Source organism: Ahaetulla prasina, chromosome 4 (assembly GCF_028640845.1).
Source record: "Ahaetulla prasina isolate Xishuangbanna chromosome 4, ASM2864084v1, whole genome shotgun sequence".
In the NCBI taxonomy this organism is placed as follows: Eukaryota; Metazoa; Chordata; class Lepidosauria; order Squamata; family Colubridae; genus Ahaetulla; species Ahaetulla prasina.
The window spans coordinates 77,494,217-78,049,007 of NC_080542.1; the positions used below are offsets into that span (position 1 = coordinate 77,494,217).

A 554,791-nucleotide genomic window follows, 5' to 3' on the forward strand; every position below is an offset into this window, starting at 1 on the left:
TTGATTATGAAGGCCACTCCATTTCTTCTGAGGGATTCTTGCCCACAGTAGTATACCTGATAGTCATCTGAATTAAATTCGCCCATTCCTGTCCACTTTAGTTCACTGATTCCTAAGATGTCTATGTTCAGTCTTGTCATCTCTTGTTTGACCACATCCAGCTTGCCTTGATTCATGGATCTCACATTCCAGGTTCCTATGGAGAAAAAATCTTTACAGCATCGGACTTTCCTTTCACCACCAGATACATCCACAGCTAAGCGTCCTTTCGGCTTTGGCCCAGTCGCTTCATTCTTTCTGGCGCTACTAGTACTAGCTCTCCGCTCTTCCCCAGTAGCATATTGGACACCTTCCGACCTGAGGGGCTCATCTTCCGGCATCATATCTTTTTTCCTTTTTGTACTGTCCATAGGGTTTTCATGGCAAAGATACTGGAGTGGGTTGCCATTTCCTTCTCCAGTGGATTACGTTTTGTCAGAGCTCTCTGCTATGACCTGTCCATCTTGGGTGTCCCTGCACGGCATAGGTCATAGCTTCATTGAGCTACACAAGCCCCTTCGCCACGACAAGGCAGTAATGCATGAAAGGGGGAGAGGAAAGACCTTATACTTATATTTGTGGGTTTTGTATACTTGGAAGAATGTTTTGTCTAGAAAAGAAACTCATAAATCTATTTTTGCCAGATTTCTCTGATACAAAATTTAGTAACTAAACATATATATTCAGATTATATAGATAATTGAGCAACATAATGTCTGCAAACATTTAGGACAATTATTTAATTCCCTAGTTATGCCCAGATGTCATCTGTGGGCAACTAGTATAATATTTTATGATTATTTTTGCTTTATGTACCTAATCATGATTAATACCACAATTATTAATCATTATGGTTTATCTAATGCAATCAGTTTTCTGGGCTCAGACAATAGAGTGAGTCAGACACTACACATGTGGGCTGGATTGGCACAACAAGCTAAAATGTGATCACTTATATTGTAGGACAGTGCGTTGTGTCATGGAAATAAACACTTCAGAGGTTTGCTCTATCAATATACTACATATGAATCATGTAACAAGAAAAATCTGATAGGTTTCTCTTTGAGGCTCTTTATACTTTCTTTCTTATGTTATTTTTTAGTATTTTTAGAATTAACAATCCTAGCTCATTTATATTTTAATCCTTACTAGACAGTGTTTTTTTATTATAGTTGGAATAATAGAATATGTTTTAAAGCACAGTTGTAGCAATTGCAGCTACAAATACTGTTGACAGTTGCAGAAAATATGATGTGTGCATCAAAGACACTGATTGGGTTACAGAAGCCATTGGAAAAGCAACTGATTTGATGGATTACAAAACCATAAAATAAGGATAATGAAATTAAAACAAACTAAAATATAATTAGCTAGTTTGTAGTTCAGTGAACTCAATCTATTTTAAGAAGACATGATAAGAAAATAAGAGACCATGACATTATTACAGCTCACTGCTGAGAATAAATATACCATATATGAGTTCCATTACTGTAAAATATGCCCTAGTATAATGTCTAGAAAATTAATATATAAATAGCATGAAGTAATGTTTCAGACAGAGATAGTTGGGGCATATCCAAGAGTTATGCACACTCTATGTGATTTTTTTGTTTTTGTTTTTGCCCTGTTTTTTCAGAACTGGCTTCTGAACCAGCTTACAAAATGCTTTTGGACTTTTTCTTTTTTCAAAAATTATCTGCAAAAAGAATATGCTATTTAAACTTTGGCATATGGAAATACAGAATTATTACTTGTCCATTGTTTTTTGTTTATTTTTTGGCTTCCTTATTCAGATTTCACATAAAAGTATCCCAAAGTTGAGATGTTTATTTGTATGTTACATAATAATTTGCAATAGCAAAATAAGATCTTAAAAATCTTAGGGCACACAAAGGACTGACTAAAAACTAAATATAATAATAATGACAATTCAGAAACATTGTTGAAAATAACATAAACATCTTGGCTTGTGGAAGCTAATTAATACCTATAGCACACTATAGCCAAGATGTTTAAATTATCAAATCTATTTAATGCATGGCCACTGTTACTATTTTACAAGTGCTGTATTTGGAATTTTAAGGCAATTATCCTGAATTTCCTATCTTGTATTTAATATTCATATGGTCAGTTACTACAAATTTCCCCTCTCTTCAACCAGATAAATACATCCACATGACATTCATCACAAAGCAGACTCTCCTACATATGTTTCTGTTGCAATCTAGTTAAACTTTAAGGCACTATAAGAGTCTTTGTGTTTTTGCTGCAGCTTTCCAGATTCATATGCAATTAATTCTTTAAAAGGCACAGAGAAAAGTATTACTCCTATTTAATGATTTATTCAGTGATATTGCTTTAAGACAGGACTGTCAAACTCGTGGCCCACAGATCAACTGTGTCACATGCTGGCCATGCCCATGCCCAATTTAGCGAAGGGGAAAAAAGTCCCAATAGGTCATGTGATGCCACTTTGATGACGCGAGTTTGACATCCTTGCTTTAAGACAATCTCCATCTTTGAAGATTTTTCTAAAGTAAAAACTCACAATTATATATTCTTATATTCAAATATTCATATGTTTTAGGCAATGTTTAATAGTGGTAAATCACAAAAGTAACTTTTTAAAATAGTAACTGTCAACCCTGAAACTGATCAGACCATTTTGAGGCTTCACTGAGCTGAGGGATAGGGAGTGGGGAATAGAGATAGCCAAACAAAATGCTTTCTCCTGGGAACCAAGGACATTCCCACAGGTGGCTGGAAAGAAGATGAGTGAAGTTACCAGGCAACTGGGTGGTACCTTGATTGGACCATGTGACTGATCGTGTGGGGAAGGAGAAAAACTTTTACTTTTAATTAGGTGAAAACCACCGGAACATTGAAAGTTGGTTTTCACCAGCCTGTGCCAATATGATATATCCAATAAAACTATTTTTTGAGTAATCGACCTGCCTTAGAGTTCTGTTTGCTATGGGTGTATTACTTGGGACCCTAACCATAACTAAAACTACATTTCTCTATACAATCACTCAAGCCATTTGATCTTTCGATTCAAACATCAAAAATTAATCTTTCAAGCCTGAAATACGAATATTAAAAATAGTTGGCTGAGTTTTTCTTGTTTTCATAAATTGCTTGAGAGGAATGTTGGTCTCGTGACACAACAGTTCCTTTTGCTTAATACTGTAGATGAGTCATTAATTCTGGAATTAGGAGATCAGAATCTCCTGCCACAGAAATGTAAGTAGTGTTATAAACATGGTGCATTGCTGTTCTTATTGCACAATGAGCAACCTGACAATCTGCTCTTCTGTTTATCTCAACTAAGTTACAATTAATATTACCCTGTAGGAAGTTAGCACCACCCCTCTCCTAGAAGAATGAAATATCTTAGGAAATATTAAAAAGGCCGAATAATTTCCCTGGATGAGAAATGGAGAAACATGTTTTAAGGACAAAGCAGCTCCCTGCAGCTTCCTGCCTCCCCCCCATCTTTGTCAATGAGCCAGAGACAGAAACTCATTCTCCCTACCTTTGTCAATGGGACCATCATCTGCAACACAATAGGACCCATCTAGCAACAGAAACTCACCACATGGCACCTGGGAAGATTACATCAGCCAGCAAGGCTAGCTAAGACGCCTACCCCCTGGGAGTCTGACAACCAATCAGGATACTCTTCCTGTACCCCAGGAAGTTCAAAGCTCAGAGAAACATAAAGCCAGGACACGCTCAGTACCTTGCCCTTTTTTTCTGTTCAGGAACTCAAGCCATGTGAACCTGACCACCATTAAACCATCTTTTCAAGCTGTCTCCATGTTTCCAGTGTCTTTTTCCCCACTTGGAACTGAACCCAGATGGACATTTCTTCCAACAACCTCACACAGATAGAAGTGCCTACATGGACTCACACTGAGCATTCTGTCAGTAGAGAAGGCTGAGAATGAATGAATACATTTCTTCAGTTTGGGATATTATGTATAGGGAGTGGTAATTTCTCTATAAGAACACAATAGTCTAATCCTATTTTAGTGGGATAAGTCCCTTAGTGATGTGGATTCTTGACTATTTTTAATTTGTTTTATATTATATGACATAATATTATATTATATGACATTATATGTCATATAATATTATATGAAATAATATTATATGACATAATATTGAATGAAATATTATAATAATTATTATATAATTATATTATATATATAATATTGAATGAAATATTATATGACATAATATAATAATATGTTTCCAGTGTCTTTTTCCCCACTTGGAACAGAACCCAATGGACATTTCCTCCAACAATTTGTCACCCCAGATGGGACTCCTAGCTAACCTAACCAATGGACCTGTCCCAGGTAAACCTCCCTTGCTAGCAGCAGACCCACTGAGTTTGTGAGTAAGTTTTCCTAGACCTTGGCCATTTGGAACTAAGTTTTAAAGGGGTTTTGAGTGTTGAGCCCAAAGGCTGCTTGGAAAGAAGGTGAGTACCTATAAATTTTAATTTTAAAGCATGGAAAAGCATGGGAAATATGTGTATGCCTGCAGGTGTGTGAATGAGAGGTCCCTTCTCCCAATCACAGCTGGAACTTTCTTCCTCTGTGCATTTCCTAACCACAGAAAGAGCAACAGTCTGGAGAGCATGGGAGTTTTGCCAGAGCACAGGATCTTTTGTTCAGGGGTGAAATCTAAAAATTTTTCCTACATGTGGGTGTGGCTTAATTGGTGGGCGTGGCTTGGTGGTCAAATGACTGGGTGGGCGTGGCCAATAACAATAAATAATAAAAATAATAAACAAAGTATACAAAACAATAAGTGGTACCAAAAACCATCTTTCACACTTTACACACACACAACACAACACAACACAACTGACACACACACAATGTAAAAGCAGGTGCACTTCACACAAAAAGGCCCTTGCAACAAGCAGGAACCTCACACAGCCACAAAAAGCTCAAAAACCAACTTTCACACTTTACACACACACAACACAACTCACTCACACACACACAAAATGCCACATACAGCTTTGTGAGATTTTATGTGTTTGTGTAGTTAGAGTGAAACACTACAGAAACATATCAAATCTCAGAAACCTGCATAAATATTTTATTATTTTATTTTATTTATATTTATATTTTTTAGATCAGGGGTCTCCAGCCTTAGTAACTTCAATTCCCAGAGTTCCTCAGCCAGCAAAGCCAGCCAGCATTAGTTGCTCACTAAGGAAATAGATTAGCTAGCAACTGATTCTGTCTGGTGCTGAAAGTGAAACTACTGCTTTTGGGCTGGGAAAGCCATGCGTTAGATCAGTAATCAGGTAAGTGCCTTAGAATCTCTTAAAAGGAAATTTTCTACTTGTAGAAAACATGTTTTTTAAGGTTCTGCTGATGAGGAACTCAGGTGAGATTGCCAGAGGGACTTTAAATTTTTTTTTTTAAGTTTAAAGGCTCTGCCGATCTCAGCTGAGGGGCGGGATCCTCAAAGGCTTTTTTTTACTTTTAAAAAAGTAAAGTTTTTGGCTGAAGAAAAACTGCTTTTAAAAGTAAAAAAAAACCTCTCTGCTGATGGTGCAGCTCAACAGAGGCAGGGGGCGGGGCAAGGGATTTTTGCCACTGGTTCTCCGAACCAGCAGCCGCCATCGCTACCAGATCGGGCAAGCCGGTCCAAACCGGGAGCATTTCACCCCTGCTTCTGTTAAGGAAGGAGGAAGTGTGTGTGTAGGATTCCACCCGGACAACAGTCTGATTCCACCTCTTTGAGCAACCTCTAGCCACACCTCTGCCTACTGCTAGCTTCACTGAGCCATGACCGGTAGGCTAGAGAAAGCAAGGGGGGAAAGCCAAACGTGGAACTTTGTGTTTATTAGGAACAGAAGCCGAGCAAAAGGAAAAGTGAGCGTGAAGGGGACAATTAAAAGAGTAGAGATTACTAGTGTATTTTAGGGGAAGCAAAGCTGAAGTAGTGCATGTGTGTTGAGAGGAGGTGCTTGTACCTGCTGAAGGGGCAGTAGGTCCTCTGGGATCACCCTTTTGATCCCAAACGGAGCTCCCTTAACAAGAAGGGGCACATACTTCGACAGAAGGGAGTCTAAGTCCTTCCCAGAACCTTTTTTTCTGAAAACTGTAGGAGAAACCACCCGGTTAAGCCAAAGCGAACCTTACATTCCTAGGAACATGGGAAGCAGTAGTTTGAGGAGACATGCTTGGGGCCTGGGATGCCAAGCAGGTGCCAGTGTTGGCTGGCATGTAGAAAAAGAAGTTGAGGAAACTATGTGAAAAATGGGCTTTGCTAAGAGATGAGAATGGGAAACAAATTTGATATTAAAACACTAAAAGTAACACCAGGAAGACATATTTAGCTAAATAAATACTTGAGAAAAGGGAAATATATAAATATGAATGTTGGGGTTTTTGTTTTGTTTGTTTGTCTCTTTCTCTGTCTTCTATGGAACCACGTGGTATGTCTGTTAAGATTTGTGCCTTCCCTAATTTAACTGAGATTTATGGAGGGAATGATCAAGTGTGCGTGTAAATCTCAGAGTTTTTTCCTCTCTTTGTTCTCCTTGTTTTTATGTGTGTATGTCTAAGTCTTTGTGCACCCTCAAGGTAATTGTAACTGTAAAATGTATCTGATCTCTAGAAACAAGAATTTTAAATTGTTTTTTAAAAAAAGAAAAAAAAGGTTGAAGCAATGAAAAGGGGGAGAGAGAGAGAGAGAGAGAGGGAGAAAGCAAGAGCCTTTGGCCCGTCTTTATCTGGCCAACAAAAACAGAGTAAAGAGAACTTTTCATTTTATTTCTATTTTTTTTCTCCTTCCCTCTCTATATCTTAAAGTAACAACTCAAGTTTATGAGGAAACATTTTAAGTTCACTTACAAGGAAAAATTCATTCCTGCATTTACTGTATGTTTAAATGATTTTACCTGTTCCTCCTCTTCCTGAAGCATGTGAATCCAGCTTTTTCTTTCTCATCAGTTGTGTCTTCATTTTGTTGAAATTGCACTATCTGTTTAGTAACTGCAATACTGATGTATTGTTTCTTTTCAAACTCTGCCTGCAAGATATCTACCCCCCCCAATCCTGTTACAATGCGTTTCCTGGGAAGATTACCCACAAAAGGTGGGAGGGAAGCCTGTTCTAATGCCTTTCAGCCCTGAAAAGATGACTCTGCAACTGTGGAAGCAGAGCACATAGTTCCAAATGCTGCCTCCAGAGGAGACCTTCCATCTGTTTGAGCAAGGAATTACGTTTGAATCCAGCCTCCGCTGAAAGTCATCACAGCAACCAGAGTGAAGCAGACCTTTCCAAGCCTGACTGACCAGCCTTATCACCAAGCATGCCACCCAGGAGACATGAAAGAAAGGACCCTGAGATATACAAGTAAAGACTAAAAGACTCTTTTCAATCCCCAGAAGACAACTGGAAAGACCTTGGGGGGAGGGTTGAAATTCATTGTAAGGTTTTCTTTCTTGTCTCATTTATATTGTAATAAGTCTAAACTACTCATGTAAGGATTGCATTTGAGAGTGGCTACCACAGCAAGTTCTGAACACCTTAGATTTCTGTCTGATGGCAGGGAAATTTGTCCAGCATGTTTGTATTGTTTGTATTGCCTGCATTGTAAAAGTAGCTGCATACACAGGCACACACAGAGACACACCATTCAGAATTAGACTGAAACTATTCCCTTCACTTACCTCCACACAAGGCTTCTCCTAGGTTGATTTTTGCTGTGGCACTAAAAGCCCAAAGAGTCATATCTCCCTGCTAATTCCATGGGGGAGGGGCATCCCCCTCAGCCAATTCCCTCATGTGAAGAGATAGCAGAAAAACCCAAGCCCTGACTATGACTCACAAATGATGCTGCCCAGTTGCCCAGTAAAGCAAGATAAGTTGTGCTGGTGGTCTCATGAGTAGAAGTCCCAGGGCTCATTGTGTGCAATTAAAAAGAAAGGAAAAAGCTTGGATTACAGACTGTTGACTAATCTCAATTTGGACTCAAAAATCCTGGATGCACTAAAATAAGAGCTAGGGCAGGTTCAGTAACCAACCCCTGGAAATAGGCAGCCTGTAATTTAAAGGAAAACCACGACTGTGAAAAATTTTGGGATGTGTGCTTGCTTGAAACATGTCTGGAAGCTCACAGAAAGTGATACCAAACATCTGAAATTAATTGGCATAGAAAATTGGATAATGTAAAATTCTTACCAGAATTTTTCCCCTGGCTGCTAGATCTTCATGCTTTTGGGAGCCACTGAAGGAATCCTTTTTTGTTGCCTCTATCAATGCCTTTCCCTACGCACCAGAAAAAGGCAGAATATATTTCCCTGGATGAGAAATGGAGAAACATGTTTTAAGGACAAAGCAGCTCCCTGCAGCTCCCTGCCTCCCCCACCTTTGTCATGGGCCAGAGACAGAAACTCATTCCCCCCCACCTTTTTCAATGGGACCATCATCTGCAACACAATAGGACCCATCTAGCAACAGAAACTCACCACATGGCACCTGGGAAGATTACATCAGCCAGCAAGGCTAGCTAAGACCTCTGCCCCTTGGGAGTCTGACAACCAATCAAGATACTCTTCCTGTACCCCAGGAAGTTCAAAGCTCAGAGAAAGCATAAAGCCAGGGCACGCTCAGTACCTTGCCCTTTTTTTCTGTTCAGGAACTCAAGCCATGTGAACCTGACCACCATTAAACCATCTTTCCAAGCTGTCTCCATGTTTCCAGTGTCTTTTTCCCCACTTGGAACTGAACCCAGATGGACATTTCTTCCAACAACCTCACACAGATAGAAGTGCCTACATGGACTCACACTGAGCAGTCTTTTCATTCTGTCAGTAGAGAAGGCTGAGAATGAATACATTTCTTCAGTTTGGGATTTTATGTATGGGGAGTGGTAATTTCTCTATAAGAATACAACAGTCTAATCCTATTTTTAGTAGGATAAGTCCCTTAGTGATGTGGATTCTTGACTATTTTTAATTTGTTTTATATTATATGACATAATATGCTCTCTGAATACCATGTGAAGTGGATGTCTCCCTGCAGCTCTGATTAGCCACTGTGAATTAGTACTTCTGTAATTGGGAAAATAGTTATCTTTAGGCTGAAGGCAAACTTCTTCTCTCAAAAAATCATATTCAGTGGGTTGATTCGCGCATAATTTTTCTTTTAAAAGAACTATTAAAACCCATAAATGTTACTTGTGATTTCAAAGAGACTATTCTAAATATGGTTACAATTTTAATATCTCTATATTTTTATATGTCTAAAAGTTTATTTCCCAAAAATGGTTTTAAATAGTTTAAGTTAAAAAAACTAGTATTTAAATAATGTTTAAACAAGTACTATTAATTAATGCAGTTTTCAAAATAGTTCATTATCACTAATGGAGTTAAGCATGTGAATTGTAAATTAAGATCACTCCAATAGCATTTTACAAATTTATTTTAGTTTGTACCAGGTAGATACAAACCAGAACGAACTCAATTTTACATGAGTCAATTGTCCAATTAATCAATGCATATTGTGGATAACAAAATTTAAGATTGCTTTGTTTAGGCTATCAAAATATTCTGAAAGTAATATATTAGTCAAAAGTTCTATTTAATTCTGATATTTATTTCTAGAAATAAATTCAGATATATTAATACAACTGAGTATGAATCTGAGCTATTTTATCCTTTAAATGCCTAGAAAATTACTCCTGATGTCCTTGTAGATGGGCCTCCAGATTCCGTCCCAAAGAACAATCTCCACATGTCCTTGTAGGTGGTTCTGTTCCAAAGAAAAATCTGGGTGACCCAAAATAGGGCTACTGAGTAGCATTCTGTGGAATGTAGTAAGAACAGAGAAGAATGTATGCTTTACCACTCTTACCATCAGCAGGTAAACCTCAATAGTAGCCTTAATTTATATTTGGTCAAGTTCATTCCTCATTTTTCTCCAGTGGCATTCTAGCACCTTTTTCAGCTTCCTCAACTCCTCCATAAATTACAGGAAGAAACAAGAGTGATGGGCTAAGAAAGACCAAATAGGTACAATTCTGTCTAAGGCTCTCTCTAATGGAATGGGACAACTCACCCCAGCCAACTCACCAGGATCAACTCGCTATGGCCAATTCACCACAGCCAACTTGCTACTGCCAACTCGCCGCAGGACAATTCACCATGCCAACTCACCAAGGGACAACTCACTGTGGGACAATTCCATTTAATTATTTAAAAAAAAATTTTTTAAATTTAAATTTATCATTCACATTCCTTTTGTCCCTCCTTTGGCATCCTTTTTTTAATGATTCTATTCCACTATTTCTTCAATATTAGTGTAACTCTTGTCCAGTGATGAGCTGCCCCACAGCAAGTTGGCTATTGTGAGTTGTCCTGTGGCAAGTTGGCTGCAGCAAGTTGGCCATAGCAGGCTGGCTGTGGCAAGTTAGCTGGAGCGAGCTGGCCATGACGAGCTGGCCTTGGCGAATTGTATTGTTAGTATAGTAGGATTATCTGAAAGGCTCAATTTTCAATTTTGAAAGGATATTTTTGAATTATGGTGTAGAAGAATAACTTTGATCACAAGAATAAATAATTCAATACATGATGAAGTAAAACTACACTGTTCACAGAAAATATTAACAATAATGTTAACACTTGAATATTTTTGACACACAATGCTTAGGCAAGAGCTTTGGAAAGGATCTTGATGAAAAATCAGAGACAACAATAATTAAAAAAAGGCTGTCAGAAGATAAGGTGACCAGATGGTGATTAGATACCATCATTGATTGTATAAATATAGATTCTGCTGGAAATTGGCACTTTAACTTTTCCATAAATTATTTTGACTTAAAAGGAAGCAATGTGTGATCAAATGTTATCACCCAAATAATTTGGGTGATAAAAACCTAAATATGAAATGGTCCGGAATGCACTTTTTAAACTAAGTGAATAGTCAATCAAATTGTAAATTGGTTAATTTGAAGCAAACTGAACTATTCAATTTAAGTAAGCGTAAAGTGAAGTATACTGGTACAGAATTCACACATATACTGTTGGGATCTGAGGTATCTGTAGTTACACAGGAAAAAGATACTGTATTAGAATCAAATATGAAAATATGTAGCATCATCACAATCACACCTCCAACATTTCGCTTGGATATTAGGATACATACATGATAATTTTTTGGGATCTAAATGCCATCTATAAAACATCTTATAAAAATTTTCCCTTAAATTCTGTGCTTGTGTAAACTTAACATTTCTAACCCAGATTTTCTCCCATGTTTCCAACATTATTGGTTCCTGAATATTCTGTGCCCATTTTATCATACAATCCTTTACCAAATCCTTTTCCGAATCTATTTCAAGCAACACATTATACAATCTCTTTATATGCTCCTGGGTCTGATTTCTAATTTGCTTTATTAAATTTTCCTCCTTTGCATTATACCAATTTTTGATCTTCTTTCCATCTAGCACTTATTTGCCCATATTGAAACCAAGTATAATTCCTCCTTCTTCATTTAATACCTGTAATGATTTTAATTGCAATCTACCTCCTTCAGCATACAAAAGTTCTTTATATGTAATCATTTCCTGTTTCTGTTCTATATTTATATTCTCTATTGCATGTCTAGGGCTCGCCATATAGGAATCTTGTAATCTAATTTATAGGAATATTTATTCCAGACCGAAAAGAGCACTTCTCAACACATGATTCTTAAAAGCCCTATCCACTTTTTTCCATAAAATAAGTACGCATGCCATCCATATAACAAGTCATAACCTTCTATATTCAAAATTCTTTCCTCTGTTAAGTTAAACCAGTCACTTATTACTGAAAGGGTTACTGCTTCATAATATAGTTTAAAGTTAGGCATTCTTAAACCACCTCTTTCCCGTGAATCCTGTATTATTTTCATTTTAACCTCGCCTTTTTACCCTGCCATATAAATTTATTAATCCCACTCTGCCAATCTTCCAAATTTTTATCCTTTTTAATTATAGGTATCATCTGGAACAGAAACAAAAATCTAGGTAACACATTCATTTTAATAGCCGCAATCCTTCCCAATAGGGATAACTGCAATTTCTTCCAGCCACTCATATCATTCTGAACTTTTTGCCATAGCAAGTCATAATTATTCTTATAAAGTTTCTTGTTCGATGAGCTAATATAGACCCCTAAATATTTAACCTTTTTTACTACCTCAAATCCTGTCATTTCCTCTAGTTTTGTTTCTGTTGTATAGACATATTTTTAATTATCACTTTTGTTTTATTCTGATTTATTTTAAATCCTGATACCTTTCCATATTTATCAATTACTTCCAACAAAAATCTACTTGAATTTATAGGATTAACGTAACCACTACATCATCTGCAAAAGCTCTAACTTTGTACTCATATTGTCTAATCTTAATTCCTCTATTTTCATTAATTCTCGTATTTTATCTAATAATGGTTCCAGAGTCAAAACAAACAATAATGGTGATAAGGGACATCCCTGTCTTGTTCCTTTCGCAATCTTAATGACTTCTGTCAAACTACCATTTACTATAATCTGTGCTGTTTGCTCTCCATAAATCGCTTTAATTATTCTAATAAAACAGTCTCCAAATTGCATTTTCTCTATTAATTTAAATAAAAAATCCCAATGCAATCGATCAAAGGCTTTCTGCATCCAAAAAATAAGTGCCGCTGAAGTATTCTTCTTTCCAAATATTCCAATATATTAATAATCTGTCTAACATTATTCCTCATCTGCCTCCCTTTTATAAAACCAGATTGATCAGTATGAATTCTTTGTTGTAAAACTAACATTAATCTATTTGCTATTATTTTTACAAAATCTTATAATCATTATTTAAAAGTGAAATCGGCCTATAGTTACCAGGTTTAGAGCAGTCTTGCTCCTCTTCGGTATCAGTGAAATAAAAGATGTTTTCCATGACGGGGTATTCCACTCCTAATTGTATCTGATTAAATAATTCTTTAAGTGGGCCTAATATTTCATCCTGTGTTTTTTATAATAAGTTGCTGTAAGACCATCTGTACCAGGGTTTTCCCATTTTAATTGTTTAATTGCCTCCACTATTTCTCCAGTAGCTATCGGCGGTTCAGCTCCTCCTCTGTTCTAATGTTAGAATATTAACCTTATAATCTTTCAAATAATCATAAATGTCCCTATTCAATATTTTGTCTTTTGCATATAGTGCAGTATAAAATTCTGAGAATGCCTTTTTAATTTTATCCTGTTGGTATATCTCTTTACCTTTATATTCTATTTTTTGTATGACACGTGCTTTCTGTTTCTTCCTTAAATTATATGCCAACCATCTCCCAGGTTTATTTGCATTACAAAAGGTATTATGTTTAGCATATTGTATATTCGTTGCCACCTGGTCTGCCATTAACATATTAAATTGACTCTGTAATATTTTTATAGCCTCTTTAAGTTTATGATCTTGTGGGTTTTGAATTAATAACTGTTGCTTCCTTTGAATTTCTTCTTCCAAGTACCTACGCTGCCTTTGTTTATTTTTCCTTTGCCTATTGTCCAAGTAAATCAATATCCCTCTAATAATTAAATGTTAGCAGTTAAATGATGCCTTTCATTGGCTTGGTTTCTGCTGATTTATGTTTGAATATTTTGTTTGTATTTTCCTGTTTTCCCAGAGAAGATAGGGAATATCTTCCCAATGCTTCTAAATTTTCCAACAGTTTTCACTATCCTTGACTGTGATATCCTTCTGAATTATTTGTCAATGATGAAATGTAGGATGTTTTCTTCAGTGTTTTTAATGCTATCCAAATGGGATTTTTTGAGTGGAAATTTCAAAATGAAACCTTTGATGAAAGCAGTTTCTCCTTCACACAATGTGTTCAAGTATAAACTAATGAGAATGAGGGTGATGCCCTAATTTGGAGAACCAGGAAAGTTTTTCATCTTTAAAAACAGTAGACCCAGGAAACCATATGTTATGTATGTATATACATGAGTGATTTGCATACCTGCCGCTGATTGGTTGATTCAGCAGTGGGAAATTTAAAGAGCTGTCAGTGGCCAGCTTGCATGCCGGAGCTCTATAAAGAGTGAGGTTCGGCGGCTGCCGAGCTGTTTGTATTGGGTTTGCTGAATGAATAAATAGCTGAAAGTTCCTGCCGTCTCTTCCTTGTGTCTATCCAACACTGGCGACGAAGGTGGGATACCAGGAAGGACAGAGGAACTGACCATAACCTCGTGATAGCTATGGCCATCTTATCTCTCGGAGAATCTATTGGCCAAACTAATGATGGATGCCCAGCCTCGCCAGCACACAACCTACAATCCCCAGACGGAAGAATGGCACATACATGAGCCGCTTTAGGGTGTTCTTAGAAGCCAACAATTATAAGGATCTACTGGACATCCGCAAACGAGCCCTCTTCCTGACCTACTGTGGGCCAAAGGTCTACACGATGGCCCAGACCCTAGTCTCCCTAGCCCACATTGAGTCCATCACATGGACAACACTGCAGACCACATTGCGGGACTACTACACTCCAGCCACGATCCCCATGGTCAGCAGGCATGAGCCAACACGAGGAGGAAATGATCAATGAGTTCATGGCACAACTAAGGGAAATTGCATCAAAGTGCAAGTTCATCAATCCTGAAGAAATGAAGAAAGACCACATCATCCTGGGGTTGAGAATCCTAACCCTCCAGAAATAACTACTGGTGAGGCGTAACATTCAAGGATGCCATTGAGGAAGCGAGAGCAGCTGAAACCTCAGACAATTCCACCGCAGACATCAGTTGAGCCAGCGGAGTCCACCAGAACTACAGAGAACCTGAATTCATGATCGAAGTCTCGGAGGAGGAGGAGATGGCGTGGAAGACGCCACTGTGCATTGAGTGCATCCAGATAAACAGGTAAGCCACAGAGACAGTGACTTCTAACAGTCCCATTGCTCTGGATGCATGGGATTCCATGCAAGATCGGCTTGCCATTTTAAAGAGGCCATTTGCCACCACAGCCATCGTCAAAGCTTGCCAGGCCACCCAACCCATCTCGCCACCCAAACTATCCCACCACCCAGCAGACCACCATTGGCCCCCAGAAGGCAGGAACCGGCAAAGCAGGGGCTCCAGAGAAACAGATGCCGAGAGGACTTCTACCCTGACCACTGAGACATACACCAAACAACCATGGGTCACTCCAACGCCCGCAACGGGGACAAATTCCACATAACCGTAACCATTGAAGGAAGCCCTTGCCAAATGGAACTAGACACCAGATCGTTCTTCACTATCGCATTATGGAAAACCCTGCAGTGCCTAAATCCAAAAATCTCCAAAAGGCAACTGAGACCACAGAATATCTGACTGAATGACTACCAAGGCAACCCTATCAGTGTACTGGGAGAAGCAGAGGTCAGAGTCCAGTTCAAAGAATTCAATAGCTACCTACCCCTAACGGTCATCTCCAGCAATTGCCCCACTTTGCTAGGCATTGAGTGGTTCAAACCGCTGGGACTAGGCATCATGGGATTGCACCAGGTCCAATGGACCATCTGCTGGCCGAATTTGTCGATGTGTTTGATGGGAGCCTAGGTAAATATACGTGGAAACCCATATCATTTAGCCTAGACCCCCAAATTACCCCAATAAGATTGAAACCTCACAGGGTTTCATTTGTTCTATGGCTCAAGGTCAATGAACAATTAAATAGACTAATTGCCCAGGGGGGCTTAGAGCCAATTGACCATGCCACATGGGAGACCCCAATAGTCACCCCAATGAAGCCAGATAGGTCAATCAGAGTGTGCGCGGACTATAAGTGCACAATTAATAAGGTCCTTCAGCAACATGCGTACCCGGTACCAGTAGTGCAGCATCTGCTGCATTTGCTAGGAAAGGGCAAAATATTTGCCAAGCTGGACCTGGCACAGGCCTATCAGCAGTTACCTGTGGATGATGCCATCGCAGAGGCCCAAACAATTGTAACCCACCGGGTGGGGGGGAAGCATTCAAATGCAAATGGCTGCAATTTGGAGTGAGCATGGCCCTGGAGTTATTCCAAAGCATGATGGAGAGATCGCTGCAGGGCATCCCAGGGGTCATCTCCTGCTTCGATGATGTCCCCATATCAGGAGAGTCAATGGAACAACTAATGGCTAGGCTAAGGAAATGGTGGGGAGGTTCCAAAAGAGAGGACTTAAGGTAAAAAAGGAAAAGTGTAAAATCGGGGTTACACAAGTGGAATTCCTAGGGTACCTCATTGACAGCTCGGGAATCCACCCCACCAATTCCAAAATAAAAGCCATCAAAGAAGCCCCAACCCCCAGGAATAAATCAGAATTGCAATCCACATTTTTTTGAAACAAAAGGCTACCATTGCTGAGTCACTCCATCGATTTCTGGGGAAGATGGCTGCATGGACTTGGGGACAGAAGGAGAACGATGCCTTCACAGTGGTGAAAGATCTACTATTATCCACCAACGTCCTCATACAGTGCACCGAAACCCTTCCACTATTGCTGACCTGCGATGCTTCCCCCTTCGGAGTTGGAGCCATCCTAAGCCAGAGGCTCCCAGATGGATCTAAGGCTCCCATAGCCTACTATTCAAAGACACTATCCCCAGCAGAGAGAAATTACAGCCAGATTGATAAGGAAGCCTTAGCTGCCATTGCGGGAATAAAGCGATTCCATGAGTATTTATTTATTTTTTATTTATTTATAACTGAATTTCTATACCGCCCTTCTCCCGAAGGACTCAGGGCGGTTTACAGCCATATTAAAATACAGATATAAATAACAATATTTAAAAACAAATTAAAACCAAATATTTAATGGCCAGAACAACTAAAACAGTCAAAGACCGATTTAAAACCCTTTTAAAATACAATAAAATATTTCTTAGGCTAGTCCCGCATGATGAAATAGTAAAGTCTTCAGTTCACATTTGAAGGCCCGGAGGTCGGGGAGTTGGTGTAACCTGGGCGGCAGCTCGTTCCATAAGGCCGGTGTTGCCACAGAGAAGGCCCTCCCCCTGGGGGTTGCCAACCGACATTGTTTGGTCGACGGCACCCTGAGGAGGCCGCTCTGTGGGAACGCACAGGTCGATGGGAGGCTATCGGTGGCAGAAGGCGGTCTCATAGATAACCCGGTCCTAAGCCATGGAGCACTTTAAAGGTGGTAACCAACACCTTGAAGTGCACCCGGAAGGCTACCGGCAGCCAGTGCAGGCCGCGCAGGATAGGTGTTATATGGGAGCAACGCGGTGCTCCCTCTATCACCCGCGCGGCCGCATTCTGGACTAGCTGGAGCCTCCTGGTGCTCTTCAAGGGGAGCCCATGTAGAGAGCATTGCAATAGTCCAGGCGGGAAGTAACAAGGGCGTGAGTGACCGTGCGCAAGGAGTCCCGGTCAAGGAAGGGGCGCAACTGGCGAATCAGGCAAACCTGATAAAATGCTCCCCTGGCGATGGCTGTCAAGTGTTCTTCTAAAGACAGCCGATCATCCAGGAGAACGCCTAAGTTGCACACTCTTCCCCCGGGGGTCAGTACTTCACCCCCAACAGTCAGCAATGGCGTAAGCTGACTGTACCGGGACGCCGGCACCCACAGCCACTCTGTCTTGGAGGAGTTGAGCTGGAGCCTGTTCCTCCCCATCCAGACCCGCACGGCTTCAAGACACCGGCCCATCACCTCGACGGCTTCATTGGGGTGGTTCGGGGTGGAAATGTACAGCTGAGTATCATTAGCGTACAGATGGTAATCCACCCCGAAACCACGGATAACCTCACTCAGCGGCTTCATGTAGATGTTGAACAGGAGAGGTGAGAGAACCGACCCCTGAGGCACCCCACAAGTGAGGGACCTTGAGGTCGATCTCTGCCCCCCTGCCAACACCGTCTGTGAACGGTCAGAGAGATAGGAGGAGAACCACCGATAAACGGTGCCTCCCACCCCCAATCCCTCCAACTGCTGCAGTAAGATACCATGGTGGATGGTATCAAAAGCCACTGAGAGATCTAACAGGACCAGGACAGAGGAACATCCCCAGTCCCAAGCCCTCCAGAGGTCATCCACCAATGCGACCAAAGCCGTCTCGGTGCTGTATCCAGGTCTGAAACCAGACTGGAACAGGTCCAGATAGACAGTTTCCTCCAGGTATTGAGGAAGCTGATATGCCACCACATTCTCAACAACCTTCGCCAAAAAGCGAAGGTTGGAGACTGGACGATAGTTCGCTAATACAGCTGGGTCCAGGGAGGGCTTCTTGAGGAGGGGCCTCACCACCGCCTCTTTCAAGGCCGTGGGGAAAATGCCCCCCAACAAGGAAGTGTTGGTAATTCCCAGGAGCCAGCCTTGTGTAACCTCCCGTGTGGCCAGTACCATCCAGGAGGGACATGGGTCCAATAAACATGTGGTGGGATTCAGCCTACCCAACAACCTGTCCATGTCATCGGAAGTCACAGGATCGAACTCAGCCCAGATAATATCCTCAAGACCTGTCCCCGCCATCCCACCCAGATCTATCCAATCAGTGTCCAGTCCATCCCGGATCCGAGCGATTTTATCAGACAGATACTGTACAAAATCCTCAGCACGCCCCTGCAAGGGGTCCTCCCGAGCCTCCTGCATAAGCAGGGAGCGGGTCACCCTAAACAGGGTGGCTGGGCGATTATCTGCCGATGCGATAAGAGCGGAAAAATAATTATGTTTCGCCGCTCTCATCGCCACTAGGTAGGTCTGAATATGCGACCTCACTAGTGTTCGGTCGGGTTCGGAGCAACTGGACCTCCAAGCACTCTCTAGGCGTCTTTTCTGGCGCTTCATCTCTCTCAGCTCCTCATTATACCAAGGAGCTGGTCGAGTTCGTCGCCAGGTCAGAGGCCGCAAAGGCACGATGCGGTCCAAAGCCCCGGCCGCCTCCTCCTCCCAGGCAGCGACCAGTTCCTCGGCCGAGCCGTGGGCTAAGTCCCTCGGAAACGGCCCAAGCTCCATCAGAAACCTCTCTGGGTCCATCAGGCGCCTGGGACGGAACCATCGAACCGTTTCCATCTCCCTGTGGTGCGGTGCAGTGGTTCGAAAGTCTAGCTGAAGGAGTAAATGATCTGACCATGACAGGGGTTTAGATATTAACTCCCCTAACTCCAGATCATTTAGCCACTGTCCCGAGACAAAAATCAGGTCCAGCATGTTACCCCCAGTGTGGGTGGGATCATTAACTACCTGAGTCAGGTCCAAGGCCGTCATAAAAGCCATGAACTCCCGAGCTGCCGTTGATGATTCGCCCGCTGATGGCAAGTTGAAATCCCCCATAACCATAAGTCTGGGGGTCTCAACCGCCATCCCGGCTATCATCTCCAACAGCTTGGGTAGGGCTGCTGTTACGTAGCAAGGAGCCAGGTACGTAATCAGCAAGCCCACCTGCACCCCTCGGCCCCACTTCACAAGGAGGGTTCCACAACCGGCTATCTGCGGGACAGCGACCTCCCTCGGTTCCAGACTCTCGTTGACAACAACCGCTACCCCCCCACCCCTACCCTGGGCCCTCGGCTGATGGAATGCTCGGAAGCCTGGTGGGCACATCTCAGTAAGGGGACCCCCCCTTCTGTGCCCAACCAGGTCTCCGAAATGCCCATCAGGTCCGCACCCCCCTCTTGAATAAGATCGGCTATGAGGGGGGCCTTATTCATAACGGACCTGGCATTGCATAGCATCAACCGAAGGTCCAGGGTCCGAGGAATATAGCCACTCAGGGCACGAGTGAAGTCTGGGGGCCCGGAGTGCGCAATCGCTCGCAAACAGCGAGAGCGCACTCCCCGAACATGATATGAGCCCCCACTTCCGCCATATCTGCCCCTCTCTCGTATCGTGCAGATGGAAATGCCCGTACCTGGTCGAGTCTTAACCTCCTCAGATACCTCCGTTTTACAGACCTCCAAATCGTGAACCTTAGAAGGGACAAGCCTAACCCCCTGTAGGTGTCACCCCCCAACCCACCCCTTGATAACCCTTTATTTGATTTAATTAAAAAATTTTGAAAGAACAAATTTTAAAAACCCCTTAACCCTTTCTTAGATGCATCTATATGGCCGGAGATTCGAACGCATCACTGACCATACACCACTCCTGGGCCTCATCGCAGGAGACCAGCAAACTCCAGCCTTTATGTCCCCCAGACTGACTAGATGGTCCATATTCGCGATGGGATATAACTACATGCTCATACACTGCCCAGGTAAAAGCATCACTAACGTAGATGCCCTCAACCAATGCACAATACCAGAATTCGTACAAGACCGCGCCCATCACCCATGTTTTGCTGATTGACACAGACGAGACCAGCCCCATCACATCTACTGAGATTGCAGAACACATAAAAAAAGACAAGGTATTATCCAAAGTCTTGAACTGGATGTTGATGGGGTGGCCACAAGGAAAAGTGGGAAATGAATTTACGAACTTTGAAAATAGGCAGCTAGAACTGTCAGCTTTTTTTTTTATTGAAAAAGTTTTACAACAACAATTAAATTTTCCCCTCCCCTCCCCCCCTTCCCCCGTCCCTCCAAAACCCCCCTCCCCCCCCGACTTCCCGGAGCAAACACAAGGTATAGTTCAATAAACAATCATACATTAAATTTTTAAAATCTAACACAATTATAATCCTTCTCTCTCAACATAACCTGACTTCTTCCATTAAAATCAAAAACAACATGCTTCATTCAAAGGCAATCTGAAATTTCTTAATCTGATATCTATTTTGAATATAATCAATCCAATTCTTCCATTCATTTAGATATTTTTCTTGAGTACTGTCTTTCAAGAAGGCTGAGATTTTCGCCATCTCAGCCAAATTGGAACCTTTCAATATCCATTCTTCTATTGTGGGTAATTCTTTTTTCTTCCAATATTGTCCAATCAACAGTCTTGCTGCTGTTATTAAGTTCAAAATCAATTTAGTCTCAATCACTGTACAATCTGTTGTTATTCCCAAAAGGAAAAATTGTGGTAGGAACTTTATCTTCTTCTTCAGAACATTCTGCATAATCCACCAAATTCTTATCCAGAAAGACTTTATTTTCTTACAAGTCCACCATACATGAAAATATGTAGCATCATCACAATTACATCTCCAACATTTCACTTGCATATCTGAATACATATATGATAATTTCTTAGGATCTAAATGCCATCTATAGAAATGTCAGCTTTGAAGGGGTGCCTATTATGGGGAGAGAGAGTGGTAGTTCCCCAGAGCCTATGGAAACAGGTGCTAGAGACATTAAAACCTGGACACCTGGGCATCGTGCACATGAAAGCACTGGCATGGAGCTACATCTGGTGGCCCAATGTGGACAGGGACATTGCAGAGTGGGTGGCAACATGCATGCCATGCCAAAAAATGTGACCAGCACCACCCAGAACAACCCCCAGTGAATGGGAGGCACCCAATGTACCCTGATCAAGGGTACACATAGACTTTGCTGGACCCAAGGGGGACAAACATTCTTGATAGTGGTGGACGGATACTCCAAGTGGCTAGAAGTCATCATCATGCCCACCAGCATATGCCTATTGGAAGCCACCATAAAGACACTGAGGAGGCTGTTTGCAACATATGGGCTGCCTGACATCCTAGTTTTGGACAACGGGCTGCAACTGATCGCTAAGGCAACGGAGTCATTCTTGGGGGGACTAGGAATGAAGCACATATTGGTTGCACCTTTTAAGCCAGCCAGTAATGGAAAGGCCGAACAAATGGTGATTCTGACCAAAGAAGCCCTCACCCGCATGGGACCAGGGAACTGGCAGGAGAAAATCGACCAGTTTCTTCTGGCACAACACATCACCCCCAGCACTGTCACTGGCAGAAGCCCAACCGAATTACTCATGGGGTGCAAGCTGAAGTCTCAGCTGGACCACCTTCACCCTAACTATCATCCTGAAACACCAGCAAGCTCCACCGAACGCAGCCGGGGATTCAAGGTAGATGACCTGCTCTTCGCTCAGACCCTTTGGGGGGCCTCCCACCTGGGTGCCAGCTAAGTCACAGCTGTTATGGGATCCAAATCCTACAAAGTGGAGCTGGATGATGGCCGAGTATGGAGACAACACGTTGACCAACTCCAGACCTGGTTGGGAGAGTCCCAGTTAAGGAGGACTGAGAGAGAAAACCAGGGGAGCGATATAGACCAGCACGAGTCTCTGCCCCGAGGATCATGCAATCACAAGAAAGCCAACAAAGAGAACCAGCCCTGACTGACATTGACCAAGATGACCTACTCTACAATCTGGAAAGAGAGCGCAGAGACTTATCTGTGTCTGACGGAGTCCTGTGGGGTGGCCGGGAATGAGAGCCCTCTCGACACCAGGCCTGGAACTGCAATGCACTGGGAGGAGTCCCAGGCTTTTTCATAGCTGCCGGCCGGAAGAGCAGCAGGTCCAACCTCACTCGATGGAAGCCAGGGAACAACTGAATCACACAGGCACAGTAGGACAATTAAACGCCCCACCTACCTGCGTGATTACATGACCTTAATTGGACACTGATTGGACACTCTTCATTCTAGGAGGGGAGGGGTGTTATGTATGAAAGTACATGAGCAATTTGCATAGCTGCCGCTGTTCGGTTGATTCAGCGGTGGGAAATTTAAAGTGCTGTCAGTGGCCCGCTTGCATGCTGGACCTCTATGACGAGTGAGGCTTGGCAGTTGCCAAGCTGTTCGTATTTGGTTTGCTGAGCGAATAAATAGCTGAAAATTTCTGCCGTCTCTTTCTTGTGTCAATCCAACACCACAGACCAATCAGTATCTAGGCAAATCCCAGCAAGATAATCAAACAGTCAGCTTACAAGAACAAAGTATTGGTAGAAGCCATCATTAATTTGTTAAAAACAGGCTATGCCAGAAAAACCTTATTGATTTTTCTTTGATAAAGTGACTAGTTAATAGACCAAAGGATTGCTGAGGATACAGTGTACATTAGTAATATATTTATAAAATAGTCTTCTTGATAAAATGCAACAATGTGGGATGGCAATGGAGCTGGAAATCAGTTTAGCAAAGAAATGCTGGGGGGAAGCAAGGGCATCTGGGCGATGATGGGTACTGCAATGGAAAAATGGAGAAATGGAGCAGCCAGCATGAGGGAAGGAGGAGCAGGCCACTCCATTTCCCGTTTCTCCATTGCGGCATAGTGCCCAGGATCCACTTTGATAGCGGCGTGGTGGTGGTAATTTAACAACCTGTCGCCCAGAGTCAGGTTGGCCATTGCAGGAGGCTCATCTCATATGTGCGGCAGAACTGGAGGATGGGGATGGATAACACCTCCCACAACAGCCAATCTGACCTTGGGCAAACTGGTTGTTAAATTATTTGAATCCTACCACTGGAACTTCCAATCCAATAAAATAGCTGTTCAGTGGTGAGAAAAGTAAGATTCTTGTGGTGCAGTGGTTAGAATGGAGGCTACTTCTGCTGTTGGCTGCCTGCAATTTGGCAGTTCGAATCTCACCAGGCTCAAGGTTGACTCAGCCTTCTATCCGTCCAAGGTCGGTAAAATGAAGACCCAGATTATTGGGGGCAATATGCTGATTCTGTAAACTGCTTAGAGAGGGCTATAAAGCACTGTGAAGTGGTAATATAAATCTAAGTGCAATTGCTATTGCTATTGTTCTCTTAAAGAGGAAAACCCAGATGCTCAGATATAAGATAGGCAATATCTGGCTTGGCAGTAGTACTGTCTGGAAGTATACAGGATCTGGGATCTTCAGATTAAGTATGAGCAAGCATTGTGCTATAGCTGCCAAAGAACCAATGCAGTTTTGATTTAGAGACTTTTATGTATACTGAGAGCATATGCACCAAGACAAATTCCTTGTGTGTCCAATCACACTTGGCCAATAAAAAAATTCTATTCTATTCTATTCTATTCTATTCTGTTCTGTTCTGTTCTGTTCTGTTCTATTCTATTCTAGTAGTATAACATCAAGGTCATGGGTATAATTGTGCATAAGATAGATAGATATATAATTATATATAATTTTATATATATATATAATTTTATAATTATAATTATAATTATATATATATATATATGTAGGTCTTTGGTTATTCGGGTTTTCTCCCGCGTAAAATTGGAAGTGTCTTGGTGACGTTTCGATGAAGTCTCATTCGTCATCTTCAGGCTAGGTGTTTACAGCTTCGTGCTTCTGGGAGCAATGTGTGATTGCGGCTGTTTCTTCCTTTTTAACTGCTATTGGGGGTTTGAACTGATTGGGTGGGAGCTTGGCTGTGCTCTGATTGGATGGGGGTTTTTTTGTGCTCTGATTGGATGGGGGTGTGTCCTGTTTGGGTGGGGGCTTGGTTGTGCTCAGATTAGTCTGAGTTGCAGGGGGATTTGAGCTGGTGAGCTGCACTGCTGCTGTTTGGCTTCATGTTCGTGGTCATGCTACATCTTCGTAGTGGGTGTCAGTCTGCTGCATGTATGGATTGGAGGGGTTTGAAATGGCTAATATTGCAGCTGCGGTCTGGCTTCTGGTCCTTGGTCGTGCTTCCTGATCAGTGTGGGTTTGGGTCTGCTTTCTGGGTGGATGTGTGGTGGTGACATCCTGTGTGGACCTCGTGAGTGTGGGTCTGGTGTCATTCCTCGTGTTAGGGACTCATTTGTCAATAAGGGCGGGTTTCCAAATGGCTGGTAGGCGGGAGGTATCATCTCGTTTGTTCATGCTGTGTGGGCGTTTATCTCGATTGCTTCTCTGATTATTCTGTTGTTAAAGTGTTCAGTTTTGGCGATAGTTCTGGTCTTTTTAAAGTCAATATCGTGTCCTGTGGCTTTAAGGTGTTGGACCAGGGAAGAAGTTGGTTCCTCTTTTTTGACTGAGTTCTTGTGTTCTTCAATGCGTGCACTTATTCTTCTGTTGGTTTGTCCGATGTATGTGGTGGGGCAGGCGGTGCATGGGATTTCATATACTCCTTGATTTTCTAACTCAATTTTGTCTTTGGGGTTTCTTAGGATGGTGAATATTTTTTGGTTTGTGCAGAATGCTGTCTTGATGTTATGTTTGTGGAGGATCTTGCTGATTCTGTCTGTGGTGCCTTTTATATATGGGAGGAGGGCTGTGCCGTTTTCTTGTTCTCTGCCTTGGGTTTTAGTGGGGGGTTCTTTTTGGATTAGTTTGGTAATCTTATTTCTCTGGAATCCATTGGATGTTAGTACGTTTGTGACAGTGTGTAGTTCGGTTTTTAGGTGTTGTTCGTCAGCTAAGCGTTTTGTTCTAGAGATGAGTGTCTTGGCTACGGAGTTGATCTGTGCTGGGTGGTGGTGTGAGAGTGCGTGCAGATAGCGGTTTGTGTGTGTTTTCTTCTGGTAGATGGTGTGTCCTAGGGAGCCATTGGGTTTCTTGTAGACTAAGACATCTAGGAAGGGAAGTTGGTTGTTAACTTCTGTTTCCATGGTGAACTGCAGGTGAGGCGCTTGGAGGCTAAATTTTATGAAGGTCAGTTTTTAAAATCTGCATATATTTAGCCTAAAGAAGGACAGCAAGAGGATCCATATTAGCAATCTTCCAATTATTGAAAGGCTAAGGAAACCTGATGTGGATTCATTCTCCACATTCTGAAAGATACTACAAATATCCTGAAGCCTTACAGAGATACATCCAAGCTTGAAATAAGGAGGATTGACCAATTTGTAGGATCAATATTATATGATGTGACCAGTGGTGGGATTCTGCCGGTTCTAGGCGGTTCAGCCGAACCGTTTGTTAAATTGCCGGTTTGCCCCGCCCCTTGCCCCTCCCCTCCCCACCATTACTTACCGGTGTCTGTCTGCGGCTGCGTGGCGCTTGGATCCGGTGCGCAGCGAGGCCACCAACCGAAGCAGGCCTCCATCCAAGCGTCTCTCTAACCAGTGATTAAAGTGCCTCGCTGGCCACGTGGCCAGTGAGGCGTTTTAATTGCTGGCTAGAGAGACCCTTGGATGCAGGCAGGCTTTGGTCAGTAGAGGCTTTAATCACGTGGCGCTTGGATTGGGTGGGGAGTGGGGTGAATGGATCCGATCTGACAGAAGCCTGCCTGCATCCAAGTGTCTCTGTAGCCAGCCCATTGAAGCACCTCGCTGGCCAGCGAGATGCTTGGATGCAGGCAGGCTTCGGCTGGCAGCCACGTGGCGCTCGGATCGGGAGGGCAGAGGTGCATAGATGGGGGGGGGGGCTGCCCACCCCTCGATCTATGTAGCTCTGCCCTCCCGATCTGGGCCCCCGGCGGCTGCTGGCCTGCCTGCATCAGCCGCCCCGGTGGCCAGTGAGGTGCTTCAATGGGCTGGCCAGCGAGACGTTTGGATGCAGGCAGGCTTCGGCCGGCAGCCGCATGGCACTTGGATCGGGAGGGCAGAGGTACATAGATGGGGGGGGCAGCTGCCCACTCCCCGATCTATGCAGCTCTGCCCTCCTGATCGAGCCCCAGGTGGCTGCTGGCGAAGCCTGCTGCATCCAAGCCGCCTCACTGGCCAGCGAGGTGCTTCAATGGGCTGGCCAGCGAGACGCTTGGATGCAGGCAGGCTTTGGCCGGCAGCCACCTGGCACTCAGATCGGGAGGGCAGAGCTGCATAGACTGGGGGGTGGCCACAAGCCATCTAAAGTTGCAACAAAGGGGCTGCAAGACAGAAGGCCTGCCAACAGACCTTGCAGACTTTGGATCCTGGTTTATTAATATAGCCCCTGGATACAGAAATGAAACCAGCCTCTGGGATATATATCCTAAATAAATGGACACCTTGTTGAGCTTTATCCAAAATATCACTGGGCATCGTATTGTTAATATCTATCTATCTATCTATCTATCTATCTATCTATCTATCTATCTATCTATCTATCTATCCATCCATCCATCCATCCATCCATCCATCCATCCATCCATCCATCCATCCATCCATCCATTTTTCTATTTTTCTATCATATTTAGCTGAATAAAATTGCTCATAGTGCTATTCTTTCTGTGTCAAAGTTGACACAGCTCATTCTCAAAATGCCTATAGGGCACTCCTAATTTTGAGTTCATTTGCTCAACTGTTTTAAGTATGCATCAAAAATATACTGCTCTTTTCCAATTCCCATTCATACCATGGCTAAATGAAAAGAAAAAAACCTTGAAGACAATCTTTTCCCCCAAAACAAAGAATAGAATTACTATATTGCCAGCAAATGTAAGATGGGACATGCAACCTCTTGCCCTCCAATTTTTTTTTTTAATTTTTTAACGTTACAAACAAAAAAGAAAATACATTTTCCACCCTTGTGCTATACATTAAAAAAAAGGAAGATTTGGGTCTTCGGATATATCCTCATGATTGCCAAAATGTTCCAAGCGCATAGTCCACAAATGGTTTCCAAGTCTTCCAGAAAATATCTTCTTTATACACACCACTTCTAATTTTAATATCACATGTCATTTTATCATTTAAAGCTAATTTCCACATTTCAGAATTCCACTCTTCTATTCTAAAAATCACATCTAGTTTCCAATATCTAGCTATTATAATTCTACCTATTATAATCATAATTCTAATCAATTCTTTTTCATATTTTGTTAATTCTATTTCCTTAATTACCAACAATAATATAGTTTCCACTCTCAATGTTATTACTTTCCCCATCATTTCAAATATCATTTTCTCCAATTGTTGCCAAAACTTTTTAACCTTATCACATTTATACCACATATGTTCATAAGTCCCCAATTCCATCTCACATCTCCAACATTTTTTACTACTTTTTTTATCCATTTGCAACAATCTTACTGGAGTCAAATACCATTTCCAAACAACTTTATAATTATGCTCTTTAATCCTTATAGATAAGGTTCTCATAATTCTACTATTCCAATTCACATTCCAATCTGACTCTGGTATTTCAATATTAAGATCTTTTTCCCAATTTGTCCTCATCACTCTTTGTAATTTTTCATCAGAGTTTATAATCTTATAAACCCTGCTAACGAGTCCCTTTAGCCCAATTTCATCTTTCATAATCCAAGATACTAAATATTCAAATTGTTTCACATCTATTTATCGAATAGTTTTCCCTTAATTTTTTTGTCCATTTTTCTATCTGTATTTTTTCAAACCAGCTTAACCCTAATTTTTCAGTAATTTCTTTGTTCCTTCTTTCATTTTCTAAAACTTTTAACCAATCTCTAATAGTTTCTATATTTTTGCCCTCCAATTTTAAAGAGAATTTTTTTCAGGAGCAGCATAGATTTCTTTTGGTTATAATGCAGCCATAACTCTGAGATACATTTTTATACCCAAGAGCTAATGGCTAATTTACCAATTACTGCAAAGACAACAAAGCACAAATCAGTATGATAACTCTATCCCAATTGTGGAAGAACTGAGATGATTCTCTGGGGAGGTGTAATTGACAATTACTGTGATGCATTTTAAATAAAAAATCGTACATAACTTCTTGATTGGGAAAACAGTGTCATTTTATGAGACTCCACAACAGGATTCATATACAGGAAATTCTCAGGCAAGAAATGTTAGAATACCAGGGCAGGGCCAGCCTACCCTACCCCATTTGGAGAAAGAGTGATGGAGAGAAAGAGGGGGCAGAAAATGATGAGGGAGAGAAAGAGAGATGAAGAATAGAAGGGGGAGAAAGATGAAGGAGAGAAAGGGGGGGGGAGAAAGATGGAGAGAAAGAGAAGGAGGGAGAAGGAGAGATTAAGGAGAGAAAGACTGAGAGAAAGAGGGAGGAGAAAGATGAAGGAGAGAAAGGGGGAGAGAAAGATGGAGAGAAAGAGGGAGGGAGAATGGATTTGTTGTGGTAATTGGTTTAATAAGCATGGCACTGAAAAAGTGACTTATGACCGTTTTTCACACTTACGAACCTTGCAGCAAACTGTCATTAGGGCAAAGAAGCTATGTTACATGACCACCTGGCCACGCCCACCCGGTCACATGAAGCACCGCAGTTGTGACAAGTGACATGGCTATTAAAAATGCTGCAACAGGCATAAATGATGACTGGTCATAAGTGTGAAGACTGATCAAAAGTGTGAGAACCTGTCAGAAATCACTTTTTTCAGTCCTCTGGGTAGCCCCTATGTGCATAGGGACTACTGAGAGGGCTGAAAAAAGTGATTTCTGATAGGTTCTGACACCTTTGAACAGACCTCGCATTTATGACCATCTTCACATTTATGCCTGTTGAAGCATTCTTAACCGTGTCATTCATTTCACAACTACTGCTCTTCACTACGGTTACAAGATGGGGTGCAAAACGTAAAATGTGAGGACAGTCGTAAGTGCGAAGACTGGTCAAAAGTGCAAGGACAGGTCAAAAATAACTTTTTCAGCCCTCTGAGTAGTCCCTTGCACATAAGGACTATCCAGAGGGCTGAAAAAAGTGATTTCTGACAGGTTCTCGCACTTTTGACCAGTCCTCACACTTATGACCGGTCATCATTTATGCCTGTTTGCAGCATTTTGTGCATAGGGACTACTCAGAGGGCTGAAAAAGTTATTTTTGACCTGTCCTCACACTTTTGACCGGTCCTCACACCTACGACTGTCCTCACATTTTACATTTTGCGCCCTATCTTGTAACCGTGGTGAAGAGAAGCAGTTGTGAAATGAGTGACATGGTTGCTAAAAATGCTGCAATGGGCATTAATATGAGGATGGTCATAAGTGCGAGGACCGGTCAAAAGTACGCGAACTGGTCAAAAGTGCGAGGACTGGTCAGAAATGACTTTTTTTAGCCCTCTGAGTAGTTTCTATGCCCATAGCCATGGCCACCGGGTCACATGACCAGCCAGCCACCCCCACCCAGTCACATGCCCAGCTAGCTGCACCCCAAAATAAGCCACGCCCACAGAACCAGTTGTTAAAAAAATTGAATCCCACCACTTGATGTGATCATATGAAAAATCTGAGAATCTCTAATTTCATGATTCAGGTTTATTTATTTTATTTATTATTCGAATTTATATACCGCCCTATCTCCCAAAGGACTCAGGGCGGTTTACAGGCATATAAAACATCAAAATCAATAAATTAAAATAATCCTTAAAAAACTTATTCTAGCGCCCAAATTATTAAAAATAGAAATATAAATATCAAATATAAATATTAAAATCAATTTAAAACCCCTCTAAATTTAAAAATCTAAGCCAGTCCTGCACAGATGAATAAATGTGTCTTGAGCTCGCGACGGAAGGTTCGAAGGTCAGGAAGTTGACGGAGTCCTGGGGGGAGTTCATTCCAGAGGGTGGGAGCCCCCACAGAGAAGGCCCTTCCTGGGCGCCAACCGACACTGCCTAGCTGACGGCACCCTGAGGAGTCCCTCTCTGTGAGAGCGCACGGGTCGGTGAGAGGTATCTGGTCGCAGTAGGCGGTCCCGTAGATAACCCGGCCCTATGCCATGGAGCGCTTTAAAGGTGGTCACCAAAATCTTGAAGCGCACCCGGAAGGCCACAGGTAGCCAGTGCAGCCTGCGCAGGATGGGTGTTATCACGGGAGCCACGAGGGCTCCCTCTATCACCGCGCAGCCGCATTCTGAACTAACTGCAGCCTCCGGATGCCCTTCAAGGAAGCCCCATGTAGAGAGCGTTGCAGTAATCCAGGCGAGACGTCACAAGGCGTGAGTGACCGTGCAAAGGGCCTCCCGGTCCAGAAAGGCGCAACTGGCGCACCAGGCGAACCTGGTAGAACGCTCTCCTGGAGACGGCCGTCAAATGATCTTCTAGAGACAGCCGTTCATCCAGGAGGACGCTTGTTGCGCACCCTCTCCATCGGGGCCAATGACTCGCCACCGATGGTCAGCCATGATTTAGCTGACTGTACCGGGATGCCGGCATCCACAGCCACTCTGTCTTGGAGGATTGAGCTTGAGCCTGTTTCTCCCCATCCAGACCCGTCGGCCTCCAGGCACCGGGACAGCACTTGATAGCCGTTGGGGTGGTCCGGTGTGGAAAAGTACAGCTGGGTGTCATCCGCGTACAGCTGGTACCTCACACCGAACCCATTGATGATCTCACCCAGCGGCTTCATGTAGATGTTGAACAGAAGGCGAGAGGATCGATCCCTGCGGCACCCACAAGTGAGGGGCCTCGGGCCGACCTCTGCCCCCTGTCAACACCGACTGCGACGGTCGGAGAGATAGGAGGAGAACCACCGATAAACGGTGCCTCCACTCCCAATCCCTCCAACCGCGCAGCAGGATACCATGGTCGATGGTATCGAAAGCCGCTGAGAGGTCTAATAGGACCAGGGCAGAGGAACAACCCCTATCCCTGGCCCTCCAGAGATCATCCACCAACGCGACCAAAGCCGTCTCCGTGCTGTAACCGGGCCGGAAACCGGACTGGAACGGGTCTAGATAGACAGTTTCATCCAGGTGTAAGAAACTGATATGCCACCATACTCTCAACAACCTTCGCCAAGCGGGTTGGAGACCGGACGATAATTACCTAAAACAGCGGGTCAGGAAGGCTTCTTGAGGAGGGCCTCACCACCGCCTCTTTCAAGGCGGCCGGAAAGACACCTCCACCAAAGAAGCGCCGTAATCGCCTGGAGCCAGCCTCGGTCACCTCCTGCGTGGCCAGCACCAACCAGGAGGGGCACGGGTCCAGTAAACATGTGGTGGCATTCAGCCTCCCAACAACCTGTCCATGTCCTCGGAGCAACAGGGTCAAACTCATCCCATAAAATGTCACCAAGACCACCTCAGCCGTCTCACCTGAGTCACCGCAATCTTGGTCCAAACCATCCCGAAGCTGAACGATTTTATCGTATAGATAACCGTTAAACTCCTCAGCACGTCCCTGCAACGGGTCATCCCGCTCCCCCTGGTGGAGGAGGGGGCGGGTCACCCGAAACAGGGGGGCTGGGCGGGTATCTGCCGGTGCAATGAGGGGGGGGGGGGAGCTACGCCTCGCTTCCCTCAATGCCACTAGGTAAGTCCTAGTATAGGACTTCACTAGTGTCCGATCAGCTTCTGAACGGCTAGACCTCCAGGAGCTCTCTAGGCGTCTTCTCCGGCGCTTCATCCCCCTCAGCTCCTCGGAGAACCAAGGAGCCGGTTGGGACCTGCGCCGGGTCAGAGGCCGCAAAGGCACGACACGGTCTAAGGCCCCCGCCGCGGCCCGTTCCCAGGCCGCAACAAGTTCCTCAACCGAGCCGTGAGCCAGACCCTCAGGAAATGGCCCAAGCTCCGTCCGGAACCCATCCGGGTCCATCAGGCGCCTGGGACGGAACCAACGTATCGGCTCCGTCTCCCTGCGGTGGTGAATGGCGGTCAGAAAGTCCAGGCGAAGAAGAGAGTGATCTGACCATGACAAAGGTTCAATGACTATTTCCTTTAAGTCCAGATCTCTCAACCACTGACCAGAGACAAAAATCAGGTCCAGAGTGCCACCCCCAATGTGAGTAGGGCCATCAACTACTTGGGTCAGGTCCAAGGCCGTCATGGAAGCCATGAACTCCCGAGCTGCCGTCGATGACGAGCCGGAAGATGGCAAGTTAAAGTCCCCCATGACTAAAAGTCTGGGGGTCTCAACTGCCACCCCAGCCAGCACCTCCAGGAGCTCGGGCAGCGGCTGTCACGCAGCAAGGAGCCAGGTACGTGACCAGCAAGCCCATCTGACACCTATGACCCCACCTCACAAAGAGGGATTCACACCCGGCAATCTGAGGTACAGTGGTCTCCCTCGGCTCTAGACTCTCTTTAATAACAACCGCCACCCCACCACCCCTACCCTGGGCCCTCGGCTGATGGAATGCACGGAAACCCGGTGGGCACATCTCGACCAGGGGCACGCCCCCTTCAGTGCCCAACCAGGTCTCCGTAACGCCTATAATATCCGCGGCACCCCCCTGAATCTGATCATGTATTAGGGGGGCCTTATTGGCCACGGACCGTGCGTTGCATAACACCAGACGAAGGCCCAGGCTCTGAGGGTCTTGACCATCCGGGGGACGGGAGAAGGGAGGGGGATCGGGGCGCGCGATCGCCTGCAGACATCGAGCGCGCGCCCCCCCAAAACGATGCGGTCCCCCCCTTCCGCCATATCTGCCCCTCCCACTTACCGTGCAAATGGAACCACCTCACCAAAAGGAACGTAATCCCCCTATAACCTCCGAACCCATTACTAAACCGCCACGAGCTGCAAGGACTGGCTCCCCACCCGGCGGGCTACTCCCAATACCCGCCTAACCTCCCACCCTCCCGACGGGTTCTCTCCCACCCGTCAATCCCTCCTCCCAACCCTTAAAATCCCCATTAAAACTCCCTTAAAAATTTCTTAAAACAACTAATTAAAAGCCCTAAGCCTCCTATTTTTAGCATGCCACCTCTCGGGCTCCAAAGCCCGTCCTCAAGGTGGGCCTCGATAGTATGGAGGGCCAAACCCGCGAGAGGGGCGCTCGCAGGGCAAGAAGGTCAGCCAGAACGTCGCATCACCAAGAAAGTCCGCAGGAGGCCCATCCTGGGCCGGTCAAGATGGTAACAGATGATACAGTGACCACAACCGTCTGTCAGTCAGTCCTGATGGGAAGCAGTCAAATAGTGATCCTCGTGGGGTAGAAAACAAAACCACTCATTCAGTCAGTTCGCCACCCACCTATAAATAGTCAGGGGTGGACTAAGGAAGAAGGAGAGGGGGGGGGCGGACCGATGGTAGAGGTGTTAAACAGGGCGTCCGCCACCTTGAAGCGCCGAGGTAGGCCGCCACCGCCACCTCCGCCCGGCCGTCACCAAAGCGCCCCATCGCCGCCAAGATGAGGCCACCGACACCCCCCCCCACCTAGGAGGGGACGCCAGTCACTCCACCGACGCCAGACGAAAAAGCCAGGCCGCCACCGCCGCCAGAAAACCAACAAAGGCCGACGGGGGCCCGGTAGGCCCTCCAGATCTCCACTGGGCCTCCTCCGGGCCTGGGCCTCCCTCGCCCTGAAGTCGCCTGCCCTCCATCTTCCTCCACGACTGAAGCCTCCTCCATCAGGGCGGGGGATCTAAGGGGGCCCAAGATGTCAAAGGCCCCCGCCGCCGCCGTCGCCGCCGCCGCCAGGGTGCCAAAAAGGGCCGGCGGCAGCCAGGCAAGCCGCAGGCCGCCCAGCAAGCCGCCCGGCTAGCTGCCAGGGCCGCCACTGCTTCCTCCCACGGGCGGGGTCCAAGGGGGCCTGGACATCAGTGACCCCCCGTCGCCGTCGCTGCCGCCGCCGCCAGACCGCCGAAAAAGGCCGAAAAAGGCCGGCGGCAAGCCGCGACCGCCCGGCAAGCCGGCAAGCCGCCCGGCCAGCCGCCATGACCACCGCTGCAGCAGGACGCTCCGGGGCTCCTCCCAACGCCCCCCGGAGTCGTCCTGCGCCAAGTCACCCCTCCTCCGGGTGACTGGATGCTCCTCCATCAGGTCCGGGGGCCCAAGATGTCACCAAGGCCCCCCCCAGAACCGGACAGGGCCCGAAAAGGCCCACTGCCGCTCCCCCGATCAGCAGGGCGGCGCCATCTTGGACATGCTCAGTAGTTGGTTGAAAGGACTTTGTCATCTGTGTTTTGAGATATTTTCTCTTTATAAAAAAAAAACAATCTTGGAATTTGGTGGATAAAAAAATAACTAATTCTGTTAAAAATGTTGCTTTATGTTTTTATGATGTCTTCCATATAGGAAGGATTTAAATCTTTTAAATAAAAGATTTAATGTTATTTTTGTGATCAGATTTTTATTCAGACCTTCTCTGAACTATCTGTACGACTGTATATTTCCTTTCAATTGCGTAAATTGGCAACAAGGCAGATCTGACACGTAATGACAGCCGCAGGACACATATAACGACTTCCATAGATTTGCTGACCTAGCGAACGAGAGAAATTTAAGAGGCATCGCCCACAGCACGAACCCAGGCAAAGAAAGCGAGCTCACCTCTGGTGGTCAATCTTGCGCATGCGTTTTCCTTTTATGGGCCCGCCTCCAAGCGAGAAGGCGCGCATGCGCGTCGCTGAAGAATTTTTCACTGCAGCTGCCGAAGCTCGTTGGTGACACTGCGGGCAGTCGCTGGCAGAGTGGCCTGGGGAGCGACGCCGTGAAACAAAAGGGGAAAAGGCGGCGGCACGGGCTCCACGGAAACTTTCAGGAGCTTCGCGCTAGTGGAAAGCGCGAGGTCGATTTGAAGCCTGGTAGAAAAAAAGATAGGATCATGCAAGGGACAAACCCGTGAAGCCCGCTTCCTTTTTCCCTTCGAGAAGCAGCTGAGTCCAAGCTCTCTCATCCTTGCTGCAGCGAGGATCCTTCGTGGCTTCGCTTAACCGGCTTCTTCGGAGTCCCTAGTCTTTTCGTTCGGACGGAACTGATCTTGGGCAAGAAAACTCAGAGCCGCTGGCGCTGGGTGAGAACCGGAATTCGGTAGGGAAGCTGGCAGCCTCTCCTGCCAGAAGGATGGGCGGGGACCCTTCACCTCTCTGGGGAAGATGGTAGGCGGGGAAAGGGTTTCTGATGTCAGGACTTGTCGGAAAGGGTAGGCCTGAGTGCTGGAAGCTCTGGACCTATGTTGGATGTTTATGTGCTTGTATTTATCACGACACCCTGAATATTATTACTCATTTTGAGACATAACTATTGTCTTACGTTGTGGGATTCAGCCAGATCGCACCGGTTCGGCAAACCCGATACTTAACTTTTTATTGAGTTCTGAGAACGGTTGGGGTAAAATCTCCAGTAAATCTCAAATTTCCATGTTAGCGTATAAAATAAACCCATGGTTAAATTAACTATGGGAAAGTCAACCTACATTTTCTGTCAGTATCTCTGACAAGATGTTGCCTGGGGGTTCCTTTAACAGGGTCTTTTTTTTAGGAAGTATGGTTGGAGGGGGAATGGAAGAAAAAGTTGAAAACTAGCCTGCTTGAACTTTCCCTTGTTGGGAAAAGAAACTGGGTCTTCTGTTCTTTATAGCAAAAGGTGAAATTTACTGTATTTACAGTATTGATTATAGCTTAATAGTCAGATAGTTAAAATTAGAAAATTCGGTTAATGATTAATATTTTTATTAAATATAAATTTAATAAAATTTATATTTTATTATATAAAATTCAAAGATATTTATATAAATATAAATAACTTTGAAGAGTTTCATAGGCAAAAAATAGATTGCTGCCCGAATATGACCTAAATATTACGCTCTAGGCATATATTTAGAAATAGTATTTGTGGGCAGAAGGTTTTGTTTCAATAATGGCTTTTTAGTGGTATTCCTTTCCATGCCTTTTTCAAATTGAGAACAGCATTTACATTCTTGATCCTGTTAATTTTAATATGCTGAATCAAGATTAAGTTGATCTAAAATTCTCTTAAAACCAGTGTGGGAAATTAATTATTAATTTTTCTCAGGAATCAATTATGAGTTAAGCAAACTACTATAGAAGTGTTTTGATGCTGTTAAAATGGAGACAGGAAATATAGCATGGTTAATGTACAGGGATTATTGAAGATGTATAAATATAATTAATGTAGGGTCGGGTCTGCCCAGCTACCATTTTAGAATGGTGGGGAGGGAGAAAGGAGGAGAGAATAGGAGGTAGGAAAGAGGAGAAGAGGGGGAGAAGAGGGAGAAGAGGAAGGAAGAGGGGTAGAAGAGGGAGAAGGAAGGTGTAAGACGAGGGAGGAGAAGATGTAGATGTAGAAGGGGAGGAAGGTCTGGAAAGTAGAAGAAGGTAGAAGAGGGAAGAGAGTTAAAAGGAGGGGGTGGTGACTGGGCAAGCCCAACTAATTGTATATGACTGTACATTGGATGAGTTGTTGGATATGAATGTAAAAATAAAACTTTTTTATATATATATAAAAAAGAAAATATAGCATGAGTTGTATGTGGGCCACCTCTGAAATTTTAAAACTACTGGCAGATGTTGTTGATGGTAAATTCTTAGCTAGCTTGGTAAAGGAACTAGAAGTTGTATTTCAGCAATCTCTGAAATTGACAGAACTTCCTCAATTCTTGCCATAAGTTTTTGTGGGTGAGTACAGGTAGTCCTCGGCTTAAAACAGTTCATTTAGTCACTGTTCCAAATTGCAACAGCATTGAAAAAAGTGACATGACCGTTTTTCACACTTATGAACATTGTGGTATCCTCACTGTCACATGATCGAAATTCAAACACTTGGCAACTGACTCATGTTTATGACAGTTACAGTATCCCAGAATCATGTGATCAACTTTTGCAACTTTCTGACAACCAAATTCAATGGGGAAGCCAGATTCACATAACAACCACCTTATTAACTTAGTAACTGCAGTGATTAACTTAAAAACTATGGCAAGATGCCTTATGCCTTATACACTGTATAAGTGTATATGCCTATGCCTTATACACCTATATGTATATGCCTGTGTATATGTGTATATGCCTATGCCTTATACACTGTAAGCCGCCCTGAGTCTTCGGAGAAGGGCGGGGTATAAATGTAAACAAAAAAAAAAAAAAAAGAAAGATCATAAAATGGGACAAAGCTCACTTAACAAATGTCTCATTTGTAGTCATAATATTTTGGCCTCAATTGTAGTCATATGTCAAGGACTACTTATATCTATGTCAAGGACTACTTATATCTACTTTGTCAGCTATGTGATTTGAGTTCCAAGAATGTATACAATATACATTTATTCCAGAAATAAATGTATTTATTCCAGAAATAAATGTATTTATTTATTTATTCCAGAAATAAAAGTATTTATTTATTGAATAAAGTTGATATGCTGCCTCATCAAATAATGCTAGTTAAAATATAGCAACTATAAAACAACAGATACATTTTTTTAGTCATTTTTTTCTCCTTAGTGTTCTCTAGAAAACAGTGGTTTAATTGTAGATTCTGTTGTGGGCTACTTTTGGGGGAGAACGTGTTTTAGTATCAGATACAAAACCATTATTTCTATTTCAGTGACTCTAGGTTTGTTTACAAAACTAACCCAATATGAAAAGAGTAAAAAAATTACTCCCCCTCCCCACAACAAACAATCAAACAAGCAAGCCATGTAATGGGTTCCATCCCACTCTGAGTTCCCCAAGCCTGTTGGCAAAACCAGGTCTTTAGGGGCTTGCAAATGAGTCTAATTTCTATAGGGATGATTATATAGTCTAATTTTATTATATAAAATTATATATAATATATATATATATATATATATATATATATATATATTTATATTATAATATATATTATATATAAATAATATTATATTATACATATAAAAGGTAAAGGTTCCCCTCGCACGTATGTGCTAGTAATTGCCGACTCTAGGGGGCGGTGCTCATCTCCGCTTCAAAGCCGAAGAGCCAGTGCTGTCCGAAGACGTCTCCGTGTCATGTGGCCGGCATGACTCAACGCCAAAGGCACACGGAACGCTGTTACCTTCCCACCAAAGGTGGTTCCTATTTTTTCTATTTGCATTTTTACGTGCTTTCAAAACTGCTAGGTTGGCAGAAGCTGGGACAAGTAATGGGAGCTCACCCCGTTACACGGCAGCACTAGAGATTCGAACTGCTGAGCTGCCAACCTTTCGATTGACAAGCTCAACGTCCTAGCCCCTGAGCCACCGCATCCCTATGACTATATATTTATATATTTTCTGAGGTTTTCGCGGGTGTTTGTATGTAGGTCTTTGGTTATTCGGGTTTTCTCCCGTGTAAAATTGGAAGTGTCTTGGCTACGTTTCGACGAAGTCTCATTCGTCATCTTCAGGCTTCAGCTTCGTGCTTCTGGGACCGCAGCTGCAACATTAGCCATTTCAAACCCTTCTAATCCATACGTGCAGCAGACTGACACCCACTATGAAGATGTAGCACGACCACGAACATGAAGCCAAACAACAGCAATGCAGCTCACCAGCTCAAATCCCCCTGCAACTCAGACTAATCTGAGCACAACCAAGCCCCCACCCAAACAGGACACACCCCCATCCAATCAGAGCACAAAACCCCCCCATCCAATCAGAGCACAGCCAAGCTCCCACCCAATCAGTTCAAACCCCCACTAGCAGTTAAAAAGGAAGAAACAGCTGCAATCACACATTGCTCCCAGAAGCACGAAGCTGAAGCCTGAACATGAGGAATGAGACTTCGTGGAAACGCCGCCAAGACACTTCCAATTTTATGCGGAGAAAACCCCAATAACCAAAGACCTACATATATATATATATATATATATATATATATATATATATATATATAATATTATTATATATATATAATATTATTATTATAAATATTATTACATATATATTATATATTATATAAAATTATATGTATAATATATATATATATATATATATATATATATATATATATATATATATATATATATATATATATATATATATACACACACACACATACATATATACATACATTATATATATAATATTAATTATATAGTCTAATTTCTATAGGGATGATGTTGCAAAGGGAGGGAGCCATCACAAAGAAACCCTTTTTCTGGTTCCCTCCAGATGTATGTTCTTAGGAGAGGGAACCCACAACATTCTCTGCCTCTTTATGTGGTGGGTCAGGTGGATCTAACCGGGAAGATATGATCCTTCAGATAATCTGGTCCCAAGCTACATAGGGTTTTAAATCAGCAGCTTGAATTGTACCCTGAAGCAAATCACAGCTCCTGTAAAAGTGATACTTGTGCACATCTGGGTCTGCACAAAACCATGTGGGCCATCTTGAACTTGGACTCAGCCTTCCATCCTTCTGTGGTTGGTAAAAATGTGGATCCAGATTGTTGGGGGCAATATTGTAACACTGCAAACTGCTCAGACAGTGCTGTAAAACACTATGGAGCAGTGTATGTAAGTCTAAATCCTATTCCTATTTCTGGATAATTGGGCAAGAACCTGCTCCAGGTGCCTCTACTAGACCAGCAACCATGCTGGCATCTAATTGTGAATGAAGCTGAGTGATTTTGTCTTCCAGTAAATCAGAAAATTCCTCAGCACGCCCCTTCAGGTAGACCTCTGTATCTTTCTTCCCTAGAAGAAGATAGCTCACCTTAAAGAAAGTCACTGGCTAATTATTTGCAGACACAATTAGTGTGAAGATTTGGGGGCATTCCAGTGTTTAATGTTATTCCTATGATTTTGGCTTAAAAGGTCCAAATAAATATTCTCTTTCCTCAGTAGTAAAAAGGTTCTTTGGCCTAGTTTACTCCTTTCATATTAGCTATTCAAGAAATTATAAATGCTCTGCCCAATTTCGATCCAATCCAATGAAAATTTATTTTAAATACACTCAGGATTGCAGTATAACAAGTAAAATAATTTTATTGAGGTCTAGTCTTGTCAGTTCAACTTAATACATGTTATCTATCTCTTTATAAATTGTTTAAATATTCCATTAGGGCATATTCTCAATCTAACTTAATGGGAAGTTATCCTTCTGTTGTCTTAAACTTCTAATTGCAATCTCTGTCAGGGTTTTTTTTAAAAAAGGACAGGAATTTTCCTCTCTTATAGTATGTTTTTCTTCCTCTTTGCAGAAGAAATAAAGTTAATTGTCCTAGAAATAAAATTATTTGTTTACAAGTAAATGAACTCTGTAAATATGCATACAGAAAAATGAAATGAGAACTATTATATTCTGTGGGTTCCGTAATAATTGAGTCTCCACAGATGTTCACACATAACGTTTATTTTTAACTCACAGAGACCAGCAACAACACAAGAACAGCGCGCCTGCTTTGACAGCCCTTTTATACTCGTCTGTCAAAGCGGGAGCCAATCAGAACAGAACAAGAAACCATCTCCACCACTAGGGGCCGCCACTGCTGGTGCAGGACATAACACTTCTTTCCTCCTAGCTTGCGCAATCGTAATCCTGGAGATACGCTGGGCGCCGCTTGATTCGACTGGACCTTCGTGGCTCCGTTGTAGCCATGGTCACTGGCTGGCCCAACTCCTCAGCCTCTTCTGTGGGGGACTTCTCCGGCCCAGGGACCCCTAGCCCCTCCACCGGCAGAGCAGACAGGGCTTCCTCTCGGTTATCAGGTACAGGGGCTGGGCGTCTTATTCCCTTGGAGCTTAGCTTCTCTGCCCGGGATGATTGGGTTGGGCTACCTCCTGACTCTTCCTGAGTGTCCCACTCTGGCAGCTGCCAGTCCCCGACCTGACGCCGGGCCCTGAGCTGGTCACAATGTCTGCGTCACTCTCTACCCTCATCCAACTCGACCCTGTATGAGCACGGGCCGGTGATTCCCATGATCTTTCCTGGGAACCATAGGGGGTGGCCGCTGTAATTCCGGGCATACATCGCCTCCCCCAAATCAAATCTCCTGTTTGCCCCCATGGAGTTCAATGGCTGACTAGGTGAGTATTGGGGGTGCAATCTATCAAGTGTGGTCCTCAAACGCCTGCCCATGAGTAACTCTGCTGGGCTCTTATTCGTAAGTGGGCACGGCGTGGAATGCTGCTCCAGGAGGTACTCATCCAACCTCTCCTGCCAGCCCCCTGGGCCCGACCTGGCCAATGCCTCTTTCACTGACCGGACTGCTCGTTCTGCCCGGCCATTACTGGCCGGATGAAACGGGGAAATGAGAGCATGGCGTATTCCTAGGCCCGCTAAGAACGACTCAAACTGGGCGGACGTTAGCTGTGCCCCGTTGTCCGAGACCACAAGGTCGGGCAACCCATGGGTTACAAACAACCATCGCAAAGTTCTAATGATGGCTTCTGAAGTGGTGGAATGCATTAGTGCGATTTCCACCCACTTCGAGAAAGCATCGACGACCATTAAGAATACTTGCCCCTGGTAGGGCCCCGCAAAATCTATATGGATGCGGGACCAAGGACCCCTAGGCTCCTCCCACTCTCTAGGGGGAGACTCAGGCGGCAGTGGTCTTGTCTCCTGACACCGGTGACAGGCCGACACACAGGCCTCTATGTCTTTATCTAGTCCTGGCCACCACAGGTAGTTCCTACCCAGGGCCTTCATCCTAACAATGCCCGGGTGACCCCGGTGAAGTGTCCCTAGAATGGACTGTCGGAGGGGGGGCGGAACTACAACCCTATGCCCCCAGAGGAGGCAACCCTGTTGGGTAGAGAGCTCATGCTGCCTTCGCTTATAAGGCTGCAATTCAGGGCTGACAGGACCCTGGGGCCATCCATGGAGAACCCAATCAAAAACTTTTGAGATGACTCTGTCCAAGCCAGACATTCTAGCAATGTCACAAGCAGTAACGGGAAAGGAGGAACCGTCAATCAGAAAAACATGGGACGCTGGAGCCGGGTCTTCCACCTTGGTCATCAATGGGCAACGGCTCAGCGCGTCAGCATGGCCCAAATGTTTCCCAGGCCTATAGACCAGGGAATAGGAATAAGCCGCCAGGAACACCGACCATCTGGTCATTCTTGATGATAGTACTTGCGGAGTCTGTCTGTCCCCGGCCAAAAGCCCCAACAGTGGCTTGTGATCGGTAACAAGTTCAAACGGGCGACCGTAGAGATAGTCATGGAACCGCTTGACCCCCGTGACCAACGCCAATGCTTTGTTATCCAACTGCGAGTAGTTGCGTTCCGCGGCGGCCAAGGTTTGAGAAAAGAATGCAATCGGGGCTTCCGACCCATTGGGCAGCTGATGACTCAACACAGCGCCGACCCCATACTGAGACGCATCACAGGAGAGGACAAGCGGCAGGTTTTCGTTGAACTGTGTAAGAACTGCATTAGACACCAAGAGTTGCTTGACAGCCTGGAAAGCAGCAGCAGCATTCACACTCCAAACCCAAGGGGACCTGCTATCCAACAGGCGGTGGAGAGGCTCTGCAACCGAAGCGTTGTGTGGCAGAAAGATTGCGTAAAAGTTTAAGAGCCCCAGGAATGCCTGTAACTCTGACTTGCTGCGGGGTGTCGGCACATCAAGGATTGCCTTGGTCTTGGCCGTAGTGGGGTGTAAACCCGACCTATCCACTAGGAACCCTAGGAATTCTACCTGGGGCACAGCAACTACACACTTGCTTTTCTTAACTTTGAGCCCCACATCCCTGAACTTAACTAGCACCTGGCATAGTCTGGACATCAGTTCCGGAGTGCTTGCTGCCAAAACCAACACATCGTCGAAATACGGCACTACTCCGGGTAGTCTGTGGAGTAGGCCTTCCATGAGGCATTGGAACAACCCCGGGACCACACTGACGCCAAATTGAAGGCGGCGGCACTTGAACGCCCCTCGGTGAGTGACAATCGTCTGTGCTGCCGCTGTGGACTCATCCACAGGCAATTGTTGGTATGCCTGTGCCTAAGTCAAGCCTCGCGAAGATGGATCCTTGCCCCAAGGAGTGCAGCAGATGCTGCACCACTGGCACTGGATATGCATGGGCTTGTAATGCTCGATTAATGGTTGCCCTATAGTCCGCGCAGATGCGGATTGAATCATCCGCCTCAATGGGAGTCACAAGGGGGGTCTCCCATTGGGCATAATCTACTGGTTCTACTGGGCAATGAGTTTGTCCAATTCTGCATCCACCCTAGGCTTCAGGGCAAATGGCACCCGGCACGGTTTTAATCTGCGCGGCACCACTCTAGGGTCTACGTTAAATGAAACAGGCATTCCGGTATATTTTCCCAACTGGCCATCGAACACAGTGGGAAATTCCCTGACCAGTGTATCCAGCTGACTAGCTCCAATCGAGTTAACACCCTGAATAGTCAAACCCAGGGCTTCAAACCAATTAAGCCCCAGAAGACTAGGTAATGAGCCATCTACAACTACCAGTGATAGGCGGCCTACAAATTTCTTGAATTGTACCCTGAATTTCCCACTACCCACAATGGGAATTGGCCGTCCCTGATAGTCTTTTAATAACAGCGCACAAGGCTTCAGATGCTTCTTAGTGATAGTAGGCACCAGACGCTTTATCGTGCTCCAGGAGACAATGGAAGTTGCAGATCCGGTATCAACTTCCATCAGGCACGACCGCCCTTCGATCAGGACGGAAATTCGGATTTTCTGCTGGACCGGTTCCTCAGATCGCCACCTGATCCCTGTTCCTCCCATCTCATCACCGAAAATGGCATAGCAGTCATCCTGCGGCCTCCTGGATCTCAGGTGAGGTCGTCTTCCAAGGGAAGGGCCGGCTGACAGACCCTTTTGTGGAACCCTCTCAGGCTGGACCGATCGGCAAACCCGGGCAATATGGCCCCGTCGGCCGCAACGGCGGCAAATTGCGTCTTTGAAATTACAGGTGGCTCATATATGATTTCCCCCACACTCAAAACAGCCAGTCAGAGGGAGGCTATCTCCCGCATGAGTATTTGGTTTCTTAACCTCTTTAAGGCGATGGACAGCGTCTTCCTCCTCCTCCTCCTCATATAGTGGATCAGCTTCGCTGCAATGAATTGTTGCTTCTTTTGCTATCTGCGGGCTCTGCCCTCGAGGCATATCAGCTAATGAGAGAGTGGCCAGCTCTGAGGCACATGCTCATCTAATGCCATCTGAAATGTGAGGTCCTGCTTAGCGATGAGACGCCGCTTGAGGCGTTCATCCCGGACACCGCTGACGAGCCGGTCCAAAAGGTAATCATCCAGATCAACAAATTCGCAATGGCGCGCCACTTTCCGTAAAGCGGCTACATACTGGTTTATCAATTCCCCCTCAGCCTGATCCCTATGGTAAAACAGTTGCCACCGGGCGATTCTGGAGGGTGTCGGGGCGTAATGTCTTTTTAATTTACCCATGAAGTCATCCCAAGTCCCTGCATGAATTGACTGGGGGGCCATCAATGTCATGGCTGTCTCGAACATTTCTGCCCCACAGAAACCCAGGAAATAAGTACGCTTCCTTTCACTAGATAGGTTTGTATACTCATTGGAAATAAGAAAGCATTCAAAACGGGCTACAAACACCTCCCACAATTTGGTCACTGAGTTAAAAGGCACAAAGTTCTGAGGCGATGCCATGGTTTGCTCTGTAGGACAGGGATCTGAATAGCTCTGAGGAGAAATTCACACTTTGGCTCGCTCAGCAGCTCAGCAACTCAGTACTTTCCTCAGTCCTTGTCACCAGTATTATATTCTGTGGGTTCCGTAATAATTGAGGCTCCACAGATGTTCACACATAACGTTTATTTTTAACTCACAGAGACCAGCAACAACACAAGAACAGCGCGCCTGCTTTGACAGCCCTTTTATACTCGGCTGTCAAAGCGGGAGCCAATCAGAACAGAACAAGAAACCATCTCCACCACTAGGGGCCGCCACTGCCAGTGCAGGACATAACAAGAACAGCTATATAAATTAATAAAATTGAATTGTGGTTTAATAGTTATTTCAAGTTAGATTATATTTTTTTTTTGGATGCTTGTATGATCTAATGTAATGAATTTCTGGAAAAAAATTGAGTTTATTCCTCTTCAGGTCTGTATTGGTTCACTTCTTGTCTATTTGAATTCCATAATACAGTACGGTAGTCAAGTTTATTTATTTCCCAAAAGGCTGGACTGATATTGGAGAAATCAAATGAAGGTGTTGTGACCCAGGTTCCTGGACCCGGACTCCTGGACTCGGATGATTCAGAAAGTGAGGGAGAAGACCTGGCCAGCCCTGCTTCTCTTGAGCCCTTTCCCTCCCTGGCACCCACTCAAAGGGAGGAGGAGGGGCCGGCACAGCCTGATTCCATGGAGCCTCCTTCTGATTTGGCAACGCCCCAAGAACAGTTTTGGAGTGATGCAAGGTTACGTAGACGTGATCGCCGTGCGCAGCAGCGGAAGAGTTGGGACAAAGCCAAGTCATAATTGTCATGCAGTGACATCTGCAGAGACTATAAATAGGAGGCGGGACTTCCTGGTTTTTTGTCTTGGACAAAGTAATGAATTGGCGCGAGCTAATGAATTGGCGCGAGCTAATGAATTGGCGCGAGCTAACTGTTTCAATGGAGGGAAGAATATATTCGTGAGTAATTCTGGCCTTATCTATAATTTCCTCGTTATCTCCAGAAACTTGGCAGGCCCGTGGGTAGACGTGGCCAGGACATGTATCTATGTAAATAAAAGGAAAAAAGGAAGGCCTCTGACGGACTCTTTGCTGGGAGTATTGGGGGAAGGGAAACAGAACATTTTGTCCAAGACCTGACTAAAACATCTTCCACCAAAGATGGATCAGCAGCAGGTACAGCAGCAGTTAGAGCAGCTACAAGTGGCTAATCAACAGCTCCAGCCGCAAGTGGCTCACTTGGCAGGCCAACTTGCTGCTAGCAATGTGCCTGCAGCCCCCCCCATCCTCCCACTCCTCCTCCTCGTCGCAAGTGCCCGATAACAGTGCCGGATAAGTTTTCTGGGCAGCCTGAGATGTTCCCGACCTTCTTGGGACAGTGCCAGCTCTACATGGCTATGAGGCCAGAGGATTTTCCAGACGACCGGGCTAAGGTGGCCTTCGTGATTAACCTTCTTTCCGGCTCGGCTGCTCGATGGGCCACGCCCCTCTTGCTCCAGGACAGCCCCCTGCTGGCGGACAAACAGCGTTTTTGGCAGCACCTGCGCACCATGTATGAGGACCCCGTTCGAATGCTGACGGCAACCAGGCGCCTTAAGGAACTCCGTCAAGGGAAACGCCCCCTGCAGGAGTACATCGCCGAATTTCGTCTTTTGTGCCAGGACTCTGACTGGAATGATGCAGCGCTGGTGGACGCGTTCCAGGAGGGACTCTCAGAGGAATTGCAAGACGAGCTGGCCCGTGGGCGCCACGGACCCTCGACAACTTGGTGCCCCTTTGTCTCCGCCTCGATGCCCGTCTGCAACGGCGACCATCCCGTCGCACCCCCCGGGACCCGCCGTCGACATCTGCACCCCCACTTCCTGCACCACCAGCACCCCGGGTCGCCCCACGTTTTGTAACCGCTGCGGAAGAGCCCATGGAGTTGGGAGCGGTCAGACCTCGCCTGACAGCCCAGGAGCGGATCCGGAGGCGCCAAGGAGGATTGTGCCTGTACTGTGGAGAGCCCGGCCACTTCGCCGCTTCTTGCCCCAGAAAGCGAAGTGGGGCACGCACACCGGTCCCCGAATCACAACGTGACCAATCGGGAAACGGAGCAGGCCCGACCTCGGGGAAACCCTAGGTCGGGCACGTACTAAGCCCCCACTGGACGTTGCGGAAGTAGACTCTGGGCCCCCTCGGCATCTGATTCTGGACACACGGATATGGTTGGGGAACCAGTCGGACGGGCTCCAGGCGCATGCGCTGGTGGACTCGGGGCCACAACAAACTTTATGGACCAGGCCTTTGTGACCCAGTTTGCGGTCCCCGTGGTTCCGGTGGACCCTCCGATGCGGGTAGAGACAATTGATGGACGAGAACTGGTGTCCGGCCCCATTAAATTCGCCACCCAGCCTTTGCGCCTGGCTATTGGGGACCATGAGGAGGCGATCCAGTTTTATGTCACGGCGGACCTTCATTTTCCCTTGGTCCTTGGGATGGCCTGGCTTCGGACCCACGATCCTCAGGTGGCCTGGTCGCGGAACGCCATCTCTTTCCCGAGTCTGCAGTGCGTCGATCACATCCGCCACACCTGTGCCGGCCAGAACGTCCCCACCGCTGCCATCACCTTGCCTCCTGAGCTGACGGACTTCGCCGACGTGTTCAGCGAGAAGGAGGCGGACCGACTACCCCCGCATCGGCCCTACGATTGCCCCGTGGACCTTCTGCCCAACGCACAACTGCCTGTGGGACGCCTGTATTCCATGTTGGAGCCCGAGTTGGCCGCCCTCAGGGACTTCCTGGACAAAAACCTGGCCCGAGGGTTCATCCGGCCTTCAAAGTCCCCTCTCTCGGCCCCGGTCCTCTTCGTGAAGAAGAAGACAGGGGACTTGCGCCTGTGCTGTGATTACCGCCGGCTAAATGCCATTACGGTACGAAATCGCTACCCCCTGCCGCTCATCCCGGAGCTACTGGAGAGGTTGCGGAGGCCACGATCTTCACCAAGCTCGATCTCCGGGGCCTACAACCTGGTGCGGATGCGAGAAGGAGACGAATGGAAGGCGGCATTCGCACCCGACACGGACACTACGAATACACTGTCATGCCATTTGGGTTGACCAATGCTCCGCCGTTTTCAGCACTTCATGAACGACGTGTTCCGAGACATGTTGGATCGGTTCGTGGTTATCTACCTGACGACATCCTGATTTACTCGGTCCAGGAAAGCCACCTTCGACACGTCGGTCTGGTTCTGCAACGCTTGCGGGAGCAACAACTCAATGCGAAGCTGGAGAAATGCGTCTTCTTCCAGACTTCCATAGAATTCCTCGGGCATATCATCTCGCCCGAGGGCATAGCCATGGACCCATGTAAAGTAGAAGCTTTGTGTAGCTGGGAAGCCCATCGTCGGGTAAAGGATGTTCAGCGCCTGCTGGGCTTCGCCAACTACTACCGGACCTTCATCCCGGGCTTCGCCACACTGACGGCTCCACTTACCCAGCTCCTCAGGAAGAAGGTTGCGTTCCAGTGGGGTCCCCCGCAGCAAGAAGCATTCACACACCTCAAGAAAGCCTTCGTCACGGAACCCGTCCTGAGGCATCCCGACCCGCTCCGGCCTTTTGTGGTGGAAACGGACGCGTCCAATGTGGCTCTGGGAGAGGTGCTGCTACAGGCTCCGACGAATGGTGGCACACTTTTTCCCTGCGCTTACTACTCCCGGAAACTCAATCCTTCCGAGCGCAACTACACTATCTGGGAAAAAGAGTTGCTGGCTATCAAGGCTGCATTCGAGGCTTGGCGACACCATCTGGAGGGGGCCCGACATCAGGTGGAGGTCCGAACGGACCATCGGAATCTCGAGCACCTCACCACAGCTCAGAAGTTGAACCAGCGGCAGATCCGGTGGTCATTGTTTTTTGCCCAGTTCAACTTCCGCGTGACCTACATTCCCAGCGGTCACAACCGGAGGGCGGATGCCCTGTCCCGCAAGCCAGAGTACCTCTGCACCAAGGACCCCCTTCCTCCACGGACAGTGCTGCCGGCAGAAGCCTTGGCCGCAGCACGGGAGCCAGTGGACTTGCGGGCCCAGGTGCGAGAGGCGCAGCGCCAGGACGCCTGGTCGCAGCAAAGGAGAGCGGAGGTGGGCCCCACGTCTCCTTGGACCTTGGAGGAGGACTTACTCAAGTTTCGGGGGCGATTATATGTGCCCACAGGACCACTCCGAGCCCTCGTCATGACCCAGTGCCACGACAACCCTGCAGCAGGACATTTTGGGTTCTTCAAGACCCTCCACCTGGTGACACGGACCTTTTGGTGGCCCCGAGTGCGGCATGATATACATGCCTACGTGACATCCTGCGTCCCGTGCCGGCAAGCCAAGACCGCCACGGGGGCACCTCCCGGGCTCCTCCAGCCCTTGCCGACACCCGACAGACCCTGGGGGGCGATCTCTATGGACTTCCTGACAGACCTGCCGCCGTCCTCTGGGTTCACCACGGTGCTGGTGGTGGTGGACATGCTCACCAAGATGGCACACTTCATCCCATGCCGCGGACTGCCCACAGCCGCAAAAACGGCCCGTCTCTTTCTGCAGCACATCTTCCGCCTCCATGGTCTACCGGACAGGGTGGTTTCGGACCGCGGAGTTCAGTTCACAGCCCGCTTCTGGAAGAGCCTGATGGCCGCGTTGGAGGTACAGGTGTGTCTGTCGTCATCGCACCATCCGGAGACCGATGGGGGTACAGAGAAGGTCATCGGTATACTGGAACAGTATCTCCGTTGCTTCATCAACCAGCAACAGGACAACTGGGCCGACTACCTGTCCCTGGCGGAGTTTGCTTTTAACAACTCTCAGCACACCTCTACTCAGATGACCCCATTCTTTGCCAATGTGGGGTACCATCCGCGGCTCTTCCCTCTGGCACCACCGGACTCTCCTGTTCCCGAAACGCAGACCTTCCTGACGGAATTGCATGCGGTCCAACAATTGGTACGTCAGCAGCTGAATCGGGCAAAGGAGGACTACAAACGGTACGCCGACCGCTCCCGACGGGCAACGCCCCTGCTGGCAGTTGGAGACCGGGTGTGGCTCTCCACCAAACACCTCCCGTCCGACCGACCGGTAAAGAAGTTGGACCACCGATTCATCGGCCCATTCCCTGTCGAGGCAGTCATCAACCCGGTAGCCTACCGACTGACCCTGCCACGATCCACCCCGTTTTTCACCGGTCCCTTCTAGTTCCTGAGGCCACACCGAGTCCCCTTCGGTGCCCAACAGCACCCGTCACTGTCGCCGAGGACGATTCGGAGGAATACGAAGTCCACAGCGTACGAGACTCCCGCTGGCTGAAGGGTCGTTTCCAATATTTGATCGCGTGGAAGGGATACGGGACTGATTTCTCCTGGGTAGATGCCTCCGACGTTCATGCCCCTGACCTGGTGCAGGCCTTCCATGATCAGAACCCAGCCTGACCGCATCCCGATCGTCAGCCCCGGGGGAAGGGCCCTGCGGTGAGGGATAGTGTTGTGACCCAGGTTCCTGGACCCGGACTCCTTGACTCGGATGATTCAGAAAGTGAGGGAGAAGACCTGGCCAGCCCTGCTTCTCTTGAGCCCTTTCCCTCCCTGGCACCCACTCAAAGGGAGGAGGAGGGGCCGGCACAGCCTGATTCCATGGAGCCTCCTTCTGATTTGGCAACGCCCCAAGAACAGTTTTGGAGTGATGCAAGGTTACGTAGACGTGATCGCCGTGCGCAGCAGCGGAAGAGTTGGGACAAAGCCAAGTCATAATTGTCATGCAGTGACATCTGCAGAGACTATAAATAGGAGGCGGGACTTCCTGGTTTTTTGTCTTGGACAAAGTAATGAATTGGCGCGAGCTAATGAATTGGCGCGAGCTAACTGTTTCAATGGAGGGAAGAATATATTCGTGAGTAATTCTGGCCTTATCTATAATTTCCTCGTTATCTCCAGAAAGTTGGCAGGCCCGTGGGTAGACGTGGCCAGGACATGTATCTATGTAAATAAAAGGAAAAAAGGAAGGCCTCTGACGGACTCTTTGCTGGGAGTATTGGGGGAAGGGAAACAGAACAGAAGGTATATATAACTGGGATAAATTGACATTATTATTTTTTCGAAATGCAGAATACCTGTTTTCTTCCCACTTCCGTTATAAGCTTTCCTTTGCTGTTCTCCATTGTGTGCAAAGGTTCAGACATGAATCTCTGCTTCTTTTGCTAGAGAACATTGTTTTGTGAACAGTAGCTATATGCATTAAAAAGTGGGAAGAAGAGACCAGTGATGAAATCTGAACCAGTACACTACTGGTTTGCTGGCTGTGCATGCACACTGCACACGCGCATGAGCAGTGCGCACCATGCACCAAATGTGAGGTGCGCGCGCGCAGTGCACACCAAAAGGAGGCATGGGGTAAGTAGAACAGTGTGGGGGGAGTGATCAGCTGTGGCGCGCAATCTTTTTCTTACTTTTAAAAGTAAAATAGGTTGTAAAAATGCTTTTAAAATTAAAAAAAAGGCTCTGACGATCGCACGGCTCAGCTGTGATCATCACAATCTTTTTTTACCTTTTAAAAGCATTTTTTCAAAGAAGTGGCAAACGGGAACTGAGCGATTGGGTGGGCATGGGGGGGCCAGGGATTTTTGCTACCGGTTCTCCGAACCACCCGCCGCTATCACTACCGGTTCAGCCAATCTGGTCCGAACCGGGAGCATTTCACCCCTGGAAGAGACCCAAGATTAATACCTTGGGATTAACATACAGTATATGAAAAACAGAATTCTGCAGTTACTTAATATAATTGTTAGACTGTGATCTCTTCATGTGTATGCTTTCCTAATTTTCTGAAATAAACCTTCTTGAACCCACTTGTGAAATGTGATTAGGAATTTAGTTTCTTTACTGGTAAATAAAGCCTTCACACTTCGTTAGCTTATGCCTAGTTCCAGTTTCTTATTCTTTTTCTTACTATATAATCAAGTAATGCCAAGTTCTCCACCTGGTTTTCTTCTAATAAAGCAATGGCAAAGGGTGTGTTCTATTTTTCGAGTTCAAGCAGGATGTTAACTTCTAATGTCTGCTGTCTATTTAAAATGTTTGTGAGTTCATATTGGGCTCAAAGGCCTTAAGGGTAACAAAGTTGACAGATTAGAGCACCAGGATATATCTACATTTTGGTACAATTTTCTCTACTCATCTGATAAAGTCATTTAAGTTGGTCTATTAAGGAATCCCATGCCCATCTCATGAGGTGGCAAGTTCAAGACAAAGCAGACAGCCCTTCTTTGAGATTCCCCTTCCATTTGAAATATAGTTCACCTCCAAGGTTCCTTTGGCATTTCTCTCCTTGCATTTTTCAGGACTTTTAAGTGTATTTTATTTCATCATACTATTGATTTTATAAGTCCCAAGTATAATTATTATTATGTATTTATTAATATGTATTTATTTAAAATTACTCTTTATAATCTTTGTAGAACAACATAAACAAAATTCCTTCGAAACTTTTGATATATCCAGATCAGTTGACAACAGTTGAGGAAGAATCAGCATAGGGGAAACATAAGAATGCTAATTATATAAAGTACTGAAACAAAGAGTAAGTAATAATATTGAGTAAGAAAGTATAAGTGTTTCAGATAAGATGACCAAATAAAAGCAATATTGACAACTGTACATTTTTAATAATTTTAATTTACAAGAATAAATTTTAGGTAACTGTAATTTACAAGTACCTTACTTTTCAGAGTATAAGACACACTCTCCCCCCCCCCCCCAAAAGAAGGTGGAAATGTTGGTGCATCTTATATACCGAATACAGCCATTTTTGGCCTCCCAAAACCCCATCCTGCACGTCCCATTTTTGCAAAAAATGGGCCCATTTTTAGCAAAAACGGTGTGCAGAGGCTTTGGGAGGCCTGCAGAGTGCTCCTGTAGGCTGGGAAGAGCAAAAACTTTTTTTTTCTTGTTTACCTCTTCAAAATCTTGGTGTGTCTTATACACCAGTGCACCTTATAGTCCGAAAAATAAGGTAACTTTAATTTACAGGTTATATTTTTGGTTTGGAGATAGTCCTGTGACCTGTGATTACAATTGGGACTAGAATCTTGGTTGTTGAGCAAAGCAGTAATTAAGCAAGATGACACTTTGCCAGTGACTGCAATCACAAAATTCCCAATAGTGATAAGCAGTTTCATGGATCTAAGTGGATGAAGTCTGTGGTAAGGAACACAGGGATGCCTCGGAATTGGGAGGCTGTGGGAGGTCCCATGTAAGCTATAGGGCTCACTGGCAGACGAAAACCTGCCATAACCAGGAGGCCTTGGCCTGCTCTCTGGCGCACTATGCCTGGGAGGTCTGAAAATGTACCGTATTTTTTTTTAGATTAAATGCTATCAGACCAAATCCCCTGGTTAAGTAAAAGCATAGTAACTTAGTGTGAAGAATAAGAGAATAAATTTATATATAATAAATTTATATATCATTATATATATAATCGTTAAATAAATAAATTTAACAAAAGAAAGAATGTGATAATCTGGATGCTGATAAAATGAGAAAAGCTGGTGGAAACAAGTGAGAAGCCCCTTTCTGCTGTTACAGAAAGGGTCTTCTCACTTGTTTCCACCAGCTTTTCTCATTTTATCATGGTGTAAGGTCCAAAACAAAAAGTGCACTTGAGTCACCAGAATGCCAAAATGAAACTCAAGAAGAGGCTCGGAAAATAACAGCTTTTTATTTTGTACAAAGAAGAGCTGGGTAGACTTATTCCATATGCATATAGAAAACAAACATGCAAAGAGAAAAGCCACACCTAGGTAAAGTTTGTCTAGACACTCATTTACCCAATCAGAGACAAAAGCTAGTTACCCAATGTGGGCTATGTCTCACCCATACCCCACTTATCCATGGAGCGTTTTTTTGTCCATGCTCTGTCTGTGCTTTGTTATCTTACAGGGTATCCCTTGTATCTGTGTGTTTGTGCTTCTAGGCAAATCCCTTCTCTGGCCACATTTATCTATGAAGCAGTATGTTCTAGGGTAACTATTTTGTTCCATCTTCAAGGATGTGCCTAGCTTTGAAGCAAATAACAGAGCGAGAAACCAGATAGCAAAGAAAAGATACAATTCTTAGTGAGGTTTATAGAATTAATTCCCAACAAATAATTCCTAACCATAGCAAAATAGCAGAAGCAATTTTTAACAGAAGCAAATAGCAAAGGTTAGATAGATTCATGTCAATATGTCCTTTCATTTCATCCCTTTTCTTATGACAGGATGCTTCCTACCAATGGGAGAGGAACATTTAAGGGGAGCATTTAAGGACCATGATTTTTTCTGGTCTAAAGAGGGTCAGTGGACACTGAGGGGGCTAAGACTGCCATCCCAGTGATGAGATGTAACCATGCGCTGGATCAGAGGGATGAAACGGGAGGAGACCTCCAAAGTCTAAGAACACTAGAAACCCAATTCTTTTCCAGTCAGAGAAGATACTGCCAAACCAATTGAAGTCAACTGCCCCAGTCCAAGTCTGCACTGGGACATGGGCAGTTCCCCCCCATCCTGGCAGCAATCTCCTCTATAACACTTTCTGGACCATCTATCTGCAAACAACAATTTGTGAGATAAAATTTTCACACCTCCTTCTGTTGTTAGCAAAAAGTGTAAAGCAAGTCTATTCTGATATATTGCTATTTTAAACTGTAAAGTTAAAGCAATAGCAGTTTTATTAGTTATTTCAAGCCCAGCCTGTAACCTTATAAGTTTATTCAACATATAAGTGGGAGTTCTATAACCACACATTCCATCTTCTGCACAGGTGGCTGGTCCATATACCTAAATTATTCTTTCTGAAGGCCACTCATTGTAGATCTGTGGCCTGCTTCCAAATAAACAGGTACACCCAGTCTGTGTATGGACAGTAGGAAAAAAAATAGTGGTAAGTATCCCCGCCTGTCACACAGAAGACTGGAGTTCCATTTCCCAACGGGGAGCCATGAAAGGATACATTGACACAAATCAATCTAACCTTTGCTATTTGCTTCTGTTAAAATTTGCTTGTACTATTGTGCTATGGTTAGGAATTATTTTGTGGGAATTAATTCTGTAAGCCTAGTTAAGAATTGTATCTTTTCTTTGCTATTTGGTTTCTCCCTCTTATTTGCTTCAAAGCTAGGCACACTCTTGGAGATGGAACAAAATAGTTACCCTGGAACATCCTCTTTCATCTGCATATAAAAACTATGCAGATATATTTTCTTTTCTGCTCTTTTCTGCTCTGAATTGTTCTGATTTTTCCCCCTAAAATTTTGGAGGTTGAAAATGCTTAATTAAACATATATAACAGAAAAGATACAATTCTTAGCAAGGTTTACAGAATTAATTCCCAACAAAATTCCTAACCATAGCAAAATAGCACAATATTGCTACCAAGCAATTTTTAATAGAAGCAAATAGCAAAGGTTAGATTGATTCATGTCATTATGTCCTTTCAATGGGAAGTAAGGCAAATTGTTCACTTTAGGGGATCCAGTATAGTAATATTGGTTATATTGATGGTCTTTAAAGAATCCTGTTCCCATATCATTTAAGCATTTAAAGGTCATAATTAGTAACATTGATTGTGTTTAGAAATAAAATATTTGCAATAAAAATGGCAAAGAAGAGCAAATGCATACTTTTTAAAAACAATATTCTAATTATAAATATGGTTCTTCCACAACTTTAAGGCTCACAACAAGTTTTGCACAGTGTTTTGAGGGTATACGTACTCTAAATGTAGCTGGGACCAGGATCAAGTCTTAGAAGATATAATGAGCGAGATAAATGCCTTATGACTGTGCAGATTTAAGAACTAATTTTTCTCTTCAGAATGAAAACAATGCAAATGAAGTTTTGACTTTTTCACCTTTACTCTTAAGCATAAGCATCAAGGTCCAGATCTTACTGATTTTTTTGATGGGAGGGAGGAAATGGGAGATCTACTGATTGATTCTTCTCAGTTGGATATTGCAAGTCAATAGTAATTGAAAGGTAAAATTACATGCAAGTTCAAGCCATTTTAGTGTAGTGATTAAAGTGCTGGACCAGAGGCTAGAACCATGAGAAACTAAAACCAAACTAGAACCATAATTAAGTAACATAAGCCTATATGGTAACAATTTATACAGCATAACCATTTTTGTGGTTTCTAAAAACTATTTGTGTTTTAGAGAAAAAAAGATACACCCTTTTTATTTATAATAAATTTCAAGTAGGCACTTCAGTATATTGTAGACATTTGATATATTCTATTTTGGCACGAACATTTAGCAAATGGAAATTCATGAGATTCTGAATGATATGCCAGGGCTTTATTATTTATTTATTTATCTATTTATAATGTTTAAATTTATATTTATTTTACTATAAAGCTGTAATTTCTTTCCCATGGGATGGGAATCCAAAGGTTTCTCACAGTGGATTTTTCAAATGAAAATAATTTAGAGCTGAATGATCCTGGAAGAAATTTGGGGTTATATACTCTTCATTATTATTATTTTTTTACAAATAATGATTTTCAGTTTCCTGATCTTAAGAATATCGAGGCAGTATGTTTCAGTGTTTGAATGGTTAAACTCAGAAGTGCAAGAATTTGCAGAATTTATTCATAGTTTTTAACATTCTTCAAATAATCCTTTCATTTCATGGTAGTTGCTTAGCTCTTTATTTTTTAAATTTTCTGTATTGAATGGATGCTTTTCCTCTGCTCATTCATATGTGAAATAAATCCAAAGAATATTTATTGATTGTAATATTATTGCACTGAATCATCTTTTGTAGCAAATTGAGCACAACAATGCAGAAGATTATTGTATTTGCCTCAAAGAAATATGCCTCTGAATTTAAGAAGATCTCAGAAAATAAAGCTAGAGGGGGGGAAAAAGCACTGGCAATATCCATATGCAATGCCAATTTTTTTTATCGCCAACTTAGTTTCAAATTCTGAATGAAACTATTCTAAAGATCTCCAGTGCATAAACTGGTACATGCTTGAATGTGTGTACAGTATGCATATAGTATATGTATGATGTTTGCAAATGTTGCCAGCCATGAGCAACATTCTGAAAAAAGATAGAACGAGGACTAAAAATAAATACATATTAATGAATTAATAAGTACAAACTGAATTGTTAATAGGATAACAGGTCCCATTTGTAAAATTACTGTTCATTTACAAATATCAAGCATTCTGTCTTTTACACTGAAACAAATACATTTGTTTCTTTTGAGCAGAAACCTCAAAAAAATAAAAATGAGATGAATAATGGAAAAAGTATCTACAGGTGAACCTCAAAAAAATTAGAATATCGTACAAAAGTTCATTTATTTCAGTAATGCAACTTAAAAGGTGAAACTAATATATGAGATAGACTCATTACATGCAAAGCGAGATAGTTCACATCTTGATTTGTCATAATTTTGTTGATTATGGCTTACAGCTCATGAAAACCCCAAATTCACAATCTCAGAAAATTAGAATATTACATGAAATCAATAAAACAAGATTGTACATAGAACAATATCGGACCTCTGAAAAGTATAAACATGCATATGTACTCAGTACTTGGTTTGGGCTCCTTTTGCATCTATTACTGCCTCAATGCGGTGTGGCATGGATGCTATTAGCCTGTGGCACTGCTGAGGTGTTATGGAAGACCAGGATGCTTCAATAGCGGCCTTCAGCTCTTCTGCATTGTTCAGTCTCATGTCTCTCATCTTTCTCTTGGCAATGCCCCATAGATTCTCTATGGCAGTGGTAATCAACCTGGTCCCTACCGCCCACTAGTGGGCGTTCCAGCTTTCATGGTGGGCGGTAGAAGTTTTGTCCAATATTGAAGCACTTTCCTTTTTTTTAAATTTAATTGACTTTTTAAAAAAATTTCATAACATTATTTAAAAACATTTTCATTAGGTTTTCATAAAATTTCCCATGACAATTTAAATTTCTGAAAATATACTATTTGTATTGCCCCCACATAAGTTTAGTTCACGTTACATAAGTGAAACTAAATGGCGCTATAGTACAATCACAAACAAAAGACCCTCATCCCAGAATAGCTCACACATTTCCCGCCACACCACCCAGCTGTAACAGACAAGCAGAGCTGGTAGCCAGTGCCCCCCCCCCCAACCCAATCCACGATGTGCGAGAAGCATGCACAGATGATGATACACGGCGCATTACTGTGGAACTGGTGGGCGGTTAGAAATTTTTACTACTAACAGAGATATAAAAGTGGGCAATAGGTATAAAAAGGTTGACTATCCCTGCTCTATGGGGTTCAGATCAGGCGAGTTTGCTGGCCAATCAAGCACAGTAATCCCATGGGCATTGAACCAGGTTTTGATACTTTTGGCAGTGTGGGCAGGTGCCAAGTCCTGCTGGAAAAAGAAGTCAGCATCCCCATAAAGCTCATCTTCGGAAGGAAGCATGCTCCAAAATCTCCTGGTAGACGGCTGCATTGACCCTGAACTTAATGAAGCACAGTGGACAAACACCAGCAGATGACATGGCTCCCCAAATCAACACAGACTGTGGAAACTTCACACTGGACTTCAAGCATCTTGCAGTGTGTGCCTCTCCATTCTTCCTCCGGACTCTGGGTCCTTGGTTTCCAAATGAGATGCAAAATTTGCTCTCATCAGAAAAGAGGACTTTGGACCATTGAGCAAGAGACCAGTTCTTTTTTTCTTTAGCCCAGGTAAGTCGCTTCTGACATTGTTTGTTGTTCAGGAGCGGCTTGACTAGAGGAATACGACATTTGAAGCCCATGTCCAGGATCTGTCTGTGTATGGTGGCCCTTGATGCACCGACTCCAGCCTCAGTCCACTTGTGAAAGTCCCCAACACTTTTGAATGGCTTTTTCCTGACAATTTTCTCAAGGCTGTGGTCACCCCTGCTGCTTGTGCATCTTTTTCTTCCACACTTTTCCTTTCCACATGACTTTCTATTAATGTGCTTTGATACAGCACTTTGGGAACATCCAACTTCTTTTGCAATTACCTTTTGAGGCTTTCCCTCCTTATGGAGAACCAATGATGGTTTTCTGCACAACTGTCAGGTCAGCAGTCTTTCCCATGATTGTGATTCTTATTGAACCAGACTGGGAGACCATTTAAAGGCTCAGGAACCCTTTGCAGGTGTTATGGCTTAATTAGCTGATTAGGGTGGGACACTTTGAGCCTAGAATATTGAACCTTTTCACAATATTCTAATTTTCTGAGATTGTGAATTTTATGAGCTGTAAGCCGTAATTATCAAAATTATGACAAATCAAGGCATGAACTATCTCAATTTGCATGTAATGAGTCTATCTCATATATTAGTTTCACCTTTTAAGTTGCATTACTGAAATAAATGAACTTTTGCACAATATTCTAATTTTTTGAGTTTTACCTGTACATTGAAAGGAAAAAGAAAGTAGGAAACAAAAGTAGATGATGAAAACACAACTGGACAAAAAGAATTAAGTCACTTTTTCTCAATGGAAAACTTTTTAAAAAGGTGATATATGAAGTGCTTCTATTCAAACCTTTAAAGAATTATTTCTTTCCAAAGCTTGTATATGTCAGGTTTCCAACCAGTGTTTTAATTAAATCACGAACCTCGAGCCAAGCTTCAAAAGTAATCCAGTTATTAGGAGCTTCATGTCGGCACATTCCAAGTGAAGCCAATTCTGACCTCACTTAATTTATATCCCGGCTCTGACCCTGTGTGTCCCCTCCCCCCTAGTTGTGTCATAAGTCACATTCTCCAACAAAGCAGTTTTGTAGGTTGTAGATATCACTCCCCCTCCAGCCATTATGGTAACTGTGGAGATGACTTTGACAGAGAGGTGGCTGGAATGTGCTTTTGTTTTGACTGAACTGCTCCCTTGCTCCAGCTGCAAAGTTTGTTTTCCCATCCCCCTTGCCTATGGCAACTCAAGAGCAGGCCAGGGATGCTTTGCGAGTTGACATTTGGCTCTCCTCACTTCCTGAAGGTGACTTGTACAAAGCAAAGACAGTTTGAGTACAGGTGTAGCTTTTATTCCCACCCCCCCAGGCTTGTTTGGGCTTTCTGTGTGGAATTTAGCTATGAGTCAGTCAGCCTGGATGTTTCTACTCTTTACCCAAGACACCTCTGATAAGGGATAGCCCTTTCACTTAATTAGGTATTGGCGCTGTCTCCTGTGCCACCTTGAGTTGAGGATTCATTGCATCTCATAATGGGTTTGGCCCCCTATGATCACGGGGTCTGGGGGCTCACAGGGTATTGGCCTCAGGGTTGATTTGACCACGGGCTTTAAGAGGCTGCTATGGAATATCAGGTGTATCTTCTCTAGCAGTCAGAGCAATTTTAATTGCACTGTGACTCGGTTGATGATCTTCACTAAGGGGAATGGCTCCATGAACTTGGGTACCAGCTTCTTATTGGGGAGTTTCAACCTCAAGTATTTTGTGGAGAGGTAGAACTTTCCCCTAGCTGGAATGGCCATTGCAAGGCTCGATGTTAGTCTTCTTGTGTCTTATAGGTCTGCGCCGCTTTAGCTAGCACTTTCTTGACATTCTCCCATGCAGCAGCAAGGCAGACTGCCTTGACAGCCAGTCTGTTGAGCTGACTGAGGAGGGGGAAATCCCTTGGATATTCTGGCATTGGGACAAAGTCCATGCCAGTCACTGCTTTGAATGGAGTTAGTCCAGTGCTACTGTGAGCAGCATTTTTACGTGTACGTGACTTCAGCGAAAGGCAGGCGGTCTGCCCAATTGGACTGCTAATAGTTCACGAAACACCTTAGGTCTGTGATGGCGAACCTATGGCATTCGTGCCACAACTTGCACATAAAGCCCTCTCTGCAGGCACATGAGCCATTGCCCAGCTCAGCTCCAAGGCGCATGCGCATGCGCACCTCCCACCAGCCAGCTGATTTTCAGGATGCTCAGGGGGCAGGGGGCATGCGGGAGATGCATGCACATGCATGGGGGGTCACGTGCATGCATGGAAGGGTGGGGGTTGCACTCGTGTATGCACGGGGTGGCGAAGTGTAACCCCTCCCCCATGGCGTTTTTGGGCCCAGGAGTCTGCAGGGAGGCCTATTAGGGCCAAAATGGGGGGTGGGGTTTGTGGCAAGGGTAGGATTCAGCTGGTTCAGCGATTTGGATGCTAATTTTACATTGCCAAACTGGTAGTTGCAAACACTGGCTGGCCCAACCACTCCACCCCTCCCAGGAGTCACCATGAGGCCCATTTTGGATGTCAGGTAAGTGCAGGGCCCACACAGAGTCTCTGGGAGGGCAAAAAACAGAAAAAATATAATATTCAGATATACAAATAAAATATACATATAATATACAAAAAAAATAATAATATTTGTCCACCGACCTATTACGACTGCAAGGTTCCCCCGCCTCGCAGGAATGGCCCTCTAGGTTATCGAGAGCCTATCTTAACGAAGGGTCTTGGGACCCAAAGAGGTGGCATGCGGCCAAGAAGAATTTCTGGGTTTTTTTAAAGAGGGGTCGTTTAAGGGGAGGGAGGGATACGACGGGTGGGGGGATTAACCCGTCGGGGAGGGGTCTAGCCCCTGTGCTTGTTCGCGGCACTACGCCATCCGGTCCGAAGGCAGAGGGGGATGGGTTCATTCCAGGAGTAGAGAGTTGTTTAATCTGTACGGTAAGTGGGAGAGGCAGATATGGCGGAAGCAGGGGGCCATATCAAGTTTTGGGAGCACGTGCTCGCTGTCTCAAAGCGATCACGTGCTCCGGCCCCTCAGTCTTCACCCGTTCCCCGGGCGGTCATGGTCCTCAGAGCCTGGGTCTCCGGTTGATGTTATGTAATGCTCGGTCCATGGTCAATAAGGCCCCCTGATCTGCGATCTTATTCAGGGGGAAGCCACGGACCTTATGGTTATTACGGAGACCTGGTTGGGTCCGGGGGGGGGGGTTCCCCTTGTGGAGTTATGCCCGCCAGGTTTCCGAGCATTTCATCATCCGAGAGCCCAAGGTAGGGGTGGGGGGGTAGCGGTTGTTATAAGGGAAAGTCTAGAGCCGAGGGAGGCCACTGTACCTCAGATTGCCGGTTGTGAATCCCTCTTTGTGAAGTGGGGCCATCCGAATCAGCTGGGCTTGTTGATCATGTACCTGGCTCCTTGCTGCGTGACTACAGCCCTGCCCGAGTTGTTGGAGGTGCTTGCCGGGGTGGCGGTTGAGACCCCCAGACTTATAGTCATGGGGGACTTTAACCTGCCATCGACGGGCCTGTCATCGACGGCGGCTCGGGAGTTCCAGGCTTCCATGACGGCCATGGACCTGATACAAGTAATTGATGGCCCTACGCACACAGGGGGAGGCACACTGGACTTAATTTATATCTCTGGACAGTGGTTAAATGATCTGAAATTAGATAAGTTAGAAACAGAACCGGTGTCATGGTCAGATCATTTTCTCCTTTGCCTAGATTTTCGGACCGCTATCCACCACTGCAGGGAGATGGAACCAATGCGTTGGTTCCGTCCCAGGCGCCTGATGGACCCGGAGAGGTTCCTGATGGAGCTTGGGCTGTTTCCTGAGGACCTGGCCCACGGCACGGCTGAAGAACTAGTTGCGGCCTGGGAACGGGCTGCAGCTGGAGCTTTGGACCATGTCGTGCCCTTGCAGCCTCTGACCCGGTGCAGATCTCGGCCGGCCCCTTGGTTCTCCGAGGGGCTGAGGGAGATGAAACACCGGAGAAGACGCCTAGAGAGTGTTTGGAGGTCCAGCCGTTCCGAAGCTGACCAAACACTAGTTAGGTCTTACTCTAGGACCTACCTAGTGGCAATGAGGGAGGCGAAGCTTCCACCCTCATTGCGTCGGCAGATAACCGCCCGGCCGCCCTGTTTCGGGTGACCCGCTCCCTCCTGCATCAGGAGGTGCGGGATGACCCATTGCAGGGACGTGCCGAGGAGTTTAGTGGTTATCTATACGACAAAATCGTTCCGCTCCGGGATGGCTTGGACCAAAATTGGGATGATCCAGGTGAGAGGGCGGAGTCGTGTCTTGTGGAGATTGTTTGGGATGAGTTTGACCCTGTGGCTCCCGAGGACGTGGACAGGTTGCTGGGGAGGCTGCATACCACGACATGTTTACTGGACCCGTGCCCTTCCTGGCTGGTGCTGGCCTCCCGGGAAGTGACACGAGGCTGGCTCCAGGGGATTATCAATGCTTCTTTGTTGGAGGGGGTTTTCCCTGCCGCCTTGAAGGAGGCGGTGGTGAGACCCCTCCTCAAGAAGCCTTCCTTGGATCCAGCTATTTTAGGTAATTACCGTCCGGTCTCCAACCTTCGCTTTATTGCGAAGGTTGTAGAGAGTGCCGTGGCACGGCAGCTACCCCAGTACCTGGATGAAGCTGTCTATCTAGACCCGTTCCAGTCCGGCTTCCGACCTGGATACAGCACGGAGACAGCTTTGGTCGCGTTGGTGGATAATCTCTGGAGGGCCAGAGACAGGGGTTATTCCTCTGCGCTGGTCCTGTTAGATCTCTCAGCGGCTTTTGATACCATCGACCATGGTATCCTGCTGCGCCGGTTGGGGGGGTTGGGAATGGGAGGCACCGTTTATTGGTGGTTCTCCTCCTATCTCTCTGACCGTTCGCAGACGGTGTTGACAGGGGGCAGAGGTCGACCGCGACTTGTGGTCGTATAGACTTGTGGGGTGTAGACTTGTGTAGACTTGTGTCGTATAGACTTGTGGGGTGCCACAGGGGTCGATTCTCTCGCCCCTCCTGTTCAACATCTATATGAAGCCGTTGGGCGAGATCATCAGTGGCTTCGGGGTGAGATACCAGCTGTACGCTGATGATATTCAGCTGTACTTTTCCACCCCGGGCCACCCCAACGAAGCTGTCGAGGTGCTGTCCCAGTGTTTGGAGGCCGTACAGGTCTGGATGGGGAGAAACAGGCTCAAGCTCAATCCCTCCAAGACGGAGTGGCTGTGGATGCTGGCACCCCGATACAGTCAGCTGCAGCCGCAGCTGACTGTTGGGGGCGAGTTATTGGCCCCAAAGGAGGGAGTGCGCAACTTGGGTGTTCTCCTGGATGCACGGCTGTCGCTTGAAGATCATTTGGCGGCCGTCTCCAGGAGAGCCTTTCACCAGGTTCGCCTGGTTTGCCAGTTGCGCCCCTTCCTTGATCGGGATGCCCTATGCACAGTCACTCATGCTCTCGTTACCTCTCGCCTGGATTATTGCAATGCTCTCTACATGGGGCTCCCCTTGAGATGCACTCGGAGGCTTCAGTTGGTCCAGAATGCAGCTGCGCGGGTGATAGAGGGAGCTCCACGTAGCTCCCATGTAACACCTCTCCTGCGCAGACTGCACTGGCTACCTGTTGCCTTTCGGGTGCATTTCAAGGTTCTGGTTACCACCAGCGCTCCATGGCTTGGGTCTGGGTACTTACGGGACCGCCTGCTGTTACCTCATGCCTCCCACCAATCTGTACACTCACACAGAGAGGGACTTCTCAGGGTGCCGTCCGCCAAACAATGTCGGCTGGCAGCCCCCAGGGGAAGATCCTTCTTTGTGGGGGCTCCTACTCTCTGGAATGAACTTCCCCCCGGTTTACGCCAAATATCTGACCTTCGGACCTTTCGCCGCGAACTGAAAACATATTTGTTTGTTCGCGCGGGGCTTTCTTAAATTGGGTAGATTTTAAATTTAATTGTTATTTAGTTTTAAATTGGGGTTTTTTTTAGATTATATATTTTAATTTATCGGCCTAACTGTATAATAAGTTTTTTAATTTATTTTTAATTGTACATTGTTTATTTTTATCTTGGCTGTACACCGCCCTGAGTCCTTCGGGAGAAGGGCGGTCTAGAAATCTAATAAAATAAATAAATAAATAAAATAAATAAATACTTCTGGAAGTCTGAAAATGAGCCTGTTTCCAACCTCTGGAGGGCCTCCAAAGCCCGGGGGAGGCCGTTTTCGCCCTCCCAGAGGCTCCAGGAAAACCTCTGGAGCCTGAGGAGAATAACCCACCCCCCGCTGTGGTGCAGGAGGCTGACTAGGCCAAGCCCACTGTGGCCGTACCCACCCAGCAACCGGGCAAAGAAATAGTTGCTAAAAATTTTTAATCCCACTCCTCGTGCGTGCATGTGCGACGGGGGGTTGGGGAAGCCTGGGGAAGTCGCATGCACAGGATGAGGGTGGGGAGGTCATGAATGCATGCACGGGGGTACGCCCATTGCATTATGGATGCCGGCATGCATGCATGCTATTGCATGTGTACCCATGCTTTTGGCACACAAAGAGAAAAAGGTTAGCCATCAATGCCTTAGATACTGTTCTACCATGGCGTTCCGTCTCTGTCCTCCCCCATTAGTGCTCGGATAAAAGGCCAAGCTATGGCCCTGGGATGATCCAATGGACCACAGGAATTCTCTCCAGAAATTAGCCATGAACTTGATCTCTCTATTTGAGATGATTCTTCATGGCACTCCATGCAGGCAGTAGATGTGCTTCAGGAAAAGTTTGGCTAAATGGTGGACTGAGGGTAGCCCGCTGCAGGGTTTGAAGTGTGCCTGCTTGGAGAATAAATCTATCACAGTTCAGATCACCGTGTTCCGCCAACTTTTTGGCAACTCCACTATTTTTGTCCACTGCGATTTCCTCCCATGGCCTTGTCGGCTCTGCCACCATTTGTAGCAGTCTGGGGAGTTTTCCTGGTCGCTTTTTTATTGTGGCGCAGATGGTGCAACATTTCACATAACTCTCCACATCTTTCTTTATGCTGGGCCACCAGAATTGCCTCTGTGCTAAGTTTAAAGTCTTTAGGAACTCGAAATGGCCCGCTGAGTTGACGTTGTGGCTCCTCTGGAGGATTAAGGTCATTTTTGTTAACATATGTTGGTTGACACGGAACCAGGAGTCTGCTAGCAGTTTGGTTTTGAGTTTCATGATTAGATCGCTTGCGAGTCGCATCATCATCATCCGTTGATCACTTGGCCGGCTGTTTGGGTAGGGGGGATGATGCCGTCTACTACCTCCTTCCTTTCACATTTGTACTGGATCATGTGGGAGAGGGCGTCAGCTAGGAGGTTCCATTCCCCTTGGATGTGTTTTAGCACGAAGTCGAACCAGCTGAAGTATGGAGCCCAGTGGATTTGTTTGGGTGATAGTTATCGTGAGATCCTAAGAGCCTCCAGATTTTTGTGGTCAGTCTAGACTTTGAATGGTTTCTGCCCCCCTTCCAGCAGGGGGCACCAGATCAGCAGTACCCATCTTACCTCAAAAGCCTCTTTTTCCCATGCAGCCCATTGCCTATGTGTCCGTGAGTTTGTGGGAGGTGTAGGTGCAGAGCTGTAGTTTTCCTTGGTTATTTCTCTGGAGTAGCACTGCTCCCACTCCCACGTTGCTGGCATCTGCTTGGATAACGAAGGGTTGTTTGGGGTCAGGATGCTTCAGCACTGGTTCCTTTGCGCAAAGTTCTTTTAGTGTTTTGAATGCCTTTTGGCAGGTTTTGTCCCACTGTAGGGGTTGTCTTGGGCCCTAATTAAATCATGAGCCTTGAGCCAAGCTTCAAAAGAAATCCAGTTATTTATTAGGAGCTTCATGTTGGCACGTTCCAAGTGAAGCCAATTCTGATCCCACTTAATTTACGTCCTGGATCTGACCCTGTTTTCTCTCCCCTCCCAAGGTGTATCATCAGTCACATTCGCCAAGGAAGCAATTTTGCAGGTTGTAGAGATCACTCCCCTCTGGCCACTGTGGGTAACCATGGAGATGGCCTGGACAGAGAGGTGGCTGGAATGTACTTTTGTTTTGACTGAAGTGCTCCCTTGCTGCAGTTGCAATGTTTGTTTTCCCATCCCTCTTGCCTATGGCAACTTGAGAGCAGGCCAGGAATGCTTTGCAAGTTGGCAGTATATGCATGCATATGCATGTGGGATCAATTTTTGGTGATCTCTTAGGAAATGTCCCTGTATGAATGTTTAAACAGCCACACAAGCCTGGTGAAGAATATACGATTTCAGTGCTTTGAAAAGTGGGGCTTCATCTACTGTAATCTGCTTTGTGAAGCTCATCTCTCAATCACTTTGCATAGACTTACTGCTTAAGATTTATCTTACTTCAAGCTTGCAAGTAGCCCTTCCCAGACAAGTAAAGAACTTCTGGCTCTTCTCTAAGACTTTCATGCTTTGCAGCATGGACATCGGCAGGCATTTCCATTTTACCCTCTCCCTTTACATGCAGATTGTTTGTGGAAACAATATAGTACTTTAAATAGATGCTAATATGTTTAAAAATGCTGTTCATATTGTTGTTCTTCTTTTGACCTAGTTGTGGCATTCATTTACTATGGTATAGATCAGGGGTTTCAAACTTCATTGAGGGCTGCATCAGGGTTGTGTTCCTCCAGTGGAGGAAGACAAGACCAGGGTGAGCACCAAACCCTTGTCTTCTAGAAGAGCCTCGTTGTTCTTCTCAGCCACATAGAGGACCCCCGGACAGCAGTGCAGGCTGTCCAGAGCCCCAGCCAGTGGAGGGCAAGCACCCAGCCCAGCCCTCCAGCTCCTAGGGCACCAGGACCCCACAGCTCAGGCCAGCCTCGTTTCCCCGAGGGGGTGCCTGGCTGCACTTATCTCCTCTTCGAGGCTGCTGCTGCTGTTCTCACTATCTTTGGCTAGGTTGCTCATGGAGTATGCTGGAGGGCAAAGTATGTGGGTTAGAGGGAGGCCCACTTCCTCTCCACGCAAGGAGACCCAGCTTTGGAACCAAAGCATCCTTAGTAATAGGATGGGAGACTACCAGGAAAGGTCAGGAGGAGGGGACAAGGGGATGGCAAAAGGGCAGCAGGGCTGCTGATAGCCAAGTGCAAAACATGCTAAACCCTCCCTCCCTCCCTACCTCCCTCCCTCCCTCCCTTCCTTCCTTCCTTCCTTCCTTCCTTCCTTCCTTCCTTCCTTCCTTCCTTCCTTCTTTTTCTTCTTTTTCCTTCCCTCTTCTTATTCCTTCCCCTCTTTTCTTTTTCCCCCTTCCTTGCTCTTTTCCCATCTTTCCTTCTTTGTCTTTGTCTTTCCTCTTTCCCCTTTTCCTTTCCTGTCCCTTCTTGGATGCTCAAATGCAAAAGGGAAAATATTCCTCCTTTCGTTATGCTTTTAGTTTGTTTTACTAGCCCTCTGCCAGCAAAAACATTTTCACTGGCAGATGGCTGCAGGAGGCTGTTGTGGCCAAAAAGGGACCCTGGGAGGGCCATGCAGGGCCCTCCAAAGTTCCATTTTCGGTAGCAGAGGCACCATAGGCTGGTCCTTTGCTGTTTCCAGGGTGGCTCTGCGGGCCAGATCTAAGCACCCCATGTGCCGGATACAGCCTGCGGTCCTTGAGTTTGAGACCCCTGACTTAGACTTTTAGGCTGCTTCACAGTGCTTTACAGCCCTCTGTATGATCCCATGTGTGACTGCAATTCAGTATGGGTGCTCAGAAAATGGCAGACACTTCTGGGATCACACCACCCAGCCCAACAAGTAAGTAGCCTGTTCTTCCCTAACCTAAGCTCTGAAAATCTTTGAAGGGTTGTTGCATGATGAATGATGTCGGGTGAGGAGAAGAGTGTGGGGCTTGGTGGGGTGGGAAGCCTGCCCAATGCCTGCAGGGACCTGATAGACATTGGGGGGAAGATAGGTGGGCATTGCTATAGTCAAGTGTAAAGAAAAATGACCATGACTACAGTCACTACAGGCGTGATTTTGGGACCAGTTGTAAGTAGCTTTTAGTGGGTCCACTGTAATTTTGAATGGTTGCTAAGCAATCAGTTATAAATTAAGGATTTAGCGGTATTATTTCTTGGTAATTTTGACCATCATAAAGAGATTAAATGGTTTTTATTGATTACATAAGCATATTATGTAAGAGTTGTTTCTCTTTAGATTTTGATCTTAAAATGATAGGGCTTCTTTTCAAGATTTTTTAAAATTTTTGTGAGATAGATTATCTCACATTTTTTTTGTGAAGATTATGTTGGTAATTCAGTTTAATTCCTATATCAATAATTATTTCATTCACTTAGTAAAAAATTTAAATGGAATTGTGGATGTATATTTGGGGCATTGGCTTATTGACACAAAATAAATACTTAGATCTATAAAATTTAAGAGAATATAAATGTTACTGCATAAAATTTTAAAAACATTTTTTTAAAAATGGGTAGGAACAATTGATAAGACAAAATTCAGAACATTGCTTAACTAAAATAATTGAAATGCAGGGGATAATTCTGTTAAACTGCATGGTATACAAAATGTTTAGATTGTTTAGAAAACATATATTTTGCAAAATGAATGTGTGGTTCCTAAAATGTGTACTTCATGTTGAAAATAAAGTATGAAGTACCTTTACCTTTTCCACTATGAACAATCTCAGGAAATTGTTGAAAAATTCTTTTCAAGCTATAGATACATATATATCATGGAATAATAATAACTTGATACTTTTTCTTTGTTTCAGATTTAGGTTCTTGGATTTAAAGCAATACTGTGAGAAACTATCTGAGACTGTATATAAACATGGGGACTCCTGGCTCAGGAAGGAAAAGAACTCCAATGAAGGACAGATTTTCTGCAGAAGATGAAGCCCTAGGTCATATTGCTAGAGAGGTTGGTAAATTTGTTCAAGCCTAACTGACAGGTATAACCTGGGAATCGGTATGTTATTGCAGTATAGGTAATTATGCTTACTTACGTGAACAATTATTAAGTTGGAACTTAATGCAATACTATATTCAGAAAACATACTGTAACCTTTATCAGCATGCTTAATAATTCAAACATAGAGATTCTTGCTCTCCTAATGATGTGACTACAGACCGTCCATCTAGTGCAGAGTTTCAAGTGGCTGTTGTATGAGTCATTTAGCAAATCTGCACAATGACATCTACTAGTTAGAGTTAAACAGAGAAAGAACTCATGGCTTTTTAGTGAAATAATTGGTCCTTGTACATATAGATGAACAACCAAATATGAGACTAGTGTTTTGCAAAGAAAAGCAAAACATTTATATATATATAGACTGAGCACAACCAAGCCCCCACCAACACAGGACACACCCCCAGCCAATCAGAGCACAGAAAAAACCCCATCCAATCAGAGCACAGCCAAGCTCCCACCCAATCAGTTCAAACCCCCACTAGCAGTTAAAAGGAAGAAACAGCTGCGATCACACATTGCTCCCAGAAGCACGAAGCTGAAGCCTGAAGATGACGAATGAGACTTCGTCGAAACGTCGCCAAGACACTTCCAATTTTACACGGGAGAAAACCCGAACAACCAAAGACCTATATACAAACACCCGTGAAAACCTCAGAAAACAAATATTGCACCTCTACGGGGAGGAAATCCACCATCTGACCAGGACCTATGAAAAACTAGAAGTCCAAAGAGCTTCCATTTTATGTGACCTCGCATTCCTACGAAACTGCCGCGATCAAAATTTAATCCCCAAATGCTTCCAATTGAAATTCCACTCCAACTCTGCAGCCACCAAACGCATCCTAAAAAGAACAGAATTGGCCTTAATCAGAAATGAACTTCACACAAAAAGATTCCTCCTAGATCAAATCAACAAAGATCTCCTCACACTTCACCTCAAACTCAGCAACAAGATGCACCCTGCACTTTGGGACAAATCCAAACAACTTGCCGTCTGGAGAGCCGAAACACAGACCACCCTCAAGACAGACACGCACACCAACAAACTCCGAAGACTACAAGAATGCCAGAAACAAACCCCTCCACCCTCACAGCAACACATGAAACAAACAGTGCATAACATCTCAGATAGGATCCTCACCAAAGCTGAAACCGATGTCCTTTCCAAAGGATTCAACTTTGCAGTCACTCCCAAATACATCCCCACTGAAACCATTATATGCGGAGTTGAAACCAGCCTGACCAAAATCAACCCCGATGACGCTAACAAAATCAGACTCGAGATCTCCAACATCCTCTGCACCAGCAAGCCACCCAAAAGCAACTTACCCAAAGAGGAACAGACAGCACTACTTAACCTGAAAAAAGATACCAGCATAATAATCCTACCAGCAGACAAGGGCAACGCCACGGTGGTTATGAACACATCTGACTACCAAACCAAATTAACCAACCTACTCCAAGACCCTGCATACAAGCCCCTAAACACAGACCCCACCACCTACCTAGAAAAAACCACTAGATCCAAAATAAAAGCCTCCCCCATCAGCGAAGAAATCCAACAAAGAATCATTCCCAGAGAGAAATCATCCAGATGCCCTAAGCTCTATGGCCTCCCCAAGATACACAAAGAAGGAACCCCACTCAGACCCATAGTCAGCTCCATAGGCTCACCTCTACAAAACCTAGCCAAATTTCTCGCCAAACAACTACAGCCCTATGCAGAATCCATCACCTCACACGTAAAAAACTCATTCCAGTTCATAGAGATCATAAAGAAACAAAACTTACAGCCCAGCGACCTACTCGTGAGCTTTGATGTCATATCCCTCTTCACCCAAGTGCCAATCAAAGAAGCCTTGACAGCTATCCAAAACAAATATAACCCCCCCAAGCACATCCTAGATCTGACCAACCACTGCCTATCCAACACATACTTCATCTATAATGGACAAAAATACAAACAAGTAGAAGGAGCACCCATGGGATCACCCCTCTCACCTGTCATTGCCAATCTCTACATGGAACACTTTGAAACCCAAGCTCTAGAAAAATCTGATCACAAACCCAAACTCTGGCTCAGATATGTAGACGATACCTTCATAATCTGGCCACACGGGAAAGAAAAACTTGACAACTTCCTCACACACCTCAATAGCCTACACCCCAAAATACAGTTCACCATGGAAACAGAAGTTAACAACCAACTTCCTTCCTAGATGTCTTAGTCTACAAAAACCCAATGGCTCCCTAGGACACACTATCTACCAGAAGAAAACACACACAAACCGCTATCTGCACGCACTCTCACACCACCACCCAACACAGATCAACTCCGTAGCCAAGACACTCATCTCTAGAACAAAACGCTTAGCTGATGAACAACACCTAAAACCGAACTAGACACTCTCACTAACGTACTAACATCCAATGGATTCCAAAGAAATAAGATTACCAAACTAATCCAAAAGAACCCGCCACTAAAATGCAAGACAGAGAACAAGAAAGCGGCACAGCCCTCCTCCCATATATAAAAGGCACCACAGACAGAATCAGCAAGATCCTCCACAAACACAACATCAAGACAGCATTCTGCACAAACAGAAAAATATCCACCATCCTAAGAAACCCCAAAGACAAAATTGAGTTAGAAAATCAAGGAGTATATGAAATCCCATGCACCGCCTGCCCCACCACATACATTGGACAAACCAACAGAAGAATAAGTGCACGCATTGAAGAACACAAGAACTCATTCAAAAAAGAGGAACCAACTTCTTCCCTGGTCCAACACTTTAAAGTCACAGGACATGATATTGACTTTAAAAGACCAGAACTATCGCCAAAACTGAACACTTTAACAACAGAATAATCAGAGAAGCCATTGAGATAAACGCCCACACAGCATGAACAAACGAGATGACACCTCCGCCTACCAGCCATTTGAAACCGCCCTTATTGACAAGCGAGTCCCTAACACGAGGAATGACACCAGATCCACACTCACAAGGTCCACACAGGATGTCACCACCGCACATCCACCCAGAAAGCAGACCCAAACCCACACTGATCATAAGCACGACCAGGACCAGAAGCCAGACGCAGCTGCAACATTAGCCATTTCAAACCCCTCCAATCCATTCATGCAGCAGACTGACACCCACTATGAAGATGTAGCACGACCACAAAGCCAAACAACAGCTATGCAGCTCACCAGCTCAAATCCCCTGCAGCACAGACTAGACTGAGCACAACCAAGCCCCCACCAACACAGGACACACCCCAGCCAATCAGAGCACAGAAAAACCCCATCCAATCAGAGCACAGCCAAGCTCCCACCCAATCAGTTCAAACCCCACTAGCAGTTAAAAGGAAGAAACAGCTGCGATCACATTGCTCCCAAACCTGAAGCTGAAGCCTGAAGATGACGAATGAGACTTATCGAAGCGTCGCCAAGACACTTCCAATTTTACGGAGAAAACCCGAACAACCAAAGACCTATATACAAACACCGTGAAAACCTCAGAAAACAAATATATATATATATATATATATATATATATATATATATATATATATATATATATATATATATATATATATATATATATATATATATATATATATATATATATATATATATATATATATATATATATATATATATATTTGTTTGTTTTCTGAGGTTTTTGCGGTGTTTGTATGTAGGTCTTGGTTATTCGGTCTCCAGCAAATTGAAGTGTCTTGGCGACGTTCGACGAAGTCTCATTCGTCATCTTCAGGCTTCAACCGTGCTGGGAGCAATGTGTGATCGCAGCTGTTTCTTCCAACTGCTAGTGAGGGTTTGAACTGATTGGTGGGAGCTGGCTGTGCTCTGATTGATGGGGTTTTGTGCTCTGATTGGCTGGGGTGTGTCCTGTTTGGGTGGGGCTTGGTGTGCTCAGATTAGTCTGAGTTGCAGGGGATTTGAGCTGGTGAGCTGCACTGCTGTTTGGCTTCATGGTCGTGGTCGTGCACATCTTTGTAGTGGGTGTCAGTCTGCTGCATGTATGGATTGAGGGGTTTGAAATGGCTAATGTTGCAGCTGCGTCTGGCTTCTGGTCCTTGGTCGTGCTTCCTGATCAGTGTGGGTTTGGGTCTGCTTTCTGGTGGATGTGTGGTGGTGACATCCTGTGTGGACCTCGTGAGTGTGGGTCTGGTGTCATTCCTCATGTTAAGGACTCGTTTGTCAACAAGCGGTTTCAAATGGCTGGTAGGAGGAGGTATCATCTCGTTTGTTCATGCTGTGGCATTTTTCATCTCGATGGCTAGAATGGCTATCTCGATGGCACCCAATCAGTTCAAACCTTCACTAGCAGTTAAAAGGAAGAAATACCTGCAATCACACATTGCTCCCAGAAGCGAAGCTGAAGCCTGAAGATGACGAATGAGACTTGTCGAAGCGTCGCCAAGACACTTCCAATTTTACGGAGAAAACCCGAACAACCAAAGACCTATATACAAACACCGTGAAAACCTCAGAAAACAAATATATATATATATATATATATATATATATATATATATATATATATATATATATATATATATATATATATATATATATATATATATATATATATATATATATATATATTTGTTTGTTTTCTGAGGTTTTTGCGGTGTTTGTATGTAGGTCTTGTTATTTTTACTTTGTCACAAGTCTCATCTCATCTTCAGGCTTCAACCGTGCTGGGAGCAATGTGTGATCGCAGCTGTTTCTTCCTTTTAACTGCTAGTGAGGGTTTGAACTGATTGGTGAGCTGGCTGTGCTCTGATTGATGGGGTTTTGTGCTCTGATTGGCTGGGGTGTGTCCTGTTTGGGTGGGGCTTGGTGTGCTCAGATTAGTCTGAGTTGCAGGGGATTTGAGCTGGTGAGCTGCACTGCTACTGTTTGGCTTCATGGTCGTGGTCGTGCACATCTTTGTGGTGGGTGTCAGTCTGCTGCATGTATGGATTGGAGGGGTTTGAAATGGCTAATGTTGCAGCTGCGTCTGGCTTCTGGTCCTGGTCGTGCTTCCTGATCAGTGTGGGTTTGGGTCTGCTTTCTGGTGGATGTGTGGTGACATCCTGTGTGGACCTCGTGAGTGTGGGTCTGGTGTCATTCCTCATGTTAAGGACTCGTTTGTCAACAAGCGGTTTCAAATGGCTGGTAGGAGGAGGTATCATCTCGTTTGTTCATGCTGTGCACTATCTCGATGGCTAGAATAACTATCTCGATGGCACCCAATCAGTTCAAACCTTCACTAGCAGTTAAAAGGAAGAAATACCTGCAATCACACATTGCTCCCAGAAGCGAAGCTGAAGCCTGAAGATGACGAATGAGACTTCGTCGAAACGTCGTCAAGACACTTCCAATTTTACGCGGGAGAAAACCCGAATAACCAAAGACCTACATACAAACACCCGCGAAAACCTCAGAAAACATATATATTTATATATATATATTTATATATATATATTTATATATATATATATATATATATATATATATATATATATATATATATATATATATATATATATATATATATAGGCTTCCCATCTTACCATAGAATAATTCTGGGGGGCTTACAATTACATCTAGACTAAAACGTGAGATTAAGAACAAACGTTAAAACCAAAGATACATACATGGGGAAAGGGAAGGGATGGAATGGGGAGGGGAGCTGCTTTCTGTTGTTACTCAATCAACCACCTCCATTATGCTGTTCCTGCACTGGGCCCCAAACCACCTGGGAAAGCCTCATCTTTAGGCCCTAACAAAAAAGGAGGGGGGTTGGGGCCAACCTCACATCGGGCAAGATGTTCTAGAGGGCAGGAGCATCCGCTCTTTTCCAGTCCTCTGGTAGCTTCCTGGTGCTCCAGGATCTTTGGAAGATATAGTTCAGTGTTTCTGAGATCACATTTGCCAGTTCCTTTAGAACCTTGGGGTATAATCCATGTGGTCCCACTGATTTAACTCGTCTAGGGTGGACAGGTGTGCATTTTCTTGTCTATTTTAACTTGTGTTTCTAACTTGTTTTTTACAGTACTAGTTTTGATAGGTTGGACTGTTTTTTCCCTTGGTGTAAAAACCGATGCAAAAAATGAGTTAAATAGTTCTGCTTTCTCTCCGTTGCTTGTCACCTTCTTGCCACTTTCTCTCACTAGTAGACCAATCGTTTCCTTGACTTTTTTCTTGTTATTTTTTACTTTGTCACAAGTCTCATCTCATCTTCAGGCTTCAACCGTGCTGGGAGCAATGTGTGATCGCAGCTGTTTCTTCCTTTTAACTGCTAGTGAGGGTTTGAACTGATTGGTGAGCTGGCTGTGCTCTGATTGATGGGGTTTTGTGCTCTGATTGGCTGGGGTGTGTCCTGTTTGGGTGGGGCTTGGTGTGCTCAGATTAGTCTGAGTTGCAGGGGATTTGAGCTGGTGAGCTGCACTGCTACTGTTTGGCTTCATGGTCGTGGTCGTGCTACATCTTTGTAGTGGGTGTCAGTCTGCTGCATGTATGGATTGGAGGGGTTTGAAATGGCTAATGTTGCAGCTGCGTCTGGCTTCTGGTCCTGGTCGTGCTTCCTGATCAGTGTGGGTTTGGGTCTGCTTTCTGGTGGATGTGTGGTGACATCCTGTGTGGACCTCGTGAGTGTGGGTCTGGTGTCATTCCTCATGTTAAGGACTCGTTTGTCAACAAGCGGGTTTCAAATGGCTGGTAGGAGGAGGTATCATCTCGTTTGTTCATGCTGTGTGCATTTTCTATCTCGATGGCTAGAATAACTATCTCGATGGCGCAATCAGTTCAAACCTTCACTAGCAGTTAAAAGGAAGAAATACCTGCAATCACATTGCTCCCAGAAGCGAAGCTGAAGCCTGAAGATGACGAATGAGACTTAGTCGACGTCGTAAGACACTTCCAATTTTACGCGGAGAAAACCGAACAACCAAAGACCTATATACAAACACCGTGAAAACCTCAGAAAACAAATATATATATATATATATATATATATATATATATATATATATATATATATATATATATATATATATATATATATATATATATATATATATATATATATATATATATATATATATATATATATATATATATATATTTATTTGTTTGTTTTCTGAGGTTTTGCGGTGTTTGTATGTAGGTCTTGGTTATTCGGTTTTCCCGAAATTGAAGTGTCTTGGCGACGTTCGACGAAGTCTCATTCGTCATCTTCAGGCTTCAACCGTGCTGGGAGCAATGTGTGATCGCAGCTGTTTCTTCCTTTTAACTGCTAGTGAGGGTTTGAACTGATTGGTGGGAGCTTGGCTGTGCTCTGATTGATGGGGTTTTTTTGTGCTCTGATTGGCTGGGGGTGTGTCCTGTTTGGGTGGGGGCTTGGTTGTGCTCAGATTAGTCTGAGTTGCAGGGGGATTTGAGCTGGTGAGCTGCACTGCTGCTGTTTGGCTTCATGGTCGTGGTCGTGCTACATCTTTGTAGTGGGTGTCAGTCTGCTGCATGTATGGATTGGAGGGGTTTGAAATGGCTAATGTTGCAGCTGCGGTCTGGCTTCTGGTCCTTGGTCGTGCTTCCTGATCAGTGTGGGTTTGGGTCTGCTTTCTGGGTGGATGTGTGGTGGTGACATCCTGTGTGGACCTCGTGAGTGTGGGTCTGGTGTCATTCCTCATGTTAAGGACTCGTTTGTCAATAAGGGCGGGTTTCCAAATGGCTGGTAGGAGGGAGGTATCATCTCGTTTGTTCATGCTGTGTGGGCATTTTTCTATCTCGATGGCTAGAATGGCTATCTCGATGGCACCCAATCAGTTCAAACCTTCACTAGCAGTTAAAAAGGAAGAAATACCTGCAATCACACATTGCTCCCAGAAGCACGAAGCTGAAGCCTGAAGATGACGAATGAGACTTCGTCGAAACGTCGCCAAGACACTTCCAATTTTACGCGGGAGAAAACCCGAATAACCAAAGATCTACATACAAACACCCGCGAAAACCTCAGAAAACATATATATATATATATATATATATATATATATATATATATATATATATATATATATATATATATATATATATATATATATAGGCTTCCCATCTTACCATAGAATAATTCTGGGGGGCTTACAATTACATCTAGACTAAAACGTAAGAGATTAAGAACAAACGTTAAAACCAAAGATACATACATGGGGAAAGGGAAGGGATGGAATGGGGAGGGGAGCTGCTTTCTGTTGTTACTCAATCAACCACCTCCATTATGCTGTTCCTGCACTGGGCCCCAAACCACCTGGGAAAGCCTCATCTTTAGGCCCTAACAAAAAAGGAGGGGGGTTGGGGCCAACCTCACATCGGGCAAGATGTTCTAGAGGGCAGGAGCATCCGCTCTTTTCCAGTCCTCTGGTAGCTTCCTGGTGCTCCAGGATCTTTGGAAGATATAGTTCAGTGTTTCTGAGATCACATTTGCCAGTTCCTTTAGAACCTTGGGGTATAATCCATGTGGTCCCACTGATTTAACTCGTCTAGGGTGGACAGGTGTGCATTTTCTTGTCTATTTTAACTTGTGTTTCTAACTTGTTTTTTACAGTACTAGTTTTGATAGGTTGGACTGTTTTTTCCCTTGGTGTAAAAACCGATGCAAAAAATGAGTTAAATAGTTCTGCTTTCTCTCCGTTGCTTGTCACCTTCTTGCCACTTTCTCTCACTAGTAGACCAATCGTTTCCTTGACTTTTTTCTTGTTATTTTTTACTTTGTCACAAGTCTTAGTTCATTTTGAGCCTTAGCTTTCCTCACTTCATCTTTGCAGGCTCAGGCTATTTGCTAATATTCTGCCTTAGTTATGTGCTCCTCTTTCCACTTTTTATACTTGTCCTTTTTGACTTTCAATTTGAGATTCCTTCCTCTCTCCTTTTTAATATTAATTTTTTTCTTAAAATCCTAAAGTATTTGTGGAAAGGTTGATTCCTGACTGTTGAGGCTAGATTTCTTAATTGCATCTGTATTTTCACTATAACAGGCAGAAGCACGCCTTGCAGCCAAACGTGCAGCCCGAGCAGAAGCAAGGGATATACGCATGAGGGAACTGGAACGCCAACAAAAAGAGGTATTTACCATCAGAAGAAAATATTACTATCTTAAATTTATTAGTGTATATAAATAATAGGACTTCCTTTTTCTTGTAAAACAATGCAGAAAGTTTTTAAAAGAAAATATTACTACAGATATTCCTCAACCTAAGGATATAATGGAGCCTACCCTTGCAAATGGGAATGGTCGTTAAGTGAGACAGCCCCACTTTTCATCCTCCATCATCTAATCTCCCTGATGCCTTTGTTAAACAAACACATGGATCGTTGTGGCATGTCTCATGACTGCGGGAGGCCCTGGGAGGCCTATCACTCATCTGGGCCAATAAACAAGGCAGACAAGCAGCAAAAAGCTTTGCAAAGCCCAAAACTGGCAATTGGGGGAAAGACCCCAACTAGATTAGGGTCCAGCGTCAAGTTACAGTGCTAGAGAGGCTTCTAAACAAGCCTGTGACGTAGCTGATGAACCACATTTTGATTGGGCCTATGTCCTGATCAACTGGCCATTGGGAAACTGCAAACATCCAGCTGCAGCAAAAGCTGGGTCCCAAAAGGGAGTCAGACAAGCAGCAAAAAGATTTCCAAGTTTTTTGCTGTTTATCTGACTTCCTTTAGGATCTAGCTAGGATTATTCTAAAGGGAGTCAGATAAACAGTAAAAAGTTTTGCAAGAATCCAGCTTCTGCTGTGACCTGCCATTTGCTGCATGTGTTGTGCTGTAGCTGGCTGAAGTTTTTGAGCTAAACTTTTTCTTCAGCTCCCCAATGCAAACAACCAGCAAAAAATATTTTCTTTGCTTGCTTGCTTCCTTTCTTCTACTTTTCAACCTGGTGGTGACTCATCAAGGTAGGTAACTTACAGATTTTGGCACCATGTTTTCAGGCATGCAGAAAATTTAGCAAATGGGGTGATTAAAAGGGATAGACTAGAAGAAAAATGAGAGAGAGTTTAATTTAAGTACCTAATTGGGGAGGGGGGGCGTGGTAGGAGAAAAAGAATAACAAGTTCCCCCAAATTTTTTCCTGTTTTCTTTATTGAACATAGGGAGGGAGTTATGGGGGTTAAGCAAAAAAAAAAAAGGGTTTGTGAAGTTCCTTCTGAAGCTGCCGCTTTTGCATGTGGGCAGCTGGCTTAAAGTCTAGCAAGAGCTAGGAGTGGTCTGCAGTCTCCTGACAGCCAGCTGATCAGGGCAGAAAGCTATGAAAACAGCTGCTGTTTTTGCAAGGAATTGTTGGCATGCTGAAAATAGCAGCGGTTTTCAGGAGGCATGGAGAGCAGGTCCAAGTGCTGTGGGGTCCCAGTGGGGTTGAATGGGAGGGGGAGAGAAGCAGGAGGGTGCTGTAACATCCTTTTGATCAGAAGTAAGGGCGAAGAGGCACTATAGCAGCCGTAACTTCAGAACAAGCTCATATGTAGCTTTTGGGGGGCATGTTATAATTCAAATGGCCATTAAGTGATCAGTTGTATCTTAAGAACTCTGTATAGATATATTTATAGTATATTGAATATGTTCCTCGATAGCAGAAATGTGCAGTGTTTTCAGTGTATGTTATATAAGACAAATTCCTTGTGTGTCCAATCACACTTGGCCAATAAAATTCTATTCTATTCTATTCTATTCTATAAGGTGCCATATATATTAGTAAGTGAATGCCTATGCATTTATTTGTTTGTGCGTAGACATATGCATGGCAACTCCATTGTGTGGTAGAAGAGGACAAAGAGGATGTTTGTAGTACAATAATTCTAAGTTACTATAACAGTCATAAGATTGCAAAACTACAGAAGGAACCACTTCGTGCTGGAGAAATCAAGCGAAACAAAAACAGCCTGCGCAAGTAATTGCTGAGAATCATGCAGCGTATGGGTTGTCCCTCATGATTTAGAATAACATTTCCATATTATAAAAATAATTTATTTATTTTGTGCAATATGTATTCAGAATCTGGGATAATACATTAGGATTTATGATAGTTTTTAACAATGGATTCATTATTACTAATGTAATATTACTATTGGAACTTCTGGTCAGTTTTGTCGTTGCAGAATTGCAGTATTGAATTTAAATAATCTTTAAATTGCTAGTGTAATTCTGCTTTACCCTTTAAAGTATTACCTTTTAAAAATCAGATTTTCTACCTTTTTGTAGCTTTCTCAGCGTTCTTACGATAGAAAATGGGGACATATCCAGAGGTGGATGGTAGGCCAGGATTGCGTGTTTTGTGGTGCTTTTGTCTTGGAAAACTAATCTGATTGTGGTGTTTATTTCCTAATATTTTAGTATATGAAATTTCATAAAAAATAATGTGTCATGGTGAAAACTTTTAAAATGTATAAATATATTTACATGAAAAATACATGAAGTTTAATACAAATATGAGTATAGAAGAATCATAATTTGGCTAAATTTCTTGTTTAAATATTAGAATTTTAAGGGCATATCCCAGAGAAATGCATTGCCAAAATTATTATTTAGTGTTATTGGATCATGTCCAATATTATATATATATATATATATATATATATATATATAGATAGATAGATAGATAGATAGATAGATAGATAGATAGATAGATAGATAGATAGATAGATAGATAGATAGATAATTTCAGTATGGGATAAATGGAGGAAATAATTTTACATTACCACACATCTGTCTTGTGTAAACTTAATTAAGACAGAATAAGTCTAATTTTCTGTGGCTACTCTTTCTTTAGAGAATGTTTTGAAACAACAATTTCTCAGTATTATATACAAGGTAAATTATGTTGTATGTTAATTGAGCCTTCTACGATATGAAAAACTGATATATGTATGTATGTATGTATGTATGTATTTGTTTTTGTAGGTTTTCAAGGGTAGAAATATGTAGGTCTTGGCATATTCTTTTCTAGGTCTTTTCCCGTGTAAGGTTGAGAGTATCTTGGTGACGTTTCGATGAGGTCTCACTCATCATCTTCAGGCTGGTGCTTTCGGCTTCGTGCTTCTGTGAGCAAAGCGTGATTGGAGCTGCTGTCTCTCTATAAATACTGGTGGGGAGGTGGGGAGTATTCCTGTGAGCGGGTTGGTTGGCTGTGTGGTTGCATCTTGATTGGTAGATGGAGTGGGTGTTTGCAGATTGGTCAGCTGTTTCGTAGCTCCTGTGTGGGTGTGGTCCTAGTCTTTTGTAGGCAGGAGTTGTCATCCCATTTGTTCATGTTGTGGGGGTGTTTCTCTATTTCGATGGCTTTATTTTGATGGCTCTATTTCGAAGCCATCGAAATAGAGAAACACCTCCACAACATGAACAAACGGGATGACACCTCCCGCCTACCAGACATCTGGAAACTAGCCTTAGTCAACAAACGAGTCCCAGCCACGAAAATTGACACCGGACCCAGGATAATACACAATGCCACCATCAATTATCCTCACCAGATTCAAACCCAAACCTATCCCATAGACAAAACACAACCACCATCCAGAAGCCAGACCATGCTGGCACCACTGGCTGCTGCGCCTTCCTCCGATCCCCACACAAAGCAAGCTGACACACACCAGGAACACATGACAAGATCTCGGACTCAAAGCCAAACCAAAACCTGGGATGCTGCATCACAGCCACCTGGCTCAAGACATCACATCACAGAACTCCAGAGGCCACAACACCAAAGCTCAGGAACAAAAGACTAGGACCACACCCACACAGGATGCTACGAAACAGCTGACCAATCTGCAAACACCCACTCCATCTACCAATCAAGATGCAACCACACAGCCAACCAACCCACTCACAGCAACACTCCCCACCTCCCCACCAGTATTTATAGAAAGACGGCAGCTCTGACCACGCTTTGCTCACAGAAGCACGAAGCCGAAAGCACCAGCCTGAAGATGATGAGTGTGACCTCGTCGAAACGTTGCCAAGATACTCTCAACCTTACACGGGTGAAGACCTACATACCTATACCCATGAAAACCTATGACAAGAAATGCGTATGTGTGTGTATATGTATGTAAGTATGTGTATGTATGTATGTGTGTGTGTGTGTGTGTGTGTGTGTGTGTGTGTGTAGGTCTTTGGTTGTTCGGGTTTTCTCCCGTGTAAAATTGGAAGGGTCTTGGCGACATTTCGACGAAATCTCATTCGTCATCTTCAGGCTTCAGCTTCGTGCTTCTGGGAGATATATATATATATATATATATATATATATATATATATATATATATATATATATATATATATATATATATACATACACACACACACACACACACACACACACACACACACACATATATATATTTATGTCAAATGACTCTAAGTAAAGACATATTTTATGTGACCTAATAAATGGATCAATGTGATTCCTTACATAAAGTCATATATGAGTAATTATGTCATATAATATAGGTCTTTCACCTATATCCTTTGTAATTTAACTCTGAATTTTAATGATAAATGTACTTAATTTAAAAACTTTTTAGTATTCTAAGTGGGAAGCACATGTGTATTTGCTGAAATATTTCACAGTTAAAAAAGCAACAATTCTCCCTTAGGTCATCTTAAAATGTACTTCTCCTATAGCAGTGATGGCTAACCTTTTCTGGCCTGAGTGCTGAACGTGTGCTCGTGTGTGCATGTGTGTGCCCCCGGAACTCCCCAAATGCAATGCATGCGTGCCCCCCGCACGTGCCACGCCCCCTGCAGGCATTTGAGGCCCCCCACAGTGCCACACCCCCATGCATGTGCATGAGGCCCCTTGCACACGCCACATTCCTGCACATGTACACCCCCCCACATGCCCCACCCCCACGCATATACACGCAGCCCCCCACATGCGCCCTGCCCCGGTGCATGTGCAGCAGAGACCTGACGACCAGCTTGCCAGCTGGAGGCATGTGTGTATGTGCAGCGGAGCTAAACTGGGGAAACAGCTCGCGTGCTCATAGAGAAGGCGCTTTGTGCCACCAGTAGCACACGTGCCATACGTTCACCATTACAGTCCTATAACCTATTTAGTGAAAAATTGCTTATCCCTGATTTGACTCAAATCCAGCATATTTTAATCTAAAAAGTATATGTAAGTATTATACTTACATTTTTTAATTAAAATTTTAAGAAAATTAGCCATTATAAAGACAAATAATTTTATGCTTGAAAATTGCTATCCAGGGCATGTACCAGAGAAATGCATTGCCAAAATCATTATTTATATTTAAATAAAATTATATATAGATAATGTTTCCCATAAATAACATTCTTCTGTTGCATTAAAAACAGTTTGATAACAATTTAGGAAGATCTCTATAAGCCATACTCAAAACTTTCATGGGCTGAAAATTATATGCTTTTAATCTCTGTTTTTATTATAGAGCTAGTTATATATTTAGTGTAGAGGTTTTAAAATGTCAAAATTTATATTGGTTATTGAGCCAAGTGCTATTCCTCTGGAGATAGCTATCAAATTTTGTAATTCATGTATGTTTTCATAAGCCAGTTATCTATACCTTTGTAATGTAATATTTATTTTCATCTGTTTATATAGCCCAATAAAGTACAGATTAGATTGGTTAATTTAATGGTTTAATTAAAATATTTTTGATTAATTAAATAGAATTTTTGCAAATGCATTATTACTACAAGAGCTAATAAAATATAAAAAGCTAAAAACATTTTAAGAGAAATTAATTCTCTAACAGAAAAAAATGACACGTGTTTAATTGAATAAATATGCCTTTTTATGTTTGACCAATATTTTTTTTAAATAATGCACATTTAATATATAAATTTAAAACATTACATTTAAGCAATTAAATTAAAATTAATATATTGGATTGTTATAATGCATTCAAAAATAATTAGATAAAGTAATGTAAATTGAAGCTTGCAATGCACATTTGTATGAAAACTAACTTCCATCATTTTAGTATTCTCTAAAATCTCTCATTTTTAAAATAATTTCTTAGGAAAATTCTGAGAAGGCTAGCCATTCATGTCAGTCCAGGCGGCGGCCATACCTGGTTTGTACTAAAGCTAGATTTATTTTAAGCATAAATTCAGTCTTTATCTGTTTTGATTTTCCTTTTTATGAATGTTTCTTTATTATTTAATTTTTTTTATTAGGGAGTTGGTGATTTGGTATCCTCTCAAAACATTGCTAGTCACAGGGTTAGTATTTAAATTTTATTTCAATAAAAGTAATGCAGTGAGGGTTTTTTTTTTTACTACTATGGTTTAGAATTTGAGTATGCTATGAGATTATTAATATATATGTATGGTAATTATTATGCAACACAGAACTGAATATAGAATGAATTTTTGATCATTTCAAAGATAATTCTTTAAATAGAAATATGTAATTTCTTAGAATAAATTTTTTTTAAGGACTTGTGGATTGAAATACATGATGATGTTATTTCTTGTTTAAGCTTAATATTTTCTAAATTCAAGATTTTGTCAGCATACTAATTATCTTGCATGGTTTTTAAATCTGCATGGGTTATCTACTGAGCTGCAGTTTGAAGTGGGGTTGGAAGAACATTGCTTAAAGTTAGTTTTAGTTAGCATAAATGTTCTGTAGTTAAAGGATATCTAGAAATTAAGAGAAGGGGATAAGTTAATGAAGTATTCTCATTTATTAATAATAAAAATATGAATTATTATAACTACACTGGGGCCGTTACACTGTAATTCACATTTTACATTAAACATAATGTGATATGTTTGGTTTTGACTTAGAATATTGTATGAACGGATCACTGTGGCTTGTCAATTATAGCTTACAACTTAATATGTTTGAACCAATTACGTTAGTCAGCAATCATGGGTATTCATACCATGGTTTGGCTTAATGTGCAAACTAGAGCTATGCTTAGAAAGAGGTGCTTTGCAAAATATATTAACATGAATAAAGTATGTGTATGCCTGTGAAAATACACTCTTTTGGGGCTTTGTATACCCAGTACAAAGACAGTACTGATAACTTCGAATACTTTTCAATACAACTGCAAAAATGTTCACAAGGATGTATCTATGCAGAAAGGATTCTTTATTCTAATATGCTCTGCAAATCACCTCTTCTAAATGCTTTGCATAGCCAAACTTACTAGTGCATTTGTAATCCTTTAATAAGAAAAGAAAAACACTCTGGTCAAAAGGGTTCTCCATGAAAATATTCTATGAATTGGAAAGTGAATTGTAATTTTTAATTAAGAGTTTTTGGATAAATTAAAATAATATATTGCACTGTGGATTTTTTTTTAAATCAACTCAATTTAAATCATAATTTAAATCATGATTTAAATCACTAATAAAATGGCTTGATTCAAATCAACTTGATTTAGATCATGATTTTTAAAGAGCAACTGTCATATCTGTCCCACAGCAGCTCCTCCTCCTTTGACCTGCTGTTGACTCACCAACAGTCCCAATATTGCAGAATATACAGCCTCATGCTATATAACTAAGCTCCATTTCATGCTGAATAAATTAAATTATTAATGTATCTTAAATAGAAAACTATCTTTAGATAGATTTTTACTCTAAAAGTATTTTATTAAAATAAATTTGATAAAAATAAAAAAAAATCCAATTTAAATAAAAAAATCCAATTTAAATTTTAAAAATCCATTTTAAAAAAATCATCATTTTTTTAATCCACCCTGGTATATTGTAGTAGGTGACAGAGGCAGTAATTCTGTATTCATTTTCTTATAATTAATTCCTTTTGAACATTGAAAGTTTAATTCTCAATAGATAAATTTTCCAGATGTTGGAGTGTCTAAATAATGCACTATGCTGTGAAGGGCTAGTGAGAATAGAAGTTTTTTTTTTTAAAAAAGGCATTAACTTTCCTGTATAAGATATAAAACTGTATGCAAGGTATATATATTTAAAAGTAGTTAGTTTTTATAATAACTCCTATAGGCAACTCCTATAGATGGGGAATTTACTAGTAGTTGTAGCTGTCAAAAGCAAACACTGGAAACATCAAGATGTAAGGAATTTGATTATCTGCATTCACATGTAAACTCTTAGGTACATGCTTTTAAAACAAAAAACAAATCTGTTATTCAATTAAATCATTTCATAATTTCCAGCTAAAGAGATAAGGAGCTGCATATGTCCTTTACATTTACTCTACTCAGCAAATTAAGAAATTATCCTTAAATAGTTCCCACCTTGCATTTCACTTCTCTGGGCAGTCAGCTGGTTCAAGTCCAGGCCACGTTGAAAGTTTAGGAAATTTGAACAAGTCTAAATAGAGAAATCTAACAGCAGCTCTTCCTGTTGTCCTTGGCATCAGCTTCTGTCCATCATCACAATCATCCTTCTGCTGCAGCCACCCTTTCATCAGGGGAATTTTTAAGTTAGCAGAACTTAAGTCTGAAAATACTCTTTCTCTGCTGATGAGCCTTGTTTCAAGGAACTAGGTATTTTCCTTTCACCACATAAACATTGAAGTAAACATTAATCTTGTAATATTAATTCGTTTAAACTTCCAAAGAAAAGATTAGTGTAGAAATGCATTATGTTGGGAAATATGATGGGAAATAAAATGATGGGAATTGAAATCATGAGCATAATGCTTTAGGTTAATATAAAACTGCTATAAACGTTTGTTTAGAACTACAATGAGTAAAATTTACCACAACCATTTTGTTCTGTAATGATACCAATTTTTGAAGTTCATAATTTTTCATAACTTTGTTCTTAAGAGCCTTTCCTTGGATGAGAGTGGGTCCCACAGGAATAGACCAAGTAACTCCAGGAAAAGAGATCTAGTGGTTTGTATTCAAGATTAGCATGATGTGATTTGGTCATATAACACTTTGTTATGCACTAATAATAGTGACATATTTTAATGAAATTTTCATTGTGTGAACTGTGTGCACATGAGAAAGATAAAAAACAATTTAAAAATACTGACTTTAAAACCAATGGTTATTGCACGAGATACAGGGGTATTGATTAATCTAACTAGTAAATCAGTAAAAAAGTGAGTTGGATAAATATGAATAGATATGGATTAAATTTTTGCTTATATATAATGTTGTCTTTGAAAAATTAGTGTTCACGAAATATCTGTAAAGTTGAATTGTGTGCATATTATGTAAACTATACATATGAAAATAAGTATTTTTATCTCTTTACTTACTTTGACTATTTCTAATGGATTGTAGGTGGTGACATCTCCTTCCCCAATCCTCCCTGCACTTGTGCGCATGTTCATGTGCAAACACGCACATACAGAGACATGCATCCCATACATTCTATTCTGCATTTGCTGCCCTTGCACAGATGCAAGCATTCTGCATCCTCTTTCCCTGCCTTCCCGAAGCCACACACATTCATATGCCTCATGCCCTTATTACCGGGGCTCCAAGCATACATACATGGACATACTCACAGACACACATTGCACCCCATGCTGTCCTTTGTGGGTCTTCTTGCACTTACATCCAGTCTATGCTCTCTTTTCCAGTCTTCCTGCACTCCATACACACATTCACACCATTAGCACTTTCCTCCCTGAACACATACACAGGCATGCACCATGGCTCCTCTTTCCCATGCTTCCTTGTAATTGCATGCACACACCCTTCATACTCTTTTACCATCTCCTTGGGCTGGCACACACACGGATGCATTCCACACTTTCTTTCTGTCCTTCCCAGCACTCATACCCTAGCATCCTTCTTCCAGACCTTTCTATGCTTATATGAATTCCACACACTACATCTCCTTACTCCATCACCACCTGCCTGGCCTCTCTCACCTTCCTGTGGCATTCTTTCACTTTTTCCCTGGGAGTTCCTCTGTTTCTTGCTTATATGTAATTTAAGTTACAATATCACATTACAATGAATAGAACAATTAAATTTCTAAATTACTTTGAAATATTTTAGAGTCATTCAGTCAGAATTGTTTCTTCAAAGCAGATCACAATTTCAGTTCATAAATCAGAGTGATTTAATCAAGCCTGTCAAATTGAAACAAAATTCAGATCTCCCCAGAGCCCTAGAAAATCACATAACACCTTTGTTCAGTTTTTAAAATTTTGATTTTAGCATTGCTTTCATCTGTGTTTGCTCTTCTGTGCAAATACATAATAAATATGTAACTCTTAAACAATTTCTTCTATTTTATAACATCTGGACAAGGCAGTTGGTATTTATGGAAGTAAAAGAATGATACAGTTCTTTTGTGCATCAGGAATCACAAGTGTGCTAGTAAACCTATCTTGATGAGAAAGTTTACATTTGACAGACTTCTTGTTAGACATACATAATTCTAGCTAGAGACTATAAGTCTAACTGGAGTCGATACATTCCTTCTGATATAGCTTTCCTACTTTGATGAGGATGCAGGTTTTTTGCTGTGAGAAATTATAAAGTTCTGACTAGAATTGTTGTATTTCTGGATCAACTACTTTACGTTGTACATCCAATATGAAATTGTAGATGTATATTTTAATAGAATTCATTGCCAAATAGGGTTGGCAAGTTTTTCTGCATATTTATTAATTTATTGAATTTATATTGCTGCCTATTCGCCCATGGAGACTCAAGGCGGCTTACAGAATATAAAACCACATTTAAAACAATAAAAACTAACAAAAAGAATCAAATAAACTAATATAGTACAATATAACAAAATCGGCAAGAGATAGTCCCTCAGATAACTTGGATCCATGCCATATGTTTTGTGCATATCTTCAAAACCAATTGTACCAAGATTTTTCTATGTGTATAACATAATAACAGAGTTGGAAGGGACCTTGGAGGTCTTCTAGTCCAACCGCCTGCCGAGGCAGGAAACCCTACACCATTAACTACATCATGAGTTAACTACATCATGAATTACCTTGATAAGCATCTATAATTTCTGCAAACTTGCAATTTTAAATGTTACTATTAAATGTTTGTCAGTTTATTATTATTATTATTATTATTATTATTATTATTATTATTATTATTATTATTATTATTATTATTATTATTATTATTATATATTGCCCAAAGGAAAATACAACAATTCATTATGTTAATTGATTTGATTTGATCTTAATTAATTTTGCTTATGAATATTTTTTTCAGATGACCATGTTATAATTTAAAATTCTTTATATGGCTAATACTTAAGTTGATAATTATTTGTTTAGATGATAATTACAGAATGTTCATAATTGTAACTTTTATAATTTTTACAGAGCCATATTTACAGTGATTCTTATGGTGGGAAGAAGTCTTCTAGCTCTCGTAAAGATCTGTTGGTTAGTGTTCTCAATTAGGATTTGTTACAATACCTCTTAATATTTCTTACATGTATGCTTTATTGTTTTTAACTTATCTCAGTGAAGGATACAATTAACTTAAAAAACGGGAATAATCTGTAAGTCATCATATAACCTAGGGCTGTGTAGTTTGGAACCAAAGAGGAAAAGAGTTGAGTCAATGTAAACATATATAGAGCTATAGAAATATTAATAAATATGTATGATGCTAATGATATTGTCAGCTCATAAAGCATTCCAGGCCTGTTTTCTGGTTGCCATTAACTAGGGCACCTTTCGGAAACTTCATAGACATCATGCTGAATCCTGACCTAAAGCTTTTTGGAAGCCAGGATGTTCCTATAAAACTAATGTACCTTGAAAGTTAATATTTTTCTCTTTCTCTAAAACCCAAAGTGGGTTGTAGCTACAACTTTAATTGTATTCAAAGGTAAATGAATTGTGCTAGATAGATGGGAAGTTCCAGGACATAAGTTATTGGTTATAACTATTTAACCAGCCAGGATTTGATCGGAAGCATCACAGTGATACAGTCAGAAATTAGCGGGCTCTCATGAGCCTGGCAAAATTCCTGGCTGATGAACTGCTGTCGGGGTCTTCAGACCAGATCTGTCCTGTAGGGACGGAGAAGAAGGAGAGGCACCTCGGACGACCAAGAGGAACAGGCAATTTCCTAGAAGGTCGGAGGAAACTGTTCAACTCGATGGCGGGGGCAGCGGCCATAGCGACCACCACAAAGCTTGGGCAACCGGACTAATTTTTGAGCAGGAGCGGTGATTTGGATGGAGTACTGGTGAGTGATTCACCAGCTCACAGGAAAAAAACATTTTTTAAAAAGTGTTAAAAGGTGCCCCAGTGAAGAAACAGCAGCCAATGGGCATTGGGGAATGTTACTGGAGAGAGAAGAACAAATCGGAAGTTTAAAGTGCTAAAGCCTGAAACGGAACTTGATCTTTGGTTTAGAATTTGAATGGAGATAACTAAATTATTAGAAGAAAAAACCTGAAGTAGCTGTGAAGAGGATTGGAAATAACTTTAAAACTTTTGACCATTGGAGGAAGAACAAAGAAAAAAAAAATTAAAAAGCCCTGCAACAGAAATCTTTTAATTGGCTTTGGAATTGGATTTAAATGGGAATTTGGGGAACATAAAATTAAGAAGAAGATGGAAATTGGCAAATATTGGCAACGTGGATTTAATAAATAAATTGGATATTTTCTTAGCCTGTTGATTGGAATTGTGGATTGGAGAGAGACATCTACAGGTGGAAAGAAACATTACAACGTATCTTTGAAAAAAAAACTGATAAGACCGGTGGGAACTTTTGAGGAGGATTTGTTTTTGTTTAAGCTGTTTGATCTCGATAACAAAAGAAGGTGGAACATAATTAAACTTAAAATTGGAACAGTGACAACCCAGAAACAAAAAATGACACAGGTACTAACTGAAATGATTAAAATGATGTATATGTCACTCAAAGTGGAATTAAATGAAATGATTATAATGATGCATGGAAAGCCTAAGCCTGATGAAGTAGGGACTGTGTTAGAACATACCCAAGTGGACAAAGAAACCATGAACAAGAAACAAGAAATTAGTACTAAAGACAAAGACATTGATTATGAAAAATTAAATGATTATGTTGGGAGTAACAATGAAAAAAAAAGAGGAGTTAGGAGAAAATTAACTGAAAAAAGGAAACAAATAAAGGGAAGGAAAAGGAAAGGGGAAAAGGTTAGAAAAAATGTGAACTTTAAAGATTACACTGGGATTAATAATGACAAAAATAGAGGGGTTGGAAAGAGATGACAAGGAGAGAAAGAAGAGAAGAGGCAAAATATAAAAAACTCAAATGATTACACTGGGATCAACAGTGGTAAATAAGAAAGGTGAAAAAGGGAAAAAGGAAGAGTGCAGATGGAAATACAGGGCAAATTAGGAGAGTGAGGGACCTTAAAAATGGGAAAAGGGAAAAAGAAAATAAAAGAATGGGAGAAAGGGAGAAAGAAGTAGTTAATGGATCTATACTTATAAATGAGTGCTGGTGAGTTTAATAATAATAATAATAACAGGCAGGAAACCCTACACCATCTCAAACAGATGGTTATCCAACATTTTCTTAAAAATTTCCAGTGTTGGAGCATTCACAACTTCTGCAGGCAAGTTGTTCCACTGATTAATCGTTCTGTCAGGAAATTTCTCCTTAGTTCTAAGTTGCTTCTTTCCTTGATCAGTTTTCACCCATTGCTTCTTGTTCTACCCTCAGGTGCTTTGGAGAACAGCCCGACTCCCTCTTCTTTGTGGCAACCCCTGAGATATTAGAACACTGCTATCATGTCTCTCCTAGTCCTTTTTATTAAACTAGACATACCGAGTTCCTGCAACCGTTCTTCATATGTTTTAGCCTCCAGTCCCCTAATCATCTTTGTTGCTCTTCTCTGCATACAGTCTTTCTAGAGTCTCAGCATCTTTTTTACATCGCGGCGACCAAAACTGAATGCAGTATTCCAAGTGTGGCCTTATAAAGGCATTATAAAGTGGCATTAACACTTCACGTGATCTTGATTCTATCCCTCTGTTTATGCAGCCCACTGTGTTGGCTTTTTTAGCAGTTGATGCACACTGCTGACTCATATCTAAATGGTTGTCCACTAGGACTTCAAGATCCCTCTCACAGGTACTACTATTGAGCAAGGTACCACATATACGATACCTGTACATTTTGTTTTTCTTTGCCTAAATGTAGAACCTTACTTTTTTCACTGTTGAATTTCATTTTGTTAGATAGTGCCCAATGTTCAAGTCTGTAACTTGAGCCTATCTTCTGGAGTGCTGGCTATTCCTGCCAGCTTGGTGTCATCTGCAAATTTGATGAATTCCCCATCTATCCCTTTGTCCAAGACATTGATGAAGATGTTGAAGAGTACTGGGCCTAAAACAGAGCCTTGGAGTACTCCACTGCATACTTCCCTCCATGTGGCTTTAGTTCCATTGAGGACTACACGTTACGTTACGGCTGACACGTTATGTCAGCCAGTTACGAATCCATCTGGTGGTGGTGCTGTCTAACCCACATTTTTCTACTTTATCTAGTAGTAGGTTATGGTCTACTTTATCAAATGCTTTACTGAAGCCCAAGTAAATTATATCGACAGCATTTCTCTGGTCCACTAATTTTGTCACTTTGTCAAAGAATGCAATAAGATTAGTCTGGCATGATCTGTTTTTGACAAACTCAAAAATAACTTTTGGTTATTACTTTGTTTGCTTTTAGATGTTCACTGATTCGTTGCTTGATTATCTTTTCCAGAATCTTTCCTGGTATTGAGGTCAGGCTGATAGGTCTGTAGTTTCCTGGATCTGTTTTTTCCCCCTTTTTTGAAGATGGGAACTACATCAGCTCTTTTCCAGTCCTCTGGCAGCTCCCCTGTGCTCCAGAATCTTTGAAAGATATAGTTCAGTGGTTCTGAGATCTAGTCTGCCAGTTCCTTCAGAACCTTGGGGTGTAATCCATCCGGTCCGGGTGATTTGAACTCGTCTAGGGTAGACAGGTGTTCACTTACCATTTTCTTCCCTATTTTAACTTGTGTTCCTAATCTGTTTTTTGTGGAGCTGTTTTTGATAGGTTGGATTGTTTTTTCCTTTTGTGTAAAGACAGATGCAAAATATGAGTTAAGTAGATCTGCTTTCTCCCTGTTGCTTGTCATCTTCTTGCCACTTTCTCCAGCAATGGGCCAGTTGTTTCCTTGACTTTTTTCTTGTTTTTAACATGTTGGAAGTAGCTTTTTTGGTTATTTTTTTACTTTTGTCGCTAGCCTTTGTTCATTATGAGCCTTAGCTTTCCTCACTTCATCTTTACAGGCTCGGGCTATTTGCTGATATTCTGCCTTAGTTATTTGTCCCACTTTCCACTTTTTATACTTGTCCTTTTTGCCTTTCAATTTGTCAGATAGTTCTTTATGCATCCATGCTGGTTTCTTTTGAGATCTATTATTTTTAATAGATGTGATTGCAATATTTGGAATGTCTTTGATTGTAATAAAGGGAATTTAGCTAAAACATTTGAAATTATATTGTGAAGATGAAAATTGACTTTGCTTATTGTTTAATATGAAGAGATTGGAATTGAGAAATAGAATTGAATGATTTAATGTTATATACTTAAATGAATTGTAGTAATATATTTGATTGTAGTATTTTGAAACCTGATAAAAAAGAAATGGGAAAAAGGAAAGGAAATGGGTTATACATGTAAAATTGTATGAATATTAATACCTAAAATTGTAATAGTGGAATCTAGGGAAAATATTTGAAATTATATTATATTGAGAAAAGGGAGCAATGGGAAATTTTTTGAATAAAATGATTTATATGTATTTGAAAAAGGAATGGAAAAATGGATTTATTTAAAAAAACTATTGGAATTGAGAAATAGAATTGAACTATTTTAATGCTATATGTTTAAGTGAATTGTAGTAATATATTTGGAAGTGAATTGTAGTAATATATTTGAAAGTAGTAGTATTTGGAAAATTGATAAAAAAGAAATGGAAAAAGGGAAGGAAATGGTTATATATGTAAAATTGTATGAATATTAATATCTATAATTGTAATAATGGAATTTAGGAAAAGTATTTGAATATTGTGAAAAGGGAGTAATGGGAAAACATTTCGATAAGAGGACTTAGAGTTGGGGTTAGGTTTTAGAAAAATGATTGACTTTAATTTAAAGGGTTTCAACTCGAAAAAAGTAATGGGGTGGAGGTGGGGGGAAGAAAAATAGATTAAAATTAGAGATTATGGTGAATGGTAATATTATTTACATACCAGAAGAAACAGAAGGAAAATAAAATAAAAAATTAGAGAGAAGGAATATTATGGCAAAAAGTGAAATATATTAATTGGAAAAATCTAAAAGTGGTACAAATTTTGACTGGGCCAATACTCTGTTCAGAAAAAATGTATTGTTTGTTTGTTTGTTTTTAAAAAAATAAAAAACTTTTCTATTAAAAAAAACTATTTATCCAGCTCAAGTGGGTGTAGCATATACCATGTTTCCCCAAAAATAAGATATCCCCTGATAATAAGCCCAATTGGGCTTTTTAATACATGCACTAAAATACCCTCCCTGAAAATAAGCCCTCCTAAACTACTTAACATATATGCAGCTGGTCCTTCCCATTTCTTCTGGTTACTTGCTGTGTAAATAACTGCGTAAATAACATGAGAAGAGGAGGCAAGGCCGGAGGGGTGGGAAAGAGAGGGGGAACGCACTTCACACACTCTTACCTAATGGCCATTCCTGCAATCCTAGCCACCATACCCTTTCTGTCACACTGATTGCCGCTACAAAAAGAGCGGCAGGCCCAGCGATGTGCCTCACGCCCCACTCCTTACCACTCCTTACCTACCATCGACTCCAGCAAAAATGAGAGAGACAATGGGGAAACAGAAAGGAAAGAAAAGAAAATGGGAGAGGAAAAAGAGAGAGAAACAGAAATGAAAAGGCGGGAGGGAAAGAGAAAGGAAAGAAAAGAAAGAAAGAAAAGAGAGAAAGAAAAAGGGAGAGGAAAAAGAGAAACAGAAATGGGAAGGAGGGGGGGAAGAAAAGAAAGAAAAAGGAAAGAGAAAGAAAGAGAAAAGAAAGAAAGAAAGAGAGAGGGAGAACAAAAGGAGAGAGAAACAGAAATAAGAGGGAGGGAGGGAGAGAAAGAGAGACCCGTTTCCCACACACAGGGAAACCACAGTTGCAAACCCTAAACCAGGGATGAAATCTAAAAATTTTCCCTACCGGTTCTGTGGGCGTGGTTTAATTGGTGAGCGTAGCTTGGTGGTCAGATGACTTGGTGGGCGTGGCCAATAACAATAAATAATAAAAATAATAAACAAAGTATAAAAAAACAATAAGAGGTACCAAAAACCAACTTTCACACTTTACACACACAGAACACAACACAACATAACTGACTCACACACAATGAAAAAGCAGCTGCACTTCACACTTCACATAGCCACAAAAAGCTCAAAAACCAACTTTCACACTTTACACACACACAACTAACACACACACACACACACACACACACACACACACACACACAATATACCACATACAGCTTTCTGAGATTTTGTGTGTTTGTGTAGTTATAGTGAAACACTACAGAAAAACACCAAATCTCAGAAAGCTGCACAAATATTTTATTTTATTATTTTATTTTATTGTGGACTTCAAATCCTCAGCCAGCAAAGCCAGCCAGTTGATCACCGAGGAAATAGATTAGCTGAGCGATTGATTCTGTCTGGCTGAAACTGAAACTGCTTTCGGGCTGGAAAGAGAGCCATGCTTTCATCAGTAATCAGGTAAGTGCCTTAGAATCTCTACTCTTACTTGTAGAAAACATGTTTTCTACAAGTAAGAGTACAAGTAAGGTTCTGCTGTTTTTTACTTTTAAAGGCCTGTTTTGGCTGAAGCAAAACCAGCTTTTAAAAGTAAAAAAAAAACCCTCTGCAGATGGTGCGGCTCAGCAGAGACAGGGGGGGGCGGGGCCAGGTATTTTTGCTACCGGTCCTCCGAACCAGCAGCCGCCATCGCTACCGGATCGTGCGAGCCCATCTGATCCGGGAGCATTTCACCCCTGCCCTAAACCCACACACAGGGAACCACAATGCCAAATCCCAACTACTACACCCCCAGGGTTTTGGATTAATGGATTTATTTTGACTCTGAACAAGATGAGTTCAAAAAGAAAGAGCTACTCTGTGGAGTTCAAGAAAGGAATTGTGTAGGATTCTCAGGGCAAGAATCTGGCAGCTTTCTGCAAAGAGAAGATGTTGAACCTCCGTATGATCCATAAATGGAAAGTAGAGTACACTAACTTCAGTCAACAGGTGCAGGAGGGAAATGGTAAGAAGCGCAGGTGTGGATCAGGTTGGCAACCATTATTTCCTGAACTTGAAGACAGCATCTCTGAATTGATCTCTGACAGGAGAGCAAAGGCTTTGGTTGTACGTGTCGTGTCCCACTCCTCCGCTGACGGCCGGGTCAGGGAAATCCGAATCAGGCGTGCCTCTGCAGCTCTGCCAAAGTCCTAGCAAAGTTCTCAAGGCAGGCAGGAGACCAGAAAGTGACTTCAGCAAGATAAGGTAGACTTTGCCTGACTCAGAGAATGCCAGAAAGCAGATCCTTTATATAGGCCATGGGGTGTGGCTCCATGACTCAGCACTTATCCAGGTCTGCCCCCCCTTCCTTCTGTTGACGCCGCCTATCAATTCTCCTGAAGCGAGGGTCACTCCAGTCTGCAGCTGTTGGTAATTGACCTTCCTCAGGCTCACATGCTGTGGGGGAGGGGGAGGGGTCTAGTTGCTCCATTTGCCTGGGCATGGAGCCAGAGCTGGGGGCTGGAGGCGCTTCTTCTTCGGCCTGTCTGGGCATGGAGCCAGGGCTGGGGCCGGGAGGCATGCTAGGACATTCCTCAGCGTTCGGAAGCAGATAAGACGGGCCCGGCTGCGGGGAAAGCGGACGAGGCACAACAGTACACGGGGTGATATTCAAGCATTTGCTCTTGCAATGGCAACACAGTTGGAAATTACCCAGGAACAATTCAAAGCCTTTTAACATTGGCATGATAGCTTCATTCAGTGACATGAACTGTCTACCTTGCTTTTCAAGCTGGAAGATTCCGAACCTGTGAAATGTGCACTTGCATTCAAGTTGTTCATTGATGGCATTGACTTTTCCAAGTACAACTCTGCAACATGATCGCCATCGATGAAACTGCAGTGTTTACGGGCCAAGGAACTCAAACAACAATTGATCAGAGGGGCGCAACATCGATTTATATTCCCACAACGGGATATGAAAGCGCACATGTGACATGCATATTGGCTATTCAGCTGGATGGAACCAAAGTCACACCGCTAATAATCAGCAAGGGCAAGAAAGAAAAAATTGAAAGGGTTTCAGGGATTTACGTCCTAGAAACTGAAAAGGTCTGGTGCACCCAAGGAATTATCAGGAAGTGGGTGGAGCTAATGCTCCCACTTGTTGTGTGAGGTGGCCAAAGTGGCATGGTAGTTTGAGATTCAGCCAGCACTCATGGTGCCAAGGATATGAAAAAGTTTCTTGCCCAGCACAGGATTGATCAAATTATGATACCTGCAGGAATGACTGGCTAATTCCAGACATTGGACATCGCTATTAACAAGCTGTTCAAGGACTATCTCCACATCCAAATAAATGAACACATTGAACTCAGAATGGTAAGAAACCAGCGAGGGAATTTTGTGAACCCTGGCCAGTCATAGCTTGTGAATTGGATCAAGATTGCGTGGGATCAAATAAGTGACACCTATTGACACCATGCAGTACAAGCAGGCTACATGGACAGGAGGTACTCTTAAGGAGACTGCTATCGCTAAGCATGAGTGATTGGGACCAATGGTTTTGAACAAAATGGACTCACAAGAAACTCAGACTGGAATTCAGGATATGGACAGTTTTGACAATGTTATAGAAGATGATGACATGATTATACTGGAATAAATTGTTGAGTTTGAATAAATCGATTGTTGTAGCATACATGATCATTGTGGTTTCCCCGTGTGTGAGAAATGGATCTCTCTTCCCCTCCCTCCCTCTCATTTCTGTTTTTCTCTCTTTTTCCTCTCCCTCCATCTCTCTTTCTTTCCTTTCTCTCTCCCCATTCTCTCTCTCATTTCTGTTTCTCTCTTTTCCCTCTCCCTCTCCCTCTTTCTTTTCTTTCCTTTCTTTCCTTTCTCCTCATTCTCTCTCTCATTTGTTTCTTTTTCCTCTCCCTCTCTTTTCTTTCTTTCCTTTCCCTCTCTTTTCTTCTTTCTCCCTATTCTCTCTCATTTCTGTTTCTCTTTTTCCTCTCCCTCTCTTTTCTTTCTTTTCTTTCCTTTCTCTCTCCCCATTCTCTCTCTCATTTTTGGTTCTTTTCTTTTCTTTCCTTTCCTCTCCCTCCCTCTCTTTTCTTTTCTTTCTCCCATTCTCTCTCATTTCTGTTTCTCTTTTCCTCTCTCTTTCCTTTCTCTCTCCTCATTCTCTCATTTGTTTCTCTTTTTCCTCTCCCTCCCTCCCTCTCTTTACTTTCCTTTCTCTCTCCCCATTCTCTTTCTCATTTGTTTTGAGTCTCATAAAGACTTATCTTTTGTGTTACACCACTCAGCAACTGGGGCAACCAAAGGTGGGCATCTCCCCAGCATTTTTGGCACTCACCCACCTCCCATCCATCCTTCCACCCCTCCATCTATTCCCCTCACCTGCAAACTCCTGCCTGCTTCCACCTCTCCACCAGGCGACCCCCAATAGCCCCAGATGCCATGCTGCCAGCCAACAACCAGGGCAACCAAAGGTTGGGATCTTCCACACATCTTGCTTCTCCCCCGCTGCACCTGCCACCCCCCCCCCTTGATAAAGAACTGTGGAAAAGGGAGCCAGATGGGTACGGGCTTTGGGCCCATGCTGAAGCTTTCCACCTTTGGTTGCCCCGGTTGCTGGGTGGTGGTGCAGCATCTGGAGCTGCTGGGGTTTGCTCAGCAGAGAGGCAGGAGCGGGGCAGGAGTGGGGCAGGAGTTTCCAGATGAGGGGAGGGATGGGTGAATGGGATGTGGGCAAGCACCAAGAACACCAGTGAGATTCCCATCTTTGGTTGCCCTGGTTGCTGGGCAGTGGCACGGCACGAAGAGATGAGTCAGCAAGGCTTGTGCCGTTGCACGTATGAATGGCAGCACCGCCACAAGGGCACCAGCTATGCCGGTATGATGAAGCTTGCGGTGGTGCTGTAGTTCATGTGTGCAACAGCATAATAAGCCTTGCAGAGTCCTGCTCCAAGAGGCAGCAGTGGTGGTGGGATATGTCAGGGCAGTGCTGGCCACCCGCTGCAAAGAACAGGGAGGCAACGGTGATGGGATATCCAGTCCCACGGCCATCTCCTGCACCTCCAAAGTAATAAGATCACCCTCAAAATAAGGTCAAGACCTTATTTGGGGTTCAAAAAAATATGAGACAGGATCTTATTTTTGGGAAAATACAACAGAGTCCGCGAGGTAAACATATCTAGAGCTCCAAATCCTCTTTTAAGAAAGATGAAAGTAGGAAAACTCTCAAGCTATATGCTTCAAATGAAATATGATTCTATCCTAGTTCTCAAATTGGAAACCATATATCCACAGGTTTTCTGGTTACTAATTCTCTTCCAACTCATTAATATCCAGTTCTATGTTTAGTAATAGTTGTTATTTTATTTATTATTTCCTTTTCTCCTTTAGTCTATAATTTTAGTTTTAATATTAAAAACTTACATAGAATTTAGTGCTAACCAGTGGTGGGTTCCTATCAGTTCTGCCCGGTTCTACCGAATAGGTAGTAACTTTAGGGACCAGTTCTCTGAATTGGTAGTAAGGGCAGCCTGGCCATGCCCCTGAACCTGTTCCCCGGTCACTGCTTGCTTGCCCACCCAATGTGTCCATCGGATGGTGCATTGACCAGAGTGTGGCTGGCTGGCAAAGAAGCCTCTCAGCTCCCTGGCCACAGGGTGCCGAAAAGTCCTTCAGCCAATGAGAAGAAAGCTGCACATGTGCAAAGATGGCGGCAGCGACCACCCTGCGCCAGCGGCTAAGTGGAAAAGAAACCTCTCGGCTTCCAAGTTCAGCAGCAGGCTTGGTCCCTTCACAGGATCGTTTTTTTCCGTGCCCGAGAAAGATCAAAAGGCGCAGAGCAGCCTTAGGAGAAAGTCGGCATAGCCACCTAGATGAACCACTGAGGGAAGGAGCTTCCCGAAGCTGCTGGTGTTGCAGCCGTCCCCCCTCCCTGCGGCTTGCAGCTCCAAGGAGAAGAGATTCTCGGCTGTTGCAAAGAAGCGGCAGCTCCGGGTGCGCCATGCCCACTTTGTTCTCTTTGAGAGCAGCTTTCCAAAGCTGCTCTCAAAGAGAATGAAGCAGGCATGATGCACCCGGAGCTACCGCTTCTTTGCAACAGCCGAGGATGGAAGAGTTCACACAGGAGCAATGCCAGCGAGGAAGGTGGCCGGATCCTCCGCATAGCCCGAGCTCTCTGGGATGAGTAAACAAGTATGGGGAGGTGAAGGAGTGGGTTCAGTCCCCCATGTGTTGCACCCCCCTCCCAGCCTTCACCTGAGCCTCCATGCCGCCAGCGTCTCCCAAAGCTGCTGCCATTAGAGCTGTGACAGGGACTGGAGTAGCCTGGTAAGCTGGGCACCTGAAAACAGCGCGGAGGCTTCCCGCAGTTCCTCGGTTCATCTGGGCTGCAGCTGAGTCCGCTGCCCTAAGCCCGTGGACGAAGACACCCCTCCCCAGCCAGATCTTTCTGGATTCGACTTGGAGGAAAGTGCATGGCTGCTACATTTTGCTGTGCTGCACTAGCAAAGAGGAAGAAACAGCCAGTAGAGAGCACAGAGCTGTTCCAGCCCATGTGTTCTTCAGGTCAGTGGCTGTTTCTCTCCGTTACTCTTTATGGGAAAGCGTTTGGCGCAGCACAGTGAAATTTAACAGGCATGAGCCGTGCTTTCCTCTAAGCGCTGTGGGCAGCAGAGGGATCAGGTGCTTTTCTTTGCACAGCTTTTCGGATGAGACTTGGAGGAAAGCACGGCTCATGGCTGTTAAATTTTGCTGTGCTGCGCCAAACACTTTCCCATAAAGAGTAACGAAGGAGAGAAACAGCCGCTGACCTGGAGATAACGTGGGCTGGAGCAGCTCTGTGCTCTCCACTGGCTGTTTCTTCCTCTTCGCTCATCCAGCACAGTGAAATGTAGCAGCCATGAGCTGCGCTTTCCTCCAAGACAAATCCGGAAAGATCTGGCTGGGGATGGGTGCCTCTGTCCTCCGGCTCAGGGCAATGGACTCAGCTGCAGCCCAGACGAGCTGAGGAACTGTGGTGAGCTCCCGTTTGTTGCACCCCCCTCCCAACCTTCGCCTGAGCCTCCATGCCGCCAGCGTCTCTTGAAGCTGCTGCCGTTGGAGCCGTGACAGGGACGGGGGCAGCCCAGTAAGCTGGGTGCCCGAAAACAGCACAGAGACACGGGTGAAGGCTGAGGGGGAGGTGCAACACGCAGGAGGCTACCCGCAGTTCCTTGGCTCATCTGGGCTGCAGCTGAGTCCGCTGCCCTGAGCTGACGGAAGCCGTGCAGGACGCGGCTGGGAGTGTGCTAACCTTGCCCTCCCCGAGTGCCGGACTCTGCCATTGCCATTGTCCCTGGCCTGCCCGCTCTGGCTGCAACCATGGGGAAGACCTGTCAGAGGTGCTTTTCGGCCAAGAAGAGCAACAGAGGGAAAGCTGAGACGACCACTGCCACCCCACTGCGTCCCACCCTGGATATGGGGCTGGAGTGTCAAAATAAAAGAGTATCAAAAAGTCCCAAAATTTTTTGCCACCGTTTTGGTGGATGTAGCTTGGTGGGGTGTGTGTATCATGTGACTGAGTGCATGAGTGACGTCAAGTTGCCCCCCCCTCCCATTCAGTCATCTCCCCACCCCCAGGCATACCCACAGAACCGGAGCAAAATTTTTTAGAACCCACTCCTGTCGCTAACACAATAGCAATAACACTTAGACATATACTGCTTCACAGTGCTTTACAGCCTCTCTAAGTGGTTTATAGAGTCAGCATATTGCCCCCCAAAATCTGGGTCCTCGTTTTACCAACCTTGGAAGGATGGAAGTCTGACTCAACCTTGAGCCACTCAGGATCAAACTCTTGGAGTGAGCAGTGAGTCAGTCTGCAGTACTGCATTATAACGGTTGGGCCACCACTGCTCTTTTAATAATTAGCAAACCTAACTTTTAGTTCTCTTTTATCACTTATAAATTTCAATGGAACTATTGAAATAGATGTAATTTTCCTTTTTTTGAATTTTATGTTTGTCTATAAAAGACACACTGTTAGGAAAATTAAAATGTGAAACTATTATTAGTCCTGGTAAAATTTTGACTTCTCCACTCCAACTTTGGTGCCTTGTTTCTAGTATGTGATTGCTCCTGTTTTTCTGAAAAGTTTTAAATTGTTGAAGTAGAATCACGAAAATAAATGTTGATTCTCACTGTATATTTAAATGATCATAGAAATTTTCTTTATTAAGCCTCTGTAGTAAATATTTGACATTCCACCAGAGAAAACAGTTCATATAAGGTGAAACCTATAATAACATATAACCTATAACTTATAACCTATAAGTTATAATTATGTATAACCTATAACTTGGTTATATCTGTTATAATCTTAGCGAATTATTGCAACAAAGCTTAAATACCCTGATATTTTAAAAAAGCGTTAATGAATAATTTCAGAACTTTTAAATTTGTCGGGTTTTGTTGTTAGCATATGGTAATTGATTAAATCTGAGAAGTTATCTATATAGAAAGATGCAGTTAGTATTAATTTTCTCAATTCTTCCAGGCACAAAATTTAATTTATTGCATTGTGAAGTTAGCATATATGGTATATGCATCACAGTTTCAGGAACTAAATAATAGGGAAGTATCTTGTTTAGTGGACGTATAACCAAATAATCTTGTAATGTATATAAAAAAGACAGAAAGTTTGAGCTTTTATATGAAAAAATTACATTACCATGTAATACAATGCCTTCAACTGAATCAACTGAAATTGTTTACTGTACTAAAGCATTTTGGAGCCTTGTAATATATTTTGAATACTAAAGGTAATATTATTTGCAGCCCCTTATGAGTTTGTGTTTAGGTATCTTTTATACTCTTGTCATTTTTTTTAAACAGAGTGGATTTTATCACGACCAGCGAAATTACAGCAGTCTTAGACATAGCAAAACACTTCCTTCTTATCAACCTCGGGTTTGTTTGGTTTTTTTTGTATGAATTATTTTGCTGAATAGATTTTTTTCTTCAGTAAAGCATAATAGCATGAGAATTAGCATAAAAGCTTTGCTTCATTTGAGTGTCATTTGAATTAAAAATTGGTGAAGGATTCAGTGAAGGGTTTTTTTGATCCTATATTAGTTGATGCATGAATTCAGTTAGAATTAGAAGTAGAGCTAAGTTCAGGAATTTAGATTTCTTTTCAATTTTTGTCTTGCAACTTCCTGATTTAAATTTGCCATTATGTTAACAATAAATCTAATATATTTTAGTATTATATGCAATTATTCTAAAAAGGGTTGTTCTAAAAAATAGGGCTAGTGTAGGCTTATGGATGGCATTTTTTAAATTAAATATCTAATTGAATGTTTAACCTATTGTTGCCAGCTTTGGACTGTGTATGCACTCTTTCTGTTCTATCATTTTATGACAATGCTCTCACACTGTTCCTTATCTGCATGTTTGATGAACAATGTGCATCATTTATACAACATTCAGTACAATTCAATGCCTTATTCTTCTCATAGTCATCATCTCTATACAATGAACCTCTGGCAACTACTAAGAATTACAGGGTTAGTAAAATGTAACACGATAGGTAATGTTTAGGTACTGTAATATTTATGTCTACTGAAATCTAAAAAATGTATTCTGTTCTATAGGCTCCTCCAGATGTAAACACTAGTTTGATAAGAAGTACCAGTTTGGTTCGTATGTAGATCTGCATGGTGACTTTAGCCTGCTTTCTGAGCATACTGTTCCCTGACACCATTGTGTATCATTATTTTGTAAATATTTAGCTTGTTTAAAAAATATATAAGAATGGAGAATATCAGGAAACTATCTTGAGAAGAAACAAAGTGTATGTAAACTGTGGACTCTGAAATCTATAGAGATTTTCTTAAACAAATAAATAACTTAACAACTGCAGTAATTAACAACTTAGTCAAGAAAGATCATAAAATGGAAATAAAACTCGCTTAACAACTGTCTCAAAAACAGAAATTTTGGGCTCAATTGTGATTGTAAATCGAGGACTACTATAATCTATGTCTGCATGCTGGTAATGCATAGAAAAAGAAACTAAAAGATAACTCTTTTTCTGTTTTTATATGATCTTACATTATACTTACATCATTCCCCCTACTCCATCAATATGTCTGTTTACATGTTTAAATTGCCTTTCCCCCTTTCTGTTTCACTGTTCTGCAGCTAAATGAACTAAGTAAGACGCATTATATTGTTTGGCTGTTCGTCCATGTTGTATCAGAAAATACTTACAGGTTTATTCTATACTTATATATAACAACGAACATTATTTTCTTCGTTCTCTAGGCATCATTATATGATGATGGAGTGTATAAATGGTACAGTAATCATCCTGTAAGTCTATAGGAATTTCATTTTATATGTTTGGCATGTGTATGTGAAAATAAACAGCTGAAAAAGTATTTCACAATATTTGTTTTTTAGCCTTCAGATTATAGTTGTTACTCTTCAAGAGCAAGTTCAGCACGAAGTAGTCCAGTGGTGAGATGTCTCTGCATGTCATTTTATAGATAAAATAAATTTATTTATTTTTATGGATAACTCTGATATTAAATAGATAGGGATTACTAATTTGCATTATTGATAATGTAAATGTAGAGTGGTTGGCTGTCATTCTGGGAATCTCCACTTTTTCAATTATATATTTTGAAAGAAGAATCTTAATTATTCTTAGCAAGGAATGTAAACTAGTTGAAAGAATATAATACTCTAAAATCAGTTTTAAAATTTTATATTTAAAAATATGGAAATTTTGCATGCTTATCATATTGTATTTGTTCTGTAGATAATGGTAAGCAGAGAGAGTACTTAAGGTTTTCAGTTAAAGTTTCCTTTCATATTCACCTAATTTTATATGCCTATTTTATCAGGAACTGATGTAATATAACTTCCACTAGTACTCCATTTGATAAAAGCTCAGTTTTATTGTTGCAAGTTAATACTATGGATATAATTTGGTTCTATGATAACAGATAGCTTTCTTTACACAGGGTCAGAATGGGGAAACTTTGATGATCAAGGATTACATTTCATGTTTTCAGAGAGAGGAAAGTTGTGAATAAATTCAATTTTTTCAAGATTCCATGTATTTGTTTAGGATGTGGAGTCTGCAAAAATAGATTCAGGGATCCAAAATTGTCCATGTCTCCGTAGAGTATAATAGAGACTTTCTTTCTTTCTTTTCCTTTAGTTGGATGCGGGCTTTACGCTACTTAAGTATTAGGAATGAAAGAGCTGAGAGGTTTTGTATTCTATGCTTTACGCTACTTAAGTATTAGGAATGAAAGAGCTGAGAGGTTTTGTATTCTATCTAGCCAGGTAGAGTTGAAGTATATACCAAATCGATTGTTGATTATTTGTAATCTCACATAGATTTGCCAATTTAGTAAAAATAGCTTGAGGAAGTATATAACTAAGGAACAAATTTAAAAATGGGACTATGTAGACAGTAGTAGTTTAATTAAGCCAACTATATCTTCAAATTAGACAATTATTATTATAAATAAATACTAGTTTGAAACATTGTTAAGTCACTGAAGTGAAAACTTGCAGGTTATCTTGACTCTGTGAAGTTACCTCTCTCACACCAGAATCCAGCATCATGAAGGTACTTCTTTACCACATTGCATTGGTTTATTTATTATCCAGTTAAAGTCCTTAATATTGTAGAAAGTTCTTAATATTGATTTAGATAAATATGTACTGTATATAATAATAACCTAGTTAATTATTTATTTCCAACTCTTATAGTTTACAGATGATGAATCAGGCAACATTGCATCCTCTGACTATGCTGTGCAAAGTCGTAGAGATAGTGTGGTGAGCAATGTTGCATGATTGATATGATCTGCTGTGTTCTAATTTCATCAATTCATGAACCTGTGAAATGTTTACAGATCCTAATCTTGATATGTATAATAAATATTCCTATTTATATTGGATGTATACTCATTAGCTTAAAAGTATTTCAGTTTATAATCTCTCAAAGTAGAATTGCACTATTTTTAAAATACTCTTATTTCTTATCCTTAACATTATTAAATTTTCTCCCAGTTTATGTCCTAACTTAATGTAGACAATGTATTATTTTGTGTGATAATGAAAATGAGAACAATTAATTGCACATATATAATAAATGTATGTGCATAAATATATTATTATATAGTCTTTGCATCTGAAAGGATAAAACAGGTCCTTTTCCAGTAAAGGAAATGGATTCTTGGTTCCTTTAGAATTAACAATTACACTGTCAAAGCTATAGTATTTTCAAATACTAAAAAAAATCCTCCTTCTCATATTAAAGTACAAGAAATCATATCCAAATTCATTTATATAGATTATGCATTAACATTTATATATTTCTAAACAACAATGTTCATAATGTTCATAATATCTAATTTGCAGTACATTTTAGATTTATTATCCAATAAACTAATACATTTAGAATAGAAGGAATAAGATGCTTAAAAGCCCTCAGTGTTAGATAAACTAACACTGGCCGGGCCGGGATAGCTCAGGCAGTAGAGAAGCCTGTTATTAGAACACAGAGCCTGCAATTACTGCAGGTTCGAGCCCGGCCCAAGGTTGACTCAGCCTTCCACCCTTTATAAGGTAGGTAAAATGAGGACCCAGATTGTTGGGGGGGCAATAAGTTGACTTTGTAAAAAAAATATACAAATAGAATGAGACTATTGCCTTATACATTGTAAGCCGCCCTGAGTCTTCGGAGAAGGGCGGGGTATAAATGTAAACAAAAAAAAAAAACTCATTGTAGTTCAATTCCAAATCTAATAATGACTACAAAGATATTCTACACCTTAATAAATTGACTAATTTTTTTTTAAAAAAAGTATCTCCATTTATTTCACTTTCAAGTAGTTTTTACTAAGTCTTATATAATTCATCTACCGTAAATGTCTCAAGTTTTTTTAAAGATTGTGAAATTTAAAGGAAACTATATTTTTAATAACGAATAACTTTTTTTAATTATTGAATTACCAGATAATGTTAACACTTTTTATACCTATGTGTCAGGCTAAGCCCAAGAACAGCAATAGCAGTAGCAATTCAGTTCTTAATTTGCTTATACATAACATGAAACTTGCCAGGCTAAATGCTTATGACTCTGCTTAATGGATATACCTTGAGAGATTCTAGGGAGTGTGTGTCCTTAGGTTCTTCCTCTGGGTCCATTCCCAGGCTGTGCTATTATCTCTCCACACCTCCCTTCTCAAATACACTCTCTTTCCATGGAAACTGCCACTTCACTGTGGTCTATCAAACCAGTTCCCCCTCAGGACCATACCATGATTCAATATAATGCAAACTTATATTCATTTAAGAGTTCTGCTTTGTACACATGTAAGGTGCTTCTTTGTAAAATTAAACACTTGCTATCGATTTATATAAAACAAAAATTTTGTATTTTCCATAAGTAACATGTTTGCTCCTTTGTACTAGAATCCAACTTTAATTTGGAACAGTTAAAATAACATTAAAATTAATGTTTTAATTGGGAATCAAACCTTCATTTATTCTCTTAATGACTGAATCTGTAAGTCAACTTCTATTTCTAGATTATTCAGAGTCCAAATTTGGACATAATATGAAGCATTTTTTTCCTAATGTTGTGAAATAAGATACAGTTAGTGAGAGGGACTTGGAAGAATAAGTATATTAAATTTTTAGAATACTCTAGGCGTGTAATTTATTTCAGTTTAATTAGCCTTGCTGTGCCTTAATAACAACAAATGGATATGTTTTTCAGCTTTAATTTTAAAAATAGATCTGAATTTTGAGTTATTTCCACAATAAGGGAAGTATTTTAAAGATCAATAGAGAAGAGAGTAATCCATATACTGGCCCTATACTAAAAAAATATGTGAGAGAAAATTATATAATAGGACAGTTATATACAGGAGCATGTTTAGAGATTTAATGATAAAGAAATGATAAAACCAACTAATATTTATGATTGATGTTTTGGATGTTTTAACCACTTTTTAAAAACAAAATCAGGTTAGAAATATATAATATCATTATTACTTTATGTATTAAAACTATGTAAATCTGATCGATTCAAAAAACACTACCAGATTCTGCAATTTTTGTGAGACTTAGTTTAAAACCCATAGATTTGTTGTGAAACTATTATTAGTAGCCTTAACATTTTCAAATCAAAATTAAGAGAGATTTTAATTATTCAAAGAAAAATCTCAAAACAGTTTTGATCAAGAGATAAAAATCACATGAACAAATTATTATTATTTTTGTTTCTGAATTTTGTTTCCTATCATTTTCTCGCCATCTGTTTTTGTTTGTTATCTGTTTTCGTTACTGGAAGTCAAGTGATTTTCATCAACATGGGGAAACTGCAGCTGATTATTTTAGCCGCACTAATCGTAGGGGAAGCATTGTTTCTGACTTGGATGATGTCAGCATTCCAGACATGAACAATGTGAGTGTCTTTAAGATAAAGTTGATACCATTGCTGCAACATTTTTTTGTAAATGTGTTAATATTTTTTAATGTTTATTAGTTTTAATAATGACAATATTACTTTATTATCTTGCATACACTTTTATATGTTCTCCCTGACATTTACATTAAAATGTATTGAAGGTATGCCATTTTAATACATTTGATTACATCTCAGTAAATATTTTATATTTAGGTAAAGTTTTTGAGCTTTTCAAAAATTATAAGCTAAATTTTGTATTTTCATATTCTGCCATTGATTGCTATTAGAAAGTTTTGTAATATTTATTACCTGCTGTATTCATAGTTGGATGAAATGAATGAATGAAATGAAATGTTTTTCACTTCCCTTACCAACTTATACCAAATTCCTGCTACCAATAAAAAACATTTTTAAAAAATTTCAGACAACTAAAAGTAATTATATTGTTAATCCGATGTCTGCAAACTTGAATTTCTACTTGGCAAACATTATTATATTTGATGACACAGACTATTTTCTGAAGAAAGTGCTATAAGGAGAGAAGTTAAACTATATTACAATAAACTTTGAATAAAAGTGGATCTTAAGAAAAATGGATGTGGAAAGAAATGAAATGAAAGTGAATGTAGAATCATTGCAGGAATAGAAAGTATGAGACTTGCATAAAAAAATACCATAAACTAAATTATTCCAATTTAATGAATAAAAAGAGGATACAGTAGAAGAGTAAAAACAATTACATATGCACAGAAGCATGTTAAGTTATATTAATATGAAGTATGAAAATCTGCTTATATATCTTCATATTCCAAAGAATGAGGAAGTGATAGTGATTAAAATATGCATAAAGGAATGGCTGCAATTATAGATGATAAATAGATTGTAGAAAGATTTGGCATTATGGGTATATAAATAAAAAGAGAGTTGTAAGGAATGTAATGAAAACAAGAGTTAAGATGAGAAATGCAACAGTTTTGATGAAAATTTTAAAATAATATCAATAGAATATTTGTAACTCAGGGTTGAACTGTGGGGACTATTTTATTTTTATTTTTTTGGTGGGACTAGTGCTATCTGAGATGAGTTGTTTTCTTCCAGACATTTCATTACCCAATTAGGTGGCATCATTAGAGCTAGCGGGTAGCAGGAAATATCTGGAAGAAAACAACCAATCTCAGAGAGCACCAGGATCCCACCTCCCAAAACATTTTTTAAAAAAGAAATAAAGGGCCTAAGACGAACCCTTCTGTAAAGTGGATGGATTTAAAAGTAAGAGTATTTTAGAGATTTGCATTGCAATTAGAATGATGTAACTCATCATTCTAATTGCAATACAAATCTCTAAAATACATAGAATGGATTTGTAAAAAAAGAAGAAAAAAATGAATTGATAATTCTGTAAGAAATTTGAAAGTTGTAAGGTTTCAGGTGTGGATTGCGTAACTAGAGAAATAATTGCAGTGATTTTGCAAATTATTTAACATACATCTGTACTAATGTATCTGACACTTGGAAGAATGCCATTGTTTTTCTGTTGCACATAGGAAGAATAGCAGGATTAAATGTAAAAGCGATTGGGTTAATTTGTTAAGCATATCAAGATAATAAATACAATTCTAGAGGAAATAATATAAAAGATGTTGATTTCGGAAATGCCATGTTAATGATGGGCAACAGATATGCAAATTAGAATTTTACTTTTCAACAGGTGTTGTGAATAGGCACTCCATAGCCACTCCCCAAACTGCTGGCATGTTTCTTCTTTGCATTGGGTAGACCAGGCCAATGCCATACTTGCCCGATATTTCCTCTTTGCATTGAGTAGACCGGGCCAAAGCAACGTGGGCTGGCCTCTTACATTTTCCAGGATGGCTCCACAGGCCGGATCTGACCACATTGCAGGCCAGATCCAGCCCATGGGCCTTGTGTTTAACACCCCTGGAGTAAACCATCTTCCCAACAGAGCTGAAGAAGCTTCTTTAATGTGAAGTGAAATAACTTCAAGGAAAAAACCAGTTACTTTTTGGAAAAGCACTTTTGGGACAACCATGACCTCAATGACTGAGAACCTCCATAGACATCTTCCCAACAGGTAGTTGGAAATATCCCCCCAAGAAATCAAATGAAGTTCAAAGTGAAAAAGAACTTTGAAAGATCCAGTTTGGGTAATTCACCAGGACCACAGGTTTAGTCTTCTGGGCTTTCGGCTTCTGCTGCAATCCACCCTCAGAAAACTTTTCTCTGCCAGAATTTGTGCTGGGCTGTTCTATGCGTCCTATTTATGTGGTTCCTGATTGGGTGCGGCTTCTTATTGGTTGACCAGGATGTGTGGTTCCTGATGAGATCATGGTTTCCTTTGATGTAGTGTCCCTATTTACATCCACCCCTCCTCACTTAGCATACAAAGTAATAGATTAAAAAACTGAAAGAATACAACACATGTTGTATAGTTTTTTATTCCTTTCCTAATATTTCCTTGTTCATTTTATTAAATCACATCTTTTTTCACTCTTCGTTTTCTAATTTCTCCATTTTTATTCATATTCATTCCCTTTCATTCCTTTTTTTTTAACTATTTCAATTTTTATTCTTTGAATATTTTTGGGGTTGTCTTTCCTTCATTTCTTTTCCACAGCAATCTTTTCTTCTCCTTACACTCCTTTCCCTCCTTCCTTTCTTTGTATCTACTTTCTTCTCCTCTCTTCTCCTACTCCTTCTCTACTTCCTTTTCCCTTCTCCTCTTCCACCCTACTTCCTCCCTATCTAACCTTCTCTCCTACCCTTATTTCCTTTCCCTTACCTCCTCTCCTCTCCTCTTCCCTTTCTTCTTTCTCTCTCCCTCTCTCTCCCTTCCATCTCTCTCTTTCTTCTTATCTCTCTCTATTGCTGTATCTATTTTCAATATCTCTAATGTCCAGACATCCCCAATTCTCTCATTTATTACACATATTTTTCAAACCTCCTCTCCTATATTTTAAGCCTTAACATTGTCTTCATCTTATTCCATTTATATCATACAGTCAATTAGTACAACTTTCCACCTCTTATTTTTTTTAACATTTCTATTCAAAATTCAATACTTATTATTTTCTTCCAATGACATACATCATTTACTAACATTTCAATTTTATTGTTTTTTACATCTTAAATTTCAATCATCTTAATTTATAAACCATGCCATTTCAAATTTCCTCTGCTGGATTTTCCATTCTTTTATAAATTTAAAATTTGTTTCTTAATCATCACTTTAATTTTTTCTCATTCCGTGCATTGTCCAACACAAAAAAAGAAAAAAAAGGAAGCAAATCTATCACTACTTTTATTTCTTTTCTTTTATTCATTTTTCTCCTACTTCTAACTATTTTCTTTCAGTCTCTCCCAGATCCCATCTCTTAATATTTTTCTCCCTTTCTCCCTTTCTTTCATTTTCTTCTTTCTCCCTTTCTTGTTTCCTCTTTTCCACTTTTCTCTGACTTTTACTTTTTTGATGTCCCTCCTCAATTTTTCTCTATTTTTTCCTCTTCTCTTTAATCTTTCACTGCTAATCCCAGTGTAATCATCTGTTTTTTCACGGTTTTTTTCACTTTTTAATTTTCCTTCTCACTTTTCTTTTTTGCTTCCCCCCCTTTTTTTAAAGTTTCTTTCCTTCTCTCCATTTTTATTTTTTCATTATCAATCCCAATATGATCATCTATATTATCTTCACTCTTTTCCAGCATTATATCTCATAATTTCCTCATCTTTTTTTTTTTTTAAGCCATAATTCTGCTTGTTTATTTCTATTAATAGACTCTCGGACCATCAAAAGCATCTCCCGCCCGACTTCCAGTGGCTCCGCACGCGTTGGAGATGGTCCTTTCGGACCGCCGCCCTCGTGATTCTATTAAACTCCTGAGGCTCGAAGGGTGAAGCTCCCTGTTTAAACCTGGCAAATGCTCCAGATCGGGGAAGCTTCTGCATTTTTGCAGAACAAAGCGCTCGCGACCATCTCTGCTACCAAGATGAAGATATTCTAATTACTTTAAGTAGACGGAGCGGAGGCAAGAGGCAGGGTGGATGTATGCCTTAGACCTCATCTTGATCTTTGAAAGGTATTTGAGAAGAAGGAAAATGGCGGGTTTGGTTAATGAGGCGTGAAAATGAAACTTAAGGAAGTCTTTGTTAACATCATTAGCGCGTTGTTAACTCTGCTTAAATTTGATGGATTTTATATTTAAGTGAAGAAATCTTAAAGAGAAAAGCTGAAGGTTTATAGAACCGATTTACCCATTTCAAATAAGTTGCTTGAAAAAATTTGACTTTGTTGCAATTTATAAAGTTAAAGTAAGATGGCTTTTAAACAAATACAGCCTGCTGATTCTAAGGGAGCTGCCTCGCTGGTTCAAATACACAAACTACAAGAGGAGTTGAAAGAATTTCTGAAGGCTCAAATTTCTGCTCGAGACAAAAAACTTAAGGAAATTGAGGAGAAATTGGAAATTAAAAATTCTGCTACAGCTGAGAATGAAGATTTACAAGAAGAAGTGAGGTCAGCCTTTATGACTATGATTGAATTTATAAAAATGCTGGATGGAAAAGTGCATGAGATAGGCTTCCGGTGGCGCCACTTTCCTCGCTGGGCACCTAATCAAGGCGCTCCGCGCTGAAATCTTGTAAAAGCCGGTGAAACAGCGAAAATAAGCTGTTCGCTGGCTTCAACTTCTCTTCCTGGGAGAAAGGGAGAGGATAGAGCGGTGGGAGAGTGGTAGATCTCCCCCAGGGGCTTGGCTTTGTTAAGCAGAGCCCCGGAGGGTTGAGTCCCACTGAAACCCTGCTGAGCTCCGAACTTCAGCGCGCTTCTGCAGATGCAGGAAAAGAAGAAAGTGTCCATCTCTGCCCAATTGGTTTTTTCTGTGGATTTCTACATGTAGACGGAATAAACGCGAGTGAATAATTATTGGATGGCAAGTATTTTTGACTTCCTGACTTCTACCCTTTAAAAAGTGGAAAAAATTTTTTCTTTTGCCTTAACTGACTGTTTAAAATGGTGTCTGAGAGGAAGTGAAAGTGAAGTGAAGTGAAAGTGGAAGCTGGCTGTGTAACTAAGAAACGTCATTTGTGGATTGCAACGAATTGAGCTCTCCTATATTTAAAGGGGGAAAGAAAAGTTTTAAACTTAAATTTTGTGACTTTTAAAAACTGAAATGGCTACAAAACCACCTAAGACTGCTGGCAGAAGGGGATCTGAAGTAGCTTTGGAAGATACGCTTAAAGAGCAAGGGAAAATGTTTGAAGAGAGGTTTAAGGAGTTGATGGAAAATAATGAGAAGATAAGAGAAGAAATGAAAGAGAATAATAAAAAAAATAAGAGAAGATATTTCGATGGCTTTTCAAGGTTTGGCAAAAAGATTGGAGGGGTTGGAGGAGAAGGTGCAAGAAATTGCCCAGTCAAACCAGCAACTAGAAAATAAAATGGGATGAATGCAAATAAAATTGGACAAAAATGAAGATCAAGTGGTGGTGATGCAGTATAGGATGATGGAAGGAGCACTGAGAATTAGGGGGTTACAGGAGGAAAAAGGTGAAGATTAAAAAAAAAATATCAGAAGCTTTGGCTGAATTTATTGAATTGGATCCACAAGAGGTTGCTTATCAAATTGATAAAATATATAGAGTTAATTCCTGGATTGCTAGGCAGAAGAAACTTCATAGAGACATTGTGGTTTGCTTTGTGAAAAGAACAATGAGAAACCAGATCTTGCAAGTTGCATATCAGAAAAAGTTGAAAATAGGAGATCAGGAGTTGAAAGTTTTGAAAGAGATTCCTCCCAAGATGCTAAGGGACAGGAAAGACTTTATATTTTTTACACAAGAACTTAAAAAGTACCAGATTTAATTCAGATGGGAAATTCCAGTTGGTTTGACAGTGTATTATCAAGAAAAAAGATATCGTATTGACACTGTGCTTAAGGCCAAAGATTTTTTTTCTACTGTGTTGAAAGTTGAAATAGAAGTAATAGAAAAAAGAATTCAAGAGAGCCAAATGAGCGTGGAAGTGAAGGTGACCCCAGTGATGTTATTGTCTGAGGAACAACCACAAGAACAAAGAGTGACGAGGGGAGCCCTTAAGCGTAAAGAAAAGGAGCAACAAATTCAAAGCAAAGGTCAGGATTCTGCTACAGAAGCGGTGGGAGGAGCAAGGCGGTGGGAGAAGCGGTGGGAGGAGCAAGATACAGGAGGATGATCTTCAGTTGATTGCTCAAAAGCTTCAGGAGGCCAGTAATGGGAAATAAAATTCTTACCTGGAATGTCAATGGTTTGAATTCAGCTCAGAAAAGAAGAAAAATATTTCATTATTTGAAGCAATTTAAAAATGATGTGATTTGTTTACAAGAGACACATATTAAATTATCAGATCAAAAATATTTGATAAACTCAAAATTAGGTAAACACTTTGTTACTTCATCTTTGGATAAGAAAAATGGCATAGTGGTATATTTAAGAAAGGATATACCAGCTAAGTTAATAGAGGCAGATATTCATGGAAGATATATTGCTATTGAACTTATATTAGAAACAAAAAAGATCCTTCTTCTGGGTATATATGCACCTAATCAGCAACAAGAAAAATACTACAGAATGTTGTATGATAAGTTGATTCTATGGGATTATAGATTGTATATTATATTAGGAGATTGGAATGGAGTAATTGATACACGAAAGGACAAGAGAATTTCTTCTAAAAAGATACCTGCAGATGCAAAGCTCCCTAAATCCTTTTTTGAGATGATAGAAGAGTTTGAGTTGAGAGATGTATGGAGACTGCGGAATTTGGATGAAAGAGACTATACTTTTTTCTCTGATAGGCATCAATCTTTTTCACGTATTGATTTTATATTAACCTCTAATGATTTGCTTTCTAGGGTAAAGAAAATCAAGATATTTTCAAGATGTTTATCTGATCATAGCCCAGTTTGGATGGAATTGCAATAAGAAAAAGAAGGCAGAAGAACATGGAGATTAAATGAAAATTTGTTTAGATATCAGGATAATGTAAATCAATGTAAAAAGCAGATGAAAGAATTTTTTGATTATAATTTGAATAACGAAACATCGATAGAAATGGTTTCGGATGCCAGCAAAGCTTTTATGAGAGGTGTATTAATATATATTAACAATAGACAGAGAAATAAGCAACAAAGACAGCGTAGGTATCAAGAAGAGGAAATTTATAAGAAACAACAATTATTAATACATAATCCGCATGATCAAAAACTTAAAGATGCAATAAAGTTATTACAGAGTCAATTTAATATGTTAATGGCTGACCAGGTGGCAACAAATATACAATATGACAAACATAATACTTTTTGTAATGCAAACAGACCTGGTAGGTGGTTAGCATATACTTTAAGGAAAAAACAAAAACAACGTACTATAGAAAAAATAGAATATAAAGGTAAAGAGAGATATCAACAGGATAAAATTAAAAAAGCTTTCTTAGAATACTATACAAATTTATATGCTAAAGATAATATATTGAATATGGATATTGATAATTATTTGAAAGATTATAAGGTTAAAAGCTTAACTTTAGAACAAAGGGAAGAATTAAATCGGCATATAACTTCTGAAGAAATTATTTTGGTAATTAGACAATTAAAAATGGGGAAAACTCCTGGTACGGATGGGTTTACAGCAAGTTATTATAGGAATTTACAGGATAAAATGTTAGGTCCATGTAAGGAATTATTTAATCAGATACAATTAGGAGGGGGAATTCCCCCTTCATGGAGAACTTCTTTTATTTCATTGATACCAAAAGAGGAACAGGATTGTTCTAAACCTGGGAATTATAGCCAATTTCACTTTTAAATAATGATTATAAGATTTTTGTTAAAATAATAGCAAATAGATTAATGTTAGTTTTACAACGAAGAATTCATACTGATCAATCTGGATTTATAAAAGGGAGACAGATGAGGAATAATGTTAGGCAGATTGTAAATTTATTGGAATATTTAGAAAAGAATAATTTTATTCCAGCAGCATTTATTTTTTTTTTTGATGCAGAGAAAGCTTTTGATCGATTGCATTGGGATTTTTTATTTAAATTAATAGATAAAATGCAATTTGGAGATTGTTTTCTGAGAATAATTAGAGCGATTTATGGAGAGCAAACAGCCCAGATAATAATTAATGGTAATTTAACAGAAGCCTTTAAGATTGCGAAAGGAACAAGACAGGGATGTCCTTTATCACTATTATTATGTCAAGGTTCCAGAAATTCCTCTTCTGCGTAAAAGAAACTCAGAGACATTTCTTTTCCAGAGTTCTTTACTAGCATGAGGAGACTGGCACACGATGAGTGCAATTCCAAAACTGAAGTTCCGGATTCTTTTCCCCAGTTATACAAACCCCAAGAGTCCCACCCCCCTGACCCCTTTGATGGTCACATGGTCCCACGTTCTCCCAGTCCATTCGAATATCTTCTTGCCACTCTTCCTGCAGATGTGAACCCCATCTGACCTTGACCGTCTAAAGAATGTTACCATACCCCTCAGCCCCCCTTCTTCCCCTCAGGGGAAAAAATGTGGCAGCGTCTGGAAACCTAAAGTCTAATATGGTTTCCAGGCCTGACATATTGTTTATTTTAACTCTGGAGCCATTATTGGATAAATACGAGAATCAAAGTAGACAGAGGGAATTAAAGTTAGACAACATGAATATAAACTGAGAGCTTTTGCAGATGACTCGGTGATTACTTTAACAAATCCCATAAACTCAAGTTCATCTCTGTTGGAAATAATTGATCGATATGGAAAGGTTTCAGGGTTTAAGGTAAATCAGAATAAAACAAAAGTGATAATAAAAAATATGACAAGACAACAGAAAGAAAAATTAGAGGAAATAACAGGATTTGAAATTGTAAAAAAGGGGTTTATATTACACCATCAAATGTGAAATTGTACAATTGAGGTGTTATGGCAAAAAGTTCAGAAGGAGTTGATTGTTTGGAAAAAATTGCAATTATCATTTCTGGGGAGAATAGCTGCTATCAAAATGAATGTTTTACCTAGATTTTTATTCCTCTTTCAGGAATAAAAAAGATAAAAATTTGGAGGAATGGCAGACTGGAATCAATAAATTTATATGGGAAGGTAAAAAAGCGAGGGTTAAAATGAAAATAATTCAAGATTCCCGGGAAAGACGAGGCTTAAAAATGCCCAATTTTAAATTATACTATGAAGCAGCTGCTCTCTCTGCAATAAGTGATTGGTTTAATCTAACAGATGAAAGAATATAGAAGGTTATGACTTGCTACATGGATGGCATGCATATTTAATTTATGAGAAAAAAGTGGATAAGGCTTTTAAAAATCATGTGTTAAGAATTGCTCTCTTGCGTGTTTGGAAAAAATACTCTTATAAACTAAATTATAAGGTTCCTATGTGGGTGAGTCCCAGGCATACAATAGAGAATATAAATATAGAACAGAATCAGGAAATGATTACATATAAAGATCTTTTGTATACTGAAAGAGGTAATTTGCAATTAAAATCTCTGCACATATTAAAAGAAGAAGGGGAAAATTATACTTTGTTTCAATATGGGCAACTACATGCTAGATAGTATAATGCAAAGGGAGGAAAATTTGGTAAAGCAAATTAGAAATCAGCCTCAGGAGCATATAAAGAGATTGTATAATGTGTTACTTGAAATAGACTCTGAAAGGGATTTGGTAAAGGACTGTATGATAAAGTGGGCACAAAATGAGGACCCAGATTGTTGGGGGGGCAATAAGTTGACTTTGTAAAAAAAAATATACAAATAGAATGAGACTATTGCCTTATACATTGTAAGCCACCCTGAGTCTTCGGAGAAGGGCGGGGTATAAATGTAAACAAAAAAAAAAAAATTTCAGGAGCCAATATTATTGGAAACTTGGGAAAAAATTTGGGTTAGAAATGTTAAATTTACGCAGGCACAGAATTTAAGGGAAAATTTTTGTAAAATGTTTTATAGATGGCATTTAGATCCTAAGAAATTATCGTGTATGTATCCAGATATGCAAGCAAAATATTGGAGATGTAACTGTGATGATGCTACATATTTTCATATTTCGTGGATTTGTAAGAATATTAAGACTTTTTGGATAAGAATTTGGTGGATTCTACAAAATGTTTTGAAAAAGAAGATAAAGTTCCTGCCGCAATTTTTTTTACTGGGAATTACCACAGACTGTACAGTAGTTTAGACTAAATTGATTTTAAATCTAATAACAGTGGCAAGATTACTGATAGGACAGTACTGGAAGAAAAAAGAATTACCTACAATAGAAGAATGGATATTGAAAGTTGCCAATTTGGCTGAGATGGCAAAAATCTCAGCCTTTTTGAAAGACAATACGCAAGAAAGATACTTAAATGAATGAAAAAAATGGATTGACTATATTCAAAACAGATATCAGATGAAGAGATATCAGACTGCCTTTGAATGATTAGGATGTATTATTTCTGATTGCATTGGGGGAGGTTAGGATTTGATGAGAAATGCAGGAGTATAACCTGAGTTAGGAGGAAATTTTTTTAGCATATGTTTGTTTTATTTTTAACTATACCTTGTGTTTGTTTCCGGGACGTCGGGGGGGGAGGGGTTTTTTTGAAGGGAGGGAGGAGGGGGGGAAGGGGCGAAAAAGCTTTTTTTTGTAAAACTTTTTCAATAAAAGAAAAGAAAAGTGCATGAGATTGATCAAATTAACTTGAATTTAAAAAGTCAAATAGAGGAGCTTTGGAACAAGGTGGAGAAAGCAGATGAAGAGCGGATTTTATTACAATATAAAACAATGGAATCTGCATTGAGGGTGAGATGTTTAAAAGAAAATAAGCAAGAGAATCTAAAAAAGATATTTGCAGAAGCCTTTTCACAGGTGATTGGACTGACATCAGTGGATCTTGAAAATCAAATTTAGAAAATTTACCGTGTTAATTCATGGGTGGCAAGGCAGAGACAGCTGCCAAGGGATATAGTGATTTATTTTACATCTAGGAAGATTAGGAGTGAAATCTCGCAAGCCTCCTATAAAAGTAAAATTCAAATATTGGGTCAAGAGGTTTTGGTATTGAAAGAAATTCCTTCCAAAATATTGAGGGACAGAAAAGAATATGCTTTTTTGGTAAAGGAGCTTAAAAACCGCCAGGTATGGTATAGATGGAATGTGCCAGCCGGACTAACAGTAAATTATATGTGAGGGAAGTGTTGTCTTAACGCAGTTACCAAAGCAAGAGCTTTTTACGTTGAGGTATTGAAGGCTGGAAGTTTACCAGATTTAGAAGTTAAGATGGGAGAAGTGGAAATGGTTAAAAAAAAAAGGGAGAAGGAAGTAAAGCAAACACAATTTGAAATTGGGGCTGTAACTTTGGGAGAAGAAATACAGAAAATAGCAGGGGAGGAACAAAGGATGGTAATCTTTAAAAAAGAACAAGGAGTAAAGCAGCAATATTGTCAGATGAAAAGTGTTTTCTTTTATGGGAATTGGTAAACTGTAAGTAAAAATTTCTGAACATAAAAGAAATAGAAAGGATAATGTGCATTTGTTTGAGTTTGTAAGTCAAATGTGGGTGTATTATATTTATGCTGTTATTATTATATATGGTGGATTTATCTATTTTGGATAAAAATTGAAAGTAAGGAAGGATAATTTAAATTCCTTTTTTATATAAAATGTTTTATAGATGGTATTTGGAAATTAAGTTGGGGTGTATTTGTTTTAATTTACAAGTAAAATGAGGGAGATATATCTTATTGATGTTATTTTATTAATGGTGGATTTAGTTACTTTGGATAAAAATTGATGTGGGATTTAAAGTGTTGGGGGGAAAATTAAAATAAAAATTAAAACAGAAAGGAAATTGCTTAAGGTTAAAATGTTAAAATGGTTATAAAATATTTGTAATTTATTGTGATGATGCTAGTGTAATATTGGAAGATGGATTATACGTTTGTTATCAAAGAGTAGAGGTTAAAAATATTGAACTTGTTGGAAACTTCAATGTACCAGACTGAAAACCCACAAGAAAATATACTGGAATGAGGAAGATGGACTGACTATATTTAGAACAATTATTGGATGAAGAAACATCAAATATTGTACGAACGAACATTTCCTTCTTTTTTGTTTTTGGGGAGGGATGGGAATTTATGGATAATTAGGGTATTCTAGTTTATGATTGTCAGATCGTATACCTTGTATTCTGCTCTGGGAAGTCTGGGGGGTGGGTGGGAGGAGGGAGTTGATGGTGGGTGGGTGGAGGGGTGTGGGATGTAATGGGGAAAAATTTATTGTAAAACTTTTTCAATAAAAAAATAAAAAAAAATAAAAAAAGCATCTCCCATAATTCCTCCCAATTCTCCATATTTAAAAAGAAAGACTTTTAAACTTTATTTATCTTAATTTGTATATAGTCTAAATTCCAATTTATTACTTTAACTTAACCCAAATATATCTCTTTTCTTCTTTTCTTCTTTGTTTCTGGAAGAGTCCAATTCCAATATATTTTTAAACTGTTTCAATTTAAGTCTTTATCGGTTCCACTCCCCTTTTTTCTTTTACAATCTCACGACAGCTGTTAAAACAATGCTTCCTTCTGATTTTCCCACATAGATCTGAATGATGTGATACTTTCTTTCCTCCAGCAGATGTCTCTTTCCAATTCCCAAATGTTTTAGCAACAAAATGTCCCTTGTTAATCCACAAAGTTTATTATTTCCTATCTTAGTTCTTTTGTTAGCAAACAAAGTATTCTTTCAATTTTCTGTTCCTTTTAGTATTTGATCTCTTCCAAAGCCAAATTAAAATTCAGATGGAAAGTCCTTTTTGGGGCTTTAATTACAAAGTTCCGTTTTACTTTTATTTTCTTCTATTTATACTTCCACATGCCAATTTAGCCGCTGATTTCAAATTGAAGACTTCTTTTAAGCTTTAATAAATTGTCTTCTTACCTATGTGTTGGCAAATCCCTTTTCCCGTAAGAATATCCGTTCAATCGCTTCTCCTGCTCCAACCTTTTTGTGTGGGCACCCCAGCTTGTGACAGCTCTAATGGCTGTCTTCCCATGCCGCAGAGTCGGATGCTGATGTCGGTGCTCCAGGGAATTTTCCGCTTCCCTGTTTGTGCCTCTCAGGGCCTCCCTTCTTTGCTGTCTCTCCAAGACAGGTATGGTCCATGAAGGACCCCCAAAACGGCTGGGATATCGGCGTTCCTCCGGAGCCCCGGGGAATCGCTGTCTGCAGCGACATTGGCTACACCTCTCTATTACAAGAAAATTGGAAGATAGCTTTTATTTCTTCATCTGTCAGGATAGCAATTAGTATTTTTCAGAGTTTTGAGGGAAAAAATCGTACATGAATTCCTTTTTGAGTTCTCTCAATGCTGGTTCCTGCCTGTAGATTAGAATATCAAAGGGTATTTTAATAGCGATATTTTTTTCTGACTCCTTGAATTGTAGGTTTCTACTGAATATTTGTCAAGCTTTTTAAAAATACAAAGCACCTAGCAAACTTTGCATACAGATGCATAAGTAATAATTGTTTTCAAGGTATCATTATGCCAATTATTATAAAGACAGATTATCAACAGATCTTGTTTCCTATTCAATGATATAACCCTTTCATTCTATTTTCCATAGGGTCCAAATAGATAAATAATGGGGAATGAATTATTCAGATTGACATATTCTGTGTGATACAGAATAGAATAGAATAGAATAGAATAGAATAGAATAGAATAGAATAGAATAGAATAGAATTTTATTGGCCAAGTGTGATTGGACACACAAGGAATTTGTCTTGGTGCATATGCTCTCAGTGTACATAAAAGAAAAGATACGTTCATCAAGGTACAACATTTACAACACAATTGATGGTCAATATATCAATATAAATCATAAGGATTGCCAGCAACAAGTTATAGTCATATAGTCATAAGTGGAAAGAGATTGGTGATGGGAACTATGAAACTATTAATAGTAGTGCAGATTCAGTAAATAGTCTGACAGTGTTGAGGGAATTATTTGTTTAGCAGAGTGATGGCCTTCGGGAAAAAACTGTTCTTGTGTCTAGTTGTTCTGGTGTGCAGTGCTCTATAGCGTCGTTTTGAGGGTAGGAGTTGAAACAGTTTATGTCCAGGATGCGAGGGATCTGCAAATATTTTCACGGCCCTCTTCTTGATTCGTGCAGTATACAGGTCCTCAATGGAAGGCAGGTTGGTAGCAATTATTTTTTCTGCAGTTCTAATTATCCTCTGAAGTCTGTGTTTTTCTTGTTGGGTTGCAGAACCGAACCAGACAGTTATAGAGGTGCAAATGACAGACTCAATAATTCCTCTGTAGAACTGGATCAGCAGCTCCTTGGGCAGTTTGAGCTTACTGAGTTGTCGCAGAAAGAACATTCTTTGTTGTCCTTTTTTAATGATGTTTTTGATGTTAGCTGTCCATTTGAGATCTTGCGATATGATAGAACCCAGAAATTTGAAGGTTTCTACTGTTGATACTGTGTTGTCAAGTATTGTGAGAGGTGGAAGTATGGAAGGGTTTCTCCTAAAGTCTACCACCATTTCTACGGTTTTGAGTGTGTTCAGTTCCAGATTGTTTTGGTTGCACCACAAGGCTAGTCGTTCGACCTCTTGTCTATATGCGGATTCGTCATTGTCTCGAATGAGACCAATCACTGTTGTATCATCTGCGAACTTCAGTAGCTTAACAGATGGATCATTGGAGATGCAGTCATTGGTATACAGAGAGAAGAGAAGTGGGGAGAGCACACAGCCTTGGGGGGGCCCTGTGCTAATTGTACAGGTATTTGATGTGATCTTGCTTAGCTTCACCTGCTGCTTCCTGTTTGTTAGGAAGCTTGTGATCCACTTACAAGTCTGTTCCGGTACCTGTAGCTGGTTTAGCTTAGTTAGAAGAATGTCTGGAATGATGGTATTGAATGCTGAACTAAAGTCTACAAAAAGGACCCTTGCATAGGTCTTTGGAGACTCAAGATGTTGTAGGATGTAGTGCAGAGCCATATTAACAGCATCATCTGTTGATCTATTTGCTCAGTATGCAAATTGCAAGGGGTCTAACAGCGGATCCGTGATGGTTTTCAGGTAGGAAAGCACTAGCCTTTCAAAGGTTTTCATGACTACAGATGTTAAAGCAACTGGTCTGTAGTCATTCAGTTCCTTGATGGTGGGCTTCTTGGCACTGGGATGATGGTAGAGCGTTTGAAGCAAGAAGGAACATAACACATCTCTAGTGATTTATTGAAAATATGGGTGAAGATGGGGCCAGTTGGTCAGCACAGACTTTTAAGCAAGAAGGAGTTATCTTGTCTGGGCCTGGAGCTTTTCCTGGCTTTTGTCTGTGAAATAGGTCCTGCACTTCCTTTTCTGTGATCACTAGCGGTTGTGAACCCAATGAAATGGGGTCAGTTGTAGGAGGCTTGGCTGTTGTTGGTGTGTCTGAGATGGGGCTTGTGGAGATAGGTGGCTGTAGTTTCCTTTCAAACCTGCAGTAAAACTCATTCAGGTCATCTGCCAGTTGTTGATTACCTTCAGCCTGGGAAGGAGGTTTGCCATAGCCGGTGATATTTTTAAGAGTTTTCCACATGTTTGCTGGTTCATTTGCTGAAAACTGATTCTTTAGCTTTTCAGAGTAGCTTCTTTTTGCTGCTCTTATCTCCCTTGTTAGTGCATTTCTGGCCTGATTGTACAGCATTTTATCACCTTTTTTGTAGGCTTCCTCTTTGGAATGTCGTAGCTGCTTAAGTTTAGGTGTAAACCAAGGTTTGTTGTTACTGTGTATTTGCAAGTTCCTTGTAGGTACACATAGGTCTTCACAGAAGCTGACATATGATGTTACAGTATCTGTGAGTTCATCCAGGTCTGCAGAGGTATCTTTAAAAATATTCCAATCAGTGCAGTCAAAACATGCCTGTAGCTTTAATTCTGATTCCTCCGTCCAGGTTTTCACTGATTTAATTATTGGTTTTGTGGCTTTAAGTCTTTGCCTGTAAGCAGGTACAAGGTGAATCATGCAATGATCAGAGTGTCCTACAGCTGCACGTGGTAAAGACCGATAGGCATCTTTTAGTGTTGTGTAGCAATGGTCTAGAGTATTCTTGCCTCTGGTGGGACAATTGACATGCTGAAAGTATTTTGGTAGCTCTTTCCTTAAGTTTGCCTTGTTTAGATCTCCCAAAACAATGGCCAGTGAATCAGGGTGTTTGGCTTCAGCCTCCATGATTTGGTCAGCTAGAGTTCGTAATGCCTTGTTTACATAGGCTTGTGGTGGGACATAAACAGCAATTAGAAGAAATGAGGAAAATTCACGAGGCGAATAGTAAGGTTTGCAATTGATAATTAGAGTCTCTAAATTGTTGTCACAGAATTTGTAAATTATTTTAAAATCTTGACACCAGTTTCTGCTAATATATAGGCATAAGCCTCCTCCTTTCTTTTTACCAGATGTTTCTGGAATCCTGTCTGATCGTTCAATTTGAAATCCTGGAATGTTCAGGCTGCTATTTTCAATTGATTCATTTAACCAGGTTTCAGAGAATCATAGGACTGCTGAATTGCGAAAATCAGAATAGTATTTGTTTAAGAGGAGTATTTCATCCATCTTATTTGCAAGTGAGCGTATATTTGTTAGGAAAATTGAAGGCAGAGGAGTTTTAGTGCGAGTTCTTAGCTTGAATAAGATCCCAGATCGTTTACCTCTTTTCCTTCGTTTCCGTCGTTTGGTTTTTTTAGTAATCCATGGCTCCGTGGGAATTGCCTCTTCCTGTGTTAGAATCTCCTCCATGTTTGTAAAGACAGGTGGGGGTGAGATTAAAGAAAGCTGCTCCTTAAAGAAATGTTCCTTAATTTTTAGCAGATGGTCTCGTGAGTAGGAAATCCGTAGTGAGTCACAGAGAACAATTAGAAATAAAAAAACAATTAGAGAGCATTTCACCGAGGCAGCCTTCGTCGGCGCCATCTTGGAATACAGTAATACAGTAGTTGATTTTTCTATAAATTACTATGTATAGTTGGTTAAAAATATGCTTTTTTTGATAAATGTTTCACCTACAATTTACTTGAATGATTTTCAAACTCAAGGCTATTATAGCTCCCTAAAAACTAGAAATTTTGAAACACTGCACCCATGAGTAAAACAAGGCTTTCATTGATGTTACGTTTGGACTATTCATAAATCTATTTCTTTTATAATTTTTGTATTTGTATACCACAGGGATCTTAAAATTTGTGTCACAAGTGGTGGTTGTAGGTTTATCTAGGCAAAATGAGGACCAAATCCCAGAATATGTTTTGACTATTTTTGCTTTGCCTCTATTAATCTGATCAAGTTTAAAATAATTCTTCCCCCCATAAAGTTGTTTGTTCCTCCCTTGAGAAGTTCCAACATACACTGAGAATTCTTGGGTTATCTGATATAAAATATATTGGTTAGCATTGATAAACTCATATGTGTTGCTTGTGAAATGTATGTGGTAACAAATATGCAATTTAATCCTTTATTTTTTAGGAAGCTTTTGTTCTTACATGAAATTTTCTAATATATCATTTTGCCATATTACATAATATAGTTTTCTGGTACACTGCTTCAGTTTTTCATATTTTAAGAAATATAAAAATATAAAAATATGAAATATATTTTAAGAAATACTTACTTTCTATGATAAAACAAATAATAATAAAAAAAGAAATTATGCTTTTTCCATCACACATGATTACTACCAAATGCTATTCACTAGGAAATAGGTATATTGACTTTATAAAAAAAGTGAACTATAGATAATGAAATATTTCTGACTCAAAAAATTGATAATTACAATTCAAAACATTTAGATTTTATTTAAAAATAATTAAGAAAGGAATATTGCCAAAAAGTATATTATAATTCAACAACCATGGACAGAGATGTGAAAGTGAATTATAGATAATCAAATATAGAGCATTATGAATTTGATGAAAGAATTTATATATGTGTGCCACTAAAGATAATTTCTTTATCAATTAAATCACATTGTACAACTTCAAATGTTGCATACAAAAGAATTTGGATAGAAGAAGTAGAAGTTAATGTATTTTAGTATAACAAAAATACTGATATGTCTATTGAATTAAGATATAACTTGAAGTGTGCAGATATCAATGCAATACTTTTGTTAAAATTAAAAGACTTCCTTTTAGGTAAATTGGTGTAGGATTATAATTTTAATTTGTTCTCATCTATTTATAACGAGTTTGATAAAGGCCTATATTTAGAGACCCTTTGTGTAAGTATAATAGGAAAAATAGGGACATCAATTATGTTAATATTCTAGTTATATGCACATTGATGAAAACTAATCTTTTCAACTCAAATATATAGTTGAAATTAATTTAAAACATTTATTTTTTAAAATATTTTTCAGCTTGAAGAGAAGACTGACAAACCATATTCTGATTTATATACAAGGGTAAGTTATTGAACAGATTGGTTTTCAAATCATCAGTACTCAATGACTGCCGCTCAAAATATATACCTTATTTTTTTGGACTATAAACGCATTTTCTCCCCCAAAAAAGTGGGTGAAAATGTCTATGTGTTTTATACAGCGAATACAGCTGGGGGTTTGCATACCTGTGGAGGGAGGGAGTTGGTGCAGCGACAGGCAGCAGCAATCCCCATTGCCTGGAACAGCTGATTGGCAGTATTCCAAGAGGCTGATACAACTGCCAATCAGCTGCGAAGGCTCCAGCATTCCTGGCTGAGGCAGCAATGCAGAGGTGGGATTCAGCCAGTTTGGCCAAACCGTTTATTAACGTTGTGTGCAGTTCAGAGAACCGATTGATCCCACCACTGGCTGGCCTGGACATGCTCTATGTCTGCCTGCCCTGCACAAGTTCATCCAGCAGTTTGCCTAGGTACCCTACCGCCGCCTGCCACTCTGCCACAAGTGCACCCTTACTGGCCTGCGTGGTGGACTGTGGCACCGAGTGAGTCCAGAGACACAAAGAGAGAGAGAATGAATGGATAACACTTGGCTTCCAGTGCCAGAAAGTGCGAACAAGGGAAGCGACCAGGTTTCCACCGTCTTTCATTGGGGCATGCGTAGTGAGATGGGGCTCCTCTTGCTGTCCCTTTTTCCCCCATTGCTGGGCATGGCATGGCTTCCTGCCCCTCACTTAGCCATTGATGCAATTTGGGGGTGGCAGGTGGAGAGTGGTGTGGCGGTTCAGAGGAGGAAGGGTACGCAACTCCTGGGCCAACTGGCTTCTTTCTGGCAGGTCTTTCTCTGCCTTTCAGCGTTGGCCATCAAAGACAAGGCTTTTGTGGACAGAAGAACTAAACTGCAATGGGCAACAGAGTGGCCAGCTTGAAGTAAGGAGGCTGCTTTCTCCTCTTTCCCTACTCCCGGTCTTTCCCTTGTGCTGGCCTCTTCATTGCAGTGCATTGCCCAGGATCCATTAGCCAATGACAAGCAGTTGAAACAGGGTGTCGTGTCCCACTCCTCCGCTGACGGCCGGGTTGGGGAAGTCCGTATCAGGCGTGCCTCTGCAGCTCTGCCAAAGTCCTAGCAAAGTTCTCAAGGCAGGCAGGAGACCAGGAAGTGACTTCAGCAAGATAAGGTAGACTTTGCCTGACTCAGAGAATGCCAGAAAGCAGATCCTTTATATAGGCCATGGGGTGTGGCTCCATGACTCAGCACTTATTCAGGCCTGCCCCTCCCTTCCTTTTGCTGACGCCGCCTATCAATTCTCCTGAAGCGAGGATCTCTCCAGGCTCCAGCTGTTGGCAATTCACATTCCTCAGGCTCACATGCTGTGGGGGAGGGGGAGGGGTCAAGTTGCTCCGTTGCCTGGGCATGGAGCCAGGGCTGGGGGTTGGAGGCACGTCAGGCCCTTCGTCTTGCTCGGCCTGTCTGGGCATGGTGCCAGGGCTGGGGCCTGGAGGCATGCCAGGACATTCCTCAGCGTTCGGCAGGAGATAAGAGGGACCCGGCTGCGGGGAAAGCGAGCGAGACACAACACTATCCCTCACCGCAGGGCCCTTCCCCCGGGGCTGACGATCGGGATGCGGTTGGGCTGGGTTCTGCTCGTGGAAGGCCCGCACCAGGTCCGGGGCGTGGACGTCGGAGGCGTCGACCAAGGTGAACTCGGTCCTGTACCCCTGCCACACAATCAAGTATTGGAAGCGCCCCTTCAGCCAGCGGGAGTCGCGTACGCTGTGCACCTCGTACTCCTCCGCCCCGTCCTCGCCGACGGCGCCGGGTGCCAGAGGGGACATGGCGGGGCCTCAGGGACCAGCAAGGACCGGTGGAAGACGGGATGGATCCGCATGGAACGCAGCAGGGTCAGCCGGTAGGCCACCGGATTGATGGGGAACGGACCGATGAACCGGTGGTCCAGTTTCTTCGCTGGCCGGTCGGATGGGAGATGCTCGGTGGAGAGCCACACGTGGTTTCCCACCGCCAGCGGGGGTATTGCCCGTCGGGAGCGGTCAGCGACCCGCTTGTAGGCCTCCTTCACCCAATTCAGCTGCCGCCGCACCATCTGCTGGATTGCGTGCAACTCGGAGAGGAAGGTCTGCGTCTCGGGAACCGGGCAGTCCGGGGGCGCCAGAGGGAAGAGCCGCGGATGGTACCCCAAGTTGTCCAGGAACGGGGTTGTCTGGGTGGAGGTGTGTTGGGAGTTGTTGAAGGCGAACTCCGCCAGGGACAGGTACTCGGCCCAGTTGTCCTGCTGCTGGTTCACGAAGCACCGGAGGTACTGCTCCAGGACGCCGATAACCTTCTCCGTCCCGCCGTCGGTCTCCGGATAGTGTGCCGATGACAGGCACACCTGCACCTCCAACGTGGCCATCAGGCTCTTCCAAAAGCGAGCCGTGAACTGCACCCCACGGTCCAACACCACCCTGTCCGGCAGACTGTGGAGGCGGAAGATGTGCTGCAAGAAGAGACGGGCCGTCTTGGTGGCGGTGGGCATCTTGGTGGCGGTGGGCATCTTGGTGGCGGTGGGCATCTTGATGGCGGTGGGCATCTTGGTGAGCATGTCCACCACCACCAGCACCGTGGTGAACCCCGAGGACGGCGGCAGAAATCACCCCCAGGGTCTGTCAGGAGTCGGCAAGGGCTGGAGGAGACCGGGATGGGCCCCCGTGGCGGTCTTGGCTTGCCGGCACGGCACGCAGGACCTCATGTAGCCATGGACGTCATGCCGCACCCGGTGCCACCAGAAGGTCCGTGTCACCAGGTTGAGAGTCTTGAAAAACCCGAAATGGCCCGCGGCAGGGTTGTCATGGCACTGGGCCAGGACGAGGGACCGGAGCGGTCCCGTGGGCACATACAACCGCCCCAGGAACTTGAGTACATCCTCTTCCAATGTCCACGGAGACGTGGGGCCTGCCTCCGCTCGCCGCTGCTGAGACCAGGCATCTTGGCACTGCGCCTCTTGCACCCGGGCCCGTAAGTCCACCGGTTCCCGAGCGGCGGCCAAGGCTTCCGCCGGCAGCACTGTCTGTGGAGGAAGAGGGTCCTGGGCGCTCAGGTACTCCGGCTTACGGGACAGGGCGTCCGCCCTCCAGTTGTGGCCGCTGGAGATGTAGGCTACGCGGAAGTTGAACCGGGTGAAGAACAGTGACCAGCTGGTTCAACTTCCGAGCCGTGGTGAGGTGCTCGAGTTTCCGATGGTCCGTTTGGACCTCCACTTGATGCCGGGCCCCCTCCAGGTGGTGCCGCCACGCCTCGAACGCGGCCTTGATAGCCAGCAACTCCTTTTCCCAGATGGTATAGTTGTGCTCGGAAGGGTTGAGCTTCCGCGAATAGTACGTGCAGGGAAAAAGAGCACCGCTCCGAGGGCGACGTTGGAGGTGTCCGTCTCCACCACGAAAGGCCGGTGCGGGTCGGGATGTCGCAGGATGGGCTCTGTGACGAAGGCCTTCTTGAGAGCCGCGAAGGCCTCCTCCTGCGGGGGACCCCACCGGAACGGGACCTTCTTCTGGAGGAGCTGGGTGAGCGGAGCCGTCAGCGTGGCGAAGCCCAGGATGAAGGTCCGATAGTAATTGGTGAAGCCCAGCAGCTGCTGGACATCCTTCACCTGACGCGGGGCTTCCCAGCTGCACAGAGCCTCCACCTTACGCGGGTCCATGGCGATCCTCTTGGGTGAGAGGATGTGCCCGAGGAACTCGATGGATGTCCGAAGGAAAAAGCACTTCTCCAGCTTGGCGTAGAGCTGGTGCTCCCACAGGTGCTGCAGGACCAGGCGGAGGTGCTGGAGGTGACTTTCCCTGGACCGGGAGTAGATCAGGATGTCATTCAGGTAGATCGCCACGAACCGATCCAACATGTCCCGGAACACATCGTTCATAAAATGTTGGAAGACGGTGGGGGCGTTGGTCAGCCCGAACGGCATGACCGTGTACTCGTAGTGTCCGTACCGGGTGCCGAACGCCGTCTTCCACTCGTCCCCTTCGCGCATCTGCACCAGGTTGTAGGCCCCCCGGAGATCGAGCTTGGTAAAGATCGAGGCCTCCCGCAGCCAGTCCATCAGCTCTGGGATGAGCAGCAGGGGGTAGCGATTCCGCATCATGATGGCGTTCAGCCGGCGGTAGTCGCAACACAGGCGCAAATCCCCCATCTTCTTCTTCATGAAGAGGACTGGGGCCGACAGAGGGGATTTGGAAGGCCGGATGAACCCTCGGGCCAAGTTTTTGTCCAGAAAGTCCCTGAGGGCGGCCAACTCGGGCTTGGACATGGAATACAGGGTCCCGTTGGCAGCGGGGTGCCGGGCTGCAGGTCCACGGGGCAGTTGTAGGGCCGGTGCGGGGGCAAGCGGTCCACCTCCTTCTCGCTGAAGACGTCAGCGAAGTCCTGCAGCTCAGGGGGCACGGCGACGGCCGGGGTGAAGACGTCCTGGCCGGCACAGGTGTGGCGGATGTGGTTGACACCCTGCAGGCTGGGGAACGAGATGGCGTTCTGCGACCAGGCCACCTGAGGGTCGTGAGTCCACAGCCAGGCCAGTCCGAGGATCACCGGGAAGTGGAGGTCCGCCATCACGTAGAAGTGAATCGCCTCCTTATGGTCCCCGATGGCGAGGCGCAAGGGCTGCGTGGCGAAGTTAATGGGTCCGGCCACCAGCTCCCTTCTGTCCATGGTCTCAACGCTCATCGGAGGGTCCACCGGTACCAAGGGGACCCCAAAATGGTCCACGAAAGCCCGGTCCATAAAGTTCGTGGTAGTCCCCTAGTCCACCAGCGCGTGCGCCGGGATCCCCTCCGGCTGGTCATCCACCCACACCCGGGTGTCCAAAATCAGGTGCCGAGGGGGCCCGGGGTCCATGTCGGCCATGTCTGGCGTGGGTTTGGTCCGTGCCCAGCCTAGGGTTTCCCCGAGGCCGGGCCTGCCCCATTTCCCAACTGGCCAGGCCGGGATTTGGGGACGGGCGCACGTGCTCCGCCGCGCTTCCTGGGGCATGCGGCAGCAAAATGGCCGGGCTCCCCACAGTACAAACACAGCCCCCCTTGGCACCTCCGGCTCTGCTCCTGGGCCGTCAGGCGAGGCCTGGCCGCTCCTAACTCCATGGGCTTCTCGACGGCAGCCACGAAGCACGGGGCGGCCCGGGACGGGGTCGGCACAGGTCGGGGGAGCGCGGCTGGCATTGACGGTTGCTGGCGGCGATGGGACGGGCGTTGCTGGAGACGGGTGTCAAGGCGCAGGCAGAGGGGCACCAGGTCAACGAGGGTCCATGGAGCCTCCACCCGGGCCAGCTCGTCTTGGAGCTCCTCCGAAAGGCCCCTCTGGAACGCATCCGCCAGTGCCGTGTCATTCCAGTCCGAATCGTGGCACAGCAACCGGAATTCAGCGATGTACTCCCGGAGGGGGCGCGGCCATTGTTGGATCTCTCCTAGGCGCCGGGCGGCCGTCTGGGCTCGCACGGGGTCCTCATACATGAGGCGCAGTTGCCCCCAGAACCCCTGGTACTCCGCCAGCAAGGGGCTGTCCCTGAGCACCAAGGGCGTGGCCACTGAGCAGCCTGGCCAGACAACAGGTTCATCACGAAGGCCACCCTGGCCCGGTCATCTGGAAAGTCCCCCGGCCACATCGCCATGTAGGTCTGGCACTGGGCCATGAAGGCCGGGAACATCTCCATCCGTCTTGAGAACTTCTCCGGCACCGGTACCGGGCTGTAGTGCTGAGGAGGTGGAGGAGGAGGTTGGACTGCTGGGGCATTTCCAGCAGCCAGTTGAGCAGTCAGCTGGGCGACTTGCTGTTGCAGTAGCTGATTATCTGCTTGTAGCTGCTGCACAATCTGCGCCAGCTGTTGCTGATCCATCTTGTGGTGTGGATGATGATGAGTGGGGAGTCAGGCAAGATGTCGTATCCCACTCCTCCGCTGATGGCCAGGGAAGTCCGTATCAGGCATGCCTCTGCAGCTCTGCCAAAGTCCTAGCAAAGTTCTCAAGGCAGGCAGGAGACCAGGAAGTGATTTCAGCAATCCAAGTTAGACTTTGCCTGACTCAGAGAATGCCAGAAAGCAGATCCTTTATATAGGCCATGAGATGTGGCTCCATGACTCAGCACTTATCCAGGCCTGCCCCTCCCTTCCTTTTGCTGACGCCGCCTATCAATTCTCCTGAAGCGAGGATCTCTCCAGGCTCCAGCTGTTGGCAATTCACATTCCTCAGGCTCACATGCTGTGGGGGAGGGGGAGGGGTCTAGTTGCTCCATTTGCCTGGGCATGGAGCCAGGGCTGGGGGCTGGAGGCACATCAGGCCCTTCGTCTTGCTTGGCCTGTCTGGGCATGGTGCCAGGGCTGGGGCCTGGAGGCATGCAAGGACATTCCTCAGCGTTCGGCAGGAGATAAGAGGGACCCAGCTGCGGGGAAAGCGAGCGAGACACAACACAGGGTGTGGCGGGGAAGCCTTGTGCAAAAATGCAGGGCCAGGGAGGCGAGTTGGCGATCTCAGCTGCCTGGCTCACAGGAGGCTTGCAGGAGCCTTGATGGACGCTTTTGCGGATCTCTGGCAGCAATGGAAGGCAGTGACCCTTGGGGGAGGGATGGAGGAAATCCCAGCTGCCTGGATCATTGGAGCAAGCATCATTTAAGCATACATCCAGCAAGCATCCATTGGGGAAGGTCTTTTCTACTCACCTGGCACAGTTAAAATCTGAAATCTTGACTACCATTCCAATCAGCCATTTCTTTATTTTTACTTTCACACACACACACACACATACCAGTACATTGGGATGTAAGGGGGCACTGTGGAAACAAAATATGGTCCTATGAATAGTGCCTAATGTTCTCCCTTTTTAAAAAAATACTTTTTACTTAAACATTTCATCTTCCATTAAACGATGTGTTGTCTGGGTACAAATATCTCTGTGCAATAACAACCAAAATTTACAACAGTATTCATTACATTGATATTGATTCTCTAATCTAATCATCATCATCATCATCATCATCATCATCATATATCTATTCATTTCTCCCTCTTAACATATCTTATAATAATATAATAATAATATTAAATATAATAATCTAAATAGTCATTAGTAAGAATCATTATATTTTTTCTTCTCTATCTTAACATGTTTTTTATTTTTCCTGATCTCCATTTATTTCTAACTTCTATTTTTATTTTCCAACCATTCATAAAATAACTCCCATGTCATATAATATTCAGTTTATTCTTTCTCCTTTATAGCAAGTGTTAATCTATTCATTTCTACACATTCTAATATTTTTGTAATCATATTCTCATCAATAGGGATCTCTCTGCTTTTTCAGTTTTGTACAAATACAATTCTTGCTGCTACGTGTATAATTAAATATGCATTCCATTTACTATAAGTTTCAGGTAAAATCCCCAACAAAAATATTTCTGGTTTTAAGTCAATGTACTGCTTTATCATCTTTTCCAGCCACATCTGTATTTTTATCCAATATTTTTTTGTTTCTACATATGTCCACCACATATGATAATATGACCCAGGTATCTGGTGGCATTTCCAACATTTAGCTGACTTATTTTTAAACATCTTAAGAATGCCAGTAAGGATTCTGATGTTGATGCTATTATACATCTTGGCACAAATGATCTGTCCCAAAAGGATATACTTTCTGTGCAGAATGATTTCCAGAGCTTGGGGTATGAACTTAGTAGTATAGGTTGTAGGCTTATCTTTTCAGAGGTTTTACCAGTACATAAGGAACAAAAAGGTAAAGGCCAGTGTTTAGTGGAGTTTAATGTGTGGCTAAAGGAGTGGTGTAAAAGGGAAGGCTTTGGTTTTATTAGTCATGATGTCTGCAACTGGTCCAATGAAAAACTGTACACAAGAGATGGATTACATCCATCAAAGAAAGGTATTGAACTTATCAATAAATTCACAGATTTTCTGGATAAACATTTAAACTAAACAGAGGAGACAGAGAATTAATTGATACAGAATATTTCTGTCCCCAGCAATCCAAACTTAATAGGGTTATCAGTGCATGTAACATAGATGTCTATGTGGGTAAGATTATTAGCCCTGCTGCCAAGTAAAACCAAGCATTTAATAATGAGTGCCATACCATGTGCACTAATCAAACAGGTGGCAAGAAAGTAGGGGCAGTCAGGCACAACATAGGTTATGTAGACAGTAAACACAATGTCAATCAAAATGGACTCAAATGTCTATACACCAATGCATAGAGTATGAGGAATAAACAGGGTGAATTAGAAATTCAAGCAAATGAGGGCAGATAAGATATTGTTGCCATTACGGAAATTTGGTGGGATGAAACCCACAAATGGAACATAGAGCTAGAGGGATATAAAATATTTAAAAGAAATAGACTAAATAAAAGAGGAGGTGGAATTGCACTATATATAAGAAATAACTACATCTCTACAGAAATAGAGCACAACAATGATGAAAATTATCTTGAATGCATTTGGGTCAATATTAAAGAAAGGGAAAATGATATTGCCATAGGTCTAAACTATAGGCCACTCAACCAAACAGAAAGTAGGTGAACCTTTTGCTAGTCAGCTAACTAAGGTATGTAGGAAGCACATCACAGTAGTAATGGGGGATTTTAACTACCCTGACATCAACTTGGAGACAAACTCTGCACCAAGTGGAAGATCCAACAGGTTCCTAGGTTTGTACCTAGCAAACAACTTTGTTTTCCAAAAAGTAGAGAAGGGAACAAGGGGATCAGCCATATTGGACTTAATTCTCCCTAACAGAGATGAAATGATAGAAGATGTTGAAGCTACAGGAACCTTAGGGGCAAGTGTTCACACAATATTGGAATTCAACATTATGCAAACACAAGTAGTAGAACAAAGTCAACTAGAGTCTTGGACTTTAAGAGAGCTAATTTCAATAAACTTAGAGAGAGCTTGAGAAGGATTCCATGGATGAGAATCCTCAAGGGGAAAAGAACTCAAGAAGCTTGGAAAATTTTGAAAAGTGAGATTATAAAAGCCCAGTCTAGCACAATACCAATGGAGAAGAAAAATAATAGATCTCAAAAGAAACCAGCATGGATGCATAAAGAACTATCTGACAAATTGAAAGACAAAAAGGACAAGTATAAAAAGTGGAAAGAGGAACAAATAACTAAGGCAGAAGATCAGCAAATAGCCCGAGCCTGTAAAGATGAAGGAAGGAAAGCTAAGGCTCACAATGAACAAAGGCTAGCGACAAAAATAAAAAATAACCAAAAAAGCTTCTTCCAACATGTTAAAAACAAGAAAAAAGTCAAGGAAACAATTGGCCCATTGCTGGGAGAAAGTGGCAAGAAGATGACAAGCAACAGGGAGAAAGCAGATCTACTTAACTCATATTTTGCATCTGTCTTTACACAAAAGGAAAAAACAATCCAACCTATCAAAAACAGCTCCACAAAAAACAGATTAGGAACACAAGTTAAAATAGGGAAGAAAATGGTAAGTGAACACCTGTCTACCCTAGACGAGTTCAAATCACCAGAACCGGATGGATTACACTCCAAGGTTCTGAAGAAACTGGCAGATAGGATCTCAGAACTACTGAACTATATCTTTCAAAGATTCTGGAGAACAGGGGAACTGCCAGAGGACTGGAAAAGAGCTGATGTAGTTCCCATCTTCAAAAAAAGGGGGAAAAAACAGATCCAGGAAACTACAGACCTATCAGCCTGACCTCAATACCAGGGAAAATTCTGGAAAAGATAATCAAGCAACGAATCAGTGAACATCTAAAAGCAAACAAAGTAATAACCAAAAGTTATTTTTGAGTTTGTCAAAAACAGATCATGCCAGACTAATCTTATTGCATTCTTTGACAAAGTGACAAAATTAGTGGACCAGAGAAATGCTGTCGATATAATTTATTTGGGCTTCAGTAAAGCATTTGATAAAGTAGACCATAATCTACTACTAGATAAAGTAGAAAAATGTGGGTTAGACAGCACCACCACCAGATAGATTCGTAACTGGCTGACCAACCGCATTCAATGTGTAGTCCTCAATGGAACTACATCCACATGGAGGGAAGTATGCAGTGGAGTACCCCAAGGCTCTGTTTTAGGCCCAGTACTCTTCAACATCTTCATCAATGACTTAGACAAGGAGATAGATGTGGAACTCATCAAATTTGCAGATGACACCAAGCTGGCAGGAATAGCCAAAACTCCAGAAGATAGGCTCAAGATACAGAAGAATCTTGACAGATTTGAACATTGGGCACTATCTAACAAAATGAAATTCAACAGTGAAAAAAGTCAAGTTCTACATTTAGGCAAAAACCCCAAAACAAAATGCACAGGTACTGTATATGTGGTGCCTTGCTCAATAGTAGTACCTGTGAGAGGGATTTTGGACCTAGTGGACAACCATTTATACTTGAGTCAGCAGTGTGCATCAACTGCTAAAAAAGCCAACACAGTTCTGGGTTGCATAAACAGAGGGTTAGAATCAAGATCACGTGAAGTGTTAATACCACTTTATAATGCCTTGGTAAGGCCACACTTGGAATATTGCATTCAGTTTTGGTCGCCATGATGTAAAAAGATGATGATACTCTAGAAAGACTGTATGCAGAGAAGAGCAACAAAGATGATTAGGGGACTGGAGGATAAAACATATGAAGAACGGTTATTTTTGAGTTTGTCAAAAACAGATCATGCCAGACTAATCTTATTGCATTCTTTGACAAAGTGACAAAATTAGTGGACCAGAGAAATGCTGTCGATATAATTTATTTGGGCTTCAGTAAAGCATTTGATAAAGTAGACCATAATCTACTACTAGATAAAGTAGAAAAATGTGGGTTAGACAGCACCACCACCAGATAGATTCGTAACTGGCTGACCAACCGCATTCAATGTGTAGTCCTCAATGGAACTACATCCACATGGAGGGAAGTATGCAGTGGAGTACCCCAAGGCTCTGTTTTAGGCCCAGTACTCTTCAACATCTTCATCAATGACTTAGACAAGGAGATAGATGTGGAACTCATCAAATTTGCAGATGACACCAAGCTGGCAGGAATAGCCAAAACTCCAGAAGATAGGCTCAAGATACAGAAGAATCTTGACAGATTTGAACATTGGGCACTATCTAACAAAATGAAATTCAACAGTGAAAAAAGTCAAGTTCTACATTTAGGCAAAAACCCCAAAACAAAATGCACAGGTACTGTATATGTGGTGCCTTGCTCAATAGTAGTACCTGTGAGAGGGATTTTGGACCTAGTGGACAACCATTTATACTTGAGTCAGCAGTGTGCATCAACTGCTAAAAAAGCCAACACAGTTCTGGGTTGCATAAACAGAGGGTTAGAATCAAGATCACGTGAAGTGTTAATACCACTTTATAATGCCTTGGTAAGGCCACACTTGGAATATTGCATTCAGTTTTGGTCGCCATGATGTAAAAAGATGATGATACTCTAGAAAGACTGTATGCAGAGAAGAGCAACAAAGATGATTAGGGGACTGGAGGGTAAAACATAGGAAGAACGGTTGCAGGAACTCGGTATGTCTAGTTTAATGAAAAGAAGGACTAGGGGAGACATGATAGCAGTTTTCCAATATCTCAGGAGTTGCCACAAAGAAGAGGGAGTCAAACTATTCTCCAAAGCACCTGAGAATAGAACAAGAAGCAATGGGTGGAAACTAATCAAGGAGAGAAGCAACTTAGAACTAAGGAGAAATTTCCTGACAGAACAATCAGTAAGTGGAACAAGTTGCCTGCAGAACTTGTGAATGTTCCAACACTGGACATTTTTAAGAAAATGTTGGATAACCATTTGTCTGAAATGGTGTAGGGTTTCCTGCCTGAGCAGGGAGTTGGACTAGAAGGCTTCCAAGGTCCCTTCCAACTCTGTTATTCTTATTATTTTTTCCAATCTCCCCAGTTCAAGATACCATCTATAAAACATCTTATACAGATTTTCTTTCTATGCAGTTGACATTGTTAGTTTATAGGTCCTGTCCTACAACTTCTACCATTTATCTAATTCTCTTGTGTGACCAAAGTTTTTTGCCTTGTGAATACCATGCCATGTCAATCCCTAGATCATTCAGTTCTTGTTTAGTTTTAAGTTCCCCCTTTTCATTCAAAATATCTTTGTATCTAAAAGTATCTCCTATGTTAATAACCTTTGGGTGGATCAGTGCTTCCATTGTTGAAAGCCAAACTGGTATCCTCAAATAATGTTATTCTCTAATTTTCTCCCATACTAACAATAGTGCATTCCTTATGTAATGTCTTTGAAAATAATCATGTATCTTACTTTTCCCATACCACAAGAAAGCATGCCAACCCAGTTTTAAGTCGTGTCCTTCCAGAGTCAATAGTCTTGTATGTCTCAATGCAATCCACTCTTTCATTCATATTTTTTTTTAATTTTTAAAAACCTTTATTTGTTTAAAAAAAAGTTGGGGAGGTAGTACCATCTTGGCAATATCTCAGCCATACTAACATAAGTATTTTATGTATTCAGTATACATTAGTACTTACTAATTATATATACATACTTAACCTCTTATACACGCTTACAATTACATAATATATAACCCTGTTTCCCCCAAAATAAGACATCCCCCAATCAGGCTTTTGAGCGCATGGCAATAAGGCCAAACACTTATTTCAGGGTTCAAAAAAAATATAAGACAGATTTTTGGGGGGATACGGTACATATATTGCCTCTTGTTTCAATCTACACATCCTTGTTCTTATCCGTTCTGACTTCCATTCCTTAAGTCTAACCATTGGTAAAATCTCACAGTATTCTGTCTCTCCTTTATTTTTCAGTTCTAGTATCAGTCTTTTTCACATTCTGCACAGTCAAGTATTTTCTTAGTTATTTCCCTTTCTTTAGGTATGTTTTCAGTCTTCCATTGTTGGGCAGAGACTATTCTCTCTGCTGTTGTGATATGCAGTATTAAATATGTTAACCCTTTGTTTAGTCCTTATTTTGCATGCCATCCTGCTTGAATATTGTGATCTTCTAGTGTTAATAATTTTTTTGTTTCTTAGGGTTATCCATTCTTTGATCCAGGTGATTGTTGCCACTTGGTAATATAATTCCCAACCGGGCAAACCAAACCCTCCTCTTTCTTTGTCCTCCTGAAGTAATTTCAATTTAATTCTTGACTTTTCCCCTTGCCGTATAAATTTCAACACGATTTTATTCAAATATCAAAAGTATTTTCTCTCTAATTTTATAGGTATATTTTGGAATAGGAAGAGTAATTTTGGCAGAACGCTCATTTTAATTGTTGCTATTCTACCCATAAACGAGAGTTGGATGGTTTCCCATGTCTCCAAGTCTGCCTTTATCTGATTTAATAATTTAATATAATTGTCCTCCTTAATCAATGTGCACCTTGCCATCAAATAGATCCCTAGATACTTCATCTTTTTTGCTAATTGAATATTTATTCCTTTGGTCAAATACCTTTCTGTTTGTTAGTCATATTCTTAGCTGTCATTTTGGTTTTCTCCTTATTTGCTTTTAGTCCAGCTACTTCTCATATTCCTCCAGTACCTCCATAAGCCTCAAACCCAATTGCAATGATTCCTCTAGAATGAAAAGTAGATAGTCCGCAAAGGCTTACAATTTATAACTTTCTCATTTAATTTCCAATCCTTTAATCTGTGTGTCTTTTCTTATTATTTTTGTTAGTACTTCCAAAGTCAATATAAATAACAATGGGGATAGTGGGCACCCTTGTCTTGTGCCTTTCCAGATTTTAAAATTTTGTGTCACCTCTCCATTCATTATTACTCTGGCCTCCTGTTTGGAATATATTGCCATAAACATATTTTAAAATTTATCATCAAAACCCATATATCTTAGTTGCTGCAGCATAAAATTCCATTTGACATTATCGAAGGCTTCTTGGGCATCTAGTAACATCAATATCGCTTGCATCTCGCTATGTATTTTGTAATATTTTAGTGTATCAAGTATTAGTCTTATATTGTTCCTAATTTGTCTTTTCAGCAAAAAGCCATTTTGATCCATGTGTATAAATTCATTTAAAAATATTTTCAGTCTTTCAGCTATTATTGACATAAATATTTTATAGTCTGTATTCAATAATGAGATAGGCCTATAGTTTTTAATTAAAGTTATATCAGTGTTTTCGTTCGGAATCAATGTAATATTTGCTTCTACCCATGATAGTGGAATCTTTGCATCATTTAACACTGCATTGTAAACCTCAAGCAACACTTGTCCAAACCTGTCTTGTAATTCTTTGTACATTTCTACTTTTTAATTATTTTTTAATCTTGGGGCAGGTCCACCACATGTGGTAGAATGTTCCCTGCTTATAGCCACATCTGCAGCATTCCTGTGATTGAACATCTTGGCCAATCTGGCTGGTGATAAATGCCACCAATAAAATATTTTATAGAGGTTTTCCTTATAAGCAGCTGACATCGTTCATTTGTAGTTTCTCTCCCATAAGTTATCCCATCCCTAATTGAATAGTATGTCCATAATTTTTCGTCCAACTGACGAAAAAAAGAAAAATTTATTTCACATTTTCTTCTTCACGCTGCTATCTTTGTCCCACTGTCAGTTCTACGATTCAGCCGTTACAGGCCATTTTCTTCCCTGTCCATTCTTGTCGAAAATTCCACTGCCTCCCTGTCTGGACCGCTGCCTGAACTCGGTCAATCAGCTACCTTCCTTGCAAGTCACCCCTCCAGGATGACTTTGGCTTCAAAGAAGCCCGCAGGATGGCTGGAAATCAGTTCTGTTTCATGCAGCGCCTGTTCACACAACTTTTCGAGTTGGCAGGTGGTTCTGCCGCTCACTTGTTCTCATTCTTTCATCCATGTTAATACCACTGCCTGGTAATAGAATTCGGAATTAGGTAGTCCAAAGCCTCTTCTAGTTCTTGAATCCTGCAACATTTTTAAACTAATTCTTGCTTTTTTTCCTTGCCAAATATATATTTTTTTCAGTTTCATCAGAATTGTTTGAAATAAATACTCTCGGCAATATATTCACATATATATTCAATATATATTGTAGCTATTCTTCCTATCAATGATAATAGCAAATTTTTCCATTTTTTCAAATCTGTTTTAATTTGTTGCATCAATTTATAGTATTTATCTTCTTTAATCATTACATATCTTGCTGTCAACTGAATTCCTAAGTATTTTACTTTCTTAGTAATCTGAATATCTATTTTCTTCATTAGCTCTTTTTTCTGTTTATCTGTGAGATTTTTCACTAAAATCTTAGTTTCCTCTTTATTTTCAATCCTGCCACTTCACCATATTCTTCTATTTTTTTTTATTAATTTAGGCCCTGTTTCTTGTGGGTCTTCCAAGATAAATGCTAAATCATCTGCGAATGCTTGTAGTTTATACTTTTCCTTTTTTATTTCCATACTTTTAACTCTGTATCCTGTTTAATATTTCTTTTCAATACTTCCAGTGTCATTATAAATAATAGGGGAAACAAGAGACATCCTTGTCTCGTACCTTTTTTAATGTTAACGTTCTCAGTCATATCTCCATTTACTATCACCTTTGCTGCTTGCTTATAATATATCACCTTTATCATATTAATAAATCTATCCCCAAAATCCATGTCTTTTAATTGTGTTAGCATAAATTGCCAGTTCACATTGTTAAAAATGCTTTCTGTGCATCTAGGAAGACCAACACCATTTGCTTCTCTGGATGTGCTTCGTAATATTCTAATGTGTCTAGGATTATTCTCATATTGTGTTTAATTTGTCTCTTAAATCAAGTAATTGGATTGGGATAGAATATGCAGGGTTTGAAATGTGTCATGTCAAAAGTCAAAAGAGCAAGACTTTGTGGCAATACAATCAGTTGAAACACTAGACAGATGTACAGCAGTGAAAATTGGGGAATGCAGAGGTTAAACAAGAGTTTTAAGTAAGCTTTTAACTAAGACATTGCTAAGTGGAGTAACAAAGCATGAGAGCACAAAGAGTCAACATCAGTTAAATACCAGATTCCTTTTTAAAATAAAGTCTATTAAAAGTTTTATAAAGAATATTAAAACTAACAAAAACTAAAAAAGGAAGGGAGGGAGGGAGGGAGGAAAGGGGAGAAAGAATCTTTAATCTTTAGTCATTGATTAAATTTGATTAAATTTTTAATCAAAACTATTTTGATCTGAATGCATAATTTTTTTTAATTTGCATTTATATCCCGCCCTTCTCCGAAGACTCAGGGCGGCTTACACTATGTCAGGCAATAGTCTTCATCCATTTGTATACTATACACAAAGTCAACTTATTGCCCCCCAACAATCTGGGTCCTCATTTTACCTACCTTATAAAGGATGGAAGGCTGAGTCAACCTTGGGCCTGGTGGGACTTGAACCTGCAATATTGCAAGCAGTTGCTGTTAATAACAGGCTGCATTAGCCTGTTGAGCCACCAGAGGCCCAATTTCTAAATTGATTTAGAAATCTTAATATTTCTGGAATTATTGAAGCAAATATTTTATAATCAGCATTCAATAAAGAAATCAGTCTATAATTTTTATCTGTAGCAAATCTGAACCTTCTTTCGGTATGAGAGTGATATATGTCTCCATCCACGTGTCCGGTGCTTTTGCTTCTAACAATAGATCATTAAATACTTAGGGTATTTTGTAAGTCCAGTAGTTCTGCTGGTAGTCCTTCTGGACCTGGTGTTTTACCATTCTTTTGTCTCTTAATTGCTTCTGTTAATTCCATCATTGTTTTGTTTTTGTTTTTAACAAATTTTTATTGGTTTTTTAATTCCCCCCCCCCACACACACACATACATGATTTATGAACAGAATATTGGCCATATCATCTCTTATACAAGTCAATATATTCAAATACATTTCATTTAGTTACAATTTTTGCCAAAATATTCTTTTTTCATAGTTTTTATTCATATCCTAATATTTCCTTGCTCATTTCACTAAGTCTCATCTTCTTTCACCCTCAGATTCTAATTTCTCCATTTTTATTGGGATGCATTCTCTTTCGTTTTTTTTAACTAACATAACATAACATAACATAACATCAGAGTTGGAAGGGACCTTGGAGGCCTTCTAGTCCAACCCCCTGCCCAGGCAGGAAACCCTACACCATCTCAGTCAGATGGTTATCCAACATTTTCTTAAAAATTTCCAGTGTTGGAGCATTCACAACTTCTGAAGGCAAGTTGTTCCACTTATTAATTGTTCTAACTGTCAGGAAATTTCTCCTTAGTTCTAAGTTGCTTCTTTCCTTGATCAGTTTCCACCCATTGCTTCTTGTTCTACCCTCAGGTGCTCTGGAGAACAGCCCGACTCCCACTTCTCTGTGGCAGCCCCTGAGATATTGGAACACTGCTATCATGTCTCCCCTGGTCCTTCTTTTTGTTAAACTAGACATACCCAGTTCCTGCAACCGTTCTTCATATGTTTTATCCTCCAGTCCCTAATCATCTTTGTTGCTCTTCTCTGCACTCTTTCTAGAGTCTCAACATCTTTTTACATCGTGGCGACCAAAACTGGATGCAATATTCCAAGTGTGGCCTTACCAAGGCATTATAAAGTGGTACTAGCACTTCACGTGATCTTGATTCTATCCTCTGTTTATGCAGCCCAGAACTGTGTTGGCTTTTTAACAGCTGCTGCACACTGCTGGCTCATATCTAGATGGTTATCCACTAGGACTCCAAGATCCCTCTCACAGGTACTACTATTGAGCAAGGTACCACATATACGGTACTGGTGCATTTTGTTTTTGGCCTAAATGTAGAACCTTACTTTTTCACTGTTGAATTTCATTTTGTTAGATAGCGCCCAATGTTCAAGTCTGTCAAGATCTTTCTGTAACTTGAGCCTATCTTCTGGAGTGTTGGCTATTCCTGCCAGCTTGGTGTCATCTGCAAATTTGATGAGTTCCCCATCTATCCCTCGTCCAAGTCATTGATGAAGATGTTGAAGAGTACTGGGCCTAAAACAGAGCCTTGGGGTACTCCACTGCATACTTCCTCCATGTGGATGTAGTTCCGTTGAGGACTACACGTTGAGTGCGGTTGGTCAGCCAGTTACGAATCCATCTGGTGGTGGTGCTGTCTAACCCACATTTTTCTACTTTATCTAGTAGTAGGTTATGGTCTACTTTATCAAATGCTTTACTGAAGTCCAAGTAAATTATATCAACAGCATTCCTCTGGTCTACTAGTTTTGTCATTTTGTCAAAGAATGCGATAAGATTAGTCTGGCATGATCTGTTTTGACAAACCCATGTTGGCTTTTGGTTATTACTTTGTTTGCTTCTAGGTGTTCGGTGATTCGTTGCTTGATTATCTTTTCCAGAATCTTCCCGGTATTGAGGTCAGACTGATAGGTCTGTAGTTTCCTGGATCTGTTTTTTCCTTTTTGAAGATGGGAACTACATCAGCTCTTTTCCAGTCCTCTGGCAGCTCCCCTGTGCTCCAGGATCTTTGAAAGATATAGTTCAGTGGTTCTGAGATCACGTCTGCCAGTTCCTTCAGAACCTTGGGGTGTAATCCATCCGGTCCTGGTGATTTGAACTCGTCTAGGGTAGACAGGTGTTCACTTACCATTTTCTTCCCTATTTTAACTTGTGTTTCTAATCTGTTTTTGTAGTGCTGTTTTGATAGGTTGGATTGTTTTTCCTTTTGTGTAAAGACAGATGCAAAATATGAGTTAAGTAGATCTGCTTTCTCCCTGTTGCTTGTCATCTTCTTGCCACTTTCTCCCAGCAATGGGCCAATTGTTTCCTTGACTTTTTTCTTGTTTTTAACATGTTGGAAGAAGCTTTTTATTATTTTTACTTTTGTCGCTAGCCTTTGTTCATTGTGAGCCTTAGCTTTCCTCACTTCATCTTTACAGGCTCGGGCTGTTGCTGATATTCTGCCTTAGTTATTTGCCCTCTTTCCACTTTTTATATTTGTCCTTTTGTCTTTCAATTTGTCAGATAGTTCTTTATGCATCCATGCTGGTTTCTTTTGTGATCTACTATTTTTCTTCTTCATTGGTATTGTGTTAGACTGTGCTTTTATAATCTCACTTTTCAAAATTTCCCAAGCTTCTTGAGTTGTTTTCCCCCTGAGGATTCTCATCCATTGAATCCTTCTCAAGATCTCTCTAAGTTTATTGAAATTAGCTCTCTTAAAGTCCAAGACTCTAGTTTGACTTTGTTCTACTACTTGTATTTGCTTAATGTTGAATTCCAATATTGCGTGGTCACTTGCCCCCAAGGTTCCTGTAGCTTCAACACCTTCTATCATTTCATCTCTGTTAGTGAGAATTAAGTCCAATATGGCTGACCCCCTTGTCGCCTTCTCTATTTTTTGGGAAACAAAGTTGTCTGCTAGGTTTGTTAGGAACCTGTTGGATTTTCCACTTGGTGCAGAGTTTGTTTCCCAGTTGATGTCAGGGTAGTTAAAATCCCCCATTACTACTGTGATGTGCTTCCTACATACCTTAGTTAGCTGACTAGCAAAAAGTTCATCTACTTCCTCTGTTTGGTTGGGTGGCCTATAGTATAGACCTATGGCAATATCGTTTTTCACCCCTTTTATATTGACCCAAATACATTCAAGATGATTTTCATCATTTTTTATCCTAATATATTCAAATACGTTTGGAGTTGCCTTTCTTCCATTTCATCTTTTTCTTTTCACAACAATCCTTTCTTCTTCTCATTCCTCTTCCTCCCTTCTTTCATCCTACTTACTTTCTTCTCTCCTCTCCTGTTCCTTCTCTACTTCCCCTTCCTTTCTCCCCCTCCTCCCTACTTCCTCCCTATCTAACCTTCTCTCCTACTCTTATTTCCCCTACCTTTCCTCCTCTCCTCTCCTCTTCCCTTTCTTTTCTCTCTCTTCCTCCTTCGCCCTTTCCATCTCTCTCCTTCTTCTTATCTCTCTCCATTGCTGTATTTATTTTCATTTCCATATTTCTGGTGTTCAGGCAACTCCGATTTTTCATTTATTAGATATATTTCTGAAACCTCCCCTCACACATTTTAGTTATTAACATTATTTTCATCTTATTCCATTTATATCTTACAATCATTACAATCTTCCACCTCTTATTTTCGTAGAGTTTTTTGTTCCCAAATCAATATCTTAACTTCAATTAATCTTTCCATTCTTTTATATTTTAACATTTATTTCCTTACCATCAATTATAATTCCCTCTCATTCCATATATTCTCAGACACAAAGAGAAAAAGAAAACATATATCACATTATATCTTCCACATTTCATTTACCTCTCCATTTTACATTGAACAATGTATTCCTTCTTTTCAACTCCCTTCATTCTCTTTATTTCAACCCTTTTTGACTACCCTTTTACAATAATCTATATAATTCTTCTAATTTCCCTCATTCCTAAAAGTTTTTACCACTATTTTCATTTCTTTTTTACTCATTTTTCCCTCCTTTTAACCATTTTCTTTCAGTCTCTCCACAATTCCATCTCTTAATATTTTTCTCCCTTTCTCCCATTCTTTTATCTTCTTTCTCTCTTTCTTATATCTACTTTTCCACCTCCTTTCTGTAGCTTTTACTCTTGTAATTTTCCCCCTCTGTTTTTCTCCATTTCCTCCTCTTCTCTTTATTCTGTCACTGCTAATCCCAGTGTAATCATCTATTTTTTCCACTCTTTTAGTTTTCCCCTTCAATCTTTCCTTTTTTTCTTTCCCCCCTTTCTTTTTCAAGATAGCCTTCCCCCTCTCCATTTCTATTCTTTCACTATCAATCCCAATATGATCATCTATATTTTTTGTCCTCACTCATTTCTTTTTCAGCATTGTATTTTTGTTGCTCTTGTTTTCCTCATAATTTCTTCATAATTTCTTTTTTTTTTTTTAACCACAGGTCTGCTTGTTCATTCCCTTTAAAATATTATCGCACCATTTGGAGCATCTCCCATAATTCCTCCCAATTCTCCATATTTTCAGTATAAGGAGAAAAACTTTTTAAATTTATTTATTTTAACTTTTGTATAATCCACATTCAAGTCCAAAATATTGTCCCTTTTTTCCCCCTTCTTTTTTCTATTTTCAAATGCAAGCCGGTTCAGATGTTTGTTTGTTTGTTTGTTTTCTCTTTTTTTTTGGGTCGTCCTAATTCCAATCTTAGTCAGTCTTTTGAAGCTATGCCACAGCTGTTTAAACAAGTCCTCCTTTGACATTCCTTTTTTTCTCTTAACAGTCTGAACAATGTAATGTTGTCTTTTTCCCTCTCCAGCGACGCTCCTTTCCAATCCACAACTCCCAGCAACAATATGTCACTTGTTAATCCACAAAGCTGATTCCTTTGTCTTCCTCAATTTAATCCTTTTGTTAGCAAAAGATGCTTTCTCTCAATTTTCTTCTTCTTTTAATATTTATTTTTTCTTCTAAAACCAATTTTGAATCCAGATGGAACATTAATTCTTTTACGGCTTTTGTCTTAAAGATCCTCTTTGCTGTTTGTTCCTCTCACTTTAAATTTCCACATGCCAATTAGCTGCTAATTCAAGTCAGAAAAAACTCTTGAGCTTTTAAGAAGATTTTTTCTTCTTACCTGCAAGTTGGCCAATCGCTTACCCAGTAACAATACTCTGCTCTGATCTTCACTCCTGCTCAATCTTGTATGACCGTCCCGACTTTGGCAGCTTCTAATGGCTGCCTTCCCTCATCAATGGGTCAAAGACTGGGTGTTGATGCTGCAGGGAATTCACAGCTTCCCTGTTCACTCCAGCCAGTGCATTCTTTCTTTGCTGTCCCTCCAGGACAGGTATGGCCCGTCAAGGACCCCCAAATCGATAGGAACTTTGGCGCTCTCCCCAGAGCTCCCAGGGTTTGCGTTGTCATGTCACAATGCCAACTATGCCTCCAGGAAGGATCAATTCCATCATTGTTATACGTTCATCTAACATTGCTTTGACTATTTCAGGAATTTTAGGTAGATCCGCTTTTTCTAAATATTGTTTTATTTTATCTTCTGAGATTATCTCCTGATCATATAGTTTTTCATAGTAGTTTTGAATCACTCTCTTTTTATCATCATTCTGAGAGTGAAGACTTCCTACATCATCCATTAATTGGTGTATCAATTTCTTTTCTTTCTCCTTTTTCAATTTATATGCCAACTATCTTCCTGGTTTATTTGTATTTTCAAAGAAATTTTATCACTTTTCACTTTTTGTGCTAATTCTTCTTTATCTATTAAGTTCATCTTATGTTTTGTTAATTCCATTTGATTTTTTATATTCTTTTTTTGTGGTTCTTTTTGTAGTTCTGTCTCTAATCTCCTATATTATTCTTCTAGTATCTTTTGTTTTTGTTTCTCCTTTTTCTTTTTCTTTCCCATATGTGTTATCACTAGTCCTCTAATATATGCTTTAGCTGTGTCCCATACATTTTGTAGTGATGTTTCTTCTTTTCTGTTCTCTTTAAAGAAAAAGTCTAACTCTCTTTCCATAAATTGAGTAAATTTCTTTTCTTTTAGCATTGATTGGTTCAAGGTCCATCTTAATTTCCTTTTTTGACCCTTCCATATAACTTTTAGCAGATTATGATCCACCCATTTGCTTATTTCTGTTTATTTCGTGTACATTAAACTTTAGCTCTGCTGACATCTATATCATGTCTATTCTGGGCCAAGACATATATCTATTTGAGTAAAATGAATATGGATTTTCTTTAGGATGAGTCTCTTGCCATACATCTTCAATACCTTATTCTTCCATCATTTAAAAAAAAGCTTTGGAAGTGTTTTTCTGGATTTTTTTGTTTTGCTCTTTTAGTTTTATAGTCTTGTTCCACTTCTACAATTGCATTAAAATCTCCTACTACATATATATTTTCATAGTCCAGTTCTATTATTTTCTTGTGAAGATGTCCAAAAAAATTCTCTTTATTATTATTTGGTGCATATATTGCTACTAAAAGTATCTATTATTCATTATTATCTCCACCATCAAAATCCTCCCTATTATTCATTGTTATCTCCAACATCAAAATTTGCTTAACATATATTATCTCTTTTACATATTGTCTCTTTTTTTGTTGTGGTAAAGAAGTATATAACTTCCCAATTTTAGGATATTCCAGTACTTTATTGTATTTTTAATACAAACTTCTTGCAACCAAATTATGTCTAACTTTAATTTACTAAAAGTCCTTTTCCTTTTTATTGCCAAATTCAGTCCATTTATATTAATTTGACATTAATTTTACATCGTCTTCCATGGTTTTGCTTATAGATGGGATTTGTTGTTCTAGTCGCTCTTTTCTTTCTCTGTTCTTTTGCTTTAGTCCTTTTCTTTTTGCTATTTTCTCCCAATCTCTTTCATTTTCTCTTTGTTGTATACTTCTCTCTCCTATGGCTTCCTGTTGTCATCTATCCTCTCTTTACTCTCTTATTCTTATTTCCTCTTATGGTCCAAAATACTACTCATATAATTGTTCTCTTTTTCTATGGAATCCAATCTATGTCTTTGCTCCATCCGGGTCACCAATATTTTCCCAGCCACTCAAGGTTATGTACTTTGTGTATGTGTGTGTGTATTTATGTGTGTGTGTGTGTGTGTATGTTTATGTATATACATATAGGTCTTGGTGTATTCGAGTCTTTTCTTGTGTAAGGTTGAGAGTATCTTGGCGATGTTACGACGAGGTCTCACTCGTCATTTTCAGGCTGGTGCTTACGGCTACGTGCTTGTGCGAGCAAAGCGTGGTTGGAGATGCCATCTCTCTATAAATACTGGTGGGGAGTGTTGGCTTTGTTGCTGTAAACGGGTTGGTTGGCTGTGTGGTTGCATCTTGATTGCTGGGTGGAGTGGATGTTTGCAGATTAGTCAGCTGTTTCGTGGCATCCTGTGTGTGTGTGGTCCTAGTTGTGTGCCCATTAGTCTTCTATGTTGTAATGACCTGGGTAATGGGCTGTTCATCTTCAGGCTGCTGCTTAGGGATTCGTGCTTGTGCGAGCAAAGTGTGGTTGGAGCTGCCATCTCTCTATGAATACAGGTCCGGAGGTGTGGAGTGTTGGCTTTTGGTGTTGTGGCCTCTTGAGTTCTGTGATGTAATGTTCTGAGCAGATGACTGTGATGCAGCATCCCGGGTTGGTTTGGCTCTGAGTTTGAGGTCTTGTCATGTGTTCATGGCGTGTGTCAGTTTGCTTTGTGTGGAGATTGGAGGAGGGCGCAGCAGCTGGTGGTGCCAGCGTGGTCTGGCTTCTGGATGGTGGTTGTAGTTTGTCTGTGAGATAGGTTTGGTTTTGAATCTGGTGAGGATGATAGGTGGTGGCATTGTGTGTTATCCTGGGTCTGGGGTCAATTTTCGTGGCTGGGACTCTTTTATTGACTAGGGCTAGTTTCCAGATGTCTGGTAGGCGGGACATGAACAAATGTGACGATACCTCCCGCCTACCAGACATCTTCAAAAGGAAAACCTTTCCAAAAGAAGTGATTCCATAAGGAGTTGTTGTGCCTGTTCATGGGAAAGGATGAATAGACAAAAATGGAATGAGAGTATGGGTTGAAAAAATGTGGTCCAAATGTCCTGGAGGGTTTCTGAAAAAACCTGCTTTATTAGTGATCGACCAATTTAGAGCACATATTAACAAAACCGCAAAAAAGAGATTTAAAGAAGTGAAGACTCATCTAGCTGTAATTCCTGGGGGTCTTACCAGCCAGTTGCAATCTCTTTGACATTTCCATCAACAAACCATTTAAAGTCTATATGCGAGAAGAATGGAACAAATTGATGGCTACTGGTAATCATGCTGTGACATCTTCTGGACAAATGAAAAGGCCCACAATCACTCAAGCTTGTGAATGGGTTAAAACATTATGACAAAATCATTGCACGGTCATTCAAAAAATATGGCATTAGCAATGCCTTAGATCAGCGGTTCTTAACCTGTTGGTCGGGACCCCGTTGGGGGTCGAATGACGATTTGCCAGGGGTCGCTTAGACCATTGGAAATATGGAAAGTATACTTGCGAGTCGAAGAATCGCGCTCCAATGGTTGATTCCACAAATCAGCTGCAGGTTCTTCAAATCGCTAGCCGAATTCGGCTTCAGGTGTGATGAATTAAAAAAGAGAGAAATCTTTGCTCTGATGTCTCCCTCTCAAGCCAGCTGCAATCACTCCCAATTGCTAGCCTAATCTGGCTTCAGGCACGATAAACTTAATAGGGGAGGAGTCTCCGCTTTAATGCCTCCGTCCTCAAGGAAATCGCAAGCAGTTCAGATCGCTAGCCAATACGGCTTCAGGCGCGATAAATTCAAAACAAAAATAATTTTATGGTTGGCGTCGCCACATCGTGGGGAATTGTATTAAAGGGGTCGCCACATCGTGGGGAATTGTATTAAAGGGGTCACAGCACTATAAAGGTTGAGAACCACTGCCTTAGATGGAACTGAAGATAGTATCATATATAGGTTGTTCCAAAGAGGAAGCCTATAGAAAAGGTGATAAAATGCTGTACAATCAGGCCAGAAATGTTTTTTTTTAAATAATTTTTATTAAACTTTTAACTTTTAAAAACAAAATAAAAATACAAAAAAACGCCCCAAAAATACATTACAGACATAACATTACATCATATATTATTTTACAGCTTGCCATATCAACATAAATATATATTCTCTGTTCTTATTCAATTGATCCTCTACATGCTTATATTTACATTGGTATCTATTTACCAATCCGTCCTTATACGGTTAACACAATTCAGTGGTTTACATTTCCTAATTTTAACAATTAGTTCAACATTCCAATTTGTTATTTTGATTTCTTTTTTCTAACCAATCATATAATTTATTCCATATTTTGTAGTATTCCAATTCTTCCCTCTCCTTAATTTCAAGTATCATCTTGTCCATTTCTGCACATCGTAAGATTTTTTGGATTATTATTTCCTTTCCTGGAACATTGTTTTGTTTCCATCCATATGTGACAGCGAGCCTTGCTGCCGCTAATATATGAAGTATTAGGTATTGCAAAGATTTGTCTATTTTTGGGTTAATTATTCCTAGTAAATATGAGTTCCGATTTAAATTAGATTTTTAGTTGGCTAATTCCCTCTAGCCAATTTTTAATTTTTTGCCAAAATTTTTTTATCTTGAGACACATCCACCACATATGGTAGTATGTGCCTAGCTTGTACCCACATCTCCAACAATTTGGTGATAAATTTGGGAACATTTTGGCCAATCTTGCTGATGCCAAATGCCATCTATGAAACATACAAATTTTCTTTATAGGCTATGCCATTGTTAATTTATAATCTCTATCCCACAATTTGTCCCACTTTTCTAATTCTATATTATGCCCAAAGTTTTTTGCCCAACAGATCATCGTTTCTTTTACTGTTTCATCTTCCATTTTGTAATTTAAAAGGAAATTGTAAATTTTGTGATCTTTTTCCCCCCAATCCTAATAGAATTTTGTCTATATACAATTATTCTCTATGTATGCCATATTGCTCCTGATCTTTGTTGAATCTGGCTTTTATTTGTAGATATGGTCACCATTCCATGTTTAATCCTTGTTGTTTCAAATCCTGAATTGATTTTAATTCCCCTTTTTCAGTGAGTAGCTCTGCATATCTTATCATTTTACTCAAGTCCGTGGTATTTGGGTGTAATATTGCTTCCATAGAGGGCCGTGAAAATATTTACAGATCCCTCACATCCTGGACATAAGCTGTTTCAAGTCCTACCCTCAAAACGATGCTACAGAGCGCTGCACACCAGAACAACTAGACAAGAGCAGTTTTTTCCCAAATGCCATCACTCTTTTAAACAAATAATTTCTTCAACACTATTGAACTATTTATTAATTACACTTACATTATCTTCTCATTGTTCCCATCACTCATCTCCTTCCACTTATGACTGTATGACTATAACTTTGTTGCTTGAATCTTTACGATTTATATTGATATTGATTGTTTCCTGATTGCTTATTTGTACCGTATGACTATCATTAAGTGTTGTACTTTATAATTCTTGATGAACATATCTTTTCTTTTATGTACACTGATAGCATATGCACCAAGACAAATTCCTTGTGTATCCAGTCACACTTGGCCAATAAAAATTCTATCCTATCCTATCCTATCCTATCCTATCCTATCTATATGAAGATAGCAAAGAAAGTGATAGCAGTGACGGTGGCCAACTGAGCTTCCTAAATTCTGCCACTAGCGATGATGAGTTCTTGGGGTTTCCAGAAAATTAGAAGAGTGCTTGAACCTTAAGTCTCTCCTCATTTGTTAATGAGAATGATGTTTGGTTCTTAATACTGCTGTTGACTTTACATGGTTGATATATTATTCTGCTAGATTTTATTAAATATGTTACTACACTATTTGGTTCAGAATATTTTTTTCTTGTTTTCCTCCTTAGAGGAAAAGACCTAGTGCGTCTTATAGTCAGATGGGTATTATAGTCCGAAAAATACAGGTACTTCAGGTTCCCAGCATGCAGAAAAGATCTGTCTTCCTGTGTATCAGCAATTGTCTTTGTTATTTCTTCACATCTTTACAAGTAGAGTAATTTGGGTTATGATGTATACAATTAAACCTGTGCAAAATTTTAATTAATTAGCATAAATTAAACACCTGCTTTGGAAGCACTAAAGTGGCTTCAAACTTTGCAAAATTTGTGCATCTGTTTCAAAAGCTGTTCCCAATTGTGCAATTTGTATGCAAATACACAAATAGCATTTGTGCTTAGAGGTCTGATGGACCAGAGCGAGTTTTCAAAACAACCAAGTAAGTTATTGAAATAATGAGTCAATTTTAATAGTCAAATGGAGTTGCTTCATCTGGGCTAATGTAATTTGTGAAGTACCTCTGCTGAATAGTTTGCATAGTAAATTGTGGATTGAAATCTGAAAAAATAAACCATTAGGTCAGATTGAATGGTCTTCTCGACATATGTTCAGCATTTCCTGATGTGATTCAGTAAATTCATTTAACATTACAATAGTCTATGTAAGAAAATATTTTGTTCAAAATTATAACATTCTTCTTGGATTGATATATTATTTACATATTTAGCTAAGAAAACTATTAAATGTAAACAAAATTTAAAACAATTGTCTTTTTTAGCCAGCATCTCGCAATTCAGCAACTCCTTTAAGTGGAAATTCTTCTAGACGAGGAAGCGGAGATACAAGCAGCCTAGTTGATCCTGATACCTCGTTAAGTGAATTGCGGGTGAGAATTTTTTATTGGTTAACAATAAAAGAAAACTCTTCTATGTTTGTAACAATCAAATTGTAGACTAGCTTAAGAAGGATAATTATATATTTGCAATATGGTAGGAGATAGAAGGTAGGAAAGGAGAGGGAAGGAAAGAAGAAAAAGAAAGAACAAAGAGAGAGAGAAAGAGAAAGAGAAAGAAAGAAAAAGAAAGAAAGAAAGAAAGAAAGAAAGAAAGAAAGAAAGAAAGAAAGAAAGAAAGAAAGAAAGAAAGAAAGATAGATAATGATAATTTTGAGGATTAGATTTGAAACACTTATTTCCTGGATGATTAATGGAATTTATGTGTGAAAGTTACATAGATTATTGGAGAATGATGCAGATCAACATTACTTTGAGAATATGGATTGCAAAATTATATCACATTGCAAAATTCCTTTGATTAAGATTCTTCACCATAACTCTTTTAAGCATTCTTTTAAATGCTTAAAAGTCAACAAATCCTAGTGAAATCAGTGAGATTAGTTAAATGTGTTTAGAAATATATTTTAAAGCTGAATAAGTAATTAACATGAAAATAGTTTGAATGTAATGTAGCTGCATTTATCTATCATAAACTTAAATGAGGGAATACATCATACGTCTTTTAAAAATGATTTATTTATGTTTATCTATGCCATAATTTACCACCTTATTCCTATGGAATTATAAACAGCTATAAATACTAAAATAACAATAATATAATATTTTACACTGAACAATGAAAGCTATATACATATTGACTACCTTGCTTCTATTTACTCTTGTGATTATATAAATATATTTACTTTTTCCAAATTTTAAAATCGGTTGAGTGTATTTTGTAAATAATCATTTCTTAATAAGATAGATTCTATCCAGCCTTCCAGCCTTTATAAGGTAGGTAAAATGAGGACCCAGATTGTTGGGGGCAATAAGTTGACTTTGTATATAATATACAAATGGATGAAGACTATTGCTTAACTTAGTGTAAGCCGCCCTGAGTCTTCGGAGAAGGGCGTGATATAAATGCAAATAAAAAAAAAAGAGTCTCTCTAGATTTTTTCTTGTATTAACTGGTTATCCATAATATCTTACTATAAGAAGGAAGCAGAACTTTACTAAAAGTATAATATAGTTTAGCATAGTTCTAAAGTTCTTGATGTTGTATGTTGCAATGGTTTTAAAACGGGTTGGTTATGTGACTAACCTGATTTTATAACCTTTTTTTTTTTTGCAAACATTAAGTGAATGCCATGGTTGTTAAGTGAAACAGTGATTCCTAATGGGCTCAGTTGTACCAAAAACTAGAAATAAGTGCAGTTTTTGGTAAAACTGAGAAATAATGAGGTGATATGACCATGGGATGCTTTAAATGGCCATAAAAGTTTCTGTGTCACAGAGTAATTGAAATTCAGTTATGTCACTGCAGAGCGGGCTCATGCATCAGAACTTTGAATTTGATTTGTAGTCTCCTGCTTTAAATTAGGGGCAACTATGAATGATTTCTAACCAATTGTAAGTTGAGGACTACCAGTATATAGAACTCTGCTGTTACAATGTTTTAGTTCGCAAATATAATTATGCACCTTTTCAGATTTGCATTCAAAATAAGATTGTGAAGAGTTTATATCTGAAATTTGTGTTCTCGGAGATTTTGTATTTTAAATGTACTTATAAGAAATACTGATTTAAATTTAATTATGCCATCTTCAAGTATCAAGGATATATCATTAATTTAATCTGTAATTTTGTAGGTAAAATATACACCAAATCACCTGATTTTTAATTCATACAATTATATAATCAATCTTTATGATGTTCTTATGCAATGATTCATTCCTATGTCCTGCAGGATATCTATGATCTTAAGGACCAGATACAAGATGTAGAGGGGAGATACATGCAGGGACTTAAAGAACTAAAGGTATTAGGGTTTTTCCCAAGCATGTACTCACTATGGTAATACACATTTTTGTGTAATGACATTTTTGTAAATTTCATTAAGAGTTTACTAATGTACTAATTATTCTTTTTATTAAGGATGTGTCTAACGAGTAAATTGGAGAATGGGTTTTGTATATATACATTAGTTACTAGTGTATATTACCTTTTACTTCAGTAGCATCAAATGTTGTATTAATAGTGGTAATAAATTGTGCTATCATGTTGATGTCAATTCTTAGTGACCACATAATTAGATTTTCTTTGTAACATTCTGTTTCTAAAGTCATGTCTTCCAATGGTGCATCTATTGCTATTGTAACTGTGTCCATTCACATTACTCCTATATGTCCTTCTTTTTCCTTCCACATTTCCCAGCATTAGAGCCTTCTCCAGAGAATTACATAGTATTTCTGAAGTAGGATAATTGAACTGCTTAATATTATATAATGTAACTTCCTTTCAATAATTTGAATAATTTAAATTTTTATTTTTACATGAAAACCCAAGTAAAAATTTTATAAGATGAATAATTAGAAATCACTTCGTTACAGCTTGATGGTGAAATTAAAATTAGAATTCTGTTCTGAAGTGAAGTAATAAACCACTAGATAATTTTTAGTAATGCTTTAAGTCAAATGGGGAGTGCATAAAGAAAAAATAAATGAAGTACATACCAAATACATCATTTAGAAATAAAGTGCAAAATTGAGCTTATATTTATGTATCTGATTCTAAGGCCAAATGCCAATCTTTGTTTATAGAACTATTGGCTGTAGATATGAGCACATTATATTAAAAAATAATCTGAATGCTGTCTATTTAACATCTAGGGCACTTTGTAAACATTAGAATCTAAAGGATGTTGTACATAAACTGTGACCTGATTTTTCATCAATTTTGTCTCTATTGATCCTTCTTCAACTAGTGGGGAGTAAAACTCTTTGATTCAAATTACTACTCATAAGAACAGCTCTGCTGGTTTTGAGCAAGAACCATATCATGCTACTATTTTGTTGGAGATATCTTACTATTAGTGTTGTCCTGAAACTAGTATTTGAAAGCATATAGTCCCTAAACTGGGGCTGATATTAAATCTTCAGGATAAATTGTCATTGAAGCTCTCTGTTTTTCATGAATTCTTCATCTTCCCTTATAAAGCTCTTTTCAAAGTCTGTCTGACTCTACAGATCAGTGGTAGTCAACCTGGTCCCTACCGTCCACTAGTGGGTGTTCCAGCTTTCATGGTGGGCGGTAGGGGTTTTGTCCGATACTGAAGCACTTTCCTTTTTTTTAATTTAATTGACTTTTTAAAAAAAATTCATAGCATTATTTAAAAACATTTTCATTAGGTTTCATAAAATTCCCCGTGATAATTTAAATTTCTGAAAATATAGTATTTATATTGCCTGCACATAAGTTTAGTTCACATTACATAAGTGAAACTAAATGGCGCTATAGTGCGACCACAAAGAAAAGAGCCTTGTCCCAGAATAGTTTGCGCATCTCCCCCCACACCACCCAGCTGTAACAGACAAGCAGATCTGGTAGCTGGCGCCCCTCCCCCAAACCTAATCCATGATGCACAGGAGGCATGCACAGACGACGATACACTTTATAAATCACCATTACTGTGGAACCAGTGGGCGGATATAAAATGTTACTACTAACAGAGATAAAAAAGTGGACGGTAGGTATAGAAAGGTTGACTACCTCTACTATAGATCCTATGATCTCAAAATTGTCACTGTATATAAAAATGATTCATTTTTAATCTAATATTCTCAAGTCATTCAGGTATAGATTTAATCACCAAGGGGTATTATTGTGTGTGTGTGTATCTGCAAATTTATATATTTATATATAACTTTGCTTCCTAACTGTAAAGTTATATTACTGTTCAAAAATTCCTCTAGTTGAACTTGATAGGACTAAAGTCATTTCTTATTGGACTAAAGTCATTTCTTAACCATCATCTTAGTGATGACTATGAAGCTTTAAGGAAGTTAAAGGCAGAAATGTGCTTTTCTTAGACATCAGTTTATGAAAGAAATACTCTGTGATTATATAATGATTAGACATTAATATAAAAATTACTTGCTAATTCTTTTTGCTAGATCAAGCTAACATAACTGTCTTCTAGAACTATTATAAATAACTTGCTTAAATTGCTGGCATTTGCAAAGAAAATAAAATCAATTCCTTAAATGTCTGGGTGCATGTTAAAATTTCATTGGCATGCACATTTAAAAAGATGTAACTTAGAAAGATAACAAGGTTAAGTATGGAACATTTTGTGTGCTTCTATTTAAATCATGCTTAATAAATGAAGGAATAAAATATTTCTAGGAGTCACTTGCTGAAGTTGAAGAGAAATACAAGAAGGCCATGGTTTCTAATGCCCAGCTTGATAATGAAAAAAACAATTTAATCTATCAAGTGGATACTTTAAAAGATGTCATTGAGGAAAGAGAAGAGCAATTAGCAGAATACTATAGAGAAAATGAAGAAAAGACTAAGGTACTTAAATTTATAATTTATTATATGCAGAATATAGATTTTAAATAGCAGAATATTAAAAAAATATGTGTGTACTTAGGCATATTGGTACTTGAAAATAACATTGCATACTTTTAATGAAGACAAGATCTTATTAAGATCTATGATGGCTCAAACATGGAAAAATTAATTTGTTCTAGCAGCAATTTCCCCTCCTTCTTTCTTTTGATTCTAAGTTAAGTCAGCTAGAATAGCAAAGATGTTCCCTAGTAATTCACCAAAATGCTGGAAATGTAAGAGTAACTATGGAACATACTACCATCTCTGGTGGACTTGCCCAGTGGCAAAGCAATTCTGGGCCAAAATTAAAAAGTAGCTAGAGGAGATAACACAGAAATCAATAAAGGGAGAGCCAGAGCAATTTTTACTAGGGATTCCTACAAAGGAAATACAATATTTAACATTATACATATTAACAGCAACCTGCATAGTCTATGCGCAAAATTGGAAGAAGGAGAACCCACCAACAGAAGAAAACTTAATTTAAAAAAATTAGGATGCGCAGAGATGGACAAAAGAACTCAAGGAGAAAGAGGATACAGAATACTACAAAGTGTGGTGTAGATGGTATGAATGGTTGGAAAATAGGAAAAATGTGAAAGAGGAATAAAGGAGAAAGGAAAAAAAACATTGAAGATCAAGATAAAATGTAGATGAAATAAAAGAAGATAGATAATAAAAGTAGATTAAGACAAAGTTAAAATATGGGTAAATAGCAAGAAAGGATCACTTTGAAGGAGCTGATAAAAAAAGTGATATGTATATAAATGTTGTATGTTTGTGTTTTGTTTTAATGTGTTTAAAATAAAATTTTTTTTAAAAAAATGACATTGCATACTTTTAATGAAGGATTTCCCCTCCTCCTTTCTTTTGATTCTAAGTTATTCTTACTCTTAAAGACTGGAGAGCCATTTGTCTAAATGGTATAGGGCAGGAGTGTCAGTCAATTTCATTGAAGGCCGGATCAGTATTATGATTGCCCTCAAAGAGCCAGGTGGGTATGGCTGGGCAGGCGTATCTGAGTTGTCATGTGACCAGGTGGGTGTGGCCAACTCAACCTGGCTGGCTTGACATTGTTCACATCAAGGCCCAAACAAGGCTGGGAGAAGGGATCCAGAGGTCTCCAGTGGAGGAAGGAGAGACCAGGGCGAGTGCCAAAGCCTCATCCATCAGAGGAGCCTCGATGTCTGGGAGGGGTTGCGAAAGCAAACAGCAAGGCCGCTGCATCTTCTGGCATTGCAGGTGGGGTGCCTGGTAGAGCTATGCGGGGAGGCGAAACGTGGTGTCTGGCTTGGGGGAGCCCATTATCACTCGATCATGACATCTAACAGGCTGTTCTGCTGCCCCCAAGAATGTGCCACCTCTGTTTGCCTGCTGTGTCTCTCCCCAGACCCCCCTGCAATTGTAGAAACTGTGCCAGCCTTTGCATGTGCCACCCCACCCCCAAGACAGCAAGGCTCCTCTGATGGATCAGGCTTTGGCGCTCACCCTGGTCTCTCCTTCCTCTGCTGGAGACCTCCAGATCCTCCCCCGAGTCCCCCTGCATTTGCAAAGTTGTGCTGGCCCCCTGCATCAGCCAAACAGCAGTGATGCATGGCAGGCCAACTGCCTGATCCTGCCTGCCTGACACCAAACGGACAGTTGGCCTGCTGCACCGTGCCATCCTCACCTGATCCTGCCTGCCTGACAATGGGAACTTGAGGGTCTCCATGGGGCACAGACGGTATTTGTCCATGGGTGTATCACAGCGCCTCACACTCCTATCCTGCTCCGTGCTATTTCTGATGCCAGGGGGGCCTGGCGGGGCATCGGTGCTTGCACAAGGCTGAAGGTCTAAAAGTCCTGGGGTGAGGTGTGGGGGCAGGCCATTCAGTTTAGTCTGGAGACCAGACTAAGAGTTAGGGTTCCCTGCTCCCTGTGTGCCCATTGCCCACAGCAGCTTCCTATTTTTAATCCCCCTACCAATTGCAGTTCAGCTGCCCCTCCCACTACAACCCAGCATTGACCCCCTCCAACTGCGCATAAGCATTGGTGTCCTGCCAGTCCTTCCCCAGGCATCAGAAACAGCCACGCACAAGCAGCCTTTGCCTGCCACCTCCCCAGGCACCCTTCCCAGCTCTGCTTCCTCAAAAGGGCACCAAACCGTGCTTACTTCCTCAAAGCTGGTGCTGGGTGAGGTGGCAAAGGGTCCGACTGCAGAGGCGAGAGGCCAGGCCAGGTGCAAAGGCAAGGCCAGGTGGAGCATGCCCAGTCTTCACGTGCTTGCCACCTCCTGTGTGTGCGCCTGCCGGGATGGGCCAGGCCAGGATGGGCCGGGCCGAGGCAGTGCGGGCTGGTTTCTTGCAGTTTCCAGGATGAACTTGCCACTGGATCTGACCACATCATGGGCCGGATTCAGCCCTTGAGTTTGACACTCCTGGTATAGAATCTCTTGCCTGAGCTGGGGGTTGGACTGGAAGACCAAGATTCTTTTCCAGCTCTGTTTTTCCTTGCCCGTTATGATTATAATTTACTGAAACAGATTTGAAAAATGCTGTCAGCTATAGAGGTAAATTGACAATATTAGCCTAATGTCAAGCATTGGAGACAAACAGGGAGTCTATTCAAAATTGGGTCTTGATTACAATATTAGGGAGTTAAGGTGAGGATCAGGGTGAAGTCTACTACTCGGAAATTGTGAAAATGCTTAAGCCAGATTTCAAATTGGGTTCCTTTAACTGTGAGTAGTTATCATTCTTGTCTACATAATAATTATTAAGAGTACTCGCCTACTAGCCCACAGAATCTTGAAAGTAGCTTACATTATTGTAACAAGCTTCAAAATGTTATTTAAGAGTAACCAAAGCTACTGAAACAAATTTTAAAGTCATCTAATTTCCACTTTTTTTTGTTTAATGCAGGAACTGGAAAGACAGAAACATATGTGCAGTGTTCTACAGCATAAAGTAAATGAACTCAAGGAAAGCCTTTGCCAAAGAGATGAACTAATAGAGGTACATACTCATGCTGGAACATAATTGTGAATGGTGATCAAATGGTGGTCTATAATTTATTTCCTTAATTTTGACATGTACTATATTGTTTGTGCTTTTCCTCCAAGCTTATACTTTGAGAGAAGAATGAAAGCGTTATAAGGAGGGCTCCAGATAGCAAAAATTCTTGATACAAATTGTTTCTTGTATACTTGTGTCCAGTGCTTAGATATTCTATTGATATATGAATTATCTTGTTGCAAAACACTCTTTCTTTCTGAGTCAGCTGGTTTAGTTTCCAGATTGGTTCTAAATTATTGGATATCTTGCTTTGTTAATGCTGAAGCTGCAGAAGCTCACTTAAAATGTCAATTTCATGATTCCTATTTACTTACTTATTTTAAACCTTTACATGCCATTAACAATTCCAAAATAGTTTTAAATATGTTTAAACAATGAAATTAATTGAAACAATAACACTATTATGATAAAATGTAAAATAGACATGATTAAATTCACAATAAAACATTAAGACATATAATATGTATATCAATAATATATATATAAAATTATAATTTATAATTTTTATGACAATAATGTGGCTACCCTAGTTAGTAACTACTGTATTTTTTGCTCCATAAGACACATTTTTTTCCTCCCAAAAATGGGTGGAAATGTCTGTGCATCTTATGGAGTGAATATGGGTGACAGGCAGGAGTGGTGAACGGCAACAGCGATCCCCGCTGCCTGGAACAGCTGATTGGCGGTGTTCCAGGAGGCCAATCCAACCGCCAATCAGCTGCTCGAAGGTGAAGGCTCCAGCGTTCCCTGGTGGAGACAGCAGACACGGAGGAGGCAGGCTGTTAGTTGCAAGTACGCTAGCCAGATGAATACCGGATGGACACTGGGAGGCAGAGGCAGATTTTTTCCCCGTCCTCTAAACATAGGTGCATCTTATGGTCAGGAGCATCTTATGGAACAAAAAATACGGTAGGTTCTCACATGAAGCAGTTTCTTCTCAGCTTAACCTTACTCATATAAACATGCTGCTTCAAAATTAATGGAAATACATTTTTAATTGATTTTGTGGGATTTTCTTGTTCATGGGTTGAAATCTTTTTAATTAATTCTTATTGAATTGGCATATTTCTTCCTCAATCTGAGGCAGTGATAGTTAACATTTTCGGCACCAAGTACCAAAAATTAGAGTGCACATGCGGCAGAACCCGGAAGAGAGCAGCTGGCTGGTGTGCATGCGCGTGGCAGCCAGCTGCTTTTCTGAGTTCTGTTGCACGTATGCATATTGGCCAGCTGCTCTTCCGGGTTCCGTCACGTACATGTGTGCCAGAACCTGGAAGAGCAGCTGGTGATGCCGCACATGCCCACAGAGAGAGCTAGGCATGCCACCTCTGACACATGTGCCATAGGTTCGCCAACACGAACTTACCAGAGGCTTGGGAGTTTGAGGATTCTGTACACTATGTAGCACTGCACTCTTGGATAAATTGCACTGAAGTTCCTGGGTTCTATTAGATCACTCTTCCAGCTTATGAGTCACCGCCCTGAGACCATGGGACCTCTTTGGCTTTCCACATCCTCTCTAATTTCTCATTCAGATCCTGATATTTCTGTAGCTTCTCATGCTCCTCTTTTCTTGTGTTCCTGTCACTTAACACTACCGCATTATATTTATCACCACCACTGTCTTTTAGTCCTTGTCTATTCTCATGATGTCTGATTGATTGGCCAGTACATGCTTGTATGTTGGAGCTGGAAATTCCAAAGGATTTTAGCCCTGCTATTCTCTGTCACCTTCTGTGGAATCTCCCATCTGGACTTGAAAGGGTATAGCCCATACACTATGCAGATGCTCCTTTACACAATGTCAGCTATTTGGTTGCATTGTTCAGTGTTTCTGTTCTCGCCTGTATCATACACTCTCCCACTATGATAGATTGCCTTTGAGGCAATTCTCTGCAGAATTTGCATCTCATATGCTACCTTCCTGATTCTAAGGATCTGGTGCTTAGTGCCTGCTTCTCACTATGATGAATGCTTCAGTTCTTTTTTTTTGCTTAGCCTTTTCAAGCCATCAGTAGGATTTCCCAATGTCTGCCAACTCAACTATCTGTTGATAGAACATTGACAGATCTTGTCTTGCCATGGCCCTTTCTCTGCTTAACCTTCCTGCCATGCCTGTCCCTACATTAGGTAGCACCTTTCATCTTTAGGTCCCACCTCACTAATGCACTCCTGAATGCCCTGTCTACCTGCTTTCAACCTTGTGTACAGTCTCTGAATATTGGGCTTGGGGTGGAAACCTCTGTACATTGTGAGGAATTTCCAGGTCTTCATATCTACAACTCCCATGTCCTCCTTTGGCCAGCCCACTATACCAACTAGAAATCTGATAACTGGCAAATTATATGTGATGGGGTGGATCATGTCCTTTCCATTGAGATTCGGGATCTATCTCATTGTTAGGAGTACTTGGATGTTGGTGACTTCCTTCCTCCTCCTGGTTCCATGTGATTGTAGAATACCAAGGTACTTACAGCTGGTTTGTATGTCTGCGTTATGGCTGATTGGTAGTTCTACCTTATCAGACTTAATTAACTTTCCTCTCCTTATTACCTATCGCCCGTACATCTCCAGTTTAAATGACATCTGAGTGTTCTCACTTTAAATCCACATTAGATGAATCAGCAAATCTTCCTTCTCTTGACTTTAATGCAGCCATACTTCTCTAGTCCAAATGATATTTCAACATCTTCTTTGTAAATCTGTGTCGGGAAGATCATCAAATCAACATCTCATACATTTTAGCATATTCTCAGTTAGAATGGATATATGTCATCCCTGTAGCAAAGATGGTTGATGGAAGTTCCTCTCTTGAACGTATATCCATATCTGGTCCTTATGATTGGCTGAGCAGTTCAAGCATATGCAGAATAGGGGACAGTGCCGTTATCTTAATATATGCCAGACTTGATGGCCACTTACGTAACCTTGAATTCATTTCCAGGGTTGTCTTCCATAGCCCCATTGAGTTTTTGAGGAATGTACTTAGTATCCTGTTGACTTTGTATAGGTTCAAGGGTTCACAGATCCACCTATGTGGCATATAGTCATAGGTTTTCCTGCTCTTCTTGAGTCTGTGATGTAATGTGTTGTTGGTATTTTTTAAGTTGTGAGAGCAGCTTTCTCTTCACTTTGCTTGTTTTTACTTTTGTATACCTCAAAAAGGAGACAATAACAAGATCTTTATTAATGAAACTTTTCTTTAATTGAATAAATTTGCATAAGTACAGTTATACAATTATTATTAGTTTAGTATTATGATTAAGGTGGTTGTCTGGAAACCAGGATAACTGAGTTCGACACCTCTGTTTGGTATGAAAACTGGCTGAATGACTTTGGGTGAGTCACTCTGTCTTGAGTGAGTGAGAGAGATATTAAATTGAATATTTGAATTGTCCTGCAGTGAGTATCCTGTAGTTGGCTGTGGCGATTTGGCCATGGTGACTTGGCTGTAGCAAGTTGTCCCATTCCAAAGTCTGAAGACTGTTGTTGCTATGTATGCATATACATGCGCACGTGCACGCCCACATACACACACAAAGACATAGTACACAGATACAGGTAGTTCTTGATTTACAACCACAAATGAGCCCAAAATTTCTGTTGCTAAGCAAGTGTAGCCCCCTTTTACGACATTTCTTGCCACAGTTGTCAAGTGACCACTGCATTGTTAACATGTTATTAACATGGTTGTGAAGTGAATCTAACTTCCCCATTGACTTTACTTATCACAAAGTAGCAAATGGTGATCACATGACCCTGGGACACCGTAGCAGTCATAAATATGAACCAATTGGTCAAGCATCCCAATTTTGATCACGTGATCATGGATTGGATATTGTATAAGTATGAAAAACCATCATAACTCACTTTTTTCAATGCTGTTGTAATTTTGAATGCTAAATAAATGTAAGTAAGTCTGGGACTACACACACACACACACACACACACACACACACAAAATAAACACAAGTTAAAATAAGTAAAATATAAAAAATAAAATGTGATAAAAATCTAATGATAATCTAATACAGTGATGGCTAACCTTTTTGCCAGGAGGAGGGGCGGGGGGTCACGCACATGCTTGCCCACACCCCTAATTCTATGCGCCCCACCCCCGCGTATGTACACGTGACTCTTCGCCCTCTGAAATGCGATGGCCCGGTAGGCCCGTTTTCTCTCTTACTGGTCTCCAGAGCCTCTCTATGAGTCTGGGAGGGTAGAAAATTGCCTTCCCCATTTCCCTGGAGGCCCTCCAGAGGCCAGAAACAGCTTGTTTACCAACTTCTGGTTGGACAGGAAGTGAAGTTTTTTGCTGTCCCCAGCCTCCAGAGACTCCTAGAGAGGCTCTGGGGCTGGAGACAGCAAAAAATGTCACTTCCTGTCCAACCAGCAGTTGGTAAACAGGCCGTTTCTGGCCTCCAGAAGGCCTGGGGAGGGGTGGGAAAGGCAGCTTTCCACCACCACCCCCAGCCTCCTAGAGAGGCTCTGGAGCCAGGTAAAAGAGAAAAATGGGCCTTCCCCGCCACCACCCAGGCCCTCTGGAGGCAGGAAACAGCCTGTTTCCCTACTTCTTGTGGGCCCAGAAGGCCCGAAAATCAGCTGGCCAGTGCACGTACATGCACCAGAGCTGAGCTTGCATGCCCACTGATATGGCTAAGTGTGCCACCTGTGGCATGCATGCCATAGGTTCGCCATCACGGATCTAACATATCTGACTATGGTGATTGTGAAAATAGTCATTTTAGATAGGTAGGTAGGTAGGTAGATAGATAGATAGATAGATGCATTTAGAACATAACGACCCATTTTTTTATTGAAAAAGTTTTTACAAAAAAAGCTTCCCCCCCTTTCCCCCCTCCCCTCCTCTACCCTTCCTCCCCCCTCCCTTCAAAAACCCCCTCCCCCCTCCCCCTCGACTTCCCGGAACAAACACAAAGTATAGTTAAGAATAAAAGGAGCATATGCTAAAAATTTTCCTTCCTAACTCAGTTATACTCCTACAATTCTCATCAAATCCTAACCTCCCCCATAACAATCAGAAATAATACATCCTAATCATTCAAAGGCAGTCTGATACCTCTTAGTCTGATCTCTATTTTGAATATAGTCAATCCATTTTTTCCATTCATTTAAGTATCTTTCTTGTGTATTGTCTTTCAAAAAGGCTGAGATTTTTGCCATCTCAGCCAAATTAGCAACTTTCAATATCTATTCTTCTATTGTAGGTAGTTCTTTTTTCTTCCAATACTGTCCTATCTTGCCACTGTTACTAAATTTAAAATCAATTTAGTCGCAATTACTGTGCAGTCTGTGATAATTCCCAGTAAAAAAAATTGCGGTAGGAACTTTATCTTCTTTTTCAAAACATTTTGTATAATCCACCAAATTCTTATCCAAAAAGTCTTAATGTTCTTACAAGTCCACGAAATATGAAAATATGTAGCATCATCACAATTACATCTGCAACATTTTGCTTGCATATCTGGATACATACACGATAGTTTCTTAGGCTCTAAATGCCATCTATAAAACATTTTATAAAAATTTTCCCTTAAATTCTGTGTCTGCGTAAATTTAACATTTCTAACCCAAATTTTTTCCCAGGTTTCCAACAGTATTGGCTTCTGAAAATTTTGTGCCCACTTTATCATACAGTCCTTTACCAAATCCCTTTCAGAATCTATTTCAAGTAACACATTATACAATCTCTTTATATGCTCCTGAGACTGGTTTCTAATTTGCTTTACCAAATTTTCCTCATTCTGTACTTTTCTGATTTTCTGATCTTCCTTCCATCTAGCATGTAATTGCCCATATTGAAATCAAGTATAATTTTTCCCTTCTTCTTTTAATACGTGCAGAGATTTTAATTGCAAGCTACCTCTTTCAGTATACAAAAGATCTTTATATGTAATCATTTCCTGTTTTTGTTCTATATTTATATTCTCTATTATATGTCTGGGACTTGCCCACATAGGAACCTTATAATTTAGTTTGTAAGAGTATTTTTCCCAGACACGCAATACAGCAGTTCTTAACACGTGATTTTTAAAAGCCTTATCCACTTTTTTGTCGTAGATTAAATATGCATGCCATCCATATAGCAAGTCATAACCTTCTATATTCAGGATTCTTTCCTCCGTTAGATTAAACCAATCACTTATTGCAGAGAGAGCAGCTGCTTCATAATATAATTTAAAATTGGGCATTTTTAAGCCGCCTCTTTCCTGTGAATCTTGAATTATTTTCATTTTAACCCTCGCTTTTTTACCTTTCCATATAAATTTATTAATTCCAGTCTGCCATTCCTCCAAATTTTTATCTTTCTTAATTATTGGTATCATCTGAAATAAGAATAAAAATCTAGGTAAAACATTCATTTTAATAGCAGCTATTCTCCCCAGCAACGATAACTGCAATTTTTTCCAAACAGTCAACTCCTTCTGAATTTTTTGCCATAACACCTCAAAATTATTCTTGTACAATTTCACATTTGATGGTGTAATATAAACCCCTAAATATTTAACCTTTTTTACAATTTCAAATCCTGTTATTTCCTCTAATTTTTCTTTCTGTTGTTTAGTCATATTTTTTATTATCACTTTTGTTTTATTCTGATTTACCTTAAACCCTGAAACCTTTCCATATCGATCAATTATTTCCAACAGAGAAACACTTGAATTTATAGGATTTGTTAGAGTAATCACCAAGTCATCTGCAAAGGCTCTCACTTTATATTCATGTTGTCTAACTTTAATTCCCTCTGTCTCCTTTGATTCTCGTATTTTATTCAATAGTGGCTCCAGAATTAGAATAAACAATAATGGTGATAAAGGACATCCCTGTCTTGTTCCTTTCGCAATCTTAAAGGCTTCTGTTAAATTACCATTAATTATTATCTGGGCTGTTTGCTCTCCATAAATCGCTTTAATTGTTCTCAGAAAACAATCTCCAAATTGCATTTAATTGCATTAATTTAAATAAAAAATCCCAATGCAATCGATCAAAAGCTTTCTCTGCATCCAAAAAAATAAATGCTGCTGGAATAAAATTTTTCTTTTCTAAATATTCCAATAAATTTACAATCTGTCTAACAATCTGTCTCCCTTTTATAAATCCTGATTGATCAGTGTGATTTCTTCATTGTAAAACTAACATTAATCTGTTTGCTATTATTGTAACAAAAATCTTGTAATCATTATTTAAAAGTGAGATTGGCCTATAATTCCCAGGTTTAGAGCAATCCTGTTCCTCTGTTGGTATCAATGAAATAAAAGTTCTCCATGATAGAGAATTCCCCCTCCTAATTGTATCTGATTGAATAATTCCTTAAGTGGACCTAGCATCTCATCCTGTAAGTTCCTATAATAACTTTCTGTAAGCCCATCCGTACCAGGAGTTTTCCCCATTTTTAATTGTTTAATTACCAAAATAATTTCTTCAGAAGTTATAGGCCGATTCAATTCTTCCCTTTGTTCTAAAGTTAAGCTCTTAACCTTATAATCTTTCAAATAATTATCAATATCCATATTCAATATATTATCTTTAGCATATAAATTTGTATAGTATTCTAAGAAAGCTTTTTTAATTTTATCCTGTTGATATCTCTCTTTACCTTTATATTCTATTTTTTCTATAATGCGTTGTTTTTTCCCCCCCTTAAAATATATGCTAACCACCTACCAGGTCTATTTGCATTACAAAAGGTGTTACATTTGGCATATTGTATATTTGTGGCCACCTGTTCAGCCATTATCATATTAAATTGACTCTGTAATAACTTTATTGCATCTTTAAGTTTTTGATCATGCGGATTATGTATTAATAATTGTTGTTTCTTATGAATTTCCTCTTCTAGATACCTATGCTGTCTTTGTTGCTTATTCCTCTGTCTATTATTAATATATATTAATATACCTCTCATAAAAGCTTTACTCACATCCCAAACCATTTCTATCGATGTTCCCTTATTGAAATTATAATCAAAAAATCCTTTCATCTGCTTTTTACATTGATTTACATTATCCTGATATCTAGACAAGTTTTCATTTAATCTCCATGTTCTTCTGCCTTCTTTTTCTTGTTGCAATTCCATCCAAACTGCACTATGATCAAATAAACATCTTGAAAATATATTCATTTTCTTTACCCTAAAAAGCAAATAATTAGAAATTAATATAAAATCAACACGTGAAAGGGATTGATGCCTATCAGAGAAAAATGTATAGTTTCTTTCCTCCAGATTCCGCAGTCTCCATACATCTCTCAATTCAAAATCTTCTATCATCTTAAAAAAGGATTTAGGCAGCTTTGCATGTGCAGGTATCTTCTTAGATTTATTTATTTATTTATTTATTTATTTATTTATTTATTTATTTATTTATTTATTCACACTTTTATACCGCCCTATCTCCCTAGGGACTCAGGGCGGTTTACAGCCATATAAAACATATATATATACAGAATAAAACATTAATTTAAAAAACTTATTACATAAGGCCGAATATTTAAAATAGAGATATAAATAATAAAACCCCATTAAAACCAGATTTAAAATTTAAACATTTAAAAATTTAAAAATTCTAGTCCAGTCCTTCGCAAATAAATAAATGTGTCTTAAGCTCGCGGCGGAAAGTTTGAAGGTCAGGAAGTTGGCAAAGTCCTGGGGGAAGCTCGTTCCAGAGGGTGGGGGCCCCCACAGAAAAGGCCCTTCCCCTGGGTGTCGCCAGTCGGCACTGCCTGGCCGATGGCACCCTGAGGAGTCCCTCTCTGTGAGAGCGCATGGGTCGGTGAGAGGCATTTGGTGGCAGCAGACGGTCCCGTACGTAGTCCGGCCCTATGCCATGGAGCGCTTTGAAGATCATTACCAAAACCTTGAAGCGCACCCGGAAGGCCACAGGCAGCCAGTGCAGTCTGTGCAGGAGAGGTGTTACATGGGAGCCACGAGGGGCTCCCTCTATCACCTGCGCAGCCGCATTCTGAACTACCTGGAGTCTCCGGGTGCTCCTCAAGGGGAGCCCCATGTAGAGAGCATTGCAGTAATCCAGACGAGATGTCACGAGAACATGAGTGACTGTGCATAGGGCATCCCGGTGTAGAAAGTGGCGCAACTGGCGAACCAGGCGAACCTGGTAAAAAGCTCTCCTGGAGACGGCCGTCAAATGGTCTTCAAAAGACAGCCGTCCATCCAGGAGGACGCCCAGGTTGCGCACCCTCTCCATTGGGGCCAATGACTCGCCCCCAACAGTCAGCCGCGGCTGCAGCTGACTGTACCGGGATGCCGGCATCCACAGCCACTCCGTCTTGGAGGGATTGAGCTTGAGCCTGTTTCTCCCCATCCAGACCCGTACGGCTTCCAGACACCAGGACAGCACTTCAGTAGCTTCATTGGGGTGGTCCGGTGTGGAAAAGTACAGCTGAGTATCGTCAGCGTACAGCTGGTACCTCACACCGAAACCACTGATGATCTCACCCAGCGGCTTCATGTAGATGTTGAACAAGAGGGGCGAGAGAATCGACCCCTGAGGCACCCCACAAGTGAGGCGTCTCGGGGCCGACCTCTGCCCCCCCGTCAACACCGTCTGCGACCAATCAGAGAGATAGGAGGAGAACCACCGATAAACGGTGCCTCCCACTCCCAATCCCTCCAACCGGTGCAGCAGGATACCATGGTTGATGGTATCAAAAGCCGTTGAGAGGTCTAATAGGACCAAGGCAGAGGAATAACCCCTATCCCTGGCCCTCCAGAGATCATCAACCAACGCAACCAAAGCCGTCTCAGTGCTGTATCCGGGCCGAAAGCCGGACTGGAACGGGTCTAGATAGACGGTTTCCTCCAGGTACTGGGGTAGCTGACATGCCACCACATTCTCTACAACCTTTGCCGCGAAGCGAAGGTTGGAGACCGGACGGTAATTACCTGAAACAGCTGGGTCCAGGGAAGGCTTCTTGAGGAGAGGCCTCACCACCGCCTCTTTCAAGGCGGCCGGAAAGACCCCCTCCAACAAAGAAGCATTCGTAATCCCTGAGTTAGCCTCGTGTCACCTCCTGTGCGGCCAGCACCAACCAGGAGGGACACGGGTCCAGTAAACATGTGGTGGCGTTCAACCTACCCAGCAACCTGTCGATGTCCTCGGGAGCCACAGGGTCAAACTCATCCCAAACAGTCTCAACAAGACAGCTCTCTGACATCTCGCCTGGATCTACCCAATTTTGGTCCAGGCTGTCCCGAAGCTGAACGATTTTGTCGTATAGATAACCACTAAACTCCTTGGCACGTCCCTGCAACGGGTCATCCTGCTCCCCCTGTTGAAGGAGAGAGCGAGTCACCCGAAACAGGGCGGCCGGGCGGTTATCTGCCGACGCAATGAGGGAGGAGACGTAGCAAATTGTCGCTTCCCTCATTGCCACTAGGTAGGTCCTAGTATAGGACCTAACTAGTGCCCGATCAGCCTCCGAACGACTGGACCTCCAAGAACTCTCTAGGCATCTTCTCCGGCGTTTCATCCACCTCAGCTCCTCGGAAAACCAGGGAGCTGGTTGAGACCTACGCCGGGTCAGAGGCCGCAAAGGCATGACACGGTCTAAGGCCTCCGCCGCGGCCCATTCCCAAGCCGCGACAAGTTCCTCAGCCGTGCTGTGAGCCAGACCCTCAGGAAACGGCCCAAGCTCCGTCTGGAACCTCTCCGGGTCCATCAGGCGCCTGGGACGGAACCAACGTATCCGTCTCCCTGCAGTGTTGAGTGGCGGTCAGAAAGTCCAGGCGAAGGAGGAAGTGATCTGACCATGATAAAGGTTCAATGACTAAATCCCTCAAGTCCAGATCCTTCAACCACTGACCAGAGATGAAAATCAAATCCAGTGTGCCTCTCCCACTGTGAGTAGGGCCATCAACTACTTTGTTCAAAAAGTTTTTATTGGTCAAAAAAGGTTTATACAAATACATATCAGGTATGGTAAATTTTCATTTTTCTTATACAAAATAAGAATTTTACTCAAATTTTTAACACATACAACAGCCATATGGCAAGCAGGTGGCACGAAGTAGCTAAGTTTACAAATCTTACATACGCAATAAAGAAGGGTCAAGAATAAACAGAATATCATACAAAAGAGAATAAGGAAAACCAACACAATACCAAATATCTTTATCACTTCCTAGTTTTAGATCTCAGAACTCTGGGTTCAGCCTGACCCAACTCCAGGGCCGCAACAGCGGCAGCCGCCTCCGCCCCATGGTCTATAACCTCCCCTTCTTCAATTCCTGGGTCATCTAATTCCAGGAGGGCTTTGTGTTCCTCCACGTAGGCCGTAGCCTCCATAATTGTACTAATTTTTTCGTAATGCCCTCCCGGAAAATCATCAATCCTCTGGGATCAGCCATCTGAAGCCTACTCCTTCTGGTACAATTTGCTTGACAAAAGTAATATTTCTTTCTCATTTCACGTACCTGTCTGGGAATCTGCCTCAGAATGGCTATCTCCTGCCCCTATAAGTCAGTGCCCCACTCCTATGTTTTCTAAGAATTTCATCTTCGCCTCTCTTCTCACAAATTTGACATGAACCTCTGGGAACTGCATGCGTGCGTGCATATTGTGAATTAACTCTATAAACTCGATCCACATCCCAATTCATGAAATCAACACCTCTCCCAAGAAATTCTCCCAACAATTTAGTCACAACATCTCTCAAATCTTCTTGGTCCACTTCTTCCAGATTTTGAAACCTAAGGAAATAAGACATTTTATCCATCTGTAGTCCAAGCACAGCATTGCCTGTCGTCTCCTCTCTTTTCTGCACTGCCCGCATCTCACCCTCCAGACCTTCCACTTTCTGCTTATTTTCTGCTGAGACTTGTTGAGTATCCTTTAAATCCTTTTGGATAGTCACAATTTCTGCTCTTATTTCCATTTGGCCTCTTTGCAAATCATCCAGTTTCTTGTCCATATTGGATAACTTTTCCAGAATTCTCTCCATCTCTCCAGCAGTTGGTCTCTGACCTTTTGCCATTTAAAAGAAAAAAATTTCAAAATCCTCAGGCAAGCACAGTATCCTTGTAATTTCCTCCGGATCCACCAGGGGGCACTCACAGGAGCAACGAGTCCAGAGTACAGTTAGTCAACCAGGAAGCCGAAGGGAAGTGATGTCATCAAGATTCTCATAGTGAAGGCGGAAGCTGGACGCCACCACTGTTCGCCAGAGGGAGGGGGCCTCAAACCTCCCTCCTAAATTTCTCCATCACCTCTTCTCTCCAGAGCTCCACAAAACCGGTAATCTTCTTATTTTAAGTTCTCCTCTCCAGAATGACTCGTGCTCCTTCCAGCCGCAGGGGAGAAAACCCCCGCACCGGAGCACTCCACTGCCACCGATATTCCCTTCCCTTCTCCATTCCTCAATTCTTCTCCGTTCCCTGCTCACCACCAGGCTGCTGCAGTTATAAATCCAAAGCCCCGGTGTCACCGGGCACAGCGGCCCAGGCGACGACCAAAGTAATGGCCGTGGCCTGTGGCCTCCAAACCCCGCCGAGCCTAGGACGCGCCAGCATCGGTCCCCCCAGTCCTGTATGTCGGCTGGGAGACCCCTGGCGAGCCGTCCGTGCGGCAGGTGTCCTTTTCGGAACACCTGGCCCCTGGGGGCCTCTGCGGCGGCCGGATTCGGTCACTGGGGGCAGGAGAAGCCTCCAGACGACCGTTGCCCCTGGACACCGGAAGTCGTCTCCGGCCATCAACTACTTGAGTCAGGTCCAAGGCCATCATGGAAGCCGTGAACTCCCGAGCAACTGTCGATGGCATGCCGGTCGATGTGAAGTTAAAGTCCCCCATGACTATAAGTCTGGGGGTCTCCACCGCCACTCCAGCAAGCACCTCCAGGAGCTCGGGCAGGTACGTGACAAACAAGCCCATCTGACATCTATGACCCCACCTCCCAAAGAGGGATTCACACCCGGCAATCTGAGGTACAGTGGTCTCCCTTGGCTCCAGACTCTCTCTAATCACAACCGCCACCCCGCCACCCCTACCCTGGGCCCTCGGCTGATGGAATGCTTGGAAACCCGGTGGGCACATTTGAACAAGGGGCACGCCCCCTTCTGTGCCCAACCAGGTCTCCGTAACGCCCATAAGGTCCGTGGCACCCCCCTGGATAAGATCGTAAATTAGGGGGGCCTTATTGGCCACGGACCGTGTGTTGCACAGCATCAGCCGAAGGCCCGGGCTCTGAGGGTCTTGAACATCCGGGAAACGGGAGAAGTCAGAGGGCTCGGGGCGCACGATCGCCTGCAAACATCGAGCGCGTGCCCCCATAGAACGATATGAGCCCCCACTTCCGCCATATCTGCCCCTCCCACTTACCGTACAAATAAGACCACCCTCAACAAACGGAACGCAATCCCCGCCGTAACCTTCGAACCTATTGACTTACTGCCGCAAGCACACGCAGGAACTGAACCCCCTCCCGACGGGCTACCCCCAACACCCGCCCTTACCCTCCCACCCCTTAAAATTGCCCTATCTAAAAAACCCCAAAGGCTCTTTCTCTTCTTATGCCACCTCTGTGGGTCCCAAGACCGGTCATTGAGGCCGGCCCTTGGTAATGAAGTGGGCCATTCCTGCGAGGCGGGGGCACCTCGCAGGCGCAAGAGTTCCGGTACTGAATATCGCATAAATAAAATGAAGATAGAGGTCGACGAGAGGTAATACTGTCCCAGGATGGCAGAATATTACACAAAGTTAATCAGATAGATAACCATTATCTGGTGACACTTCAAATGGTGGCTGGCTTAGAGATGGAAGGTGGTATAATTAGAGGAAATTCTCTTATTCTTTCGTGTATCTATTGCTCCATTCCAATCTCCTAATATGATATATGATTTATAATCCCATAGAATCAACTTATCATGCAACATTCTGTAGTATTTTTCTTGTTGCTGATTAGATGCATATATACCAAGCAAAATAATCTTTTTTGTTTCTAGTGTAAGTTGAACAGCAATATATCTTCCATGAATATCTGCCTCTATTAACTTAGCTGGTATATCCTTTCTCAAATATACCACTATACCATTTTTTGTTATCCAAAGCTGAAGCAACAAAATGTTTGCCTAATTTTGAATTTATTAAGTATTTTTGATCTGATAGTTTTATATGTGTCTCTTGTAAACAAATCACATCATTTTTAAATTGTTTCAAATAATGAAATATTTTTCTTCTTTTCTGGGCTGAATTCAAACCATTGACATTCCAGGTCAGAATTTTATTTGCCATTACTGGCCTCCTGAAGCTTTTGAACAATCAGCTGAAGATTCTCCTCCCGTATCTTCGGCCTTGCTCCTCCCACCGCTTCTGTAGGTAAATCCTGACCTTTGCTTTGAATTTGTTGCTCCTTTTCTTTACGCTTGAGGTCTCCCCTTATCACTCTTTGTTCTTGTGGTTGTTCCTCAGATTTGTTCTTGTGGTTGTTCCCCATCAGTGGGGTCACCTCAGCTTCCACACTCATTTGACTCTCTTGAAATCTTTTTTCTATTACTTCTATTTCAACTTTCAACACAGTAGAGAGAAAATCTTTGGCCTTAAGCACAGTATCAATGATATCTTCTTCCTTGATAATACACTGTCAAACCAACTGGTACCTCCCATCTAAATTGAATCTGATACTTTTTAAGTTATTGTGTAAAAAATATAATGCCTTTCCTATTCCTATTCCTATTCCTCAGCATCTTGGGAGGAATCTCTTTCAAAACCTTCAACTTCTGTTCTCCTATTTCTCATTGTTCTTTTCACAAAATAAGCCACAATGTCTCTATGAAGTTTCTTCTGCCTAGCAATCCAGGAATTAACTCTGTATATTTTATCAATTTGATAAGCAACCTCTTGTGGATCCAATTCAATAAATTTCTGATATTTTTTTTTAAATCTTCACCTTTTTCCTCCTGTAACCCCCTGATTCTCAGAGCTCCTTCCATCGTCCTATACTGCATCACCACCACCTGATCTTCATTTTTATCCAATTTTGTTTGCATTCCTCCCATTTTATTTTCTAATTGCTGGTTTGACTGGGCAATTTCTTGCACCTCCTCTTCCAACCCCCTCCAGTCTTTTTGCCAGAGCTTGAAAGGCCATCAAGATATCTTCTCTTATTTTTTTATTATTCTCTTTTATTTCTTCTCTTAGTTTCTCATTATTTTCCATCATCTCCTTAAATCTATCTTCAAACATTTCCCCTTGCTCCTTAAGGATATCTTCCAAAGCTATTTCAGATCCCCATCTGCCAGCAGTCTTAGGTGGTTTAGAAGCCATCTCAATTTTTAAAGTCAAAAATTTAACTTTAAAACTTTTCTTTTCCCCTTTGAATATGGGAAAGCTCAGTTCATTACAATCCACAAATAACATTTCTTAGTTACGCAGCCAGCTTCCGACTTCCACTTCCTCTCAGATGCCATTTTAAACAGTCAATTAAAGCAGAGAAAAAAAAGTTTTTCTTTTTAAAAGGGTAGAAGTCAGGAATACTTGCGATCCAGTAATCGTTCACTCGCGCTCGTTCCGTCTGCATATAAAAATCCACAAAAAAAATCAATTGGGCAGAGATGGACACTTTCTTCTTTTCCTGCTTTTGCAGGAGCGCGCTGAAGTTCGGAGCTTGGCGTGGTTCAGTGGGACTCAACCCTCCGGGGCTCCGCTTCACAAAGCCAAGTCCTTGGGGAGATCTACCACTCTCCTGCCACTCTCTACTCTCCCTTTCTCCCAGGGAAAGTGCTTGAAGCCGGTGAACAGCTGATTTTTGCTGTTTCACCGGCTTTTACGAATTTTCAGCACGGAGCGCATTGGTTAGGCGCCCGACAAAGAAAGTGGCGCCACTGGAAGTTCAACGACCCAATTTTTCATTAAGCTGTGGCCCAGTGAACATTCTGATTGGAATAGTCAACTATCTGCTCTCAAATGTGAATAGAAGAATGTTAAGAAAGAAGACGAAGAATGTTAGTTATATTAATTTGCCTGGTATAGAATTTGATATTCTTCAGGACTACCTTACAGACTTTGAATCAGACTATCACCTTTTTGGTCCCTTTTGTCAATTAATATTCAAACTCTGATTCGGAAGATTAATCATTAATAGCAGAGCCTTTGATCTGTAATGTCCCACAGAAGTCTCCTTAGACCATCTATTAAGAGATCTTTTCGAAATTGGTGTCATCAACATTGTGCAGATAGTCCTCGAGTTACAAATGTATTGGAGCCTGCCCATTCCATTTGCAAGGATTCGTGGGAGTGAATCTTGTCGCACCTTTCACCCACACATTTGCTAATAGAATGCGAATGTGATGACCCGGATCATGGCACGAAAGCAACACAACTAGAGAACCGGTCTAACGCCCCTTTAATGCTCCAGCTTTGCTCCCAAACATCCCCATGTGTACTACAAGTCCTGGAGCAAAACTCTCACATGCATCTTCAGCAGCCTCTGGCTGCAAGTAGTCCAGTAAGGACGATTAGCCAAACAGAAACCAGGGCCAGCAGTCCAATAAGCCAGGTTAGCCAAACTGTAACCAGAGCAAGAAGTTCACCAAAGCAAGCAAACTGGGCAAGCCCCATAAGACAGAGCATAGTAATCTCCAAGCATCAGCAAGTTCACACAAGGCTTCACAGATTCAACGCTTGTTCCTGACAAATGTCTCTCCCACCGGCACTTCCTTACATCTCAGTCCTCAAGTGTGCCTTGTGAAGGGCAGTGCACTCTCCTCTTTCATAGCTGGCTCAGTTTGTATTAGTTTCACCTTCTCTCTTCTTTCCCTGATCTAGGATCAGGAGAGGTGGTCCTTGCTCTTTGCCTGAGCTCTGTATCTCCTCCTTCTCCCTGTCTGCAAGCCTTTCTAATACTGAAAAGCCTTGCCTGGACTGACTCTCCCCTTCCCCAGTTTCCTCCAAGGCCAACGGAGCCGCCCTTTCGATCTCAGTTGGCTCTTGTTCCAGCTCATCTTCCCCTGCAGATTCAGACTCTGATGAGGGCATGACAGCAAGGCTCTTTAAATGCCCATGAGGTATTTCAAGGTGAGAAAATCTATCGGGGGAAGGCTACTGATGAAACAGGCCACCTGTCTGAGACCACCCAAGGCCTCCCTGACCCACTGAAATACCTGATGCTACTCAAACTGTCTCCCCCCGCAAACTTTCTGTGTCAGGTCACTTACCTTGTGAAGATTTAGCAAACAGTCTCCTCTCCAGTCTCTCTCTTCGTGTACACTTTTGCAGTTCCATTTGCGTCTCAATAGGCCTCCCACTGCCCATTTCAGGCTAAAGTAGAACTTCCTTGGGCCGCAGAGGACCGAACAGCCCCCCAGAAGCTCCATTTTGGCCTGCAATGGGTCAGGAGAGGTCTCTGGATGGCCACAGGGGCTTCTGAGGGGCGGATCTGTGCCTCGGGAGCTCCATTTCAGCTGCAAGGTGCTGGGTGAGGCCTCTGAACAGTCGAATGGGGCTTCTGAGGGGCAGATCTGCCCGTCAAAAGCTCCATTTCAGCCGACAACATGCAGGATGAATGTTGCAAGTCTTTGCGGTTGTTCAGAAGGGCAAACAACTGCCATGATGCTGCAGGTTTTGGGCCTTGTTCAGAAGCGCTAGGGGGCGCTGATCGCTTAACTTCAAACATTTGCTAAGAGAACACTCGTAACCCAGGGATTAATTGTATGGTGTATCTCTCTATTTCTTTTTGTTTTCTAGTCCTAAGAAAATGATCTATTGATCAATTTGATAATTTACTAAATGACTGAAAAAATAGAAACTGTACTCAGATAAGATAGAAGTGCTTTGATCAGTAAAAAAAATCTGACTTAGATACTTGAATTCAGACTCCAGATGGTCAGTTTTGTAAGTTGTATATGCTTCTTGTTTCTTTACTATTCATAGATTTTTAGCTGAATATGCAGAATTACTGTATTTGTTGGATTGAGTAGTAGCTACTGTATGTATTTTTTAGAGTCTAAAAAAGATGTTGAGACTCTAGAAAGAGTGCAGAGAAGAGCAACAAAGATGATTAGTGGACTGGAGGCTAAAACATATGAAGAAGGGTTGCAGGAACTCGGTATGTCTAGTTTAATGAAAAGAAGGACTAGGGGAGACATGATAGCAGTGTTCCAATGTCTCAGGGGTTGCCACAAAGAAGAGGGAGTCAAGCTATTCTCCAAAGCACCTGAGAGTAGAACAAGAAGCAATGGGTGGAAACTAATCAAGGAGAGAAGCAATTTAGAACTAAGGAGAAATTTCCTGACAGTTAGAACAATCAGTAAGTGGAACAAGTTGCCTGCAGAAGTTGTGAAAGCTCTAACACTGGACATTTTTAAGAAAATGTTGGATAGCCATTTGTCTGAAATGGTGTAGGGTTTTCTGCCTGGGCAGGGGCTTGGACTAGAAGACCTCCAAGGTCCCTTCCAACTCTGTTGTTCTGTTCTGTTCTGTTCTGTTCTGTTATGTTATGTTATGTTATGTTATGTTATGTTATGTTATGTTATGTTATAATGTGATAGTATAAAGCTGAGGAATTTGCTATGTTGTGTGAATTAAAAACATATGGAAGAGCCTTTGGTATAATCAGTAGCAGCCACACTGAATTAGCATAAAATGTAAATGTGACATTATACCAATATTTTAAAATTTTGAATATTATTAAAGTTTGGTCAAATTATACATTATACATAATGTTTACATATTAATTTGTGGTAGTCCTTGACTTACAATCATAATAGAGCTTGCCAATTATGTACAGAAATTGTGACAGTCATTATATGAGGTACCCATGTGATTACCTCACTTAATGACCCCAATTATAGTCAATGACTCTATTGACTATATTGACCCTATTATAGTTATTAGCAGAGCCTGAGGTGCCACATGGTGGAGGAAGCCCTAGTAGACTTTGTGCATGCCCAGGTTTGCACTGCAGAACCTTCAGTTCAGATGTAGCCTCTGCTAGGCCTCCCAGGACCTCCCCAACTCTCTACATCAATGGGATTGTGGCCACTCCCAAAATGATGCCCAGTTCTGGGACAATGAATTCAGCCACAACTGCAGAATGGCCATGTGGCAGAGTAGCTGCTTCCTAAAGGAAATTATCCTAAAAGGTAAGTGATCAAACCATGATGTGGGTGGGGAAGACAGTGTAGAACCCAGTGGAGTGAGAAGCAGCCTGTGGAGCCCAGCAAGGCAGGATAGGGGAAATGGTGGAGAGAGCTCTGCAGCATCCTTGTGATTGGTTATAAGGGTGGATTGCCAAGTGGAGCACAAGGTGCTACAGTGGCCATAAATTTGGCTATGGGTCCTAAATCTCTTTTTTCAGTGCTATCTTTATTTTGAATGGCTGCTGAATGAATAGTTATAAGTCAAGAACTGTCTGTAATGCTAGACAGTTGTAGGTTATTTGAACATATCCTAAATTTGTTTGTAATTCTACTCTTCAAATCTTCGTTCATAAAACCTCGGTCTTTCATGTTTCTTTGGCTTATTTATTCACTTTTCTGTCTTTTTGTAATTCCCTTTACTTGTTTTCCTCTTCTTTTATTGTTTTCCCTGTGTTTACTGCAGGAGAACCAGCGCATGCAGCAGAAAATAGAAACTATATCCAAAGAGGTGTTTGACCTCCAGGAGACAGTTAATTGGAAAGATAAAAAAATTGGGGTATGAGATTATTCTGAGGTGAAAAGTGATTAGGAATAGACTGGCAAAAGTTGACAAGATTATTAATGGTTTCAGTATGCAGAGAATCTGAATGTAGTAATTGCAAATACTGTAATAAATTAGATGCTGGATACAAGAGAATAAATAAGTGCCATTAAAGAGGATATGCTGCATGCATCAATAAATTTATGGTAAAACAGAATGATTTCTCAGTACTTCCAGTATTGCAGTTAAGTTTGTATTTGGATGTTAGTTGTTTATGATTAAAAATGAAATATAGGCTTGAGAATCGTGGATATGAGTCAACTGTTTAGTGGCCTATGAATTGCTGTAGGTGCAGTTCTCTCTTCACTCCATAGTTCTTGGGAATTTACTGATTGGTGGACTGCTGGGGAAACTATTTATTTAAAAGCTTACCAATTTGCTAACTGATTGGCTTCTGGGAAGCAGGTATCCTATAAAATCTAGCATATAAATCAGAATCAGGGCCCTGGTTGGAAACTGGTTCCAAAATTGGAAACTATATGGTTTCCTCTTTCTTTTAATGTTCTTTCACTAACAACTCTGGTTGACAACATTGTTTCTTTTAAATTTTAAATCATAATACCATATGTATAATTTTGTAGCTCTGCTAACAAATCCAACTGTTTCTAGTTGAAAATCTGAATGCATCACAATTATATTTTCTTGCTCTATACAGTTCTAGGTTTGGGTAAAAATTTGAATGATGCTATTTGGTACAGTTTTAATTGCAAAGTATAATTACTAAAATTAATGGTTTTAATTTAGTTGCATTAATTTTAGTAGGTCTGAACTGCATATGACCAAAATTCAATTCAGTCATAATTTATGTGATATATTTTATATTTTATCAGTTCCATGTTGGGACTGGGACTGGAATTATATTTAAAGTGTAAATTAAATATAATGACGAAGACTAGATACATAATTGACAGATCCATTATAATTGAGAAATTCTTGTGCTAAATATGATTTATGTGGCAAACACAAGATTATGTAAAGTGTTTTTCTTTTTAGTACTCTTCTTGTATTTATAAGAAATCTCTCTTATCTATCACACATTCTTTTTCTATACTATTTTCTTTGTGCTGCTTGGCTGTAACCAGGCTCTAGAGAGACAAAAAGAATATTTTGACTGCATTAGAATTGAGCGAGATGAGCTCAGAGATGAGCTGGCTAACCTGAAGGAAACAAGGAAGAGAGGAGAGGTATGTTAGCAGTAGTACTTTTTACAAATGTAGATTGGGGAATCAGACTGTAGGTAGTGTAATGGAAAGTACAGCATCATTACCACATCATTTTCTCCTTTGTACTAACTTATGTATGGAAGCAATAGTGTTGTAATTTTGATTTATGTCAGCTAAGTAAAGAGTTTTTTTGTAAAATAAAATTGTCTGATATTGTTAATGTTGCTTCCCCCTCTCCAGAAGCATGGATTAGTAATAATACCAAATTGTGATGTTAATCATGAACCAGTAATTGGTGCAGTTACAGTTGTATCACAAGAAGCTGCTCAAATTTTGGAATCAGCAGGAGAAGGAGCACTAGGTAAAATAAGCATTTTCTTAAAAGATTAACATAATACATATAAATTTAAAAATTATACCAAAAGAATTGTACTTTTAGGTAAGTCAGCCCTTTAGTTCTATGTGATTAGTTCCAGCATCCCATAAATCTTTTCAGGCTTACAAAACGTCTATAGACATACAGTAAATTTTGGTTTCTAAATATTTATATTTAAGTAGCTATGTATTAGAATACTTCCTATAGAAAGTATTCCAAGTATGCTGCATTGAGATAGCTGGCTGGAAATTGACAATACTAATCAGTTTCACATCTTAGACTTTTGCTTGTCTCCTAACCCACACCCCTCCTTTTCGGAATTTTCATTTTGGCGCTGGGATAATTAACCAGAAGGGAATTACCATAATATTTATATTCATAGGAGAGGGCCAGATTTCAAAAAAGTAAGCAGGCATGCAATAGGGAGTACACTGGGCTGTTTGTGTAGTGTCCTCACACCTATTGAAATAAGCATATTCTTTTGACTATATTCCCCATTGGGTACACACTTACTCTCTTATAATCTGTTGTCTCCGATCTCTCCACTGTGCAAGGGGGGGGGTCGGTAATAGATACAATGTATACTGACTATAATTGTGATCACATGACTGACAGATACTGCAAAGATTATAAATACAGCCATAGGTCGTAAAGTTATTTTGGCACTGTTGTGACTTTGAATAGTGCCTGATCAAAGCAGCTGGTATGTGAGGATTACTATACTAAGAGTTAATGAATCTAATAGCTTAGTTGGACCTATGCCTTAAGTTACAATTTTTAAAGTGATCTTGCTGTATTTCAGTTATGGTTTGCCCAAGTCACCCTCCTCAAATTTTATTTGTATTTGCAAGTTAAAGATAACAGCCTTAATCCATTATTTTGTAAATTCTTAGTTTTCTTTTAAAAAGGTCCACCTGTCTTATTGTGAGTTTTCAGATGGAATTCTGACCATATAAAAGTATTCTTCAAAAGCCTTCCAATTTGGGAAATTAAACTATTTGTTTGTTCTAGATGTTAGGCTACAAAAGCTAGCAGGAGAAAAGGAAGAGTTATTGTCACAGGTAAGTCTTCTGAAGATTTCTAAAGTGGAGAGATAAACAACTTCCTATTATGAGGTTGTAATTAAATAACAGAAACTACGGTTGCTTTATGACTTCCACAGTTAGCTTTGTTTGGTTAGGATATAATTCTGTAGCTTCTGCAACAATCCAGGAACCATAGGATTCATGGTTTTTCATATATTCTCTTTTGACTGTTTATTGATGGAGAATGATCCAGGAGGGGCTTTATATTGGGGAAACCTTTTGGGAAAAGTGTATTTTCTAAAACTAGCTAATAATACCACATTTTTTGGAGTAGTACCATAACATTATATATCAATGGATAGATAATTTAATCAAGAATGTAATGTAATAACTTGTATGAAAGATTTGCTGTACAGTATACAGCTTTATACTGTAAATAGCAATTACAGTACAAAGAAGAAAAGTGAAACACGTAGCAAAAATGAGATATACAAAAATTATCACGTCAGTTAATATTTAATTGGGTAATCTTTAGCATGAATTATGGCCTTACAACGTCTTCCCATGGAAAAAGTGACCAGATTTCAGCGATGGCAAAGCGGGACACCATTGACGGGGGCTGCGCATGCGTGCTGTGTCTTGCCATCTGCTTGAAGGAGGAGGAGCGGCTGCTTCTTCTCCGCTCTTCCAGGCAGGCTTGGCTCTCCTCTTGGCTCTTCCAGGCAGGCTCGGCTCTCCTCTCGGCTCTTCTCTTCCTCTCGGGTGAAGTCAAGCGGCATCTCTCCTCCTTCTCGCGCCCCCTTCTCTGCCATTCCCTCTTCTCCGCCTCCTCTTGCATTGCTGCCTCCCATTTTCAGAATAGGAGTGAAACAAAAAAAAATCGGGATTTTTTGGAATTGCTGCGGGCCGCGAGACAAATTATTAAAAAGCGGGACTGTCCCGCCAAAAGCAGGACGTCTGGTCACTATACCCATGGAGTGAACCAAGTCTTTTAGTTCTGCAGCTATTATGTGAAACTAAGATTGAATGATTGCTTCTATTAACTACGTTTTATTGCTGGGTTGCTTCTCACTAACCAATTTCTTTAGTTGGCTCAATAGATTTTCAATTGGGTTAAGGTCTGGGCTATTCCCAGGCCATTCCAGCAGCGAAATATGATTGTCTTGAAACTAACAAAAATAAAAGTGGTATTATTAGCCATCAAACCTCAAAAATACACTTTTCCCAAAAGTTTTCCGCAATTTTGGCCACTACTGTATGTTGAATTCTTAGCTTATAATGGGAAACTTGTGGAAAAAAATTAAACTGGAGATGGAAAAACTGTCAGATGAAAGATCACATTGCTGTATTTAAAAAATGTACAGCAACCTGATCTTATCTGTAAAACGCAATAATCTCCAGCTTAACTTTTTCCTACAGGTTTCCATTATAAGCTTAGAATTCAACATATATAAAGCCTCTCTTGGATCATTCTCAACAGTCAGAAGAGAATAGAGAAAAAAACATTAATCCTATGGTTCCTGAATTATTACAGAAGCAACAGGATTATAGTTTAAACAAACAGTGCTAATTCTGAAAGTCATAAACCAACCGCACTTTGCTATCTAATTAAAACCTAATTATGGGAAGTTGTTTAACATTTGAATAGCATGCTTAGTGCCACATCCATTTAGCCTTTGAATAGTATGCTTAAAGCCATATCCCCAAAAGTGGTGGGTATAGGCAGAAAAATGTATGTTTTTAAGTGATGTCATATACACTTAACTCAGTATAAGAATATATAGATGTCAACTTCTTAATCAGCTATTTAATGTTGTTTGTTTGTTACTAAATAATACATTTTGTTAACAATTTTGAAGATTGTCGTCATGGCAAAACCTTTTAGGAACAACAGGTTGTGAATTTCTGCTATATGTATTTAATACTTCATATATGTATATGGCAAGCTCTATTTATGTATTTGCGAGATTGATATTCCATCTTTCAGTCCTGAATACAACACAACAAAGTGTTTCCTTCTCCCTCCTTCTCAACCTTGAGAAGTAAATTGAGCTGAGATTTAGTGATGGCTCAAAATCATCTAATAATTTTCTATGGCTCAAAGAGAATGTGAACTTGGGTCTCCCTAATACCAATCCGTCTTAACACCACATTGACTACATCTGCAGAGAACAAGACGTGAATAAAAACCAGATTATTCTAACAATTTCAGTTAAAACCATTTCAGTTAAAACCATTCATATAACATGGCAATTTATTAGGTGCAGATATTCACAACTATTTTTCCTATAACCTTAGCATTTTAAAGCATGTAGATATCCACAGCTAAATTGCCAATTTATTGGAACAGCAGATCCTATTCAGACAAATCCTGTAGATTTATTTAAAGCTGAAAGCAATTGCACTGGATTCCTGATTATAGCAATAGATGCTAATTATTTGTTAAATATGATATCCATTCATTTTAGATAAAGAATAAATAAAGTTTGAAGTGAAATACTGAAAATATTGTGTTATTTTAATTTCAGATTAAAAAACTGAAATTGCAATTGGAAGAAGCACGGCAGAAATCCTCTAGGAATGAAAGCACAAATTCTGATTTAACAGGACTGGAAAATGGTTCTGATTTGCAATTAATTGAAATGCAGAGTATGTTGATTCATTCAATATTCAAAGAAGATGCACTTTAAATAGTCATGTCTTGATTTCTATGCAAATTTCAGTTTGCATTTTGCAATTTTATACAGATGATAAAGCAGATTTAATGAAAGTATTCGTATATAGTTTTAGTTCTATAAGGTACAATTTAAAATAAAATGAGGAAATATTAAGGAAAACGAGCAAAGTCTAGTATCAGTTGTGAAATTTATAGAGTTCGTGTCATAACCAAAGAGAATGGAAATTAAAAGAAATAAAACCTGTTTCTTGTTTGAGCTGTTACATTCTCTTCTGACACTGTAAGAAATATCTTGACCATAAATTTGTATAATCTTTTGATCTATCAGATGGCTATTTTTAAATAACCATTTTCATTGTATTTAAGATTAAAATACTATTACACAAATCATTCTGTTTTTTATATTCCAATAAAAGTGTTGACTAAACTCCTGAGATCTTAAGCATTCACCTCATGAACTTTCAGGAATATATATTGAAAAATACCAGTCTCCAGCGTTACTTAATTGCCACATTTAGTGCTTTGTTTCTCTCCACAACAAACATTTGCAATAAGAAAAGATTTGATTTGAAGTGAATTTGGAAGTTTGATTTACAGTCCTTAAATTCTAAATTTTCTTGTCTCTAGGAGATGCCAACAGACAAATAAGTGATTTCAGATTTAAACTTTCAAAAGCTGAACAAGATATAACTACTTTGGAACAAAATGTAGGTATCTTTTAAAATGTTGATATATTCCAAACTTAAGGCCCTATATCTTCCCTCCCTTATTTTTTTCCCTACTTCATCACATAATATGCCTCTCTTGTACCACTAGTATGGGAATCCTATCACTATATTATCAGGGCGATGATGTACAGGGTTAGATATTTTCTTAAGAGGACCACTCTTCAAGCAAATAGTGCACATGCTCTATATATGAGCTGATGGCCAGGAAAGATATTTGGGCATCTCAGGTTAAAAGAAATGAAAAGAGGACTATGCCAGATCTAGAAGCAGTGCACATAAACTTTTACATTGGGGAAATCTTTACTTATACTCAGTGATATAATGCCATGTTTGCATTTCATTAGAATTAATTAGTATTCTGTTGAGTTTCTGGGTATGATTATATCACTTGACTACCTATTGTTGACTCCATTGGTGTTTGCATTGTTTCCTTGGGAGGAACAGTGAAAAATAAATGTTTTCCATTTAGTGCTTTTAAGGAAAGGTCAAAGTTACATTGAATCTTGATTGCATATGGGAAGATAAACAAATCATTGGTCTTTTAGGTTTTAAGACTTGAAGGACAGGTGGTGAGATATAAAACTGCTGCAGAAAATGCAGAAAAAGTAGAAGATGAACTGAAAGCAGAAAAGAGAAAACTTCAGCGAGAGGTAAGTATATCCTTTTCCTTTCAGTGAAAAAGATTAGTAATAGTATAGTAATTGAGATATGAATAATATATGCTACATTTAAAGGTAGCTTGAGAGTATTATTATTTCAAAGTAGTATAAATACAGTGTCCATAGGTTTCTTACAATTGTGGTGTGAAATTGTGTGTTCGCAGAAACCAAATCATTTGCAGAATTCAGCATCCAAGATCAGGCTTATTAATTAATTTATTTTTATTTTATTTTATTCAATTTTTATACCGCCCTTCTCCCGAAGGACTCAGGGCGGTGTACAGCCATATAAAATCCACAATATAAACATTAAAACAAGATTAAAACAAACATATTACTGGGTGGCCGAAATTTAAAACAGTTTAACAACCTTAAAATATAAATAACCCCAATTAAAATTCAATAAAACTTTTAACCTAGTCCCGCTTGAATAAATAGGTGCGTTTTCAGCTCACGGCGAAAAGTCCGAAGATCAGGCACTTGACGTAAACCATGGGGAAGTTCGTTCCAGAGCGTAGGAGCTCCAATAGAGAAGGCCCTTCCCCTGGGGGCCGCCAGCCGACATTGTTTGGCGGACGGCACCATGAGAAGGCCCACTCTGTGTGAGCGTACGGGTCGGTGGGAGGCATAAGGTAACAGCAGGCGGTCCTGTAAGTACCCGGGCCCTAAGCCATGGAGCACTTTAAAGGTGGTAACCAAAATCTTAAAGCGCACCCGAAAGACCACAGGAAGCCAGTGCAGACTGCGCAGGCGTGGTGTTACATGGGAGTAACGAGTGGCTCCCGTTACTACCCGCGCAGCTGCATTCTGGACTAGCTGCAGCCTCCGGGTGCACTTCAAGGGCAACCCCATGTAGAGAGCATTGCAATAGTCCAAGCGGGAAGTGACAAGAGCATGAGTGACCGTGCATAAGGCATCCCGATCAAGGAAGGGGCGCAACTGGCGGACCAAGCGTACTTGGTGAAAGACCCTCTTGGTGACGGCCGCCAAGTGATCGTCAAAGAACAGCCGCCCATCCAAGAGGACACCCAAGTTGCGCACCCCTTCCATTGGGGCCAATAACTCGCCCCCTACAGTCAGCCGCGGCTGCAGCTGACTGTACCGGGATGCCGGCATCCACAGCCACTCCGTCTTGGAGGGATTGAGCTTGAGTCTGTTTCTCCCCATCCAGACCCGTACGGCTTCCAGACACCGGGACAGCACTTCGACAGCTTCGTTGGGATGGTCCGGGGTGGAAAAGTACAGCTGAGTGTCATCAGTATACAGATGATAACTCACCCCGAAACCACTGATGACCTCATCCAGCGGCTTCATATAGATGTTGAACAGGAGGAGCGAGAGAATCGACCCCTGAGGCACCCCACAAGTAAGGCGCCTCGCAGTCGACCTCTGCCCCCCTGTCAACACCGTCTGCGACCGGTCGGGGAGATAGGAGGAGAACCACCGATAAATGGTGCCTCCCACTCCCAAGCTCTCCAACCGGTGCAGCAGGATACCATGGTCGATGGTATCGAAAGCCGCTGAGAGATATAATAGGACCAAGGCAGAGGAGCAACCCCTATCCCAGGCCCTCCAGAGGTCATCCACCAACGTGACCAAAGCTGTCTCCGTACTATGTCCGGACCAGAAGCCGGACTGGAACAGGTCTAGATAAGATGGCTTCATCCAGGAACTGGGGAAGCTGCCATGCAACCACACCCTTTACAACCTTCGCCACAAAGTGAAGGTTGGGGACTGGACGATAATTTCCCAAAATAGCTGGGTCCAGGGAAGGCTTCTTGAGGAGGGGTCTCACCACCGCCTCTTTCAAGGCAGCGGGGAAAACCCCTTCCAACAACGAAGCATTTATAATTCCCCGGAGCCAGCCTCGTGTCACTTCCTGAGTAGCCAGCACCAGCTAGGAAGGACACGGGTCCAGTAAACATGTGGTTGCATGTAACCTCCCCAGCAACCTGTCCACGTCCTCGAGAGCCACAGACTCAAACTCATCCCAAACAACCTTAACAAGACGTGCCTCCGTCATCCCACTTGGATCATTGCAATTTTGGTCTAAGCTATCCCAAAGCTGAACGATTTTATCGTATAGATAACCGTTAAACTCTCAGCACGTCCCTGTAAGGGATCATCCCGCCCCTCCTGGTGAAGGAGGGAGCGAGTCACCCGAAACAGGGCAGCCGGGCGGTTATCTGCCGATGCAATGAGAATGGAAACGTAGGAACATTTCGCCTCCCTCATTGCCACTAGGTAGGTCTTAGTAAAAGATCTCACTAGTGTCCAATCAGCCTCGGAATGGCTAGACCTCCAGGTGCTCTCTAGGCGTCTTCTCCGGCGTTTCATCTCCCTCAGCTCCTCAGAGAACCAAAGAGCCAATTGAGATCTACGCCGGGTCAGAGGCCGCAAAGGCACGACACGGTCCAAAGCCCTAGCCGCGGCCCGTTCCCAGGCCGCAACTAGTTCTTCAGTCGTGCCGTGGGCAAGATCCTCAGGGAACGGCCCAAGCTCCATCCCGAACCTTTCAGGGTCCATCAGGCGCCTGGGACGGAACCAACGCATTGGCTCCGTCTCCCTGTGGTGGTGAGCGGCAGTCCGAAAGTCCAGGCGAAGGAGAAAATGATCTGACCATGACACCGGTTCCGTCACTAAATCTCCTAATTCTAGATCATTAATCCACTGTCCAGAGATAAAAATCAGATCTAGCGTGCCTCCCCCCGTGTGTGTAGGACCATCAGTTTCTTGAATCAGGTCCATGGCCGTCATGGAAGCCTGGAACTCCTGAGCTACCGTTGATGACAAGCCGGCCGATGGCAAGTTGAAATCACCCATGACCAAAAGTCTGGGAATCTCAACTGCCACCCCGGCAAGCACCTCCAGCAGCCCAGGTAGGGCTGTAGTCACGCAGCAAGGAGCCAGGTACGTGATCAACAAACCCATCTGATTCCTATGGCCCCACTTCACGAGAAGGGATTCACAACCAGCTATCTGAGGCACAGTGGACTCCCTCGGCTCTAGGCTTTCTTTAATCACAACCGCCACCCCCCCACCCCTACCTTGGGCCCTCGGCTGATGAAATGCACGGAAACCCGGAGGGCACAGTTCAACCAGGGGAACACCCCCCTCTGTGCCCAACCAGGTCTCCGTAATGCCCATAAAGTCCGCGGACTCCCTCTGTATAAGATCATAAATCAAGGGAGCCTTATTAACCACGGACCGGGCATTGCACAGCATCAGCCGAAGACCCAAGCTCTGAGGATCTTGGCCATCCGGGGAACGAGTAAGGACTGAAGGGCCGGAGCACGTGATCGCTTTTAAACATCAAGCACGTGCTCCCAGGGAACGATACGACCCCTTGCCTCCGCCATGTCTGCCTCTCCCACTTACCGTACAGATGAACATCCCCCTCCCCCCCCTGTCTTCGGACCTGATGAAATATAGCCGTGAGCACGCACTGGGACTGGACATAACCTCCCCCCCCTCCCCAGTGGGTTTTCCCCACCCATCTCAACCCTTCCCCCATCCTCCCAACCCTTAAAATCCCCATTAAAACTCCCCTTAAAAAATCTATTAAAACAACTAATTAAAAAGCCCCTAAGCCTCCTATTTTTAGCATGCCACCTCTCGGGGCTCCAAAGCCCGTCCTCAAGGTGGGCCCTCGATAATATGGAGGGCCAAACCCGCGCAAGAGGGGCATCTCGCAGGGCAAGAAGGTCAGCCGCGGTAAACGTTCGCATCACAGAGAAAGTCCGGCAAGAGGCCCATCCTGGGCTGGTCAAGATGGTAACAGATGATAAAGTGACCATGACCAGTCTGTCTTGATGGGAAACAGTCAATGGTAATCCTTATGCGGTAGATGACCAAACCGCTAACTTAGTCAATTCACCACCCCATATAAATAACCAGGGGTGGACTATGGAAGAAGAAGGGGGGAGGACCGATGATAAAGATATTAAGATGTTAAATAATAAAAGGGATATCCGCTGGGTCCGTGGGCCTTCCTCAAGGCAACCACCAGGTATCCATGCCACCCGCTGGGTCAAGGCTGCACCCACATCGGGCCTACCAGGCCATCCGCTGCCTTGAAGCACCGAGGCAGGCCACCGCCGCCAGCCACCTCCGTCTGGCCATCGCCGCCGAAAACGCCCCATCCCCGCCGCATGACGGCCACCGAAATCCCCACCATCTGGGAAGGGACACCAGTCGCCAAATCCTGCTAGCAGTCCCGGGGCTCCACCGGCGCTGACGCCGAATGAAAGGAAGCCAGGCCACCGCCGCCGACAGGAAGCCAAGAAGGCCGACGGGAGTCCGGGAAGCCCTCCAGATCTCCACTGGGGCGCAACCCCTCCGGGGCTCCTCCCCTCGCCCCTGAAGTTGCCCAGCTCCAAGTCACCCATCTTCCAGACGACTGAAGCTTCCTCCATCAGGGCGGGGGTCTAAGGGGGTCCAAGGTGTCTGAGGCCCCCGTCGCCGCCGCCGCCGCCAGAACGCCGAAAAGGCCGGCGGCAGCTCGGCACACCCCAGGCCGCCCGGCAGGCTGCCAGAATCACCTCTGAAGCGTAGCAACTCCGGGGCTCCTCCCAACGCCCCCCGAAGTCGTCCTGCACCAAGTCACCCCTCTTCTGGGTGACTAGATCTTCTTCCATCAGGGCGGGGGCCTAAGATGTTACCAAGGCCCCCCCCAGACCCGGACAAGGCCGCCGCTGCCGCCACCAGAACGCCGAAAAGGCCGGCGGCAGTTCGGCAAGCCGCAGGCCGCCCGGCAGGCCACCAGGATCACCACTGAAGCGTAGCAACTCTGGGGCTCCTCCCAACGCCCCCCGAAGTCGTCCTGCACCAAGTCTCCCCTCTTCCGGGTGACTAGATCTTCTTCCATCAGGGCGGGGGCCTAAGATGTTACCAAGGCCCCCCCCCCAGACCCGGACAAGGCCCGAAAAGGCCCGTCGCCGCTCCCCCGATCAGCAGGGCGGCGCCATCTTGGACATGCTCAGAAGACTTAATTAACATTAATATTTAGCAATAACATAATCCATTTCCAGCAGTGCATTTTTCCTCTATCACCCCTTGAATCCTCCCAAATATACAAATGGGAATATGAAGTTCTCAATTTCTGCCCTTAACACCTCCCATTCATATAGATAGTTTCAAATGGCAAATTTAATGTTGGCTCAGTTTTAGACCAATTGGAGGGAGAATTAAGGGTGGAAATAAGAATAGTTTGCTTCCCAAAGGCATTATGCTCCCATTTCTACCTTTAAAAAAGCAAACAACATCCACCACTTGGCATTTATCATTGCTTAAGGCAATGTAATGATACCATACCCTTATGAGATTAGTGGAAGTGTGGAGACCCGCACCTCACGTCTGATATCAGCACGACGTCAGCTGGAAGTCTTCATGACCCTCCTTCTCACGTGACCTCCTGGTGATGCACACGAACCGGGATACTCTCAAGCAAGCATCTGGGCTCAGCCAAAGCACAGTGAAGGGGTACGGAGTGGGCAGGTTGACCGGCTGACAGGCGAGCGTCTTTGGCAAGGGCATTCCGGCTCCCTTCAAGCCTGATACCTGGGGTGGCCATGCGAAGTTCAGTGGGCCAGCCCTCTTTCCGCTGCGCTGAGCTTCTTTACTCCTCCAGCTGAGCAGTGCTGAGAGGAAGAGGAAGAGAGAGCGAGAGAGAGATAAGGGGAGAGAAAGAGAAATGAAAAAATGATGAAGGAACAGAATGAGAGAGAGGGAAACAAATGAGAGATAGAGGGAGAGAGAAATGAGAGAGCTGGAGGGAGAGAATGAGAGAGATGGAAAAAAGGGAAACGAATGAGAGGGGGAGAAAAAGAGAAGGAGAAAGAAAGAAAATAAGAGAGGGAAAGGGAGGGAGAGAGAGAGAGAGAGAGAGAGACATTTCCCACAGAAAACACCGGGAGCACAAAACTTGGGTAGAATAAAAAATCTTTAAAAAACCAAAACACCTGGGTAGACATGGCTTGGTGGGGGTGTCATGTGACTGGGTGGGAGTGATATTGAGTTGGCCTCACCTAGCCACGTTTTGTGGCTCCCGGTGTTTTCTTTTCTGTGGGAAATGGGTCCAAATGGCTCTTTGAATGTTTAAGGTTGCAGACCCCTGATCTAGAACATCAGTTTACCCCATGACTGATGAAGCAGGGTTTACATAAACTGAAAGTGTGTGCTTTCAGCATATATATCACACCATATATAATGAAACTGCCATCCCATTTCAGGAAACAGGAACCAAAACAAATTTATATTATCCAGATACATGATTAGATATTTAAGATTTCAAGTTTTCTCTGTTTTACCTTCTGAAGCACTACTTTTTCATTATCATATTTCACAACAAGATATTAGGAAGAATATGCAGAACTTGTGTATAGGTAGTCCTCATTTAGTGACCACAATTGGGACAGGCAATTCAGTCATTAACTTTGTAACAGCACTTATGATTTTACTTAAGCTTTCCTATGCTTACAAAACTGCAAAATTTACAAAACTATAAATGCAAGTATTAATAGCAAAGTTACTTTTTCATCATTGTCACTAAATGAGGGCTACCTGTACTATCGGGTGACAGAATTGTCAAAATAATAATTCTATGTCTCATTTCTGTTTCATGGAACCTAAAGGATATTGCAGATCAAAGATAACAAATGGACTTAATGTTTTTACCAATTACCAGTGGAATTATGTTTCTTAACGTTCTTGTCCTTACGAACATATTCATAGCATGTCTTATCCACTTCCACCTTAAACAGGCCAACTAATGCAGGATCCCATATTTTCTAAGACTCCTAGGCCATGTATTGTACTCTATTTGTACTGTCTAAATAAGAATTAACTTACGTTATTTTTTTTTTATTGAAAAAGTTTTAACAAACAAAAACATTTTTCTGATAATTTGATATGTCTCTTGCAGGCAAATCACATCATTTTTAAATTGTTTCAAGTAGTGAAATATTTTCTTTCTTTTCTGAGCTGAATTCAAACCATTAACATTCCATGACAAAATTCTATTTGCCATTACTGGCCTCCTGAAGCTTTGAAGCAGACAACAGAAGATCCTCCTCCGGTATCTTCCGTCTAGCTCCTCCCACAGCTTCCATACTGGGGTCCTGACTTTTTTGAAGCTGTTGCTCTTATTTACGCTTACAAGCTCCTCTTGTCACCCTTTGCTCTTGTGGCTCCTCTGATGCTGGCAGCAATGAAGCCTCTTGGATCACCACGCCTTCTTGGATCTCTTGAAGTTTTTCTATCACTTCTATTTCAACTTTCAAAACTGTAGAAAGAAAATCCTTTGCCTTTAAAACAGTTTCAATTCTATATCTTCTTCCTTGATAAAATACTGTCAGACCAACTGGCACCTCCCATCTGAATTGAATCTGGTGTTTTTTAAGTTCTTGTGTAAAAAAAATTCCTTCCTATCTCTTAACATCTTGGAAGGAATCTCTTTCAGGACCTTCAGCTCCTGTTCTCCAATTTTCAAAGTTGTCTGATATGCAACTTGCAAAATCTGATTTCTCATAGTTCTTTTCACAAAATAAACCACAATGTCCCGATGTTCTTGCGATCCAAGAATTAACTCTATATATTTTATCAATTTGGTAAGCTACCTCTTGGGGTTCCACTTCAATAAATTCAGCCAATGCTTCTGATATGATTTTTCTTAGGTCCTCTCCTCTCTGTTCCTGCATGCCGTGGATTCTAAGAGCTCCTTCCATATTGCAATATCACAACCTGATCTTCATTTTGATCCACTTTTTTTCTGAACACCTTGCATTTTGTCTTCTAAGTGCTTATTTGATTGAGAGATCTGTTGCATCTCTTCTTCCAATCCCTCAATTTTTTTTACTCAAACCTTGAACAGTCATCATAATATCTTCTCTTATTTTTGCATTAAATTTTTCCATCATCTCTTTTTGCCTATCTTCAGAAAGTTTTAATTGTTCTTTCAGTATATCCTCAAGATTTGCTTCAGATCCCCTTCTTCCAGAGGGATTTAAAGGTTTAGCAGTCATTCTGTCTTCAAAAGAATCAAGAATTTAATCTTAAAAACTTTCCTTTACTCCTTTCAGTATAGGAGAGCTCCGTTTATAACAATCCACAAATAACGCTACTTTGTTGTACTAAAGAATTCACTTTCGCTTTCAGACGCCATTTTAAAAGTCAATTAATCAGAGACAAAGAGAAGTTTCAAATTTCAAAAGGGGAAGTCAGTGTACTTGCGTGTTGTTTCTACTTCAAAGATCGAACGCTTGTGAAATCCCCGTCTGCTTAGAAAATCAATCAATTTGACAAGTCCTTTTGAGCAGAAGTGACTCCTACTCCCTTTTCCTGAAAAAACAGGAGCACGTTTGAAGTCGGAGTACAGTGAGGTTCGGTGGGACCTCGAATCCAGAAAAATCCGCTCTAAAGAGCAAACCCCCTGGAGAGATCTACCACTCCCCAACAGCTCTGCACACCCCCTTTTGCCCAAGGAGTATGCTAAGGTCAATGAACAGTGATTTATACTGTTTCACTGACTTTTACAATCTAACGCGGAGCGCCCTGTTAGAGCACCCTGCAGGAGCGGTGACGTCACTGGAAGCCCAACTTACGTTATTTTGATTTAATAGTGTATATTAGACTAGTATCTACAATGGTATAGTACAGTGATGGCGAACCTTTTTCTCGTTGCGTGCCGGAAGTGTGTGCCAGCCCCCATAATGCAATGCGAACCCCCCTCCATGTGCACCCGACCCCCCCTTCCTTGTGCATGCACCCTGCATTGCGCATGCACCCCCTGGTATATGCACTCCCCCACCGCATTGGGTCTGGAACATCCTAATTGTGAGGCAGGGCTGTTTGGCCCAACTGATTCTTGCTGTGTCTGTACACAGTGGGCTTTCTGATGAACTAGCGAGGCTGCACAGTTACCACAGTGGCTTGTGAAGCTCGGGCTGAGCCTGTGGGCTGCCAGGTCCGGAGCTGACAGCAGCTTCTTCCTGTCACTCAGCCCTTGCTTTGGGGTGACTTTTTCCACATTCAGGCCTGAAGGGTACTGAACTCTTCCATTCTGCATGTGTTCAGAGGCAGTCTGCAGTCCTCTGGATCCAAGTCTTGGTGTTGGAAGAAAAGCAAATTTCTGAAAGCAGCAGATTGATCAGGTGCGAGGGGGTGGCAGCAAGGATGGGCAGGCCAGGACTTCCCTGTCTCCTCACTCAAGCGGGCTTCTGGTGTAGTCCCAGAACTCTGAGGGGAGGGAGGGAAGCCACAGCCTGCTGCTCCTGCAACCGCCACCGCCTCACCTCTGGCAACAGTGGTTCTCATGCTGCCGTTTCCCTGGCAGCACCAGGGGCAGGGCAGAGAGGGCAGTGGAAAGTTGCGGTGGCAGGCTGTTCGTGCCGGCTAAGAGGCAGAGATTGCTTCTGGAGCAGCCCCCACCCCCACCCCTCTTTTCCTTCCGAAAAATCAATTTGGCAAATAAGCACCCCGGTCCCGATCTCTCCTGAGAGATTCAGATTCATCAGATACCAGTTTTAGTTTAGTCTCAAAAGATTTCAAGGCATGGAAAAGGAGAAACTCCGGCCACCCTTCTGCTCCTTCCCCTGTAGAAGTGGCTGCTGAGTGCATGGTGTGTGTGTGTGTGTGTGTGTGTGTGTGTGTGTGTGTGTGCGCGTGTGTGTGTGTGCCCTTGGGATGTGGAGAAGCCAGTTGGGTTTGGATCGCAGGATTCGGGGGGGGGTGCTGAAAAGTTAACCCTCAATTCTGCAGAACCCCCTACCCACCCACCAGCACTTGGATGGGGTTGCTGAAAGTAGAGGCGCCTGTAAAGTAACATGCGTTCATGTCTGAAGGATACTCAGGAGAGATCAGGACCGGGGTGCTTATTTGCTGAATTGATTTTTTGGAACAAAAAAAGAGAGAGGGGTGGGAGGAGGGAGGGAAAGAGAGAGATTCAGATTCTTTATGTATCAGTTTTAGTTTGGTCTCAAAAGATTTCAGGACATGGAAAAGGAGAAACTCCGGCTGCATTTCTGCTCCTTCCCTAGCATTGCGGGGGTCGGGCGGGGGTGCTGTGCCACCTGCTGTTGACCCCTCACCTGACCTCCACCATGCCCGCTGCTGCGCCGCTGGCTGAGCCTCCGATCTCTCCTGAATAACCTTCAAACATGAACTGAACCCACGCTGCAGCCGCATGTTAATTTACACCCCCTTTGTCTTCTTGCGCCCCACCCGAGCCATCTGTTGCAAGCCAAAGAAGACGCAGGGAGACAATCGCATCCGTCTCGAAGTCCCCTCTCGTCTCCGGACAGGTTTTGCAATTGTGACCCTGAGCTAACGCTGGGGAAGGAGCAGAAGGGCGGCCGGCTGCCCCGCCCGATGCTTCTTCTCTGGCGTTGGCTCAGCCAGCAGCGCAGATGCGGGCACGGTGGAGATTAGGCAATGGGTCCAACCGCAGGCAGTGCGGCACCCCCACCCGACTCCTACCACTTCTGCTGCTAAGCAAGGCTCTCTGACCGCCGCAGGGGGAGATGGTGATGCCCACAGTCCAGGGGACATGTGTGGCTGGTGGAACAACCCAAGAGGGTTTCTTGGCTCTGCTTTGACAGCGGCCATGTGGTCACCTGTGCAGGCAGCCCATTCCCCCCACCCTCACCAGCTGCTGATCCACCAAAGCCCTGCCAGACGCACCTACTCAGCCAGCTGCTCCCAGCAGGAGGAGCCCAGGCAGGGCTGCAGAGGCCACGCGTTCGGAGGCTGAGTTGGCCTGGTAAAGATGCTGCCATCACAACCCGCACATACACCCCCCTTGCCCCGCTTTGGGCCTGGAAAGGCTCTTGCACCAAACTTTGCTGGCACGAACGGTCTGCTGCTGCCTCTCCTCCTCTTCCTGCCAGCCTCAAGCTCCGTGCAGCATCCAGCATGGCCGTTCACCCTGGCAAAGGTTGGTGCAACCCTCTTCAGCCACTTCTTTCAAGGGAGCATGACTGCTTCCCAGACGGCGTGGCTCTTACCGCTTACGGCAGATCAGAGAGGGCAGCAGCAAGCTGTGGCAGCAGGTCGTTTGCACCAGCTAAGAGTCAGCAGCAGCTCGTTATCCTGCATGCCTTGTGCTCTGGGCGGCATCCAGCCAACCATACCTGGCATCGCCCTACGGCAGCCCATGTGGATCCCAGGCAGTGCAGCTTTAGGGTCTTTCCTCACAGTGTCAGTGACAAGTTTGGCAGGCAGGCGGATGGGTGCAGGGTAGTGACTGGGGGAGCGCTCCTGGCTGGCAAGGGGGATGGATGTCCCAGGGCACTCATGCTCAGCGGCCAGCTAGTCTTTTGTTTACTGGCACATGTGTGTGTGCGACAATCAGCTGGCCAGCTGAACTTCCGGTTTCTGGCACTACTGCACACGTGAAGGTCAGCTGATCGTCACATGCGTAGCAGTAACCAGAAAACTAGCTGGCCGATGTACATGCAAGCACCAGAAACCCAGAAGAGGAATGGGCGGCGCTGCACATGCCAGGCAAAATGGCTCTGTGTGCCACTTCTGGCCTCTGCCATAGGTTCACCATCACAGGCATAGTAGGTCTATGAGCATATCTAGAGGTTTATCATCTCGAATCACTTAAGAGGATTGCCTCATTATTAGTCTCCAATCTCCTAATCAGTGAGGTGGATTTCTTAGGGGACCTTATTTATTTATTTATTTATTTATTTATTTATTTATTTATTATTTAAATTTCTATACCGCCCTTCTCCCGAAGGACTCAGGGCGGTTCACAGCCAAATAAAATACACAATAATGTTACAATATAAACACAATTAAAATACAATTAAAAAACTTATTCAATTGGGCCAAAATTAAAAATTTAGAATAAATAATAAAAACCCAATTAAAACCCATAAATTAAAAAAACTAACCCAGTCCAGCGCAGATGAATAAATGCGTTTTAAGCTCGCAACGAAAGGTTCGGAGGTCCGGAAGTTGACGGAGTCCCGGGGGGAGTTCGTTCCAGAGGGCGGGAGCCCCCACAGAGAAGGCCCTTCCCCTGGGCGCCGCCAGACGACACTGACGCGCCGACGGCACCCTGAGGAGTCCCTCTCTGTGAGAGCGCACGGGTCGGTGGGAGGTATTCGGTAGCAGTAGGCGGTCCCGTAAATAGCCCGGCCCTATGCCATGGAGCGCTTTGAAGACGTTCACCAAAACCTTGAAGCGCACCCGGAAGGCCACAGGTATCCAGTGCACTCTGCGCAGGATAGGTGTCACGCGGGAGCCACGAGGGGCTCCCTCTATCACCCGCGCAGCTGCGTTCTTGACTAACTGAAGCCTCCGGATGCCCCTCAAGGGGAGCCCCATGTAGAGAGCATTGCAGTAATCCAGACGAGACGTCACGAGGGCGTGAGTGACTGTGCACAAGGCATCCCGGTCTAGAAAGGGGCGCAGCTGGCGCAGCTGGCGCACCAGGCGAACCTGGTGGAAAGCTCTCCTGGAGACGGCCGTCAGGTGGTCTTCAAAAGACAGCCGTTCATCCAGGAGAACGCCCAAGTTGCGCACCCTCTCCATCGGGGCCAATGACTCGCTCCCAACAGTCAGCCGTGGACTCAGCTGACTGTACCGGGATGCCGGCATCCACAGCCACTCCGTCTTGGAGGGATTGAGCTTGAGCCTGTTTCTCCCCATCCAGACCCGTACGGCTTCCAAACACCGGGACAGCACTTCAATAGCTTCATTGGGGTGGCCCGGTGTGGAAAAGTACAGCTGGGTGTCATCAGCGTACAGCTGGTACCTCACACCGAAGCCACTGATGATCTCACCCAGCGGCTTCATATAGATGTTGAACAGAAGGGGCGAGAGAATCGACCCCTGCGGCACCCCACAAGTGAGGCGCCGCGGAGTCGACCTCTGCCCCCCCGTCAACACCGTCTGCGACCGGTCGGAGAGATAAAACCAAATTTGCTAGAAAATCAGGGGTCTGCAACTTAAACACTCGAAGAGCCATTTGGACCCATTTCCCACAGAAAACACTTATTTAAAAAAAAGAGAGAGAAGGTGGAGGGTCGTCTTTGGGGAAGCCGCCACTGCAGCTCATGCTCGCTCCTAGCTGTGGGCCTCTCCCTCATTCCATCGTACCGTCCTCCCGGACAGCCATTCCCACCCTGCCAGCCCTCTTGTTAGCAAGGTTGGCGTCGGCCACTGCTGGGTTGGGCCAGTGTCTCGGGGCGGAGAGCAGGTTGCACGACTGGGTCGGCAGGGAGCCTCAGGAGAGGGGTCAAAGAGCCACAGGTGGCTTTGGAGCCATGGGTTGCTCTCTGAATGGAGGTTTGTAAGATCTGTCCCTTTATTGGATTCCTCAAGCATGATTTCTGCTTAATCTTGCCATAGTCCACAGATTCTCCCCAACCTCTTTTGAAGCAGCTTCCTTCAAGATCCTGGTACTGAAGACATTATTCTATTGAAGGCCTGTTTCAGAATGACAGGATGTGAACTATTAACAAATTATGAGATTTCTTTATTCTTTATTCCATTGTGGAAAAGGAAAAAGTTCAGCTTTTAGTTCTAATGCCACCTCACTTTTCTGTCTTCTTTGAGAAGTTGCATGCTGTGTAACAATATATATATAACATGTAATCTGGGTTGGGACATTACACAGTATCTTTAGCTCCTTTATTTATTCTCCAAGAGCTAGGTCCACCTGTGCCATATTTAAGCAGAAATATATAGACCATATCCTATTCCTTTAGTGAGTCTAAAATCACTGGCTTAAATCCTAGCAAACATCATTAGTAGGTTTTTCAATCTTAATATGAAAGCATTCCCAACCTGAAAAGGGTGTCTTTCAGGGCATTCGCCACAGAATATTAGAAGGGGATTACAGGTGAAACTCGAAAAATTTGAATATTGTACAAAAGTTCATTTATTTCAGTAATGCAGCTTAAAAGGTGAAACTAATATATGAGATAGACTCATTACATGTAAAGCGAGATAGTTCAACCCTTGATTTATTTTATTTATTTTATTTGTCAAACACAACAGTATATATAAGTATAAGCATGAAATAACCATATGAATTGGATACAATCAAAGGGAACATTAGGACAGGAATGGTAGGCACCTGGTGCTCTTATGCACGCCCCTTACAGACCTCCTAAGAATGGGGTGAGGTCAATAGTAGATAGTCTTTGGTTAAAGCTTTGGGGATTTTGGGAAGAGACCACAGAGTCAGGTAGTGCATTCCAGGCATTAACAACTCTGTTACTGAAGTCATATTTTCTACAATCAAGATTGGAACGGTTCACATTAAGTTTAAATCTATTGTGTGCTTGTGTATTGTTGCAATTGAAACTGAAGTAGTTTTCGACAGGAAGGACATTGTAGCAGATGATTTTATGAGTCATACTCAGGTCATACCGAAGGCGGCGGAGTTCTAAATTTTCTAAACCCAGAATTTCAAGTCTGGTGGCATAAGGTATTTTATTGTGAACAGAGGAGCGGAGAACTATTCCTGTAAAACATTTCTGGATACGCTCAATTGTATTAATGTCCGAAATGAGGTGTGGGTTCCAGACAGGCGAGCTGTATTCGAGAATTGGTCTAGCAAATGTTTTGTATGCTCTGGTTAGTTGTGTAATCTTTCTGGAGAAGAAGCTACGCAAGATTAAGTTTACAACTGTTAAAGCCTTTTTGGCGATGTAGTTGCAGTGGGCTTTGGCACTTAGATCGTTTGATATGAAAACTCCAAGGTCTTTGATGGGGTGAGGGTCATCTACAAGGTAATGTCCATCAAGCCTGTATTTAGTGTTCTGATTCTTTTTTCAAATGTGTAAAACAGAGCATTTGCTGGTTGAGATTTGGAGTTGCCAAATTTTTGACCATTCTGACACAAAATCAAGGTCTTTTTGAATGGTAGCCGCATTATTGGTAGTGTTAAATAGTTTAACATCATCGGCGAAGAGAACACAATTACTTATAATATGATCACAGAGGTCGTTAATGTATAATATGAAGAGTATTGATCCTAGAATGCTGCCTTGGGAGACATCGCTATTGACAGGAACGAGATTTGATAGGGCACTGCCTATTTTGACCACTTGTTGTCTGTTTGATAGGAACGCTGTTATTCAATTATGGAGGGGTCCGTAGATGCTGTAGGATTTTAGTTTTAGAAGAAGTTTGTCATGTACCACTGAGTCAAAAGCTTTACAGAAGTCAATGTTAATTGCATCTATTGCTTTGCCCTGATCAAGATTTGTAGTCCGTATGTTTTTGCAGTGAAGAAGTTGTAAATTACAGGTTAATTTTTTCCTGAAACCAAACTGTTTATTAGAGTAGGTTGTTTGTTTCAAGGTGGAGGGTGATGGATTGGTTGATGATTGATTCCATTACTTTGCAGGTGACGCGGCATAAAGAAATTGATCATAATTTTGATTTGTCATAATTTTGATGATTATGGCTTACAGCTCATGAAAACCCCAAATTCACAATCTCAGAAAATTAGAATATTATTATTATTATTATTATTTGTTTGCATTTATATCCCGTCCTTCTCCGAAGACTCAGGGCGGCTTACACTATGTCAAGCAATAGTCTTCATCCATTTGTATATTATATACAAAGTCAACTTATTGCCCCCAACAATCTGGGTCCTCATTTTACCTACCTTATAAAGGATGGAAGGCTGAGTCAACCTTGGGCCTGGTGGGACTTGAACCTGCAGTAATTGCAAGCAGCTGCTGTTAATAATAGACTGCATTAGTCTGTTGAGCCACCAGAGGCCCTATTACATGAAATCAATAAAACAAGCATTGTACATAGAACAATATTGGACTTCTGAAAAGTAGAAGTTTGCATATGTACTCAGTACTTGGTTTGGGCCCCTTTTGCATCAATTACTGCCTCAATGCGGCATGGCATGGATGCTATCAGCCTGTGGCACTGCTGAGGTGTTATGGAAGACCAGGATGCTTCAATAGAGGCCTTCAGCTCTTCTGCATTGTTCGGTCTCATGTCTCTCATCTTTCTCTCTCTATGGGGTTCAGGTCAGGCGAGTTTGCTGGCCAATCAAGCCCAATAATCCCATGGGCATTGAACCAGGTTTTGGTACTTTTGGCAGTGTGGGCAGGTGTCAAGTCCTGCTGGAAAATGAAGTCAGCATCCCCATAAAGCTTGTCTGCAGAAGGAAGCGTGAAGTGCTCCAAAATCTCCTGGTAGACGGCTGCTTTGACCCTGGATTTAATGAAGCACAGTGGACCAACTGAGCAACAGACCAGTTCTTTTTTTCTTTAGCCCAGGTAAGACGCTTCTGACATTGTTTGTTGTTCAGGAGCGGCTTGACTAGAGGAATACGACATTTGAAGCCCATGTCCAGGATCCGTCTGTGTGTGGTGGCTCTTGATGCACCGACTCCAGCCTCAGTCCACTCCTTGTGAAAATCCCCAACACTTTTGAATGGCCTTTTCCTGACAATCCTCTCCAGGCTGCGGTCATCCCTGCTGCTTGTGCACCTTTTTCTTCCACACTTTTCCCTTCCACATGACTTTCTATTAATGTGCTTTGATACAGCACTTTGGGAACATCCAATTTCTTTTGCAATTACCTTTTGAGGTTTTCCCTCCTTATGGAGGGTGTCAATGATGGTTTTCTGCACAATTGTCAGGTCAGCAGTCTTTCCCATGATTGTGATTCCTACTGAACCAGACTGAGAGACCATTTAAAGGCTCAGAAACCCTTTGCAGGTGTTAAGATTTAATTAGCTGATTGCAGTGGAACACTTTGAGCCTAGAATATTGAACCTTTTCACACTATTTCTAATTTTCTGAGATTGTGAATTTGGGGTTTTCATGAGCTGTAAGCCAAAATCATCAAAATTATGACAAATCAAGGCTTGAACTATCTTGCTTTGCATGTAATGAGTCTATCTCATATATTAGTTTAACCTTTTAAGTTGCATTACTGAAATAAATGAACTTTTGCACGATATTCTAATTTTTCGAGTTTCACCTGTACAGTTAAGTCAAGGATTACTTGTATTTGGGGATTGTTTTGCCCACTCAGATTCCCAAACTAGCACATTTCCTGAATACAGAGTGAGAAACATACATTAACTTACTTTTGACTTTCCATTCTCCTTAGTTTGGTCTTAACCTCAGTCATAGCCAGTCCAAAGCCAGATACTGATAGATGGACTATTGAACAATAGCTTGATTAGAAGCATCTTCCAATGTTTTTAGAAAAGACCAGAAAGGAAGAGATCTTCTGAACCACACGTAGGCCTTTCTGAAGCTACCTGACCACCTTCACTTGAATAGAAAGGGAAAAATTATGAATAAATAGTGAACTTACACTTAGTCTGAGAAAAAGGATGATTTTCCTTCTTCATCTATAGATAATTGGATAGTGTTAAACTTAGTGGTGCTCTGTTATTATTAGAGGTCCTCAGTGAACAGTTTTTTAAATACATAAAATCACAATTGTACATTTAGTCAAAAAGATGGTACTGCAAATCCGGGTACTTTTATAGGAAATGAAGTACTTGAATCCTTTCTACTGTAGGTTTTGTAGCTTTGCTGTAGTTTGCCTTCAATGAAGGTTAGAGAAATGCAATTTTGTTATTCTTGCAGTCTCTTAGGTGGTTCTTACAGGGTTGACAGTGTCCTACTCTTTGCTCCAGTCTCTCAGAAAGTGGCATTGGGAGAGCCCAAAGGTGCTTTTCAAAAGGCAACTAGACTTCAGATTTTTCTTGAATATCTTCTTCTTTTCATCCAAGAAGCTTCTTCAGAAGGAGCTTCTTGGATGAGAATCAAAATGTCTTTAAGCAAAAACAAAATTCAATTGCCTTTTGAAAAACACCTTAGGGATAGCCATGACACGGATGACTCCATATATTAGGGAGATGTTACAAGGGTAATTATGTCCTATATCTGAAAGAATGGGAAAGTAACAAACATACTTAATTTCCTGTTCTGTCCCCCTCAACCACAACCCAAAGGACATGCGAGCTGACTGTATTTGCCAGCAATTTATTCCTATTACAAATATCAGTTCTGGCAACAAACCTACGATTGCCTGCCAAGTCCTCTTATCTCTTCAGTGCAACTGCGGTTCGTTGCTGGAGCAACCCAGAGTTCAGAAATAAACAGAAATCCAAAAGCCAATTCCTTAGTCTCGCAATAAAGCAGCCAAAGTTTCCAAAAGTCAGTTTTTGTCCGTCACGAAGCCCAATGGCAGCTTCACCCACTTTTATACCCTGTGGGATGTGGCTCCGTGACTCAGCACTCCCTGGGCCGGCCCCTCCCTTTCCTTTGCTGCGCACGTTTCCCTCGGCATTGCTGCCTTGCATCTAGCCAAGATTGATCCTCTTCAGCTGGCTCTTGGGGTGTTGCCAGGGAGGAGGGATCGGGGGAAAGAGGCCGTGTCAGCTCCTCCTCCTCCACCTGGCCTGCCTCTGGAACCTGGAGCGGAGCCAGAGAGAAGGTCCTACAGAGGAAAGCCCTGGCGGCTCTTCCCCCTTTGAGTTACTCTCTACCAGGAGGCCAGGTTCGGGACCCGCAGACACAACATTTCCATAGTTTGACATGAGACATTACCCAGTTATGTTTTTCCTATGAAGCAGATTGGAAAAGATATTGGAAAAACCTTTGTATATGTCCAAGTGCATGAGGTATCATTGGTTTGGGACATGATTTGTTGCCAATTCTGGTGATTGGAATTTGGGTTTGGTGATACTTTATCTAAAGACCAAATTTCCATCTTGGAACTCATCTTGGATTTGGCATGGGCAGCTGAGAAGCCTTCATGACAAGTGGAATTTTTAACCAGTGTTGTCAGATAATAGAGCTTCTATTGGTAAAAACGTGGCAATTTCAAGATTAGACTTCTCTAATTTAGTCTTCATGTTTGGCTCTTTGGAAACTACAGCTGGCTCAGAATACAGTGGAATAGTGAATGAAAACAGGGCAAATGTGTATTGCCAAAAAGTCATACCCATATGCCCTGGCTTCTGAGTGATTTCTTTATATTTGATAGTGGACATTCAAATAGTGTAAAGAAAAGCAATTGAGTTGTGACTTACATAAAAATTTTAGTATTTGTCAGGTTCATAAGTTAGCTGTTGCATAAATTTATCTTTTGTCACCTATTTTAGTTGTTGTTTAACCCAATGCTGTTATACCTAGTAGAGCTAAATGCTTTTGAACTTTTTTTTTTTTGTAAGCAGAGTTTCATATCTACAGACTAAGAGTTGGAAGGGACCTTGTAGGTCATCTACCCCTCAAATATTGGAACACTGCTATCATGTCTCTCCTGGTCCTTCTCTTCACTAGACTAGCCATGCCTGGTTCCTGCAACTATTCATCATGTTTTAGCCTCTAGTCCCCTAATCATCTTGGTTGCTCTTCTCTGAACTCTATTTCTAGAGTCTCAACATCTTTTTTATAGTGTGATGACCAAAACTGGATGCAGTATTCTAGGTGTGGTCTTACTAAGACTTTATAGAGTGGTATTAGTACCTCACTTGATCTTGCTTGTATCACTCTGTTAATGCAATTTAGGATTGCATTGGCTTTTCTGTTGGCTTATATTTAATTGGTTGCCCACGAAGACTCCAATATCTCTTTCACAATTACTGCTATTAAGCCTAGTTTCACCCAGTCTGTATGTGTACTTTGAGTTTTTCTTGCCCAAGTGTAAGACTTTATTTTTTTCTACATTGAATTTCATTTAGTTCAGCTGAATTAATTGTGGACCTTGTTTCAATAAAAAAGCTGCAACAAAATATTTTGTGGTTTTATGATATATTTGGATGCTACACTGATTTTCCCAAACCTAACTGTTTTGCCTCTTTTTTTTTTTTAGTTAAGAACAGCATTGGATAGGATAGAAGAGATGGAGATGACCAACAGTCACTTAGTGAAACGGTTAGAGAAAATGAAGGCAAATCGAACTGCACTGCTATCTCAACAATAGAAAGGAAACTAAAGAATGCACCCCTCCTTTAAATGCTTGAGCTTATTTTAATACCGACTTTCCTTGGCATAAATTTGAAAACAAAGCTGTTCAGTGAGTTTTAGTTTCATAATTAAGTGGCAATATTTTAACTTGAGCAAATGGGAAAAACCGCTTACATCTTTATGCCGGTGATGAGTTTTAGCAGCTTAATTCAAAAATCTGATGGAGTCCAATATCTATGGTTGACTTACTTTATATAAACTACTATTTTCACACTTGTGAAATCAAGTGAAATCAATTTTCTGAATTATTTTCAACTGCTTTAATGCTTGGTGCTTGGAAAGAGATGCACGAATTCAAGAGTATGCTGCACAACAAACTAACCAATTACATGCTCAAGATCATCACATGGCACAAGTGCCTTTAATATAGTGCAATGAGTACTTCAGAGATTAGAACAAAATATAATATGGAATCAAATACCATTTATTTTAAAATACAATTGGAGTCTTGTTTGCTAAATTTTATACATTTTGATGGAAAACACTTTTGTACAATATTTAAATTTATATAAAATAGAAATGACTGTATACAATCTGCTTTATTGCATGATGATGCACACTTGAGATTTCAATTTTAAACAGAACCATCCCTATTATTAATGTAAGAATAGTGAGCAAGATTTGTTATTGTACAGTGTGTAAAACCTGATGTGTGTGATGCTTAAGTGTGGAGTGAAATATGGGTGGGAAAAATGTGGCAGGTACAAACCTATTAAATAGACACTTTGCATAGCATGGGTGTGTCTTGTCTTAATGTTCTCTTGCATTTTCATTGTTGAGCTTTTTAATGTGCTAATTCTAGGAATTTTTATCCTCCGTATAATTCAAAACATTACAGATTGAAAATGTTTCTGTTACTTATTTTGAATAATAAATATGTCAGGATATAATTAAGTAACTGATGAACGTATCTTTTATGTACACTGAAAGCATATGCACCAAGACAAATTCCTTTTGTATCCAATCACACTTGGCCAATAAAAAATTCTATTCTATTCTATTCTATTCTATTCTATTCTATTCTATTCTATTCTATTCTATTCTATTCGATTCAAAAAGCTATATCAACAGAAGCCAGATATTCATTATGATGTTACTAATAAAAAATTGCTAATTTCTACTATAAGTAGTCTTCAGCTTACAACAGTTTACTTAGTGACCAAGTTACAATGGCATTGACAAAAGTGACTTATGACCATTTTTCATATGTCCATTGCAGCATCCCTAAGGTCACATGATCAAAATTAAGATGCTTGGCAACTAACTTGTATGATGGCTGCAGTGTCTCGGAATCATGTGACCACCCTTTGCAATTTCTTGACAAGCAAAGTCAATGGGCAAGCCAGATCATGTTACTAACTTAACAACTGCAGTGATTCACTTAACAACTATGGCAAGAAATGTCATAAAATGGGGCAAAATTCACTTAAAAACGCTCTTGGTTAGCAAGAAAAACGGATTCAATTATGGTCATAAGTCAAGGACTACCTATATCTCCATATAAAATTTGAGTGATCCTTTACATTCAAGGATGTTCTAAGCATATATTCCCAAACTACCTGCCAGCAGAAATATTAAAATAGGATCAAGTAGAAAAGAGAATTCTGGTCTTCCATATTTTTCCAATTCATCAGTCGTATGGTTCATTAATAGTAGGATGAGGATTTAAATATCCTTTATATTTTGGGTTATAAACAGAAATCTAGGTGTTTAATTAACTTTTCTTTATTTGCTCATTGTACAATAGGTGAATTAATTTTCTGACCATACAATAGTCATTTTTATGCAGATGTTTATGCAATAATATTCAATAACTGATTAAAGATTATAATGAGGAGAAAGAAAATAGATTAAATATTTGTATTTAGCATCGCTCAAAAACTTTGTACAAGTCAGGTAGATTAGCAAGTTGTAAAACATTGCCATCTTCTCTAAAATTTGTAGGTGGTAAAAGGTATGACCGAAAAGCTTTGTAGAGTACATGTTCCAGTGTCCATTTCCACGATCTCACACATTTTCCAGGTTCTTCAACCTGTAAAGCAATGTTAACAATACCTCAGAGTTTGTAGCAAAGTTTAAAACATATGCATTATTGAATAACGATCTATACAATATGCCTTTTTAGATTCCTAATTGATAATTCAATTTGTAAAAGTCATTATACAAATGCAGCAATAATCAGAGATATGCCTAAGTGTCTAATAGTTAATTTGTTCAATCTTTTTTCAATTTTCAATTCTTTATCATTTTTTGAATGATTATACATTAGTTACAAACAATCCATGCAAAAATGAACATTTTGCAACTTTTTGCTGTCAAGTGTTGCCTATACTGTGATACAAATGAATGACAAATACAAATATTCAAGGATAGGGTGTTTTGTTTTTTTTTACGTAACACAGGATTAGTCAACTTTTTTATATCTACTGCTCCCTTTTGCATCTCTGTTAGTAGTAAAATTTTCTAACCGTCCACCAATTTGGGGGGAGATACGCGAGCTATTCTGGGACGAGGCTCTTTTGTTTGCGGTCGCACTAGCGCCATTTAGTTTCACTTACGTAACGCGAACTAAACTTATGCACGGGCGATACAAATATTATATTTTCAAAAATTTAAATTGTCACAGGGAATCTTATGAAAACCTAATGAAAATGTTTTTAAATAATGCTATAATTTTTTTTTAAAAAGTCAATTAAATTAAAAAAGAGGAAAGTGCTTCAGTATCGGATGAAACCCCTACCACCCACCATAAAAGCTAGCATGCCTACCAGTGAGCGGTAGGGACCAAGTTGACTACTACTGACATAACAGTTTGAGTAAAGTGAGTAGACTGACTAAAATGCAAATAGAACAAAATTCCCATAATGTCTAATACCTTGTTGCTTTAGTACTGCGGCCCACAACCTTTGGCACCACGGACTGGTTCCATGGAGAGAGGTTTTTCCATGAACCAGGGGAGGATGTGGTTTCATGTACTGCCTGCATCCTGTTTATGCACAGATGGGGCTTTGTATAGCCCAATTTTTGGTGTGCCATGGACCAGTGGTGGTCTGCAGCCCGACACCCCTGCTTTAGTATACGGGTAGTTCTCAACGTGTAACATTTAGTGACCGTTCAATATTACAGAGCACTGAAAAAAGTGACTTACCATTTTTCACACTTATAGCCATGACTGCATCCCTGTCATCATATGATCAAAATTTGGATATTTGGCAACTGACTTGTATTTATGGCGGTTACTGTGTTCTGGGTTCATGCAATCACCATTTACAACCTTCTGACAAGCAAAGTCAATAAGAAAGCCAGATTCACTTAGCAACTGTTACTAACTTAACAACTGTAGTAATCAACAAATGTGGTAAGAAAGGTGGCAAAATGGTGCAAAACTCACTTAAATATCTCAATTAGCAACAGAAATTTGAGCTCAATTGTAAGTCAAGGACTACCTATAGTTGAATTTATCTGCAATGTGGAAGTGCTAGACATCCTACAATAAACATTTAGCATACATAAACATTCAGAGGCAATATGTTCATTCTTTTTCATAGCAAATATGTATAATAAATCTTATTATCCAAGGCCAAGAAATGGAAAGGTCAAATTATAGTAAATTATATCTGACAAACTTAATCGCTTGCATTTCAGCAGTAGCCAGTATTTATATACTCCTAAAACTTTCATTGCCATGGCCCTTAACTGGCCCTTAATTAATTGTAGCCTATGACTATCATTAAGTGTTGTATCATTAAGTGTTAAATTTGTACCCTATGACTATCATTAAGTGTTGCAAGTGTTGTACCTTGATGAAGGTATCTTTTCTTTTATGTACACTGAGAGCATATGCACCAAGACAAATTTCTTGTGTGTCATCACACTTGGCCAATATTCTATTCTATTCTATTCTATTCTATTCTATTCTATTCTATTCTATTCTATTCTATTCTATTCTACTCTACTCTACTCTACTCTACTCTACTCTACTCTACTCTATTCTATTCTATCAAAGGGCACAGGTTTTTGACTTTCTCACAGCAAGTTCCACAAGTAAATGGGAATACCAGCAAGAATTTGAGAAAGAAGGGAGGGAAGAAAAAAGGGAAGGAAGAAGGCAGGAGGGAAGAATAGGGGAGATAAAAGAAAGGAAGATTTCTAATGCTCTTTACCAGCTTCCCAAGATAAAGTTCAATGGGGAAACTGGCAGGAAATTGGAAGTTGTTTTCACTCCCACTGCTTTTTTGCCCACCCATGGTTATTCTATTTTTCTTATTTAAATAACAGAGAAAACACCTCTGAATCGATGATCCAATTGGGTATGGGTTGTCTAATGAGCTTCTAAACAAAAACTAACCATATCAGATCATATACAAGGTAGCCTTCAGTTCCCAAATAGCAACCATTAAGTATTACAAAGGACAATGAAAAAGTAGGTTTAGGATGACTATTGCAGCATTGCTATGGTTACATGATCCTAATTTGGGCACAACTGGCATACACAACTCATAATGTCTTATGGTCACATGATCATTTGTGAGCTTCATAGTTGGTTTCTGACCAGCAAAGGAGGAAACTGGCAGAAATCATGATCATGTGATGTCATGTCTCTTTCTCAGTACCAGGGAAGATTCTGGAAAAGATAATCAAGCAACGAATCACCGAACACCTAGAAGCAAACAAAGTAATAACCAAAAGCCAACATGGGTTTGTCAAAAACAGATCATGCCAGATTAATCTTATTGCATTCTTTGACAAAGTGACAAAATTAGTGGACCAGAGGAATGCTGTCGATATAACTTGGACTTCAGTAAAGCATTTGATAAAGTAGACCATAACCTACTACTAGGATAAAGTAGAAAAATGTGGGTTAGACAGCACCACCACCAGATGGATTCATAACTGGCTGACCAACCGCACTCAACATGTAGTCCTCAATGGAACTACATCCATATTGGAGGGAAGTATGCAGTGAAGTACCCCAAGGCTCTGTTTTAGGCCCAGTACTCTTCAGCATCTTCATCAATGACTTGGACGAGGGGATAGATGGGGAACTCATCAAATTTGCAGATGACACCAAGCTGGCAGGAATAGCCAACACTCCAGAAGATAGGCTTAAGATACAGAAAGATCATGACAGACTAGATCATTGGGCGCTATCTAACAAAATGAAATTCAACAGTGAAAAAAAATAAGGTTCTACATTTAGGCCAAAAAATCAAAATGCACAAGTATCAGATATGTGGTACCTTGCTCAATAATAGTAACTGTGAGAGGGATCTTGGAGTCCTAGTGGACAACCATTTAGATATGAGCCAGCAGCGTGCAGCAGCTGCCAAAAAAGCCAACACAGTTCTGGACTGCATAAACAGAGGGATAGAATCAAGATCATGTGTTAATACCACTTTATAATGCCTTGGTAAGGCCACACTTGGAATATTGCATTCAGTTTTGGTCGCCACAATGTAAAAAAGATGTTGATACTCTAGAAAGAGTGCAGAGAAGAGCAACAAAGATGGTTAGGGGACTGGAGGCTAAACCAATGAACGGTTGCAAAAACTCGATACGCCTAGTTTAATGAAAAGAAGGACTAGGGGAGACATGATAGCAGTGTTCCAATATCTCAGGGGTTGCCACAAAGAAGAAGGAGTCAAACTATTTTCCAAAGCACCTGAGGGTAGAACAAGAAGCAATGGGTGGAAACTAATCAAGGAGAGATGCAACTTAGAACTAAGGAGAAATTTCCTGACAGTTAGAACAATTAATCAATGGAACAACTTGCCTGCAGAGGTTGTAAATGCTCCAACACTGGAAATTTTTAAGAAAACGTTGGATAACGTTTTGTCTGAAATGGTGTAGGATTTCCTACCTGGGCAGGGGGTTGGACTAGAAGACCTCCAAGGTCCCTTCCAACTCTGTTGTTGTTGTTGTTGTTGTTGTTGTTATTACATAATGAGTGCAGCAGAATTGACATATTCTCAGTGCAGTTACGAGATGTTTCATTTAATGACATCACTTAGCAATAGACTTATCAATTCCCATTTAGCTGGTAAGTGAGGACTATCTCTAATCAAACCACTAGCAAAAAAACTCATTAGCAAAAATATATCCAATACTTATTGTCAAGTATTCATTTCATTTGTTAAAATTTCTACCCAGTATTTTTTTCTGGCATGAATATATAACGTATAGGGAGCAGCAGGTGAAGGTAAGGAAAATCATATCAAACACCTGTTCAATTAGGACAGGACCCCCGGCCCAAAACCAGTGGTAACTTATTTTTAAGTCATTTGTTTTTTTTTTCCCTTAGTAATCATTTTTTATTATTTATTATTGCCATTCTTGAGCCAGCCCTTTGTTTACAGAAACCACATTTGAAGTGCTGTTGTGGGGAAAAGGAAGAAGCAAGTGGACATCTTCTACAACATAGTCTTCATCTAAGTCTCTAAAGTAATAGAAAGTTCACAGATATGTCACAAGCAAGCAAGCCACACTATTAGTGATCTATGCAACAGGCGTGACTTTCCTCCTCTCTGACAGAGAATGTTCCCCCACAAAGGAAAATGCTATTTGCCCAACCACACAAGGGCACACACGAGAGACAAGAACTGTTAAGTTTAAATCCTTGAAAGATCAAAATACAGTAGACTTTATAACTAGAAATAATCTACATATAGCACAGACTGTTTCATACTTGACTTGCTGACTACAGCTGAAAATAAAATAGGTTCTTCTAAAAGAATCTTCTGCAAAATTTATTGAGTCAATTAAGTAAAATTGCTCACTCTGCCGAAACATAATTTTGTTTGTATAGTGCCTCCAAACACAAGAAAGACAGACTTCATTTTTAAATGAAAATAACAGAAGAAAAGCAATTGTACAAAAAAGGCAAGAAGGACAAAAGACTTCAAAAAAAGCAGATGTCTCTTACAAACCAATAAATAACTGCAAATCCTAAACAACAGGCAGATGGGGATCTAAAACACCTATGATTCAGTCCTTAAACCAACAGTTAAACTATGAAAGACAACTGATGGACTTAGAAAACAGTATAGCTTCCACTTAGAGGCAGTCCAGTCAGGCACTGCTGACATTTGGAAAGCATGCAGTCTCTAACATGTTAAGATAAATCTTTTTTTCTTATAATTTTTTAAATCTTCCCAATTAGTATTTTCCGTCTTGACAAAGTCAATCCACTTTTAAGTCAGTATAACCAAGAGTATTGGTACTAGTAATAAAACATCCTGTTTAGACAACTTCAAGGTCATCTTATCTTTGCAGTCTCTGCAAAGGCCTGAAATCTAAGTGAACTGCCTAATCGGCTGTGGCTGTCTAATTAACCACTACAATAAAATCTGATTAACTCTTAGCATCTTGTAGAATACAAATCAAACTAACATCATTAAAAGACAAGATGACACAAGAAAATTGTAAAACAGCAAGCCGCTAATAAATTTAGTTTTGCTAATTATTCAGGACAAAAACTCTCACCTTGAGAAACAATATGTGCTGAGGAGGAGGAGGAGCTTATCTGCATCCTCATAGCTGCCACAAAGAATTCAGATTCTCAAAACACTAATGCAGAGCTCAATGTGGAAGTCTTCTCCTTTTCTAATTCATGTTCCAATAGTCCTCTGAAATGACCAGAATCCCCAAAATTAAAAATTTCTACAGTTGCTCAGTTTTATGAGCAGTTTCCTGATAATTTCAAATCTGAATCTTCACACAATACACTTACTGTTGGGGTCAGCAGGACCATATTGGTAGGTCAGGACTCCTAATAGAGAAGGCATGTAGGCAGTACAAAGCAAATACTTTAAAAATCTTAACAAGGAATCTAGTATCTTGTATCTTAATATAAGCTCCAGTTTTTCTGTCCCCCTACATGAAAAGGATATAATTCTGGTACAAGAAACATGGAAGTTTATGATGTCCTGCTTAATGAGTACCATTTAATGAGTATAAAAAATAAGCAAATCCAGGCAGAGACAGTTAAAAAGGTGATTTGGACACTTATCTCTACCTCATTGGTTCCTCTGTTGGAGCACCAACTCTCTGGAACGACCTTCCCCCCGGTTTGCGTTTAATATCTGACCTTCGGACCTTCCGCCGGGAATTAAAAACTCATTTATTTGTTCAAGCGGGACTGGACTGATTTTTAAATTTTTTAAATTTTTAAATTTTAAATTTTAAATTTTTTAATCTTTTGTAATTTTATATGGGGTATTTAGGTTGGTCAATCTGACGGTTTTAATTCGGCCACTATTGAATAGGTATTTTAAATTGATATTTTTAACTTTGTATATTTACTGTTTTTTATCCTGGCTGTACACCGCCCTGAGTCCTTCGGGAGAAGGGCGGTATAAAAATTTAAATAAATAAATAAATAAATAAATAAATAAATAAATAAATAAATTGAAAATAGCATCTACATTCAACCTTCCATCAAAACAAGTGGCTGTAGCACTACCTCTCATCCTGGTACTGATCATTGTTAATTGTCCATGTTTACCTTTCACCACTAGGAAAATTGAAATCAGCATAATATGAATGAAGGTAAAACAGGCAACTTTCTGGAATACCTAAGTATTATGGGGAATGACTTTAATGCTTTGGATGATAATACACTGCAAACTAAATTTTACTAGTATCCATTAGCTCAAAGCTTCAACTCAGCCTGTACCTCCTTAACTCACATATTTATAGTCATAGAATTCATTTCAATTCCACTTCTGCATTTATCATTCTCATTTCTATGCATAGTTCTAAAATCTGTCCTTCCAATATTCCTTTGCTTCAATCTTTTCCCAAATCATTTCATCATTTCTATTATTTCCTTTATGCTCCTGGAGGCTTCTCATTTGGCCTTTTTCACTCCTAAGCGCATTTTTCCCCACATCCAAAAATTCTCTTCACTTCAAATTCTATCAAGCATTCTTTTTCATATTTTACACTACTATGATTTCATAGATGTTATGATATTGGGCAATTTTTCACTTTGTTTTAAGCACTTTCACTAATAAGACAAAGCCAAGAAAGTAGCTTCATTCTGGAAGTATAAGTTTGAAGAAGAAAAACTAATAATACACTATTGTTCATTCCAAGTCTTCAAATCTTTCAATTACTTCTGCAGTCTTATATCCTGTTCTCTCATCCCATCTTGTCATTAAACAAAATAATATTCCCACTGCATCACATTTATTCAGAACTCTGCAGGTTTTCCCCAAAACACTCATTTCTGATTTTTCCATTATTACCATTTAGTGGATCGTAACATGCAACTGTTATCAACCTTTGTACTCCTATTTTCACATGCATTTATAACAACTCAGATTATGACAATTTCTATTCTTGAGATACATTTTGGCCTGTTGTTCATTGTTAAACCTACACCTTCATTTCTATCTATCTATCTATCTATCTATCTATCTATCTATCTATCTATCTATCTATCTATCTATTGATCAACTTCATAAAATGGGGTCATTTTCTTTCAGATCTATTACATCTTTCCATGGTCTATTTTGAAAAAACACATAATTTCCATGTTCTATTTCACAAACACACAGCATATGCATTTATTTCATTTTTCTATTAATTCATGCTCTTTGCCATTTACTACTCATATATTTTAACATGCAATCTTGTTGTCATGGTCATTACAAGATACATCCACAGATAATGATTTGTAACGGTCCATCAGTGTTCACATAAACTAGAGTGTATTTTTTGTACCTTAATATAAGAATGTTAATAGCTTTTGTAGTATGCCACATCATTAACTACTAATGGTAAGAACGAAACTGTTTACTTTACCCAGTATGCTACAAATGCAACTGAAACCCAGTTTTACCACAAGCACATTATTCTACACAAGCGAAGACTTTTAGATGACATTTTGCAACTGACATACTATCTAGGAGGTACATGCAGTGTACTATCACAACATAGGATAACATTAATGCTGAGGCAGTTAACATGCTTACTAGTTTTAGAATAACAATAGGGTTCTTTTCTACAGTTTACTGCTCCTTAGGACAAATTGTTATTATTATATTTTACTAAACCTGGATCAGTAAAATATAATTCTTGCATTAATATAAGATTCATTATTGTTTGGCATACTGAACCACAAATCCATTTTAGTTTCATAGTAGACTGTGTTAACTTTATCAAAATTCTTTACACTATTTTGATTGTTTCTGAAAAAAATCCTTCATAATTATTTTAAAATTAAAATGAAATCTGGATTCTCTGAAATTCATTGATTAGACAAAAAATTACTTCCAACTTCAGTTTCCCAAATGAACAAAGTCTTACTATCTCCAAAGTAGTCTGGATACTTCTGTGGATGTGTCTCCTTTAAAAGAAATACTTTAAAATAAATACTTTCAGGAACTTTCACATAAAACCAGCTCATCAAGAAATGAACAATCCAGGAGGCCAGACAAAGGAGGGAATGATCCGACCATGACAAGGGTTCAATGACTAAATCTCCTAGTTCCAGATCATTCAACCACTGTCCAGAGACAAAAATCAGATCCAGGGTGCCTCCCCTGATGTGAGTGGGGCCGTTAACTAATTGGGTCAGGTCCATGGCTGTCATGGAAGCCATGAACTCCCAAGCTGTCGTCAATGCCACACCGGTCGATGGCAAATTGAAATCCCCCATGACCATAAGTCTAGGGGTATCAATCGCCATCCTGGCTAACACCTCTAACAGCTCGGGCAGGGCTGTTGTCACGCTGCAAGGAGCTAGGTACGTGATCAACAAGCCCACCTGCATCCTACGGCCACACTTCACAAAGAGGGATTCACAACCAGCTATCTGAGGTACAATGGCCTCCCTCGGCTCTAGACTCTCTTAATAATGACCGCCACCCCCCCACCCCTACCTTGGGCCCTTGGCTGATGATGATCAAGTTGAAGAAGACCTTCTGAGGTCTCCTTTTTGGTGATTTATGAGCCTTTGTGGTTTAACTCTGGGGTTTGGTGGGCCTTTATGGATTATAAATTTATCAAGAAAAGAAGAGAATAGTTTTTGAAGAGACCCTGGGATTAACATACAAACTGACTTTATAGATTACAACAACAAAGAGTGTGAAGCTGTTTGGAGACTAAGAATACAAAGAATACAAAGAAGGGGAAAATGGAAAGGGGATCTTGTGGTGGATTGGTTGGGGATTCTGGTGACGGTGGTGTAATATTTGATTTATTATTATTATTTTTCTTAAATCCCTTAAATTTCCTAAAATTATCCAAAATAACAAGTACTTCAAATTTAAGTCAAAAAGGGGGGAATACATCAGCAGCAGCATCCAGTCCAGCAAGTCAGAGATCATTAGATAGCATGCTGCAACTGTAGAAACTGAATACAATTTCAACATTTATTTATTTATTTATTTATTTATTTATTTATTTATTTATTTATTTATTAAATTTCTATACCGCACCATCTCCCAAAGGACTCAGGGCGGTTCACAGCCATATTAAAATACACAATACCAATATAAATATAATAAATAACAATATTAAAAAACAATTAAAACCAAATATTTGATGGCCAAATCATTAAAACAGTAAAAGACCGATTTAAAACCCATATAAAATTAAAATGAAATATTTCTTAGGCTAGTCCAGCTCGATGGAATAATAAGGTCTTCAGTTCACGTTTGAAGGCCCGGAGGTCGGGGAGTGGTAGAAGGCGGTCTAGATATCCCGGTCCTAAGCCATGGAACGCTTTAAAGGTGGTGACCAACACCTTGAATTGCACCCCGAAGGCCACCGGCAGCCAGTGTGGGCCGCGCAGAATAGGTGTTCTAAGGGCGCAATGCGGTGCTCCCTCTATCACCCGCGCGGCCGCATTCTGGACTAGCTGGAGCCTCCTGGTGCTCTTCAAGGGGAGCCCCATGTAGAGAGCATTGCAATAGTCCAGGCTGGAAGTGACGAGGGCATGAGTGACCGTGCGTAAGGAGTCCCAGTCAAGGAAGGGGCGCAATTGGCGAATAAGGTGAACCTGATAAAATGCTCCCCTGGCGACAGCCGTCAAATGTTCCTCTAAGGACAGCCGATCATCCAGGAGAACACCTAAGTTGCGTACTCTTCCCCTGGGGGTCAGGACTTCCCCCACAACAGCAGCAATGGTGTAAGCTGACTGTACCGGGACGCCGGAACCCAAAACCACTCTGTCTTGGAGGGGTTGAGTTGGAGCCTGTTTCTCCCCATCCAGACCCGCATGGCCTCAAGACACCGGCCCATCACTTCAACGGCTTCGTTGGGGTGGTTCAGGGTGGAAATGTACAACTGAGTATCGTCAGCGTACAGATGGTAATCCACCCCGAAACCACGGATAACCTCACCCAGCGGCTTCATGTAGATGTTGAACAGGAGAGGCGAGAGAACAGATCCCTGGGGCACCCCACAAGTGAGGCGCCTTGGGGTCGATCTCTGCCCTCCTGCCAACACCGCCTGCGAACGGTCAGAGAGATAGGAGGAGAACCACCGATAAACGGTGCCTCCCACCCCCAATCCCTCCAACCGCCGCAGCAGGATACCATGGTTGATGGTATCAAAAGCTGCCGAGAGATCTAACAGGACTAGGCAGAGGAACATCCCCTGTCCCGAGCCCTCTAGAGGTCATCCACCAACGCGACCAAAGTCATCTCGGTGCTATATCCGGGTCTGAAACCGGACTGGAATGGGTCCAGATAGACAGTTTCCTCCAGGTATTGAGGAAGCTGATACGCCACCACACTCTCAACAACCTTCGCCAAAAAGCGAAGGTTAGAGACTGGACGATAGTTCGCTAATACAGCTGGGTCCAGGGAGGGCTTCTTGAGGAGGGGCCTCACCACCGCCTCTTTCAAGGCGGCGGGGAAAATGCCCCCCAACAAAGAAGCGTTAGTAACTCCCAGGAGCCAGCCTCGTGTAACCTCCCGTGTGGCCAGTACCATCCAGGAGGGACACGGGTCCAATAAACATGTGGTGGGATTCAACCTACCCAACAACCTGTCCATGTCATCGGGAGTCACAGGATCAAACTCAGCCCAGACATGAAAGCAATGTTTCAATTATTACAAGCTATAACAAAAACCATGATGACATGAAGGAAAGAATGGAAAAGATGGATGATAAAATGGAGAATATTCAACAAATAACAACTAAAAATGAATAATGGATCCAGAAAGTAGAAGAGAAGTCAGGACAAACAGAGAAAAAAGTGGAAGAGATGGACCACAGACTTACACAGAGACAGGGATCTAGAGAGAGCTGTAATTACTTTAGAGATGGATGAAGCAGAATATTTTCTGAGATTCCATAACATCAAGGAAGAAAAAAGGGAAGACCTTGCTGAGAAAATGGCAGAGTTGCTGGCAGATGCCCTTGAGTTGACTAAATAATAGATGCTTGCTGGGATGGATGAAATATTCAGAATATATATAAGGTAAGCAACAAGGAATAAACTCCCCAGAGATTTTCATGAGATTTTCTAAGAAGGAAATAAGAGCAGAAATATTCCAGAGAGCAAGAGATGAACCATTGAAATATAAAGGGAGAGAAATAGTAGTCCTGAAACAGATTCCTAGAAGAATAAGAGATGTAAGGAAACAGTATCAATTTTTGACAAGACAATTAATTAAATATGAAATAAATTTCAGATGGTTGATACTCGAGGGAATATTTGTGACATGGATGGAAAAAAGACACAGATTGAACTCTATAGATAAAGCAGAACAATTTTATGACCAGTATTTTAGGTCATATAAGGAACAAAGAAGAAGCAAGGAAATAGATGATAAAAGACTAGAGGAAGCATCAGAAGGTGGAAACACAACAAAAGGAAGGTGAAATAGAGCAGGAGTAAAGAGTAGAATGAAAAGGTGCAAGGATAAAAGAACAGAGAAATAAGAGCAACTAGAACAACAAGACCTATTTATAAGTAACGTGATGGAAGAAGAAATAAAATTGCTGTCAATTAATATAAATATAAATGGACTAAACTCTATGAAAGGAAAAGGATTTTTAATAAATTAGGAAAAGTAAAGTTACACTTAATTTGTCTTCAAGAGGTCTACATTAAAAAACAATATAATAAATTATTGGAATATCCTAAAATTTAAAAATCATATTTTTCATTAGCACAGTAGAAGAAAAGAGGTGTAACCTTATATATTAAAGAAACAATAAATGCCAGACAAATGTTTGCAGATGAAGATAGGAGAATTCTGATGGTGGACATGTAACAATGAACTACAGATACTTTTGATAGAAATATATGCACCAAGCAGCAAACAAGAAGATTTCTATGAAAAACTCCACAAGAAAATTACAGAATTGGAATATGAAAATACTTGTATTTTCAGTAGTAGGAGCTTTTAATGCAATTGTAGACGCAGAACTTGATTATAAAAGTAGTAAAGTAGGCAAAAAAACTAGAAAAACACTTTTAAAGACCTTCTTCAAAATGGTGGAAGAAATAGGCAATAATAATAATAACAACAACAGCAACTGCAACAACAAATTCGAAACTGTTTCATATTTAATATATTATGCATATTATGCAGAAAAATCGCACAAACTGATTACAAAGCTAGGCATGACTGAGTTGCTAAATTAATCCACTGGTCATTAGGTAAAAAATATGACTTACCTGTATCCAAAAAGTCATGGGAACATAAAGTGGAAAAAGTTATAAAAAGTGAGAAGGTGAAGATCTTGCAGTACTTTTGAATACAGACGGATTGTCATTTGGAACACAACACGCCAGATATCAGTTGTCAAAAACTGAACCGTACAATTTATTGACATCATGGTACCAGGAGATGCCAGAGTCAAAGAAAAAGAACTGGAAAAAATCATGAAATATCACAATCTGGCCATCGAAACTACACAGCTATGGATGAAACATGTAACAGTGACACCCATTGTCATCGGGGCACTTGGTACCCTGTCAAAGAATTTTATAAGATACAACAACAAATTGCAGCTTCCTGCAATAACACCAGCGGAACTGCAAAAAACTGCGCTACTTGGAACATCGTACATCTTAAGAAGGTACTTGGTTGATACTTAGGATGCAGCAACCTGTATCAACCATAAGCACCAGTCAATGGTATTTGTGATGCATTTTTGAATGTTCAGTTGACTGAGTTTCATGTTTAATGAATAAAGTAAATAATAATAACAACAACAACAGCAGCAACAACAGCCTTTATTGTCATTGTAATCATGTATACAACGAAACTGGTTTAGCCTCTACTGGTGCAATCCATAACAGAAAATACAAGACAACATGAATAGTATAGAGAATAATCCTTATACAAGTAATTGGAAAGAAAAAAAAACTACTCATACATTTCCATATGTAAATGGAGTGATTGAGATTGTGTTTAGGAGTCTGACAGCCTATCAGTAGAAGCTGTTTTTAAACCTGTTTGTCTGGCTAGCTATACTTAAATGTCTTCTGCCCATGGTAAAAGTGAAAAGAGACACTGGCCAGGCTGTGAATCAAATAGACAGAAGTCTTGATCAAGAATAGATATGATATGGATGTCACTGGAGTTAAAAGCAAATGTGCAAGAAATAGGAATAGAATCAAGCATCTGAGCAGACCATAACCCAGTAAAAGTTAAATGGAAAGGACAAAAGAAAAAATTGAGATGGACGCTGAATCAATCAATATTAAAGGATAAGGGATTTATACAAACTATGGAAAAAGAACTGGACTTCTTTTTTAGAGAGAATAGAAAAGAAGAAACTTTACTGCAAAATGTATGAGATACTGCTAAGTCATATAGGGCTAGCCATAGCATATGGGAAAGAAAAATAAGAAGAAAGAAAACCAAAAGATATTAGAAGTGCACAAAAGACTAGAATTAGAACTAAAGAAAGAACCACAAAAAAAGAATTTAAAAAATCAAATGGAACTAATAAAACATAAACTGGATTATTAGATAAAGAAGAATTGGCACAAAAAAATAAAAGTACTAAACAGAATTTCTTTGAAAATGTGAACAAACTAGGAAGATGATTGGCAAATAAATTGAAAAAGGAGAAAGAAAAGAAATAGAAACATTGATTCGTAGATGAGAAAGGAACCCTCTATTACCAAAATGATGATTAAAAAATATATATTCAAGATTAGTATGAAAAGCTGTATGACCATGAAAAAATTCCAGATGACAGAATAAAATAATATTTTGAAAAAGCTGAATTACTTAAAGTACTTGAAACAGTGACAGCCATGTTAAATGAATGAAAAATGATGGAATTAACAGAAGTGATAAAGAGACAAAAGGCAAGGATATTAGACAAGACATAGAAATAAAAGGTATGGAAATAAAAAAAGAAAAATACAAGCTACAGGCATTTGCAGATGATTTGGTTTTCATCCTGGAAGACCACAAAAAACTGGACCCAAATTAATTGAAAAAATAGAATATGGTGATGTTGCAGGACTGAAATTCTAGTTAAAAATCTTACAGATACTAAGAAAAAAGAGTTAATGAAGAGGACAGATATCCAGATAGTTAAGAAAGTTAAATACTTAGGAATTCAACCTACGGCAAAATCTGCAACCATTACTATAAGCTGATCCAACAAATTAAAATAGATCTGGAGAAGTGGAAAAACCTGTAACTGTTGCTGACAGGAAGAATAAAGGTAAAGATTCCCCTCACACATATGTGCTGGTCGTTCCTGACTCTAGGGGGTGGTGCTCATCTTTGTTTCAAAGCTGAAGAGCCAGAGCTGTCTGAAGATGTCTCAGTGGCCATGTGGCCGGCATGACTAAATGCCAAAAGCACATGGAATGCTGTTACCTTCCCACCAAATGTGGTTCCTATTTTTCTACTTGCATTTTTAAGTGCTTTCAAACTGTTAGGTTGTCAGAAGCTGGGACAAGTAATGGGAGCGCACCCCATTATGCAGCACTACGGATTCGAACTGCTGAACTGCCAACCTTTCGATCGACAAGCTTAGCATCTTAGCCACTGAGCCACTGCATCCCCGACAGGAAGAATAGCTACTATAAAAATGAATATCTTGCTGAGATTATTATATTTATTTCAAACAATACCGATAAAGCTGGAAAAAAACTTTGAAGAAGTAAGTAAAATAATAAGATATATTTGGCAAGGAAAAAAAGCAAGAATAAGAAAATGCTGCAAGATTCTAAAAACAGAGGAGGTTTTGGGCTGCCAGATTGGGAATTGTCCTTAGTACTAAATGGGTGAAATAATTTTGAGGCATAAATTATTATTAATTTTGGAGGAACATGATCTCCAGTTGGGTTGGCATGCCTTCTTATGGGTATGGGAAAAATAAAATACAAAGTTATATTAGAAATGCATTATTATCAGTATGGGTAATAATTAAAGAACAACACTATTTGAAAATACCAGTTTGGCCTTCCACAATGGAGGCACTGATAATCCAAATGTTATTAATATGAAAAAAATTACAAGATACCAAAATATTTTGAATGAAAAGGAGGAATTCAAAACTAAGCAAGAATTGAGGAGTCAAGAGATTGACATAGCATGGTGGCCACAAGTGCAGATACAATCTCAATATAAGAAAGATGCTAAAATATATGGTTTTTATAAAGAATTAACAGAGTTTGATCAGATATTGATAGGGACAGATGAAAAATTTTAATAAAGAAAATACCTAGCTATTTACCAAGTATCAAAATGGAAGGTGAGAAAATAAAGGGCCTCTGGTGGCTCAATGGACTAAGTCTGTCTGCTATTAACACAGCTGCTTGCAATTACTGCAAGTTCAAGTCCCACCAGGCCCAAGGTTGACTCAGCCTTCCATCCTTTATAAGGTAGGTAAAATGAGGACCCAGATTGTTGGGGGCAATTAAGTTGACTTTGTATATAATATACAAATGGATGAAGACTATTGCTTAACACATTGTAAGCCGCCCTGAGTCTTCGGAGAAGGGCGGGATATAAATTCAAATTTAAAAAAAAGGAGACAATGGGCTAAAAAATTTTGGTTACACAATAGAATTAGATAAATGTAGATAGGAATTATAAATTAACAATGTCATATATTTTTGTTGGACATTTTACCGGATAAGTATAACAAGGGTATAACATATTTAATTTTATATGTAAACTGCAGCTAGAATTGTATTTGCACAACAGTGGAGAAGTTAAGAGATCCTTACAGATGAAAATGTGATTTAAAAAATATTAGAATGTGCAGAAATGGATAGACTAACATTTAAAATTAAGGAAAAGGAAGAAACTGAATACTTTCTGACATGGGACTTATTTTATCCATGGCTAGTTAATAAAAAAAAAAGAACTTAGAAACATGTAGATAAAAGAAAAGGACTAATGATACAAGGGAGAGTTGTTAAAATAGATAATCAAATAACGTTGTTGTTATAGAACTAATACCAATGTAATGAATATTGTTGTAAACACTTTATTATTTCCTAAAAATATTTATACCCAGACAACACACTGTTTTAACTAAAAATGGAATATATATATATATTCCATTTTTAGAACACGAAGCCAAACAACAGCAATACAGCTCACCCGCTCAAATCCCCCTGCAACTCAGACTAATCTGAGCACAACCAAGCCCCCACCAACACAGGACACACCCCCAGCCAATCAGAGCACAAAAAAAACCCCATCCAATCAGAGCACAGCCAAGCTCCCACCTAATCAGTTCAAACCCCCACTAGCAGTTAAAAAGGAAGAAACAGCTGCAATCACACATTGCTCCTAGAAGCATAAAGCTGAAGCCTGAAGATGACGAATGAGACTTCGTCGAAAGGTCGCCAAGACACTTCCAATTTTACGCGGGAGAAAACCCGAATAACCAAAGACCTACATATATATAACCCGAATAACCAAACCCGAATAATCAAACCCGAATAACCAAAGACCTACGTGTGTGTGTGTGTGTGTGTGTGTGTGTGTGTGTGTGTGTATGTGTAGGTCTTTGGTTGTTCAGGTTTTCTCCTGTGTAAAATTGGAAGTGTCTTGGCGACGTTTCGACGAAGTCTCATTCGTCATCTTCAGGCTTCAGCTTCGTGCTTCTGTTTTTCGGTGTTTGTGTGCAAAATTGTCTTGAATGTGCAGGCAATTTAATTATTATATTTTTCAGATCCTTAGCATCAATGTACAGGACAGAAACAATATTATAAAAACTATTAGGTAACAGGAAAGATCTGACACAGAAGCTGCCACTGCAGTAATGAGAAGCTTTGCTTCAATTTTCTACAGGATTCCGTGTTTAGTTTCTAGGATGGTAATGACTACTTAATCACGGTATAAGGCCACAACTCTTCAGTGGTAGATTTATTCACTAGGATTAGTTGGGCCAGGAACAATCCAAGTAAGTTAATTTTAGTCAATGTTTCAATCAGTAGGATCTCATGACATTTTACAGACACAAGGCAAAATCCCAGCACATCAAGGAACATACACTGTAGCTCATACAAAGTAGATTAGGTTGCTTCCAATATATTGTGTTTATAAACAAGTGCTGTGTATCCTCAGCAGAATGGCACAACTGACATATTTTAGATGATTTGGGTCATTTGCATCAATATGCAAATTATGTTAATTATATTAATAATGTAAATTTGGATTTGACAGAAATTTCACCACTCTGCTAAACTGAGTTTCACTACATGTGTTTTGTTTTGTTTTCTTTTTACTTAATTAATCTTGCTGATCTGCGCACACATATCTTCAGGAGAATGATCAAGCAAAGTACTTGGACAATATCATGGCAATTACCACTTTAGCATTATTCTGTGAAGCTTTTGCATAATTCAGTTTTTGAACAAGGACTAATTCAGCTAAAAACCTTTTAAGATTACATTGCATGAACATACTCTTCAGCCCTTACCCCAAGAGTACATACTATGTTTTCACTAAAGTGAAGGAGATCAACATGTATTAAAATATGAGGTGATGTAATATTTGGCCATTGAAGGAACTTAAAATCTACTTAATGGAAAAGGTTGTTGCCAAGATGTTTTAGCAATATAAATCTCCTGCAGGATATTAAAAAAAAAGCACATCTATCTCCATAATTCAAGAAGTTGGTCACTACCTTTAAAGCCCTTCATATCATGGAACCAGGTTATTTAAGGAAAATCTAAGCAACTTGCTCCAGCAGAAAAGTAATTTTGGCTAACAGGATCCAAAAGAGCCTCCTCTGCCATGTTCCTGGCTCCCTGTAACATCTTGCAACTGGAAGCCTATCTCTTACCCTCCTGACCTTCCAGAAGTTTTAAAACCTGGGTCTGTGGTTGCTGACTTGGGGTGCCAAATGGGGAGCACTATGCTGGAAGTAGCTAGTTGAGTCAGAGGCAAAAGCCTGCCTCTGCAACATCTGTACTTTTGGTTTTTAACCTTTGCTTAAAGGTTTTTAATTTTAATGCTTTTATATATACCAACCATTACTGAATTTACAATCATGGCCGAAATTGTTGGCACCCCAGAAATTTTTCCAGAAAATTAAGTATTTCTCTACAGAAAAGTATTGCAGTAACACATGTTTTGCTATACACGTTTATTCCCTTTGTGTGTATTGGAACAAAAAAAAAGGAGGAAAAAAAGCAAATTGGACATAATGTCACACAAAACTACAAAACTGGGCTGGACAAAATTATTGGCACCCTTAACTTAATATTTGGTTGCACCTCTCACCCGGAATTTTGGACCACTCTTCCTTTGCAAACTGCTCCAGGTCTCTCTTATTGGAAGGGCGCCTTTTCCCAACAGCAATTTTAAGATCTCTCCACAGGTATTCAATGGGATTTAAATCTGGACTCATTGCTCGCCACTTCAGAACTCTCCAGCGCTTTGTTGCCATCCATTTCTGGGTGCTTTTGCTTTTTTTTTTTTTCCATAAAAAAGTTTTATTTTTACAATCATATCAAACAGCTCATCCAATGTACAGTTATATACAATTAGTCGGGCTTGCCCAGTCACCCCCCCCTTTTTAACACTCTTCCCTCTTCTACCTTCTTTTACTTTCCAAACCTTCCTCTCCTTCTCTTATCTACATCCTCTCCTCCCTCCACCCTACACCTTCCTTCTCCCTCTTCTACCCCTCTTCCTTCCTCTTCTCCTCTTTCCTACCTCCTACTCTCTCCTCTTTTCTCCCTCCCCACCGTTCTAAAATGGTAACTGGGCAGACCCGACCCTACATTAATTATATTTATACATCTTCAATAATCCCTGTACATTAACCATCACTCCATCTCAACCCCCCAATTCCCCTCCCCCTTACCCCCCATCCCGACTACCCAGAACAAAATGCAGGGTATCAAAACTAACAATCATAATCCAAAATAATTCCTAAATTATAATCTCTAGTCACTCCACACATAATCACACTCTCAATTCCCCTCTCCTTCAGAAATATATCTAATACAAAATATTTCCTAAATTTACACATATGCTATTCGATATTTTTTTATCTGATACTTATTTTGAATATAATCAATCCACATTTTCCATTCTAAAATACATTTTTCTTGTGTACAGTCTTTCAAGTAAGCAGAAATTTTTGCCATTTCTGCCAGATTTGATACTTTAAGTGTCCATTCTTCAATTGTAGGTAATTCTTCTTTCTTCCAATATTGAGCAATCAAAAGTCTCGCGGCTGTTATTAAGTTCAAAATCAAATTAGTCTCTATAGCTGTACAATCCATAATTATTCCTAGTAGAAAGAACTGTGGAGTAAACTTAATCTTCTTTTTCAAAATATTCTGCATGATCCACCATACTTTAATCCAAAATGCTTTAACTTTTTTACAAGTCCACCATATATGGTAATAAGTGGCATCTTCACAATCGCATCTCAAATATTTAGCCTATACATTAGGATACATACATGACAACTTTTTGGGGTCTAAATGCCATCTATAAAACATCTTATAAAAATTTTCTCTCATATTTTGCGCTTGTGTAAATTTAACATTCCTCACCCAAATTCTTTCCCAAGTTTCCAACATTATTGGTTGCTGAAAATTTTGTGCCCACTTAATCATACAATCCTTAACCAATTCAGTCTCTGAGTCTATTTCTACTAATACATTATACAACCTCTTAATATGCTGTTGGCTTGATCTCTCATTTGTTTTAACAAATTATCCTCAGTTTGCTTAACAGCTATTTTTTTTATCTAATTTCCATCTAGCTTGTAATTGTCCATATTGGAACCATGTATAATTTTTCCCTTCTTCCCCCATCTTTTCTCTGGATTTTAATTGTAATTCCCCCTTTTCCATACAAAGAAGTTCTTTATAGGTAACTACCTCCATCTTTTGATATATATTTATATTTTCTATCATGTGTCTCGGGATTGCCCATATTGGAATCTTTCCATCTAATTTATATTGATATTTCCTCCAGACCCTCAATAATGCATTTCTAATTATATTATTTTTAAATATTTTATCTACTTTCTTATCATATAATAAATAGGCATGCCACCCATATAACAAACCATAAACTTCTATATTCAAAACTCTTTCCTCAGTTAAATTAATCCAATCAGTAATTAATGATAAGACAACTGCTTCATAATACAATTTTAAATTAGGCATTTTAAGACCCCCCTTTCCCTTGTATCCTGCATTATTTTTAGATCATTATGAATTATTTGATTCATCACTGGCATTAATCTATTAGCAAGTATCTTGGCAAATATCTTGTAATCAGTATTTAAAAGTGATATAGGCCTATAATTCTCTGCTTTAATACCATCTCGATCTTCCTTCGGTATTAACGAAATAAAGGCTGTCCTCCATGAAGGGGGAACATCCCCTCCCATTTGAATTTTATTAAATAACTCTTTAAGTGGTTCAACAATCTCATTTTGTAAATTTTTATAATAAACAGCTGTTAAACCATCTGTACCTGGTGCTTTACCGATTTTAAGTTGCTTAATTGCTAACAAAATTTCCTCTGAAGTAATTAATTGATTCAGTTCTTCTCTTTGATTTTCTGTAAGCTCACAAATATTTTGTTGTTGTAAATATCTTTCTATCTCTGTATCATCAATCATATCCCTAGTATATAACTTACTATAATACTCTAAAATGCTTTTTAATCAAGTTCTTTTGATAAACTTCCTTACCCCTATATTCTATTTTATCAATCGTTCGTGATTTCTGTTTTTTCCTTATTAAATAGGCAAGCCATCTTCCTGGCTTATTGGCATTATTAAACGTATTATGTTTTACATATTGTAAATTAATTGCTACTTGATCTGCCATCAACATGTTAAACTGACCTCTTAATATATTTATTGATTCTTTTATTTTACTATTTCCTGGGCTATTTATCAATAACTGTTCTTTCTTTTTAATTTCCTTTTCCAATTCCTTTTTCTTTTTCTGTAATTTATTTTTGTATTTAATATTCATTTGTATAAGATTTCCTCTCATATAAGCTTGCTAGCGTCCCAAATCATCTCTATAGATGTCTCTTTTTCATATTCATAATAAAAAATTCTTTCATTTGCTTTTTACATTCATTTACATTTTGTTCATATTTAAACAAATTCTCATTCAACCTCCATGATCTCCTAGCCTCCTTTTCCCGATCAAATTCAATCCAAACCGGACTATGATCAGATAGAGTTCTTGAACAAATCTTAGTCTCCTTCACTCTAGAATACAAATCATTAGAAATCAAAATAAAATCAATCCTCGAAAATGATTGATGCCTGTCAGAAAAGAAGGTAAAATCCCTCTCTTCTGTATTATGTTCTCTCCAAATATCTCTTAATTCCAAGTCTTCCATCATTTCAAAAAAAGCCTTTGGTAATTTCGCCCGGCTTGACATCTTCCTTAAACTTTTTTTGTCTTTTTGAGTATCCAACACACCATTCCAATCACCCATAAATATGTATGATTTATAATCCCAAAATACTATTCTTTTATGTAAAAACTTGAAAAAATTTTCTTGTTGTTGATTTGGAGCATAAACTCCTATTAATAATGTCTTCTTTCCCTCCAACAAAAGTTCAATAGCAATGTATCTTCCTTACTTATCCACCTCAATTAATTTTGCTGATATATCCTTCTTTATATATATAACTAAACCGTTTTTTTTTCCAAAGAGGAGGCAACAAAATGTACTCCCAGTTTTGAGTTTATCAAATATTTCTGGTCTAAAGATCTAATATGTGTTTCTTGTAAACAGGTAATGTCATTTTTAAATTGTTTCAAATAATGAAATACTTTCCTTCTCTTCTGTGGTGAATTCAAACCATTAACTTTGTACTGCAATGACAAATCCTTCTTTAACTTCTTTATTTCCCACTTGAATTTCTAATATCTGCTCTTTCATTTCAGACATCTCATCAATTATTACTTTAAATTTTTCTTGTATAAAGTCTTTTAAGTTCTCTTGTAACGCCTCTAAATTCAATGTTCTAGTCTCTGCTGTATGAGCTGGAGAGGCACTAGCTGATGAAATTCCAGAGCCCTTTGTTACAGTAGACTTTAATTGTTTGGCTGCCATCTTCTATAAAATTATTTATTTATTTATTTATTTCCAACTTAATATTCACTTTAAATCTTCTTAACCTCTGAGAAGCCTCTGAGTCTTTTAAAGCAATATTTAAAAATCTCCCCTAGATTCTATCAGCAGGCAGCAAAGAGTTAAAGTAGCAAATAACATGCAATTTACCAGCAGCAGACGGCAAGGACTAAAAGTATCACTTTCGCTTTCCACTCGTTAGCTTGTTAACAATTTGCCTCCATTTTCTTGCTATTTTCAAGCTTGTTACAAAGTAACGGGGAATTGGCTTGGCTACTTGCATAAAGTTCTCCCACTTTCGTTCTGTCCGGTATAATCCTTTATTATTGTCCAAAATAAATCTCGGCGTTTGGTCGTGGTGATTGGTTCCGCCAAAGCAGAAAAATCCTCGGATCTGGAGCACTTCGGGTTGCTGTAGGGAACTTAACCCTTCAAACCCCATTTTTCTCAGGGGCTTTAGGGAAGTTCTACCTCTACCCTGCAGCTCACCTCCTCTTCTTCTCCCGAAGAGGGGTTTTTTCGAACCGCTGGATGTCAGATTTAAGCTGTCCTAGCAATTCCACATAATCCAGAGGTTGGTGATCGTAAAGATCACCACCATCACCTACGGTGCCAAACAGGAAGTCCCATTTCTGGGTGCTTTTTGACGTATGTTTGGGGTCATTGTCCTGCTGATAGACCTAAGGGCTCAGCAGACTAAGTCTGTCTGTTATTAACACAGCTGCTTGCAATTACTGCAAGTTCAAGTCCCACCAGGCCCAAGGTTGACTCAGCCTTCCATCCTTTATAAGATAGGTAAAATGAGGACCCAGATTGTTGGGGGCAATAAAAGTTGACTTTGTATATAATATACAAATGGATGAAGACTATTGCTTAACACAGTGTAAGCCGCCCTGAGTCTTTGGAGAAGGGCGGGATATAAATTCAAATAAAAAAAAAAGATTTTGGACGCAAACCCAGCTTTCTGACACTGGGCTCTATAGTGCGACCCAAAATCCTTTGGTAATCCTCAGATTTCAGATTTTATGATGTCAAGGTACCCAGTGCCATAGGCAGCAAAACAACCCCAAAACATCATTGAACCTCCACCATGGCTCACTGCAGGTACTGTGTTCTTTTCTTTGTAGGCCTCATTCCGTTTTCGGTAAACAGTAGAATGATGTGCTTTACCAAAAAGCTCTATCTTTGTCTCATCTGTCCACAAGACGTTTTCCCAGAAGGATTTTAGCTTACTCAAGTATATTTTGGCAAACTGTACTCTTGGTTTTTTATGTCTCTGTGTCAGCAGTAGGGTTCTCCTGGGTCTCTTGCCATAGAGTTCATTTACATGTCGACGGATAGTTCGCCCTGACACTGATGCTCCCTGAGCCTGCAGGACAGCTTGAATTTCTTTGGAACTTGTTTGGGGCTGCTTATCCACCATCTGGACTATTCTACGTTGCAACTTTTCATCAATTTTTCTCTTCTGTCCACGCCCAGGGAGATTAGCTACAGTGCCATGGGTTGAAAACTTCTTGATAATGTGGACAAAGGCAAATCTAGATCTCTGGAGATGAACTTGTAACCTTGAGATTGTTAATATTTTTCCACAATTTTGGTTCTCAAGTCCTCAGACAGTTCTCTTCTCCTCTTTCTATTGTCCATGCTTAGTGTGGCACACACAGACACACAATGCAAAGACTAAGTGAACTTCTCTCCTTTTTATCTGCTTTCAGGTGTGATTTTTATATTGCCCACACCTGTTACTTGCCCCAGGTGAGTTTAAAGGAGCATCACATGCTTGAAACAATCATATTTATCCACAATTTTGAAAGGGTGCCAATAATTTTGTCCAGCCCATTTTTGGAGTTTTGTGTGACATTATGTTCAATTTGCTTTTTTTCCTGCCTTTTTTTGTTTTATTCTAGGGAATAAAGGGAATAAATATGTGTATAGCAAAACATGTGTTAATGCAATACTTTTCTGTGAGAAATACTTGATTTTCTGGAAAAATTTCTGGGGTGCCAATAATTTCGGCCATGAGTGTAAATGCAAACTAATAAATGGAAGAAGCATTGTAAACAAAAATGCCCGAATTTCTCCTCTTATTAAATACTGGTACATTTGACATTATATTTGTCTGTGAAACATGGTTAAACTCATCCCTCCCTGACTCCATAATCTCAGTAAGAGAATATCATGTTTTGCGGTCGGATCGCGAAATCTGCAGAGGAGGTGGAGTAGCTATCTTTTAGAAAAAGTCACTAAACCTAAAAAATATTCAAGTTACACATAAACTCACTCTTCCAGAAACTATCGTCTGAGAACTGTCCTTTAACATCACGCTTTGCTTCTTACTATGTTACAGAGCCCCTGACTACGACATTGTACATGCAAACAAGTTAACCACTCTACTAACATGGGTAGCCTCTTGCCCTTATCCTCTCATCTTTCTGGGTGACCTCAACCTACCTCTTATTAATTGGAAAGTAAATGAATGTACAACTGAACCCATCCATACAACTCTATACAATGCTGTTACAAATCTAGGTGTAGATCAACTAGTAACTAGCAACACTAGACTCAAAAACTGCCTCGACCTCATCTTCTGCAATAACTTAAACTCAATTTATGGATTATAATTAAAAGAACCCTTTTCCAACAGTGACCACAGCACAATAAACGTTTGTCTCAATATATGCCCTTATAAAAATCTCCATAATAATGGGATACCAAACTACAACTTCAAAAAAGCCAACTATGATCTCATAGACACTGACCTCTCATCTCTTGACTGGCAAATTATATTCTCTAACTGTTTCTTGCTTGAAGTCAATAGAGTTATCACACTGTATGTACCACATAATTACCACCAAAACCAGGAAAAATAAATTACCCATATCAAAAAAAAAAAAACTCTAATAAAAAAAAATATCCCTCCGGCGAAAAAACAAAATTGGCTATGTAGCTAACTTTAAAAGCTGCTACAAAAATATATGCCACCAAATAAAGATTGAATGCGCAAAGTACCACATCAAACAAGAAGAAAACCTTCTGCACACAAAATCCAATCGCGCTTTCTATAATTTTGTAAACAACAAACTTAAAGACTCGAGATCCATGCCACCTCTAAAAGGATCTAACAGCAAAGAATGTAATGATGAAGCAGTTAAAGAAAACCTCTTTAACACATTCTTCGGCTCAGTCTTTGTTAATAGCAATGGCTCATGCCCAGCATTCCCTAATCGTACCAATAATGACTACAATGATCTAATACAAATAGATTTCACAAAAGATAATGTTGAAAAAGCATTACGTAGACTAAAACCATCTCTATCTATTGGACCTGATGGACTATGTGCATACTTCCTAAAAAGCTTTCCAATGTTATAGCAGAACCCTAAGCATAATCTATGAAAAAACTTTCAGGTCCAGCTCCCTTCCCAATCTATCGTCACTAGCCACGGTCATCCCTATCTTCAAAAAGGGAGACCCCACCCTAGTTGAAAATTACAGACCAATCTCTCTATGCTGAGTCACCTGCAAAGTAATGAAATCTATCATCAACCAATCCATTACCCTCCACCTAGAAACAAACAACCTACTCTCTAATAAACAATTTGGTTTCAGGAAAAAAATATCCTGTAATCTACAACTTCTACACTGCAAAAAATATGGACTACAAATCTTGAACAGGGCAAAGCAATAGATGCAATTTACATAGACTTCTGTAAAGCCTTTCATTCAGTGGTACACAACAAACTATTTCTAAAACTAAAATCCTACAGCATCTCCGGACCCCTCCCTAATTGGATAACTGCGTTCCTGTCAAACAGGCAACAAGTGGTAAAAATAGGCAGCGCTCTATCAAATCCTGCACCTGTTAATAGTGGTGTCCCCCAAGGCAGCGTTCTAGGACCAACACTCTTCATAGTAGACATAAATCACCTTTGTGATCATATTATAAGTAACTGCATTCTCTTCACCGATGATATTAAACTATTTAACACTACCAATGCTGCTACCCTTCAAAAAGACCTTGACTTTGTGTCAGAATGGTCAAAAAATTGGCAACTCCAAATCTCAACCAACAAATGCTCTGTCTTACACATTGGCAAAAAGAATCAGAACACAAAATACAAGCTAGGTGGACATGACCTTGTAGATGACCCTCACTCTGTCAAGGACCTTGGAGTACTCATCAAATGATCTAAGTGCTAAAGCCCACTGTAACAACGTCGCCAAAAAGGCAATAAGAGTTGTAAACCTAATCTTGCGTAGCTTCTTCTCTGGTAAGATTACACTACTAACCAGAGTATACAAAACATTTGCTAGACCAATTCTCGAATACAGCTCATCTGTCTGGAACCCCCACTGCATATCGGACATTAATACAATTGAGCACATCCAGAAATATTTCACAAGAAGAGTCCTCAACTCCTCTGCTCGCAAGAAAATGCCACCAGATTTGAAATTCTGGGTTTAGAAAATTTAGAACAACGCCACCTTCAGTATGACCTGAGCATAGCTCATAAAATCATTTGCTACAATGTCTTTCCTATCAATGACTACTTCAGCTTCAATCACAACAATACACAACCACACAATAGATTCAAACTTAAAGTGAACCGCTCCAATCTCGACTGCAGAAAATATGACTTCAGTAACAAAGTTGTTAATGCCTGGAATGTACTACTGGATTCCGTGGTCTCATCCCCAAATCCCCAAAACTTTAACCTAAGACTATCTACTGTTGACCTCACCCCATTCCTAAGAGGACTGTAAGGGGCATGCATAATAGCACCAGCGTGCCTACCGTCCCTGTCCCAATGTTTCCTTTAGTTGTATTCATTTTATGTATTCAGTTCATGCTTATACTTATTTATATTATTTAATATGTATTTGACAAAATAAATAAATAAATAAATAAATATGCTTTTATGTTGCTGTAAGTTACCCAGAATCACTTCGGATAGTGAGATCGACAGCATATACATTTAATAAATAAATACACAAATAATAATACTCTAGATACAAGATTTATAAGTGTAGCTTTTCTGTTCTTGCTTTTCCAAACTTGGTGCCTTCGAAATGTACACTTCCCAAATTCTAAGACAAGTGACTAGGAAATCTGGAAATTGTAACTCCAGTTCATGATGGCGACAGGTGAAAAACAATCTTTTCATTCTTTACTACTATAGACAGTACCTGTTGAAAAGTGAGATCAGAATCTTCCATTATATACTGTTTTCTAATAGAGTAGAACATGGCACATTCTTTACTAAGACTATCAAAACACTGCTTTTCTTCATCCCAGTTTACCTGGTAAAAAGTGAATAAAATGTATAGTTCTAGATTTAGTGAAATGGTCAGTTACAAAGACACATTATGCATGAATAAATAATATTTCAGTTTTAACCTTTTAGTAGGGGTGATGGTGGTGATATGACAGCTAGAAACTGAAACACTCCATTCCAATTTTTTTAAATCTAATTTTTATTAGTTGTTTTAGGTTACATTTGTATATATCTATGTAATGTTAAACTTCATAATGTATCTTTCACACAAAGGCTAAGTTGAGAATATATAAAAGATTTTTTTTGCGGGGGGGATTAAAAATCACCTATTTGCAGGTTCTACTTCCTATCAACAGAGATATCCCGAGAATGAAGAAAGCAGGCCAGTATGGCGTAGTGGTTAAAGAGTTGGACTAGGACTCGGGAGACCCAGATTCAAGTCTACTCTCAGGCTACCACAGAGGGTTCTTGTGGAGAAAAAAACTGAAGAATGGACTATGTACATTGCCTTAAGGAAAGGCAAGATATAAGTTAAACGAACTGTCAACTCATAAAACTTTCCAGGCCTGCTTTCTGGTTGCCATAAGCAGGAGGAGGAAGAACTGACAGAGCTGCTAGACTGAAAGCAAATTCCACACATGCCTTTTTCCCGATTGTATCCGATGTTACTGGAGCAAACAGGAGGGGTGGGCTTTCTACAGCCCAGGAATGTATTCTGTTGGAGAATGTGATTTATGACAAGCCCAGGGAGGAGGGGGAAACAGGGTCATAGGGGAATGTAAATTTATATGAAGGCAGAGATGACTCCATATGAGTAATTGCCAAGATGTTGCTCCTAATAAATGAGTGGATTTCTTTTGAACTTTGGCTAAAGGCTCATGAATTAATTAGGGCATCTTTTGGAAGCTTCACACAAACAATCCTATTATAACCTTTATAGAGATAAATTGCAGAAGATTGTAGTGATTATAGTTATGTTTTTTAAATGGAATGTATATTAATGAAACTATGTTTGATAGAGATTTGGCAACCCAACCCATTGTTATTGGATCAATGGTTGGAAAAAAAGTATTAAGGTCTTCCATAACTTAAGTCTTTCACAGAACTGGTAATATTAAAATAAATTATAATCAGTTAGGTCTCAGTTCAGAGACATCTTTTTAGAGCACCTTTTGCTATCTTTTCTCATGCTGAATATTAAGAAATTAAAATGACCTATCTAATCATGACTGCATATGGCTTGAAAAATAGTAATTTGTTCTGAATGTCAACATACCTCTGTGGCCAAACGAAGGATAAACATAGGTAGCCCTTCCAGTGGAGGAACATAATTATCTATCAGAAGCGGCAATCCAATAAGATTTCCTTCCTGTAAAAAGAAAGCCATATTTTCACTATCACATTCCATAAAGTCATTTGTTTCAAATGACTGCAAACAATATTAATAAAATGTATGAAGATATTAAATATAAAAGAACCAGTGTTCCATATATAAAACCACTGTAAGCTATTTCTATTAGATCAATTAAAATGCCAGATTATGAACACATTTCTATTACATTACTGCTTTAGATTTATTTTGATAGTGTTACTAGAGATATTACCTTACTGCTGCTTTTGGATTCTCTCTTAAAGGCCTACCATAGATATCCATAATTTCAACAGGTTAATTTGTAACTTGCATGCCATCAATTTCTTCCTTTACCACTACTTCCTTTACCACAGCACCACTACTACTGATACTGAATATTGACAGCAAGCTACTTGATATTTTTTTATTTCATACATATAATCTTTGCATAGTTCGCGAACTATCATCTTTTATCATTACATTTGAGCATCTTTGCTACTGAATATTGGCAGCAGGGCACTGGGTAATTGATTTTATTTATATGTATATATTTCATAAAGATAGTCCTTGTTTTGCAACTGCCTTGTATAGCAACTGCTTATAGTTATAATGATCATGAAAAAGTATCTTTGTAATCAATCCTTGCACTTACAACTTTTGCAGGTTGATAAAGCAAAGCAAGGCTGAAGTAAGATCATAAGCGCAATTGTGTAATTACTTTGCTTAACAACAAAATTGCCAGTTCCAATTGTCATCATTAGGCAAGACTACATGTACTGAAATTACTAAAGTAAATAAATTAGCTATATTCCTAATAATCATGAATTTGTTGTTTAAAAGCCAAATGCTATGTACATCAATTTCAAGGGAGAAATAATCTTTTAGCATTTCACTCTTCTTTGATAAGAAGTCAACAATATATTCAGCAAGGCCTTCCTTTGGACCATCTTCTTCTGTCCAGCCACTTTCAGCATTCTCCAAGGCCAACATAGCCAGATCAAAGAGAGGAGCTGCTTCCTAGATGTACAGAAGAAACATAAAACGTTATTGTTTATGGAAAACAATATATTATCTAGAAGCATCCAAAAGACTGAGTCTGAGAACATTTCTTTATATATATAAAGATGGGGTATAAAAATTATTAACTGCAGGTCACCCTCCCAGAGATTAAATACTGTGGAAGGCTGTAGCAATATATTTCCACAATTTAATTGGAATACCATTTATCAATCTTGAACAGCTCCAGAGACTATGCAGCTAAATATAAATAGTAATCAATACATATAACAAGTATGTAAAAAATAAATTATAAAAATAAATTTGACAACTAAACCACACATTGGCTCTTAAAAGATATGTGTATTCGGGTCATGTGGATTTCTGGGAGTAACATCTTCTACAAGGATGGAACAGCATGTAAAACATCTCTGTTTTAACTTATCAAGCATCTACCAAGGACCCACCAATAGATTGAGAGCCTGATTGAACTTGCTACCTATGAATGGAATTTGGTAGACAAAGATTCTGTATGGCTGAATGAAATTAAATAGAGGACTCATTTATGCAAAACACAATAGATTAAAAATGATTGTTATATAAATATATGAGAAATGTATATGCATTTGAATAACGAACTCCAACGATCCATCTGTTAAGCTACTGAAGTTCGCAGATGACACAACAGTGATTGGTCTCATTCGAGACAATGACGAATCCGCATATAGACGAGAGGTGAACAACTAGCCTTGTGGTGCAACCAAAACAATCTGGAACTGAACACTCTCAAAACCGTAGAAATGGTGGTAGACTTTAGGAGAAACCCTTCCATACTTCTACCTCTCACAATACTTGACAACACAGTATCAACAGTAGAAACCTTCAAATTTCTAGGTTCTATCATATCGCAAGATCTAAAATGGACAGCTAACATCAAAAACATCATCAAAAAAGGACAACAAAGAATGTTCTTTCTGCGCCAACTCAGTAAGCTCAAACTGACCAAGGAGCTGCTGATTCAGTTCTACAGAGGAATTATTGAGTCTGTCATTTGTACCTCTATAACTGTCTGGTTCGGTTCTGCAACCCAACAAGAAAAACACAGACTTCAGAGGATAATTAGAACTGCAGAAAAAATAATTGCTACCAACCTGCCTTCCATTGAGGACCTGTATACTGCACGAATCAAGAAGAGGGCCGTGAAAATATTTACAGACCCCTCGCATCCTGGACATAAACTGTTTCAACTCCTACCCTCAAAACGACGCTATAGAGCACTGCACACCAGAACAACTAGACACAAGAACAGTTTTTTCCCGAAGGCCATCACTCTGCTAAACAAATAATTCCCTCAACACTGTCAGACTATTTACTGAATCTGCACTACTATTAATCTTCTCATAGTTCCCATCACCAATCTCTTTCCCCTTATGACTGTATGACTGTAACTTTGTTGCTGGCAATCCTTATGATTTATATTGATATATTGACCATCAATTGTGTTGTAAATGTTATACCTTGATGAACGTATCTTTTCTTTTATGTACACTGAGAGCATATGCACCAAGACAAATTCCTTATGTGTCCAATCACACTTGGCCAATAAAAATTCTATTCTATTCTATTCTATTCTATTCTATTCTATTCTATTCTATTCTATTCTATTCTATTCTATTCTAATAACTGCGTTGGATAAATCTATATATAGAATTACAGCTACTGTTAAAATGACGTAAAGTATTATACTTTTCCTCTGTTGTACAGATACTGTATTTTTTGGAGTATAAGACCATTTCCCCCCCAAAAGAGGCTGAAAATTTGGGTACGTTTTATACTCCGAATATAGCTTTTTCAAAGCTTTTTTTCAGGCCTAACAAGGTGCTAACGAGATAGTAGGGAGTGAAGCGATCTTCCCAGCTTTGCCTGCTCCCTCGACTCTCCACTGTGCTTTAAGGAGGCACTAGCGAGTGAAGCGATCTCCATGCTTTGCTCCGACTCTCAGCTGTTCTTTAGAAGCTTTTTTTCAGCCCTAACTAGGTGCTGGTCGAAGCAATCTCCCCGTGGTTTGCCTGCTTTTCTCATTGCTGCTTCCTCTCTGAAGCTGCCTTAGAAGCTGTTTTTATCCCCAAGCAGGGGATAAAAAACCAGCAAACTAATGTGCTGAAACTGACCAGACTAAGGACGCTAGCCAGATGAACACCTGGTAGGCAGATTTTTTTCCACCTATTTTCCTCCCCCAAAACTAAGCTGCATCTTATGCGTCTTATTCTCTGAAAAATACAGTAGTCCTCACCACCAAAATTGAAGCCAAAATTTCCATTCCTAAGCAAGGCATTGCTTAACACTGGAAGTTAATGGAAGTCCATTGCTAAATTAAATGAGTTTTACTCCATTTTCTGATTTTTTTTGCCACAGTTGTTAAGTGAATTATTGCAGTTGTTAAGTGAATCATGTGGTTGTTAAGCAAATATGAATTGAATTTTGAGCATGGGGATGCTGGATATTAGTAAAAATAGTATACACATTTTTATAAAATAAGATAAATGCAATGATAAGAGGAAGGTTTAGAAATTGAATGGCGGTAGTATTATATACATTTAAACAATATGAAATAATGAATGATTATAATTTGACATAAATGTATATTACTATTAGAAATATATAAGCTGGATGAATGTGATAACTATGATTAATAATATTATTTTATCTGTACTGAAAAGTAGGGCGCCCAGGTGTCGCATTGTTCATGCATTGATATGTATATATAATATAAAATAAAAAACTTGATAAAACAAAGAGGAACACACTGGTTCACCTGGTGAAGGGAAAGATATTCACGAAGTTAGATCTGAGGGAGGCATATTATAGGGTGAGGATCAAAAAGGGAGATGAATGGAATACTGCATTTAACTGCCCCGGGGAGTTTCCAGTTCAAAGTGATGCCTTTCAGTCTCCAAGGGACTCCCACTGTGTTCATGCAACTGATTAACGAGGTGCTGCATGATCATCTGTATAAAGGGATCTTAGTCTATTTAGCTGATATTCCCATCTTTACCAAGACAATGGAGGAGCACGTAAAGCTGGTTAGCCAGATACTTAAAAAGCTCCAGGGAAAACGGACTTCCTGTTTGGCACCGTAGGTGATGGCGGTGATCTTTACGATCACCAACCTCTGGATTATGTGGAATTGCTAGGACAGCTTAAATCTGCCGTCCAGCGGTTCGAAAAACCCCTTCTTCGGGAGTAGAAGAAGTGGTGAGCTGAGGGCAGAGGTAGAACTTCCCTAAAGCCCCTGAGAAAAAAGGGGTTTGAAGGGTTAAGTTCCCTACAGCAACCTGAAGTGCTCCAGATCCGAGGATTTTTCTGCTTTGGCGGAACCAATCACCACGACCAAACGTCGAGATTTATTTTGGACAATAATAAAGGATTATACCGGACAGAACGAAAGTGAGAGAACGTTATGCAAGTAACCAAGCCAATTCCCCGTTACTTTGTAACAAGCTTGAAAATAGCAAGAAAATGGAGGCGAATTGTTAACAAGCTAACGAGTGGAAATCCAAAGTGATACTTTTAGTCCTTGCCGTGGGCTGCTGGTAAATTGCATGTTATTTGCTACTTTAACTCTTTAACTCTTTGCTGCCTGCTGATAGAATCTAGGGGAGATTTTTAAATATTGCTTTAAAAGACTGTGTTTCTCAGAGGTTAAGAAGATTTAAAGTGAATGTTAAGTTGGAAATAAATAAATAAATAAATAATTTTATAGAAGATGGCAGCCAAACAATTAAAGTCTACTGTAACAAAGGGGTCTGGAATTTCATCAGCTGGTGCCTCTCCAGCTCATACAGCAGAGACTAGAACACTGAACTTAGAGGCGGTACAAGAGAACTTAAAAGACTTCATGCAAGAAAAATTTAAAGTAATAACTGATGAGATGTCTGAAATGAAAGAGCAGATTTTAGAAATTCAAGTGGGAAATAAAGAAGTTAAAGAAGGATTTGTAATTGCAGTACAAAGCTTGGCAACACATGTGATTTTATTAGAAGAGGAAGTTGAAGAAATTAAGCAACATAATTCAAAATTAGAAAATAAAATGGATGAATTTCAAAGTAAAATGGAAAAAACAGATGATGAAATAGTTTTGATACAATATAGAAATATGGAATTTGCTCTAAGAATCCGTGGTTTGAAAGAAAATAAAGAAGAGAATTTAAGGGAAATTTTTTCTGAAGTATTTGCTGAGATATTAGCAGCTCGTCCAGCAGATGTGGCTTATCAAATTGATAAAATATATCGTGTGAATTCTTGGATAGCAAGGCAAAAAAAGTTGCCAAGGGATGTTGTTATTTATTTTACAAATAGAACAGTGAGAAATCAGATTTTGCAAGCCTCATATAAGGGGGAGAAGATTCAGGTTGCTGGTCAAGATATTTTAATATTAAAGGAAATTCCACCAAAAATGTTAAGGGCTAGGAAGGAATTTGCCTTCCTGGTGAATGAACTTAAAAAACATCAGATTGAATATAGATGGGATATTCCAACTGGTATAATAGTATATTATGCAGGGAAAGTATATCATCTTAATACAGTTGGAAAAGCAAGAGAATTTTATGTTGAGGCATTAAAAGTTGGAAGTCTTCCTCCATTGGAAGCTAGAAGAAGGGAGACTGAAGTGAAGGAAAGAAAAGTGAAGCAGGTACAAGAACAGATTGTGATGGAAGAAGATATATTACAAGTGTTGGAAATACCTACGACGGGTTCAGACTCAAAAGAACAAAGGCTGACAAGAGCTGCTGCTAAACGCAAGGAACAAGAGATGAAGGCACAACAACAATTGGCAACTACTACAACGGAAACAGTGGGAGGAGCAAGGCCTAAAGCAAAATGTGATCTGCGGCTAGTGTTCCAAAAGTTTCCTTTGGCCGATAATGGCAATTAAACTATTATCTTGGAATGTTAATGGTTTGAATTCACCGCAGAAGAGAAGGAAAGTATTTCACTATTTGAAACAATTTAAAAATGACATTACCTGTTTACAAGAAACACATATTAGATCTTTAGACCAGAAATATTTGATAAACTCAAAACTGGGAGTACATTTTGTTGCCTCCTTTTGGAAAAAAAAATGGTTTAGTTATATATATAAAGAAGGATATATCAGCAAAATTAATTGAGGTAGATAAGCAAGGAAGATACATTGCTATTGAACTTTTGTTGGAGGGAAAGAAGACATTATTAATAGGAGTTTATGCTCCGAATCAACAACAAGAAAATTTTTTCAAGTTTTTACATAAAAGAATAGTATTTTGGGATTATAAATCATATATATTAATGGGTGATTGGAATGGTGTGTTGGATACTCAAAAAGACAAAAAAAGTTTAAGGAAAATATCAAGCCGGGCGAAATTACCGAAGGCTTTTTTTGAAATGATGGAGGACTTGGAATTAAGAGATATTTGGAGAGAACATAATACAGAAGAGAGGGATTTTACCTTCTTTTCTGACAGGCACCAATCATTTTCGAGGATTGATTTTATTTTGATTACTAATGATTTGTATTCTAGAGTGAAGAAGACTAAGATTTGTTCAAGAACTTTATCTGATCATAGTCCGGTTTGGATTGAATTTGATCGGGAAAAGGAGGCTAGGAGATCATGGAGGTTGAATGAGAATTTGTTTAAATATGAACAAAATGTAAATGAATGTAAAAAGCAAATGAAAGAATTTTTTATTATGAATATGAAAAAAGAGACATCTATAGAGATGATTTGGGACGCCAGCAAGACTTATATGAGAGGAAATGTTATACAAATGAATATTAAATACAAAAATAAATTGCAGAAAAAGAAAAAGGAATTGGAAGAGGAAATTAAAAAGAAAGAACAATTATTGATAAATAGCCCAGGAAATAGTAAAATAAAAGAATCAATAAATATATTAAGAGGTCAGTTTAATATGTTGATGGCAGATCAAGTAGCAATTAATTTACAATATGTAAAACATAATACGTTTAATAATGCCAATAAGCCAGGAAGATGGCTTGCCTATTTAATAAGGAAAAAACAGAAATCACGAACGATTGATAAAATAGAATATAGGGGTAAGGAAGTTTATCAAAAGAACTTGATTAAAAAAGCATTTTTAGAGTATTATAGTAAGTTATATACTAGGGATATGATTGATGATACAGAGATAGAAAGATATTTACAACAACAAAATATTTGTGAGCTTACAGAAAATCAAAGAGAAGAACTGAATCAATTAATTACTTCAGAGGAAATTTTGTTAGCAATTAAGCAACTTAAAATCGGTAAAGCACCAGGTACAGATGGTTTAACAGCTGTTTATTATAAAAATTTACAAAATGAGATGGTTGAACCACTTAAAGAGTTATTTAATAAAATTCAAATGGGAGGAGATGTTCCCCCTTCATGGAGGACAGCCTTTATTTCGTTAATACCGAAGGAAGATCGAGATGGTATTAAAGCAGAGAATTATAGGCCTATATCACTTTTAAATACTGATTACAAGATATTTACCAAGATACTTGCTAATAGATTAATGCCAGTGATGAATCAAATAATTCATAATGATCAGTCAGGATTTATTAAGGGTAGGCAGATGAGATATAATGTGAGGCAAATTGTAAATTTACTTGAATATTTGGAACGAAACAACCAAGTCTCAGCGGCATTCCTTTTTTTGGATGCTGAAAAAGCTTTTGATAGATTGGATTGGCAGTTTTTGTTTAAAGTAATAGAAAAAATGCAATTTGGGGATTATTTTATCCATGCAATTAAAGCAATATATCAGAAGCAAACAGCACAAATAATAGTAAATGGTGGGTTAACAGAAACTTTTAAAATTGGGAAAGGGACGAGACAGGGATGTCCCTTGTCCCCATTACTTTTTATTTTAACTTTAGAAATTCTTCTGAATAAAATACGTGGTTCCGATCGAATAAAGGGAATTAGAGTTAAACATCAAGATTATAGATTAAGAGCTTTTGCAGATGACTTGGTTGTTACTGTATGTCAACCAATATACTCAGCTACTGGTTTAAAAGATATAATTGGTCAGTATGGCAAAGTATCTGGATTTAAGGTGAATCAGCAAAAGACAAAGATGATAACTAAAAATATGAATATACAACAAAAAGAAGAGTTAGAAAGAACTACAGGTTTTGAAATTGTTAAAAAGGTTAAATATTTAGGAATATATATTACAGCTTCAAATGTTAAATTATACAAAAATAATTATGAGGTATTGTGGCAGAAGGTATGGAAAGAAATGGAGAGTTGGAAGAAGTTACAACTATCTTTGTTGGGAAGAATAGCGGCTATAAAAATGAATGTTTTGCCCAGGTTTTTATTTTTGTTTCAAATGATACCGGTGCTTAAGAATGATATTAAATTACAGGAATGGCAAAAGGGGATTAATAAATTTGTATGGATGGGCAAAAAACCAAGAATAAAATTAAAAATAATGCAGGATACAAGGGAAAGGGGGGGTCTTAAAATGCCTAATTTAAAATTGTATTATGAAGCAGTTGTCTTATCATTAATTACTGATTGGATTAATTTAACTGAGGAAAGAGTTTTGAATATAGAAGGTTATGGTTTGTTATATGGGTGGCATGCCTATTTATTATATGATAAGAAAGTAGATAAAATATTTAAAAATAATATAATTAGAAATGCATTATTGAGGGTCTGGAGGAAATATCAATATAAATTAGATGGAAAGATTCCAATATGGGCAATCCGAGACACATGATAGAAAATATAAATATATATCAAAAGATGGAGGTAGTTACCTATAAAGAACTTCTTTGTATGGAAAAGGGGGAATTACAATTAAAATCTAGAGAAAAGATGGGGGAAGAAGGGAAAAATTATACATGGTTCCAATATGGACAATTACAAGCTAGATGGAAATTAGATCAAAAAATAGGTGTTAAGCAAACTGAGGATAATTTGTTAAAACAAATGAGAGATCAAGGCCAACAGTATATTAAGAGGTTGTATAATGTATTAGTAGAAATAGACTCAGAGACTGAATTGGTTAAGGATTGTATGATTAAGTGGGCACAAAATTTTCAGCAACCAATAATGTTGGAAACTTGGGAAAGAATTTGGGTGAGGAATGTTAAATTTACACAAGCGCAAAATATGAGAGAAAATTTTTATAAGATGTTTTATAGATGGCATTTAGACCCCAAAAAGTTGTCATGTATGTATCCTAATGTACAGGCTAAATGTTGGAGATGCGATTGTGAAGATGCCACTTATTACCATATATGGTGGACTTGTAAAAAAGTTAAAGCATTTTGGATTAAAGTATGGTGGATCATGCAGAATATTTTGAAAAAGAAGAAATATTTTGTATTAGATATATTTCTGAAGGAGAGGCGAATTGAGAGTGTGATTAAGTGTGGAGAGACTAGAGATTATAATTTAGGAATTATTTTAGATTATGATTGTTAGTTTTGATACCCTGCATTTTGTTCTGGGAAGTCGGGGTGGGGGGTAGGAGGTAAGGGGGAGGGGAATTGGGGGGTTGAGGCTAGAGATGGAGTGATGGTTAATGTACAGGGATTATTGAGGATGTATAAATATAATTAATGTAGGGTCGGGTCTGCCCAGTTACCATTTTAGAACGGTGGGGAGGGAGAAAAGAGAGAGTAGGAGGTAGGAAAGAGGAGAAGAGGAAGGAAGAGGGGTAGAAGAGGGAGAAGGAAGGTGTAGGGTGGAGGGAGGAGAGGCTGTAGATAAGAGAAGGAGAGGAAGGTCTGGAAAGTAAAAGAAGGTAGAAGAGGGAAGAGTGTTAAAAAGGGGGGTGGTGACTGGGCAAGCCCGACTAATTGTATATAACTGTACATTGAACGAGTTGTTTGACATGATTGTAAAAATAAAACTTTTTTATGAAAAAAAAAAAAAAGCTCCAGGGAAAACGTGAAATGGGCGCTAGCCAAAGTCACAGAGATGCAAAAAGAACAAGCAGATAAAAGGCAATACCCTCAGAGACTGTTACACATAGGAGAGAAAGTTTACCTTTCTACCAAGTACCTGAAACTGAAGTTACCTTGCAAAAAACTGGGCCCTTATAGGACCTTTCCCTATCATAAGATCAACCCACCAGTAGAACTGAAACACCGGCGCCTCCTAAGGAAAGTGCATCCGGTCTTTCATAACAGCTTATTGAAGCGGTAATAAGGTTGGTGTTGTGGCTGGTAGCTCAGGCAGTCCCCAGTCTTATCGTAGTGGAAGGGGAAACCTACTATGAAATACAAAGGATCATAGACTCAAGATTTTATAGGGAAAACTGCAATACTTAGTGTAGTGGATATGTTACCCCGTCAGAAGCCACTTGAGTGAAAAGTAGGGATGTTAGAGCAGAGAAATCAGTCATGACATTCCATGAAAAAGATCCCCAGAAGCCAAAGGAACCGTCTGGTGATGGAAGCGGGGGCAAAAGGAAATTAACCTATCTATATTTGATATTTTTCAGGTATTCCTCAATCATTAGGGAACATCCAACTGTCAACTTTGAATCAAACCTGGCAGAAGCCATTTTTTTATTCCTCAGTTGCCACAGAGAGTGGGGAGGAGAAAGGAGGATGAAATGTGTTGCTAGACAAAACACAGAACTTTCTAATGAGAACCAAATTCTACAGGTAGTAGAAATGGGGAGGAGTACCTGAAGAGCCTGACAATTAACCTACCATATTTTTTGACTGTAACCCACACCAATGTATAAGACGCACCAAGATTTCAAAGAGGCAAACAAGGGAAAAAAAGTTTTTGCCCTCCCCAGCCCCCAGGAGCACTCTGCAAGCCTCCCAAACTGAGCCTGTTTTTCACAAAAACGGGCCCCACAGAGGGTTGAGAGGCCTGCAGAGTGCTCCTGGGGGCTGGGAAGGACAAAAACGTGACGCATGGGGGAGTGGGAGGCTGCAAAGTGCACCTGTAGACTGGGGAGGACAAAAATGCCCCCGTTTTTCCAAAAAACAGGTCAGTTTTTTGTCTCCCAAACCCTCTCATGCATCATGCTTTTGCCTTCCTCAGCCATAGGAACACTCTGCAGGCTTCCCAAACCCACTGTGTGTCCCATTTTTGCAAAAAACAGGCTTGTTTTTGGCCTCCCAAACCTCCTACCCATCGCATTTTTGCCCTCTTCAGCCCCCACGAATACTCTGCAGGCCTCTCAAACCCTCTGTGCATCCCGCTTTTCAAAAAAAAAACAAAAAACCGGGCCCATTTCGCAAAAATGGCTTATTCAGTGTATAAGATGCACCAACATTTCCACCCTCTTTTACAGGGGAAAAAGTGTGTCTTATACTCCAAAAAGTACAGTAATTGGCCAACGTGACTTGTGACTTTGGGGGAGGGAGTTATTTCCTATTTTAATTATACTGAAACTGTGGGAAAACATTTAGAACTGGTTTTCCATTTGATTGTGACAATATGATATACCCAATAAAGACATTCTTAGAAGTATATCATAGCCTCAAGTTCTGATTTGCTTGAGTTTGTTAGTCAGAATCACAACAGAATGGTTGCAAACAGAGGACTATTTGTATTTTACTTCATTTTTAATGCACTTTTTTCTATTATAATGTATGTATTTTTATCTTTGTGTTTTGGTTCTTTTTCTTTTTGTCACTATTTAGAAACAATCAAAGAATAATTTTTAAAAAATAATGAGTTATAGTTAACTAATAAAGCATTGAGATAAGCAAGTGAATTGTGATTATTTATATTATTTATTTATATTTCACATTTCTGAACTGCTCAACTTCCTCAAAGTGGGACTCTGGGCAGCATACAATAGAAAAAGTATATTAAATATCCAAGAAGTTAATACATCTAGGATAACATGAATGTTATCATGAAAGCTATTGATGGATAAGCAAAAAACTTATTTCAGAATCTAAAGAAAAAGAAAAAAAGGCAGCACAAACTAGGATGTATACCTGTGTATGCACACACACACATACGTGCAAGCAAGACGTGAATAGAAGAGATGGGGGTTGTGGCAGGAGGGAGAAGCAGTCATTATGATAGTTAATTATTATTGCTAAGAACAGTAAAACAATTGGAAAATTGAAGAATAAGGAAGTTAAAAGTGCAAGAAATTTTAGAAGAATGAACTTTGCCAATTCTCATTGGCTAGGAGAAAGTCTGAAGATCAACTCATTTTTTCCAGAAGGAAGTCTGAGGAACTCAGGCAAATAGATGAAAGTTGTATATTTTACTAGAACACTGTACTGTCTATCTCAAAAACGCTTCATAGTTTAAATATGAAGTTAGTTTTTAATTTTTAAGTAAGATATCCCTAAACCAGCATTTCTACCAGATGCCTTAATGTATGCTCCTGATAGAATTGTGAAAACCATTCTTATACATAACATTATTGGAAGTGGAAATTGTGAAATTTCCAGTACCCTTTGCTATTACTCAGGCTGTTTTAGCGACCATATACAACAGTATTTGAAAAGTTGCAGTTTCCACTCCCCAAATAGAAGGAAAAATCCTGCTAAAGCATTAAAATATTTTGTAGATATCTACAAGAATATGAGTAAGAGAAATCCAGTAAATTCTGTACTCTTGATCTTTCAAAAATATTTTGGCAAAGATTTTCATAAATTTCTGAGCAAACAAGGTAGGAAAAGAAATTTCTATTTCATTCATAACACTAAAATTTGAAATCATCCAAAAAACTGAAGTACAGATAAGTGGGGACAGACAAGAGAACATATGTATTCATACAATGTATGGATTTAAAAACAGACCATGTAAATATTCACAGAGCATGAGGAAACCACATTTGTCTTCCACACATTGCTGGAATGTAAGCCTCATGCCTAAACATTTGTTATACTGACAAGACTTTATGGAAGTTGAGTTGGTAACTCAATGTCAGCACTTGGGAACAGGTGACCATTTCTGCACTTTTCTGTGCCTCTTGCCATTGGCCTATTAGAAACAGATATCAGGATATCAGGATAGGCTGAATTTGTTGTTGTTTTGCTTTACAAAATCAGAATGTCTTATATGCTACCTTAACATGTATAAAAAGAACTATTATCTTTAAAAGGATTAGTAAAGTAGCAAATTTAAATCCCCCCCCAAAGTATACTCACTGATAATCTTAAAACTCCAAAGTTTCCAAAGTCATAAATAAGGATCTGATAGAACATTTCTTGACTTGAATCAAAAGAAAACAAAAATCAGTTTCTTAAATGCAGGTTCTCTTATATATTTAGCATCTGCAGAATATTAAGCTTTACCATGAAATCATTAGATTACAAATTATATTCTAATTTATGAATTAGAAGTGATGATCAAATGGTCAGCAATATATAAAATCAACTTATTTTAGCAGAATATTGAAGCTAATATTTGTCACGTATATATATATGTGGGTAATCTACAGGTATGTAGGTAGGTAGGTATGTGTATATATATATATGTGTGTGTGTATATGTATGTGTGTGTGTGTGTATGTGTGTGTGTGTGTGTGTGTGTGTGTGTGTATATATATATATTTGTTTGTTTTCTGAGGTTTTCGCGGGTGTTTGTATGTAGATCTTTGGTTATTCGGGTTTTCTCCCGCGTAAAATTGGAAGTGTCTTGGCGACGTTTCGACGAAGTCTCATTCGTCATCTTCAGGCTTCAGCTTCGTGCTTCTGGGAGCAATGTGTGATTGCAGCTGTTTCTTCCTTTTTAACTGCTAGTGGGGGTTTGAACTGATTGGGTGGGAGCTTGGCTGTGCTCTGATTGGATGGGGTTTTTTTGTGCTCTGATTGGCTGGGGGTGTGTCCTGTGTTGGTGGGGGCTTGGTTGTGCTCAGATTAGTCTGAGTTGCAGGGGGATTTGAGCTGGTGAGCTGCATTGCTGTTGTTTGGCTTTGTGTTTGTGGTCGTGCTACATCTTCATAGTGGGTGTCTGTCTGCTGTATGTATGGAACCCCTCCAATCCATACATACAACAGACAGACACCCACTATGAAGATGTAGCACGACCACAAACACGAAGCCAAACAACAGCAATGCAGCTCACCAGCTCAAATCCCTGCAACTCAGACTAATCTGAGCACAACCAAGCCCCCACCAACACAGGACACACCCCCAGCCAATCAGAGCACAGCCAAGCTCCCACCCAATCAGTTCAAACCCCCACTAGCAGTTAAAAAGGAAGAAACAGCTGCAATCACACATTGCTCCCAGAAGCACGAAGCTGAAGCCTGAAGATGACGAATGAGACTTCGTCGAAACGTCGCCAAGACACTTCCAATTTTACGCGGGAGAAAACCCGAATAACTAAAGACCTACACACACACACACACACACACACACACACACACACACACACACCTACACACCTAGCTATCTACCTGTAGGACAAAATGGTGATAAAGTCCTTCAAGTGCTAATTATATATTATTTCAAAATATGATTAACATCAGCAAATTGCTTCAAATCAGTTTGTGGTATATTCCACAATATACACAATACTAAAGTTGTGCTTAAATTGGACCATGCTTTCTCCCATCTTCTGGACTATGAACTGGACTATGAACAAAATGCAAAAGCTAAGCTGCAATCCAGAACATCTATTTAAGATTTATTTCCTATTTCAGGTAATTAAATCAATTCTGTTTTGACAAAAATAACGATACATTCAGACTATCACCTGAGTTTTGTGGTATTCAGAAGATAAAGTTTTGTCTGATACTGAATCAGTGCCCATTGAGGACTAACACATCCAACAAAGGAATGATCACGAAGCAGCTCTTGAAGACCTGAAATAACAAGTTTATTTACATTTAGGATATCCTACAAAATTAACAGATTTTGCAATTTATTCCTAATCTACTTTAGTTACTTTTAAAATATATGAAACCAAGAACCCAGTTTTAATTGTCCCATTTGTATAACTGACTGCAAATTTTAAATCTTTCTGTTTAAAAGTAAATACATTTTTTAAATAAGAATTTTGTTGCCAAAAATCTGAAGATTAGCAAATATTTAAGCCCATTTCTAAATTCAACTCAACTAAAACAATATCTATTTATAAACTTTTAAAATCAAATCCAGATTTTTCAAAATATTTGACAATGTTAATGTATTGGCTATTTGTATTAGGAGAAAAATATGAAGGACAAAATAATAAATCACTAGTAATTGTGTATCAAGATATAATGTTAGTAATCAACTGAATGCCAGCTAAACTTGCGTTATTTTTAACACATGGATATTCTGTTCTGAAACATACAAACGATCTAAACGATCTAAGAAGAAACGATCTAAGAAGATCTATTCATATGAAGAATGTACAAGCTATTTTTATTTCCTTCAAAATATTTACAGAATTCTGATTGATTCTCCTGAGCCAAATTTTTTAATATTCAAAAATTTATTACAAAATTGATAATAAACTGTATCTAAAAGTACATCATGAGATTGTTTTCACACTAACATCAGCATAACTGCAAACTTGTCTCTGAACTAAGCTCTTACAATGCTGCTCAGAAGTACACAATTTGTTAACCCTGTTGCTTCATCAGTACTTCAAGAATATGAATCAAACTTTGCTTTCTAGGCTAATGTTTTGCAGATCTTTCAATCTGAACACCCATTCAAACTTTATCATATCTTTAGAAAAAATTGTAGTTTTAATAAAATAGTTTATAAAATAATTTAATTATTTATAAACAAATAATGAACAGATAATTCTGTTTCAGTATCTGTAGGGATACTGGAAAATAACTTGTGATGAAGACATATTTGTCATTCTGCAATAGCAGCTGGTTGGGGAAATGGGGTTGGGGATAGGGCTATTGTTTGGGCACTGGGCTCAAATAAAGGAGTTGGAATGTGGAACTGTTACAAGACAATGTTCTTATGTTCCTGTCTCCCACCATATTTCCTCCTTCCCACCGCTACCATAATATTTTGACTTGACTCCAATCCTTAAATAGTAGCCCTATTCTCATTTCCCAGGCCCTGACTTTCCCAACCTTGGAGCCACCAACTGTCCCCAGCAGACATCCTTGGAAGGAGAAGCTGGCCATTCTGAGGTATTTTATTTTTACCAGCTCTCATCACCAGCAACACCTCTCCATCTAGCATACCACATTCACACATTCTACAAGCAAACAAGTCCTCCCTTCCTGCTGAATTACTGAAAAAGATTACAGGCAGTATAAGAAACTAGTCGCAAAAAGAAATAAACAAACTTACTTGCATTTGCTCTTTTATTAATTTCTTCTTGAAGACTCAATACACTGGTTAGATTAATAATTCTTCTTCTTCGGGTGCGGGCAGCAGCCATTTCCTGTTGTGGATTTTTTTCCATTTCAAGACCACGATCTGTTCGCTGCCTCTTTCTGCAAGAGAAATTAAACTGAGTAACAACTCTTTCAAAGAACCCATTTAAGAAAACAAATAGTGTTTGCTGATTTAAAAATACTACCTTAATAATATTTAAATAAATAATAAAAATATTTATTTAAGCTCCAAGACCAAGTCAAGAATTTAAAAATACAACACAAGCAATTAAATGTATAAAAGAAAGAAACCCTAAAAAGTTAAACTTTTACTCAAGGGACTAAAGTTACATTGCAATTAGGCAGGAGCAGGGACTAAAGTTACATTGCAATTAGGCAGGAGCAAGTGTGTGCACAATCTACTTTTCAAGTTATTATTAAACACAAAATGTTGGTTGGATAATAGAACAATATATATTACAAAATGAAGTAGAATAGTACCTCATCTATATACAGGAGCTATAATAATTTGATATAAAATAGATTTAATAGAAAGCCAATTTTATGTAGTAGTTAAGGCACTAGGTTAGAAACAAGAGTTCTAGTCCCTCCTTAGGCAAAAAAAGAAGCCTCCAAAATGCTAAAAAGCGGCGAATTCCAACTATAATTTCTTATACTCTTCCAATTTCTTCTGAGTTTGTCTTTTCTTTCTGTTACTTTTCTAAATAAGTCATTGCCAATCCTCGAATGTATGCTTTCGCTGTATCCCACACATTTTGTAATGAAGTATCTTCCTTTTTATTTTCTCTGAAAAAAAACCAGTTCTTTCTCCATAAATTGTTAAAACTCTTTTTCAATTAATATTGTTTGATTTAATGTCCATCTTGATCTATTTCTTTGTCCCATATAATTGTAATCGGTTTATGATCTGCCCATGTGCTTGCTTTTATATCTTGTACATTTATATCTTGTACATTTAGCGAGTAAATCGACTGACATTCACATCAGAGGTGGGTTACTACCGGTTTGGGAGAACCGTTAGGGGAAATTTGGCGTGATTTCTCAAACCAGTAGTGACCTCTGACTGGCCACATCCCCGAACTGGTTCCTGCTCATTCACCCTGCAAACCCAATGCTCGCTCGCCCTGCCTGCCCACCTGCCCCGCCCAAATACTACTTGTAGAATTTAGCCATGTACTTCTGCTCACCGCTGCTGGCAAAGGTAAGGTGGAAGGGCACGGGCCAGCGGGTGGGTGGGGAAGGGAGAGCTGGTGGAGGGGTGATACCAGCAGCAGGTGGTGGACTGTTGCGCACGGGGAGGGAGGGGAGTGTGTGGAAGATCACGGCACCGGAGCTTTTCCTGTGCGTTTCCCCCAGCTGGCCTGGCCTGCGAGGGAAGCATGTGGAAAATCCTAGCTGCAGTTTATTCGTGAACAACATTGGCTGGGAGAGGCAGGAAGAAAGGCCAATGGTGCTCATGAGGCTCCTGAAGGCTCCTGAAGGGGGGTCGAGCCTCTCTGCCCACAACATCTACACCTCAGGGCATCACTGGCAGCACTTCCTGCGCCTCCCGTGCTGTGCTCTTCTCACTGCTGCTCGGTCTCCTTGATGCATGGAGGCAAGAGGCGGCAATTTCTTTTGCTACCTGCAAGCTGCTGGTTGCTGAGTGCGAGAAGCAGAGTGAGTATGCCAGCGATTTGCTGGCTGCCTCTAATCTGCAGTTTACTCACGAGCATGGTGCTCCAGTAAAATGTGCGTCTCACAGTGGGGCGCAATTTGGGGTAGCAGGTGGAGCAGGGGATGGGGGGGAGCTTGGCACGCTTTGCAGCTGTGTGGCCACAAAGGTTATCGGGTTGGCTCCCCTCTCCCTGCTGGCCAGTGCCTCCCAAAGCCACCAGGGTTTCATGCAGCCGCTGCACTGGTCTGATGGGGCAGCAGCATCCCACTCCGGTCTTTCTCCAGTTGAGCGGGGGGAAAAGGAGGGGGACTTCACAAACAGAAGAGAATTCTCTTTTGGTACCAGAGCCAAAGCTAAAAGAAACTGGCGGGAGAAAAAGAGGGAGGGTAGGAAGAGGGGAAGGGCAATTTTTTCATTTTTTTAACTCTGTAGCAACATTCTTCCCAGCTGCTTTCTCTGCTCAGCAGCAGAACTTTTTTTTAAGGTTAGTCCCTTCTTCCCAAGGAGAAAAGAGCGGGGGAGGGGAGAGAAAAGGAAGGCGGCGTAGGATGGTGGGGGGTGGGAGCGGGGGTCGTCTTACTCCCGGCTGGTTGCTGCTTCCTTGGGTCCCAACTTTTCAGTCTCAGAAATTGGTTGAAAAATCCCCTCCTCCTGTTTTGCAGCCATGCACCATTTTCTGTCCTTGCCTCTTTCCCATTTTTATTTGGTTTTTCCCTTCCACCCTGTAGATCAGGTTGCATAAGTCCATCTTAATATGCTATTCCTGGTATGTGATGTTTTGTATACAAACAGAGAAAGAAGCACTCTTGTGATCTTTGACTTTTAGGCTTGCTGTCAAACATCAGCCATACTACTAATTACTGTTTTGAACAATATGCAGGTTGTATTACACGAATAACTATTTTATATGTGAAATTATGACTGAAATATTTCTGTACCTATTTTGGTTCTCACTGTCAGGAAGTTTCTCCTTAGTTTTAAGTTGCTTCTCTCTTTGTTCAGTTTCCATCGCTTGCTTCTCATTTTGCCTTCTGGTGCTTTGGAAAATACATTGACCCCCCCTTCTTTCTGGCAGCCCCTTAAAAGCCTGTTGCCTATCACAGTCTTGGGCAAAACATGTGAGCCATTTCCTCCTTTCAGTGGTCCATGAAAATACATCTATAGTATGTAGATAATAAAGTTGAAAAAAGGTGAACAACATTTTTACAGAACTATAGATATGTTGTCAGGGAGAGGAGGGGCCAGACAAGGCATCCCTTGACGTGAGTGACACTGAGTTGGCCATGCCCACCCAGTCACATGATCAAGCCATGCCCAGTCACAATTATCAAGCCACGCCCATGAAATAAGCCAAGCCCACAGAACCAGTTGTAAACATTTTTAGAACCCACCCCTGATCCCCATCATATCTATTCTAGACCATGAAATATGCCTGTTTGAGTAAAAAGTATATTGCTTTCCCTTCGGATATCTTTCTCTCCAAGCATTTTAATCAATACTTAATTCCTCCACCATTGTAAAGAAGGCTTTTGGAAGAGTTTTCCTGGTCTTCTTATTTATCTTTGTAGTTTTGTAATCCAAACCGACGTCTATCATTGCATTAAAATCACCTGTCATGCAGATATTTTCATATTCAATTCTATTATTTTTCATAAACGTTTTCTTATCATTTGGGACGTATATCGCCACTAAAAGTATTTGTTTATAGTTCATTGTTACTTCCACCATAAGAATCCTCCTTTCTTCATCAGCAAATATTTGTTTAGATTCTAATGTCTTTTTAATATATAATACTACATCTTTTTTACTTTGATGCGTCAGTGCAGTAAATAATTCTCCCAATTTTGGGTATTCCAAAAGTTTTTTATGTTGTTTTCTAATATGCACTTCTTGTAAACATAGTATATCCATTTTTAATTTGTCCAATTAATTAAGAGTTCTTTTCCTTTTTATTGCTGAATTTAGTCCGCTTATATTTATTAATATTGCTTTTATTTTTTCTTCCATAGTTTACTTGTTAATAGCTTTTGCTGATCTTGTCATTCTTGTCTCTCTTTGATCTTTAACATCTTTTAACCTTGCCCCTTCTCTTATTGCTCTTCCTTCTTGTTCCTTTGCCATCTCTCGTTTGTTATTTTTCTTTCAGTTTTTTTCCTGATATCTAATCTCTCTTTCTTCAGTCTTTCCTCCTCTTGTAACCCCAAGTATTTGATCATAATATTTCTCTAACGAATCTAATCTGTGTCTTTGTTCCTGCCAATTCACCGATATTCCTTCCAGTATGAACCACCTGAAGCTCACTCCTTTTTTAATTAAGCATTTTGTCAGAAATTGATACTCTTTTCTCAAATCTGTGACTCTTCTAGGTATTTGTTTCAACACCATCTCTCTACCTTTATATTTTATTGGGTTATTCCTTGCTGTCCATAATATCTGTTTTTATTGCTTTTTTGGTGAATCTTACATGCATCTCTCTAGGTAATTTGTTTCTCATTGCATAGCTGGTGTGTATTCTAAATATCTCATCAATCTCACTTAATATATTTTCTTTAGTATCTTCCCTTGCTTCTTCCAACTCTGCCATTTTTTCAGCTAGGTTTTCCCCCTTCTCTTCTATGTTTTGGAATCTTAGATAAAATTTTGCACGATCCATTTCTAAAAAAATAGTTATTTTTTCCTGGTTTTTAAGTCTGTCATCCAGCTCTCCCAATCTTTTTTCTGTCAATTCTTTTTCTTCCACCTTTTGTATTCGTTGTTCATTTTTTTTTTTTTGCAAAAATTTTTTATTTTTCCATAATAATTCCCACAATTTGACCAGTGTACAATACAATCACTTATCCAACAATCAGTCCTATACTCAAATTATACTCAGTCGGGGCTGCTCGACTGCCACTCCCCCCTTTAATCCTTTCTTCCCTTCTCATCCTTCTTAAACTTCCCCCACCACCTTCTCCTCGCTTTCCTACTTCCCCTCCTCTTTCCCACTTCTCACTACCATCCTTTCTAACCCTCTATCTTCTCCTTCTTCTCCTCCTCCTATCCTTTCTTCTCCCTCCCTTCTTTCCTCCCTACCCACCTACCTACCTACTTTCTTCCTTCTTTACTCCTCTTTCCTTACCCTTTCCCTTCGGGAGTGTTTGCCGAGCAGTCCCGACATTACACCATTCCAACTTGTTTAATTCTACCATTATTCCTGTACAATGGCAACCAATCAATTTATAGACTATAAATTGTTCATTTTTTTCAATCACCGCCTTAACATCTTTTAACACCCCTTCTACTTTTTGCATTCTCTCATGGAACTGCAGAAAGATACACAAAATAGGAGGATTAAAAATCAAATGGACCTGAAAAAACATGAATTTAATTTAATTGAAAAAGAGGACCTGGCATTTAAAATAAAGGCTTCTAAACAAAATTTCTTTGAAAATGCAAACAAGCTGGGAAGATGGCTGGCATATAAAATTAAAAAAGATAGAAAGAAAAAATTAATTAATCAACTAATGGATGAGGAAGGGACTGTATGTTATCAAAATGAAGAAAAGAAAAAAATAGTGCAGAGCTATTATGAGAAACTCTATAAACAAGAGACAATATCAGGGGAAAAGATAAAACAATACCTAGAAAATTTTGAACTACCCAAAATACCAGAAAAATATAAAAAGGCATTAGAGGAAAGGATAACAATGATGAAACTAACAAAGGGGATCAAAAAACAAAAGAATGGTAAAACACTGGGCCCTGATGGATTGCCTGCAGAGTTATATAAGACATTACAGGATGTAATAAGCAATACAACGTTGGAAGTATTTAATGAACTCCTGGTAGAAGCGAAGATACCAAATTCATGAATGGAGTATATTACTTTTATATCGAAAGAAAATACAGACCTGAAACAAATAAAAAAATTATACATCAATTTCCCTGTTAAATGCAGATTATAAAATATTTGCATCAATAATGGCTGATAGACTAAAGAGACTGTTAAATGAATTTATACACACAAATCAAAATGGTTTTTTACCCAAGAAATAGATTAGAGACAGCATGAGACCACTTTGGAATATTATGAAGCACATCCAGAAAAACAAATGGCGTTGATGTTTCTTGATGCACAGAAAGTGTTTGACAATGTGAATTGGCAATTTATGGTAAAGCAATTAGACTATGGACTTTAGGGGGAGATTTATAAATATGATCAAAACAATTTACTATAAGCGATCAGCAAAGATGATGGTAAATATGACAGAGAAGGTTAACATTATAAAGAGTACAAGGCAGGGATGTCCTCTATCCCCATTATTATTTGTGTTAACACTAGAGGCATTAAATAGAAATGTAAGACAAAATAAAGAGATAAAAGGTATGAGAATTAAGAAAGAAGAATATAAACTAAAGGAATTTGCAGACAATTTAGTATTTATTTTAGAGCAGGGGTCACCAACCTTTCGGACCTCAGGGACCACTAAATTCATAATTTTAAATCCCACGGACCACTAATATGATCTCCCTAATGACCAACTGGGTGGGGGGACTAGGTGGTCATGTGACTGGGTGGGTGGGGCCAACTCAATGTCACTAACATCAAGGGGTGCCTCGCCAGCCTCTACTTGCCCTTCCCCTCCCAGCCACTCCTCGCCTGCCCACCTGGGCTCCTTAAGGCCCCAACAGGAAGCAGCTGTTGGACCTAAGCATCCACCAAGAGAAAGAGTTGGCAAAACAGCTGGCTAAGTTCAAATTGGATGTGACCGAGAAGGAGACTCAGGAGAAGCACCTCACTCAGGACTAGGGGCATAGGCTTTGCAAGCAGAGGGAAGACCTGTGGGAGTGCAAGGCCAGGTACCAGTGCCTGGAGGTTCAACGGGCTGAGATGGTCAGCCAGTTCCAGGCCATGATGCAGTCCCACTGGAACAAGTTCCTCTTCTCTTTGCCACTAGCGCTGCTTCCCTCCAGCCTTTGCCCAAAGCCCTGCACCAGGAGGCTGAAGCAGACCCCAAGTCAGAATTTCTCCCCCCCCCCGACCTGCACAAAAAAAGATTCCGAAGGGGGAGACTCTCTGCAGCAACACAAATATACATTGCACATTGCATTGTACATCTGTCCCAGGGGCTGTAGTTTGAGGACTCCTGATTTAGTGCAATATAAAAAATGCAAATATTTTTTCTGTGGACCACCAAAATTTTCTCACGGACCACCAGTTGGTGACCACTGTTTTAGAGGACCCACAATAAGTAGTGCCAAAATTAATAGAACAAATAGAAGAATATGGAGAAGTAGCAGGGCTGAAAATTAATAAAGACAAAATGAAAATATTGGTGAAAAACATCACAGAGAAGCAGAAAAGGGAGTTAATGGGAAAATTAGATATTCAGATTGCTAAAAAGGTAAGGTATTTAGGAATTCAATTAACAAGAAGATGTTCAATTCAATTCCCTTTTCTGATAAAATATCTTTATATCTAGTAATATTTCCCATATTGATAATATTTGGATTTATTAACACTTCCATTGAATGAATGAATATGAATATGAATATTTTAATTTGTATACCGCCCTTCTCCCGAAGGACTCAGGGCGGTGAACAGGCAGATAAAATACAGATATGCACAATAGTTAAAACATCCCTTAAAAAACTGATTTAAATTTGCCCAAACATTAAAATAACATTCACCCCCATAAAATTACAAAACTTTAAAAACCCATCAAATTCAATTAAAATTTAAAAGTAAAAATCAAGCTACTCCAGCCATATGAAATAAATAGGTTTTAAGTTCGCGGCGAAAGGTCCTAAGGTCAGGTAATTGTCGGAGCCCGAGGGGAAGCTCGTTCCACAGGGTAGGAGCCCCCACAGAGAAGGCCCTCCCCCTGGGGGCCGCCAGTCAACACTGTTTGGCTGACGGCACCCTGAGGAGTCCCTCTCTGTGGGAACGCACCGGACGATGGGAGATAGAGGCCGGCAGTAGACGGTCCCGTAGATAGCCCGGTCCTAAGCCATGGAGTGCTTTAAAGGTGGTAACCAATACCTTGAAGCGCACCTGGAAAACAACAGGTAGCCAGTGCAGTCTGTGCAGGATAGGTGTTACGTGGGAGCTCCGAACCGCTCCCTCAATAACCCGCGCAGCCGCATTCTGGACTAGCTGAAGTCTCCGGGTGCTCTTCAAGGGGAGCCCCATGTAGAGAGCATTGCAGTAGTCCAGACGAGAGGTAACGAGAGCATGAGTGACCGTGCATAGGGCATCCCGGTCCAGGAAGGGACGCAACTGGCGGATCAGGCGAACCTGATAAAAAGCTCTCCTGGAGACGGTCGCCAAATGATCTTCAAAGGACAACCAACCATCCAGGAGCACGCCCAAGTTGCGTACCTTCTCCATCGGGGCCAACGACTCGCCCCCAATGGACAGCTGCATCTGCAGCTGATTGTACCGAGGTGCTGGCATCCACAGCCACTCCGTCTTGGAGGGATTAAGTTTGAGCCTGTTTCTCCCCATCCAGACCCGTACGGCTTCCAAACACCGGGACAGCACTTCAACAGCTTCGCTGGGGTGGCCCGGGGTGGAAAAGTACAGCTGAGTGTCATCAGCATACAGTTGGTATCTCACCCCAAAGCCACTGATGATCTCACCCAACGGCTTCATATAGATGTTGAACAGGAGGGGTGAGAGAATCGACCCCTGCGGCACCCCACACATGAGGCGCCTCGGAGTTGATCTCTGCCCCCCTGTCAACACCGTCTGCGTCCGGTCAGCGAGGTAGGAGAACCACCGATAAACGGTGCCTCCCACTCCCAACCCCTCCAACCGGCGCAGCAGGATACCATGGTCAATGGTATCGAAAGCCGCTGAGAGATCTAATAGGACCAGGGCAGAGGAATAACCCCTATCCCTGGCCCTCCAGAGATCATCCACCAGCGCGACCAAAGCTGTCTCCGTACTGTATCCGGGCCGAAAGCCGGACTGGAACGGGTCTAGATAGACAGATTCCTCCAGGTACTGGGGTAGCTGACATGCCACCACACTCTCTACAACCTTCGCCGTAAAGCGAAGATTGGAGACTGGCCGGTAATTCCCTAAAACAGCTGGGTCCAGGGAAGGCTTCTTGAGGAGGGGTCTCACCACCGCCTCTTTCAAGGCAGCAGGAAAGACCCCCTCCCGCAAAGAAGCATTTGTAATCCCCTGGAGCCAGCTTCGTGTCACCTCCTGTGTAGCCAGTACCAACCAGGAGGGGCACGGATCCAGTAAACATGTGGTGGCATTCAGCCTACCCAGCAACCTGTCCATGTCTTCGGGAGTCACAGGGTCAAAGTTATCCCAAACCACCTCAACAAGACGGGTCTCGGAACTCTCATCTGGATCTACCCAATTTTGATCCAACCCATCCCGAAGCTGAACGATTTTATCGTGTAGATAACCGTTAAATTCCTCAGCACGCCCTTGTAGGGGGTCCTCCCTCCTGCTGAAGGAGAGAACGGGTCACCCGAAACAGGGCGGCCGGGCGGTTATCTGCCGACGCAATGAGGGAGGAAACGTAGGAACGTTTCGCATCCCTCAGTGCCACTAGGTAGGTCCTGCTATAGGACCTAACTAGTGTCCGGTCAGCCTCAGAACGGCTGGATCTCCAGACACTCTCTAGGTGTCTTCTCCGGCGTTTCATCTCCCTCAGCTCCTCGGAGAACCAAGGAGCTGGTTGAGACCGATGCCGGGTCAGAGGCCACAAAGGCACAACACGGTCCAAAGCTCCAGCCGCGGCCTGTTCCCAGGCCGTGACCAGCTCTTCAGTCGTGCCGTGGGCCAGATTCTCGGGAAGCGGCCCAAGCTCCGTCAGGAACCTCTCAGGGTCCATCAGGCGCCTGGGACGGAACCAACGCATTGGTTCCGTCTCCCTGCGGCGGTGGGTAGCGGTCTGAAAGTCCAGACGAAGGAGAAAATGATCTGACCATGACAAAGGATCGATAACTAAATCTTTTAAAATCAGATCATTCAATCACTGGCCAGAGATAAAAACCAAGTCCAGGGTGCCTCCCCCAATGTGAGTAGGGCCATCAATTAATTGAGTCAGGTCCATGGCCGTCATGGAAGCCATGAACTCCCGAGCGGTCGAGGATGCCGTGCCAGTTGATGGCAAGTTGAAATCCCCCATGACCAACAGTCTAGGGCTCTCAACTGCCAACCCATCTAGCAACTCCAACAGCTCGGGCAGGGCTGTTGTCACGCAGCAAGGAGCCAGGTACGTGATCAGCAAGCCCACCTGAGTCCTACGACCCCACTTCACATAGAGGGTTTCACACCCAGCTATCTGAGTCACAGTGGTCTCCCTCGGTTCCAGACTCTCCCTAATAATAACGCCACCCCGCCACCCCTACCTTGGGCCCTCGGCTGATGGAATGCTCGGAAACCTGGTGGGCACATCTCTACTAGGGGAACCCCCCCTTCTGTGCCCAACCAGGTTTCCGTAATGCCCATAACATCCGTGGTCCCTTCCTGAATTAGATCTAAAATCAGGGGAGCTTTATTAACCACGGATCTTGTATTACATAACATCAGCCGAAGGCCCAAGTCCCGGGTATTCTGGCCACTCGGGGAACGGGAAAATTCTGGGGGGCCGGAGCACGCAATCACTCTTAAATAGCGAGGGCATGCCCCCAAAACCTGATATGCACCCCCCTTCCGCCATATCTGCCTCTCCCACATACCGTACTGATCGCAAAACCCTGACGAACTGGAACGAGATCCCCCACCACCACCTTCAGACCTATTAAATTACCGCCGCGAACACTTGCTGGACTCGTCACCCCCCTCGATGGGTTTTCCCCCTTCCCCCACCCCCCCAACCCGAACCCGTCAGTTCCCACCCTCCCCTTAAAATTCCCATTAAAACTCCCCTTAAAAAGCCGATTAAAACAGTTAATTAAGAATCCCCTGAGTCTCCTATTTTTGGCATGCCACCTCTCGGGGTTCCAAAACCCGTCCTCAAGATGGGCCTTCGATAATGTGGAGGGCCAAACCCGCGAGAGAGGGGAATCTCGCAGGGCAAGAAGGTCGGCCGCTGTAAATGTTCGCATAACAATAGTCTGGTAAACCAAAGGGTTGCGTCCACAAATATGTCATATCATAGATATCACGAGAAATGGTGGAAAAGCAGTCCTGGTCAGTCAAGTTATTCAAAAAGATGGTATAGTACACGGGACAGAAATCGGCTGAAAGGAATCCTTGATGACAAAAAAGGTAGGCAACGGCCCAGGTGGTGGGGGAAGGGTCAGATGATTCAATGTTTATGTGGAGGTAGAGGGTCATCCTCGCAGTCGTCGCCCTCATTACGACGTCAACTGCCATCGGGAAACCATCACCCCCAGAAAGCTGTCCAAAGAGACCCATGGGCCGGCAAGCTATCTGTTCCGCCGAAGAGGGGGCGATGACATCGAAATGCCCCCCCCACCGGCTGCCATCATCTGCTGGTCGCTTCTGGTCAGTTCTGCTGTTTCAATTCGGCTGAAAAGAGGGCGAGAGGAGGGCGAGAGTGACAAACGCCCCCTCCGCCCCCTCCGAGGGTGAGAGGAGGGCGAGTGAGAGGAGGGCAAGTGTGTCAAATGCCAAGGGGCGAAAGCAGGGCGAGAATGTCAAACGCCCCCTCCGCCCCCTGCCCCCTCCGCCGACCACCGCTGCCAAAAAACGGCGAAAGAAAACGCCGGCGGCCACCCGCCGCCCCAAAACAAGCCGGCCGAACTGGCAGAACATGTCGGCAGCATTTGGGCTCGTCCTGCCGGCCCAGCTCTTCCCGAGGGCAAAAAACCCTCTCCCTTCTGTCCAGACCGCCGGACAAGAGAGACCACCATCGCCCCAGGAAATCAACGCGGCGCCATCTTGCGCATGCTAGTAGCGCATGCTGAAAGCCACATTGGTATTTTCAAATAATGTTTTTCTCTAACTTTCTCCAATACTAATAATAAAGCATTTCTTACATAATGTCTTTGAAAATAACTATGTATCCTATTCTACCCATACCATAAGAGAGCATGCCAACCCAGTTGTAAATAACCTTATATTTCTTAGCACAATCCATTCTTTCATCCATGATAATGTTATGATTTAAAATAAATCATCACCCTGCCAACAAAAGTGTGTATAGTCAAGACTATGGTTTTCCCAATTGCAATGTATTGTTGTGAAAGTTGGACCATAAGAAAAGCTGAGAGTCAAAAAGAATTGAGGCCTTTGAACTATGGTGCTGGAGAAGACTCCTGCAAATCCCTTGGACTGCAAGGCAATTAAACCAGTCAGTCCTAGAGGAGATCAACCCTGACTGCTGTTTAGAAGGCCAGATCCTGAAGATGAAACTCAAATACTTTGGCCACTTAATGAGAAGGAAGAACTCACTGGAGAAGGGCCTAATGCTGGGAACGTTTGAGGGCAAAAGAAGAAGGGGAGAGCAGAGAATGAGGTGGCTGGATGGCATCACTGAAGTAGTCGGCATGAGTTTAAATGGTTTCCGGGAGTTGACAAAGGACAGGAAGAGCTTGAGGAAAGTTGTTCATGGGATCAGACACGACTTTACAACTAACAACAACAACTGCATACAAGGAAAATCTTTATAAAATGTTTTATAGATGACATTTTCTGCCCTGAAGGTTAGCAAAGATGTTTAAGGATAACTCTGCAAACTGTTGGAAATGTCATCAGACATCTGGATCATATGTGGTGGATATGTCAAAAAGTGAAAAAATATTGGTCAAAAATACATACATGGCTGGAAAAAAATGATAAAACAACATATAGATTGGAAACCAGAGACATTTTTGTTGGGCATTTTACCAGAGAAGTATAACAAAGGAAATGTATATTTGATTTTACCATGTATTGACTGCAGTGAGAAAAGTATTTGCACAACAATGGAAAAGTGAAAAGATCCCAACAGATGATGATGTGATTAGAAAAATATTAAAATGTGTAGAAATGGATAAACTAACACTTACAATTAAGGAAAAGAAAGAAAGTGAATACTTTTTGACTTGGGACTTATTTTATCAATGGCTAGCTGACAAAAATAGGAGTTAGAAACAGGAAAATATATGAAAGGATCAGTGAGATAAGGAAGATATATTATCTTGGTTAAACAAATATTAAGATTATTATTAATACTAATACAATTGATATTAATAGAAGGAATACTGTTGTGAACACTTTATTATTTCCTAAAATCATTTATACCCAGACAACACATTGTTCAACTGAAATTGGATGTTTTCTATGTTATAAAAGAAAACAAAAACTTAAGAAAAAAAGAAAAAAAAAGAAAAAGGAATCATATCTTTTTCCTCAATTTTTTTCTGACAGTCAGCTATTTTATCTTTGCTTTGTTTAATGCTGGAACCTTGAGTGGAGGTGCCATCTACTGGTGAAAGATATTATACTTGTGCACAGTGGGAAACCACCTTGGCAAGTGAGGATTAATTGATTAATTGATAACACAAGAAAAACAAAGAGGAGAACAAAGGAAATAGTGAAAGGCAAATAACACCTGGAAGGCCTTTCTATTTTGGTTCCATATCTACTGGATTTTCAGTAACTTGGAAGTATTTTTCTTTTTTTTTATTAAAAAGTTTTACAAAGTTTTTGCAAATTCTCTATCCACCCCTCCCTCAACCTCTCCCCCCTCCCCCCTTTCCCCAATCCCCCCCCTCTGGACTTCCCGGAGCAAAATACAGGGTATAACATTTAACAATCATAAACTAGACTACACTAATTATCCATAGACTCCCCTCCCCCCCTGGGAACCTTAACTCCCTTTTTATATAAAAAAAAGAATACAAGTACAATTCTTACATTCTATTCATTCATAAGCTATTTGATACTTCTTAGTCTAATACTTATTTTGAATATAATCAATCCATCCTCTCCATTCCAATATGTATCTTTCTTGTGAATAGCCTTTCAAATACACTGAAATTTTTGCCATCTCTGCTGTTTGCTACTTTTAATGTCCATTCTTCAATAGTAATCAATTGTTCCTTCTTCCAGTATTGCGCTACCAATAGTCTAGCTGCTGATATTAAATTTAAAATCAGTTTAGTCTCTATTACCGTACAATCCGTAATTATACCCAGTAAAAACAACTGCGGAGTAAACTTTATCTTCTTTTTCAAAATATTTTGCATAATCCACCAAATTTTTATCCAAAATTATTTGATTTTTTTACATGTCCACCATATATGATAATAAGTAGCATCATCACAATCACATCTCCAACATTTAGCTTGCAAGTTCGGATACATACACGCTATTTTTTTAGGATCTAAATGCCATCTATAAAACATTTTGTAAAAATTTTCTCTTAAATTTTGTGCTTGTGTAAATTTAACATTTCTAACCCAAATTTTCTCCCAAGTTTCCATCATTATAGGTTCCTGTATATTTTGTGCCCATTTTATCATACAGTCCTTAACTAATTCCGTTTCTGAATCTATTTCTATCAATGCATTATACAACCTTTTAATATGCAATTGACTTTGATCTCTAATTTGTTTTACCAAGTTTTCCTCGTTTTGCATAATACCAATTTTCTGGTCTTCTCTCCATCTAGCTTGCAGCTGTCCATACTGAAACCAAGTATGAATTATCCTTTCCTCTTTCATTGTATTTAAAGATTTCAATTGTAGTTTACTCTTTTTCATAAAAAGAAGCTCTTTATAAGTAATCACCTCCTGTTTTTGTTCTGTACTTATATTCTCTATCACATGTCTGGGAATTGCCCATATGGGTATTTTATAGTCAACTTGTATTGATACTTTTTCCAAACCCGCAACAAAGCATTTCTAAGTATGTGAGTTTTAAAAGCCCTATCCACTTTTTTATCATATAGTAAGTAAGCATGCTATCCATATAGCAAATCATTTATTTATTTATTTTATTTATTTTTATTTGTCACAACATCATACAAAAAGATTATATAGTATATACACATATAAACATATATAGGAAGAAGAAAAGAAAAACAATAGGACAGGAACGGTAGGCACGTTTGTGCGCTTATGCACGCCCCTTATGGTCCTCTTAGGAATGGGGTGAGGTCAATAGTAGAAAGTTTTTGGTTAAAGCTGTTAGGATTATGGGAAGAGACCACAGAGTCAGGTAAAGTATTCCAAGCACTGATGATTCTGTTGCAGAAGTCGTATTTTCTGCAATCTAGATTAAAGCGGTTTACATTAAGTTTAAATCTATTGGTTGCCCTTGTATTATTGCAATTAAAGCTGAAGTAGTCTTTGACAGGAAGGACATTACAATAGATGATTCTGTGAGCTAAACTTAGGTCTTGTCGAAGGCGACGGAGTTCCAAGTTTTCTAAGCCTAGGATTTCAAGTCTGGTGGGATAAGGTATTTTGTTGTTTTCAGAGGAATGGAGAACTCTTCTTGTAAAATATTTCTGGACACGTTCAATTGTATTGATGTCAGAGATGTGGTGAGGGTTCCAAACAGGTGAGCTGTATTCTAGAATTGGTCTAGCAAATGTTTTATATGCTCTGGTTAGTAGTGTGGTGTTTTGGAAAAGAAGCTGCAAAATTAGGTTTACAACTCTTAGAGCTTTTTTTGCTATGTAGTTGCAGTGGGCTTTGGCACTTAGATCATTTGACATGAAAACTCCAAGGTCTTTAACGGGATGGGGGTCGTCTGTAAGGTAATGTCCATCTAGTATGTACTTAGTTTTAGAGTTCTTTTTTCCTATATGTAAGACTGAGCATTTGCTGGTTGAAATTTGGAGCTGCCAATTTTTAGACCAAGCGGTTAGATGGTCAAGGTCGTTTTGAATGATAGAAGTGTTGTCTGTGGTGTTAAATAGTTTGACATCGTCAGCAAAGAGAACACAATTACTTGAGATATGGTCACAAAGATCATTAATGTATAGAATAAAGAGTGTTGGTCCAAGGGCGCTGCCTTGAGGAACGCCACTCTTGACAGGAACAGGATTTGATAAAGCATTGCCAATTTTGACCACTTGTTGTCTGTTAGACAGAAAAGCAGATATCCATTTGTGGAGGGGTCCTGAGATGCCATAGGATGTTAGTTTAAGGAGAAGTTTATCGTGTACTACTGAGTCAAAAGCTTTGCAGAAGTCTATGTAGATTGCATCTATTGATTTGCCTTGATCTAGATTTGAAGTCCATATGTTTTTGCAGTGGAGAAGTTGTAAGTTACATGATAACTTTTCCTGAAACCAAATTGTTTGTTGGAGAGTAGGTTGTTAGTTTCTAAGTGTGAGGTAATGGATTGATTGATGATAGATTCCATGACTTTGCAGGTGACGCAGCAAAGGGAGATCGGTCTGTAGTTTTCGACTAAGCTGGGGTCTCCTTTTTTGAAGATGGGGATGACTGTGGCTAGTGACCAAAGTTTGGGAAGAGAACTGGTAGTGAAAGCTTTATCAAAGATAATACTTAGGGGTTCAGCTATATTAATGGAAAGTTTTTTTAAGAAATATGCACATAGACCATCAGGTCCAATAGAAAGCGATGGTTTTAAGTTGTGAAGAGCTTTACCAACGTTGTCTTCTGTGAAATCTATATGAGTTAGATCATCATAGTCATTGCTGGTTCGTTTGTGGAATGTTGGATATGTGTTATCGGAGTTAACAAAAACTGAGCCAAAGAAAATGTTGAAGAGGTTTGCTTTGACTGTTTCGTCATTGCATTCTTTGTTGTTAGAATCTTTTAGTGGTGGGATGGATCTTGAATCTTTAAGTTTACTGTTGACAAAATTATAAAAGGCACGATTGGAATTTGTGCGTAAAAGGTTTTCATAATCATAACCCTCTATATTTAATATTCTTTCTTCTGTTGAATTAAACCAGTCACTAATTAATGATAGGGCAGCTGCTTCATAGTATAATCTTAAATTAGGCATTTTGAGACCCTCTCTTTCATGTGTATCCTGTATTATTTTTAACTTTATTCTTGGTCTTTTACCCACCCATATAAAATTGTTAATTCCTTTCTGCCATTCCTTCAAATTTGCATCTTTTTTAAGTATTGGTATCATTTGAAACAAAAATAAAAACCTGGGGTAGCTTGGAAGTATTGAGTGACCCTTTTGAAAACTTTTAAGGCAAGGTGGATTATAATTAACAAGAAACATCCTTGAAATTGAACATTTGATTTTGTGGATTAAAGACATTTGGGGAAATTTGGTGGGCCAATCTGGATTATTAAAACCATTTGATAGAACATTCTACGAAGCAAAAGGGAAAGAAGAGAGAAGAAAAATTAAACAAAACTTAAAAATTTGAAAAAGTTAGAGAGTGCAAATTGGAAAATTTTAAGGATTATAAATTTAGGGGATTTTGAGGAACAGTTCTGGGACTGTGTACATTTTATTAATATTGGCATTTGTGGTGTTTTGGGGCAATTGGGATATTGGAGAATATCCAATCATTGGTGGAATATTGAGCAACTATTAGCCCATTACATTACTACAAAATATTTCAACAGGGAAAAACAAATATGGTTTATAAAGAAATGATGTTTCAATGTACTTAGGAAGATATGACAAGGAATCACAGGGAGATGATGGAATTGATGCAGGATATAAATGTAAGACCAGAATACCCCCAGTAAACGATAATAAAAGATAAACAAAAAATTCAGAAAACAGAGGAGAAACCAGAAGGAGCTAAGCAAAGAAGAGAGGAGATAAATCCAAAAATGATACAAGCGGATAAAGATATGGAAGAGATAGTAATAATTTTTAAAATGGAACAGACATATTATACTCTAAGAGTTCAAAACGTAGAAGAGAATAAAAAGAAAGTTCTCTTAAAAATGATGAAAGAACTAGGGATGCTCTAGAGATCCAACTAGGGATGTGTACTCTAGAGATCCAACAGCAAGAGATAGGTGTTATGGTAGATAAATACTAAGTTTAAATAAATGTGATGTAAGGAATTACAACATCCTAAGGAAGAAACATGAAAGATTTACCAAAAAGTCAATAAGAGTTGAAATTTCATTCACTAAGCATTTAGCGAATAAAACTATAAACTATAAATAAAACTATTAAAAAAAAATCTTGCCAAGAAAACTTCAGGGACTTGTTCAGGAAATTGCCAGTAGTCAATACTAACTTGACACAAATAAATAAAAATAAAATACAAAAATATTTAAATAAAATAAGTTCACTAAAAATAATGTATTTCCCAAATGATCTAAGTTGTCTATTTCAACTTAGAATATTTCAACTATTTCAACCATTTCAAGCAAATGATATTGCTTAATATCAACACTTTACATTAGTATTTGATAGGCAGACAAAGAAATGAACAGCATACCTGTCATGTCCCCATTGGAGCCTGAATGCGGCGGAAGACAAGCCAAACCTGGAGCCGAGGGAGACCGAGATGGTGGCTTCGTTGGCTTTGGAGGAATGTGGGGAGGAGGCAGGGCAGGCCCCCTCAGGAGTGGGATGGCTTGCTAGCAGGGAGGAACGGGACCAGGACAACCAAGAGAGGGCAGGCAGTGAAAATGAGGAGCAACAGAGCTCCTCCTCCTGATCCCCGAGCACGGAGAGTGGAGAGGAGGCAGAAACAATGCAGGCCAACCCAATAACTCAGGAGAGCACCCCGCCTCTCTTCACAAGGCACACCTGGGGATTGAGACTTAAGAAGACGCTGTGGGGGAGTGGTGTTCGTTGGGAACAAACACTGAATTCATGGAGTTTTGTGTGCCATTGCCGAAGTTTGGAGTTTCCTGGACTTCTTGCTTTATTTCTTGCTTCCTGGATTAATTGCCTTGTTCCTTTGCTTCCTGAAACCATTACTGTGTTCCTTTGCTTCCTGGACTCATTGACTTATTCCCTTGCCCCACTGGATTTCTTACTCTGGAGCCATTGTGCTCACATAATGTGGGAGTGTTTGGGGGAAAGTTGGAGCAATAAAGGGGCAATCTGAACTATCAGCTGACTATGTTGCCTCTGTGCCTTGCCCCGGATCATCGCAATAGCATATATGAAACCTAATATGTCCTCCTATAGCAGACATGGGCATGTTACAGCACAGAGCACATCTGGCCTTTTGACTGTCCCTGAGTGGCCCATAACAATGGGAAGGCACTGGGGCAGCAATGGCGGCCCTCCACAACAATTCCAGTTTCTCATGCAGCCCCTTGGGAAAATTGTCTGCCCCTGGTCTACAATGTAAAACTTTCTCTATTGGAGTATATAAAAATTTACTTCATCAGAAATCACTGGAAGAGGGCCTAAGAAATATATTAGAAATGGGATACTTATCAGAATAGATAATGCTAAGCAGCCCGGGCAAATATTAAAACATTTTAAAAATAACCTAGACAAAGATTCATGTTTTTTCTATCAAAGGCTTAAAAGCATATATATTCTGATTTTAATGTAACTAGAAAAGAGAACAAGTTTTCAAAAGAAATATAGCATTATACAAAAAAATCTCTTACCTTTCAGGTACTGCCTCAATAGGCATTGATTGGCTTTCCATTGATTCTTTCGGTGTCTCTTCAGCTCTTGAAACACTTGCATTCAAATCACCAGATTCTTCCATTTCAACATCTTGTACTCCAATAGCCTTGCAACTTTGCATGTTGCTATTGTCCTCTGGTTCTGCCACAAGCCCTGCATTCTTACTTTTATTAACTGGTTGAAGAAAAGCATCCAATTTTTGATCCTGTGAGTCAGTGCGGATCATCTGATGAGCATAAATCTGCTCACTTCCTTTAGTAGCTGAAGATTTTGGCGATTTAACAACTTCAGTGGAAGGGGCGGTTATAGCTGGTAACAATGTCTTCATTGCAGAAAAATAATGATGAAAGAATATTTTAATGTTTCTACAAATTAAAGTCCTGTTCCAAGTTCTGCCTTACATGAAACCTACCTTAACTTTATATCACACAATTAAAATTATTAATTTATATTAAGCTAATGTATCATATTTTTCAGAATATAAGACGTACCAGAGTATAAAACGGACCTGCATTTTTGGGAAGGAAAATAGGAAAAAAAATTCTGCCTACCAGTTATTCCCCTTGCTAGCGTCCTTAGACTGGTCAGCTTCAGAACATTAGTTCACTCACTGGTTTTGAGGTTGGGGCTGGTTGGGGCTAAAAAACACCTTCTAAAGCACAGCTGATCATCAGACGGAGCAGCAATTAGAAAAGCAGGCAAAACGCAGAAGATCACTTCGCTCACAAGCCCCACTTTGGAGCTGAAAAACTGCTTTAAAAGTACAGTTGATCGTCAGAGGGAGCTCCAGTGACTAAAGCAGGCGAAGTGTGGAAGGGGTAAGAGAAGGCAGCAGCTGTTCCGGGTAGCCATTTCTGTGTCACATTTTCAGCCTCCAAATGCATCATGTTTTCGGGCGGTGATCGGTGGCGATGTGCTTTGGCGATCCCTGCAGCCTTGAAGGGCTCTCAAATGGAGCATTTGGAGGTGAAAATGTGACGCACGAAGCTCCAAAATGCAAGCCATTGTCAGTGGCAATCTCTGCAGCCAGGAAGAGGACGCACAGAGGCCAAAGGGCGGGGGCAAGCGGGTGGGAAGGATTACATTTGCAATATAAGAGGTACCCAAATTTCAGCCTCTTTTAGGAGGGAAAAAAGTGCATCTTATACTCTGAAAAATAGGATATTTGGATTTTTCAGTGATTCCGCAGATTTTCAATGATTTGTCATAAGATGCAATACTGATTCTTTATAAAACAAAAAAAACCCTCTCAGTAAAGGAGACTGTTATTTAGCTCAGGGTTAAAATGAGGGGTCCTTGGTACTCTCTGAGCTTGCTTGTTTTTCTTGCAGACATTTCATTACCCAAACTAGGTAACATCCTAGCTTGGGTAATGAAACATGCAAGAAAACAAACAAATTCAGAGAGCACCAAGGACCACTCAAAGAACTCTCTCTAAACTGAATTGTGCACTCAGCTATGCAAATATCCAGCAAGAGAAGTGCTTCCCATACACAACAAAGTATAATCTAGTTTGGAATGATTTTCATAGTATTATTATTAATAAAACTAATATCATTACTCCTTTGGGGATAAAAGAATTCACTTACTTGAGTGAAATACATCCTTGATGAATTGGAACCTAACAATTTGCTCTCTATATGTTGTTGTACATGCTTCAAGATGCTATCTTCATGGAGGAAATGAACTTCATGCTTTGTAGGATGCACATTCACATCCACATTTTGAGGTGCAATCTCAAGACTATAAAACATTTTGAGAACAGTAAGTGTATGTTAATCAAAGATGTGTCCGATTACAAATTTGAGAATTTGCATTGTAACCAGAACCAGAACTGTAGTGCTATGTATTTTTTCAAAAACAGAAGTATATACCGTATTTTACCGAGTATAAGATGCACCTTTTTCTCCCCTAAAAGGGGATGAAAATTTAGGTGTGTCTTATATACTGAATGTAGCCCCACCCACCCATTGGCCCCCACCCTTTGGCCTCTGCCTCCCAGCAATTTACCTCCTTGCAAGCAAGCAACAAGAAGAAACAGCCCATTTCAGCTTCAGCACAGCCTAATTAGCACAAGTTGATTATCTGTTGGATCAGCCTCCTGACTCTCAGCTGTTTCAGGCTGCAGGGATTGCCATTGCCTATTGCTGCGCGGGTCTCTGCTGCTTGCTGCAAGGAGGTAAATTGCCGGGAAGTCTTTTTTTTTTCTTGTTCTAATCAAGCTATGCTGACAACAAAAATGAAAGTAAAGCAGGCTATTTGCTGTTTACTGCAATGAGGCAAAATTCCTGGGAGGCAGAGGCAGACTTCTTTTTCTTGTTTTCCTCACCAAAAAAGGTAGGTGCGTCTTATAGTCCAGAGCATTTTATACTCCGAAAAATACGGTAATTCATAATAATCCTTTAAGCACACAACTGAGAGATATTTACTGTATAGCCTACAGTGCATTTTGAAACAAACACAGATACAACATTAATACAATAACATTCATTTACTGTAATTTATTTCCTGGCCTTTTTTCTTAAAGAAATCAGAAAAGAAAACAGAAGATGGTTAAGCACAATAAGCAAGCAAAAACAGAAGTCCTCAACATTTGACATTGAAGTTTAATTTAAAGACCTGTCCTAAATGCAGATAGCAATGTTTATCAGATTTATATTTTTATATTTTAGTTCACAAGCTAGAAGTGGTATATTTTCCATAAAAGGAGCCTGTAGAAACTGAAAGTTCACATAGAAAAAAAATGTATTTTGAATTATTTATTCATAAGAAGTAATAGCAAGCTTTCTGAGAATAAGAGATTTCTGAATTTCTGAGAATAAGAGAACCAGCAGAAATATTCACAATATAGTAGCAAGTTATTTATAACTTTACAGATTAATAATCAATTTTAAACTGTGCTTTGAAATGGACTGGCGTAAAATAGATAAAACTGAAGCCTGGCTAAAGCATTTTCAGCCAATGAAATTTGCAAAATGGTACTCAAAGACAAGCTCATATTTGCAGACCTTACAATAATCAAAGCACCATATACCCATGAACCATTATAACCACTAGTGAGGTTCCAAAAGAAAAAAGTGCTGGTCCACCAATCCTAATTGGGCAAAGAGGTTCAGGTCATAGCTGGGATCTGAAACTCAAGGTTTAAATCAGATCCAGAAAAGACTCTTAATTACACTTGTTTGTAAAGGAAGAACTACTTCTACCAACATTCTTGAACATTCAAACAAAAACTTTTCCATTGTACAGAAGCACCCCCTTCTTTTGCAGATTTAATTTCAATTCAGTAATCCTGATCCAGTCAAATTCACATATCAAGCACTGGTCCTCTACATTTTTAGATTATTAGGAAGGAAAGTCTCCTCTTCCTGCCAAACTGAATTTCAACGGCAAAAGTATTTCTCAGTATTACCTTATATATAAAAATGGACACATGCTTTTGGGTAAATAAGCAGCATATATAGTCTCTATCGCTCTGCGCAAGGCAGTTGACTCTACCAATCGATCTGGAAAGAGAACAGAAAAAATTGTTTCAATTACTTTTCCAAATTATCATTTTTAGGTCCATTTCTGAATAAGCTTAGCCTTTATATTCAAAAAACCTATACCAAATATATCATTAAAAACTAAATTTTATGATTATAAAAATGTTCTTAACAATCGTATATTAATCATGACTTCACATTTAACAAATAATCTTAAAGACATACAAACTCAATGATTTGGAACCAAGATCTGTTTGCTTTAATGAGTCAAGAACCTTCATTATAAAAAGAATGATCTATTTTGCCCAAAATTATATTTTAATTAAGATCTATTTATTTGGTAAACATGTTATATTTCTTTCTAAATCACTGAACATAATGATTCTGCCATGACTGTGATTTTTTTTTCTTATTTACGCTTTCTTTACCTGGTGCATTGTCAATCCATAGTTTACAGTTTTTCACCCTTAGGCTCTCCTTTATGCTAGAACAACATTAATTAAATATTAAGGAAAACCAACGTAGGTTGAAAATTATACTTCTAATATAGTTGATTTTAACTATATTAAATCAAATCAACTTATACTTTGATTTATCACCTTATCTGCTTTCTGAGATCCAATTTGCATAATTAGCTGAAGACTACACTAGGCTTTCAGAAACACATCAAGGGTTACGTACACAAAAATGTATACATTTTTTCTTTTCCTTTTTTTAATTACATTCATCTAGAAAGATTGATTGCTGTAATGCAAACACATGGAGGTTTTGTTTTTATTTTCAGGTCATGCTATTTCATTAAGATTCAGGACTACAGACATTGCTATTTTTTAAAAAGTTTGTTTTAACTTCAACACACAAATGAACTATGTGGAAGAAAAAAATAACCAGTAGTTTCAGGATGGAGTTATAACAAAAATGGACTTTTAATAAGTGAAAATATCTCTTAAACATTCAGTGAAAATATGGAAGTGAATATATTTGTACTTACGATTTACAAAAAGTAAAAAGATGCACTTCTTCAAGGAATAATTTGCATTCGTTACCAAACCTTTCATTTTAAAAGCCAATGTTGCATCTTCACAGCCCACTTCAATCAATTCTCTAAAGATATTTAAATAAAAATTAGTCCTTTTGCTTTTTAAATAAAGCACCTTTAAGAACACACTAGAACTATTGTAATTAATAATTATTAAATATGCAGCACATATTCTGCTCATGGTTCTACTGTTTTCTAATCTTTAATCCCAGATAAAACCAGATTACATCTTCTATATCTTTAATATTATTACTACTACTAACCAGTAATTAACAGATTTAGATACTATAGTAAATAGTATCACTGTAGAAATTAGTCAAAGTTCCTTGCTCACAAAATAAAACTACTTTCAAATACATCCTCTTATAGTTACTTTCATACCTCTATAGAAAACTCATTTCCCATGCTTTTTGGGTTGTTTTCCCCTTTAGGATTTTCATCCATAGAATCTTTCCTAGGCTCCGAGTTTGTTAAAATCAGCTCCTTTAAAGTTTAAAACCCTGGTTGGATTATTTTCTATTGCTTGTGTTTGCATTATATTGAATTCCAGTATGATGTGGTAACTAGCACCCAAGGTTCTGGCAGTTTCAACTCCCACTATCACTTCTCTATTAGTAAGAATTAAGTACAGCATAGCTTTACTTCTAGTTCCCTCTTCTACCTTTGGCTGACGAAGTTGTTGATTATGTTGGTTAGGAATCTATTTGATCTCCCATTTGCTGCAGTTAGTCTCCCAGTTGATATCTAGATAGTTAAGTCTCCCACTACTACTGTGGTATGATTCCTTCATACATTTGTTAATACATCTTTGCAAAGAGTTCATCTATTCCTTCTGATAGGTATAATATACACCTATGGCAATGTCACTTTTTCCCCCTTTTAGAATAGAATTCTTTATTGGCCAAGTGTGACTGGACACACAATGAATTTGTCTTTGTGCAAATGCTCTCGGTGTATATAAAAGAAGAGAGATATTCGTCAAGAATCGTAAGGTACAACACTTAATGATAGTCATAGGGAAACAGTCAATATAAATCTTAAAGATATCAGCAACAAGGTTACAATCATACAGTCATAAGTGGGAGGAGATGACTGACCGGAACGATGAGATTAATAATAATGCAGACTTAGCAAATAGTTTGACCGTATTGAGGGGATTATTTGTTTAGCAGAGTGATGGCATTTGGGGAAAAACTGTTCATGTGTCTAGTTGTTCTGGTGTGCAGAGCTCTATAGCATCATTTTGAGGATAGGAGTTGAAACAGGATGTGAGGGGTCTGTTAATATTTTCACAGCCCTCTTTTTGACTTGTGCACTATACAGGCCCTCAATGCAAGGCAGTAGTAATTGGGTTTTTTGCAGTTCTAATTATCCTCTGAAGTCTAAGTCTATCTTGTTGGGTTGCATAGAGGTGTAGATGACAGACTCAGTAATTCCTCTGTAGAACTGGATCAGCAGCTGCTTGGGCAGTTAAGCTTTCTGAGTTGGCATAGAAAGAACATTCTTTGTTGTGCTTTTTTTGATGTTGGGTGTGCATTTTAGGTCATGAGATATGGTAGACCCTAGAAATTTGAAGGTCTCTACTGTTGATACTGTGCTGTCTAGTATTGTAAGAGGTGGTAGTATGGGAGAGTTTCTCCTAAAGTTGACCACCATTTCTACGGTTTTGAGTTTGTTCAGTTCCAGATTATTCTGGTCATACCATGAGGCTAGTTGTTCAACTTCCCGTCTGCATGTGGATTCATCATTGTCTCGAATGAGACCGATCATTGTTGTGTCATCTGCGAAAATCAGTAGTTTAACAGATGGATTGTTTGAGATGCAGTCATTGGTATACAGAGAGAAGTGGAGAGAGCACACAGCCTTGTGTGGATCCTGTGCTAATTGTACAGGTATCTGATGTGATTCTGCTTAGCTTCACCTGCTGCTTCCTGTCTGTTCGGAAGCTTATGATCCATTTACAAATATGTTCAGGTACCGCTAGTTGATTTAGCTTAGTTAGAAGAATGTCTGGAATGATGGTATTGAGTCTGAACAAAAGTCTATAAAGATGACCCCTGTGTAGGTCTTTGGAGGTTCAAGATGTTGTAGGATGTAGTGCAGAGCCATATTAACAGCATCATCTGTTGATCTATTTGCTCGGTATGCAAACTGCAGGTCTAACAGCACATCCGTGATGGTTTTCAAGAGAGACAGCATTAGCCTTTCAAAGGTCTTCATAACTAAAGATGTTAAAGCATTTTTTTAATTTTACTTATTTATTTATTCAATTTGTATACCGCCCTTCTCCAGAAGGACTCAAGGCGGTTTACAGCCAATAAAAATACATATAATACAGGTTAAAAACAATATAAAAAACTGATTCAATATATGGCATAGAAAAGCTAAAATAAAAATAAAAAACCCCATTTAAAACTGCATTTAGGCTAGCTCTGCGCGATGGAACAAAAGCGTCTTCAGTTGGCGGAAAAAGGTCCAGAGGTCGGGAAGTTGACGAAGCTCTGGAGGCAGGTCATTCCAGAGGGCCAGAGCCCACAGAGAAGGCCCTCCCCCTGGGGGTCGCCAGACGACATTGTTTGGCACCGGCACCCTGAGGAGGCCCTCCCTGTGGGAGCACACAGGTCGATGGGAGGCTACTGGTGGCAGTAGGCGGTCCCGTAAATAACCTGTGGTTATTTAAAGCCATGGAGCGCTTTAAAGGTAGTAACCAATACCTTGAATTGCACCCAAAAGACCACTGGGAGCCAGTGCAGACCGCGCAGGAGAGGTGTCACATGGGAGCCTCGAGGTGCTCCCTCTATCACACGTGCAACTGCATTCTGGACCAGTTGGAGCTTCCGGGTGCCCTTCAAGGGGAGCCCCATGTAGAGAGCATAGCAGTAGCCCAGGTGGGATGTGACGAGAGCATGAGTGACTGTGCAGAGGGAAGCCCGGTCTAGAAAAGGACGCAACTGGCGTATCAGGCGAACCTGATAAAAAGCTCTCCTGGCGACGGCCGTCATATGATCTTCTAACGACAGCCATGCATCCAGGAGAACGCCTAGATTTCGAACCTTCTCCGTGGGGGCCAACGACTCGCCCCCAACAGTTAGTGATGGGAGCACCTGGCTGTACCGGGATGCCGGCATCCACAGCCACTCGGTCTTGGAAGGATTGAGTTGGAGCCTGTTTCTCCCCATCCAGACCCGTACGGCCTCCAGACACCGGAACATCACTTCGACGGCCTCGTTGGGGTGGTTAGGGGTGGAAATATACAGCTGAGTATCATCAGCGTATAGATGATGACACTCAGATGTAGTCATTCAGTTCCTTGATGGTGGGCTTCTGTGGCATTGGGATGATAGTAGAGCATTTGAAGCAAGAAGGAACATAGCACATCTCTAGCAATTTAATGAAGATACGGGTGAAGATGGGGGCCAATTGATCAACATAGACTTTTAAGCAAGAAGGGCCTGTCTTGGCCTGGAGCTTTTCCTGGTTTTTGTCTGTGAAATAGGTCTTGCACTTCCTTTTCTGTGATCACTAGGGGTTGTGAACCAAATGGGATGGGGTCAATTGTTAGGGGATTTGGCTGTTGTTGGTATGTCTCCGATGAGGGTTGTGGAGATAGGTGGCTGTAGTTTCTTTTCAAACCTGCAGTAAAATATGTTCAGGTCATCTGCCAGTTGTTGATTTCCTTCAGCCTGGGAAGGAGGTTTGCCATAACCGGTGATATTTTTAAGAGTTTTCCACGTTTGCTGGTTCATTTGTTGAGAATTGATTCTTTAGCTTTATAGAGTAGCTTCTTTTTGCTGCTCTGAACTCCCTTGTTAATACATTTTTGGCCTGGTTGTACAGCATTTTATCACCTTTTCTGTAGGCTTGGTTTGCTGTTACTGTATATTCGCAAGTTCCTGGTTGGTACAAATAGGTCTTCACAGAAGCTGACATACAATGTTAGAATAGAATAGATTTTTTTATTGGCCAAGCATGATTGGACACACAAGGAATTTGTCTTGGTGCATATGCTCTCAGTGTACATTAAAGAAAAGATACGTTCCTCAAGGTACAACATTTACAACACAATTGATGGTCAATATATCAATATAAGTCATAAGGATTGCCAGCAACAAAGTTACAGTCATACAGTCGTAAGTGGAAAGAGATTGGTGATGGGAATGATGAGAAGATTAATAGTAGTGCAGATTTAGTAAACAGTTTGACAGTGTTGAGGGAATTATTTGCTTAGCAGAGTGATGGCCTTCGGGGAAAAACTGTTCTTGTGTGCAGTGCTCTATAGCGTCGTTTTGAGGGTAGGAGTTGAAACAGTTTATGTCCTGGATGTGAGGGATCTGTAAATATTTTCACGGCCCTCTTCTTGATTCGTGCAATATACAGGTCCTCAATGGAAGGCAGGTTGGTAGCCATTATTTTTTCTGCAGTTCTAATTATCCTCTGAAGTCTTTGTCTTTCTTTTTGAGTTGCAGAACCGAACCAGACAGTTACAGAGGTACAAATGACAGACTCAATAATTCCTCTGTAGAACTGAATCAGCAGCTCCTTGGGCAGTTTGAGCTTACTGAGTTGGCGCAGAAAGAACATTCTTTGTTGTCCTTTTTTGATGATGTTTTTGATGTTAGCTGTCCATTTGAGATCTTGCGATATGATAGAACCTAGAAATTTAAAAGTTTCTACTGTTGATATTGTGTTGTCTAGTATTGTGATAGGTGGAAGTATGGAAGGGTTTCTCCTAAAGTCTATCACCATTTCTATGGTTTTAAGTGTGTTCAGTTCCAGATTGTTTTGGTTGCACCATAAGGCTAGTCATTCGACCTCTCGTCTATATGCGGATTTGTCATTGTCTCGAATGAGACCAATCACTGTTGTGTCATCTGCGAACTTCAGTAGCTTAACAGATGGATTGTTGGAGATGCAGTCATTGGTATACAGAGAGAAGAGAAGTGGGGAGAGCACACAGCCTTGGGGGGGCCCTATGCTAATTGTACAGGTATTTGATGTGATCTTGCTTAGCTTCACCTGCTGCTTCCTGTTTGTTAGGAAGCTTGTGATCCACTTACAAGTCTGTTCTAAGAAAGCACTAACCTTTCAAAGGTTTTCATGACTAAAGATGTTAAAGCAACTGATCTGTAGTCATTCAGTTCCTTGATGGTGGGCTTCTTCAGCACTGGGATGATGGTAGAGCGTTTGAAGCAAGAAGGAACACAGCACATCTCTAGTGATTTATTTAAAATATTGGTGAAGATGGGGGCCAATTGGTCAGCACAGACTTTTAAGCAAGGAGTTATCTTGTCTGGGCCTGGAGCTTTTCCTGGCTTTTGTCTGTGAAATAGGTCTTGCACTTCCTTTTCTGTGATCACTAGGGGTTGTGAACCCAATGAAATGGGGTCAGTTGTAGGAGGCTTGGCTGTTGTTGGTGTGTCTGAGATGGGGGTTGTGGAGATAGGTGGCTGTAGTTTCCTTTCAAACCTGCAGTAAAACTCATTCAGGTCATCTGCCAGTTGTTGATTACCTTCAGACTGGGAAGGAGGTTTGCCATAGCCGGTGATATATTTAAGAGTTTTCCACATGTTTGCTGGTTCATTTGCTGAAAACTGATTCTTTAGCTTTTCAGAGTAGCTTCTTTTTGCTGCTCTGATCTCCCTTATTAGTGCATTTCTGGCCTGATTGTACAGCATTTTATCACCTTTTCTCTAGGCTTCCTCTTTGAAATGTTGTAGCTGCTTAAGTTTAGGTGTGAACCAAGGTTTGTTGTTACTGTATATTCGCAAGTTCCTTGTAGGTACACATAGGTCTTCACAGAAGCTGACATATGATGTTACAGTATCTGTGAGTTCATCCAGGTCTGCAGAGGTATCTTCAAAAATATTCCAATCAGTGCAGTCAAAGCATGCCTGCAGCTTTAATTTTGCCTCCTCCGTCCAGGTCTTCACTGATTTAATTGTTGGTTTTGTGGCTTTAAGTCTTTGCCTGTAAGCAGGTACAAGGTGAATCATGCAATGATCAGAGTGTCCTACAGCTGCACGTTGTAAAGACCGATAAGCATCTTTTAGTGTTGTGTAGCAATGGTCTAGAGTATTCTTGCCTCTGGTGGGACAATTGACATGCTGAAAGTATTTTGGTAGCTCTTGCCTTAAGTTTGCCTTGTTTAGATCTCCCAAAACAATGGCCAGTGAATCAGGGTGTTTGGCTTCAGCCTCCATGATTTGGTCAGCTAGAGTTCGTAATGCCTTATTTACACAGGCTTGTGGTGGGACATAAACAGCAATTAGAAGAAATGAGGAAAATTCACGAGGCGAATAGTATGGTTTGCAGTTGATAATTAAAGTCTCTAAATTGTTGTCACAGAATTTGTAAATTATTTTAAAATCTTGACACCAGTTGCTGTTAATATATAGGCATAAGCCTCCTCCTTTCTTTTTACCAGATGTTTCTGTAATTCTGTCTGATTGTTCAATCTGAAACCCTGGAATGCTCAGACTGCTATCTTCAATTGATTCATTTAACCAGGTTTCAGAGAAGCATAGGACTGCTGAATTGTGAAAATCAGAATAGTATTTGTTTAAGAGGAGTATTTCATCCATCTTATTTGCAAGTGAGCGTATATTTGTTAGGAAAATTGAAGGCAGAGGAGTTTTAATTTGATTTCTTAGTCCGTTTAAGATCCCAGATCGTTTACCTCTCTTCCTTCGCTTCCGTCGTTTGGTTTTTTTTAGTAATCCATGGCTCTGTGGGAATTGCCTCCTCCTGTGTTAGAATCTCCTCCGTGTTTGTAAAGACAGACGGGGGTGAGATCAAAGAAAGCTGCTCCTTAAAGAAATGTTGCTTAATTTTTAGCAGATGGTCTCGTGAGTAGGAAATCCGTAGTGAGTCACAGAGAACAACTAGAAATAAAGAAACCATTAGGGAGCATTTCACCGAGGCAACCTTTGTCGGCGCCATCTTGAAAAAAAAATGTTACAGTATCTGTGTATCATCTAAGTCTGCAGAGGTACTTTCAAAAACATTCCAATCAGTGCAGTCAAGGCAGGCCTGTAGCTTTAATTTTGCTTCCTCCGTCCAGGTCTTCATTGATTTAATTGTTGGTTTTGTGGTTTTAAGTCTTTGCCTGTAAGCAGGTCCAAGGTGAATCATCAATGATCAGAGTGTCTCACAGCTGCTCGTGGTAAGGACCGATAAGCATCTTTTAGTGTTGTGTAGCAATGGTCTAAAGTATTCTTGCCTCTAGTGGGACAATTGACATGCTGAAAGTATTTTATATAGATCCATATACATACTAAAGGGTTTTTATCTTTGATTGTGTGCATTACCTTAGATACAGTACGTAGTGATCTCTTAAATATAGTGCAACTCCATCTCCTCTTTTTGTTGACCTGTTTCTTTTGAACTATTTGTATCCATCCATCAATACATTCAAGTCATGGGTTTCGTCCCACCAGTTTTCTGTAACGGCAACTATGTCATACCTGCCCTTGTATACTACTGCTTCTAGTTCACCCTGTTTGTTCCCCAAGCTTTCAGCATTTGTATATAAGCATTTAACATGTTTATGCCTGTCCATGGGTATGTTTCCTGCACCTCCTAGTTGTTGCTTGAATTTTTCTTTTTTCTCATCACTCCCTACCTCATTGTTTTATATTTTCTTCGGATTTGTAATTGGTTTTGTGTTCTAGAAATTATAAAGATTGGTCACCCTCCCCCTTCAATTTTAAAAAGCCCTTCTTTTGAATTGAGCCAGTCTTTTTCCAAGTACATTTTCCCATTTTCGTAAGGTGCAGCCCATCCCTTGCCAAGCTTTGTGAAGGTAATGTAGTCCAAAGTTTTCTCGTGACACCAACCCTTTAGCCAGTGATTTATTTCTAGAATTCTTTTTTCCTTCAATATGTGTTTGCCTTTCATTGGGAGTAATGATGAGAACACTACTTGTGCTCCTAATTCCTTAACTTTATCGCTGAGTTGCTTATAATCTCTCAATATTGTACTCAGGTTTTTTGTTGTGTTATTCATCTCAATGTGAAGGAGGAGGAAAGGGTAGTAATCTGTGGGCCTAATTATTTTGGTTAGGTTCTCAGCCACATCGTTGAGTTTTGCTCCAGGGAGACAACATACCTCCCTAGATTATGTCTGGTCTGCAGATGGCTGGTTCCTTTGAGAATAGAATCTCCTATCACCAATTTGAGGAGGGGGCAGTATGTGGTGCCTTTCTATTTATCTCGGGTGTTTGTTGATGTGACTTTTTAATGTTGGTATCTCTCTTTTCTAGGTGTCTGCATATTTTTTGGGGGGGGAGGTTGTGGGTCTGCGTACTTTCTTGGAGGGGGAGGTAGTGGGTCTTGTATTTTCATCAACCGGGAGAAATCGATTGCTCAGTTTTAATGGGGCTGTTTCTGGTTGGGTTATATCGGCCAATAGGGGTTTGTTAGATGTATGCTGCTTCTTTCTGCGTTTCCTTCTACGTGTGACACACTTCCATTTGTCTTCCTCCAAGAGTTTATCAGCAGGATCAAATCCTCTGGGAGTTATTTGTTCATTATTTGGTTCGATTTGGGTATAGCTTTCTTGCGTAGGTTGTCGTTCCACTAGAGTTGTCTCTGGATCTCTTACTTTTTTCCCTAGTAGTGCACATAGTTTACATTTAATACATGTATAATTTGGGTGTTCTTTGGTCATACATGGAACATTTATTTCTTGACACAATAGTATCGGTCATTTGTTCCATGAGTTTTTATTCCTGGTCCTTTTAGGGGTAAAAAAATTTGTGTTCCTTTCTTTTTTCTATTTTCTTTCTGCCTTTTTGTGCTTGTTTTTCTGCCTTATTTATTTAACTTGCTTACTGTTATGGTAGTTTTATTTATCCTGTTCTTCCCTGTTTTTTTTAAAGTTTTGGAGCTCCAATTTCCTCCCTATCTTATTATTTAAGATTTGCCTTATTTATTTGATTGATCTAGTTCTTCCTTCATTTCTAATGTTCCACTCTTGTCCTTATTAATTGCCTATTTATTTATCTTTTATTTTCTGTCCTATATTTATTTTTATTCTCTACCAGAGTCTTCCCTCCCTGCCTTTTGGGGCCTCTGGCTTAATTTGTTGCCTTCACTTCCATCGTTTGCTGTTCTGGCCTCTTGTCATTTTTTCTGCCAGCTCCATTCTGTCTTTTAGTGCTCGGGTCTTTTCAGCCTCGCGGTGTGCCGTGCAGTTTTCCGGTCATCTCAGCTCTGCTGTCTGGTCTGCTCCACTTAGTCCTCCATTCAGCTCCACTGTCTCTTTCCCCATTGCTCTCTGCACTGCTCTCAGGCTCTAGCTCACTGTGCCACCCCTTGCTGCTGCTGGCTCTCCTCCCTGTTTTGCTGTTCTTGCTTTTTGCTCTGCAGCCACATGGCTCCCATTTGCTGGTCCATTGTGCCGGTACATTGCTTTACCAACAAATAGGACCACCTGGATGGTCCACAGTAAGCTCACTTCTCCTCTCTTCTGTTTCCTACTCCACTCTTACCGGCTCGCCTCTTTGTTCTCTGACGGTCATTGCACTGTCCTCAGTCTGCTGGCTTCTCCGCCCCACCATAGTCCACCCTACTCTGCAGCTTGCTCCACTCGTTCAGCGGCTCACCTCTTTGTTCTCCACCAGTCGGTTTTGCTGCCCGCAGTCAGTTTGCTTCTCCGCTCAATCTTCCTCTTCTTTTCCTTTCTCCAGTCTTTTTTCTTTTTCTATCACTTATCTTCCCCTCTCCATCTCTTCTCCTACCTAGTTTAATAGAAACTTTTCTCCCCGCAATGTAACTATGCTTCCTCCATTGCCGCCATCTTGAAAGCACTTCATAGTCATGTAAGCCTACTTCTGCTAGCTTAACAGAAAGAGCAGCTGTTCAGTCCAAAACTATATTACCATTTATATAATGAAGAACAGTCTCACTCTGATCTCTATGATAAGGCTGAGAAGAATTCTACAAGTAAAAAAATAATAAAACTCCTCTTTCTGCATTACCTGTTTGATTATGGGAAAGATTCTTCCAATTACTATAAGAGAAAACCTCAAAGAACTGACAAGTTAATTATGGATGTTTTGTTTGAAATAGATCCAACCATTCATGAAAGGCACACCTGCCTGATTTTTTACAATCTAATCACCATTTTCAGCACAACCCAATAGCTCTCTCCAGAAAAGAAAAACAAAAAGGATCATCTTTAACTAACTCAGCCAGTTGCATCTCCTAAAATCAGATTTTTAAAAAACTAAAATTATATCTTATCATTTCTCCAGAAACCAAGATGGCATACACAGTACTTTCCACTTTTTCCAACAAAATCTTTGAATGCTCATCTATTGTATTTTCCATAAATTGCCACTTTTCAAAAAATTTAGCTGGGATTGTTTATTTTAAGTGGTAGAATTTATGTGCCACCATTCCTCCAGGAATTCCCATGGCATATAAATCATTCCTCTTCCAAATTTTTTCATAATAGCAACCCTGATACCATATGTTAACAGCTAATGCCTGTGCAAAATCCTCCAGTGAATTTCTAAGGCTGAAGATGTCTTGAACCTACTTTCCACCTAGGGTAGCATGTGAACCATTACATCTTGCTACACTCAATTTATGGGCATAATAATTCTCATAATCAGATTGTAAGTTACATCACATTTTAACTATACCTGCTAACAGCATTTCCAAAGATAGACCGAATATTGTCGATAGTTGTATTACTTGATAGTGTTCTTACATCTGCAACTGTCTCGCCTTGCTAAAAAAGAAGATAACTTGCAATTACCAATGCTTTTAATATATATGAAAAAAGTAGATGAATAGAAATTCACATAATTTTCCTGGGATTTTGTGCATCTTCTATAAATATTTTGCTTGCAAAATCACCTTTTTTGGGAAGGCAAGGTTTAAGGATCTCTGCACAAAGCAGCATATGAAATCTCTCATGTGAAAGCTTAATTGTTTTCTTTCATTCCTAATCTTATCAAAGCAATGCCATCATTATTCTTGACTCTCGAAAACCAACTTTCAGTGTATCTTTTTATAAATGTTTTTATATTACGTACAAGAGAATTAACCATCTTTCATGTAACATGTCTCGAGCTTCGTTTAAATTAAAGAAAGATTAAGATGACAACAAAAGAATTCTGAACAGTATCTGCTTTCAAATGTCAACCATATAAACATATACGTATACAGGCTACTCAAAACTGAAAACATCTCTTTCTGTCATACTTTTGAAAAATAGTGGATGTAGTCTTTTGCTTCTAATAATATGAGTTGGAGTGCACTATTTATAAAAAACCCTTTTAGATGTACAAATTCACTCTCCATAAGAAGATAGAGAAAGACTTGAGGACTTTTTCCCTCCACCCTATTGCTATTATGTAGCAATACTGAACAAATAAGGACGGGCATGTGGCAAGGACCAGAATAAACTATAAGTAGTTCCAGACTTACAGTCATTCATTTAGTAACCATTCAGTTAAAAGGCACTGAAAAAAAGTGAGTTATAACTTTTTTCACAATTACAACTATGCAGCACCTCCATGGTCATGTGATCAAAATTCAGATATTTGACAATTAAAATGTATTTATGACTGTTTATGTGATCATCTTTTGTAATTTTCTGACAAGCAAAGTCAATGGGGAAAGCCAAATTCACTTAACAACCATGTTATTAATTAATACCTGCACAGAAGTACTTGATAACTGTGGCAAGAAAGGTCATAAAGTGGGGCAAAACTCACTTAACAACTGTCTTGTTTAGCATTGGAAATTTTGGACTCAATTGTGGTCATAAGTCAAGGACTAGCTGTACATTGTTACTGTAAACCAGGAAAAAACCTGGCAGTTGATGCTGCTTTGTCTGAAAACAATCAATTAAAGAGACAGAAACTTCTGTCACTGATTTGCTCATTTAAGTCCCTTTCCCTGGAGCCTTTTCTCTTTTTCACCAGACCTCTGCTCTAACATTCTTTTCCCTTTCTCTTTTTATGTTGTTGCTGTTAGTTGCGAAGACATGTTTGACCCATCATGACCCCATGGACAACTTTCCTCCAGGTTTTTCTGTCCTCTACCATCCTCTGGAGTCTATTTAAGCTTGCACTTACTGCTTCAGTAACTTCATCCAGCCATCTCATTCTCTGTTGTCCCGTTCTTCTTTCTGCCTTCAATCTTTCCCAGCATTAGGCACTTCTCCAGTGAGTCCTTCCTTCTCATTAGGTGGCCAAAGTATTTCAGTTTCATCTTCAGGATCTGGCCTTCTAAAGAGCAGTCAGGGTTGATCTCCTCTAGGACTGACCAGTTTGATCACCTTGCAGTCCAAAGGACTCGCAAGAGTCTTCTCCAACACCATAGTACAAAGGCCTCAATTCTTTGGCATTCAGCCTTTCTTATGGTCCAACTTTCTCAGCCATACATTGCAACTGAGAACACCATAGCCTTGACTATGTGCATTTTTGTTGGCAGGGTGATGTCTCTGTTTTTTAGTATGCTGTCTAGATTTGCCATAGCTTTCCTCCGCAGGAGCAAGCATCTTTTATTTTCTTGGCTGTAGCCCCATTTGCAGTGATCTTGGAGCCCAGGAAAATAAAATTGTAACTACCTCTGTTTCTTCCCCATCTATCTGCCAGGAATTGAGAGGGCTGGATGCCATGATCTTATTTTCTAAATGTTGAGTTTCAAGACAACTTTTGCACTCTCCTTCTTCACCCGCATCAAGAGGCTCTTTAGTTCCTCTTCACTTTCTGCCATTAGAGTAGTATCATTTGCACATTTGAGGTTGTTGATATTTCTCCTGCCAATCTTAATTCCAACTTTTGATTCATCTAGTTCCGCCTTTCTCATGATGTGCTCTGCATTATAAATTAAATAAGCAGGGTGACAGTACAGTCTTGCCAAACTCCTTTCTTAATTTTGAACCAATGAGTTGATCCATGTCTAGTTCTCATTGTTGCTTCTTGAACCGCGTATAGGTTGCTCAAGAGACAAATAAGATAGTCCTGTACTCCCATCTCTTTAAGAACTTGCCACAATTTGTTGTGATCCACACAATCAAAGGCTTTAGCATAGTCAATGAAGCAGTAGATGTTTTTCTGGAACTCCCTAGCTTTCTCCATGATCCAGCGTATGTTGACAATTTGATCTCTAGTTCCTCTGCCTCTTTGAAATCCTCCCTTTATTCCACCCCCCTTTTCTATAAGTCCAATCAATCCACTATTCCATTTTGCACCAATATTTGTCCATCAAAATTCAAATTTCACAAATCCTTTATTATAAATTTATTATAAATTGTATTTCATTAGCCAGTATTTTTAGTCTCTATTTTCCAGTTCAAATTTTAATCTTTGGTTTAATCTTTAATTCTAATCAGTCCTTATTTATGTTTTCAAAACTCTCTTCATCTCCTTTTATTATTTCAGCTTGTTTTTCTTTAAGTCTCTCACTCACGAATTGTTGCAATTTGTGGATTTCAATTTGGGCTCCAAACTGCTATGCACTGTTCTCAGTCTATTTTATCTCTCCGATCTCCAGCTTACTCCATTTTAACCGCTATCCTGGACATGCTGTGTCACTGTCTCTCTGGCTTTTCTCTTCCGTACTTTCTCTTTGCCCAGCTTCTCACCTTCTTCTGGGGTTTTTCACTGTCAAATGCTGCTGCTGCTTTTCACTCTTTGCTTCCCACTTTTGCAGCTGTCATCACTCCAGGCCAGCCATAAAGACCAACTTCCTCTCCGCCAATTTAAGAGTGCTGCTCGTGACTGCTCGGGTGATTGCTTTCCACCCCCAGCGCCTACGGAGCTTCCTCTTTAGTTTATTGATCTCTCTGAGATCGGTAATGCCCTAAAGCGAGCTCTTAGCAAAGATTTTTCAGGGTTTAGGGACAGAGATCCATTCCCTCACCCTGCTCCACGATGACATCACTGCCGGAAGTCCTCCGAAAAGAAAGTATGTACTATTCGTTTCTTATCTTCTCTTTTATATTGGATTTTCCCTTCCTCATTTTTCAAATGTTGAATCGTTCTTTTATCTTTTTCCTTTTTTAATTTATAGGCTCACCTTGTTTGCATGCTCAAAATAATTTTGTTTGGCCATCTTTATTTTCAATGCCACTTCCTTTTGAATTATCAGATTTAATTTATATTTAATTATTCTCCTTTCCTCTTTTTTTTACTTTTTTATTTTGGGGATCTTTTTGCAATTCTTCTGCTTTTTTAAGTTCTTCCTGTAATTTGTTTTGGTGCCACTTTTTCCCTTTCCTTTCTTTTTTTTTTTTTTTTGGTCATATATGCAAGCATCACCCCTCTAATATATGCTTTTAATGTGTCCCAAAGATTTTGGATCAATGAATCTTCTTTTTTATTTATACTTAAGAAAATCTCTAATTCTTTTTCCAGGAATTTCTTATATTCTTTCTCTTTACATATATTTTGGTTTAAGCTCCATCTTTTATATCTTTTTTTTGTCCTTTCCAATAGATGATTATCAGATTATGGTCAGCCTATTTATTTGTTCCTATTTCTATTTTTTCTATTTCTATTTGCAATTCTGTTGTCATCCAGGCCATGTCAATCGTGGACCACGATTGATGGGGATGGGAATAATATGTATATTGCCTTTCTTCTTTGTGAATTTATCTCCATATAGAATAGAATTAGTTTTATCATTTGTATTTTAAATGGGGTTTTATGGTTTTATGTATTTTAATTATGGGCCAAATTTAATAAGTTTTTTATTATTGTTTTTACTTGTATTGTACCTATTTACTGTTGATTTTATTTGGCTGTGAACCGCCCTGAGTCCTTCGGGAGAAGGGCGGTATACAAATTATATTATTATTATTATTATTATTATTATTATTATTATTATTATTATTATTATTATTATTATTATTATTATTCTCTTAACCTTAGTTCTAATGCCATGTAAAAGAATTATTTGGTAATATTTCCTTCTTTTTTTATTTTTCTTATTGCTATGGTAATCTTTTTTACTATCAACTATGGCATTGTAGCCTCCTATAATACATACATTTTCTATTTCTTGTTCTGTTATTATATAGTGCAATTTTTTGTAGTACTCCTGTTGATTTTTATTTGGAGCATATACAACTAATAAAATTTGTTTATATTCCATGTCTAGTTTTATCATCAAAGTTCTTCCCTCATCATCTGCATATGCTAATTCTGAATTTATTTTTTCTTTTATATACACTGCTATTCCTCTTTTTTTCTGTTGTGATAATGATACATATAGTCTTCCTAATTTCTTATTTTCCAATAGTTTTTGGAATCCTTTTTTTATATGGACCTCTTGCAAACAAATCACATCTATATTTAGTTTTTTTAATTTTGTAAATATTTGTGTTCTCTTTTTCTGTGCACTGAAAATAGGGATGTCTCTTCCATATCCTACTGTGTTTGTTTTTCAGTGTTTCTTGTTTTGTTTTTTTCTCTTTTTCTTGCTCCTTCTCTTCTTGTTCTTTTTCTTGCGTTCTCCTTAACTCTCTCTAATTCCTCTTGTAGGTCATCCTCTTGACTTCTACTTTCTAATTCATCCTTGCTTTCTTGTTCCTCCTCCAAATATTTTTTATAAAATTCTTGAGCTTTCCTTATCTAGTCTACTTTGAACTTCTTATCTTGCCATGTAATTAATATATCTTCGGGAATAAGCCACCTAAACATTACTTTATATTTTATCAGATGTGATGTTAGAAAATGGTACTCCTGTCTTTGCTCTAGAATTCTGCATGGGATTTGCTTAGAATTTGCAAAGACAGGAATACCATTTTCTAACATCACGTCTCATAAAATATAAAGTAATGTTTAGGTGGCTTATCCCTGAAGGTATATTGATTTCTTTCCCTTTATATGTTACAGTCTCGTCTCTTGATTTTTTATAAACTTCATCTCTTATTGGGTTTTTTTCGTGAATCATATGCACTTCCCATGCTAAACGATGCTTCTTATATAATTGTTGTGTACTTGATAGATTTCATCTAAGATACTTCTTATTTCCAATTTATCTCTCTGTACTAGCTCTGTTATGATTTCAACCTTTTTCCCCAGGTCTTCCTCTTTTTCTTCCATGACATTCTGGAAGCGCAGGAAAAATGATGCCTTCTCCTTTTCCAGGAAAGCGATTGAATCCACTAATTCTTAATCTTCTGCTCCACCATTTCTACTTTGAGGTCTAGTTGTCCACCCTGGTTTCTAACTATTTATTTATTTATTTAATTAATTAATTAATTAATTTCTATACCGTCCTTCTCCCGAAGGACTCAGGGCGGTGTACAGCCTTATTTAAAACACATAAATACACAATATAAATCCCAGATTAAAATGCATTTAAAACGAAATATTTAACAGGCCAAATTAACTAAAACAGTCGTAGACCGATATAAAACCCTTAAAATTTAAAATTATAAATAGATTAATACATTAAAATTAAGTTAAAATTAAGTTAAAATTAAATTTAAAACACTTAGGCTAGTCCCGCCCGATTGAATAATAGAGTCTTCAGTTCCCGCTTGAAGGTTCGGAGGTCGGGAAGCTGACGTAGCCCTGGAGGTAACTCGTTCCATAGAGTCAGTGCTGCCACAGAGAAGGCTCTTTTGTAACTTTTTGCTCATTTTCTGCAACTGTATGTTGTATATTTTCCATCCTTTCCTTCATATTTTTTAAATCTTCCTTTACTTCTCCTATCTCATTTTTAATTTCTTGATGGTGTTTCCTGGCCTCTTCTTGGTTATCTGCCATTTTTTCTTGGAACTTCATCAGTGTCTCTTGAATAATTTGGAGCATATTTTGCATACTCTGCATTGTCGATTCTATTTTGTCTTTTTCTTTCTCTGACATATTTTCAACTGACCGTTGGGTTGTGGGAGATGCTGTAGATGTTGGATTAGAGATGGGCTTTTTTCCAGTTCTTGTTACTATTGATGTGGTTGACATTATTAAATTTCTTGTAAGATTTTTCCACATTATCATAAAAATATAATCTTCTAATACTCAGTATTTACTTTTTACCCCTAATTCCTATATATATCAATTCCTTTAATTAATTATTTGCCACCACACAAATCAAGCTCTACCTTTCAATTACTCTTTAACAGTCTTCCCCCCTTTTTTCCCCCAGATCAAATTAGCTAATCAATTAATTATTCAATTAAATATTATAATCTTCTTCAAGTATTTTCACTGTAATTGTTATATATTATCAAATAATCAAAATATATCCGGAGGAGGGCGGAGCTGACATCGCGGCAAAACGGCATGCAAGTTTGCATTCCGGACTTGCAGCCAAAGTTTTTCTGTCACAACGGTCCATTTTTTGGACCTCACTGTCCTGGAGAGACAGTGATCGTGTAGAGCACTTCCTGCAGGTCATGGGCATACCGCATCCCCGACTGACCCAGGAGAAGCCCTTTTTCGTGGCAGTTTATTCCAGCCTCGGCTGTCAAAGCTTGGACAGCTCCAAAACGGAAGAGCGGAAGGAAACGTGCTGATGGGGTGAAAGGCTATTATTTAATTAGACTTTGCAAAACCATCCTAAGACTTGAAAGAAGAAAAAATAGTTAAAAATAATAATAATTGAATGGCAGATTTAAAATGTTTTGAGAAATTATTCCTTTTTAAATGTTGAGCTTTTTGGAACTTTTTTTCTAAGAGTGTCTCCATCTTGGATTGGATTTAAATGAAGAAGGGAAATTTTTGTTGTTGTTGTTGGATTTAAAAACGTTATTTGAGTCTCTAGGGAAAGTTTTATTTTTGCCCTTTGGTTGCTATATTTTTATACTAATTGGTGTGATGATAAATTAATTTTTTTAATCAATCTTTTCTGCAGGATTTTTCTTTCTTTTTCCTTGCTTCCCTTTTGTTTGTCTTTTTTACGAGTGTGAAGGAGGAGGTGGATAGGAGGAGGGAGAGGGAAAGGACTGCCAACTACTGGTTCTTTCTATATATAAACTGAACTCTCATTGTTGCAAGAGAACTGTTACACTGTTATATTATTTCCCTAGGGCTTTAACCTTGAGATACAGTGTTGTTTTTTGAGATACCTGAGAGAGAATATTGAGAATTGTTTATTCAGGTGTTCTATTATACACTGGATTGAAAAAGCCTGTAAGGGAAGGGAAGAAGGCAAGGGAAAAAGCCTCTTATGTGTTTCTTTCTCTTTTTTTTAATGAAATTTTAGAAAGAGCTTAAAGAGAGCCGGAAAAATTTTTTTTACCCTCTCTTCTATCTCCTTTTTATTTTTTGTTTTTCCCTCACATCCTCACTCTGATTCTTTCAAATTTTTATTTGCTTTTCTTTTCGTTTTTCCTCCGCCCCCCCTTTTGGGACTAACTCAATTTGGATTAAGACACGAAAGAATCTGAAGACATTTTTCCTACAATCTTGGTGACTTGGATTACAATTCAGATCTTTATTGTTTCCACTTCTATACACAAAAAATGAGTAGAAAAGGTACAACATATGGTACAGTGATTCCAGCCCCCTCCTCCTCACCATCAGGATCTCAAAAAACAAAACAATCGATGCTTACACAGGAAAAGGAAAGGGAGAAAGGCAAAGAGGCTTCTCTTCAGCTTATTTTACAGGGGATCCAGAAATTGCAAGTGGAGGTAGAACAGATTAAACAAAGAACAGAAAAAAACAGATGAAAAAGTGGAAGATATTCAACAAATGTTGAAAAACTATGAGGATAGACTTCTAAAAGTAGAGGAGAGAGAAGAACAAAGAGACAAAAAATTCAAAATATTGATAGTAGACTGGAAGAGATGGAAAAAGATAAAAGTGGTGCTTTAGGTTGGGAGATTGATAGAGCAGAATTTTTTCTTAGATTTCAAAATATAGAGGAAGAGAAAGGTGAGAATTTGGCAGATAAAATAGCTGAAATTTTGGCTGAACTGCTAGAAATTAGCAAGGAAAAAGCATTTGATAGCATTGATGAGATTTTTAGAGTACATACAAGATATGCAACAAGAAATAATCTTCCCAGAGAAGTCCATATTAGATTTACCAAAAAAAATCAATTAAAGCACAAATCTTACAAGCAGCAAGAGACAAAACACTGAAATATAAAGGCAAAGAAATATTGTACCGAAACAAGTCCCAAGAAGGGTAAGAGAAATAAGAAGAAAATATCAATTTCTGTCCAAGATTTTATTGCAGAAAAGCGTGAATTACAGATGGCTGGCACCAGAGGAATTGCTGTTTACATGGCAACAGCAAAAATATAGAATAGACGAGGCATTCTCATATTTGATAACATTTAGAAAGGAACATATTGGTAGGTACAGTGAATTGTTGAATGAAAAGGGTGAGTTAAAATCCAAATTAGAACTAGAGGCAAATGGCATAACAATGAATTGGTTTTCTTATTTGCAAATACAATCCAGATATGATAAAGATGCTAAAACAGAAGGCTTTTATAATAATATAACTAGTTTTGATAAGATTTTAACAGGTTCGGATGACAATTTGATTAGGAAATTGTATGGATATTTATTAGAGGTAAAATTGGGGGAAGAACAAGTAAAAGAGATTGCTTGGGGGAAGAATTTTGGTCATGGGATAGATCTAGAGGCCTGGCAGAAATTATGGATGTATAATTATAAAATGACAATGACTACAGCATATAAAGAGAATTTGTATAAGATGTTTTACAGGTGGCATCTACCCCCAAGAATTGCCAGAATGTTCAAGGATAAATCTGAAAAATACTGGAAGTGTCATCAGATACCTGGATCATATGTGGTGGACATGTGTTGAAGCGAAAAGATATTGGACTGAAATACATAGGTGGTTGGAGAAAATTATTAAAAAACACCTAGATTTCAAGCCAGAAGTCTTTCTGTTGGGAATTATACCTGAGATATATACTAGAGATGTAAAATATCTGATTGTTAGTATTATTACAGCAGCCAGGATTTGTGTTTGCTAAAAATTGGAAAAATGAGAAGTTACCTTTGCAAGACAAAATAATTAGGAAGATGATAGAATGTGCAGAGATGAGTAAATTGACATTTGAAATTAGAGAACAAGAAGATAAGCAATATTATAAAATATGGGATTTATTTTATCACTGGCTAGAAGGAAAGATATGTTAGAAAAGACAATATAAGATATATGTATGAAAGAGATGTTTGAGATTGCACAAGAAGATATGTAAACACCCCTTCAGCACATTGTAATTGTTTGATGAGATTTTTTTTGTTGTGAAAAAAATAAAAACTTCTTAAAAAATAATCAAAATATATCCTCCCCTTTAATCCTTTCAGCACTTATCCAAACAGTTCTTTAAAATTAAGTTGTTCTTAATTGTATATTTTTATAACCTCTCTTTTTTCAAGCGTTATCAACAAACCAAGTATTTCCCCCCCCCCGTCTCAAATAAATAATTTTATCAATAATATATATTAACTATAATGAATTCCAGCTGGACTTTTCCTTCTTTTAAAGAAGTTTTTTTTTTATTTTTTTCTTCTTTTTCTTTCCACTTCCTATTGCAACAGATCGTCCATTCGGGCTTAGTCACTTTCAAATCCAGTGCACAGTCTCTACGTCCTCCCAGTCTCTCTTTTTGTATTTTGTATTTATTTCTTCTTTATCTTTTTAACTTCTTTATTCCAGTCCACTCTGTCTTCTTCTTAATAGTTATAAATCCAGTTGTCCACGTATCTACTATTAATCTCTTTCCAAAGTGTCCCCTCTTAGTTTCACTAAATCCACCAAAGCCACCAAGTCCACTTATCTAAGTATGAAAACTCCTTAAAGTTTAAATCCACCATATACTATATCTTCGCTATTCTTCTTTCTCATAATGCAATTAGAACTTTAACTCAAGTCCGATTATTATAGTTTGTTACTCTGTATCTTCTTTGTTGATTGCTCCTTCCGTACCTTCTGTTACTCTGTTACCTTCATTCGGTCGTCTCCTGTTAAGTGCTCTCCTTCTCAGCCACGCTCTCTTTAGCCTCTGCGACTCTTTCATTCGTGACTACTTTGAAGAAGTTTTCACTTTTACTTTCTCCAATCCTTCACAACCGCCGATGCTGAGATCCCTTTTTCACTTCCACGCTATGCGACCGCCATTGCTCTCAATCTGCCTTAAAGACAGATATTTTCCTGCCGGATTTAAGGGGTTCAGCTTTTTTCCTCCAGGACGCTAGTGTCTCGTCCGAAGAATAAAGCCTTCCCCTTTAGTTTCCCAAATCCTCCAAATTCCCAAATCATATACTGACTGTATAGAGTGTCTCCATCTTTGGCTGCAGAGCACATAGTCAATCTGATTTCTGTGTTGACCATCTGGTGATGTCCATGTGTAGAGTCGTCTCTTGGGTTGTTGGAACAGAGTGTTTGCTATGATCATCTTATTCTCTTGACAAAATTCTATCAGCCTATGCCCTGATTCATTTTGTACTCCAAGGCCAAACTTGCCTGTTATTCCGGTTATCTTTTGGCTTCCTACTTTAGCATTCCAATCCCCCAGGATGATAAGGACATCATTTTTGGTGCTAATTCTATAAGATGCTGTAGGGCTTCATAGAGCCGGACAATTTCATTCTCTTCAGCAGTTGGGGCACAGACTTGGACTACTGTGATATTGAATAGTTTGCCTTGGATTCAAACTGAGATCATTCTGTCATTTTGGAGATTGTATTCCAGTATTGCTTTTCATTTTATTGACTATGAAGGCAACTCCACTTCTTCTGAGAGATTCTTGCCCGCAGTAGTATACCTGATGGTCATCTGAATTAAATTCACCCATTCCTGTCCATTTTAGTTTGCTGATTCTAAGATGTCGATAATCAGTCTTGTCATCTTTTTGACCATGACCAGCTTGCCTTGATTCATAGAGCTTACATTCCAGGTTCCTATGGAGTATAGATCTTTACAGCAATGGACTTTCCTTTCACCACCAGCTAAGCATCCTTTCGGCTTTGGCCCAGTTGCTTCACTCTTTCTGGTGTTGCATGTTGGACACCTTCCGACCTGACAATCTCACCTTCCAGCATCATATCTTTTTGCCTTTTGATGCTGTCCATGGGTGTTGTGTCTTGCCCGCCCTCAGAGCAGCCGGGGCCTTCTTACCTGCTCCCGCACACTGAGGAATGTATGCCTCCCGGTCCCAGTCCTGGCTCCATGCCCACACAACCTGCAGAAGGAGAATCTCCCTGCCCCAGCCCTGACTCCATGCCCAGGCAAACGGAGCAGCTAGACCCCTCCCCCTCCTCCACAGCAGGTGAGCCTGAGGAGGGTTTATTACCAACAGCTGATTGGTGTGACCCTCGCATCAGAAGATTGGAGAGGCGGAGGCTACAGAGGGAAGGGAGGGGCAGGCCTTAATGAGTGCTGAGTCATGGAGCCACACCCCATGGCCTATATAAAGGATCTACTTTCTGGCAGTCTCTGAGTCAGGCAAAAGTCAAACTTATCTTGCTGAAGTCACTTACTGGTCTCCTGCCTGCTCTGAGGACTTTGCTAGGACTTTGGGCAGAGCTGCAGAGGCACGCCTGATTCGGATTTCCCGGACCCAGCCGTCAGCGGAGGAGTGGGACACGACAATGGGGTTTTGATGGCAAGGATACTGGATTTCCATTTCCTTCTCCAATGGATCACGTTTTATCAGAGCTTTTTGCCCCTTTTTGTCCATGGGTTTTTCATGGCAAAGATACTGGAGTAGGTTGCCATTTCTTTCTCCAGTGGATCACGTTTTGTCAGTCTCTGCTATGACCTGTCCACCTTGGGTGGCCCTGCACGGCATAGCTCATATCTTCATTGAACTAAGCAAGCCTCTTCGTCACAACAAGGCAGCAATCCATGAAGGATTACTTTTTACACAGGATCTCATTTCAGTGGTATCTGAATTGCTTTTAATTAGAACATTAAACAATCTGGTCACAGGTATCAGCAGGTTTCTTCTCTGGCCAATGAAAAGAGCCAATCAATAGATCAGTGTACATTTGGTTATGGTACCTGACCTATGCAATTCCTGCAGAAATCCCCATTCTTTATATAACTAAAGTTACTCAGTTCCACAGCATTTCTACTGTAGACTTAACAGTGTTGTGTCTGCTTCTTAATACATGAATTTGTCAGAAAACAATAATAAAGAAAAATGAAGTTTTCTGAATTATTTTGGTGGTAAAAGCTTAGAAATTGGTATTTTTAATAGTTTCCTTTCTAACCTGGTAATTTCCAATCCAACTATTAAACAGCTGCACCCCTGTATGCTTCAATGAATACAGGTAGTCCTAGAATTATGAATGTAATGGAGCCTGCCCATTCCATTCATAACCTGAGGATTCATGGGAGTGAATCTCGTACCATATGAAGTACCGTTGCAAGAACTCGGTATGCCTAGTTTAATGAAAAGAAGGATTAGGGGAGAAGGATTAGGGGAGACATGATAGCAGTGTTCCAATATCTCAGGGGTTGCCACAAAGAAGAGGAAGTCAAACTATTCTCCAAAGCACCTGAGGGTGGAACAAGAAGCAATGGGTGGAAACTAATCAAGGAGAGATGCAACTTAGAACTAAGGAGAAATTTCCTGACAGTTAGAACAATTAATCAGTGGAACAACTTGCCTGCAGAAGTTGTAAATGCTCCAACACTGGAATTTTTTAAGAAAATGTTGGATAACCATTTGTCTGAAATAATAACCATTTGTCTGAAATGGTGTAGGGTTTCCTGCCTGGGCAGGGGATTGGACTAGAAGACCTCCAAGGTACCTTCCAACTCTGTTATTATTATTATTATTATACCTTGAACATGATCATTCCCTTTCGCCCATGCATTTGCTAATTGAGTGCGCAGCTTGTTAAGTGCACATGAGGTATCTCGGAGTGGGGAAGGCCATTGGGGGGGGGGGCTAGTGATGGAACAGGCTACCTGCTTTAAACCATCCAAGTCTCCCCCGATCCACAGATACCTTTCTCCCTCCCCTGGGATTCCCACAATTGGGCATCCCCCCATCCTGCCTAGCCAGGTCACTTACCTGATGAAGATCTGTTTCTTCTCCAACCAGTTTCTTTGCCTGCTCCCTCCTTTTTAATTGCCGAAGCCTTCAAGCACTTTTGGGGCGGGAAAGGAGACCCGAAATGGCGTGTGTGGCCTCTGCACCTCCTTCTTCGTCGCTGAAGCTGTCCTCAAGCAGTTCAGCGGAGAAGAAGGAGGCCCACAATGGTGCGTGCAGCCCTCTGGGCCTTTTTTGTCGCTGAAGCCATCTTCATGCAGTTCAGCAAAAAAGGAGGCCCGGAATTTTGAACATTTGCTAAAGGAACACTCGTATTAGATAACTCCATTAGTACAAGAGATATGGAGGAAGTTGACTGGCTGGCAAGGACTTTATGAATGCAAAAATGAATTAGCTCTAAGAACATCCATATATGTACACATGCAAACTATTAAAATCATCTATTTGTATTCAGATTTGCTTCCTACATAGGTGTTTCTTAGACTGTAGATTTAAGGAACCTTAATAAACAATGTTACTTAAAATAAATAAGTTCATATTTTAAAGACTCTGAAATCAAAAATAATATCTTATACTTTTGTAAATGAACTTGATCTGCACATTTACTCCCTAGAGGTTTTTTAAATGTTTTATTAAACATTCAAATATAATACTATTTTAGAAATATTGAAGAAAAAATATGTTTTACCTTTTTAACAGAAAAACTGATTCCAGAGTTGTGAATGGCATACCTAGTTTGTGGAATACATAAATAGAAAAACAAATGTAGATAGCCAAACAGACATTGAAAAAGCTATTAGTGAAGCATGTATTGATATTAATATATCAAACTGATTAAGGTCTAATCCATAAAAGGGGGATGGAAGATATATGGCTGTCACAGAATGGAATAGGACTGTATACCACATATTTTCCCCATGTTTGGTAATATATGGTAAAAGTAAGAAGGCATCATGGCATCAAATATTGGATTTCACTGCCTGCAAAGCAACAATCATGAAGTGGAACCATTTTTTTAACATGATAACTTTATGACACATGTTTAAGTTTTATTATATATTAGTGGGGGAGGGAAGAGTTGCTAAATGATAAGATCTAAAATTAAATAAGCACTTTCTAAGGAATGTTTAATGTCTTGTAATCAACTATAATTTTATATTTTATCTATATATTATTGTATTTTAGTCCAATTTCATTTTAAAACTGTATTTTATTCCAATTTTACTTTAAATTGTATTTTATCCAATTCTATTTTAAATTGTTTTTATCTGATTTTAGTAATAATTTGTTTGGAATGCTGCAGTTTGATATGGCCTAAGGGCTAATTATTGATTAATCATTAGTTTACTGAAGTAACTAATCAACTGTGACTCAGAACAAATGTTCTATTCTCTTTTGGCACAGTCTTTGTTGGCTTTACAGCCATAAGAACAGAAGAAATTCACTAGGCCAATTAGTGTTACTACTTTTTATTAGTGTTATTACTTTCAAATATTTGTACCAATTGTTCTTGAGTTTTTCTCAATAATTATGAAATTATCTTCTCAAACCTATGGTCCAACTATATATCATAAAGTCATCTCTATTGCTGCATGGATTTTTAATTTATCTAAGATATAATTCTTAGCTAAAAGGAAAAAAATGTTCCAATCTAACAAAAAGCAACCCTCCTTTTTAAGTAGATCACCTGCTGACAACATCAAGTATTTTTGCATATTCTTCACACAAATTTTTAAAAGCTTTTCTCCTGGTGGCTATATTGTAAAATAGATCTTCAACCTATGGAGAGAAACAACAGAGTTTAATACAAAGAAACAAAAAATTCAAAACCAAAGTAAGGGTTATAATACTATTTTATTGTAAAGCACAAGAAAAGGAAATTCTGCAAGCACACAGGGTGTTCACATAGTTTGTCTTGCTCCACTTAATCCTGCTCTGTCTTCTCTATTTGCCTTAATGTTTTTTAGGACCCCAGAATCCCTGCAAGGTCCAAAAAATATTATTTGAATGCTGTCACGAAGCAGCATATCACTGTATTTAAATTCAGCTTCTGCTTTTACATGAAACTTCTACATTAATACAAATATGAATTGCAATATACTATAAATATAAGATGATATAACCTAATTGAAAAAAGCTTCTAGTTATGGTGTAATAAAAAGCAGATTTTTTTCTATAATATTTGAGAAGTTTAATCCAAATTACACTCAGCATTGCCTCTCATATAGAATAATGGATTAAAGTAGCTATCACAATACATTTATACAATGTTTTTCTACTCACTTTTTGATTAAGTTATTACTTTTCAATATTTAGCATAAATATTCATAACTGAAAATATTCAGTTTTGGCTGCAATGCTTATATAATCTCATATGTTTCAGTGCTTAAATATTTTAGTATCTATGTACCTTTCTTCAAAATTACTAGCAAATATTGTTATATTCCTAAGATTTTTTCCAGAAAAGTTCTACAACTTTGTTTTTGTTAAATATTTTTATTGTTTTATATCACACATTCCATTTCTATGTTGAACAGTGTTTTCCAGATGTCCAAAGTGTTAACATACAAACATCATCATAATTTTAATCATATATAAACATATATGTGATATCAATCGTTATTGAAAAGTATACTATCTTCCATTATAGTATCGACTATATAACCATCAAAATATTTACTCATCAGTTTTTCTTTCTCATGTAGTCCATATTTCATATAAATCCACTCCTCTAACCTCTTTATCTGTCACAACCATTTATAGAATAGTTCCCATGTTATAAAATATTCCGAGTCTTCTTTTCCTTTGATTTTTAGGATTAAACTATCCATTTCTGCATGTTTCAGATTTTTTTTTTTTTATTATATCATCTATAGGGGTTTCTGAATTTTTCCAGTATTGTGCATATACAATCCTGGCTGCTGTTAGGATATAAATTAAATATGTGTTATCCTTATTATAGTTTCCTGGAAGCATGCCCAACAAGAATGTCTCGGGTTTCAAATCTATGTGGGGTTTTTTTGTCATAATTTCCAGCACATGCGTATTTTCTTCCAGTATTTTTTTGGGTTTGGGACACGTCCACTACATATGATAATATGAGCCTGGTATTTGGTTGCATTTCCAACATTTAACAGATTTATTGTTATACATATTCGCTAAACTTGTGAGTAATGGCATCTATAAAACATTTTACAGGCTTTCTTTATACACTGTTGACATTGTGAGTTTATGATCTCTATCCCATAATTTCTGCCACCTGTCCAAATCTATTGTATAGCCAAAATTCTTAGCCCAAATTATCATAGTTTCTTTTACTTGTTCTTCCTCCAATTAGTAATTCAATTTTTCATCTGTTCCCATTAGAATCTGGTCTAACTCATTTGGTTTGTTATAAAACCCCATACTCCTGCCTATCTTTTTCATACCTGATTGTATCTGCAACTGTGGCCACCATGATAGGTCAAACCCTAACCTTTCTAATTCGTTTTGTTTTTAGTTGTCCCTTTTCATTTAATATGTCCTTGTATCTTATAATTTTATTCATATTTATGATATTAGGATATATCCATGCCTCCATTATAGATAACCATACTGGCACTTTCAAGTAGTGTTGTTCTTTGATCTTGGTCCATGCTAGCATTAATGCATTTCTAATGTGATAGCTCTGGAAGTATCTGTGTATCTTGCCCTTCTCGTACCATAAGAAGCAGGGATGAAATCTAAATTTTTTTGCTATTGGTTCTGTCAGCGTGGCTTGGTGGGCGTGACTTGGTGGAAGTCACGTGACTGGGTGGGCGTGGCTATGTAACCATGGGACTGGGGGATCAAAAGACAGAAACTCACTAACAATGTCCTGCTGGAGCAGGGTTGGACTAGATGACCGCCAAGTCCCTTCCAGTCCTGGATTATCCTCTGAAGCTACGTCTAGTGCCAGGTTTGTACTCCTTCCTTCCTCTCTTCCTTCCTTCCTTCCCTGCCTCCATCCCTCCTATCTCTCTCTCTCTCAAAAACGAACCCTCCCCCCCACACACACCGTTTTTCCTCCCAGCCTATCTGAAGCCTGCTAGCCAAACCAAAAAATGAAGAGGGGGAGTCCATTTTTCCTCCCAGCAGGCTCCAGGGGAGCCTGCTGGGAGGAAAAATGGACTCCCCCGTTTTTTGGTTTGGCTAGCAGGCTTCAGGGACACGGACACACACGTTTTTTGGCTAGCACCCAGCTGAGCCATGTGATCATCAGAGGCTTTTTTTTACTTTTAAAAGCATTTTTTTAGCTGAAGAAAAAATGCTTTTAAAAGAAAAAAAAAGAACCTCTGATGATCGCATGGCTCAGCTGGGTAGGCGGGGGGGGTGGGGGTGGACAGGGATTTTTGTTACTGGTTCTCCGAACAACCCACCACCATCACTACCAGATCAGGCGATCCACTCCGAACCGGGAGCATTTCACCCCTGATAAGAAGGCATGCCTTCCCAATTGCAAATCATGACCTTCCAACATTAATAACCTTATGTTCCTCAGATTAACCCACTTTTTCACCCATGTGAGTGCTGATGCTTGATAATATAGTTCCCAATCTGGAAGACCAAAACCTCCTCTAATTTTAAGATCTTGTAACATTTTAACTTTTATACTTGCCTTTTTTTCTTGCCATACAAATTTTTTCCCTAATTTTATTAGGATCATCTGAAGCAGGTATAATAACCTCAGCAGAATATTCAGCTTGATTGTGGCTATTCTACCTAATAGGGACAATTGTAGACTTTGCCAATTTTCCAAATCCATTTTAATTTGTGCTTTTAGTTTGTCATAATTATCTTCTTTGAAAGTTGCATATCTTGCTGTTAATTGAACCCTTAGGTATTTGACTTTCTTTACAATTTGCATTTCATTGTTCTTGTAAGTGCTCTCTCTTGTTAATCTGTAAAGTTTTTAACCAATATTTTTGTTTTTTCTTTATTTATTTTCAAACCTGCAATTGCCCCATATTCTTCTACCTTTGTGATTAGTTTAGATCCTGTTTCCTGTGGTTCTTCTAAAATAAACACCAAATCATCAGCAAAGGCCTCTTAATTCTCATACCTTTTATTTCATTATCTTGTCTGACATTTCTGGCTAATAGCTCTAAAGTCAGTAAAGTCAGTGAAGATAAGGGACAACCTTGCCATGTGCCTTTTGTTATGTTGAAATTCTCTGTCATGTCACCGTTCATAATAACCTTTGCGGTTTGTCTATGGTATAGCATTTTAATCACGTTGGTAAATTTCTCTCTAAAGTCCATATATTTTAATTGCACAAACATAAACTGCCAACTTAAATTATCAAATGTTTTCTGTGCATCCAGGAAAATCATAGCCATTTGCTTTCCTGAATGTGTCTCATAATATTCCAGTGTATTCAGAATCATCAGCATATTATTTTTGATTTGCCTCTTAGGTAGGAAGTTATTCTGGTCTGTGTGTATGAAGTCATTTAAAAATCTTTTCAGCCTTTCTGCAATTACTGAAGCATAGATTTTGTAATCTACATTAACAATGATATTGGTCTGTAATTTTTTATTTGTAATAAATTGGAATCTTCTTTAGGTATCAGTGTTATAATTGCTTCTGTCCATGTATTAGGGATCTTTGCTTCTGACAATACTTTCTTGTGGATTTCAAGCATGGATGGACCTAAGATCTCTTGTAAGTGTTTATAAAATTCTGCCGGTAGGCTGTTCTGTCCCCCCAACCACAATCAATTAGAAACGCAAACTGACTAGATTTGCCAGCAATTTATTCTTGCCAAGTCCTCTTATCTATCAGAGCGATTTCAGTCTGAGCTGGAACAATCCTAAAGTTCAGAAGGAAACGAAACAGAGTCCAGGAGCCAAAGTACAGCCAATGTTTTCAACAGTCAATTGTTTGTTTGTCACAAGAATTATAGGCAGCCCCTCCTGCTTTTATATCCTGTGGGATGTGGCTCCATGACTCAGCATTCTCTAGGCCTGCCCCACTTTCTTTTGATGTTGCCGTCTCTCCTGTCTGCGATACCGGGAGTCCAGCCACGACTGATTGTCAGCAGCTGGGTCTTGAGGCATGGCCTGAGAGGGAGGAAATGAAAGAGACAGAGGCCTCGTCATCTCCTCCACCTGGCCTGCCTCTGAGACTTGGAGCGGAGCCAGAGAAGGAGGCTCCGCAGAAGGAAGCCCTGTCGGCTCTTCCCCCTCGCTCTCTGAATCACTTTCTGCCAGGAGGCCAGGTTCGGGGGGGGGGGGGGGCAAAGACACAACACAGGCCATCTAGTCCTGGTGTCTTTTTTTTTTCTTGCCTCTTAATTGCTTCCATTAACTCCATCATTGTAATTCTTTCATTCAACATTGTTTTCACTTCATCCGGCACTTTGGGTAGGTTTATCTTCTGGTATGTTTTCTTTGCTATATAATTTTTCATAAAATTCTTTTATTATTTTTTTCTTGTCTTCATTTTTGTGCCGAATTGTACCCATCTCGTCTTGTAACTTTTGTATCAATTTCTTTTCTTTCTCTTTTATGTGTCTGAATGCCAACCATCTCCCGGCTTATTTGCATTTTCAAATAAGTTTTGTTTAGCTGCTTTGATTTTTTGTGCCAGTTCTTCTTTTTCTAAAATATTTAATTCATGTTTTACTAGTTCCATTCGGTTTCTGCCATTTCTTTTTTGTGGGTCTCTCTATAATTCCAATTCCAGTCTTTTATATTCTTCTTCTAATTCCTTTCGCCTTTTCTTCTTCTCTTTAGTTTTCCTTCCTATATAGGAAATTACTAATCCCCTATGCTAATATGCCTTAGCTGTATCCCATACATTTTGTAGGGACGTTTCTCCATTTTTATTCTCTTTGAAAAAGAACTTCATTTCCTTCTCCATTTTCTTTATAAACTGTTCCAATGCTGACTACTTTAATGTCCGTCTTGGTTTCCTTGTTTGACCTTTCCGTTTTACTTTTATTGGATTATGGTCTGCCCAGATATTTAACTCCACATCTACTTCTTGTATATTCTCTTGCAGTTCCAGTGACATCGATGTCATGTAAATTCTCGACCATGATTTATGCATATTTGAATAGGAAGTATATTGTTTTTTCTCTGGTTGTAATTCCCTCCAAGCATCTTTAATTCCTAGTTCCTCTTTCATTTTAAAAAAGGTCTTTAGTAAGGTTCTCCTAGCTTTTCGATTTGTTTTGCTACTTTTATAATCTAATTTTGCATCAACAATTGAATTAAAGTCTCCCACAATACAGATTTTATCATATTCTATTTCTGTAATTTTTTTCTGTAATTGTTCATAAAAAGCTTCTCGGTTAGTATTTGGTGCCTATATTACTGTTAATAATGTCCGTTTATAATTCATCATTATTTCCACTATCAAAATTTTCCTTCTTCATCCTTATAAATTTGTTTTGATTTTATGGATCCTTTGATATAGAGAGCAACCCTTCTTTTTTTCTATTGTGCCAATGAGGCGTATAGCTTAGGGTTTTCCAATAGTTTATAGTGGCTTTCAATTTTTTTAGTTTATTGAAAAAAAATTTCCTTTTCATTTCCAAATTCAATCCATTAACATTGACTGACATTAAAGTAGTTTCTTCTCCCATCTTTTTACTTATAGATCAGTCTAGCAGTTCTAGTGGTTCTTATTTCTCTCTTTTCTTTTCCTCTAGCTTCTTCCCATTCTGCTCTTTCTTTTTGTCCCCTTTCATTCCCTTTTAGCTGTAATGGTTCCTCTTCAACCAATACTTCTTCTATTATAACCTATTTTCTCTCTCCTCTTCCTCCATTCCAAAGTGTTGTTCATCAAATTCAATTGCCTTATCTATTGAGTGTAATCTATATCTTTCTTCATGCCAAATCACCAATAGACCTTCAGGTATCAGCCACCTAAAATGTATGTCATATTTAATCAATTTTCTTGCGACAAATTGGTATTCTCTTCTTACGTCTCGTACTCTTTTTGGTATCTGTTTTAGAATTGTTATTTCTTTTTCTCTATACACCATTGGCTTTCCTCTAGCTTTTTGAAGTATTTCCATTCTGGTCATTTTTTTCAGGAACCAAATGTGTACTTCTCTGGGGAGTCTATTCCTCCTTACATAGCCTGTACGGATCCGAAAGGCTTCATCCATCTCTGATAATGCCTCCTGTTTGTTCACTTCGAAGACTTCAGTTAACAAGTCTGCCATTTTATCCAGTTCTTCCCCCTTCTCTTCTTTTATATTTTGAAATGTTAGGAAGAATTTAGCTTTTTCCATCTCTAGCAATATTATAGAGGCTTCCAGGCTCTTATCCACCTGAGTTAATCTGTGGTCCATTTCCAACACTGTTTTCTCGGTTTGTTCTGATTTTTCCTCTACTTTTTTAATTCTTTCTTCATTCTTTATCATTATTTGTTGGATATTTTCCACTTTATCGTCCATTTTTTGTATTCTTTCATATTATTTGGTCATTGACTGCTGTATTAATTGGAATATTGTTTTTGTTCCTGCCTGCATTGTGTTTCTTTCCTGCACCAGAAAATTATCCAAGGGTCTCTGGCTTGACGGACTTGGGGCAGCAGATGGTGTTGCTGAGCAGGGAGTAGTTTCCTTCATCTTTCAATATTAACATATAGAATATACAATAACACACTTCCAAGTATTACACTATTCCCTCCCAGTTGTCACCCAACTGCAATAAACTTTTTGTAACACTCTCACTACTAGATTCCCCTATTCATCTTATTTCCACTTCTGTTCAAATAGACTATAATGTTATCAGTTCAAGAGTACTTTTAAGTTTATTTTTTCCACCCTTTTTTCTTTTTTACAACATTATTGTGTAGAAATTATGTAGAAATAGAAAATAAATATGAATACTAATTAGTTTTCTAAAGTCCATGGGGTCCAAAATATGTCTCTCACAATTTATTTTTTTTTAGTAAAAAAGTTTTATTTCCATTTTCCAACAACCTATTCAATATACAGTCTCTTATTCAACATTAGTCATTAACTTTCATTTGTTACTTATTCGGACCTGCCCAGCTACCACTTCCTTCCTTAACAAACCTTTACTCCTCCCTTCTCTACTTTCTTCTACTTTCTTCATCCTTCCTCTCCTTCGCTTTTCTACATCCTCTCCTCCTTCCCTACTCTTCTCTTCCACCCTTTCTAACCCTCTCTTTCCCCTTTCTTCTTCCTCTCCTTTCCCCCTTTTCTACCTCTCTCTTTCCTACCTACTTTCTTCCTTCACTCTCTCCTCTCCCTTTCCATTCCCTTCTGAAATGACAGCTGAGCAGCCCCGATTTCATTTCAAATTATTTCTATTTCTTAATTACATATCTTCAATCATTCCTTTACGTTGATCCTTCATCTCCCCCCCCTTCCCCCCTCCCACCCCCCAAGACTTCCCAGAACAAAGTACAGGGTATAAGATTAACAATCATAAATTAAAATACAACATAAGTCATAATCCATAGTCACTCTAAGACCTCAACTCCCCTTCCAGAAACAAAAAAGTACATTCTTCTTCCAGTCCATTATATATCAGTCCATTCCACTCCTAAAATCTTCAGAATCTTCCAATTAAATTAGTATTTCCAGTTCATCAATAAAATACATAGTTTTTAATATCCAATCTTCACCAATTAACACCAAATATATATCAATCCATTCCACTCCTGAAGTCTTCAGAATCTTATAGTTTTTAATATCCAATCTTCATCGATCAAGACCAAGACGATATTCCATCTTCCAGTATTCATCAGAAATTCTTTTATAATATACCTTTCTTCCTTAAACAGTCTCCCAAATATAATTCATATTTCCAGCTTAAATTCTTAAATTTTTATCCAATCTCCAAAAATAAACAATATTCTATCTTCTCATATCTTTAATATCACTTACATAAATCAAATAACATTGCTAATATTAATATTTCTTCAATTTACCTTACATCTGTCAAATAACATTATTAAAATTATAACTTATATCCAAAATATATCAATTATAACAATTAAATTCTATTTAACCAAATACCAACATTACATCCATAAATTTTTCTATCTGTCCTCCAAAAGTTAAACAATATTCCATCTTCCCATTCCTTTATACCTCACATATATCAAATAGTAACACCTTATACCCAAAAGAAGTCAGTTGTAAAAATTAAACCCTACATATATATATTAAAAAAAAATACCATCAAAATCACATCTTAAGCATTCTCCTTCCCCTTGTCTTCTATCTTACACATTTTCCACAATCTGCTCACCAATCAGCTTAACATCTAACAATAAAGAATTTCCAATCTTTAATATATTGGTGTAAAATCTCTTGTTTAAAAACTTATTAAGAAAAGATAAGCCTCCAAAAGTTCCTATAAAAAAAAAAATCCATATTTGAAGTGAAGAAGTTTCCAAGATTTTAGTAGTTAGTTCTGTTTGCTTAAGAGCCATTCTTAAACTGTAAAATCTACCAAAAAGAGGGAAAAAAATTCAATAAACTTTTCTTCTTAAACATTGTGATAAAGAAAAAGGTAAAAAGAAAAAAATCATTAACAGTTCTTATTCATTCCATTTAAAAAGTAGCTTGTTATGTTCTTCTCTTCCTTTGTCCTTTTATAGTTTCACTTTCCTTTGTATATTGCAAACGCCATTTTAAATCCACTCAAGTTGAAAGTTAGTTCAAAGGAAAGCTATTTAAGAGCTGAAGTTAAGATTTATTACTTGCAAATTCTTGCTAGTCCTCCTACTTTGTTCTGTCTGTGTTGAGTTCTCTTTAAAAATAAATCTTGGCATAGAGATGGTCGCGGCTTCTCGTTCTGTATAAACAGAAGCACCCTGGGCACAGAGCTTCGTCAGGCTAAAGGGGAGCTCTCACCCTTCGATCCCCTGGTTAAATTCCAGGGGCTCCCAGGGAGCTCTACCCAAACCTGACCACTCTTCCCTCCCCCTTCTCCCGGGGGAGAGAATGCCAACCGTTTGACAGCCCATTTACGCTGTCAGGACGGTTTGACGAAACCCAGGACAGACAATCCCAAAGGAACGTCCACGAAGCCTGCGTTGCCAGCGGAAGTCCCATCTCACAAATTTTATAAGGCAAACCAAAATATCTCTCACAAGTTGTCTTTAATCCTTCTTCTCTTCCTCTTTGGTGAATAGGCTATCAAAGTTTATTTGTAATCCACTTAGGCCCACATGTCCCCAGCAATCTTTCACAGTGTCCCAAGAGTTCTTGTATAACTATTTTAGTTTCTTCTTTTCTTCTCCTTCTACAATTATAATATCAAAAATTAATTCCATCAATGTAATTTATACATTGTATAATCCAGCCCAATTTGGCAAGTCTTTATAATTTCCCAACTTCTAAGTTTTAAAAGTCTTAAATGGAAGCAGGAAAAAACAAAGAAAGTGGGGAGGAGTCCAAAGATATTTAATTCAAAATGTTTCCAGTTGCAGCCTGCTTACTTATTTATTATCTGCTAAAGCCAGAGAGCTGCTGATTTTGCAGTGTCATAGCTCTTCCACTCTCTGTTCCAGGCTTCCAGACTAAACAAGTTGCAGGTGTCAGAAGATTGTTGTTTCATTTATTGTAATCATTTGCTGTATGTAATCCACATCCAAGATCATGTCTATTCAGAAGTCCTTTCTCTCCTTAAATACTTTCTCTGCCAGCAGATGGCACATTTATTCTGTTTCCTCTATTTTAGTCCCGTTCTGTATTTTAAAGCTTAAAGTTTTTCCTTTTTACAATCAAAAGTTTCCAAATTTTAATAAAAAGGAGACTACGAAGCTTCATCCCCCATAAAACCTTAGCCTCTTCTATTTCTTCCACATTTTCTTGTATTAAAATAGTAAATTTTTCTATGTCTTCTTTATTAATGACTAAAAGCCTTTTCGCCACAAAGTCCAGAGGTGGAAAGTCTCAACTAAATCCAAATTGAGGGAGAGCCAAGTCTTTTCTTTTGAAGCAGAGGTCAGAAAAATCTCACCTAGAACAAACACACACATCTTCTTTTTACTTTCAGGTCTGGCTGCCGGGGCTTCTGACAGCTCATAATGGCCATCTATCACTCCTTGCGGGTCTGAGAGGTTTTTCTCTGCTCCCAAAGGGATTTGTGGACTCCCTGTGATTCGCAGGCACTCTTCTTTACCAACCCCTGCAGGGCTGGCTAGGGCCTCTATGGACCCTTGGGCAGGGAGATTTCAACGTTTTCCACAGAGTTCTGTGGAATTCCATTGTATAGCCTTGGCTAGCTAGCCACACCCCTCTTTTCTCTACAACTGATTTCTGTTTACAGTTATCTTTCATCATATCATTGGAGTTCAATATTGAAATGTATTAGATCATTTCCCACATTTTTTCTGCTGCTATTTTAACTATTATCCTACACCAGATTTGCACTTATTATGAAATCTCACTATTATTTATAAGGTCTATCTTGAATTATGAGTAAAACAGCAGTTAATGAAATAAATACAGCATGCATTTTAACATTCTCTCATATTGGATCCTCCAGTATCACTGTCCTGCAATGTTTGCGCTAAAAGTTTTAGGGTGACAACACTGTGACAGATAAACAAGATGTGTATATGCATACATACAAATGTAATGGGAGAAAGTAGAGTGTGTCATTTTCAGTTGAGACATTATTACAAAGTCCACAAAGTACTACATGCATTTTGTATTTGAGATATTTTGTGCTAGAAGGAATTATTCAGAAATTAGGTATTAATTCAAGTGTACCTGAACTATTTATTTATTTTATTTTTATTTATTTATTTATTTTGTCACAACAATATATGTAACTATCATACAGAAAGGTTATATAGTATATAAAGGTATAGAAGAAAAGAAAAACAATAGGACAGGAACGGTAGGCACGTTTGTGCGCTTATGCACGCCCCTTATGGTCCTTTTAGGAATGGGGTGAGGTCAATAGTAGAAAGTTTTTGGTTAAAGCTTTTAGGATTATGAGAAGAGACCACAGAGTCAGGTAAAGTATTCCAAGCACTGATGATTCTGTTACAGAAGTCATATTTTCTGCAATCTAGATTAAAGTGGTTGACATTAAGTTTAAATCTATTGGTTGCTCTTGTATTATTGCAATTAAAGCTGAAGTAGTCTTTGACAGGAAGGACATTACAATAGATGATTCTATGAGTTAAACTTAGGTCTTGTCGAAGGCGACGGAGTTCCAAGTTTTCCAAGCCCAGGATTTCAAGTCTAGTGGGATAAGGTATTTTGTTGTTTACAGAGGAATGGAGAACTCTTCTTGTAAAATATTTCTGGACTATAGAAGGATCAGATTCTTATAAGGCAAGGGTGTCAAACTGGCGGGGTGCGGGTTGGATGTGTCATGGGCAGGCCACACCCATCCCAGTTCTGCAAAGGGAAAAAATGTCACTATATGTCACAGGACACCAATGTGACGCAGCGAGTTTGACACCTGTTCTATAAGGGATCCACAAATCATTCTTTTCAATATTATAATTTAAAAGGCCTGTTACTGAAAGGGGATACTCCTGTTATTATAGGTTTTCAGCGATAACAGCTACTTCAAAAAACATGTTTGAGGTTAACTACAGCAAGTCCTCCATTCCCAGCTGTCTACTATGATGCATTCCTGCTGTGATAAACTACAATAAAGTTAGCATTGGAGTATAAAGATATTGGACAAGGTGACTGCTCCAAAATTTTAAACATTTAAAAATGGAAGTAACATACTGTGATCTGAGTTCCTTGGTTTCCAGCACAAGGTTTTGGAACATTCTTCAGTTTTCCATCACAGTAATTTGCCCTGATAGTAAAACAAAACAGAGTTACCTCTCCAGGTTTCAAGAACAAGTGGAGACCATACAACTTTCACTATTGCTACTTTCTAATCTTTAAGGCCAAAAAGAAGCAAAACTATCTCTTAGTAGGTTCATTTCAAAAACAGAAAATGACTCCTTTACAGTTTAATTGAGCTAATGTGAATCACAAAGCTCCTGGAGGAAAACATAATAGATATAGCTATTTATTCTCAGATTAATTAAAATAATCATTTTAAATGGGCTGCCAGAGAGCAGGAGAATTCTTTAGAAGAAATTTGTATAATTTGCTCAGAGAATACAGATTAGCTATAGCTTGGACTACTGTAGAAAGTACCATAAAACCATTGTTACCAGTAGGCTTTACAAACAACAGCCTGAAAGGTTTAATCTAAATATTGCATGCTGCTCAAAGGAAATAAAGCCAGTTGAAAATAGTTGAAATGTTAAAGAATATTTTACTTTTTCAATCACTGTTAACCACACTTTTCAAGACATGTGCTTTACAATTGCCATTTTTATTAATGCAGTGTGCTCTTTCCAGATCATATTTTTTTATTCTTAGGTTGCTGTACTATATACCGACAAATGCATAACAATACAAAATGATATGTCCTTAGCCAAGCACTCAGTACTATTTATTTATTTACTTATATAAAACATTGATATAATTGCCTATCTTGGGAAGCCAACTGGGCACCAAGTAATTGGAAGCCAGTGCAGCTCACATAACAGATCTGTTATCTAGGTTAACCTTGGAGTCCCCATTACTGTGCACACTGCTGCATTCTGGACCAGTAGAAGTTTATGGGTGGTCTTCTAGGGCAACTCCACATACAGCATACTGAAGTAATCTAGCCAGGAGTTGACCAAGACATGAATGACCATGAGTAAGGTCTTCTGGTGCATAAAAGGACACAACTGATGCACCAGGAAGAATCTGTGCAAAGGAATTGTAGATCCAGGAGGATCTCCAAAACGCCACTCATGGCAGTCAGAGTCAAAGATAAAGAATTTGGGTGAGAGGTCCAGTCCCAAATATCTCATTTTGATAATGGCCAGATCTAGTATTAGTTTGTTTACTTTTGTCTGCGTCAGCTGTACTGGAAGTTGCCCTCTGGGAAGAGCCAGATTTTAAAGCATTAAGAGGAATATTAGTATTTAAATAAAATGAATAAAACAATTTATTAACAGCACCAATACTATTATTGAAAGCCTAAAAGACTTGAGAAAAAGAATAATGTAAAACAAAGGACTCCAAACATACTAATGTGTGCATAACATATAGAGAAAAGAAAAGAACAAACTTTCTCATTCAATCTATTTCTCTATGTACCAGCAATAATTGTAGTTAGAAACCATTCAGGAAAAAAGATTTTCTCAAAAGTCTTTCTTGGGCAAAGGCAAAGCAACTGAATAGGTGGGATATGAATCAGTAGATGACGTAATAGTTTCTTGGATTTTAAAGTCCAAGTCCAGGTAGAGGTAGAGGTTGTTAGTTGCTGATAGAAATTTTTAATAAAATATATTGCTAGTATGGTCACATACTCCTTTTACAGAGAGATTTAAAAAAACATTCTTTCAATAATTGCTAGGTGTCCTGGCCGTTCTGACACTGCTTATCTCCAGTGGCTGCTTAGGATGAACAATCCAAAACTACAGCGCAGGTAGCTAAATTCTGCACAGCAGCACCGGGGATTCATTGGAAATACGTGTCTAATCCACCATAGATATTTTATATAACAAATATGGCAAACCTGTCGCCTTAATCCTTTTCCGCTTAGTATTGAACTGACTACGACCACACAGTTAATGGATTGTAATTTTTGTATAGTTAGACCACGTAAAATTGACAGACTGTATTTTATAATAAATTTTAGCTTATTTATTATTTTATACTAGAATTTTTAATTGTATATTTACTGAGTGCTTTTGTTTGTTCTGGTCTCGGGTCTCTGATTGTAATAAATTGAATTGAATATTGCTATTAGATTCCAAGTCAAACAGTTAATCAACTTCAGAAGAGCATACAAGCATGAAGCCAAATTCAAAAGCATGGCTTATTGTATCCTATAACCCACAAGGAAATAGATGTCTACAACTGAGTTTCTATAACTTAATTTCTATAGCAGTGAGAAACTGTTATTGTTAAACCCTGAACTAGAAACATTCCTCTTCTGTCACAATGTAATTTTTGTCAGTTTTCAACTATTAATATTTTATGCACACATTAGTATGTTTGGAGTCCTTTGTTTTACATTATTCTTTTTCTCAAGTCTCTTAGGCTTTCAATAGCAGTATTGGTGCTGTTAATAAATTGTTTTATTCATTTTATTTAAATACTAATATTCCTCTTAATGCTTTAAAATCTGGCTCTTCCCCAAGCTTTAACCTAGACTATATGATTTGCCTTTTATTCAAAAGCTCTGTATTTCAGTTTGCGTATTTTTTCCCCTCTCTGGATGTTCATCAATCTTTTCTTTGTCTATGTTGCTTTGAACTGTTTTTAATACTGTAAGCAGCCCAGAGTAACTATGGAGTCAGTCAGCTTTAGAACTTTGATAAATAAATAAATAGTCCAGAGTAATACAATTGATATATATGCAATCTTTCCCTGGATTCCCCTAGATCTCTTTGAACTGTCTTCTATGTGCAGTAATCAGCTGGAGCTAAGCCCTGATCCGAGAGCCCAAGAACTGGCAACTACAACTCTGAATGATAATGTAGATCTTATGATGGAGGCAAAGCTGACAGAAGAAACAAGCCTTTGTCAGCAGCTGGACCTACTCATGTGTGGGATTTTTTGAGCTTTAACTGGCGAGTAGGAGCTTGGAACTGTGTAAACTTCAGGACACATCATAGGACTACACCGCTGCTACAATATCTAGTGCAGGATAGCAGGCCTTCTTGCTACTCCTCTGACTACTTTTTGCAATCTTATGAATGTTTTGTAATCAGGCCTGGGAAGGCTGTTCGGGGAATTCTGGGACTGGAAGAGAAAGTTGAGTGAAAGGTGAATGTATCACCTCTCCCCTGGGTGAGAGCTGGGAAAAGGGGGGGGGCTCCTTGCTTGGTGGGTGAGAGCCACTGGACAGGGTGCTGTTTGTGCATTGGGTGGCTGTTTTATGAGTGTGTTGGGAGATATGGGGGTGCTAGATGTGACCCCTCTGCAGCAATGAGGAAGGGGTGGTGTGAGTTTGAGGGAGCTGAGAGCAAGTGCTATAGCGCCTGTAAGGCTAACCTTCTCCCCAAGTTTGTCAGTGGGAGGAGGTTTCTCCTTTTTTAAGGAAGTGTTAGTGATGGGGGATGGAATGGTTTTCAGGGAAGGCAGAGGAGGGCAATCTATTTCAGTGATGTCAGTTAATGGGAGATACGGGGGCAAGCATGAAGAATGCGACCTTGGTGTTTAGTACCCGTCTCGTGTTCTGCCCCCTTGCACTCACCTCATTTACATGGTCACCAGATCTGTGGTGGCGCTGGTTTTAGGCTGCTGCTTTTAAATGTCAGATCAGCCTGCAATAATGTTCCATGGGCCTGTCCTAGGTCATCCAGGGCCCGACTAGGAATAGTGGTCACACACTCAATTTGGTGTTCTTGTCAGAGCAGTGCTATGTAACTTGGAATTGGTAGATTTGTCCTTGGTTCCTGTCATTGTCGGATCCCAGTCTGGTGGCTATGAGTTTCTCAAGAGCTGTACGCATACATATACCCCACAGAAAAGCAGGACCTATTAGTTTGGTCCACGACTAATGGACCCTGATGGGAAGGAGCTGGGGGTTATAACTGCAACTCTGCTGTGCAGTCCAGCCAAGCTCTTAATCACTGTTCGGAATAGAAAGGTAACTGAGGCTTTGGATAGGATTGTACCCATACAATCTCTCCTCGCTCATAGACCTCTCTGCCCTCCGTGATATACAGAGAAACTGAGAAGGATGATATCGGTGAAGACACATCTAGAGCGCTGCTGGAGGGATGAACTTAATCGAACATGGGTAAGAACTGCTATTAAGGCCTACCTTGTGGCGATTCGTACGGCAAAGTGCAAATACTTCTCTGTACTAATTGCATCTGCAGATAATCACCCAGTGACCCTCTTTAAGGTGAGCCGCCTCCTTCTGGGGAAGGAGGAGATTGAGGTCCACCTGAAGGGGCACGCTGAGGAATTCACAGATTTTCTGGAAGACAAAATCACTCAACTTTGTTCCCAGTTATGATGCTGCCGTGATTGCTGGTCCGGTGGAAGCCCCTGAGGCAGGTTCTTGCCTTGTTATTTGGGAACGGTTTGACTCTATTGTTCCTGGGGAGTGGACAGGATCTTAGGGAGTATGTGTACAAGCACATGTTTTAGATACATGTCCCTCCTGGCTTGTGAAAGCTTCCCGGGAGGTGACAGGCAGGTAGACTCTGGCAGTGATTAATGCTTTCCTACAGGAGGGTGAAGTGCCCCAGCACTTTAAGAAGGTTGTGGTCCGCCCTCTTCTTAAGAAGCCATCACTGGATTCAACTTTGTTGGATTATTTCTGACCTGTCTCCAATCTTTCCTTTTTAGGGAAGGCTGTTGAGAAGGTGGTTGTGTGGGCGCTCCAGAGGTTTCTGGATGAAGCTGATTATGTATATCAGTGGTGAAATCCAAATTTTTTTACTACTGGTTCTTTCTGTGGGCGTGACTTGGTGGACATGGTGTTACTTGGTGGGCATGGCAAGGGAACGACACTGCAAAATCTCCATTCCCACCCCACTCTGGGGCCAGCCAGAAGTGGTATTTGCCGGTTCTCTGAACTACTCAAAATTTCTGCTGCCAGTTCTCTGAATTGTTCAAAAATCTCCACTACCGGTTCTCCAGAACCTGCTGGATTTCACCCCTGATCTAGACCCATACCAGTCATGATTCAGGGCTGGGTATGGGAAACGGCATTGGTTGCACTTTTGGATAATCTCTAGCGGGAACGGGATGGGGGTAGTGCATCCATCCTTGCTTGACTTCTTGGCAGCTTTCGACACTAGGGACCATGGTATTTGTCTGGAGCAGCTTCAGGAGATAGGAGTGGAAGACCCTGTGCTATCCTGGTTCACTTCCTTCCTCTGCGGCCACTAGCCTTTGCCCACTGCTTTGCAGGGTTCAGTACTCTATCCGCTCCTGTTCAACATTTATATGAATCCATTGGGTGAGATCATCCATCACCAGGGACTGAGGTATCATCAATATGCTGATGATACTCAGCTGTATGTCTCAGCCCATGGTGAGTTAAGCGATGCTGTATCCTCCCTCTCGCAGTGCCTGGAGGCTGTTGGGGCTGGATGGGGAGCAACGGGTTGAAACTGAACCCTGGCAAAACTGCATAGCTCTGGGTTTGGGGTTCTCTGGCCCAGGGAGAATTGCCACCTTGGTTTTGGATGGGGGTACTACCCCAAACAGACCCTGTGTATAATCTGGGATTTCTCCTGGACTCGCAAATCCTGGGGCCACAAGAGCGGGGAGGCAAGGAATCTTGTGGGTCCCATCCCCTAGGGAGATACACCTGGTGAGACCCAGAAAAAAGGCCTTCTCCATGGTAATTCCCCCTCTCTGGAACATCATTCCCCCAGAGATTACAATGGCCCCCACTCTAACACTCTTCCGGAAGTTGCTGAAGACCTGGTTCTGCCAGTGAGCCTGGGGAACCCAGAGCGGGATGGAGCCTATTAAATGGCTCATGTGATGTGTTGTCATTGGGGTGGGGGGTTATTATATTTTTATTAATTTATTATTCTCTTTTATTAATTTTATTTTTTATATATGAGGTTTTTATATTCCTGTAAGCCACCTTGAGTCGCCATGTGCAAATAAGTGGCAATATAAATTTCCTAAAATAAATAAATAAACAAACATTTAAATATTAAATATACATACCTGTAGGCACATTTTCCATCAGCTGTTTTAGAAGTTATAGTAACATGAGCAATATGACTTATACTAGCCAATGCCTAGAAAAAAGAATTTAAGTTCAGTTTTAAAAGCAATATTACTCCATATAAACATGACACTTCACTGCTTTCAACAAACATTCTCTATTCTTTATCTGTAATAGATGCATTTAGATTTCAGGCATGCACAACCTCACAAAATTTTGTGATCTCACGTAACATGGGCCATTTCCTGTTTTTATTTAATTTTGAAGTTCTATGACTAAAATTGGAGGGTAAAACAGGCATATGTTACTGACTCTTGCTCTAATTAGAGAGCAAATAATCTCTATCTTAAGAGAAATTATCCATTTGACTGAGACAAAATGTAGGCATTTAAAATGCACATATGATATGCAACTCAGGTATTTAACAAATATGCTTATTTCAAAACCTATGCTTTAGACTTTGTTGTGCTTTTTAAATAATGGCTAATAATTCTATATCTATTTTGTAAGCAAATATAAACAATTTTTACTTAATGAACATTAAGTTAATCTTTGAATTACCTAAATATGCAGAAAAGCCAAGTCACAATACAATTAGATTTCCCTTGCTTGTGGATATTATGCAAAGAATGTGTATATAAAATTAACTACACTCAGCAAATGTTACAAAGATAGAGGGAAAGATTTTTGAAATATTGAGATCCTAAATTGTTTCAGCTGGCACATAGTGATATTAACCCTGAGCTCCTGAAGTAGTGTCAGGAATTAAATTTATTTACAGTAGTCCTCAACTTATGACCACAATTGGAACCAGAAACTCAAATCACAGAGTAAAGCCAAAATTCAGCGAGAAACCCACAAGATGTTTAGCTCAAGAACTATAATCCCTGCACTGCCAGTTGTAGTTATTAAGCAATATCATTAGTTGCTAAATAGACAAGAGTCCCAGATAAGGAATCTATGCTAGGAGAGACCATGGAAGTCTCCATTCATGAGCTGAAAATCTTCCCTGCTGAAATCCAAGCAAAATTTTCAGACCTTGAGCAAAAATACTCTCATGAGACCTGCACTGAGGTGTCAAACTCAATTTCATAAAGGGCCACATCAGGGCTTATGATTGACTTCAGGGGAAGGGACGAGGAGGGACTGGATAGGTGTGGCCAACTGTGTGAGCATGATCAGCTTGACATGGCTCACTGAGCGTGGCTGACTGGGTGGGCATGGCCAGCTTAATGTCGTTCACTAGGGCATGGCTGACTCAGGACAGACAAGTCATACCGACTAACTTGATGTGGGGACAATTTGGTACCCCACAAGCTCACCTCCTCAAATTGCTGGCAGCCAAGTGCATACATGCACACACACACACACACACACACCAAAGGAGATGTTCTTCTCCCAATCCCAGACATCATTGGCATTTTCCTGTCTGGTGCACCCTCCCAGCAAAGGAGGATGCGGAGGACACTGCTGCTGACTGTGGAAACATGGAAAAATCTGCAGGAAGCAGTTTCCTCTGAGTCCAAATTCTGCCTTGGCAAATCTCTGGAGAACAAGAGGAGGTAGCAGGGGAGCAGTGCTCCGTGTCCTGCATGAGGGAGGCTGGCTCTTCTTGAAAGGGAATCCCTGTTTCCAATTATGAGTGATAAGGATGCTAACTTGTTGGGGCAGCCTTCCTTTTGCTCTACCACCATCCTCTGCTCCTCTCCAGAGATCTTTCAAGGCAGAAGTTGGACGTGAAGGAAACTGCTTCCTGCAAACTTTCACTGCATCAGCATTATGGTTGCCCTCAAAGTCACAGGTGCTACTTGAGGCGAGCAGTTGTGAGTGCTCTAGGTATCCACTTTGGAGTCTCAGTAGGTTGCTGTGAGTCCAGATGTTTTGAGCAGGTTTAGCAACATCACGGCATCTATGGAAAGAAAGCAAGTGACTGCAGCCCTCTTTGATACAATTGAAATTATATATTTTATATAGGAGAGCTCCTGAATGGAGAAAAAAATCAGCAATCCACCATTACTCTGAAGCTGGTCTAACAGCCACAAGGGCTACTCAGCCGCTCTAGTTAAGCTATCTCCGTTTCTGGTTGGATTCTGATATTTTCAGGGCTGCCTTTCAGTGTCTCTGATTGTAGGGGGAAAAAACCAAGACACAATCCAGCTTTCCCAAACAGGAAAGGCACCACGGTTTCCATCTTTTCCCAACAACTCTCCAACATCCTAGAAATAGAGTTCAAAATGCCTGAAACATCCATTCAAAATTTAGCTTTTGCAGGCAATGCTGGTTAGATCCCTTAGGGCCACTTTGTGGGTCTATCCTTGGGGGGGGGGAAGAGACCCAAAACACCCCTCCATTGATTTCCAGAAATTTTCCACAAAGCCTTGGAGCATGGTGTGCTTTGAGGAGTCAGGGTATGTGGGCTCATGGGAGAGGATGCCCATCAGGTCTCTCATGGGAGAGGAGGCTCATCAGGGTGGTCATGTGACTAAGCCGAGATGGCTTATTAGCATGAATTCAGAAAGATAGATAGAGCTGATCATTTCTTGAAATTTTCCACAAAGCCTTGGAGCATGGTGTGCTTTGAGGAGTCAGGGTATGTGGGCTCATGGGAGAGGATGCCTATCAGGTCTCTCATGGGATGGCTTATTAGCACGAATTCAGAGAGACAGATAGAGCTGATCATTTCTTGAAATTTTCCACAAAGCCTTGGAGCATGGTGTGCTTTGAGGAGTCAGGGTATGTGGGCTCATGGGAGAGGATGCCCATCAGGTCTCTCATAGGAGAGGAGGCCCATCAGGGTGGTCATGTGACTAAGCTGAGATGGCTTATTAGCACGAATTCAGAGAGACAGATAGAGCTGATCATTTCTTGAGCAGCTTTTCTCAAGCTTGGCCACTTTAAGCTATGTGGACTTCAACCCCCAGAATTCTCCCCACTATGCTGGCTGTGAGATTCTGAGAGTTGAAATCAACACAGCTTGAAGTTGCCAAGGGAAACACTAAAGTTACAAAATGAACAGGGAGGGGTGAATCCACTTATCAGGAAAATATCTGGAGATACCTGGCATTTTAACCTTGCCTCCTGGCTGCCCACTTACCTGGCCTCCTGGGGTGGAGGGAGGGGGACAGCATTTCTTTTGACAGCTGGCCCTGGAAGAGAGCCCCTTCCCTCAGCCACCATTACATGACACAAGCCTTCTTCCCCTTCTTCGCCAGCACAAGCAAAGCCTAAGGGGCAAGTGACTCAGAGGCAAAATGGGCAGAGAATTATCACCACCCAGCAGAGATGGGAATATAACCAGCCTGTGCTGTACTTGCCACACTACAGCAACACCTCCTCAGGCAGAAGCCACGGGGGAGGGGGGGAGAGAAAGAAGCGCACCCAAAGGCTGGAGAGTTTTGATTAACGAGCATGCAGCAACCTGGAACCGGCAGCCACTTGGGGAATTGGGAGGGCTCTCTGCGGATGCACGCTGTGGCATTACTGTGGTGTGGCATTACTGTGGTGTGCCCTCAAGAGCAGCAGCAGGCTTGGGTGAGTGCTGGCTGCAGGAAGAGAATCCTGGGAGAAGCGTGTCCCTCGGAGGAAGCAGGGGGGAAAAAAGGTGGTGGGAAGCCCAAGCACATGGTTTCTTCCTCAAGACTGTTGCTGGTGCCACCAGGGGGCAAGGCTGGGTGAAGAAACTGGTGAAGAGACTAAACTGGATGGCACAGAGACCAGGCCTGACAGCAAAGACATGAGGCTAAGCACTGAGGGGAGGCCCGGTAAAGAGGCTGTGCATACACAGGGTAAGCAAAGAGGCTGGGCAGGGCCAAACAAGTCTGCCCGGCAACAGCTGCAGCTTGTTGGCCTCGCCACGCCCAGCCTCTTTGCCTAGCCAGGATGGGGTGGGCCGGGCTGGGCTAAAGCAACATGTGACAGCCCCTTTAATTTTCCAGGACAGCCCCACGGGCCGGATCTGGCCCACAGGCTTTGAGTTTGACACCCGTTCTAGGTCTTCTCTTCCTGCCTGATGCATCTACACTCCTTCTCTTACACGCTCCCTCTCTCTTCTCTGTTTAGATTTTGACTTCTCATCTCTAAGGGCTGGTGAAAGAGCTGTCTGCTAAAGAAGTTCATCTTTCATCTGTGTATGAATGGTAAATCCTTCAGCCAGGTGCAGGAATGGAGTTGAAATATTCATGATTTTAGCTCCATTTCTGCACTCTGCCAAAGGAGTTCAGCTCCCCTTGGCAAGTAACTCCTTCAGCCAGCCCTCGAAGATGGAGTTTTTCTTTCAGCAGGTGGCAGCAGATCACAACCTTCCCTGTTGGCTTCTCCACTGATTTTTCTGGGTAAATATGACAAAAGATTGGAAATGGCAACTACATGATTGTGGGATCTTGTCAATCAGTCATGTATGCAAATATGTTACAAAGCAACCAGATCACAATCATGTGACCATGAGGATGACAATGCAATGTTTTGTAATGACTGAAGGTGCTTTATGGGCCATAAAATACCATTTTCAATGGTATTGTAATTGTCTATAATTCGGGACAATAGTTAAACGGTTGTAGGTTGACAGCTAACTATAAAGAAGTCAAAAAGTTACTACACATATTATTACACCAATCAGCTCTACTCCCATCTTTCCGACAAACCAAATAATAGTAATTGTAACTATTGCTGGAATCTCTTAAGAACAATATATTATATTAAAAGGGAAAAAGAGAGAACCACAAAAATACTGGATTGTAGTATCCATCTCAACATACCTCACCTCTAAATCCATATGTAGAAATACTGGCTAGATCATCAAAAGTTTGCAGTTTACTGGTAGTGAATCTTTCACACACAATATCCAAGTCTTCTTTCTATAGAAGAAAACCACGAATCAGTATTTTTTAAACTATCTTCTTTATATAAAGTACGATAACTAAACAATCAAGTACTCTACTCACCCTAATTCCAGAACCATTATCTTGTACCTGAATAAATTTCAAACCACCATCTTTAATTGTCAGCTGGATGTTGGTGGCTTTAGCATCTAAACTAAAAAAAACAGCAAATATATTGTAATGAAACACTGCCAATCCAATGACATTATACGTGAATGTTTAGAATAGGTGCATACAAATTCTAAATAGGCAACAATTTATTCTCATTATACAGATTATACAGATAGAGGTAGTCCTTGGATTATGATGGCAATTGGGACCGGGAACTCTGTCATTAAGTGACATTCATAAAGCAGGGGTGTCAAACTGGTAGCCCATGGGCTGCATTCATTATCCGCAGGCCATGCCCATCCCAGCTCCGCAAAGGGAATGTCACAAAACATCATGTGATGGCAACTTGACACCACGAGTTTGACATCTGTGTCATAAAGTATAACATTATGTGACTATATCACTTAGCCATAGCTGTTCCAGCAGTCCTAGCTGCCATCAGTAAACAAGGACCACATGGGATTTTAAGTGAGGACTTCATATAATTGTGACTTCCAACTTCTGACAGCTTCTTCAATGACTTGGCTCAGAAAAAAAAAATCAGAAATCACATCATGTGATCACAGCTTACTATTATGTCATAACTGTGAGGCAGATGCTGACTGTCTGGATCATGGCATGTTACCACAGATATGCCACAACAGCTTGATCTCCAAGGAGCTATTTAAAAACTTCAACTGATGCAAAATATAGTTACACAGACATTCTAGCCACTTTACACATGTAACACCATTACTATATGAGCTGCACTAGTTGCTGGTTGTTTCTAGGTGCAATTCAAGGTGTTAGTTATCAGCTTTAAAGCCTTACATGGTTTCGGTCTGGAGGGACTATCATTTTCCAAGAATCTCTACCAGCACAATTCAATTCAAAAGACTGGGCATCCTGCGGATCTCATCAGCCAATGAGCATTGACTGGCAGGAACTCTGCTATGGCCTGTCTTGGGAATACTCTCCCCATGGAAATTAGAATGGACCCAATCCTGCTGGCCTTTCGCAAGGCTTAAAAAAACTTAGTCATGAGTCCAAGTCTATAGCTCTGAATATGTTAATAAAACTGTCTCTTGGTTTTACTATGATCTTGGCTGTTGTATATATTTTGGATGTTTTAATTGTTGTATATATATATATATGGATGTTTTAATTGTTTTATTTTTAATTTGATTGTTTTATAATTTTAGAATTGTAAGGAACTTGAAGTCACTTGGTTGAGTTGGATGGCTATAGATAAGAAAGGAAGAAAGGGAGGGAGGGAGGGAGGAAGGAAGTTCATTTTATTTACTGCCATCATAACTCTGTGCTTGCGGTGGAATGTATTCTAGATTCCCAAGAGGGAGGAGCTGCATCCCAGAGAGCAAAGAGGCAGTGGAGCTTGGAACATTTAGTCAGCAAGAAGAGGATTAAATCTGTTTCGCTATAGCAAATATCAAAGAATCTCTGAACTTTTGCAAATACTTGCTTTAGTCTGGTAAGAGTCTGTCTACAGATAAGGTGCAATAAAGAAAACTACTCAGATATAACTCCACATGTTGTTCTTAGGGCCTGACTGTATCAGACCCAAGCCCAAATCTGACATGAGATCCAATCAAGTTCAGTTCTTTATTTGCTTACACCTAATAGAATCTCATCAGACAAAAGTTTCTAACCTAATAGATACATCCTGGGAGATTCTACAGTGTGGCTACTCTGAACTTTTTCTTCCTTCCCTCAACCAGTTGCTTGTTTTAGACCCCTCACTGGAATATGCCGGAGGAAATCACAATGATATTGCCACCATTCCTCTATCCCCTCTACTCTTTTTCCAGCTGCACATTTCATCACATTCTGAATGGTTGTGAATACCTGAATGACCTTTTTTTCCCCTTTTCAGTAAATGTAAAGCTATACACATGTATTTATAAATTTATTTTAAATGAAACCTTAATACTTATGGACCACTGACAGGAGTTAACAACGTATATAAGTATAAAGGAATTTAGAGCTGACCTTGGGCACAGTATAGGAGAGCAGCTAAGGGGTGAAGGAAGGAGCTTTATTTACTTACTTACATATTGCCTTTATTATTTTAACAAATAATTCAAGGCAGAGAACATATTCAACAAACTTTCCTTCTATTTTCATCACAACGTGAGATGGGTTGACCTGTTGCTAAAAAGGGAACTGGAAAAATAAGAGTTCAGAAATAGAAAAAAGGAAGAAACTCAAAATAATTCCACCTTAATTTTGTTCAGCATAAATTGGGACAGAAAGAAACTTGAATACGTTTCTAGTTTCTGTTAAAATACTCTACAATAAAATAACGTTCCTGGAATTTGGACGTTTTTTAACCTGCCCTACCTTGAAGGGCTGACATGAATCTTGAAAGCCTGTTCTAATTTTTCTGTCCCAACAAATTCAAGGTAAGGTTATTTTGAGTTTCTTTCTTACACTACCAGCTAACTTTAGATTGCATAATCTCTTCTCCAAACCTCTCCTCGGTAATTCGCTCATTCCTGCCCGTTTAGCAGCTCTCATACTTTTTCTATGAGAATGTAAGCCAATTGTATTTTTTTTCAGTAAGACCTAACATCCCAGACTATCCTCAAACCCGCCTGAAATTCAGATATATACTGTGCTTTAATGCAATAGATGTAATTGAAATATTCCACGTTAGGAACTATTTTTGCGAGTGTAGTGAACACCTCTTGCTTCCCTACAACTATTAGGATCAACCAACCAACCCATTGGGCGCATTACCAGTTCTCGATCATCTCTTTAATGGCATTAGCGGGTCGCTGGATGACCTCTCCAGCTGCGATGCGGTTCACTACCTTCTCATCTAGGCGACGGATGACACCAGCTACAAGAGCCATGGCGGGTCAGAACAACGAGGTTGAAGCGCGAGTATTGAATTGAGGGAAAGGAGAAATTACACGCCCAAAAGCTCCGGTAGCTTGAAACCACCGGGGGGGGGGGCACTGTACAAATGAGAAGGATCCAAGGAGAAAAAGGTACGGTGCTCCACATATAAGGAAAGCGGGGCTTAATTTAAAAGCCCGGGGAAGAAAAAATCACCAGCATCCTCTTCTATGAGGCGCCAAAAAAACGACAGACCACTATTGTAATAGTCTCGCGCTAAAATCTGAGATCCAACTCATTGTTGATTGGTTGCGAGCTTGCCAATCAAACTTCCTGGTTTCTTTTTTAAGGAACGCTCTTTAGTCGAAGGAAAAACAAAGGCATAGCGGTGCGCTCCAGAGTGGTGGAGCTGTGTTCATAGCGTTTCCTGTCACCTTTTTAAAAAAATAATTGAGATGGGATTTACTAAGTAAGAGCTATGCAAAACTGCTCGGTTTATTTGCCCTAGTCTCCTGGAGGGGAAGTTGGAAATGTTTTTTTTTTAAGTACTGTATATGCAGGGGAAATATCTGTAAGAGAAAAAAAAGTCTCTTACTGCTGAGTGGCCTTTTATTGCAAAATATCAGGCAAGTTTGCTACATCTATTTTAACCTAAGCATGCTTAATTTTAAAAAGACTTCAGATAAACCCAGTTCGCTCTTTCTACTTAAACCAAACAATTACCATTAGATAAATAGCAACATTTCCAACTTACCAGGAATCAGTTTACCTTCATTCTAAAAAAAAAAAAGTCTAATTGAGTCCCATTGCAAATTGGGATGTGCATAGTAAATTGCTTACCCCCACTAATCAATTATATAAATTCTTCAACAAAAATATCTGCTTCTGCAAATATAGCAACATCTTTAGAATAGAAGTTTACAACTTTAAGAATTGTAAACTTAATCTTGCCTAGCTTCTTCTCCAGAAAGATTACACTACTAACCAGAGCATACAAAACATTTGCTAGACCAATTCTCGAATACAGCTCGCCTTTCTGGAACCCACACCTCATTTCGGACATAGATACAATTGAGCATGTCCAGAAATATTTTATAAGAAGAGTACTCCACTCCTCTGATCACAACAAAATACCTTATGCCACCAGACATGAAATCCTGGGTTTAGAAAATTTAGAACTCCGCCGCCTTCTGCATGACCTGAGCATAACTCATAAAATCATCTGCTACAATGTCCTTCCTGTCAAAGACTACTTCATCTTCAATCGCAACAATACACGAGCACATAGTAGATTTAAACTTAATGTGAACCGCTCCAATCTTGATTGTAGAAAATATGACTTCAGTAACAGAGTTTTAATGCCTGGAATGCACTACCTGACTCTGTGGTCTCTTCCCAAAATCCCCAAAGCTTTAACCAAAGATTATCTACTATTTATTTTATTTATTTATTTATTTCGATTTTTATACCGCCCTTCTCCCGAAGGACTCAGGGCGGTGTACAGCCAAGTAAAAATACTATATAAACATTAAAAGAAATTAAAAAACATATTATAATGTGGCCAAAATATTAAAACAATTTAAAATCTTAAAATATAAATAACCCCAATAAAATTTCAATCCAGTCCCGCTTGAATAAATAGGTGCGTTTTCAGCTCACGGCGAAAAGTCCGAAGATCAGGCACTTGACATAACCCAGGGGGAAGCTCGTTCCAGAGCGTAGGAGCTCCCACAGAGAAGGCCCTTCCCCTGGGGGCCGCCAGCCGACATTGCTTGGCGGACGGCACCCTGAGAAGGCCCACTCTGTGTGAGCGTACGGGTCGGTGGGAGGCAAAAGGTAACAGCAGGCGGTCCCGTAAGTACCCGGGTCCTAAGCCATGGAGCGCTTTAAAGGTGGTAACCAAAATCTTAAAGCGCACACGGAAAACCACAGGAAGCCAGTGCAGACTGCGCAGGATTGGTGTTACACTATTACCCACGCAGCTGCATTCTGGACTAACTGCAGCCTCCGGGTGCACTTCAAGGGCAGCCCCATGTAGAGAGCATTGCAATAATCCAAGCGGGAAGTGACAAGGGCATGAGTGACCGTGCATAAGGCATCCCGGTCAAGGAAGGGGCGCAACTGGCGCACCAAGCGTACTTGGTGGAAGGCCCTCTTGGAGACGGCCGCCAAATGATCGTCAAACGACAGCTGCCCATCCAAGAGGACACCCAAGTTGCGCACCCTCTCCGTTGAGGCCAATAACTCGCCCCCCACAGCCAGCTGCGGCTGCAGCTGACTGAACCAGGATGCCGGCATCCACAGCCACTCCGTCTTGGAGGGATTGAGCTTGAGTCTGTTTCTCCCCATCCAGACCCGTACGGCTTCCAGACAGCACTTCGACAGCTTCGTTGGGGTGGTCCGGGGTGGAAAAGTACAGCTGCGTATCATCAGCGTACAGATGATAACTCACCCCGAAACCACTGATGACCTCGCCCAGCGGCTTCATGTAGATGTTGAACAGGAGGGGCGATAGAATCGACCCCTGAGGTACCCCACAAGTGAGGCACCTCGCAGTCGACCTATGCCCCCCTGTCAACACCGTCTGCGACCGGTCAGAGAGATAGGAGGAGAACCACCGATAAACGGTGCCTCCCACTCCCAGTCCCTCCAACCAGTGCAGCAGGATACCATGGTCGATGGTATCGAAAGCCGCTGAGAGATCTAATAGGACCAGGGCAGAGGAACAACCCCTGGCCCTGGCCCTCCAGAGGTCATCCACCAACGCGACCAAAGCTGTCTCCGTACTGTGACCGGACCGGAAGCCGGACTGGAACAGGTCTAGATAGACAGCTTCATCCAGGTACTGGGGAAGCTGCCATGCCACCACACTCTCTACAACCTTCGCCACAAAGCGAAGGTTGGAGACTGGACGATAATTACCCAAAATAGCTGGGTCCAGGGAAGGCTTCTTGAGGAGGGGTCTCACCACCGCCTCTTTCAAGGCGGCGGGGAAAACCCCTTCCAACAACGAAGCATTTATAATTCCCTGGAGCCAGCCGCGTGTCACTTCCTGAGTAGCCAGCACCAGCCAGGAAGGACACGGGTCCAGTAGACATGTGGTTGCATGTAACCTTCCCAGCAACCTGTCCACGTCCTCGAGAGCCACAGACTCAAACTCATCCCAAACAACCTCAACAAGACGTGCCTCCGCCATCCCACTTGGATCATCGCAATTTTGGTCTAAACTATCCCGAAGCTGAACGATTTTATCGTATAGATAACCGTTAAACTCCTCAGCACGTCCCTGTAGGGGGTCATCCCGTCCCTCCTGACGAAGGAGGGAGCGAGTCACCCGGAACAGGGCGGCTGGGCGGTTATCTGCCGATGCAATGAGGGTGGAAACGTAGGAACGTTTCACCTCCCTCATTGCCACTAGGTAGGTCTTAGTAAAAGACCTCACTAGTGTCCGATCAGCCTCGGAATGGCTAGACCTCCAGGTACTCTCTAGGCATCTTCTCCGGCGTTTCATCTCCCTCAGCTCCTCAGAGAACCAAGGAGCCAATTGAGATCTACGCCGGGTCAGAGGCCGCAAAGGCACGACACGGTCCAAAGCCCCAGCCGCGGTCCCCTCCCAGGCCGCAACTAGTTCTTCAGTCGTGCCGTGGGCAAGATCCTCAGGGAACGGCCCAAACTCCATCCGGAACCTCTCAGGGTCCATCAGGCGCCTGGGACGGAACCAACGCATTGAACTGTTTGCTCCTCCCAGCTCCTCCTCTAGGCCCTCCGGCCCTCCGGCCCTGGATTAGTTGCAGAGTAGTGGAGGAGCCGATTGGCGTCGCTGGACTTCTACAAATTCAGATAAGTCCTCCGATCGCCGCGGGTCTGAGTTAGCTGTTGGTTCAAATATTTGGTAGTCAGGGTCTGGTTGTGTGGTTTCTGATTTATTTTGTATCCTTCTTCGTAATTGATCTATGTGGCGCCTCCATACTCGGCCATCCCCCATGTCCACTATATATGATTTTGGACCTGTTACTCCAGTGATCGTTCCTTTAAGCCATGCTGGGCCTTCACCATAGTTATGTGCCCACACTGAATCACCCATTGCCATTTCCCTGTTTTTTCCTGGATGCCTTGGTACCTGTCAGGGGAATATGTTGGGTTTAATCTATCTAATGGACACCTGAGTTTCCTACCCATCAATAGTTCAGATTGGCTGAGCCCTGTGGCTACACAGGGGGTTCTGTGTTGTACCGCTAAGAAGGTATCGATTTTGGCTTGCCAATCACCGGGGGTTATTCTGGATAGCGCTTCCTTGGCACTGCAAACGAATTGTTCTGCAAGTCCGTTCGTCGCTGGGTGGAAAGGCACCGAGAGGACATGTCGGATGCCCTCTTCTGCTAAGTACCCCTCGAATTGAGTAGCCGTGAATTGCGGGCCATTGTCGGACACTAGGGTGTCTGGCAATCCATGCGTTACAAAAGGTGCCGCAATGTTGTAATTATGGCTTCGGCTGTTGTGAATTTCATAAGCAAGATTTCTAACCACTTTGAAAATGCGTCTACCACGATTAAAAATGTTTGCCCATGGAATGGCCTGGCAAAGTCTATGTGGATCCTGGAGCAAGGACCCTGGGGTTTCTCCCATTCCCTTATGGGGGCTGTCGGGGGTAGTGGCCTTGACTCTTGGCAGGCCTGGCATTTTCCTACCCTGTCGCTAATGCCTTTATCCATTTGTGGCCACCACACATAACTCCTCACAAGGCTTTTCATTCTCACAATCCCTGGGTGACCCACATGTAACAGTTCCAATACATTTTCTCGCAGTTTCTCCGGGATAACCACTCTATCCCCTCATAACAGATAACCCCCTTGAACCGACAATTCCTAGTGTTTTTTGGTAAAGTCTTTGAAACGATCCCCCGGTGCATTCAGCCATCCCCTCTGTACCCAACCGATTACAGTCCTTATAATAACGTCTCTGTACGATGCCCTAGTCACTTCCTTAGAAGTGACCAGTCCAGAGTCTAGAGAGTCAATTAGTAGGATGGGTGTCCCCGGGGTTGGGTCTTCGATTGTCTCTGGTAGCGGGCATCTACTCAAAGCGTCCGCGTGTCCTAGGTCCTTCCCTGGACGGTGGGACAATTTGTACGAGTATGCCGCCAGGAAAATAGTCCAACGGGTCATCCTGGGGGATAGGGCAACCGGGGTTGGACGGTCCCCCGCCAGGAGTCCTAACAGTGGTCTGTGGTCTGTTACTATTTCGAAATGGCACCCAAATAGGTATTCGTGGAATTTTTTGACTCCTGAAACTATGGCCAGGGCCTCTCTGTCTAACTGGCTATAGTTTATTTCTGCTGCTGACATCGTGCGGGAAAAATATGCTATGGGGGCTTCCGATCCGTTCGGCAGCCTATGGCTGAGGACAGCCCCTACCCCGTAGGGTGACGCATCGCAGATTAGCACTAGTGGTAATGTCCCGTTATATTGGATTAGCAGGCTATCACTGGACAAAAGGTTCTTAACGCCCTCGAATGCTCTGGCCTCAACCTTGCCCCACGTCCAAGCAGCCTTTTTTGCTAATAGCTTGTGCAGCGGCTCTGCTACTGTTGCTTTATTTCGCAAGAAAACTGCATAGAAGTTCACAAGCCCTAAAAATGCCTGTAATTCAGCCTTATTTTTGGGAGCTGGAGCCTTTTTGATGGCTCGCACTTTGCTCTCCGTGGGGTGGATGCCTTCTCTATCTATTTGGTAACCCAAGAATTCTATGGATTCGACTCCTATCTGGCATTTGTTGAGCTTGACCTTAAGTCCAGCAGACCTGAAAATGCCCAAGACCTTCCGTAGTTTGACCCCTAACTCATCTAGGTTCTCTGCTGAAACTAGTACGTCGTCAAAATATGGCACGACCTCCGGTATTCCTTGTAGCAGATGTTCCTTTAGATTTCGGAACAACCCTGGGGCTACGCTGACTCCAAACTGGAGTCGAGTGCATTTGAATGCGCCTCGATGCATTACAATCGTCTGCGCCTCGGCTGTGTCATTGTCTACTGGTAATTGTTGGTAGGCTTGGGCCAAATCGAGTTTGGCGAAGACCTGCCCTTGTCCCAATGAGTGTAACAGATGTTGCACTACGGGAATGGGGTATGCACCCTTTTGCAATGCTTTGTTAAGCATTGCTTTGTAGTCAGCGCAAATCCGGACTGTTCCGTCTGGTTTGACTGGGGTCACAATCGGTGTCTCCCATTTGGCATGGTTGACGGGAACTAGTATGCCCTGGTTTACTAGTTTGTCTAACTCCCGGTCTATCTTGGGCTTAAGGGCGAAGGGTACCCGCCTAGCCTTTAACCTAATGGGAGCTACCTGGGGATCTAAATTAAATGAAATAGGGGTCCCCACGTACTTGCCCAGGCAGTCCTGGAAGACGTCCTCGAACTCTTTCAGCAGTTCATCCTTTAGGGTGACTCCGTTTCTGTGGACGGTTTCTGTGGACCTTCCATCCCCAGGACTCTGAACCAGTCCAGGCCCAGCAAGCTTGGAAGGTTTCCATCTATGATGGTGACCGGTAGAGTTTTCTTTAGGTTTCCGTATCTCACTTTGACGGACGTGATTCCTCGAACAGGGATCTGGTTTCCTTGGTAGTCTTGCACTCTCAGCTTTTGGGTTTGTAGTTGGCGTTTCACGACCTCTGGCAGGTTCCTCGCGACGGTGTCCCAGGACATGATCGTGATCGACGATCCGGTGTCCACCTCCATCTTACATGGCACTCCTTCGATGTGCGTCTGTGTGAATATCTTCTTTTCTATTCGCGTTGATGCGTGGCCCACTCGTACAGTTGTTTGGTTCAATTTCGCGCCTCTTTTGGATGAGCCAATCCCTGGCCGTTTCGTCGGTCCAGCGCTCTGCTGATTGGCTGGTTTGAATTTTGGGCAGGACGGTTGTGGGGCTCGACAGGCTTGTGCGATGTGCCCTTTCTTTTCGCACCGCTGGCAAATTGCGTCCTTGAATCTGCAATTTTGTCATTGGTGTTGGCCTCCGCAGCTCACGCACTCATCCCGGTCACCTCTCTCCGACCTCCCAGTATAGAAGACCTCTTCTTCTTCCTCACCCCCGGATTCGGCCTCGACGACCTCGCTGTGGACTGGCACTGCTTTCATGCCGGTGTTCGGTGTGTTCGGTTTCTGTAGAGTCTCCGCCGCTTTGGTGGACATCTTGTGTGCCCTGGCGTCATCCAGGGCCAGGGCTAGGGTCAGGTTGCTCTTGGACAGCAACCGCCTCTGTAAACGAATGTCTCGGACCCCACAAATGAGTTGTTCCAGTAAAGAGTCATCCAAATCCCGGTAGTCACAGTGGTTCGCGGCTTTCCTCAATGCACCATGTACACGCTTATCGATTCGCCCTCGCGCTGAACTCGCTGTCTTAGCTCAAAACGCTGAACAAACTTCGACGGCACCGGAGCGTAGTGTGCCTTCAGTGTCGTTTGCAGCATTTGCCATGGTACCGACTGTACCGGTGTTGGTTCCGACAGTAACTCGACGGTATCGAAAACCTCTGGTCCGCAGTGACTCAGGAAGTAAGCACGCTTCCGATTGTCCGAGACTCCCTGTAGTTCGTTTGCTTCGAGGAAGCACTCAAAGCGAGCCATGTACGACCCCCATTTCTCCTTGGCAGGGTCAAATGGCGCTGGCAGTGTATAGCTGGACATGGCTATGTAACCGCTTCCGATACTGGCTGGGTTTTGCGAATCCGTACTCCTTCAGCTCTTTTTCCTGGTCTCGCTGCCTCAGGATCCTACCTTCGTCGCCAATGTTAAGTTTGGGCAATTACAAGGCAGGAGACCACACAAGTGACAACAGCTCTTTAGTTTATTGTGACCCAGCAAAAGACCAACAGCAAAAACCCCTCTTTAAATACTATTTTGGCTGAGGCATCAGCCAATCAGCAACGTGCTAGTTCCCGCCCAAACTTCCCTCTTAAAGTTCAAATACATAACACCATCCTATCGCTGAGGATGCTTTGGTTACCATATCGGATCTCCTCACAAGGAGATGGAGTGGGCTGCCCTCTGACCCACACACTTTGCCCTCCCACACACAACATGAGTAACCTGACCAAGGAGAGCAAGCACAGCAGCAGCAGCCTTGAGGAGATAAATGCAGCTGGGCGCCTTGTTGGGGAAGTGGGGCTGGGCTGGGCTGTGGTGTCCCTGTGCCCTGGGAGCTCAAGGGCCAATTTGGCACTTGCCCTCCACTGCCCAGGGCTCCGGGCAGCCTATGCTGCCATCCGGGGGTCCTCCATATGGCCTGAGGGGGACAGCAAGGCTCCTCTGGTGTACAAGGGTTTGGTGCTCACCATGATCTCTCCGTCCTCTGCTGGAGATAATGGATCCCCCAGCCCAAGTAAATTCAAAGGTCTCTACAGAACTGGATTAATTCTCAGAGAATTATAGTCAGTAAACTTCATAGATGCCATTTAAATGAAATATGTTATATCAGTTTATACAATCTATATATCTATTTAGACATCTGTACATATTAAAAGCAAAGTTTATATGCCAATTAGTTGAGTGACCTTTTTATTTATTAATTTAGGTACAGCCCATCTCACTCTCAGAATGACTTGCATAGTTGAACTCATAAAAGTAGTTAATTTTTTCTTTCTTAGAACACAAAAGTCTTCTACATAGGTCTATTTCTCCATATCACACAATTATTGAATGTATTTAGTGCTGTTTAAACTATTACATGAAACAGCTTTACTTAAAGCAGCTGCATTTAAAACCTTCTTCCTTCTCTCCCCTTTTAGGGTTCCGTGCAATCGAGACATAGCAGTATTGTTCTGCAACAGATTAAATGCTTTTTACAATTTGGGTAAATGGAATGAGGCTTATTACTCAGAAGAAGACTGCCTAAAATGGGATGCAACTTATATTAAGGTATATTTAAAACAAGTGCTGAATATTTTTTTTTAAACTCCAGTGTTTGAATTTTGGAATAGTAAGCATTTTACAGCAGATTTTGTTTTGTTTTTTAAAAAATATTTAAATGAATAGATTAATTTCTATATTGCTTGACACAATGGAATAAGTAAGGAGGAATTTGTGATATATCTTGGGCCTTAAAATGTCTGATAACCAGTTGCTTAACAACCATTTGGAGTTCCAACAAATCTGCCTGAGAGGTAACCCAGCTTTGAAGTTCTGATAGTCCCCCTGTTCCCCACAGTCATATGACTGCATGTTGGGTGCTTACATTGGGGCCTCATTTACAGCTGTTACAACATCGCACATCAAATGTCCATTTATAGCAGTTTTGCAGAAAACTGGCATTTTCTTAACAGTTTTTGGCAAAACTGTGCCCATAGTGAACTGTTGGTTCACTTATTGACTGTGATGACTTAACTGCTGTAAAAAATGCTGCAAAATTTTAAAATTTGGTTGGTCACAAGCCCTTAAAGCCTCCTTGATCCACTAAGATACTTCATGCTTCCCGCTCTCTTCCTGCCTCACTGGATTCACTTACCTTGCAAAGATCTGTCTCCTCTCTGCTGCTGTTTCTTTGCCTTAGAGGGAGACGAGAGTCAGCTTGGAAGTGCTTTTCTCCTCAAGAATGGACGCACCTGGGTGTCATAATATCATGCAAGTTCAGGCATTCATTCTCTTTTGCAGAGAATCAGGGACACAAAAACTTTAATTCAGTGTGAAAAGTATTTGTGGTGCCTGTCTCCTGCTCCTCCCCCCTGAACTCCTTTCTGCCACCACTGTGGCAGGGATCTTGCTGGCTGCTAAAATAAAGTGACCAGATTTCAGCGATGGCAAAGCGGGACACCATTGACGGGGGGGGCACTGCGCATGCATGCTGAGTCTTGCCACCTGCCTGAAGGAGGAGGAGCGGCTGCTGCTTCTCCGCTCTTCCAGGCAGGCTCAGCTCTCCTCTCGGCTCTTCTCTTCCTCTCGGGTGAAGTCAAGCGGCGTCTCTCCTCCCTCTCGCACTCCCTTCTCCACCACTCCCTCTTCTCCGCCTCCTCCTCTTGCATTGCCGCCTCCCATTTTCAGAATGGGAGTGAAACAAAAAAAATCGGGACTTTTTGGAATTGCTGCGGGACGCGGGACAAATTATTAAAAAGCGGGACTGTCCCGCCAAAGCGGGACATCTGGTCACTAAATGCTAAAATCAGCTATGGATGGAGCTCCTTCATCAACCTACCCTGTGGCCATAGCTGAGAGGGTCACCATGGAATCAGAATTGGCCAAGTGCAGGAATCATTGCTGTCCGTGGCCCAGATGCACTCTCACTTGTGTGTGGTGGCTTAATTATTTGAGGGCAGAACAAAGCCTTCAACTGAGCAAAGTGGCATTATGGGGAAAGGCCCCTCACACCCATGTCCAGCCTGCCGCACAGGGGGAGGAATGAGACCCCATTGTTCTGCGGAGCCCTCCTGCATGCAATTGGGGTGTCTTCATGTAAATGGGCTGCTTAGAAATGGAGTGATCTTTGAGGGAAATTTTCAGTGGTGGGATTCAAATAATTTAACAACTAGTTCTCTCCCCTAATTATTTCTTCCAATAACCAGCTCACCAAACTGCTCAGAAAATTAACAACCGGTTCTCCCGAAATGGAGCGAACTGGCTGAATCCCACCACTGGAAATTTTGCTGGTGCGCTTCTGCTTTCTTTAGCTCGGACGAAGCTGGGGCACCCAATCTGCTGCCAGTGGCGATGGTAGCCACCTGAACAGTCATGATCTACCTCTCCAACCAGCTAATCACACCCAATCTACTCCCTGCTGATTGGCTGGCGCAAAGCCTCACCATTCTTTTCCTCCTCCTCCTCCTCCTCCCCGCTCCAATGGTGGCAGGCTTCACAGGACAATGAGGTCTCATTCCTCCCCTGGTGTAGTTGGCTGAATGTGGTTTGAGTGGCCTGGCCCTAGGCGCCTCCTTGCTTAGTTGAAGTCTTCATTCCTATCCTCAAACAGTAATGCTGGCGTACGTGAGCAAGCAGCACACCTGGGCCTCGGACAGTGTTGGTTCCTGTGCTTGGCCTTAGATCCGACGTGCGGGGCTGCCTTGGAAGCCTGCAATGGGCAAGCACAAGAGCACTGGTGTCCTGGGTGAAAGGGAAGTGCTCAGAACGCAGACAGACTGTGGGGCAAGAAAGTGCCAGGGATGCCAGGCCCTGCGCATACTCACTGTGTGTGCATCCAGGGTGCAGGGCAGTGCCTCATTGGCTCCAGGGTGGCCCCACAGCTCTAAGGGTGACTGTGTTCCAGCCTGGATGGCTGCCACCAGGTTGTAGATCAGTGCCCAGTCAACCTGGGTTGGACCACAGGCCAGTCCTGTGCTGATTCCAGGGTGGCTCCATGGGCCAGATCTAACCACAGATCTAACCGCCTTGAGTTTGACATGTCTGTTCTAGAAAGCGACTTTTGACTTAACTATCTTTAACTATAGTATTTCAGTTTTAACAAGCTATTGATTGGCCAAGAACTTATTTTTGTTATTGGTACAATACATTAATGCAGTTTATGGGAAATTCTTGTTCCTAAATTGTTTGGATCTGAGTTACTGAAGAGGAATGTTGACTTTTGAATCCTCTTTTTCCCTTTCTTTCTAGGGGTACTACAGAACAGGTTACTCTCTGATTAAATTGTCAAAATCCCTAAAAGCAGCAGAAAATTTTTACCAAGGTTTGACTATTCTCCAGACTTCATCAGATATCAGTCAGATATGTGATTTGATAATAGGTGCTTTCTCAACTATTAACAGTAAGTAATAGGAAAAATATGTTTTTTGAGAAATGATAAAAATACCAGATTTTGAAGGAAAGATATATAATAGATATTGCCTTTATCGTTAATACCATCTAACTTTTATAATTCATAGCTGTTTTTTAAAAAGCACACTTTATACTTTCATGCAAAATTCACGGATCCATAGCAAAACTCATATACCCACATATGGAATCTGCATGTTTTTTTATTCCAGAATGCATGAAACATCACATATGCAATAGCATTTCCTGTTGTAGAAATGTTTTTTCTAGGAGAATTGAAACATGGGTAACAATTAAGCAGATTTTGTTTTTGCATTAATTTACAGTTAGGCCTAGTGTGAAGATACTCTCCTCCCACTCAGAAGGATGAGAGTTCAATCCTAGCTAGCCGCAGATGTTTCTCAGGGTGCAAAGAAAATAGCTGCTGGGAACTCCGTCCATCCGCTCAGTAAATGCTCAGCTCCATTCAGTTGCTGTAACTCTACCCTGCATTAAAGGATTACGTAAAAAGAGGGGAAAAAACAATTAATTTACAATGAGAATAGTAGTGTAAAGATTCTTGGACAAAATTTGCAGTCCTGTCTAAAACTTAGCTTGTTTATACAGTATAATTTGAGTTTTTTTATCCCTAGTTTTTAGCATTTTTCTTCTCTCTCAAATAAAATCTAAATCTATCACTTGAGTAAGTTATGCTTTTGATATGCTTAAGCTTCTTTTATTTCATTTTTCCATAGATGAAAGGATTATGAATCAGAAAATATTATCTATTTGTGAAAATATTATGGATAGCTTTGTCAGCCCTAAACTTTGGCAACAGATAATAGAAAAACTGGTGAGAAAAGGTTTATGGCAGGTAAGTATATTTCTGTTTAAGCACTTATATTCTTCCTTTCTTAAGTTCATGCTAAAGTGTTTTTGTACATTTTTTGATCTTCCTTATAAACATTCAACCAAGATTTAATAATAAATATAACACTTATAAATAATAATACACTTCTCCTTCTCCTTCTCCTTCTCCTTCTTGTTAAAGATTTAATCTTCAGTTTGATTCACAGTCTGGGATGGTAAAAACTTAACAATTCAAGTCCTGATTGAGGATTTAAGAGCTGTTAAGGTAACATCTGAGTATATAGCGGGGTGGGTTCTAAATTTTTTACTACCAGTTCTGTGGGAGTGGCTTATTGTGGGTGTGGCTTGATGGTCATGTGACAGTGGGTGTGGCTTGATGGTCATGTGACTGGGTAGGCGTGGCCAACTCAATGTCTCTCATGTCAAGGGATACCTCGCCTGGCCCCTTCCCTCCCAGCCATTCCTTGTCACACCCAGCCTCAACGTATCTATAGTTCTGCAAAAATGCTGTTCATCTTTTTTCAACTTTATTATCTACAAACCCCTACATATCCCTGGAGATCAGGGGTCTCCAAACTTGGCCACTTTAAGACTTGTGGACCAACTCCCAGAATTCCTCAGCCAGCTTTGCTGTCTTAAAGTCTTAAAGAGGCCAAGGTTAGAGACCTCTGCTATAGATGCACTTTCATGGACCACTGAAAGGAGGAAATGGCTCACATGCTTTGCCCAAGAGTGTGATAGGCAACAGTCTTTTAAGGGGCTGCTAAAAAAAAGTGGGGGGAAAGTATTTTCCAAAGCACCAGAAGGCAAAACAAGAACCAATGGATGGAAACTCAACAAAGAGAGAAACAACCTAAAACTAAGGACAAACTTCCTGACAGTGTGAACCTATATAGGTTTCAGTCATAATTTCACATCTAAAATAGCCATTCATGTAATACAAGCTGCATATTGTTCAAAACAATTAGTATTATGGCTGATGTTTGACAGCAAGCCTAAAATCACCATTCCCTCCCCACTCCAGGGGAAGGTTACTTCAAAATCCCCATTTCCTCCCCACCCCACTAATCTGTTCTGGGAAGGAATCATACTCACCACTCTTCATTTCCCAAATAAAATATCCCAGATAATTAAGCAATAATCAAGCTGCTAGCAAGGAACCTGCCTGGAATTCCACATTCCTGCCAGCTGCATAAAGGAAACTTTGTAAGCAGAAAACAGCTACGGGTGCGTACAGATAATATAAAGTGGAAGCCGGAAGTTCGGCTCCATTTACAAACAGGCAGAAAACTCATTCAAGACAGGATACTTCACAATGGAAATCGCCCAAACCTTTTTAGAAACACAAAGCCCCATTGTCGTGTCCCACCCCCCACTCCGACGAACGAGTCAAGGAAAAACTTGGTAACGAAGCCTCTGCAGCTTGCCAAGTTCCTTCGAGGTTTATCAGGGCAGGCAGGAGTCCAAGTTGTGACTTCAGCGATAGGGTCTGGTATCAGCAAACTCGATAAGACTTTGCTTGACTCAAGGTTGGAATGCCAAAAGCAGGTCATTTCTATAGGCTGTGGGGTGTGGCTCCATGACTCAGCATTTATCCAGGCCTGCCCCTCCATTCCTTCTGCTGACGTCTCCTCTCAGATCTCCGGAAGCAAGGATCCTGCCACTATGAATTATCTTCAGCTGGATCTGCTGTCTAGGAAAGGGAGGGGCCCAGCTGAGGAGAGGAGGGAGGACGAGTCACAACACCCATGTTGCACAAACCCCAAAACTTCAAAAACTTTGAACCATATAAGAATTCCTCCACTTATCCAATTTGTTGTTCAGCTGACCCAGAAAGGAGCTTCCAGTTCTGTCAATTTAAAACAACAGCGTTTCCCCTCTCCCCTTCTTCTTTACCAAACGATCTCCTGGCTGAGAAGCGAGCCGATCAGTTGGGATGCTCCTTGGCTTCTCAATTTAAAGGGACGGTGTCTTGGTTTTTTTTTTTCCTCTTCTTCGACAAGTGAGTCTTGATTTTTTCCTTCTAGCCGATCAGCTGGGAATCGGGAGGCAGCAAGAGATTGGGGTAGGGGCCAGGCAGAATTTTTACTACCGGTTCTCCGAACTACTCAAAATGTTTACTACCGGTTCTTGCAAAATGGGGAGAATTGGTAGCAACCCACTACTGGTATATAGGCAGTTCCAAGTAGCAATAGCAATAGCACTTAGATTTATATATCACTTCACAGTGCTTTACAGCCCTCTCTAAGTGGTTTAAAGAGTCAGCATATTGCTCCCAGCAATGCAGGTCCTCATTTTATTGACCTCGGAAGGATGGAAGGCTGAGTCAACCTTGGGTCAGTGAGATTCGAACTTCCAAACTGCAAGCAGTCGGTAAGGTAGTTTTTCGCAAAGTCAGAATATTCAGGTCTGATAAATTCAAAATTTCCAGGTATCTAGGCAGCTGTTTGGGTATTGCTCCAAGGGCTCCTATTACTATTGTTTTCTTCCTCCAGAATTGCTCAACTGTGTGGTATTCCTTTATTGTTGTTGTTAACTTCCTTGTATATATTCACTCTGATCAGGCTCCATCCAATCAGATCATATCCTTCCTGTTTCTTCTTTTTTTTTTATAAATAATTTTTATTTCCATTTTCCAACATCATATTTATGTACAAACTATTATCCATCATTAATCATTAATTTTTATTTATTGCTGATTCAGGTCTGCCCGATTGCCACTTCCTTTCTTCACAACCTCCCTCTCTACCCTCTACTACTTTCCCATCCTTCATCTCCTTCACTTTACTACTTCCTCTCCTCCTTCTCCACTCCTCCCTTCTTCCACCCTATCTAACCTTCTTATTCCCCTCCTCTTTTTCTACTCTTTCCTACCTTTCTTCCCTCCTTCTACTCATCTCTCCCTCTTTGCCCGAAGGAGAGAATTCCAAGCTGTCGGACCCAGATTTACGATGTCCTGACAGCTCTACTGACTAGGGAGTTAGCAGCTAAATCATAGCTGCTTCTCCACAAAGCGGAACCATACCGGAAGTGGCTTCCTGTTTCTTCTTATAAACAATAAACTTCTTTTAATTTAATTAATGAATAAAATAATTCATTAATTCAGTAGGTTTCACTTCGTACATCTCTTTCATTCCAAGTCAAAAACATGAATTCAATAATCTTAATGATCTTATCATCTAACATGCTTTTAGTCAGTTGAAGCATTTCTATAACACTTTTTAGAAAGTGTCAACATAATGCATCTGCCAAAAGCAGAACTCTGAAGCAGGCAGATTCCTCAAAGAACATATTTACTGGATACATCATACTGGCACAGCTAATGAAAACTAACTCTAAAAGTTCCCATGGTTTTTGCCTAATTAAAAGAGCAAATGTTTCCCTCCCCAAATGTTACTGGTCACATTGTCCAATGAAAGTAGCTGACAGGCTCCTTAGTCACTCTTCTCCTCCTTCAATTGCCACCGGTTGGGATGACTTTGGTTCTCACAAGAAAACTTTTTGTTTTGAATGTTAACCAGTCTGTCTACTTCTCCCTCTCTTCCCCCTTTCAAAGTTCATGGCAACTATGAGGCAGCAAAAGATGGCTTCAGTCAGGTTCACTTCATAATTGACAAATAACCTTAATGATCTTATCATCTATCATGCTTTTAGTCAATTGAAGCATTTTTGTAACACTTTTTAAAAAGTTAACAAAGAATAGGGCAGTGGTGAAATCCAAATTTTTGTTATTACCGGTTCTGTGGGCGTGGCTCGGTGGGCATGGCAGAAGGATCCTGCAAAATCCCCATTCCCTCCCCACTTCTGGGGGAAGGATATTGCAAAATCTCCATTCCCATCCCACTCTGGGGCCAGCCAGAGGTGGTATTTGCCAGTTTTCCAAACTACTCAAAAATTCTACTACCAGTTTTCCGAACTGCTCAAAATTTCACTACCGGTTCTCCAGAACCTGTCAGAACCTGTTGGATTTCACTCCTTGGATAGGGTTACCAACTTTGGTCATATCCATGTGTCATGTAGAATTTGTTGCTAATGGTAAGGTCAGTTCCAATTGGTTTTGGCTTATTTTGTCCAGTACGATAGAATCTTAGGTAAAACCATTTGAATTTTAAATATGCTCATAACACTGCTATTTAAGGCAAGCTAGGATCTTTAATCAAGAGGCTACTTCGCAAATTATTTTGTTCCAACAACTAAGAAGTATAGCAAATGTACAGATACTCAAGATGTTAATGTATAATATCATATTCTATGGTACATGATAGCCTTGTAGAATTCTTTTTTTTAATATACATATAATATTTTTTTATTTTGCATATAAATATTACAAAAATAATACATGTAACCCTAAATACAAAAAAAGAAAAAATACAAATATTATCGTGCACCCCTCAGACCATTTTTTCTTATATTTCTTTTATAACAACTAAAAGATACATAATATATTCCAATTATGTCCTTATCCCCTCCAAGACAACATATATTCTTGAGTAGGTTAATTCCCTTTGCCTTCCATCAATACTGTTTTTATAAAATCCCCCCATATTTCAATATAATTGTTTACTTTAAACATCCCTTTTTAAAATTTAATTTCTGTTGTTAATTTATCATTTGTTGCCATATTCCAGATTTCATTATGCTACTCATTTCTTTGAATATCCCAATTTCATCCCCAATATTTAGCCATCATTAATCTAGTTGCCATTATTAAATTTACAATCAATTCTTTTTTTGTTTCATTTATATTCTGTTTTTCCACTAGCAACAGTAATGCAATCCTTGGTGACATATTTAAATTTACATTCAAAAGTGCTTTAATTTCCCTAAACACCATGTCCCATATTTTTTGTGCACTATCACAATCCCACCACATATGTTTATATATTCCAACCTCTTCCCCACACCTCCAACAAATATTTGAATATTTAACATCTATTTGATTTAATTTACTTGGTGTTAAATACACCTCCATATCACTTGATATCCATTTTCCTTAACTCTAACTGACATATTCTTATATACTCTTCTGTTCCAAACATTTTTCCAATCATTATCATTTATTTCTCCTAAAACTGATTCCGAAATTAATTTCAAACCTTTTTGCCTGATCTTAAAATTTAGTTAATATTCTATATATTTTTCCAATTCTTCCTTTACCTATATATTCTTTATTCCCCACACATTCTTTTATAATCATTTCAAATTTTGTTAAATGTCTAACTTTCTTCTTGAATCTTTCTTCCATTTTTATCCATTTCTCTAATTGTATTAAATTCAACCAATTCAGTTTAATATCTGATAAAACATTCTTTAGTTGTGTCATATTTTTTATCTTGTTCTTCCAGTCTTCCCATTTATATATCTGATTTTCTTTTAACTTACTAATCCATTCCTTCACTTCAATTTTATGGTATTTCTCCATTTCCACCACCGGTGTTATAGAAGAAATTCCTGACATTAACCCAGGGGTGAAATCTAAAAATTTTCCCTACCGATTCTGTGGGCGTGGTTTGGTGGTCAGATGACTTGGTGGGCGTAGCCAATAACAATAAATAATAAAAATAATAAACAAAGTATAAAAAAAATAAGAGGTACCAAAACCCAACTTTCACACTTTACACACACACAGCACAACACAACTGACTCACACACAATGTAAAAGCAGCTGCACTTCACACTTCACATAGCCACAAAAAGCTCAAAAACCAACTTTCACACTTTACACACACACAACTAACACACACACACACACACACACAAACACACACACACACAATATGCCACATACAGTTTTCTGAGATTTTGTGTGTTTGTGTAATTAGAGTGAAACACTACAGAAACACACCAAATCTCAGAAAGCTGCACAAATATTTTATTTTATTATTTTATTTTATTTTATTGTGGACTTTAAATCCCAGAGTTTCTCAGCCAGCAAAGCCAGCCAGATGATCACCGAGGAAATAGATTAGCTGAGCGATTGATTCTGTCTGGCTGAAACTGAAACTGCTTTCGGGCTGAAAAGAGAGTCATGCGTTCATCAGTAATCAGGTAAGTGCCTTAGAATCTCTACTCTACTCTAAGTAAGTACAAGTAAGGTTCTGCTGCAGGGGTGAAATCTAAAATTTTTCCCTACCGGTTCTGTGGGCGTGGCTTAATTGGTGGGCGTGGCTTGGTGGTCAGATGACTGGGTGGACGTGGCCAATAACAATAAATAATAAAAATAATAAATAAAGTATATAAAACTATAAGAGGCACCAAAAACCAACTTTTACACTTTACACACACACACAACACAACACAACTGACTCACACACAATGTAAAAGCAGCTGCACTTCACACTTCACATAGCCACAAAAAGCTCAAAAACCAACTTTCACACTTTACACACACACAACTAACACACACACACACACACACACACACACACACACACACAATATGCCACATACAGCTTTCTGAGATTTTGTGTGTTTGTGTTAGAGTGAAACACTAGTTAGAGTGAAACACTACAGAAACACACCAAATCTCAGAAAGCTGCACAAATATTTTATTTTATTATTTTATTTTATTTTATTGTGGACTTTAAATCCCAGAGTTTCTCAGCCAGCAAAGCCAGCCAGATGATCACCGAGGAAATAGATTAGCTGAGCGATTGATTCTGTCTGGCTGAAACTGAAACTGCTTTCGGGCTGAAAAGAGAGTCATGCGTTCATCAGTAATCAGGTAAGTGCCTTAGAATCTCTACTCTACTCTAAGTAAGTACAAGTAAGGTTCTGCTGCAGGGGTGAAATCTAAAATTTTTCCCTACCGGTTCTGTGGGCGTGGCTTAATTGGTGGGCGTGGCTTGGTGGTCAGATGACTGGGTGGACGTGGCCAATAACAATAAATAATAAAAATAATAAATAAAGTATATAAAACTATAAGAGGCACCAAAAACCAACTTTTACACTTTACACACACACACAACACAACACAACTGACTCACACACAATGTAAAAGCAGCTGCAGTTCACCCAGAACGGCCCCTGCAACAAGCAGGAACCTCACACTTTCACACTTTACACACACACAACACAACTGACTCACACACACACAAAATGCCACATACAGCTTTGTGAGATTTTGTGTGTTTGTGTAGTTAGAGTGAAACACTACAGAAACACACCAAATTTCAGAAAGCTGCACAAATATTTTATTTTATTATTTCTATTTATTTTTTTAGATCGGGGGTCTCCAACTTTTGTAGCTTTAGAGTTTGTGGACTTCAAATCCCAGAGTTCCTCATTCAGCAAAGCAGGAAGTCAAAGCAGGCTGTAATCAGTAGCTGAAGAAAAGCATGGCGTTGCCAGCCCGAAAGGAGCAGTAATTATAGGTAAGTGAGGAGGGGGCATTGGCTGGGCAAGGGTGGGGGCTCTTGTAAGTGGAGGCTGTTAAAAAGTGATTTTAAAAGCTTTCTAAGATCAGGAAACTCCTCTTGGATTGCCAGAGGGAAAAAAGTTTTAAAGTCAGCTCCTCTGACAATCTCAGCTGAAGTTCCCTCATAGCAGCCCAGAACCTCTTAAAATATTTATTTTATTTATTTATTTTATTAGATTTTTATACCGCCCTTCTCCCGAAGGACTCAGGGCGGTGTACAGCCAAAAGATAAAAACCCAATATATATACAATTAAAACAAAAAATTTAAAACAGAGCACATTACAAAGTGGCCGACATTAAAAATTTAAAATTTAAAACCCTAAAATAATAAAACTCCAATTAAAATTTAATAAAACTGTTAAGCCAGTCCCACTTGAATAAATAAGTGTGTTTTCAGCTCACGGTGAAAGGTCTGAAGGTCAGGTACTTGGCGTAGACCAGGAGGAAGTTCGTTCCAGAGCGTAGGGGCTCCAACAGAGAAGGCCCTGCCCGTGGGGGCTGCCAGCCGACATTGTTTGGCGGACGGCACCCTGAGAAGACCCTCTCTGTGTGAGCGTACGGGTCGGTGGGAGGCATGAGGTAACAGCAGGCAGTCCCGTAAATACCCGGGTCCTAAGCCATGGAGCGCTTTAAAGGTGGTAACCAAAATCTTAAAGTGCACCCGAAAGACCACAGGAAGCCAGTGCAGACTGCGTAGCAGTGGTGTTACGTGGTAGCAACGAGTGGCTCCCGTTACTACTCGCGCAGCTGCATTCTGGACTAGCTGCAGCCTCCGGGTGCACTTCAAGGGCAACCCCATGTAGAAAGCATTGCAATAATCCAAACGAGAAGTGACCAGAGTGTGAGTGACCGTGCATAAGGCATCCCGGTCAAGGAAGGGACGCAACTGGCGAACCAAGCATACTTGGTAAAAGGCCCTCCTGGAGACGGCCGCCAGGTGATCATCAAAAGACAGCCGTCCATCCAGGAGGACGCCCAAGTTGCGTACCCCTTTCCTTGGGGCCAAGAACTTGCCCCCAACAGTCAGCCATGGTTGCAGCTGACTGTACCGGGGTGCCGGCATCCACAGCCACTCCGTCTTGGAGGGATTGAGCTTGAGCCTGTTTCTCCCCATCCAGACCCGTACAGCTTCCAGGCACCGGGACAGCACTTCGACAGCTTCGTTGGGATGGTCCGGGGTGGAAAAGTACAGCTGAGTGTCATCAGCGTACAGATGGTAACTCACCCCGAAACCACTGATGACCTCACCCAGCGGCTTCATATAGATGTTGAACAGGAGAGGCGAGAGAATCGACCCCTGAGGCAGCCCACAAGTAAGGCGCCTCGCAGACGACCTCTGCCCCCCTGTCAACACCGTCTGCGACCGGTCAGAGAGATAGGAGGAGAACCACCAATAAACGGTGCCTCCCACTCCCAAACTCTCCAACCGGTGCAGCAAGATACCATGGTTGATGGTATCAAAAGCCTCTGAGAGATCTAATAGGAACAGGGCAGAGGAACAACCCCTATCCCTGGCCCTCCAGAGGTCATCCACCAACGCGACCAAAGCCGTCTCCGTACTATAACCGGGCCGGAAGCCGGACTGGAACGGGTCTAGATAGACAGCTTCATCCAGGTACCGGGGAAGCTGCCATGCAACTACACTCTCTACAACCTTCGCCACAAAGCGAAGGTTGGAGACTGGACGATAATTCCCCAAAATAGCTGGGTCCAGGGAAGGCTTCTTGAGGAGGGGTCTCACCACTGCCTCTTTCAAGGCAGCGGGGAAAACCCCTTCCACCAAAGAAGCATTTATAATCCCCCGGAGCCAGCCTCGTGTCACTTCCTGAGTAGCCAGTACTAACCAGGATGGACACGGGTCCAGTAAACATGTAGTTGCATGCAACCTGTCCATGACCTCGAGAGCCATAGAATCAAACTCATCCCAAACAACCTCAACAAGACGCGTCTCCATCATCTCGGCTGGATCATCGCAATTTTGGTCCAAACTATCCCTAAGCTGAACGATTTTATCGTATAGATAACCGTTAAACTCCTCAGCACGTCCCTGTAAAGGGTCATCCCGTCCCTCCTGATGAAGGAGGGAACGGGTCACCCGAAACAAGGCAGCTGGGCGGTTATCTGCCGATGCAATGAGGGTGGAAACGTAGGAATGTTTCGCCTCCCTCATTGCCACTAGATAGGTCTTAGTAAAAGACCTCACTAATGTCCGATCAGCCTCGGAACGGCTAGACCTCCAGGTGCTCTCTAGGCGTCTTCTCCGGCATTTCATCTCCCTCAGCTCCTCAGAAAACCAGGGAGCCAATTGAGATCCACGCCGGGTCAGAGGCCGCAAAGGCACGACACAGTCCAAAGCCCCAGCCGCGCCCCGTTCCCAGGCCGCAACTAAGTTCTTCAGTCGTGCCGTGGACAAGATCCTCAGGGAACGGCCCAAGCTCCATCCAGAACCTCTCCGGGTCCATCAGGCGCCTGGGACGGAACCAACGCATTGTTTTAATAATTGTTTTAACATGTAGAAAACATGTTTTTTAAGGTTCTGGTGATGAGGAACTCAGCTGGGATGGCCAGAGGAGCCTTTTAAAGCCCGCCCTTTCCTTTTCCCCCCCTTCGGCTGAAAAGGTTTTTTTTAAAAAAACTTTTAAAGTGTTCTGATGATCTCTGCTTAGCTCCGCGATCATCAGAGGTTTTTTTTTTTTACTTTTAAAGGCATGTTTCGGCTGAAGAAAAACTTTTAAAAGAAAAAAAAAACCCTCTGCTGATGGTGCAGCTAAGCAGAGGCAGGGGGTGGGGCCAGGAATTTTTGCTACCGGTCCTCTGAACCAGCAACTGCCATCGCTACCTAATCTGGAGAGCCGGTGCAAACCGGGAGCATTTCACCCCTGTTCTGCTGTTTTTTACTTTTAAAGGCCTGTTTCGGCTGAAGCAAAACCGGCTTTTAAAAGTTAAAAAAAAAATCTCTGCAGATGGTGAGGCTCAGCAGAGGCAGGGGGGCGGGGCCAGGGATTTTTGCTACTGGTCCTCCAAACCAGCAGCCGCCATCCCTACCGGATCGCGTGATCCCGTCCGATCCGGGAGCATTTCACCCCTGCATTAACCGATATCCCCATTTATTCCATAGTTCTATCAAATTTCTTACCAATTTTTTAACTACCCTCTTTAAACCAGTATGTTTCTATAAGATCACCTATTTCTCTTAATTCTTTCAACTCTATATCCAGGGGTGCGATTCAGAAATTTTAGCAACCGGTTCCCTGCTTGGTTGCTGGGTGGGCATGGGCTACTTGGCATCCTGCACCATGGGGGGTTGAGGCGCTTTCGCCCTCCCCAGATTCCGGAGGTTTTCCTCAAGCCTCCGGGAGGGTGATAACAGCCTCCCCTGGGCTGCAGAGGCCTTCTGGAGGCCGGAAACAGGGCCATTTCTGATACTTCCAGTAGGCCCATTTTTTGCCTTCCCTGGGCTACAGAGACTTTCCTTGAGCCTCTGGGAAGGCGAAAACTTCCAACTCCAAGCTCTAGAAGCCAGAAACAGGCCCATTTCACCGGACTTCTGGTACTTCCAGTAGGCTTGTTTTTCACCCTCCCCAGGCTCCGGAGACTTTCCATGAGCCTCTGGGAGGGCGAAAATGGCCTCCCTGGGCTCTGGAGGCTGGAAATGGCCCTGTTTCCAGATTTCCGGAACTTCTGGTAGGCCCATTTTTTGCCCTCCTCAGTCCCCAGAGGCTTTCCTTGAGCCTCTGAGAAGAGGAAAATGGCCTCCCTGGGCTCCGGACGCTGGAAATGGTCCTGTTTCTGGACTTCTGGAACTTCTGGTAGGCCCATTTTTTGCTCTCCCAGAGCCTCTGCGCGGGCCCTGCACTTACCTAGCATCCAAAATGGGCTGCGTGGAGACTGCTGGGAGGGGCAGGTTGGGGTGGGCAAGGTCTGCCATAAATTCGAATAATAAATTGCAACAACTGGTTCGGTGAACCAGATTAAAATTAACATCCGGTTCACCTGAACAGGTTTGAACTGGCTGAATCCCACCCCGTCTATATCCCTCCATATTAAATCTCTAGTTAATGCTATAATACCTGGGACCATCTTTAATTGATGATTAGCTACCCAATAATTTTTAACATTTGGAAGACCCAACCCACCTTTTTTTAATGGTTCATACCATAATGTTTTACTTATTCTTGCTCTCTTACCTCCATTACAATATACCTCCAGCAACCTTTGTATTTGCTTTAATTCTTGATCCAAAAATTTAATTATGATCATCCAAAACAAAAAATTAATTTTTGGTAAAACTTTCATTTTTATCATTGCAATTCTTCCAAACCATGATAATTTTACTTTCCCATATTTATCTATTTTATTTTTTATATCTTTCTTTAACTTTTCATAGTTTATTTCCTTTAACTTGAGTATTTTTTGGGATGTCAATACCTAAATATTTAATACTATCTACTATTTTTAATTTAGATTTTCCTCTCAACACATACACTTCTTCTTTACTAGGGTTATATAACATCATTTCTGATTTTTCCCAGTATTTATAATCTACTATATTTCCCAAATTCATGTTAGGTGTAAATACATCCTCTCTATAATAACTACGGGATTTTGAAACTTTAATAATGTATCATCTGCAAATAAATGCATTGTTGTTTTCTTAGGTACACCAATTCTTTCAATCAATGAATCTTACCTAATTGCATTTGCCAAAGCCTCCTATGTTTGTATGATCTTTATCCAGTTTCGCAATCATTATCAAAGATTGCTTCCAGGAACTTAGAATATTTTCCCCTTTTATTATTTAATTAAACATTATCCTCATCTTTGGCACCATTAGTTCTTTAAAATTTTTATAATATTTTACCATCAAACCTTGATGCCTTACCTATTTTCAATTTATTAATAACTTCCAGTATTTTCTTTTCTTCTATTTGTGATTCCATTATTTCTTTATTGTATTCTTGAATTTTATAATTTAAATTCTTTTTTATATATGCCTGACTTTCATTCTTATTTATTTCATTTTCCTTATATAGCTTTTCAAATAACTTCTGAAATATCAGCAATTTTCCTCTCATCATGCTTCATCTTTCCCCTTATCATTCTTTATTACTCCAATCAGGCTTTTTGCCTTTTTAACTTGTGTGGCTGTAGCTAATATTCTATAAATTTTATTACTATTTTCATAAAATTCCCTGCTTAAATATATTAGATTGCTTTGAACCTGTTCTATCTCAATATTTTGCAACTCTTTTCTTTTAGCTAATAATTCTAACATAATCCTATTCTTTCTACTATCTATATATTTACTCTCTAGTTCTCTTAATTTCCTCCTCCAACCATTTTATATATTTCTTTTTGTTTTTTCTATTATAAGATTATTTTATTCCTAAACTTCTCACTACTGCTTTCATTGCATCCCATATTACACCTATATTACCACCTGCCTCTTCATTTATAGTCCATATTTCTTTTAATTCCCTTTCCATTTTTTCTAAAACTTCTTTATTTTTAAAAATCCTCAAATCCATTCTCCATCTACTGGCCTGTTTATAATCACAATATATTTCCATAGTTACCATTGCATGATCAGATATTTTAATTATTTTTATCTCTGCTTTCATTATTTAGATAACATTTCCGGTATTACAAATATATAATCTATTTTTGTAAACTTTTATGTCTACCAGTAAAATTACTGATGTAATCTCTCTTCGATTATTGATGTAATTCTCTCCAAACATCTTTCAATCTATTTCTGTTAATAAATTTTCTTAAATCTGTATTATTATACTTTATTTCCACTTTTGATGGATTGGATTTGTCAATTCCACTATCCATAATCACCTGCCATTACCACATAACCTTTTTTAACTTTTTCTATTTCTTTATATACCTTATATAATACCTAATATAACTTTATATTAGGTGCATACAAGTTTGCTAAGGTAACCTCTTGTCCATAAAACAAGCCTTGAATTATAAGAAATCTTCCCATATCATCCCTTTTTATGGCTTTTATCTTAAATTCACATACTTTAGCTACAATGATCGCTATCCCTCTTGCTTTTGATGTGCCAAATATCTTTTCATATACATCAGCCCATATAATCAAAGTTAGTTCATCCCTTTTTCTTTTGACGTATTTCTTGTAAAAATACAATATCTATTTTCTCTTCGTTAATTCATTTTTCAATTCTTGCTCATTTATATTTCTTCCCTCCCCACACAAGCCATGTACATTCCATGTAGCTACCTTCAACAATTGCTCCATCTATTCCTCATATTACATATTCCCTTTGGTCTCCATATGTGTTCTAACACAAATCTTCCAAAACCAAAACTACACAGTATACATATTATCCCAAAATGTAAATAACCTCTTATCTACCCATATACATATATAACATCCCCCTTCCATTTTTTAAGAGATCTTCCTCCTCTCCACCGCATATGGACTGGGGAGGGGGAGAGGAACCATCCATATATGGACTTCAGTCCCCCACTCCACCTCCCTATTTCTATACCCAAACATATGTTACAACACATATCCCTTAATATAACTATTACAAATATTTATATACTTTCTCTACAGCAAAATTGTAACTCCTGTTGCTTCATACAGCCTCCCTTTCTCCTGTAGATCTTCTTTCTTCTTCTCCATCTCCCTTCTTGAAAATTTTGACATCTCATTTCTGGATTTGCTCCATGAACTCTTCTTTATCTTTATCATCCCAGTGCCAAAGAAGCTCACCATCAAGGAACTGAATGACTACAGACCAGTTGCTTTAACATCTGTAGTCATGAAAACCTATGAAAGGTTAGTGCTTTCCCACTTGAAAACCATCACAGATCCGCTGTTAGACCCCTTGCAATTTGCATACCGAGCAAATAGATCAACAGATGATGCTGTTAATATGGCTCTGCACTACATCCTACAACATCTTGAGTCTCCAAAGACCTATGCAAGGGTCTTTTTTGTAGACTTTAGTTCAGCATTAAATACCATCATTCCAGACATTCTTCTAACTAAGCTAAACCAGCTACAGGTACCGGAACAGACTTGTAAGTGGATAATAAGCTTCCTAACAAACAGGAAGCAGCAGGTGAAGCTAAGCAAGATCACATCAAATACCTGTACAATTAGCATAGGGGCCCCCCAAGGCTGTGTGCTCTCCCCACTTCTCTTCTCTCTGTATACTAATGACTGCATCTCCAACGATCCATCTGTTAAGCTACTGAAGTTCACAGATGACACAACAGTGATCGGTCTCATTCGAGACAATGATGAATCCGCATATTGACGAGAGGTCGAACGACTAGCCTTGTGGTGCAACCAAAACAATCTGGAACTGAACACACTCAAAACCATAGAAATGGTGGTAGACTTTAGGAAAAACCCTTCCATACTTCCACCTCTCACAATACTAGACAACACAGTATCTTTCACAGTAGAAACTTTTAAATTTCTAGGTTCTATCATGTCGCAAGATCTAAAATGGACAGCTAACATCAAAAACATCATCAGAAAAGGACAACAAAGAATGTTCTTTCTGCGCCAATTCAGTAAGTTCAAACTGCCCAAGGAGCTGCTGATTCAGTTCTACAGAGGAATTATTGAGTCTGTCATTTGCACTTCTATAACTGTCTGGTTCGGTTCTGCAACCCAACAAGAAAGACACAAACTTCAGAGTATAATTAGAATTGCAGAAAAAATAATTGCTACCAACCTGCCTTCCACTGAGGACCTGTATACTGCTCGAATCAAGAAGAGGGCTGTGAAAATATTTACAGATCCCTCACATCCAGGACATAAACTGTTTCAACTCCTACCCTCAAAACGACGCTATAGAGCACTGCACAACAGAACAACTAGACACAAGAACAGTTTTTTCCCGAAGGCCATCACTCTGCTAAACAAATAATTCCCTCAATACTGTCAAACTATTTACTAAATCTGCACTACTATGAATCTTCTCATAGTTCCCATCACCAATCTCTTTCCACTTACGACTGTATGACTGTAACTTTGTTGCTGGCAATCCTTATGATTTATATTGATATATTGACCATCAATTGTGTTGTAAATGTTGTACCTTGATGAACGTATCTTTTCTTTTATGTACACTGAGAGCATATGCACCAAGACAAATTCCTTGTGTGTCCAATCACACTTGGCCAATAAAAATTCTATTCTATTCTATTCTATTCTATTCTATTCTATTCTATTCTATTCTATTCTATTCTATTCTATTCTATTCTATTCTATTCTATTTATTGATGATTCTGAGCTCCCTTAATTTCTCCATCGCTGCCTCCTTTGTTTCAATGCTATACGATCTTCCACTATATGAAAATCTCAAAAAGACTGGATAACCCCAATTGTAATTAATTTTTTTTCAATAGTTGATAAACTTTATACACCTCTCTCCTCCATTGTAAAATCTCACTATTTAAATCTGGAAAAACTTGTATCTGATGACCCCTAAACACTATCAATGCCATATTTCACAATTTATGTATCAATTGTTCTTTGTTTGCGTAAGACCAGAATCTCATCACAATGTCTCTAAGCAATTTTCTTCCCAATCTTTCTGGGCCAACTCTCTGTATTACGTCAATATCGTATCTTGCAAAGGGGACATCTGGGAGGATCAAGTAGCCCAGTCCAGTACTTCTTCAATCAATTTTGCTTCATTTTCTTCACTTTTCTCCAGATATCCATGTATCTGTAAATTTGAGCGGCACTGGCGGTCCTTATCTCAATGAAATCCTTTTTCATGTGATGCATCATAGTTATCTGACTTTTTAAACACCCTATCATGTTTTCCCATCTGACTTCTCACTTCTATAATATTTTGTGTCATATCCTGACTATGTTTCACATAATCTGTTATTCTTACATCCATACTATTCATTTTATCATTTGTTTGCTTCAAATCCTCCTTTATATTTATCTTCATTTCTTTTATATTTATCTTCATTTCTCTTAACTCTTGTAAGAACATCAAATTTATTTGATTGCATCAGTGATTTCTCAGGTGATTTTTTTCTTGCTTCCATTTCTAAGGCTTTTTCCACTCAAATCAGGCATAACTCTGAAGGTCTAAGGCTTACTTTAGGTCTTTACCAAACATTTTTTTACAGTTTTGCTGCATTTTGACATCCAACCATGCAAAAAGAGCTCTTGACCTTTTAAGAATTTTACATAGTCTATAATCCATAAATGTCACTTCCTCCTTTGTCTTATCCTTATCAACTTATCTCCGTAAATGCAATATAATAAAACTAAATAGATCTAAGGCAATAATTAACTTTACTACACACTTTATCAAGGCTCTGTCTTAAAAATATTTAATTCCTCCACCTTCTCCAGATCTCAACATTTCTACTGAAAGAAGGGAGTAACGGCCCTCTACACTATATAGTTACAAATCAGCTATTATCTTCTCAACTGCACTCCTTTAAACTCTTTCCAAATTCTTTCTCAGTCTTCAGTCATAGGGCCCTTCCTCCTCCCATCTGCCTTCAAAAGCCTCTCAAGTCTCTTAATGAAACATCCAAGCACAAAGCTCCTCTGAAAAGTGTCCAATTCCGAGTCAAATACAATCCAATCTTCAGGAGAAAAGCAATAGAAATAATTTACATTTCATAATCTCTTAAATTTCATAATCTTTGGATGGGTGTTATATTTTTAAAACCTATTCTCTATGATAGACTGAAAGAGGCAGAAATTCAGTGTCTGCCATCCATTCCGGCTAGGTCCGCCCCCCCCCCCCCCGGAGAATGCTGATGGATTCTGGGAATACTGGCATTTCAGAGAACAGGGAAAGAAACTTTTCTTTTTAATATACAGGTAATCCCTGGATTATATGTGTTCCCTTAGTGAACGTTTGAAGTTACCTGAGAAGCACCTCCTAGCTTTTACGAAGAAGTCCCAAAACTACAAATATTGCAGCACCACGGCAGTTGTTCGCCCTTATGAACAACCACATCAGTTCTGCAACATTTGTCTTGCATGTTGCCAGCCAAAATGGAACTTATGAGGGGCAGATCCACCCTTCAGAAGCTCCATTTTGGCTGGCAACATGCCAGGTAAGGCCTCTGGAGGCCCTTACGGAGCTTCTGAGGGGTGCATGTATCTGAGAAGCTGGAGAGGACAACTGCTTGCTAGATCTTCACAAGATAAATGACCCGGCACTGCAGGTTGGGTGGTGGGGAAAAGCAATTGTGGGGAGCATGAGGTATTTCAGTGGGTTGGGGAGGCCTTGGGTGGTCTTAGGCAAGTGGCCTGTTCCATCACTAGGGCTTCCATGGCCTTCCCCACCCTGAAATACCTCGTGTGCACTTAACAGGCCTCACATTTGATTATGAATGCATGGGTGAAAGGAGGGAGTGATCCTGTTCAAGGTACGAGATTCACTCCCACAAATCCTCAGGTTACAAATGGAGTGAACAGTTTCCATTTCATTTGTAATTTGAGGACTACTTGTAATTGGATGCTAATGTATAAATACAAAAATTTCACAAATTTGTTCTTCTCTAGTCCTGTCTGTTGCTGGCTATTAAGCAAGAAAGATTGCCAAGAAATCTGCAAGTTACTGATTTATCGTTGAAAGACCTCTTTGAGGTTGGTGTAATTCAACAGAAATTTTTATCTGAGTCAGAGTGAGTAAAAAATAGTCCAATCCAGAAATACTGGCAAGCAGTCTATATGATTACTTTGGTATACCTTTACACTAGCATTTCAGTGTAACAATCAGCATTTGTGGATAGGAGCAAAAGAAGGGATTTTGTGCTAGGTTTGAAGAAGTGGTTATTTTATTCTTTCTCCCTTTGTGTATAAGTGATACTTTACAATAGTTCTTGATTTATAATTACAGTTTGGACTAGAATTATGATCATAAGTTGTGATCATTGTAAGTCAAGGTACCACATGACCAGGTCTGATTTTATGATCATTTTTATGATGGTCATTAAATGAATCACATGGTCATAAGTCTGAATCACGGTTGTTAAGCAAATCATGTAGTCGTAAGAGCAAATTTATTCTGAACTGGCATATTTTGTCCGAATTGCAGCCATGTGATTGCAGGACACTGCAGCCAGTTGTAAATGTGAGTGCCCAAAATATGATCCTGTGATAGGGCAGGAACCACAACTGCAACGTTTTATGAGAGCCGAAAGTGTTTTACAATCTCTGAATCACCCTTTATGAGACCATTGTAATGCTGAATGGTTGTTAAATAACTGATTGTAGGTCAGCAACTACTTCTATACTGGTAAATGTAAAATCTCTTGTTGTTTGTCATTTCTGCTTCTTTCTGCTTGACTCCAACCAGACAAGCCTGGCCTGGCCTGGCTTGCTCAGAAATTTTATACATAAATGTACCAAAAAGCTAATCCCATTAATTTTTTTTTCAGATAAAATGTTACCAAGAAATATTTTAGAGTCATGGGTCACTAAGGCAATGTTTAAAAGCAATTTGAACATGTAATATATTAAATTAAATACATTAAATAGTCTCTGGGGCCTAACTTACTCTGGGTCTGACTCTTGGTACATGCATATGATTCTACATTTTCTTCTGGCAGTACTATATAGGTGTAAGGACCAGCTTCTCCAACCCCCCTTCCAAGAAAGTACAAACTCTTGAGAACTTTGTATTTCAAAAGGAGTCTTTTATTGAAAGGGATGAATGCAAGTCAAAACTCAAAGCAGGCTCGGGGGTCCCTCAGGACATGTAGTTCAGGATAAAGGAAATTAGGAACCCTCTCCCCACCTTCCAATGTGGATTCCGACTAATCTACCAGTGTGAAGAGGAATTGTACCAGCCTCTCTGAGAAACAGATTAGAAGAGCTTCTCAGGGTTATCTTGCAATCCACTCGTTCCACCCCCCCCCCACTTTCATTTCCCAAGGTGTGAGAATTCTCCAGGCATTCCTGGTGCCAGGCAATGGTTATAAATCAGGTTAAAGTTTATACAAAAAGGATCAGACAGGAAATAGGATACTTAGGACACATAGGAAAAAGAACTAAATGTGACAACTCCAAATCCCCCCCTTCTTCCATGGCAGATTCTTACATTTTGAGACCGTGGCATTGTCGGCAAGCAGTTCTTTTTATGGCTTGTGTTTGGGTAATTACGTTGGGTAATTACTTTGTTTCCTTCTCAGAATTGTCTCCATGTGAGGAGGGCCCATGCATAAGCCTCTTTCTCTCATATGGCCCATCTTTACTCGGTTTCTATCAATTTCTTGGATGTGTATGCACATGGTTACAATTTTCATTGTTTTGAAGTAGGACTGCTCCAACTGCCACATCACTGACATCTGTTTGGATGACAAATAGTTGCTGTTAGGTTCAGGCAATAACGAGGCAGGAGACCAGTGACATGCAACAGCTCTTTAGTTTATTGCGACCCAGCAGCCAACACTGGCAAAAACCCCTCTTTAAATACTCTTTTGGGGGGGCGTGGCCATGACCGTGGTGGGGTAAGGACCTTTCCTTCACTTCACAGGGCTTATTAATGAAGATTTATGAGAATTTATGCCGTTTGGAATGCACTGTTATGGATGAAAGTTAATAAATCATGAACTGAAAGTGTTAACAGCCCAGCAGATTGAATTTAAAACTGGTAGGTCATCTGAAACGGCTTGAATTAAGGAGTTTCTACAGCGTGGGATGACCGAGCCGGCAGACAAGATAAGTTGGAATAAATTGCTGTGTTTTGTTTTTCCAAAATTAACTATCGTGTTCTGTGTTAAAAAATTTTTTTCTATTGCTGAGGCTAAGGAGTGAATATTAAGGACTGAATTTGATAATGAGAAGAATTTTTTTTTTGAGCCTTCCGGAAGTTCAGCCAAGAAGAATTTAATTGAAGAGAAGAGAAACTGACTTTTTATTGGATTGTTTGGCAGCAAGAGGATTTTACTGAGCTATTTTTTTCTTTATTTTTTTTTTCTCTTGAGAGCAAATTAATAGCTTGTTTATATTACAGGGAAAAAAAAGGATTCTTCGTTTAAGTTGGTTTGTCTCCCTTTCTGCTTTGCTGACGTGGAGGAAAAATGGCGCTGATTAATGTTAGCTGTGAAGTTCTGTGTTTCTTTGTGGAGTATCCTTGAACTTGAGAGATAACAGTGCAAATAAGCCGCTTCGCTTCAATTAAAAGACAGTCGTCCTTTGATCTTCACTAAGACCCTCTGTAAAATTGGTTTGGAATCCTAGTTTGGGAAATTTTTTGGTTTTTTTCAAAATGACTCAACAACTTTCAGAAACGCAGCAACTTGCTGCAGCTTTAAATAAAATTGGGGAAAAAATAGCAGGACTATCAGAGATAATTTGACATTGAAACTGACATCTGAAATGCAAAATTTAAAGCAAGAGATGAATGAAAACTTTGCAAAACAAAAAGAGGAAATCATAATGATTAAAGATGAAATGGAGCAGATGCATGTGCATGAGGTAAAAGTAGATCGGCAAATTGGCAAAATATTTTATAAAAATGAGCAGCAAGATAAGAGAATTTGTCTTTTGGAAGAAGAGATGAGGAAATATAATTTGGTTATCAGAGGAATCTCGGAAGAAAAGGAGGATAAATTGAAACAGCGGGTTCTGAAATGGATTAATGATTTGGATACGCAACTTACGTTCACAATAGCAGACCTGGCAAGTGTTTTTAGAATTGGATATAGAAGGCAAAATGGTTCTAACAGGAATGTGCTTGTCAGGTTCGCAAATCTTGGTGATAAGTTGGAAGTTATGGCCAAGGTGAGAGTTGGGAGATGCTTTGAAGTTTGAAGGAAGACTATTCAAGTCTTCCCGGATATATCAAGAGAAGAAAGGGCATGGAGATTTTTTAAAACCAATCACAAAAGTTTTGAGGATAATGGAATTAAATACAATTGGAGGCCACCACAACAATTGAAATTTTTTATAAAGGAAGGATGTACAATCACCCCAGATATAGATGCATTATTATATTTACGGAGCTTGGACTGATTGAGATGGAGGATTTAATGGAGATAAAAGATCAAATGCTTCAGATGGGTGGAACATACGCGGAAACATCAATCCCAGAAGAAGAAAAAGGGGCTATTGGAGGGCAAGACTCCAAAGGGTTAAAGAGGAAAGAAATATCACCTGTGTTGGTTGAACAGAAGAAGAGTCGTGAGGATACAGTAGGAGAAGAAGCAGATAAGAGTCTTGGAAAATACGAAGCTGAATGCGGGTCATCGCTATCTTTTTTTTTGAGTGATGAATTTAAATAGACAGCCCGAAAGAAGTGGCCTGGGCATTGGCACGTCCCCTCTCCCCCATTCTCTTTATAGAGGCGAAACCGATGAGGATGTGGGGGAAGAAGATTGTTTGTACTTTATTGTTTGTTTTGTTTTTTGTTTTCTTTCTGTTTTCTTATTGTTGTTTATATGTTAAATATGGTAGTTTAATGTCGGGTGGTGGGCACAGAAAGGAAGATGCGGGGATAGGATTAAAAAATTTATATTTTAAATGGGAGTTATAAAAATAATGTCATGGAATGTGAAGGGTACAGGGAATCAGATTAAAAGAAGAAGATTGGAGTTTAAGATTAAAAGGGATTTACCAGACATTTTATTTTTACAAGAAACCCATCAGAAATCTGAAGATTCAAATAGAATGTATATAAAAGGTATGCAAATATATGAAAAAGCATTTGGAACTTCAAAAGCTAGAGGAGTTGCAACACTGATATCAGATAGGGTGTACTTTGAAAACATAAGGTAATTTTGGATGAAGATGGAAGATATGTAATAATTGTTGGAAATCTTAATGAGGAAAAAGTGACACTTGTTAATTTATATTTACCGAATGAAAACAAAGAGAATTTCTTGAAAAATAACAAAAATTTTGGAGAATGAAAGTGTAGGGAAAGTAATTGTGGCTGGGGATTTTAATTTAATCAGAGATAAAATAGATAGTACTAATCCCACCGCTGTGGAGGAGCAAATAAAATGGGGATTTTAAATATGTGGATGCTTCAAACGCGTGGTTGATGTGTGGAGAGAGGTTAAAGGAATTGAGAGAGTATATACTTTTTTCTCTAAGATATATAATACATATTCTAGAATTGATTATATTTTTCTTTCTAAAGATTTGTTGAATAATGTGGATAAGGTAGATGTGGGAATTTTAAAGATTCTGATCATGCAGAAGTTATGGTGGACTTAGATTTTAATTTTGAGAAAAAGAAGCTATTGGAGATATGACGAGAAATTGTATAAAATGAAAAGGATAAAAATGGATACTTAAAAATTGGAGGAAAGTTGGAGATTAAATGATAACGGGGAGGTTAAATTTGAAATTGTTTGGGATGCGATGAAAGCGGTGTTTAGAGGGGAGAGTATCAAATTATCAAGTAGGAAATATAAAAATTATAAAATTAAAATGGAAAGAGATAAAAATCAGATTAAAGATTTGGAAAATCAATATTTGCTTACTAAAGAAAAAAAATTTTTCAGGAGCTTAATATGTTAAGAAATAAAATGATAGAAGAAGATACAGAGTTAGTAAAAAGAATTTTGAGATTTTTAAATAGGAATTTTTTTGAATTTAGTAATAGAAATTCTAAATTATTGGCAAAGATGGCGAAAGATAAAAGAGAGAAGAGAGAAATTGGAGTTTTGATAGATGATAGAGGTATAAGATGTTATAAAAAATTAGAGAAATGTGAAGTGGTTAGAAATTTTTTTCAGAATCTATATTCAAAGAAACCAATTAATCGGGAAAATTGCAAAGCTATTTAGAAAAGTATGTGGTGAAAATTGATCAAACATATAAGGAATTGATGGAAGAAGATATAACACAAGATGAGATTAATGGAATAATACAAAAATTAAAATTAGGGAAAGCTCCAGGTGAGGATGGATTACCTGTTGAGTTTTATAAAGAATTTAAAGAATTAATAATACCAAGATTGCAAAAATTATTCAATGGAATATTACATGGTGGGAAGTACCTTCGTCATGGAATAGAACGGTGATATCCTAATTCCTAAACCAGATAAAGATTTAGAAAGGATTGAGTCCTATCGGCCCATTTCTTTAATTAATCAGGATGCAAAGATATTTACTGCTATTATAAGTAATAGATTAAATAGATTTATAGATAGATATATAAGTTATAATCAAGTAGGTTTTGTGAAGGGTAGATACATGAGTGATATTGTTAGAAGAGTATTAAATATTATAGATGTAGCTGAATATAATGGTGATAAAATTGGTATAGTATCATTGGATATTTTAAAGCTTTTGATCCTGTACAATGGGAAACAATTAAAGTAATTGTGGAGGCTTTAGGCTTTGGTAATAAGTTTATACATGTTATTTCAAAATTGTACCAAAAGAGCAGTGCAAGAGTGAAGGTGAATGGAATATTAACTGAAGAGATAAAATTAGAAGCTGGTACGAGACAAGGATGTCCCTGTCCCCAACATTATTTTTATTGGCTATGGAAATATTGACAAAATGATAGAAAAGATGAAGAATTAGAAGGATATAAGGGTATAAGATAAATTTGTATGCGGATGATACTTTAATTATTTTGAAAATGTAGAGAAAGATCTGAAAAGATATATAAGCATTTGATAGAATTTGAGGAAATGACAGGATTGAAAGTAAATTGGTCAAAGTCAGAATTATTGATGGATAGTAATGGTAATGAGTCTGAGAATATGCAAGAGCAATTTGGGATAAGGATTAAAAACACATTGAAATATTTGGGTATAGTGCTTTCACTTAAGGTTAAAGAATTGAAAAAATTTAATTATGATGTGGTGATTAACGAAATTGAGAAGAAGATAGATAAATATAAAATTTTAAAGTTGTCTTGGTTTGGTAGAATTGCAATGTGTAAGATGATGTTGCTGCCCAAGTTCAACTTTTTATTCGAGATGCTACCACTAAATTTGACAGAGAAAGATATTGAAGGATATCAGAAAAAACTGGATAAATTTTGTAACGGTGGTAAAAGACCTAGATTAGTGAAGAAAATGTGGTATCAAAATCAAAAGGAAGGTGGATTAGGAATCCCCAAATTATTTAATTATTACTGTGCGTATGGATAGTGGTAAAAATACTTAAAGGTGAAGATAACTATTGGAGAGACTTAGAGTTAAGGGATATAGAGAAATTTGGATCAAGGTGGTTTTTAGATAAAGCAAATTTAAAATGTGTAAGTAGAAGTTATTGGTTAAAGGGATTAAGTAAAATGTGGAATAAATTTGTTAAAATTTTAATTCCGGATATAACCTTTTTGGGGGAGACAACTGGAATTTGGCCGATTAAAAATAATATAAAACGTAATGAAGTGATTAAAGAGGAAAATATAGAAATTATTAGAGATTGGATAAAAGTTATGGGAAATGAAAGGAGGAATAAAGAAATTATTGAAAAATTAGGGTTAAGTTGGTTTGAAAAAATACAGATAGAAAAATGGACAAAAAAACTAAAGGAAAATTATTCGATAAATAGATGTGAAACTGAATTTGAATATTTAGTATCTCGGATTATGAAAGATGAAATTGGGCTAAAGGGACTCGTTAGTAGGGTTTATAAGATTATAAATTCTGATGAAAAATTACAAAGAGTGATGAGGACAAATTGGGAAAAAGATCTTAATATTGAAATACCAGAGTCAGATTGGAATGTGAATTGGAAGAGTAGAATTATGAGAACTTTATCTATAAGGATTAAAGAGCACAATTATAAAGTTGTTTGGAAATGGTATTTGACTCCAGTAAGATTGTCACAAATGGATAAAAAAATTAGTAAAAATGTTGGAGATGTGAGATGGAATTGGGGACTTATGAACATATGTGGTATAATTGTGATAAGGTTAAAAAGTTTTGGCAACAATTGGAGAAAATGATATTTGAAATGATGGGGAAAGTAATAACATTGAGAGTGGAAACTATATTATTGTTGGTAATTAAGGAAATAGAATTAACAAAATATGAAAAAGAATTGATTAGAATTATGATTATAATAGGTAGAATTATAATAGCTAGATATTGGAAACTAGATGTGATTTTTAGAATAGAAGAGTGGAATTCTGAAATGTGGAAATTAGCTTTAAATGATAAAATGACATGTGATATTAAAATTAGAAGTGGTGTGTATAAAGAAGATATTTTCTGGAAGACTTGGAAACCATTTGTGGACTTTGCGCTTGGAACATTGGACGCTTCAGTACCTGTACCTCGAGAACGTGGATTTTGGCAATCATGAGGATATATCCGAAGACTCAAATCTTCCTTTTATGTATAGCACAAGGGTGTAATAATGTATTTTCTTTTTCTTTGTTTGTTGTAAAAAAATTATAAAAAAAAAAAATACTCTTTTGGTTGAGGCTTCAACCAATCGGCAACGTGCAAGTTTCCCGCTCAAATTTCCCTCCCAACGTTCAAATACATTACACCCCTTCCCTCCCAGAACGCATTGTAACTCTATCTACATAATATTTACATGTTATTACTCTACGTAATCGCGCAGATAGCTAGGGCGTCTCCTAACTCTTTCTGACCTGCGCAGTTCATTCTCTGGGAGAGAACCGAGCTGGTCGGAGGGACTGTTTGTTCCTCCCAGCTCCTCCTCTAGGCCATCCGGCCCTGGATTATTTTCTGAGCTGTCCCTGCTGTCTTCTGGAGGAACCGGTTGGCGTCGCTGGACTTCATCGGACTCAGATAAGTCCTCCACTCGCCTCGGGTTTGAGTCAGCTGTAGCTTCAAACATTTGGTAGTCAGGGTCTGGTTGTTTGTTTTCTATTTTACTTGGTATTCGTTTTCTTAACTGGTCTATGTGGCGTTTCCTTACCCGGCCATCTTCCATGTCTACTACATAGGATTTGGGTCCAGTTATGCCCAGAATCTCCCCCTTCAACCATGTGGGGCCCTCGCTATAGTTGTGTGCCCATACTGGGTCACCCACTGTCATCTCTCTAGTCTTCCCTGGATTTCCCTTGTACCCGTCCGGCGTATAAGTTGGGTTTAGCCGGTCTAGTGGGCACCTGAGTTTCCTGCCCATTAAGAGTTCCGCTGGGCTGCGGCCGGTGGTCACACTAGGTGTCCTATGCTGTACGGCCAGGAAAGTGTCTATTTTTGTTTGCCAATCACCAGGACTTATCCTAGATAGTGCTTCCTTGGCGCTCCGGACAAAACGTTCTGCAAGTCCGTTCGTCGCCGGGTGGAACGGCGCCGAGAGGACATGTCTGATGCCCTCTCCCGCCAAGTACCCCTCAAACTGGTTTGCCGTGAATTGCGGTCCGTTGTCAGAGACTAGGGTGTCGGGCAGGCCGTGTGTCACGAAGAGATGCCTTAAGACGGTGATTACCGCTTCGGCTGTTGTGCTTTTCATAAGAATTATTTCTAACCATTTTGAGTAGGCATCTACTACAATTAAAAAGGTCTGCCCATGAAACGGCCCCGCGAAATCTATGTGGATCCTGGACCAAGGCCCCTGGGGTTTCTCCCACTCTCTAACTGGGGCTGTAGGGGGTAGTGGCCTTGACTCTTGGCAGGGTTGGCATTTCCCTACCCTGTCGCTGATATCCTTATCCATTAGGGGCCACCACACATAGCTTCTTGCTAAACTCTTCATCCTCACAATTCCCGGGTGCCCCACATGCAGTAATTCTAAAACATTTTCACATAACTTTTCTGGGATAACCACCCTATCCCCCCATAACAGACACCCCCCTAGAACGGATAGCTCTGAACGCTTTTTTACAAAATCTTTAAAACGCTCGCCCAGCGCAGCGGGCCAACCCCTTTGTACCCAACCGATTACAGTCCGTATTGTAATATCCTTGTACGATGCCCTAGCCACTTGCTTGGATGTGACTGGGCCAGAGTCCAAAGAGTCAATTAGTAAGACGGGTGTCCCCAGGGTTGGGTCTTCAATTGTTTCTGGTAAAGGGCATCTGCTCAGAGCGTCCGCATGCCCTAAGTTTTTTCCCGGGCGGTGGAGCAATTTGTAGGAATATGCCACCAGGAAAATAGTCCACCGGGTCAGCCTGGGGGAAAGTGCCACTGGTGTAGGGCGGTCACCTGCTAACAATCCTAGAAGGGGTCTATGGTCCGTGACTATTTCGAAGTCACGCCCAAACAAGTATTCGTGGAATTTTTTAACCCCGGAAACTATGGCCAGTGCCTCCCTATCTAACTGGCTGTAGTTCCTTTCCGCAGAGGACATGGTCCTGGAATAATACGCAATAGGGGCTTCTGTTCCATTTGGCAATCTATGGCTGAGCACAGCCCCCACCCCATATGGTGACGCGTCGCAAACTAGCACTAGTGGCAACATGCCATTGTACTGAATGAGGAGACTATCGCTGGATAACAGGTTTTTTACCCCCTCAAATGCCCTAGCCTCCTCTTTGCCCCAGGACCAAACAGCTTTCTTTGCCAGTAACTTATGTAGCGGTTCGGCTACTGTTGCTTTATTCTTGAGAAATACTGCATAAAAATTGACCGGCCCCAAGAATGCTTGTAATTCTGTTTTATTTTTGGGGGCTGGGGCTTTTCTAATAGCCCGTACCTTACTCTCTGTGGGATGGATCCCTTCTCCATCTATTTGGTAACCTAGGAAGTCTACAGCCTTTACCCCAATCTGGCATTTGTTTAGCTTAACCTTAAGCCCTGCGGTTCTAAAAATGCCCAAGACTTTCCTTAGTCTTACCCCAAGTTCCTCTAAGTTTTCAGCTGATACCAATACATCGTCGAAATAGGGCACTACTCCTGGCAGGCCTTGCAACAATCGCTCCATTAGGTTCTGGAAGAGCCCGGGAGCCACGCTAACCCGAATTGAGTCACAGTATTTGAACGCCAGGCGTGACGATTGTCTGTGCCTCGGCTGTGCTGTTGTCTACCGGTAGTTGCTGGTAGGCTTGCGCCAAATCGAGTTTGGCGAAGACCTGCCCTTGCCCTAATGAGTGCAACAAATGTTGCACTACTGGAACGGGGTATGCGCTTTTCTGCAGCGCTTTGTTAAGCGTTGCTTTGTAGTCAGCACAAATTCGGACCGACCCGTCCGGTTTAACTGGGGTCACTATGGGTGTCTCCCATTTTGCATGGTCGATGGGGACTAATATTCCCTGGTTCACTAACTTGTCTATCTCCCAGTCGATTTTGGGCTTTAGGGCGAACGGGACCCTCCTAGCCTTCAACCTGATGGGGGCGACTTGGGGGTCTAGATTGAACGAAATGGGGGTTCCCACGTACTTGCCCAGGCAGTCCTTGAAAACGTCCTCGAACTCCTTCAGCAGTTCATCCTTGAGGTTGACGTGGTTTCTGTGGACCCCAGTCACCTCCATGCTCAGTGCTCGAAACCAGTCCAGTCCCATCAAACTCGGTAGAGTTCCATTCACGATGGTGATTGGTAGGGTCTTCTGGAATCGTCCATACTTGACTTGGATGGATGTGACCCCCCGAACAGGGATCCGATTCCCTTGGTAGTCTTGCACCCTCAGTTTCTGGTTTTGTAGCTGGCGTTCCGCGATGGCTGGCAACTCTCTCACGATGGTGTCCCAGGACATAATGGTGATAGATGACCCCATGTCGACTTCCATTTGGCACTGCACCCCTTCAATGTGGACTTTAGTGAATATTTTCTTCTCTAGTCGTGTCGATGCGTGTCCCACTCTTACAGTGGTTTGGTTTAACTTCGCGCCCTTTTTAAATGGACCAATCCCAGGTCGCTTCGCTGCTCCTGCGCTCTGATTGGTCGGTTTGAATTTTTGGCGGGAAGGTTGGGGGGCTCGGCAGGCCCTAGCGATATGTCCTTTTTTTTTGCATCTCCGACAAACCGCGTCTTTAAATCTGCAGTTCTGCCGTTGGTGTTGACCCCCACAACTCACGCACTCGTCACGGTCACCTCTTTCCAGCCTCCCGGTGTGGAATACCTCTTCCTCTTCCTCACCTTCCGATTCGGCCCGGACTTCCTCGCTGTGGACCGGTGTCATCTTTGCTCCGGTACCCTGGGTGTTTGGCTTCTGTAGTGTTTCTGCCGCCTTGGTAGACATCTCATGAGCTCGGGCTTCGTCCAGAGCTATCGTCAGAGTCAGATTGCTCTTAGACAGCAGTCGCCTTTGCAGTCTAATGTCCCTGACCCCACAAATGAGTTGTTCAAGTAAGGAGTCCTCCAAGTCCCGGTACTCACAGTGGGTTGCGGCTTTCCTCAATGCTGCCATGTACATGCTTATCGATTCGCCCTCTCGCTGTACCCGTTGCCTCAACTCGAACCGTTGGATGAACTTCGAGGGGACCGGTGCGTAATGCGCCTGAAGGATAGTTTGTAGGGTTTGCCACGGTACCGATTGTACCGGCGTTGGCTCAGAGAGTGACTCTGCGGTATCAAAAACTTCTGGCCCGCAATGGCTCAAAAAGTACGCTCGTTTTCGATTGTCTGAGACTCCCTGCAGTTCGTTCGCTTCGAGGAAGCACTTGAAACGAGCCATGTACGACCCCCATTTCTCCTTGGCTGGGTCAAATGGCGCTGGCGGTGTGTAGCTGGACATCGCCTCTCGAAACGGCTGGGTTCGCTAATTCCTGGTTACTTCAGCTCTTTTTCTTAGATCGCTGCCTCGAAATCCCACCTTCGTCGCCACTGTTAGGTTCGGGCAATAACGAGGCAGGAGACCAGTGACATGCAACAGCTCTTTAGTTTATTGCGACCCAGCAGCCAACACCGGCAAAAACCCCTCTTTAAATACTCTTTTGGTTGAGGCTTCAACCAATCGGCAACGTGCAAGTTTCCCGCTCAAATTTTCCTCCCAACGTTCAAATACATTACAGTTGCTCTGAGTCTGGATGTTTTAGGACTGGTGTGGCTGGGAATAGTTGTTTGAACTTGGCATTCCAAGGTCCAGTTAAGGGGTTGCCTTGGTTTTGGTCCCCCCCTCTTCCATCTTTGTTGTGTATGATCCCATTGGTGGGAAATTCCAGCGGGAAATTCCAGTGGGAAAACATTTGAATTCTATTGGTGATCCAGGTGTGTATATAAGGAGAGCATCCTGCCTGCATCTTTTGCTGAAGTCTCACTCTAAATAAAAAGAGCTGTTGTCACGAATCCAGTCTCGAACTCCTTACTCGATTAACCAAACACTGGCAACGAGGACGAGGGTGACCTACAATTACCGATCGGGACAGAGACAAAGAAACCAGCCGTCCCAAGATGGCCAAATCTGCCAGCAAACTGGAGCCATTTGATCCGGCGGAAGAGTCATGGGAGATGTTCATGATAAGATTCAATTGCTTTCTACACTTCAATGACAATAACCAACTACCTGATGATAAAAAACGGTCGTTTTTCCTCACCAACTGCGGCTCGAAAGTATTCTGGATGGCGGTGAACCTATTGTCTCCAAGGCCAGTCCACCAAGTCGACTGATCCGTCCTGCAAGATACACTTAAAGCTTACTATGAACCGACCCCATCGAAATACTCCCAGCGTTTCGATTTCCGCCGGCGTCTCCAGCTAGAGGGGGAATCTATCTCCGACTTTATCGCCTCCCTTCGGCAAGCCTCCTCCATGTGAGATTTCAGGGCATACCTAAATGAAGCATTGCTGGAACAATTCATTTGGGGCATACGGGATGGCCAGCTGAGACGGATACTACTGGCTAGATGCAACCTCTCGTTAACCACCGCAATTGATGAGGCTACGGGATACGAGCAATCAAACAGAGCAGCTGTAAAGATGCAGCAGCCAGGAGTGAGTAAGGCTCCACCAGCCTATCAAGAGGCACCGGTTCATTACGAGTCCGCCCAAGCCCACTCTTCAAGTTCCAACTCCTTTGAAGAGGGGAGGAAGAAGAGGCGACAACAGTTTGTCGAACAGAGTGTTCTCTCTGGAAAAAAAGTTTTGAGTTTCCCTGCTCTAGCTGTGGGGGAGACCATCAGAGAAACAACTGCCATTTCCATGATGCAACGTGTCGCCGCTGTGAGAAGAAAGGCCATTTGGCTCACGTCTGCAGGGCTACATCGCCGATTCAAGTTTCCCGCCAGAGAAATCGCGGGGAATGGCAGCCAGCTAGCCAGCAGACATCACCGCACAAGCGCAAACAAAATGGCCGCCAACCGAAGGGCGCGTATGCAAACCTAATCACCATTGGCAGCGCCATCACGAAACCAGAAGAAAAAACGTACACCATGGTCACAGTGGACGGGAAGAAGATCAAAATGGAAGTCGACACCGGATCGCCCATCACTATCGTATCCTGGCCTATAATTCAAAAGCTGTTGCCGCACATTAAGGAAAATCACCTACAAGCCCAATACCTGCGCATCCGTGATTTCCAAGGCAACAAAGTTCCCGTGAAAGGCACGGCCACCGTAAACGTAGTCTATGGGCAATATAAAGAAAAGCTACCTCTCACCATCGTGCAAGGCAACCTCCCAAGCCTCATGGGTTGGGATTGGATCCAGAAATTAGGGATCGGTTTATTTGAAGTACTCGAGATCAACGCTGACTGCCAGTACAGGAAGGATGATCTTCTTCGTGAATTCCAAGACGTGTTCACCGGAACCTTGGGCAAGTATGTGGGAACACCTATATCCTTTAACCTAGACCCAGGTGTAGCACCCATTAGACTCAAAGCAAAGAGGGTTCCTTTCGCACTTAAGCAAAAAATAGATAAGGAACTGGATAAGTTAGTTCAGCAGGGAATCCTCATCCCCATTGACCATGCTAAATGGGAAACCCCCATAGTAACGCCTATCAAGGCTGATGGGTCTGTCCGCATCTGCGCAGACTATAAGGCAACACTAAATAAAGCCCTACAAAAGAGTGCCTATCCAGTGCCAGTCGTACAGCACTTATTGCACTCGTTGGGCTCAGGGAAAGTTTTCGCAAAACTTGACCTAGCTCAGGCTTACCAGCAGTTGCCCGTTGACAATTCCACAGCAGAAGCACAAACAATAGTGACCCATAGAGGAGCATTCAAATGCACCCGCCTACAATTTGGGGTCAGTGTGGCACCAGGACTTTTCCAAAACCTGATGGAGAGACTGTTACAAGGGATCCCTGGGGTGGTGCCTTATTTCGATGACGTCCTAATTTCTGCTGACGATCAGCACCAGCTAATGAATAGACTAAGAGAAGTCTTGACGGTACTCAGAAACGCAGGACTTCAATTGAATGGAGAGAAATGCCAAATAGGGGTGCCCTCAGTTGAATTCCTGGGATACCAAATTGACCAGATGGACATCCACCCCACCGAGTCGAAAATTAAAGCAATTAAGGAGGCACCCACCCCCAAGGATAAGACAGAACTGCAAGCCTTCCTTGGCCTCCTGAATTTTTACGCTGTATTTTTGAAACAAAAAGCCACAGTGGCAGAGCCCCTTCACAGACTCTTGACTAATAAAAGACCATGGTTCTGGGAAAAAGAGGAAGCAAAGGCATTTTCTAAAGTTAAGGAACTCCTGACAGAGGACAGTCTCCTAATCCAATACAATCACACTCTGCCATTAGTTTTAGTCTGCGATGCATCCCCGTTTGGAGTGGGGCTGTACTGAGCCATCGGTTGCTGAATGGGTCCGAGGCACCAATCGCATATTTCTCCCGAACTCTGTCCAGCCCAGAAAGGAATTATAGCCAACTGGACAAGGAAGCCCTGGCTGCAGTCTCTGGGGTTAAGAAGTTTCATGAATACCTTTTTGGGAGACAATTCAAACTCGTTATCAAGCATCGCCCCCTTCTAGGACTACTGGCCGGGGACCGACCCACTCCCATTGCATTATCCCCTAGGCTGACAAGATGGGCATTGTTTTTGGCAGCCTACAACTACAAACTGATCCACCGTCCCGGCATGGACTTAACACATGCTGATGCCCTAAGCAGATGCCCACTGCCAAAGCTAGTAGAGGACCCAACCCCAGGGACACCGGCTCTGCTCATTGACTTTATGACAACGGGCCCATTGACCTCAACAGGCCCATTGACCTCAACAAGCCCATTGACCTCAACAGGCCCATTGACCTCAACAGGCCCATTGACCTCAATGGTCCTTGCAAAAGCTTCACGGCGCGACATGCAAATAAGAACAATCATGGGTTGGGTACAGAGAGGGTGGCCCACTAGTAGATTGGCAGATGAATTCAAGGATTTTGGAAATAAGAAAAATGAGCTAGCCACACAAGGGGGTTGTTTATTGTGGGGAGACAGGGTTGTGGTGCCAAGAGCACTAAGATCCAGGGTTCTAGAGATGTTGTACGAGAGTCATCCTGGCATAGTGCAGATGAAAGTCCTCGCCAGGAGTTACGTTTGGTGGCCACAACTTGACAAGGACATAGAAAAATGGATTGCACAGTGCTCCCCGTGCCAGGAGTCCAGACCTGCCCCCCCATCCGCCCCAGTCAGGGAATGACCACGAAATCCCTGGTCCCGAATCCACATTAACTTTTCTGGCCCTTTTCATGGCCAAACATTTTTGATAATTGTCGATGCATATTCGAAGTGGTTAGACGTCTTCCTAACGAAATCTACAACATTGGAAGCCGTCATCTGAATTCTTCGGAGACTATTCTCAACACATGGGCTTCCCAACACCCTAGTATCTGACAATGGGCCCCAATTCACAGCCCTACAATTCGAAAGTTATTTGGTGGGTTTGGGAATCCGACACGCGCTATCAGCTCCTCACAAACCATCGACAAATGGTTTGGCTGAAAGATTTGTGAGATCCACAAAGGAAGCACTAGCACGTTTGGGGCCAGGAGACTGGCAAGAGCACATTGACATTTTCTTAACTTCACAGCATGTCACACCTTGCCCAGCCACAGGCCTAAGCCCGGCCGAACTCCTCATGGGGCGCAAACTTCGGTGTACGCTTGACCGTCTAAACCCAAACTACTCCCCAGATAATTACCAAGGGGGAGGAGAGGGAACTAGAGAATTCGAAATAGGGAACTCAGTATTCACAAGGAATTATTTGGAGGGCCCGGCATGGCTAGCCGGTTACATAGTAGAAAGAACCGGTCCCAAATCTTATAAAGTAGACTTGGGGAATGGAAAACTGGAATGGAGACATATCGATCAACTCCGTAAACGAACAGAAAACAACCCTAACTATCATCCAATTCCTCCAACAGCTGACTCAAACCTAAGAGGACTGGATGACTCACCTGATGACTCACCTGACCCCATCACCAACCCAACAGCGATTATTCCACCAGGGTTTGAAGAAACAACCACAAATAATCCAGAAAATAGAGACCCATTGGAAAAGATGGGAGGCACGGGAAACATCTCCAAACCAATGGAAGAGCTGGGAAGCCGGGAGGGCACTTCCAACCAGCATGTGTCCCCCGCCTCAGCTGAGCAGGTTTCTCCCACCAAACCTGAACTGTGCAGGTCAAGTAGAAACAGGAACGCCCGAATTATCTACGCGACTATTATGAATATTATTACAATTGCTAAATTTGCAAACCTGGGTGAAGTGAAATTCGGGGGGGAAGAGTGTTGTGTATGATCCCATTGGTGGGAAATTCCAGCGGGAAATTCCAGCAGGAAAACATTTGAATTCTATTGGTGACCAACTGATCCAGGTGTGTATATAAGGAGAGCATCCTGCCTGCATCTTTTGCTGAAGTCTCACTCTAAATAAAAAGAGCTGTTGTCACGAATCCAGTCTCGAACTCCTTACTTACACGACATCTCCCATGCACTGCCTGCCCCACCACATACATCGGACAAACCAACAGAAGAATAAGTGCATGCATTGAAGAACACAAGAACTCAGTCAAAAAAGAGGAACCAACTTCTTCCCTGGTCCAACACCTTAAAGCCACAGGACACGATATTGACTTTAAAAAGACCAGAACTATCGCCAAAACTGAATACTTTAACAACAGAATAATCAGAGAAGCCATCGAGATAGAAAAACGCCCACACAGCATGAACAAACGAGATGATACCTCCCACCTACCAGCCATTTGGAAACCTGCCCTTATTGACAAACGAGTCCCTAACACGAGGAATGACACCAGACCCACACTCACGAGGTCCAAACAGGATGTCACCACTGCGCATCCACCCAGAAAGCAGACCCAAACCCACACTGATCAGGAAGCACAACCAAGGACCAGAAGCCAGACCGCAGCTGCAACATTAGCCATTTCAAACCCTTCCAATCCATACATGCAGCAGACTGACACCCACTATGAAGATGTAGCACGACCACGACCACGAAGCCAAACAGCAGCAGTGCAGCTCACCAGCTCAAATCCCCCTGCAACTCAGACTAATCTGAGCACAACCAAGCCCCCACCCAAACAGGACACACCCCCAGCCAATCAGAGCACCAAAAAAACCCCATCCAATCAGAGCACAGCCAAGCTCCCACCCAATCAGTTCAAACCCCCACTAGTAGTTAAAAAGGAAGAAACAGCTGCAATCACACATTGCTCCCAGAAGCACGAAGCTGAAGCCTGAAGATGATGAATGAGACTTCGTCGAAACGTCGCCAAGACACTTCCAATTTTACGTGGGAGAAAACCTGAATAACCAAAGATCTACATACAAACACCCGTGAAAACCTCAGAAAACATATATATATATATATATATATATATATATATATATATATATATATATATATATATATATATATATATATATATATATATATATATATATATATACATATATATGAAGAAGAAAAGGAAAACAATAGGACAGGAACGGTAGGCACGTTTATGCGCTTATGCACGCCCCTTATGGTCCTCTTAGGAATGGGGTGAGGTCAATAGTAGAAAGTTTTTGGTTAAAGCTTTTGGGATTATGGGAAGAGACCACAGAGTCAGGTAAAGTATTCCAAACACTGATGATTCTGTTACAGAAGTCGTATTTTCTGCAATCTAGATTAAAGTGGTTAACATTAAGTTTAAATCTATTGGTTGCTCTTGTATTATTGCAATACAAGCTTGTATTAAAGCTGAAGTAGTCTTTAACAGGAAGGACATTACAATAGATGATTCTGTGAATTAAGCTTAGGTCTTGTCGAAGGCGACGGAGTTCCAAGTTTTCTAAGCCTAGGATTTCAAGTCTGGTGGGATAAGTTATTTTGTTGTTTTCAGAGGAATGAAGAACTCTTCTTGTAAAATATTTCTGGACACGTTCAATTGTATTGATGTCAGAAATGTGGTGAGGGTTCCAAACAGGCGAGCTGTATTCTAGAATTGGTCTAGCAAATGTTTTATATGCTCTGGTTAGTAGTGTAGTGTTTTTGGAAAAGAAGCTGCACAAGATTAGGTTTACAACTCTTAGAGCCTTTTTTGCTATGTAGTTGCAGTGGGCTTTGGCACTTAGATCATTTGATATGAAAACTCCAAGGTCTTTAACAGGGTGGGGGTCATCTGCAAGGTAATGTCCATCAAGTATGTACTTAGTGTTTGGGTTCTTTTTTCCAATATGTAGGACTGAGGATTTGCTGGTTGAGATTTGGAGTTGCCAAGTTTGAGACCAAGCGGTTAGATGATCAAGGTCTTTTTGAATGGTAGATGTATTGTCTTTGGTGTTAAATAGTTTGACATCATCAGCAAAGAGAACACAATTACTTGAGATATGGTCACAAATATCATTTATGTAAAGTATGAAGAGTGTTGGTCCAAGAATGCTGCCTTGAGGAACGCCACTCTTGACAGGAACAGGATTTGATAGAGCATTGCCAATTTTGACCACTTGTTATCTGTTATCCAATTGTGAAGGGGTCCTGAAATGCCATAGGATTTTAGTTTTAGAAGTTTATCATGTACTACTGAGTCGAAAGCTTTGCAGAAGTCTATGTAGATTGCATCTATTGTTTTGCCTTGATCAAGATTTGTAGTCCATATGTTTTTACAGTGGAGAAGTTGTAAGTTTCATGATAATTTTTTCCTGAAACCAAATTGTTTATTAGGGAGTAGGTTGTTTGTTTCTAAATGTGAGGTGATGGATTGGTTGATGATTGATTCCATGACTTTGCAAGTGACACAGCACAAAGAGATTGGTCAGTAATTTTCAACTAAGCTGGGGTCACCTTTTTTGAAGATTGGGATAACTGTGGCTAGTGACCAAAGTTTAGGAAGGGAACTGGTAGTGAAAGCTTTATCAAAGATTATGCTTAGGGATTCTGCTATATTAGTGGAAAGTTTTTTTAAGAAGTATGCACATAGTCCATCGGGTCCAATAGATAGCGATGGTTTCATGTTATGAAGAGCTTTTCCAACATTATCTTCTGTGAAATCTATATGTGTTAAGTCGTCATACTCGTTGCTGGTACGTTTTGGGAATGTCGGATATGAGTCATCGCTAACAAAAACTGAGCCAAAGAATATGTTGAAGAGGTTTGCTTTAACTTTTTCATCATTGCATTCTTTGCTGTTAGAATCTTTTAGTGGTGGGATGAATCTTGAGTCTTTAAGTTTATTGTTGACAAAATTTAAAAGGCACGATTGGAATTTGTGCGCAGAAAGTCCTCTTCTTGCTTGGCGTGATAATTTGTGCATTCAGTTTTTATTTGGTTGCATATATTCCTGTAGCGGTTTTTGAAGTTTGCTACATAGCCTTTTTTGTTTCTTCTCCAGAGATATTTTTTTTTTTGATTGAAGCTTTTTTATTGATATGGGTAGTTTGCTTTTCCTGATCTTCGTGGTCGTTTGTGGTACATATAGTTTAATGACTCTATTGATTTCAAGTGGGAAAACTCTATAATGGTCTTCAGCAGTTGTACAGGTTGCGAACAGATTTTGCCAGTCCAGGAATGAGAGATCATTGTTTATAAGGTCATAGTTGGCTTTTTTGAAGTTGTAGTTAGGAATACTATTGTTATGATGATTTAAGTAAGGACGTATATTGAGACGAAAGTCAATCATGCAGTGGTCACTGTTGGAAAAAGGTTCTTTAATTTGTAGTCCATAAATTGAGTTTAGGTTGTTGCAGAAGATGAGGTCAAGGCAATTGTTGAGTCTTGTATTGTTAGTTACAAGTTGTTCAAGACCTAGGTTTGTAACAGCATTGTATAGTGTAGTATGGATTGGATCAGTTGTACATTCATTAGTTATCCAGTTAATGAGAGGTAGATTTAGGTCACCCAGGAAGATGAGAGGATATGGGCAAGAGGTAGCTCATGTTAGCAGTGAGGTTAACATATTTGCATGAGTAATGTCGTAGTCAGGGGCTCTGTAAGAATCGAATAATTGGGTTTTTTTGTTTAAAGCCATAATGAATTGGTTTTGTTTTAGTTTATCATGTCAGAATTGATGTAAACACAGTCACAATTTTACTGAGATTTCTAAAAATGAACAATTTGCTGAAAAGTGTATTTCTATAGCATTTCCTATTACTTATTCAACAAATGCCAAAAGTGAATTTTACATGTACTTTACATATCCTTTGTGGAGCTTTCTAAAAGGTATAGTTAACACTTGATACAGATCAAAATAGATAAGAAGAGGCTTGTGTTGTGAAGTGCAGATGGATTGTTGAGATAATATATTGCTGGATATTTGTTACCAGTGCAACTTGTCTTTATATTAGATCAAAAGGAAGATATCATGATGCTTCTAAATGCTGGGGCAGATCCAAGTATCTCTGATGCGCAGTCAAGATCACCTCTGGATATCTTGGAAAAAAACAGGAAGTTCATAGCTGTAGACCTAATCAATAACTAGTCAACTAGCCACAAATTTTACCTAAAGGCATTAACAGGTACTTCCCAGATGGGCTTACTGAATCTAAGAAGAAGTTTAAAAATTTTAGGAATTTGAAAACCAATTGTTCCTAGCTTCCTCCAGTTTTCATTTAAGACTATTGGATTTTTTCCCCTCTTTTCTCCGGAGCAGGATGGTATTGCTCTCAGCATCAGGGAGGGTGTGAGTAAGAGCAATTTGAGAGCAGTATTATATAAAAGCACAGATACAATCTTGAAGAAACTGCACAGCACAGCTACAAAAACAAACTCAGGTTTAAACCTGGAAATATAAGTAAAATGTAAAAGAGAAACTCAAACTGTTCCACCTTAATTCTCTGGGATATAAGACAGAGGGAAGGGAAAACACAGTAACATTTTAAAAATTATATTACTATGTTGTTGTTAATTGCGAAGTCGTGTCCGACCCATCGCGACCTCATGGACAACATTCCTCCAGGCCTTCCTGTCCTCTACCATCCTCTGGAGTCCATTTAAACTCATGCCTACTGCTTCAGTGACTCCATCCAGCCACCTCGTTCTCTGTCGTCCCCTTCTTCTTTTGCCTTCAATCTCTTAGGCTCTTCTCCAGTGAGTCCTTCTCTCTCATTAGGTGGCCAAAGTATTTCAGTTTCATCTTCAGGATCTGGCCTTCTAAAGAGCAGTCAGGGTTGATCTCTAGAACTGACTTGTTTGTTCGCCTTGCAGTCCAAGGGACTCGCAGGAGTCTTCTCCAGCACTATAGTTCAAAGGCCTCAATTCTTTGGCACTCAGCCTTTCTTATGGTCCAACCTTCACAGCCATACATTGCAACTGGGAAAACCATAGCTTTGACTATACGCACTTTTGTTGGCAGGGTGATGTCTCTGCTTTTTAGTACGCTGTCTAGATTTGCCATAGCTTTCCTCCCCAGGAGCAAGTGTCTTTTAATTTCTTGGCTGCAGTCCCTATTTGCGGTGATCTTGGAGCCCAGGAAAATAAAATCTGTCACTATCTCAATTTTTCCCCCATCTATCTGCCAGGAATTGAGAGGGCCAGATGCCATGATTTTAGTTTTCTTAATGTTGAGTTTCAAGCCAACTTTTGCACTCTCCTCCTTCACCCGCATCAAGAGACTCTTTAGTTCCTCTTCGCTTTCTGCCATTAGAGTGGTATCATCTGCATATCTGAGGTTGTTGATATTTCTTCCGGCAATCTTAATTCCAATTTTTGATTCATCTAGCCCCGCCTAGGCAGGGTGATAGTATACAGCCTTGCCGAACTCCTTTCCCAATTTTGAACCAATCAGTGGTTCCATGTCCAGTTCTCACTGTGGCTTCTTGACCCGCATATAGGTTTCTCAAGAGACAAGATGGTCTGGTACTCCCATCTCTTTAAGAACTTGCCACAATTTGTTGTGATCCACACAATCAAACGCTTTAACATAGTCAATGAAGCAGAAATAGATGTTTTTCTGGAACTCCCTAGCTTTCTCCATGATCAAGCTTATGTTGGCAATTTGATCTCTAGTTCCTCTGCCTCTACGAAATCCTGCCTGTACTTCTGGTAATTCTCGATCCACATACTGCTGGAACCTAGCTTGTAGGATTTTAAGCATAACCTTACTAGCACGTGAAATGAGTGCAATGGTGCGATAGTTTGAACATTCTTTGGCATTGCCTTTCTTTGGAATTGGAATGTAAACTGACGTTTTCCAATCCTGTGGCCGTTGTTGAGTTGAGAATATTACTTAGTATGGAACAAATGGTACAATTGGTTGGAGAGTAGAAACAATAAATGAGAACGATTAGGAAACCATCATAAAGCAGATAATGTCAGTAAAATAATATATAGTTACAATATTATGTGTGAAAGATTGCATATATGAATAAGGAATAAGGGGACTATAAAGAAAAATTCTTTACATATGTAAAGAAGAGTTGAGGAAAAATGTAAATGATAGAAGAACACGACTTGAAACTATTGTAAAAAGGAAATATATGTTTAATTTTTGTGTTTGTTTTGTTTTTAAAAGATAAATAATAATAAAAATTATTTATAAAAAAAAAGAAAGAAATCCGGCAGCAGTTTACAGTGGTGTCTCCCAAGGCACTGTTCTAGGACCCACACTCTGCTTTACATTAACGACCTATGTGATCATATTAAAAGCAACGGCATCCTCTTTGTCGATGACATAAAATTATTTAACACCACTGACAATGCTGCTGCCCTACAAAGTAACCTTGACCATGTGTCAGAATGGTTGCGCATTTGGCAACTCCAAATCTCAACTAATAAATGCTCTGTCCTACACACTGGCAATAAAAATCAGAACACCAAATACAAGTTGGGCGGAAACAACCACGTAGATGACCCTCATTCTCTCAAGTACTCATGACCCTCATTCTCTCAAGATGAGTAAGAGTACTCATCTCAAATGATCTAAGCCCAGAGCTCACTGTAACAGCATTGCCAAAAAGGCATTAAAGAATTGTTAACTTTGCAAAGCTTCTTCTCCAGTAACATTGTATTGCTAACTAGGGCATACAAAACCTTTGTCAGACCAATTCTCAAATTCAGCTCATCTGCCTGGAATCAACACTGTATATCAGACATTAATACAATTGAGCGGGTCCAGAGGTATTTCATGAGAAGAGTACTCCACTCCTCTATTCACAATAGAATCCCTTATGCACCAGGCTTGAAATTTTGGGCTTGGACAATCTGGAACTGCACCGCCTGCGATCTGATCTCAGCATACTACACAAAATTGCCTGCTACAACGTCTTATCTGTCAACAACTAATACATGGCCAGACAATCACTACAAACTCAAGGTAAACCATTCAAACTGGATTGCAGAAAATATGACTTCAGCAACAGAGGGGTCAACGCCTGGAATACTCTATCTGACTCCGTGGTTACATCCTCAAATCCTCACAGCTTCAACCTTAAACTGTCTACCGTGGACCTCACCCCATTCCTAAGAGATCTGTAAAGTGGGTGTGCATAAGCGCACCAGCATGCCTTCCGTCCCTATCCTACAATCCCCATTTATTTGTATTCATTTTCCTCGCTCATGTCCATGTTCATATTCATACCTGCTATCTTGAACATGTTTGAAAAACTAATAAAATAAAACCTTGATAGACAGGTGATGAAAGAAAGCCCACAATTGTAACTCAGCTTAAAAGGGGGGTTTAAAAGATATTTTGGAAATTATATAGACCATTGAGGATTATTTTTCCAACAGATGAAGAAAACAGTACACTAATTTACACATCCAGCTCCTCTCCAAAAAGAATATTATATAAAGGAAACATTTCATCTTAAAATAAAAATGATTTTCCTTTCATGTAAATTTGTTTGTTTGTTTATATCCCACCTTTTATTATTTTTACAAATAACTCAAGGTAGTGAGCATATCCAACATACATTCCTCCTCCGATTTTCCCCACAACAATCCAGTGAGATGGACTGGGTTGAGAGAGAGTGATTGACTGAAGATAACTCAGCTGACTTTCATGGCTAAGGCACGATTAGAACTTGGAGTCTGATGTCTTAACCAGTAGACTAAACTTTAACAAATTGAATATTAAAATTAAATAACATATAAGGCTAAAGCCTTGTTGAAAAAGAATCTGTATGGCTTCTGGAAAAGTTATGAGAAAACATGATACAGTAATGGTCACCAAGAAAATTAGGGCAATCCAGAGATTAAAGGAACTAAAATTAGAAAGGAAAACTATAAATTAAAGGCATTTGCAGATGATTTGGTATTCTTTTTGGAGGACCCAAGGGAGACAGGACCCATTTTAATACGGGGAAGTAGCAGGTCTTAAAATTAATAAGGCAAAAGCAAAAATGATAGTTAAAAACATAGTATCACAACAGGAAAAAGAATTAGAGAAAGAATTGGGTCTACAGAGTGTGAGAAAAGTTAAATATTTAGGAATTTGGCTGACAGCAAAATGTTCCTCAATTAAGGAAGACAATTATGTAAAATTAATGCAACAAATAGAAGTAGGTTTGGCAAGATGGGAGGCATTATATTTATCTTTATTAGGTCGAATCGCAACTATTAAAATGAACATTTTACTGAAGTTACTATATTTTTTTCAAACAATACCCATAAAATTGGATAAGATTTTTTTTGTGGAGTTGAATCAAATTACAACAAAATTTATATGGGCAGGGAAAAAAGCAAGAATAAAAATATCCGATCTTCAGGATAGTAGAAGCAGAGATGGGCTTTGAGTTCCCAGATTGGCGACTTTATAATAAAGCAGCAATCTTAGTTTGGGTTAAAAGTGGATTAATTTGAGAAATAAAAGATTACTTGTTTTGGAAGGACATGATTTTAAAAAAGGATGGCACACCTTTTTATGGGACAGAGAAAACAAATCTCATTTATATTTTTTTCAGCATAAAGTACGAGAAGCCCTAATGCAAACATGGCAAGAAATTAAGAAAAAACACTATATGAAAATTCCTAGCTGAGTCTCCACAATGGAAGCAATGATTCATCCCAATACCCTGGATATAACCAAAATGGCCAAATACAATCAGGGGAATCCAAAAAGTAGGCAGGAACTGGAAGAACAGGGAATAAATATAGACTGCTGGCCTTACTTGCAATTAAAATCATGATTTATAAAGGATAAAGATGAATATGGAATTGAAAAAATTGGATAAAATATTGGTGGGACTGGATGAGGAATTAATAACTTATTTACTAGAATTTGATAGAGCTGAAGACATAGCAAAGGGAGCTATGATAGCCTGGGCAAAAAATATTGGGTCTAATATTGAATTAGAGGATTGGGATAGGGCCATGGTGGCTCAAGGCTGTAAGAAGCCTGTTATTAAAACCAGCTGCCTGCAATTACTGCAGGTTCTAGTCCCACCAGGTCCAAGGTTGACTCAGCCTTCCATCCTTTATAAGGTAGGTAAAATGAGGACCCAGATTGTTGGGGGGGCAATAAATTGACTTTGTAAATATACAAATAGAATGAGACTATTGCCTTACACACTGTAAGCCGCCCTGAGTCTTCGGAGAAGGGCGGGATATAAATGTAAACAAAAAACAACAACAATTTGGAATAGAAATTATAAATTAACCAGATCGGCAAACTATAAAGATCAATATAAAATGTTTTACTGTTGGTATTTGGCACCCTCTAGATTGGCAAATATATATCCAAATTTTAATCCCAAATGTTGGAAATGTGGACAAAAGATAGGTACCTTCTTTCCTACATGGTGGTTTTGCTCCGAAAACAAAAAATATTGGCTGAAGGTATATAGTTGGATACAGGAAGTAGCAGGCTTCAAGATAGAATATACACCAGAATTGTTTTTTCTAGGAATAATGAAAAGGAAATATGAAAAAAATGACATATTATTCTGCATATGATAACTGAGGCAAGATGGCTTTCACTCAATGTTGGAGAAGTCAAAACATACCCTCTGATGATTTAATAATTAAAAAAGTATTGAACTGCGCCGAAATGGACAAAATGACTCTTGAATTGATGGATTCTGATTTTTACGTAATATGGGAGAAATGGTACAATTGGATTGAAAATAGAAGAAAAAAAGGGATAGAACTCTAAATAGAATGTAAAATTAGTATAAATGTATAGAACATAGGTGAATATTAATAGGAGGATATAAAAATGGTCACAGCCATGTGCAAGTGGTGAATAAGATTTGTTTAACTGTAAAAACTTAATAATTTTTTTTTATAAATGGTCACCAGATTTGACAATTTAAAAAATTAATAGAAAATACGCTTGCCAATACTAATGATGACCAGATAGTATATCTTAGAATCTAATTGCAGGAAGAAAAATATAATTATTTAAATCACATTTTTGGCTTCTTGTTGATTTTTAGTTGTGTGCAGGATATTGAACTAAATGGATCTCTGGTCTGAAGATGTTCTTAAGGAAAGAATTTGGGATCTCTTAGATCTACTAAAGGACATTTATTCTATACTAGAATCTACCATTGTAATTTTTAGATTACTTTAAATCCTTTTAATGAGGTTTTAATTTTCATCTATTAACTATATCCAGCCTTTTAGGAAGAGAGAATGTATCGTTTTCATATTTTTGTATTTTCATCTACTATTAAGTCTCCCCTTAATCTTACCTTTAGGCTAAATATAACCAGTGGTGGGATTCAAATAATTTAACAACCACTTCTCTGCCCTAATAACTGTCTGGGTAGGTGTGGCTGGGTGGTCATATAACTGGGTAGGTGTGGCCAACTCAACATCACTCATCATACCCAGCCCCGTCTCCAGCCATTTGCCTCAAAGGCACAGGTGGGATTCAGCCAGTTTGGACTGGTTTGGGCTAATCCCATCACTGGCTAACCCTGCCCCCACATTTTTTTGGCCCATTTTGAAGTCCACAAGTCTTAAAGTTGCCAGGGTTGGATACCCCTGAGCTAGATGTTCCGATAGATCAGGGTTTTTCAAATTTGGCAACTTTTAAGATGTGTAGACATCACCTTCCAGAATACTGTCCAGGCAATTCTGGAAGTCCACACGTTTTAGTATTGCAAGTTTGAAAAACCTTGTCAAAAATGGGCAAATTAAGATCCTTTCTAGGGATCTGTGCTTTGGTCTCCTTTAAAAAAAACATATTACAGATTACCCTGATCAGCATATGAACCAGCAATTATGTGGGAAACTCTTAAAAATATCACTGGTTATGGCAAGCCTCTTTCCCAGGCTAAAGGAAATCAACAACTGGCAGATGACCTGAATGTGTTTTACTGCAGGTTTGAAAGGAAACTACAGCCACCTATCCCCACAACCCCCATCTCAGACACACCAACAACAGCCAAACCTCCTACAACTGACCCCATCCCATTGGGTTTGTAACCCTTAGTGATCACAGAAAAGGAAGTGCAAGACCTATTTCACAGATAAAAGCCAGGAAAAGCTCCAGGCCCAGATAAGATAACTCCTTCTTGCTTAAAAGTCTGTGCTGACCAATTGGCCCCCATCTTCACCTGTATCTTCAATAAATCGCTAGAAATGTGCTATGTTCCTTCTTGCTTCAAACACTCTACTATCATCTCAGTACCAAAGAAGCCCACCATCAAGGAACTGAATGGCTACAGACCAGTTCCTCTAACACCTGTAGTTATGAAAACCTTTGAAAGGCTAGTGCTGTCTCTCTTGAAAACAATCATGGATCCGCTGTTAGACCCCCCTGAAATTTGCATACCGAGCAAATAGATCAACAGATGATGTTGTTAATATGGCTCTGCACTACATCCTACGACATCTTGAATCTCCAAAGACCTATACAAGGGTCCTCTTAAAAAAAATTTAAATTTTTTTTAAAATTTTAAAATTTTTAAAATTTTTAAATTTTTTAAATTTTTAAATTTTTTAAAAAAAAATCTATTCTATTCTATTCTTTGTAGACTTTAGTTCAGCATTCAACACCATCATTCCAGACATTCTTCTAACTAAGCTAAACCAGCTAGCAGTACCGGAACACACTTATAAAGGGATCATAAGCTTCCTAACAGACAAGAAGCAGCAGGTGAAGCTAAGCAGAATCACATCAGATATCTGTACAATTAGCACTGGGGCCCCACAAGGCTATATGCTCTCTCCACTTCTTTTCTCTCTACATACCAATGACTGCATCTCATATGATCCATCTGTTAAACTACTGAAGTTTGCAGATGACACAACAGTGATCGGTCTCATCTGAGACAATGATGAATCCGCATACAGACGGGAGGGTTTTTTGGTTTGTTTTTTTTGCTACCAACTTGCCTTCCACTGAGGACCTGTGCACGAATCAAAAAGAGGGCTGTGAAAATATTTACAGACCCCTCGCATCCTGGATATAAACCGTTTCAACTCCTACCCTCAAAACGACACTATAGAACATTACACACCTGAACAACTAGACACAAGAACAGTTTTTTCCCGAACACCATCTGTTCTGTTTCCCTCCCCCAATACTCCCAGCAAAGAGGCCTCCTTTTCTCCTTTTATTTACATAGATACATGTCCTGGCCACGTCTACCCACAGGCCTGCCAAGTTTCTGGAGATAACGAGGAAATTATAGATAAGGCCAGAATTACTCACGAATATATTCTTCCCTCCATTGATAGATTGCCCGCCCAAATTCATTGCTTTGTCCAAGACAAAAAACCAGGAAGTCCCGCCTCCTATTTATAGTCTCTGCAGATGTCACTGCATGACAGTCATGACTTGGCTTCCTCCCAACGCTGTTTCTGCTGCGCGCGTCGGTCACGCCTCCGCAGCCTTGCATCACTCCAAAACTGTTCTTGGGGCGTTGCCAAATCAGAAGAAGGCTCCAGAGAATCAGGCCTTGCCGGCCCCTCCTCCTCCCTTTGAGTGGGTGCCAGGGAGGGAGAGGGCTCAAGAGAAGCAGGGCTTGCCAGGTCTTCTCCCTCACTTTCTGAATCATCCGAGTCCAGGAGTCTGGGTCCAGGAACCTGGGTCACAACACCATCACTCTGCTAAACAAATAATTCCCTCAATATTGTCAAACTAATTACTAAGTCTGCATTACTATTAATCTTCTCATCGTTCCTATCACCCATCTCCTTCCACTTATAACTGTATGATGTAAATTTTTTGCTGGTATCCTTAAGATTTGTTTTGACTGTTTCCCTATGACTATCATTAAGTGTTGTACCTTATGATTCTTTTTTTTTATTAAAAAAGTTTTTACAAAAAAAGCTTTTCTTTCCCTCCCCTCCCCCCCCTACCCCACTCCCCCTCCCTTCAAAACCCCCTCCCCCCCCCGACTTCCCGGAACAAACACAAGGTATAGTTTAAAAATAAAACAAACAAATGTTAAAAATTTCCCCTCCCAACTCAGTTATACTCCTGCAATTTTCATCAAATCCTAACCTCCCCCTTAGCAAACAGAAATAATACATCCTAATCATTCAAAGAGGGGACACGGTGGCTCAGGGGCTAAAACGTTGAGCTTGTCGATCGAAAGGTCGGCAGCTCAGTGGTTTGAACCCCTAATGCTGCCGTGTAATGGGGTGAGCTCCCGTTACTTGTCCCAGCTTCTGCCAACCTAGCAGTTTGGAAAGCATGTAAAAATGCAAGTAGAAAAAATAGGGACCACCTCTGGTGGGAAGGTAACAGCGTTCCGTGCACCTTTGGTGTTGAGTCATGCCGGCCAAATGACCACGGAGACGTCTTCCGACAGCGCTGGCTCTTTAGCTTTGAAATGGAGCACTGCCCCCTAGAGTTGGCAACGACTAGCATGTATGTGCGACGGGAACTTTTACCTTTACCTTTAATCATTCAAAGGCAATCTGATATCTCTTAATCTGATATCTGTTTTGGATATAGTCAATCCATTTTTTCCATTCATTTAAGTATCTTTCTTGTGCATTGTCTTTCAAAAAGGCTGAGATTTTTGCCATCTCAGCCAAATTAGCAACTTTCAATATCCATTCTTCTATTGTAGGTAATTCTTTTTTCTTCCAATACTGTCCTATCAATAATATTGCCACTGTTATTAGATTTAAAATCAATTTAGTCTCAATTATGTACAGTCCGTGATAATTCCCATTAAAAAAAATTGCAGCAGGAACTTTATCTTCTTTTTCAAAACATTTTGTAGAATCCACCAAATTCTTATCCAAAAAGCCTTGATATTCTTGCAAGTCCACCAAATATGAAAATATGTAGCATCATCACAATTACATCTCCAACATTTTGCTTGCATAGCTGGATACATACACAATAGTTTCTTAGGATCTAAATGCCATCTATAAAACATTTTATAAAAATTTTCCCTTAAATTCTGTGCCTGCGTAAATTTAACATTTCTAACCCATTTTTTTCCCCAAGTTTCCAATAATATTGGCTCCTGAAAATTTTGTGCCCACTTTATCATACAGTCCTTTACCAAATCCCTTTCAGAATCTGGAATCTGTATTTAAAAGTGAAATTGGCCTATAATTCCCAGGTTTAGAACAATCCTGTTCCTCTTTTGATATCAGTGAAATAAAAGAAGTTCTCCATGAAGGGGGAATTCCCTCTCCTAATTGTATCTGATTAAATAATTCCATAAGTGGACCTAACATCTCATCCTGTAAATTCCTATAATAACTTGCTGTAAGCCCATCCATACCAGGAGTTTTCCCCATTTTTAATTGTTTAATTACCAAAATAATTTCTTCAGAAGTTATAGGCCAATTCAATTCTTCCCTTTCTTCTAAAATTAAGCTTTTAACCTTATAATCTTTCAAATAATTATCAATATCCATATTCAATATTTTATCTTTCGTATATAAATTTATATAGTATTCTAAGAAAGCTTTTTTAATTTTATCCTGTTGATATCTCTCTTTACCTTTATATTCTATTTTTTTTATAATGCGTTGTTTTTGTTTTTTCCTTAAAGTGTATGCGAACCACCTGCCAGGTCTATTTGCATTACAAATGGTATTATGTTTGGCCTATGGTATATTTGTTGCCACCTGGTCAGCCATTATCATATTGAATTAACTCTGTAATATCTTTATTGCATCTTTAAGTTTTTGATTACGCGGATTATGTATTAATAATTGTTGTTTCTTATGAATTTCCTCTTCTAGTTATCTACACTGTCTTTGTTGCTTATTCCTCTGTCTATTATTAATATATATTAATACACCTCTCATAAAAGCCTTACTGGCATCCCAAACCATTTCTATCGATGTTCCCTTATTCAAATTATAATCAAAAAATTATTTCATCTGCTTTTTACATTGATTTACATTATCCTGATGTCTAAACAAGTTTTCATTTAATCTCCATGTTCTTCTGCCTTCTTTTTCATATTGCAATTCCATCCAAATTGGGCTATGATCAGACAAACATCTTGGAAATATCTTAATTTTCTTTACCCTAGAAAGCAAATCATTAGAAGTTAATATAAAATCAATATGTGAAAAATATTGATGCCTACCAGAAAAAAAAGTATAGTCTCTTTCCTCCAAGTTCCACAATCTCCATAATACATCTCTCAACTCAAAATCTTCTATCATCTCAAAAAAGATGTAGGAAGCTTTGCATGTGCAGGTATCTTCTTAAAAGAAATTATCTTGTCCTTTCGTGTATCAATTACTCCATTCCAATCTCCTAATATAATATACGATCGATAATCCCATAGAATCAACTTAACATACAACATTCTGTAGTATTTTTCTTGTTGCTGATTAGGTGCGTATATACCAAGCAGAATAATCTTTTTTGTTTCTAATGTAAGTTCAATAGCAATATATCTTCCACGAGTATCTGCTTCTATTAACTTAGCTGGTATATCCTTTCTCAAATATACCACTATGCCATTTTTCTTATCCAAAGCTGAAGCTTTTTGTCAACAGTGATGACACATATCCGACATTCCCAAATCGTACAAGAAATGAGTATGCCGACTTAACAAATATAGATTTTACTGAAGATAATGTTGGAAAAGCTCTTCGCAACTTGAAACCATCTCTATCCATTGGACCTGATGGACTTTGTGCCTACTTCTTAAAAAAACTTTCTAGTAATTTAGCAGAACTCCTAAGTATAATCTTTAATAAAACTTTCACAACCAGTTCCCTTTCCAATCTCTGGTCACTAGCCACAGTCATTCCAATTTTCAAAAAAGGCAACCCCAGCTTAGTTGAAAATTATAGACCAATCTCCCTATGCTGCATCGCCTGCAAAGTAATGGAATCCATCATCAACCAATCCATTACCTTGCACTTAGAATTACACAACCTACTCTCAAATAAACAATTTGGCTTCAGAAAAAAATTATCATGCAATTTACAACTTCTCCACTGTAAAAACCTATGGACTACAAATCTTGATCTAGGTAAAACAATAGATGCAATATACATAGACTTCTGTAAAGCTTTTGACTCAGTAGTACATGATAAACTTCTCCTAAAATTAAAATCCTATGGCATTCCAGGACCCTTACACAACTGGATATCTGCTTTTCTGTCAAACAGACAACTAAGGTTGGTAGTGCTATATCAAATCCTGTTCCTGTCAAGAGTGGTGTTCCTCAAGGTAGCGTTCTTGGACCAAAGATCATTTATGTATATGATCTTTGTGATCATATCTCAAGTGACTGTGTTCTCTTTGCTGATGATGTCAAACTTTTTAACACCACTGACAATACATCTACAATTCAAAAACACCTTGATCATCTAACCGCTTGGTCTAAAATTTGGCAACTACGAATCTCAACCAGCAAATGCTCAGTCCTACATATTGGAAGAAAGAACCCAATCACTAAGTACATGTTTGATGGACATTACCTCACTGATGACCCTCACCCAGTCAAAGACCTTGGAGTTTTTATATCTAACGATGTAAGTGCCAAAGCCCACTGCAACTATATAGCAAAAAAGGCTCTAAAAGTTGTTAACTTAATTCTACGTAGCTTCTTTTCCAAAAACACCATGCTACTGACCAGAGCATATAAAACTTTTGCTAGGCCAATTCTTGATTACTGCTCGCCTGTCTGGAACCCATACTATATATCTGGTATCAATACAGTTGAGCGTGTCCAAAGGTATTTTACGAGAAGAGTTCTCCACTCCTCCGTAACCAATAAAATACCTTATTCCACCAGACTTGATATCCTGGGTCTAGAAAACTTGGAACTTCGACAGGACCTGGGTTTAGCTTATAGAATCATCCATTGTAATGTCCTTCCTGCCAATGACTACTTCAGTTTCAACTACAATAACACAAGAGCTACCAATAGATTTAAACTTAATGTCAACCGCACCAGTTTAGATTGCAGAAAACACGATGTCTGTAACAGAATTATCTATGCTTGGAATGCATTACCTGACTTTGTGGTCTCTTCTCATAACCCCAAAAGTTTTATTAAAAATCTACCCACTGTTGATCTCACCACATTTCTAAGAGGACTCTAAGGGGCGTGCATAAGAGCACAAATGTGCCTACCATTCCTGTCCTATTGTTTCTTCCTCTATATATATATATGCTTGAAACTACCTTGTTTCTCCTCATATATATGTTTATATATTATATAATCTTTTGTGTTATGCTTGTTATGCTTGTGTATATTGTTATAAAAAAATTAATTAAATAAATAAATAAGTATATATGGGGTATGGGAATTTATATCATTTTTTTCCACAAAGTTTTGCTATAGTCCAGGTATTACTGTGCTTAGGAGATTTTATACTATTTCATATGGTTGTGTAATAATCCAAATTCAGAAGGGGGAATATGCTTTAGGGTGAAGGCTCACTTTCTATTTGCCAGCAAATGTTTAAAAGATTTGTTCAGTAGGGCAGGAAAAAGCACAATGGATGTGAGGTATTGAGAGGTCTGAAGTGTGTGCCCATTCAAGCTACAAATTTCTCTTCCCCTTTCAAATCCAGATTGTTTGTACAGCTTCAAGAGAAGTAATTGAAGACAAATTAACACTGTCAACTGCATACAAGGAAAACATAAGATGTTTTACTGATGGCACTTATCACCCGAAAGACTGGCAAAAATGTTTAAAGATAAATCAACTAAATGTTGGATTAGGAATTAGGATTAGGAAAATATTAGAATGTGCAGAAATGAATAGATTAACACTTGCAATTCAAGAAAAGGAAGAATCAGATTATTATAATATATGAGAGTTATTTTATCAATAGTTAGAGAATAAATATGAAAGCAATGTATTGTAAAAATAGATAGGTAGAGAAGAGAAATGTTAAGATTATGTTACTTTATCAGTATTATTACTATTTAGTATTTAAATAAGAATGAATGTAAGAAATGAATATGGTTTAATTGTTAAGACACAAAAAAATTTATACCCAGGTAATACACTGTTTAATGAAAGATGGAATGTTTGTATTAAAAGAAAATTTTTTTTTTAAAAAAGAGAGGTAACTGAAGATTTGAAATCTTCATTTTTCAGTCTGTTTTTCAATTCTTTCTCAGCTGTTCCAGGCCCTTTTTCTGACCATTTTCAGGCCGTTTTTTGGGCTGTTTTTCAGGCCATTTTGGATGTTCAGTAATAGTAAATAAATAAATTGTGCCTTTTTGAGGCCTTCGACTCAATTTTCCTCTCTATTTATTTAAATACTACTGAATATCCAAAACGGCTGAAAAACAGGCAGGGGCTGGGCCAACCAGTGTTGGGATACCCAGTCTGCCAAACTGGGTAGAATTTTAACAACCAGTCCAAACCAGCTGAAGCCCACCTTTGAATTTAATTCTTATATAGCTCATCTTCTGAAAAGCTTCAAGGAATAACTCTCCCTATTGTAGAATGGAATGGAATGGAATGGAACAGAAAGGAATGGAATGGAATGGAATGGAACAGAACTGGAAGGGACCTCTAAATCCCCATGCTCAAGCTTGAGAATCTACACTATTTCAGATAAGTGACTGTCTAGTCTCTTAAAAACCTCCAGGGATGGAGTGCTCACAATTTTTAAAGGCAGGCTGTTTCACTGTTAGGAAGTTTCACCTTAATTCTAGGCTGCTTCTCTCTTTGATTAGTTTCCATTGTTTCTTGTCCTGTCCTCTGGTACTTTGTAGAATAATTTGACTCCCTCTTTTTTGTGGTAGCCTCTCAAATACTGGAATGCTGTTATCATGTCACCCCTAATTCTTCTTTTCTTTAGACTAGCCAAACCCAAATCCTGCAGCTGTTCTTCATATGTTTTAGTCTCCAGGCCTTTGATCATCTTAGCTGCTCTTCTCTGAATTCTTTCCAAATCTCTTGTGACTTAATTATTCTAAGAGCTCAATAGAGATCAGTGTAAGCTTCCTTTCAAGAATTATTTACTGCTGTACATCTCTTCCCTGAGCAATCCTTGATAAGCAACCAAAGGAACCATTAAGAATATAGTTTAAATGCTACTGAGCAGAAAATTATGGGATAAGTGCCCTGAATTTCAACCAAATTTTTGAAAGTATTTTTAACTTAACATTTAATGTGTACTATCAAGGTTTTTATTTTTTCTCACAGAAATAAAAGCTAAGCTATATTTCTCATTAGGGGGTGGAAGATATATTGTACATGGAATTTTAGGTAATGTTTGTTTTGTTGTTGGAATCTACAAAGTGTGTGTACAAAAAGGATAAATTAAGGTAAACGTAAAGAAAAAATTTGTACTTGAACATCATTGAATAACTTTCCTCCATTTTGTTTAAAATGTGCATTAATTCGGTACATGGTACATGAAGATAATGTTTAAGATTACACAATGGAGCACATAGCTAGACCTCTACAATCTGGTTGGGGCAGATAAAAAGTAACAGACAATTATAGAAGTGGCAAACCAATGATCACATTTAAAGAGAAATTTTGAACTAGCCAGCCTTTAGTTATTGCAGCTTCCAAAGCCAGAATGCAAAGGAAAAATAACAATATTTCAGTTGAATGGTTATGACTGCCTTCTTTTCAGTACAAGTTATTCTTGTACAGGAAACAATAGAAAAAGAATAGAAAGATGAGAGAAACTATTCATTAAAAGGAGCCGAACAAATATTGTGATCTGCCACCACTTTTGTAACATACATGCCTTTTTTTATTTTTAAGAGTATCTTCTGATGTGTCCCATTAGAAGATGCTCTTAAAAATAAAAAAAGGCATGTATATTACAAAGGTGGTGCAAATGTAAGAAAAAAAAGTGCTTCCTGAAAACCAGGAATTTTAGAAAGAATCCATGTGAAATGAGTTAGAGGGCCTTAGATTATATTATGAGCAGTTTTAAATCAATCAATTGCCCAACATCCAACCCTCCATCTCCCAAAACATCCAACCATCCGTCGTACAAAACTTTCAACCAGCCATCATCCAAAACTAGGTATGCACGCCCTTTATTTCCTCTATATCAGCCACTGCCGAACTTAAATGCAAACTGATAAATGCAAGAAGCATTTAAACAAAATGCCTGGATTTCTCCTCTTGTTAAATACTGGTACACCTCATTTCGGACATTAGTACAATCGAGCGTGTCCAGAAATATTTTACAAGAAGAGTTTTCCACTCCTCTGATTACAACAAAATACCTTATGGCACCAGACATGAAATCCTGGATTTAGAAAATTTAGAACTCCGCTGCCTTTGGCATGACCTGAGTATAACTCATAAAATCATCTGCTACAATGTTCTTCCTGTCAAAGACTACTTCAGCTTCAATCGCAACAATACACGAGCACACAATAGATTTAAACTTAAAGTGAATCGCTCCAATCTTGAAAATATGTAGAAAATATGACTTCAGTAACAGAGTTATTAATGCCTGGAATGCACTAACTGACTCTGTGGTCTCTTCCCAAAATCCCCAAAGCTTTAACCAAAGACTATCTACTGTTGACCTCACCCCATTCCTAAGAGTCTGTAAGGGTGTGCATAAGAGCACCAGCGTGCCTACCATTCCTGTCCTAATGTTCCCTTTGATTGTATCCAATTCGTATGGTTATTTCATGTTTATACTTATATATATTGTTGTGTTTGACAAATAAATAAATAAATAAATAAATAAATAAATAAATAAATAAATAAATAAATAAATAAATAAATAAATAAATAAATAAATAAATAAATAAATAATATAACCTTTTCCAAATTGCATCATGTCTTTTCTAGAAAATAAGCTTCCTGGCTAAACTGCTGGAATTGGCTACCATATTTCTAAATATCACTCTTTACTTTTTTCAGGCTAAATATGTACTTTTGAAGAAAGAAATTCTTACTTTAAAAAATTATTTTCTCTTTATAATACTTATTTACTTTTAATTTGATGCAAGTTCCTGTCGGTTCTTGCTCCAATGTCTCACCCAGCTTTTAAACATGGAATATACATATGGAAAAGACAGATGGAGTTGTCATGACTGCTTGGATTTTATTATAAATACATGTAGTCCTTAACTTACATCCATTTGTTTAGCAAGTGTTTGAAGTTACAACCGCATGAATAAAAAGTGACTTACAATCTGTCCTTGCATTTAACAACTGTTGCAGATCCCCACTGTCACCTAATCAGAATTCAGGCGCTTAGCAATTGACATGTATTTACCATTCTTGCAATGTTATACATTTCCCTTTATACCAAAACAAAGACATTATCTCTAGTGTATTCATTACAAAAACTGTACTCAAGGTATAAGCTTGACTTTAGAAATCACTGGGTACAAATGGATAGCGATCACAGTCATGGGAAAAATAAATATACCCCACCAAAATGTTTTCAACATACTTCAATAAATAGATATTTGATCTTCATTTCAACAATAAGCAGCCAGCCTTCACATCTTGATTGCCTCCTGGCCTGGAAGGGACCCAGAGAAATTATCTCAACACTAATTCTAATGAACATCTGTGCACCCATTAAGTGTGGCTCTTTAACATGCATTGTGTTTTACTCAATTTTGGATTTCTGGAAATAAAGATTTGGAAACTTATAACTAACTTTGGGTCCAAATACAAGTTTCTAGATACCTCAGATGGGTTTGAATTGAAATGGAAATTATTTGTGAATAAAAGTACTATTTACTAAACAAGGATAATAGCTTCAACTTTCTTGTGAGTATGATGTTTTCTTCATCAATTTCTCACACCACGAAAATTAGATTAATGGAAGATTCCCCAATCTTCTGGATTTACATATAAAGGTAAAGGTTCCCCTCGCACATATGTGCTAGTCGTTCCTGACTCTAGAGGGTGGTGCTCATCTCCGTTTCAAAGCCAAAGAGCCAGCGCTGTCCAAAGACATCTCTGTGGTCATGTGGCTGGCATGACTAAATGCCAAAGGCTCATGGAATGCTGTTACTTTCCCACCAAAGGTACTCCCTATTTTTCTACTTGCATTTTTACATGCTTTCAAACTGCTAGGTTGGCAGAAGCTGGGACAAGTAACAGGAGCTCACTCAGTTACACAGCACTAGGGATTTGAACCGCTGAACTGCCAACCTTTCAATTGACAAGCTCAGCATCTTAGCCACTGAGCCACCATGTCCTGCCAGATTCACATATAAAGCCACCCAATTATATTATGACTTAGTGTAAAGCCAACCATGGGTTTCATCCCGTATGTGCAGAAGTATAGGACTTCTACAACACAAAATGGTCCTAATGTGGGAGCCACAAGGCATATGGACTTTTTTTTAGTTGCACTCACTCTGAATTGACAGAGACAAGTCACTGGCCCCTCCCTGGTTTCTATGGAGCTCTTTTGCTTGTGTGCCAGTGATCCTATAAACAAATAATGGATGAATTGGTTCATTCTCAGATTGACAACAAGTTAGACAAAATGAAAATTTTTTGAGCTGATTGAATGCCAAAAGTGAATGCAAACTCACAAAGTCCTAGATAATTTGATCTCTGTTGCTTTGGTGTCCGTACTGTAATAGTACTTCATAATGTTTGCAGGAATTTTTTTTCACAGTTTTTAATAACACCAAAAAACAGTATCTCCCAAGAGCTTCTCCCACAAGACTACTTTATCCTCTAACATGGAATATTAAGTAAACAGATATTAAGCAATTATTATTTTTTTGCAGTCCAAATCTCAAATTATATTTCCAGGGTGTCAATATAGGAAAGGACTTTTTGCCTGAACTGGAAACTTTCAGATACGTTTGTATTTCTTGTACTCTGTAGATGCAAAGAAGAGAAGAAAGAGGTTTAAGAAATGATCCAAATGTCATGATACCCTTAATGAAAGTGAGAGTTGTCTGTGCAAACTCATGCACTATAAATAATAAATCTTGCAGAGAACTTGTTACTTGGTTTGTATAAATAAAACATTAGTAACGAACTTTTTCCACCAAGTTATTTGGTGATAGAATAGCAGAATGGCTATCATATAACCTCTGGTTATCTGAGAGTCAAGTTATCCAAAAGTTAGTGTGTCCTCCATTTTCCATAATTTTATTAGCCAGGGTGACAGTTCCATGTATAGCAATGATATGCTTATGAAAAGCAGACAACACATTTCTCTTTGTGTTCTTCAGAATACTCAGAGCTGATGGAGATGTTGGAGTTACAGACATCTGTAATCCTTTTAAGGTAATGGATACACCTCTAATTTACAGAGCAAAAAAATGAAGCATGCTATATAGTATTTAGTATTTAGTATTTATTGAATTTTTATACCACCCTTCTCCCGAAGGACTCAGGGCGGTTCACAGCCAAGATAAAAACAACAATAATATACAGATAAAACAATAATTAAAAAACTTATTAGATGTATGGCCAAATTAAAACATTTAAAACCTTAAAAACCCCATAAAATTTGTATCAAATATTAAAAATATTAAAAACTATTTAAAATTCCTATGCCAGTCCTGCGCGAATAAACAGATACGTCTTCAGCTCGCGGCAGAAGGTCCGAAGGTCAGGCAGTTGACGAAGTCCAGGGGGAAGTTCATTCCAGAGGGTGGGAGCCCCCACAGAGAAGGCCCTTCCCCTGGGAGCCACCAGCCAACATTGCTTGGCGGACGGCACCCTGAGAAGTCCCTCTCTGTGCAAGCGTACAGGTCGGTGGGAGGCAATTGGTAGCAGCAGGCGGTCCCGTAAGTACCCTGGCCCTAAGCCATGGAGCGCTTTAAAGGTAGTATCTATCACCCACGCAGCTGCATTCTGAACCAACTGGAGCCTCCGGGTGCTCTTCAAGGGGAGCCCCATGTAGAGAGCATTGCAGTAATCCAAGAGAGAAGTAACAAGAGCATGAGTGACCGTGCATAGGGCATCCCGGTCAAGGAAGGGGCGCAACTGGTGAATCAGGCGAACCTGATAAAAAGCTCTCCTGGAGACGGTCATCAAGTGATCTTCAAACAACAACCATCCATCCAGGAGAACGCCCAAGTTGCGAACCGTCTCCACTGGGGCCAATGATTCGCCTCCAACAGTCAGCCATGGCTGCAGCTGGCTGTACCGGGGTGCCGGCATCCACAGCCACTCCATCTTGGAGGGATTGAGCTTGAGCCTGTTTCTCCCCATCCAGACCCGTACGGCTTCCAGGCACCAGGACAGTACTTCGATAACTTCGTTGGGTGGCCTGGGGTGGAAAAGTACAGCTGCATATCATCAGCGTACAGTTGGTACCCGCTTAGGGAATATGTAAAGCCAAGAATAGGGCTCCACCCGGACTAAATGGTATTACCCCGGTCGGGGAGACGGTAACGAGCATATATGGGTGCCAGGTGAAAGGTAGAGATAAAAAGAGCTACCAGGGGTGGAACTAGCATACGTGATAAGAACATGAGGGTGGATGTACCAATATAACGGGTGCGACCAAAGGCCTTGGAAAAAGCTAGTAGGGAGGGATGGTTCCGGGCCATTGAGATGAACTTGAAGGTGTAACCAGCGGTCTTGGAAAGAGCATAGCTGGGAGGGGTTACAATAAATGGACGTGAGAAGCCACTGATGATCTCACCCAGCGGCTTCATATAGATGTTGAACAGGAGAGGCGAGAGGATCGACCCCTATGGCACCCCACACGTGAGGCGCCTGGCGGTCGATCTCTGCCCCCCTGCCAACACTGTCTGCAACCGGTCAGAGAGATAGGAGGAGAACCACCGATAAATGGTGCCTCCCACTCCCAAACTCCCCAGCCGGATACCATGGTCGATGGTATCAAAAGACGCTGAGAGGTCTAATAGGACCAGGGCAGAGGAACAACCCCTGTCCCTGGCCCTCCAGAGATCATCAACCAACTTGACCAAAGCTGTCTCCATACTATATCCAGGCCGAAAGCCGGACTGGAACGGGTCTAGATAGACAGTTTCATTCAGGTATTGGGGTAATTGACGTGCCACCACACTCGCTTCACCACAAAGCGAAGGTTGGAGACCGGACGATAATTTCCAAAACAGCTGGGTCCAGGGAAGGCTTCTTGAGGAAGGGTCTCACCACTGCCTCTTTCAAGGCAGCAGGGAAAACCCCTTCCAACAAAGAAGCATTGATAATCCCCCGGAGCCAGCCTCGTGTCACCTCCTGTGTGGCTAGCACCAGCCAGGAGGGGCACGAGTCCAGTAAACATGTGGTGGCATGCAACCTCCCCAACAACCTGTCCATGTCCTCGGGAGTCACAGGGTCAAATTCATCCCAAGCAATCTCAACAAGACGAGTCTCCGACCTCTCACCTGGATCAACCCAATTTTGATCCAGTCCATCCTGAAGCTGAATGATTTTATCATATAGATAACCACTAAACTCCTCGGCACAGCCCTGTAAGGGGTTCTCCCGCACCTCCTGTTGAAGGAGAGAGCGGGTCACCCGAACCAGGGTTGCCAGGCAGTTATCTCTCGACGCAATGAGGGAGGAAACGTAGGAATGCTTCGCTTCCCTCAATGCCACTAGGTAGGTCTTACTATAAGACCTAACTAGTGTCCGGTAAGCTTCGGAACGGCTGGATCTCCAGGTACTCTCTAGGTGTCTTCTCCGGAGTTTCATCTCCCTCAGCTCCTTGGAGAACCAAGGGGCTGGTTGAGATCTACACCGGGTCAGAGGCTGCAAAGGCACAACCCAGTCTAAAGCCCCAGCTGCGGCCTGTTCCCAGGCCGCAACTAGTTCTTCAGCCGTGCCGTGGGCTAGATCCTCAGGGAACGGCCCAAGCTCCGTCAGGAGCCTCTCCGGGTCCATCAGGCATCTGGGACAGAACTAACGTATTGGTCCCGTCTCCCTGCGGTGTTGAGTGGCGGTCCGAAAGTCCAGACGAAGGAGAAAATGATCTGACCATGACAAAGGCTCTGTTGCTAATATAAACTAGACTAAAGTATTTGAGGAATCATAACATGGACAAGGCACTTCAGGAATGGAAAGAAAAATGTGCCCTGAGATTGCATTGATAATGAGGAATTAATAGACAGTGATGTCTATATCTTTTTCTTCTGAAAGGTTGCTCACCAGGCCTGGTGGTTGTATCATTGTGCACTGTGGATAGCTCCAACTTACATTTCACTAAGAACAACTCAGTGGAGGTGACATTTAATAAAAAACAAATTCCAATCGTGCTTTTTATAAATTTGTGAACAACAAACTTAAAGACTCGAGATCCATCCCACCACTAAAAGATTCTAACGACAAAGAATATAATGATGAAACAGTTAAAGCAAACCTCTTTAACACATTCTTTGGCTCAGTCTTTGTTAACAGTAATGACTTATACACGACATTCCCCAATCGTACCAACAATGAGTGCAACGACCTAACACACATAGATTTCACAGAAGATAATGTTGAAAAAGCTCTTCGCAAACTGAAACCATCCCTATCTATTGGACCAGATGGACTATGTGCATACTTCTTAAAAAAGATTTCCACATATATAGCAGAACCCCTAAGCATAATTTTTGAAAAAGCTTTCACAACCAGTTCCTTTCCCAAACTTTGGTCACTTGCCACTGTCACCCCTATCTTCAAAAAAGGAGACCCCAGCCTAGTTAAAAATTACAGACCAATCTCTCTTTGCTGTCACCTGCAAAGTAATGGAATCTATCATCAATCAATCCATTACCCTCCATCTAGAAACAAACAACCTACTCTCTAATAAACAATTTAGTTTCAGAAAAAAATTATCATATAATTTACAACTTCTTCACTGGACTACAAATCTTGATCAGGGCAAAGCAATAGATGCAATCTATATAGACTTCTGTAAAGCTTTCGACTCAGTAGTACATGATAAACTTCTCCTAAAACTAAAATCTTACAGCATCTCAGGACCCCTCGACAATTGGATAACTGCTTTTCTATCAAACAGACAACAAGTGGTCAAAATTGGCAATGCTCTATCAAATCCTGTTTCTATTAAAAGTGGCGTTCCCCAAGGCAGCGTTCTTGGATCAACACTCTTCATATTATACATTAACGATCTCTGTGACCATATTACAAGTAATTGTGTTCTCTTTGCTGACGATGTCAAACTATTTAACACCACCAATACAGCTATCCTCCAAAAAGACCTTGATTTTTTATCTGAATGGTCTAAAACTTGGCAACTCCAAATCTCAGCCAGTAAATGCTCAGTCTTACATATTGGAAAAAAGAACCTAAACACTAAGTACAAGCTTGATGGACATTACCTCACTGTTAACCCCCACCCTGTTAAAGATCCTGGCGTTTTCATATCAAATGATCTAAGTGCCAAAGCCGACTGCAACTACATCACAAAAAAGGCTTTAAGAGTTGTAAACCTAATCTTGCGTAGCTTCTTCTCCAAAAACACTACACTACTAACCAGAGAATATAAAACATTTGCTAGACCAATTCTTGAATACAGCTCAACTGGTTGGAACCCATACCACATTTCTGACATCAATACAATTGAACGTATCCAGAAATATTTTACAAGAAGAGTACTCCACTCCTCTAATTACAGTAAAATACCTTATGCTACTAGACTTGAAATCCTGGGTTTAGAAAATTTTGAACTACACCGCCTTCGACATGACCTGAGTTCATAGAATCATCTAGAATGGAATGGAATGAAATAGAATAGAATAGAATAGAATAGAATAGAATAGAATAGAATAGAATAGAATAGAATAGAATAATTTAATTTCTATACCGCCCTTCTCCCGAAGGACTCATTGCGGTTTACAGCCAGGTAAAACACAATAAAACATACAATATACAGTTAAAAACCCATTAAAAAAACCTATTCAATTTGGCCCATTAATTAAAACACACATTAAAACCATAAAAACCCAATTAAAATTACTAATAGTTTTATGCCAGTCCTGCACGGAAGAATAAGTATGACTTCAGCTCACGCCGAAAGGTCCGGAGGTCAGGGAGCTGTCGAAGTCCTGGGGGAAGCTCATTCCAGACGGTAGGTGCCCCCACAGAGAAGGCTCTCCCCCTGAGGGTCGCCAGCCGACATTGTTTGGCTGACGGCACCCTGAGGAGCCCCCCCCCCATGGGAGCGCATAGGTCGATGGAAGTCAAACGGTGGCAGCAGGCGGTCCCATAAATAACCTGGTCCTGAGCCATGGAGCACTTTAAAGGTGGTGACCAACACCTTGAATTGCACCCGGAAGACCACAGGTAGCCAGTGCAGCTTGTGCAGGAGAGGTGTTATATGGGAGCCACGAGTAGCTCCCTGTATCACCCACGCAGCCATATTCTGGACCAGCTGGAGCCTCCGGGTGCTCTTCAAGGGGAGCCCCATGTAGAGAGCGTTGCAGTAGTCCAAGCGAGAAGTGATGAGGGCATGAGTGACTGTGCATAAGGAATCCCGGTCTAGAAAGGGGCGTAACTGGCGGATCAGGCATACCTGATAAAAAGCTCTCCTGGAGACGGTTGTCAGATGTTCTTGAAAGGACAACCGTCCATCCAGGAGAAAACCTAAGTTGCAGACCCTCTCCATTGGGGCCAATGACTCACCCCCAACAGTCAGCAGCAGCTGCAGCTGACTGTACCGGGATGCCGGCATCCACAGCCACTCAGTCTTGGAGGGGTTGAGTTTAAGCCTGTTCTTCCCCATCCAGACCCGCATGGCCTCCAGACACTGGGACAACACTTCAACAGCTTCGTTGGGGTGGTTAGGGGTGGAAATGTGCAGCTGAGTATCATTAGCGTACCTCACCCCAAAACCACGGATGATCTCGCCCAGCGGCTTCATATAGATGTTGAACAGGAGAGGCGAGAGGATCGACCCCTGTGGCACCCCACACATGAAGCGCCTTGCAGTTGATCTCTGCCCCCCTGCCAACACCGTCTGTGATCGGCCAGAGAGATAGGAGGAGAACCACCGAAAAACAGTGCCCCCCACTCCCAACCCCTCCAGCCGTCACAGCAAGATACCATGGTCGATGGTATCAAAAGCTGCTGACAGATCCAAAAGGACCAGGGCAGAGGAATAACCCCTGTCCTGAGCCCTCCAGAGATCATCAACCAACGCGACCAAAGCCATCTCCGTGCTGTACCCAGGCCTGAAGCCAGACTGGAATGGGTCTAGATAGACAGTTTCATCCAGGTACTGGGGTAACTGTCGTGCCACCACACTCTCAACAACCTTCGCCACAAAGCGAAGGTTGGAGACAGGATGGTAGTTTGCCAAAACAGCTGGGTCCAGGGAGGGCTTCTTGAGCTCACCACCGCCTCTTTCAGGGCAGTAGGAATGACACCCTCCATCAAAGAGGTGTTGATAATTCCCTGGAGCCAGCCTCGTGTAACCTCCTGTGTGGCCAGCACCAACCAGGAGGGACACGGGTCCAATAAACTTGTGGTCGCTTTCCCAGCATCCTGTCTATGTCCTCGGGAGTCACAGTATCAAACTCACCCCAGATGGTATCACCAAGACTTGCCTCCGCCATCTTGCCTGAATCTACCCAATTTTGATCCAATCTGTCCTGAAGCTGAGCAATTTTATCGTGCAGATACTGTCCAAAATTCTCAGCACGCCCTTGCAGGGGATCGTCCCGCGCCTCCTGATGAAGGAGGGAGCGGGTCACCCTGAACAGGGCAGCTGGGCGGTTATTTGCCAGCGCAATAAGGGTGGAAACGTAATCACACTTGGCCACCCTTATAGCCACTAGGTAGGTCTGAATATATGACCTAACTAGTGTTCGGTCAGCTTCCGAACGGCTGGCCCTCCATACACTCTCTAGGCATCTTTTCCGGCGCTTCATCTCCCTCAGCTCCTTGGAAAACCAAGGAACCGGTTGAGATCTACGCTGGGTCAGAGGCCGCAAAGGCATGACCCAGTCCAAAGCTCCATCCGCAGCCCATTCCCAGCCCGCGACTAGTTCTCCAGCCGAGCCGTGGGCTAGGTCCTCAGGGAATGGCCCAAGCTCTGTCAGGAACCTCTCCGGGTCCATCAGGCGCCTGGGATGGAACCAACGCTGTGCCCCGTCTCCCTGCGGTGTTGGATGGTGGTCCGAAAGTCCAGACGAAGAAGCAAATGATCTGACCATGACAAAGGTTCAGTGACTAAGTCTCCTAATTCCAGATCATTCAGCCACTGTCCAGAGACAAAAATCAGATCCAGTGTGCTTCCCCCGATGTGAGTGGGGCCATTAACTAACTGGGTCAGGTCCATGGCCATCATGGAGGCCATGAACTCCCGAGCTACCGTTGATGCTTCACCGGTCGACGGCAGGTTGAAATCCCCCATGACCATAAGTCTGGGGGTATCAACCGCCATCCTGGCTATCACATCTAACAGCTCGGGCAGGGCTGCTGTCATGCAGCAAGGAGCCAGGCATAATCAGCAAGCCCACCTGCATCCTCTGACCCCACTTCACATAAAGGGATTCACAACCGGCTATCTGTGGTACAGCGGCCTCCTTCGGCTCTAGACTCTCCTTAATAACAACCGCCACCCCCCCACCCCTACCTTGGGACCTCGGCTGATGAAATGCTCGGAAACCCGGTGGGCACATTTCCACAAGGGGCACCCCCCCTTCAGTGCCCAACCAGGTCTCCGAAATGCCCATAAGGTCCGTGGCCCCCCCGTATAAGGTCACAAATCAGGGGGGCTTTATTCACCACGGACCTTGCATTACATAACATCAGCCGAAGGTGCAAGCTCTGAGGATTTCAGCCACTCGGGGAACGAGAGAAGTCTGAGGGACTGGAGCGTGCGATCGCTCTTAAACAGCGAGCGCACACCCCCCCAACATGATGCGCTCCCCCGCTTCTGCCGTATCTGCCCCTCCCACTTACCGTGCCGATGGAACAACCCTCATGGACATTAAATCGAGCCTCCCCCTTCACCTCCAAACCTGCTGTAGTTATGCCGTTAGTCTTCGCAAGAACTGGCCCCCTCCCCGACGAGTTCCCCTTAAAAACCCTTCATTTAAAAAACCCCGAAGGTTCTTCTTGGCAGCATGCCACCTCTCGGGATTCCAAAATCCATCATTGAGGTAGGCCCTCGATTGTGTGGAGGGCCACTCCTGCGAGAAGGAGGAATCTTGCAGACCAAGGAGTTCCACTGAAGAGTATCTCATCAGTAAGCTGATTGGCAAATGAGTTCATCCTGTACCGACGAATGATGTTATTATAGCAGTCTAGTTGAAATCAGGACTGGGTGACATAAGACCAGTTTGAAGACGAAGACAGGATGGCCGCTCCTCTTTGGTAGGCCCCCTCTCAGGCCATTGGAAAATGTTGCCGCCGCCGATGTTCTCACCCCCTCACTCCACTCTAACCCACAACGAGGAAGAGGGTGGGGGGTCAGGGTCAAGCTGGCCCAGGGCAACAACCAAACCCTGCGCAGGCCCCGCCAGTTCTCCACCAACGATCCTGACATGGCAGCCCCGACCACCTAAGCCCCCATCCAAACTCCAGAGAGGGAAAGAGAAGCCTCCATGACTGAGCGACGCCACCCTTAGTCACCAGGTACCGCCGCCCAGCCTCCATGAGGGTCGCCATCCCCGTCATCCTCATAGCCTGGTCCGACAATCCAGGCCTCTGGCGGATCCAAGCATGTCCAAGGAAAAATCCAAGGAGGAGGGAGGAAAAGGAAGAAGCCGCTGCCGCCGAAGAAGCTCCGCCGCCACCGCCATCATCATCAAAGACGGCATCACGCCCACCATTGCCACCGCGGCCACGGCCGCAACAGCCCCCCCAAACCTCCACAGCTCCACGGGAGAACCACGCGGGGGGCCACCGCTTCCACCGCTGCCGCCGCCGTCTCCATGAAGAACCATACAGGGGCGATGCCTTCGCCGCTGCTGCTGGCAAGATGCCATTGCCGCAGCCGAAGGCTGAAACGCCGCCCCGCCCTCCACCTCGAACATGGCTACTGCCGCTCACCGCCACTCTCCCCCTGGCTCCGTTCTCGCCAACCGCGGACTTCCAGAGGGTAAAAACCCCTCTCACAGCTGACAAAAAGGCCCTCCAGCTGGACCGGGGGACGAGGGTGTCTAAGTCGGCCGCCCTGCTATCCCACCGGCCGGGATGCCTCTGCCATGCCTCTCCAAGTTTTCACCATGGTGCCATCTTGGGCATGCACAGAAGACAAGAAGAGCTATTACAATGTCCTTCCTGTCAAAGACTACTTCAGCTTCAATTGCAACAATACATGAGCACACAATAGATTTAAGCTTAATGTTAGCCTCTCCAATCTTGATTGCAGAAAATATGACTTCAGTATCAGAGTTGTTAATGCTTGGAATACACTACCTGACTCTGTGGTCTCTTCCCAAAATCCCCAAAGCTTCAACCAAAAACTATCTACCATTGACCTCACCCCATTCCTAAGAGGTCTGTAAGAGGCGTGCATAAGAGCACAATCGTGCCTACTGTTCCTGTCTTATTGTTTCCTTTTGTTATATCCAATTAATATAGTTATTACATACTCATATATATGCTTATATATTGTATAATTATTTCATGCTAATGCTTATATATACTGTGTACTAAATAAATAAATAATTTTTTTTAAAAATTAAAAAAAAGCAAGATACAGTATAAAAGAGCTTGGAATGCTAAATATAATTTCCATCATTTCTGCTTATTCTTCTTGACAAAAGATTATAAGACGACCCATTTCCTCTTTTAAAAAATAACATCACTGCTGTGACTTCTGCAGCTTGTTGTTTATTGATAAAACAACCTCAACCAAAGAGTTATTCCCTATCTTTCTCAATTTTCCCAGTAGCCAGGGAGCATACTGGGGTCATAGGTCTTCTCCATCCTAGTGGATTGTTCATCTTCATTTATTTTTATTTTTGAAAAACTTGGCTTGTTTGGGCTGCATATGGGTCTTTACTCAGAGAAATGAACCTACTGTTAATATGCTAGATCTCACAAAACTGGCACTCCAGAGATGAGTTAGACAGCAAGATTACAACCTAGTGTACTAGCTGGAAATCATAGGAGTTGTAGTCCTACATTGGGAGGGCATGCCAGATCAGAAAAAAGTAGCATTACAGGATATAATCTGAGTCAGATAAACCTATTTTTTCAATGCCAAAATTCAACCACAAATTATATCAGTATTATACTGATATAGCCTACCAAGATACTAAAAAATCCTCCTATCTCCTTCACTAAGCATGCAACATGTTTTCAAATTTTAGTTCCATCATATTGTGGTCTGTCAATACATTGCTGTCATTGCTTGGTAAAACTATATTATTTTTTATTTACCATTCTTACAGACTGCCAGATTACAATACTACTACCTTAAGACAATAAAATTAATACATAAATAGCTATCAATTAAATTGCCTCAGTTTGGGCAATAGTCCAATAATTAAAGGCCCTGAGAGCTGAATGGCCCATACATGTTAAGCCATGAATTATGATTTACAAACCATAGTGATTAGCTTCATGAAACATATTGAGCCTAAACAAAATAAACTACTTTATGGCTTAATAGGATATATAAATTAAGCTACCAAGTGCATGACATTGACTTTTCTGTGACTGAGGCCTGCTTTTATCTCACTTCTACCAATCATGAAAAATTTGAGGGTCTTACCAGATTTGCTTTTATTTAAAAAGCATGCTACTTTCTCATGTCAGATTTCTGGAGAGAAGCATATTCCTAAACATGTTTTCTAGTTGCTTTGTTTTTTTTATTTTTTTTCTAGCAAAATGTAATCTACCTGTCTTTTTTTTTTTAGGTGGCTTTTTTCTCCTGCAACTGGAAGACGTAGGGAAAAATTGATCCATCTTAAATAATTAATTATTATTTTTCTTCGAGCATTTTCTCATTTGTAATTTTCTAAGCAACGTTTGCTGGCAACTTTGCCATTGATTATTAAGGAACTTTTACATTTACTCAGGTCCAAATAATTGATAATTTTCAGTCTTGTCTACAGTCTCCAAATAACTCCATCATTACGGAGCTTTGCTGCTGTTCCATTACCTTGTCAAGCATGCTTCTGCTTATACTTTGTCATGCTGCTGTTATATACTGTACAAGATATTCCTTCTGACAGACTAATACTATGTAGATGTAATTGTTCAGGTTCTGATTCTACTTTTTTTTTATTTTTGTAATGCAAAAAAGTGAACAATCACTTTTCAAAACTTATAATGCTGTTTATTTATTTATTTATTATTTATTTATTTTGACACAATAGTATATATAAGCATAAGCATGCAAGTAACTATATAATATATAAGCATATATATATAAGCATAAGCATGCAATAACTATATTAATTGGATATAATGAAAGAAAGAAAGAAAATAGGACAGGAATGGTAGGCACGTTTGTGCTCTTATCCATGCCCCTTACGGACCTCTTAGGAATGCGGTGAGATCAACAGTAGACAGTTTTTGGTTAAAGCTTTGGGGATTTTGAGAAGAGACCACAGAGTCAGGTAGTACATTCCAAGCATTAACAACTCTGTTACAGAAGTCATATTTTCTGCAATCAAGATTGAAGCAGTTAACATTAAGTTTAAATCTATTGTTTGCTCTTGTATTGTGATTGAAGCTAAAGTAGTCTTTAACAGGAAGGACATTGCAATAGATAATTCTATGAGTTAAACACAGGTCCTGTCGAAGGCAGCGGAGTTCTAAGTTTTCTAAACCCAAGATTTCAAGTCTGGAGGCATAAGGTATTTTGTTGTATTCAGAGGAGTGGAGAAGTCTTCTTGTAAAATATTTCTGGACACGTTCAATTGTATTGATGTCTGAAATGTGGTATGGGTTCCAGACAGGCGAGTTGTATTCAAGAATTGGTCTAGCAAATGTTTTATAAGCTCTGGTAAGTAGTGTAGTGTTTCTGGAGAAGAAGCTACGTAAGATTAGGTTTACAACTCTTAAAGCCTTTTTTGCGATGTAGTTGCAGTGGGCTTTGGCACTTAAATCATTGGATATGAAAACTCCAAGGTCTTTGACAGGGTGGGGGTCATCTGTAAGGTAATGTCCAGCGAGTTTGTATTTAGTGTTTGTATTCTTTTTTCCAATGTTAGTTAGTTAGTTTAATATTAGTGGGCTGAACCACATGCTTCATACACGACATGTTTTTTATGTGAGATTCTCACAATGTTATTTTTGTCTAACCACCAGCCTATTTAGGACAGCTGCAGCATCCCAAGATCACATGATCATCATTTGCAAAATTTCCAGTTGGCTTCTGACAAGCAAAGTCAATGGGAAAAGCTGGATTTGTTTAATAACTACAACAATGGCAAAAAGGTTGTAAAATTGGGCATGACTCATTTAACAACCCATCTTATTTAGCAATGGAAATTCTGTTCCTATTTGTAGTAATAAGTTGAGGACTATCTGTAGTGGTTGATATGATTGGATCTCCTCAATTTGTATTGGTGATATTTGCTTTCCATATTTATTTGAGTTTGGGTGGCAGAAATGAATAAAACATCTAGCTTTGTAGAGATTATGTGATAGTACACAGGAATGATGCAAATATCATAGATAGGGAGGAGGAAGAGAGCCGGCTGCGGAGAGGGGAGGAGAGCTTATTATATCCAGGTTCTGTTTGCTAGAGAAGGCAGCACAACAGATCAGCCAACAAGAGCGTGGCTGTGGAACAAACAGCAGCAGCAGTGCAACAGAGAGAAGAGCCAGAATAAGGGGCAGGACAGCAAACCAGAGACTGAAAGCAACACAGAGAGCAGCATAGAAAGCGATGGTAGAGCAACGGTGGAATTGGAGGTTTTCAGTGGTGGAGAAGCTTTGCAGCACAGTGGACCAGCGAACTGGTAACTGCAAACAGATCAGAACAGTGTGGTAGACCAACAGACTAGTGAGGAGGGGGCATGAACTGAGAAAAGCAGGGAGAGCTGAATACCTGGAAGGAGAAAAGCAAATAGGAAGAGAAGATAAAAAGACAATAAATAACACAAGGCAAAAGATCAAAGCTGAGTAAAAAAAAGCAAATACAGAACATAAAGGTAGAGAAGAAAGGGATAAATCAGGGATGCCAAACTCAATTGGATTGAGGGCTGCATTGGCACTGTGGTTGTCCTTGGGGAGGGCAGGGGGGCATGGCTGGGGTGGTCATGACCAACTGGGTATAGCCCAAGGAGCATGGCTAGCTTGACATCATTCATGTGAGCCAGGTAGTGTTGGGGAGGGAATCCAGGGGGCTCAGGTCGGGGGGGTGGGAGGCTTGTCCCACAGGAGGTGAGGCAATACAGGGGCTGGGGGGCTACTGCTGCCACAAGGTGATGCAAGTGGCCGATGCTGGAAACTGTCAGCCATCACTCACTTGCCATCCTTTGTGTGCATGGGCTGATGTTTTCCAGCCACTCAGCTGGCACACTCTGGCTCTGGAGCCCACTGCACTGGGCTTGCCATCCAGCAGCATGCAGGACAGGGGCATCAGCATCAGCATGTGATGCAGACCGCTGGATGCGCTTACTCCGTTCCACTTTCTGTTTTGGCTTCACATTTCCAATGCATCCTACCCACTCCATTCGCATTTACAGAGCATGAGAGCAAAGGAAAACATCCAGGGACAGGAGCTACTCTCCTTGCTCCAGCACGCATGGGCATTGAGCATTCAAGGGAAGGAAGACGGAAGAAAAAGGGAGACCATCTCCTCAGTACCTCTAGCATTGCAATCATATGATTTCTGGGCTCCCAGGGGTTGGGGGGCAGACAAGTATAGAAATGGAGAAAGCGCCAGTTTAGGGGACACGGTTGTCATTCAATCCAAATTCATTGTAGCAGTTTTATCCCCAACTTTGCAAGTGAGCAATCAGATCCCTGCATGCACCCAAGCAGGGAGTTTATGTTCAGAAGTGAGCTAAATGTCTTCCTACCATTAAGACAGGTACAGTCATGCTTTAATGTGTTCCAGGCCAGCACATGCTTTGTGCGCCTTCAAATCAGTGTTGATTCCTGGACTAGTTCGTGCAGTTTTCCTGTCCTACTGTCTGTTTTGGCTTGTGTCTGGAGAGCAGGTTGCTGCAGGTCATCTTCTGAGCCCCCTCATGGGTCTTGCCCTTGGCTTGTGTGTGGACTATATTCCCCTCATGTAACCCAATGCATCTCTGCCACACCATGGGCTGCCACAGTAGACCAGACCAGCCCAAAAGAGGTGAAGTGGCCAGGTAGACAGGCCAGACCCCCATTGGCGCCATGGCCCTCCAGGCTCAGCAGAGATGGGGGAGGAGGCACGTGATCTTGGCTGGTGTGGGCAGCCATCGTGCCAACAGGGATTTCACTTTCCCTGCTCGCAATGGCTGTCTTTTGCCTGCTGGGCCTGGGCATGCTCTACCACCTGTACTTGGCCTTTCTAACTGGCCACTTCACCTCCTTCGTGCTGGTCAGGCCTGGTGGTCTGGGTGGTGACGGCAGTGGCCTATGGACTTGTGTGAGCTGCTGGGAGCCTCAGTGGTGGCAGCGGCCCATAGCGATTCCGAGGTGCATCAGGTGTGCAAGGGAAATGTGTTCCCCGAGGGGGCCAGCAGCGATCTGCTCTCCTACCGCAAGTCAAAACAGACAGGATGGAATAGGTGGGCCAATGGTGTCTGGCAGCAGTCCCCCACATCCTCCTCACCTTTTCTTGGCCCGCAGCAGTAGCCAGAAACAGAGGTCCAGGGGAGAGGCTGGATGCGCTGAGCAGCCACCTGCCCTGTCCCTGCCACATGGGATGGAACAGGCACATCCGGTGGTTGACATCATGTGCCTTCAACCTGACTCTGCCTGTTGCCGGTGCCGCGGTCATGCCTGCTTCTTGGAGGGCCTGCTGCTGGACACCTCCCCCCACAAGCACACACACCTGAAAGGCCAGCAAGTATAGCCATCCTAGAAATGCTAAGGAGCTGGCCCATGTTGTTTCAGACTAGCCAATCCCATCCTGGCATGCACATAGTGGAGACAGCAGGTGCATGTGTGCACAGGCCCAGCCCACCCAATCCCAGTGTGTGCACATGCGACCACCTCTTCCTGTGCACAAGTGCATACCTGCTGGTATGGCATTGGCCAAGCCTGTGTGCGCATTGCCTGCCACCTCCTGCAAGCAAGCACACCTGCTGGGATGGGTTGAAGTGATGTGGGCCAGCCCCTTACCATTTCCAGGACAGCCGCACAGGCCAGATCCAACGATATCGTGGGCCGGATGCTGCCCGCAGCCCTTGAGAGTGACACACCTGGGATAAATAAAGCCCACAAGAAGGCATGGAGGGAAAGGATCATAAGAATGCAGGGAGGAAATGGTTTAGTATAAAACATTCCATTACAAGATAAGAATGAACCTTGCATTTAAGCCCACTCAACACTGAAAACTTTAAAAACTACACAGTTTAAATGATCTGCTAGAACTTTAACATTTTAAACTAGACATTTTTTAACTGCTAGAACTTTAAATCCCCAAACTAGACATTTTTGAACTGCTAAAACTTTACATTTTTAGCTAGACTTTCCCTCTCAAACTTGAAAATTTAAATAATCTGTTAGAATATCACATTTCTAAACTGGGCATTTTCCCTTTTAAAAATCTATGGTAAAGCTTTCTACATTTTTATTTTCAATTTTTTAAATCCAATAATGGAAAAAGAAACTGATACTATTGTGATCTGCAAAACAAGTTCCATGTATAGACTTATGCCCATAGAAAACCCAAACTATATATGTACCAAATTTAATCTAATCAAGCTACTAGAAGAAAAAGTAAAGGGTCTAGACTAGAAACACTAACCTCTCTGAAACTCAACCTACAAAATGAGAGACCCCAAACCTTTCAAGAAGAAAAATATCAAACAATCTCTAAAAGAATTGACTGTCAGGTTCCAAACTGATCAAAAATTGAAGGACATAAACAAACCAGGTTTGCTGCTGCCTCTCTTTATTCTTGGCACTCACTGACACTCCTAGAAGGAATTATTGTTAGGGCTGCCTGCCTGGGATTCCCATCACCTTTTATACAATACACCAGTGAACCCAGCCCTCATTATCCAATCCCCAATGCCTACCCTCCCCACGTGACCAGCATGGTTGATGTGTTCTACTCTAACTGTAAGTATGACAGTCAGTCCCTTAAGGGGGAAGTTCTACTCCAGTAACTGTCATTATTAAAGTCAGTCTCTTAAGGGGGAAGTATTTATGTGGGTTTCTTTGGAACATGCTGCCCAATCCTGGCTCTGAGCCTAACAGATGGCTCTGGGATCAAAAGAGGATAGCAGGGCGAGTCATGATGAAGTGTTGTCACTCTCTTCCTGATGGAATGACTCCTTGCCCCCCCCCCGTCCCAAGTCCTCAGCAGCTGGCAAGGTATCATTCAGGGTCCCTGTCCTCTGCAGCTGTAGCAATGGCCATTCCCCCCTAAATGGCAGCTCTGGGCTGTTGGGCATACTGGAGCTGACATTGACCCTATAGAGGAAGAAGATGACAGATGGAAACATGTCACTCATAGGAAAAAAACCTAGCTCAAAACACCTGTCCAACCCAACCCATTCTGATGCAGCCACACTGGTACTAAGCAATTGATTTCATGGATTCTTCCTAGAAGAAAACATGTAGACACCTAGAAGCATCATCAAATGCTTCTGTGATTGATAGAAAAATACCCCAAACCTCCCTAGGAAAAAAAAAGGCAAGTGTTGGTGATAGTAGATTCAATTTTCAAGGGAACAGAACCATCTCTAGGTCAGACAGTCAATCCAGAGAAGTACGCTGCATGCAAAAATCAAAGATGTGGCTGAGAACTTAACCAAAATAATAAAACTCACAGATTACTACTACTACAGGTAGGGACGAATGATACAAAAAAGACTTGAAAACAATATTGAATGATTACGAGCAGCTAGGCAAGAAAGTTAAGGAGTTAGATGCACAAGTGGTTTTTTCATCTATACTGCCAATGAAAGGTCAACACCCAGTAACAGAACAAAGTATTCTAGAAGTTAACCACTGGCTAAAGGGTTGGTGTCACCAAAAACACTTTAGGTTCCAGGACCATGATGGGCTTCTGGCAAGGGATGGGCTGCACCTCACAAAGACTGGGAAGAAGAGGGGGGGTTGTCCGCTTTCAGTGGTAACCCTGAAGTCCTGACAGCCAGCAAAGTGGGAAGCAAGATTGAATGACAGCTGGTGGTGAGGAAAGATCAGTGCAAAAGAATTTGCTTAACAGAAGATTAAAAGAAAGAAAGTTTGTACCTCATTAGGAAGATTGATTGATCATAACCCAAGAAAGTAGCTAAGAAGCGGAGGTGAGAACGAGCGGAAAGTGACTGGGGAATGATTGATAGCTTGATACTTTAACGAACAAAATAAGAGAAGATAGCGATCTGGGATACCCTCTGATGATTAGATTCCAGACTTTAAACTTTGAACTTTGAAAAACTGAGAACTAAACATTAGTTACGAGGGTGCAAACTCTGTTTTTTACTAGAGATTGATAGATATTAAGAAGCAGCTGGAGTGACGAAAGTGGAGAGTATCTATAGCAAAGAGCATTACACAGCAACTTATCTGCATAATAAAGAAGACTGAGTTGATGAGAACCTTTGAGAGACTGATACATTAATTAGAAACTGATGAGATTGGTGACTCTTTTACTTTTTGTTTACTCTTGTTTGCTGAATCTGCTAATTAATTTTTTCTATTTTTCTACTGGATATAACAACTTGAATGCTTTTTGGAAACCATCACGTCATTATATATACTATAGATTTAAAATTAATTTCAATAAAGTTTAGTATAAGCAATTTTAAACTATCAGTATTTAATTTACTTAACTCATTAATTTATGCACCATAAGGCTAATTAACCTAATTAAGGAAATGATTATATCTATTGCTATATATTAATTGATTGAAAGTTTTAGGTAATTTATTCTTATTTATTGATATCCCAAAACCTATTTATTTTGGGATTTTTTTCTTTACTTTTTTTTACTTTATAGATACTCTGTATATACACCTATACTCATACTAAATACTCATTAAGATTTATAGTCATAACTTAAACCGTAAACTACTGCTATAGCTAGATTTGAATTTCTGAATATTGTGGTGAACATTGAGATCTATATAAATAATATAACAGCATAAAAATTTATAGCAAGTGCCAGGTTATACTCATAGCTAATTTTTAAGGTAAAGAAGTTGAAGCTGTTTAATGCCAATTTGGGACAATGTGCACAATATTCTTAAAAAGCAGAAAGAGATATTAGAAGAAATGACTACTACAAACATCACATTAACTAAGGCAGGAAAGAAAACCATACTACCTCTAACACCCTCAGCAACAACACCTGCTGCAACAACACAAAAAACAATACAGGAAATGCTGAAAGTTGAGGAACAAAATATCGCTTCTAGTATCCAAACTTCCCTACTTACATTATAAGAATCTATGGTAAAACTCCAGGAAATAATGGTAAAGAGCCATTTAGAAACAAGAGCTGATATTAACAAATTGAAAGAGGAAATGGGGAAATTAAAATTTGAAATGAGATCATATATATCAAAACTTGATGAAAAAATAGGATCAATCCAACAAGCACTAGAGAAGAATGAGCACACAATAAAGACAGTAGAGCAAACAACTGAACAAACAGAGAAGAAACTAGAAAAGATGGACCAACAAATAAAAATGGTGAGCAAAGAAATGGGAGACTCCCTGACCTTTATTGAGATGGAGAAAGCTGCATCATACTTAAGATTCCAAAATATAGTACAAGAAAAAGACGAAGATTTGGAGATAGTGATGGCAGAAATCCTAGCCGAAGCACTAGATAGAGACATAGAAGAAATGTTAAAGGAAATGGATAACGTCTACTAGGTCAGTATGAGCTACGCAAGAAGAAACAAACTCCCAAAAGAGGTCCACGTTCGATTTACAAGAAGGAAAGTTCAAGATATAATATACAAAATATTCAGAGAAGAAGTAATAACATACAAAGGTAAAGAGATCCAGATCCTTAAACAAATCCTGAGAACAGTAAAAGAGCAGAGAAGAGATTATAAATTTTTGTTCAAACGGTTAAACAAACAAGACAACTTGTTCTGATGGCTAATCCCAGAAGATACTTGGGAGGAAAGGACAGTTAAAACAGATACATTGGAAAAAGCACAGGAACTTTATGAACAACTGGCGGGGTCGGAAGACCAAGGTAGTTGAGAAGATCTAGATCTAAATGGCCAAAAAAGACAAGACCTGTCAGGAAATTGTTATTTGCCTAACTAGTTGGCCAAGCTATATATAAACTATGTATGTTTGTATAAAGGGATGATATTGCTTTAAGGCTGTGCTGCATCATTGCAAGCATCCTGATTTGGCTGAGCTCTGTAGCCAATGTATAAAAGGACTACTAAATTATGGCTTGTGGGGAATCTACAGGGACGCTACAGCATTGTAACCTGATGACATGCTGCAACTGTATATTTGAGCTTTATGATCGTTGCTTGATCATGGCTAGTTACTGATTCCTCAAGATACTGACTGTTGTGAATTGAACTGTGTTTTGCCGAACTGAAAGAAGACTTTGTTTGTTGTGCAAGTCTACGTTGGTAAGAAGACTTGATATTTGTAACATCCCTGACTGACTGACTTTCTATGTGTATGACCTGGAATTGTTTTTGGATTATGTCTTTGCCTTTTCCCTAAAAGTAAAGGAATATCAAACCCCAGTTTGTCTGCAAGTAACTGTTATTGTATACAACCAGTCTCAGTCATTTTTATGCATAGGGTACTCTGCTCAAGAATCCACAACCTTGGTTGTGAACCCAGATTACCTTTAACATTGGTTATGGGCCCAGAACACTGAGAATGGCTGTGACTATAGAGTAATATAATTCAGACGGCTGTGTTTGATACAAATAGTCCAGGTGAAGATGGCACAAGAACAGTTGTCCAGCATATCCATGATAACCCGGTTGGATGGATCAAACTATGCATCCTGGTCTGTGAAGTGTAATCTACTTCTATGCAAGGAAGGACCATGGGGCACGGTTACTAATCCACTGGATATAAATGCATGGGATCCAGATGATGAGGAAGACAAAAAGAAAATAGCCAAATTCAACAGGGATAATAAACGGGCTCTTTCCATAATTGGGCTGACACTGAATGACCAGCAGCTTGTCCATATTCGTGGTGAGGAGTCTGCTGCTAGGTGTTGGAACAATTTGAAGAGGATTTATGTTCGAGATAGTGTGGGTGCACACATACATCTTACACGTAAACTGTTTCAAACTCGGTTTCTGAAAGGTGGAGATATGTTGCCTCATTTAGAGTTTATGACAAAAACTTTCCAAGAGCTACATGAAAAGGAACTCATTTTTTCTGAATTACAACAGGTGTACATTATTCTTTCCTCTTTGGACGACAGTTATGACAACTATGTTTCTTCAGTGGAGGTTCTGACCAGAGATGAACTAACATTGTCTGGCATAACCGGAAGATTGCTGGAAGAGTCCAAAAGAAGGCAGGAAAGAGAACAATTAAGAGAGAGACAACCACAGGAAGAAAAACTGTCTTCATCTGTTTATATTGTTAGAAAATGTTTTTCTTGTGGGGCTAAGGGTCATCTAGCCAAGTACTGCAATAGGGATAAGAAAATGCCTACTCATACCCATAAACAATGATTTATGGGTAGTTGATAGTGGAGCATCCCAATCAATTACTAGGAGAAAAAAAAGGTTTGTGAAACTGAAAGATAGCAAATAATACATAACATTAGCAAATGGGTGGAAAATGAAAGTGGCTGGTGAAGGTATTGCACATTGTCCATTTATCAATGAGCAGTTGCCAATGTTATATATACCGAAACTAAAATTCAACCTATTATCTGTTAAAGCCTTAGCACAAGCTGGATTTGTAATAACCTTTAGGGGAGATAAATGCCTAATAGAAAAGGAAGGTAAATGTGTTACTGCAAAATTAGAAAAGGATTTATTCATACTGAAGGATAATCCAGCTGTAGTGGCTAATGCTAACTCAGTTTATGATAATAAGAAGCCACATAATGAATGTATTCATCTACTTCTTCGACATTTAGGCCATACAAATTTCAAAGCATTGAAAAAAACAGTAGCATTATCTGAGGGAATAAGGTTGAAACCATGTACTAAGTACCTCAATTGTAATGCTTGCAATCAAGAAAAAAGCAAAGTAACCCCAGCAAACCGAATGAACGGATTCAAAACTAAACAATCACTAGCAGTAGTATTTGCAGACCTAATTGGACCTAAAAAATCCAGTTTAGGGGGAAGCTATTTTAAAAGGAGTAAATCCCGTGCTACTATGAATTGAGTTGTTGTAGGCAACTTCAGCAAAAGGTAAGAGATCTGCCCAATTGTCTTGCTGGTAGTTAACATAACATCGCAGATATTGTTCTAGTACAGAGTTCGAACGTTCACAGCTTCCATTAGTTTGGGGATGATGGGAGGAGCTTAATCCTTGGGCGGAGCCAATGAGTCGTAAAAATTCTCTCCAAAATTGAGAAGTGAATTGAACTCCTCGATCTGAAATGATGCGATCAGGAACTCCGTGGAGTCTATAAATGTGTTGTACAAACAACCTTGCTAGAGTCTTTGAGGAGGGTATTTTTGAACATGGAATAAAATGGACTTGTTTGGAGAAAAGGTCAGTTACAACCCATATAACAGTATTGCCTGAACTTTCAGGTAATTCTACTATGAAATCCATGGATATTTCTTTCCATGGGGTTCCTGGTCTGGCTACCGTTTGAAGTAGTCCAGGAGGTTTTCCCGGAGGCCTTTTGGATGATGCGCAAATAGGACAACTTGCTACATATGCTTGAATGTCTTTTTTAAGACTTGGCCACCAAAATTGTCTTTTAAGAAGATGCAAAGTTTTCACAAATCCAAAATGTCCTGCCATTTTGGCATCATGGCATCGTTGTAGGATGGTTTCTCTGAGTGATAGAGGAACATATAGTTTTGCTCCAATCCAAGCTAGTCCATCACGGAGTGTGCATTCATGGGAATGCGCTAAGTACCAGTTATCGGTGTTTAAAGCTTCTTTAAACGACTTGGTCAGTTCATCTGGGAGTGAGGGGTCAGCTTTGGAGTGGCTTCTAGTTATTGCTGGGGCTGCCAACTGTTGCACGGGAAGTATTGGTCGAACCACCTCGGAGCGAGTGCAATTGTATTGGGGCAAACGTGAGAGAGCATCCGCTAAGAAGTTTTTCCCCCCAGGAATGTAATGTAAAGTGAAATTAAAGCGGTTAAAATATTGAGCCCAGCGGGCTTGTTTAGGTGACAGTTTTCTAGGAGACTTTAGAGCTTCTAGATTTTTGTGATCAGTCCAAACTTCAAAAGGATGATTTGAACCCTCTAAGAATTGTCTCCATGTCCGTAGAGCCCAATGAACTGCAAATGCTTCCTTTTCCCAAATAGCCCATCGTCTTTCAGTTTCAGTCAATTTTCGAGAAGTAAAAGCACAGGGTTGTAGTTTACCATCAGTATTGTTTTGGAGCAAAATGGCTCCGACTGCTACATCACTTGCATCAGCTTGTATTACAAAAGGAACATCCATGTCAGGGTGCTTTAAAATAGGTTCGGCGGCAAAGAGTCGTTTCAATTTTTCAAATGCTGCCTGACATTCCATTGTCCATTCGAGAGGTAATGATGGTTTGGGTTTCGTGTCTCCTTTAGTTTTCAAGAGGTTGGTGATTGGTAAAGCAATTTGAGCAAAGGAGGGGATGAATTGACGATAGAAATTTGCGAATCCTAAAAAACTTTGGAGTTGCTTGCGTGTGCGTGGGGGGGCCCATTCCAAGACAGCTTTCACTTTTTCTGGATCCATTTCTAATCCATCCGCTGAAATGCGATACCCTAAGTAGTCTATTTTGGTTTGATGGAAATCACATTTGGATAGCTTGCAATATAGTTCTGCAGATAATAACTTTTTGAGAACAGCTCTTACTAGTTTAATATGTTCTTCCATTGTTTCTGTATAGATAAGTATGTTGTCAAGGTAGACAAGAACTCCTTTGAACAAATGCTGATGGAGTATTTCATTTATTAGTTGCATAAAAACTGCGGGCGCCCCCTGCAGTCCAAAGGGCAGTACTCGAAACTGGAAACATCCTAGTGGACAGTTGAAAGTGGTTTTCCATTCATCCCCCTCTTTTATACGAACTCTGTAGTAGGCTTCTCGCAGGTCCAGTTTGGTGAAGAATTTTCCCTTCGCTAAATGTGCTAACATATCTTTCATGAGTGGCATGGGGTATATGTTTTCGGCGCACACGGCGTTTAAATTCCTATAGTCAACTATAAGACGAAAGGAGCCATCTTTCTTTTCCCGGAACATCACTGGCGCAGCCACGCGAGGTCTAGCCGGTTGGATGAACCCCCGCTCTAGGTTTTTGTCTATAAATTTGCGTAGCTCACCCAATTCTTTTTGGGTCATGGGATAAGCTTTTGGTTTTGGAAGCTTTACCCCCGGAAGGATGTCTATGGCACAGTCAATAGGCCTATGGGGAGGAAGCACGTCTGATGCTTTCTCACTAAAGACTTCTCGCAAGTCCCAGTATTCCTTGGGTATCCTCTCCTCCCCGTCTATCCGTTCGATCATTGCCCCCAACGTATCCTGGTGCATGGCCACGGTAGATCCCTTCTTGGGTTCCCCCTTTTTCCCTTTTAATGTTTTGGAGCGGAAACGTAGGACTCCTGTTCTCCAGTTAATATGGGGGTTCCATTTCCGCAACCATGACAGGCCTAGCAACAGGGGTTGGTCCATTCCTGGGGCTACTATGAAGTTCAGAATTTCGCGGTGGTCTCCTATTATCATTTCTATGGGTTCTGTTACGAAATGGGCGGGTCCTCCCCCTGCCACAGAGCCATCCAACTGGGCAAACGCTATGGGCCTACTTAGGGTTCTCAATCTTAGTTCCATTTTTTCTACTAGTTCAGGACTGACCATATATCTAGTGCACCCAGAATCGAGTAGTGCTAGCAGTTCCCCCTTATTACCCGAAGAGGGTACATGTAAATTGACTGGAATGTCCAAGGGGCCCCGTGCCCAACTCACCAGAAGGTCTTCATCAGACTCTGATGTGGTTTTGCTGTCGTCAGTATCGGTCGACGCTTCGCCATCCTCCTTGATGGGCGTGCCCTTCTTGGCAACGCCCTCCCCCACTTTTGCCGGTTTACGCGCCTTAGCCGCTGGTTTCACTGGTTCCTTTTCACCACCAGAGGTCGCGCTTGGTATCAACTTAACCCTACAGTCGGCTGCTCGGTGGCCTTCTTTTCCACATCTGTAGCACGCAAACGAACGTGGTCTTCCTCCCTCCAATCTAGGGACGTCCCTATAGGTGCCTTCTGGAGAACGGCCAAGGGATGGCCCTCCAGTGCGCTGTCTTCTGCCACGGTCCTTCACTAGCTCGATTTCCATCTCTGCTGCCAGGGTGTACCAGCCATACAGCGTAGTTGGAGAGGCTCGTGCTCGACACAGTTCGTAGAGATCTCCATTCAGACCATCTTTGAAAATGTCCACAAGGGTCACCTCCGACCATCCTCTCATCAAGGGAACTAAATCACTGAACTCCTGGTTATAATCAGCCACTGGTCTCCTCCCTTGCCTGATGGTTTTCATTCGACCTTTGGCCTTTTGCTCTGCCAGGGGGTCCTCAAACCTCCTCCTCAGTGCAGTCATAAAATGCTCGTAGTTTTGCAGTAAGGGGGAGTGGTTGGTATATAACGACACATACCACGCAGCTGCTCTTCCGGTCAAATTGTGGGTCACAGCTCTCACTTGTGCTGCCTGTGACCAATAATCTTCCCCCCAGTCTATCATGTGGTCATTCACTTTCGCCAGGAACAGTCCCAACTCCTTCGCATTTCCATCAAATTTCTCTGATATGGGGGGAATTTTTGGCTTTTTCCTTCCCCTGCGCAGCCTTCCTTGGTCAGCAGGTGGCGCGCGGCCCCCATCCAATTCAGCTTCCTCTGGGGAGAGGGTTCCCAGCTCTGGCTCTTCAGAAATCTCACCGCCCTGGGAATCACCTCTAGCTGGCCCCTTTGTCTTATCTTCCTCCTCTTCTCCCTCCCACCTGGAGGACCGAATAGGGGATTCATACCTTTGGCGAGCTGCTTGCCTTACTTTCACTTCACGGAAAAGACGCAAGGCTTCCTCCAACTGGAGTTTGTCCCTTATCTCTTGTTCTGCTTCCGAAAGTCTTTCCTTTTCTTTTCTTTTCCTTTAGTTACTCCAGAGGGAAGCTCTTCGGTGCTTGGTTTCCACCCTTCCTCTTCCAGCTTTAATTGCTCTGCCCACCGAGCTCTGCAATCTTCCAGCTCAGGGTTAAAAGTGTCAGCAGAAATTCCTCCGGACGCCTCCCCCAGCTCAGCCGGCAGATGGCCTTCCATCACATTTGGGTTTTCTCCCCCCCCGGTATTGCGATTGCAATCCTGGTTGGTAGACATGATGATGAGATCCAACTTAATGTCAGGCTACCTCCGACTATAATTAGGAAAGAATTCACCTTGACTTCATTTGGAATAAAGACAAGTACTTTTACTTTTTACAGTCTTGATAGCAGCCAAGCTAAGTTGGATCTGAGACAAAATATGGCTAACATATCATATCCCCCCCAATTGTCTCTCCTCCTCCAGGAGGTCAGGCTGGTCTGGTCCAATGCCAGCTCCTTCACGGCCCCTCGTGGTAATCTTCTTCCACAGGTCTCTAGATGTCAGTCATCTTAGGAATGCAGTGTCTGTTAGAAAAAACCCGCGCTGATAACACTCAGTCGTTAATCATCCCTCCCCCACTGTTATGTCAGCCGACACTCTTAATAGGCTCCTTTCCCTTACCCTGTACGGTGGTATGATACATCTCATTTCCTTAATAGTTTTATAATACAGAAATAAACATTTCACATTCTATCTACTGATATAATCATTCAAAAGTATATGAAGATTGGAGTGGAGGCTGACAGCCTGCTATATACTGAGCTTAGGTAATCACTGCTCTAGGTATGGTTTCTGTTATTTGATGAAAACAAAGTCTGAAACATTTCAGCGTATGGCAAACTGGCTGAAATTTGTTGAGAGGAAACAGACACATAAGGTAGTTTGCTTAGTAACAGACAATGGCACTGAGTTTACTAATCTTAGATTAGAGAACATGTTGCAGGAGGCAGGTATTGAACATAAATGATCTGCCCCTTATAGACCACAACATAACGATTATGTAGAACACAGAGGTCAAACACTGCAAGCCATGGTTAGATCTATGTTAGCAGATTCTAGTCTACCAGAATCACTTTGGGGTGAAGCCATAATGTGTGCTAATCATGTGTTAAGCAATGTAGTGAATTCATCTACTAGTGAATTACCGTTTACCCTTTGGCATGGTAGAAAACCAAATCTAAGCTACCTACATACGTTTGGTGCTCCTGCTGGGATTCATATACCATCGCAATTAAGGCAAAAAGGACAACCAAGAGCAAGGAAAATGTTTTTTGTTGGGTATGAATCTAATCATAGATCATTTAGATTTTGGGCCCCAGGTACCACTAGTACTTATCGTAGTGCTAGTGCAAAATTCCTGGAGCATGAAGGTTGGGATAAGCTTGAGCAAGCTAATTACAGAAAGGAGGATAATGTTATTATTGATGATCAAATATTGAATAATACCCCTGAAGGTGAAATAGATGATGTAGAATCCATTATAAAAGAAGAAGAAAATTTAGGGGAGGAATTAGATGAAAGACCAGTTACGAGTCCTGTATTACCTAGAAGATCAACAAGGGTAACGCATCCACCTGATAGGTATCAAACAAATGTTGTTTGTCAAATAAACATAGAACCTTCTAACTATGATGATATTAGGATGTATCCTGAAAAGGACCAGTTAGCTTGGAAGGAAGCTATGGATAGAGAACTGAATTCATTAACAGAGTTAGGTGTGTATGAAAATGTTAAGTTACCACCAGGAGAACGGTTAATTGGTTGTAGATGGATTTATAAGTTAAAAACCGGTGCTGATGAAACTGTAACCCATAAAGCACGATTAGTTGCTCAGGGTTTTGCTCAGTCTGATAAAGATTATGATGAAGTTTTTGCTCCTAGTTTGAGAGCAACCACATTGAGAGCAATGTTGGTGTGGGCAGCGAAAAATGAATATCAGATCACTCATATAGATGTTGAGACAGCATATTTACATGCACCTTTGCATCATGATATCTATATGAAAAAACCATTAGGTATTAGAACGGATTGACGAACTGATTGCTGGAAATTAAAAAAGAGTCTTTGTGGTTTGAAGCAATCAGGGTTTGAATGGAATAAATGTATAGTTAAAGAACTAAATGTCATAGGTTTTAGAGCAAGTATGGCCAATAAATGTCTTTTTAAATGAGAGAAAGATGGTTTGGTTTCATTTTTACTCTTGTTTACAGACGATATTGCTATTATAACAAAAACTGAAAAGGAAGCAAGAGAACTTATTGCTATGTTGCAGAAGAAATTCAAAATATGAAATCTTGGCAATATTAAACACTATTTAAGTCTCGATATTGAGAAAACAACTAGAGGATATAAACTGTCCCAATCTAGTAAAATTAGCCAATTACTGAAACGTTACAATATGGAACTGTGTAAACCAGCAAAAACACCTATGGGTCAGGATTTTAAACAGCAGGGAGATTTATCAATCCTTAATAGGTAGTCTATCATACATTAGTAATTGGTCTAGACTTGATATTTCCTATTGTGTTAACCAATTAGCGACATATAATGCAGAACCAACTGAGAGGCATTGGCAAGCTGCAAAACGGATACTGAGATATCTGAAGCTAACAATGCATTACGCCTTATATCTAGAACCTAACTGTGATCTTATACTGACTGCATATGCTGATGCTAGTTTTGCTACTAATTTAGCTACGAGAAAATCTACATCAGGTACCACAATAATGTTAGGAAATTCATTAATTGGATGGAAATCTATCTGGCAAAAGCACATAAGTTTGTCGACAATGGAAGCTGAATTTTCCTCTTTGTCTTTATTGTGCACAGAATTAATCTATTATAAACAATTGATGTTAGATATAGGTTTAAGTGTACATAATCCAATTGTTGTTTCTGAAGATAATCAAGCTGCTATTAAAATGGCTACTACTTTAGCTCTTAAATCGAGATCTAAATATACTGACATTAGATACCTAAATGTAAGGCAATGTATATAGGATAATATGATACAACTGAAGTATTGTATGTCAGAAAAGAATATCGCCGATAATTTTACAAAACTGCAGGGTGCGATCAGACATAAAAAATGTTGTGAGAGTTATGGGCTGAGATTATAAGCCATTATATATTGACCTGTCCAAAGGGGAGTATGTCAGGAAATTGTTATTTGCCTAACTAGTTGGCCAAGCTATATATAAACTATGTATGTTTGTATAAAGGGATGATATTGCTTTAAGGCTGTGCTGCATCATTGCAAGCATCCTGATTTGGCTGAGCTCTGTAGCCAATGTATAAAAGGACTATTAAATTATGGCTTGTGGGGAATGTACAGGGATGCTACAGCATTGTAACCTAATGACATGCTGCAACTGTATATTTGAGCTTTATGATCGTTGCTTGATCATGGCTAGTTATTGATTCCTCAAGATACTGACCGTTGTGAATTGAACTGTGTTTTGCTGAACTGAAAGAAGGCTTTGTTTGTTGTGCAAGTCTACGTTGGTAAGAAGACTTGATATTTGTAACATCCCTGACTGACTGACTTTCTATGTGTATGACCTGGAATTGTTTTTGGACTATGTCTTTGCCTTTTCCCTAAAAGTAAAGGCATAGCAAACCCCAGTTTGTCTGCAAATGACTGTTATTGTATACAACCAGTCTCAGTTGTTTTCATGCGTAGGGTACTCTGCTCAGCAGTCCACAACCTTAGTTGTGAACCCAGATTACCCTTAACAAGACCAACTAAAAAATAAACAAAGCATAAGAAGTAATAGATACCAATCAACAACAAACAGAAAGGGAAATAAGAGCAGCTAGAAGACTAAAAGTGAAAAATAAGTAGGGTGATGGAAAAAGAGGTGAAACTCTTATCTATCAACATAAATGGACTAAATTAAACAACAAAAATAAAAAGGATTTTGGCAAACTTAATAAAATAAAATGTAGATATCATATGTCTACAGGAAACACATATTCTAAAAACTGATGAAAAATATTTAAATTGCCCCAAATTAGGGACACTGTTTACAGCTTCTGCAGATCAGGAGAAAAAGAAAGGAATATTAAGGAAGAGATAGAGGCAAAGTTAGTATTTAAAGATCCCAAAGGAAGAATTCTGGCAATAGAAATACAGATAAATTTTTTAAAAATCCTACTAGTGGTAATTTATGCCCCCAACGATAATCAAAATGAATTTTATAAAGCCCTATATGACAAAATTATTGAATTAGAAAAGAAAAATATTTGCATCATAGGAGATTATAATGCGATATCAGACTATCAAAAAGACTACAATGGGGGAAATAAGAAAGTGGGGAAAAAAAGAGAATTACCCAAATTATTTCTAGAAATGACTAAGGAATTAAATTTAATAGATATATGGAGAACACTAAACCCAGAAAAAAGACAATTCAAGTCATGGTCACGCATTGACATGGCCTGGATGAGTGGAGAACTAGCAGAAGAAGTGATAGAAGCAGAAATCTTACTGAATTTGTGGGCAAACCATAACCCACTCAGAATTAGTTGGAAGGGGGGGAAACCAAAGAGAAGATGGATGCTAAATACCCAGTTATTGAAAGATGAGGAATTGATTAAGAAAATTAAGGAAGAACTAAATTTTTATTTTAAAGAAAATAATAATCAATATACAACAACTCAAAATCTATGGGATACTATGAAAGCTGTGATATAGGGAGTTATAATATCCTTTGTTGCAAAAAAGAACAAAGAAAAATATGTCCAACAAAATGATCTACTCCAGAGGTGTGGCCAGCATCGCGATGGAATGGACGTGAACCCCGAGAGCTCCGGGGTGAGCGCCAAAAATCCGTTCGATATGGGGGTCTGGATCGGACCATAGCTGCCCTGCAGGGGCAGCGAAGAATGAGGGAGCTACTGAAGCAAACAGGGAAGTTGCAAATTCCTTGTAGCTCCAGCCTTTTTCCCCCCTCGACCAAGCGAGGTGGACCGCAGCCATCACCAGCTGCCTAAAGTTGGGATGGCCACTAAGATCGAGCAGGAGGATAAAGCACAAATACTGAACAAAATATTGAAGCTGGGTGAGTCAATACCAACTCATGAAGAGGCACTTGGAATAATTTTAGCAAGAAACCTTTAAGGGAAAATTGTGAAACAGCGGCTAATTTAAACAGGAAATGAAAACAAAAAGAAATAATTAATTATACCTAAAATCTGATAGAATTTGGCTTGGAACTGAAGTTTAGAACCCTAATTAAATAGAGAAAACAGAAAAACAAGACTTTTAACTGGGATAGATTTTGGAGAATTTTGGAGGTTTTTATTGACTGTTTAAAGATTACATGTAAGAGGCAAAAAGAAAAGACCTAAAGAAGATTTTAAAATTAGATTTTGATTCAACATCTCCTATTTCCTCTACTTTCTATGAATTTGGATTTAAATGATTATAAGGAAATTATTTTAATGGGACAAATTTAAAGGAAAGGAAACAAATTGAAGCAAAGAAGGGTGCGGCTCCATGCTACAATCAAAATGGATACTTTGTTATTTGTGGATGTAACAGTAAACTAAAGAGTGATATCTAAAGGCAGAAGAAGAAACACCAGGGGGAAATGTCTTTGTGATTTCAGAATAGTTCTAAAGGAGGATTTTAGTAACCAGGTGGCTGACCTTTAAGATCTACAATATTAAAGCAACAAGAGGAATATATAAATGTCATCTAAGCAAGAAAGAGTGACACCTAAAGGCAGAAGAAAAATGCAAGGGGAAATGTCTTTGTGATTTCAGGACACTTCTAAAGGAGGATTTTAGCAACTACATGGCTGACCTTTAAGATTCATAATATCGACTTCCTGTGGCTCTGCTGGTTGTTGAGGACAGTCTTTTTTAGACCACCAGCCCTGGATTGCAAAGAACTGCTAAGACAGCGAAAATCAGCTGTCTAGCGGCTTGGAAACCTTTCCTACAGGTAAAGAAGAAAAGGTGAGCAATCGGGTGGAGGTAACGCTCCCCCCAAAGCTCCAGGAATGATCCTGGAGGCTTGAAGGGAAGAGCTCCCTTGGCAGCCCGAAGAGCTCTGGATCCAGGATGCCTCTGTCTTTTTTTTGGCACAGCAAAACACCACGTCCACATCTATGATCAATAATGAGTTTAAATGGATTTTTGACTTAACCAGACAGAGCAACATCAGGAGGCAAGGCAGATGTAAGCACCAGACATCAACTCCCTGTGTGGATTTTGTTTGAGAAGAAAGGAAATGGCATCTGAGTATAAAGGGTATGAAAGTGAAAGACAAAGAGGTGCTTATTAACATTGTTACCGTTTGTAACTTTGCTTAAACTTGCAGGATTATATGTTTATATGAAGAAACTATAAGGTGAAAGCTGGAAGGACTTAACTTATCTTAAATACTGTGTGTATGGAAAGACTTTGACTTTGTTTCAAATTATAAAATTAAAGTAAGATGACTTCTGTACAAATACAGCCTGCTGTTTTCAAGGAAGTTGGAGTGCCATTATGATATATGAACTATATGAACTATATAGTATATGAACTATATATAACTATATAGTATATGAACTATATATATAGTTCATACTAACTATATAGTATATGAACTATATGAACTATATAGTTCACTATATGAACTACAAGAGGAGCTGAAGGAATTTCTGAAGGCTCAAATTTCTGTTTGGGATAAAAAAATTAAGGAAATTGAGGAGAAAATATTGAAAATTAAAGACTTTGTTGCAGCTGAGGAGAAAGAGATACGAGAAGAAGTGCTGGCAGCATTTAAGACTTTGATTGAATACACAAAACAATTGAATGAAAAAGTGGAAGAGATGGATCAAGTTAATTCGAATTTAAAAAGCAAAATAGAGGAGTTTCATGCCAAGGCAGAGAATATAAAGCAGTTGGATGATAGAGTTGAAGAAATTAATCCAGTTAATTTGGACTTAAAAAATAAAATAGAGGTTCTCCAGATTAAGGCGGAGAGAGCAGAAGAGCGGGTTCTATTACAATACAGAGTTATGGAATTTGCATTGAGAGTAAGAGGTTTGAAAGAAAATAAATGAGAGAATTTGAAAAAGATTTTTGCACAGGCTTTTGCACAGCTGATTGGACAGAAACCAGTGGACTTTGAAATCCAAATTGAAAAAATTTACCGTGTTAATTCATGGGTTGCAAAGCAGAGACATTTGCCAAGAGATGTAGTAATTTATTTTACATCTAGGAAGATTAGGAATGAAATTTCACAAGTTTCTTATAAAAATAAAATTCAAATATTGGGACAAGATGTATTGGTACTGAAAAATTCCTCCTAAAATGTTAAGAAATAGAAAAGAATATGCTTTTTTGATGGATCAGCTTAGAAATCTCCAGATACAGTATAGATGGAATGTACCAGCTGGATTAACAATAAACTATAAGGAAGGGAGATATTTACAGTTTTTAAAGCAAGGGATTTTTATTCTAAAGTATTGAAGGTTGGAAGTTTGCCATTGTTAGAAATTAAGATGAACGGAGAGGTGGGAATGCTTAAAAATGGGGAAAAGGAAGCAAAGTAAATATAACCTAAAATTGGGGCTGTAAATTTGGGAGAAGAAACACAGAAAGCCATAGAGAAGGATCAAAGTATGATTGTAAGTACTAAATGTAAACAGCAAAGAGTAAAAAAGTAATATTTTCAAATGAAAAGACTTCCCTTTCATGGGATAGGGTAAATTATAAGTGATATTTCTGAATAGAAAAAGTAAGACGTTATGGATTGTATGATAAATGGGGTGTAAATTGTTTAGAAAGTTATGGTATGGGGAATATGGGGAAGAATATGAGGTAAATGTTAAATTCATATAAAGAAAGATGATGTTTATTACTAAGTATGATGTTTGAAAGATATATATATATTTGAGATTGAAATAACAAAATACTAAATAGTTTTTAAATGAATAGAAGGTAATTGTATTAGTATTAATATTTTCCTTTTTTTCTTTTTTTATGGAAAAGGGGAGTTGAGGTTCAAGAAAAGGGATGGGAGTTTATGTTAATTAGCATATTTTAGTTTATGATTGTTAGATACGATACCCTGTATTTGCTCTGGGAAGTCGGGTGGGGGAGAGGGGATGGAGGGAGGAGAGAGGGGAAGGGTTAGGGTTGGGGGGAGGGGGGATGTATGGGGGGAAAATCTTGTAAAACTTTTTTAATAAAAAAAGATTCATAATATCAAAAAATAAAAAGAACAATGAGCAATGAGAGAAATATATAAATGTCATCTAAGCAAGAAACACAAGAAATAACTATAAAACTGGAATATTAATAATGTTTTTGAGAAAAGACAAGAGCTGCTTATAGTAATGATTGTGAAGAATACAAAAAGCATGATGTAATAACATAAAGCTAAATTAGTATTAAAGATTATTAGAGGATTATAAAAAGGGTGAGAAAAGAGGGAAAGGAGTATTATGAGATTTAAATAAGCTAAGAAAATATGAAACTTTTAAGCGTATGTGATGAAATTGAAATAGATTGAGATAAAACTTCCAATAGAATACATGAGTATAAACATGGAACTTTTCAAGATACAAGAAATGCTTGCTCCTTTTTAATTTGTTCTTCTATTAAGAATAGATAATGTGGAAATTGTTATTGAATAAGGAAAGAATGGTAATTAAGTTAAATTATGAACAATATTTTTTTTTGGTGAAATGTGAAAGCATATTGATTTTTTTTTCTAAGATGAAGGAAGAAATAAAAAAGGACTGGAGACCTTTTTGAAACTGTAGGGTGAGAATGGATGTATGAGAGAACTTTCTAGATTTTACTTTGTTTTCTACCTTACTTTTCTTTTTTGGAATTGGATTATGAAACAACAAGTGAGGGGAGACCTTTTTGAAATCAAAGGGTGAGGTTTAAATGAATGAGAGATTTTATAGCTATGTCTTTATTTTTCTTTCTCTTTTCTTTTTTGTTATTGATCTATTTTTAAAAAATTAGGTAAAATTATTGTTGTATTTTCTGAAATGTAAGGATTATAGATAGTGAGTATAAGGAATGGAAAGAAAGAGAATTGTGGGGGGAATGTACTTTTTTTATGAAAAAGGGAGGGGCAAGAAAGGGGGCATTTACCAATTACAAGACAAGAAACTACAGCCCAACCTACCAAAAATATAACTGTAAAAGACAGACTAGAAATAAAAATTAAAATAAGCAAAAAATGGTAAGAGAACATCTGTCTGATCTTGATGAATACAATCACCAATGATGAATATAAATTATCAAGATCCCAGAGTTCTAAAGGTGCTGGCATATGTCATCTCAGAACCACTGTACCATATCTTTCAAAAATCCTGGAACACTGGGGAACTACCAGAGGACTAGAAAAGAGCTGATGTGGTTCCCATCTTCAAAAAGGGAAAAAAACAGACTCAGGAAACTACAGACCAATCAGTCTAACATCAATACTGGGAAGGTATAGGAAAAGATAATAAGAAAGCAGATCTACCAACATCTAGAAACAAGTAAAGTATTAACTAGAAATCAGCATGGATTTGTTAAAAACAGATAATGTCAAACCAATCTTATCTCATTCTTCAAGATAGTAACTAAATTAGTAGACCAGAGAAATACTGTGGATGTAAAATAGCAATAGCACTTAGACTTATATACTGCTTCACAATGCTTTACAGCTCTCTCTAAGCGGTTTACAGAATCAGCATATTGCCCTCAATCTGGGTCATTTTGCATCCATTTTGGAAGGATGGCTGGCTGAGTCAAACTTGAGCCTGGTGAGATTCAAACTGCCAAACAGCAGTCAGTCGGCAGTCAGAAGAAGTAATCTGCAGGACTGTAGTCTAACTACTGTGCCACTTCGGCTCCTAATATATTTAAACTTCAGCAATGCATTTGACAAAATAGATCACAACATACTGCTTGGTAAGCTAGAAAAAAGGGGGTAGATAGCATCACCATCAGATGGATTTGTAGCTAGCTAGCTGACAAACCATATTCAACAAGTAGTTGTTGATGGTACAAGTTTCCATCTTAGGCCCAGTACTCTTTAATATCTGACATGGCTTTCAAGTTTTTGTTCCAGTTAGTGTCCTTCAAATGCTAGACAGCTCCCCCTTCAGGGTTGTTGGGAGGAGGGAGAGGACCTATCCCTAGCTTTAGTTTTCTCTCTCCTCTTTCCCACCAGATGGTGGGACCCCACTTGTCCAGCCAGGACAGCCCCAGAATTACTGCCTCCATCATCTTTGGAGCTACTATGAAATGGATGATTTCCCAGTGACGGCCCATTTCTAGCCTGAGTAGTTAAGTGAGGAGTGTCACGGAAGCCCATCCTATCAGCGATCCATCAACCTGCTCATACTCATGGGCCAGGGCAATTTCCGCACCCTGATGCCCAATTTGGTGGCTCAACAGACTAAGCAGTGGGCTCTGGTGGCTCAACAGACTAAGCAGTCTGTTATTAACACAGCTGCTTGCAATTACTGCAAGTTCAAGTCCCACTTGGCCCAAGGTAGGCCCAGGGCTGGGAAGTGGCTCACCAGGCTAATGCAGCCTGTTATTAACACACAGCTGCCTGTAATTACAATTACTGCAGGCTCGAGTCCCACCAGGCCCAAGGTTGACTCAGCCTTCCATCCTTTATAAGGTAGGTAAAATGAAAACCCAGATTGTTGGGAGGGGCAATAAATTGACTTTGTATAAATATACAAATAGGATGAGACTATTGCTTTACACAATGTAAGCCGCCATGAGTCTTCGGAGAAGGGTGGGATATAAATTCAAATAATAATAATAATAAAAAAAAGACTCAGCCTTCCATCCTTTATAAGGTAGGTAAAATGAGGACCCAGATTGTTGGGGGCAATAAAAGTTGACTTTGTATATAATATACAAATGGATGAAGACTATTGTTTAACACAATGTAAGCCGCCCTGAGTCTTCGGAGAAGGGCAGGATATAAATTCAAATTTAAAAAAAAAAATCAGGACTGTTTGCCAACTAATCAGGCAATGAGTATAGCTCGACTCTATTAAGGCATCTACCTTCCCCATGGCCCCAGATTTTGTTGATTTTTGCAGGGATGGTGAAGGGGCAGATAGATTCATTTACCATCAGGTCATCCTCACCCTCATCTTCACTGTCATAGGGAATAGGCTCCTGGATGTTCCAGGCTGGACTTCCCACCCCATCACTTGAGGGAGAGGAGACCTCAATAGCCTGGTGGGTGAGCTTCCCCTTCTCTCCGGCCTTCAGTTGGGTGTTGTTGTTTTTTTGGCTTGGTTTTACCAGAAGGGTTCCTTTTGTTGGTGTGCTGGGGCTAAGCACTCAGCCACCCAATGGCCTTGCTGGCCACAACAGAAACACTTGATGAGCTGGCCCAGCACTCCACTGGAGGAGCTTGTGGCTGGCATAGGAGCTGATTGCCTGCCAAATTGGCACTTTTCTTGGTTTCTCTTTGGGTTTTGTTCAGGGGCTCCATGCCTCTTGTATTGCTTCAGCTCGATGTCCAATGCCACTGCCATCTGTTGCCAGTCATGGATCCAGTCGGGGACTCCCCTGTAGATGCACACATGAAATAGCTCACAATCCAGGCCTTCCTTGAAGTAGTAAATTAGTAGGCATTCTGGCCACTGCCGCAGCTTGCCAGTGACCCTCCAAAATTCTCTCTTTGGTCAGTCTGTCTCTCTTATTGAGCATGCAGATCTCTACCCCGACTTGCAGGGTTTTGGAGTCATCTTCAAACCTGGTTGTCAGGCTGCCTCTGATTATAACTAGGAAAGAATACACCTTGACTTCATTTGCAATAAAGAAAAGTACTTTTACTAATTACAATCTGGATAGCAGCAGTGCAAAGTTGGATCTGAGACAAAATATGGCTAACATATCATATCCCCCCATTTGTCCCTCCTCCTTCAGGAGGTCAGGCTGGTCTGGTCCAATGCCAGCTCCTTCTCGGCCCCCCCGTGGTAATCTTCCTCCGCCGCTCTAGCTGTCAATCATCTTAGGAATGCAGTATCTGTTGGAAAAGCCCGCGCTCTTAACACTCAGCCGTTAATCACCCCTCCCCCACTGTTATGTCAGCCGACACTCTTAATAGGCCCCTTTCCCTTACCCTGTATGGTGCAATGATACATCTCATTTCCTTAACTATTTTACATTACAGAAAGAAGCATTTTACATTCTATCTACTGAATATAAATTGTACAAAAATTATGCAAAGATTGGAGTGGAGGCTGACATTCGGCCCTCCTGCAACAAGGACGTCAGTCCTAGAAAGAAAAGAGAAAAGTTAGGGTTTGTTAGGATATTTTTTATAGAATTGTGCTATCTTTTTTGAAGCACGAACATCTTCTTTGTTTACCCATTCAGCTTGGGACAAAGGGAAGTGCTTCCAAGCAATGAGATATTGAATTTTATTTCTATGTTTTCTTGAATCTAATATCTCTTTTATTTCAAAATGTTGTTCGCCCTCTATGAGAATTGGTATAGGAGGGGGTGTATGGTTCGCACGGAAAGTAGACGTGTGTTCTGGTTTCAGCAAGCTTACATGGAAAACGGGGTGAATTTTCCTAAGTGTTTTTGGTAATTCTAGCTGTACTGTCACGGGGTTGATGATCTTCACTATGGGAAAAGGCCCCACATATTTAGGTCCCAGTTTCTTAGATTTCTGAGTAGTTTGTAAATATTTGGTGGAGAGATAAACTTTATCTCCCACTTGGTATTTGTTCTCAGGGGATCTTTTTTTATCCGCTTGTTTTTTATGTGCACGGTGAGCGTCGTCGATCGCCTTCCGAGTCATCTTCCATGTGCTTTGTATTTGATCTATCCATTCTGACAAAGAGGAAACAGTGGTTTCTTCCTTTGGAAGTTCAGAGATAGGAACAAAATCTTGGCCTGAAGCTATTTTAAAAGGAGTAAATCCCGTGCTACTATGAATTGAGTTGTTGTAGGCTACTTCAGCAAAAGGTAGTAGGTCTGCCCAGTTGTCTTGTTGGTAGTTAATATAACAATGTAGATATTGTTCTAGTACAGAGTTCGAACGTTCACAACTTCCATTAGTCTGGGGATGATGGGAGGAGCTTAATCCTTGGGCGGAGCCAAGCAGTCACAAAAATTCTTTCCAAAATTGAGAAGTGAATTGAACTCCTCGATCTGAGATAATGCGTTCAGGAACTCCGTGGAGTCTATAAATGTGTTGTACAAACAGCTTCGCTAGAGTCTTTGAGGAGGGTATTTTTGAACATGGAATAAAATGAACTTGTTTGGAGAAAAGGTCAGTGACCACCCATATCACAGTATTGCCTGAACTTTCGGGTAGTTCCACTATGAAATCCATGGATATTTCTTTCCATGGGGCTCCCGGCCTGGCTACTGTTTGAAGTAGGCCAGGAGGTTTATCTGGAGGCCTTTTAGATGATGCGCAAACAGGGCAACTTGCTATATATGATTGAATGTCCTTTTTAAGACTTGGCCACCAAAATTGTCTTTTAAGAAGATGCAAGGTTTTCACAAATCCAAAATGTCCTGCCATTTTGGCATCATGGCATCGTTGTAGGATGGTTTCTCTGAGTGACAGAGGAACATATAGTTTCGCTCCAATCCAAGCCAGTCCATCACGGAGCGTGCATTCATGGGAATGCGCCAAGTATCAGTCATCGGAGTTTAAAGCTTCTTTAAACAATTTGGTTAGTTCATCTGGGAGCGATGTTTCGGTTTTGGTGTGGCTTCGAGTTATAGCCGGAGCTGCCAACTGCTGAACGGGAAGTATTGGGTGAACCACCTCGGAGCGAGTGCCGTTGTATTGGGGCAAACGTGAGAGAGCATCTGCTAAAAAAATTTTTCCTCCAGGAATGTAATGTAAGGTGAAATTAAAGCGGTTAAAATATTGAGCCCAACGTGCTTGTTTAGGCGAAAGTTTTCTAGGAGTTTTTAGGGCTTCTAAATTTTTGTGATCAGTCCACACTTCAAAAGGATGATTAGAACCTTCCAAGAATTTTCTCCATGTGCGAAGAGCCCAATGAACTGCAAATGCTTCTTTTTCCCAAATAGCCCACCGTCTTTCAGTTTCAGTCAATTTTCGAGAAGTGAAAGCACAAGGCTGTAGTTTATCATCAGCATTGTTTTGGAGTAAAACGGCTCCGACTGCTACATCACTGGCATCCGCTTGCATCACAAAAGGAACATCCATGTCGGGGTGTTTTAAAATAGGTTCAGCGGCAAACAGTCGTTTCAACTTTTCAAATGCTGCTTGACATTCCATTGTCCATTTGAGAGGTAACGATGGTTTGGGTTTTGTATCTCCTTTAGTTTTCAAGAGGTTGGTTATTGGCAAAGCAATTTGAGCAAAGGAGGGGATGAATTGACGATAAAAATTCGCAAATCCTAAAAACTTTGCAGCTGTTTGCGTGTGCGTGGGGGGGGGCATTCCAAGACATTTCACTTTCTCCGGATCCATTTCTAATCCATCCGCTGAAATGCGGTACCCTAAGTAGTCTATTTTTGTTTGATGGAAATCACATTTGGATAGCTTGCAATACAGTTCTGCAGATAATAACTTTTTGAGAACAGCTCTTACTAGTTTAATATGTTCTTCCATTGTTTCTGTGTAGATAAGTATGTCGTCAAGGTAGACAAGAACTCCTTTAAACAAATGCTGATGGAGTATTTCATTCATCAGTTGCATGAAAACTGCGGGCGCCCCCTGCAGTCCAAAGGGCAGTACTCGAAACTGGAAACATCCTAGCGGACAGTTGAAAGCGGTTTTCCATTCATCCCCCTCCTTTATACGAACTCTGTAGTAAGCCTCTCGTAGGTCCAATTTGGTGAAAAACTTTCCTTTCGCTAAATGTGCTAACGTATCTTTCATGAGCGGCATGGGGTATACGTTTTCGGCGCACACCGCGTTAAGGTTTCTATAGTCAACTATGTTGTGACCCAGGTTCCTGGACCCGGACTCCTGGACTTGGATGATTCAGAAAGTGAGGGAGAAGACCTGGCAAGCCCTCTTGAGCCCTTTCCCTCCCTGGCACCCACTCAAAGGGAGGAGGAGGGGCCGGCAAAGCCTGATTCCCTGGAGCCTTCTTCTGATTTGGCAACGCCCCAAGAACAGTTTTGGAGTGATGCAAGACTGCGCAGGCGTGACCGGCGCGCGCAGCAGAGGAAGCGTTGGGACAAAGCCAAGTCATAATTGTCATGCAGTGACATCTGCAGAGACTATAAATAGGAGGCGGGACTTCCTGGTTTTTTGTCTTGGACAAAGTAATGAATTTGCGCGGGCAAACTGTATCAATGGAGGGAAGAATATATTCGTGAGTAATTCTGGCCTTATCTGTAATTTCCTTGTTATCTCCAGAAACTTGGCAGGCCCATGGGTAGACGTGGCCAGGACATTTATATATATGTAAATAAATCAGAAAAGGAGGCCTCTGACTGACTCTTTGCTGGGAGTATTGGGGGAAGGGAAACAGAACATTTTTGTCCAAGACCCCAACTAAACATCTTCCACCAAAGATGGACCAGCAGCAGGTACAACAGCAGTTACAGCAGCTACAAGCGGCTAATCAACAGCTCCAGCAGCAAGTGGCTCACTTGGCAGGCCAACTTGCTGCCGGGAATGTGCCTGCAGCCCCCCCCCCTGTCCTCCCACTCCTCCTCCTCGTCGCAAGTGCCCGATAACCGTGCTGGATAACTTTTCTGGGCAGCCTGAGATGTTCCCGACCTTCTTGGGACAGTGCCAGCTCTACATGGCTATGCGGCCAGAGGATTTCCCAAATGACCGGGCTAAGGTGGCCTTCGTGATTAACCTTCTTTCCGGCTCGGCTGCTCGATGGGCCACGCCCCTCTTGCTCCAGGACCAACAGCGTTTTTGGCAGCACCTGCACACCATGTACGAGGACCCCGTTCGAATGCTGACGGCAACCAGGCGCCTTAAGGAACTCTGTCAAGGGAAACGCCCCCTGCAGGAGTACATCGCCAAATTTCGTCTTTTGTGCCAGGACTCTGACTGGAATGATGCAGCGCTGGTGGACGCGTTCCAGGAGGGACTCTCAGAGGAATTGCAAGATGAGCTGGCCCGGGTGGAGGCGCCGTGGACCCTCGACAACTTGGTGCCCCTTTGTCTCCGCCTCGATGCCCGTCTGCAACGGCGACCGTCCCGTCGCACCCCCCGGGACCCGCCGTCGACATCTGCACCCCCACTTCCTGCACCACCAGCACCCCGGGTCGCCCCATGTTTTGTAACCGCTGCGGAAGAGCCCATGGAGTTGGGAGCGGTCAGACCTCGCCTGACAGCCCAGGAGCGGATCCGGAGGCGCCAAGGGGGATTGTGCCTGTACTGTGGAGAGCCTGGCCACTTCGCCGCTTCTTGCCCCAGAAAGCGAAGTGGGGCACGTACGCCGGTCCCCGAATCACAGCGTGACCAATCGAGAAACGGAGCAGGCCCGACCTCGGGGAAACCCTAGGTCGGGCACGTACTAAGCCCCCACTGGACGTTGCGGAAGTAGACTCTGGGCCCCCTCAGCATCTGATTCTGGACACACAGATATGGTTGGGGAACCAGTCGGACGGGCTCCAGGCGCATGCGCTGGTGGACTCAGGGGCCACAACAAACTTTATGGACCAGGCCTTTGTGACCCAGTTTGCGGTCCCCGTGGTTCTGGTGGACCCTCTGATGCGGGTAGAGACAATTGATGGACGAGAACTGGTGTCCGGCCCCATTAAATTCGCCACCCAGCCTTTGCGCCTGGCTATTGGGGACCATGAGGAGGCGATCCAGTTTTATGTCACGGCGGACCTTCATTTTCCCTTGGTCCTTGGGATGGCCTGGCTTCGGACCCACGATCCTCAGGTGGCCTGGTCACAGAACGCCATCTCTTTCCCGAGTCTGCAGTGCTTCGACCACATCCGCCACACCTGTGCCGGCCAGAACGTCCCCACTGCTGCCATCACCTTGCCTCCTGAGCTGACGGACTTCGCCGACGTGTTCAGCGAGAAGGAGGCGGACTGACTACCCCCGCATCGGCCCTACGATTGCCCCGTGGACCTTCTGCCCAACGCACCACTGCCTGTGGGACGCCTGTATTCCATTTCGGAGCCCGAGTTGGCCACTCTCAGGGACTTTCTGGACAAAAATCTGGCCCGAGGGTTCATCCGGCCTTCAAAGTCCCCTCTCTCGGCCCCGGTCCTCTTCGTGAAGAAGAAGACAGGGGACTTGCGCCTGTGCTGTGATTACCGCCGGCTAAACGCCATTACGGTGCGGAATTGCTACCCCCTGCCGCTCATACCGGAGCTACTGGAGAGGTTGCGGGAGGCCACGATCTTCACCAAGCTCGATCTCCGGGGGGGCCTACAACCTGGTGCGGATGCAAGAAGGAGACGAATGGAAGACGGCATTCGGCACCTGATACGGACACTACGAATACACTGTCATGCCATTTGGGTTGACCAACGCTCCCGCCGTTTTCCAGCACTTCATGAACGATGTGTTCCGAGACATGTTGGATTGGTTCGTGGTTATCTACCTGGCGACATCCTGATTTACTCCAGGTCCAGGGAAAGCCACCTTCGACACGTCGGTCTGGTTCTGCAATGCTTGCGGGAGCAACAACTCAATGCGAAGCTGGAGAAATGCGTCTTCTTCCGAACTTCCATAGAATTCCTCGGGCATATCATCTCGCCCGAGGGCATAGCCATGGACCCATGCAAAGTAGAAGCTTTGTGTAGCTGGGAAGCCCCTTGTCGGGTGAAGGATGTTCAGCGCCTGCTGGGCTTCGCCAACTACTACCGGACCTTCATCCCGGGCTTCGCCACACTGACGGCTCCATTTACCCATCTCCTCAGGAAGAAGGTTGTGTTCCGGTGGGGTCCCCAGCAGCAAGAAGCATTCACAGCCCTCAAGAAAGCCTTTGTCACGGAACCCGTCCTGAGGCATCCCGACCCGCTCCGGCCTTTTGTGGTGGAAACGGACGCGTCCAATGTGGCTCTGGGAGCGGTGCTGCTACAGGCTCCGACGAATGGCGGCACACTTTTTCCTGCGCTTACTACTCCCGGAAACTCAATCCTTCCGAGCGCAACTACACCATCTGGGAAAAAGAGTTGCTGGCTATCAAGGCTGCATTCGAGGCTTGGCAACACCATCTGGAGGGGGCCCGACATCAGGTGGAGGTCCGAACGGACCATCGGAATCTCGAGCACCTCACCACAGCTCGGAAGTTGAACCAGCGGCAGATCCGGTGGTCGTTGTTTTTTGCCCGGTTCAACTTCCGCGTGACCTACATTCCCAGCGGTCACAACTGGAGGGCGGATGCCCTGTCCCGCAAGCCAGAGTACCTCTGCACCAAGGACCCCCTTCCTCCACGGACAGTGCTGCCGGCAGAAGCCTTGGCCGCAGCACGGGAGCCAGTGGACTTGCGGGCCCAGGTGCGAGAGGCGCAGCACCAGGACGCCTGGTCGCAGCAAAGGAGAGCAGAGGTGGGCCTTGCGTCTCCTTGGACCTTGGAGGAGGACTTACTCAAGTTTCGGGGGCAATTATATGTGCCCACAGGACCACTCCGAGCCCTCGTCATGACCCAGTGCCACGACAACCCTGCAGCAGGACATTTTGGGTTCTTCAAGACCCTCCACCTGGTGACACGGACCTTTTGGCGGCCCCGAGTGCGGCATGATGTACATGCCTACGTGACATCCTGCGTACCGTGCCAGCAAGCCAAGGCCGCCACGGGGGCCCCTCCCGGGCTCCTCCAGCCCTTGCCGACACCCGACAGACCCTGGGGGGCGATCTCCATGGACTTCCTGACGGACCTGCCACCGTCCTCTGGGTTCACCACGGTGCTGGTGGTGGTGGACATGCTCACTAAGATGGCACACTTCATCCCATGCCACAGACTGCCCACAGCCGCAAAAACGGCCCGTCTCTTTCTGCAGCACATCTTCCGCCTCCATGGTCTACCGGACAGGGTGGTTTCGGACCGCGGAGTTCAGTTCACAGCTCGCTTCTGGAAGAGCCTGATGGCCGCATTGGAGGTGCAGGTGTGTCTGTCATCATTGCACCATCCGGAGACCAACAGGGGTACAGAGAAGGTCATCGGTATACTGGAACAGTATCTCCGTTGCTTCATCAACCAGCAACAGGACAACTGGGCCGATTACCTGTCCCTGGCGGAGTTTTCTTTTAACAACTCTCAGCACACCTCTACTCAGATGACCCCGTTCTTTGCCAATGTGGGGTACCATCCGCAGCTCTTCCCTCTGGCACCACCGGACTCTCCTGTTCCCGAAACGCAGACCTTCCTGACGGAATTGCATGCGGTCCAACAGTTGGTACGTCAGCAGCTGAATCGGGCAAAGGAGGACTACAAACGGTCCGCCGACCGCTCCCGACGGGCAACGCCCCCGCTGGCAGTTGGAGACCGGGTGTGGCTCTCCACCAAACACCTCCCATCTGACCACCCGGTAAAGAAGTTGGACCACCGATTCATCGGCCCGTTCCCTGTCGAGGCAGTCATCAACCCGGTAGCCTACCGACTGACCCTGCCACGATCCATGCGGATCCACCCCATTTTTCACCGGTCCCTTCTGGTTCCTAAGGCCACATCGAATCCCCTTCGGTGCCCAACAGCACCCGTCACTGTCGCCGAGGACGGGTCGGAGGAATACGAAGTCCACAGCGTACGAGACTCCCGCTGGCTGAAGGGTCGTTTCCAATATTTGATCGCGTGGAAGGGATACGGGACTGATTTCTCCTGGGTAGATGCCTCCGACGTTCATGCCCCTGACCTGGTGCAGGCCTTCCATGAGCAGAACCCAGCCCGACCGCATCCCGATCGTCAGCCCCGGGGGAAGGGCCCTGCGGTGAGGGATAGTGTTGTGACCCAGGTTCCTGGACCCGGACTCCTGGACTCGGATGATTCAGAAAGTGAGGGAGAAGACCTGGCAAGCCCTGCTTCTCTTGAGCCCTTTCCTCCTGGCACCCACTCAAAGGGAGGAGGAGGGGCCGCAAAGCCTGATTCCTGGAGCCTTCTTCTGATTTGGCAACGCCCCAAGAACAGTTTTGGAGTGATGCAAGACTGCGCAGGCGTGACCGGCGCACGCAGCAGAGGAAGTGTTGGGACAAAGCCAAGTCATAATTGTCATGCAGTGACATCTGCAGAGACTATAAATAGGAGGCGGGACTTCCTGGTTTTTTGTCTTGGACAAAGCAATGAATTTGCGCGGGCAAACTGTATCAATGGAGGGAAAAATATATTCGTGAGTAATTCTGGCCTTATCTGTAATTTCCTTGTTATCTCCAGAAACTTGGCAGGTCCATGGGTAGACGTGGCCAGGACATTTATATATATGTAAATAAATCAGAAAAGGAGGCCTCTGACTGACTCTTTGCTGGGAGTATTGGGGGAAGGGAAACAGAACAAACTATCAGACGAAAAGAGCCATCTTTCTTTTCTCGGAACATCACTGGTGCAGCCACACGAGGCCTAGCCAGTTGGATAAACCCCCGCTCTAAGTTTTTGTCTATGAATTTACGTAGCTCCCCCAATTCCTTTTGGGTCATGGGGTAGCTTTTGGTTTTGGAACCTTTACCCCCGGAAGGATGTCTATGGCACAGTCAATAGGCCTATGGGGAGGAAGCACGTCTGATGCTTTCTCACTAAAGACTTCTCGCAAGTCCCAGTATTCCTTAGGTATCCTCTCCTCCCCGTCTATCCATTCGATCATTGCCCCCATCGTATCTTGGGACATGGCCATGGTAGATCCCTCCTTGGTTTTCCCTTTTTTTTCCTTTCTTTCCCTGTCTTTCCCTGTCCCCATCTAGTACATCCAGAATCTAGTAGTGCTAACATTTCCCCCTTATTACCCGAAGAGGGTACATGCAGGTTGACTGGAATGTCCAAGGGACCCCGTGTCCAACTCACCAGAAGGTCTTCATCGGATTCTGAAGTGGTTTTGCTGTCATCAGTTTGGTTGACGCTTCGCAATCCTCCCTGATGGGCGTGCCCTTCTTGGCGACGCCCTCCCCCACTTTTGCCAGCTTTCGCGCCTTAGCAGTTGGTTTCACTGGTTCCTTTTCACCACCAGAGGTCGTCCTTGGCACCAGCTTCACCCGACAGTCGGCTGCTCGGTGGCCTTCTTTCTCACATCTGTAGCACACAGTCAAACGTTGTCTCCCTCCCTCCGGTCTAGGAGCGTCCCTAGAAGGGCCTCCAGGAGAATGGGCAGGGTACGGTCTTCCAGTGCGCTGTCTTCTGCCACGGTCTTTCACCAGTTCGATTTCCATCTCCGCTGCCAGGGTGTACCAGCCGTACAACGTGGTTGGAGAGGCTCGTGCCAGCAAGCCAAGGCCGCCACGGGGGCCCCTCCCGGGCTCCTCCAGCCCTTGCCGACACCCGACAGACCCTGGGGGGCGATCTCCATGGACTTCCTGACGGACCTGCCACCGTCCTCTGGGTTCACCACGGTGCTGGTGGTGGTGGACATGCTCACTAAGATGGCACACTTCATCCCATGCCACAGACTGCCCACAGCCGCAAAAACGGCCCGTCTCTTTCTGCAGCACATCTTCCGCCTCCATGGTCTACCGGACAGGGTGGTTTCGGACCGCGGAGTTCAGTTCACAGCTCGCTTCTGGAAGAGCCTGATGGCCGCATTGGAGGTGCAGGTGTGTCTGTCATCATTGCACCATCCGGAGACCAACAGGGGTACAGAGAAGGTCATCGGTATACTGGAACAGTATCTCCGTTGCTTCATCAACCAGCAACAGGACAACTGGGCCGATTACCTGTCCCTGGCGGAGTTTTCTTTTAACAACTCTCAGCACACCTCTACTCAGATGACCCCGTTCTTTGCCAATGTGGGGTACCATCCGCAGCTCTTCCCTCTGGCACCACCGGACTCTCCTGTTCCCGAAACGCAGACCTTCCTGACGGAATTGCATGCGGTCCAACAGTTGGTACGTCAGCAGCTGAATCGGGCAAAGGAGGACTACAAACGGTCCGCCAACCGCTCGACGGGCAACGCCCCGCTGGCAGTTGGAGACCGGGTGTGGCTCTCCACCAAACACCTCCCATCTGACCACCCGGTAAAGTTGGCCCACCGATTCATCGGCCCGTTCCCTGTCGAGGCAGTCATCAACCCGGTAGCCTACCGACTGACCCTGCCACGATCCATGCGGATCCACCCCATTTTTCACCGGTCCCTTCTGGTTCCTAAGGCCACATCGAATCCCCTTCGGTGCCCAACAGCACCCGTCACTGTCGCCCAGGACGGGTCGGAGGAATACGAAGTCCACAGCGTACGAGACTCCCGCTGGCTGAAGGGTCGTTTCCAATATTTGATCGCGTGGAAGGGATACGGGACTGATTTCTCCTGGGTAGATGCCTCCGACGTTCATGCCCCTGACCTGGTGCAGGCCTTCCATGAGCAGAACCCAGCCCGACCGCATCCCGATCGTCAGCCCCGGGGGAAGGGCCCTGCGGTGAGGGATAGTGTTGTGACCCAGGTTCCTGGACCCGGACTCCTGGACTCGGATGATTCAGAAAGTGAGGGAGAAGACCTGGCAAGCCCTGCTTCTCTTGAGCCCTTTCCCTCCCTGGCACCCACTCAAAGGGAGGAGGAGGGGCCGGCAAAGCCTGATTCCCTGGAGCCTTCTTCTGATTTGGCAACGCCCCAAGAACAGTTTTGGAGTGATGCAAGACTGCGCAGGCGTGACCGGCGCACGCAGCAGAGGAAGCGTTGGGACAAAGCCAAGTCATAATTGTCATGCAGTGACATCTGCAGAGACTATAAATAGGAGGTGGGACTTCCTGGTTTTTTGTCTTGGACAAAGTAATGAATTTACGCAGGCAAACTGTATCAATGGAGGGAAGAATATATTCGTGAGTAATTCTGGCCTTATCTGTAATTTCCTTGTTATCTCCAGAAACTTGGCAGGCCCATGGGTAGACGTGGCCAGGACATTTATATATATGTAAATAAATCAGAAAAGGAGGCCTCTGACTGACTCTTTGCTGGGAGTATTGGGGGAAGGGAAACAGAACAAACTATCAGACGAAAAGAGCCATCTTTCTTTTCTCGGAACATCACTGGTGCAGCCACACGAGGCCTAGCCAGTTGGATAAACCCCCGCTCTAAGTTTTTGTCTATGAATTTACGTAGCTCCCCCAATTCCTTTTGGGTCATGGGGTAAGCTTTTGGTTTTGGAAGCTTTACCCCCGGAAGGATGTCTATGGCACAGTCAATAGGCCTATGGGGAGGAAGCACGTCTGATGCTTTCTCACTAAAGACTTCTCGCAAGTCCCAGTATTCCTTAGGTATCCTCTCCTCCCCGTCTATCCATTCGATCATTGCCCCCATCGTATCTTGGAACATGGCCATGGTAGATCCCTCCTTGGTTTCTCTTTTTTTTCCCTGTCTTTCCCTGTCTTTCCCTGTCCCCATCTAGTACATCCAGAATCTAGTAGTGCTAACATTTCCCCCTTATTACCCGAAGAGGGTACATGCAGGTTGACTGGAATGTCCAAGGGACCCCGTGTCCAACTCACCAGAAGGTCTTCATCGGATTCTGACGTGGTTTTGCTGTCATCAGTTTCGGTTGACGCTTCGCAATCCTCCCTGATGGGCGTGCCCTTCTTGGCGACGCCCTCTCCCACTTTTGCCAGCTTTCGCGCCTTAGCAGTTGGTTTCACTGGTTCCTTTTCACCACCAGAGGTCGTCCTTGGCACCAGCTTCACCCGACAGTCGGCTGCTCGGTGGCCTTCTTTCTCACATCTGTAGCACACAGTCAAACGTTGTCTCCCTCCCTCCGGTCTAGGAGCGTCCCTAGAAGGGCCTCCAGGAGAATGGGCAGGGTACGGTCTTCCAGTGCGCTGTCTTCTGCCACGGTCTTTCACCAGTTCGATTTCCATCTCCGCTGCCAGGGTGTACCAGCCGTACAGCGTGGTTGGAGAGGCTCGTGCCCAGCACAGTTCATAGAGATCTCCATTCAGACCATCTTTGTAAATGTCGACCAGGGTCACCTCTGACCATCCTCTCATCAAGGGAACTAGATCACTGAACTCCTGGTTGTAATCAGCCATCGGCCTTCTCCCTTGCCTGATGGTTTTCATCCGGCCTTTGGCCTTTTGCTCTGCTAGGGGGTCCTCGAACCTCCTCCTCAGTGCAGTAATAAAATGCTCGTAGTTTTGCAGTAAGGGGGAGTGGTTGGTATATAGTGACACAAACCATGCAGCTGCTCTTCCGGTCAAGTTGTGGGTCACAGCTCTAACTTGTGCCACCTGTGACCAATAATCTTCTCCCCAGTCTATCATGTGGTCATTCACTATCGCCAGGATCAATTCTAACTCCTTGGCATTCCCATCAAATTTCTCTGATATGGGAGGGATTTTTGGCTTTTTCCTTCCCCTGCGCAGCCTTGCTTGGTCAGCAGGTGGCGTGCGACCCCCATCCAATTCAGCTGCCTCTGGGAAGAGGGGTTCCGGCTCTGGGCCTTCAGAAATCTCTCCACCCTGGGAATCTCCTCCAGCTGGCCCCTTTGTATTATCTTCCTCCTCTTCTCCCTCCCACCTGGAGGACTGAATAGGGGATTCATACCTTTGGCGAGCTGCTTGCCTTACTTTCACTTCACGGAAAAGACGCAACGCCTCCTCCAGCTGGAGCTTGTCCCTTATCTTTTCTTCCTCTTTCCAATCTGAAAGTCTCTCCTTCCCCTTTTTTTTTCTTTTTGTCACCCCAGACGGAAGCTCTTCGGTGCTCGGTTTCCACCCTTTCTCTTCCAGTTTTAATTGCTCTATCCACCAAGCTCTGCAATCTTCCAGCTCAGGGTTAAAAGTGTCAGCAGAAATTCCTCCGGACGCCTCCCTCGGCTCAGTGGGTGGCTGGCCTTCCATCAATTTTTTCCTGTCGGCCCCCTCGGTATTTTGGTTAAAATCCTGGTTGGTCGACATGCTTTGAGATCCAACTTAATGTCAGGCTGCCTCTGATTATAACTAGGAAAGAATACACCTTGACTTCATTTGCAATAAAGAAAAGTACTTTTACTAATTACAATCTGGATAGCAGCAGTGCAAAGTTGGATCTGAGACAAAATATGGCTAACATATCATATCCCCCCATTTGTCCCTCCTCCTTCAGGAGGTCAGGCTGGTCTGGTCCAATGCCAGCTCCTTTTTGGCCCCCCGTGGTAATCTTCCTCCGCCAGTCTCTAGCTGTCAATCATTTTAGGAATGCAGTATCTGTTGGAAAAGCCCGCACTCTTAACACTCAGCCGTTAATCACCCCTCCCCCACTGTTATGTCAGCCGACACTCTTAATAGGCCCCTTTCCCTTACCCTGTATGGTGCAATGATACATCTCATTTCCTTAACTATTTTACATTACAGAAAGAAGCATTTTACATTCTATCTACTGAATATAAATTGTACAAAAATTATGCAAAGATTGGAGTGGAGGCTGACACTGGTCCTCAGTTCCTGCAGGAAGGTGTGGATGTTCTCCAGTTATGGCACATCTTCATCAGTGAGCTATGTCACCTATTCTGCCACTTGCTCCTCTAGATTTGTAGTCATGGCATGGATCATTGAAGGTTGTTTGGGTAGGAGGGTGTGTGGCAGCCCAGGTAGGCCCACACCTAGTTTAGGAAGAATGTGAGCTTCTCTAGATCTCTGTTGAATGTGGCCTTCATTTGGGGAGGGTCCTCCGGTTGAGGAGGATTAGGAAGCTGAGGTAGCACCCAAGCAGGGGCCCAGTGCCCTGAGAATCAGCTGGGCCCAGGGTAGTTTGGCCAGGGTGAAGGACCAGGCCACCCCAGAGGGTTTTGCAGGTGTCGACTGGGCTTGCCACCCATCAGTGATATGGAGGGCTTTGCTATAGTCTTGGGCTCAATCCTGCCATTGAGGTGGACTAGCTAATCTAGTGGCCGTGATGGGACTCAGGTTGCATTGCCCTATTGAGGTAGTTAGCGGGATCCTTAGCCACTCCACTCCTCCTTCAAATAACACCTGGGGGATGACCTTGGTTCCCATGGGAGAGCTCCTTTGTTATGTCTATGAAACGTTCTATCTATTCCCTCCCTTTCCCCAGAGTTTGTGGCAACTATGAAGCAACAAAGAGAAGGGGGGGAAATGGCTTCAGCCAGAGAGTTGATGCACTGCAAAAGAAATACTAATAACTCTGATATTTTAATTCAAATTGGCAAAGCATGAATGTCACACTGAAGACCATTAATAGAAATAACTGTATTTTCTCCTTCAAGATTTCAGTAATAAAATAAATGATGTATTTACTACTGAAACTAATACTACGGACATAACAGTACATTTTTCAAATATATTCTGTATATCTGTTAATAAGCAGGACAGATTCATTCTCCCAGAAGTTGCTGAAAATAGTCTAGCCTCAGAGTAGCATCTTGCATTCTCAGACAGCTGTAATTTGTTTTATAAAGAATCCAAATAAAAATATTTGAATATGGGAGAATATGTATGTTTGATTTTGCAAGCTGTTTGCCACCTGCTCCTGCTCCTGAATAGCTGTTTACAAAAAACAGAATCAAAATGGAGTGGAATGAGATTTAAACAGCTCACGATTCTCCAGAGCACATAGTTCTTTCTGTCAGAATATAATCATCAACGGAAATAGGACATAGTAACAAAGTCAGCCAATTAGGAGTTGAGACAGACTGCAACCAGGGCATGTCTTAATCTGCAACTTCTGAGTCTGTTCAGAGCTAAAGTGTGTGTAAGCCACGAGGAGGAAAATTTCCTGTGGTGGGGGCCCAAGTAGCAGAGTGAGAAGAATGGAAAATGCCATCGAATGACTGTCCCCAGGGAGCCTAGCAACATACAAGGTGTCTGCAAAAGGATAAGTAGCAGCAGAAGATATCAGATTACAGCCCAACAAAGACTTTGCAAGCAGAAAGAATAGCAACATTGGATGTGCTTTATTTGTGGCGAAACAACACATCTAAAGAAAGACTGTTTGCAAAAGAAAAGCTTGCAAGGAAGAAATTATTTCCAAGACAAGAACTATTTGCAAGGATTGCAAGATGAACAGATTGCTGTTGCAAGAGTTGTTGCAATAGCAAAGACAAATGATTGATTGACAGTAAAAGTCAAACAATTCTAAATTGTTTTACAGGTTGGATTCATCAGTTGGAAATGCAGTAGCCTTGGCAAATGGCCAGAAGGCTAAAGTCATTGGAAGAGGCAGTGTGCAAATTCCATATTTGGAAACAAGGTTTAATAATGTATTATGTGTCCTTGTGTGTCCAATCACACTTGGCCAATAAAAAAATCTATTCTATTCTATTCTTAAATGGAGCATAATTTGCTGAGTGTCTCTAGTTTAGACAAGCAAGGATTTGAGACCACATTTGTTTATGGGAGGTGTCTCATAATGAGAAATGGGAATGTATAGAGGGCATAGAAGAGGATAATCTTTATGTGTTGCAGGGACATAAGGTTCAATGTGCCCAAACATTTGGAAATGTACCACAACATGATTCATGTGTTCATCTCTTGCATAGGAAGCTTGGCGATGCTAGCTTCAGAGTTCTGCAAAAAATGCAAGAGTTTGCAGAAGGATTAAATTTAAAGGGTTGTAAGCAGGGGTGAGTTCTAAAATTTTTACTACCGGTTCTGTGGGTGTGGCTTATTTTGTGGGCATGGCTTGATGGTCATATGACAGTGGGCGTGGCTTGGTCATGTGACTGGGTAGGTGTGGCTTGGTGGTCATGTGACTGGGTGGGCGTAGCTGGGTAATCGTGACTAGGTGGGTGTGGCCAACTTGATGTCACTCACATCAAAGGTTGATGTCACTGACATCAATTTCCCTGTCTATTTATTTACTACAACTGAACATCCAAAATATACTATTAAATCCTATGTATATATGCCATATATATACATATATATATATATATATATATATATATATATATATATATATATATATATATATATTATATTATATTATATATATATATATATATTACATATATATATATATACATATATATTACATAGTATAGCGTGTATAGGCACACAAAGATACATTATCTACTATATATACTGTATGTACATGCACACACACACACACATACACGCACGCGCACACACACACACACACACACACATACACACACACACACACAGACTCTTCTAAAACTATACACATTCAACCTCACTTACTACATTTGGAAAAACAGACCTAGAGTCCACTTTCTGCCACACATTTAACTATAACTTCTGTACATTTAGAACATTACACACACTTCAGATGTTCTTCTCTAACTTGCACATGACTGTTAGAGCCAGGAGAGAACATAGATTGAGTAAAATGTGGTGAAACCACTTAACAACGCTCTTGCTTAGCAACCAAAATTTTGGACTCAATTCTGGTCAAAAGACAAGGACTATCTTTGCCTTCCTCTGCATGGCAGCCTTGTCCTAGTAAACTCCTTCTCCTTTCTGGAAATTTTCCTCTCTGTTAGAGGCACCAAAATAATCCAGATGATAGAAGGTTTCCTGCTGGAGCAGGGGGTTGGGCTAGATGGCCTCTAAGGTCCCTTCCAGCCCCAGATTGCTGCCCTGTTTCAAAGCGTCTTCTGAAGCCAAGTCTAGTGCCAGGGTTTGTGGTCCTTCCTTCCTCTTCTCTCTCTCTCTTTTCTCTCTCTCCCTTCCTCTTTTTCTTTCTTTCTTTCTTTCTTTCTTTCTTTCTTTCTTTTTCTTTCTTTCTTTCTCTCTTTCTTTTCCTTTCTTCCTTTCCCTTTTTTCTTTCCCTCTTTCTTTCTCCCTCCCTCCGTTTCTTTCTCTCTCTCTCTCTCCCTTCCTTCCCTCTCTCTCTTTCTCTCCTCCCTCCCTCACTTCTATATTTATTTCTCTCTCTTCCTCCCTCCCTCTTTCTTTCTTTCTCTTCCACTCTCTCTCCCTTCTCTCTCTCTCCCTTCTTCCTTCCCTCTTTCTCTCCCCCTTTCTCTCTCCGTCCCTCTTTGTCTTTCTCACCCTCTCTCCTTTCTTTCTCCCTCTTCCTCCCTCCCTCTTTTTCTCTTTCTCTTTCTCCCTTTCTTTCTCTCTCCCTCCCTCCTTCCTTCCCTCTCTCTCTCTCCCTCCCTCTCTCTCTCTCCCTTCCTTCCTTCCTTTCTTTCCCTCTTTCTCTCTCCCTTCTTTCTTTCTTTCTTTCTTTCTTTCTTTCTCTCTCCCTCCCTCCTTCCTTCCCTCTCTCTCTCTCTCCCTTCCTTCCTTCCTTCCTTCCTTCCTTCTTTTCTTTCCCTCTTTCTCTCTCCCTCCCTCCCTCCCTTCTTTCTTTCTTTCTTTCTTTCTCTCCCCTCCTTCTTTCTCTCTTTCTTTCTCTCTCTCTCTTTCTGCCTCCCTCTCTCCATGCAGAAGGACTGAACCTTGGCCATGCCAAGCCAAAAGCCTGCAGTCCTTTGGCATATCGGGACTTGGGGCAAGCAGTAGCTTCCCCAACCTGGCGCCCCCCATGTGCGGGGTGGGGGAGAGAGCCCACCCCACCCCCAAGATCCCACCCCTCAGGAAGGAGTGGGAGGGGGGCTTCCCCAGCCCCAAACCCCTCACCCCCCCACCCCTTCCGCAACTCAGCTTTTCTTGTGCAAGCAAGAAATTCTATACCCGCAAAAGTGCTCTCAGGGTTAGTGCTTCTCTCAGCTGCACCCGCCCCCTGGCTCCTTTTGCATGACTCCCTTCCCCGGTTTCCTGAGCAGATCCGGGTCAGGGAGGGAGAGGGGGCTGGGGGGGTCTCCCACCACCTTCCTCTGGGATGCTGCCCACCTTCCTCCCTCCCTCCCCTCGGGGGCCGGTGCCAGCCGGTACCTGCCACTGAGAAGGATCCGGTCTTTGAGGCTCCATTCTGGTGCCAGCCACCACAGGCTGCGGATGGAAGCGGTGAAGAGAGCCAGGAAGAAGACCAAGCCCAGGGCCAGAGTCTGCCACATCCCAATGGGCTGCCGGCTTGGCTCTGCTCTGCCCGGCCTCCAGGAGCTCCCAGAGCCTCTTCCTTGGTGCTCCCCCCAGTGGGGCAAGAGGCAGGGATGCCCTCCGGAGCCAGCTGTTCCCTCAATCCAATGCCTGCCCTGCCCTGGCCAGCTGTTTGAGGGAAGGGGAGCAGCACTGTGTGCACTTCCTGGATCAGCACAATCCCTGTGGGGCCCCCTCCCCGGAAATCCCCTGACCCTTCGGAAGGGCAACCCCCACTTGAGCGTCACCTCATGATGGCACACTTGCCCTTCACGTCAGCTCCGGCATAGCAAGCGACCTCTGGCTGAGCAGCAAGTGAGCGAGGCAGAGAAAGAGCAAGGGAGGCAGTGGGGGGGGGGTGGTGGCTCCTTTAAGACTTGTGGACTTCAAGTCCCAGAGTTCCTCAGCCAGCAAAGCTCTGGGAGTTGATTGGTCCACAAGTCTTAAAGCAGACAAGTTTAAAGATGCCTGCAGGTGGCGGGGCAGCAGCAGTGGTGGCGGCGGCAAGGGGGTGATGTTGGCGATGGCAGAGGTGGTGGCAGGGTGGCAACAAACATGGCGGCTGGGGCGAGTGACTGGCGACCGGTTCAGGGGCGTGGCCAGCCATCTTTTACCACTGGTTCTGCAAACTACTAAATATTTTTACTACCGGTTCTCCTGAACCGGTGAGAACCGGTAGCAACACACCACTGGATGTAAGGCATATTTGGACTATACAGTATGCAAATCATCAAAGTCCAAAGCATTCCCAGTAAGCAAGTGTAGCACAAGACAGACTACAAGAGCTCTAGAGCTGGTACAGGCAGATTTGATTGGGCCAATGCAAGCCAGTTTAGGAGGAGCAAAATATGTGCTGGTCATTGTAGTACAGCAGGTTTGGGTTCTGCTATTTACTAAAGAATAAAATAGAGGTGCTACAGAAATTTAAGCAATGGATAAGCTTTGTGGAAAAGAGATATAAACAGCAGGTATGTCAGCTGCAAAATGGCAGAGGTTCAGAATTAATGTCAGCAAGTTTTCAACAATGGTTGGGAGAGTTATAAAACACAGACACACAAATCCATATACAGCAGCTGTGAATGGTGTTGTTGAGAGACAAAATGGAGTCTTAAAAACCATGAAGGATTCACTGCTGGAGGATTCTGATCTGAGCAGGTCATGTTAGGATGCAGCCATGTTGACTGTTAACTATTTAATTAATAGACTGTGGAATTCCTCAATTAATGATACTCCATATATGGGAGGAAGCCATTTCTGGCACATTTAGAAGTTTTTGGAAGCAATGCATGGGTGCATATTTCAAAAGCAATTAAAAGAAAGGGACAGCCAAAGGCTAGAAAGCTCAGGTTTATGGACTAAAGCCTGGTTCAAAAGGCTATTGTTTTAGTGATGGGAGCAAAAGAATAGTAATTTCAAGGTCTGCAAGTTTTGCAGAGCAAAATTGGAAAAGAATTGATGCAAATATTTGGGATGATTCACTTAGTGGCGATGATCCACTTAATGATGGTAACTCACTTAGTGATGGTGTCCACGTTCAGAGAGGAGAAACTGAAGAAGCTGGAAAAGCTATGAAGCAAGAGAGCTTTGGCATACAGGAGCAGTCAGTGCCACGCAGGTCAGAGCAATGGAACAAAGGGATTCCACGTGATAGGTATTCTGCTAGTAAAGTAAAAGAGTGTAATGTATGGTTTGAGCCAAGAAACTATAAGGAAGTATTGGCATTACCTAGAATTGAACAAGTAAAGTGGAAAGAAGCCATGGATAAGGAAATGAAATCCATGGGTGAACATAACGTGTTCACATCTATGACTTTGCCATAGGGTAACAAAGCTGTAGGATGTAAATGAGTATACAAGAAGAAAGTATTGCCCAATAATGAGATCCAGCAAGGTTAGTGGCACAAGAATTTTCCACAGATGAAAAATGTGCTCTATGATGAGGTATTCGCACCAACTATAAAGAGCGAAAGCATCAGGTTGGCATTAGCATTGGCAGCGACACATGGCCATAAAATTTGGCATTTTGACATAACCACTGCATTCCTCAATGCAGAATTAGAGCAAGAAATGGAACATTGGTCTTACCTGATACGATCCTTCTTGTTGAATAGAGGCAGCATCCAGGAATGTGCTGCTAGCCAATAGGACTGAGACTGTCAAAGCTGCGAGGACATGCCTACACCAACAGTGCCCAGCTTTTGGCAAAGGAATAGACAGCCTTGACGTGTGAAGGTCAGAAAAAATTCTTCCCCCGAAAGGACAGCCCAAAAGTAGGGTGGGGCTGGATGCTGCCTCCACTCAACGAGAAAGATCGAATCAGGTAAGACCAACGTTCCTTCTCCCTTGTAGTGGAGGCAGCATCAGGAATGGGACATACCAAAGCAATTCTGTTCTTATGGGTGGGTTGCAGCCTGGGCCTAGGTCCCCTAATCATTATGCACCTGTTGGAGGACCCGTCTCTCAAATGACACCTCAGCCAAGGCATACATGAACAGTTTATAGTGCCTGATGAATGGGGACAGGAGAACCAGGTAGCCACACGGCAAACCTCTTCCAGAGTGGCCTGTGTTGCCCATGCTGCACTTGTGGCTGCACTCCTTGTGGAGTGTGCCGTAATACTCTTGGGTAGTGGAATGGCTTGCATCTCATAAGATTTGATGATACACGCCCTAATCCAATGGCCCAGGGTCGATGGAGTGACCTTGGCCCCCAAGGAGATTGACTGAAACAAGACAAAGAGAGACTCCATCCTTCTGAAGGAGGAAGTTCATTTGATATAGATCCGAAGTGCTCTTCTCACGTCTAACATGTGCCATTTCCGTTCCAGCGCATGTACTGGGTTGGAGCAAATATTTGGCAGAACCAGCTCCTGGGCCCTGTGGAACCATGAATTAACTTTTGGTATGAAAGAAGGGTCCAATTGTAACACCACCCTGTTGGTGTGAAAAACACAAAGGTCCGGTCAGATGGAGAGAGCTACCAACTCCAAAATCCGCCTGGCCGAAGTTATGGCCACCAGGAATGCCACCTTGCAGGACAGGAAAAGCAAAGAGTTTCTCTCAGTGGCTCAACAGGGTCCCCAGTCAGTGCCTGCAGGACCTTGGTGAGGTCCCAAGTCAGAAAACAGTGAACCACTGGAGGCCTAAGGTTTGTGACTCCCCTGATGAACCTGCGGATGGTCGGGTGGCATGCCAGGGAGTCCAGCCCCCCACAGGAAAGCACTGATGACAGAGTTGCCACCTGGCGATGGATTGTATTGGATGACAGTCCCTTGTCCAGCCCCACCTGAAGAAAACCCAATATCTGGGGCACCAAACAAATGTTGGGTCCAAGCCCGATTGAAAATACCAGGAGCAAAACACTCTCCAAGTTGCATCATAAATTCTGTTAGAAGAGCCCTCCTGGAGGCTTGGATGGTATCAATGACCTTGGAGGAATAATTGTCCTGGCTCAGAGACCTCTGCTCAAACAGCAGGAGGTCAACCAGAGCAACTGAGGATCCAGGTGGATGAAAGCCGAGGGAGGGAGACTCTGTCTGGTGGTATCCTCCAAGGCCTGGCCACCAAAATGGTGACTAAGTTGGCAAACCAAGGCCACCTTGGCCAGTGCGGGGCCAGCAGGATCACCTCTGCCCATTCTGCAAGAATCTTTCTTACCACCCTCTGGATGAGGGGAAGAGGGGGAAAGGGGGAAAGGCTCCTGAAACAAATCCAGATGCAGGCACCACTATGCGTGGTCAATTGTGGCCCTGCTGAGCCCATCTGCCTGAACATTGGAGACCCCTGCAATGGGCTCCGCCCTTAATGACATATGGAGTCACTCTGCCCAGAGACAGAGACGCTCAGCCTCCTTCATGAGGCCCTTGATTGGGTACTCCCCGCCTGTTAATATGTGCCTTAGCGCCCATATTGTCAGTCAGAATTAAGATATGCCTTCCTGACACCAGGCCTTGGAACTCCTTTAGGGCTAGAGGGACAGCCCTGAGCTCCAACCAGGGGTGAAATCTAAAATTTTTCTCTACCTGTTCTGTGGGCGTGGCTTAATTGGTGGGCGTGGCAATCAGGAAACAATCAATATCAGTATAAATCGTAAGGATACAAGCAACAAAGTTACAGTCATAAGTGGAAGGAGATGGGTGATGGGGAATGATGAGAAGATTAATAGTAGTGCAGATTTAGCAAATAGTTTGACAGTGCCTCGCAGGAATGGCCCTCCAAGTTATCGAGGGCTTACCTTAACGAAGGGTCTTGGGACCCAGAGAGGTGGCATGCGGCCAAGAAGAATTTGTGGGGTTTTTTAAATAGATTTTTAAATAAGGGTTTTTTAAGGGGGGGGATTTGACGGGGAGGGATCCAGCCCCTGTGCTTGTTCGCAGCACTACTCCATCTGGTCTGAAGGCAGGGGGGGAGGGCGTTGTTCCAGGACTAGAGGGTGGTTCGATCTGTACGGTGAGTGGGAGAGGCAGATATGGCGGGGGGGGGGCGTATCGAGAGTTGGGAGCACGTGTTCGATGTCTGAAAGCGATCACGTGCTCCGGCCCCCCCAGTCCCTACTTGTTCCTCGGGCGGCCATGATCCTCAGAGCTTGGATCTTCGGCTGATGTTATGTAATGCCCGGTCCATGGTTAATAAAGCTCCCCTGATTTGCGATCTTATTCAGGGGGAGTCCACGGACCTTATGGGCATTATGGAGACCTGGTTGGGCCCAGAGGGGGGGGGTTCCCCTTGTTGAGCTGTGCCCTCCAGGTTTCCGAGGATTTCATCAGCCGAGGGCCCAAGGTAGGGGTGGGGGGGGGTGGCGGTTGTCATTAAGAAAGATCTAGAGCCGAGGGAGGCCACTGTTCCTCAGATTGCCGGCTGTGAATCCCTCAATGTGCGGTGGGGCCATAGGAATCATTTGGGCTTGTTGATCGCATACCTGGCTCCTTGCTGCGTGACCACAGCCCTGCCTGAGCTGTTGGAGGTACTTGCCGCTGTGGCGGTTGAGACCCCCAGACTTATAGCCATGGGGGATTTCAACCTGCCATCAGCTGGCTTGTTATCGACGGCAGCTCGGGAGTTCCAGGCCTCCATGACGGCCTTGGACTTGATTAGAGTAAATAATGGCCCTACGCACATGGGGGGAGGCACGCTGGATCTGATTTATATCTCTGGACAGTGGTTAAATGATCTGGAATTAGATGATTTAGTAACAGAACCAATGTCATGGTCCGATCATTTTCTCCTTCACCTAGACTTCCGTACCGCCACTCACCATCGCAGGGAGGCAGAACCTATACGTTGGTTCCATCCCAGGCGCCTGATGGACCCCGAGAGGTTCCTGACGGAGCTTGGGCCATTCCCTGAGGATCTGGCCCATGGCACGACTGAGGAACTAGTCGGGGCCTTGGACCGTGTCGCGCCTTTGCGGCCTCTGACCCGGCGCAGATCTCGTCCGGCCCCTTGGTTCTCCGAGGGGCTGAGGGAGATGAAACGCCGGAGAAGACGCCTAGAGAGCACCTGGAGGTCCAGTCGCTCCGAAGCTGATCGGACACTAGTTAGGTCCTATTCTAGGACCTACCTAGTGACAATGAGGGAGGCGAGGCGTTCTTACGCCTCCACCCTCATTGCGTCGGCAGATAACCGCCCGGCCGCCCTGTTTCGGGTGACCCGCTCCCTCCTTCATCAGGAGGTGCGGGATGACCCTTTCCAGGGATGAGCCGAGGAGTTTAGTGGTTATCTATACGATAAAATCGCTCAGCTCCGGGACGGTCTGGACCGAAATTGGGATGATCCAAGCGAGGGAGAGGAGGCACGCCTTGTCGAGTCTGTTTGGGATGAGTTTGACCCTGTGGCTCCCGAGGACGTGGACAGGTTGTTGGGGAGGCTTCATGCCACGACATGTTTACTGGACCCGTGCCCTTCCTGGCTGGTACTGGCCACTCAGGAGGTGACACGAAGCTGGCTCCAGAGGATTATCAACACTTCTTTGTGGGAAGGGGTTTTCCCTGCCGCCTTGAAAGAGGCGGTGGTGAGACCCCTCCTCAAAAAGCCCTCCCTGGACCCAGCTATTTTGGGTAATTATCGTCTGGTCTCCAACCTTCACTTTGTTGCGAAGGTTGTAGAGAGTGCTGTGGCGCGACAGCTACCCCAATACCTGGATGAAGATGTCTATCTAGACCCGTTCCAGTCCGGCTTCCGACCCGGATACAGCACGGAGACAGCTTTGGTCGCATTGGTGGATGATCTCTGGAGGGCCAGGGACAGGGGTTATTTCTCTGCCCTGGTCCTATTAGACCTCTCAGCGGCTTTTGATACCATCGACCATGGTATCTTGCTGCGCCGGTTGGGGGGATTGGGAGTGGGAGGCACCGTGTATCGGTGGTTCTCCTCCTATCTCTCCGACCGGTCGCAGACGGTGTTGACAGGGGGGCAGAGGTCGACCGCGAGGTGCCTCACTTGTGGGGTGCCGCAGGGGTCGATTCTCTCGCCCCTTCTGTTCAACATCTACATGAAGCCGTTGGGTGAGATCATCAGTGGCTTCGGGGTGAGATACCAGCAGTACGCGGATGACACCCAGCTGTACTTTTCCACCCCGGGCCACCCCAATGAAGTTGTTGAAGTGCTGTCCCGGTGTTTGGAAGCCGTACGGGTCTGGATGGGGAGAAACAGGCTCAAGCTTAATCCCTCCAAGACGGAGTGGCTGTGGATGCCGGCATCCCGATTCAGTCAGCTGCAGCCGCAGCTGACTGTTGGAGGCGAGTTACTGGCCCCAAAGGATAGGGTGCGCAACTTAGGTGTCCTCCTGGATGAACGTCTGTCGTTTGAAGATCATTTGACGGCCGTCTCCAGGAGGGCCTTCCACCAGATTCGCCTGGTTCGGCAGTTGCGCCCCTTCCTTGATTGGGATGCCTTGTGCACAGTCACTCATGCGCTCGTTACCTTGGATTATTGTAATGCTCTCTACATAGGGCTCCCCTTGAAGTGCACTCGGAGGCTTCAGTTAGTCCAGAATGCAGCTGCGCGGGTGATAGAGGGAGCTACTCGTAGCTCCCACGTAACACCGCTCCTGCGCAGACTGCACTGGCTACCTGTGGCCTTTTGAGTGCACTTTAAGGTTTTGGTTACGACCTTTAAAGCGCTCCATGGCTTAGGGCCTGGGTACTTACGGGACCGCCTGCTGTTACCACATGCCTCCCACCGACCCGTATGCTCCCATAGAGAGGGACTTCTCAAGGTGCCGTCCGCCAAACAATGTCGGCTGGCGGCCCCCAGTGGAAGGGCCTTCTCTGTGGGGGCTCCCACACTCTGGAACGAGCTTCCCCCGGGTTTACGCCAAATACCTGACCTTCGGACATTCCATCGCGAACTGAAGACACAACTTTTCATTCGCGCGGGGCTGGCTTGAATTGAATTTTATCAATTTTAAATTTTTCTATTAATTAATTTTAAATGGGGTTTTAGTTTTTTATATATTTTAACTTTTCAGGCTAGTTTTAAAATAAGTTTTTTAATTTGCATTTTAAATTGTACATTGTATTACCTGTTTTATTTTTGCCTGTACACCACTCTGAGTCCTTCGGGAGAAGGGCGGTATAAAAATCAAATAAATAAATAAATAAAATAAATAAAGTGTTGAGGGAATTATTTATTTAGCAGAGTAATGGCACTCAGGAAAAAACTGTTTTTGTTGTTCTGGTGTGCAGTGTTCTATAGTGCCGTTTTGAGGGTAGGAGTTGAAACAGTTTGTGTCCAGGATGTGAGGGATCTGTAAATATTTTCACAGCCTTCTTTTTGATTCGTGCAGTATACAGGTCCTCAATGGAAGGCAGGTTGGTAGCAATTATTTTTTCTGCAGTTCTAATTATCCTCTGTAGTCTGTGTCTATCTTGTTGGGTAGCAGAACCAAATCAGACAGGTACAGATGACAGACTCAATAATTCCTCTGTAGAACTGGATCAGCAGCTCCTTGGGCAGTTTGAGCTTTCTGAGTTGGCACAGAAGAACATTCTTTGTTGTTCTTTTCTGAGGATGTTTTTTATGTTAGTTGTCCATTTTAGATCTTGCGATATGGTAGAACCTAAAAATTTAAAGGTTTCTACTGTTGATACTGTATTGTGAGAGGTGGAAGTATTGAAGGGTTTCTCCTAAAGTCTACCACCATTTCTATGGTTTTGAGTGTGTTCAGTTCCCGATTGTTCTGGTTGCACCACAAGACTAGTCGTTCAACCTCCCATCTGTATGCGGATTCATCATTGTCTTGAATGAGACCAATCACTGTTGTGTCATCTGCGAACTTCGGTAGTTTAACAGATGGATCATTAGAGATGCAGTCACTGGTATACAGAGAGAAGAAAAGTGGGGAGAGCACACAGCCTTGGGGGGCGGGGCTGAGCTAATTGTACAGGTATCTGATACGATTTTGCTTAGCTTCACCTGCTGCTTCCTGTTTGTTAGGAAGCTTATGAGCCACTTAAAAGTCTGTTCAGGTACCTGTAGCTGGTTTAGCTTAGTTAGAAGAGTGTCTGGAATGATGGTTTTTGTTTTTTTTGGTTTTTTTTATTGAAAGAGTTTTAAAAAACAAAAACATTTTTCCCCCTTTTTCCCCCTCCTCCCAAAACCCCTTCCCCTCCTCCCCGGCTTCCCGGGTCAATCACAAGGTATTGTTATACATAAACCAAACATAGAATAAAATTTTCCCTTCCAATCCAAATAACCACATCCACAGCTTTTCATCTCCCAACCCCCTCCCCATTACATAAAATAACTTTCTAATTATTCAAAGGCAATCTGATATTTCTTAATCTGATATCTGTTTTGTAGATAATCAATCCATTTTTCCATTCAATTAAATATCTTTCCTGCGTATTGTCTTTTAAAAAGCTGAGATTTTAGCCATCTCAGCCAAATTAATAACTTTCAATATCCATTCTTCTATTGTAGGTATCTCTTCTTCTTCCAGTATTCTCCAATCAACAGTCTTGCTGCTGTTATTAAATTCAGAATCAATTTAGTCTCAATCCCTGTACAATCCGTTATAATTCCCAAAAGGAAAAATTGTGGCAGGAACTTTATCTTCTTCTTCAGTACATTTTGAATAATCCACCAAATTCTTATCCAAAAGACCTTAATTTTCTTGCAAGTCCACCAAATATGAAAATATGTAGCGTCATCACAATCACACCTCCAACATTTCGCTTGGATATTAGAATACATACGTGATAATTTTTTGGGATCTAAGTGCCATCTATAAAACATCTTATAAAAATTTTCCTTTAAATTCTGTGCTTGTGTAAACTTAACATTTCTAACCCAAATTTTCTCCCATGTTTCCAACATTATTGGTTCCTGAATATTCTGTGCCCATTTTATCATACAATCCTTTACCAAATCCTTTTCCAATCTATTTCAAGCAACACATTATACAATCTCTTTATATGCTCCTGGGTCTGATTTCTAATTTGCTTTATTAAATTTTCCTCCCTTTGCATTATACCAATTTTTTGATCTTCTTTCCATCTAGCACTTATTTGCCCATATTGAAACCAAGTATAATTCCTCCCTTCTTCATTTAATACCTGTAATGATTTTAATTGCAATCTACCTCCTTCAGCATACAAAAGTTCTTTATAAGTAATCATTTCCTGTTTCTGTTCTATATTTATATTCTCTATTGCATGTCTAGGGCTCGCCATATAGGAATCTTATAATCTAATTTATAGGAATATTTTTCCAGACCAAAAGAGCACTTCACTACACATGATTCTTAAAAGCCCTATCCACTTTTTTTTCATAAAATAAGTACGCATGCCATCCATATAACAAGTCATAACCTTCTATATTCAAAATTCTTTCCTCTGTTAAGTTAAACCAGTCACTTATTACTGAAAGGGTTACTGCTTCATAATATAGTTTAAAGTTAGGCATTCTTAAACCACCTCTTTCCCGTGAGTCCTGTATTATTTTCATTTTAACCCTCGCCTTTTTACCCTGCCATATAAATTTGTTAATCCCAATCTGCCAATCTTCCAAATTTTTATCCTTTTTAAAAAGGATTAAAAAAATAAATAAATAAATAAATTAATTAATTAATTAATTAATTAAATTGGAATGATGGTGTTGAATGCTGAACTAAAGTCTACAAAGAGAACCCTTGGAGATTCAAGATGTTATAGGATGTAGTGCAGAGTCATATTAACAGCATCATCTGTTGATTTATTTGCTCGGTATGCAAATTGCAGTAGGTCTAACAGTGGATCCATGATGGTTTTCAAGTGGGACAGCACTAGGCTTTCAAAGGTTTTTATGAATACAGATGTTAGAGCAACTGGTCTGTAGTCATTGAATTCCTTGATGGTGGGCTTCTTTGGCACTGGGATGATAGTAGAGCATTTGAAGCAAGAAGGAACATAGCACATCTCTAGTGATTTATTGAAGATATGGTGAAGATGGGGGCCAACTGGTCAGCACAGACTTTTAAACAAAAAGGAATTATCTTGTCTGGGCCTGGAGCTTTTCCTGGCTTTTGTCTGTGAAATAGGTCTTGCACTTCTTTTTCTGTGATCACTAAGGGGTTGTGAACCCAACAGGATGGGGTCAGTTGTAGGAGGCTTGGCTGTTGTTGATGTGTCTGTTGTGGAGATAGGTGGCTGTAGTTTTCTTTCAAACTTGCAGTAAAACACGTTCAGGTCATCTGCCAGTTGTTGATTTCCTTCAGCCTGGGAAGGAGGTTTGCTGTAGCCGGTGATATTTTTAAGAGTTTTCCACATGTTTGCTGGTTCATTTGTTGAGAACTGATTCTTTAGTTTTTCAGAGTAGTTCCTTTTTGCTGCTCTGATCTCCCTTGCTAATACATTTCTGGCCTGATTGTACAGCATTTTATCACATTTTCTGTAGGTTTCCTCTTTGGAACAATGTAGCTTCTTAAGTTTAGCTGTGAACCAAGGTTTGTTGTTATGGTATATTCGCAAGTTCCTTGTCGGTACACATAGGTCTTCACAGAAGCTGTCAGACTGTCTCTGATTATATTTAGGAAAGAAAACACCTTGACTTCATTTGAAAATAAAGAAAAGTACTTTTACTAAATACATCTATATTACAGCTGTGGATAGTTGAATCAATGCCAGCTCCCTCTCGCCCCTCGTGGTAAACTTCTTCCAAAGGTCTCCGGCTGCTTGGCATGTCAGGAATGCCATTTTCGTTGAAAAGCCCGCGCAACTGGTCTTCATGCTGATTTCAAACTTTTCCTCCCCCTCCTCTCCTTTTTTATGTCAGACGACACTCTTAAAGGGCCTTCTTCTCCTTAAGTCCATGAGCTATTCTACATTAAATATAATAACATTGCAATCTAACTACTAAATATAAAATGCACAAATAGAAGTGAAGATTGGAGTGGAGGCTGACATTCGGCCCTCCTACAACAAGGGCGTTAGTCCTAAAAAAGAAAAAAGAAAAGTTAGGGTTTGTTAGGATATTTTCTATAGAATTGTGCTATCTTGTCTGAAGCACAAACATCTTCCTTGTTCATCCATTCAGCCTGGGACAAAGGGAAGTGCTTCCAAGCTACAAGATATTGGATTTTATTTCTATGTTTTCTGGAATCTAGGATTTCTTTTACTTCAAAATGTTGTTTGCCTTCTATGAAAATTGGTATAGGATGGGGTGTATGGTTAGCACGCAATGGGGACGTGTGTTCTGGTTTTAGTAAGCTAACATGGAAGACGGGGTGAATTCTCCTCAGTGTTTTCGGCAATTCTAGTTGTACAGTCACTGGATTGATGATTTTTACTATGGGGAAACATCCCACATATTTTGGTCCCAGTTTTTTAGATTTTTGAGTGGTTTGTAAGTATTTGGTGGAGAGATAAACCTTATCTCCAACTTGGTACTTGTTCTCAGGAGACCTTTTTTTATCAGCTTATTTTTTGTGTGCATGGTGGGCGTCATCAATAGCTTTGCGAGTCATTTTCCATGTGCTTTGTATTTGATCTATCCATTCTGATAATGATGAAATCGTGGTTTTTTCCTTTGGAAGTTCTGAGATGGGAACAAAGTCTTGGCCAGAGGCTATTTTAAAGGGAGTGAATCCTGTGCTACTGTGAACTGAGTTATTGTAGGCTACTTCCGCAAAAGGTAGTAGGTCCGCCCAATTATCTTGTTGATAATTAATATAACAATGTAAATATTGTTCTAGTACCGAGTTTGAGCGTTCACAACCCCCATTAGTCTAAGGATGGTGGGAGGAGCTTAATCCTTGGGTGGAGCCTATGAGCCATAAAAACTCTTTCCAAAATTGAGAAGTGAATTTAACCCCTCGATCTGAAATTATGCGTTCGGGAACTCCGTAAAGTCTGTAGATGTGTTGCACAAACAGTTTTGCCAAAGTTTTTGAAGAAGGTATTTTGGCACATGGGATGAAGTGGACTTGTTTGAAGAACAGGTCTGTAGGTCAAAGGGAAGTACTTCCAAGCTACAAGATATACATATACTGTAACATATGGTGTTACAGTATCTATGAGTTCATCCAGGTCTGCAGAAGCATCTTCAAAAATATTCCAATCAGTGCAACCAAAGCAAGCCTGTAGCTTTAATTTTGCCTCCTTAGTCCAGGTCTTCATTGATTGAATTGATGGTTTTGTGGTTTTAAGTCTTTGCCTGTAAGCAGGTACAAGGTGAAGCATGCAATGATCAGAGTGTCCTACAGCTGCTCATGGTAAAGACCGATAAGCATCTTCTAGGGTTGTGTAGTAATGGTCTAAAGTATTTTTGCCTCTAGTGGGACAACTGACATGCTGAAAGTATTTTGGTAATTCTTTCCTTAAGTTTGCCTTGTTTAGATCTCCCAAAATAATGGCCACTGAATCAGGGTATTTGGCTTCAGCCTCCATAATTTGGTCAGCTAGAGTTCATAATGCCTTGTTTACACAGGCATGTGGTGGGACATAAAGACCAATGAGAAGAAATGAGAAGAAATGAGGAAAATTCACGAGGCGAATAGTATGGTTTGCAGTTGATAATTAATGTCTCTAGGTTTTATCCCAGAATTTGTATATTATAGTTAAATCCTGACACCAGCTTTTGTTGATATATAAACATAAGCCTCCTCCCTTCTTTTTACCAGATGTTTCTGTAATTCTGTCTGATCGTTCAGTCTGAAACCCTTGGATATGCAAGCTGCTATCTTCAATTGATTAATTTACCAGGTTTCAGAGAAGCATAGCACTGCTGAATTGTAAAAATCAGAATTTTGTTTAAGAGGAGTATTTCATCCATCTTATTAGCAAGTGAACGTACATTGGTTAGGAAAATTGAAGGCAGGTTAGATTTATTTCAATTATTTCTTAGCTTGATTAGAATTCCTGCCCATTTACCTCTCCTTTTTCACTTTCTCCATTTGGTTTTTTTGGTAATCCATGGCTCCAGGGAAATTGCTTCTTCCTGTGTTAGAATCTCCTCTGTGTTTGTAAAGATGGGGAGAAGGGTGAGATCACAGAAAGCTGCTCCTTAAAGAAACATTGCTTAATTTTTAGCAGATGGTCTCACGAGTAAGAAATCTGTAGTGAGTCGCAGAGAATAATTTAAAAAAAAGAAACCATTAGAAATTATTTCACTGAGGCAGCTGAGCAATATAAGAGAAAACTAATATTTATTTCATTGTTGTACCTATTTACTCAAGTTCTGCTTAACTTGAATATCATTACCAGTCTGGATCATTGAGCACTAGGTGGATTATATAAACACAAAAATATATTGACTAAAGCATTTTCAAGAGTTTAAAACTTGTAACATATTTTTAAAAAATGTTTTATGTTATTTCAACAATGGAGAAGACATGAGATCCAAAGGACTAAATATATGAAAGCATCGTACAGGCAGCCCTAGCTGAAAGAGTCCCATTTCTAACTCTTAATCTCAAATCTTTGTGTAAATTGGAACTTGAATTTACAAATCTACTGCTCATAACTAAAACACTAAAAAGGATGGATGGCATTGTCCTTCCTCATGCCAAATGCCAATGAATTACTAAAGCTGCTCAATACTTCCAGGAACTGATGAAAACAGCTAAATGCAGTTTCAGTAATTCCTGCAAGCATTGCTCAAGAGGCTCGAGTAAGGAGAACATTTTAGTAATAGGCAGCCTATTTGTTATCTAGGGATTGTTCTTGAGTAAGAACTTCTTAACCCCAGGGACTGCCTGTATAGACAGGCTAAAGACAACAAAGTCAAGCAGGATCAGTCTAAAGATGAGAGTTGTGTTTGCACATGCTATTTACCAATAATTAATTCAACCTTGGTTTTATACAACTTAATTTTTCAGATTGATAGGGCACACTTAACCAGAAACAACCCAATCAAAGGCTGGATATGCAGAATAGGCTAAATAAAAGTAGGCTAGTTTGTGACATACACAATGGTGTGAATGAATAATCTTGGAAGACAAAGAAAATCACAGACTAGACACCTATCATGCAAAAAGTATCTCAACTGTAGAAGCATAAAGGGCGTGGGAAGCATCTCAGAAAGGACCCTAATTTTCTGGAAAGCAAAAGTAAAGGAGTGAAATGTTTTCAGACTTGCAAGATTGATGTCAGCCTTTCAAGCTACTCCAGACAAGCAATATAAACCAGGGGTGAAATATAAAAAATTTCCCTACTGGTTCTATGGACATGGCTTAATTGATGGGTGTGGCTTGGTGCTCAGATGACTGGGCGGGCATGGCCAATAACAATAAATAATAAAAATAATAAACATACAAAACAATAAGAGATACCAAAACCCAACTTTCACACTTTACACACACACAACAAAACACAACTGACTCACACACAATGTAAAAGCAGCTGCACTTCACCCAAAATGGCCCCTGCAACAAGCAGGAACCTCACGCAGTCACAAAAAGCTCAAAAACCAACTTTCATACTTTACACACACACAACACAACACAGCTGACTCTCTCTCTCACACACACAAAATGCCACATACAGCTTTGTGAGATTTTGTGTGTTTGTATAGTTAGAGTGAAACACTACAGAAACACACCAAATCTCAGAAAGCTGCACAAATATTTTATTTTATTATTTTATTTTATTTATATTTTTTAGATTAGGGGTCTCCAACCTTAATAACTTTAAGGTTTGTGGACTTCAATTCCCAGAGTTCCTCAGCCAGCAAACCAAGCAGATTGAGTTGCTCACTGAGGAGATGGATTGCAGACAGGCAGATTCAGTTACTAGCTGATGCAACTGATGTAAAGCATGGCTTTGCCAGCCAGAAAGGAGCAGTAATTAGGTAAGTGGGGAGGGGGGATTGGGTGGGCACGGGTGGGGACTATTGTAAGAGGCTGCTAAAAATGATTTTAGAAGCTTGTGATGATCAGGCAACTCATCTGGGATCGCCAGAGGAAAAAAAGATTTTAAAAGCTTCTCTGATGATCCCAGCTGAAGTTCCCTCATCGCAGCCAGAACCTCTTAAAATAATTGTTTTAACCGGCTGAAGAGCTTGTAGAAAACATGTTTTTTAAGGTTCTGGTGATGCGGAACTCAGCTGGGATTGTCAGAGGAGCCTTTTAAAACCTTTTTTTTACAACCTCCTAGGCCAAAGAGGTTGTTTAAAAAAAGAGTTTAAAGGGTTCTGACGATCCCAGCCGAGCCACAGGATCATCAAAGGCTTTTTTTTTAACTTTTAAAGGCATGTTTTTGGCTGAAGAAAAACTGCTTTTAAAAGTAAAAAAAAAACCTCTGATGATGGCGTAGCTCAGCAGAGGCAGGGGGCAGGGCCAGGGATTTTTGCTACCGGTTCTCCGAACCACCAGCCGCCATCACTACCGGATCAGGCAAGCCGGTCTGAACCGGGAGCATTTCACCCCTGATATAAACCTAGAGTACCAATACATAAGTATAAGCCCAAGCCTATATTCTCTTAAGCAGTACCTTCTCCTTCTTCCCATTTACCTGATCTTGGATAGGAAAATGGAAGTAGTGCCAAACACAGGAATATTTGTATTTGACCTTCCCTGCTCTGCCAATTCTGCTATAATTGGGAGGCCTCCTTCTGTGTTGATTTGGCAAATAGAGTCCTTCATCTCTATTCCAAAGACATCCATTCTTCCCACTCATTGGGAAGAAGTTGCTTAAAACTGGTCTGGCTCATAACATGCTCAGAAAATTGGCAAAATCTTTCTTCTTCCCATGTTTCATTACAACATTACCCTATATATTTATTTCTTCTCTAATCAATGGTAAAATTGTCCCCATATCTTAAAATGTTCAGATAACTCTCTTTCTTTGATTGTCGAAGTCAGTCTATTCATTTCTGCACAATCCAATATTTTCTTAATTACTTCACCTTCTGTAGGGATTTTCTCTGCTTTCCATTTTTGCGCAAATACTATCCTCGCTGCAGTTATTATATGTATAATCAAATATTTTTTTCTTTACTAAATTTCTCTGGTAGGATACCCAAAAGGAACAATTCAGGTTTTATATCTATATGTTGTTGTATCTAACATCTATATGTTCTAACCATGTTTTAGTTTTAATCCGATAGTTTTTTGCTTCTGGACATGTCCACCACATATGATAATACGATCCTGGTATCTGATGGCATTTCCAGCATTTAGCTGATTTATCTTTAAACATTTTTGTCAGTTTTTCAGGTGGCATGTGCCATCTGTAAAAATTTTTTTATATTGATTATCTTTATATGCTGTGGATATTGTTAATTTGTAATTCCTTTCCCCTAATTGTTGCCATTTACCTAACTCAATTGTATATCCAAATCGTTTTGCCCAAGCTATCATTGTTTCTTTTACTTGTTCTTTTTCTAATTCAATACTAAATAAGTATATATTTTTAAAATTATTTTATCATCTGTTCCTGTGAGTATCTTGTCCAATTCTGTCATTTCTAAATAAAAACCATATAATTTGGCATCTTTTTGATATCTTGTTTGTATTTGCGTATGAGTATACCAATCAAACTCAATCCCTTGTTTTTCTATTTTTTTAATTTTTTTTAATTTTTTTTAATGTACACACATCAGCATACAATGCATTTTTTCTGAACAGAATATTGGCCAAATCAAATCCATACAACTTTTGGTTCTTTTCCAACCCATTTTATATGCTTACGTTAATATATTTTCTCTCATTTCATTTTTTTCTTTTATTTATGTTGTATATGTTGTTTATGTTGCCCTTAATTTTAACATTTATCAACTTCTCTCTTCCCCCCTCCTTGCTCCTTTTAGATTAAACCCTTCATTTCCCAGTTATTATTTATATATTATTTATAATCTTTTATATATACTACTATATATATATATATATATATATATATATATATATATATATATATATATATATATATATATATATATATATATATTTTTCTATATTTGAAGTTCATTAACAATATACAATATTAACCATAACCATGAAAGAAAAGTTAAAAAAAAAGAAAAAGAAAACTCAATTTATCTTCATAATATCATTTCTAATACTTTAGGTAAATTCCATAATTGCAATTAAAGACTCTCTTGTAATTTCAAATTTCAATATTAACATGTAAGCCATTTAATATATTATCAGGTATTTTTAATTTTCTTCATTTCTCTCTTTCTCCCTTTTTTTCTTTTTCCTCTTAAAATCCTTTATCCTCTTTGCTTGAGCTGTATTTCCATCCACTCTTCTCCTTCCCCTTTCCCTAGTTCTTTTCTTCTCACTATTAGTCCTTTTGTGGTCCTTTAACTTTGTATTTTTTTCTTCCCCTCTTTTTTCCTCGTCTCTTTCATCCCTATTTTTATCTAACCTCCTAGTTTGCAATGTTTTTCCAGCTGCTCTCCTTGTTCCCCTTTTAATTATTGTTTTGCCACTATCAATCCCAGTGTAATCTTTTAAATTTTTTGTGTTTTTTCTCTTCCCCCCTTCTTTCTCCCTTTGTCTTTTTCCATCCTTTCTATTTTTATCATCCTTATTTTTTTCATCAATACTCCCTACACAATCATTTAATGTTTCACAATTAGTATTTTTCTCTTTTTCTTCCATGACACTCTCTTGCTGCTTCTTCATAGTTTCTCTATTTTCTTGAGTAGATTCCATCACAGTTCCTAGTTCATCAGGTTTCAATTGTCCATAAGGTCTTGTAATTATTTTTTTTATTTCACGCTTTAAAGTCATGTGCATCTTTTTCAAAATTTCCATTATTTACTGCGCCATTCTGTATTCTCTGAGTTGTTTTTCCCTTCCTTGATTATCAAATTCAAACAGCTTGCAGGCACAAAATCCTCCCCCAAAATTCACACTGGTCTTATCACTTTAAGAAAGAACTTTTTCCACAACACATGTTACTCACTATAATTTTCCCTTCCACCTGAGGGTGTCTCTCTCCAATCCACAATTCCTATCAACAATCTGCAAAAGTATCCATTTTGGTTTTTAAGACCACATTTTACTTCTTTTTTTCCTCCAAAAATTCAATTTAAAATCTGTATCCAATCTTTACCTTTTGACGTCCAATCCAAATCCAATTTAATGGGGAAAAGGGAAAGTCAAGAGAGATTCACTAAGTTTTAGTTATAATTCCCACAACTCTTCCTTTTATAATCCAAAAGAAATGTTCTGAAAGTTTTCAAGCCTCTCCAAAATTGTTTTTGGAGTATCTATTTTGGGTATCGCAAATTTAATTCCAAAAAGTTAAATTCCCTTTCGAGCTTTAGAGTTAATATTTCCATTTCTCTTTGTACTTGCTATATTCATGTTCCTCTCTCAATTTAGTCACTATTTCACCACTGGGACACCTTTTAGCAAATAAAGTTAATTTATTTTTCTTGTGAGTTGGTATTCACTCATCCAGCTTCAACATTCTATCCAAATCACCGCTCCTGCTCAAAATCTTGGTCCAGTTGTCCCAGCTTAAGGATGGCCACTATGGCCACCTCCCCCGTTGTCGAGTCAAAGAGTTTTCTCTGACCTCTGAGAAACTTGCCGGTTTCTCTTGGTCTTCCAAGATGCTTCCCTTTCTTCCCTGTCCCTACAGGACAGATCTGGTCCGAAGACCCCTTGGCATTGGTTCATCAACCCGAGAGTTCGCGAGGCTTGTAGGAGCTTGCTATTCCCAGACTGTCTCACTGCAACGCTTCTGGTTGAATTTTCATTTTTCTATTTCTTGTTTCCCCTTCAATTCCCCTTATCTGTTAGTATATGTTTATATCTAAGAATATTTCTAATATTGATAATATTTGGATGTATTAACACTTCCATTGTTGATAACCATGTTGGTATTTTCAAATAATATTTATCTCTGACCTTCTCCCACACCAGTAATAATGCATTTCTTACATAATGTCTTTGAAAATAAGTATGCATCTTACTTTTACCATATCATAAAAAGGTATGCCATCCCAATTGTAAGATCAGGTCCTTCCAAAGTTAATAGTCTTGTATTTCTTAATCCAATCCATTCTCTCATCCAAGTCAATGCTGCTGCCTGGTAATATAGTTTCCAATTTGGCAGTCCTCCACGTAATCTCGCATCTTGTAACATCTTTATGTTGATTCTCACTTTCTTCCCTTGCCATATAAATTTCTTTATTATTTTATTAAGGTGTTCGAAGTATGTCTTTTCTACTTTCATTGGTATTGTCTGAAATAAAAACAATTGTCTAGGCAATGTGTTCATCTTTACTATGGCTGTCTTTCCCATTAATGATAATTGTAGATTTTTCCATTTCTCCAAATCTTCCTCAAATGTTTCTTTAGTTTATAGTAGTTATCTTCCTTTATCATTACAAATCTTGAGGTTAAATATATTCCTAACTATTTCATTTTTTTCACAATTTGAATATTTAGTTTCTCCATCAATTCTCTTTTCTGTTTTTCTGTTATATTTTTAACAAATATTTTTGTTTTCTCTTTAATCCTGCAACTTCTCCATATTCTTCTATTTGTTCTAAAAGTTTGGGGCCTGTTATTTGAGGCTCTTCCAATATAAAAACTAAGTCATCTGCAAAGGCTTGTAATTTGTATTCTTCTTTCTTAATTTTTATTCTTTTTATTTCTTCATTTCTTGTTATATTTCTGTTTAACACTTAAGGGACGTGCATAAGAGCACAAAAGTGCCTACCATTCCTGTCCTATTGTTTCCTTTCATTATATCAAATTAATATCGTTATTGCATACTTTTGCTCATATATATGCTTATATGATATGTAGTTATTTTATGTTGATGCTTGTATATATTATGACAAAATAAAAAAAATGTTAATACAAATAACAATGGTGATAATGAACAGCTTTGCCTTGTGCCTTTCATTATATTCACTTTTTCTGTCATCTCTGTTCATCATTATTTTTGCTGATTGCTTTTTATAAATTGTTATCATATTTATGAATCTCTCCCCAAATTCCATCATCTGTAATTGTTCAATCAAAAATTGCCAATTCACATTATCAAAGGCTTTCTGCACATCTAGAAACATCATCGCCATTTCTTTTTCTGAGCGTACCTCATAATATTCCAAAGTATTCAAAATTATCCTCATATTGTCTCTAATTTGTCTCTTAGGTAAAAACCCATTTTGGTCCATATGAATCATTTCATTTAAAAGTTTTTGTTCACCATTATTGAAGCAAAAATCTTATAATCCACATTCAGCAATGAGATTAGTCTATAATTTTTGACTTCTAGTAAATTTGTATCTTCTTTAGGTATAAGTGTGACATAAGCCTCTGTCCAAGAGTCTGGAATATTTCCTTTCACCAGTAGTTCATTAAATAGGTCCAACATTACATTGCTCAATGCATCTTGGAATGATTTATATAGTTCTGCTGGTAGTCCATCTGGGCCCGGTGTTTTCCCATTTTTTGTTTTTTAATTGCCTCTATCAATTCCATCATTGATATTCTTTCTTCTAAGGTTTCCCTTTTTTGGTCAGGTATTTTAGGTAAATCAGATTTCTCTAAAAATTGTTTTATCTTTCCATCAGGTATCTTCTCTTGATTATATAGTCTCTCATAATAGATTTGAATTATTATTTTTCTTTTCTACATTTCTATAACATATACTTCCTTTTTTATCTTGTTGTTGATTAATTAACTTCTTTTCTTTTTCCTTTTTCCTTTTGTATGCCAACTATCTGCCTGGTTTATTTGCATATTCAAAAAAGTTTTGTTTGGCGGACCTCAACTTATGTGCCAAAAATTCTAATTCAATTAAATTTAATTCATGTTTTTTTCAATTCCATTTGTTTTTTAAAATTTGTTCTTTTGTGGATTTTTTTGTAATTCTTTCTCTAGACTTTTATATTCTTCTTCTAATTTCTCCTGTTTTTGTCTTTTCTTCTTGTTTCCCACCCCCCTCCCACAAATATGTTATCGCCAGGCCTCTAATATATGCTTTCATTGTATCCCATACATTTTTCAGTGCTGTATCTTCCTTTTTATTTATTTTGAAGAAAAACTCCAATTCTTTTTCAAAAAATTGTTGAAATTCTTTTTCATTTACAATTGTTTAGTTCAGTACTTTTTCTTTTGTCCTTTCCATGTTATAATAATTGGATTATGGTCCGCCCAAAGATTTGAATCAATATTTATTTCTTGTACATTGTCTATTAAGTCTGTTGACATCCATATCATATCTATCCTGGACCATGACAAATGTCTATTTGAGTAAAAAGTATATTGTTTTTCTTTCAAATAACTATTTCTCCATGAATATTGTATACTTAATTCCTCTTATCATTGTGAAAAAATTCTTTGGGAGGGTTTTCCTGGGTTTCTTATTTATTTTTGTCATTTTATAGTCCAAATCCACATCAGTTACTGCATTGAAAATCACCCATTATACATATATTTTCATATTCCAATTCTACATTTTTTCTGTGTAGCTTCCCATAAGATTCTTCCTGTTTATCATTTGGTGCATATAAAGCTATTAAAAGTATTTGTTTAAAGTTCATTCTTACTTCCACCATCAAAATCCTTCCATCTTCATCTACAAATATTTTGTTTAGGCTCTAATTTTTCTTTTATGTATAATACTACTTCTCTTTTGCTTTGTTGTATCAATGAAGTAAATAAAACTCCTAATTTTGGATATTCCAATAGTTTTGTGTGTTGTTTCCTAATGTGTACTTCCTGTATGCATATAATGTCCATTTTTAATTGATTTAACTTGTTTAAGAATCTATTTTTAACACCGAATTCAGCCCATTTACATTTATTGATATTGTTTTGATTTCTTCTTCCATGTTTTACTTATTACTAACTTTCGATTTTGTTGCTCTTATTCTAGCTGAAGCCAAAAACTAAAGAAAGGAAAATTATAAGCTTCTGCAGGCTCTTCTTGTTTTAATCCAAAATTTAAACAGTACAAATTTTCCAGGCTTTGTTCCCACACCAAATAATACACCAGAAAGAAAGAAAGAAAAAAAAATCTGCAGCAAGAGAAAATAACCAAAGCACCAATTCCAAAACAAAGTACTTCAAAAAGTTCAGAAATACAAATAGAAAACAAAATAAGAAAAACAAAAACTCAAAACATAAAAACAAATTCAGCACTCCAATCTCTTCATTTCTTTCCAGAATGTGTTTCTCTCATCAACACCTGTTTTCTTATCTATACAACCAGCATTTGTCAAGGTCAGTTTTACATCTTATGATCACTTTTAACGTCTTTTTTTGCCACTAGATGGCACTGCAGTATAACCAAACTCTACTTTTCCCTTTAATTCTTTGTTTCCATTCATTGTAAATCCATTTATAATCCTTCTCTTTCTTTCTCTGAATAATCAATTTTCTAGCTCTTCTTACTTCCAAATCTACACTTTTAAGTCAATCCCCAGTCAGTTTATCAATTCATTTAGTTCATACAGGAAAAAAGGATCTTTTTTCTTCCCTTTTTGGCTTTCACTTTCTTCATCACTTCAATAACGGAAATGGAGAGCCAATACACACCCACTCTCCCTCCTCGCTTTAGCTGTTTATCCACTCTGTCTATATTAAATCCAAGTGGGTATGAAGGGAAATTTTTTATCTAGAAAATTAAGTTCTCACCCAGATGATGCACTTTCTCTTAGTTTCTCTGCTCTGTTGTGACCGCCCCAGATTCTTAGCAACTCTTATGGCCGCTTTTCTCAGCTGTCTGGTTCAAGAAGCTATCTCTGATCAACCTGGGAGTTTGCGGATTCCCTGAGTTGATCAGTCCATGATTCTCTAGTTCGCTGTCCCTATGAGATAGTTTAGGTCAATTAAGACCCCTCATCAGCTGGGATATCAGCGGTTTTTCCAGAGCCCTAAAAAAACCCGTTGTCCCACTACATGCTGGCCATGCGTCTCTACACCAAAAATTTCTAAGGGCTGGCTCAATCTACCTACCCAGCTTAGAGAGCCAAAATTCCAGGTAAAAACTAAATGGACCAAGAAAAATGCAAAGGAGATTATTAAATAGATTTAAGTTCCAGAAACCATAGAACTACGTACGTCTCTACTAAGAAATAAGTTTGAAGGACCATACTTAGAGGAATTTGAAACTTTAATTTCAAATTTGAAATTCGTTCTCTCCAATAGAATTTTAGCCCACTCAAAAAAGCCGGTTTTAAAGAATAAAAAATGTTTTGAAAGAGATTGCTTGCAACTAAAAATGATATATAATAAGTACATAAAAAGTAAAAATGATCCTTCTGAAGATCATACCCATCTACCTAAAGCAGTTGAAGGCACAATATAAGACCTTCCTAAAAGAAAAGAAAAGTGCGACATTGAAGGACTCTTGGCAGAGATTAATTGCATCAGTCAGGACAAAAAATACATCCCTTTTTTGGTACATTGCCAGAGGATTGGGTGAAATCCTCCTTACCCCAATTAATCAGGTACCAATTCAGGCCGGGGAAAAGTATTTTAGAGAGCTATATACAGACTCTGACTATGTAACTAAGGAGAGCCAAATTAGTTTGGACCAAATTGCTTATTGGTCCCCTGTTACACCAGGAGATATCCCAGTTGATCAGAGCCCTCAAGGCTAATAAGGCACCTGGTGCTGATAATGTCCTGCCAGAGATAATCAAAAAGAACACCAGTTGGTGGGGGAGGCACACTGGATCTGATTTTTATCTCTGGACAGTGGTTGAATGATCTGGATTTAGGAGATCTAGTCACCGAGCCTTTGTCATGGTCAGATCATTCTCTCCTTCGGTTGGACTTTCGGATCGTCACTCAACACCGCAGGGAGATGGGACCAATACGTTGGTTCTGTCCCAGGTGCCTGATGGACCCGGAGAGGTTCCTGACAGAGCTTGGGCTGTTCCCTGAGGGTCTGGCCCACGGCACGGCTGAAGAACTAGTCGCGGCCTGGGAACTGGAACTAGAGCTGGGGCTCTAGACCGTGTCGTGCCTTTGCAGCCTCTAACTCGGCGCAGGTCTCAACCAGCTCCTTGGTTCTTTGAGGAGCTGAGGGAAATGAAACGCTGGAGAAGATGCCTAGAGAGTGCCTGGAGATCCAGCCATTCAGAAGCTGACCGGACACTAGTTAGGTCATATAGTAGGACCTACCTAGTGGCATTGAGGGAAGCGAAGCGTCTTTACGTTTCCTCCCTCATTGCATCGCCAAATAACCACCCGGCCGCCCTGTTTCGGGTGACCCGCTCTCTCCTTCAACAGGAGGTGCGGGAGGACCCCTTACAAGGGCGTGCCGAGGAGTTTAGTGGTTATCTATACGATAAAATCATTCAGCTTCGGGATCAAAATTGGGTAGATCCAGTTGAGAGGTCGGAGACTCATCTTGTTGAGACTATTTGAGATGAATTTGACCCTGTGACTCCTGAGGACATGGACAGGTTGTTGGTGAGGTTGAATGCCACCACATGTTTACTGGACCCGTGCCCCTCCTGGCTGGTGCTGGCCACGCAGGAGGTGACACGAGGCTGGCTTCGGGGGATTATTAATGCTTCTTTGTTGGAAGGGGTTTTCCCTGCTGCCTTGAAAGAGGCGGTGGTGAGACCCCTCCTCAAGAAGCCTTCCCTGGACCCAGCTGTTTTAGGAAATTATCGTCCGGTTTCCAACCTTCGCTTTGTGGTGAAGGTTGTAGAGAGTGTGGTGGCACGTCAATTACCCCAATACCTGGATGAAACTGTCTATCTAGACCCATTCCAATCTGGCTTTCGGCCCGGATACAGTACGGAGACGGCTTTGGTCACGTTGGGTTATTCCTCTGCCCTGGTCCTATTAGACCTCTCAGTGGCTTTTGATACCATCGACCATGGTATCTTGCTGCACCGGTTGGAGGGTTTGGGAGTGGGAGGCACCATCTATTGGTGGTCCTCCTCCTATCTCTCTGACCGGTCGCAGACGGTGTTGACAGGGGGGCGGAGATCGACTGCGAGGTGCCTCACTTGTGGGGTGCCGCAGGGGTCGATTCTCTCGCCTCTCCTGTTCAACATCTATATGAAGCCACTGGGTGAGATCATCAGTGGTTTTGGGGTGAGGTACCAACTGTACGCTGATGATACGCAGCTGTACTTTTCCACCCCAGGCCACCCCAACAAAGCGGTCAAAGTACTGTCCCGATGTCTGGAAGCTGTACGGGTCTGGATGGGGAGAAACAGGCTCAAGCTCAATCCCTCCAAGACGGAGTGGCTGTGGATGCCGGCACCCCGATACAGTCAGTTGCAGCCACGGCTGACTGTTGGGGGCGAGTCATCGGCCCCGATGGAAAGGGTGCACAACTTGGGCGTTCTCCTGGATGGACGGTTGTCTTTTGAAGATCACTGGATGATCATCTCCAGGAGAGCTTTTTATCAGGTTCGCCTGATTTGCCAGTTGCGTCCCTTCCTTGACCGGGATGCCCTATGCACGGTCACTCATGCTCTTGTTACCTCTCGCTTGGATTACTGCAATGCTCTCTACATGGGGCTCCCCTTGAAGAGCACCCGGAGGCTCCAGTTAGTTCAGAATGCAGCTGCGCGGGTGATAGAGGGAGCCATTCGTGGCTCCCATGTAACACCACTCCTGCGCAGACTGGACTGGCTACCTGTGGTTTTTCGGGTGCACTTCAAGGTTCTGGTTACTACCTTCGAAGCGCTCCATGGCTTAGGGCCGGGTTACTTATGGGACCGCCTACTGCTACCGATTGCCTCCCACCGACCCGTGCGCTCTCACAGAGAGGGTCTCCTCAGGGTGCCGTCTGCCAAGCAATGCCAGCTGGCGGCCCCCAGGGGAAGGACCTTCTCTGTGGGGGCTCCCACCCTTTGGAATGAACTTCCCCCAGGACTCTGTCAACTGCCTGACCTTCAGACCTTCCGCCGCAAGTTGAAGACTTACCTTTTTATTTGCGCAGGACTGGCATAGAAATTTTTAGTAGCTTTTAATATTTTGATGTAAATTATATGGGGTTTTATGGTTTTAAATGGTTTTAATTTGGCCTGATATTTAATGTTTTTTAATAATTGTTTTATTGTGTATAATTATTGTTTTTATTCTGGCTGTGAACCGCCCTGAGTCCTTTGGGAGAAGGGCGGTATAAAAATCTAATAAATCCAAATCCAAATCCAAACCCTGATCTACAGCCTCCTAACCTAGCACGATGCAAAATTCCGATTCACCTATATGCCAACGTTGCTGCGATTATTTCACTAATTCTCATAGGACTGAAAAGAGCAATTAGGGCAACATTTGGCTTTTGTAAACAGAACAAGTTGGTCCTTGATAAATCAAAAATTTTAGTTTTTGCTAAAAGACCTAGCCAATACTCCAGGAAAATTGAAGGACATAGATTGGAACAGATTAGGACATCTAGATACCTTGAGGTGGTCTTCCACTCACAAGGGACATGGAAGGCACACCTGGAGCATACATTGCAAACAACCAATAGGTCCTCAAATGAAATTAAACATTTCTTTTACATAGGCAGAGGTCAATTATTACCTGCTGCCTTAAAACTTTTTGAGGGCAAAACATTGGTACAAATTCTTTTTGGGGCACAAACAGGAATCCTTGCAGAGAAAAACTGATTAGAAACCATATAAACTAAATTCCTGTGAGCCATCTTAGCTGCATCCAAAGGAACTTCAAATACCCGGTTAAGAATTGAGACAAGTATGCCTCAAATTCAGGTAAGAGACTGGAAGATGATGATCATTTATTGGCTAAAAATGCATTTTTTTTCCAGAGGGACTGTCTCCACTAGGTTGACTGAGAACTTCCCCTCCCCCTGGAAACAGGTGATAGAACACAAGCTGGGCTCTTATGGGCTCTCACCGGTATTCTTAATGTCCTAGGCTTTGACAAAGCAAAGCAAGTAGTAATTGATAGAATGAAGGACATGGAGTTCCAAGAAGGATTAAATAGGTTGCCTCTCCACAGTAGGGACAGAATCAAACAGGGTGTGTCGGAATCAGTAAGATATCTAAATGACCTGATCTTCCCAAAACAAAGAATAGTTTTCTTCTTTAGAAAGAGATTTAAGGGGAGATTTAATATTCTCCCCTCAGCACTTTTCCAAAGTAGGTAAAGGAGAACACCAATAGCAGAATGGATATGTATATGTGGTAAAGGAGAAGTCGAAGATATCTCAAGTTTTATTGTACTGTGAGTTATATAGAGTTTATAGGTCAGTATATATTCTCCCTTTATTAAAGAGATTGCCAGAGATGACTTTTATGTAGGCTTTCTCCTCCAGGATTCAAACCAGGCTACCATGCATGCAGTGGCAAAATTCTGTGTCTCTGCAATGTCCACAAGAAAAAAAATTGGTTACAGAATTATAGCTGTCAACTTGTGCCAATTTTTGAAGATATCTATAACAATTTTTGGAAAAATATATTATTCATCTACTTATTGCCTCTCCACTCATTGTCAGCCTCTATGATGCTTGCTTGCTTTCGGCTGCCATTGTAATGGGAGGGGGGAGGCATTGCTGGTATTTGGGAGGTGGGGAAGTGAGCTGGTGGAGATGTCTCAAAAAGAGGAGGAAAATGCTCACAGGCTTCTGGGAGCTGATAGTTGTCAAGGTCAACCATTCTGGCATACCAGATAGATGGGGCTGTCTGAAGAAGTACCCCACATGACACCTTGGGGAGATGTGGCTTGGACACTCAACCTGGGTCCTTGGGGGGAGGGATTTGGGGATGCTTTTAATATGTAATTTTTGCCTTAGACAAAAAACCAAATGGAGAAAGTGAAAAAGGAGAGGTAAACAGGCAGGAATTCTAATCAAGCTAAGAAATAATAGAAATAAAATTCATCTGCCTTCAATTTTCCTAACCAATGTACATTCATTTGCTAATAAGATGGATGAAATAAAATTCTGATTTTTACAATTCAGCAATTCTATGCTTCTCTGAAACCTGTTTAAATGAATCAACTGAAGGTAGCAGCCTGCATATCCCAGGGTTTCAGACTGAACGATCAGACAGAATTACAGAAACATCTGATAAAAAGAAGGGAGGAAGCTTATGCGTATATATCAACAACAGCTGGTGTCAGGATTTAACTATAATATACAAATTCTGGGATGAAAACCTAGAGACATTAATTATCAACTGCAAATCATACTATTCGCCTTGTGAATTTTCCTCATTTCTTCTCATTGGTCTTTATGTCCCACCACATGCCTGTGTAAACAAGGCATTATGAACTCTAGCTGACCAAATTATGGAGGCTGAAGCCAAATATCCCTATTCACTGGCCATTATTTTGGGAGATCTAAACAAGGCAAACTTAAGGAAAGAGCTACCAAAATACCAAAATACTTTCAGCATGTCAATTGTCCCACTTTAGACCATTGCTACACAATACTAAAAGATGCTTATGGGTCTTTACCAAGAGCAGCTGTCGGGCGTGCCTTCATTCAATACCCAAGAAAGGAAAATCCCAACTCCATTGTTTATAGAGAAAGGTACTTTTCTGACTGAATGCAACGAATGAAAAGCAAGATTGAATAGTAGGAGTGACTTACACATACATATCCCTCATAAATCCCTCCTCCCTCCAAAGGTCAAACAGTCTAGTCCAAATAATAATAATAATAATAATAATAATAATAATAATAATAATAATAATAATAATAATAATAATAATAATAATAATAATAATAATAATAATAATAATATAATTTTTATACGCCCTTCTCCCGAAGGACTCAGGGCAGTTCACAGCCAAGTAAAAATGACAATAGATAAATACAATACAAATAAAATCAATAATTAAAAAACTTATTCAATTTGGCCCCAATTTAAGAATATATTTAAAACCATAAACCCATTAAAATTTAAAACCCAATAATAAAAATCTAAAAAATTCTATGCCAGTCCTGCGCGGAGAAATAGATATGTCTTCAGCTCGCGGCGAAAGGTCTGAAGGTCAGGAAGTTGTCGAAGTCCTGGGGGAGGTTCGTTCCAAAGGGTAGGAGCTGCCACAGAGAAGGCCCTTTCCCTGGGGGCTGCCAGCCGACATTGTTTGGCTGACGGCACCCTGAGGAGTCCCTCCCTGTGAGAGCGCACGGGTTGGTGGGAGGCAAACGGTGGCAGTAGGTGGTTCCGTAAGTAACCCGGTCCTAAGCCATGGAGTGCTTTAAAGGTGGTAACCAAGACCTTGAAGTGCACCCGGAAGAGCACAGGCAGCCAGTGCAGCCTGCGCAGGAGTGGTGTTATATGGGAGCTACGAACGGCTCCCTCTATCACCCGCGCAGTTGCATTCTGGACCAACTGGAGCCTCATTTCTTCTTAGGCTTCACGTGGCGTTCTTCCGGTGGCTTCCACTTGTCTGGTATGCAGAGTTTGTTAGTGTCAGCCCGCGTCTTGGAATTTGAATTCCTGGATTCGTTTCGAGATGAGCCTCCTCCCCCTCTCTCTATGGCAGCGAAGCAGTTTTAAAAGAACATTACCCCATTCCTAATACTTAGCACTAAAGTAGCAATAAAATATTTAACTAAGCAATAAACAAGTAATAAAACAATTAAATATTTAACTAAGTCAATAAAACAATCAAGATAGCATGCGGAGGCTGACACTCTGATCATTGCATGATTCATCTTTTACCTGCTTATAGGCAAAGACTTAAAACCACAAAACCAACAATTAAATCAATGAAGACCTGGACTGAGGAAGCAAAATTAAAGCTACAGGCTTGCTTTGACTGCGCTGATTAGAATATGTTTGAAGATACCTCTGCAGACCTGGATGAACTCACAGATACTGTAACACCATATGTCAACTTCTGTGAAGACCTATGTGTGCCAACAAGGAAGTTGCGAATATACCATAACAACAAACCTTGGTTCACAGCTAAAGTTAAGCAGCTACATTGTTCCAAAGAGGAAGCCTACAAAAAAGGTGATAAAGTGCTGTACAATCAGGCCAGAAATGTATTAACAAGGGAGATCAGAGCAGCAAAAAGAAGCTACTCTGAAAAGCTAAAGAATCAGTTCTCAACAAATGAACCAGCAAACATGTGGAAAACTCTTAAAAATATCACCGGCTGCGGCAAACCTCCTTCCCAGGCTGAAGGAAATCAACAATTGGCAGATGACCTAAATGTGTTTTACTGCAGATTTTAAAGGAAACTACAGCCACCTATCTTCACAACTCCCATCTCAAGACACACCAACAACAGCCAAGCCTCCTATAACTGACCCCATCCCATTGGGTTCACAACCCCTAGTAATCACAGAAAAGGAAGTGCAAGACTTATTTCATAGACAAAAGCCAGGAAAAGCTCCAGGCCCAGACAAGATAATTCCTTTTTGCTTAGAAGTCTGTGCTGACTAATTGGCCCCCATCTTCACCCATATCTTCAATAAATCACTAGAGGTGTGCTATGTTCTTTCTTGCTTCAAACGCTCTACTATCATCCCAGTGCCGAAGAAGCCCACCATCAAGGAACTGAATGACTACAGACCAATTGCTCTAATATCTGTAGTCATGAAATCCTTTGAAAGGCTAGTGCTGTCCCACTTGAAAACCATCACGGATCCGCTGTTAGACCCATTGCAATTTGCATACCAAGCAAATAGATCAACAGATGTTGCTGTTAATATGGCTCTGCACTACATCCTACAACATCTTGAATCTCCAAGGGTCCTCTTTGTAGACTTTAGTTCAGCATTCAATACCATCATTCCAAACACTCTTCTAACTAAGCTAAACCAGCTACAGGTACTGAACAGACTTTTAAGTGGCTCATAAGCTTTCTAACAAACAGGAAGCAGCAGGTGAAGCTAAGCAGAATCACATCAGATACCTGTACAATTAGCACAGCCCCCCCACCCAAGGCTGTGTGCTTTCCCCACTTTTCTTCTCTCTCTATACCAATGACTGCATCTCTAATGATCCATCTGTTGAACTACTGAAGTTTGCAGATGACACAACAGTGATTGGTCTCATTCGAGACAATGACGAATCTGCATATAGATGGGAGGTTGAATGACTAGTCTTGTGGTGCAACCAGAACAATTTGGAACTGAACACACTCAAAACCATAGAAATGGTGGTAGACTTTAGGAGAAACCCTTCCATAGTTCCACCTCTCAGAATACTAGACAACACAGTATCAACAGTAGAAACCTTTAAATTTCTAGGTTCTATCATATCGCAAAATCTAAAATGGACAGCTAACATCAAAAACATCATCAAAAAAGGACAACAAAGAATGTTCTTTCTGTGCCAACTCAGTAAGCTCAAACTGTCCAAGGAGCTGCTGATCCAGTTTTACAGAGGAATTACTGAGTCTGTCATCTGCACCTCTATAACTGTCTGGTTTGGTTCTGCAACCCAACAAGATAGACACAGACTTCAGAAGATAATTAGAACTGCAGAAAAAACAATTGCCACCAACCTGCCTTCCATTGAGGACCTATATACTGCACGAATCAAAAAGAGGGCTGTGAAAATATTTATAGACCCTCGCATCCTGGACAAAAACTGTTTCAATTCCTACCCTCAAAACGATGCTATAGAGCACTGCACACCAGAACAACTAGACACAAGAACAGTTTTTTCCTGAATGCCATCACTCATTCCCTCAACACTGTCAAACTATTTGCTAAATCTGCACTACTATTAATCTTCTCATCGTTCCCATCACCCATCTCCTTCCACCTATGCCTTTATGACTGTAACTTTGTTGCTTGTATCCTTACAATTTATATTGATATTGATTGTTTCCTGATTGCTTAATTGTAGCCTATGACTATCATTAAGTGTTGTATGTATCATTAAGTGTTAAATTTGTAGTCTATGACTACCATTAAGTGTTGTAAGTGTTGTACCTTGATGAAGGTATCTTTTCTTTTATGTACATTGAGAGCATATGAACCAAGACAAATTCCTTGTGTCCAATCACACTTGGCCAATTAAAAATTCTATTCTATTCTATTCCATTCTAGACTTTGTTTTTCCTTCGTTGCATTTAGTTATTCTCAGTAAAAGCACCTTTCTCTACAAACATGGAGTTGGGTTTTTTCTTTCTTAAGTTTTGAACGGAGGCACACCTGACATTAATCAAAGTCTCCTTTACCAGCCATCCCAGAGAAAACTCTACGGTGGGGGCTGAGCCAAGAATGTCTGACCAAGACAGCGACTAAGAGGACATGAGAGCAGCTGGATCCACTCCTTCCCAGTCCAGGCACTGTAGGGAGGTTTTGGAGTGGATGTCAGAATTAGAGCTTGAAGAAAAGCCACTCAGAGCTAAGTGTTTGCTGGGCGTGGGGAGGATGGAACCTCCAGAAGAAATCTCCTCAGGGGTGACAGTTACCAGTGGAGAGGCGGCTTGGCAAGAAGAGAACAAAGAGAACAAAGAAGATCTCCTGGCGTTCAAGCCATGCAACTCTTGAAAGAAGCCTCTGAAAGTCGTAAAGCCCGTGAAAGGTATGCATTGCTGGCACAGGGGGGAAGCAGAGGCTTTAGTGAGCACAGAAGAGGTTCCTAGAGTCCGAGTAGAGAGAGAGCAGTTAAGGGAAGCATTAAAAACTGACGATTGGTTCATCTCCTACAGCAACAAGTGTATTGTTCATGATGGTCTCAAATGGGTGGGGGCCAAATTGTATGTTCCAATTTGAGGGGGCCAGTGTTATAACAATCCCAAAATGCAAAATTTGCTGGGCATTTGGGGTTCATGAAGACCTTACATTTAGGTAAACAACAATTCTGGTGGCCTTCCCTAAAGAAGGACATAGAGGTATATGTCACTAGTTGCCCTGTATGTGCTTTGGCAAAGAGGCCACCTGGGAAGCAGCCTGGGTTACTCCAGAATGTGGCTAGACCCGGGGCTCCATGAAAGGAGATATCCATGGATTTTATTGTTGAACTACCCAAAAGTAATGGAAATACAGTCATTTGGATGATTAGAGACTTGTTCTCCAAACAGGTGCACTTTGTACCCTGTCCCAAGATTCCCTCAGCAAAGATGTTGGCTAAACTGTTCATTCAACATGTTTATTGGTTACACAGTGTTCCAGAATAAATAATTTCCTCTGCTTCAGCAACCCACCCAGAAGCAACTTACACAAAGAAGAACAAAAAGCACTCACCGACTTGAGGAAAGACAATAACATAATCATTCTCCCATCAGACAAAGGCAATGCCACAGTGGTGATGAACACATCTGACTACCAATCCAAACTATCCAACCTACTCCAAGACCCCACTTATAAACCTCTAAACACAGACCCCACCACCTACCTGGAAAAACCACCAAATCCAAAATAAAACCTTCCCCCATCAGTGAAGAGATCCAGCAAAGAATCATTCCCAGAGAGAAATCATCCAGATGCCCCAAGCTTTATGGCCTCCCCAAGATACACAAAGAAGGAACACCACTCAGACCCATAGTCAGTTCCATAGGCTCACCTCTACAAAATCTTGCCAAATTCCTTGCCAAACAACTTCAGCCCTACGCAAAATCCATCACCTCCCACGTACAAAACTCATTCCACTTCATAGAAACAATAAAGAAACAAAACCTACAACCCAGCGACCTACTCGTGAGCTTCGATGTCATATCCCTCTTCACCAAAGCGCATATTAAAGAAGACTTGACGACTATCCAAAACAAATACAACCCCCCAAACACATCCTAGATCTAACCAACCACTGTCTAACCAACACATACTTCATCCATAATGGACAAAGATACAAACAGATAGAAGGAGCACCTATGGGATCACCCCTCTCACCCATTATCGCAAACCTATACATGGAATACTTTGAAACCAACACTTTAGATAAATCTGAACTCAAACCCAAACTCTGGCTTAGATACATAGATGACACTTTCGTAATTTGGCCACATGGCAAGGAGAAACTGGACAACTTCCTCATACATCTCAACAGCATACACCCCAAAATACAATTCACTATGGAAATAGAAGCTAACAACCAATTCCCTTTTCTGAACATCCTAATCTACAAAAAACTCCCTAGGACACACCATCTACCAGAAAAAAACACACACCAACCGCTACTTAAACGCACAATAACATCACCACTCTGCTCAGATCAACTCCATAGCCAAGACTCTCATCTCCAGAACCAAACACCTAGCCAACAAAAAACCCCTGAAAACTGAATTACACACTCTCACAAATGTATTAATCTCCAACGGATTCCAAAGAAACACAATTACTAACCTAATCCAAAGAGAGACACTGCCCAAGAACCAAGACACAGAAGAAGACAATGGCATCGCCCTCCTCCCGTACATCAAAGGCACCACAGATAAAATCAGCAAAATTCTCCACAAACACAATATCAAGACAGCCTTCTGCACAGACCAAAAAATAGCCAACCTCTTAAGAAACCCCAAAGACAAGATCTATCTAGAAAACCAAGGAATCTATGAAACACCATGCAAAGTCTGCCCAGCCACCTACAATGGACAAACTAATAGGAGAATAAATGCACGCATCACAGAACACAAGAATGCAGCCAGAAAAAAAGAAAAAACCTCCTCCCTTTTCCAGCACCTTAAAACCACAGGACATGAAATTGATTTTGAAGGAACCAAATTAATTTCCAAAACTGAACACTATAACAAGAGAATAATTATGGAAGCCATCAAAATAGAGAAATACCCCCACAACATGAACAAATGGAGTGACACCTCCTGCCTACCAGACATCTGGAAACTGGCCTTAGTCAACAAACAAGTTCCAACCACAAAAATTGACACTGGACCCAGGATAACACACAACGCCACCACCGATCATCCTCACCAGATTCAAACCCAAACCCATCCCACAGACAAAACACAACTACCATCCAGAAGCCAGACCATGCTGGCACCACTGGCTGCTGCGCCCCTCTCCGATCCCCATGCAAAGCAAGCTGACACACATCAGGAACACATGACAGGACATCGGACTCAGAGCCAAGCCAGGGCCTGGGATGCTGCATCACAGCCATCTGCTCAAGACATCACATCACAGAACTCCAGAGGCCACAACACCAAAGCTCAGGAACAAAAGACTAGGACCACACGCACACAGGATGCAGCTGTGAGCCGACCAATCTGAAAACACCCATTCCATCTACCAATCAAGATGCAACCACACAGCCAACCAACCCGCTGACAGCAACACTCCCCACCTCCCCACCAGTATTTATAGAGAGACGGCAGCTCCAATCACGCTTTGCTCACAGAAGCACAAAGCTGAAAGCATCAGCCTGAAGATGGTGAGTGAGACCTCGTCGAAACGTTGCCAAGATACTCTCAACCTTACATGGGAAAAGACCCAAATATGCCAAGATGTGCATACCTATACCCGTGAAAACCTACGAAAACACACACACACACACACACACACACACACACGTGTGTGTGTGTGTGTGTGTGTGTGAACTTGCTAAACTTATAAGTTATTATACAGTTATGCTAGATTGAAATATTGAGAGAATGGAATGACATAGAGTATAAAGGATTATTGAATGAATAAGATATTAAGTGAATTATAAATAGTATATAAGATATTTAAAGTAGTACATACAGTAATATATATATATATATATATATATATATATATATATATATATATATATATATATATATATATATATATATATATATATATATGTAGGTCTTTGGTTATTCGGGTTTTCTCCCACGTAAAATTGGAAGTGTCTTGGCAACGTTTCGACGAAGTCTCATTCGTCATCTTCAGGCTTCAGCTTCGTGCTTCTGGGAGCAATGTGTGATTGCAGCTGTTTCTTCCTTTTTAACTGCTAGTGGGGGTTTGAACTGATTGGGTGGGAGCTTGGCTGTGCTCTGATTGGATGGGGTTTTTTTGTGCTCTGATTGGTTGGGAGTGTGTCCTGTTTGGGTGGGGGCTTGGTTGTGCTCAGATTAGTCTGAGTTGCAGGGGGATTTGAGCTGGTGAGCTGCACTGCTGCTGTTTGGCTTCGTGTTCGTGGTCATGCTACATCTTCGTAGTGGGTGTCAGTCTGCTGCATGTATGGATTGGAGGGGTTTGAAATGGCTAATGTTGCAGCTGCGGTCTGGCTTCTGGTCCTTGGTCGTGCTTCCTGATCAGTGTGGGTTTGGGTCTGCTTTCTGGCTGGATGTGTGGTGGTGACATCCTGTGTGGACCTCGTGAGTGTGGGTCTGGTGTCATTCCTCGTGTTAAGGACTCGTTTGTCAATAAGGGTGGGTTTCCAAATGGCTAGTAGGCGGGAGGTATCATCTCGTTTGTTCATGCTGTGTGGCCGTTTTTCTGTCTCGATGGCTTCTCTGATTATTCTGTTGTTAAAGTGTTCAGTTTTGGCGATAGTTCTGGTCTTTTTAAAGTCAATCCATACATGCAGCAGACTGACACCCACTACGAAGAAGTAGCACGACCACAAACACGAAGCCAAACAGCAGCAGTGCAGCTCACCAGCTCAAATCCCCCTGCAACTCAGACTAATCTGAGCACAACCAAGCCCCCACCCAAACAGGACACGCCCCCATCCAATCCGAGCACAAAAAACCCCATCCAATCAGAGCACAGCCAAGCTCCCACCCAATCAGTTCAAACCCCCACTAGCAGTTAAAAAGGAAGAAACAGCTGCAATCACACATTGCTCACAGAAGCACGAAGCTGAAGCCTGAAGATGACGAATGAGACTTCGTTGAAATGTCGCCAAGACACTTCCAATTTTACGTGGGAGAAAACCCAAATAACCAAAGACCTACATAGATAGATAGATAGATAGATAGATAGATAGATAGATAGATAGATAGATAGATAGATAGTAGTATTTAAAGAACAAATAGAAGTAGAAGAAAAGTAATCAAACAAATTGCATTGTTGAATATATTGGGGGAAAAAAGTTAGAAACATTGTATAATAGATGAATTGTTATTGAACAAGTTAGAATTATAGAAATTTGGGTATTTTTAATAATTAATAATTATATAATAGTGTGGCAAAAGTTTACAAGTGTTTTAAAAAGGTCAACCATACCAGCCAGGGGTGAAATCCTCCCGGTTCGGACTGGTTTGCGCAAACCGATAGCGATGGCGGCTGTGGGTTTGAAGGACTGGTAGCAAAAATCCCTGGCCCCACCCTCTGCCCCTGCTGAGCCACACCATCAGCAGAGGGTTTTTGTTTTTTTTACTTTTAAAAGCAGTTTTTCTTCAGCCAAAATATGCCTTGAAAAGTAAAAAAAAACCTCTGATGATCATGGTGCTGAGCAAAGAAACCCTCTTCAGCCAAAGGGGGGAAAAAAGAGGTTTTAAAAGCCTCCTCTGGCAATCCCAGAGGAGTTTCCTGATCCTCACAGGCTTTTAAACTCACTTTTTAACAGCCCCCAGTTACAAGAGCCCCCACCCATGCCCAGTCAATTCCCCCTCCTCACTTACCTATAATTACTGCTCCTTTTGGCAACGGCATGCTTTTTCTTCAGCTATTACAGCTTGCTTTGACTTCCTGCTTTGCTGAATGAGGAACTCTGGGAGTTGAAGTCCACAAACTAAGTTACTAAGGTTGGAGATCTCTGATCTAAAAAAATAAATAAAAATAATAAAATAAAATATTTGTGCAGCTTTCTGAGATTTGGTGTGTTTCTGTAGTGTTTCACTCTAACTACACAAACACATAAAATTTCACAAAGCTGTATGTGGCATTGTGTGTGTGTGAGTGAGTCAGTTATGTTGTGTGTGTGTAAAGTGTGAAAGTGTGAGGTTCCTGTTTGTTGCAGGGGCCATTTTGGGTGAAGTGCAGCTGCTTTTACATTGTGTGTGAGTCAGTTGTGTTGTATTGTGTGTGTGTAAAGTATGAAAGTTGGTTTTTGATACCTCTTATTGTTTTGTATACCTTATTTATTATTTTTATTATTTATTGTTATTGGCCACGCCCACCCAGTCATCTGAACACCAAGCCACACCCACCAATTAAGCCACGCCCACAGAACTGGTAGGGAAATTTTTTAGATTTCACCCCTGATAACAACCATAGCTAAAAGAGGGGAAAAACCAACCACAAACCCTATATCTACACCGGCATCACCATTACATCAGAGAATAGATAATATAATAGGAAAAAGAAAAGAAAAAGCAAAACTGGAAGCAACAGTAACTAGTTTGCAGAACATGTTTCAGATAACCAAGAAACCCTATTAAAAACACAAGAGAAAATTGCAGAAATGAAACCACGAAGAAATGAAAATATTCCATACAGAAATAAAAAATGAAATTGGAAAAATAAGAGAGGACATTAAAAATATGAATGACAAAATTGGGGACATTCAACAAACAATAACAGGAAAATGAACAAAGAATTAAAAAAATGGAAACGAAAGCAGACCAAATAGAGACAAAGATGAAGACAATGGAACAGAAATTGTTCCAAATAAATAAAGAAATATCAGACTCCATAGCAATGTTGGAAATGGAGAAATCCTCGTATTTCCTGCATTTTCAAAATATAATTCAAGAGAAAGATGGAGATTTGGGAGAAAAAATGGTGGAAATAGTTTCAGAAATAATACAAAAATATAAGAAAGAAGTAAGAGGACAATTAAATGAAATATACCGTTTACAAAGTAACTATTTTAGAAGACACTGACTGGCGAGGGAAGTACACATAAGAATAGAATAGAATAGAATAGAATTTTTATTGGCCAAGTGTGATTGGACACACAAGGAATTTGTCTTGGTGCGTATGCTCTCAGTGTACATAAAAGAAAAGATACGTTCATCAAGGTACAATATTTACAACACAATTGATGGTCAATATATCAATATAAATCATAAGGATTGCCAGCAACAAAGTTACAGTCATACAGTCATAAGTGGAAAAAGATTGGTGATGGGAACTATGAGAAGATTAATAGTAGTGCAGATTTAGTAAATAGTTTGACAATATTGAGGGAATTATTTTTTTAGCAGAGTGATGGCCTTCGGGAAAAAACTGTTCTTGTGTCTAGTTGTTCTGTTATGCAGTGTTCTATAGCGTCATTTTGAGGGTAGGAGTTGAAACAGTTTATGTCTTGGATGTGAGGGAACTGTAAATATTTTCATGGCCCTCTTCTTGATTTGTGCAGTATACAGGTCCTCAAAGGAAGGCAGGTTGGTAGCAATTATTTTTTCTGCAGTTCTAATTATCCTCTGAAGTCTGTGTCTTTCTTTCTTTTTTTTTTTAAAGTTTTATTTTACAATCATATCAAATAATTCATCCAATGTACAGTTATATACAATTAGTCGGGCTTGCCCAGTCACCCCCCCCTTTTTAACACTCTTCCCTCTTCTACCTTCTTTTACTTTCCAAATCTTCCTCTCCTTCTCTTATCTACATCCTCTCCTCCCTCCACCCTACACCTTCCTTCTCCCTCTTCTACCCCTCTTCCTTCCTCTTCTCCTCTTTCCTACCTCCTACTCTCTCTTTTCTCCCTCCCCACCGTTCTAAAATGGTAACTGGGCAGACCCGACCCTACATTAATTATATTTATACATCTTCAATAATTCCTGTACATTAACCATCACTCCATCTCTACCCTCAAACCCCCAGTTCCCTCCCCTTACCCCCACCCTCCCACCCCGACTTCCCAGAACAAAATGCAGGGTATCAAAACTAACAATCATAATCCAAAATAATTCCTAAATTATAACCTCTAGTCACTCCACACTTAATCACACTCTCAATTCCCCTCTCCTTCAGAAATATATCTAATACAAAATATTTCCTAAATTTACTCATATGCTATTCGATATTTTTTTATCTGATACTTATTTTGAATATAATCAATCCACATTTTCCATTCTAAAATATATTTAAGTCTGTGTCTTTCTTGTTGGGTTGCAGAACCGAACCAGACAGTTATAGAGGTGCAAATGACAGACTCAATAATTCCTCTGTAGAACTGAATCAGCAGCTCCTTGGACAGTTTGAGCTTACTGAGTTGGCGCAGAAAGAACATTCTTTGCTGTCCTTTTTTGATGATGTTTTTGATGTTAGCTGTCCATTTTAGATCTTGCGATATGATAGAACCTAGAAATTTAAAGGTTTCTACTGTTGATACTGTGTTGTCTAGTATTGTGAGAGGTGGAAGTATGGAAGGGTTTCTCCTAAAGTCTACCACCATTTCTACGGTTTTGAGTGTGTTCAGTTCCAGATTGTTTTGGTTGTACCACAACCAAATAAGATTTGCAAATAAGATTTGCGAAGCGGACAATTAGAGACGAAGTATATAAAAAAAACACTCACAATTCTAAAACAAATACCACGAAGGATTAGGAATCAATGCCAACAATTCCAATTTTTAATGACCCAATTAATTAAATATAAAGTGATGTTAAGTTGGCTGACACCGGATGCGATTCTGATAACATGGCAAGGCAAAAAATATAAAGTAGATACAATAGAGAAAGCAAGAGAATTTTACAATCTACATTTTGTACAGGAAGAAGAACAAGAAAGCAGAGAAGAAACCGACAGCAAAAGTCAGGAAGAAGACCAACTAGAAGAAAGAGTACAAGAAAGAGAAATAAGAAAGAACCAGGAAAAAATATGAGACGAAAGAGAAGAGCTGAAAATAAGAACACGGATGGAGACAAGGAATATAAAAATACAACAATAGACAATGGAAGAGGCACTCAAACTTTTCTCAGTAAACATAAATGGACTAAATTCACAAAAAAAGAACACAAACATTTACAAAATTACATAAATTAGAAGTAGACGTGATATGCCTCCAAGAAGTGCACATAAAAAAAAAATCAAAAAATACTAGAGAATTCAAAATTAGGAAAACTATATACATCATTAATACAAAAAAAGAAAAGAGGAGTAGCAGACTATATAAAAAAAAGATAAAATCAAAATTATTCTATACAGATGAAGAAGGTAGAACAGTAATGGTAGAATTGGCAATGGAAGGGAAAAAATTATTAATAATAGCAATATATGGCCCTAACAAAATCTAACAGGAATTCTTCAAAAAAATACATAGCAAAGCAATAGACATAGAACAGGGGTAGTCAATCTTTTTATACCTACCGCTCACTTTTGTATCTCTGTTAGTAGTAAAATTTTCTAACCCCCCACCGGTTCCATAATAATACGCCGTGTATCGTTGTCTGCTCATGCCTCTCGTACATCGTGGATTGGGGTTGGGGGGGGGCGCCAGCTACCAGCTCTGCTTGTCTGTTACAGCTGGGGTGTGTGGGGGAGATGCACGAGCTATTCTGGAACGAGGCTTTTTTGTTTGCGGTCGCACTATAGCGGCATTTAGTTTCACTTACGTAACGTGAACTGAACTTATGTGCGGGCGATACAAATAGTATATTTTCAGAAATTTAAATTGTAACAGGGAATTTTATGAAAACCTAATGAAAATGTTTTTAAATACCTGTAAAGATTTTAATTGCAAGCTACCTCCTTCAGCATATAAAAGTTCTTTATAAGTAATCGTTTCCTGTTTCTGTTCTATATTTATATTCTCTGTTGCATGTCTGGGGCTTGCCCATATAGGAATCTTATAGTTTAATTTATAGGAATATTTTTTCCAGACACGCAAAAGAGCACTTCTCAACACATGACTTTTAAAAGCCCTATCCACTTTTTTTTCATAAAAAAAATACGCATGCCATCCATATAGTAAGTCATAACCTTCTATATTCAAAATTCTTTCCTCCGTTAAATTAAACCAGTCACTTATTACTGAAAGGGCTACTGCTTCATAATATAGTTTGAAATTAGGCATTTTTAGGCCTCCTCTTTCCCGTGAGTCCTGAATTATTTTCATTTTAACCCTCGCCTTTTTACCTTGTCATATAATTTATTAATCCCGATCTGCATTCCTCCAAATTTTTATCTTTCTTGATTATTGGTATCATCTGGAATAGAAACAAAAATCTAGATAACACATTCATTTTAATAGCTGCTATCCTCCCCAATAGCGATAGCTGCAGTTTTTTCCAGGCGTTCATGTCTTTCCGAACTTTTTGCCATAGCAACTCATAATTATTCTTATAAAGTTTCCTATTTGTTTCCTAATATAAACCCCTAAATATTTAACCTTTTTTATCACCTCAAATCTTGTTATCTCCTCTAATGTTTGTTTCTGTTGTTTAGACATATTTTTGATTATCACTTTTGTTTTATTCTGATTTATTTTAAATCCTGATACCTTTCCGTATTTATCAATTGTTTCCAACAAAGATATACTTGAATTTATAGGATTTGTTAAAGTAACCACTAAGTCGTCTACAAAAGCTCTAACTTTATACTCATATTGTCTAATTTTAATTCCCTCTATCTTTTTTAACTCTTGTATTTTATCCAATAATGGTTCCAGAGTTAAAACAAACAATAGTGGTGATAAAGGACATCCCTGTCTCGTTCCTTTCGCAATCTTAATAACTTCTGTCAAACTACCATTTATTATAATCTGAGCTGTTTGCTCTCCATAAATCGCCTTAATTATTCTAACAAAGCAATCTCCAAATTGCATTTTCTCTATTAATTTAAATAAAAAATCCCAATGCAATCGATTAAAGGCTTTCTCCACATCCAAAAAAAATAAGTGCTGCTGAAGTATTCTTCTTTTCCAAATATTCCAATATATTAACAATCTGTCTAACATTATTCCTCATCTGCCTCCCTTTTATAAAACCAGATTGATCAGTATGAATTCTTTGTTGTAAAACTAACATTTATCTATTTGCTATCATTTTAACAAAAATCTTATAATCATTGTTTAAAAGTGAGATCGGCCTATAATTCCCTGGTTTAGAGCAATCTTATTCCTCTTTCAGTATCAATGAAATAAAAGATGTTTTCCACGACGGAGATATTCCCCCTCCTAGTTGTATCTGATTAAATAATTCTTTAAGTGGGCCTAGTATTTCATCCTGTAATTTTTTATAATAACTTGCTGTAAGTCCATCTGTACTGGTTTTTTTCCCCATTTTTAATTGTTTAATTGCCTCCACTATTTCTCCAGTATCTATCGGCCAATTCAACTCTTCCCTTTGTTCTAATGTTAGAGTATTAACCCTGTGATCTTTCAAATAATCATAAATGTCGCTATTCAATATTTTATCTTTCGTATATAAAGTAGTATAAAATTCTGAGAAGGCCTTTTTAATTTTATCCTGTTGATATATCTCTTTACCTTTATATTCTATTTTTTTCTATGACACGTGCTTTCTGTTTTTTCCTTAAGTTATATGCCAGCCACTTCCCAGGTTTATTTGCGTTACAAAAGGTATTATGTTTAGCATATTGTATATTTGTTGCCACCTGGTCTGCCATTAACATATTAAATTGACTCTGTAATATCCTTATAGCCTGCTTAAGTTTCTGGTCTTGTGGGTTTTGTATTAATAATTGTTGTTTCTTTTGAATTTCTTCTTCCAAATACCTATGCTGCCTTTGTTTATTATTCCTCTGCCTATGTCCAAATATATCAATATCCCTCTAATAAAAGCTTTACTCGCCTCCCACACAGTTCCTATTGGTGTCCCCTTGTTCATATTAAAATAAAAAAATTCCTTCATCTGTTTCTTACATTGATTTACATTATCCTCATATCTAAACAAACTTTCATTTAGCCTCCATGTTCCCCCACCCTTTTTTCCTTGTAGTAATCCATTCAAACTGGGCTATGGTCAGTTAAACACCTCGGAAATATCTTCATTTTCTTCACCCTAGAAAGCAAGTCATTAGAAATTAAAATAAAGTCAATACGTGAAAAAGATTGATGCCTATCGGGAAAAAAAGTAAAATCTCTCTCATCTGGATTCCGCAACCTCCATATATCTCTAAACTCAAAGTCTTCCATCATTTCAAAAAAGGGTTTTGGTAGTTTTGCATGTATAGGTATCTTCTTAGAAGAGGTTCTCTTATCATTTCTTGTATCAATTACTCCATTCCAATCTCCTAATAAAATAAACAAACTTAATCCCAGAGGGTCAACCTCTCGTGTAGCATTTTATAAAACTTTTCTTGTTGCTGATTAGGTGCATAAATACCTATTAGTAATATCTTTTTTGCATCTATCACCAGTTCAATAGCAATAAATCTTCCTTGAGTATCTGCCTCAATTAACTTAGCTGGTACACCCTTCCTGATATATACAACTATCCCATTTTTCTTTTTATCCAAAGCTGATGCTTTGGATAAAAAGTATATTTTCAGAAATTTAAATTGTAACAGGGAATTTTATGAAAAACTAATGAAAATGTTTTTAAATAATGGTATGAAATTTTTTTAAAAAGTCAATTAAATGAAAAAAAAGGAAAGTGCTTCAGTATCGGTCAAAACCCCTACCGCCCACCATGAAAGCTGGAACGCCCACTAGTGGGTGGTAGGGACCAGGTTGACTACCACTGACCTAGAATATGAAAGTACCTGTTTAATTGGAGATTATAATGCCATAGTAGATATTTAAAAAGATTACAAGCGCACAAGAAAAATAAAACCAGGAAGGAAACATTACCAAAGAATTTTTTAAAATGGCGTCGGAATTTAATTTGTGAGATGTATGCGGAGAAACACATCAAGAAAAATATCAATACACATTCTACTCCCACCCACATCAATCCTGGACCAGAATTGATATGGCTTGGATGACTGCAGACATTCAGACAGAATTAGAATCAATAGAAATGGGGTAAACAAATGGGCGGACCACAACCCAATCACTATAAAATGGAGAAGACAAAAAACATTAGAAGATGGATAATGAACCAAAATATTTGCAGAGACAAAGTATAAAAAAATGGTAGAAAAGAAATTGGAAGCATTTTTCACAATAAATAAAAAAGAAGATACCTCCCTACAAATTATATGGGATACCACAAAAGCATTTTTATGCAGATTAACTATCGCATATATTGGAAGGAAAAATAAGGAAAGGAGACAGAAACAAGAGAAATTATATGAAGAATTTAAAAGAAGCAGAAGATAAATTACAGGAAAACCCTCAAAACATAAAAGCAAGAGAGGAATGGAATATAAACATAAAATAAATTTGACAACTCGATAGCCCAGAAAATAAAAATGGTTAAACAAAATTATTTTGAATTCACAAATAAAACTGGTAGATGGCTGGCATATAAACTGAAAAAAGAAAAATATGATATATCAACTCAAAGATGAGAATGGGGAAATACAATATAGAAGAGAAACTAAAAAGAAAATTATACAAAACTTTTTCTCAAATTTATACAAATAGGAAGAAATAGAGGAAGAAAAATTAAACAATATATTGAGAGTATACCACGAAATGTATCGCCACGAAATGGTCGCTCACCCTGATAGCTCCGGGGTGAGCACTGATATTACCCCTGAAATGGGGGTCCATTCTGGACCGTAGCTGCCTCAAAGGGGCAGCAAAAAATGGGGGAGCTGCCAGGCATTCAGGGAGGCAGCAAACTCCCTGCAACCCCGGTCTTTGTCCCTGACCCATCGGGGAGGAGTAGCAGCCACCATCAGCTGCTCCAAAGTAGGAGACAGCCACAAGAAGTGGGCAGGAGGAGAAACATCAGATTATTGAAGTCGGGTGAGTGGAAATTAATCCATGAAGATGTGTTAAATAAGGATTGGCACAAGCATTGAAGAAACATTGAAATAGCGGCTAAATTAAATGCATAAGTGAAATCAGAAAGAAATAATTTAAAAAATACTTAAATTCTGTAAGAAATGGTTTGAATCAGAAGTCTATAACTCTAATGGAAATAAAGTGACTGTAAAATGTCGGGACTTTGAGGCATTCTTGAGGAAATGAATATACGTTTAAGAGAAATATTGTATCAGCGGCTAATTATTAAGTGAAAGTAAAAGAGATTTGGACATTGACAATGAGGGCTTGGAACTGAAGGTCAGAGCCCTAATGGAAAATTAAACATAAGTTTTTTTTTAACTCAAACTTTGTTTAACATTGTAACAGTGGTTAATTACCAAGTGAAAGTGAAATGGAAGGGAAGATATTCAGACTTTTACAAGAAGGGCTTGGAATTGAGGCATAGAGCCCAAATTAAAATTAAAAATAATGAAAAATTCTGATTGATGAAAGGAGTTAAATATCTACAGATTCAATGGAATACTCTGGATCCCTTTTTTCTGTTTGGTTTTGGATTATAAAGAATATAAAGAACTTATTAATGGGACAACGTTTGGAAAAGACAAAGGAAAGGCGTGGCTTAGCAATATAGAAATAAAATGGCTACTGTTAAAAAGGAGAATATTTAAGATAGAGGAAGAAATGAAAAAGAAACTTTGTTTCAATTAAACTGCAAGAAAAAAGAAAAGAAAAAGGAGTTTAAAAAAATATTATTTCGACTTTATTGGAACACTTTGAATCCTTCTACCCTTTGTAACTTGGAATTAAACAAAATATAAAGAAGCTATTAAATTGACTTTATTGGATTACTCTGAATCCTCTACCCATTGTAATTTGGAATTAAATAAAATACAAAGAAAATATTAAAGTGCGAAGAGACTTGGAGAAAAGGAAATACATGAGGACAAAGGAAAGATGTGGTTTAACACTAATAAAATGGAGAATGAGCTACACCTAACGGCAAAGGAAGAAATGACACAAGAAGAAGCAAATGACACAAGAAGAAGCTTAATTGTTTTCAAACAAGATAGACTGGCCACTTTGATATTTGTGGATCGTAACTATAAAAATTAAACAATATATAGAAAGGTCAGGTATGAATAAAATTTTGGAAGAAAAGAAAGAAATACTAAACAGACCAATAACTAAATTTGAGTTTGAACTAGCATTGAAAAAACAAAAGAATAATAAAACACCTGGCCCAGATGGACTACTGGTGGAAATATACAAAAACTTATAGGAAAAATTGGAAGATATTATGTAGAAGTATATAATTTTGGTCGCGTTGGTGGATGATCTCTGGAGGGCCAGAGACAGGGGTTGTTCCTCTGCCCTGGTCCTATTAGATCTCTCAGCGGCTTTTGATACCATCGACCATGGTATCTTGCTGCACCGGTTGGAGGGTTGGGAGTGGGAGGCACCGTTTACCAGTGGTTCTCCTCCTATCTCTCTGACCGGTCGCAGACGGTATTGACAGCTGGGCAGAGGTCGACTGCAAGGCGCCTTACTTGTGGGGTGCCGCAGGGGTCGATTCTCTCGCCTCTCCTGTTCAACATCTATATGAAGCCGCTGGGTGAGATCATCAGTGGCTTTGGGGTGAGATACCAACTGTACGCTGATGACACACAGCTGTACTTTTCCACCCCGGGCCACCCCAACGAAGCTGTTGAAGTGCTGTCCTGGTGTTTGGAAGCCGTACGGGTCTGGATGGGGAGAAACAGGCTCAAGCTCAATCCCTCCAAGACGGAGTGGCTGTGGATGCCGGCATCCCGATACAATCAGCTGCAGCCGCAGCTGACTGTTGGGGGCGAGTCATTGGCCCCAGTGGAAAGGGTGCGCAACTTGGGTGTTCTCCTGGATGGACGGCTGTCGTTCGAAGATCACTTGACAGCCGTCTCCAGGAGAGCTTTCCACCAGGTTCGCCTGGTTCGCCAGTTGTGCCCCTTCCTTGATCGGGATGCCTTATGCACAGTCACTCATGCTCTTGTTACCTCTCGCTTGGATTATTGCAATGCTCTCTACATGGGGCTCCCCTTGAAGTGCACTCAGAGGCTTCAGTTAGTCCAGAATGCAGCTGTGCGGGTGATAGAGGGAGCCGCACGCGGCTCCCATGTAACACCACTCCTGCGCAGGCTGCACTGGCTGCCTGTGGTCTTTCGGGTGCACCTTAAGGTTTGGTCACTACCTTTAAAGCGCTCCATGGCTTGGGGCCTGGGTACTTTTGGGACCGCCTACTGTTACCCCATGCCTCCCATCGACCTGTACGCTCACACAGAGAGGGACTTCTCAGGGTGCCGTCCGCCAAGCAATGCCGGCTGGCGGCCCCCAGGGGAAGATCCTTCTCTTTGGGGGCTCCTACCCTCTGGAATGAACTTCCCCCTGGCTTGCGCCAAGTACCTGATCTTCGGACCTTCTGCCGCGAGTTGAAAACGTATTTATTTACTCGCGCGGGGCTGGCTTAAATTTTAAATTTAAAAATTTTTAATTTCTAGATGAATTTTAATGGGTTTTTTAGATTTTAAATGTTTTTTTCAATTTTCGGCCAATTATATAATAAGTTTTTTAATTTTGTTTTAATTGTATATTGCTTGTGTTCTTATTCTGGCTGTAAACCACCCTGAGTCCTTCGGGAGAAGGGCGGTATAAAAATCTAATAAATAATAAATAATAATAATAAATAATAATGATGCTCTAGAAAATGCAAACATTCCGACAACCTGGGCAGAAGCAATAATCACCATAATCCTCAAAGAAGATACAGACCACCAGCTGATTCAAAACTATAGACCAATCTCTTTATTAAACACTGACTATAAGATATTTGCAGCAATTAGGCTGAAGTGAAGGAAAGAGAAGTGAAGCAGGTACAAGAACAGACTGTGATGGAAGAAGATTTATTACAAGTGTTGGAAATACCTACGACGGGTTCAGATTGAAAAGAACAAAGGCTGACAAGAGCTGCTGTTAAACGCAAGGAACAAGAGATGAAGGCACAACAACAACTGGCAACTACTACAATGGAAACAGTGGGAGGAGCAAGGCCTAAAGCAAAATGTGATCTGCGGCTAGTGTTCCAAAAGTTTCCTTTGGCCGATAATGGCAATTAAACTATTATCTTGGAATGTTAATGGTTTGAATTCACCGCAGAAGAGAAGGAAAGTATTTCATTATTTGAAACAATTTAAAAATGACATTACCTGTTTACAAGAAACACATATTAGATCTTTAGACCAGAAATATTTGATAAACTCAAAACTGGGAGTAAATTTTGTTGCCTCCTCTTTGGAAAAAAAACACAGTTTAGTTATATATATAAGGAAGGATATATCAGCAAAATTAATTGAGGTGGATAAGCAAGGAAGATACATTGCTATTGAACTTTTGTTGAAGGGAAAGAAGACATTATTAATAGGAGTTTATGCTCCGAATCAACAACAAGAAAATTTTTTCAAGTTTTTACATAAAAGAATAGTATTTTGGGATTATAAATCATATATATTAATGGGTGATTGGAATGGTGTGTTGGATACTCAAAAAGACAAAAAATTTTTAACGAAAATGTCAAGCCGGGCGAAATTACCAAAGGCTTTTTTTGAAATGATGGAGGACTTGGAATTAAGAGATATTTGGAGAGAACATAATATAGAAGAGAGGGATTTTACCTTCTTTTCTGACAGGCATCAATCATTTTCAAGGATTGATTTTATTTTGATTTCTAATGATTTGTATTCTAGAGTGAAGAAGACTAAGATTTGTTCAAGAACTCTATCTGATCATAGTCCGGTTTGGATTGAATTTGATCGGGAAAAGGACGCTAGGAAATCATGGAGGTTGAATGAGAATTTATTTAAATATGAACAAAATGTAAATGAATGTAAAAAGCAAATGAAAGAATTTTTTATTATGAATATGAAAAAAGAAACAGCTATAGAGATGATTTGGGACGCTAGTAAGGCTTATATGAGAGGAAATCTTATACAAATGAATATTAAATATAAAAATAAATTGCAGGGAAAAAAAAGGAATTGGAAGAGGAAATTAAAAAGAAAGAACAGTTATTGATAAATAGCCCAGGAAATAGTAAAATAAAAGAATCAATAAATATATTAAGAGGTCAGTTTAACATGTTGATGGCAGATCAAGTAGCAATTAATTTACAATATGTAAAACATAATACGTTTAATAATGCCAATAAGCCAGGAAGATGGCTTGCCTATTTAATAAGGAAAAAACAGAAATCACGAACGATTGATAAAATAGAATATAGGGGTAAGGAAGTTTATCAAAAGAACTTGATTAAAAAAGCATTTTTAGAGTATTATAGTAAGTTATATACTAGGGATATGATTGATGATACAGAGATAGAAAGATATTTACAACAACAAAATATTTGTGAGCTTACAGAAAATCAAAGAGAAGAACTGAATCAATTAATTACTTCAGAGGAAATTTTGTTAGCAATTAAGCAACTTAAAATCGGTAAAGCACCAGGTACAGATGGTTTAACAGCTGTTTATTATAAAAATTTACAAAATGAGATGGTTGAACCACTTAAAGAGTTATTTAATAAAATTCAAATGGGAGGGGATGTTCCCCCTTCATGGAGGACAGCCTTTATTTCGTTAATACCGAAGGAAGATCGAGATGGTATTAAAGCAGAGAATTATAGGCCTATATCACTTTTAAATACTGATTACAAGATATTTACCAAGATACTTGCTAATAGATTAATGCCAGTGATGGCCTTAATAATTCATAATGATCAGTCAGGATTTATTAAGGGTAGGCAGATGAGATATAATGTGAGGCAAATCATAAATTTACTTGAATATTTGGAACGAAACAACCAAGTCTCAGCGGCGTTCTTTTTTTTGGATGCTGAAAAAGCTTTTGATAGATTGGATTGGCAGTTTTTATTTAAAGTAATAGAAAAAATGCAATTTGGGGATTATTTTATCCATGCAATTAAAGCAATATATCAGAAGCAAACAGCACAAATAATAGTAAATGGTGGGTTAACAGAAACTTTTAAAATTGGGAAAGGGACGAGACAGGGATGTCCCCTGTCTCCATTACTTTTTATTTTAACTTTAGAAATTCTTCTGAATAAAATACGTGGTTCCGATCGAATAAAGGGAATTAGAGTTAAACATCAAGATTACAGATTAAGAGCTTTTGCAGATGACTTGGTTGTTACTGTATCTCAACCAATATACTCAGCTACTGGTTTAAAAGATATAATTGGTCAGTACGGCAAAGTATCTGGATTTAAGGTGAATCAGCAAAAGACAAAGATGATAACTAAAAATATGAATATACAACAAAAAGAAGAGTAAAAAGAACTACAGGTTTTGAAATCGTTAAAAAGGTTAAATATTTAGGAATATATATTACAGCTTCAAATGTCAAATTATACAAAAATAATTATGAGGTATTGTGTCAGAAGGTATGGAAAGAAATGGAGAGTTGGAAGAAGTTACAACTATCCCTGTTGGGAAGAATAGCGGCTATAAAAATGAATGTTTTGCCCAGGTTTCTATTTTTGTTTCAAATGATACCGGTGCTTAAGAATGACATCAAATTACAAAAATGGCAAAAGGGGGTTAATAACTTTGTATGGATGGGCAAAAAGCCAAGAATAAAATTAAAAATAATGCAGGATATAAGGGAAAGGGGGGGTCTTAAAATGCCTAATTTAAAATTGTATTATGAAGCAGTTGTCTTATCATTAATTACTGATTGGATTAATTTGACTGAGGAAAGAGTTTTGAATATAGAAGGTTATGGTTTGTTATATGGGTGGCATGCCTATTTATTATATGATAAGAAAGTAGATAAAATATTTAAAAATAATATAATTAGAAATGCATTATTGAGGGTCTGGAGGAAATATCAATATAAATTAGATGGAAAGATTCCAATATGGGCAATCCCGAGACACATGATAGAAAATATAAATATATATCAAAAGATGGAGGTAGCTACCTATAAAGAACTTCTTTGTATGGAAAAGGGGGAATTACAATTAAAATCCAGAGAAAAGATGGAGGAAGAAGGGAAAAATTATACATGGTTCCAATATGGACAATTACAAGCTAGATGGAAACTAGATCAAAAAATAGGTGTTAAGCAAACTGAGGATAATTTGTTAAAACAAATGAGAGATCAAGGCCAACAGCATATTAAGAGGTTGTATAATGTATTAGTAGAAATAGACTCAGAGACTGAACTGGTTAAGGATTGTATGATTAAGTGGGCACAAAATTTTCAGCAACCAATAATGTTGGAAACTTGGGAAAGAATTTGGGTGAGGAATGTTAAATTTACACAAGCGCAAAATATGAGAGAAAATTTTTATAAGATGTTTTATAGATGGCATTTAGACCCCAAAAGTTGTCATGTATGTATCCTAATGTACAGGCTAAATGTTGGAGATGCGATTGTGAAGATGCCACTTATTACCATATATGGTGGACTTGTAAAAAAGTTAAAGCATTTTGGATTAAAGTATGGTGGATCATGCAGAATATTTTGAAAAAGAAGATTAAGTTTACTCCGCAGTTCTTTCTACTAGGAATAATTATGGATTGTACAGCTATAGAGACTAAATTGATTTTGAACTTAATAACAGCCAAGACTTTTGATTGCTCAATATTGGAAGAAAGAAGAATTACCTACAATTGAAGAATGGACACTCAAAGTATCAAATCTGGCAGAAATGGCAAAAATCTCTGCTTACTTGAAAGACTATACACAAGAAAAATATATTTTAGAATGGAAAATGTGGATTGATTATATTCAAAATAAGTATCAGATAAAAAAATATCGAATAGCATATGAGTAAATTTAGGAAATATTTTGTATTAGATATATTTCTGAAGGAGAGGGGAATTGAGAGTGTGATTAAGTGTGGAGTGACTAGAGATTATAATTTAGGAATTATTTTGGATTATGATTGTTAGTTTTGATACCCTGCATTTTGTTCTGGGAAGTCGGAGTGGGGGTGGGGGTAAGGGGAGGGAACTGGGGAGTTTGAGGTAGAGATGGAGTGATGGTTAATGTACAGGGATTATTGAAGATGTATAAATATAATTAATGTAGGGTCGGGTCTGCCCAGTTACCATTTTAGAACGGTGGGGAGGGAGAAAAGAGAGAGTAGGAGGTAGGAAAGAGGAGAAGAGGAAGGAAGAGGGGTAGAAGAGGGAGAAGGAAGGTGTAGGGTGGAGGGAGGAGAGGATGTAGATAAGAGAAGGAGTGGAAGGTTTGGAAAGTAAAAGAAGGTAGAAGAGGGAAGAGTGTTAAAAAGGGGTGTGGTGACTGGGCAAGCCCGACTAATTGTATATAACTGTACATTGGATGAATTATTTGATATGATTGTAAAAATAAAACTTTTTTAAAAAAAAAAGATATTTGCAGCAATTACAGCGGAGAGAATTAAAAACATTTTGAACAACTACATATATCCAGACCAAAATGGATTCTTACCAGGCTGACATATTAAGAGTAAAATAATAATAATAATAAACACACTGGAATTTTATGAATTACACCCAGAAAAACAAGCTTCACTGGTTTTCCTTGACACTCAAAAGGCATTTGATAATTTGAATTGGAATTTTCTAAAAGAACAACTAAAATGTATGCAATTTGGGACAAAATTTGAAAAAATGATAGGGGAAATTTATACAAAACTAACACCAAGAGTAATCATAACTATTTGGAATAACAAAAGGGGTAAGACAAGGATGCCCACTCTCTCCACTATTGTATACATTAACACTGGAGAAGCTATTAAAGAATGTTAGAGAAGATCATGAAATAAGCGGTCTAACAATAAAAAATGAGGAATACAAGGTTCAATCCTTTGCCGATGACTTGGTATTCATAACAGAAGACCCGCTAGAATCAGGACCAAAATTAATTAAAAAATTAGAAGCATTTGAAGAAGTCGCAGGATTTAAGATTAATAAAAATAAATCAAAATTAATAACTAAAAATCTTACAAAGAAACAGGAAAGAGAATTGGAAATTAATACACAAATTCAAATAACTAAGAAGATAAAATATTTAGGAATTTGGCTAATGGCAAGAGGCTCCTCTATAAGAGAAGATAATTACAACAAATTAGTAAAAGAGATTACAAAAGATTTGGATAATTGGAAAAATTTACAAATATCACTATTGGGTAGGATAGCCACCATTAAAATGAATATATTACCAAAACTGCTATTCTTTTTTCAGGTTATACCAGTAAAATTAGAAAAAAAAATCCTTTGAAACATTAAACAAAATAACAGCCAAATTCATATGGCAGGGAAAAAGTCCAAGAATAAGACTTAAATTTCTACAGGGTACAAAGGATAGAGGAGGAGTAGCACTCCCAGAATGGGAACTTTATTATCAAGCAGCAGGCATAACCTGGTTAAAAGAATGGATAGAACTAAGGGATAAAAGTATATTAACAATAGAAGGACATGATTTACAGGCGGGGAGGCATGCATTTATTTGGGATGGAAAATATAAAACACATAGTTATTTCAAAAGACATATAATAAGAAATGCATTATTACAAATTTGGTTGAAAATTAAAAAACAGCACTACACAAAAATCCCAATTTGGCTTTCACTAACAGAAACAGAATTAAATAAGAGAATAAGATATAGAGACCCAGTAGACCGACAAGGGAAACTAAAAACAAAACAAGAACTGGAGTTAGATTTAAATAGAGATATAGACTGGTGGACATATACTCAAATACAATCAAAATACAAAGAAGACACAAAAAATTATGAAATATGAATAGAACAAGATAAATTAGGTAAAATTATACTTGGGACAGAAGAAGAAGAAGTTAATTAGCAAGATTTATAAATTTTAGTTGTGCTACAAATGGGAAGAGGAGATAGTGAAAGATACAATGATTAAATGAGCACAGAATTTTAATTATATAATAGATTTGGAGAGATGGGAAGCAATGTGGCAAGTAAATTCAAAATTAACATTATCCGGGGCACACAAGGAAAATCAGTTGAAGATGTTTTACAGATGGCACCTTCCACCTACAAGACTTGCAAATATGTTCCCAAATAATAATTTAACATGTTGGAAATGCAAAAAAACTCAGGGAACATGTTACCATATATGGTGGACGTGTCCAGCAACAAAAAAAATCTGGGCAAATATTAAAAAATGGCTAGAAAAAATATCAGAACAATCAGTTGAAAGCAAACCGGAAACATTTTTATTAGGAATCTTTACAAGACCATACACAAAAGAAATAAAATATCTGATTTTACACATTATAACAGCTGCATGAATAACTTATGCACAAAATTGGAAACAGGATGAGATACCTGCAGATGAAGAAGTGATAGGGAAAGTTTTAGAGTGTGCCAAAATGGACAAGTTAACAAAAGAAATTAAAGAGAAAGAAGAGACATATTATTATATAATATGGAATAAATTGTATGAATGGCTTGAGTCTAGAAATAAAGGAAAAAAATAAAGGGGAGAAATTAGAATGTACAGAATGTATTAGGAATGTATAATATGTAAATAATAAATATATATGAATCTAGAAAAGTAAAGCTATTAATATTAGATAATTTAATGTAAATAAAGAAAAGAGGATAAGAAAGAAAATAAAATAACAAATGTGATATGGGGGGAAAGGTATAAAAGTGAGAGAAGACCACTAAGAAACACTGTTTAGAAATAGGAAATATTTATATGTTATATGTTGTGTGTCTGTCAGATTGTGTAAAATAAAACAAAATATGTAGATCCTTTTCCCATCATACGAATCGTAAATCCGATCATGGTACACTTAGAGTTACCAAAAACTTTCTGGAGAATTCACCCGGTGAATTCTGCTTCTAATATGCCTAGGTATTTGTAACCATCATCTTTGCTAATGCTTTTACTATGTTTCCATTTCCCAGTCCTATTCCTTCTATTTTTTCCATTTTTCCTAGCTGCATGGACAATATAGCACATTTTTTAAGTCCAAAGTTCATTTTGATGTTGCTGCTGAACAATTGAACTGTGTTTAGTATTGATTTAAGTTCAGTGGGGCTTTTCGCATACATTTTTAAGTCATCCAAGTATAGTTGATGGTTTTCTTGCCATGCTGGCTTGAGATTTGGTGTTCCAGTTTTGTGTTTTGTAGGATTATTGTCAATGGAATTAATACGATGTTGAACAGTGGTGGTAAAAGTGAGCCCCCATGGAAGATTCCCAAATTTTCCCAAAGGCCATCACTCTGCTAAACAAATAATTCCCTCAACACTGTCAAACTATTTACTAAATCTACACTATTATTAATCTTCTCATCGTTTCCATCACCAATCTCTTTCCACTTATGACTGTATGACTGTAACTTTGTTGCTGGCAATCCTTATGATTTATATTGATATACTGACCATCAATTGTGTTGTAAATGTTGTACCTTGATGAAGGTATCTTTTCTTTTATGTACACTGAGAGCATATGCACCAAGACAAATTCCTTGTGTGTCCAATCACACTTGGCCAATAAATTCTATTCTATTCTATTCTGGAAGATTTCTTGTCTGATGTTGACTTCACCAATGTTCTCCCCATTTGCTGTTAGAACTGTTTTCCATTTTTGCATATTTGCTTTCAAAAATGTACAAATATTTTTGCTGATTCCAAAATTTTTCAGACAGGTCTTAATCCAACTGTGGGGTAATGAGTCAAATGCCTTCTTGGTGTTTTTTTTTTATTATTTGCATTTATATCCCGCCCTTCTCCGAAGACTCAGGGCGGCTTACACTATGTTATCAATAGTCTTCATCCTATTTGTATATTTATATACAAAGTCAACTTATTGCCCCCAACAATCTGGGTCCTCATTTTACCTACCTTATAAAGGATGGAAGGCTGAGTCAACCTTGGGCCTGGTGGGACTAGAACCTGCAGTAATTGCAGGCAGCTGTGTTAATAACAGACTGTCTTAGCAGTTGAGCCACAGAGGCCCTATGGATTGTAATCAATCCATGCCATATTTAAATTTGTTTTTCTTCGTTTTGCATTTTTAGTACCATTTTGTCAATGAGCAGCTGATTTCGATGTCTGAAAGCGATCACGCGCTCCGACCCCTTGGACTTCTCCCGTTCCCCGGATGGTCAGGATCCTCAGAGCCCGGGCCTTCGGTTGATGTTGTGCAATGCTCGGTCCGTGGTGAACAAAGCCCCCCTTGTCTGTGATCTTATTCAGGGGGGTTCCGCGGACCTTATGGGCATTACGGAGACCTGGTTGGGCACGGAAGGGGGTGTGCCACTCGTGGAGATGTGCCCGCCAGGTTTCCGTGCATTCTATCAACCGAGGGCCCAGGGTAGGGGTGGTGGGGTGGCGGTTGTGATTAGAGAGAGTCTAGAGCCGAGGGAGACCACTGTGCCTCAGATTGCCGGGTGCGAATCCCTCTTTGTGAGATGGGGTCATAGGTGTCAGATGGGTTTGCTGATTGCGTACCTGGCTCCTTGCTACGTGACAGCTGCCCTGCCCGAGCTCCTGGAGGTGCTGGCCGGGGTGGCAGTTGAGACCCCCAGACTTTTAGTCATGGGGGACTTTAACTTGCCATCTTCCGGCCCGTCATCGACAGCGGCTCGGGAGTTCACGGCTTCCATGACGGCCTTGGACCTGACCCAGGTAATTGATGGCCCTACTCACATTGGGGGTGGCACTCTGGACCTGATTTTTCTCTCTGGTCAGTGGTTGAGAGATCTGGACTTAAAGGAAATAGTCACCGAACCTTTGTCATGGTCAGATCACTCTCTTCTTCGCCTGGACTTTCTGACCGCCATTCACCACCGCAGGGAGACGGACCCGATCCGTTGGTTCCGCCCCGGGCGCGTGATGGACCCGGATGGGTTCCGGACGGAGCTTGGGCCATTTCCTGAGGGTCTGGCTCACGGCTCAGCCGAGGAACTTGTTGCGGCCTGGGAACGGGCCGCGGGGCCTTAGACCGAGTCGTGCCTTTGCGGCCTCTGACCCGGCGCAGGGCCCAACCGCCCTTGGTTCTCCGAGGAGCTGAGGGGATGAAGCGCCGGAGAAGACGCCTAGAGAGTTCCTGGAGGTCTAGCCGTTCGAAGCTGATCGACACTAGTGAAGTCCTATACTAGGACTTACCTAGTGGCATTGAGGAAGCGAGGCGTAGCTACGCCTCCTCCCTCATTGCATCGGCAGATAACCGCCCGGCCGCCCTGTTTCGGTGACTCGCTCCTCCTTCATCAGGGGAGCGGATGACCCGCTGCAGGGACGGGCTGAGGAGTTTAACGGTTATCTATACGATAAAATCGTTCAGCTTCGGGATGGTCTGGACCAAGATTGCGGTGATGCGGGTGAGACGCTCGAGGGTGGTCTTGGCGACATTATTTGGGATGAGTTTGACCCTGTGGCTCCCGAGGACATGGACAGGTTGCTGGGTAGGTTGAATGCCACCACGTGTTTATTGGACCCGTGCCCCTCCTGGCTGGTGCTGGCCACTCGGGAGGTGACACGAGGCTGGCTCCAGGCGATTACGATCGCTTCTTTGGTGGAGGGTGTCTTCCCGGCCGCCTTGAAAGAGGCGGTGGTGAGGCCCCTCCTTAAGAAGCCTTCCCTGGACCCGGCTGTTTTAGGTAATTATCGTCCGGTCTCCAACCTTCGCTTCGCGGCGAAGGTTGTAGAGAGTATGGTGGCATATCAGCTTCCCTTGCACCTGGATGAAACTGTCTATCTAGACCCGTTCCAGTCCGGTTTCCGACCCGGTTACAGCACGGAGACGGCTTTGGTCGCGTTGGTAGATGATCTCTGGAGGGCCAGGGATAGGGGTTGTTCCTCTGCCCTGGTCCTATTAGACCTCTCAGCGGCTTTCGATACCATCGACCATGGTATCCTGCTGCGCCGGTTGGGGGGATTGGGAGTGGGAGGCACCGTTTATCGGTGGTTCTCCTCCTATCTCTCCGACCGGTCGCAGTCGGTGTTGACAGGGGGGCAGAGGTCGTCCCCGAGGCGCCTCACTTGTGGGGTGCCGCAGGGGTCGATTCTCTCGCCCCTTCTGTTTAACATCTACATGAAACCGCTGGGTGAGATCATCAGTGGTTTCGGTGTGAAGTATCAGCTGTATGCGGATGATACTCAGCTGTACTTTTCTACACCGAACCACCCCAACGAAGCTATCGAAGTGCTGTCCCGGTGTCTGGAGGCCGTACGGGTCTGGATGGGGAGAAACAGGCTCAAGCTCAATCCCGCCAAGACAGAGTGGCTGTGGATGCCGGCATCCCGGTACAGTCAGCTAAATCCGCGGCTGACCATCGGCGGCGAGTCATTGGCCCCGATGGAGAGGGTCCGCAACTTAGCCTCCTGGATGAACGGCTGTCTCTAGAAGAGCATTTGACGGCCGTCTCCAGGAGAGCGTTCTACCAGGTTCGCCTGGTACGCCAGTTGCGCCCCTTTCTGGACCGGGATGCCCTATCCACGGTTACTCACACACTCGTGACGTCTCGCCTGGATTACTGCAATGCTCTCTACATGGGGCTCCCCTTGAGGGGCATCCAGAGGCTACAGTTAGTCCAGAATGCAGCTGCGCGGGTGATAGATGGAGCCCCTCGTGGCTCCCATATGACACCTATCCTGCGCAGACTGCACTGGCTTCCTGTGGCCTTCCGGGTGCGCTTCAAGGTTTTGGTGACCACCTTTAAAGCGCTCCATGGCATTGGGCCGGGTTATTTACGGGACCGCCTACTGCGACCGAATACCTCCCACCATCCCGTGCGCTCTCACAGAGAGGGTCTCCTCAGGGTGCCGTCAGCGAGGCAATGTCGTCTGGCGACGCCCAGGGGAAGGGCCTTCTCTGTGGGGGCTCCCACCCTCTGGAACGATCTACCCCCCGGACTTCGTCAGCTTTTGGACCTTCGGACCTTCCGCCGCGGGCTTAAAACATACTTATTTAATTGTGCAGGACTGAGCTAGATTTTAAATTTTGGGTTTTAAATTGGGTTTTATTTCTATTTTTAATTGGACGGGCTTTAGAATAAGTTTTTTAAATGTTTTATATTGTATTTATATTCTATTTATCTGTTTTTAGTGCCTGTAAACCGCCCTGAGTCCCTTGGGAGATAGGGCGGTATATAAATATGATTAAATAAATAAATAAATAAATAATAAATAAATAAATAAATTTTTTATTCCTCTTGATTTTTTTATAATTTCCTTTTTGTTCTACTGGATACAAACTGTTTTCCATCAGATTATTGAATACTGAATTTGCTAGTATTCTTGTAAAAAGTTTGAATGTTGTTGGCAGACAAGTAATTGGGCAATAGTTGCTTGGTTCTGTGGCCTTTTCTGGATCTTTTATTATCAAGTATGTTCGACCAGCTGTTAACCATTCTTCATATTGCATTTTGAAGCATTTGATCAAATTGAGTGGCCATGCGACGATGGAGGCTGGTCAGGTGTTTTAGCCAGTATCCATGCAGTTCATCCAGGCCAGGTGCACTCCGGTTCTTGACCTTCTTTGCTTGTTTTGCAACCATGTCAGTTGTTATTATAATATTTTCCATTTTGTTTTGTATTGTTTGTTGTTGAATATCTTTGATCCAGGAGGCTGTTTTGTTGTGTTCCACTGGGTTTTCCCACAGTTCTTTCCAAAAGTTCTATTATTATTATTATTATTATTATTATTATTGTTGTTGTTGTTGTTGTTGTTATTGTTATTATTATTATTTACACAAAATGACAGTATACACAGCAAACGAGATAACTATGCTGGATTTCGTACCACAGATCACTAGTCAAACATTTCCCAAGTGTTTAGGACTGCGTGATGTATCGGCGAATTATGCGAGCAGATCCCAGTAAGGTGGTCTTCTGCAACTGACCAATGGTGATCTTGTCAGCGCCAATTGCTTTTAAGTGCTTGCCTAGGTCTTTAGGCACAGCTCCCAGTGTGCTGAGTACCACTGGAACCACCTGCACTGGTTTATGCCAGAGTCTCTGCAATTTGATTCTCAAATCTTGATATCTGGTGACTTTTTCAAGTTGTTTCTCATCAATTCTGCTGTCATCAGGTATAGCAATGTTGACTATCCACACTTTTTTCTTTTCCACAATCATGATATTGTGTTCCAAAACTTTATCAGTCTTTATTCGGAAATCCCATAGTAGTTTTGCATGCTCATTTATTATTATTATTATTATTATTATTATTATTATTATTATTATTATTATTATTAGTAGTAGTAGTAGTAGTAGTAGTAGTAGTAGTAGTATGCCTATTGCTGGTTGATGTCTGTAATGAAGTTATATTCATTTTAGCTCTAGAATAAATAGTTAAACAAAAGTGGAATTCTTTTTTAAAAAACAAAATAAGATGCTTTATAAGGAAGTAACAAGTGAAACACCAAAAGAGATGGCATTATTTTTTCAAAACACATTATTAGTACCGAGGTGGCACAATAGTTAGAGTTCAGTACTGCAGACTACTTCAGCTGACTGCTAGCTGCAGTTTGGCAGTTCAAATCTCACTGGCTCAAGGTTGACTCAGTCTTCCATCCTTCTGAGGTGGGTAAAACAAGGATCCAGAATGTTGGGGGCAATATGCTGACTCTGTAAACTGCTTAGAGAGAGCTGTAAAAGCACTATGAAGTGGTATATAAGTCTCAGTGCTTTTGCTATTACAGCAATAAAGAAAGGATTTAAGGAGATCATTGAAAAAAAAAAGGAAAATGTTATACAAGGGATGATGAGCAAAGATCAAGACACCCAGGAAAGGGTAGAGCTAACATTAGAAATGGAGGAAAAGACTGAGATGAAGAATCAGAGAATAAAAAAAGAAAACAAAGAGGAGGCAACAAAGAAAATAACAGTGATTAATGAATTAAATCAGGGGGAAAATATATCAAGAGAGTCGAAAAAAGAATTGGAGATACAGGAAGGTGTCTTTGAAAGGAAAATTTCCTTTCTCCTTTTTGTAGGTAAGCGACATGATTAGCAGTTAGGTAGGATAGAAAGAAAATATTTTTTAACAAAGGATGATATGACTGAAAGTTAGAATAAGAAAGTTACATGATGATTGCTCTGAGATGGGGTGGGAATGAGAATTTTGCACTATGATTGCTCATAAGTACGTAAGAAACAGTAAAAGAGGAATGGAAAAATCCCTATCTGTAGATCAGCGTTTTTCAGTCTTGGCAAGTTTAAGACAGGTGAACTTCATGCTGCATTGGGAATTCTGGGAATTAAAGTCCATGTATCTTAAAATTGCCAAATTGAGAAGTACAGATCTAGACTAGAATTTAGGATTTTCCATTTCTGTTTTATTTAGAGTTTGGTGCAATTAAATGAATCAGCTTTGGTTTCCTTAATGAATAGTGATTAAAGCGATATGAACCATTATTGGACTTTTTGCGAGAAACTGAAATTAAAAGTTGATCTGGAGCTTTGATGATTAGACATGGATTATGGAAATAATGTAGACAAACGTTAATCTTAGAATAAGAGTTTTATATATATATTACTTATATTTGTGCTAAAGAAAGTTGGAAGTAATTCTTTTTCAGTTTTTCTGCTTTTTCTTTTTCTTACACTTTCACTCTTTTTCTTTCCTGAGCCTTTTCTTTTTTCAAATCTGTTTTTTATTTGATTGACGAAAGATCCTCTCCCCATATAGAAGAAGAAACCATGAGACAGCAAATACTCCAAACACAACACAAATAATTAAATTATAACCATTTACACAAGGGAAGAAAAACCGTATCTGGCTCATTGCCAGAGCTCACACCCCAGGGAAGCTCAAGTGTAAACACTTGAGATAAACCTAACAACAAAAAATGCAATTAGTGCTAGAGTGTAGCTAAAGAGCAAACACAGTAGCTGTTGCTTGTTAGACCAATTACCACAACAAATAAGACACAGGAATTAGACTGATTTCTCAGTCCTGCTTCTTTTCAGGAACAGAGATTAACCTTCTTCCTTCCAAACATATAGGAAAAATTATCCCATCAATAAACGTCACCAAGCACAGAATTAAACTTCACAAAAAAACAGTTTTAGACCAAAACTCAGAAAGGGTATATAAAGTCACGTTTGAATATCAATTTTTCTAACTAGCCAAGAAGCCTTGCTGAATGTCACTCATCTTTGTTCCTTGTCATTAAAAGCTTCTTTCTGGCAGCTATGCTTTGTTATTCAATTATTTCTTCAAAGCGCTGATTGTTGCGTCCCGGCAAGAAGAATCTTAATCAGGAAGCATTTTTCTCCCAACAATTCTGGCAACCCCCATGAAGGGATGCCCAGCTCACCCAGCCACCAGACTGGGCCTGAAGAGCACCCTGCCAAGCAGCAGACACTTTTCTCTGTTGGAAAAACTCCATGGATCCTTCCCAGCTGACAAAGGGTATTAAAGGAAATCTCAACACTTGCCTGGAAAGAAGGTAAGTACTACCTAAATTTCTGTTTTTAGAAATTGGAAAGTGAGAATTTTTGAGTGTATGCCTGTGGGGGGGCATCCTCCTCTGGCAGCAGATGGATCCCACTCCCTTTGTGTTCTCTCTAGCCACCCCCTGTCCTGCTACTAGCTTGCCAAAGCCATGACTGGCAGGATCTGGGAAAGCAAGGGGGAAGAACTGAAGTGGGGGACCTTCTGTGAGAAGGGGGAAGAGCCAAGAGGGTAAATAAAGTGTCAAAAGAAAGTTTTTATACAAGTAGACTGGTATCTCCCACCAACTATTAATAAGCAGAGCCCTGTGAGAAGGGAGGGGTCCTTACCTCGAAGCAAGCAGAGGTCCTCTTGGACTTTAAAGTCTGAAAACTGTGACGGAGGAAGGAGGTGCCCTTACTCACTGCGTGGAGCAGTGGAGTCCTCCCAGACCCCATTTTGGTCTGTAAACTGACAGTGGGTGTTTCCCTATAAAGGAGGGGCCCTTACTCTGATAAGGAATCAGATTCCTGCCAGACCCCTTTTTGGTCCAAAAACTGCTGGCAGGGTAGGAGTCGTTTAGAAGGCACCATTCGTTGGGACCTGGCAAGGCTGAAGTGAATCCCTACATCAGGAATAGGGAAACATGAGATGATCTAACTCAAGGGCCAAGATAGGCTCGCCCATAGAAGACTTGCTTGATGCCTGGACAGGTAACCTCTTCTCAGCACAGGCATCAAGAGAAGCAAAAGGAGAAGCCAAAATACTATGTATAAAAGTGGGCTTTGTTTAGAAATGAGTACAGGAAATAAATCTGGCCAGAAGGTGGTACATTTGAATATTCAACCCTGTAAGCACTTAGATACAGACCAAAACCTGCCCAGTTACCCTACTGGTACTGCTGGGCTGAACTTTCCAGGTCCAAGGACCCAGACCTGACCAAAACAGAGGAAAACCCTAAAACCCCATCAGCCCCAGACAGTTCAGAACCAAAATTTATGGCCCCTTTGCTGAGCAGGTCTGTGGCCAGGTGACAAAGAGGCCAGCTTGATTATATATTAACTGTTGTGATTCGTCCTCCCTCCTCTCCTCAGCTGGGCCCCTCCCGTCTCCAACCGGGCCTTTTATCAGACTCCGAGTCTGATAATGAAGATGAACGGCCTGTCATGACTCCAGCCCCCGGCCCTGGCCCCATGCCCGGAGAGGATTCAAGGAGTGAAAGGAGAAGTCCAATAAACCTCACTCATACAGCATGTGTTCCTTTGGCTCAGCCTTTTTTTTTTTTTTTTGTTTACATTTATACCCCGCCCTTCTCCGAAGACTCAGGGCGGCTTACAATGTATAGGGCAATAGTCTCATTCTATTTGTATATATTTACAAAGTCAACTTATTGCCCCCCCAACAATCTGGGTCCTCATTTTACCTACCTTATAAAGGATGGGAGGCTGAGTCAACCTTGGGCCGGGCTCGAACCTGCAGTAATTGCAGGCTTTGTGTTCTTAATAACAGGCCTTACCAGGCAGAGCTAAACCGGCCCAGAGCAGGAAGCCAGCCAGGTGGTAGAATTACTCGGGCCTACTCCCTCTGACCCCTCCCCTTCCCAGACGCTGACAGCAGATCCAGCTGAAAACAATTCAGAGTGGGAGGACCCTCGCTTCCGGAGGTCTGAGAGGCGACGCCAGCAGAAGGAGGGGTGGGGCAGGCCTGGATAAATGCTGAGTCATGGAGCCACACCCCACAGCCTATATAAAGGAGCTGCTTTTGGCATTCCAACCTTGAGTCAAGCAAAGTCTTACCTAGTTTGCTGATATCTGACCCTATCGCTGACGTCACAACTTGGATTCCTGTCTGCTCTGATAAACCTCGAAGGAACTTGGCAAGCTGCAGAGGCTTCATTGCCAAGTTTGTTACGGACTTCCTTGACTCATTCGTCAGAGTGGGGGTGGGACACGACATTAACCCACAGTCCCATTTCCCCATCCTATCTAGTCATATGGAAAAAGGATGCCCTGTCTTTCCGATCAGACCCACAAACAGTCATTATGACTATATAATCTATTGTTGAGAGTCATAATCCTTCATGGGGAGATATGATTATTACACCAAGAATGAGTTAATGAAGCTCTTTGAGAAAACTGAGGAGGTAACCAGGCAACCTATAATAATCATATCAGGCAAGTAGCCCCTATTAGGGTTGCTTTGCCCCTAAATCGGCCAGACTGGGACTATAATAATACTAACCACTGGGATGAATACACTAGAGCCAAAAACATTTTACTAGAAGGCCTGCAAGAAATAGGGAGAAAGCCCTTGAACTGGTCCGAATTTCAATGGACTACTCAGAGGGAAAAAGAAACACCTGACACTTTTGGGTCAGACTCCTAGAAGCTGGGGTAGCATATACCCATCTAGACTTAAATTGTCAAAAAGACCAAAGAATCCTAGCTGCTCCTTTTGTAGATCAATCAGCAGAGGACATAAGGGGGCATTTTCATAAAATTGTCTCCAACTGGTCAACTCTAGAGATCTCAGAGTTGTGCATGATTGCAAACTTTGTGTTTGAGCAAGAGAAAGGAAAAGAGGAGGAAAAAGAGAGAAAGGAAGCAGAAAAGGAGAGAGAAAAAAAGAGGAGGAGGGCAGAGAGAAGGGTGGATTTACAAGCATTTGCTGTTTTAAATAATGATAACAGACGAATGCAGTACTAGATGCTGGCAGTGTGAGGAAAAAAGGAGAACTGGAACAGTTTTGCAGGCATTGCCTCCAGTGTGGAAAAGAAGGGCATCTCAGATGCAATTGTAGGGAGAATTTCAAAAGAGATAGGGGTCATTTTTACCATTCATGGGCTCCCTTCCACAAAAAATTTCCCAATTGTGCAGAAAGGGAAGAACACCGACCACATTGGGAACAGCAAGACTTTGAAATGTTCTGTCTAAGGGAAGACCATAACAAGTTCAAAGCCACATTCCAAGGGCTGGCTATTCCTCTAAGGAGCGGCCCTGATGAAGAGGCTCTTTTAACAATAACTATAGAGGGAAAGCAGGAGTGAAATTAAAAAAAATTCTCTACCAGTTCTGTGGGTGTGGCTTGTTGGGGGGAGGTCATGTGACTGGGTGGGCATGGCCAACTCAACATCACTCACATTCAAGAGCTCCTCACTGGCCCCTCCCCTCCCAGCCACTCCTTGTCTTGAATGGCAGAAAAATGGGGAGGGGAATATTCCTGCCTACCATCCTTCCCTCAGTCTGTGCTGAGATTGAGGAATGGATGACAGGCAGGAAATCCCCTTCCCCATTTCCTGTCTTTCACACAAATGGCTCTATTCCAGCTGCTCCCCCCCCCGTCCCCCTTCCTCCTGAGGACTACCTTCAAGGTCTGCAGCAGCTCCATTGTGAATAGAGGGAGAAAAGTTAGCATTCTCTCTGCTGCATTTAACATTGAATTCTGTAGCAGAGTAACTTTTCTCCCTCCATTCAGAATGGAGCTACTGCTCTCTTTATCCTTCTCTCCTGGCCCCCTCTCTCCTGGGGACTACCTTAAAGAGACAGGCTGCAGCAGTTCTGTTGTGAATGGAGGGAGAAAAGTTAGCATTCTCTCTGCTGCATTTAACATTGAATTCTGTGGAATATCAAGCGGCCGGAAGAGGTGAGCGATGACCAGGTGGGCATGGGTGGGGCCAAGGAGGGGTAATTGCTACCAGTTCGGCAAACTGATACCCATAATCTCTAGCAATTCGCCCGAACTGGTAGGATTTCACCCCTGGGGAAAAGGCATATGTATGTCTCATTGACACTGGAGCCACTTCCTCACTTATCACTAAGGCATCCTTTAAAAGATCAGTGGTATCTGGGGCCACTGATAACATAATGGGGATGAGAGGGAAAATCATCCCTACTGAATTTACTAGTGACATAAAAGTGGAAGCTGACCCCTTTTCCCTAGAGCACCCATTTATCATCTGTCCCGAATCTCATCTGTCCCTTGTGGACAGGGACTTGCTTTGCAAGCTGGGGTCAACATCAAATGCACTACAGAGTTGCTTCACTTAGACATCCCAGCCAAACACAGACACCTCACCATAATATCCCCAATTGAGAAAGAATCCCAGCTGCCCAGAGACCTCAGAAGCCTACCAGCCTCTCTATGAGAATGGGATTCCACTGAAGTAAGATTGCTAAAGGGAGCTTCCCCAATTACAATTCAAGTAAAACCAGGTCCACCTCCTTGCATTCATCAATATAAAATACAGCTGAAAGCAATAGAGCCCATTCAGAAGCTAGTAACAGCATACCTAGAACAGGGGGTATTGCATATATGCATCTCCCCCCGCAACACACCAATTTTCCCAATTAGGAAACCACACCCTGACAAGGAAGGGAAACCCATTTTTATATTTGTTCATGATTTATGTATCATCAAAAGTCACATGATCCCGACCTCTGGAGAGGTGTGGCCAGAGCCACAGTGACAAGACAAGGTATTTGGGAGCTCCCAAAGACCCGTTGATATCTCCATTGCCCGGAGGTCTTAAGTGATCTAAATTGTTCTGTAGGAATGACAAACTAGAGGAGCACAGACTGGCCATCATCAAGTGCAAATCCCTAATCAGAACAGGAGAAGCTCCTCAAACTGGCATTGGAGAAAGTGACCACAGAAGTCGCTAAAAAGCTGGGGTGGCTGCAATGGAAAAGGAAGAAGAGAGACAGCATGTGACATCGAGGTGAGAGACTTTGATATTTTGGGAAAGAAAAGAAGAAATTTTCTGCTACAAGCCCACCTGCAAATTAAAGAGGGTGGAAAAGAAGGCTGAAAGAAAGAGATGAGAGCGGGTGTGTATTCACTCTCATGCCCAGCAAATTAGCTGTGAAGAAAGCTTGGGGGGGCGGGGGCGGGTAGCCAACTTTTAACTTTTATTTGAAAACCAAAGGGAAAATTGGAAGATCCTTCATAAAATAAAAGTAATTTGGACATATTGATAGTAACTGGAGAAGTTAAGCTCTATTCTAGATGGGAATAGTGGTAATTGATAAAGGATATTTTGTAACCAGACTTTAGCAAAGAAAAAAGAGTTGCAAGTATGGTGTATTGCTGAAAGTGAGTCAACCGTGCTATCTAGTAGCTAAAGAAAAAGTATTTCTAAGACTGAAAAGACTTTAACTAATTTGACCTTGACATTTGGTTAAAAAGATAAAGACAACAGATGTGCAAAGAGAAGATTGGAAGCTGAGCTTTGTTTTTGGTTTATAATTTTCTACTGTTTCGTTTTTGAAACTTTACCCATCTGTGAACACTTTGAAGAATTTGGCTTTGATTTTTTTTTATTTTATTTTTTGTTAGAAGATAACTGGAGGACAAGCAAAATAGCTGAGCTCACATTTGGTATTCCTATTCTCTTCTCTTTCCTAAGAGCTGTCGGGTATTCCCTTTTTTCTTCCTTTGCTATTTTGGAAGTTTCCTTTTTTTCTTTCTTTTGATTATAGTTTAATGCCAGAACTAAATTAACAAGATAGTGGATTAAGATAAGAAGAATCTGAAGATTTATAGAGACAATGTAATATTTGTTTTTTTTGTTTTTTTGTTTTTATTGAAAAGGTTTTACAACAACAATTAAATTTTCCCCTTCCCTTCCCCCCTCCCCCTCCTTCCCCCCTCCCTCCAAAACCCCCCTCCCCCCCCCGACTTCCCGGAGCAAACACAAGGTATAGTTCAATAAACAAACAATCATACATTAAATTTTTAAAATCTAACACAATTATAATCCTTCTCTCTCACATAATCTGACTTCTTCCATTAAAATCAAAAACAACGTCCTTCATTCAAAAGCAATCCGAAATTTCTTAATCTGATATCTATTTTGAATATAATCAATCCAATTCTTCCATTCTTTTAAATATTTTTCTTGAGTATTGTCTTTCAAGAAGGCTGAGATTTTAGCCATCTCAGCCAAATTGGAAACTTTCAATATCCATTCTTCTATTGTGGGTAGTTCTTTTTTCTTCCAATATTGTCCAATCAACAGTCTTGCTGCTGTTATTAAATTCAAAATCAACTTAGTCTCAATCACTGTACAGTCTGTTGTTATTCCCAAAAGGAAAAATTGCGGTAGGAACTGTATCTTCTTCTTCAGAACATTCTGCATAATCCACCAAATTGTTATCCAGAAAGACTTAATTTTCTTACAAGTCCACCATACATGAAAATATGTAGCATCATCACAATTACATCTCCAACATTTCGCTTGCATATCTGGATACATACATGATAATTTCTTAGGATCTAAATGCCATCTATAAAACATCTTATAAAAATTTTCCCTTAAATTCTGCGCTTGCGTAAATTTAACATTTCTAACCCAAATTTTTTCCCATGTTTCCAACATTATTGGTTCTTGAATATTCTGTGCCCATTTTATCATACAATCCTTTATTAAATCTCTTTCAGAATCTATTTCTATCAACACAGTATACAATCTCTTTATATGCCCCTGGGTTTGGTTTCTAATTTGTTTAACCAAATTTTCTTCATTTTGAATAATACCAATTTTCTGATCTTCTTTCCATCTAGCCTTTAACTGTCCATATTGAAACCAAGTATAATTCTTCCCTTCTTCTTTTAATGTATCCAAAGATTTTAGATGTAGATTTCCCCTCTCATTATATAAAAGATCTTTATAAGTAATCATTTCTTGTTCCTGTTCTATATTTATATTCTCTACTGCATGCCGAGGACTTGCCCATATAGGAATTTTATAATTTAACTTATAATAATATTTTTTCCAGACACGCAGAAGAGAAATTCTCAACACATGATTGTTAAAAGCTTTATCTCGGCATGCAATAGTTTCTTTTAATTTCTTTTAATTGTATATACTCTGTTTTTTATTTCGGCTGTACACCGCCCTGAGTCCTTCGGGAGAAGGGCGGTATAAAAATCTAATAAAATAAATAAAAATAAATAAATAAATAAAATCTACTTTCTTATCATACAATAAATATGCATGCCAACCATATAATAAATCATAACCTTCTATATTCAAAATCCTTTCCTCCGTCAAATTAAACCAATCACTTATTACTGAAAGAACAACTGCTTCATAATACAGTTTTAAATTAGGCATTTTTAATCCTCCTCTTTCCCGTGTATCTTGCATTATTTTCATTTTGACTCTCGCTTTTTTCCCTTCCCATATAAATTTATTAATTCCAATCTGCCATTCTTCCAAATTTTTGTCCGATCCTGCGCAGGCTGCACTGGCTACCTGTTTTACGAGTGCACTTCAAGGTGTTGGTTACCACCTTTAAAGCGCTCCATGGCATAGGACCAGGATATCTTCGAGACCGCCTTCTGTTACCACATGCCTCCCACCGGCCGGTACGCTCCCATAGAGAGGGCCTCCTCAGGGTGCTATCAGCCAAACAGTGTAGGCTGGCGACCCCCAGGGGGAGAGCCTTCTCTGTGGGGGCACCTACCCTCTGGAATGAGCTTCCCCCAGGACTTCGACAACTTCCTGACCTCCGGACCTTTCGCTGCGAGCTTAAAACATATCTATTCTTCCGAGCAGAACTGGCTTAATTGGGTTTTTAAACATGGATTTTATTGGGGTTTATTTTATATTTTGTATTGTATTTTAAATTTAGGCTTTATGGAATAAGTTTTTTAAATAGTATTTTTATTGAAATGTATTGTATTATTTTATCTGCCTGTTCATCACCCTGAGTCCTTCGGGAGAAGGGCGGTATAAAAATCTAATAAAATAAATAAAAATAAATAAATAAATAAAATCTACTTTCTTATCATACAATAAATATGCATGCCAACCATATAATAAATCATAACCTTCTATATTCAAAATCCTTTCCTCCGTCAAATTAAACCAATCACTTATTACTGAAAGAACAACTGCTTCATAATACAGTTTTAAATTAGGCATTTTTAATCCTCCTCTTTCCCGTGTATCTTGCATTATTTTCATTTTGACTCTCGCTTTTTTCCCTTCCCATATAAATTTATTAATTCCAATCTGCCATTCTTCCAAATTTTTGTCCGATCCTGCGCAGGCTGCACTGGCTACCTGTGGTTTTCCGAGTGCACTTCAAGGTGTTGGTTACCACCTTTAAAGCGCTCCATGGCATAGGACCGGGATATCTTCGGGACCGCCTTCTGTTACCACATGCCTCCCACCGGCCGGTACGCTCCCATAGAGAGGGCCTCCTCAGGGTGCTATCAGCCAAACAGTGTAGGCTGGCGACCCCCAGGGGGAGAGCCTTCTCTGTGGGGGCACCTACCCTCTGGAATGAGCTTCCCCCAGGACTTCGACAACTTCCTGACCTCCGGACCTTTCGCTGCGAGCTTAAAACATATCTATTCTTCCGAGCAGAACTGGCTTAATTGGGTTTTTAAACATGGATTTTATTGGGGTTTATTTTATATTTTGTATTGTATTTTAAATTTAGGCTTTATGGAATAAGTTTTTTAAATAGTATTTTTATTGAAATGTATTGTATTATTTTATCTGCCTGTTCATCACCCTGAGTCCTTCGGGAGAAGGGCGGTATAAAAATTAAATTATTATTATTATTATTATTTCTTAATTATTGGTATCATCTGAAACAAGAAAAAGAATTTAGGCAAAACATTCATTTTTATAGCTGCTATTCTCCCCAACAAAGATAATTGTAATTTTTTCCAAGTATTCATTTCCTTCTGAATTTTTTTCCATAACACATCATAATTATTCTTATACAATTTTACATTTGATGAAGTAAGAAAGACTCCTAAATATTTAACCTTTTTTACAATTTCAAATCCTGTTATTTCCTCTAGTTTTTCTTTCTGATTCTTAATCATATTTTTGGTTAACACTTTTGTTTTATTTTGATTCACTTTAAACCCTGAGACCCTTCCATATTGATTAATTACTTCCAACAAATATACACTCAAATTTATAGGCTGAGTCAACATAACAACCAAATCATCTGCAAATGCTCTGACTTTGTATTCATATCTTCTAATTCTAATACCCTCTATCTCCCTTAACTCTCTTATCTTATCCAATAAAGATTCCAAAGACAAAATAAACAATAAAGGTGATAAAGTGTGGGAGTGAAATGGCTTTTGCTAGTACATGCAGGAATGCATGAAAAGTCCGTTAGACCTTCTGCCTGCATGGCAGAAGAGATAGCTTTGTGCAAAACAACTCCTTGATAAAGTCTGCGGTTTAGGTTAAAACACGCCCGTGACTTCTTTGCTCTGTATCATGAGCTGCCACCTGGCAGGAGAGGTTGGAATGCCATTGTTCCTTGTATTTCCTTGTGCTATACTATCTCAATAAAAGAGTGACTGGGGCTTCGGCTCGAGGCACTCACCCCGAGGAAACCATGAGTGTCGGGTCTTAATGAACACCTACATCCCACATTTGGTGACCCCGACGTGATATCTTCTAAAGGAATCCTTTGGTAAGTATACGTCCGTCTACTCCCAGGGTTTTGCCAGGCATTGGACTAGCGCTTCAGTAGTTTATTGCAGGTCAATTCTACTTCTACAGAACCATGGGAGGGGATTTCTCTAAAGCTCGATTAGAGCATGTAAAAGAAATAAGGGAAATTGTCAGACGAAACTATTTTCAATTCAATGCACAAGGGAAAGTTTTGCAAGTTTCAAAATCAGAAATAAGGGAACTCTTGAAATACATCTGGGAACATATGCCAAGTTATCCTGAAGGAGGTAGTGTAAGGGTCGATACATGGAAAAAGGTTGGCGATTATCTTCATCGTCATCCTAGGGCACCAGCGCCAATTTTAGGGCGTATGCTCGGTCATGGAAGCTATTCAGACGCATTCACATCCGTTGCTGTCTGTTCTTACCCATCCTCCAGATAAGCCACCACCATATATCTATCCTCCGTTACCACTAGAAAACGAGGCATCTGCATCGGCCTCCATAAATTTAATTAATCATGGGTCTGTCCCTACCATTACTCCATCGGCTCCGACGACTATCACCCCAACTCCGTTGGTTGCCTGTCCTACTAAAAGTGCGGTGGAGGAGGCAATTTTAGCAGGCTTATCCGCTGGACAAATTTCAACGGATGATCTGGTGGAGACTCCTGTCTCTGCCTATCCAGTTACTATAGAGCATGACCCGCAATTAAATCCTATCCGGGTCTGGAAACCCTTGCCTTTGGTAGCTTTAAAGGAAATCCTAGCAGCTCAGAATCAGTCTCTCCTTGAGCCTTTGAAACAACCGCCACCACATGAAAATGCTGCTACTAAATTGACCACTCCTGCCCCGGAGGATATCCTTCCCCGTCCTTCTGAGTCCCTTTTGCCCTCCCCCCTAATAGCAGAAAATCCTCCTGCATCCAAAACCCCTTGTGTTTCCTCCCCACTCCCCCCTCCTCCTATTTACCCTTCTATCAGTGCAGTGTCAGAAGAAACCTTCACGGAGGGTAATGAAAGAAAAAAAACTGATCTATTCCCCCTCTCTGTGTCCTCTTTTCCCCCCCACCTTTCTGAACTCTCAAAACATACTGAGCTAAAAATTAACCCTGTGCCTGCTGTCCCTTCAGCCCCTTGCCTCCCACCTCCAAAGCATATACCTGCTTCTTCCATCCCTGCTTTGAAAACTGCCTCCCTCCCCCCAGAGTGCCTCTCCCTTTCCCCCATGGGTATGGTCACTCAGACTATAGCCCAACCAATTTGGTTCAATTACTTCCCTATATTTGAAAACCATCTCAAAGTGCTCAAAGTGACTACATGGAAGAAATTGGCAACCTATCTCCATGAAAGTCCAAGAGCTTCTGCAAAAATTCTGTGGCGCATGGTCCTTGAATGCCTCATTTTACATGAAAAAGGACTTGCAGATGTCACTTAGAAAGTTGTCCTCCGCCTTATCAAAAAAATGACTCAAAAGGATCCACAATCACATTCATGACTTAAACTGCTGAGTTTTCTCACTTGAGGGAAGAAGATTTAAAGAGGCAACTTCCCCAGGTCTGCAAATGTTGTTTGATGATATGTGTGCGAGTGTATGTATGTAGGTAATCATTTCCAGACCTGCATAAGAATGTAGAGATAATTGTGATGCTTGATTTGCATGGAATGTGTGTATGTGCAAAACTCATTGAGAAGGTGTGAGATTTCTGTGTTGTCTTTTGGATTTGCAAGAAATGTGTGTGTGTGTGTGTGTGTGTGTGTGCGTGTGCGCGCGTGCGTGCGTGTGTATCTAGAGTGTTTTTACAAGAAATATGTGCCTGATTGCAATATGTGTGTGTGTATCTGAGCCAGGTTGGGAGGGTGAGAGAAAGGGGGGCTGGAAAAACCCCCTCAGGGTGGACTTTTAAATTTTTTTCTCTCTCTCTGTCCTCTGGCTTATCTTAACTACTTCCCCCCCCCTTGTTGAGCCAGGGGAGGGGGTGGGTGAAGAGGGAAAACCATTCACCTCCCCCATTTTTTTCTCTCTCTGCTGTGCCGTCTGAGAAGGGAGGGACAAATATGCAGATATATTTTCTTTTCAACCCTGAAAACAATTTTGATTTTAATTTTTAACCCTGCATGCAATCTTGATTTTGATTTTTAATTTTTCTTTTTTCTGGAACTTTTTGAGGTTTAAGCTGCCTGATTAAACCTATACATTTATAAATGTTTTCAAAGCACAGAGTTGACTCAAAATGTGTCATTTAGCTTTGTATTTTTGAAGCTGTTAACATACATAATAAGAGTTGAAGGGGACCCTTGGAGGTCTTCTAGTCCAACCCCCTGCCCAGGCAGGAAACCCTACAGCATTTCAGACAAATGGCTATCTTCTTATGTATGGATGCAATTTTTTTAAGCAGAAATCTTTTTTTTGGGAAATGCACTCAGGTTTTCCACATAAACAGACTCACCCAAAAGCTTACAAAATGTTTTTCTTTTTTGAATCAGACTCAAGGTGCCTCCTATTTGCTGTTTGTATTGTTTATCTTTATTTTTTAGCAGCACAAGATGTGCCCTGGTTTAGGAACTATTTCAGAGATAAATTAGAAAGTTACAGGATGTGAAGAGAGATTTAGAAGGATGAGTAGATACTAGTGCTGTGAAAGATTTAATTTGTTAATGAAGCTGAAATAAAAGTTTAATGTTAGGAGTTATGAGTTAGAAAACAAATAATGAGCAAATAAGACAAATGGTGATTTTGCTAAGATATAATGTGATTTGTTTTTGGAAGTTTTTGATAGTATGGATTTGTTAGTGAACAACTTCCACACATGAATAAAAAGGGTGGGAGTTGGGTTTTTGTTGATTGTTTATCTTTTTCTCTGTCTTCCACATAGTACCTTTGTTAAAAAACAAAACTGAGATTTGTGTGTAAACCCACCCACCCCAAGTTGTGTCATCTCTTCTTTGTCCCTGCTTTTGTGTGGGTATGAATTTTAAAAGTGCTAGAAAGAAGAAAAATGACTTTTTGCCCAGGATGGACCAGCTACCTAGACAGGATAAAGAACAGAGTTCAACTTTCTTTCTTCTCTGTACTTTTGTTTAAATGATTTTACCTGTTCATCTCCTGAAGCATGTGAATCCAGCTACCTTTTCTCATATGGGAATATATTATACCAGTTTATCTGTTTAAATGCTAATCTGTTGTTGTTTCTTTTCAAGTTCTACCTGCAAGCTATCTATTCCCCCTTGGCCCCCTCCCTAATCCTCCAATGATGCCTTTTCTCACCCAGAAAGGGAGGAGGAGGGGATCCCTTCTCATGTCTTTTAGTCCTGCAGATGACTTCAACCTGTGGAAGTCGAATACATGGGTCAAGATGCTTTCCCCAAAAGAGACACTTCCCAATAAAGAAATGGACATGTAATGAGTAAACATGTAACGATCAAAAGACTTTTTTCAATTCCCAGAAGACAGTTTGGTTCTTTCTTGTTTTATGTATTCATGTAAGGATTGTATTTGAGATTTCTGTCAGCAGCTGCCATCCAAATCAACGGTGAGACTTTGTGGGTCCCTGGCCGACATATCCGTCCCTACCATCAAAAAACAAAAACAGGGGACCTTCCCCCATCTGACACCATTGACATTTCTCTGCTGCAGAGTCATACCGGCAATTGACTCTCTTCCTACAAGAGACATCTACCGCTCCTTTGGCCTTCTCTTCCTCCAAGAAGGTGGATTGTGTGTGGCTTTAAAGGAAGAATGCTGCTTCTATGCCGACCATTCTGGCATTGTACAGGACTCTATGTATAAACTAAGGGATTTAACTTTGAAGATGCCTTTTCAGGATGGTTGCCTAAATTACCTGGTTTACAAGCTATTATAGTTTTAATCGGTATGATTGCATTAGGATGTATAATTTTACCTTGTATTCTACCTATTTTTGTTAAAACAATTTCTAAAAGTCTATCTTTACTAGCAGAAAAGAAAGCAACTGCACAAGTCATGGCACTGTGGCATAAGCATGATCCTGCCCATTATCAATTGCTGACCATAGAGGAACTTGAAGATGATTACATCTTGCCTGCACCTAAAACCTTTTGCCTGGATGATGACTCAGAAATAGACAAGGATAGTATGGCTAATAATGAAACCGACTGATTGTCTGGCCTTAAAAAATAAAAAAGAAAGTTTGGCGACACAAATAGCGCGAGGGACACTTCCACCATTAGGAGTGGCTATGAACTATCGAGACCTACATGCGCTCAACAATTGGACTGTAGCAATGTTTAATCAAACTGTATTAGCTTTAAAGTTGGTAAATCAAGAGCTTGCTGAAGTGCGAAAAGTTGCTTTGCAGAATAGATATGCATTAGATATTATGTTAGCAGCAAAAGGAGGTGTTTGTGCTTTGATTCATTCGCATTGCTGTATGTATGTACATGATAATGAATTGAATATCACTAAGACAATAACTGTTATGGAACAAATGATTAAGGATAATCCCTTGGTAGGGACTGGTTCGGGTGCCGTAGACATATGGGGAGCCATGTGGTCCTGGCTGCCTGATGGGTCCTGGATCCGAGGGTTAATTATGACAGTGATCATGGGTATTATTGCTTTGACTGCATTATGTTGTTGTGTACAATGTTTGCCTTCATTGCTTGCTACTTTTAGACAATGCTTTAAGCCAAACAAACAAGTTGACATTCATATGATAGGAACTGAGGTTCTTGTTAATTCTTCATATCAAACAAAAAAGGAGGAGATGTGGGAGTGAAATGGCTTTTGCTAGTACGTGCAGGAATGCATGAAAAGTCCGTTAGACCTTCTGCCTGCATGGCAGAAGAGATAGCTTTGTGCAAAACAACTCCTTGATAAAGTCTGCGGTTTAGGTTAAAACACGCCCGTGACTTCTTTGCTTTGTATCATGAGCTGCCACCTGGCAGGAGAGGTTGGAATGCCATTGTTCCTTGTATTTCCTTGTGCTATACTATCTCAATAAAAGAGTGACTGGGGCTTCGGCTCGAGGCACTCACCCCGAGGAAACCATGAGTGTCGGGTCTTAATGAACACCTACATCCCACAATAAAGGACACCCCTGCCTTGTTCCTTTCGCAATTTTAAAACTATCTGTCAAACTACCATTAGTTATTATCTGAGCTGTTTTGCTCTCCATAAATTGCCCTAAGTATTCTTATAAAACCATTTCCAAATTGCATTTTGTCTGTTAATTTAAATAAAAATTCCCAATGCAAACGATCAAAAGCTTTCTCTGCATCCAAAAATATAAACGCTGCCAGAATCTGATTTTTCTTTTCCAAATATTCCAATAAATTCACTATCTGCCTAACATTATTCCTCATTTGTCTCCCTTTTATAAAACCAGACTGGTCAGTATGAATCCTTTGTTGTACGATTTCCATTAACCTATTTGCCATTATTTTTGCAAAAATCTTATAATCATTATTCAAGAGTGAAATCGGTCTATAATTCCCAGGCTTAGTACAATCCTGATCCTCTTTTGGTATCAATGAAATAAAAGTAGTCCTCCATGATGGTGGCACTCCTCCTCCCATCAGTATCTGATTAAATAACTCCATAAGTGGACCAACTATCTCATCCTGTAACTTTTTATAATATATTGCTGTAAGTCCATCTGTGCCCGGGGATTTCCCTATTTTTAATTGCTTTATTACCAAAATAATTTCCTCAGAAGTTATAGACCGATTCAACTCTTCCCTTTGTTCATTAGTTAAACCTTTAACCATATATTCTTCCAAATATTTATCAATATCCATATTCAATATTGTATCTCTGGCATATAAATTTGTATAATATTCCAAGAAAGCTTTTTTTAATTTTATCCTGTTGAAATCTCACTTTACCCTTATATTCAATTCTTTCAATAATACGTGCTTTCTGTCTTTTTCTTAACATATAAGCCAACCACCTCCCTGATTTATTGGCATCTTCCAAGTTAGTTTCAGACCCCCTTCTCGTCATGGGAGCTTTTGGTGGCTTAAAAGCCATTTTAATTTAAGTAAAGTCTCTAATTAGAATTGTAAAATCTCAAAGTCTCAAAAGGTCTCAAATTAAAGTTGTAAAATAAAAACTTTCATCTTGGCTCCTATGGAGAGCTTCTATTCAGCTAAAATCCACAAAGACAAATTTCACTTTCTCTCACAAGCAGCCTGCAATTCACTTCCTCTCAGACGCCATTTTTCCTTCACTAAGTTAAAGTGAAAAAAAGTTTTCCCTTTTTTTAAAAAAAGAAGTAGAAGTCAGCTCTCTTCTTGCTTCCCCAGTAATCAATCACTTGTGTTTGTCCCCGTCTGCTTCTAGTATTCAAAACGGAATCAATTGAGCAGAAGTGGGTGTCTTCCTCTTGTCCTGCCTAATTAGCAGGATCGAGCCGAGTCTGGAGTAGGGCTGGGTTAGGCAGGCACCCCTCCGAGACTCTGCATAAGAAAGCAGAGCCCCTGGGGCAATCTTCCGCTATCCAGCCACTCTTGCTAATCTCTTTCACCCAGAGAAAAGCTTTGAAGCTGGCTAACAGCTGTTACACCAGCTTTTACAGAATCTCAGTTCGGGACGCCATTCCAGACGTCCTCCGGGGAAGACAGAAGCCACCGGAAGTCGTAATATTTGGTTTTTGTTTGGTATATCTTTCTTTTTGATTTTTTCCCTTTTTCTTCTGGAATTTGCCCCCAACACTATATATTTAATCTGGATTATAGGGATTTTTGATTTGTGAGAGTGGTGGTTGATTTGATTTTTCTGCATTTTTGCCTTTTAATTAATCCAACCTTCAGGGAGGCTTAGATACTTGGATTACAAATTTATTATACTTGGAATATAAATTTACAAGAATCAGTGCAAAGAAAAAGCTTACAACACTGCTACATCCAGCAGGCAGTCCTGTTTCAACAGAAAAGACCATGGAGATGGAACTAAAAAATTTTATGCAAACATTTCATGGTGATTTGAAACAAGATATAAAAGAAATGAAAGACATGATGGAGAAATACGAAGGGAGGATTCAAAGAGTGGAAGAAAAGATGGAAGAGATGGAGAAAACGTTCCTCCTAGTTGAGGAACTAGGAGCAAAATTTGTGTTAACTGATAAAATTCAAGATTTACAGGAAAAAACAATAACCCAGCTGGAAATAGACAGGGCTGATTGTTATCTAAGATTTCAAAATATTGAGGGTGTTGTATCTGCGCCCCCCGAGCAAGGCCCTCTGCCAGAAAGTGACTCGGAAAGTGAGGGGGAAGGGCCACCAGGACTTACCTCTGGAGCACCGGCTGCCCTGGCTCAGCTCCAGGAGCCAGAGGCAGGCCAGGTGGAGGAGATAATGAGGCCTCTGTCCCCTGACTCTTTCCCCCCCAGGCCATGCCTCCAGACCCAACTGATGGCGATCAGGCCTGGCTGGACCCTAAGTTTCATAGGCAGGAGAGGCGGGAACAACAGAAGCAGGGGTGGGGCAGGCCTAGGAAATGCTGAGTCATGGAGCCACACCCCACAGGATATAAAAGCAGCAAGTGTTGCTATACCACTTTGTGGCAAGCAAATCAACTGCTTAGAGGGAGAATTAGAGCTGAAATCCTGTTTGTTCCTGGTTTCCTGGCTGACTCATCGGCATCAAGTGAGATAACAAAGACACTTGGCAGATGCTCGCTAGTTTGCTGCCAGAGCTGATAGTTGCTGGCTAATTAAGTCATTGCTCGTGTCTCCCGGATTGTGGAGGGGAACAGAACAGAGGGGGAGAAAGGAGAAAATCTGCCTGAGGTGATTTCTGAGATTTTGATGGAAGCTCTGGATCAACCCAAGGAGAAGATTTTAAATGAAATTGATGAAGCTTTTAGAGTACGTACAAGATATGTGACGAGAAACAAATTGCCAGAAGTACACGTAAGATTTACAAAGAAAGTATTGAAAATGGAGATATTGCAAGCAGCAAGAAATACAGCACTAAAACACAAAGATAAAGAAATTGTGGTATTGAGGCAAATACCCAAAAAAGTTAGAGATGTAAGGAGAGAATACCAATTTTTAACAAGACTCCTAATATCAAAAGGAGGGAATTTCAGATGGTTAATCCCAGAAGGAATTTTGATGACTTGGCAAGAACAAAGGTTTAGATTAGACACCACTGATAAAGCCAGATTCTTTTATGATCAACTTATTGGACCAGTGGAAAAGGATCGGAGAGCGACAGGAGACAAAAGAAGAGAAAGATAAAGAAGGGAAAAATAAAAGAACAGGAAGACAGGGCACTGAGAGAGGGGGCGTGGGCTAAGGAGCCAATGGAACAAAGAGAAACCAAGGTGATGAAATTAAAAACTACTAACAAGTAAAACATGAAAGAAGAAATAAAAGCAATATTAATAAATGTAAATGGATTAAATGCAGTGATAAAAAGAACAGAACACTAAACAAATTAAACTCTTCGAAGATGGACATTACGTGTTTGCAAGAGGTTCATATTAACATGAAAAATTATTAGCGCATTCAAAATTAGGAACTTTATTTACATCATTAATACATCAAAGTAAAAGGAAAAGTTAGAACTGAAGTTTCTGTTTGAAGATGGAGAAGGCAGAATCTTGATGGTGGAAATAAAAATACATTTCAGACAAATACTCTTGATAGCACTATATGCCCCAAATGAAAAACAAAAAGATTTCTATAAGAGATTACACAGAAAAATCTTAGAATTGGACTATGAACATATTTGCATAATGGGAAATTTCAATGCCATAACAGATGCAGAATTGGATTATAAAACAATAAAGACAAATAAAAAAACAAGGAGAATAGTGCCAAAATCCTTTCGTACAATGACAGAAGAGTTGAATATTTAAGATATTTGGAAACAAAAACATTTAAAAGAAAAACAATTTACTTTCTATTCAAATAGACACTTATCGTGGTCAAGAATTGATATGATATGGATGTCAGCAGACTTAATAGAGAATATACAAGAATGAATATTAGTTCAAATATATAGGCAGACCATAATCCAATGATGATAACATGGAAAGGACAGAAGAATAGAAGAAGATGGACTTTGAATACATTAATATTAAAAGAAAATGATTTGCAACAATTTGTGGAAAAAGAATTAAAGTCTTTCTTTGAAATAAATAAAAAAAAGGATACATCACTTCAGAATATATGGGATATGATGAAAGCATATATTAGGGGACTGGTAATAACCTATACCGCAAAGAAAAACAAAAGGAAAAGACAGAAACAGATAGAATTGGAAGAAGAATACAAAAAACTAGAGAAAGAATTTCAAGAAGATAGCCAGAATGACAGAGTTAAGAAAAGAATGGAACTAAAAAAAACATGAAATAAAACTAAATGAGCAAGAGTTGTTAGCAAATAAATAAATAAATAAATAAACATCCAGGCAGATTTTTTTTTGACAATGCAAACAAACTAGGAAGATGGCAAGCATATAAAATAAAAAAAGAAAAGGAGAAGAAAATAATAAAACATCTATTAGATGAAAAGGGGAAACTATATTATAGTAATGAAGAAAGAAGAAAATAACTCAAAATTACTATGAAAAACTATAGTCTCAAGAGGACATTTTGGAGGAAGAGACAATAAAATATTTAGAAAATTCAGATTTACCAAAAATATCAGAACAACATAAGGCATTGTTAGAAGAAAGAATAACAATGATGGAATTGACTGAAGCAATTAAAAGACAAAAAAGTGGGAAGGCACCAGGACCAGATGGCTTACCAGAGGAACTATACAAAATCTTTCAAGATATAATGAGTAATGTAATGCTAGAACTGTATAATGAACTTCTGGACAAAGAAAGAATGCCAGACTCATAGAGAGAGGCATATGTAACACTTATACCTAGAGAAGATGCAGACTTACAACTGATAAAAAACTATAGACCAATTTCACTATTAAATGTGGACTATAAGATTTTTGCTTCAATAATGGCAGATTAAAAAGACTGTTATATGAATTTATTCATATAGATCAAAATGGTTTCTTACCTAAGAGACAAATTAGGGATAACACGAGGATAATATTAAACACGTTGGAATACTACGAATCACATCCAGAGAAACAAATGGCAATGATATTTTTAGACACACAAAAAGCTTTTAACAACATGAATTGGAAATTTATGATAAAACAATTGAAGACAATGGACTTTGGGGAGAGATTTGTAAATACTATAAAAACAATTTATGAAAAACAGTCAGCTAAGATAATGATAAATGGGAAAATGACAGGAAAGGTACAAGGCAAGGTTGCCCGTTATCCCCACTGCTATTTATTTTGACATTAGAAGTTTTGAACAGGAATGTTAAATGAAATGATAACATAAAAGGAATGAAAATTAAAAAAGAAAAATATAAACAGCAAGCTTTTGCTGATAAGCTAGTATTTATTCTGGAAGAACCACTTACATTGGGTTCTAAACTATTAGAACAAATTGAGGCTTATGGGAAAGTGTCTGGCCTAAAAATAAATAAGGAAAAAGTGAAAATACTGGTGAAAAATGTGACAGAAAAACAGAAAAGAGAGATAACAGAGTGGTTGGATATTCAAGTGGTGAAAAAAGTGAAATACTTAGGAATATATTTAACATCAAGATGCGTAATGATAAAAGAAGATAATTATTATAAACTAAAAAATCAAATTGAGAAGGATTTGGAGAAATGGAGAAACCTGCAACTTTCACTCATGGGGAGAATAGCAATTATAAAGATGAACATATTACCAAGACTATTATATCTATTTCAGACAGTACCGATAAAACATGAAAAAATTATTTTTAGCATCTGAACAAGATAACAAGAAGATTTAAATGGCAAAGGAAAAAAGCTAGAATTAGTCTAAAGAGTTACAGGACACGAGGTTAAGGGGAGGATTTGGACTGCAAAATTGGAAACTATATTACCAGGCAGAAGCACTGACTTCGATGAAGGAATGGGTGGAATTAAGGAATACAAGATTACTGACTTTGGAAGGACATGATTTGCAACTAGGATGGCATTCCCTTTTATGGTATGGGAGAAGTAAGATACATAGACATTATGTCTTTCATAGACATTATGTAAGAAATGCACTGCTAATGGCATGGGAGAAGTTTAGAGATAAATACTATATGAAAATTCCAATATGGTTATCAAAAATGAAGGCTTTAATACATCCAAATATTTTTAATCTTAGAAATATTGTTAGGTATAAGGACTTGTTAACAGATGGGGGAAATTGAAGCAGAAACAAGATTTGGAAGAACAAGGGATTGAGCTAGATTGGTATATGTATATGCAAATACAAGCAAGATATCAGAAAGATGTTAAACTCTATGGTTTTTATTTAGAAAAGACTGAGCTGGATAGGATTCTCACAGGAATGGAGGACAAATTAATTTTTAAAAAATGTAACTTTTTGTTGGGGATTGAGTTAGAAGAGGAACAAGTAAAGGAAATTATGGTAGCTTGGCTAAAAATTTTGGATATTCAATAGACCTAGACAAATGGTAACAGCTATGAGAGAGGAATTATAAATTAACAATGTCCACTGCATATAAAGAAAATCAATATAAAATGTTTTATAGATGGCATAAGCCACCTGAGAAACTGACAAAAATGTTTAAAGATAAATCAGTTAAATGTTGGAAATTTTACCAGTTACCAGGATCATATATGTGAACATGTCCGGGAGCCAAAAACTATTGTGAAAAAATAAAAGGTTGGTTAGTATCAGCTCCGGCGTGCCCAATGGCCCGGAGTTGCCATTCAGGGGGGAACAGCTGTCACTACAGCCACAGAGGACAGAGGCCTTGCACGCTACCTTGCCAGCTGCTGAGGACTCGGGACAGAGGGCAAGGAGTTGTTCCATTAGGAAGAGAGCAACAGCACTTCATCAAGACTTCCCTTGCCGTCTTTCGATCCCAGAGCTGGCTGTTAGGCTCAGAGCCAGGATTGAGCAGCATATTCCAAAGAAACTGTCAGCCTCCACTCCAAGCTTCACTCTATTTGTGTGCAATTTGTATTCAGTAATTAGATTGCAGTGTCAGTATGTTAATGTAAAATAGCCATGAACCTAAGATGTATACTATCCTATTCAGATTAACAGAAGAGGACCCTTTAAGAGTGTCATCTGACATAAAAGGAGGGGAGGGCCAGCAAATGTTTGAATCAGCATAAACACCAAACGCGCGGGCTTTCCAACGAACCCTGCATTCCTGAGATAATAAACTGCCAGAGACCTTCGGAAGAAGATTACCACGGGGGGCGAGAAGGAGCTGGCATTGGACCAGGCCTGCCTGACCTTTTGTGGGAAGGAGGGACTAACAAGGGGATATGGGGTGTTAGCCATATTCTGTCTCAGATCCAACTTTACACTGCTGTTGTCCGGATGTATTTAGTAAAAGTACTTTTCTTTATTTTCAAATGAAGTCAAGGTGTATTCTTTCCTAAATATAATCAGAGGCAGCATGACATTAAGTTGGATCTCACCATGTCGACCAACCAGGATAAAAACCTAAATACCATGGGGGTCAAAATGAAAACTTCTGAACTGGAGGAGCCGCCCGGAGGTATTTCTTCTGTTAGTTTCAACCCTGAACTGGAGGATTGCAGAGCCCGATGGATAGAACAATTGCGCTGGAAGAAAAAATGTGGCAGCCAGATCCTGAAGAGCTTCCCTCTGGAGTGACTAAAAGGAGAAAGGGGAAGACCAGGCTTTCAGATTGGAAAGAAGAGCAGGAAATCAGAGACAGGCTCCAGTTGGAAGAGGCATTGCGTCTTTACCGAGAGGTGAAAGTAAGGCAAGCAGCTCGCCAAAGATACGAATCCCCTATCCGGTCCTCCAGGGGGGAGGGAGAAGAGGATGAAGGAACTGCCAGGGGAGCAACTCTGGGAGATTCCCAATGCGTAGAGATTTTGGAAGAACCAGAACCAGAAATCCCCTTCCCAGAGGCAGCTGAGTCAGATGGAGGGTGTACGCCACCTGCTGGCCAAGTGAGGCTGCGCAGAGGAAGGAAAAAGCCTAAAATTCCCCCCCATCTGGGAAATTCGATGGAGATGCCAAGGAGCTAGGATTGTTCCTGGCGTTAGTGAATAACCATATGATGGGGGGAAGAATATTGGTCGCAGGCAGCGCAGGTTAGAGCTGTGACCCAAAACCTAACTGGAAGAGCAGCTGCGTGGTTTGTGTCGTTATACAGCGGGCACTCCTCCTTACTGCAAAACTACGAGCATTTCATGACTGCACTGAGGAGGAGGTTCAAGGACCCCCTGGCAGAGCAGAAGGCCAAAGGCCGGATGAAAACCATCAGGCAAGGGAGGAGACCAGTGGCTGATTACAACCAGGAGTTTAGTGAACTGCTTCCCTTGATGAGAGGATGGTCGGAGGTGACCCTTGTGGACATTTACAAAGATGGCCTGAATGGAGATTTGTATGCGCTGTGCCAGGCACGGGCCTCTCCAACCACACTGTACGGCTGGTATACTCTGGCAGCAGAGATGGAAATCGAGCTGGCAAAGGATCGCAGTCGAGCAGAGCGCACTGGAAGGCAAAACCCCACCCATTTCCCTAGAGGCCCTCCAAAGGACGCCCTTACTATGGAGAGTGGGAGGCAACGTTCCACCGCTTGCTTCAGATGTGGAAAAGAAGGCCACTGAGCGGCTGACTACCGAGTGAAGCTGGTGTCAAAGACAACCCCTAGTGGTGGAAAGGAACCAGGCAAGCCAACTAAGAAGGTGCGAGAGCCGGCAAAGGCAGGAGTAGGTGTCGCCAAGAAGGCCACTCCCATCGAGGAGGAGCGTGGGACACCGACCGAGTCCGATGACAGCGAAACCACGTCCGATTCCGATGAAGACCTTCTGGTGAATTGGAAAGGGGGCCCCTGGACAATCCCGGTCAAACTGCATGTCCCTTCCTCGGGGAATAAAGGGGAAATGTTAGCGCTCCTAGACTCCGGGTGTACCAGGTGCATCATCAGCCCTGAAGTAATTGAGAAAATGGAACTAAAACTAAAAACCTTGAGTCAGCGTATAGCTTTTTGCCAGTTGGATGGCTCTGTGGCAGGGGGAAGCCTCGCCCACTTCATTATGGAACCCATAAGCTAAAGAATCAGTTTTCAGCAAATGAACCAGCAAACGTGGAAAACTCTCAAAAATATCACTGGCTATGGCAAACCTCCTTCCCAGGCTGAAGGTAATCAACAACTGGCAGATGACCTGAATGAGTTTTACTGCAGGATTGAAAGGAAACTACAGCCACCTATCTCCACAACCCCCATCTCAGACACACCAACAACAGCCAAGCCTCCTACAACTGACCCCATTTCATTGGGTTCACAACCCCTAGTGATCACAGAAAAGGAAGTGCAGGACCTATGTCACAGACAAAAGCCAGGAAAAGCTCCAGGCCCAGACAAGATAACTCCTTCTTGCTTAAAAGTCTGTGCTGACCAATTGGCCCCCATCTTCACCCATATTTTCAATAAATCACTAGAGATGTATTATGTTCCTTCTTGCTTCAAACGCTCTACCATCATCCCAGTGCCGAAGAAGCCCACCATCAAGGAACTGAATGACTACAGACCAGTTGCTTTAACATCTGTAGTCATGAAAACCTTTGAAAGGCTGGTGCTTTAAAAGTTCTATTCTATTCTATTCTATTCTATTCTATTCTATTCTATTCTATTCTATTCTATTCATAGAAATGATGATGGGAGATCATCGGGAGGTCCTAAATTTTATAGTAGCCCCAGGAATGGACCAACCTCTGCTGCTAGGCCTCTCATGGCTCTGAAAATGGAACCCATGTATCAACTGGAAGATAGGGGTTTTACGCTTTCGCTCTAAAGCGCCAAAAGTGGAAGAAAGAGACACCAGGGACGAGCCTGCCGTGCCCCGTGACATGATGGGGGCAATGACAGAACGGATAGAAGGGAAGGAGAGAATCCCCAAAAAATACTGGGACTTACGAGAAGTATTTAGTGAAAAAGCATCCGATGCTCTACCCCCCCATAGGCCTACTGACTGTGCAATAGACATACTCCCAGGGGTAAAACTCCCAAAGCCAAAAGCTTACCCCATGACCCAAAAGGAATTGGGGGAGCTACATAAATTTATAGACAAAAATTTAGAGCAGGGTTTCATTCAACCGGCTAGACCTCGAGTGGCGGCACCAGTGATGTTTCGAGAAAAGAAAGATGGCTCCTTTCATCTCATAGTCAACTATAGGAACTTAAAAGCCATTTGTACCGAAAACGTATACCCCATGCCGCTCATGAAAGACATATTGGCCCATCTAGCGAAAGGGAAGTTTTTTACCAAGTTAGACCTAAGAGAGGCATACTACAGAGTTCATATAAAGGAAGGGGATGAGTGGAAAACCGCTTTCAACTGCCCCTTGGGATGTTTTCAGTTTCGAGTGCTTCCATTTGGCCTGCAGGGGGCTCCCGCAGTTTTCATGCAACTGATAAATGAAATATTCCATCAACACTTGTTTAAAGGGGTCCTCGTTTATCTTGATGATATACTTATTTACACAGAAACCATGGATGAACACATAAAGCTAGTAAGAGCGGTGCTCAAAAAATTACTCACAGCAGAACTCTATGCCAAGCTATCCAAGTGTGAATTTCATCAAACAAACATAGACTATCTAGGATACCGCATTTCAGCAGACCGATTAGAAATGGACCCAGAGAAGGTAAAAGCGGTCTTGGAATGGGCACCCCATGCACGCACAAACAGTTGCAGAACTTTTTGGGATTTGCGAACTTTTATCGTCAATTCATCCCCTCCTTTGCTTAAATTGCTCTCCCTATCACCAACCTCCTAAAAACTAAAGGAAATACAAAACCCAAACCTTCATTACCCCTTGAATGGACAATGGAATGTCAAGCAGCGTTTGAAAAGTTAAAACAACTGCTGCTGAACCTATCTTAAAACACCCCGACATGGATGTTCCTTTTGTAGTACAAGCGGACGCTAGTGATGTAGCAGTTGGAGCAGTTTTGCTCCAAAACAACGCTGATGGTAAACTACAACCTTGTGCTTTCACTTCCCGAAAATTGACTGAAACTGAAAGAAGGTGGGCTATTTGGGAAAAGGAAGCTTTTGCGGTTCACTGGGCTCTTCGTACATGGAGACACTTCTTGGAGGGATCTAACCATCCTTTTGAAGTTTGGGACTGACCACAAAAATTTAGAAGCCCTAAAAACTCCTAGAAGACTTTCGCCTAAACAAGCCCGCTGGGCTCAATATTTTAATCGCTTTAACTTTACTTTACATTACATTCCCGGAGGAAAAAACTTCCTGGCAGATGCTCTTTCACGGCTACCGCAATACAATGGGATGCATTCCGAGGTGATATGGCCAATACTCCCCATTCAACAATTAGCAGCTCTGGCTGTAACCCGAAACCATACCAAAATCAAAACATCACTACCAGATGAATTAACTAAATCGTTCAAAGAGGCTCTGAACACAGATGACTGGTTCTTGGCTCATTCACACGAATGCACGCTCCGTGATGGACTAGCTTGGATTGGAGCAAAACTATATGTTCCTGCATCACTCAGAGAAACCATACTACAACGATGCCATGATGCTAAAATGGCAGGGCATTTTGGTTTTGTGAAAACCTTACACGTTCTTAAAAGACAATTTTCCTGGTCAGGACTTAAAAAGGACATTTAATCTTATATAGCAAGTTGCCCTATTTGCGTACCATCTAAAAGACCACCAGGAAAGCCTCCTGGATTGCTTCAAACAGTAGCCCGGCCAGGAGCCCCTTGGAAAGAAATATCCATGGATTTCATAGTGGAGTTACCCAAAAGTGCGGGAAATACAGTAATCTGGGTAGTTACAGACCTGTTCTCCAAACAAGTCCACTTCATCCCACGTTCCAAAATACCTTCTTCAAAAACTTTGGCAAAATTGTTTGTACAACACATTTACAGACTCCATGGAGTTCCAGAACGCATAATCTCGGATCGAGGAGTTCAATTCACTTCTCAGTTTTGGAAAGAGTTTTTGCGGCTGATAGGCTCCACCCAAGGATTAAGCTCCTCCCATCATCCCCAGACTAATGGAAGTTGTGAACGCTCAAATGTGGTATTAGAACAATATCTACGATGTTATATAAATCATCAGCAATACAATTGCCCGGACTTACTACCTTTTGCGGAAGTAGCCTACAATAACTCAATTCATAGTAGCACAGGATTCACTCCTTTTAAAATAGCCTCTGGTCAAGACTTTGTTCCCATCTCAGAACTTCCAAAGGAAAAAAACCATGAACCTAAGATGTATACTATTTTATTCAGATTAACAGAAGAGGGCCCTCTAAGAGTGTCGTCTGACATAAAAGGAGGGGAGGGGCAGCAAATGTTTGAATCAGCATGAACACCAAATGTGCGGGCTTTCCAAAGAACCCTGCATTCCTGAGATAATAAACTGCCGGAGACTTTCGGAAGAAGATTACCACGGGGGGCGAGAAGGAGCTGGCGTTGGACCAGGCCTGCCTGACCTTTTGTGGGAAGGAGGGACTAACAAGGGGATATGGGGTGTTAGCCATATTCTGTCTCAGATTCAACTTTACACTGCTGTTGTCCGGATGTTTTAGTAAAAGTACTTTTCTTTATTTTCAAATGAAGTCAAGGTGTATTCTTTCCTAAATATAATCAGAGGCAGTCTGACAGAAACCCACATAAATACTTCCCCCTTAAGAGACTGACTTTAATAATTACAGTACTAGAGTAGAACTTCCCCCTTAAGAGACTGACTTTAATAATTACAGTTACTACAGTAGAACTTCCCCCTTAAGAAACTGACTGTCATACTTACAGTTGGAGTAGAACACAATAACCATGCTTCTGGGTAAGCAGGGGAAGAAAAAGCATGGGAGGAGAAATGGGAAGCCACTTATCAGGATGGCTTCTGGCGGGTCCCAGATGGAAGGCCCATAGCTCCTAGACACCTGCTGAGACTAATCTGTCAGCAATTACACTCCAAGGGGCATTGTGTAACCCAAGCAATGGTAGATGCCATAAGGAGGGTGCGGTAGGCCCCAGGTATATACAGTGAAGCCACACATATAACCAAAACCTGCCAAACCTGCCAAGCCAATAATTCCTCAAGAAAAGCTATCCACTTAGGGGGAAAGTCATGGGCCCAACGTCCCTTCAAAAAACTCCAACTAGACTACATTCAACTCCCCAAGGCCAGTGGTTACCAGCATGTACTGGTGTGCAGGGACCAGCTCACCCACTGGGTGGAAGCCTTCCCATTCCACCTTGCCACCACTCTAGAGGTATTAAAAGACCTTGTGCCAAGATTTGGAGTCCCCGGTGTTTTAGACATGGATAGAGGGACACACTTTGTGTCACAAGTTATCACACATGTCCTCCAGGCATTGGGCATTAAGCAGGACCTACACACTCCAAGATACCTCAGTTCTTTGGGTGGGGGGAGGTGGAGAGACAGAATATGGAGTTGAAGACCCTCTTAGGTACGCTTTGCGAAGAGACCCACCTACTCTGGCCCCAAGTACTACCCGTAACTTTGTTCCACCTTAGAACTCGACAAAGGCGAGACCTGGGCATCTACCGCTTTGAGTTCCTGTTTGGCCACCCACCTGATACACTTAAAGGCCTGGACCCTCAGTCCCTATGCCTAGAGAGAGGGGAGGAGGTCTTATCATCCTATTTTACAGCTTTGCAGCTGCAGCTCTGAAAACTGTGGAAGCAGAGTGTCTTGACACAGACCCTATCACTAGAATCTACATCCTTTTGAACCGGGGGACAGAATTTGGATAAAGTCTTATACCCGCAAATCACCACTGCAACCAAAGTGGACTGTACCCTTTCAGGTTTTGCTCACCACACACACAGCAATTAAGGTTGCAAAAAAGAACACCTGGATTCACTGAACTCACATAAAACCAGCAGTTGTGGATCACAGCATCACACCTGAGGATCACACAAAAGGATTTTCCCTATAACTCAGAAAACCCCCAGAAATCGAGGGGTAGACATTAAAACTCCTTTTTGAAACTGAACTAAATGGGGGGAGGGATGAGGATGGGGAATAAGTTTACATTTGTTAAATTTCTGTACAATATTTGCTATGTATTTTTATATGTAAAATGTACCTCTGGGTTCATTGAACCAAAATTGTTTCCAGACAAGGGAAATGTATGGGGACATTTAGCGAGAGAGGTATTGAACACCTCTCTCACTAAATATTACTTCTGGCAAGGCAAAAATCAAAAAGGTGATTTTTGCCTTGCCGGAGGTAGATCAGTGAAGGATATTTTGACTACATGCTTGATGGGAGTAGCAATAGGACCACAATCACCAATGACACTGAGTTTCTCCTTACAGCCTCATATTCCAACATTTTCGACTGAGGCACAATATAAGGACAACAACATGTACATACTGCAGGTAGCAGCTATAACTCATGCAGCCACCAGTTTCACACTAATAGGATGCCAGACCCCTAAAGTCTCAGAATGCCATAATCTCACTGAACTAGCCTACAACAACACATAAGCCATCACCTTTTCTTAAAACTATATGAGACTCCCTTCAGGATGGTTTTTGCTGTGTGGTTTGAAGGCTTACTTCTACCTACCAGCAAACTCCACAGGGCCCCCCTGCACTTTTCCGCGATTAACCATGCTGATGCCCTCTCTGCAGAGATAACAAAAACGGAGCTTGCACACATTGACTTCTGACTGTGACTCAAAAGTCTCTCTCCTCACTATTGCTGAGTATGCAGCATTGGCTGTCTTTCTAGTGGGGGTGCCAGGACTGGTAACATAAAATTCCAGAAACATAAATAGCCTGGCATGTACGCTAGCTAAAAGTCTGAATACCACCTCCCACACCCTGGACACCTTAAATAAAGAATTAAGGCAGACAAAGGAAACAACCCTTGAGAATAGGGTAGCTATAGATTAACTCTTGCTGAGGCAAAAACATGGCTGCAGAGTTCCATGGACTTTGTTGTTTCAACTTGAGAAATGAATTCATGCTAATTGAGCAAGATATCAAACACGTAAAGGAACTGGCACAAAATATTGGGCATAACCAACCTTCCTGGAAGTTCTCATGGCTCCCAGACTTCCATTGGTTAAAAATCCTCATTGGAACCATAGTCACAGTCAGAATGGAAGGGTTCATCATTTGTTGTCTCTGCCAATGCATTCCCCCATGTCTTAGGTGCCAGAGAACGTCCATGACAGCTTTCACCAAACTAACGATCAGGCCAATAAAGTTTCTCTGATAATGAGTCAAATTGACAGTCACTACCAAGTTTACACTCCATCTGTTTAAACCTTGTACTAATTACAAGTTAATAATCAGTAATAGTATAAAATGGGGGATTTCGAATTTCATTGTATACATGATGTACAATGACAATAAAGACTTTGAACTGATTGAAAGAAGACCCCCCTCTCCCCAGATAGAAGAAGAAACCATGAGGCAGCAAATAATCCAAACATAATACAAATAATTAAATCACAGCCATTTACACAAGGGAAGAAAAGCCCAGTCTGGGTCATTGCCAGAGCTCACACCCCAGGCAAGCTCAAGTGTAAACACTTGAGATAAGCCTAACTACAAAAAATGCAATTAGCGCTAGAATGTAGCAATGCCTCTCATCTTGGTTCCTTGTCATTAAAAGCTTCTTTTTAGCAGTTATGCTTTGTTATTCAATTATTTCTTCAAACTGCTGATTGTTGCATCCTGGTGGGAAAAATCCTAATGGGGAGCATTCTCCTCCCAACAGTTTATCCATTAGCTTTGTATTTTTTTTGATGTATGAAGGTTCAAAGACTCAGCCATTATAATTCTACATTCCTTATTTACAGAAATCGTATCAAAATTTAGAATGAATTGCACTGGGAACCATCTCATATAAGGCAGGCTCTGAGTCCCTCTAACCAAAAATATTCTATGTTTATTGATAGACGAGAATATTTATAGCTCAGGGTTGAACTATGGGGTCCTTGGTGCTCTCTGAGTTTGATGGTTTTCTTGCAGTTTCATTATCAAACTAGGTAACATCATTAATACTAGAACACTGTCAATGTCGATCAGTTGCTTCACAAAAAGTGTTTTGATTGGTGCCAGGTCTTTACAGCCTCAGGCTGTTCTGCACCCCTCCATCAAATGTTCTTTAAAATACAGAGTTTCCCAGCATTCCTTTAGGAATTTCCAACATGTAAACTGTGGTTACTCATTCTAAAATGAATCCTCTTTACCTGGAGCTTCAAAATTTGCCATTTCCTGGGAAGGTGTGTAGCTAAAAGTCAGTCTACATTTAGTATACATCTGACTTTGGGGATATTTCTTCATAACCGAACAAAAGTGTATTTTCTGTGCAGTTCACACCTCTTGCTCTTTGGATCTAGATGTCACACAGCAAAGCCCAAATTTTGTAATTAACCCGCATGACCCATTTTGGCTGGCAGAATGCTGCAGGAGGCTAAGTGCTATCACACACATTCTGACCATGCCTCCTACCACGTCCCGGCCCTCCAAGGTCAAACAGAACCCTGATGCTGCCCTCAATGAAATTGAATTTGACATCCCTGGACATACACAGTTCCTGCAACCATTCATTGTATGTTTTATCCTTGATTTCATAACGATGCAACCAAAACAATCTGGAACTGAACACGCTCAAAACCGTAGAAATGGTGGTAGACTTTAGGAGAAACCCTTCCATACTTCCACCTCTCACAATACTAGACAACACAGTATCAACAGTAGAAACCTTTAAATTTCTAGGTTCTATCATATCGCAAGATCTAAAATGGACAGCTAACATCAAAAACATCATCAAAAAAGGACAACAAAGAATGTTCTTTCTGCGCCAACTCAGTAAGCTCAAACTGTCCAAGGAGCTGCTGATTCAGTTCTACAGAGGAATTATTGAGTCTGTCATTTGCACCTCTATAACTGTCTGGTTCGGTTCTGCAACCCAACAAGAAAGACACAGACTTCAGAGGATAATTAGAACTGCAGAACAAATAATTGCTACCAACCTGCCTTCCATTGAGGACCTGTATACTGCACAAATCAAAAAGAGGGCCGTGAAAATATTTAGAGATCCCTCACATCCTGGACATAAACTGTTTCAACTCCTACCCACCAGAACAACTAGATACAAAAACAGTTTTTTCCCGAAGGCCATCACTCTGCTAAACAAATAATTCCTTCAACACTGTCAAACTATTTACTAAATCTGCACTACTATTAATCTTCTCATCCTTCGTATCTTTTCTTTTATGCACACTGAGAGCATATGCACCAAGACAAATTCCTTGTGTGTCCAATCACACTTGGCCAATAAACAATTCTATTCTATTCTATTCTATTCTATAATCAGCTTTGTTCCTAACACAAAGATGAACACAGGAACCATTCAGCCAAATGCTCAAGAGGTAACAGTAACAGAGCTGGAAAGGACTTTGGAGGTCATCTAGTCCAATCCCTTGCTCACCCAGGAGACCTGTACTAGGGACTCAAACTGCCGACCTTTCTGATCGACAAGCTCAGTGTTTTAGCCACTGAGCCACTTAGTCAGGTAAGTGCTAATGGTCCCAACATTTAAAAAATATTGTTGATAGACAACTGCTCTATCTATGTTGCCTTTTTTAAGTCCCAGAATATTGGGCTTCATCAGTTGGTGAATTCCCTATTCCCTGATTAATAGAATAGAATAGAATAGAATAGAATTTTATTAGCCAAGTGTGATTGGACACACAAGGAATTTGTCTTGGTGCATATGCTCTCAGTGTACATAAAAGAAAAGATACGTTCATCAAGGTACAACATTTACAACACAATTGATGATCAATATATCAATATAAATCATAAGGATTGCCAGCAACAAGTTATAGTCATACAGTCATAAGTGGAAAGAGATTGGTGATGGGAACTATGAAACGATTAATAGTAGTGCAGATTCAGTAAATAGTTTGACAGTGTTGAGGGAATTATTTGTTTAGCAGAGTGATGGCCTTCGGGAAAAAACTGTTCTTGTGTCTAGTTGTTCTGGTGTGCAGTGCTCTATAGCGTCGTTTTGAGGGTAGGAGTTGAAACAGTTTATGTCCAGGATGCGAGGGATCTGCAAATATTTTCACGGCCCGCTTCTTGATTCGTGCAGTATACAGGTCCTCAATGGAAGGCAAGTTGGTAGCAATTATTTTTTCTGCAGTTCTAATTATCCTCTGAAGTCTGTGTTTTTCTTGTTGAGTTGCAGAACCGAACCAGACAGTTATGGAGGTGCAAATGACAGACTCAATAATTCTTCTGTAGAATTGGATCAGCAGCTCCTTGGGCAGTTTGAGCTTACTGAGTTGGCGCAGAAAGAACATTCTTTGTTGTCCTTTTTTAATGATGTTTTTGATGTTAGCTGTCCATTTGAGATCTTGCGATATGATAGAACCCAGAAATTTGAAGGTTTCTACTGTTGATACTGTGTTGTCAAGTATTGTGAGAGGTGGAAGTATGGAAGGGTTTTTCCTAAAGTCTACCACCATTTCTACGGTTTTGAGTGTGTTC

The 554,791-nt window shown here is 40.8% G+C and overlaps 2 protein-coding genes and 1 long non-coding RNA gene across 30 annotated transcripts; 2 read left to right on the forward strand and 1 right to left on the reverse strand.

The window, feature by feature from the left end:
• The first annotated feature begins 34,976 nt into the window (after positions 1-34,976).
• On the forward strand, positions 34,977-210,825 carry LRRFIP2 (LRR binding FLII interacting protein 2). Of its 24 annotated transcripts, none has more exons than XM_058179878.1 (28): positions 34,987-35,454; positions 69,523-69,671; positions 78,771-78,857; positions 80,989-81,039; positions 84,789-84,842; positions 84,946-84,990; positions 87,540-87,608; positions 90,035-90,097; positions 103,889-103,963; positions 104,515-104,562; positions 104,650-104,694; positions 105,323-105,370; positions 105,461-105,517; positions 106,787-106,855; positions 109,380-109,493; positions 127,944-127,988; positions 156,107-156,214; positions 158,073-158,144; positions 160,511-160,681; positions 163,621-163,713; positions 183,345-183,437; positions 184,565-184,666; positions 184,886-185,006; positions 186,033-186,082; positions 188,575-188,695; positions 189,351-189,430; positions 189,997-190,101; positions 209,938-210,825. In XM_058179878.1, the coding sequence occupies exons 2-28, from the start codon at positions 69,582-69,584 to the stop codon at positions 210,046-210,048; spliced, it is 2,187 nt and encodes a 728-aa protein (XP_058035861.1). In that variant the 5' UTR covers positions 34,987-35,454; positions 69,523-69,581; the 3' UTR covers positions 210,049-210,825. The 24 variants fall into 24 exon arrangements, 23 of the variants coding, with proteins under 23 accessions (XP_058035864.1, XP_058035861.1, XP_058035860.1 ...); XM_058179877.1 differs by having other exon boundaries at positions 34,987-35,437; XM_058179881.1 differs by lacking the exon at positions 127,944-127,988 and having other exon boundaries at positions 34,985-35,437.
• MLH1 (mutL homolog 1) lies at positions 210,494-332,906 on the reverse strand. 5 transcript variants are annotated; one of them, XM_058179873.1, is made up of 19 exons: positions 332,634-332,906; positions 329,776-329,866; positions 329,590-329,688; positions 324,835-324,908; positions 318,859-318,931; positions 306,832-306,923; positions 305,833-305,875; positions 291,830-291,918; positions 281,134-281,246; positions 280,070-280,163; positions 278,247-278,400; positions 276,636-276,979; positions 257,490-257,635; positions 255,940-256,048; positions 254,388-254,451; positions 242,105-242,266; positions 241,175-241,267; positions 239,810-239,923; positions 210,494-212,124 (listed from the first exon to the last, which is right to left on the reverse strand). In XM_058179873.1, exons 1-19 carry the CDS (start codon positions 332,639-332,641, stop codon positions 211,957-211,959), a joined length of 2,130 nt encoding a protein of 709 aa, XP_058035856.1. In that variant the 5' UTR covers positions 332,642-332,906; the 3' UTR covers positions 210,494-211,956. The 5 variants fall into 5 exon arrangements, with proteins under 5 accessions (XP_058035856.1, XP_058035859.1, XP_058035855.1 ...); XM_058179876.1 differs by having other exon boundaries at positions 329,595-329,688; positions 329,776-329,861; positions 332,560-332,906; XM_058179872.1 differs by having other exon boundaries at positions 332,560-332,906.
• On the forward strand, positions 294,675-344,355 carry LOC131196715 (uncharacterized). The gene is made up of 3 exons (XR_009154808.1): positions 294,675-295,109; positions 341,445-341,574; positions 344,254-344,355. It is a non-coding gene; the product is annotated as an uncharacterized LOC131196715 (long non-coding RNA).
• Positions 344,356-554,791: the final 210,436 nt, after the last annotated feature.

Coding starts and splice junctions, on each gene's coding strand:
- LRRFIP2 (XM_058179878.1), top strand. CDS start 69,582: ATGGGGACTCCTGGCTCAGGAAGGAAAAGAACTCCAATGAAGGACAGA. Junction 90,098..103,888: donor GCTCTCGTAAAGATCTGTTG/GTTAGTGTTCTC, acceptor TTTTTTAAACAG/AGTGGATTTTATCACGACCA. Junction 163,714..183,344: donor AAAGAGATGAACTAATAGAG/GTACATACTCAT, acceptor TGTTTACTGCAG/GAGAACCAGCGCATGCAGCA.
- MLH1 (XM_058179872.1), bottom strand. CDS start 332,675: ATGGCTCTTGTAGCTGGTGTCATCCGTCGCCTAGATGAGAAGGTAGTG. Junction 306,924..318,858: donor ACCAAGGAACTCAGATCACA/GTATGTTACTTC, acceptor TTCTCTCCATAG/GTTGAAGATCTATTTTACAA. Junction 278,401..280,069: donor TGTCCATTTTTATATATAAG/GTAATACTGAGA, acceptor AATGTTTTATAG/TCTTGAGATTGCACCTCAAA.